The 576,716-nt window shown below is 42.9% G+C and overlaps 1 protein-coding gene and 1 non-coding gene across 3 annotated transcripts; both read right to left on the bottom strand.

Annotated features, from left to right (window-relative positions):
* Positions 1-270,926: 270,926 nt before the first annotated feature.
* EFNA5 (ephrin A5) lies at positions 270,927-564,890 on the bottom strand. Of its 2 annotated transcripts, XM_004615781.2 has the most exons (5): positions 563,543-564,890; positions 323,552-323,844; positions 277,187-277,252; positions 276,698-276,778; positions 270,927-271,316 (listed from the first exon to the last, which is right to left on the bottom strand). In XM_004615781.2, exons 1-5 carry the CDS (start codon positions 563,665-563,667, stop codon positions 271,195-271,197), a joined length of 687 nt encoding a protein of 228 aa, XP_004615838.1. In that variant the 5' UTR covers positions 563,668-564,890; the 3' UTR covers positions 270,927-271,194. The 2 variants fall into 2 exon arrangements, with proteins under 2 accessions (XP_004615838.1, XP_054975647.1); XM_055119672.1 differs by lacking the exon at positions 276,698-276,778.
* On the bottom strand, positions 424,256-424,386 carry LOC129400987 (U11 spliceosomal RNA). Its single transcript, XR_008628025.1, has one exon. It is a non-coding gene; the product is annotated as a U11 spliceosomal RNA (small nuclear RNA).
* Positions 564,891-576,716: the final 11,826 nt, after the last annotated feature.

The raw sequence follows: 576,716 nt of genomic DNA, 5'->3' as shown, positions 1-576,716 counted from the left end.
TTTGTTTGTCTCTCAGTCACATCCAGCAGTTCCCAGTGCATGCTCCTGGATATGCTCTCAGGGATCATTCCTGGTGGGGCTCAGGGGACCATATGGGATGTTGAGGATTGAATCTAGGTCAGCTGTGTGCCAGGCCAGTGTCCTACATTCAATACGTTTACTCTGGCTGGAATGTTCTGTGTTTTAAAACATGCATATACTACATTAGAACATTTCATTGCTTTATCCTAGAGAAAAAGTAAGTCTCTCTAAAAGAAATGAGTTAATAGATAACAAATCTAAAATAGAGTTAAGAAACTGAAACTTAGTCCAAGTATCACATATTTCTTATGACATCCTCTACATTAAATGTCCGTGAGTCTCATTTTCAAAGTAGGAATAATTGTTCTTATTTCTCCATTTTCTGGTCTTGAGAAATTCAAATGCACTAACTCAAAGTACAAGGTAGTAGAGGAGAAGGTATCCAGAAAAGGATAAAGACTGCTGAGCGACTAAGGGCATGGACTGAATTTTAGTTGTTACGTGATCTGTGTTCCTGGTGTAGGCCAGCCTCTGGAACCTCATATGTACAATTGGAGAATGAGAGTTTATACTTCTAGAGTGCTTAGGAGAATCAACTAAAATATCATAGATAAATATATGTATATATATTTGAAAATTGAAAATTACTTAGCCCCATATCTCTCATGATATAGTTTCAGTGGCAAATTCATTGAGAACTTTTCATTTATCCAAGAAATTATGCCCAAACTATAATGCCATAAAATCCCTGGAAAGAACTAGAGGATTAAATCATTTTTGTGTATATTTAGCAATTACATCATATATTAAGAACTCCCTTAAACAATTGTAAGTGTGAACATGGCACAAGTATCTTTGCATAAGCTGAATACCTAACACTCAAAAGTAACACAATTTTAGCCCAAGAGTGAAACTTGACTTTTTCTATTTCTATACTCCAATTTTTGAAATAACTATCCACTGGATCCCAAAACATTGACTTGAAAAAGAACTTAAATTTTTGTCACACGTTAATTTCTCTCTCTCTCTCTCTCTCTCTCTCTCTCTCTGTGTGTGTGTGTGTGTCTGACTCTTCTCTCTCTCTCTCTCACTCACTCTCTCTCTCTTCCTCCCATCTCTCTGTCTTCCCCACATGCACACATAATATATGTAAATATATGTAGTAAGAGAAAGGGGGCTGTATATATAATGCAACTCATTTGTTAGTAAACTCAGAGGAGAAAAAAAATATTTTCTGGTATCCCATTTTGACAATTCTTATAATTTGTGGTGGTGTTTCCATTTCGGTCTGTCAAACAGGAAGCCACATAAGGATTAGCCTTAGCCCAGCTCATCCGCATTTCTTCCCCTCAGTAATCACATGGCCCCTTGCCAGCGACACAGACTTCCTGCGTGCCAACTCTCACTGGCTAGAGTACACCCCTCGACTCACTAGGAAATAGATGTGCCACACAGGCAGAAACGACGTGATCTGTGTTATATTAGATTCTGTGATTTGATCTTCCAGAAAAATCTGCACCAACAACCAAAGGAATGGCATATATGACAAAAATATGCCATTGGGAGTTTGGAAACCACAGAAAAACTTTATAGGAAATATTAGGAAGAAGAGGGCAAGAAACAAGTGACCTTGAAAAAAATATAGATGCCATAAAATTGGATCCATACTCTGCCCTCCTTATGGTCTTAGAGTGTCGATTTTGAAAATCCAGAAATTATGTGGACTTTATCCAAACCTACATTTTTTTAAAGAGCCTTAGCTTTTATTGGACTAATAAAAACCAGGTAATATGTGTGCTGACACAATGGAAAGACCACATTGGAAATTTTATATTTGATGATTTTTTTCTCCCATTCCTGAATGACTTTTTGTAGATATGAGGTGCCTAATACTCAAAGCAGTAAGAAAACCAACTTAAACTTTGAATCTACCCATCAGTTAAAGAAGCTATCTGCAATATTTCCTTTTATAGATACTATTTTATTTCAGTTGTTCCATTTGGTGCTATAAAGCATTTTACACAACTGAGAATTTGTTTCCCCAAATATTTCCTTCTTGACATTTAAAATGGTTCTACTCCTATGCCCTGCATGACTGTTTGGTTTTTTAAAATTTTTTATTTTTGCTGTTTTTGTCGAATCCTTCTCTTCCTCTTCCTTTTTTTAAACAAATATAGATATTAGACCATCTGTACTCTCTGAGTAACCTTATTCACTTTAACATCTTTATCTATCACCAATAAATCAATAATATTAAAAAGCTGCTTTCTGGTCCTAACTTCTTTCCTGAATCTCTAGTTCAAAAATTCAACCACTAAACACACACTCACCTACAAGGATACTGTATTATTCATAAAGTCAACCATCAGAAGCAATATAAACTTACAAATATTTATACCTATACATTCCTTTTACATAAGCCTGTATATATGCGTGGAAGCATGCAGACTGGGTCAGAGTCGAGGATAGGTGGGAGAGTGCGCGTCTTCCACACTTGAGACTTGGGTTCTCCAGGGCCTGCCACCTGGCACAGACGGGGAGAGATTGAGGGCAGAACCCATCCTGCTTTGTTTCAGTTACCACTTGAGACTGGAATCAAAATGTCTCTGTGATTGTTTGCTTTTTTATTGCTTCTCACAGCATCTTTTGTACAACTCTAACAACATATTTTATAACTATTCGTGTCCCTGTCTTTATTTCAAAGAGTGAGAATTTTGTCAATGAGCAATACTTTTTATTAATCTTTCTTCTCTGCAATCCCAAACAATGTGTCTAGTACAGAGGAAAAGTTCAGTGTTGACAACCATCCTTTTATGCTCCTCACTGTTTTACATGGTCTGACTCCAGGTCAGATAGAGCTGTATAATGATACTTTCAACTACACTTCATTCTTTTTTTCTTTGTTGATTTGTTTGGCAGTCAAATCTGGCAGTGCTCAGGGTATGTTCCTGGCTCTGCTCTCAGGGATCATTTCTGGTGAGCTCAGAAGTCCATATGGGATCGATCTCTTTGGGTCATTGATTGGACCTGTATGAACTGTGTGCAAGGCAAATGTCCTACCCACTATGATATTTTTCCAGCCTCCAGTTCATTCCTTCTTTAAGGTGTTTTCTTAAATATTACAATTTAGAATTGCATCACTGGCAAACTGCTTGGGTTTTTTTTTTTGGTAGGGTCTGGATTTGACCACACCAGGCAGTGCTCAGGGCTAACTCCTGGCTCCGTGCTCAGGGCTAACTCCTGGGTCTGTGCTCAGGGCTAACTCCTCACAGTACTCAGGGAATCCTATGCAGTTCTGGGGATCAAACTGGGGTCTGATACATGCAGGATAGGCATTTCCCCCCTTTATTATCTCTCTGGCCTGTTCCTAGACGTTAATATTACTTTGTGATAAGTCGTCATATGCAGCCTCTCACAAGCCCTCTGTAGCCAGTCTGCCAGTGTGGGTCTGAGTGCTTCAGATACAGCCTTATCTGACCCCCAACCCATATCACTTCATCTTTCATTTTAATCTCAACACTTAAAATTAATAAATATTAATGAATCAAATCATTGACTCACAAAAATTTTAGAATACCTTCCAACAATGTTTAAACTTATGGAACAATGCCCAGTTTGGGTCCCTTTCTTATAAAACACATTTTCCTAATTTTTATTCATTTGAGAAATGTGAGACGATGGCTATGTGAAAATAACTCTTTTAAACTATTTTTTAAATACTGGTCCTGGTGCATCTAGTGAGGAATAACCCATAATTAATACACTAACGAGGTAAAGAGTGAAAAAAGTATATTGAACTATAAAAAGTACTAAGATTCAAAATCTTAGTGAATGGACATCCTTCCACTATACATGGCTGGGGAAATGTCTCTGTACTTGAAGGTACCTAAAGACTGCAAGAGTAGAGCTAGGCAGATTTCCAAGAGATGCATTCTTGCTAGAGACAACAAGGGCAAAGATTTTAAGGCCGGGAGATCCCTGCTGTATTTCAGGAACAGGAGGATGTCACCAAAGCCGAGGCTGAGGGCGGGGGGAGGATAGCACAGGGGGAACAAGCATATGAGTGTGGGTGGTGGGGAATGACGGGGGATGTGGGGAACTGGATAATGTCACACAGATCTTGTGAGAATTTCAACGTTACTGAAGAGCTGTAGAAACTTTTGAAATACCTTGAAAAGAAAAAGAGTCCAGTCCTTAGAGTTTAGTAGGATAATTCAGCCTGTTGTGTTGAGAATAAAGAAAACACCAGGGCATAGGTGAGGACACTAGAGGGCATTAGAGTAATCCCAGCGACAGAGAGCCATGGTTTGGTCTACAAAAGTAGAGGCAGCCCCTCTCCACTCTGGAGAAGCCCGTGTTCTTTCCTGAGCTCAATATTTTCTCTCTATTCTCCCTCTCCCATTCCTCCTTCCTCCAAACTTCCAGAATAAAATCTGTTATACAAGGAGAGAAAAGAAAAGATAGAGGAGGAAGAAGTGAGAAGCAGTTGAATTCTGGATGTTGTTTGACAGGGAAGGCAAATTTTCCCCAAGATTGGTGTAGAGAACACGGAGCAAGATATGCAATATAAACGCCCAACCCCAATGCCGTAATGACATCCTAAAATTTTGGCAGCTGTAGTGAATATTTCTCAAACCTTCTACCCATTTGCATGTCTGGTCAATCATAGAATTCTACTATTCCCAATTCGAAAACATTTTCATATGTGTTCCCTCTAGCTCATATCTTCTTCCCAACTTACTAGCCCTCATTATTTCCTTACTGACAATTGGGATGACTTTTTAATGGGTCTCCAGATTTTCAGCTTCTCACATTTCTCGTGCATCCTCCTCAAGGCTCCCAGAGCTCTATTTCTGAAGTCTAGACCCTATGTCCATCTTGTTTATAATCCTCAGTGGAGCCACATAACAAAGGTCCGTGTTTCTCCATTTTACCACCCAGAAATCCAGACATACATGACATCTTACCATTTCTCAGCTTTTCCTCATTCACCCACTCGTTTCCCTTCATTCATTCTATACTCAGTTTGCTTTCTCATCACTGTCTCTCTGACCTGTCTCAACAGGCCTGAAAAGACCTCCCTCAATCCTAGATTTGTTTCCACATCCTTGTTTAGAGCCCCTCGGGGCATCTATTATATCAATTTTACTTCCTTTTTAGTATGCAGAATATGTCCAACAAACATCTGGCAGATGTAGAAACAGGCTAATCTATGTGTGTCTGGGCTGGAGAAAATAGAATGGGTAAGACTGTTGCCTGCAGCCAACTCTGGTTCGACCCCTGGCTCTCCATATGATTCCCAAATGTGCCAGGGGTGATCAAAGAGCATCCTATGTCTTCTTGAGCACTATTAGGAGCACTGCCTGATGCCGGGTGCTGCCCAGAAATCAATAATGAATAAAAACACAAGAAACAAAACAGTAGATCTAAACATGCCTTATGTCTTTCCGAGTTTCCCCTGACCTGGGCTTCTGCTTGACCAGCCTACTGACCACCCACTGCATTAGGCCCAGGTCTAGGTTTACTGGCCTTAACAGAGATGCCCATAGAAGCAAAGGCTTTTTGCAAATAACCCTTTGGGGGACTTTCCCATGATGCTCTGGTGAACAGACACACACTGCTGCGCTGCTGTGGTATCCAGGCTAGGGGATCAATATGACAGGCTGTGGGCACCAAGACTGACCCCGGGCCCTTCAGAGTGCTGGTGTGGGGGTAGTGGTAGGCTCCAGTGCTGCATCCAGTGATGCTTAGGGGACCGTATGGCGCTGGGGACCAGACTTATTCACAAATCCTTCCTGCCCCCATTTCCTGCCCTTCAGTTTTCAAGGTTTTCAATTTTTACTTAATAAAACTCTCTTATTTCCTCTGCTACCAGCTTTTTCTTTTGGTCCAGCAAGTTTTCTCCCCCGCCTGCCTTCATGGCCAGTCCCCCATCCTCTATCTCTGGCATTAACGGTATTATCACAAAATGGCTCTAATTGGGTCCTGAAACTCTGCATGTGAAACCAGCATTTAAAAATATTTGTTGTTCAGCTAATTAGAGAGAGAAAACAGAAGGGAATGCCTTGCCACAGTGGCAGGGTGGGGTGGGGGGGAGATGGGTTTGGGGAGGGTGGGAGGGACACTGGGTTTACGGGTGGTGGAGAATGGGCACTGGTGAAGGGATGGGTTCCCAAACTTTGTATGAGGGAAGTATAAGCACAAAAGTGTATAAATCTGTAACTGTACCCTCACGGTGATTCTCTAATTAAAAATAAATAAATTTTAAAAAAAAATATTTGTTGTTATTGTTGAATGACTATGAGACACACAGTAACAAAGCTGTTCATGATTGGGGTTCAGTCATACAATGTTCTAACACCCATCCCTTCACCAGTGTAATTTCCCACCAGCAATGTCCCCAGGTCCCCTCCCACCACACCCCTCCCCCATCCCACGGCCTGCCTCTATAGCAGACACTTTTCTTCTTTCTCTCTCTCTGGCACTCTCTCTCTCTCTCTCTCTCTCTCTCTCTCTCTCTCTCTCTCTCTCTCTCTCTCTCTCTCTCTCTCTCTCTCTCTGGCACTCTATTTCTTTCTCTGGCACTCTCTCTCTCTCTTTTATTATGGATATTATTGTTTGCAATGCAGGTACTGAAAGGTTATGTTGTCTGTCCTTTTACCCACTTTTAGCACTCAGGTCTTGTTGAGAGTAATCATTGTCATTGTGGTCCTTTATCCTAACTGCTTTTCCCCCAAGCCCCCAAACTTGTGGCAAGCTTCCAATCATGGACCAGTCTTCCTGGCCTATGTTTCTACTGACCTTATGCGCATTAGTGTTATACTATGTTTTTTTTTATATTCCACAAATGAGTCCAATCATTCCATGACTGTCTCTCTCCTTCTGATTCATTTCACTCAGCGTGATACTCTCCATCTTCATCCATTTGTAAGTGAATTTACTGCCCTCAGCATATAGGCTCCCGATGCTTCTGCTGCTCAAGTCTCTTTACAGCCCTGTGAAGGAGTCTCTCCTGCCTCCTGTGCAGGCCGTCCTGTATCTTATCTGCCCCCCACCCGCAACATCCACTTTTCTGAAAGAATCTGTGTCTTCCTGGTAGGAAGCTCACTGCCCCAGAGGTCTGTCACTGAAGTTTGAGGCTACCTCACCCTCTGCTTTTTTGTCCCTGTTCCTTCATTTTTGGGTCACATGTGCGTGGATGAGCCTCCCGTTTTTCTGCTCCGGGGTAAGAGGAAGCTGCCTCTCCTGCGTCCCCTACTGTATGTTTCTGTCTCTGCTCCCACGCAGGCGTTTTCATCTTCTGCCTGGCCACACCTCATTCAGGTGAGATCTGAAATGGGCAACTGAATCGAGTCAATTCTCTTGCGCCTGCGGGCTCTGCACAGCCACTGGAACCATCAGCTGCCACTCCTCTCCCGTGTTGCGCAGCACCAATGATTCAACAACCTTAAGCTCCTGCCTGGCCTCTTTCCTGTACCGGACCCTGCCCGACTCCCCTCTTATTAGTCACGTGCCACACATTCGTCACCACGCCTCCCTCGTACTCGTCATCTCACTCCTGCTCTTCCCAGGGATCCTTCTTTGCCGGAGGTGAATGACTATTCACACTTCTCATCTTCAAATATCCATGTTAGCCTTCTCTTTCTTCCAACTCGCCCTTTCTATCTGATATAGCGATCATTTCTTCAAACTCTTTTTACTGTTTCCAATCCAGAATCAGTCTGGGCCCGGGAACGATATAGTTTTTTCTCTAGGGGGCAGCCCAGTGAGTGGGGCTCACATTCACCTCCAAATCTTCTCTCCCCATTAGTTCTGCCTGGATTGAAAGACTCCTGAGGATAATAATGCTGGTTATTATTTGCAGGCAACTCTTAAAATCTCTGTGGCTCATCACAGCCACGGATATTCAGGTAACACTTCCCCATTGGAGTTTCTGTCAGGAATCCAGGAATTGAAGAGCTTTGTGTCTTCTTTCTCCACTTCTCCTGAGTCTGCAGCGTACTTTCCAGCAGATCTAAGGAAGCACCCTCTGTTGAAAGGCTTTAGGGAAGTGAGACCCATCATTTCCATACATATTGCTTTCATTTTTTAAAAATTCAAACTCTTATTTAAGCACTGTGTTTACTGTGTCCCCGTAAAGTTCAGGTACAGGATGTTCTAATAACAATCCCAGCGCCAGTGTCCACTTCCCCTACCAATGTCTTCAATGTCTCCCTACCTGCCAGCTCACTTCTGTCACTGGCATTTTAAAAATTTTTAACTAGCATAGCTCAGGTTCCATGCTTACGCTGGTATCGGCTCTGCCCCACACACATTCCTTTGGACCAAACTATCACAGATTCCCAAACTTTTTGACCGACCACTGCCTCAGCCCCTACCCCCACTTTTCTCCAGTCAAATAAGAGGCTACTTAGCCACCACCTGGAAATTGAACTTATTTAAGTGAATAACCAGAAAGTACCTCCAAATGCACCTGAAGAGACTACTCAGGGGTAGGGGACAGATAAACCTTTCAGTGACTCCCAAAGACCAGTGTCACCACTGCATTGTTCTAACACATAGATTTAAGGAAGCCGTGAAAGATAATATATCTTTCTATGGAGAAATAAATCTACATATTCTCAGAAAACATGGGAATAAACTTTTGTAAAGACAAGTCTCTACTTCATTCATCTTTCCAGAAAAGGACTCAGAACCCCACCCAAGAACAAAGCCTGTCCCAATTAAAAACAAAGTTGCAGTTCCCAGCCTCAAAGCATTCCGAATATGATTCCTCTGTTGTGTGGGCAAAGGAAGAATTCTCTAGGCCCTGACCTTGTTCTACCAACAGAAAGGATGCCATCTGACCTTGACAAATGATTAATCCTCCCAATTTTTAAAAGACTGTTGAACTCACCAAAGCCACTATACTACTATCTGGGTCGATGGCAACGTAGACATATTTTTTACTTAACATCCCAAGGCACTTGAGAATAAAGGTCTCTCATAAATGCTGCTAAGAAGAACACCAGAGCACTGCAGATCACCTGTGGCCCGTTAACCGGATCACCTTGCTTCCAAGCTCATCACAGGGGCTGTCTGGAACTCAGAACATCAAGTGAGACCGGTGACAGCTAAGTCAGTCATGCAATGTTCTCCCTTCTGAGTAAGACAGCAGAGACACTAGCCGTTGTCTTATTCTTTCCATTCAACTAAGTTAATAAAGAATGTCCTTGATCCAAATCTTAGAACTGGATGAACTCCGCCCTGCCAGATGGAATGAATCTGCTTTCTCTTTACAGAAGAACAAAGGCACAAATCCCAACGACCTACACTTTAAAAGGGGGGAATTGTATTACTATTACCCAGAGATAGAAGCATTGCCACAGGATGTCTGCCCAACTTGCAGAGATTGCATTTCTCAGTGTTTTCTGCCAGACACCATCCTCTCTTTACCGCAGTAACTCAGTGGAATGCAGAGAAATAGCGGAAATGGAGTGGAGATTTTTTCTGAAGGCAAAGTGACACACAGTCACACAATAACTCAATTGAATGAGCAGAATTACAGTTTTTGCAAACTGGAAGGCTGTCACTCAAAGTGACACCTGGCCTTTTGCTCATTGGACAGTCCATGCATGTAATATAATAGCTCCTCCAATTGTTGGCAAGAAAAGAGCAGGTACTGAAGGCAGCTGTGGCCTTGAATTCCAAAGAGCAGCAATAGTTCAGCATTGAGTTCTGCGCTTTGCAGTACCTGGGGTGTCACGAGTTAGAATGAAAGTAAAATAACTATAAATACTGAAGAGGAGACAAACAAATACTCCTTCACTTGAAACTGCATGAAGGCAATCTCGATAATTTTTAGAGGGTGGAGAGGGAGGTTTAAGAACAAAGATAATTTCCCTAAATGCACATTCACAAAGGAAATGTTAGGATGTGAGAGACCAAGAACTTTGAATGTGTATAGATGTATCTGCCAAATATTTGAAATCAGCCTTGCAAATTGACTGATACTCATTTATAGCCAGCAATCCTATCTGCTGTTGATGGAGGCTCTCCTATGTTGCAGTAATGAATATAGTACAATACTAAAACTTAAAATTCTTAAGGAACAAATAGTTGCTTTTCCAGCACTTCCCCATCACTCAAAAACAGATTTTATCACTTGGAATAAATAGACCCAGTTCTACTGCCAAGGATATCACAGTGGCTGTACAGCAATAATTGCTGCCCAAATGGAGCTAAAATATTACACGGGGAAACAGGCAAAAGAATAATATATAATAAAACATAGAGTATACTAATGGGGTATAACTGTTCTGCAAAAAAAATAGTGAAGTCAAATATATTACCCCAGTTTAGGTTCATAGAAATTGATTAGTGAGAGTTTACTTTTTTTAGTAGAGTGATCAAAGATTGACTTGCCAGAGTACTAAACTCAAGTACTGAACAATCAGACTTATATGCACTGCAGGGCCCAGTGCTACTAGAAAGATCCCTGCTGCACCTTATTTTCAAAAAAATAATATTCAAGAAGACTAATTGAGAGATATGTTTTAATAATATTAGGGTGCAAAGGACTTAAGGCAGAGATAAAAGCCATAACAAATGCTCCAAGGAAGGAACACACCTGACAAATCTAAGGAAAAGCAAAGAAGTTATGACTAGAGGTAATAAAGAATTCTAGAGAACAATTTGACCTGGGTTGTGTTACGTTGTGTACGGACGTTTTTCTTTATATTATGGACTAAATGAGACTAGGGTTGTTATACATGAGTCATTATAAGATCTTCATAATTTTTAATAAGATCCCTCTGAATAATTCTGAATAATATGAAAAGAGAATGACCGTGACAAAAGTAAGCAAAACAGCCAGTCGCGAGGCAGTTGCATCAGGAGACAAGAGACAGCAGAAGCTTGGACCTGGGTGGACATCCAAAACAGGAAAATGGCAAGTCTGGAAATATATTTTGAAGATAGAATCAATAGGCTTCTGTAGGATAACATTGGTTTGTGCTTTCTCCTCTGCCACAAAGAGCTTAGGTATATCGAGTGATACCCATCACAGTGCTCCTGAAGCACCTCCATTCCTCTGTGTTTATTGGAAAATAGCTCTAAACATTTTAGGACAACATTTGTATGTCCTATTTCCCTTGCCACAGGGAGCTTAGGTTTATCACAGTGCTCCTAAGACACTTCCTTTCCACTGTAATTATCTGTAAATCCTCTCTATGCTCTCTTCCCCAACTGGTCTATCACCTATTTTCCCCTAAGCAGACTGTTAACCTGTAAGTCAGATTCCTCAGAAATCTATGATTCTATATTTGTGAATGAAATATTGCTTTTCTTCTTCTCTTATGTCCTTTTGCATAGTTTACTTTAAAGCAATGTCCTTTTTGTATAGACACAGGAAGATAGTTAATATTATGCTTTTGTAACTTGGGAGTTAATTGACTCCAAATAATATTCCTTCCCAGGCATCTGCTTTTTCGACTTAAGCCTCAGTTGCCCTCAGTTCCTAGCACCCCAAAAGCAGGGTCCTGATAAGGGACTGAAAGGACCTAGGGCAAGCTGTGAGCTACCCTGGCATCGAAATGGGCAGGCCAAAGCACCCCCATACTTAACTATAGGTTAAGACCTTGGTCATCGACAAATGCTGTCATGATCCAAAAAATAACAATGAGGTTAGGACCTTGCTAGGGTTAGGAAAGACTAATCTGGCCTGAGCACTGTATTCTGAGATCTATAGTGAGATGGCCCCAGGAGAGCAATTGTATAAGCTTAATGTATCTCTTACTGTGTCCATACAAAATGATTAATATTATGAATATTTATGTTTGTTGGACAAGGAGAAACACACCCATGGGATTTCACTCTTGGGAGGGTCGTCTTACTGAATGAGAATCTGTCCCAGAAGCAGTTTCCCTGAGGAAGGACTTTACCTCTGTTGATTGTATGACCACACCTATGTGTAAGCCCCAACCCCTCATGATTTGGGATTTAACTAAGGCTGGCAGAGTGCGCTGGGGGAGCGAAAAGGAGAATGAAGTGGCATCCAGAAGAAAATGAAGTAGAATGGAGAGGCAGAGGCAGAGGGAGAATCAGAGGAGAATAGAGATGAGATTAGAATAAACTGCAATTGAGACCAACCAGCCTACACCTAGTTCCTTTCTTTGTCTGCCCATAGCCATCGGCCTCTCCAGAGTGGGAGAAGTGGCATGAGACCACCAAACATGGGCGGTGAGAGAGATAGAGTGCCACTGCCCATTAGTAAACACACAGGCTTCCAGGTGTGGTAAAGGAGAAAGATAAACTAAGAATGGCTTCAAGATTTCTGATTTTGCTGTTGCTGTTGTTTGTCTGTTTGGGGTTTTTGTTGTTTTAGCTAGTGGATATAAGAAATAATGTGAGTAGGAAAGGATTCAAAAGTTTAAGAGAAGAGAAAAAAGTTCAAGAGAAAAGTTCAAGGAAAATAAAGGTTCTCGTGGACAAGATTAAATTGATTTGTCTTTTATAGACCTAAGTGGAAGCATTTATTTTTATATTTTATTTTTTAGTGGAAGCTTTTAGTAGGCAATGGAATGGATCTCTAGTTTGGAGATATAAATTTGGGAGAAATCAATGTAAAAATGACATAAAAAGCAATATTCCAAGTAAGTAGCACAAAGATGCATTTCAATATTTAAAAAATAGAAAGATATCATGAACCATGTCTGCTACCATGTAAGCTCTTCTACTGGCTTGCTCCAGTGATTCATAAATAAATCTCAAAAGATATAAAGCAACCGAAAAAAATTCTTAGACACCCATTTCTCGCTGAGACCCCCGGGATCTCTGGAGAGAGGCAGACTAGCCCCATGAAAACAAAGCCCCCTTCAGCCTCTCTCCCACATTCCACAGACACTGCAATGTGTCCAGCCAGACTCTAGCTTCTTGAAACTGAACCAATTCAAGCGCTGGAAGGGTCCCTGTGATGAAATCTCCAGGCTTTCTCAGAGTGGGGGTGAGCTGCCTCCCACAACGGCCCTGTGCTTTCAGAAGCGCTGGAAGTCATGTTCACAACCTAAAGCTTCCACCCAGTTAAAAATTTAACTCAAGTTATACCACCTTGTTAGAAATTCTGGATTTCCCGGAGCTACATTTTTTATTATATTTTTGATCATCCTGTCAAAATTTATTGGTAACACTATAGCACTGTAGCACTGTCCTACTGTTGTTTATTGATTTTGCTCGAGCAGGCACCAGTAACGTCTCCATTGTGAGACTTGTTGTTACTGTTTTTGGCATATTAAATATGCCACTGGTAGCTTTCCAGGCTCTGCCGTAAGGGCAGGATATTCTTGGTAACTTGCTGGGCTCTCTGAGAGAGACAAAGGAATCGAACCCAGGTCAGCCACATGCAAGGCTCTAGCCATTGTGCTATCACTCCAGTCCTGCCTTGGTAGTATTTTAAACAAAATCATAACATCATCTGTTTGCATTGGTAACAAGAAATATAAAATAAATTATTATGGGTCTGCTGTGGGGATAGGCTTAAAAAATGGCTGGGACAAAGAAGCGACAGGCATTCTGGTGAGCAACGCGGCCCGGACAATGCTCCGGACCCGAATCGGGGCGAGCAACACCGGGGGGCCGGAAGGAGGAGGTGCCGCCAGCACACCTTCTCCAGATGGAGCCCTGGCGACACTGAGCAGCAACTAACACGGCTCCAGGATTCAGGATTGGGACACATCCGAGCCGCGCGGCAGAGCGGCCGCGCGACCTTTTCTAAAACCTGAAAACATACAATCTTTTAATGAAAACTATTTATCAATGCCTCCTTATTATGGTTATCTTGTTTGGGGGTATAACTCCCACAACAATAGTGAGTTTTGTGTTGAAATATGGAACGTAATCAAGGTGAAGAGAAAATAAAGTGAAATTCATCAGTTATACAGTTGGGGTGGGGGGCCGGGGGTATACCGGGGATTTTGGTGGTGGAATATGGGCACTGGTGAAGGGATGGTGTTTGAATACGGTATATCTGAGACATAAACCTGAGAACTCTGTAACTTTCCACATGGTGATAAAATTTTTAAAAAAATAAAAATTAAAAAAAAAATGGCTGGGAAAATTGGAGACAATGATGGAGGGAAGGTGACAGTGGTGGTAGAATTGGTGTTTAAATAGTGAATGCCTGTAGCCACATCATGAACTACTTTGTAAACCATAGTATTTAAATAAAATGTAGGGGAGCAAGGGGGAAGAGATAGAAAGATAAGCAAGAGCTAGCTAAGAGAAGTGATCACAGTGATAGAAGGTATATCAGATATGTTGTTAAAAACATGTTCTCAAATCTGAATATTCACAATAATTTCAACAGGTAAGCTATGAGGTGTCATTAGTACTAGCAGGAGGCTACTACAGCACTTGAAATTCATCCAAACTTGTATCCTGCAATTTAGGATGATTTATCTTAGATACTATGTCTCCCCAAAACTCTTCTAATCAAGGCCAGAAGCAAAACCCATCAACTTTCAGAAGTGATGCCAATCTCCCACTGAGTCTATATTTAGCTGGTGTTATAAGGGAAAAAATGCGTGCTCCTTTAATTCTTTACCTCACACAGGACTGACAGCTACCACAGTCCTTGTTAAAAGCACAAAAGCAAAGCGGGGTTTCCTTTGTTCCCCAGTAGGAGAGTGCTGATATATACAGCACCTGAGTAGCTGGACAATGAAATGACTCTATTTATTATTGCCATCACACGCCTGGAACAAGGAGAGAAGTCTCCAACACCACCGTACTGGCCTTTTAAGGTTTATAATCAGCTTCCCTGGTGAGGAAAATTTTATTTGTTTGGTGTGTGTGTGTGTGTGTGTGTGTATGTGTGAGTATGTGTTTATTGTGGGTAGTGGGGTGGTGGGTACTGTGGGTAAGTGGTTTTCTGGCTCCGTGAAAGTACAACTGCCCAAAACATGTCATCATTTCGGCCTAAAACAAATCAGATGGGTATTGGTGTTCCTAAAGCTTTTCATGTTATTTTTGCCTCCACCCCGTTCTTAAAAAAAAAAAAGTGATGATTTGGCAATAAAATACAAATAGGGTTGCCTATTAATAGTAAATTGTCTACAACTTCCAGATTGATCAAACTTCAGCCGGCTGCCCCCTGGTGGCTAGCCCAGAGTTCCAGTGTTTTCCGAGTGAACAGTGACATATCAACATGCCTCTCCTGGCTTCACAGTTACCACTGCAAACACTGAATCTCAGCTATTCTCCATGGTAGTCCCTGGTGAGCGTGAAGCTATGGACGGCCAGAATGTCTATAGATCCTCACATACTTGGTACGTCCTCCTTCCCTGGATCCAGACCATGCAGTGGTCACTGTGACCACGTTGGAGACCTTGACTCTAGTCCCTGAATTGCAGAGATCCCCTGGGGCTGAAGGCAGGCTCACACCCAGCCACACAGCTGCAATCTAGTCCTTGGGATTTATTCTCCACCAATGAGGTTCCACAAAGGTGACCAATAGGCCCATATACGGCTGCCATGGGACTCTTCTTTCCCAAAAAACACCAGTTTCTTCAGTGAATATGTACCCATGACTAAAAATAGAGGGGAGGATATTTTTATCCTGTTTGTTCACAGGGGAATTCCTAAATTCTTCTGTTGGCCACTGAACAAAGGAATGGTTACCTACCTCAGTCCTTAATCTCACACCAACTAACAAGATACGGCAGAGAGCACAGACTCTTGACACACATCCACCCCTGTCACTCAACAGTCCCCTTGAAAGCCAGATACAACTACCATTGTCCCTCTTAAGAACTGTTAACTAGCGTATCGATTACTTTAACTCTTTCAGTGATCGGTTGACCAAGAATCAATGCCACAGTTAGTGAAATGAGTCACATATAAAAAAATGTTTTTTCTTTCCTCTTTCCCATTTATCACCTTCAGTTCTATCCTGACACTCACCTTCCATCCCTATGAGCTTATATTCTCTAGCAAATAGTTACCGCTTTCTACTTCTCTATGATCCAACTGACACCTCATAACCTATCCTAGAACAGAAGGAGACTGGAGTAAAAGTGTTTCCATAAACTCTTCTTAGCTTGATGTTTAGCTAATCTGTCATTCAATAAATGGGTAAATCTATGTTCTCTGTGAACAGTGCTACAGATGCCAGTCATTTCTTCCTGTCTCTAATCAAGTTCTATAATAATATGGTTCACACCAAATTTCTCCTATACTTCTGCATTAATCTACTATAGATATACTTTACAGATAAATATATGTATATATTTATATGCAAAGGAGATTAAAATTTCCAGCAATGTCACAACTTCCACCCTTGAAATGGCCACAACTGATCATAGTTAAAGTACACTTTTAACTTTACACTTGTGTAGCAATTTGAGCCCCAAATCCCACACGTAGCCCAAATAGAGCTGACTCCTACTAAGCAGGTCATTGGATAGGATGCAAGCAACCAGTCCCCAACAAAAACATAAAAAGACAAAAAATATATATACCATCTGGCCTCAGAAGGATTGAAGTAATTTTTTACTCTTGATTGTGAATTATGAATTGCCTTTAGTGAGCGATGTGGAGTATTCATAGACAATTTTGCATTCTCCCTAAAAAGAATATTTTTGTGTCACTCACCATTTTCTTGCTCATGGAAATTCTCCTTCCTGCCACCCTGTGCTCATTACACATGTTTCTTTGTTTCCCACTCTACCTGGCATGTCTAATATCTCCATGGAGCAGAGTTTGACTTTTGATAAGAGTGCTTTTTTCGTAACAAACAGCTCTTACAAGAATTATGTTGAATATAAGAATGAATGCCCCACCTTGTTAAACTTTCAATTTCTAAGGTTTACAATCATTCAACTGCCACCCAGCCACTAAAATTATTGTGCAAATAGGAGTGGTTTTCAATCACTGCATCAGCATATCTTTTTCTTATTTTCTTATTTTTAGCCACAAAATCAATTGAAGATGGTCCTAGGTGGAAAAGAGGGTGATGGGGAGGGGAATCTTAACATATAGTGGACTGCAAATAAACTCTATCACTGAAAGTATGAATTGATGAAAAAGCTAATTTGGAGTTGGATAATTGCATCTTGCTTAGGATGTACTTGTGTCTTATAACAACATAGAAATTCTTCTACTATAGTAATACTACATTATTATTTGTTTATTTACATCTTTGCAATGAGGACTACCCAATCCAGGTGCTAAATTCCTGATTTTCTCTGGCTTAGTTCATGGCCTAGAGGCCCATTTTCAGAGACCAATGAATCTTCTCCGACTAGGTCTGGGAGTCTAGGATCTGAGAAGAATACGAAGAACTTTGATGGATCATCGCTAAGTCTGAGCTGTGCTGAAAAGTTATAAATCTTCACCTTCCCTCAGGCTTTGATGAAACTGATTTCTTAAAAGATCATCTGAGTCGCCAAGCTGTCCTGAGCCCCCAAGAGTACATTAAAGGAGAGGACATCATCCAGCAAAAATGTAAACAAGTGTAATACACATTCCAGGCAAATGAAGTTCAGGCACCAATCATCTCAGATAAATGATAAACAAATGATGAGTTACATGTAAATCTACAATGTTGTCAAAACATGGCCCTTTTAATCCCAGATAAATGATGAAGTTTAGAAAAGGAGATTTTTGAGGGTCATAGAAGATTGTTTAAACATACATGGAGAGTGGTTTAAGTGCTAATCCAGTGCCATTTATGTAAACTGCATTTCTATCATCAGTCTTTGCTGCATAAAAATTGCCTCATCATTTTATAAAGCCATAGACCCAGTGGAAACTAGTCCCTGCTGGAAACAAATTTTTCACATTAGCTTGAAAGTTTTAAACTCCCCTCGGCATATACATAGTGACACTGTCTTGAAAACCTCTGCTTGGTTGGGACAAAGTTTAAAGCACTTCACAACTTTTATAGGGTGTCACTCTCTATCCGACTCGAAAAGATCTAACGATACAGAACTGCTTCCACATCAAGATGTTTCACAAGATACTTTATAAATGAATCTGGGTTCCACTGAAGCTGTTACACATCTGCTTTGCTTTACCAGTGAAGAACACAAACATGTTGAGGGTTTCAGTCCAAACTCTTTTTGCAAGCAAGAAGGAAATGCAGAATGTTCAGCTAATTGCTAAGAGGAAATCCATATGTGTTATTTGCTTTCCATGAAAGGACAGGTTCTCTTGCTATTTAATTGATGAAATGTTGTACACAAAACTGACAGTGATTAATACCATTCTGAGATGCCATTTTAAGAGCTGTAAGTGTAATGCTCTGGAATATGTTCTTTGACATTTACATTGCTATTTGCTAGGTATAAAATCTAGTTCTTGCCTTAAGCATTTATATTGGGGGAAAAATGTTAAGTAATTTCAAATGGCAGTATCTTACTGCGGAGCCAATCTTTGAAACGCCAGAAGCTGATCTCTTTTTGTCCCTGATTTCCTTGTTAAAAAATAAACAAGTAAACATTACGCTACAGATTCATAGAAATATTTATCAAACATCCAGAAGTTATTTTAGGTGCTTATCCCTTGATGTTCATCTCCCTGCAGGGAGACCACATGGGTATTAATTGCTCCAAATCTAAGGGCCACATAGTAAAATAAATGAATTTTTAGCAGGCTTTTCTACCCATGGGTCTCTCCTCACACACATGCCAGATGCATCAGGGAAGTTTGCACTCCTGTGAGCCTCAAGACATTACAAAATGACTCTCACATTTCCTTATTTCATGCACTCTTGAAAGGAGAAAGGGTTCAAGCCAGGGTTTTCCTTTGTAATCTTCAGCACAGAGAAAGATATGAAGGGCTTGTGCTTTCTTCAAAGGATTCACAGTTCATTATACTTAAGCTTTCTGCAGTCCTTTGACCTGGGCGAGTCTCCCCACCAGAGTGCATTACGGCTGTCCCAAATCACTTATATCTAACCGAGATAACCAAGTCTCTCCTTCCTATCTGCCTTAGACATTATTTCTGATATCACGAGTATTCAGACACCAAAATTTTACAAACCAAACCACGCAAAATAAATCCAACAAATCCTATTGCTTAAGAGTCTTGATAAGCGGCACCACCAAGCCCTGATGTACACTTCCTGTGGGTCAGGGGAGCTGGAGCAGGTATCAAGAGTGCAAGCAGTTTCAGGAGCCAAGCAAGTAAATATGATGGGAGAAGGAAGGTGGCATGAAGGAAATTGTCTTGTTTTATTTTGTTCTCTTTTGATTTTGTGCCACACCTTAGTGCTTAGGGAGTAGCTGCAGGCCAGTGCTAGGGGCCCTGCATTGCACAAACAATAAGGTGTCACTGGGCGAACCATGAGATGCCTGGGATGCAAGCCACAGCCTCTGACATGCAGAAAGCACATGTCCCCTGAGCTGTCTCTGCCCACACTGTGAAAGGCTTCTATCTCATTCCATCGCTTTCGATAACTAGCAACACAATAGAGTGGTAGCACGCAGCAGTGGCCTGAGTCATAGGGATTTCCTGAACCTGTGAGGAACTTACCTTTCTAAAGGGGGCAAGGCAAAAGTAGAGAGAAAGAAGGAAAGTGCCTGCCCTAAAAGCAGGGGGTGGAGTGGGGGCAGTGGGAGAGATACATGGGACATTGGTGGTGGGAAATGTACACTGGTGGAGGAATGGTATTCGATCATTGTATGACTGAAACTCAATCATAAAAGTTTTGCAACTGTATACCATGGTGATTCAATAATAATAATAATAATAACTGTATCACTGTCATCCCATTGATCATCAATTTGCTTGAGCAGGTGTCAGTAACGTCTCCATTCCTCCTAGCCCTGATATTTTAGCAGCCTCTCTTTACTCGTTCTTCCCAGCAGTGCTGCATTGGAGGCTCTTTAAGGGTAAGGGGAATGAGATCCATCATTGTTACTGTATTTGGCATATCGAATACACCACAGAGAGCTTGCCAGGCTCTGCTGTGTGGGCAAGGTACTCTCACCAGGCTCTCTGAGAGGGAGAACTAGGCTATAATAGGTCTAGAGACCCTGAGTGCGGCCGGCTGCACGCTTCCAGGAGCTTTGTTTTGTAGCTTGGCTGTTGATAGGATTACACGGTGCCAGGGGCAGTTTCTGGGTGTGGCTATCTAGCTACTGAAAACTGGGGGATCTGGGCAAAAGAGGCCCAGTCCCAATCTGAGCAGGCTTGGAGATCTCAGCCCCGGGTCCCACACACCTGGGTTCCTCTGCCGGTTCCTTCATGTGTGAGGCTCATCTGAACGTGTGGAGAGGGGCCTTGAGCATGGCTGTGGCTCAGTTCTGGAGGTCTTTAGCTGCCCGGGCCTCTGCTCAGGGCAGATAATAATGATAATAATGCACATAAACAAAGCAATAAAGGGGTCAAGAGAGTAAGTTCCACTCCTTTGTTTTGCAGGCAAAATTGTAAATCAGGATTGTCAGGCTTTGTGGTTTCCCAAACAGCTGAAAAAATGTGAATTTTTTTGTGATTTCTCACAATGCTGAGATCTTTAGGTGACTAAGTAAGCATATTTTTTAAAAAAGGCAATGATTTGGTGGAATCAAAGTGTTCAGTTCAAATCTCTCTTCTGAACTAGATCAGGTCCAAAGGGCAAGCATTTGCATCTCAAGTCTTTGCAATGAGAAAAAAAAAATCTGATTTTAATATAAGCAAAAGATTCATCTCTACTTAAACTAGAGCTTTGCTGCTAACACTCTGTTATTCATGTCTGCCCTGCTATTTCCTTCAGAGTCAGACAGAAAGCATCTACAGGAAGCTCATTCTCCAGATCATGAACATAAATACCAATAACCAACTGGGGATCAATTCAACTCTTCAGGAGTTCTTCAAGATGCAACAAATCAGAAAGGAAGATGGAAGATGATCAGATGCTTGTCCTGAGGTGATGCTAAAAAATCTGACATGGAAAAAAGGCTTTAGTAGGCATTTCAAAATGTTTAAAAAGGGGGAGGGTTATGTTAGGGGCAAGAAAAGTAGTGATGTATATATGGAAGCCATTCAGTGACCTTCTGACATTTATGAAATCCTTCCAGTGTCCTCTTCCGGTGTCCAGGCCAACAGAACTGTGAGCAACAGTTTATCTCTGTTTCCTCTCAGCCTGTCTTTCTCCCACAGAGTATCTGGGGCCCACACATTCATACACACACACACACACACACACACACACACACACACACACACACACACACACACACACACCTCACTGTTCAAGGATCAAGCAATCCACTTGCAAATAGCCAACAAGAGGCCACTATGCCAGTTTCTTTTCTAGTCTGAAGATGCTGAGCAAAGGAAAAAAAAGTGAACTCTCCCTTCCATTCAAATCTCCATCCTTGCTAATGGGAGGATGGAGACTGTCTTGTGCCAGCCGCTTTATGGTTTGACTTTGACAGATCAGTATCAACCAAAATAGCTATAGGCCAACCAGTTAGAAAAAATGTGTAGACCCAGAGATTCATGCCTGCTGGTGAAAACTTAAGCAGGCATGTGGGTAATATGAGTCTGAAAAGCTGGCAGCCCGCAGTCTTTTTGAAGTGAAGAGCAAACAAGTTGAGGATTTTTATAATGCAGGCTTTGTCCGGTAATTCAGCCAGAAGCTTTACCAATACAGCTGCTTCCAAAAACTAAAACACATGGGGCCGAAAGCATTGCAACTTAAAGCAAACAAGATTCGCAGCCAGGGCCAGCATTCCCAACAGCTGAAGGGTAGACACGCTCTGCCACTAAAAATAAAGCCGTGGCTGGATTCTGAATGTCTCCCAGACAGACCAAAAGTAAATGCTGATAGATGATGATAAACTGTAAAGAGAACAACTGAAAGAGGCTGTGATTAGTATTTGAAGTAGTAGCCACCAAAAAAAAAAAAAGAAAAGAAAAAAAACCTCTCTCGGTGTGAAATATAAGGGTCAGAAAGAATATCTAGGGAGGAGATGCCAGTTTAAAAAAATAATGCTTCAAGCAGAATATAAAGTTTAGTTGTTTTGTGTGAAATGCGTAGCAACTACTACCCTCTACCATTCTACCTTACTCCTAGGAATTGTGTGGGGGTGAAGGGGGCGCGGGGAGAGGGTTTAGTATAAAATATGCAGTCCTTTTATTTGCGTTCAGAACAAAAGTTACATGTATCCATTTGGTTATTATTCCTTACAAATGTGTTTGTCCCCTTGGCACCACAACCACCCTAGTGCCCACTTTTCTTTCAGCACGCTGGGAATTGAACTCTGGGTTCCGGTAGAGCTAAGATGTGTGCTCTGTCACTGAACCACATTTTAGCCTTCAGGTCCATTGAAATTGAGCCTTCAGAGGCATAAACTACTGAAAAACCCCATCCTCTCAATTAGAGAGGAAATATTCCTGTCAGAATTCTAGTGGCAAAGATCACAAATAGACAAGTCAATCAATTCTCAAATGTTTGTCCAAAGCCCCAAATACTAGAGATCAGCTAGGTTAAGGAGGTGCTGGATTCCTTCCTGAAAATGGGTCAGTTCATGATCTTCATCTTAAAAAGAAACCTGAGAGAGGAGAGGTAGTACAGCGGGTATGCACGCAGCTGACCTGGATTCCATTCCAGCACTATATATGGTCCCCCAAGCCCCTCCAGGAGTGATCCCTGAACACATAGCCAGGAGTAATCCCTGAGCACTTCTAGGTGTGACCCCCCAAAATCACAAAAAAGAAAATATAATAAAACATAAAAGAAACTCTCAAGCTTCCAAGGGGTAACTCCCCCAGAAAAAAATTAAAAAAGACTTTAAATCTACTAGACCACTCGGTGATAAGAAAAAAAGCTAAGGCACTAAATGGTAGGTAGATAATAAGGGCGTGAAGGGGCTGTATCAGCCAGAGCGCATTCTTCTGAGAGGATAATTTGTGTTCCTACATTTATCTATATGATAGATTCCCCGTTACAGTAATTATTATGAATTATAGATAAGCACTCTGTGTGTAATGTTCTGCTCTCCATTTCCTACAAATCAAATTACCAAGGGTTATATTGGATTGTGGACGTATTTAGAAAATCCTTTTATGGTTGTTTGTTAAGTTTCCCTTTGCCAAGAGGCTCAGCCTCTCCTTTGACCAGATGTTTCCAAAGTGCCCAGCCAGACAAGGCCCCTCGTCTATGGAGGGAAGCTGGAGCACAGGGGCTGGGTGTACTCTGGAATCACCCCCCAAAACACAGGGAAGAAAGGGTCATCCTGAATGGGAGGTGATCAAGTATCCCAAAGGTGGGCATGTGGTAAGTACTCAGGAATGACTCGGTGAGTGTTCACACTGAATATGGTCTGAGTATGGAGCCAATGAAGACAACCAACTGACCAGTTCCAGTTCTTTCCTTGGATGCACAACAGTGGGGTGTAAGGAGCCAGCTAGGGGTCAAATGAGCTATAAATGCCAGTGTAGACACCAATAGATGCACCAAGGAATTTTAACTACACACTAATCCTCTGAATCCCTTAAAAATAAGTCCCTCATATTTAAAATCTTTTATCAAATCTGAATGTGAATATATTCTCAAACACTTAGCTCATAATGAGTGTCTTGGATTAGATGTTAAAGTTGGAAAACCACAGTAATCTATACAACTCTAAGTGTAGCACTGTATACTGCCATCTTGTTGTTCATTGAATTGCTCCAGCGTGCACCAGTAATGTCTCCATTGTGAGACTTGTTGTTACTGTTTTTTGGCATATCAAATATGCCACAGGTAGCTTGCCAGGCTCTGCTGTGCAGGCGGGATACTCTTTGTAGCTTGCCTGGCTCTCCGAGAGGGACGGAGGAATCCCGGTCTGCCGCGTGCAAGGCAAACATCCTACCCGCTATGCTATCACTCCTGTGTAACTCTAAGTGTAAGGAGTGAAAAGGACCAGGGTTAGAGGGAAAAACTTCCCGGGCTAACCTCATCCTCCACAGACATTTCTTTCCATAAGAACTCCTTGCTCTAAATGTATGTTGTCCTTCCCAAAACTCAAGACCCTTCGCAGGACAGCTTTATAGGTGACACCCAATTCTCACATGAAATAAATCTTCCTCTGAGGCTAATGACAGCAAAGATTCTCTTGTAAAAGCTGCTGACATTTATTTAGCATTTTCTGTGTGTCAGAACTCTATACACCAGGCGTGTGCTATTTAATGACAGCATCTCATCAGTCTGATGAGGATACTGGTGATACTGTTATTTCCATCTGACTGGGAACTGTAGGCAGAGATGGAAGAACTTTCATAAGTTTGTTTTTGAGAAATGGTTTTAGGGCCAGGGAGGTAACAGACGATTCAGGAGGCATTCCTTGTGTGTCCCTGTCCCTGGTGTTTGATCCCCATATCACAGCCTCCCCTACAAGCACAAGCCAAGGAACCCAGAGGACGCTCTGGCACCATAGGGTCCTAACACTGAACCATTGACACTCTTAGCCATTTTCTCGACCAGCACATCCTCAGATCAATGAGCACTGCTTGAGAGCACACCCGCTGACAAAAAATAAAATAAATGGAATGCCATACCACTAGTGTTGCTTTAAACAGAAACTCTTCAGAACCTATTAGCATTCACATTTGCATTCAAAGCTATTATCTCCATTTTTCTCCAAATATTTTAATTTCGGACTAGTAGCTCTTGGTTGACCTCAGCCTTCATTTATAAAAATTAGGTTTCGACAGTATGGACGATTCTCAAAAAACTTGAGGTTGAGCTCCCATTTGGCCCAGCAATACCACCGCTGGGAATATATCCCAGAAAAGCCAAAAAGTATAGTCGAAGTGACATATGCACTTATATGTTCACCGCAGCACTGTTTACAATAGGCAGAATCTGGAAAAAACCTGAGTGCCCTAGAACAGATGACTGGTTGAAGAAACTCTGGTACATCTATACAATGGAATACTATGCAGCTGTTAGAAAAAATGAGGTCATGACGTTTGCATATAAGTGGATCAACATGGAAAGTATCATGCTAAGTGAAATGAGTCAGAAAGAGAGAGACAGACATAGAAAGATTGCACTCATCTGTGGAATATAGAATAATAGACTATAAGACGAACACCCAAGAATAGTAGAAATAAGTACCAGGAGGTTGTCACCATGGCTTGGAGGCTGTTCTCTCATTCTGGGCAACTCAGAGAAGGAAACAGCAAGTAAGATGTGGTTGTTGGTCATGTGGGGGAAAGATGATGCGGGCCAAATATAGACTAGAGACTGAACACAATGGCCACTCAACACCTTTATTGCAAACCACAACACCTAATCAGAGAGAGAGAACAAAAGGGAATACCCTGCCATAGTGGCAGTGTGGGGTGGGGGGAGACGGGACTGGGGAGGGGGGGGGAGGGATGTTGAGTTTACTGGTGGTGGAGAATGGGCACTGGTGAAGGGATGGGTTATCAAACTTTGTAAGGGAGAAACATGAGCACAAAAATGTATAAATCTGTAACTGTACCCTCACGTTGACTCACTAATTAAAAATAAACTATTAATTTAAAAAAAATTAGGTTTCGAACTACCTCTGTAGTTTTAAGAGTTTGGTCAAGCTAACCACCTGGTAACCGGTTGGAGTAAATGTGGAAGATGAGGGCAGCAGGGTTCTATTTTCTTGCCCAATTTCAATCTCAATCAGCAACTTTATTTTCATACGCAAGATTGAGGCAGAACGTTTCTTTTGCAGAAATCTTCTGAGTTTGGACATTTCCAGCAGAGATTATAAACTGCTAACTCATGCAGGCTGCACCTACATTTTTCTGTTTGGCCCCAAAGACTTTATATTGTTTGAACTTGGCATACATGGCAACATTTAAAAATGAGGGTATTTTGCATAAATAATTGGGCCTCTCTTGAAAACATGTATGTGTAAGCACTGGGCAGGCCTGCCCCAAACCAACTGGGAATCACAGTCTATATGGAATGTGTATTCTGCTGTTTCCCATGACTCACACCTCACTCAGCAATGCAGTTTACACACCCACCCACAGTGACGTTGGCATTTCTGGTTTCTGGGCCAGATTACCTTTGGAGTCCTTCCTAGTATCAGATGTATGCCTGACTGAACTTCAAACTTCTTAAAAAGAGGGCTTTGTGTAGTGTATCCTCAATATTCCTCCATTTCCTATCTCTATCCCCTCAGCTCCATCCCCAGTCCCGCAGGCAAGCAAACACAGCAATGAAAATGCTCAGTGCATACTAGAGATTCAGTAACCATTCTTCATGCTGAACAATGTGATTCCATATACCTGCCCCAAAGATGAGGTATAAGAAAAGTTACTGTTCCCTTAAAAAGATCCTGTATTATGCTGATCAATATTTTTTTCACATTTTGTTGAAGACTCTTAAGCCCCAATCTCTCTGCCCAAAGGAATGCATATTTTTAGTTTATCTTTTTATTTTATTTTATTTTGCGAGAATTTTTTTTTAATTTTGGGCTTTTGGGGTCACACCTGTCTATGCACAGGGGTTACTCCTGGTTCATGCACTCAGGAATTACTCCTGGTGGTGCTTGGGGGACCATATGGGAAGCTAGGAATCGAACCCGGACTGGCCGCATGCAAGGCGTATTGTGCTATCGCTCCAGCCCCACACACACAAAAAAAATTTAATTGAATTACAGTGAGATACACAGTTCCAAGGTGGTTCATGATTGGGCTTCAGTTATACAATGATCCAACACCCTTCACCAGTGTACAAGGAATACATTTCTGATGGTGTACTTTCCTCATGCAGCATGCCAGGTTAGCCTGGAAGAAATCTGGAGTTGAAAGACTTTGTTGGCAAAGCAATTTATTTCCAATAAACAAAGACTCACTCTGCTTAACCTCCACTAATTAGAGTTTATTAGAAGGATTTTCTTGATACAAAAGAGATAGGCATATCACAGTGCACCCTTAGAGATGAAAGTATTTGTTAATAAGAATTCAGCATGGCTTCACCAGTGGCGACTGAATTTATTGGCAGCAGGAATGAGTTTGACTCCATCCAGGATTGGCAGGGATTCAGTTCCTTCCTCTGTCTACCCTTCCCTCTGGTATCAGTTAGCCACTACTACTTGCTGTTATTTCCCTTTCAGTTTCTGCTTACTCATAAATTCTGTTTTCTTATACCATCAGTTTACTCATCTTTCCTGTTGCCACAAGGCCTCTTCTTGTGGTTCTTTGAGCATATATGCCCTCCAAAACCAACTAATGACTCCCTCCTCACATCCCCTAGTTCAAATTCCTGAGCTAGAACATCTGACCCAACTAATCACCATTTCGCCTGTTTGGGCAGTTTCTCATGCCAAACCGTCTCATAGGACAGTGGCCAGCTTTGGGACTGGTTGGATAAGACCACCCGGGTCCAGTCAAATCGGTTTATAAGAGGGGGGCTCATGACCACCCGGGGCTGCACCCACAGCCCACTTGTGGGTAAGGCACTTTCCCTCAGAAAGAAGCTATGACTGTGGCAGCCACGCTCAGGGACTTACCCCAGAGGATCTTTAGCCTTCAATTCAGAACACGCCAGCATCTCCATCTCTGAGGATGGTCTCCTCTGAAATATAAACCAAAGCTAACACTGTATTACTAGAACATTCTTGTTCATATGGACTCTTAAATCAGAAGACCTCAGGGGAACTTTGTGGTTCTTACATGTTCTGTGACGACAATTTACTTTAACAAGATAAGGCATATACTCCATATGCACAGACTTCAATTGTTTGGGGGTATCTTAACTAACTCTTTCATGCATTATCCAGGCTAAAATTCCAATGAATTACACTAACTAACATTCAAAACTCTTTATCAAGTTAATTACTATGGCTTCAAATATAATATATATCAAGTTAATTACCATGACTTCAATATACTATGTATTTGCATATATGCAATATATTTGAATCATGGTAATTAACTTTGTATTTGTGTGTATGCAAAGGAAAATCAATATTGTAAGCCCAGCCCAGATCTGCCTCCCAAACACTATTTCTCTTTAACTCATATCCATCTTTACGTCTTACAGTTGATATTACAATACTCCAAAGCTGATAAAATTCTTCAAGTCCAAACTCATTTTGCCAAATTAATACACTTTTTCTCAACTGTCAGTGCTTAAATTATAAATTAGGGAGTTACCCCTGATTTTATCTGTCCTAGGCTCATAGTCCATCAGTACTTGCTATTTCCCCTAAATCTTACTTCCCAAATCTGTCTTAACTATGTCTCTAGTATCCACCTCCACTACCAGAGTAAACTAATTTTAACTTCTTAGCCTCATGCTCCTGTTATCCCTAATATTCCCTCTGAATAGAGCACTATTATCCAATTCCTCTGACACTTATCCTAAACTTTGACCTGTATAATTTCTTCAAGAATTGCTTCAGAGTTTGTTCCCAGAACCTTCCCTTACCAACTCTGGGGCAGATACCTATCCTATGCTTCCTAGTGCCATGTATCCCCTATTACATCAAGTTTGCAGTTGCTTACTTGTTCTTCTATAACGTTTACTAAAATATTTGTTTCTGAGATAGACTCGTGTCTGCCTTTTAAAATATCTGGATTTGGGGCCAGAGCAATAACACAGAGGAGAGAGTGTCCACCTTGCATGCAGCCAACCTGGGTTCGATCCTCAGCATCCCTTATGGTCCCCCAAGTACCACCAGGAGTCATTCCTGAGTTCAGAGCCAGGAGTAACCCCTAAGCATGGCCAAAAAGCCTAAAAAATCTGGATTTCCCAGTGCCCAGAACATTAACTGACATATAGCCATTACTCAATAAAAAATAGTTAATAGAATAAATACTCTGTTCTATAAGACTAATATTCTATTACAATATTTTCTCTAAAATTCACCCAGAGAATAAGGTCATGATTTTGATAAAGTTTCAAAGACAACTAGAAACATCCAAAGATTTACAAAATCACAGACACAAGCAGAATAAGTAAATACAAATAAAAGGTGCAAAAATCTAATGAAGATATGAGTCACACTGAGACATGTAAATCACTGAGACAAGTAGAATACAAATTCTGCACCTAAATGCATTTCCCAGCTCATATTTCTAAGGAGGTAACACACCAGGCCTCTGAGAATTGCAGAATAAATTTTTCCTTTTTCCATTGTTCATATACTAATTCATACTTCTGAAACCCAGATATTCAGATAACAAATAACCAGTGTTAGAAGGAAAGTTACAAATTATAGTCATATGTCACAGTCCAAGCAAATGGCAGTCAAATTTCCCCATATAAATTGCAGAATTCTCTTTAGATTTCACAAGATGTATTGAAAAGAAAAACAGTAAAAAGGAAATTCATTTTTTACTCAGCTACTATAGTATATGGGTGAAGGGTTCATGTTTAAACTGTTACAGATGAGTGGGTTTTACCAGAAATGCAATTTTAACAATGCATAATGCCAGTGAGATATTAAAACTGAATTTAAATTTTTCAAAAATTAGGTTAACACCCTCAGAGAAAATCATGATAATATGCTTTAAATAATGCTACATTTTAAATAAATTACTTAGCAACAAGATAGCAGATTTCCAAAAAAGACAATGAAAGAATGTAGTTGGTCAAAGAATCTTTAAGCATCTTCAGATGACTTTTATTTGGCTAAATCTTATAAATGAATAATAAAGAAGCTTTCTGTGGCTGCCCCTTTCTTGGCTTTCACATTAATGATTTTGTTGCTATGGCTATTGCTGCTAGCCATACTGATGCTGGTCACTCCAACCTTGTCACTTTGGGAGTGAGACAATCCATATTTCTCAGGTCAAACTGTTACAATCTATTGCTGAGAAGGAATACAATATTCTATGCCAGAAAAAATGCATTTGTCTTTAAAAATAGCAATTAATTGCTACTAATTGTCACCACCCTTCCAACATTTTTCTCTAGGTAAACGGAGAAAAAAATAAGAGGTGGGCAATGACCTCCTTTGTGAGAATAGAAAAGCCTAAATCTGCAGCCTGAGACTTCTCCAAAGAAATGGGTGAGTGCAAGGATTTTGCTTTGTGTCAGTTAAAGTGCAGTTATATGTAGGAAGGTGAAATTTAAGTCTTTCCTTTACTCTTACCCTCTATCCAATCGACCATGACAAGGTCAAGTACAGTCCCAGATCCTGACACTTAACAAGTTCCCAGACACTCCATTTCTTGCCCTCTGGAAGAACAAATCCTCTAGACGCTCCTGCTTAAATGCTACACGTGTTGCTATCAGTCAAAGATATGGGTTTTGTATTTGCATATGATTTTACCCTGATCTCAAGTTCAAGAAAATGAAATGCATTTTGCTGCATCCTAATGTAGAAATGTTAAATGTTCCCAGAATAAAAATAAACTTTTCTGGCAAGGCCATGTGAGGATTATTAGTTGGCATTTGGGGGCTGTAGTCAGAAATAAGTGAGCACCCATTCATAGTCATTCTTACAGCACTATCTCTGTTTGCATTGTTATTATGATCATAAGTGCTTTTGAAATCCACGCTTGTGTGAATACATAGTCTCTTTTTACTTATTTTTTCCTAAATAAAGGGTAGCAAAATTCCAGAATTTTCATAGAATATATAAGTAGCATATGAGAAAGTCCCAGTAAAAGACCTCATAAATTGTATTTGTGATTGGGGGAATTAGACCTCTTCTTGACATCCAGTAACTATAAACACAGATGTGTGATAAGTGTGTCTGTCAATTCCTCTTTAGAGTCTTACATGGTTGGCTTGTCCTTGTTCAGCACAGAGTCATTTAAAAACTACTTTGAGAGCTAGCCATGAGAAATACAAATTATTTTGCAAAGGTATGTACAGCTCTGCAAATGACAATGAGTGTACAGGTGCAGCCTTATTCCACATAACCTAGAGAGAAAAGTTATCAAGGACACTGCCGCTCATTGCTGCATCAATGAAATTCTCATGAATTCAAAAGCGGTGGCAATATTCTCCCTTGTGGAAATAGATCCATGAGGTTGTCAAGCAGGTGGTGTCTGGCTTTCTCCTAAACAAGAAGCCTTGTGAAATACTGGAAAGGCCTTCCAGAGCAATGGCATCAGAAGTTAAAGGTGGTTATTCTTACCATCTAGAATGATCTATTGGAACGCAGGGGCAGGATATGGGGCAACAGTGCTAGTCATTATCAGACATGGGCTTCCTGAAAGCTTCTACCCACCTAATAGGAAAACATCATTTCTCTAATTAACAACTTGAGCCTGCAACACACTCAGTAGCACTGAGAGCTGAGTTGCTAGAGGAGAGCTGAGAGTGAAGGACAGCGTGGAATCATGGTGGAGGGGTCTTAAAACTCTGGTGCAGGGATTGGTGGAGTAACCCTGACAACTGGAAAATGAAAACTTTAATAGTTTTGTATAGTGAGATACCTCAATAAGAAAGTATCACTCTATCACTGTCACTGTCATCCCATTGCTCATCGATTATTTTGAGCGGGCACCAGTAACGTCTCCAATGTGAGACTTGTTGTTACTGTTTTGGGCATATCAAATACACCACAGGTAGCTTGCCAGGCTCTGCCATGCAGGCAAGATACTCTTAGTAGCTTTCAGGGCTCTCCAAGAGGGACAGAGGAATTGAACCCAGGTGGGCCCAATGAAAGGCAAACGCCCTACCCGCTGTGCTATCGATCCAGCCCCTATAAGAAAGTAATTCATTAAAAATAAAAACTGTCCACCAGTCTCCACCCAGATTTTACCCAAGTGGCCGCACACGTGCAACCCCTTCGTTGCTGACCGCCCATGATCCAGGAGGCCCACTACTTTAGCACCCAGCAGCTTCTTGCAGAAATGCCTCTAGAAAAAAAAAAGAAAGAAAAGAAATGCCTCTAGACTGTGAACTAAGCTACAGCACCATGCCGCCACAGGAGGGGAAAGTTTTTCCTCTCTCAGCTTTTTCTTTCCCTGGCGGCGGCATGGCGACCGCCAGCTTATAAGGCCCACTAAACAATGGTATGAGCTTGCAATGATGCAATTTCTGGCAGAAATTTCTCTGGACTTTGTTACTGAAATACCAGAAATCCAAAACCTCATATGCTCTTCATTCTCAGCAGTGGAAAACTATTATCAAATGCTGCCTTTTCGGCACGTCTGATTGTTGGGGGAAAATTCCAAATAATAATAGTGAGTTTCCTCTTGAAATATTGAATGTAATCAAAGTAAAGAGAAAGTAAATCGAAAATCATCAGCCACACAGGCAGGAAGGGGGAGGGGGGCGGTGGGATGGGAGGTATACTGGGATTCTTGGTGGTGGAACATGTGCACTGGTGAAAGGGATGAATGTTCGATAACTATATGACTGAGACTTAAGCCTGAAAGCTTTGTAACTTTTCACATGGTGATTCAATAAAAAATTTTTTAAAATTAAAAAAAATTAAAAACTGTCTTTGGTTTTGGGGGCTGTACTGGCTGTGCTCAGAGCTTACATCTGGCTTTGTGCTCAGGAATCCTACTGCTGAGTGACCTTGTGTGGTGCTATAAATGAAACCAGGGCCAACCACATGCAAGGCAAGTGCCTTCCAACCTGTGCTATCTCTCTAGCCCCTTACAAATAAATTTCAAAATATTTTAACTGAGAAACAAACACAATTGAGTTATTCCTTTTAGAATAGGTTAAGTGATTTGTTCAAGGTCACCAACTTCTTGCCATTGTTTCTTTTCCTATTCATCCCCTTCATATTTATGTGAACCTGATTTTCTCCTGTCTTCCCCTAAGCTTCCTTGTCCCCTAAAGCTGATACTGTGTTTCTCATTCCCTCTAACTTCCCCCTTCTTCTCATTTCCCCTGTCCCTTGAAAGCATCACTGTCCATACTTCCACCCAATGCTGATTCAACTGAGCACTTTCAGTGAAAATCCAGGAACCTGGATGAGTTGTTCTAATAAACTCAATATTGTCACACTTACTAGTTTACTGCAAAGCAACATAATCAACATTCCCTGACCTCATATATTTTCAGGTTAATACCTCCATTCTTGACCCCCATCTTCTTTCCGAGGACACATTTTGTGCTGTCTACATTGGTGACACACTAAGATGCAAAAGTAATTATGGAAGCATTGAGTGCCATGTTCACCCTTGTCTCACTTGAACTTGGCTAGTATGGCCAAGGGACATTACTAACAATAGAGACACCCAGAAATATTACTTTAGACTTCGTCACTCAGCTCTCACCTGTTACCACAGCCCAGCATCAGTTACAGCCATTCATCTTCCTAATTAGTGTTCTTTAAGTCACACCTCCACCCGTTTTTCCCACACCAAAGCCACAACCACCAGCATCAATATTAGAAGCCCATAAGCAAATGTCTCAGACATTCCCAGACTTTCCTGATGCTACCTACATAATACACAAAAGCAACTGCTGTTTTCTCATACTGAACAGTCTTTAGAGTGATTGGAAACCCTTAATCGGGCCTCCTACCCACTTCTCCAACCTCAATCCTTCCCACTGGTTCACCTCTTCCCTATTCTTACACTTCTTTTCCTATACCCAAACTTGACATGCTCTTTGTGCCTCACAGTCTGTAAATATTTGTTCAGCTTTTCTGTGGTGTCTTTACCAAATCCTGCCAATACCTATTGAACAGCTTTCTCCAACTCCCACGCCAGATACCCCTATTGAACTTGACTTTTAAAATTTTAATCAGCCTTATCATGGTCAGTCATTCTTTCTATCTCAGAATGAATGAATGAATGAATGAATGAGTGAATGAATGAATACTCCCAATTGGTTTTGCAGGTAAAGGGAAGAACATCTTAAAAAGATTAGAGATGAGGAGGATGGTGAGCTATTGTGAACAACTGCAGATAACAACGAAGACTCTTGTGAGGCCATGTTGTAGAGCCACCATGAAAGTCTATTGCAAGAAGTTTGGGAATTAACCTACTAACAATAGAAAGTCATAAAGACATTTCGAACTGAAGAATATTACATCCAGGATTTTATTTGTATAGCAACTCTAGGTAAAAAGGTAAAAAAAAATATTTTAATGAATCAGAAACAAGAAGAACAATTATAGAAGAGCAAATACGTATCACTTAGACTAGGAATATAGCAGTGAGGGTGGAGAAGCTAAAGAGCTAGGAGTAAAATTGATAGACTTTATCCACTGGTTGGATGTAAGATTTAGGTATGATGAACAGATTGCATATATTTTCCTTAAGTATAGGGATGGAAATATGGAAATAAAGAAAGGGTATAATAGGAGACCAAAAGAGATTGCCTAGGATGTTCTCATTGCCCGTGTTGCCCAAAACATAGTTTTCCCACCAAGGCTATTTCCTTCCAAACATTTAAAGTTGTCTTCAAAGCTCATATTTTCCACACAGTCTTCCCAGATTCACATTGTATTTTTCCTATCATTCTAATAACACTTATTACGCTTGAAAAAGTTATCATTGGCTACATACATGTTTACAGGGAAACGCTCCCTGCCAATATTATGTTGAAAGCTCTCAGGGGATTGAAATCTGTTTCTTCTTTGATTAAATACACACAGTGTTCATTCAATTGATATTTCTAATGAGTCAACATTATACCTACTGGAAATATACACCTATAAAATTTTCTGAATTTTAAGTTGCTTATATTCACAGAAACGTTGGTAATTTAAGTAAATATTTTTGTTTTAGACAAATTATGTATGTAACTAAAGAAGATGTAATCATATAATTTTGTCAAAATAATGGGTTAGGATTATAGCTGGCTAGCATATTAACCAAAGAACCTTAAAAAAAATAACCACTATCAGAACATAAAGTCAGCCAACATCTCATACTATTTCCAATTGTATTCTTTTGACTTGGTTAGGTACTTTGAATATTCCTTTATTTTCCTATCTCTAATCCAGCATAAATTGATCTAGATAAGTTCTATACCCATTTAAACTTTCCCCAAAATTGACATCTATCAAAAAGAATTATTAGAAAAGTTATGTCAAGCATCATTATTGAGCATTGCTAAAGCTGGACCCATTGGTGGTTTGGCAGAATGAGGGCTCCAGGAAACTGACCAGGCCAGTCTTCTATTGAAACCATTAATTTCTAGCTGATTTTTTCAGACATTTCCTAAACTAAGTGGTTACAGAATGCAATAGTAATGATAAGGCACACCCAAAAATTGTTTTGATCCTTTCCTCTGGACCCCCAATCCAGTTGGTTAATGTTTGTTTCTTTCTGATTGACATAAAGATTTTTTTTAAATTATAGAATAAAAGAAGAATTATTGAAGAGACTGAAAGAATAGTACAGTGGGCAGGACGTATGCCTTGCACATATAACCCAGGTTCAATTTCCAGCACTCCACATGGTCCTTGGAGCCTGTGAGGAGTGATCCATGAGAAAAGAGCAAGAAGTAAGCCATGAGCATTGCTGTGTGAGGCCCCAAAACAAAAATAAAAATAAAAATAATTATTGAGTAAATATTATTGTGTAAAAGAATAGCAAAAATTGACTATGTAACTCTGTGCTAGACTAAGTACTATATGTATTTTGACCTTTTTCTTTAAACATCAGGATATGTTTTCATCAATATTCTAAAGATGACCCAAAATACAAAGTTGGTTAACCTGCTCATGTCTCACAGGATGTAAATAGCAAAGTGAGAGTGTGAACACAAGACATATATTCTCATACATCTGCATAAGTCAAGGTGAGAATATTATTCCAGCCATGAGAAAATGTACTGATTAAGAGAGCTTCATTAGTTCAAAACATAGAAGACTTACGAGTCTTTGAGCTACTCAGCACAGGTCATGTGAAAAAGGCTTTGGCAGCCCTTATTATATAGCATAGACCCATTCTTTTAGGTCTTTGCCATACATAGAATAAATGATGTTCAATACAACTGTGTATGGACCAAACCAGTGGAATGAAATTATCAGTCAGCTCTGATCACTGTACTAGATTTCAATTTGTCCATCTATTTCAAGTGTGTTATATCTCATAGATGCAACCATAAGATCAACCCTATATGCTGTACAGTAAGCGTGCCTGGTTCAAATTTAATTCCAGAGGAGTCTCCAAAAAAATTTTTTTTCAGAAAATATCCTATTACTGTTTCATGTTTATTCTTTCAAAGTAAAATATCTCCTTAAAGGAACTATTAGATTTCTAACCAATTAAAATGGTAGTTTTTCAACTGAATTTCCACAAACTAAAGAAGGATTATAGCAGCATCTTTTTTTTGGGGGGGTGGGGGCAATTTTATCTTACTTTATTTGTGGCTTTAAATCTCTGTGTTTTACTCCCAGCAGCTTCCTGTCTGGATAATATAAAACACTTTAGGTAAGTGGTTAACCTTACAGACATTAATTTTTGTTCCTAGGCTGCCAGGAGCCACGTAGAAGGGCCATCTTATGTGTTTACAGTTCTTTATACATCCAGGATGCATTTTTAATTTTTTTATTAGTGAATCACCATGAGAGAACAAAAGGGAATGCCCTGCCACATAGCAGCATCTTTGTCCTGGGTTCTGATATCTTGATATGCACATTGCAGCTCTCACTACGATAGCTAAGATTTGGAATCAACGTTGATGTCCAAAGACAGATAAGTGGATCATGAAGATGTAGCATACATTGACAATGGAATATTACAGAGCTGTGAGGAATAATGAAATCATGCAATTTACTGCAACCTGGATGGAACTGAAAGATATCATGTTAAATGAAGTAGAACAACAAAGGATGATAACATAATGCATGCCATTTAGAGTAACTAGATGAGAGAAGGCAATGGTTTAAGTGGGGGATGTCTAGATCACCTTGGCCCCAGAGCATAGTAAGAAGAAAAAAATAGAGTGAAGGGGAAGGGTAAAGGAGATAGATGAGAAGTATTGGGGGCAGGGTCCCAGAGGACTCAGGTACAAAGGTTGTGTGAAGAAATCATAGAGCTAATTATCCAAACCACAGAATCAACAACACTGAAATCAATTAGAACCAAACTTTAATAACCAAACATAAAGGATGAATGTCAAGATGACAGTCTGTGGTTAGGCAGGAGGATAGGAGAATGTACCTGGGAAGACTGGTGGGGGAAGAGTTGGCACTGTTGGTATTGGTGATGGACTATTGCATAAAAAAAACTTTATAATTCACAGTGCTTTAGTAAAACAAAATGGGGGGGGCAGAAAATGTGAGTATATATAATAGTACAGTGGGTATTGCAGTCAACTTGCGCATAGCCACCCTGGGTTCAATCTCTGCCCCTCTATGTTCCCCAGAGCACTACCATGAGAAATCACTGAGTTCAGAGCCTTAAGCAAGCCCTGAATAGGTATAGCCAAAAACAAACAAACAAACACACACACACATACACAAATGCAATTTAATGCTAATGTTGAAGGATATGATCCTGGAATTTTTAGGTATGAAATTATACCAGCAGAATCTCCTGCCCCCACACCAGGCTGTCTTCATCAGGGCCCGCTTGGAGGGTTGAGTTTCCCTCCCCACCCCAAGCAGAGCCCTAGCAGCCTAAAACCCCCAAAACCCAGCCACAGCCATGCTCAAAGCCATTCTCCACACTCTCAGATGAGCCTCAGGCATGAAGGAACCGACAGAGGAACCCAGGTATGTGGGACCCCATGACTGAGATCTCCAAGCCTGCTTGGATTGGGACTGGGTCCCCTCCATCCAGATCTCCGTTTTCCAGTAGCTTAGAAGTCACACCCAAAACTGCCCCCAGCGCCATGTAATCTCATCAATGGCCAAGACCCAGAGACTATAAAACAAAGCTCCCGGAAGAAAAGGACAAAGAACCTCCTTTCCCCTTGCCAGGCTGTCTTCACTGGGGCCCCCTTGCAGGGGGGAAAATTTATTTCGTAGACTGGGAGCACCTGTAATGATGATTAGAGGCTTCCCTAAAGCCCCTGCCCTTCTCAGAGAGCCCAGCAAGCTACTGAGGGTATCCCTCCTGCATGGGCAGAGTCTATGTCATATGACATGTTAAATATGTCAAAAACAGTAACTATAAAGGGCCTCAGACCCTGAAAGAGCCCCCAGTATGGCAGCATTGGGAAGGACGAGTAAGGAGAGGCTGTGATGCTCTTCACGTTCCTGGAGTGAGCAGACGCCATTGGGCTACACTAGCACACAACAGGGACAAATGGAGACATTACTGGCGCCCGCTTGAGCAACTCAATGAACAACAGGACAACAAGTGATACAAATGATGAAATTATACCAATAACAATTTTGTAAACCACAGCACTTAGAATGAAAAAAAGAAAAAATAGCATAAGACTTAGACCATGAACCAGTGTTACTTTCTACTGCTTATTAGTCCTGTGGAATTTGCAGTTTTCTTGATTTTTGTGTGTGTCCATTTTTACACTTTGCAAGTAGGAAAATATTAACTTTATTATTTTATATATGAAATGGTCATAATTATCATTTCATCAGCACTTGGATAAATCTATTTTAATTTTCTTTATATATACTGAAAAGTAAAACCCATAGCATTGTAGTATTTGATGCATTTTCTTATGGAAGAAAATCTATAAATGTAGGAATCACTGAAACACAAGCTAACAAAAGTGTACATATCTTTATCTCAACAAATAAGTGGTAATTGTGCATGTGTTGAATTAGTAGTACTATAATACAGTGCTCTGTATTCTGAATTAATAAGGTCAAGACATTTTATATTTATACATAAAACTTCTAATTATTTTAATGATATAACTATTCTTTTCCTAATGTGCTAATGTGCTCTAAAAAATTCATAACCAGCCTTCTGAATTGTAAAAAAATGTTTTTAAATCTTTCACACCAGATTCTTTAACATCACTATTCTCATTTCCTTTAGTTATCATACCAAATGACCACTAACTGGGTAATATAAAATAACAGAAATACAATCCATGCCTCACAAATCTGAAGGCCAGAAGTCCAAAATCAAGACTTAAAGGTGCATCTTCAACGTTAGCAGGGACATCCTCCTTGGGAATGCTGAGAGATAATTTGCCTCTTCCAACATCTGTCAATATTCCCTGTAGCTGCATTACCCCAACCTCTTCCTCTATTTTCACTGGGTCATCTTCTCTCTCCTTTTTTGGGGGGTAAGGGGGTCATGCACAGTGATGCACAGGGGTTACTCCTGGCTCTTGCACTCAGGAATTACTCCCGGTGGTGCTCAGGGAACCATATGGGATGCTAGGAATCGAACCCAGGTTGGCCGTATGCAAGGCAAACACCCTACTTGCTGTGCTATCCCTCCAGCCCCTCATCTGCTCTCTTTGTGTCTTCTCTTTTGCCTCTTCTAAGGAACTCTTGTGATAAAATGTGAAACCCTCTCAGACAGTCGAACATCCCCTTACCTCAGTAGTCTTGACTATCATTTCCGCAAAGATTCTTCTTCCAAATAAAGTTATTCACAGTTCTAGGAGTTAGAATATAGACAAGCCTATTTTAGGTGCCACTATCCAATTCATTATAACCAATAACATTATTTAAATCTTGCAATAAATTAAAAAAATCATTTAAAAACATGGCTCTTACCTCATCAGTAAGTCTTTAGTCATTCTTTCATCTATTTTATAAAGACTGAGTGGTACACTCATGCAGAATTTGAAGCAGTGGATGCATCATAAGAATCCCTGCTGCCATCATGAAAGTTGTAGGCTAGTCTGACATCTAATAGACAACTAAGTGAATACTTTCACACAAAACGTTCTTGTCACTCAAAAGTACTAGGAACTATACTTGCCTTACATGAAGCAGACCTGGGTTCCATCCCCAGCGTCCTAATTGGTACCCCAGCCCCCACCAGAGTGAGCCCTGAGTGCAGAGCCAGGAGTCACCCCTGATAGGTATGCCCCTCCCCACAAAAAAAATAAAAACAAACAAACAGAAAACTCAGGTATGATTGTTAAGCTTGAGAAGTTTTGTAACTAATGTTTGAGACATTCAAATGAAAATGTGAAGTAGGGAACCAGATATGCAAGTCACAAACTCTAAGACCATACAGTTGTGATTTGTCAGCATATAAAATAAATTCAAAGCCACAGAAATGGGTGAGTCATTTAACCAATGAGAAATCTCTAGTAATTGTTCTAATTGCTTTGTATATGTCATGTCAATTAAAGCAGCTTGTAGCAGCTTGATAAAATAGGCATTGTAACCCCAAATTTAACTTAAAATTTAAAAAATTACTTCTCCTGGAGTCATACAAGTCAAATTCAAATTTCAGAGTGACCCTAAATCTGATGCTGTTAGTCACTGTCACATGATTTTGTTTTTCTTCAGCCATGGATTATTTTATCAAATGTTTTAAACTCCGTTTTAACTTTGTAAATATAAGACTTAACTGAAACAGTAAAACTATTTTGGAAACAAATTTCTTACCACATACTTACAAAGACCTTAAATTACTTTAAAGCCATTTGAAATATTCATTCTACTTCTAAAATCTACAAAAAGGAATAATAAAGATACTTTGCATAGAATAGCATTATCATTCAAAAATTTTTAAATGTATTCATATTCTTAAGAACATAGAATTAATTGAATATCCAAAAATATGTAATGAATTAAGTAAACCATGATTGAGTCACTTGGTTTTTAATTCAGTCATTGATAATATTAAAGAATATGTTAATATATTAAGTAAAAATATATACATACATTTAGTATTAATTAAATGGAGTGATGCTTGGAGAGATAATATTAAGATGTTTGTCTTGCGTATGGCTAACACAGTCTATTTCCAGGCATCCTGTGGTCCGCCAGCATTGCCTGAAGTGTTTCCGTCAGGGGAGGTAGTGACCAAAGCACAGGCCATTCCTGACACCTCAACAGCCTGAGCAGCATTGAACCCTTGGGCTGGCTCACTGAGTCGTAGGCCTGGTGACGAAAAAAGGGACAAGGAAGAGCCGTCTAAGTGCTGCTTGGGAGTCCTCCTCCTAAAATGATAACAATATAATATTGTGAAACACAGATCTTTGACCTTAAGTAAATAAAGAAGAATTATTGAAAATATGGGACTCCGTGCCAGGCTGTTTTCACTCGGGGCGCCCCAGAGGGAGGTGGGTGAGAACCCTCCCCATCCAGGAGACGCAGCCCAGGGAGCCGACCTCCACTACCCAACCGCCGCCACGCTACAGGACATTTTCCAGACCATGCGACACATTATAAGACACTTCTTACCCATTTTCCATAATTACTACACCATAGTTGATGGAATTCAGACAGTAGGCAAAAAATCATATATATATATTTGTGTATATATATATACAAACTCAGTCATTTAATGTTAATTTAAGTTGTATTTTTAATTAGCAAATTCAAGCATGTATTTTTATTCTTATTAAAATTTTTTTGAGTATAAAATAGTTCCTGATCTACATGATTTAAGGGGTTTTTATTGTGTTCTGGTGTCATTGGATGAAAGATGCTACATAAATGCTTTGTATTGTGTTGTTAAAGTAAATCGAAGGTAATGCATATTATAAAAATTTCTCTGTGACAAAAATCAAGGTCCATACATTATCCACAACACTTTGAACACATCTAATTCTGAAAATATCAATATTAATATTAAAATGTTTTTCTTCAGTCTGGAATCTGCAATGAATATGTACTATTTAGCATTCTGTTTTAAATTACATATCATATTTCAGAGTATTTATTTAAATTACATACCACAAAAATCTTTATCACTTAATAAGTGCCAAAATTACAAAGTGCAAATATTTTGATTTCAGAGTATTCACACAGCTGAAAGTTTTTAGCTAAAAGTAGTATCAAGGAATATTAGTGGAAATAAAACTTTTAAATCTCAAGCTATCAGAAATTTCTAGGTGTATAATTCTGTAGCCCGTCATTTGGTAATTATTCACATGCAAGTGAGTAATAGAGAGCATCTCTCAATCTATTTCCCAATCTGCCTGAGAATAATTAAAATATTAGTGAGATATAGTTGGTTGGGGGGGGGGGCAGAGGAGAATGGTATCTAAGACACCAAATCCCTCTCAATGACAAAGATGCCAGGTTAGAGAAAAAATATAAGGTAGCCAGGTCGAACATGGAAAGGAGTTTAGAATTTATGATGATGTGGGAAGTTCAGTAATGAATCAGGCTAGACAAAACACTCAAGAATTTAAGAAGGACTTTTGAGAAACCTAACTAGAATTTCCATAAAAGAGGTTGCCAGACATTGGGATTTATTTTAAATTTTATTTGTTAGCTGAGCACTTTTCTTTGAATATGATTATCTGCAGTAAGTTGCTACCTGGGGTTCCAAGATGCATTTGGGTTATAAAGGAATATAATTGACTGAAATATGGATGAGTTACAGCTTAATCACTCCACTCAAGTGTATTGGGTAAGGAGTCTTTCTCTTTTATTAAAGTCAAAGGGGAAAAAATTCTTTTTTGGAGGCTAGGAGGATGAGATAGGGAAGGATTCTAGCATTTCATAGGTGAAAACATTGCTTCCTCCAATAATCTACAGAGCTGATCCCTAAAGACTTTGTTCTAAGATAGGTTTACAAAACCATACCTTTCAAACTGATTTGCTAGAAATAATCAGTGTCAGGAGGAAGGAAGAAAGAAGGAAGGAAGGAAGGAAGGAAGGAAGGAAGGAAGGAAGGAAGGAAGGAAGGAAGGAAGGAAGGAAGGAAGGAAGGAAGGAAGGAAGGAAGGAAGGAAGGAAGGAAGGAAGGAAGGGAGGGAGGAGAAAGGAAGGAAGGAAGGAAGGAGAAAGGAAGGAAGGAAGGAAGGAAGGAAGGAAAGAAGGAAGGAAGGAAGGAAGGAAGGAAGGAAGGAAGGAAGGAAGGAAGGAAGGAAGGAAGGAAGGAAGGAAGGAAGGAAGGGAGGGAGGAGAAAGGAAGGAAGGAAGGAAGGAAGGGAGGAGAAAGGAAGGAAGGAAGGAAGGAAGGAAGGAAGGAAGGAAGGAAGGAAGGAAGGAAGGAAGGAAGGAAGGAAGGAAGGAAGGAAGGAAGGAAGGAAGGAAGGAGAGAGAAAGGAAGGAGAGAGAAAGGAAGGAAGGAAGGAAGGAAGGAAGGAAGGAAGGAAGGAAGGAAGGAAGGAAGGAAGGAAGGAAGGAAGGAAGGAGAAAGGAAGGAAGGAAGGAAGAAGGAAGGAAGGAAGGAAGGAAGGAAGGAAGGAAGGAAGGAAGGAAGGAAGGAAGGAAGGAAGGAAGGAAGGAGAACGGAAGGAAGGAAGGAAGGAAGGAAGGAAGGAAGGAAGGAAGGAAGGAAGGAAGGAAGGAAGGAAGGAAGGAAGGAAGGAAGGAAGGAAGGAAGGAAGGAAGGAAGGAAGGAAGGAAGGAAAGGAGGGAGGGAAAAGCTTCAACAACGCTCATGTTCTTGGATGTTTTACAATTGTATAAACTGAAAATAGTCGTTTTAATTAGTATAAAAACAATATAAATGATATATAAACCAGAAGAAAATTTCTAAGAGCAGCACTTCAGACACGATGAAGCTGACAGGAGCACTGAGCATGGTCATGCATTAGAATCATATGAACAGTTTTTCCTATAGAGAATATAATACCGAGTCAACTGTGAAGATCATGATTCAGACGGGTTGGCAAGGAACCCAGTCATGAAGCCAAGTGATTCTCAAGCAGGAAATTTGAAAATACAAGTTAAAAAACATTGAATTAAAAGATTTCTTTCCAAATAACCGGGGTACTCAAAGCTGTGTAAGATGTTTACAGCATTTTTGCATACATAATATCACAAAGATTTATACATTGCAAGTCCATCCTATATTCACACACATCACTTCAGAACCATACAAAATTACCAAGAAAATTTTATTTAACTCATTCTTAAATTTGATCTAGCATTTTTAACTTCAGAAAGCAATATTCTTGTAACTGTTTTTGTAATATAATTTTACTACAATAAATCATTGGCATAGTGTTAAATAATAAAAGTGGGGTTTAGAAACAAGGAGGATAAGAATAGAAAAGGAAAGGGTATTTCTTTTTTTTTTAATTTATTTATTTTTAATTAGAGAATCACCGTGAGGGTACAGTTACAGATTTATACACTTTTGTGCTTATACTTCCCTCATACAAAGTTTGGGAACCCATCCCTTCACCAGTGCCCATTCTCCACCACCCGTAAACCCAGTGTCCCTCCCACCCTCCCCAATCCCATCTCCCCCCCTCCCCACCCTGCCACTGTGGCAAGGCATTCCCTTCTGTTTTCTCTCTCTAATTAGCTGTTGTGGTTTGCAATAAAGGTGTTGAGTGGCCGCTGTGCTCAGTCTCTAGCCCTCATTCAGCCCGCAACTCCCTTCCCCCACATGGCCTTCGACTACAATGTAGTTGGTGATCGCTTCTCTGAGTTGACCTTTCCCCGGAACGTGAGGCCAGCCTCGAAGCCATGGAGTCAACCTCCTGGTGCTTATTTCTACAGTTCTTGGGTGTTAGTCTCCCACTCTGTTATTCTATATACCCTAGATGAGTGCAATCTTTCTATGTCTGTCTCTCTCTTTCTGACTCATTTCACTCAGCATGAAACTTTTCATGCCCATCCACTTGACTACAAAATTCTTGACCTCCTTTTTTCTAACAGCTGCATAGTATTCCATTGTATAGATGTACCAAAGTTTCCTCAACCAGTCATCCGTTCTGGGGCATTCGGGTTTTTTCCAGATTCTGGCTATTGTAAACAGTGCTGCGATGAACATACATGTGCAGATGTTGTTTCGATTGTACTTTTTTGCCTCTCTGCCTCCCCAAAAACAAAAGCCCAGGCCCAGATTGTTTCACTGGCGAATTCTTCCAAACATTTAAAGAAGACCTATTGCCTGTTTTCCTCAAACTTTTCCAGGAAATTGAAAAAACAGGAACTCTCCCAAACAGTTTCTATGAAGCACATATCTCCCTAATACCAAGAGCAAACAAAGACACCACTAAGAAAGAAAATTACAGACCAATTTCCCTGATGAACACCGATGCGAAGATCCTCAACAAAATACTAGCAAATAGGATCCAACAACTCATCAAAAAGATCATACATCACGACCAAGTGGGATTCATCCCAGGGATGCAAGGATGGTTTAACATTCGGAAATCAATCAACATAATCCAGCATATCAACAAAAGTAAAGATAAAAACCATATGATCATATCAATAGATGCAGAGAAAGCATTTGACAAGATCCAACATCCTTTCATGATGAAAACCCTCGCCAAAATGGGGTTTGGAGGAACTTTCCTCAAGATAGTCGAAGCCATCTATCACAAGCCTACGGCAAGCATTATCCTCAACGGGGAAAAACTAAGGGCCTTTCCTCTGAGATCAGGCACAAGACAAGGATGCCCACTCTCACCACTCCTCTTCAATATAGTACTGGAAGTACTTGCGATAGCTATTAGACAAGAAAAAGAGATTAAGGGCATCCAGATAGGAAGGGAAGAAATCAAACTCTCACTATTTGCAGACGACATGATACTATATCTAGAGAAGCCTAAAACCTCTACTAAGAAACTCTTAGAAACAATAGACTTATACAGTAAAGTTGCAGGCTACAAAATCAATACCCAAAAATCCATGGCCTTCATATATGCAAACAATGAGGCAGAGGAAAGGGACATGAAAAAAGCAATCCCATTCACAATCGTGCCCCAGAAAATCAGGTACCTCGGAATCAGCTTAACCAAGGAAGTAAAAGACCTTTACAAAGAAAACTACATAACGCTACTCCATGAAATCAAAGAGGACATGAGGAAATGGAAACATATACCCTGCTCGTGGATAGGGAGAATCAATGTTGTCAAAATGGCAATACTCCCTAAAGCATTATACAGATTCAATGCGATCCCTATAAGTATACCCATGACATTCTTCAAAGAAATGGATCAAGCAATCCTAAAATTCATATGGAATAACAAACGTCCAAGGATAGCTAAAACAATTCTTGGGAAAAAGATGATGGGAGGCATCACCATCCCCAACCTCAAACTTTACTACAAAGCAGTAACAATTAAAACAGCATGGTACTGGAACAAAGGCAGAGCCGTAGACCAATGGAACAGGGTGGAATATCCCTACACACAACCCCAAATGTATGACCATCTAATCTTTGATAAGGGAGCAAGAGATGTGAAGTGGAGCAAGGAAAGGGTATTTCTAAGTTATTTATATTAGAAACCTTGAAATTCGTTGTCTTCTGCTTCTGCACTGGTGTCATCCATAAGCATATAGCATAAGCATAATTACAAAGCAAATGAAACATTTATTAAATTATTGTGTGACTCCATAATAGACACCTTGAGCCTAAATCAGAAAGCTTCAGGTGTGAGTTCCAGGAGGTGGTTGTAGAGCCTGCTGTTCACACAGGAGCCCTGGGTTCAATTCCTGCACCACAGAGCCCTCTAAGTACTGCCAGGTATGAAACACCCCTTGGGCCCTGCCAAAAAAGAGATTCAAATCTCAAATTTTTGTTGGTTTTTTGTTCTGTTTTGCTTTTTGGATCACACCCGGCAATGCTCAAGTGTTACTCCTGCACTGAAGAATTATTCCTGACAGTGCGAGGAGGACCATTTGGGATGCCAGGGATTCAACCCAGGTTGGCTGCATGCAAGGCAAACACCCTACCTGCTGTACTATCACTCCGACCCCAAATCTCAAATTTTCTTAAGATTTTTGCATTGTAAATTGTGCAATACCTTTGATTCTCTAATATACAGAGCAGGAGTACAAATGAACTGTTTTTATGACTAAAACTTAGTATTATAAAAAAAATTCAGATCAAAAACTTCAGTTAGAATAAATGACCACAGCTTAACTAACTCAAAAATGTTCAGTTGAATCGCAAAAATCAAGTCTCAAAACCCTCAATTTTTAATAGAAAATTATTGTATAGATTCTTTCTTTTATTGGTTGGCCCAAATGTCTACTTACATCTCATTTGGAAAACAACCACCAAATTCTGGAACTTTGGGTGTGGTTCAATTCACTGCTGCATCTGCCCTTAAACAGTTCTAAAAGAATAGTGCTATATTTATTTGTATTAGAAAACATGATTTTAATTAAATTTTCTTGAGCAAGGTCAAAGATTGTGTACTCTTTGATAGAATGAAATACATAAAAAAGGACACATACCAATAATTTGTGAATAGATGACAAATCACGCCAGGGTATTGTTTAATAATTGCAACCACCAAAGTTCACAGTATGTCTTTTTCCTTTCATTGCCCAGGTCAACGGGAGCAGTTTGATAATAATTTAGTCTTGTCAAAAAAGCATATTTGTCAGTAAATAAATGCACACCAGTCAAATTTATAAAAATATTCATAAGAAGAGGCTTTGTTAGTTATTCACAGAGTATATATAAACTTCGTGTTTTGTCAACTTAGTCTCCATATAAACTCTACAGGAGTTTAGAACTTTTCCCTCTATTTCTCCAAGGGTCAGACATAGCACAAAGTCAAGAAATCAAAAATACATCATTACCTTCCCAAGCACTCCTTAAGGAAGATGTGAGTCAGACCAAGAATGAGCTTAGAGAGAGATAAGGGAGCACCAGATGTTGTGAATCAGTTGGAAGAAAGCAACATCTCTCTTGAGCAAGGAATCAGTCACAGGAAAGAACTTGGCAAGTAATAAAATAGGATTGCAAGTTGGGGAACTTACCAAATCACATATTCAGAACATGTTTTTATCATTTGAATGGAAATGGTATAAATTCCTATGACATAAAACACCTTAATTAAAGAGTATGGAAATGAGTAAAACAAAACAGAAATTACTTGTGATTTACTGCTTTTGTATAGTCCCATCAATTTCCTCATTTATTGGCATAAGTAATCCAAATTTTCAAAAATTGACTGTACTCAAATTTTTAAATCATAAAATAACTATTTTTATGTAACGTTTTAAAGTTAGGTGATGATTGAACCTTTTGTAGAACTATTAGATACCGGATATATATTTGAAAGAACATTGCTGAATTCAAGTTACTTAATCTTCTGTATTTTTTAGTAACTATGTTAGTTTAGTAAGGTGTCTAAATATAAACACAGACTTTAGCAAATGGGTACCTGTAAAAAAACTAAGGCACGCCGAAGGGCGTGTGCATTCTCGGGCTCTCCGGGCGGCTGTGTCTCACCACCCGCGTTCAGTGCTCTGGAACCACTGTGTATGGGCTGGATCGGGACGGCCGTTGGCCAAGGACAGGCGAAGGAAGAACAAGGACCAAGCTGGTTGCTGATTAGTTACCATTTATTTATTCAATCTTCCATCTTTCTCATCTCCCGCACTCCCAGCTCTGTCCTCTCTCTGGATCTACTGCAGCCTCCTCTCCATTCTCTTGTCTCTCCTCCCTTTTTCCTCTCTTGCCCTTGCCCCTAGGTTATACACTGCCAGGTAGCAAAATCAACATAAGAAAGCCCTTCCTGAGGGCCTGGCATTCCAAAGCCCTTCCTGACTCTTAAGGTGCTTTTCTCTTTCTCCTTTCCTCAGTCCAAACACTCATTAACATCTTAATACTAGTTATTTTTGTATGGACATAGCAAGAGATACATTGAGGGCTGCAAGGCAGCTTTCCTGGAAACATCTTGCCACAGACTCAGACTACAGCACTCAGGCCAGATTAATCATTCCTAACCCTAGCAGGGTCCGAATTTAGTTAGCACTGTTTGAATCATGACATTTGTCCATGATCAAGCTATTAACTTATAGTTAAGCATTAGGCACTTTGGCCGGGCCCATCTCAATGCCAGAGTAGCACACAACTCACCTCTTGCCCTGGGTCCATCCCGTCCCTCGTCGGGACCCTACTGGTTTTTTTTTTGTTTTTTTTTTTGCTTTTTGAGTCACACCTGGCGATGCACAGGGGTTACTCCTGGCTCTGCACTCAGGAATTACTCCTGGCGGCGCTCAGGGGACCATATGGGATGCTGGGAATCGAACCCGAGTCGGCCGCGTGCAAGGCAAACGCCCTACCCGCTGTGCTATCGCTCCAGCCCCAGGACCCTGCTTTTGGGGGTGCTAGAAAGTAATGGCAGCTGAGGCTTAGGTGGAGAGAACAGATGCCCAGGAGGAAAATATCATGTAGAGTCAAATGACTCTCAGGTTACAAAAGCATAGCATTTGCTAAGTCTTCCTGTGTCCATACAAAAAGAACATGGCTCTGAATAAACTATGCAAAGGACTCAAGGAGAAGAGAAAAACAATATTTACAAATCAACAGAACACTAAGAAATAAGCTACAAATAAACACGGAGGAATAGGAGCACTGTAACAGGCGTAACCCAATAAACCTAAACTACCTGAGGCTCTGTAATCCTACAGGTACCTTTGTATATCCTAAAGAAAATTGGTAGCATCCAAAATTTTTCGCTTCAAGAATAATTTGGGGCACACTTGCCCACATTTCTTCTTGAGAGTTGCGTTTTCTTGGCCTTGCCTTTCTTCTATGGCCCACAACTGCCTAATAAGATGTACGTTCTTACTTTAAGACACATTTCCCATATTGAGAAAACAGTCTACACATCTTTGCTTGAGACATGTACTTTGCTTTTTTTTTCCACTCTGGAGAGACACATGTTTTCTCTTGAGCACATATCTTTTCCTTTCTTCCCTTTATTTGCTAAATAAACTTCAAAATAATAATAGCAATACTAATTTGGGGGACTTCACTAGCACAACGGGTAGGGCGGTTTGCCTTGCACGCGGCCGACCAGGGTTCAATTCCTTTGTCCCTCTCGGAGAGCCCAGATAGCTACCGAGAGTATCCCGCCCACAGGGCAGAGTCTGGCAAACAACCCGTGGGGTGTTCAATATACCAAAAACAGCAATAACAAGTCTCACAATGGACACATTATTGGTGCCCGCTCAAGCAGATTGATGAACAGTGAGACGACAGTGCTACAGTGCTATAGTGCATTAAAATGGTACTATTAAGTCACTCACTAACAGCAACATGTCACAACCCAAACACAATGAGAGATCAAATATAATCAGAGAAGGCTGGAAAAGTAAAGCTGAGTTTAAATTAAGGCAGTCATCTCTAGAGACCAGGAATAGAGAAGTTATGTGAGGCCAGAGCAGCAACTGTACTGGGTTCTGAGTTGAGAAATAAGGACAGCCTGGAGTTGGAGACTAAAGATTAAGTTCAGATGGATTGATAGTTGAGACCTTGCCCTCTGCCTGAATGCAGAGCTGAGGATTTTAAATGTCCATGAAAGGAAGCTAAAAAGGGCTTGAGCTGAACATATTCTGAGGTTAGAGTTTATACTAAACGTCATGTTTGGGGTTTAGGTGATAGTACGGTGGGTAAGGCTTTGCCTTGCATGTGGGTAATCCAGGTTTGATCCCCAACATACCATAAGGTCCACTGAGCCCATCAGGAGTGATACATGAGTGCAAGACAGGAGTAAACCCTTGGTGTGTCCCCTAAAAATAAATAAAATTAAATAAATTAAAACATTTGTTATGGGTTGAATGGTTTCTCTCCGAAATTCAAAATGCTTTGAAGCCCTAATGCCACAAACCAGGTAATATTTGAAGATAGCATCTAAAGAGAGGTAGCTGACAGACAGGCACATGAGAAATTGCTCAAGTCACTGATTATCAGGGAAATGCCAGACAAATGACAATGTTTATATCATCTCCCTCCTCCCACCGCCAACATCAAAAAATTTGAAAACAATCAGTGCTGGCCAGGATGTGGTGAAAACAGTATCCTCAATCACGGTTGCAGAGAAGGTAAACCGACTTAGCCTCTAAAGAAAAGATGTCTGGAGACATCTCCCAGAATTTAAAATATAATTTTCATATACTCCAGCAATTCTACTCCTGGTATCTATCCCAAGAAAATGAAAACACTTCTTTGAAAAGATTGATAAATATATCTGCTTTTCGCTATTTATAATAGCCAACATCTGGAAATCACCCAACTGCCCCACACAAATGAGTGGATAATGAAGTTGTAAGAATATGCCTGGGGACATAGAACAGAACAGTGCAACTATTTTTTTTATGCAGTTGACCTAAGTTTGATCCCTGTCATGATATATGGCTCTTATGTCCCACCAGGAGTGATACCTGAACACAGAGGAAGGAGTAAGCCCTGTGCACAGGGGTAGGGCACCACAGCACTCTAAAAATAAAAAAATAAAGGAAAGAAATTTTTGAATAAATAGATGTATATATTTAATGGAATACAATTCCATTTTTTAGTGTTTTTTAGTTTTTTATTAGTGAATCACCATGAGGTACAGTTACAAACTTATGAACTTTCATGTTTGCATTTCAGTCATTCAGGGATCGTTTACCCATCCGTCCACCAGTTTTCATTCTCCTCCACCAGTGTTCCCAATATCCCTCCCACAACCCCACCCCACCTCTGAAGCAGGGCATTCCCACTTGTTCTCTCTTTTTTTGGGTGTTGTAGTTTGCAATAGAGGTATCGAGTGGCCATCCTTTTTGATCTATAGTCTAGTTTCGGCACATATCTTTCAACCGGATTGAGTCTTCACAACATCCTCTACTTGGTGTTCCCTTCTCTATCTCAGATGCCTTTTCAAACCCCAGCATGTGAGGCAGTTTCCAAGCTGTGGGGCAGACCTCCTGGTCTTTATCTCTACTATTCTTGAGGTTGGGGATGATGATTATTCCCATTCTGTTACCTTATATTCCACAGATGAGTGCCATCTTTCTATGTCTGTCTCTCTCTTTCTGACTCATATCACTTAACATAATACTTTCCATGTTGATCCACTTATATGCAAATTTCATGACTTCGTCATTTCTTACAGCTGCATAGTATTCCATTGTGCAGATGAACCAAAGTTTCTTTAACCAGTCATTTATTTTGGGGCACTCAAGTTTTTTTCCAGATTTTGACTATTGTAAACAGTGCTGCAATGAACATACAAGTGCAGATGTCATTTCTACTATGCCTTTTTGCTTTTCCGGGATATATTCCCAGGAGTGGTATTGCTGGGTCAAATGGGAGTTCAATTTCTAATTTTTTGAGAATTGTCCAGATTGTTTTCCAAAAGGGTTGAACCAGTCGGCATTCTCCTCAGCAGTGAAGGAGAGTCTCTTTCTCCCCACATCTGTGCCAACACTGGTTGATTTTGTTCTTTTCGATGTGGGCCAGTCTCTGTGGTGTAAAATGATATCTCATTGTTGTTTTAATCTGCATCTCCCTGATGATTAGTGATGTAGAGCATTTTCTCATGTGTCTTTTAGCCATTTGAATTTCTTCTTTGAGAAAATTTCTCTTCATTTCCACGCCCCATTTTCTGATGGGTTTGGATGATTTCTTCTTGTAGAGTTCAACCAGTGCCTCATATATAATTGATATCAACCCCTTATCAGATGGGTAATGGGTGAATATCCTATCCCATTCTGTAGACTGTCTTCAAATTTTGGTCACTGTTTCTTTAGAGGTGCAGATGCTTCTTAGTTTAAGATAGTCCCATTTGTTTATCTCTGTTTTCACTTGTGTGGCCAGTGGTGTATCACCTTTGAAGAAAACTAGCTTCAATGTCTTAGAGGGTTTTGCCAACCTTGTCTTCCATGTACCTTATTGATTCTGGTCTGATGTTGAGATATTTAATCCACTTTGACCTGACTTTGTACATGGTGTTAGGTAGAGATTTGAGCCCATATTTGGCATGTAGCTGTCCAGTTTTGCCAGCACTATTTGTTAAAGAGATTTTCCTTGCTCCACTTCACATTTTTAGCTCCCTTATCAAATATTAGATGATCATATATTTGAGGGTGTGTCAGGATAGTCAACCCTGTTCCACTGGTCTGCGGCTCTGTCTTTGTTCCAGTACCATGCTGTTTTAATTATTACCACTTTGTAGTAGAGATTGAGGTTGGGGAAGGTGATTCCTCCCATCTTCTTTTTTACAAGAATTGCTTTAGCTATTCATGGGAGCTAATTGTTTTATATGAATTCCAGGAGTGTTTGCTCCATTTCATTCAAGAACATCATGGGTTTCCTTATAGAAATCACATTGAATTTGTACAGCACTTTGGGGAGTATTGCCATTTTGACAATGTTAATTCTCCCAATCCATGAGCAGAGGATATCTTTTCATTTCCTCGTGTCCTCTTTTATTTCTTGAAGTAACATTTTATAGTTTTATTTGTACAAGTCCTTTACCTCCTTAGTTAAACTGATTCCGAGGTACTTGATTTTTGGTGCATGATTGTAAACGGGATTGCTTTTTTTCATGTCACTTTCTTCTCTCTGATTGCTTGTGTATCATAAAGCCATCGACTTTTGGGTATTGATTTTGTAGCCTGAAACATTACTATACAAGTCTATTGTTTCTAGGATTTTCTTGATAGAGGTTTTAGGGTTTTCTAAGTATAGTATCATATCATCTGCAAATAGTGAGAGCTTGATTTCTTCCTTTCCTACCTGAATACCCTTAATATATTTTTCTTGCCTAACCGCTATTGCAAGTACTTCCAGTACTATATTGAAAGAAGTGGAGAGAGTGGGCATCCTTATCTAGACCCTGATCTTAGATGGAAGGCTCTTATTTTTTCCCCATTGAGGATGATGCTTGCCATAGGCTTATAGTAGATGGCTTTGACTATAATAAGGAAAGTCCCTTCTATACCCATTTTGGTGAGAGTTTTTATCATAAACAAGTGCTGGATCTTGTCAAATGCTTTCTCTGCATCTATTGATATGATCATATGGTTTTTATCTTTTCTTGTGTTGATATAATGGTTTACATTTATTGATTTCCGAATGTTAAATTATCCTTACATCCCCAGGATGAATCCCTCTTTGTCGCGGTGTATGATCTTTTTGATGAGTTGTCGAATTTTATTTGCTAATGTTTTGTTGAGAATCTTCACATCGTGTTCATCGCGGATATTGGCCTGTAGTTTTCTTTTTTTGTGGTGTTTTTGTTTGCTTTTGGTATTAGGGTGATGGGAGTCTGATATAAACTGTTTGGGAGAGTTTCTGTTTCTTTATTTTCCTAGAAAAGCTTGAGAAGAACTGGCAATAGGTCCTCATTAAATGTTTAGAAAAATTCGCTAGTGAATCCATCTGGACCTGGGCTTTTGTCTTGGGGAAAACTTTTGATTAGTTTCAATTACTTTGATATTAATAGGACTATTCAGGTATTCCAGGTCGTCTTGATGCAGCCTTGGGAGATGATAGGAATCCAGGAATTTATCCATTTCTTCTAGGTTTGTTTCGTGGCATACAGACTTTCAAAGTAGTCTCTATTGATCTTTTGAATTTCTGTGGTTTCTGTTGTGATATCCCTCTTTTCATTTCTGATTTGGCTTATTAGGCTTCTCTCTCTCTTTCTTTGTGAGTCTTGCTAGTGGTTTATCAATCTTGTTTATTTTCTCGAAGAATCAGATTTTGGTTTCATTGATCTTTTGGACTGTCTTTTGGATTTCCATGTCGTTGATTTCTGCTCTTAGTTTTATTATCTCTTTCCTTCTGCCTGATTTTGGCTCCATTTGTTGATCTTTTTCTAAAATATTGAGCTGTAAAGTCAAGTTATTTTTTGGGGCCCTTTCTTCCTTCCCAAGAAATGCTTGCAGGACTATAAATTTTCCCTTTAACACGGCTTTAGCTGCGTCCCACAGGTTCTGATAGCTCGTGTCCTCATTCTCATTTGTTTCCAGGTAACTTTTGATTTCTTTCTTGATTTCCTTCCTGACCCACTCATTGTTCAACATTGAGTTGTTTAATTTCCAGGTGTTTGATTTGGTTTTCTGCATCTGTACATGCTTAACTTCTATCTTCAGTGCATCATGGTCTGAAAAGATAGTTGATACAATGTCTATCTTCCTGATTCTGTTGAGGTATGTTTTGTGGCTCAGTACATGGTCTATTCTGGAAAATGTCCCATGTGCACTGGAAAAGAATGTGCATTCTTTTTTTTGAGGGGGAGGATATAAACTCCTTTATAGATCTATTAGCTCTCTATTTTCAATTTCTTTCTTCAAAGCCAATATTTCCTTGCTGAGTTTTAATCCTCTTGATCTATCCAGAGGTGATAAGGCAGCTTGAAGTCTCTAACTACTATTGTGTTGCTAGCAATGTCCTTCTTAAGGTCTGTTAGCAGTTGTTGTAGGTATTTAGCTGGTCCCTCATTGGGTGCATACACGTTTAGAAGTGTGATTTTTCCTGCTGTACATAACCCTTGATTAATAATTAATAATTCACTGTCCCAAAAAAAATAATTCACTGTCCCTTCTAATCCTTTTAAACCTGAAATCTATGTTGTCGGATACTAGTAAGGCCACCCCAGCTTTTTTGAGGGAGCTTTTTGCTTGCAGGATTGTTTTCCATCCTTTGACTTTGAGTCTGTGTTTATTCTGACTGTTCAGATGTGTTTCTTGTAGGCAGCAGAATGTTGGCTTCATGTCTCTGAATCCATTTTGCCACTCTGTGTCTCTTAATTGGTGAATTTAGACCATTAACATTGAGAGATTATTGTTATGGGGTTCTGTGCCATCTTTCTGTAAGGTTTTGTTGTGCTTACAGGGGTTTTTCTTGTCTTACAGTAGTCCCATTAGTCTTCTTTTAGGTTTGGTTTTGAGTCTATAAAGTTCCTTAGCTATTGTTTATCCACAAAATACTGTATCGTTCCTTCGAGTTTGAGTGAGAGTTTAGCTGGGTAAAGTATTCTTGGTGAAGAGCTCATTTCATTGATTTTTTTCATTATATCCTACCATTGCCTTTGGGCTTGGAGAGTTTCCTCTGGGAGGTCTGCTGTGAATGTAAGGGGTGCTCTTTTGTATGTGATTTTCTTCTTTGACCTTGCTGCTTGGAGTATTGTATCTCTATTCATTATGTCCATCATTTTAATTGTAATATGTCTTAGAGTTTTTCTATTAAGATCTCTTTTAGCTGGCACATTTTGGGCTCCTTGAATCTGGATGCCTGCATTCTCCAGCTCTGGGAACTTTTCAGCAATGATTTCTCTTGACTGTGGCTTTTTCATTGAGGTTGCTTTCCTGTCCTTCTGGTACTCTGATGATTCTGACGTTATTCCTCTTGAAATCATTTCCTAGGACTCTGATTTACCCTAGAGATATTTTGAGGTCTCTTCCCATTGTTTTCTGTTGTTTGTAGGCTTCCTGCAGCTCACCGTTAAACTCACTGATTCTGTCTTAGGTCGTAGCCATTTTATTGTTGAGGGCACCCACTGAGTTTTTTATTTTATCTACTGAATCCTTTATTCATGACACTTCTTCTTGTAGTTTTTTTTTCTGCTTTTTTGTAGCTTTTTGTAGCTTTTTATTTCTGCTCTCATTTCTTCCCATATTTTCTGGGCAGTCCGTTCCATTGTTTCTTTCATGTCCTCCTTTAATTTAATTGATACCTGTTCCATTGTTTCCTTGAATTCATTGAACATCTTCAGCATTTTATCTCTGAATTCTTTATCAAAGAGCTCACGTTTGTGAGAAATGACCACTGAGGCTTCTGGATTCCTTTCATCATTCCTTCTTTGTGGTGGGTATTTGTGCTGTTTCTTCATGTTGTTGTAGTGGTATGGAGGTGCGTGTGACCTTCCAGTTCACTACCCCTATTCCCTCTTTTTGAGAGCAAGGATTCTGAATGAGCTCGTTCGATGGTGGTCACCTTTTTATTTTCCCCTACTAGGACATGTCCTTCCTCTCAGATGTTCCCCTGTTCCTTATGTGAGGCCTCCAGTGATGCTTTTGGAGAATGTGCTCTTTTATATTGGACTTGTAGAGCTGCTTGTATTCATTGGTATTTTGTTGAAATTGGTATAGACTAGCAGCCTATTGGCCTACTGTATTTGGGATAGCTAAGATGTTACTCATTGACTTAGGTAATGAAGACTGAGATGTGACACAGATGGGTATGTTTGCTCCACAAGAAGTCACGCCCACTTCAGCGGAGGCCACACCCCTGTAACATAGGCCACGCCCTCTGCCTGCTGTAGCTGGGGAGCCCCATCTGGCTCTGGGGGGCTGGCTGGGACGTGGGAATGGCTGGTTGGGGAAGGTCATACACCTGGGCTGGAAGAGAAAAGTCCTGGGATGCTGGGAAATGGCATGCAGCTGTCCAGGGCAGCAGGGCGGGGGATGGGGGGTGGCTGGAACAGTCTGTATTCAGATATTTTAAAAGACAAAATCTTGCATTTTGCTACAACATGGGAAGAAGTAGAGGCTGTCATATTAAGCAAATAAGGAGGAGAAAGGCAAACATTAGATGACCTCACTCAGACACGGTATGCAAAGAAACAAAACCAAGGGAATAGACAATATCCAACAAGAGCAAAGCCTTAGATTTGTATAACAGAGCTGAGACCACCAATGGCAGAGATAGGTGAAGTGGAATGGAAGGGGCAAATAAATAAGGACTGGGGACCATGGTGGAGGAAGATTGGGCCCCTTGACGACAAATATGGTAGAGCAACACTCGACATGTAACACACAGATACCACACTATTGTATATGATATGATCTAAATAACAATAAAAACGTTAAAATAAAACTGTTAACAATAAAAATATTAAAATAAAAAATAAAGAGGCAGTTAAGATGAAATAAAAATTGTTGAGGAGGTGGGCCTTAACCACATAACCATGGTCTTTATGAGATGTGGAGCTGGCATGACAAGTTGATCTTCAGTTTATTCCCCTACACACATGGTTCTCTGAGCATCACCAGGAGCACCTCAGGCTTTGACTGGGAAGAAGTCCTCAAAAAGCACCAGGTGTGAGCCAACAACAACAACAAAAATAGGAAAAAAGAGAAGTTTCAGCAGACAGTCACAGAGAATAGGCCATCTGAAGGAAGATCTTTGGAGAAGAAACTCATTCACAAGTAGGAGAATATTTTTCAGAAGAAACCGATACTGCTAACACTTTGCTGCCAGACTTCTATCCTCCAGAAACATGAGGAAATTGGTTTCTGTCACTTAGCCACCTAAGCTATGCACTTTGTTATTGAAGCATTACTAACACAATGCCGACAGACAAAGCCTCCCAGTCACACTCAAGTGAAGTTGTCATTCATCCACCACTGAATGGGGACATGACTCAGAAATGGGGAATCAGATTCCTAACTGGTGAAGTAGGTTAGATGAGACCACAAATAACTACCCTGAATGGATACGTACAGTGAAAAGGGCACCAGGGTAGAGACTGGGAACCCATCCAAGATGAACTTTACACATGAAAACTGGAAAATACATAACAAAAACATTCGTTTAATCAATGTAGGAGTACATTGATTAAGTTGATTGAATTGGGTATGAACTCCACATTACTTTTTAAAAAAAGTTTTAATTGAATATTCATAAGATAGAACATTACAAAGCTATTCATAATTGGGCTTCAGTCATACAATGATCCAGCACCCATCCCTCCACCAACGTATATCTCCCACCACCAATGTCCCCCGTTTCCCTCCCACCACCCGCCAACACCCCCCCCACCCCCAGCCTCTCTCTATGAGAGGCACTTTCATTCTCAGCATTTCCTTTTGTGCCTTAGAGTTTGCAATACAGGTGATAAGAGGTCATGGTGTTTTCTCAGGACATTCATCAATTTTATCAGCTGGAGTAACTTCTCAATTGGTGGCTGCTTTGGGGTGTGGATGTAACTGCCAAGGCTTCTAGATGTACATGGAGATGGGGGGAGGTAGCCTATCCTGATCCTGAGAAAGCCTGGAGATTTTAGTCACAAAACCCGCATGCCAGAATTTTCAGCAGATTATGTCTCAGTGAGATCTGTCCTGAGACGGTGGAATCAGGCCAGGTGCATGGCAGCAATTTTGGACTGTGAAAGCAAGCAGCTGCTGGGGGGTCTGCTGGGGTGGGCACTAGGTCAACTCACCCCCCTCAGATTTACCCAGTTCATTCAGCCATGCGCGGGTCTGAGAATAATTGTGGCTTTTGATTTCTTTCGAGATTTATTTGTGGGTCTCTGAAATAAGGCCAATAAATGGGCTTGTATAGCTGAGCCAGGGTGGTTTGGGGGCATGACTCCCACATATCTAAGTTTTGGCCTTTTAATTTCTTGCTAAACTTGGTTCCAAGTTGTTGGAGTCTGGCCAAAGGCACAGCGGCAATTTTGGGGCATCAGAAAACCTGAAGGAACCATCAGGCTGCTGATGCACTCACCCCACAGGTACAGGTTGACCTGTAGGCAGCACCATACCCCAACGAAAACTTTTGCCAAATAAGGGAAGTCAAGTAAATCAGCAATTGAAAGAATTAATTCAGTTCCAAATTAAAATAATAGAGCAACCAAAAAATCTGAGCTGGAGCGATAGCACAGTGGGTAGGGCATTTGTCTTGCACACAGCCGACCCGGGTTCGAATCCTCCACCCCTCTCAGAGAGCCCGGCAAGCTACCAAGAGTATCCCACTTGCACGGCAGAGCCTGGCAAGCTACCCATAGCATATTGGATAAGACAGTAACAACAAGTCTCACAACAAAGACGTTACTGGTGCCCACTTGAGCAAATTGATGAGCAACGGGATGACAGTGATACAGTGATACAGTGAGATATATATATATATAGAGAGAGAGAGAGACAGAGACAGAGACAGAGACAGTGAGAGGAGAGAGAGAGAAAGAGAGAGAGAGAGAGAGAGAGGAATTTACTCAGATCCTGGTAAACAATAGAGCAGTTTAGATCTATGGAACATAGATGATGAATGTAATCTGGCACTTTCTATAACTTTCATCAGCTAAGGAAGAGAACACAAACAGAATCAAGAAGTATCTGAGGGTACCATACTGAATTAGGCGAAGACATTTTGAAAATTAATATTTGTTTTAGAGTGAATTTTATATCATATTCTTACATTTCTTTTTTAAAAAATATAGGAAACAGGAATATGGAGCAAAAGAACTCCAGAGTAATGCAAGAATGGAAAGAAGTCCTGGTGGGACACCTGAAATGGCTGGTACTTTCAGTCAAGGAATACAGCGAGTCCGAGAAAGGGAACTGGAGTAATGAAAGCTCTATCTGGCCCCCTCCCTGTGTCATCCCAGGCTGACCCATTACAAAATTCAACTGAAAGTCAGAAGACTAAAGCTTCTCTCTCTCCTTTTGGGTGTTGTGGCTTGCATTATATGCATTGAGTGGCCATCATGTTAGGTCTATAGTCTAGTTTCAGCTCGAATCTCCCACAGAGATGGGGGAGCGGGGATGGGGTGGGGGTGGTGGGAAGGATACTGGGGTCATTGGTGGAGAACAAACACTGGTGGAGAGATGGGTACTCGATCATTGTATGACTGAAATGTAAGCACGAAAGTTTGTAAGTCTGTAACTGTACCTTACAGTGATTCATTTAAAAATAATAATAATAATAATAATAATAAAAGACTAAGGCTTCCATTCAGGTTAACCTCCAGGGCTGAGAACAAGAGGCAGTAGAAACTGAATGGCAGATGTCTGACTCAGCCTCCCATCCAAACATTCCATTGACTTGAGTCCAGGACATGGAAAGATCTCTCCTTTCCACCCTGTTAGGCCCTCTCTCATTAAATGGTCCTTCCGAATATTTGATGTTCCAGCAAAGAACTTCACTCCCAAGGAATAGGAACACATAAATAAGATCAACACTTACAAATTTCAAAGCATTTGCTTTCAATACTCTCCAAGGGTCAATTATGCAAGGTTTGGAGTTCTCTCTTGCAAGGATTGGTGATAATAACAACTTGACCAGGGCTGGCTCCCATAGTCTGCACCTTGCTAAGAAGACTTCAAAAGCAGCAACTCCGAGTTGAAATTTAGGCCTCCACTAGAAAGGAAAGTCTTAAAAATTATCAAGGCAATAAAATGAACCAACATCAACAATTTTTGTGCTGTTTCTGCAAAGACTTAAAGAAAACAAACCAAGGTCAACATTCCCCCCACAGAAGATTTCTTCCTTATTGCTACAACATCATTTGTCTTATCCTTGGAGGATTTTTTTTTAGTCACTGTGATTTAGAATATTGTCAATGATAGATGATAAAGTCTCATGTGTACAATGTTCTAAAATCACACCTCCCACCAGAATTTCCCTTTTCTCCTATCATTGTCTCAGGGTACCTCTGTCAACTCACCAACACCATAATTTCCCAACTATGGTAAACTCAGTTCTGTAGAACAGTTCACAGATACTCTAGTTTTGGGTCATTTGTTACTCCCTTAATGTTTATTTATATCCACATATTAGAGAAATCATTTGATATCTGCCTCTTCCCTTCTGGCTGGTTTCCGTCAGAGTGGTACCCACCAGTTCTATCCAGAAAAAGGCAAACTGCTTGATTTGTCTTCCCTTTTACAGGTGACTAATATTCCATTGTATAAGTGCTGTAGATTCCTTGTCTACTCATCTGTTCTTGGAAACTTGGGTTGTTTCCACATTTGGGCTATAGTGAATCATGCTTCAATGAACAAAGAAATGCAAATGTCTTTTCTGAATAGAATTTTGAAACCTTGGGGTAGATGTTCAGAAGTGAAGTTGCTAGGTCATATGGAAGTCCAATTCTTAGTTTGTTGAGAACTGTTTATGTTGTTTTCCAAAAGGTTGAATTCGGCAACACTCCCACCAGCAGTGAATGAGGGTTCATTTTCCTCACAGTCAGACTGACACTATTTATGTTAGTTCTTTTTTAATGTGTGTCAGTCATCTGCCCTGTTTTGAGTCAATTACTCAAAATCTTGCATTCCCCCTTTATAAAATTTCAATGTCTTGAATGCCCTTCTATTCATGGGTCTCAAAGCATTTTATGAAAATTTATTTATCCAACATACATATGAGGTTAGAACCAAATTAACCCTTCTTTCCTGATCGTTTAGATAAATGAAACAGAAGAGATTAAAAAAAAAATCTAGACCCCTCCCCCAGCCTGAGTAAGTCTATTGCTGAATGAAATTCAACTTGTCTATCCCTACTATCTTTTTATTTCTTACATACCTAGAAAGAATCTCCATCTATTTTTTCTATCACCCTACTCCAGTAATAAAGGAACCTTCTAGGGAAACTAAAGATGGTTGAGCAGGTAATAGATATCAGGCACTGGGCTTTAGATCAGTCAGACTGAATCTCATAACACATTCAGAGCATCTGAGGAGTCTCACAAAATCCTGAGACTCCGGCTGGCCCCTAAAACAACTAAATCAGAAAGTTTGGGAGTGAACCCAAATATCAGCACTTTTGTACTCTCTCTAAGTGATTCCAATGTATAGTCAAATTTAACAACTGTTGTTTGAAACCCTTAGCCTTCAAAGTGTGGTTCACAAAGCAATAGTATCATCTGTGAGCCCCTGGGACACGCAGGATTTCATGTGTCACCCAGACCTACTCAAAACAAAGTACATTTTAACAAGCTCCCAGGTGGTTAACATGTACATTCAAGTTTGAAAAGCACTGCTTTAAATAATTCAATAAGCAAATGCGGTCAGTGGCAGTATCCCCAGTTTATAAATGAAGAAATGTGTTCACAAAGGTCAAGGACTATGCAGATTCTAACAGAGGCTGCTTGACTTCAAAATTCATGGTTGGTTTTTTTTTTTTTTGGTGTTTTGGATTAAAAAAAAATCTATTCAGGACGGGAGAATGGGATTCACAAACTCCTTTATTTTTTCTTTGAAAAGCTGATGAAAGCCTTCAAACCCTTACCCAAGAGTTCAGGCAAAATTATTTTTCAAAAGAGACAACAGTTCCTGGAGAGTGTATACCACAGAAGTCCTCCATGCAAACTAGCAGTTCCAAATACCTAGGCTATAACCATCATCAACACCTCCTTTGCCCTCCTTTTCCCCCATTTTATAAACTATATGATATGCAGAGGTATTTTATTCAAAATTAAAAAGATCGATGAAGAAAGTAAGATTTATCTGGGAACGACATACACACACAAAGCATTTCCTCCAAAAGGTTCACACAATCTGGGAATTTTGCAACCAAATTTCCTTCCAGAAAGTCACATTGACAAGGTAACATTGTGCGAGGGATCTTTTCCACACCTGGTAGCAGTTGAGACTAATTGTTCAGCAGCTGGTACTAATTTAGAATTCTTTCACTTTATCTCATTACTGCTTTCTCGGGATTTTTTTTCTAGTTGGAGCTGCTGCTCCTGTTCCTACACGATGTATACGTTTTTAACGCTGAAAGGGTACACTTCTAAAGAACCCGGAGAATGAGAGATAGAAAAGTTATTTCTTGATACACCATTTTGCAGTTTAATTTACTTAAATTGACAGTGGAGGCTATTAGAAATGGAAAAATCTAAGGGTAAGAAAAGATCCAACTTATTGGCAATCTTTTGTGGTCTTAAGCTCTTTCTAGCTTTTAGGTAGTTAAGCTGAATTTACAAGTATATGACTTGCAGATATTTGTGAGTCAGAATGTCAAGAAATATGGTTGTGAGGAAAGAAAGATATCTTTCCTAGGTGGAAAATTTCATGAGCTACATGTGCACATAGAATTAGCTAAATTATATGACTGAAGTAAGAGAGGACTATTTGGTAGAATAAACTATTTTCAGAGGAAAATAATAAAGGTAAAAGATTTAAATGTAAAAAATAAAAATAAAGTAACCCAAAATGTAGAAGCATACATATGGCATGATAATATAGCAAGTAATTTATAATGGCATTTATTTGGAAGTGCAACATGGTATTTTTTAATGTATTTATCTGACACCAATGTCACTGGCCACTGTTGAAATCAAAATGTTTACCCACATTGAGATGTTAGAGACAAAATATATTACATACCTGAACATTAAACAATGATACATCTAAAGAACAAAGTTTACTTACACAGACATTTGTTATTTTTAAAATAATCCATCAAAACAAAAGAAACACAGGCTGAGACTAACAATAGCCAAGTGCTAGAAAGTATTTGCAGTCAATACATCAGATAAAGCATTGTTATCCTGGATATATATAAATATCACCAAAATAAATCATAATACCTCACTGAAAAATGGAAGGAGGAAACGAACAAATATTTCTCTGAGGAAGACCAATGGATGATGAACAAGCACATAAAAAAATGCATGTCATGACTTATTTTAAGGAAATCCAAATCAAGATGATAATACAATATCATCCGACAACGGTGAGAATAGCATATACCAAAACTACTAGAAACATCCCCACACTGATGGGGATGTGGTCAAAAAAAAAAAAGGAACCCTCATCCACTGCTGTTATGTACGTTTTCTGGTCCAACCCCTGTGGAGAATAGTATGGAGCATTCTCAGTAAACTCAGAATTGAAATCCCATATGACACAATAATTTACACTTTTGGGTTCTATCCCCAGAACAGAAAAACTTTCATTCAGAAGAATGTTTGCACACCGTTATTCATTGCAGCACTCAGTACTATAGCTAAAGATTTGGGGTCAACCTAGATGTGCAGCCACAGGTAAGTGGACAGTGAAGATGTGGTAATTGTGCACAATGGAATATTAAATAGCTATAAGGAGTAAGGAAATCAAGCAATTTGCTGATTTCCTTAGATGGAACTGGAAGACATAATGTTAAATGAAGTAAATCAGGAGAAGAAGGATAAACATAGATGATATCATTTATATGTGCTAGTTAGACCAAGCCTGCTCAGACTGGGACTGGGCCTCCTCCACCCAGATCCCCCACTTTCCAGTAGCTTCTCAGTCACACCCACAAACTTCCCCAGTGGCATATAATCCCATCAACAGCCAAGATCCAGAGACTCTAAAACAATGCTCCCAGAAAAGAGCAATGCAGAGTCTCCTGCCCCCGCACCAGGCTGTCTTCTCTAGGGGCCCCCGAAGCAGGGCGAGTTGAGTTTCCCTCCCTGCCCCAAGCAGAGCCCCAGCAGCCGAAAACCTCTAGAATCCAGTTACAACTATGCTCAAGGCCACTCTCCACATGCTTGGACGAGCCTCACACATGAAGGAACCAGCAGAGGAACCCAGATGTGCAGGACCGAGGACTGAGATCTCCAAGCCTGCTTGGACTGAGAATGGGCCTCCTCCACCCAGATCCCCCATTCTCCAGTAGCTTCGAAGTCACACCCACAAACTGCCCCCAGCGCCATGTAATCCCACTAATGGCCAACATCCAGAGACTATGAAACAAAGCTCCTGGAAGCATAGCATCTTATAGTCTAGCCCACTGTTATATCTAAAGCAGCACACATATGTTTGGTTTTAACATACTTGCTTGTATTCTCTTATATACATTCTCTGTCCCTCTCAGAGAGCCTGGCAAGCTACCGAGAGTGTCCTGCCCGGATGGCAGAGCCTGGCAAGCTCGCCATGGCATATTCAATATGCCAAATACAGTAACAATAACAGGTCTCATTCCCCTGACCCTGAAAGAGCCTCCAATCGTTGGGGAAGGACGAGGAAAGAAAGGCTGCTAAAATCTCAGGGCTGGGATGAATGGAAATGTTACTGGTGCCTGCTAGAGCAAATCAATGAAAAACGGGATGACAGTGATACAGTGATTTAGAGTAACTGGCAGTGGGGATGCAATATTTTAAAGGTGGGGATGCCTAGATAGACCTTGGTCCCAGAGTTTACAGAGAAGAAAAGAATGAGTGGAGGGGAGGGGAGGAAAGACAGATGAGAAGGATTGGTGCTAGGTCAGGGGAGTCAGGTACAAAGGTGTGTTAAGTAATGAATGAGACAAATGTCCAAACTACAGAGCCAACAGCACTGATATAAAGAGACCCAAACTTTAACAACTGGACTGAGAAAGTGCCTGTCAAGAGGGCAGGCTGGATAGATGAAAGGCATGTTGGAGGGAACCTGGGAGTATTGATGGACGGAAGCTGACGCTAGTGGTGAGATCAGTGCTGCAATATTGTATGTCTAAAACTCAGCTATGAATCACTATACCATTGTATCCCTGTCATCCTGTTGTTTATTGATTTGTGAGCACCAATAACGTCTCCATTAGTCCCTGTCGATTGTTAGTGTAGCTCGATGGCATATTGGGAGCTCTTTCAGGATCAGGGGAATGAGGACCGTCATTGTTACTGTTTTTGGCATAATGAGTACACCACGGGTAACTTGCCAGACTCTGTCATGTGGCGGGATACTCTCGGTAGCTTGCCAGGGTTATATATGTATGTAACACAACAACATACACACACTCACTCACCCCAAGAGATATCAGGGACTAAATCCAGGGTCTCACATATTAAGGCACATGCTCTATCTCTAATTTTCATCACCAGTTCTATATATTAACACATATTTTTTACATAACACCTTTCCCGACATCTATTTTTTATAAATACAATATTTAGGAATCAGGGATAAGTCAGTAGAAACTATGTATCAAAATCAAGCACAATAGAACTATGTGTTTTTGTCTGTTTGGGGGCCACATCTGGTGGTACTCTGAGCTTACTCCTGGCTCTTTGCTCAGGGATCCCTCGGGAGACCTTATGGAGGGCCAGGGATCAAATCCAGTGCTGGGTTTCTTTCCCACTACCTTATTTCTCCAGTCTCTTTGTTTCTTCTGAGGACGTACAAACAGCACTTTTATTGTCTACATTAAATTCGTCTCAACCATCACCTAGAACTGGGTTCTGGGTTAGAAAGTTGGTGTGTTAAGGGACAGAGTAGCTTTATTAATTATTGTGCTTTAATAAATTTAAATAAATAAGTCAGTCCAAAAGAAATAATAAATAAAATAGTCCATGGAGAAAAATAAAGTAGGGACCAGGGAGATAGTACATCGGCTAGGAGCACGTACTTTGCATGCACAAACACCCAAACTGGGTTCCTGTCACCTCATGTCATATGTGCACCACTGGATCTAGCCCTAGAGGAAGACCCTGGGGGTGGACCTGGAGGATTTCAGCTCCACTGAGTCTCAGCAGCACCACATCACAAGGCCCTCACACACAACTGTCTGGTCTGGTGGGTACCACAGGGTTTGAGCACCTCAATCAAGCTGCCCAATAACATTACCAATATAAAGAACTATTCTGAAAAGCACAGCATTCATAAACTTGCTTCCTTAATAGATCTGGAAAAGATAGCATATTCTAATTACTCTGACTTGGAAAACTAAATGAACACTCTAAAGCCATGAGATGTCACAAAATATGTATTTAAAAACACCTAAAAACTTGGATACAGCACTGGAATTAGGTAAAATATCAGGCTGTGTTCTTCTGCACCTAAATTAATTTTTATATTTAAGGACAACAGAGACCTAATAAAGAGGCAATCTTATTTACTAAGTAAGACCTTTAAGGGAGCTATACAGCCAGAAAATCATGGGAGGAAAATAATAATTTATAATGACTTAATTATTTAAGTCATTTGGTGACAAATTTCACTGAAGCAGCCAGAGCTAGAATCATACACTTTATGGCATGGGCACCTCAAATTCAGTTCCACCTCCACAGCATGCAGAGAATTTTCCATGCTGCCATGATTCGTTTTTCCCTTTTCTCCATACCTGTTCTCCAATATTAATTCTTACAAATCATTAAGAAGTTTATTTTTACTAGTTTTTATTTATTTATTTTCTGCTTTATTGGGATGTCATGATTTCCAATGATACTTTCATACATCCTCCCAGTACCACACTAACCACCAGAGCACTGCCTTCCCTCTTTCTGAGGACCATCACATTCCACACCCCACCTCATGTAAGCTCAGTTCTGTAGACCAACTTTCCAATTGTTTCCTCTAGCTATTTGGTGCTACCTTACTTTCATTATTTGTTTTTCTTTAATGTGTATAACCATAATGTGTTTCTGTTCTCCAAAATTCTGTGTTATTTATTTTTTGTTTTATTTCCAAGGGCTTGATATGCCCCCCTCCATTTGTGTTTCTAATTAATTTCCATATTGAACATTGCCCTCTATGAGAATAGTTGATACAATTATGATCCAACATGTGGTCGATCTCAGAGAGTGTCCCATATCTACTGGACAATAACATATGCTCAACTTCTGGGGGGGAAAGAAGAAGAGGAAGAAGAGGAAGAAGAAGAAGAAGAAGAAGAAGAAGAAGAAGAAGAAGAAGAAGAAGAAGAAGAAGAAGAAGAAGAAGAAGAAGAAGAAGAAGAAGAAGAAGAAGAAGAAGAAGAAGAAGAAGAAGAAGAAGAAGAAGAAGAAGAAGAAGAAGAAGAAGAAGAAGAAGAAGAAGAAGAAGAAGAAGAAGAAGAAGAAGAAGAAGAAGAAGAAGAAGAAGAAGAAGAAGAAGGAGGAGGAGGAGGAGGAGGAGGAGGAGGAAAAGGAAGAGGAGGAGAAGGAGGAGGAGGAGAAGAAGGAGGAGGAGGAGAAGAAGGAGGAGGAGGAAGAGAGAGGGAGGAGAGAGGGAGGAGAGAGGGAGGAGGAGAGAGGGAGGAGAGAGGGAGGAGGAGAGAAGGAGGAGGAGGGAGGGGAGGTGCAAAAGAGTCATTGTAGCTTGTGCATTTAACTGTGATCAGAATTTTCACTCTGTAAATTATTGTTTTTCAAGTGATGTCAATATATGCACTGTGTTCTTTTGCACATATATTTAGGACATGAAGAGTCTGTGTTCATTATAATAGACAATTTTCATGAATATTTATAATCCCCAAGTTGAATAGTTAGAATTTCATTAATTTGCATTGCTATTGATGGAGTTAAGGTTTAGATTTACCTATTAGAGTTCTTATAAATCTCGTTAATAGATGTAATAGAGGTCCCCTTAGCAATGTGCCCTCAAGTAATTCTGAAACCATGGCAATAGAAAGCATTAAAGTGTCTTGAAACAATTTTCCCTTTAAAATAGTGTCTCTGTGGCTTGCCAGATATTTATTGCAACACTGTGCTTTATATCTTTATCTTTCTTAATACAGAATTAGCATTGATATTGGCTTCAGAAGGGAATTATTGTGTGGAAAGAATGCCCAAATGATGAAGAAATAGCATTTTTATTCATCTTATTAAGGTGAGTAGCATATTTGTAATGACTTAACAGAATGCTGACTCAAAAGTTATGACATTTTATAGAATTATATATCATATATTATGTAACATATATTACATCAGAGTCTCTTGCCCCTGCGCCTGGCTCTCTTCACCAGGGCCCCTCTGAGAGGGTGGGTTGAGTCTCCCTCCCCACTCTGAGCAGAGTCCCAATAGCCGAAGACCTCCAGAACCCAGCCACAACCATGCTCAAGGCCACTCTCCACATGCTTGGGTGAGCCTCATGCATGAAGAAACCGGCAGAGAAACCCCGGTGTGTGGAACCTGGGGCTGAAATCTCCAAGCCTGCTCCGATCGGAACCGGGCCTCCTCCACCCAGACTCCCCATTTTCCAGTAGCTAGGCAGTCCCACCCAAACTGCTCTTGGCACCATGTAATCCCATCAATGGCCAACATGCAGAGACTATAAAACCAAGCTTCCGGAAGCGCTTATAGCCTAGCCATCTTATAGCCTCAACATGAAGAAAGACTTGGCACTAGAGCTGCACAGGAGGAAGAGAGTAGAACGCCTTCAAGAGCATTGAAGAAGTGATTAAGAGGATGAGGAACCTCTGGCTCCAGGCCACCTTTTCGACTCCACCATTTTTCCTGCACTAATATGCGCCTCAGAGACCTGGGCCCTACGAAAACAGGATAAGAACGCTATTCAGGTCTCTCAAAGAGGAATCAAAAGAGCTATGCTCCTTTTTCTTTTTCTTTTTTTTCCTTTTTTTTTTACATTTTCCAGTAGCTAGGCAGTCACACCCAGAAACTGCCCCCAGCACCATGTAATCCCATCAATGGCCAACATCCAGAGACTATAAAACCAAGCTCCCAGAAGATAGCCTAGTTCTCCCTCTTGGAGATCCTAACAAGCTACCGAGAATCTATTACCCACTTTGGAGAGCCTGGCAAGCTCCCTGTGTTACTGTATTCATATCCCAAATACAGTAACAGATATATACATACCTCTCGGAGAGCTTGGCAAGCTACCGCGAATATCCCATCCGCACAGCAGAGCCTGGCAAGCTATCCGTGGCATATTCAATACGCCAAAAAACAGTAATGATAGGTCTCATTCCCCTGATCCTGAAAGAGCCTCCAATTGTTGGGAAAGATGAGTAAGGAGAGCCTGCTAAAATCTCAGGGCTGAGTTAATAGAGACGTTACTGGTGCCCACTCGAGTAAATCGACAAACAATGGGATGTCAGTGATGCAGTGATACTCAGAGCTTATTTCAGGCTCTGCATTCATGGTTCAGTCCTGCTGGGCTAAGGGGAACATATGGGATGCCAGGGGTCAAGCCCAGGTGAGGCAAGGGCTCAAAACCTTAGTAAATTTTATGGTAATTTATTATTTACAACACCTCCTACGTGTATCTTTAAAGATACATTACATAATATGTGTGTATAGTATCTCAAGAGACTTAAACGGGTGTAAAAATAGATCTTGTAGTCTGGATTCTAATAGAAAGTGGCATGTATAGTAAAATACATATATGAGCATAACATTCTGTTCAGACTATGTTTTGGTGTGTTACTGCAAAGCCTATATGATAAACTTTTGTCCCATGTTAGTAATTTCTATAGTGTGTGCCTGTTATGTCCCTAAAGAAATCAGAATGGAAGAGTGTTTTTTTTTCAACCCAGCATTACAAAGGGATATTTCATCTTTTCTACCATGACACAATGGACAGTAGAGTTCTGAGGAAAATGTCTTGTCCTGGCCACCACCAAGCACATTGCACAATTCACAATGTTGGAGTCATTGTCATCTATGAAGTAGCGCCATAATACTTAGGGAACAGGAAATGGCAGGGACAGTGTAATAATCACTACCTCATGTGCACATCAGACTCAGCCTTTCTAATCAAATTCAGTCCTATCTTGCTTCTTTGAAGTAATGAGAGAGGAATGCTATTCCCCAACAATCACTGTCACTGTCATCCCGTTGCTCATCGATTTGTTCGAGTGGGCACCAGTAACATCTTCATTGAGAGACTTGTTGTTACTGTTTTTGGCATATCCAATACACCACGGGGAGCTTGCCAGGATCTGTCATGCGGGCGAGATACTCTCGGTAGCTTGCTGGGCTCTATCCAGGCTAATTCTTGTCTCTTTCACAGAAAGGTACTGAAATCCATTCAACAGAGTAAAATACGCACATAGACCCCCAATAAAAGAAGGAAATATTAATTTTTGTAATGTAAATACCTCTTTTTTTTGCTTTCTTTTGATTTTTGGGTCACACCCAACAGTGCACAGGGGTTACTCCTGGCTCTGCACTCAGGAATTATTCCTGGCGGTGCTGGGGGACCATATGGGATGCTGGGAATCGAACCCGGGTCGGCTGTGTGCAAGGCAAATGCCCTACCCACTGTGCTATTGGTCCAGTCCCTGTAATGTAAATACCTCTTTTACTGGTCAAGATTTTAGGTGTTTGGGAATTGTACTGCATCCTATGTCCAAAGGTATTGAATTTGATAAGCACTTTTTAAAAAAGACACTATGGTATACAGCACTCAGCACTTTACTGACAGGGTTTCATATATAAAACATTCCAGCTCCCCACCATCCACCAGAGTAACCATTTTCCTCCACCACTGTTGCAATGTCTCCCTCCCTATCTGCTGCCCCTTTCCATCCTGTATAAGCAAAGCAGGGTAATCATTTTCCTACTGAAGACCAGTTCTCAGTTTTTGTTGACTTTGGGCACTTGTTTCCCCCTAGGAGGGATCTCACATTGTGTCTTCCCCTCTCATTCCAAATAACTTCACTCAGCATGATAATCTCCAGATTCATCCACAGAAGCAGTAAATGAAATGATTTTGTCTTTTTTATAGTCAAGTACTATTTCACTGTGTAGATGTACCGTAGTTTCTTTCTCCAGCCATCTGTTCTTATTCAGTGAGGTTGTTTCCAGATTTGGGCTACTGTGAATAGTGCTGCAATGAACATAGGTATGCAGATATATTTTCTAAATAGTATTTGAGAGCCGTTAGGTAGATACCAAGAAGATCAATTGCTGGGTCATATCAAAGTTCAGTTCCTAGTTTTTGAGAACTGTCTATAGAAGTGTTTTTAAGAAAGTCTAGACAATTCAACATTTCCCCTCTGCACATTTATGCTAATTCTAGTTGTTTTTGTTCTTCTTGACATGCGGCGGTATCTCTAGTGTGAGACATTATCATTGGTTTTCATTTGCCTTTCCCTGATGATTATTGATTCAGAGCATTTCTTCATATGCCTTTTAAAATTTATAAGTTTTCTTTGAGGCAGTTTCTGTTCATACCTTGACCCCATTTTTTGATGGATTTGTATTTTTTTTTTAAAGAACTACCAGTGCTTCAAAAAGCATTTTTACATTAGTGATCTCATCTAGTCCTCCAAACAATAGAGTACTTCGAAGGGTGGGAGATTCTTCCTTCTGAGAAGTAAGGAGAGTCCCCACGCTGTTCAGCTGCCTGCCGGGCATGCCCGGTCTAAGCTGTGCCAGCCCAAGAGAGCAGGAAGATAACCCAAACTCTCAGCCCCCAGTCAGTGTGTTTTCCCCATCACATCAGGGCTCTTCTCTCCAGATGGAAGAGGAGCCTCTGAGCACAGCGTAGTGATGTTGGCACAGCTTCTGCAGTCTTTGCAATGACCTTGGAATGTGCTAATTACCTGTAGCTGCTGGTTAAAAAGACCACAGATATGGAGAAGAGATAACAAAGAGTCTGCTAAAAGCATTTTCACATGCATTCCATGTTCCTTCTAATGAAGTCAAAAGTAATTCCACTCCTTCAAGTTATATTACTGTATGTGTAAAAATTAATTCATTTAAGGCAGAAATGTTCTAATAGCCTATGGTGGAGGGATATTGGCACTGCCATGGTGGACATGATATGGCAACATTGTACCTTTAAGATATATAAGCACATTCTTATAAGCTAGTATTTCCTCAATAAAAAATAAATTCAAAGAATAAATGAACAACTTCCTTATTTTTATAGCTGTGGGGACATGAATGTTTTGGTGAGGTATTAACATGCAATGTCACTGCACCACACCTGCTATGTCAATATCCTTTCCACCACTGTCTCTAGGTCTTCCCACAACCCTGCCCTACTCCTTAGCTGACTCAGTTCCATAGACAGGATAACAGGGCTCACTTCCATTGGCTACTATGTATTCCTTTACTCTGCTTCTTTATAGCCATATATGTGAAAGCTGATTACAGTTTTTAAGGAAGAATTAGCATGTCTAGAATATTCTTCTAGATTTCACTGTTTTCAACTTCTTATCCTCCATGTTGGTGTTCTAAGAAGGCCTTAATTCCCAAATACATTTTCCACATGTACTAAATCTTAACTCGCTGCCTTTTCTGCAAAAACATGTATTATAATCTTCAGGGAATTCACAACTCAGCAGAGTTAACAAATTGCATTGTTTTTGTTCTTTCTCAAAACCTGGTCTGTACATTACAATGCTACAATGTACGATGCTTTGGAGAGGTTTTTCTGTTGTCATTTTCTTTTTGGTGGTCGTGGTTATTAATTTTTATTGTTTCATTCTTTTTTTTCACTTCTTTAGATATGAGGAATAGGGCCAGGACTTTAAAAATGGTTAGCAGAAATTAATTTCACTTCTTTGCATTTAAACCAGGATATTGATGTGTATTCATATGCACCAGCACAATGCCATGCCTTTATAGGTGTTCAGTAAATATTTGGGGAATGATTGGCAGAATGAATGATGCAATGCCCTGTGAGTACACATTGCCTTTGTCATCCTGTCTGAGTCTCTGTAGAGCTTAAGGAAGAAAATCATAAAGCACAGAGAAGACAATTTGGCTTTTAAAGACAAAGATTCTAGTCATTAGTGCTAATAATAAAATGACTGAGAACAAACCGTTTGACTCAGCAGACTCTTAGTTTCCCAATAATAGAAGAGTTTGGTTAAGAATTTAGAAGGGATGTATGGTCACTTTGAGGATTAGTATTTTATTCTTGTAGATTGTAAAAACATGAGCAGAGAAAAGTATCACTCTCCGGAAAATAAATATGAATTGAAGATAATTTCAGACAAAGATTTTATTTTTCTACATTTAAATGTGCCTGGGGTTTTAAGAATCATTGTCTAGTTGAATACAATAAGAAACTCCTAGATTCTAAAAGAAATGGCTGTTAGCACATCTTCATCTGTTACAGGGACTTAAAAAAATGATTGTAGTGGAGGGAGTTTGAGAGGAAAGGCTCTGAGAGAAAAGGAAGTACTCTGAGGAAAACTAAAATCTCTCTCTTTCTCTCTCTCTCTTTCTCTCCCCCCCACCTTCTCTCAATAAAGTAGATGAGACAAGAAAGAAAATTTCTAATAGGAGCTTTTCTGAAGTCTCAGAATTTTGGAGTAAAGCCAAGGTGAGTAACATAGAGAAATGGAATTCATGGAGAGAGACCCTAGAATAGGGCTCTTAATACTTGAAGATATTGACCTTTCAAATAAAAGTGCCTACCACAAAGAGAGCTATTACCAGCCTCCCATAAGAAGGAAATGTGTTCCAGAGGTCAAGAGAAACTGAAGAAGGCAACCATCCTAGAAAAAAGGGATGGTATATGTAAATAAATTGCTCACAGGACCCTAACCTTGAGGAACGACACCCCAGGGAGCAGAATATAAGTAAAGGCCAGCTGAAGAAATGCTGCTTGGACCCCAGCAGGTTCTTCTGCTGCCGCCTGTGATGTTGATAGTCCAGAATTTCAGCCACTGCCACAGAAATAAATGTGCCACTATGTGAATGTGAGAATTTGGTAGGCAGATCTACAACACTGGAAGGAGGGAATATTCTGGAATATGAATTGGAAATGAGAAATTCTCCTTCTACCTCCTCCTACTACAGCCTTTTTCATTCTTTTTATTCCTTGACGATAACAGAAAAAATAGCTAATATTTAGGCTAAAGACCACACAAACCCACCCAATAATTCCTTAATTTTGTAAGGGCTTAGGTCACACCAGTTTAAAGGTACTCAGGAAGAAAAGCCAGACCCCATCTGAACACACACTATGCAACTAATGCAATGATGTAGGGTTGTTTTTTTTTTTAACAGATGAGAAGTTAGCAAGATCTCTGACTACTATAAAAGGCTTCCAATCCAATGAAGGAAATCAAACTATCAAACTATGTATAACCAAGAACACGAGTTGTATATGAATAACCAGTAACAAGTCCACCAGAGACTGAGTGAAGAAAGGTCAGGATTATTTCTGGAGTGACTGGTTGGATGGGGTCACACTGGAAGCTCTAAGAGACAAGTCTGGAAGAATGGTCAACTTCATCCTCTGCCATGACTCTCTTTGAAGTTACAGATTCATTGAAACATTCTTCTGCTTCCTCTCAATACTCCACTCAAAGGAGAAACTTCCCATGATGTGGCATTGACTATGATACTCACTAATGGTGAGTGTGGTTGTCCTCTACTAGATTAAGAAAGGTTGAAAACACTGTTCTAAACTGGGGATGGGGCATTAGCAGAATTCCATGAGTTTGAATCCCCCACCCACCCATTCCTAGGAACACTACAGTAGGTAAAGGAATGTAGCTGATAACATTTTGGTACCTGTATCGCAAACCATAAAGCCCAAAATGAAAGATAGAGAAAGAGACAGAGGGAGGGAGGGAGGGAGAGAGGGAGGGAAGAAAATTGTCTGTCATAAAGGGGATGCGGGGGGCTGGAGGTGGAAGGAAAACTGAGGACATTGGTTGTGGGAAATATACACTGGTGATGGAATGGGTAGTGGGACATTACATAAATGAAACCCAATAATGAACAACTTTGTAACTGTGTATCTCTCTGTGATTCGATTAAAATAAGCACTGTAGCACTGTCCTCCTGTTGTTCAGCAATTTGCTCAAGCAGGCAACAGTAACGTTTCCATTGTGAGACTTTTTGTAACTATTTTTGGCATATCGAATATGCCACATGTAGCCTGCCAGGCTCTGCCGTGTGGGCGGAATACTCTCAGTAGCTTGCTGGGCTCTCTGAGAGGGACCGAGGAATCGAACCCAGGTCTGCCAAATTCAAGGTAAAAGCCCTACCCACTGTTCTATGCTCCAGCCCAATTAAAAATATTTAAACAGTTAAAAACATATGGCAATTCAACATCACAAATGGACTTTCACTGATTTATTACCTAACAATTCTATTTGTCATTCATTTAAGTTTTATTGGACCAGTTACATGAAATAAATTTGTTGTATGTCTACTGAGAGGTAATACTCAAGGGTGGAGGAGAACCTGGGGATACTGGTGGAGGGAAGGGGACGTTGGCAGTCGGATTGGTGTCAGGATGTTGTATGCCCAAAGCAACTCTATTATGAACAACTTTGTAAAACATGGTATCTCAATAAACTTTCCTGAAAATAAATAAGTTCTTAAATAATTAAATGCAAATCTCATGGCACCTGTTCCCAAAGCCTCCAATTATGTTTTAGCACAGGGGTCAAGGATCTTAGTTGACGGCTGGCCTATTTCTGCCTCCACACCCTCATATGAAGTCCCGTTTGCTGATGTGTCACACTCAGCCTCTCTGGCCTTTATTCATTCCTTCCCATAGGCCTCAGGGTATCCACACTCACGATTTCTTCTCCCTGAGATGCTCTCTCTTCCTCCTTGCCAACTGAACTCCAGCAGTATCCTTCGTACCTCCCCATGTTCCTCTGATGATATATATTTCCTTCCTCTGTTCCCAGTAGGCCTGTAGCGCTTAGAAACTCTTCCTTGAGCACCCTGTGCTTTTCTTTCATAGCTCTGCTCACTTGTGGGATTCCTGACTGACAAATGGTACCCCCATATACAATAAGCTCCATGAAGGCAGGAGTTACATGTTTGTTCCCATCATTGTATCCACAGCATCTAGCTCAGGGCAGGAGAGACTCATTAACTACTTTTATTTGGGGTGAGGGTTGCTACAGAGATGAAGGCTCCCCAAGTAGTGAATAGGAGCTTTGAGATCTCCACCACCAAATTTTGGACAGGCAGTTCATGACCCAGGGGTGCAATGCTACTAGGGTCCTGAGGCTCTAGGGATCACGCCAAACATTCTAGAGCTCCACTTGACAATGATCAGGGGAACCAGGCGGTGCAGGGAACTGAACTGGAGTGAGCTGTATGCAAAACAGAAAATTCAGCTTTAAACCTGGATTTTCTCTCCTCTTGAGTGAAAGAATAGACATTAGGGATCAATTGTCCAGGCTTCATGAAGAAAGAGGGAACTGAGGCACACAAAGGCAAACCAATAGTCTCTAAGTTCCAAGTGACTGAGCCAGGAAAAAAAATAAATACTCCTACTTCCAGCCTCTCAGTGTATAGGCTTCATCCAGTTCTACCAAGAGATTCTGACGCTGTTTAAGAGCCAAGTCACAGCGTCCAATTTTATCTCCAGCACAAAAGGTAATTGAGAAGAGACACAAAAGGCATGAGTCACTGGGTCATATGAGCAGCTGGACCTAAGTGAGACATTGAGAAATAAAAGACTGAGAAGTAAGAGAAAAGCTGATGAGTGGGTGGCGTGGTCGGATGTATCGACAGGCAGATGAGAGATTGATCTGCCTGCGCAGCCTGAGATGAACACGCACAGCCGGGGTGTAGGAGCCACATGTACCTGGCTGGCATCTCCGTGAGAGAAAGAGATTCCAGAGAAACACGTGGGTGTGCTGGAGCGCAGGCCAGCATTAAGTTTTATTCAAGGGATATGGGATCATAATTCCCTCCTAGGGGAGGAGGAAGAGGGATGGGATAAAGGAGCAAAGTGGAAAAAAATAGGCAATCTCTTGATGTTTCCCTGTTTGAAGAATTGCGTTCAATCAACAATGAGGGTGCTGTGGAGCTTTGAAAAAAAAAATACTCCGTCTGAAAGAATAAAGGAAGGACTGAAAGCTGAAGAAATTGCTCGCGTGTGATGAAGTGCGAGAGGCGAGCTGAGCGCGGGTCCCGCGGCCACTCCCTCCCGCTCGCCAGAGCACGTCCTGCCAGGCCCCTTCCTTTCAAGCCGCGCCAGTGCCCGGGGGAGCTGTGCGCGCGCCCTGACGCGGGGCCGCAGGGGCTGCTCCGCCTGGGCAGGGAGGCCAATGCCCTTTTATATCTCCGCTGAAAGAAGCACAATGTCTTCACTCAAAACTGGAGGGTTATTGGTCTCCCGACCTAAGCGAGTCTACAGTGTGGGGTTCCGCATAGCACGGCTGCTTTTGAACTCCCAGCCCTCGACATCTGCAGCTGACTCCTTCACCCCTTCAGGGCTGCTGTGCCCAGATGCCTTCTCCTGGCCCTTTGTTCAGCGCAAGTGGCTGGGAAGCCCAGTGAGCAGACAAAAGGCAGGAATGCTTCACGCTAAGCTCTGTCTTTGCTTCTGTTGCTTTTTCCTTTTTTCCTTTTCTCTTCTTTTTGGTGGGGGTGGAGAGACTGAAGGACCACATCTGGTGGTGCTCTGAGCTTACTCCTGGATCTGCACTCAGGGATCACTCCTGGGGGTTGCGGGGGGACCATATGGGGTGTGGGGACTGAACCCTACCCGCTATACTATTGCTCCAGGCCTGTCTCACCTGTGAACAGCTTCAGAATGTATAAAGGCAGCCTCAAAGTAGATGAAGCTTCTATGGTAAAATTGCTTCAGGCCCAAAAGTGGCATTCCTGGGTCATATAACAAACAGCTCAGTTGGAAGTTTACTTTGCTGAGAATTCTCCATACTGCTTTCCACAGGAGTTTTACCAGACAACATTCCCACCAGCCGTGGATGAGAGTTCCTTTTTTTCACCACATCCCTGCCATCAAAGAATGGTCTTACTATTTTTGATATGTACCATTTTCACTTGTGTAAGGTGGTATCTCATTGTCATTTGGATTTGGGTTTTTCTGATGATGATACTGCTGATCATTTTTTTTCTTTTAGGGTCACATGTGGCAATGATCACAGGTTATTCCTGAGGCGGTGCTCAGGGATTATTGAACCCAGGTCGGCCGCATGGAATGCAAACACAACACCCACTGTACTATCACTCTGGTCCCATGCTGAGCATTTTTTTTCATGTACCTACTGGTGATCCACCTGTCTTCCTCTGAGAAATGTGTATTCACTACTTCTCCCCATTTGTTGATAGGATATTTGAATTTTTTTGTTGGTCTTTGTGAATATTGTATACATCCTGGAGTAAAATAGCCAAGGTATGTAATCAAGCCAGGTGTCCAATGATAGATGAATGGATTATGAAGATATCATATATGATGGAAAATTATGCAGCTGCAAGAAATGATGAAATCATGCAATTTGTTGTATCATGGTTGGAACTGGAAGATATCGTGTTGAATAAGATACCACGTTGAAGTAAGCCAGAAAGAGAAAGACAAACACAGGATGTTTATCTGTGGGAAACAGACTATTAGGTGAGCAAATGTACTGTAGTATAAATGGGATGCTTAGAACATCTTTGACCCCAGTGTTTAGAGAGGAGACAGAGAAAGAAAAACTTTAAGGGGAGAAGAGAACAAGAAGTGAACAGGCATCAGGGCTTCAGTTATCCCAGTGATATGGGTGAGGGGCATAACCATATACCCAAAACACAGATTCAACAGAACTGAAAACATGAGATCTAAGAGGCAACCTCTGAAATTTTGTAATGTGCCTTTTGAGTTGACAGGCGGGGGTGGAGTGGGGGTTAGGATGGGGACAGAATCTGAGAACTAGGGTGGAGGGAAGTTGACATTGGTGGAGGGACTAGTGTTGAATTATTTTATGCCTAAAATCCAACTATCAGTAACTTTGTAAATCATGGCTAATTAATTTAAAAAAATAATGCTTCATGCTGGATAGTATAGCAGGCAGGGCCTTTGTTTTGCGTGTGGCTGACACGGGTTCAATCTCCGGCATCTCACAGGTCCTCCGAACATTGCCAGGAGTAATTCTTGAGATCAGAAACAGTAGTATCGCAGGTGTGCCCCCCAAAAAACAAAAATGCCTCTGGATTTACAGGAGGATAATTAAAGTAATTAAATAACAGCTTTCCCACTGCCACCGCACTCCCCCCTCCCACCAAAAGTCCACGTATTCCTCATTTTGGATTTGAGGAGAGCCCTGATAGCATCTTTTCATCAATGAAAATGCTTCTTTGATTCACTTTTAGACAAGCAAGACTCAGTGTATCTTAGTGGATGGAAAGAGAGTGCATTTGGGCTCCCAGCTGTTCCTGAATAGTGACTGGTCACCTGGAAGGCATTTTTAACCCTCCCAGAGGTGTATTTTCCCTGAGTTTCCTAGTATAAAAGGAGGTTTGCGAATAGCTGTACAAAATCTCTGAAAGTGAATTTACATTAGTAGTCTAGAATGTCACTGTCATTTATTAAATGACAGCTACATTCACACAGACTGTGAAAGAAAACCAGGTATGATTTCTCTTTGTCCAAGCTACTCCCAATTATTGCTCAGACTATAAAACTTCGGTTTGTAAAACCCAACTCAGATCAAGTGTTCTAAGTCTTTCCATGACAAACCATTCTTCATTCTGATCCTAGATTTTCATTCATTTAATTCCATTATCCCTCCACTCAAACAGTGGTGGTGAGGAGAGGTTCTATATGCCTAAGACTTTAGGAGGCAGCGTGAGGAGCTGAAGTGTTCAGTTTTCTGTGTCTCACTGTTTGACTTTTGACACAGAAGAGAAACACTCCTTAAAAGCTGTTGTATCACTGGAGCTGGAGCAATAGCAATAGCACAGCGGGTAGGGCATTTGCCTTGCACGTGGCCAACCCAGGTTTGATTCCCAGCATCCCATATGGTCCCCTGAACACCGCCAGAAGTAACTCCTGAGTGCAGAGCCAGGAGTAACCCCTGAGCATCGCTGGGTATGACCCAAAAACAGAAGGCAATTGTATCACCTATTTTGACTTCTATCATAGTGTCAGGATGTTGTGTCATATCCATTGGTGCTGGGCTCCTGGTTTAATGCTCAGAGACTGGCCCTGGCAGTTCTCAGGGGACCCTTTGGTACTAGATATCAAACTCAGGGTCCAAACATTCAAAGCATGCCCACCAGCCATTGGGCTCTCTCCAGCCTCCACCTTGACTGATTCAGGCTAACCTGCCAGAACTTAAAATTGCTTAAAAACCTACCCTTGAGGGGCCAGAACTATAGGGAAGGACATTTGAGCTGCATGCAGCCAACCTAGTTTTTATGCCTGGTATCCCGTGTGGTTCTCCAAGCCCACCAGGAGTGATTCCTAAGAGCAGAGCAAGGAGTAGCCCCTGAGCATTACGGAGTGTACCTGTCTTTGCTATCAGTCTCTGCAGAGGAGACCCAACCAGCATCTCCCCCCGTAAGTGCCAGCCCCACAGAATCACCTTCCAAAACTGCAGGCCTGCTCACACTGGAGGTCTATAGCCTTGGACAACTTAGAAACTATACGAAGCCTTAGAGTTGCATGAACAGTCTACACACAATGATGCTGCCTTATTCCAGGGAAGCAGGCTCTCCACTCTAGTCAGGTTCCCTCATTTTCCACAAACATGTGGTGGTTATCAGTCCTTAGAACTAGCCCCATGGGCCTTTAACTGAAGTTTCCCCTTTCCTAGCTTTACTGAGGTATAATTGACAAATGATACATTTAAAGTATACAATGTGATGATTAGATATACATAGGTATGGCAAAAAAACGTATAATCAAGTTAATTGAATCATTCTTCTACTCAATTATTATTTGTAGGTGTGGACGGGGGTGGTGGTGGATCACTTTAAATGTCTTTTATCAGGAGTATGGTGCTACCAGCAGGTCAACCTATACCTGCTACCTGCGGGGCAAGTGCATCAGCAGCCTGATGGTCCCTTCAGGCTTCCTGCTACGCCAAAATTGCTGCTGTGCTTTTGGCCAGATCCAAACAATTTGGGACCAAATTTACCAAGAAATTAAATGGCCAAAAGTTAGGTAATGGGAGTCACACCCATAAACCACCTCCAGCTCAGCTATACAAGCTCATTTATTGGCCTTATTTCAGAGACCCATAGATAAACCTCGAAAGAGATTAAAAGTCACAGTTAATCTCAGATCCACACATGGCTCAACAGACTGGGGTAAATCGGAAGGGGGTGGGTTGGCCTCATGGTTGCCCAAGCAGGGCCTCCAGTAGTTGCTTGCCTCCACAATCCTTCCCGGCCTGACTCCACTGTCTCAGGACAGACCTCATCAAGATATAATCTGCTGAAAATTTGGGTATGCGGGGTTTGTGACTGAATCTCCATGTTTTCTCGGAGTTGGGGTGGGCTATCTCCCCCCACTTTTCAGTACACATGGAAGCACTGGCAGTCACCCCCACGAACCAACTCCAGCGCCACCCTGTAAGCTCTACTGCCAGCCTTGCTTCAGAGACCCCTAAATTAATCTTAAGAGATCGAAAGCCGCAGAAAAGCTCAGACCCATACATGGCTGAACAGACGGATAAATTAAAGGGGGGGCAGGTTGACCAGTGCCTGCCCAAGCAGAGCCCCTGGCAGCCACTTTCTTCCACAGTCCAAAATTGCCGCCACACCCCCAGTCTGACTCCACTGTCTCAGGATGGACCTCACCAAGACATAATCTGCTGAAACTTTGTAATGTGGATCTTAGTGCACCAACAGCCTTGACCCAGAGACACAGCAGCAAGTCCAGGAAGACACCATAGCACCAGAGCCCCATACCAAGTCAATTTCACTGGGCACCCCAGATGGAGCAGGTGTGCTCTCCCCGCCCACTCCAGATGGAATCCGAGTGACCAAGAACTTCCACAAGCAAGACCCAGGTATGCAGTTTCCAGGACTGAATCTCCAGGCTGTCCCTCCCCAGGTCCCCGCCCACCCAGGAGACTGGCTGTCACACACACAATTTGCCTCCGGGTGCCATCTTAGTGCAGCAACAGCCCTGACCCGGAGACTCCCAATTGAATCCCAAAATGGATTAGTGCCATACAGAGATGTCTCTGGAACCCAACCACTTATAATCTAGAAATTTACATTTACAACTGTGGCTGTGCAAACTCTCATGATACTCAAAAAGAACAATGGAAAATTATCTATAGCATCTGCTCCTGGCAGATAGGCTTGAATGGTGGTGGGAAATTTCAAGCAAAACATCACTGTCACTGTATCACTGTTATCCCATTACTCATCAATTTGCTCGAATGAGCACAAGTAATGTCTCCATTGTGAGACTTGTTACTGTTTTTGGCATATCAAATGCACTACGGGTAGCTTGCCAGGCTCTGCCGTGCAGGCAAGATACTCTCGGTAGCTTACTGGATTCTCCAAGAGATAGCAGAAATTCCTGATGTTCAAAATCACCAATACTGGAATCAGACAGACAGCAAAGTAGTAGAGTGCTTGACTTGCTCTCCCTGATCAGTTCTTGGTATCCCTCATGGAGCCCAGAGCAACACCAGGAATAATAACTGAGCCCAGAGCCAGTAGTAAGCTCTGAGTATCTCCAGGCATGGACACCCCTTTCACCCCTAAAAATTTCACCAAAAATAGCCCCAAATGTAATTTTTTACTTGCAAACCCTAAGTACCTATGATAAGCATGCCTTCAGGAAGCAAGACATAATGCCCCAAATTAGAGGGAGAGTGTTGGGGAAATCGTCTGCCACAGAGTCAGGTGAGGACTGGCATGTGGGTGGTGGAAAATGTACACTGGAGGAGGACGGATGGTTTCCTCATTGTATGTCTGAAACTCAAACCTGAAAGCTTTGTAACTCTATGTCATGGTGATATAATTTTAAAAAAAAGTAATGTGGAGTTCATGCCCAATTCAATCAGCTTAGTCAATGGCTGAATAAATAGCAGTACTCCTGCATATTTTAAAAAAAATGTCTTTTATCAAACTCGAGTACAATATAGTAGTATGAACTATGGTCACTATGTTATCCATTAGATCTCTAGGGTTTACTCATATAATATAGAAAAGTTTATGAGGACTTTCTTTTCTTGTTTGTGTTTTGTTTAGTTTTGTTTTGTTCAGGCCCATATCCAGCGGTGTTCAGGGCTTACTTCTAGCTCTGTGCTCAGGAATCATTCGTGGCAGGCTAGGGGAGCCATTTTGGGTGCAGGGAATGAGGCCAGGTCAGTGACATGCAAGACAAATGCCCTGCCCACTGTAATATACTCCGGCCCCTAAAAAATACTTCTTTAAAAATCTTGAATCAAGAGTCTAGTCAACTGCTGTATTTGATGCCATGATTTTGCAGACATTCTATCTTTTGGTAACATTTACTTCTGATAAAATAATTCAAGTGTATATATTGGATTGCTTCAGTATGTCAAGTCTGGCCCACTAAGTAACTACCACTGCCATTGATTGTTTAATTATCTCCTGTTTAAAATAGTCTTCCATCATTTCTTTAACTTTTAGTGAGATAAAATGGTTTTATTTAGAGAAATTTACTTAGTAAAATATAAGTGGAGAAAAAAGAGAAATTTCTTCAACAGCTAATATATGCTTCCCCAGCTGAGGAAAATACCTAAGTACACATCCCAGGTTGAGATGCTGCCACCCTCGAGGGTAGGAAATGCATGTCACTTCCTTACTTCAGTCATCTTAATGGTAATTATATAACTTGTCTATTTATTAGATTTTAAATAAATACACATCAGATTTTAAATAAAAACCCATCGGAGTGATAGCATAGTGGGTAGGGCGTTTGCCTTACATGCGGCTGACCCAGGTTCGATTCCTCTGCCCCTCTCAGAGTGTGCAGAAAGCTACTGAGAGTATCCCACACACATACGGCAGAGCCTGGCAAGCTACCCGTGACATATTCGATATGCCAAAAACAGTAACAACAAGTCTCACAATGGAGACATTACTGGTGCCCGCTCAAGCATATCAATGAGCAATAGGATGATAGTGAACAATGACAGTGACCCATACCCCCAGAATGCTTAATACCAGTATATTTGATGTGACAAAGATTCTTATTAGTGTATGTGTGTGTGTTTTATGTGTCTAAGATAGTGAACTTCCCTCCAGACACCACAGCAATAATTGTTTACTCTTTGTGGGGGGCAAATAGATTTTGCACTTAATTCAATAAGGTTTCCAACAGTCAGGGTAAAGATCTAGAACACGAGTGATTGAAGGCAAGTGTTCATATTTGCCAATTCTCATTGTGCCTAAAGCCACTCCTGGCTTCACATTTTCCCATCCCATTAGCAAGTGATACACTTTACAATTGTCTGAGCTTTACAAAGTTCCTATCACTTGAGAATTTGCAACTTTTCATTCTCCACTCTTGCAAAATATTAGAGAATTTCAATATAAAATATTTATGTCCTCCATTTTTAGGATTAAACAGTCTTTGTGTTAAAAGTTACAATTTGAGAATTTGAGGGTGTGTGTGTGTGTGTGTGTGTGTGTGTGTGTGTGTGTGTGCTTCTACATGCATTGAAAGAAATAATTAAGAGTGTTTCTGAGCAAAATTAACTTAGGAGCAAAGAGGGTTTTTGTTGTTGCTGCCCTTGTTTTTTGTTTTTTGTTTGACAAGAGCAACAGATTCTGTAATGGAGCTTCATACAAACATTTTCACATTCTTAGAAATAAAAACCAACTGACCTCCTCTTCTTAAAAAAATAGTTTATGGAAAGGCAATTGTTTACAACCATTCAAAACTCCATATCCATAAAACAAGAGAAACAATGTTTAAACACTATGGATAAAAGTATTTGGAGTTGGAATATTCTCTTTAAATCAAAGAACATGTGCTGATTAGATGAGAAAGAAAAAAAGAAAGGCATAACATCTATCATTATTATTAAGAGTAAAGTGACTTTGAATTTCTCCATTCCTTTTCATCTAAAGATTTCAATTTGCTTATTTTAATAAATTAAACTCCACTTTTTCTTTTGCGCTCTTATCTAATTCTATAAGGGAAGAAAACTGTAGCTCTGAGTATTTCTATATTATCTTTTCGTTTTAAGTAGTATGCAATCACTCACTTGTTTAAGTCTACAACCTGCTGAGTAAGCTAGTGCAATTATCCTTTTAATACAGGTAGGGAAACTGAGACTAAGATCTAGCATCTTGCCAAGACCACACAGTGAGGTGTTTGGAGAACCAGAAGCAAAGCCAAGTAATACTTGAATCCAGGGCCTCCAGTGGAAAAAATTAGACTGGTTATTTTCCTCTTGATAGTTATCTCCTTACACAGGTAGCTTTAGTTGAAGGAATTTCAGAAAAATCTAAATTAGTTCAAAGAACTAGAATGATGTTACATTTTCCAAATATTCCAACTCAGGAAGACTTAAGAAAGGCTATCAAGTAACGCTCAGCAGGATGGGAGGAGGCAAAAAGGATGTGAGCCACACTCACTGTTTTTCCAAAGCTCCCCCCAACTTTCACAGTGTGCAATTGAAGAAGTCAACCTGAATTTTAAGCATGCATTAAATGTATTCAGTCCCAGTTCAGATTGCCTTTTCTCTCTCCCTGCCCCGGAGTCTTGGGGAGAGTTGGCAATGTCTTAACTGGGTTAAATATCAGACCCGCTTGTAAATTTCAGTGACAGCCCTGACGAGAGCACTCTGGGAGAGGAGCACTGAGTATTTTTCAGGCTCGCAGAACCAATTCATTTGAAGTTAGTGAACTTCTGACAAATAATTGCCTTAAATATCATATTTTAAAATTCAAATATTACACCGAAAAAAGCAAATACTTTATCAGGCATTTGTGGTCACTTGACCTTTTCCAAACCTAGAATGTTAGCCTTATTAAAATCCGCAGATTTTCTGCCTCTCTCCATTGGGATATGGGGGAGGGAAAGACTTACCCCAAAGACTAGTATTTTATTTAACTTTTGAGGCAACTGAAATGTTTCATTTCCTTTGTGAACTTTCCAAGTGCCTTCTGCCCTAGGCAACAGGCAGGGGGGAGAAATGAAGAAGCAGTGAGATCAAGAGTGGCTTGGCTGCTCCTGGCAGTGAGAGAAATCAACGTCTTGTGGGGCAGTGAGATAAATACCCACCAACTTCCCTTTTGTGCATAAGGTCAGGGATATGACTCAAGGTCAGATCAGGCCAGGCCTTCTTTCCCAATGGTGGCTATTACTGGAGAAGTTTAATGTCACAGGAATAGAACACTGGGCCAGACAGAGCCTCTCGCCTCCCATCTCCTCATGCGCCAAAGCCAGATGGTGCACTTGGGCATATTCTTGAGGTTATATATAGAAATGCAAGAATACGTAAACTTCTCCATGATTACCAATCCCAAAATTGAAGTCAGGGCTGTACGAGATGGTCCCTGGTATGTGCTAACTATGTATTCCTCAGCAGAACTCTTGCACTGCTCTTAGTTCCATCAATCTATTACAATATTAAAAGGATCCGATTTTCTGAAGAGTGGAATGTCTACTCTTCATTGGCTTGTAAAACATCCACAGCAAAATGGAAGTTCCTGCCCAGGTTTTTCAATTCACCTCTCTGCAAATATCATCAGCTCTGCCAGTGATAATGCCATGTTAGTCCCCCTTCTACCAAAAAAAAAAAATTAAAAACAGTTGACAAATGCATCCACAAGATGAGTCACTGCAAACACGCTGAAAAATTTGAAACTTCAATTAAATATCCTTCAAGCATTTAAAATAAGAATACTTCCAAATGCAAGGCTACATAAAACGTTATTTTAAGAAAATATAATTTGGCAAGTGATGGCCTGCTAGAATTTATACTGCTGGTAAAAGTTATTCACTGGATGCAGGACACTAAGCTACAACTTCATGGGCAAAGCCAGCTCTTTGAATCTCAATAAAAGGTTAGGAAGCTATTGCTTCTTGGTTTAGCTTTAAATCTGCCAAGCTGGCAAGGGGCAGCTCATTTTATTTTCATGCAAGTCTTTATTCAAAAGCAAATGGGACCTAACTGTCCCTTGCAATTACATTTCAGTGACTCAACCTGGATGTTTGTGTTTTTTTCTAGTTGATTAATAGTGCTCACATTTAAATGGTCACAGTCAGCCTCTCTAGTCATTAACACCCCATTAAGATGGATGAGAAGAACTTCACACCTTTTGTTTCAGTCCACTGGGCCATGGACTTAACAAAACAGCTAGGCACTGATTTAGGGAGGGAAGATTATCTGCACAGCCAGACATGCTAAAACTTCCTTGAAAAACAAACAAATTTTTAGAAACCTATGTAGGATCTTATTTTTTGAAACATTCTTTAAATATCATCTTTAGACCGCTAAACCCAGAATATTTCTACACCTGAACTTGTACATCTCTTTGGCAGGGCTCTTCCGTAATATTTACAGAACTCTGGGTTTCTTCCCTACCGTTTCTTTTGCTCTAAGCCTGTAATTATGATTGGGTGATTTCTGTTTCTAAGAAATAGCAGTAGTAATGTGAATATCTGGTTACCACTGGGGAAAAATACGATAATGGAAGTCCATGCATGACAATCTAAACTCTGGCTATATTTCTTCCAAATAGAAGTGGAAACTTCATGCCCTCAGAAAATTCAAGAAAGTTCATGGTTTATATTTAAAGGAAAAATGAAAAATAAATGTTGAGAGCAGGATGCTACCTGAAGAGTCAGATAACCAATGGCACATGGTGTTTTTATAATGATTTCTCCAAACAAAGCATCCTTTCAAGAGAATCCTATTTGACAGTGACTGCTGTTTCGTTGCAAGACCACAAGCACAGTTCCTGTATGTCCTCTATTTTCAGTGAAATGCACACATCAGATCAATGAAGGCACATGTTCCTTTAAGAATCATGTTGCATTCAACTACCATGATTGTTTTCATATGAAGTGGAAAAGTGGACATGGTATAGCCATTGTTCTTAGCAGCTAAGAAATAACTTTACTGAATTGAAAGATTAGTCATCTCAAGGTGATCAGAAAAGGCCTTCCCAAGAGGTGCCAGTTGAAGTCCTTAAACTCACAAGAAACTGTTGCCACTCCCTTAACTACCTAAAAGAATGAAAATTGGAGGTATTACCCAGAATTAGGATTCTTTCCAGAAATAACCTTTCTATGGGAGAAATCTATCAATTCAGCAGTACATTCATTTAATTACAGCACATCTGGGCTTCCTCATGTGACTCAACATCTTGCTTTGAAGCTCTGGGCCTTAGTCCATTTTCTTAACTGGGGACATATCTCCCTGTTTTTGCCCCATAGACTTTAGAATCCACAACAGTATGCATTCTCCACATATGTCCTTGTTTGTTCTTTTTCCCTACTGATATCACTGTCACTGTCATTGTCATCACTGTCATACCATTGCTCATCGATTTGCTCAAGCGGGCACCAGTAATGTCTCCATTGTGAGACTTGTTGTTACTGTTTTTGGCATATCGAATATGCCATGGGTAGCTTGCCAGACTCTGCCAGTGTGGGCAGGATACTCTCGGTAGCTTGCCAGGTTCTCCGAGAGAAACGGAGGAATTGAACCCAAGTGAGCTACGTGCAAGGCAAACGACCTACCCGCTGTGCTATCGCTCCAGCCCCCTACTGATATATAGCTTATGTTAAATTGATTGCACAAAGGAGTAGAGAGGAATTCTCCTATCCTACAGAATCAAGTTATTTATTGATATTATCTTTGTTATTATCTATTCTCTATTGATACAGGCACTTTTCAAGAAACACACAAACCCCTGATATTTTCCTCATATTCATAAAAGAAAAATCTCTTCCCAGTAGCAGCACTACACCAGCATTTGAACAAGTTGACTGGAAACACAATTTTGATAGAACACCAAAGTCATCCTTCTGGTTAATTGAAGCTTGCAATCATTTTAAGAATTACTTTTTGAGTGCAGAAAAAAAAGTTACTTCACCCAAACTCATCCAGCTTTTAATATTACAAAGATCATTGTTTCCTTTTTAAACTCCTTTTACCATAGAAGTACCACCTGGTTCCTCTATGGCCCAATCCTTCTACTCGTGTTGTAAAAATGTATCCCCTTAGGATTTCTGTGCTTTTTACTTCATCATCAGTTTCTTCCTCTCCATTGGCATGTTCCAGATTTGCTTATTATGTTCAAATAAATCTCGTTTGGTCCTCTCCCTGCCATCCAACTGCCTCCCCATTTCTTTGATCCAGTCTGAAAGGGTAAAATCTTAGAGGAATTTTTCTATTCTTATCAACGATTCCTTGTCTTAGTGTTTTGTTTTCTCTTCTACCACTGCCGTACTGCTTTGGTCACAACAGCTACAAAAAAAGTACCTTTCTCTGAACACTGTTCTGACCTCATCTTGATTATGTTCTCAGTAGCATTTAATGGAGCTGCCTACTTCTCTGTTTATAAAACCTGCACTCCTCTCTGGGGCTGGGTCTCTGCACAGTTCTCTGTCCAGTCCTTCTCAGACTCTTTGTGTTTCTAGCGTCTAGATGACTTTGAATTCTGGAGCATTCCAGATTTTGAGTCTGTTTTCTTTTCCTCTCACAAAGTGGTAATAATAGAAAAATAATATACCACATGAACCAGAACTGTCATCCCTTAAGAAGCAGACTATTCTATTTTTTTGATATCTATTTGTATGGGGAGTCATCTGACAAAATCAAGGTGGCATTATCAGACTAGATGAGAGCCTGCAAATTGTGAGAGTTGGAAAGTAGAAGGGAATGGAGAGATAGTACATGTGTTAAAGTAATGGCCTTGCACACAGTCAACTCAAGTTCAATCTGCAATAACACATATGGTCCCTTGAACACCACCAGGAGTAATCCCTGAGCAGAGTTAGGAATAAGCCCTGAACACTGCCAAGTGTGGTTCAAAAAACAAATTTAAAAAACTGTAATCAGAAGTTTAGTGAAATGAAGAGTTACGATATGCACTAGATATTTTGACACCAAAGTTGTTAATGATTTTGTAATCAGTTCCCTGCACAGGAAGAGAGATGGCAGCTAAAATTGGATGGCAGTATGAATGGTGAAGAAGAAAAAGGGAGAAGAGACAACTACTAGACAATGAGATACTTATCTCTATGTTTTTAAATTTTAGAATAAGTGGAGTGAGTTATGTGTGCACGTAAGTTAACTTTAATAAGTGTTATTAAAGTTATTTTAGTATTTAGTCCAACAGAATTTTCGTCCTTACTTAGAGGATGTTCATTAGGAATCCCAAATACAACTCATAAAGAAAAGCCTTTCAAATGTTATCTCAATCTATTCAGTTGAATAATTAATGTCAGAAATAAAATTTTTTTTATGAAAATGAAACAAATGGGGAACCACAGAATGATAGGGGCAGTAGCCTAAATAATGCTATTTTTCTCCTGCTTTTCTCACCCATGACCTTTTTGATGAAAGGCCAAGGGATATTAAGAATAGACAAGGCTGCAAGAGCTCCCGCCTGGTGCAACAGTTTGGTTCTGCCACCTTCACAAAGCCAGACCAAGGCAGATCCTGAGACTCACTAGATCTCCACAGTATGGGAACCCAGCCTCCAGCATCTGAAAGGCAGGGCTTTACTCTTCACAAAGACAGGAAAAGCCAACCTCTGCTTCTGTCCTTATCTCCTTGATCCCTTTGCCAATTCTCACCAAAAGGAATTTCAAGAAAAGACAAAGAATGAAGCAATGCAAATTGGTGTAGAAAATATGAGACAAAATATAAGATCTCACAGAATTAAAGAAAGGAAACACACACCCCAAAATGAGTAGTGAGCAAACTAAAAATAGTGGACCTATTTGCTTTGAAAATCTGGTTTTATAAGCTTTAGCTAAACTGCCCAGGTTTGGGGTATTCCACACAAGTAAAATTTCATTACTGGGGAAGAGTATTTTGAGGTCTAATGGTCTTCATTGAGTTTTTTGTTTTTGTTGTTTTAATTTCAAGCACTGTGGATTTCCAACACTGTCAATCTTTAGTTTTCATGCATACAATGTTCCAACACCACACCTCCACCATCAGAAGAGTGCCTCTCAATCCCTCTCACCCCTCCATGGAAGCTCAGTTCTGTAGACCAATTCTCAGACTCTGTTGCCTTAGGTATTAGTTGTTCTCTTACTATGTATATTCATATCCCACATCATAAGAAAACATTGTGTGTCTACCCCTCTCCTTCTCACACTTCACTCAGCATGATACTCTCAAGATTCATGCATCACTGTATCACTGTCATCCCGTTGTTCATTGATTTGCTCATGCTAGCATAGCCTGATGGTGTACCAGGGTTTTTTTCAGGATCAAGGGAATGAGGACCATCGTTATTACTGCTTTTAGCATATTGACACCATGGGTACACCACGGGTAGCTTGCCAGGCTCTGCCTTGCAGGCAGGATACTTTCAGTAGCTTGCAGGGCTCTCTGAGAGGGACAGAGGCTTTTGGTACAGCCTCTAATCACTTTTACAGGTGTTCCCAGTCTACCGAATGTAAGCTTTTGGTTGACTGGCATGTTGTAACGATATGCACACTGACAAACACACACCTGCTCGCATCTTTGGGCAGCACCTGGGACATCTGCAGCCTCAAGTTGATCTCCTTGAGGTTGATGGAGTACGCCTGGAGGTTGTTGAGCAGCTGGCAGAGCCAGGACCCTATCACGAAGGGTCTGTGCCAGGTCAAACACCTGCGCCGAGTCCCAGGTCACCTGGTGGCTGGCTGACAGCACCCCACAGTGGATGAGCCACTGCACACACTGCCACCACAGCTTTATGTTTGATGGCACTGCGACTCCGCCCAGCCAGTACAGGCAGTGACATTGTGACCACTGCTGCAGTTTCTCCGAGCCCCGCCGAAGCCATTCTGTCCCAGTCTTGCACGCCAGGCATCCCTGATGGAACTCTATGTGTGAGTCCTGACGGACACAGCCAGTCTCAGGATTCATGCATATAGCAGCAGCAAATTGAATGATTTCATCTTTTCTTATAGCCAAGTAATATTTCATTGCATATATGTACCATAATCTCCTTACTCAGTCACCTGTTCTTAGACTTTTGAGTTGCTGCTGGATTTTGGCTATTGTGAACAATGCTGAAATAAACATAGGAACAAATGGCTTTTTAAATAGAGTTTTTTTTTTACTCTAAAAGTAGTATCCTTGGAGTGGATACCCAGAAGCAAAATTGCTGGGTAATGTGGAAGCCTATCTCATGGGAAGTAGTCAGAAGTAGCCAAGAGAGAAATCCACAATCAAGAAAATTGTTCTTTTGCCTTGCATGCGGCTAACCCAGATTCTGTCTCTAGCATCCCAAGCCCCTGGGAATTATCCCTGAGTGTAGAGCACCACTGGTGTGGCTCCTTCAAATAAATCCCCAAAACACAGCCCAAAAAGTGTTTTAATTTCTACTTGTCAGGATTTATATAGAAGATGTACTACCATATTTAAACATTTAGAGAGTCCTCCACAGATGAATATTTCAGATATGAAAATGACATGAGAAAGTGTGGTACATTGCAGCCAAGATGAAGAGGCAGAAAGAACTTAAGGGCAAAGGAGGTCTTAGAAATAACATGTGTCCAGCTGGCGCAGGTAGGGCATTTGTCTTGCATGCAACTGACCTGATTCAATCCCGGAACTCTCTATGGTTTTCCATATCCCACCAGGAGTGATTCCTCAGCAAAAAATCAGGAGTAAGCCCTGACCACTGCTGGGAGTAGCCCAAAAACCAAAACAAAAAAGAAGGAAAAAAAAAGAAAAATAAAATAACAGGGACCCTATCCTAACCAGAGGAATAACACCAAAACAGGGTAGTTGTAAATAGCTTTGTAGCAGGGACTTGAGAAATGAGATGTAAAATAAAATTTTTCTTTGCACACGAGTGAGGGGAGTATCAAATCCATGTTTTAAAATTGTCCAAGGACAGAATTGATCCTTTTAACATGTGAAGTTTCCTTTATTAGTTTTTTGAAGCTTTACTTTGTAAGGGTTGAGAGATCTGTAGATTCAGGGTGGAAGTGTACTTTATTTGTTTCTACATTTCCAATATTTCTGGTGCTCAACTCAGAAAAATTTATTCCTCAATTTATCTGGGAATTAGATCACTGGCTCATAAATTGTAGTGTGGGGTCCATTACCACATTCCCTGCCTAGTAAAAGGAGAATTTTTTTCCTGCAGTCACACCCTAATTTTAGGGAGGACAGGGGTGGGAAGAGAGGGTCAATATGATGTGTATAAATTTAATTCCTTTCTTTTTGCTTTGCTTCTCTTATTTGATTTCTTAAGTAAAGTAATTTGGGAACAGTGGCCTGATCTCATTTACTTGGTTTTGAGTTTGTTCAATCCAGCTTTGGGGTTATTGTTTGTTTTGCAGCTGTCATTCTCACTTCTATTATATTCCATTTCAAAGCCAACATCTTTAGTAATTATCTCTCATAGATGCCATTCATCTGGGGAAGTACCTGCTCTAAATTGCTGGGCAGTTTCTCTACCATCTCCTATTTTCTTTCACATTAAATAGTAAGAGTGCTGAGCTTTTGTTTTCATCTCAACTTTTCCTGCTCTATGAAACACCAGAAAACCCATGTTTGACAGGGAGGTTATATGCAAAACATAAAGGTTACGAAGTCCACAAATGAATCTTACATATGGTCTGGGGTTTGGGTATTACTGAGACTTAGAAATCTGGAGTTTTTCATCTTGATTATAAAGCCCTGTGGAATGCTTTGGGTGTCTCCGCGCACGGTGGAGGAGATGGGAGAAAACTGGCAGAGGCTCCCTCTTCCCACCCAGTTTAACTGATTGAGACAAGGCAATTTTTTGGAAACGTCTGCTGGCAATCTGTAGGTCTCAGCTTGCTGCTCTATGCCTTGCTGGGAGAAAGAGCTGTTGGAAGAAAATCAAGGCATGAAACTTTTGCTGCTCTATTTTAAAGCTTATGAAAGCAAATGATCTCCAGGGCAATCGTCCTTTCACCTCGGTAAACACGCAACAAATCTACAGCAAAGGAAACCCGGAAGACATCCCATTTCTCCTCCTGCAGCAACGCAGATACCTGTAGGCTGCAGACTGACTAATAGGTGTCTCATGAGTCTCCACAGGAGAAGAAACAACCTAAGAAAACAAAAAAGGCAGAAGTTGGAGGGTAAAAGAAAAAAAAGACAAAAGTGCAAATTCCCATAAAGCCTCGAGTTTCTCTGCCTAGAAGCCCAGTGTTACTCCTTTGTCCTTACCACACAGATAAAGCTAGTTTGACAGAAATCAACATGGGTTGCTAATAGTCATTTTGCTTTATTTTTAAACTCACAACAGGATGTCAGGACTTGTGTTGTTTTACTTTTTAATCAACCCCATTCTTTCCTATTTACCAGCACCAACTCCCTCAGCAACTTGCTGTGTCAGGGAGTGACTCTGAGAGGCAATCTATTAAACTCAAACTGAAGGATTTTCCCCCTGTAGATCTGTTTACCAATTTTAATTATTGATTGAAAATTGTTTTCAATGGATAAAAATACACAATGAAGGGAGGAGGAGGGGCAAGCACAAGCCCAAACCTAAAGATGTTTCCCTCTGAGTCGGACACTTCTTCATAAAATATCGGTAGGGATTGTTCTGTGCATCTGAGCTGAGCTGGCAATCTGTCTCAGTGCTTTCATCTCTGGAAATCTAATATCATGTCAAACTAGTGGTTTTTATCAAGCCCTTATCAGCAAACAGAAGCACGAAAAATAGCACTTGATATATAGTCCCTTGAGCAAACGGTAAGGCAACCTGCTACCAAATTACAGGAAAACTCCAAGTATGGATTTTTCCAAGATTTTAATCAATACAGCTACGGCTTTTCTTCACCAGGGACACTCCACTTGGTAATATATCTGAATCTGCTTTGAGGTGGAGAGATAGGATAGTGGGTAAGGAATTTTACTTTGCACAAAATTGACTCGGGTTTGACTCCTGAAACTGTGTAGGGACCTCTGAGCCCAGCCAGGAGTGATGCCAAGTTCAGAGCCAGGAATAAGCCCTGAGCACAGCTGTGTGTGATCCAAAACTAAAACAAATAATAGTATTTCTAATAAAATCTCATGGACTGGAGCGATAGCACAGTGGGTAGGGCATTTCCCTTGCACATGGCCAACTCAGATTTGATTCCTCCATCCTCTCAGAGAGCCCAGCAAAGCTACAGAGAGTAACCTGCCTGCATGGCAGAGCCTGGCAAGCTACCAGTGGTGTATTTGATATGACAAAAACAGTAACAAGTCTCACAATAAGACATTACTGGTGCCCGCTCGAGCAAATTGATGAACAACAGGGCAACAGTGCTACAGTGCTAATAAAATCCTGGCTTTGGGCCAGTGTGGAAGGAGAGACAAGGCTATTAGGAGGGGGTCATGTAATCCTAATATTTTTTAAAAGAATTCACTAATAAAAAAACATCTCCATTCAATCCAAAATGCCCTTCCTGAGTGATAGAACACAAAGATCTCTCTCTCTCTCTCTTCTCTCTCTCTCACACACACATACACACACAGAGGCATACACATACCTGAAATGAAGATTCACTCTAGAGTACAACACACTTTTATATTCCTTTCCCTTAACTCCCTTCCCTCCAATACAATGATGAAAAATTCCTCTAAAAATTCATGTGATGATCCACTAAGAAACCATTCTCAAATGACTGTAGGTTTTCTGCGTCTACCCATAAGCCAATGTAGCTGCAGGAGCAAAGTTTCCATTTCTTTTCTAGAGACAGACTGAAACACTGAGGACCTTAGGCTAGGAACATAACGGTGAGACATGAAGCTCACGCCTTGCTTTTCTTGCATGAGAATGTAGGCTCACTCAAAATAAATGAATCAGGCATCATTAAAAACTTTGTCTTTATATCATCTAAAGGAAGGGCATAAGGTTAGGAAGCTAAATGGTATCTTAGACCAAACCAAGCTTGCAAATTCAAGCTGTGGTTCTCTGAAAGCTGGTGATCTAACCCTTGGAAGACATGCAAAATGCCCAAGAATCTTAAAGAGAAATGAATTACATATATTGACAGAAGACAATTTTCTGGAGAGACCACAGTAACTATCTGACCAAGGTTTTGATTTCCCCCAACTGTGTTTACATTGACTTTAGGTCACTAGAGCCATCTTAATATGTGTCACACTTAGTGTGGTGTTAGTCAGGAGAGTCAAGAGAATTCACAAGAATGGAGAAAAGAAGCAAGGGAACAGAGGGTTTTTCCAGTCTTGGGGGGAAAGTCAGAGGTCCTCATGTCCCCGTGCAGCTGGATTTGAAGAGTCCAAGAGGATAAGTATCTACAGCAACAGGGGGCTGGAGCAATAGCACGCGGGTAGGACATTTGCCTTGCATGTGGCTGACCTGGGTTCGATTCCCAGCATCCCATATGGTCCCCCGAGCACTGCCAGAAATAATTCCTGAGATGCAGAGCCAGGAGTAACCTCTGAGCATCGCTAGGTATGACCCAAAAAAGGAAAACAAACAAACAAACAAAACAAAACAAAACAAAACAAAGTATCTACAGCAACAGGGATGTTAACCAGGTATTGTGAGAGAGGAGTTCTTGGCCCTGTAGGGAAGAGAAGTCAAGAGCCAGACCCATATACAGTAGGAACAGAACCTACCTGCACATGAAGACCCAGGTTCAATCCCCAGCATTGCATATGATCCCCTGAGTCCCTCCAGGAGTGACACTAAGCTCAGAGCCAGGAGTAAGCCCTGAGCACCACCAGGTTACCCCCATCCTCAACCCCCTCCCCCAAAATAATTCCAGAAAAGTTCTATTTTCCCTGAGCACAAAGAAGAGAGACAAAAACAAGACCTTCCAATTACATGCTTCAGTCACTTTATGGCTGTGTGTTTCATCTCTACCCAATCTCTCTATGCTTTACCATTGCATCTCCCAAGTTACTCAGTTTATGAGCAGGAAGATAGTACAACGGGGAGGGTGCTTGCTCTGCATGCAGCCAACCTAGGTTTGATCCCCAATACCCTGTATGGTGCCCTGAGCACCAAGAGGAGTGATCTCTGAGCACAGAGCCAGGAGTAAACTGTGACTACTGCAATGTGTGACTCAAAACAAACAAACAAACAAACAAACAAAGGCCTCCAAGTCACACTGTTTCTAGCTGTCATGCACAACCCTGTGGGTTTTCTAATATGGAAACTCTCAATGGGTTTAATGACCCCCAAGTGGAATCCAAAAAAAAACCAAAAACCCTCAAGTTGAAATCTACTTCTATGATCTAAAACTTGATATTCTCATCCATTCCTTCACTCCTCATTCATTTCACAAATACTTATTTATAGCTAGACAATAGCGGCAAGATCATTTGGAGGAATATCTGTGTTTTTTCTCTGAGTGTGTGTGACTTTCCCCTCAGTCAGCCAGAGGCAAAAACATAGCCTTGAGGAGAAGTCAATTCTGCATATTTGTTTTTGATTTCAAAAACAGTCTCTGGAGAATCAAGAGAGAGGGCCTGAGGGAAACACATAATCAAATTCAGGCAGAGGTGGTGGGGGGGAATAGAACAGGGTGGGGCCAACTGATGACTCCGGGCTCCAAGGGCTTGCCCAGCAATGCCCGTTCAAAGCCTTACATCTCTTATGTCTCCTCAGACACCCCACTGTGAACACTGCTGAACACAAAGAACCCTGAAAATGGTTTAGTGGCTTAATCTTTGGTGTTGTCACAGACCTTGGTATGCTGCTAACCTACCTATGGTCTGGGGTGCCCAGCAAGGAAAAAAAAATTAAACAGGTGAAGGAGAGCAAAGGGAAAGATGTATAGGAGAAAGACTTAAAGATTGCCAGCCAGCAAGACCCCCACCCCCAAATCAGGGCGTCATGGTGAACTATGGAGAGATGGAAAAGTGACAACACCTCTGGGAATTCCAGAAGCACTACTAGGGCAGCAGAAAAAAATTAAACAAAATTCTCTCTGCCTTATGAAGCAAGGACCCCCCCACTTAATATGCTTATACATCTCCGAAACCCACCCCCAAAGGAGCTCTGAATGGGTCAAACTCTTCCTAAGCCCTGTGCACTGAAAGCCTTGACTTACTTACTTCCCTTTGTGCTTGTGCAAAGTCCAAGCAAGCAGAAGCAGATGCCTTTGAAACAGAAAGCAGGACTGACTCTAGTGGCCATAAAAGTGGTGACTTGGAAAGTTTAGAAAGAAACTACAGAGCAAGTTGATTTGTGGCAAAAGATGCACTGCAACTTCACTAAGCCTATGTGTCAAGCAGTTCAATACTGAAACACTTAGGTATAAAGGTAACACTGTAGCACTGTTGTAGCACTATTGTCCCTTGTTCATCGATTTGCTCTAGCGGGCACCAGTAATGTCTCCACTGTGAGATTTGTTGTTACTGTTTTTGGTATATCGAATGTGCCATGGGTAGCTTGCCAGGTTCTGCCATTTGGACGAGATTCTCTTGGTAGCTTGCTGGGCTCTCTGAGAGGGACAGAGGAATTGAACCCAGGTCAGCCATGTGCAAGGCAAACACCCTACCCGCTGTGCTATTGCTCCAGTCCAGATATAAAAGTATAAAGGTATAAAGGTATTAACACATTGACGCCAGTGCATACCACCAGCAGCACATACTCAAATATGGTTTAATTCCTACAAATAATTGCATTTTAAAACAAGAGCTGGGCAGATGAGTGCTGAGAATAGATAATCAAATAAAGAAGTTCTATTGTGTTAGCTGTAGAAATACAGAGGAGAAATTCCTACAATAGAATTATTGAGTCTTCTACAATAGAATTGCTTCAGTTGAGTTTTAAACAATGAGATAGAAATATGAAAAAACCATCAAGAGTCTGATGTTTTCCCTGTGACAACACCTAGAGTGACTTTTATGTATGCAATTTAGAATCCCAGGCCAAGATAGTTTGGAGAAACTGTATTAAACTTCTCTCAAAAGCCATTCTTTTCTTTCTCTGCTTGTCCCCCTCTGTAGAAGTCCATGTTTCCTCTTGAATGTCTCTCTCTCCCTCCCTTCTTTCCTCCCTTCTTTACTCTCTCCCCTCACATGTTTCAAAAAATTTTACAGTAAAAACAATTACTTAGAAATAAAATTTAAAAAGAAACAGAGCATAGACACAGATGGGAGGTATAGAAACCATGAATGTTTCCAATTGCTGCTGCACAAAATTACAACAAAGTTAGTGGCTTAAGTTAACAATAATTTACTATTTGGTAGTTTTATAGAGTACTTTAGGAATCTGAATTGGGTATAACTGGACTCAGCAAGTTGCTCACAGAGCTGTTTCTTCTAAAAACTTAAGAAAACTGAGGAGGAAGAAGTAATACAGCAGGGAGGCACTTGCCTGTCATGTGACTCACCTGGGTTTGAGTCCCAGAACCACATATAGTCATATGGTCTCCTGAGACTTCCATGAGTGATGCGAGTGCAGATTCAGGAGTAGGCCCTGAACCAGGGTGCAGCATTACTGACCTCTACTTCCTCCATCAGATAACTCCTCTTCAATCTCACTCTACTTTTTCTTTTTTTTTAAAATTTTTTTAAATTTTATTGAATCACCGTGAGATAGTTACAATCTTTTATGTTTGGGTTACAATCTCACAATGATCAAACACCCATCCCTCCACTAGTGCACATTCCCCACCACCAATATCCCAGGTATACCCCCCCTTTCCCACCCTCCCCCTGCCTCCATGACAGACAATATTACCCATACTCTCTCTCTACTTTTGGGTATTATGGCTTGCAACACAGACACTGAGAGCTCATCATGTTTGGTCCATTATCTACTTTCTTGGATTCATATGGGTAATCTAGAACATCTCCCCATCTCAACACCTTCTACTTAATCAAATATGAACAATCCTTCTGCCTTTTTAAGGTTGTTGATGCAGGGAATAGACCATTGTTTTGTCCATCACAAATGCCCAAAGCCAAAATAATGCCTAAGAGGCACAGATAAGAGTAAATATGAGCAAAACCAGAAGTGGTAGCAGAAGGCATAGCAAAAGGAAATGAGGCAGGAACTGGGCCAGAGATAATATAGCAGGTGAGGCACTTACCTTGCACAAGGCCTACCTGAGTTGGATTCCTGGCACCCCATATGATCCCCTGAGTCCTAACAGGAGTTATTCTTGAATGTAGAACCTGGAGTAAGCCTTGAGCACAAGTGGGTGTGGCCCAGAACCACTCTACCCCAAAATAAATGGAATGATGATAGATGTTTCAGTAGCAGGGCAGAGAGGAGGCCAGCAAAGTCTTGTATTGCAGATAAAGAACTGCAATTTACAAGGGTAGCAATAAGTAGTCATTTGTGAATTTTAAAGAGGGCCATAACAGTATCAGATTTACCTTCTAGAAAAATCATTCTGGTTCCAGTATATTACTATAGATAAAAGCCAAGGAAGCTGGGGAGATTGGATACTGGCAAACAAAGGGAAAGACTGTTTTATGAAACAGATAAAAAGTGATTAGATCCTGAACTCTATAAGGCCATAAAATTAAATAGAAGTGTGTGAGCTCAAGAAAACTCAGTCAAAGATGATAGTAGGTTTGTTTTCTATTCCCTAACATGGAGGTGCTCTTCCCAGAACTCATAACTATCGATCATTTCCACTGCACAAGAAATCATATTCTACTTTCTTCCAGGCCCAATATGTGGCTCTTTCATTTCTGCCACCCAGCTCTCAATATTTGCCTCTATAATTCTTAATTAGATTGTACTGGAGAACCCAATAAAGCCCCAAATTTAAAGGACTATTTGCATATTATTTTTATTTCAACCAGTCCAGTATTGGTTTTAATTTTATTTATTCACATCATAAATTATCCTGGGAATGTCTGCATGAGTTGGCATTGGTGTAATGGTTTCTTGGTATGACAACACAGTCCCCTGCATCAAAACTCAAGTTATCTGGACTGCTGCTTGAAGAAATCATAGCTTAGCCCTGATTTAGGATTAGCCCTTAACTGAAATGACTGCCTCACTGAAAGTTAGTTCCTGCTTCAGTTATAATTCACCTCTTGTAATTATCCTGGTAGCAGAACCAAGGTTCAGCCTGAATTTAGGAAATATCTGAAGAGACTTATCAGCCCTACTGCTATTACTGGGGACTGTGGAATACTTTCATGCAGTGAGTCACAGTTTCACTTCTCCCTCTGTTAGGCTCTACATTCTATGCCTTGCAAGAGGCTTTCTATCCCCACTGGATCTGCGTATCTTATAAACCTCACACATAACTCCAAGCAGGGGAGAGGTATATCCTATGAGCACCAGCAGATGGAGGAGAAAAACATGTCAGCTTCAGCTTAGTACATACATAGGTTCAGACCAAAGATAACTGACCATCTTGCCACCAGGGTAGCCTGATAATCAGAAAGATACTCTTTCCAAAGGGGGTGTTGGTAGTGTTACTCTCTCCCATTTTGTGTGAGAAAAGACATGACTTGGGGTTGGAGAGATAGCACAGCAGTAAGACACTTGCATGTGGCAGACCAGGATTCAATTTCTAGCACCCCGGGCACTCCATATGGTCCCCCGAGCCCACCAGAAATAATTACTGAACTCAGAACATGAGTAACTCATAAGCACTGATGAATGTGGCCCAAAAATGAGAGAGAAAAAGAGAGAGAGAGAGAGAGAGAGGAAAAAGACAGGACCTAAGGCATATCTGTCACAGTGGCACGTGGCTTGTTCATGGTTCAAGATGCAGGAAGCAGAAAGACTGAAATATCAGGAACAATGAGATAAAGATGGACAAAGGTGGACACAGGAGTGGCCACAAACTCTGAAGCTCTTTATATCATGGTAAGGCCCACTGGAGATCATTCATCCCAGACGAGGCATTAATAAGCACAGTCAATTTGATGCCTTTGGCAGAGGACATCATGCATCTTGCCGTCAGTTACCCCAGAGTTGGAATAAGATTTACATGAATAGAATGGCCATATTGGAATGTTAAGTAATTTTTGAATATTTATTTGTTCTGGGGTCACACCCAGCAGTTCTCGGGGTTTATTGTTAGCTGGCACTTAGGATCACTTCTGGCAGGGTTCAGAGACCATATGGTTTTGGGAATAAAACTATCAAATCCAGGTTGACCACATACATGGCAAGTGCCATATTTGCTGAATTATCAACCTGGCGCCATGTTAGAAAACATGGAGAATATGATCATCTAAATAGCCTGGACTTCCCGCTCTCTAAGCCTTATCCAATCTTCTTGTTTGGACCTGAATGAACAGTCTCCACCACCACCACACAGATGACATTATTAATCAGAGAATATAATAGTACATGTGAAGAATCAATTACATTGGCCCTGCCATCCTGGAAGGGGCAAAGTAATAAAGTTCATTTCACCATAGAAAAAGGACAATCTTACTTGCTACTAAAGTATATTCTTCCTCCTTAAAGGATAAGGCTATATCAAGATCTCAGAATATTTGCTGCTGGAAATGATTCTTTTTGCCTAAAATGATCTAATTTTGAAAGGTCCCATGAAGAGAGATGGCAAGATTCGCTTCATAGTCTAAGACACTACTTAATTACTTTGGGCTTCTTGAGTCAAATGGCCAAAATTGTAAGGAAAAAATTACTCTGAGCAAGGAGTTTTTTAGCATAGAAATAAAGGTACAAATGTACCAGCTATGACCAGAGAAGGATAACTTCACCACTCAAGGATAAAATCTGAGCCACTGAACCAGAAAAACCATCTAAAACTGATATTGATGCTAGTGGAAGCTAAGGAATCAAGAATGGGGAATAAAGTGGGTAGTTGATATCAATTGCAACCTTGAGATTAGGAGCTGCGGTGGAAGAGAAGGGTCATCTTATAAGACTTTAATGCAAGTTTTTGTCGGAAAATGTTTCTTGGGGTTCTCATTGACACATGGAGTGAAATGTTTATGCAAGGGAAATAGATCACTGTACAGATGGCAGACAATATACCATCTTTTGGAATCGAGGCACCCAATTCCCAGCTACTGGATCTGTTTTCTGATGTCAGTCCTCACTTGAGTTCCCTACTCAGACTGCCCTGGGCTGCAAGAAGCTGCTTCACCCGAGGATCTACCAGGATAAAGTCACTAATCAATGAGTGATTCTATTAATTCAACCCAAGACTTCTCAAAGGACTCATTCCAGCTTGAAAGCTCTGGGAAAGTTTGGCCAAAGGCTTTGCTGCACTCTTTCACAGCTAAAGCCTCTTCTGCACAGTTTTGTAGTTCAAATTCTCTCTGCCAAATCCAGATGCCCTCTTCTGCTTTAAAAATGTCATTCTCAAGACCACTCACCACTCCCTATAAAGCAGTGGCACACAAATCTTTATAGCAGGATCTGTTTCCCATGGAATCCAAGTATAACAACTGGGTTCTTTTTGTTGATGTTTTTGGCACAATTCAATGTGTTATAAAGCCTTTTGTACACTTACAGCACTATATAAATAAAAGCTCTGGTATCCCTCATTACATAACTATGAATTCTCATACTCTTGGTATTGTAAACAAGACCAGGTTACTGAGCTTAGTGGTTCATCATTCCTGGCAACTCTAAAGCTATTTATACACTAACAAAGTATAATACCCCTGTATGAAAGCAAAATAAAAACGTTAAAAAGAAGCACGTTCTGTCTGGATCACAACCTGACATATTCTAGAAAGAAATGCTCTCACTGATATTTGCCAGGATCTATTAAATTTTTGTCCATCATTTTAAATCTACCTTAGATTCAGTGCCTTAGAATATCTCTTGGTCTGCAAACAGTAGCTCAACTGCCATTATTACAGAAATAAATCTTTTCCTCTGCAATTTTCTACTCATATTATATTTGTTAAGATACGTGTTTAAAATCTGTCTTACTGTATCATGTCCTATCACTACAGAACAATATTCCTGATTGAACTATTATTAAAGATAAGAATTCAGAGGGCAGACATAGTAATTTTTCAGGATCTACTTGCTAAATAAATCCAAGTTTCAATCATCTTTTTTTTCTCATTGTATATATCTCATGTTTTCAAAAGTGACAAAAAACTAGCATTTTCATTATCAGTTTGCTTTATGTTGTTTCTATGACGACTGGGATCTCTATTTAAATGTATCATGAGCTTTTCTCAAAACTATCATGATGGAAACAGGAATCTTGAGCTCTCCTTTCCTCTGCAAAAGGAATCAGAGGGAGTTTCTTCCCCAATGTAAGCAAGTACCCATACCTCTCACTCAATAAGTAAGTTAAATTTTATTTTATTTCTCTTTTCTCTATCTCAAAAATAATTTATCAATGACTTCACTCATTTCTGTCTTCCAAAGTTACCCCAAATCTGCCCGTCCATTGCTATGGTCACTGTTTTCACCCTTGTAGAATACCATCACATCTATCCCTCCTGTATCTCCCAGCTGTTCTTCTTGCCCCATTCCCCTAGGTATACCAGTGAACAGGGAGTGGGGTGGCCCTGGGTTAGGAGGAGAGGTATATTTGCGTAAAGCAAAGACACATCATGATTCTGTTTAATCCCTAATGCTCTCTGCTGATCACAGAGTACAATAAAAACTCCCTTCCACGCCTACCAGCCACTCTGTCATCTCTGACACTATTATCAATTCTCACTCTTGAACTCCGGGCTTTTTAGCTTTAGTGGTTATTGTTCAGATGTGATGCAACAATTTCCTTTCTGCCTTCCAACTTCTGCTGTTTCCTCTTCCTGGAACATTCTGCCCCATAGTTATAAGCCATTTGTGCGTCTCATCATCAGTCTTATCTCAGCAGAGTGTCCTCAGAGGCTCCCCAGGCCAGGGCCAAAGCAAGCAGCACCTCTTCATAAACACTTGCTGCAAGAAAACCCTGCTTTATATTTTGCGGCTTCTGCCATCATTTGTTTTAATTTTTTCCTTATTGATATATGAAAACAAAGATCTTATCTGCTTTTTGTTGTCAAAAATTTTGACAAAAATAACATTTCATAATCCATAGATAATATTAAATGAATGTAAAGTGAAATTCATGGAAAACGATATGCACATACCACATATTTATATGCACACATATATGTATGTTATAGATTTTTTACCTTTCATATTACAAATAAGTTATATATAATTAAATTACATGATTTAAAATTACATTCATAATTAAAATTATATAAATTTATGAATATAAATTAATGAATAATATCTCAATATATAAGACAAGCAGTTTAATAGTACCTAAGTATATAAGACAATTTAATTCCTTATGGAGAATGAGTGTTAGTCTCTATATGGGATATAGAGAATGAATGTTAGTCTTAATAACTGTATCACTGTATCACTGTCATGCTGTTGTTTGTTGATTTACTTGAGCGGGCACCAGTAATGTCTCTACTAAACTCAGCCTAGAGACTTTAGCATTCTCTCCTTACTCGCCTTTCCCAACGATTGGAGGCTCTTGCAGGGTCAGGGGAATGAGATCTATTGTTACTGTTTTTGGCGTATCAAATACGTCACAGGTAGTCTTAGTAACATATTATAAAATTATTGGATTAGAGAGATAGCATAGGAGTTAAGTTCCTTGCTTGCGTATAGCCAAGTCCAATTCTATTCCCCACTCCATGTGATTCCCTGAGCACCCCAGAAGTGATCTCTAAACACAGAGCCAGTGTAAGCCTTTAACAAAGCTGGGCATGGCATTCTAAAACCGAAACAAGCTGAATTTTCTCCATAAATAATGCAAAATATGAACTTCTATATTGTTTTCTTGCCATAGTATGGGGTTCTGTGCCAAACCTATTTTCCAAAGTTTAAGAAAATGTGTCTTTTCTGATATGTTAAATTTTATATATAAAGTAATGCATGGATTTAAGTAAATCACTAGGATTCTTAGATCTCTAGTATTGAAGTGAAGGTACATCTTACCATCAATAATTTGCAAAATTATGGTAATTCATTAGAAAAATTTTGTTGAGTTGAATACAGTAATTAGCCTCCTTTACAATGGTATCTGAAAAGGCTAGAATGCACACGTGAGCCCCTAGTTTAATCCCCAGCTCTGCAGGTCCCAAATACCACTGAGCCTTGGTAGCAGCTTGCCACTGGGGCCAGTCCTTGAACTAACTAGCCTTTTTGTCCAAGTATCATCAGAAGTGGTCCCCTGGTTTCCTGAGCATTGTTTGGGAGTCATCACACACACACACACACACACACACACACACACACACACACACATACGCACACCAGAAGAAATAATAAACAGAAATAAAGAAGGCTTATCCCTTGTAAATCACAGGGCTGCATGTGAGACAAATAACTAGAATCGCAGTCAGTGATTGTAGAGCAACCTTCTCTAGGTTGATGTAACTGACTCTGACAGGGAGACAAGGAACTGAACCCCTGACTATGATCTCATTAACACCAAGCTCCAGCCAACCAATTTAAATGATACCTGAGTCAGAAAGAAAAAACAAATATAAATGCAGCTACAGCATTACAAGTGAAATCTCTCCAGATTGTAAAAGAAATTAAGATGTTCAAATCAGAGTAGACTTCTCCTGTCATATGTTTTTGTTAACTTGATCACTGTCTCTGAGGTTTTCCATATATACATCATTTATTTTGTTTGATTTTATTTTTTCAGAGAGAGAGAAATCATTCGTACTTAATTTTTATATTTAGGTAGTGTTGACACCTAAGGAGTATAGAGTGAATTCAATTTTGCACCTCTTCTGTTGCTATTAGTCAGGTGAAGAACATTTAATTAAAGCAGTGAGATTTTGTAATTTCTCATAGTCCTCTTATCTGTGATCCGAGCATACTCACCTCTCTGCACAGTAAAACAAAGGTTTATTTGATGAGAAAAAAATAATACTATTCTTTGATTCTCTCATCATTCTCCCTTATGAGTGGCCAGTGGGAAGCAGGGCCAGGAACATCTTTCAGATTAAAAAAAGTAATAAATTCCATATATAGTAATCCTAACACCATATGCAACAGTTTTAGAGTCACAAACCTTAGGATCATAATTGGGTTTTGCCTTGCATAAATTCTCTTATTGGTACTGTCATTTTGAAACTAGCTTTAGAAGAATTTCTATGGTTCAGCCAGGCTTAGAAAGAAAGATAATAGGCTGGAGAGATAATACAGTGGAAAAGAGACTTATCTGCTATATGGCCCACTCCCATTCAATCTGGCACCACATATAGTCCCCCTGATCATACTATCAAGAGTGATTCCTAGGGCTGGAGTGATAGTACAGCCAGTAGGGTGTTTGCCTTGCACACAGTCAACCCGAGTTCAATCCCCAGCATCTCATATGATCCCCCAAGCACCACCTGGAGTAATTCCTGAGTGCAGAGCCAGGAGTAAACCCTGAGCATCACTGAGTGTGACCCAAAAAGCAAAAAAAAAAACAAAAAAAAGTGATTCCTAAGCACCAAGTCAGGAATAAGCCCTGAGTCCTGCCAAGTATGACTCCTCACAACCACCACTCCAAAAATAACCTATTATCGTAGATTAACAAACTAGATCAATTGGAACAAACACACATAAACAAACATAAGCAAACCAAATATTTAACACTGGCATTATTAAGCTTAAAGATGGGCAAGGGGAAAGGAAACACATGGATAGGAGAATGTAAAGGAAATTAGAAAATCTGACTCTACATTCTACAACTCATAAAATTCACAAAGGAGTTCATTTTAGAGGTTTAGACTCATTGGCCACACCCAGCAGTGCTCAGGGGCTACTCCTGGCTCTATGATCAGTATTGACCCTGGGCAGTGCCTGAGCAAACATATGCAATGCCGGGGACCCATCTGGACTCAGTAGCATTCAAGGCAAGCACCTTACCTCCTGTACTATCTCTCTGGCTTTCAAAACATTAATTTAAATAATTTTTAAAATTATTTTAAATAATTTTTTAAATTATTTAAAATAATTTAAAAAATTTAAATAATTTCTCAGGAACTGGAAAGATAGTACAAGAATTAGGACTAAGTCTCTTGATTTACACATGGTTGACTAGGGATCAATCCTTGACACCATACATGGTCCTCTGAGTACCACCAAGGGCAATCCTGGGTACAGAGTCAGTACCAATCCCTGAACACAGCCAGATATTATCCCAAAACTTATAATAATTTTTCAACACCTGTTTTCAATGGTCAACAGTGCTGAATGAGGCGGTGAATGTCTCTTTTTACTCTCTATACTTACCAAACTCACATTCTGAGTGAGGATACAGACTAGAGGCAGATAAAAATTTTGAGATAGTAACTAGGACTACATATCAGTGTGACTAAAAGGAAGACAATATTCTGTAGAGAGTCAGAAAAGAGCTCTCTACAAAGATAAGAACTAAATGATAGATAAGACAACATGAGAGACTTGGAAACCAAAAAAGCAGCATGTACAAAGGCCCTGAGGTGAGATGAAAGGTGAGAACTGGAAGAATAGTGAATGAGATCAGATTAGAAAAAACAGTCAGCTCCAGGTCATGGAGAACTTGAAGGTGACAGTAAGGGATAATAATTTTATCCACAGTCATGGCAAGCTACTGGAAGATGTTAAACTAATAGAGGCACAAATTGAGTTTTTAATAGTAGGAAGGAATTATAAAAATCTCTAATCCAAGATATTTGGCTTTTGCCTTAAATTGTTCATTAGTTAAATTTTATTTTCTACTATTTCCATCTTCTAAAATAAGCTTAAAAGTGGGTGGATTGTTAGCATTCTGCCCACACATTTCCTGCATATGCTCATTAGCAGAAATGTTCCACAGTGGAACCCTAGCGCAATTGCCATAAGCCCTAGGAAGGATTATAAACAGAACCTGTTCCAAAACTGGAGGATGGAAGAATGAGGAAGGACAGCTTACATCACGTTCAGTCCCAAGACTGTCCTTAATGAGGCATGGAGATCTGAAGGCCACCTGGCTGCATGCAGGGTCCCTTTCCTGTGTTCCAGTGGTCAGAGTCCTGCGGTCCGAGTTGAGAGCCTTCAGCTGGTGTACTGAAATGGCACAGAGCTGGCTCTCTGCTGGAACAATATGCAGTGGACTTAGGAACCAAGAGCTCCCAGACATTGGCGTTTGAAGCAGAACCCCTGGAAGCACTTGATCAAAGGGGTTTCTTTCCTGGGGATGGTGTCTTGTGCACTCTACCAGGGACAGTTCTACCAGGAAGCGCGTAGGAGGTTAGGCTCCAGGAGAAGATGCAGGGCTTTGTAGAAAGCAAAGGCAAGGGGGCACCCATTTACCATCTGATATAGAAGTCATTCAATATTTGAACAGCTCACATGGCCATGCTGACATATCTGCCTGCTTTGTGCTCTTTCTCGGACTCTTGGCAATTGAACAAAGTACGCGTGCTTCTTTGGGTGTGTCCAGCAGGAGAAACAGGCAGGAGCTGGTTTCACATAAAATTATGTCAGCTCTCCCCGTCTCATACTTGGGTTGTTTACACAGAACAATCAAATGCATTGGCTGGAAAATTCCCCTCACTGTGAGAGAATAGACTGATTCCCACAATGTATTTTTGCTGGAGTGGCTGGCTGAGCCAAACCAGCTCTGTTGGAAAACACCACCCACCTCAGTCTGGCCAGCATGAACCAGACCGTTTTCCTCCTGCAGACTCCAAGTTATATTACAATAGTCAATAGTTTGCCAGTGAATATTCGTTCATTGGTCAACACTTTAGCAATAAAGCTATTGTATTGGGCATCTAAGTATGGCTGTTGAACTTGAATTCCAAGTAATGCACAATCTACCTTGGATGGCATATAAGGAGCATGTGTGTCTTGTAAGAGTTAGTTGTTGGTGGTTATTTTTTCTAATAAAAATCTATACCCCAGTTTGAAAAAATCAGCAACAAAATTTCTTATTAAATTCAAAAGTCTCTTCAGATTTGAAGTTCTTAAAACATATGATTTGTCAAGCAGCCTTAAGTGAGTACTGTTGTCATATATAAGTAAATATATTTTAAAAACAACAAAACTTTTAGGCCTATGGAATAGTATAAACTGCTCATTATTATACAATTTTTATATTGTTTTGAAACACGTTTTAGATCTAAGTACCACATACATCAAAGCAATATATAACTGTGATTTCTCGCCAACAACTATTTTATTTCTAATCAATGTCTGGTGTTTAATACTTAGAAGGGTGAACTGAGAAAACCAATTGCAGTAATCTAATTTTAAGGTTTTTATAACATTTTCAGCTATGTCATACTTTTATTTTTTCTATTTTTATCTAAAGGAAAGTAATGCAATACAGCTCCATTTATTTATAGAATAGCAAGAAAAAATTGGCACCATTTAGTCTATGTATTCATTACCTTTTATGTAAATGTAATTAGTCATTTCTTAGTTACATTTTGTAAAGCCCATTGTTATTGATATGAGTTCCTATAAAGATTAGAGTCAAAGAGTGTAAGTTTACAGTATTGGGTTTGTTTAAATAGTAATTATTTTCTTTTAGCTGGCAACCTCTTTAAAAAAATTGTTTAAGTATCTGCTTTCCATTCACACTGCAACATAAACTTAAGAATGAGCATGCATTTAAAAATCAAAGTGAATTTTAATTTCTAAACTACCGGAAAAATTGATTTTGAATATTTTTAATCCTATTTAAATGAGAATAGTTACAAACTTTAGTTGCTTTTTTAGATAAGAAGCATTATATAGACTTGTTGTAGAGCCTTTCAATTCTGTGAAAAGCTTGGATATCATTTTTGCAATGGAAAATAATAAATAACAATTTCCTCAGGCAAGCAAACACAGAGAAACCACTAACTCAGATTAACCAATCATTATATTTGCTATAACTGAAAGTACATCAACTCTTGCCCAGATTAAAATCTGTGCTTTCATTATATGCGCTTATTTTAAGTTCAAAACATAATCATGTCCAGGGTATGATGGGCAATTCTACTGGTACTCAAATGAAGCATTTGGTAGTTGCTTCATCAATATCCAGCTTCTACTCCTTACTAACAGCTATCAATTTCCTGAGATGGGGAGAGGGAGATGGATTCTACCTTCCTTCAATGTCAATTTCTAAAGCACTCAACACATCATTTATTGTTGGCCACAATTGGTTCAAGGGTGAAATATGCTGAGAATTGCTATTTCAGTGAAATTTAGATGTGTTGTGGGGGCTGCTGACAGAGTATACGCTTTCTTCTGTATGTATCCTGAAATGATTTGTTTATTAATTTTGTTTGGGAGCCACACCCATGTGCTTGGGGCTTACTCATAGCTCTCCTCAGGGATTACTCTCAGTGGTACTCAGTGAACCATGTGTGGTACTAGGGATCAAATTGAGATTGGACCCATGCAAGGCAAGTACCTTAATCCCTGTACTATCTCTGTAGTCCTTATTCTGAAATAGTGAAGATTCTGAAATCAGTGAAGCTCTCGGGCCACAAACAGAACTATGGAAAAGGTAACAGATGAAACAAAGGTAAGAAATGAAGAGAAGCCATTGACATTATTAATAGAATACTAAAAGCTGTCCTTTCAGTATGCTTAAACTACTTTATTTGGGTGAGATCCCTCTTGCAATGAACAAAAATTCCCTACCTGATACAAATCTGTTTTTTTGTATTGCTTCATTTTGTTTTGTTTTGTTTGGGGGGTGGGGCTCATGGCCAGCAGGGGTGACCACTTTTCTGTTTGTTTTTTTGCCAACCCAGCCATACTCAGGGCTTACTCCTGTCTCTTGGCTCAGGAATCATGCCTGGTGAGTTCAAGGACCATATGGGATGCCAGGATAAAACCTCAGTCAGACATGAAGGTGCTCTTCTCACTGTACTGACCTCAAATAGTTCCTTTTGTACCATCCTATACTACTTTTGAGAACTCAAAACGGAGTGGAGTTTGAGAACCCTGAAACGGAGCATACACAAAAGCACGTCTAGACCACCCAAGGCGGAAATGGGTTTTGTGCCTTGGCCTATTTCCCCTGGCGGCTCGGTTGCTGCTGACATCTTCCAGAGGCCTAGGGACAACCAGGGAGGGGCCCGCAGTGATAAGGAACATGGGGTCTCATGGGACGGGTTCAGAGTCGGTTCTTCCCCCTCCACGAGACCCCAAGTTGCCACCCACGAACGAGCCCTCTGGCTGCTGACCGAGCTGCTTATCAGCCATGATCCCAGAGACTCAGAAATAAAGCTCGGAACACAGCAGCTTTTGGCAGAAATCCCTCCAAATTTAATTATTAAAACCTCAGTATTCCAAATCACGCAGCTGCAATAGTGGCCACGCATCATCATATGCAATTCATAATCAGCAATAGAAAACAAATTGTCTAATGTTGCCTTTTTGGCAGATCTGAGTGTTGGGGTTATAATCCCAAATAAAAATGGTGGGTTTGGTGTCAAAATGTTGAATGTAATCAAAGTAGAGAGAGAGTAACGTGGAAATTGTCTACCACACAAGTAATGGGAGGGTGTGGCATGGGGGGATACTGCGTTTTTCGGTAATGGAAAATGTGCATTGGTGAAGGATCGGGTGTTTCACCATTGTATGCCCGAGATTTAAACCAAAAACTCTGTAACTGCTCTCACGGTGTTTCACTAAAAAGAAAAAAAAAAGTGGAAAAAAAAGAAAAGCTCATCTAGAACTGAGGAGATAGCTCAAAGTGTCCTGATATCCTGTGGTCTTCTGACCACTCATTAGAGTGGCCCCATAATATGTGTCACACTCCAAAACATAAAAAAACGAATTAAGTTCCCAAAAGAATAATCCATTATTGCTCAAACTGAAGGCCCGTGGCCCTGTGTCAGCACGTGAAGGGAATCCTTCCTCCCACTGAACAACTCCCGTTAGGCTAAGCCTCGGTGTCCTAATCTGTAAAACAACCAAAGAACAGTATTGAACACCATGAAAATGATGCACAGTTCTATACTACAAATGTAGCACAGTTTCTGCTAGACCCACAATATATACTTCAGGTTGTTTCTTTAGTACTAAAAGTCTTTTTTTTTTAATCACATTTAACACTGTGGTTTGCAAAGTTATTCATGACACATTTGTTACAGACTTTCAATATTCTAGCCCCAATCAAACCACCACTTCCCTCCACCATTGTCCCCATTTTTCCAACAAACCCTCAAGCCTATCCCCATAGAAGGACCAAAATAATTTGTTTAATGCTGCTTGTTACTGCTCAATAGCATATGGAATTATCAAATATGCTTCAGTAAAAGAAAATTTGTGAAACTAGTTGTATCTCAACATGGCTACATTAATGTCCTAATCTGAGGGCTTACTAAGCTGTTGTTGCTAGTTGAGACTTCTGTGTTAATATTTTTGTTATCCAAACTTAGTTGGTGTCTATGTTATTTTTTCATCAAATCTGGTATGCTCCTACTGTGATGATAGTATTTTAGAGTTTGGAGATGTCACATAGCTTTGAATACAGCTGTGAGCCCCAGAAAATCCAGAATACTTAATTGGGCAGTGAGCTTGCGTGGTAGCTGTGGTGAAATGTGAGTATGACTGCCAAGGCTCCCGGAAATACAGGGATTGGGAGGCGGTCACCCACCACCACTCTGAGAAGGCCTGAGTTCTCAGCCAAAATGAAAAAAAAACTACGCACCTGAAATTTTTGGCAGTTAGGGTTTCTGTGGAGTGCAGCCATAGGCCTGGCAATAGCTGTTGGGATGTGAGTGTGGCTGCCTGACTCACAGTATTTTTGAAATTTTTAGAACCATCTATTATTTGTGCTATACTTACGTAGTCACCCAGCACAGTCATTTTTTTCAATATTCTTTGGTTTTTGCCTGGTCCTCAACACCCTCTCATTTTCTTTCAACCCCAGGTAAATGATAGGTTCTACCCCTATTACCCACCCTCTCCCAGCGTCCAAGCTTCCATATCTATGTGTATATGTCTTGTGTATATGTGGATAGAAAGGGAGAGTTAAAATTCTGTTGCAAGTGTAAGTGAACATCCTTTCCAGATCAAATCCATTTATTTCTATTGCACATATTCCAAGTACTCATAGGGAAACTGGATGCCAAACTATATGGTAATCCTCATCTTCAGTTGACTTTTATTGAATATTTTCTATGCTCTAATTATAATCTTGGTTGCTTTAATTTTATTAATCTGTATAATCCTCTAGACAATCCAAAAAGGAAATGTTATTGTTTTTACTTTAGAGATTAGTGAATCTCTAAATTCCTAATCTGTAAAGATTAGTGAACAGAGGTACAGAAATATCAGGATAACAACTTAATAGATGATGAAGCTGCAATTCTAGCCACTGCTTATTCAAAACCTATGCTCATGAAACTGTTCATACCTCTTAAAATATCCAAGAATACATCATCCAGAAATAGTCTTGCATTTATGTATAAAACATTGATGTACATAAATGGGTTTTATATTAAAATGCCTTATAAAATTAATGGTTAAATTTCTATTATTCTTATTCTACAAACACAGAAAAATTCAAAGATTAATGGGCTTATTTATCCAAGGTCATTAAACTAATGAATGGTGAATCCATAGCTTCTTCCAAGCAAAAAAAACTTAGAACAGAAAATTGCTTTAACATGTGCTCTTTCTATAGAGATAAATGTTTGATGGTAATAGCTGGTCAAACTCATTTTTGGTAACTTTCTAGGATAAATACCACCCTCTAGGCTATCCAGAGGATATCAGCATTAATGATCAATTAATATTATAATTTATTTTCTTTCCACTCTTCAAACTGATACATGAGCCTCCACTGAAATAGTTTCCTTCTTCCTTAAATGTACTTTGACTTTCAGGATCATTATTCCTGAGTCTGATTTCATGACTTGATGGTGTAAGTATGAGCCAGTTTCAACAACATGAAAAAATCAAGATAGAAGGTGACTCTCACAATTTCTTGAACTAAATTTTCCCTTTACTTTCACATTTCAGGTACTAGAGTAGCCAATCCAAACTAATCCTAAATACTGTTTAATCTGAGGGAAAAGTTTTTCAAATGAAAAGTAAATCTGGAAAAACAAGGAACTAGCTTTGGGAAACTCTTGCTTCTACAAAGGATCAAGATACCCCACCCTTACCAAACATGACGTCCTCTTGTCATGGGTTCAATTATATTCTCCATCCCCTCCCCAGAATCCCACCCCATAAAGATATGCAAGTCCTCGACTTCAAGTGCCTCAGAAGAAAACCGTGTATAGAAATGGATTCATTCCAGATTGCATTATAGTGGAGCATATGGGCTCTTGATCTCAAATGGCCAGTGTCCTTTCAAGAGAATATGGAAAATAGAATGTTGCACAGTGTGATAGTGGAGCTATGATGACAGAAAGCAGGAAGTGCCTAGGACCTCTAAAGATTGGAGAAGCAAGCCAGAAACTCCCCAGAGGCAGTACAGTCCCAATAACACCTTGATTTTAGATGTTAGCACCCAGATTATGAGAGAATAGTTTTTTATTATTTAATTATTATTTTATTATTTAACCACCTCATGGCACTGTCTTAAATATTTGATTTTTTTCAAAAATATAAGCCTCAGCCGCCATCTGCGTCCCCCGAGTTCCTGAAGCCACTCCCCGCGCGCCCTGAGCACCCCCGTCTGCCAAACCAGCTTTGTAACCGCGCCCATCCATCAGGTACGAGGACCGTCCCTCGGCCACGCCCTCTCGTCCCCCTCCAACAGGAAGACACTGGGGGCGTGGCCTGTGTCTTAGTGGGCGTGGTCTGAAAGTGGGCGTGGCCTACTGTCGGAGCAGCCGCAGTTATTCTTTGTTACCTCAGCTCAATCGGTACTGTGTCTTTCTTTGAAAATTCACTTTTGCGATCTCAAACACTTACACAAAACAGCCATTAGCTTAGTTTGACACTATAAAAGCTGTCAGTGAATAAGGGAAGTTTAGCACAATCAGAGCCCCTTCTTTCCACAAGAAGGAACAGGAATAAATAACTACAAATTTCCAACTCTATACTTCTGTAACAATATGAAGAAGCAGCGAAAATCCCCTCCACGAAGAGAGGGGGAAGAAAAGATACCAGAAACATCAACAGGGGCTACTCACATCTACGACCTCTCAGATAAACAATTCAGAGAGGAAATCTGGAGGAGAGTCGACCTACTACAAGCAACCATGGAACAGACATCCAATAAGTTAAGGGAGGAGATGGATGAAGCACTGCAACGGTCTACCAAGAAAATGCAGGAAGAAATGAGAGCAGAAATTTCAAACCTACGAACGGAAGTCTCACAAATAAAGGAATCGGTAGATGAAATAAAAATCTCACTAGATGCCCTCAACAGTAGAATGACTACAGCCGAAGACAGAATCAATGACCTGGAAGATGAGCTGCAAAAAGCTTATAGACAACAACAAATCATGGCCAAAGACCTCAAAATGGATATAGAGCAAATCAGAGCCCTGGGGGATGACTTCAAGAGGAACAACATAAGAATCATTGGAGTACCAGAACCACAGGGAAGTAACCCCAATGAAAAAAACACAGCCAAAGACATCATTGCTAAAAAATCCCAAAACTGGAGAAGGCAGGCATCCAGATACAAGGAGTCCGAAGAGTACCAGCAAAAAGAGACCCAAATAAAAACACTCCAAGGCATATCATAGTCAGAATGACGGATGCCATGGATAGAGACACAATTCTGCAAGCAGCAAGGTCAAAGAAGGAAATCACATACAAAGGAGCACCCCTCAGATTTACAGCAGACCTGTCAGAGGAAACCCTCCGAGCCCGAAGACAATGGTGGGACATAGTGAAAAAACTCAACAAAATGAATGCCTCACCAAGAATACTTTATCCGGCTAAACTCTCACTCAAACGCGAAGGAACCATACACAATTTCTCAGATAAACAACAGCTCAGGAACTTCATAGACTCAAAAGCAATCTAGAAAGAAGGTCTAAAGGGGCTACTGTAAGACAAGGAGGAACCCCATAAGAACAACAAATCCCACAGAAAGATGACACAAAACCCCATCACAATAATCTCTCTCAATGTCAATGGCCTAAATGCACCTATCAAGAGACACAGAGTGGCTAAATGGATCCGGAAATTAAACCCAACATTCTGTTGCCTGCAAGAAACACACCTGAACAAACAGAGTAAACATAGACTCAAAGTCAAAGGATGGAAAACAATCCTGCAAGCAAACAACCCCCTTAAAAAAGCTGGAGTGGCCATCCTGGTATCCGACAACATAGATTTCAGGATGAAAAAGATCAAAAGGGAAAGCGAAGGTAATTTTCTGTTTATCAAGGGATATGTACAACAGGAAGAAATCATACTCTTAAACGTATATGTTCCTAATGAACAACCGGCTAAATATTTAAAACAACTCCTAACAGACTTCAAAGAGGACATCACTAACACCACAATAGTAGTTGGAGACTTCAATACAGCCTTATCGCCTCTAGATAGATTGACAAGAACAACACTCAACAAGGAAACACTGACTCTGAAAGAAGAGATTGAAGAGAGAGGCCTAATAGACCTATACAGGGCTTTACACCCCAAAAAGAAAGAATACACATTCTTTTCCAGTGCACACGGAACTTTTTCTAAAATAGACCATGTACTGGGCCCCAGAACATACCTCAATAGAATCGGAAAAATAGAAATTGTATCAACCATCTTTTCAGACCACGATGCACTGAAGATAGAAGCTAACCACTCACAAATACGGAAAATCAAATCAAACACCTGGAAATTAAACAATTCAATGTTGAACAATGAGTGAGTCAGGAAGGAAATCAAGGAAGAAATCAAAAGATACTTAGAAACTAATGAGAATGAAGACACGAGCTACCAAAACCTATGGGACGCAGCTAAAGCCGTGTTAAGGGGAAAATTTATAGCTCTCCAAGCATTCCTCAGGAAGGAAGAAAGGGCCCACATAGATAGCTTGACTTCACGACTCAAGACCTTAGAAAAGGACCAGAAAAGGAACCCAAACCAGATCGAAGGAAAGAAATAATAAAAATTAGAGCAGAAATTAATGATATCGAAACCAAAAAAACAATCTGAAAGATCAATGAAACAAAGAGCTGGTTCTTTGAGAAAATAAATAAGATTGATAAACGGCTAGCAAGACTCACAAAGAAAGAAAGAGAGAGAACCCTAATAAATCGAATCAGAAATGAAAAGGGGGACATCATAACAGAAACCAGTGAGATTCAAAAGATCATTAGAGACTACTTTGAAGGTCTATATGCCATAAAAAAAGAGAACCTAAAAGAAATAGATGGATTCCTTGATTCCTACAATCTCCCAAGACTGAAGAAAGAAGACTTGGAATTCCTGAATAGACCCATCAATGTTAAGGAAATTGAAACTGTAATCAAAAACCTCCCCCAAAACAAAAGCCCAGGTCCAGATGGTTTCACTGGCGAATTCTTCCAAACATTTAAAGAAGACCTGTTGCCTGTTTTCCTCAAACTTTTCCAGGAAATTGAAAAAACAGGAATTCTCACAAACAGTTTCTATGAAGCACACATCTCCCTAATACCAAAAGCAAACAAAGACACCACTAAGAAAGAAAATTACAGACCAACATCCCTGATGAACACCAATGCGAAGATCCTCAACAAAATACTAGCAAATAGGATCCAACAACTCATCAAAAAGATCATACATCATGACCAAGTGGGATTCATCCCGGGGATGCAAGGATGGTTTAACATTCGGAAATCAATCAACTTAATCCAGCATATCAACAAAAGTAAAGATAAAAACCATATGATCATATCAATAGATGCAGAGAAAGCATTTGACAAGATCCAACATCCTTTCATGATGAAAACCCTCGCAAAATGGGGTTTGGAGGAACTTTCCTCAAGATAGTAGAAGCCATCTATCACAAGCCTACGGCAAGCATTATCCTCAATGGGGAAAAACTAAGGGCCTTTCCTCTGAGATCAGGCACAAGACAAGGATGCCCACTCTCACCACTCCTCTTCAATATAGTACTGGAAGTACTTGCGATAGCTATTAGACAAGAAAAAGAGATTAAGGGCATCCAGATAGGAAAGGAAGAAATCAAACTCTCACTATTTGTAGAAGATATGATACTATATCTAGAGAAGCCTAAAGCCTCTACTAAGAAACTCTTAGAAACAATAGACTTATACAGTAAAAGTTGCAGGCTACAAAATCAATACCCAAAAATCCATGGCCTTAATATATGCAAACAATGAAGCAGAGGACTGGGACATGAAAAAAGCAATCCCATTCACAATCCTGCCCCAGAAAATCAAGTACCTCAGAATCAGCTTAACCAAAGGAAGTAAAAGACCTCTACAAAGAAAACTACAAAACGCTACTCCATGAAATCAAAGAGGACATGAGGAAATGGAAACATATACCCTGCTCGTGGATAGGGAGAATCAATGTTGTCAAAATGGCAATACTCCCCAAATCATTATACAGTTCAACGCAATCCCTATAAGGATACCCATGACATTCTTCAAAGAAATGGATCAAGCAATCCTAAAATTCATATGGAACAACAAACGTCCAAGGATAGCTAAAACAATTTTTGGGAAAAAGACAATGGGAGGCATCACCCTCCCCAACCTCAAACTTTACTACTAAGCAGTAACAATTAAAACAGCATGGTACTGGAACAAAGGCAGAGCCATACACCAATGGAACAGGGTGGAATATCCCTACACACAACCCCAAATGTATGATCATCTAATCTTTGATAAGGGAGCAAGAGATGTGAAGTGGAGCAAGGAAAGCCTCTTTAACAAATGGTGCTGGCACAACTGGACAACCACATGCAAAAAAATGGGTTTAGACCTTGACCTGACACCATGCACAAAAGTCAGATCAAAATGGATTAAAGACCTCAACATTAGACCACAAACCATAAGGTACATTGAAGACAAGGTCGGCAAAACCCTCCACGATATTGAAGATAAAGGTATCTTCAATGGTGCCACGGAACTAAGCAATCTAGTAAAAACAGAGATCAACAAATGGAACTACATTAAACTAAAAAGCTTCTGCACTACATAAGATACAGTGACCAGAATACAAAGACTATCCACAGAATGGGAAAGGATATTTACACAATACCCATCAGATAAGGGGTTGATATCAATGGTATATAAAGCACTGGTTGAACTCTATAAGAAGAGAACATCCAACCCCATCAAAAAATGGGGCGAAGAAATGAACAGAAACATTCCCAAGGAAGAAATACGAATGGCCAAAAGGCACATGAAAAAGTGCTCTACATCACTAATCATCAGAAAGATGCAGATCAAAACAACCATGAGATACCACCTCACACCACAGAGACTAGCACACATCCAAAAGAACAAAAGCAACCTCTGTTGGAGAGACTGTGGGGAGAAAGGGACCCTTCTACACTGCTGGTGGGAATGCCGACTGGTTCAGCCCTTCTGGAAAACAATATGGACGATTCTCAAAAAATAAGATATTGAACTCCCATTTGACCCAGCAATACCACTGCTGGGAATATATCCCAGAAAGGCAAAAAAGTATAATCGAAACGACATCTGCACATGTATGTTCATCGCAGCACTGTTTACAATAGCCAGAATCTGGAAAAAAACCCGAATGCCCTAGAACGGATGACTGGTTGAGGAAACTTTGGTACATCTATACAATGAAATACTATGCAGCTGTTAGAAAAAAGGAGGTCATGAATTTTGTATTTAAGTGGATCGCCATGAAAAATTTCATGCTGAGTGAAATGAGTCAGAAAGAGAGAGACAGACATAGAAAGATTGCACTCATCTATGGTATATAGAATAACAGAGTGGGAGACTAACACCCAAGAATTGTAGAAATAAGTACCAGGAGGTTGACTCCATGGCTTGAAGCTGGCCTCACATTCTGGGGAAAGGGCAACTCAGAGAAAGTATCACCAACTATAATGTAGTCAAAGCCATGCGGGGGAAGGGAGTTGCGGGGTGAATGAGGACTAGAGACTGAGCATTGAGATCAACACCTTTATTTCGGGCCGTAGCAGCTAAATAGAGAGAACAGAAGGGAATGCCCTGCCACAGTGGCAGGGTTTGGTCGGGGGGAGATGGGATTTGGGAGTGTGGGAGGGGTGCTGGGTTTACTGGTGGTGGAGAATGGGCACTGGTGAAGGGATGGGTTCCTGAACTTTGTATGAGGGAAGTATAAGCACAAAAGTGTATAAATCTGTAACTGTACCCTCACGGTGATTCACTAATTAAAAACAAATAAATTAATATATATATATATATATATATATATATATATAAGCCTCTTCGCAAAAGGGAATGCCCTGACACAGAGGCAGGGAGGGGGAGCCTCGGATGGGGTGGGGGCGGTGGGAGGAATACTGTTATCATTGGTGGTGGAGAATGGGCACTGGTGGAGGGATGGGTACTCAATCATTGCACAACTGAAACACAGGCACAAAAGTTTGTAAGTCTACAACTGTACCTCACGGTGTTTCACTAATAAAAAATTTTAAATATATATACATACATATATTATATATGTGTGTGTATATATATACATATACATGTATATATATACATATATATATATATATGCCTCTTGGAGCCAGAAACATAACCAAAGAAGTGAGATCATGCTATGCCTGCAAAAAACCTATGTTCTATCCCTGGCCCCACATAATTCCTTGTGTACCATTCAGAACAATCCTTGAGAACTGAGTTGGGAGCGTTCAAGCATCACCAGATGTGACCCCCACCCCAAATTTAAACAAAGAAGAAATAATTTAAACTCCATGAAGACAATTTTTCCTTACTATTTCCACAAACAAAATGTTTCAGGAACTGTAAGATAGTGTATAAATACATGAACTGTGTTACTCCATTTTAAATAAATAGTATATTTCATGGGCTAGAGCAATAGCACAGAGATAGGGCATTTGCCTTTCCGGGTTCGATTTCTCCACCCCTCTCAGACAGCTCATCAAGTTACAGAGAGTATTTCACCCTCACAGCAGAGCCTGGCAAGCTACCTGTGGCATATTTGATATGCCAAAAACAGTATCAGCAAGTCTCACAATGGACACATTACTGGTGCCCGCTGGAGCAAATCGAAAAACAGGACGACAGTGACAGTGACAATATATTTCATAGAAACAGAAGACTTCAAGTTAGAGAGATAGTACAGTGGTTGAGGCACTTGCCTTGCATGAAGGCTACAGTGGTTGAGTCACCAAGGATCACTTCTCAGCATGAAGCCAGGAATAACTCCTGAGCACTGAAGGGTATTCCCTCCAATACACAAAAAATAAAAATAAAATAAAATACCATAAGATTTCGGTGAAAAGCTTTGAATTCATCATGCTAGAGAAAACAGGAAGGATTTGGAGAAGTTCAGATTACAAGCTATTTCACTTTAGAGTGGGTATCATATAGGCATAACTCCATTCTAATCTGGACAACCATTCTCATATTTTATACAGTTGATGAGAAACCAGGACCAGTGTGCTAGACACATCACTTTGGTGACTTTTCAACACTCCTTTCTTGCCCCCACTCCAATGTATTCCTTATCATTTCTTATCATTTCAATGTATTCCTTATCATTCCTTATCAGGTTCTTAGCCCTGTGAAGCCAGGCATGCAATTTCACTCAGAATAGCCCTTTTTTTAAAAAAAATAAAAAAGAAAAGAGCGCCCTTGTTCATAATTTAAATGTTCCAAATCTACTTAGAAATGTTCTTTAAACTTTAAGCCACAAAATACCATCTAGCACCATTATTCACCTTCCATGTTCTTAAACAGGCTTCTCTTAGTCCCCGTTCTCTGTCCAGCCTATAGGACAAACAGCCCAAATTTAGTCAGGTCATTTGACTCTGATTGTGTGTATGCCACGTGGGGCGAGCAGGGCTGATGGCAAATGTTTGCAGTTTAGATCAGTATCCAACAATGCTGAATCCTAGCCTTGCTGCTTTTATATTTTGAGCTACACATTATGGCATAGCTAATCACTGAATAAACTCTATTCCCTCTTGCTAAAGCAAACAAGTTGCCAAGTTGGCCTTGTTCGTTTGTTGAATTTTGACAATAAAATAGACAAAAGCTAATTTAAGCATGGGACTCCTCAGTTTATAAAGGTTAAACGGGGCCACTTGGCTTTATTTTCATCAAAATTATTAACCTCTGGAATGCATCTTCTAACATTGGAAACCGTATTTTTAAGTAATTCTATTCAACAGATTTGGGTATGGGAGGGGGAGGGATTTTGCAGTTAACTTTCTTCCTGGCAGAATTGTTACAATGTACTTTTGCTTAGAAACCGAACTTTCCACGAGTGGTGAATATTTCCCTGCTAATTTAAATCTGCCATGTTCTAAGTTTATAATAGTGAGACAAAAGGAAAATTGGGTAACACACTTGCTCTATCTTGTAGAATTGTAGATGTCTAGAACTGTGCTAAAGTTCTCAGCATTCTGGACTGGTGTGAATACATATCATATTTTTATTATAAAGTATTTTTGCCTTACTTCCATCTCTGGGTTGGTTTCTGGTTCAAAATCGTATTCTGGAATTGCTTGTGATCTAGCACTTACTAAAACTCCATTTAAAACATCTGAAATTTGAGGAAGACTGTCCAGGGATTTGAACACATCTTCCATCAGGATTCGCCTAGGACTATCCCTGTGTTATACCAAATCTTCAACAAGTGGATTAGTTACACTTTATTATATGAGTGGCCTTAGGAATGCCTTTCCTGAATAATGGTTTAATATCATATCCTTGGCCTTCAAAGAAGACAAATCCCTAGGTTCAATTTGAGCAATGTTTGTATAAGATGAAGCTCTAGAATTGAAGATGCTGTTTCCTTTATTATTAAAAGAATCCATATAGGGGCCGGAGCGATAGCACAGTGGGTAGGGCATTTGCCTTGCACGCGGCCGACCCGGGTTCGATCCCCGGCATCCCATATGGTCCCCCAAGCACCGCCAGGAGTAATTCCTGAGTGCAGAGCCAGGAATAACCTCTGAGCATCGCTGGGTGTGACCCAAAAAAAAAGAAAAAAATAAAATAAAAGAATCCATATAAAATAAAGTTCTTTACACAAGGATTACATTAAAAGTTCTCTTGAGTTTGCATCTTGAGATCATTTTTTCCACAAACGAAAGAATATGCTTACTTGAGATTATACAATAAAGGTTACATAACCAATTTATGTTCCACTTTTTTCAGATGTCAAATTTTTCAAATCATTTCAGTTCCATGGCAATCTAATAAGTTTGTTTATTTACCCAGTGGCATGGCACTTCTTATATTTTTTTATCTATGTGCTAATATTTGTTTTGAGTGGTAATATGATTCCATTTTACAAAAAAAATGGCAAAACATTTTAGATGTAGAATGATAATCCTAAAAACTATGAGGTTCCTTTCTTCTTTCAATAAAAGAAGTAGAAAGGTCCTTCAGGGGACTATAAGTGATGGTCCTCTTTGAAACAGAACGACAATGGAAGTACAAAAATGATCCCTCTACTGTATTATACTAGTCAAGCAACCACCCCAGCACTCAATACTCTGTCTTGTTTTTTCAATCTACTTTTCCAGTCTTGAGAATCCCAGAGGTATACAAAATTCAAAGAGAAATTGAAGATAAATTCATGCTCTTTGCTCTCGTTCAGAGCATTAATAGCTTTTGGAATTGAAATTGTTTTATTAATTTGATTAGGTTGAAGAAAAATCTGAGGCTTTTATGAATAATTCAAGTTTATGTCAGATCCCAGAAAGCGTTATGGAAAGTACTGTTATACCTCAAAAATGCACTCACAGTAGACCATACATTTAATTTTCAATAACATTGATTTATAGTTTTATAAAGAAAAATAATAAATATAATGAATTACCTCCATATTTCCTGATCTCAGTCACTATAAAATAACTGCTATAGTTTTACATTTCCAGTGTGAAATATTAAATGCATAAATCAAAACAAAATTATTTTTCATCTTAGAGAGAGAGACTGGTTTCAGAGACTGACAAATTCATTTTATTTTAAAATTAATGTTTTAAGAAAAAATCTTCATTGAATCCCCACGAACATTTAAAGGAGAAAAGCATTCACAATTTACTGTTTCATCCATGAAAGCTTCCTCAATATGTACTGCAAATAATATGTTATTAAGTTCCTTACAAGTTCAAAATTATCAGGAGCCAATTTAGACATTCTTATATGAATCATTTTCCTTTACCACTTCCTTTCTCATGGCATTTCCTTTTTCCACTATTGTTTTTCCCTAAGTTGCTACCCAGAGATAAACATCACCTACAATATGTTGTTTTCTCTAATGGCACCAGATTGGCATTTTTATAATTCAAATATTTCTTATAGCTACAACTAAGTAATCATGTAATGAGACAAATATTATCAAATAAGAACAATTCAAGAGAGATACAGATTTTCAACTATGCAGAAGCAGATGCATTTGCTTTCATATTTTCTCAACTTCATCTTCTAAATTTCATTGAGAACAAGAAATAGCATTTTGCATTCTTGATTAAATAGAGTAAATCTAATTAAAAGAATTCATTTTCACATTTAAATACCACTCAGCTTTGGTGAGTGTTCAACATTCAGCCACAAGAAGCATTCTGAAGGAGTGAGGAAGGCTGAATGCTAAGAAGTGCCAAGTACTTGAACAAATGGGAAACTCTAAGCTATCAGGTCGAGAACAAATATACGTATATTTTTAATGTAGGAGCACTGCTATTTACTCAGCCATTGATTAAGCTGATTGAGTTGGGCATGAACTCTACATTACTTTTTATTTTAATTTTTTAATTTTATAAGTTAGCTCACAATGTTTGATTACATTCAATATTCAAACACCAATCCCACCACCATTATATCTTTCCACCACCAAATTTGGGTTGTTTTCATCCCAAACCCCAATCCCTGTCCCAAAACACAATCAAAATAATATATTTTGTATGGTCTGTTATAAAGAACTGCTAAACACACTTACAAAAAAGTGTCCATATAGGAAACAGTGTGAAGATTGTTCTGTTTTGGCAGGAATCATTAAGACATTCTATAGAATATGACTAACATGTTGTTAAAGTTTGGGAGATGTGATCTTTGATATGTATATCTAAAAATGTGTATATATGCATATATATATTACCCTCTATGATTTGTTGCCTACTAGTTGAACCCCATCAAATGTGGTGTGGTACTTATCCGGAATGGGTAGGGAATGTTTTATGATGTGTTGTGCAGTCGCTTTAGTGGTCCAGGAATATGTTTACTCATATGGGAGGCTCTGCCGAGCACATAGGGAGCAGCCTTGAGCATAGCGGCGGTTGGGTTGTGGAGGTTTTCGGCTGACGGAGCTGGGTCCTTTGGGAAGGGAAGGGCTCTCACCCACCCCACTTCTTGGCGCCCTGTGTGTGAGTCCAGTGGTATTGTTATGGGGGCCTCATGTTACTCTCCCTTTAGGGAGAAGCAGCTGTGTGATCTAGATAGTGGCTGATGGTGAGATTATCTGGCACTGGCAAGTGGTGGCTTATGGGCGTGATCCCTGGGTCACTGGGGACTGGGGAAAGCAGGCAGAGGATCTCCACTCCTGGTCCTGTTAAATGCAGAGTCCAAGGTCACAAAGTTCTGCATTACCTGGGTTCTGTTGGACTTCACTCATGTGTGAGACTCTGCACGAGCACGTGGGGAGTGGCCTTGAGCATGGCAGCAATTGGGTTGTGAAGGTTTTTGGCTGCCAGACTAGGTCCCTTGGGGCAGGGAGGAGTCTCACCACCCCACCTCTGGGGCACCTCAATGAAGACAGCGTGGTGTGGGGTCAGGACATTCTGCAGTCCTCTCTTTTGGGAGCTTAGTTTATAGTCCCTGGGTCTTGGCTGTTGATGAGATTACATGGCGCTGGAGGCAGTTTGTGGGTGTGACTGCCAAGCTACTGGAAAACTGGGAACCTGGAGGAAGGAGGCCAGTCCCGATCCAAGTGGGTCTCAAGCTCTCAGTCACGGGTTCCTGTCTACCTCTGCGCTACAGGCCCTAAATGCATCTTTTGATCTCTTTTGAGACTTATGGGTCTCTGAAATAAGGTTAATAAATGAGCTCATGTAGCTGAGCAGAAGGTGATTTGTGGGTGTGTCTCCCACATACTTAACTTTTGGCCATTTAATTTCTAGGTAAATTTGGCCCCAAGTTGTTGGGTCTGGCCAAAGGCACAGCAGAAATTTGGGGGTATCAGGAAGCCTGAAGGCACCATCAGGCTGCTGATGTACTCACCCCGCAGGTACAGGTTGACCTGCTTGCAGCACCATATGCTGAGAAAAAATAGTAAATCACCTCAGGATCATGATACTAGAAACCTAGAAACAACATAAATTAAACATAGTATTTAAAGAACATATACATGCCAAAACCAGATACATTTAACTCATCTTTTCTTAAATTTATATAAGGACTTATAGGATTCCCAAAAGTCTTATGTGTGGGGCTGGAGCAATAGCACAGTGGGTAGGGCATTTGCCTTACATGCGGCCAACCCAGGTTCAATTCCCAGCACCCCATATAGTTCCCCAAGCACCGCCAGGAGTAATTCCTGAGTGCAGAGCCAGGAGTGACCCCTGAACATTGCCCGGTGTGACCCAAAAAACAAAAAGAAAAAAAAGTACCGCGTGTGTATGTAAATTAGGAATATAGAAATGTAATTCATTTGTTGACTATAAAATTGATCTGGCCTAAAGTAAATCTTTTAATTTAAAAGAATTCTGGGTTGGGAAAGATAACTCGAAGTACTAAGTGTGTGCTTTGTATGCTGAAGATCCAGCTGCCACCACTCGCCCCACTGGGAACAATCAAAGAGCACAGAGAGGGAAATAGCCCCCAAACACTGTAGGGTGTGACCCCCAAACAATTCCCCCCAAAAAATTCTGTTTACTTTTGGCTACATGTAAATAATTCCTAATAGAGGGAATTAATGTAAATAAGACCAGAAGCCTATTGCTTTATTTTCACTTTTATTATAACTCAGGATTGTTTTAACTGATAAATGGAGGTCATGAGGCAGGGAACTAAAATAAAAAAAAATAACTCAGGATTGTTTTAAGGTATGTATTTTCTGGAGAAGTTTCATAAAGAATCTCTAGAGTCCTGAAATAACCGTCTGGCCTCTCTAAAGATAACAATGGACTGTGGACTTCATAAACATTTTTAGAAATTAAATAGCTGCTAACTTATTCCATATGGAATCAAATTTACAGAGTTCAACATGTTGCTCATTGAGCTCATGAGAACACGTACACCAAAGGAAGAAGCAAGTTGTCTACAGTTGCGTAGGAGAAGTCAGAGGAAACAGATGATCCAAAAGACCTCTTTAAAAACAAGGGTGGGCGCTCGGGAGAAAAATGGCTCTAAAAACCACAGGACACTTTTCCCTGAAGATTCCTAGAGTTTTTAGGTCTGAGACTTTTCTTTTTTTTTTCTTTTTATTTTTTTTTATTTTATTAAATCACCGTGTGGAAGATTACAATGCTTGCAGGCTTAGGTCTCAGTTATACAATGCTGAAACAACCATCCCTTCACCAGTGCCCATATACCACCACCAAAAAAAAAAAACAACCACACAGTACACCTACCATCCCGCCCCCCACCCCCCGCCTTGTAACTGATAAGTTTCATTTTACTTTCTGTTTACTTTGGTTACATTCAATATTTCAACACAAACCTCACTATTGTTGTTAGGAGTACCCCACTAGAGTCAGACCTACTGTGAAGACAAATGAGGTCGCACGGCCGTCACACGGCCGCACTAGCGGCAGCGCGGTTTCGAATTTCTGTAATTTAACAACTAAGTCCAGGGAGATTTCTTCCAGATATTGGATCATTGCAGGCTTGAAAACCCAATCTGTGGTCATCATAATATGGCGGACACCGCGCCCTTCATCCCAGGAGAGAAAGAGGCAAGAGAGAGAAATACCTTTCCCCTCCTGGGAGGGCACGGGGCTGAGGCTTAGATCTCAGGCTGGAGACATTCTGCGAGGAGTTGCCCATGCCGAAAGAGGTTTTGCTGGGTCTGGATTCACGCTCGTGCAGCTGCAGAGAGGTCTGAGACTTTTCAAGGGTCGCAAAGAGTAATTACTTCTAATTAAATAGAAACCAAAGAAAAAAATTAAGAAAAATAGGAACAGTCATTTATAGAGAGGTTAAATCATGCATGCTTTAAAAAATGTTATTCACCATAGCATAAAAGAGCAGCATCTTATAAATCTATTTCTGTAATATATTTAAGAAATGAGGAAATGCTAAGTGGTAAAAGCTCAGATGCTTACAGATATACTTAATTACTCAAAATGTCTGATTTGTCTTTTGACCCAGTTCTAAGTCGGTCCAAGTAATCTACCTAAATCCTCTTTTTTATATTTTTTTGCTATTTTTTCCATTTGATTGGGTGTTCATATATTCTTCTGATATAATGAAAGGGGATGGAATGGCAGAAAAGTAACAACACACTTTTCCATCTGCTGATCAGTTTACCACTCTTCCAGCATCAGCTCATGCAAGGCCAAGGTCTATTCGTCCCAGTGCTATGTGAGTAAATTGGGAAAATTGGTTTCCTCTGTTAAAAAAAAGTGCTTATACTTCAAAGTATTTTCTCTACATTCGTACTCCTGATTTTCCCCTTTTGATCTTTACATCTGTTGTTGTAGAGATCCCAGAGCCGTGAGGTCCCTACCTCCCCTCCAACCATTCCCAAACACATGGTTAGTATTTAACAGCCGCAACTTCATTTTTGTTTTTTACTACTGACAATTTGGAGTGAAACTGTCACATGAAATGAAATTCAAAGAAACGATCCTATCGAAAAGTCTTTAAGACAGAATTTATTCAGGGCTTTATATTCAAATCAAATTGGTTTTTCTAAATAAAAGGGGGCTTCAATTTCTGGGGCTGTTGCCATAGAGAAAAGTAATAGGAAAATCTAGAGGAGAGAAATGTAGGAAGTCTGGTGCAGCTGATTGTATCCGCAGAGGGGTTGCCCAGCAGGCCAGGATATTAATACCTGTATGATTGCTATGGTATGTTTGCTCTCACAGATCAGGGGAAGGACAGGAAACAGGTCTGAAGAAAAGAAATAATATACAAAAAATATAAATATATAGACTTTGATAGAAATCCTTAAAAGCTCCAAAGTCAAATTTGCTATGAATTAATGTTTGGATGCTTATCACTGCACCAAAGAGATTAAATTAAACTCTCTTTAATCTGATGGCATGGAAATCAAGTCTTAGTTTGTTGGAGCGCAGATGTTGAGACAATTTCTCAGTGTTTATTTCTCAATTTAAGTACAACTTTTTTATGCTTAGAATAAATGGCCATCCATAACAATATAAAAGAGTAATTCAAAGAAAGCATTGTTGCCTTAAAATATTTCCCCATTAGCTATTGATACTTGGAATTTGCTCATTAGAGCTTGGTTTTATCTAAAGTCTAGTAAAAGAGGTTCCCTACAGGGGGTAGCAAGAAAATACAAAATGTATACAAGTTCTTCCTGGGGTATATTATTTTCTTTTGAACTATGTAAATGTATTACCATTATTACCTTATTAAGACATTTTTTCAAATTAGAAAAAAATTATTGAAACTACAGGAGTCCTCTATATGTTCCAATTGTACTGTAATTGCTTCTGGATAATGAGGGACATTTCTGGGCAAGAATTAGCTAAGGACCAGCAGGGAAGGAGAGGAGCCCTTGACACAGAATGATCCTTCACTATCTATGAGTTCTTCCCTCCTTGCAGAACTTGCGAGCAGTCCAATTGTTGAGAGGAACCCAGGTCTCATAAACAGCATGATTTTGAAAAGAAATTAAGGTAAAGAGGCTGCTCTTGTCCCAACGTGTCCTCCTCGTGTGGACAGATATGACTCTATGCATGTAGACTGAAATAACTTGCACAATTGATTAGAATCCAGTGGAGACCCTCTGCAGGCAGAGAAGTACTGAACTATGCTGAGCACTTTCTGGTTCCTTTCTAAAGCAATTTCTGCCTTCCTAGTGTTCACTGATCTCAGCGTGACAGATGGCTTCCCCCTCATAAAAGACTATGTTAGAATAAGAGAGTAAATACATTAATATAAACGTCTCTATGAGTCTTCCTAAATCATGCTAGCTGCTACAACAAACAACCCTCAAAGCCTAACGAAATGAATTTTTATTTGTTACTCACATCATAGTCCAAAAAGATTGGAGAACTTCCTTTCATCTACACAATCACTCAACACTGTTGGTCTCCATTTCCACCAAGAAAAAGAAAGAGCATGGACAATGTAGGATGTAAGGGAGATTTTTATGTTTGAAAGTTACAGAAGCATATTTGTTCACAGCCCATGGCCCCTAAATGACTTAAAGGAAGGTTTAAAATATATTTTTCTTTTGTGCTTAGGAAATGACATAGCGTAATCAGATCTGCTGTACAAAATCTCCTGGTCATCAGTTATCCATTCCCATCTTCTTCCCACCATTTCTTCAGGTCACCACATCAAGGGCAAAACTCTATTTCTTCATGACTTCCATCCCCATCCCCCGGGTCAGAAATGACTAATACAATTCCTACCACACATGAACAAAAAAGAAAAGTTATCTGTTCCTCACATGTACATTCCCTCTCCAAATGTAGAACAGTGGCAGGATAACCACAATCCATTTGGAAAGAGGAAGATTATAAATCACAGACTAGTCAATGATCCATTTCAATTCCAAAACTCTGTTAGACAGATGGGGTAGTTCCTTCATTTGGCTTTGATTCTATTTTCTGAGAAAAATTCCTTTGTCAATTAATTCTTCACTCTTCTAATACTCTTTTAAATAGTCTGTTCTTGCCCATTACCCTCATAGGTGACATCTGATAAAGACAGCTCAGGGTTTCTTTGTAGGTCTTGCAGATATTTTGAAGCCTATGAGCTTCCCTAGACAATGGCCTTACAAACAAGAGCCCTGAACGGAGATTCAATACAAGCACTTACTCTCAAGGTAATCTTAAGAAACACTATGAATATTGGAGAAACAGGCAAGGAAGGAAGGAATATGGGTAAAGGGATAATTTCCACTAGGAACATCTTAGTAGATAAATTGACCCTCAAAATCTCTACAAACCATCTAAGAGGGTATGTGGTACTAAGAGACTCTGCTCCTCCCTGAGTGGAACAGAAAATTTTACCCTACTCGATTTAAGGGCAGAACTGAAGCACCAATTCTAAGCAGTAATGTGTGAAACTGAACTCCTCAGAGAATCATAAGCATCATGCATATCAACTATGACTTATGACAGATGAGGTAACAAAGATGGGGCAAAAACATCTGCTATAGGGTAAAGGTTTCTTGAAATAAAGACATTTTGTATGGAGTATTTGTTTCTTTTACAATGCAATTCCCTCCACTGCTCAGAAGGTTCCAATATATTTGCCAAGATCAGGCAAAGACTTCAAACATTTTTCTGAGATAAAATTCTTCACTGGAGGGAGGGTTGGACCATACCTAGCAGTGATCATGGGTGATTCCTTGTTATGTGCCCTCTGGTGGTGCTCAAATCCATATGTGTTGCTGGGGATTTGAACCAGGGTTGCGCCACCATAACAGCACGGAATAAAATAAAATTCTAACATGAGCTTTATTGCTTTGCTTTCTCACCTTCAAGCTTCTTCTTCCAATTTAATAATGGCCATCTTAAGAACACTTGCAACCTGGAAGGAGGTAATCTTCATTATCAGTAAAGTACCAGCAAGAACTAATTCATAGTTAGGGGAAGAGCACAATCCTAATCTGATCTTTGCCCTGAACTTGAAATTAATACTTTTAAAATTTTTGTATCACCCCTCTGTGATATGGCATTCAATATGTCGTTCAATATGCCATTGGCATACAATATGCCAAAAACAGTAGCAACAAGTCTGACAATGGAGATGTTACTGGTGCCCGCTCCAGCAAATTGATGAACAATGGGATGACAGTGCTACAGTGCTACAGTAGTTTAGATAATATGGTTATTGTAGTGTTAACATTTATGATATTTATGAACAAATTCATCTCACCCCCCACCACCAAAGTGCCCAATAGTCAACACCAGTGTCATGTGATTTCTCGTCAATTCACAATTTTTAGAAGACTAGGCTTCCCTGTTTTCAATTTAGAAGAAGTTCTTCAAACCAAACATTTCTAGACTCCTTCTATGCCCTTTCATATTATTTGTGCTTGGAAAGCAGCCTTCCCTTTTTCCCACACCCCCGAACCCATCTCTTTTTGTAACACTTGGAAAATAGAGTCTACAATAGTCAACCTACACTAACACCTATTTCCTTTCAACTATATCTACCCTACATTTGCAAACTATGTGGAGACTTGCTCTGACTTCCAATCTATTTCAGGTGATAGTTGTACTAAATAGTTTTCCACTTCATCTCATTTAGTCATTGTTTCTAGAGTTCAATAACTTTTTTTTTCGTTTTTTACCTTTCAGTGGTCAAATCAATACCACCTAATTTCTTTTCTAATCTTATGACCTCACTTCAGATACATATGTCTCCATTAGGATAAGTAACCAGGGCGAACATCAAAGTTTCGAAGGCATAATGGTAAAAAGGCATATTTGGTGATTGTACAGTCTGGTGTGCATGAAAAGCTCTACTAGATGGTTTTACACTAACTGAGGTCTCAGAGCTCAAGTTGCTTCCATTCTGTGATGGCACCATTGCCAATGCAACTTTCTTAATCCATAATCCACCTACCTAAGAAAAGAGGGCTTATAAAATCAAGCAGAGGACTTTAAATTAATTCTGAAAGTAGTGAACACCTCTTCTACTGACATTTCTTCTGTCCCAAACAAGCTTAAAGGGAGGTTGAAAGTATAGTTTTGCATTATTTAGAAGGAAGAGATAAGAGTTCATCTAGATTAACTCTAGCATGGTGCAAGATCTGATTTGCTACATTCCAAAGGAAACTAACCTTAAACTAAGCTTAAAACAAAGAAATTAGGAGCTGGAGTGATAGTACAGTGAGTAGGGCACTTACCTTACATGTGGCTTACCTGGATCTAATCCCCAAGCATCCCATATGGTCCCCAAGAATTACCAAGAGTAATTTCTGAGTACAGAGCCAGGAGTAACTCCTGAACATTGCCAGGTGTGGTCCAAAAATAAAACAAACCCCAAAACTCAGTCTTTTACAATAAAATTGTATGTTGATTTGAAGCCAAATTTGGATGAGATGAACACCACAAGCAATTGTTTATTATTCAGTGTTTGAGATGTAATTCTCACTCTGAAGCAAACAACCAAGAATTGAAGAGATTCTCACTCATTTGGTAATCTATATTAAAGTTATGGTACATGTGGCACTTTTTTCCTGCTAATCTCCTAAAATGTGAAAATATTGACAATCCCCTTTGTAAGAGATATGGGTACAAAAAAAATGTCTATCTTTACTTTCCTAGAAGCACCTTTGCTAAAACTGTTACTCAATTTATTATATCATCAAGAACATTGAAAAACAATGTGTTCACATCAAACCCTGTTTTATAAAGGTTACATATCCTTTTATCAAATTCCTTTCATCTGAAAAAATACTTTGGTTTTGGGTGTCAATATACTTGAAAACATATATGGGCTAAGAGAAATGGTAGCAAATGCAATCCAGAGAATAAAAAGCAGCCCCAGGTTTCAACCACGGTTTTAAGAATCACATAATAGGTGCGTTTAACTTAAGTGAATTCAAATATCCAGGCTTAAGATTCAATCTGAGATATTACAGATGCTGTAAAATGACATTTTGCATTTATATTATTTTTCATACACTATTTAATTTTTGTATGATATATACAATACATACAGCTGTATGCACAAAGCCATCTTTACTGTATTTTCTAAGGGATAAAAGAGAGTTGAAGGATAATTGTGACTGCAATTCTTGCAAGCACTGAGCTTTGAATTTAATGTCCTGGTAAAATAGAAAAAAATCTATGGTAATTTTGTCTCTAAACACAACCTGCCACTGGACTCGGCCTCCCTGCACTCTAGCCTTATTTCTCAGGTCTGTTTTATCTCCTGTGCTGGTTAGTCCTTTTGTCTGATTGCCCGACTCTGGCATTCTGTGAAACAATATAGTGGCAAAAACCAGAACTTTTTGAAATGTTTTCTAAGCTCGTCGTTTCCTTTGGAATGACAAGATCTTGTCTAAATCAGGGCTCTTGATGATGCTTTCTGCACACCATTGCCCTGAATCAGGGAGTCAGAAGTGATTGTGGAGATCAGCTCAGGCATTACTGATAGAAGAATAATAACTCCTTTGCTGCTGTGTCATAAACCTCATCAGACATTCAAGTCTATCCGTTTTGTTCTCTGCTGCACTTTTCTATGCCCTGAAAATGACTTATAATAAACCTTTGTTTAAAGCAGTCTTCAATCTCAACAGCAAGAATATACTTCATGAAAAATGTTCAGCCTAAATCCTTGCTTCACCTAGGTGTCCAAAGGAGTTGTCCTTTCTAAAATAAGAAAAAGTTATGGGGCTGGAGCAATAGCACAGCGGGTAGGGCATTTGCCTTGCACGTGGCCGACCCGGGTTCGATTAGCAGCATCCCATATGGTCCCCTGAGCACCACCAGGAGTAATTCCTGAGTGCAGAGCCAGGAGTAACCCCTGTGCATCGCCAGGTGTGACCCAAAAAGAAAAAAAAAAGTTAACAATACTAACATTTACCTCATCCTTACTAAGTACTAGATACATGCTAAGAGTTTTATGCAAATGAAATAATTTAATCATCACAACAACCTTGAATGTTGTGATGAGAACTAAGATGAGAACTATAATTATCTCCATTTCATGAATGAGAACATCAAGGGCAAAGAAGTTCAGCAATTTGCCTCCATTCATACAACTGAGGTTATGACTCCAAGGTTTGGGCTCTAGAACTTGAGCTTACAATCTTCTAGCTTGTAAATGACTGGCTTTGTGTGACAATAAACAATGACTTGTTTATTACTTTTAGATTTTTTAGTTATTTTATCATTTCTATTGATGTATCATGATTTATAATACTGTTACATATACTTTTCATGCATACTTTGTTCCAACACTACCCCACTAATCAGAGTGTCAGTTTCCCTCCAGCAATGCCTATGCGACCCCTCCATACAGTCACCTTTCTCATAAGATCAGTTCTGTGGAAAAAGATCTCCAGTTCTGATGCCCTTGGTTTTTGTTTTTGCATTATTATTTGTCTGTATATTCCACCTATGAGAGAGATATATTTTTGATTGTGGAGGTGGTGACAGCTACATCCATATGGATGAATAAAGCTAAGCTCCCGAAATTCCACAAAATTTTAAATCAGTGATAAGTTGATATTTATTCCAAACCTGTATCTTTTTATAGCTATATAAAATTTAAAAATTAATAGTATGAATAATTCTATGCTAACGCATTTTAAAATTTGCATGAAATAGGTAAATCTTACAAACATACAATTTAGTAAAAGTGGGAGAAGAATTTTTAAAAATTTACAGGAAATTGGAATAGGTTTATAAAAGTGTGTTTTAGCCTAAAAAAGTTATGTTGGTTGTATGCTATGCTATATTTAAGATAATCCTTAAGTATCTGCATTAAAGTAAAAATCTATTTTTTTTACTGAAGATGTAAACAAAAAATCATTTGAATGTATGTAGAAAGAACTTTCAAAATAAATGAAACACTAATTCATTATTTAAAACTTACAAAAAAGGAAATTAGGAATAAACAGGCTTCATGCCATTAAGAGCAACCATAATCATCATGAGCAAATGCCATACTCAATGGCAAAGTTTTCAGACGTTTGTCTTGTCTTTTCAAGAAGTTCCTTTAATGCTTCTTGCAAAACTGGTCTCAAGGCTATGAGTTCCTTAGCTTTTGCTTATCTATGACCTTTGTACTGATCCTTCAAATATGAATGATAATCTAACTGGATGGGGTGCTCATTGCAAGAGGAGTTTATATCACCACGTTTGTCCCAACTATATCCCACATTCTCTTCTGACAGAGAGTCTCCTTTGATGCTCACCTATGATTATTACAGGAGTTGCTTTGTGCGTAAGTTCCTTCTTGGATCCTACTGCTTTCAATATTCTGTCACTGTCATTGGTTTTTGGGATTCTTAATATAATGTATCTTGTTGTTTTTTTATTTGGGTCTATTTTCTCTGGGACCCTTCAGACTTCCTGGGCCTAAGTGCCTGCATTCCTCAACTCTGAGAAGTTCTTTTCACTAATTTCGAAGTTTTTCATTGATTTTGCCTTCCTTTTCCTCAAGATCATCTTAGATATTTTTTTGAGAGGCATAGACACAAAACTGTACTCAGGGCTTTCTCCAAGCTCTACACTGCAGGATCATTACTGGCAGGCCTAGGGGACAATATGAGGTATCAATAATAGAGCCCAATTTGGGCATGTACAAGCACCCTACCACTTGTTCTGTCTCTCTGGCCCCTGTACCAGAGAGATAGAATAAAGGTGATTCTAACTTACAATATAAGTGATTCTTATACTGTTCCTCTTGAACTCATCTCATAGTTTCTTGGTGTGCTGCTGTTTCTTTCAGACTCTATTCTATACATGCTATATTCTAGAGTTACTTGCATCTCATCTTGGAGCTCACCAGTATTTTCTTCAACTGCTACTATTCTGGGGCTCAGGCCTTCTATACAAAGCTCAGGCTTTTTATACCATCTGCAAGTGCTTCATTTCGTCCCTTTTTATTTCAGTTTTCTTATTGCCACCGTTACAATTTCTTGTGCTGTGCTGACTACCTGTGCCATCATTTCCTTGAGCTCATTAAACATCCTCAACATGGTGTCATTCTCTGAGAGTTTATGGAGCTAGTCGACCCTAGCTGATCCTGTCTTGCTGTTATTTTCATTCACTGAGTTTTGTGGACTTCCACACAACTTCCCCATTGTGGTAGCTATGCTCTGAGAGTGAACCTTTGTGGTTTCCCCACTGTTAGTTCTGAGGCATTAGCAGAGGGCCTGAGAGATATATGTGGGCCTGCTGAAATAGTGATGGTTGGACTGGATGGGTTACTACAACCCAGACAGAAAGAAGGGAAATTTGCTTCCAATTCCAAAAATGCCCCAGAGATATTAACCAGGAGGCAGAGCTCCCAGGAAGGTTTAATGTGCAGCAGAGGGTCTGAGATCAGGATGGAGTCATACTGAGATGGCAGAGGTGGGCACAGAGGCTGCCAGGACCCAAGCAGAAGGACCTTTCTGGATTTCTAGACCTCAGTTAGTCCTAGGATGTTTTCACTTTGATTAACTTAAAATGATCATTTAGTCCAGCATCATTTTTTTTAATATTTGCTGCTGTTTATTCTGACAGAAAATCAGTAGGAGTTGTCATTATTTAAATCTGGTTGCTAAAGCGCTACACTCACAACTATTTCTGAGTGAGTACTCAATGAAAAAAGACAGATATTCAATCTCCTAGACCCCACAAAAGAGAAGTTAAAAATTCTAAGTTGCATAAGACTAGGTCATAATCGATCTTCATTCACTTAGGGCATCCATCCTTTGTAGCTCTATCTACATATGAAAGGGAAAATTGGTTATTCTTTATTTAAATTAGTGAAAATTCAGAAAACATTAAAACTTACAAAATTTTTTTTAGAAAATCAACGTAAACTAAACTGTATACACACCCCTAAAATTATTTGCTAACAAGATATTGGAGCTATTTATTTGGGTGTTTGTTGTTTTAAAGAAATCTAGAATGTGGAGTTGGAGAGAGAGAGTTCAGCAGATAGGGGACTTACTTTGCATGCAGCCAACCCAGGTGTGTCCCAAGCATCCCGTACAGTCCCCCAAGAACCACCAATTTCTGAGTACAGAGCCAGCAGTAACCCCTGAGCACTGCCACTGTGCCTCCCTCCCTAAACAACAACACTGACAAAAATCTAGAACATAGTTGCAAGAAAACTTCATTTGTCATTGTTACATGTATGGATGGTTTAAGTTGCCAGTTGGTGGTAAGGGGGGAAAAAAAGCCGAGTAGGATATTTTTAAAGAAACATCTACCTAAGTACAAAAAAAATAAAATAACATAGGATTGTGAACTGATTTTAATTTGTTTATTGGTTTAGCAGTTGCATCTAGTGGTATGCAGGGCTATTTCTTGACTCTGACTTGGGGATCATTCCTAGTGGGACTCAGGGTACCATATTGGGTGCCAGAGATGAACTTTAGTCCACCACATGCAAGGCAAGTGCCTTACCTGCTGTACTATTTCTTAGGCCCTTGTGAACTAATTTTAATCTCTTACTATTCGGAAGGTAATTAACAGGTTGTGCTGTATTTAGGCTGTGGGTGTTTTTCCTATTGGCCCCCTCTTGGGACAGTACTTGAATTCCCACTAGCAGAGTGCTGAGACAGGGTATAAAAAGAGGTTGGCTGTGCAATATAACCTGAAAAATATGACAGATGTGTTTGTCCCAAGATATGTACCGTCCGTTTCACTCTCGTTCTCCTCATTGTGAAGTTACCACTTTTTCCATTTCGTTTTTTTCTTCTAACATCATGCCTGAAGATGAACACCAATAAAACTATGCATTACTTGTGTAACATGGCATCGTAAGCCAGTAATGGTCACTCACACCGTGATCCAATATTGACTTAGCAAACTAGATGACTTGTTTCCTGGCAAAGCACGAGATTTGAAAGGATTGTGACATTGAGCAGCTGTATTAATAGGGAAAGAGGAGGAATGAAAGCAAATATTGGGAGTCATCTTCAATATGTACTACTGGACACCAACAATGCTGAAGAGGCGGTAGGGAGGACCTCAGGACCTAGAAAACAGCAACAAGGACCCCTAAAAGAGTGTCGAGTAATTTGGCCTCTGGAATAGGAATAAGAGGAATAAAAGTTTTTGTCTAGTCTGCAAAATAGCACTGTAGCATGGTCGTCCTGTTGTTCATCGATTTGCAGGAGTGGGCACCAGTAACGTCTCCATTGTGAGACTTGTTGTTACTGTTTTTGGCATATCGAATACGCCACGGGTAGTTTGTCAGGCTGTGCCATGTGGGCGGGATACTTGTAGCTTGCTGGACTCTCTGAGAGGGATAGAGGAATCAAACCTGGGTCGGCCACATGCAAGGCAAATGCCCTACCCCCCCCTACCCACTGTGCTATCGCTCCAGTCCTAGTCTGCCAAATAACAGAGAAGAAAATAAATGTGTACACATAAATAAATATATAATGATAGGATTTGTTATGTCCATTAAAAAGTGTTATTAGAAAATTGTTCAGAAAATGATCACCAAAAATGTTAAAATTATCCTCAAGTCATCCAAAATTAATCTTCATAAAAGTATTTGTTTCTGAGGCTGGACCAATAGCACAGTGGGTAGGGCGTTTGTTTGCCTTGCACGCAGCCAACCCGGGTTCAATTCCCAGCATCCCATATGGTCCCCTGAGCACCACAAAGAGTAATTCCTGCGTGCAGAGCCAGGAGAAACCCGTGTGCATTGCCAGATGTGACCCAAAAAGCAAAGAAAAAACAAAAAAAAGAAAAACAAGTGCTTGTTTCCTTGAACCTCCAAAATAAATTCCTACAAAGCATATGGCTTCAAACAAGAAAATACAATCTCACAATTCTGGGACAGTGGGTCGGACTCTTACTAAGATTTGGGGGAAACTTTTTTCATGGCCCTCTTATCCCTTGGTGTTGCCAGCAATCTTGACATTCCTTTGTTAGATAAATGAAAGTAATAATAAAACAATTATCTTCCATCATCTTAAAGTGATGTTCTTTGGATATCTATATTTCTGTCTCTTGTTCTCTTAGAAGAACAGTCATTGTATTAAGGCTCACTCTATTCAAATATGATCTCATCTTAATTCAATTATACCTTCAAAGATCCTGTCTTCAAATAGGGTCACATCCCCTTGTAGCCAGGTTAGGACTTCAACATATCTTTTTATAGATACCAGTCAACTCATAACAAAGGTCTTTTTCTAAAGAGCAGTAATACTTTAGTGTTGGTTACTATTCTTCCCAAATCCTTTCCACAATTCAGAAGGAATCATTCACCAGATGAGCAGTGATCTCTCAATTAAAAAAAAAAAACAAACCTCTAACACTGTCATTCTGAGACTGAGCAACTCCTAGAAATGTAAAACCATATTCTGATTATGTTCTGCCATCAGAGCTTTACTGGCGTCAGTTCTTCCATAAAGTTTTCAGTTTCACCCTTGGCAATAATCCAACACATGAAAACTACAGTGAGGTGTTGGCACACAGGCATAAAGGACCATTGTTACAATGAGGAGTGGCAGTCCAGGAATAAGGAAGAAAGAGAGGACTTAATCTCAGGGGCAAAGTAAATTGCACACTGAATCAGCATATTCCATAATACCAAACAAAGAGAAGCTTAAGATACAGATCCTTACTTTTTCAAAAAGAGAGGCAGATTTTGAACAGGTTCTCAGCTTGGAATAGAAACTCAGTATAATTAACGCACATATAGTTTTGACTATAGTTTTTATCATATTTATTTTTTACACACACACACCAAGATTCCAAGTAATTCATAGAAACTAATTAATACATCAGTCATTGGGTAAATGAAACTCAGGTTACCATAGTGTCCATTGAAAATGGGCCAGTACTAATACACCTACACATGGACGCAAACCATGTTCAGCTGAGAAAATCAGCAACTACCGTCTGTCAGCATGTAGCACATCAGTCATTAAGAGTGGAAGTTTCAGATCAACTTTTAAGTACAAGGGAAATACTATTAAACTGAAGATTAGCAAAACAAACAATGCAATTCCATCACTCTTGAATTAGAAACCTTGAAAAACATGAGATGTCTTAAGGGTAAGAGTGACATCTCAACTGCTTACAACTGAATAGAAAATAACTTTAAGATCTTAATCATACATTATCTAATACTGTAAGAACTTTGACACACCAACTTTAAATAACACTGGATTTTGTAGTTCTCTATTAAAAAGTCCACCAAAGACAAGACCATTGGTAAATAAGTCCTGAGTTTATTTCTCTGGCTTCATTGCCAAAAAGACAGCAGAAATGTAGTGAATGCTGATTTTCTTCTAGACTGCTCTTCTAGAATTTGATTCAGATAGTAACAAAGCAGAAAGAGTCCTTTTCATGGAGATCACAGGAGCAGAGGCAGACCACAGTGAGCTACATGTCAGAAATAGGTGTCCAGTTGGACATAAAAAGGATTTGAGATCTTTGGCTTTTGTCCTGTTGCTTAAATATGTTAATTGTTCCTACTTAAAATAACTAGAATTCAACCTTGGTTTTGACATCATTTTACAGAAAAAATGTAAAAATGTAAAGATGTGTTTTGTAAACCGTGGAAGAGCTTTAAAAATAATCTTGTAAGGTCAAAAATGGTAAAACAGGGGCTGGAGTGATAGCATAGTGGGTAGGGCGTTTGCCTTGCACGCAGCCGACCCGGGTTCAAATCCCAGCATCCCATATGGTCCCCTGAGCACTGCCAGGAGTAATTCCTGAGTGCAGAGCCAGGAGTAACCCCTGTGCATCGCCAGGTGTGACCCAAAAACCAAAAAAAAAATGGTAAAGCATAATTTTATTATTTAATTCCAAGAGAATGTGTTGTGCCTCTAGTCTGAGGATGAGAAAGCTGAGGTGAGTTCATAGTCTTGGAGTTTCCCTGATTTACTTACTTCCCTCGTTAGATTTTCATTTCTTAATCTGTGGTACTGGCTTCCTATTTATTTATTTGTATGTTTGGTTGGTTGGTTTTGGTTTTGAGGTCCTACTCAGTTCTGAGGGTTTACTCCTGGCTCTGTGCTCAGGGATCACTTCCAGCAGTGCTCCAGGGACCATATGGGGTGATCTACACACAGGTGAGTAGAGTATAAGGCAATGCCCTACCTTCTGTACTATGGCTCTAGGCTTGGCTCATTGCTCTTACAGAATTGTTCAGATATCACTAGAGTTCTTCTCCGAAGCTTTGGGTTTTATAACATTGTTATAGAAAATTTCAAATGATTTTAAAACATTTTTAAATCTTATAAGACAAAATGCACAGTCAATCTATGTTTCCTGAAAAATTGTAGCTCCTTCAAAACTAAATACCAACATGATCATTTATGCATGCAGGCTAACAGATGTTTATACAGGCCTTATCATGATCTCTGAGTATACATTTGAACTTCTTGAAATTGGATTGTTGCTAAAGCACATTGTGACTCTGACCTGGCCCTCTAGTAAATTTATTCCTTCGTGTATGAACAGTATGAAAAATAATTCACTGGAATACCTACTGCAATACAAAAGAGTGGTGCTTACTTAATGGCAACCCAGGCTTGGCACTGAGACGCATTCCTGCTCCACCATAGCCATCAGACATGCAGTAACAGATGCACAACACATATAGCATGATACTTTTTTGCAAATTGTTTTAATATTTTCTTAAGTGTCATAAGTGTTTTGCCTCTCTTTTATGTTTACTGCGTAATACAACTAGGTTTCATATTTATTACAATCATTTTGTTGTTGTTGTTTAAAAAAAATGAACCACTGCTCTACCTTTATGTTTTTAGGTCAGTTTATTTGAAGAAAATCCTGAGATTTCAAAAGGAACTCCTAAAATTCTTTACCATTTGCATCTATTTACTGGTGTGATTTGCAGTTTTCTCAATATCACACAAGCTATGCAAAACACAAAAATAAATGAAATATTATGATTTTATAACCCATAGTTCACATTTTGTACTACTAAAAGTATCATTTTTCTAATTAGTTCAACTACTGTAAGCAAAGCAAATTTTATAGTAAGCAGGTACTCAGGTATGAACTTCTACGATAATTTTTAAACAGTAGCAAAGTCATCTTTTTTAAAGATGGAATTTTCCATAATATTGGATAAGTAAAAATAATTCTTACAAAATAATTTTTTAGACAGGAGATGTTTTCAAGAAAGACATATTTTTTGTCTATCCTAAACTTCACCATTTATTTTATTATTTTAATCTTTTCATTTCTTTTCTACTGTATTAAAACACTGTAATTGATAAATTTGGTCGTGGTAATTTGTTACAGGCATTCAATATCTCAACACCAATCCTACCACCACTGTCACCTTCTTTCATGAAACACAGTTTTAAGCCAATGCTAAGTCATCACAATTTTTTTAATTTATTTATTTTTAATTAGTGAATCACCGTGAGGGTACAGTTACAGATTTATACACTTTTGTGCTTATACTTCCCTCAGACAAAGTTCGGGAACCCATCCCTTCACCAGTGCCCATTCTCCATCACCAGTAAACCCAGCATCCCTCCCACCCTCCCAAATCCCATCTCTCCCCCACCCCACCCTGCCTCTGTGGCAGGGCATTCCCTCCTGTTATCTCTCTCTATTTAGCTGCTACGGCCTGCAATAAAGGTGTTGAGTGGCCACTGTGCTCAGTCTCTAGCCCTCATTCAGCCCGCAACTCCCTTCCCCCACATGGCCTTCGACTACATTATAGTTGGTGATCCCTTCTCTGAGTTGCCCTTTCCCCAGAATGTGAGGCCAGCCTCCAAGCCATGGAGTCAACCTCTTGGTACTTATTTCTACAATTCTTGGGTATTAGTCTCCCACTCTATTATTCTATATACCATAGATGAGTGCAATTTTTCTATGTCTGTCTCTCTCTTTCTGACTCATTTCACTCAGCATGAAACTTTTCATGCCGATCCACATAAATACAAAATTCTTGACCTCCTTTTTTCTAACAGCTGCATAGTATTCCATTGTATAGATGTACCAAAGTTTCCTCAACCAGTCATCCGTTCTGGGGCATTCGGGTTTTTTCCAGATTCTAGCTATTGTAAACAGTGCTGCGATGAACATACATGTGCAGATGTCGTTTCGATTATACTTTTTTGCCTCTCTGGGATATATTCCCAGCAGTGGTATTGCTGGGTCAAATGGGAGTTCAATATCTAATTTTTTGAGAATCGTCCATATTGTTTTCCAGAAGGGCTGAACCAGTCGGCATTCCCACCAGCAGTGTAGAAGGGTCCCTTTCTCCCCACATCCTCTCCTACAGCGATTGCTTTTGTTCTTTTGGATGTGTGCTAGTCTCTGTGGTGTGAGGTGGTATCTCGTGGTTGTTTTGATCTGCATCTCTCTGAGTCATCACAATTTTTAGGCAATTATTATGGGAAACACAATTCCAGCTCACTTGTTTCAAATACTCTTGACAAGGTCTACATGCCCCTCTGCTCTCTCTCACCTAGCAGATGTATGTACAAGTTCTTATGTCTTCCTGTATACTCTGATTAAACCACAACCTTCTAGCTGTTCTCTACACTACTCTTGTTCCTGTCCTAACATTTTATAATTTTTCTTTGAAATATTCCTTTCCAATAGTCCATGTTGCACAATAGCCCATGTTTTCACTGTTTTCCATTTCCAGACATCCCATTTGAGTCCCAAATCTTCATATGTTAAGAAAAACATTATAACCCTCACATATATTTTTGGGTCATTCTCTATTCTTCAAACATTTAAAGTTTTTCTCTAAAGTATTTCTAATTTTCTCTCTGAATTTTTATGAATTTATATATATTTTTTCTTCCCCTTTTTCCTCCGTCTCCTACTTCCTATTTCCCTTTTTCTTTCTCTCTTCCTTCCTACCTTTCTTCTTTTCTTCCTTCCCTTCATCCTCTCTTCTCACTCTTTTCTTTCTTTGCTCCTTTTCTCTCTTTCTCTCTCTTTCTTTCTTTCTATCTTTCTTTCTTTCTTTCTATCTTTCTTTCTATCTTTCTTTCTTTCTTTCTTCCTCTCATTCTTTCTTTTTCATTCCTTTTATTTTCCTTCTAAACTCTAAGTTCCATGGCAAGGTCAAGGATTTCATGTTCTTTAGATCAGTGTGTCAGTAGACTCTCAATAATATGACAAGAACCCACAAAGAGGAGGTTCATTTTTGTTTGCTAAGTAAATTCATATGCCAAGTACAGTAACAATGATGGGGTCTTCATTCTCGTGACCCTAAAAGAACCTCTAATGCGGCACATTTGGGAAGGACAAGTAAAGAGAGGCTGCTAAAATCTCAGGTCTAGGACCAATGGAGACGTTACTGGGCCCACTCATGCAAATAGACGATCAACGGGATGATAGTGATAGTGATAGTGAAATAAATAAATGAATGAGAAAACCGACATTTGGGCCACTTCGTGACAAAATTAAGATAATAAGCTCTTTCATGTTTTGGGAGGCTCCCATGCCTACCTCTTTATCCCTAGTCTTCTTCCCCTCCCCTGAACCACAGCTCCTCTCCCCTTCTTTCCACGCTTTCTCAGTTGAAATTTCCTGTTCCTATCTCCAGACTTTTCTTCTGCTTCATAGTCACTTTGCACACAGTTACTACCAACCTTAATATGACCTGCAGTTCAAGTGCTCATCATTTCTGTGACTATAATTCTCTCACTTCGTTAAAATACTCAAATGAAATTAGAAGCATTTGGCTCAGTTTAAACTCTAGACATTCTCAACCTACAGTTTGAGTAGGCCCACAAAAGTAGTGACAGAATCTCCCTACTACATGCAACCAGATATAGGTCCTACCTTGGACCTTGTGAACCCAACACCAGCAGTTACTTTCAAGGACTTGAAAGCAAACTTAAAGAGATATTCTATGCCCAATGAGTGTCTGCTAAAAAGCAGAACAGAATGAAACAAAACATGATGAAGATGGTATCAAAGACTTCCACTTAAGTTTAACATGGTAACACCACAATAGGGTATTCAAGTGCTGGGGAGAGGACAGCTGGGAAAGAGAAGAGTCCACTATCCCTCACTAACCATTACCATGACAGTGATGGTTGAAAGGGACTGCTCCAGTTGGGAGATGTGTGCTGAAAATGGGTAAAGGACCAAACATGATGGGCTCTCAGTATCTGTATTGCAAACCATAATGTCCAAAAAGAAAGAGAGAGAGAGAGAGTGGGGGGGTAGGAGGGATACTGGGGACATTAGTGGTGAGAAATGTACACTGGTGAAGGGATGGTGTTGGAATATTGTATGACTGAAACCAGATTGTGAAACTGTATCTCATTGGTTTTGCTTTGTTTTTATTTTGTTTCATTTTCAAATCTTGTTATTTTTATACTAAAATTTTTCAATTACAGAGCCCAAACTGAATTTTAGCATGTGTAAGCAACAAGGAAATAAAAGGTTAAAAATGAAATCTATTTGACTCACATAATAGAGTAAGAAAGCAACAATGCAGAGCTTGAATGGTTGGGCTTGGGCTTTGGCCAAATCTCTACCACCAGAGATGAGACAATAGTAAACTATACCAGGTTCATAAGAACTAGGACTGGAGGAGTGTGGAGTTCCTATCAACCTAGAAACTGAAAGCTATGTAGCAAAATAAGCAAAATGTCACCATCATTGACATAGAGTTCAACTGGTGATGCTTTGGTAGTATTTTAAACATAAACCCATAACATCGTCTGTTTGCATTCTAACTTTATATGAATAAATATTGACTATTAAAACCAAAATCTTCTTACAATGACAGAAAAAATACTATATACTTTAATACATATGCACTTTATTCTTTACTTTTGTTTCAATGGCCAAATCTATCAATCAACCCGAAGAAAGTATGCATAAGACCCTACTCTCTACATACAAATCATGAGTAATAAAAAAAAATAATCAATGAATACTTGCTGGCCAATGCTCTTGGCATTGACAAAGTCTATGGACATGAGCATAAAAATAAATTTGGGAATGTTATCAAGAGTATGAGTGGCTGATGCGGGGGAAGGGTGATGTGGGCTGAATGTAGACTAGAGACTGAACACAGTGGCCACTCAACACCTTTATTGCAAACCACAACACCTAATTAAGAGAACAAAAGGGAATACCCTGCCACAGTGGCAGGGTGGGGTGGGGGGGAGATGGGATTGGGGAGGGTAGGAGGGATGCTGGGTTTACTGGTGGTGGAGAATGGGCACTGGTGAAGGGATGGGTTCTCAAACTTTGTATGAGGGAAACATGAGCACAAAAATGAGTAAATCTGTAACTGTACCCTCATGGTGATTCACTAATTAAAAATAAATAAATAAATGTAAAAAAAGAGTATGAGTGGCTGAAAAGCTAAATGAACCCCCCAAAAAGATGCATTTTATAATCTTTAAGGGAATTCAAAAGGCATTATTTTATCCCTGTTGTGTGAAAACAGTCAGTTGATTCCACTTACCCTGAAACAACAAATAACTCCATTGCATGGAATCATCATCAAATGAGTAGTGAACTAGCTAAGTGACTAATAGAAATTCGAGCTCCAATATATATTTTATAGCTGTCTTTAAAAGAGTATTCAACATTTATTACATAGTGAGAAAATCTACCATAGTGGTTCAAAAGTTAGACTTGTGTCCAAGTTGTAATCTTTAATTTATACTTACTTTCTGTACCTCAGTTTCCTCATTAAATAATAAATAGGGGGCCATGAGATAGTATAGGCAAGTGTCTTACATACAGCTAACCCCACTTGGATTCTCAATTCTCATGTGATCTCCAAAGTATCACCACAAGTTATTCCTGACTGCAGAGCAAGGAGTAAACCATAACATGCCCCCATCCAAAAAAAAGGAAATAGTAACTCTCAAAAGGTAGTTTTGTTGAATGAATCACTGCATGTAAAGCTTTAGAAGTTCCTGAAGAATGGCAGATCTCAAGGAGTGTTAGCCATCATCTCCCATTGGCCCCTTTTTCCTTCCCTCTCTCTCTCCCTCTTTTTATTCTCTTGCTCACATTAAGGCATTCCATAAAATTGTTTTAGATATACTTCACTTCTATGTAACACATACTGTAAACTAGTACAACCATGATTAAGATATTATTACCAAAGAGATGCCTTTGACATCTCTTTGACAGAGATGGAATAGCTGACAAGTTGCTAACACAATGTTAAATTGTTTGTTATTGTTGAGGAGTAGGAAGCTTCTTTTAAAATACTCCCAAGTTGAAAGCCAACCTGATTAGTATTCAGAGCAGACAGACTAGTTTATATAGCCAGAGACACTGAGGTCAGTCTGGAGGATGGACAAGCCCATCCTGAGCCTGTAATGACACATGCTAGCATCTCCCCTGAGTCCAGGCACCTCAGGCTTGTCAAAAAGAGGTGTGTCCAGAGGTTGTAAAGATTTGAACCTTACAAATGAGCATCATGTAGTCATAAGCATCCGAATGAGTCATGTCTTATTTTATGGGTGTAGATCATCTTCAAAGAAATACTGAACTGACCATAAACATAAGATCACGGAACATAAGCTTTTCCAAAGGATCCTCATAAAAAAAGCTATAAAAATAAATACAGCTATTGCCTGAAATTCAAAGTCTCATGGGTTTATTATGAAACATGCGTCACTGCTCATCTTCTGCTGGTAGATGATATCACTGAGTTTCTAAACTGTTGATAAAGCCATTTGTGTTCTATGTAACCAGTCGAGGAGAAAAACTTAATATAGCACCGGACATGAGATAATTTGAAAACATTGGTATTTTAATCTGTTATCCAATTTTCATCTTGGAATCTCATTGACATTTATTCTAACATGGATTCTGATATGACCTAAGTAATACCCACACTTAAGAGTGGCCAAAATGTCAAATGCTTTCAAGATCAAAACAAAAAAAAATACATTTGTGTAAATTTCTGAGGTTACTCAAATGTCATATAATGAGAATATTTTTCCATCGTTATTCTCAGACATTTTTTACTTCAGGTATTTTCTTTAGCTGCCAGCAAATCATGCAGGTCCATGACAAAAAATATCCAATTACATACATTTTCTTAATGTATGTTAAATTTTAGCACTGAGGTTTCCAAAAGCGTACATGAAGAGCATTCTCACAGAAAAATATAGGTGATTTTTTATAGCTCTCATTAAATATAAAATCAATTAACACATTCTGTTTTAATGCACTTGTGACTTGCCCATCACCATCTAGGTTCTGTAGGAAATTTTGAATAAGTATTGAGAGACAATCTCTGCAGTCAAGGGTATTACAGTTCAGTTGAATGATTATGTGCTAACATCATACATAAGGCAAAGAATAATTCCTTGGGTTTTCTTATTTTTGTAACAATTAACTATTATCAGCATTTAGAGGAAGAAAAAAGCAAAAATATAAGTTTGGTAAAATATGGCCAAATTTTATGGAAAAGTTAATTTTAATGTATTCACAGAATTCAGCGGGAAGGTGAAGAATGAATAAAGCCTCTTTACAGAGGATGCCAATAGGTTATTTATAAATTACAATAATATCTTCAAAGATAAATATAGTTGATTCTAAGGAAAATTTCCAGATAACCCAGGTAAAACAGAGGCATAAATCAGACTTACCTCCAGGATTTCAAACTTGGGGAATCTCCAAGAGATCTTTATCAAAGACATATGCAGTTGGAAAATGTCTCAAAGGCTAGAGATGGTCCAGTTAAAGATATTACAGGGGTGGATCGGATCGATAGTACAGTAAACGAAGCACTTGCTTTGTATGTAGGTGCCCCAGTTCAATCCTTTGAATTCCATATGGTTCCCTAAGCCCCTCCTGGAGTGATCCCTAAGCACAAAATCAGGAGTAAGCCCTGAGCTGTGGTCCAGAAAACAAACAAAAAAGAAAAAGAATAAATGAAAAGCAAGCAAAAAAAGCTACTAAAATATTGCAGTTGCAGTAACAGTAAGATGTCTCTTTGTTGGTGTCTGGAATGAAAAAGGAGATAATATTGGAGAGTAGAGTTTCAGGAAAAGAAGAGTCACAAGTAAAAATTAGAATATCAAATATCTCTTAACTTTTTTCTGTCAGGATCACCCAACACATGTATCAAGAATTAAACTCAGGGCCTTCTTTCAGGCAATTCTGGGGCTCTAAATCTCAACCTCTCACTTGCAAGGCAAGTTAAGTCACTCAGACATGTTTTGGGACCTGATATCACAGACATTTTTTGCAGCTTTCTCCAGAATCCTCCCCCAGTTTATCTCAGTATTTCTCAGTATTGTCCAGTATCTCTCTCCTGCCATTCCAGCCACCAAAACCCACGTGGGGAAAAAATACTAGTGTGATTTTATTTATGAGATGCATCCAAATACTCTAGAACTATTGCCATTTTGTCTATAAGAATATTCAACTCTAATACTTCATAGCCAATTGAATCATACTATCTAAATATCCCTCTCTCCTAGTACCCATGGAACTCATAAGTATCATATATAAAATATGCCAGTTTTCACTTCAGGTATGCTGCTCTTGGCTACCTAGTGAGATTCTGTAGCATTAAAATTCTACACTATTATCCCATACAAATACATTGAAGTAAGAAAATTTTCAGTTTTTAAATTTTTCTTGTTCCCATTAAGTCATAATAGTTATGCTGAAGCCATTTTATAATTTCCCATTAATAAAATCTAAAATGTTTCCATAAAAATGTCAGGATAATTAATACAAGAATATGGAGTTTTCCAAACCCAGCAAAAATATTTGAAATTTTATTCTATCCTCAGAAAAGACAGACATCGACGCCTGCTGCTGAAGGCTGAGAGATGCCGTATATGAAGGGCCGGGAGAGAAGGGAGAGTACCTTATACATGCAAACTGCTTCTCCACACAACTGCATTTGCACACATGCTTTATCATGGACTCCCAGCTCTCTGTGTTAAAGGATGTCTTAGAGACCCCCTGTTTCTCAAATTTCTTAGGAAATAATAAAGCTGGGGCCAATGCAGAAGGGTTCTCTCAATGGAAGTTCTTCTGTTCACTCTTCTGCTTCTTGGCGCTCAAATATAGGCTCTGTATCTTAGTATTTATAAAATCAGATTTAAAAAGTACTCCAGGACCCTAACTACTAATCTTATCCACTCTATTTCTATAAGAAATTAGAAAATTACTAAGCAGAAATGAGGAAAAGGTAGCAAAAATAGTCCCAGAATTACTAAGATCATTACAACCTTTGCAGCTGAGGGTCCTAGATATCCATTCAAGTAACCTAGCTCCAACTGGAAAAAAAAAACCAACTTCTGCTGGGTGATATTCCTTTATGTTGATACAACTATTATGATTCCATGCATATTTTTCTCTCATAGTGCCAGCCAGAAGGGTTCACAGTTGCAGATTTCTGATTCAATTGACAACTAAAATTTATATTTGGCAATTCTATGTCATTTGAACTATGAATGTCTTGATGTTGTTATAGCATCCTGATATTACTATAATGTCTTTTTTTTAGCTTTTTTGGTTCATAATGCTCAGGGGTTACTCCTGGCTCTGCACTCAGGAATTACCCCTGGCGGTGCTCAGGGGACCATATGGGATGCTGGGAATCAAACCCGAGTCGGCCACGTGCAAGGCAAACGCCCTACCTGCTGTGCTATTGCTCCAGCCCCTATAATGTCTTGATAATGTCTTAAGAACTCAAACTCAGAGAAGTCAATATTCCTAAAACTTATTTGATTGGTTCATGTGTATAATATAACAAACTAAGAAAATGTGACTACTAGTGAATATAAAAACTGAACATACAGAAAAATTAAATAAAAAATTAAAAATAACAGCTTGCTAATAAAAAATTAAGTATCTATTAACCAACAGATGGAAATTCTAATCAATAACAGTGACCTACATAGACCTGGAAAAACTAATTGCTATATATTTTAATTTCACCTTAGGTGAAGTACTTTGCTTCAAAACCCACAATCAGATGACTGAGTGTAGTAGCTTCTGGTTTCCAGACTATTTGCATTTAAGAAAAAAATTGGGAATATTCATTCTCTTGAAGCTGTTTGTTTGTTTGTTTGTTTGGGGGCCCCATGCCATGGGACAGTGCTCAGGACTCACTTCTGGTTCTGTGCTCAGGACTCACTCCTGAGAAGCTGCCAGGATCATAGGGATGTGGGGACAGACCCGAACCAGCCACATGCAAAGTGAGAGTCTTCCCTCTGGATTCTCCAAATATCCAGAAGCTTTTTTTTCTTTTCAGAATTAAAACATTTTCTAGTTTTTCAATAAAATCTGTCCTTCCCTTTATCCACTTACATGTTGTTGGAAATTTATAAAAGCAGGGGCTAATAGTTTTTGCTTGTTTTATATTTTTTAGCCGAGCCTCACGCATGAATGAAGTCCCACGGAACCTAGATAATGCGGAACTTTGTGACCTTGGACTCTGGACTCAACGGGACCAGGAAGCAGAGATCCTCTGCCTGCTTTCCCCCAATCTCCCGTGACCCAGGGATCACACCCATAAGCCACACCCTGCCACATTCTGCCTCCTCATTGGTCCCTCTCCAGACCTCAAAGGCTGCTCCTTCCAGACGGGAGTATAAAATGAGGCCCCATAGCCATGCCATCGGACTCTGCTCCAGACTGTTTTCACTCGGGGTGCCCCAGTGGGAGGCGGGTGGGAACCCTCCCCAACCCAAGGGACCCAGCCCCAGCAGCTGACCTCCACTACCCAACCACCACCACTCTCTAGTCCACTTTCCAGACTTTACAACACATTACAAAACACTTCCTACCCATTTTCCATAATTACCACACCATATTTGATGGAGGTCAGACAGTAGGCAACAAATCATAGAGAATATATATATATATATGTGTGTGTGTGTGTGTGTGTGTGTGTGTGTGTGTGTGTGTGTATGTGTGTGTGTGTGTACATACACACACACACACACACATACCTCTCAGAGAGCCCAGCAAGCTACGGAGAGTATCCCGCCTGCATGGACAAAGCCTGGCAAGCTACCCATGGCATGTTCAATATGCCCAAAACAGTAACGATAGGTCTTATTTCCCTGACCCTGAAAGAGCCTCCAATCATTGGGAAAGACGAGTAAGGAGAGGCTGCTAAAATCTCAGGGCTGGGAGGAATAGAGATGTTACTGGTGCCCGCTCAAATAAATTGATGAACTATGAGATGACAGTGATACAGTGACAGTGACAGCCATAAAATAAGTATATTTTATTCCACCACTGAAACATTTTTTCAAAGAGAGTAGGGGGATAGGGGGAAACACATCCTTCCATATGTGTTCTAATTTAGGTAACATTAATTCAGAAAAAGAGAGAGCAAATACAAATGTACAAGTGTACATGTATATACATATACATGTATATGTGTGTATACACACAAACTTTTTTTTTTTTCAGAATTTAGACCTATTGGTGTAACATGAATTTACTGTTTACAAATTAACACCCTGAAAAGGCATCGAATGCATCTTAATAATTTTACCTCTGCCCTCCCTATTTAATGCTGCTTGGATTTTATTCACTCGTGTTTTAATCACTCGTGATCACATGCATACCAAACGCTGTTGGAAGATGACAGGGAAAGTTTGGGCTAACGGTCTGTCTCGGATATACCTAGTTTGTCTTTTTGCTTGGAAAAGCTGATTGCCCAACCAGCCTCCTGAAACGGATCCTTGACCTGCTTCAGACCAGACATTTGAAAACAAGACTATTTCTCTATCCTCGGTGGGGCCCAATCTCTAGGGACAACTCCCCAGTTTCTGAACATTTCACAGGTCTGGGGAGCTTGCTGGAAGCCTGTGGAAATGGCACTGAGTCAGAGAGCCAGGGAACCCCTGTGTCCGCAGCCTAGTCCAGCCCACTGCGAAGGCCCTTGGCCACACCGCGGGGTCAGCCCTGCGGGTGCGGGAACCGGCAGGTCCCGCTGGGCACAGAGCACGCCCCGCGCACGCTGCCGACCCTCCAGTGCATTGCCCTTGGTCTTTGCAACGTTGCGCAGCATGTTTTCACCGCCACGGGCAGAAAGGACACAGCAAAGTCCTTCCACCCGAGTTTTTAACGCACCCTAGGGAATTTCCTCTTCTAAACGCTGCCCACGTTTCATTTCCCCTTTCGGGAGACTTTTCCTGTGACCTCACTAGCCACACCGACTGAAGGTAGTAGCGTTAATCAGCTCCCGTCAGTAAAATCATTACTCTTCCATGTTGAGCAAGACCCAATAAAGAAGCAGGCCTAGCCAGGCCCAGAACCGTCATCCAACAGGACCAGTTCGCCCCAGCCCAGCCCAGAGGATGCTAAAGACTCCAGGCGCTGGCAAACAACTCCGTGGACAATGATAGACAGCGAGTAATGTGCAGCTTGGCTACGAGCAAGCTGCCCTTGGAAAAAGATCCACGGCTTTTAAACAAGGCTAATTTGAAAACCCGAAGCAAAGATAAATCAGCTCTCTGAGTTTTAAGGGGGCAGCCTCCAAAGCGGAGGTCCGCACAGCCCACCCAGCGCAGGAGTCTCCCTCTGAACCTGCCAAGAACAGAGAAGGGGGCCTCAGGGAGCACCGCCTGCATGGGGAAGGGCCAGCTCTGGCCCTTGGAAAAGGCATTAATGACGTTTGGTTCCTTGTACCTGAGAAAAAATAGCTATCTGTAGGATCTGATTTTTTTGTGTTTCCAACTGGAGAAAGCTTTTATGATGTCTCTTGATGAAATATAACCACGCTCTCATTCTGAGCAGCCTCTAAATTCTTAAATGTGTGTAAATGGAAAACATGCTGTGGGTCTTTATTCCACTGAGCAGCAAGAAATAAATCAGAACCCCCCTCCTCACCCCCCACCCCGGCTCTCCCCCTGATACCTCCCAGATGTGCAGCGTTTGAGGGAAGGGCAGAAATGCTTTATAAAATTAATATGTGGAAACTGCTTTATTTACCATAAATGCCTAGCCTGGGGCTTCCTCTAAGTGCCCGTCAAGATATTAAGCTGTGCTCCTGCCTTCTGCCTGCCCAAACGTCCTCCTCAGCGGCTGGCCAGGCAGGAGCATCTCTACTGCTCGAGGAGAGCGAGGACCAGTCGCGGCTTCCCTGGCAGAGGTGATGTGGCTGCAAGTGAGTGGTAAACAAAACGTTTCATCCGGAATGCAGAAGGTGTGTGAATCATCTTTAGATCCCTGCTGGGTTCAAAGTCCTAAATAAATATCCGTCATTACTCTAATTGATACTAAACCGGATGTTGAAGACCTGATGGATGAATATAAATGCAAGAACTTGCCTCTGTGGTTCATCCATATCGAAAAATATGCCGACGCTCTACCACAGAGCTCACGCAGGCTTTTAACTGATTTTAATAGCAGTCATTACATTGAAAATGAGACTTCCCCTTGTAACAGAGACGAACTGGGAAGAGACAAAGGAGGAGAGGTAACCAGTGCAGCGCCCCAGCGCCCCGCCAGAATTACTGCTCATCATTCTTGCTTTCAGTGGCTAGCAGCCCCTTTTTGTCAAAGACTACCACCATCTAATGAAACAATTAGGGCTTGACAGTTTAAATATGCTATTTTGTTCTTTTCAGGCGTAAGTGCCAGCCACTAAGACAAACTATACCCACTGCCTGCCTATCAGCAGAGCCATTGTTATCCCAGATAGAATGCCCTAAAAATAAAATCCATTTTGTATGTGAAGCTTCATCAAGTCAGGTCATGTCTGCTCCTCAGGGCAGACTGCAGTGTACTAATTTCATTATGCTATTTTTAAACGTGGCCTCCTTGGATCTCTGTCGTATGTCCTACATAGCTCAACAAGGCCCTGAGTTAATGTTCAGGGCTTTCTTGCTAATCACCTCTGCCCACCCAGTTGTCAACTGGAACCTCAACAACCTCTCCAGGCCTCGATGGCTAAGGAGAGATAGGCGCTGAGATGATGAATGTGGCCACACCTAGATCCGCATCACCTGCTGGACTTGGTCCAAACGTGAATGAATAGATCAAACTGGCATCAGGTTCTTGAATTCATTAGTATAGCTCCTCTAGCTTACAAACAAATCTATAGTAAGGAAGAATGGCTTTCTAAGATACCATTTTAACTTTTTTGGATTTTTTGAGTTGGTGTATTCTTTATTTGGGGAGTTTTATACTGAACAAGTTTATAGGTATATAGAAAGTATGAAAGAACTCAACTAGTAGAAACCCAAGGCAAGTGTGATTGGAGGCTCCTGGGCTGAATAATCAGTGGGCCAGTCTCTGAGCTGAGAACTCCAGGGCTGTCTCGGAATGGGGGCAGGCAGATACCCAATCCCTGCTGGAAGGGCCAGAAGCCCCCACTCAAACCCGCTATTCTCTGGCATAAGAATGCCCCAGCTTTAGAACTGAACTCCACTAATTTGTCAAACCACCAAATCACCCAAGCTCCATAGCTTCTGAAGTGAAATGCCTCCACGTTTCATAGCATTGGCAGCATAGTAGGAACACTGAAAAAATGATGGGAAAGTTACATAGAAGCCAACCAAACTCAGTGAGCAAAATAGTAACAGAAGGCTCATCTAGCACCACTCAGTTCAGTAAGTCCTCAGACAATGATGTTAGTAGCCTATTGTGAGATATAACACTTACCACACATTCTCTTCTAATAATCTATTGTTTTGATAATTCCATTTGCCATTTTGTTGTAACAAGCAATGTGAATTAAATTTGTTTATACCAGCTAAGAGGGTGGGTTTGGAGGATTGGCGGAGGGAAGGCCACACTGCTGTTGGGACTGGTGTTGTAACACTGAGTGCTTGAAACAATTGCATGTAAGCCAACTTGCAAATTATAGTGTTTCAGTTTTATAAAAGAGGAAAAATACAAAAAAAAAAAGAAAAACCAAATGTAACGTGCAAAATAGGATCCGCTGTTCCTGTAATCAAAGGTGGATGTGACTTCAGGCACAACTAGAAGCATTATAGTTCAAATTGATGCCATGAAGATAGGACTTCCCTTTCCCAGTCTCTGTTCTCCTTTTCCTTATGCCAGCCATATCTCCAGGAGAGTCTCTGTTCCTTTTGGCCTAGCACATAGTGCCAGGCTTACATCCTACCCTCTGAGTAACAGTGGAGAAGCAACACTTCCTTTTTCCCAGTTGGTCTAGCGAAAGTCCCCGATTGCTTCTTGTTAGTGATGTGTTTGTTCTGAACCTACAAAGTTCAGTGTGCTCAGAGGAAATCTCTAACTGAGCAGATTTCTATCACACTTCCAGTCACAAACCAGACTCAGTGAACCACATGCACAGAGGAGGGTGATACAGTTCCTCCAAAGCAGCGCTCTCGACCTTACACCTGCACGCCAACACTTGTACTGTATTCCAGTCCAGGGTCTGGCAGTTATCACAAAGGAGGTAGACCAACTGTTTTCAAGCATTCTGCACCTGCAGGCGGGCACTGGTCTATGGAATCTGGTTGAAGATGACAGCCATACAGAACACCAGATATACCATCATAAGCAAAAATGGAAGTAGAGCAAACAATAAATGTCATAACAGAGACTTAATATCCTTAATACCTAAAACAGAACTAAAAAATCAGGGGCTAGAGAGACACAGCAGTGAATCTTTGAAGACAGCAGCTCGCCGGAGATCTCCTGGACCCCAAACCGAGCCATTCCACTGGGACACCTCAGATGGAGCAGCTGTGTCCTCGCTGCCCATTCCAGATGAAACTCCAGCTGCCAAGAGCTTCCAGAAGCAAAACGCAGGTATGCAAGTTCCAGGAATAAGACACCAGAACCACATGGTGGCAGCAGAAATGGGTCATTCCTTCCCATCTCCCTGCCCAGTTGGGGTCCTGGCTGTTACGTCCACGATCTGCTTCTAGGCCTCATCTCAGCGCATCAACAGCTTTGATCCAGAGACTCCCAAATGAATAACAAATGGGATTAGCTCCCTACAGAGATATCTCTGGACCCCAACCATTTACAATTTTGGAATTACAAAAGTGGCCACAAGACCCTTCATGATATTCATAATAAGCAATAGAAAATAAATTATCTAGCATCTGCCCTTGGCAGGCAAGCTTGAATGGTGGTGGGAAAATTCGGGCAAACCATAATGCCCAAAAGTAGAGGGAGAGTATGGGGGAAATTGTCTGTTATGGGCAGGGGGAGGGCTGGGATATGTGTTTGGGGGCAGAGTGGGTACTGGGGACATTGGTGATGGAAAATGTGCATTGGTGGAGGGATGGTGTTCAATCATTGTATGACTGAAGCTCAAACATACAATGTAGCTGTATCTCACAATAATTCAATAAAAAAAAAAGCTTAACTTAAAAAAATTAGGGCTAAAGAGAAGGTATCAGAGGTTGGGCACTTGCTTTGCACGTGGTTATGACAGCTACAAATGGTTCAAGTCCTTGGCACCACATTCGGTGCCCTGAACACTGCCAGGGTCATTCCTGAGCAGGGAGCCAAGGGCACCTGGGCACCTCTGGGCGTGGCCCAGCAACAAATATAAAAGAACAAAGAGCCAACATTGATTTCTCAACTCAGAGGAGAAAACACAAAAAAACATTAGGGACTGGAGTGATGGTACAATGGGAAGGGCACTTGCCTTGTCCTTCAGTTCTCTGTTCAGTCTCTGGTCTCCTGAGCCAGCCAGAAATGACTCCCAAGCCCAGAGCTCTGAGCACCACCCAAAGCAGAACATAACATTTTTTAACTTTGATTAATTTGTACTAACTTAAATGCAATATATTTCATGAAGACTTAGAAATAAACATGAATATATAGCTAGTGATGACATATTAAAAGATACAGATAGATATAGTTACCTATCTCTAACTATGTGGTAGAGATAGAGAATATAAATATATATGATATGAACCCACTGGAGTTTAATGGTCACAAATTTCAGTCCCTTATTAAACATTTAAATTTTATTTGAGGATGGGTTGTTCCCCCAGCAGGGCTCAAGGACTACAACTGGTTCTGTATTCAGGGATCACCGTTGGTGGTGCTCAAGGGACCATTTGTCATTCTGGAGATCACATGTAGGATCACATACTAAGCAAAAGCATTTTCTTTGTACCATCTCTCTGGCCCCACATTTATATTTTTAATATCGTGATCCACTCCCTTCTGGTCCCACTGCTTCTGATAAAAATGTAGTTGTTTTTCCAGAGTTCCCTTGTACATATGTTGTTTTTCTTTATCTTTTATTATGTTATGGCTAGGTATAGCTATCTTTTTGTCTATCCTACTTGAAATTTGAAAAAAAGAGTAATTGAAATTTTAAAATTTGTTTTTAAAAAATATGCAAGTCCAAGAAACTCAACAAATGTTTTTTCTACCCATTTTTTCTCTCTTCTTTTGATCATTTCCTTGTACATATATTGGTATGGGACTCCATGCCAGGCTGTTTTTACTCGGGGTGCCCCAGAGAGGGTTGGGTGAGAGCCCTCCCCACCCCAAGGGATCCCAGCCCCAGCAGCCGACCTCCACTACCAAACCGCTGCCATACTCCAGGCCGCTTTCTACACACTCAGGCCGAGTCTCACACATGAGTGAACATATTCCTGCTTTGGCCTCTTGGAGAGCCCGGTAAGCTACCGAGAATATCCTGCCTGCACAGGAGGAGTCCAGCAAGCTTCCCGTGGCATATTTGATGTGCCAAAAACAGTAGCAATAACAGGTCTCATTCCCCTGACCCTGAAAGAAGCCTCCAATCATTGGGAAAGATAAGACAAGTAAGGAGAAGCTGCTAAATTCTCAGGGTTGGGACAAATGGAGACATTATTGGCGCCCTCGTGAGTAAATCCATGAACAACGGGATGATAGTGGTACAGTGATATTGGTATGCAAATTTCTACTAGGCTTTATTTATGCTGCTTCTTTTTTTCCGTCAGTTATTCAGAGTACATATTCTATTGATTTAACTTTAAGCCTGAGTCTTTTTGCCCCTATGTCTTCATTGCTGTTGTCATTGCAACGATGACACAGCAGTCCTACTCAGTCACACACATGAGTTGCATGACTCGTTTATTTCATTTTGGTGCACGCACACTCTGGTTCTGTTTGCCAAGGTTCTCACTCACATCCCCACTGGTAATCATGATCTCAGTCACAGTATTTGCAAATCTCTTGATTACAGTCCTTCTCAGAGTCAGCACACTTTAGTTGTGGTGCTCGAGTATACGCTTACACGCAGAATCATACTCACATCAGCACCTATGGGCTACTCCAGGGATTAATCTCTTGACTTCACACCTATAAAGAAAGATGCTTTTAGCCTTTGAGCCCCTCTCTGAGACCAAGTTTACGGGGTATTTCTTCTACCAGTTCAAATTATTTGTTCCCTTCTGATGAATTTTTCATTTAATTGTTGCATTTTGCCCCTTAAAATTTTTATATCAACCCCAAACTCTAAGACTAGAATTCAGCAGGAGATAATTCAGCAGGAATAAAAATCTCCTGATAAGACTAGAGAATAAAGAGATCACTTGAGTTCCAAGTTCCTTTTTAAAAAAAAAAAAAAATTTAGATAAGACCCTGTAACATCTACATCCCAATGCAACCCAGCCCACTCCTTCCTGGAACCACCCACATCACTTCTACAGATGTGTCATTTCTATTCTTTTTATTACATTCTTCCTTGGACATCACTTGTTTTCTTTAATAAAAATTCCACTCCTTGTGCCTTCATCTGAGAAGAATCCTGCAGGGATGCTTAGAGCTGTTGTACTTCTCCCATTAGGTTTGTTAGGGCAGGACTGCCCTGGGCAGGGCCAAAGACAATGAAAATCGTATATTTTCCACTCAGGCCTCTGCTATCTGCTTGCTCCAAGAGGAATGTTTGGGCTCCTGAGCTACAACCATATAAGGGTATAATCTAAACAGATAGCCTCCAGGGCCTTGGTTCAGCCCTCGGACCCGTGCAGGCGCTTATGCAATTGTGACCTGCAAATCTATAGGCTGGACAAGCAGATGGGCCTAATGGGATTGGAGGGAGAGGCATGTCCAATTATGAACTTACTGGCTAGGGAATGCGCTTGCTTTTGCGCTTTCGCCGCAATGGCTGACATGGGCCTATATAAGTAAGCCCTGCACCCTGGGTCGGGGCCTTGCCTCGCACATGGGACCTGCATGTCGCTGTATGCGTGTGCATGTGCACGACCCTGGCTAGCCAGCTTAATAAACTACCCACTTGCTGAGTGCAAAAAAAAAAAAAAAATTAATCAATACCTGGTTATTTCAGAAACAATGTTTATCGAAAAGAACAGGCTACAGAAAATACAAATTTATTTACCCAAAATAACTTATATTTATTATATATTATTTAAGTGTATGAGCCTATTTGGTAAATTTTATTTTTGAAGAACCAAAGAAATGACACATTCAAATTTAGGAGAGAGCTGAGCCACACGAGAGCAGAGAGCAGGACGAGGGAGGGAAACGTGGTGCTAGGCTAATTCTTGTTCGGTTTTTGTTCCCGCAGGTATTCAGTAGCAAACAGAATAACATAAAATAAAGTGCTGCATGAACCCCCCCCAAAAAAAATTCCACTCCTCTGTCCTTCTGAAGTTCTCTTGCATGAGAGAGGGAGCCTAACCCCAGAATGGACCTCAGGCCTGATTTCCTTCTCTGGAACAGACATCGACTCACCTCGGCTGGAGAACCTGCGATCCTCAAAGACCTGTGTGGATTAGTTCCCAGGCCACTACATCAAGTGAATCTGAAGTCGGCTTGACAATCGCCTTAGTGAGGCTGGGGGGACCTTAATGTCCGTATCATGGCAGTGTTCCTGCAGACCAGTTCTGACTTTCCCAGTCTCTCACCCCACTGACCACATTGATTTTTTTTTTTCCAGTAGTCAGTCGCCCCTGGTTTGCTGAGGGATCACTCATGATGGGCTGTGGAGACCATATGTGGTGCCTGGAACTAAATAGGGCCAGAAACGTGCCAGGCCAGTGCCCTCTTCTTGTGCCAGCCTCCACATTGATACTCTTTATTATCATAAGAATTTGCCCTAACACATGAAATGTTATTTCCTTTTATTTTTTTCATATTATAATAAATTCTTTGAAGTATACAATGGCTAAGTCCAACATCTTGAGTCCTTCAAAAGCAGCAGAAACTTCCCACTTTTTTTGTATGTCACACTTTCTTATTCTGGTGCATATCTTATGCTTTTTTATTTAAAACTGTATACCTAGATATGTGGTCTGGAGTGATAGCACAGCAGGTAGGGCATTTGCCTTGCATGCGGCCGACCAGGGTTTGATTCCTCCGTCCCTCTCAGAGAGCCCAGCAAGCTACTGAAAGTATCCCTTCCGCACAGCAGAGCCTGGTGAGCTACCCGTGGCATATTCGATATGCCAAAAACAGTAACAAGTCTCACAATGGAGACATTACTGGTGCCCGCTCAAGCAAATCGGTGAACAACGGGATGACAGTGCTATGACAGAGACAGTGCTACCTAGATATGTGAACAACTCTGAATATTGATAACCTCTTGGTGCTACTGTTGTTATTTGCTTGTTTATTTATTTATTCCATGACTTAGGTCAACAAACTGTGAAGTCTATTGCTCTCATAATATTTTATGGTATTTTTGCTCAGATTATTTTCACCTTCCTGTCTTGTTGAGGGGGAGTAATACTCCCAGTGGTGCCCAGGGCCCATCCCTCATGGCTCTGCGTTCAGGACCTGTTCCTGGCTCCATATGCAGGCGCCACTCCTGACTCTATGCCCAGGATATCAGGTGGGACCAGGATTCAAACCACTGTCATTGTCACAGCCTCCACATGCGAGAAAAGTGCCTTAACTTCTGTACTGTCTCTCCAACCCAGTAATTTTACCTCTTATCCTGGATTTCTAGAGTTGCCTCTGATTTACTTATTCATAAAAACCTGATTTGATTCCCCATTATTAGATTTTTTTAATTTTTAATATCTTTAAATTGGGACTTTCACATTCTCCACATACCACTATTTTTAAACTTATCTCCAATGATTTAAACTGAATTTTAAAAATTGTTTTTCACTTGGTGAATGACTTTTATTTCTTGCCCAGTCCAAATCTTGGAGATATTTCTGCTTTTTATTCAGACACAGTAATTTACAGCACTATCGAGAATAGACTTTCAGATATGCAGTGAAACTTTTAATGCGGCTATCTGTGGCTTGAGACAACCACACCCAGGTCACTATTCCTCCAGCAATGTCTTGGAAGTGGTGACTCCCTTCCACCGCCTGCCCCACTTCCTCAGCAAATGTTCTTTTCTCAGCAAATGTTCTTTTCTTTTATCATCTGGATTAATGTTTATAATACTATTAACGCTTATTTTGTTTTTGTGCCACATCTGATGGTGCTCAGGGTGTATGCCTGGCTTAGTGCATAGGGATCACTCCTGGTGGACTAAGAGGACTATACAGGGTGGCAAGGATTGAATCCAGGTCAGCCGCATGACACGAAAGCACCCTACCCTTTGTACTATCATTCCAGTACCAACACGTACGGTTTTGATGTAAGTGCTGTACTGTTACCTCACCTCATCACCATTAAAGTACTGGGTACTTTGAGAAATATCCATTTTCACACCAGTCACCCTCTCTATTCTCCCACCCATTACCCACTTTGATGCCATTTCCAATTCTGTAATCAAAGAGTTCACTGTCATCTGATACCTTCCATTCCTTTGTATAATTTTTCTATATACCACAGATGAGTGAGAGCATCCTGTATTTGTTCTTCCTCTGACTTATTAGCTTATCATAATAAACTCAGTTCCAGATAAGTTGCAGTAAACTACCTGATTTTACCTTTTTCTTACAACTCCATAGTATTTCATTAGGTATATATACCACAATTTCTTTATAAGTGTTTCTATTGTTGGATAGTTGAGTTGTTTCCATACCCTGCCTATTCTATAATGAACATAGATGTGCACATACCTTTTTTTTTTTTTTGGTTTTTGGGTCACACCCGGCAATGCACAGGGGTTACTCCTGACTCTTCACTCAGGAATTACCCCTGGCGGTGCTCAGGGGACCATATGGGATGCTGGGATTCGAACCCGGGTCGGCCGCGTGCAAGGCAAACGCCCTACCCGCTGTGCTATCGCCCCAGCCCCCTACCTTTTTAAATTTTTTTTGCTAATATGTTGTTGAGGATCTTTGCTTCCATGTTCATCAGGAATATAGGCCTGTAGTTTTCTTTTTTGTGTGTGGTGTCTTTGTTTGCTTTTGGTATTAGGAAATATGTGCCTCATAGAAACTGTTTGGGAGAGTTTCTGTGTCTTCAATTTCCTGGAAAAGCTTGAGAAGAACTGGCAATAAGTCCTCTTTAAATGTTTGGAAGAATTCGCTAGTGAATCCATCAAGACATGGGTTTTTGTTTTTGGGATGACTTTTGATTATAGTTTTAATTTCCTTGATATTAATAGGTTTATTCAGGTATTCTAGATCTTCTTGGTTTAACATTGGGAGATTATAGGAATCCAGGAATTTAAATATTTCTTCTAGGTTCTATTGTTTCGTGGCATACAGACTTTCAAAGTAATCTTTGATGATCTTCTGAGTTTCTTTGGTTTCTGTTGAGATGTCCCCCTTTTCATTTCTGATTCAGTTTATTAGAGCTCTCTCTATCTCTCTCTTTCTTTGTGAGTCTTGATAGTGGTTTATCAATCTTGTTTATTTTCTTAAAGAACCAGCTCTTGGTTTCATTGATCTTTCAGATTGTCTTTTGAGTTTCCATGTCATTAATTTCTGCTTTAAGTTTTATTATTTCTTTCCTTCTGCCTGGTTTGGGCTCCTTTTGTTGGTCCTTTTCTAAGATCTTGAGCTGTTAACTCAGGTTATCTGTGTAGGCCCTTTATTCCTTCTTGAGAAATGGCTGCAGAGCCATAAATTTTACCCTTCACACAGCTTTAGCTATTTCCCATAGGTTTTGATAGCTCATGTCTTCATTCTCATTTGTTTCCAGGTATCTTTTGATTTCTTCTTTTATTTCCTGCCTAGCCCACTCATTGTTCAGCATTGAGTTGTTTAATTTCCAGGTGTTTTATTTGGTTCTCCACATCTGTGTGTGATTAACATCTATCTTCAGTGCATCAAGGTCTGAAAAGATAGTTGATACAATTTCTATCTTCCTGATTCTATTGAGGTATGTCTTGTGACCCAACATGGCCTATTTTGGAAAATGTTCCGTGTACATTGGAAAAGTATGTGTATTCATTTTGGGGGGAATGTAAAGTCCTGTATAGATCTATTATCCCTCTTTCTTCTATTCCTTCCTTCAAAGCCAGTGTTTCCTTGCTGAGTTTTAATCTTGTTGATCTATCTAGAGGTCATATGTTGATGTTGAAGTCTCCAAATACTGTGATATTGCTACCAATATCTTCCTTAAAATCTATTAGCAGTTGTTTTAAGTATTTAGCTGGTCCCTTGTTGGGTGCATATATGTTTAGGAGTGTGATTTCTTCCTCTTGTACACAACTCTTGATTATTAAAAAATGCCCTTTACTGTCCCTTCTAATCTTTTTTAGCCCGAAATCTATGTTGTTAGACATGAGGATAGCCACCCCAGCTTTTTTGAGGGAGTTATTTACTTGCAGGATTGTTTTCCATCCTTTGACTTTGAGTCTGTGATTGCTCTGACTGTTCAGATGTGTTTCTTGTAGGCTGAATGCTGGGTTCAGTTTTTTAATCCATTTTGCCACTCTGTGTCTCTTAATTGGTGCATTTAGACAATTGACATTGAGAGAAATTATTGTCAATGGGGTTTTGTGCCATCTTTCTGTAGAGGTTTGTTGTGCTTGTAGCATTTTTTTCTTATTTTATAGTAACCCCTTTAGTCCTTCTTCTAAGATTGGTTTTGAGTCTATGACGTTCTTGAGCTGTTGTTTATCTATGAAATAGTGTATTATTCCTTCAAGTTTGTGTGAGAAGTTAGGCCAAATAAAGTGTTCTTGGTGAGGTGTTCATTTCATTGAGTTTTTTCACTATATCTCACATTGTCTTTGGGCTTGGAGGGTTTCCTCTGATAAGTCTGCTGTAAATCTAATGGGTGCTCCTTTGTATGTTACTTCATAGGTTATTTTTTTCTTTGACCTTGCTGCTTGCAGTATTGCTTCTATTTGTGGTATCCATCATTCTGATTATATGTCTTGGAGTCTTATTATTGGGGTCTCTTATGGTTGGCACTCTTCAGGCTCCTTGGATCTGGATGCCTGCATTCTGCAGCTCTGGGAAATTCTCAGCAATGACATCTTTTTTTTTTTTTTTTTTTACTGGTCAATAAATTTTATTTTTTTTTATTTCTTTTTTAAATTTATTTATTTTTAATTAGAGAATCACCGTGAGGGTACAGTTACAGATTTATACACTTTTGTGCTTATACTTCCCTCATACAAAGTTTGGGAACCCATCCCTTCACCAGTGCCCATTCTCCACCACCCGTAAACCCAGTGTCCCTCCCACCCTCCCCAATCCCATCTCCCCCCCACCCCACCCTGCCACTGTGGCAAGGCATTCCCTTCTGTTTTCTCTCTCTAACTGTGGCTTTTTCAATGGGATTGCCTCCCTGTCCTCCTGGTACTCTGATGATTCTTATGTTCCTCTTGAGGTCATCCCCTAGGTCTCTGATTCGCCCTAGAGCTATTTTGAGGTCTCTTCCCATTGTTTGTTGTTGCCTGTAAGCTTTCTACAGCTCATCTTCAAGCTCACTGATTCTGTGTTTGGCTGTAGTCATTCTCTGTTGAGGGCACCCACTGAGTTTTTTATTTCATCAACTGAGTCCTTTATTAGTGACACTTCTGTTTTTAGCTTTCTCATTTCTGCTCTCATTCCTTTCTGTATTTTGTTGGCTGTCTGTTCCACTGCTTCTTTCTTGTCTTCCTTTAACTTACTGGATGCCTATTCCACTGTTTCTTTGAATTCACTGAACATCTTCAACATTTTATCTCTGAATTCTTTATCAGAGAGATTGTATTTGTGGGTAACCCCTGTTGAGGTTTCTGGACTCTTTTCTTCATCCTCTCCTCATGGTGGGGATTTTCACTGTATCTTCATGTTGTGGTGGTAATATAGAGGTAGAACCTTTCAGTTCTCGATCCTTATTCCCCTCTTGCTGCGAGAAAGGATTGTGGATGACCTCAGCTGATCATGGTCGCCTTTTCCCCCTTCTAGAATACTACCTTCCTCTTAGGTGCTCCTCTGTGACTTAGGTGAGGCCTCTAGTGAAGCTTCACCTCTGAAGGTGAATGTGTTCTTTCATATTAGGTTTGTCCAGCTTCTTGTGTTCATCGGTATTTTGGTGAGTTTCGATTAGGCTAGTGGACTATTGGCCTAATGTGTTTGAGATAGCCAGATAGTCTCCAAGAATTAGGTAATGAGATTCAGATGTGAACCTATAGTGCTGAGAAAGGGAAAAACAACTGTGGCTGCCACCCCTGGAAGTGACGCCCTCTGTCATGCTTTAAGTCCCGCGGTATGCTGGGAGGAGTTGCCGTCAGGGTTCCGGGTTGGGGTATAGAAAATGGGACACTGGCTGGAGAGGTCTGCAAACTGGTAGAGGGAGCCGGTGGCACTGGAAGCAGGCTGCAAGCCCACAGGATGCTGGGAGGTGTTCTGCTCTTACCTTTTTCATTAACATTTTGTGCTTACAAGGGTAGATGACAAGAATGGAATTGCTGTGTCACATAGAAGCTTTAGTCTTACTTTGAAGAAAAATCTCTGTACTGTTTTACGAATAGGCCAGAAAACGTTCCCATCAAGAGTGAATAAAGGTTCCTTTTTTACCACATGTCTGCTAACACTGGTTTTCTCTGGTCTTTTTGGTATATGTCATTCTCACTGGTGTGAGAGTATATCTCATTTTTGGTTTCATTTACATTTCCTTAATAATAAGTGACAATAAATATCTTTTTGTATCTTTTCTGGCCATCCATGTCTTCTTTGTCGAAGTATCCATATTGCCATTTTATCATTTTTGATAGGGTATTAGTTCTTTGTTGTTGAATTTGTGAGAATTTTGTGTATTTTGATTATTAGTTCTTTTACTAATACATTGGGTGTAAGTATTTTGTCCCATTCAATGGGATGTCTTTTTTATTTTAGTAATGTCTATTTTAAATACAAACTTTAAAAAAACTTGATGTAGTTCCTTTTGTTTATTTTTTCCCATTTATTTTATTGTGGGGGCTATCTTAGCCAATGGAGTCATATCACTGAAGATGCCTCAGATCTACATCCTAATGATTTATGCTTCTATTTCCCTTGACGTGTTTATGAATTCTGGTCATGGAGCTGTGTCATTTTATGCTTAAGCTTTACTTCTTAAGAGTTGTCCCTGGGCCAGAACAACTTCATACTCAGGTAGTGTTTGCCTAAATCCCCTATGCTGGCCTGTCCTCTACCCAGTGGTGCCGGATCTGTTTGCAGCTCGAAGCATGGCTGAAAATGAGCCTGACTCCTGTCTGATTGCTACTTAGCTCCTGAGGTGGTCCCTAACATTACTTTTCCAACTCACAGATTTCTGGACTGACAAATTCCAAAATAGTTATTCTTGGCCATCTCTTCCTATGGTTCTCCTGTAAAATTTCTGGCTGTTCTTTTTTACTTGTTGCTACCAGTAGCAGGATCTACCAATCTCCTTTTAATTGCTCTCCACCAAGATGTCTATTGTTTTTCCACCACATGCGTAGGCCTAGAATTCCGGAATTCAGCAAGCCCCATTACAAGTAATCAGTCATGGCCCACAGATCTCTTTCAACTTTGTCTCTGCCCACAGAACTCTTCCGACGCTGTCTTTGTGCACAGACCACTATCCTGCTTCCTAGGAGCAGTGGTTTGCCTCTTCTCTGCTCTGACAAAAAAGGCTGCAGTGGGAAGGAATTACTGGTGTTCTTAGCTTCCCCAACTCCCTGCAATGTGGAGAGGCAATTAGTGCCCTGCACTCACAGCCTATCACGATCTTAGAAGTGTCCTGAGGAGGAATAGGAGCATCTTCCCCAACCATACTATCCTATTTGGGGTTTCAGCAATACAGAAAGGTAGGAGATCGGTCATGATAAAGACCTGTCCTCCCCAGGAGAAAAATTCAGGGCCCAGAGACGTAGTCAGGGCTTATGGCGTTTGCCTTTCATGCAGATAACCCTAGTCCAAATCCCTGGCGGGAGGTTTGGTCTTTTCAAGAGCCCCAGTGGTTACTCCAAAGCATAAAACCAGGATTAGCCCCAGAGCACTGTAGGATATGACTCACTATCCCCCACCTTCGAAAAAAATATCCCACCCATAGTGTGAGAATTGAAGGAATCAAAAGTATCCTCCCCATTTGCTTTCCTTAGCCCTATTACCTTGAGTATACTTTCCAGAAAACAGGTTCTTAAACAGAAAACTGAGGCAGGGGTGGAGGGTGGGGCGGGGTGGTGGTAGGGGATTCAAATGCCACTGGCTTTCAATGCCTTTACTGAAATTTAGTGAATTTTTTTCAGTGAATGTTTCTCCATTTCTTGTATATCCTTAGGACAATTTCCAGAGCTTTTAAATCAATCTGGTTTTATTTTGTCTTAATAATTATCATCAGTGAAATGAATATTTTGCTGGAAAAGGGGTTTGCCAGACTCCTTACTCTGCCATTCCGGAAGTCTCCCCACTCTCACTACCATGGCTATAGTCATAAATCCAGTCAGAAGTCACTTGGAGCAAAAAAGTTATCTGGTCTATTCCCTCTGAATTTGAAGAAGATAACACTTTAGCTAGTACTGATAGATGATAATCTATACTGGTTTTTTTTTTGTTTTTTTTTTCTTTTTGGGTCACACCCGGCGATGCACAGGAGTTACTCCTGGCTCTGCACTCAGGAATTACTCCTGGCAGTGCTTGGGGGACCATATGGGATGCCGGGGATCGAACCCGGGTCGGCCGCGTGCAAGGCAAACGCCCTACCCGCTGTGCTATCGCTCCGGCCCCTCTATACTGGTTTTTAAAACCTCTAGAAAATAAATGTCATCGCCTTCCTTCATAAGCAAATCTGCACTTATGTCTCACTGCCGGGAATGCTCACCTTGCATGCCAACTTTGCCCGCGAGCTCATGTTTCAAGGTCTTTGTTCTTCTGTCCTTGAGGAGATAGATTGCCTCGAAGGACACTTCCTCTCCTGGACAGTCTCTAGCCTTTAAAAAAAAACACACCTTTTTTGCCCCCTCACTGGAATTATCTTAATATTTCTTCCTTATTCCTTCCTTAAATGATCTGTGAATCTGTGAGAGCCTCTATCCTATCTTCTAAAATCTTCCCTCTTTCTCTTACCCTCTTAGTCTAGCAGTATTTCAGGTCAGAAAGAGAGGCACATGGTCAACTCCCATCCTATTCCCGGGACCTTATATGAGTCTCTGAGCACACTGTCGGGAGTACTCCTTGAGAACAGAGCTGGGATTAAGTCCTGAGACAGTCAAGTGTGGCTTAGAAAAAGCCAAACAAGACTATCAATGTTTCTCAAAGTGCATTCTTGGAGCATTCTCTAAGCACTTTTCTGGAAAACTTGTTAACACTACAGATTCCTGTGCTCCATCTTAAATTGAGTAATTCATAATCTTGTCTTTCATCATGCCTAGAAAAATCCCAGTTATTCTGTGCTTCTAGGTTTATTTGTAGCTTGTTCTCTACATTAAATCACAGGTCAAAGTACCTTGCCTGCAGAAAAGAATCACTTGAGAAATTTGAAAAGTCTCCACTGTATCTCAATCCAATTAAATCAGAGCCTCTAATGGGTGATACTGAGCCAGATGTCCTTTGAAAGTTTTGTAGGTGAAATCCAAATGCAAAGATAGTTTCTACAAAGGCCTGAAAGTGGTTGCATCTCCAAGTATAATCGAGAGAACATTAACTGAGATTGGTAGTTCCTAGATTTATGCTCATTATATGTTTCCTTTCATCTGTTTCATGGGGCATTTCTTATTAGTGTGCAATCATCTTTGTCACTGTTGGAGGAGAGTTGACTTTGAATATGGAGAGGAAAAGACTTCTGCTTGGACCAGATTAAATTGACTAAGAGCTGCCTAATGTGGCTACAGTAGAAGCAAAGAAGGCAGGTGTTTCTGTATATGCCACCTGGGTGGTGCCTGCAAAGGGTGATCTGATTGGTCTTTATGTAGGTGAATTGATTGGTTGCATTGTGGAACCAATAGAATTGATGGGTTTTCACATCCTCATGAATATTGGGCATAACCAGTCAGACAAAAGTGTTGGGGATACATAAGTATAAAATCACAGATCATGAGTACCTGAAAATTGTGGTACTGGAAGCGAAGAGTTTTGACAGGAGAAATGTTGCAAATTTTAAGTCGGTGTTGCTGGAAGGGTGGTGTTGGGTCCCTATTAAACAGAGGTTTCTTTTGATCTCTTAGCCTGTAAATAAAGAGTTGTAACACTGAACACTACCTGTGCTTCACACGCTATTCTTATTTGCCTTCCCTAGGAAGCCAGAAGACAGGCATTTTCGCCTTGCGCTATAACAATAAGATTTGTTCAACCGTCTTGAGAACTGAAAGTGTAAATGAGTGTGAAAATTGTCACATTATAGGATGTCAAGATTCATTTCAAATTGCACCTCAGACTAATTTTGGCTCTCAGGCTAACCTCCCATTAGTGGACAATCTACAGGCTCTGCCAGAACTACCCATAGTGTGACACTGTGCACATGCCATATCCCCTCTCCTCCTGCCTAAGACCACTGAAGTCACTGAGATGAGGCTGAGATGGTCCTCCTAGATTCTCACAAGAGCACACCCCCTAAAGATTAAAACCTTGACCAGCAAGGAGCAAAGTTTCCATTATCAGGCGACTGACGTTAATAGATAGGTCTCTTCCCTTGGCCCACCACCTTCCCACCTCCACATGGGATGTCCTGAAACAAAGGTTATTATCTGGGGCAGTGCTCAGTTCAACAAGGTGTGAAGAGACAATCTCCTGGTATATTCCACAGATGAGTGCAATTTTTCTATTTCTGTTCCTCTCTTTCTGGCTCACTTTACTTAGCATGATACTTTCCATGATGATCCACTTATATGCAAAGTTCGTGACTTCATCTTTTCTAACAGCTGCATAGTATTCCATTGTATAGATATACCAGAGTTTCTTTAACCAGTCATCTGTTCTCAGGCACTCGGGTATTTTCCAGATTCTGGCTATTGTAAACTGTGCTGTAATGAACATATAAGTGCAGATGTCATTTCGACTATGCTTTTTTGCTTCTCCAGGGTATATTCCCAGAAGAGGTATTGCTGAATTAAATGGAAGCTCAATTCTAATTTTTTGAGAAGCGTCATATTGTTTTCCAGAAGGGGTTGGACCAGTCAGCATTCCCACCAGCAGTGTAGAAGGGTCCCTTTCTCCCCACATCCTCTCCAACAGCGGTTGCTTTTGTTCTTTTGGATGTGTGCCATTCTCTGTGGTGTGAGGTGGTATCTCATGGTTGTTTTGATCTGCATCTCCCTGATGATTAGTGATGCAGAGCATTTTTATGTACCTTTTGGCCATTCATATCTCTTCTTTGGAAAAGTTTCTGTTCATTTCTTCGGCCCATTTTCTGATGGGGTTGGATGTTTTCTTTTTGTAGAGTTCAATCAGTGTTTTATATACTCTTGATATCAACCCATTATCAGATGGGTATTGGGTGAATATCCTTTCTTATTCTGTAGATTGCCTTTGTATTCTGGTCACTGTGTCTTTTGTGGTGCAGAATATTCTTAGTTTAATATAGTCCCATTTGTTTATCTCTGTTTCTACTTGATTGCTTAGTTCCGTGTCATCTTTGAAGATAGCTTGGAAACTGGCCTCACATACTGGGGGAAAGTCATCCCAGATAGAGAAGGGAACACCAAGTAAAATGTGATTGGAGATCCCGTTCGGGAATGGAGGTGCGTGCTGAAAGTAGACTAGAGACTGAACATGATGGCCACTCAATACCCCTATTATAAACCACAACACCCAAAAAAAGAGAGAGAGAACAAATTGGAATGTCCTGCCACAGAGGCGGGGTGGGGTGGGGGGGATGGGATTGGGGTTTGGGAGGGATACTGGGTTCATTGGTGGTGAATGGACACTGGTAGAGGGATGGGCTCTCGAACATTACATGAGGGAAAAACAAGCATGAAAATATGTGAATCTGTAACTGTTCCCTCACTGTGACTCACTAATTAAAAAATAAATTAATTTAAAGAAAAAACAAGGTGTGAAGAATGCAGGAAGGCTTCCGTGAATAATTCTCTCTGTATCCCTGTTTTTCTGTCCCCATGCTTCATTTCTAATTCTAGGGATCACACTTCCTCATAGGGGTCACAGAAGAGCCACTAACCCTTTCCGGGGAACTCAAATTAAACCGACAGTGTTTTAATTTACTTTCATTTTGTTTCTGATAACAATGTCAATAACTATAAGCTGACATGTACAGGAACACAAACCTAGACAGACAAAAGAATATACAAAAGTGATCCATGATAAGTGTGTTTTGGTAAAATAGTAATCAAAATATTGTAACCTAATTTTCCCATCTATTAGTTATGGTACTGTGGGAAAACCAGGAGAATTTTAGATATATTTATTTATAAAATGCAATTCCAGACTGTATCAAAATCTCATGAAATTCAAATAAGAAACTACATATTCCAGTTTTGTAAAAATTGTAAAAGCCAAGTGTTAAATTATTGGTTTGGCATTGTAGTCATATAGTAGTTTCCTTTTATCCTTCAGAGATCTAGGGTAGTTCCATATATTTCTAATTAATACACATTAGAAAGAATTTGCAAAGTTGTGGAGAATGGGATAAGTAACGACAATCAAGAGTCATTATCATCACAGATCAAATTTTCATTTTTGCTTCATGCTCTGTTTATTTTTAAAATTTATAATATTATTAATGAAATTATGCTATGCATTATGCCTCAAAAATTACTGTATACTTTCTCCCATCTCCAACTTTACCAGTAGCTTGGCAGTCACCCAGGAACTGCCCCTGGCACCATATAATCTCATCAATGACCATGATCCAGAGACTCAGAAATAAAGCTCCAGGAAGAGAATGACATAGGCCTCACCCATGAGTTAATCTGCTTTGTAACTGTTTTCTAAATTTTAGAATTCCTGGACCTCTCATACTCTACACCACTGATATACCAAAAGTACACACAACATTTGATGGGGTTTAGCAAACATGTTACTAATCTCTTATACAAGGGTTTAATGGCTCCAGGATGAAAAACAAAAATTTTCATGCACTTTCCTCTAAGGAAACTTTATTGGACCATTTTTAGCAGATTATTCACAATAAGCAATACAAAATTAATTGTTTCAATTCTGCTTTGGGGGGACAGTTTGGGGTTTAGGATGGAAACATTCGAAACATGGTGGTGGGATTGGTGTTTGAATATTAAATGTAATGAATTATTGTGAAAAGCTTTAAAAAATAGGGGCTGGAGCAGTAGTACAGTGGGTAGGGCATTTGCCTTGCACGTGGCCTACCCGGGTTCGATTCCCAGCATCCCATATGGTTCCCTGAGTACCGCCAGGAGTAATTCCTGAGTGTAGAGCCAGGAGTGAGCCCTGTGCATCGCTGGGTGTGACCCAAAAAGCAAAAAATAAATAAATAAATAAATAAACTTTATAAAATAAAGCTGAAAAAATTTACTTTATAACTAGCGGTTATACATATCTTTCCAGTCTACTCTCCCATGCCTCATCTATGCATTTGGAAATCAACATTTAAATGTATGCATCCATATTTTTCCTCTAGCTATAAGTTTGGCATCTGTTTTGCTTTGTTTTTTTTCTCATCAGGGACCCCAGACATGGTTATTCAGAATTTCTTGATACATGTGTGTTATTAGGGACTAAGTGTACGGTATACTAAGCATACTTGCCATAGATGCTTCCAAGCATCTGAATCAACTTCCAGACCCTTCTCACAAACAGTGATCACAAGCAGCAGGATAATCTGACCACAATGCATGTGGTATCACTGGAATTTGAACTCAGAACCTTGTGCTAGATTCCACATATAAGGGAGTCCATGCAGCATTTGTCTTTCTCTGTCTGATTTATCTCAGTGCAATATATGCGTGGTAGAGAAAACAAAGTCTGGTTGAGTTACAACTTGCCTGTTGCGGAAACATATCATCTAGGTTTCAAAACTGCAGGCTGGATGACAGACTCAAGAAGCACTTGAACTCTATTTTTAAGTATCCAAGAGTGAGGAGGACTTACAAACACAAAAAGACAGGGCTTGTCCACACTCAAGTTGACTTTATGAAAATGAGATTTTAAGTTAATGTGGTCCTGATGTAGAAATTTTGATAAGATTTCAATCCCTGGTGGTTTTGATTTGTTAGAGTGGTTTATGGTTTCTTCTCAGCAATACATGTGACTGGGCATGCACAGAAGTTTCAGGGACCAATCTCAGCAAGCTTCCTGACTCCGGCTCTTGCCAGACTCAGATGATTCCACTTCAGTTTTTCTTTTCATCTTATTAATGACTCTCAATATTCCCTCAGGTCACAGATGAAAAATGCTTTTATTTAATGACTGTATAATATTCCATTATACATATATAAATGTTACATATTCAGATACGCATATTGTCATTATTGCCAGTGGATATTTCTAGGCTAAAATAAATATTGATTAGAAAAGAGAGTGCAGCCACGTGGGCTTTCCCACTTCGCCACGCCCGCAGCTCCAGTATGACTGAGGAAGACAAGGGAGCTGCTTTGGACACCAGCAGCCCACCAGCAACCTGCAGTATGTGATTTGAGCGTTTCCGCCAGGGCCCAGTGTTTCTCTTTTTTTTTTTTTTTAAATCTCTCTCTCTCTCCCTCAACCTCTCCTGGGCACAGCACAGCCTCCACCCCACTTCTCTGAGCACAAAATGAAGACACGCACCCAAATGCGCGGCGCGGCTGGCGGGAGATCGAGGGCGGGAAGTACCGGTCTCCACCCACCTCGGACACTGGACACTTAAAGAGAGTGCAGCCACGTGGGCTTTCCCACTTCGCCGCGCCCGCAGCTCCAGTATGAGTGAGGAGGACAAGGGAGCTTTACCACTTCCGCCCGGTGTGGGGGCTCTGTATTTCTCTAGGTTTTCCCATCTTATGAGCACCATAAAAGGGTAAGAGATTGTAGTGATAGAATTTCAGGCAGAATTTTCCCTGGACTTTATACAGAAACCCAAAACCATGCGGCCGCCTAATGTCGTCTAATCATCAGCAATATGAAATGGGTCCCTTTTAACAGGTTGGAATTTGGTGGGAAACCCTAACAAGAATAGTAAGCTTTTTGTTGAAATATTGAAGGCAACCAAAATGGTATCCATCTCTTTAGATTGAACTAAGCCATATCCCCACGCCGGCTGAGAAGAAATATCCTTCTTTCTCGGGAAGAAACGCGGCGTGGCATTAACCATAGTATGATGTCCATTAAGTTGACATGGACCTGGTGGCATGGGAATGGGATACAAGGGAATAAAGTATTATGTACATGGAACAGCGAGATGCTGGTGGAATCTCCAGCCGGGGCCGATACCAGCACACTACTTTTGGTTCCAGAAATTGCAGACTTTCACCAGACTATCAACTAAGCCAGAGCCCCATGCCGGCTGATGACAGGAAATAACCATCTTTTCTGGTTTTTTTTTCCTTTGTCAGGCAGAGTGGTGAATACTATACAGGTGTGAACTCGGTGGCGCGGGTCGAGGGGGGGAAAAAAATAGAAAAGTTATGTAACAAACAATGGGACTTGCTTGAAACCCCAGCAACAATAGCGAGTTATGTGTCGAAACATAGAATGTAACCAAGATAAAGTGTAAACTAAGTGAAACTTATCAATTACAAGGGCGGGGACGGGAGGGGGGGGCGGGAGGGGGCGGGAGGTATACCGGGGTGGTTGGTGATGGAATAGGGGCACTGGTGAAGGGAAGGGTGTGTGAGTATTGTATAACTGACATAATCCTGAGAACTATGTAACCCTCCACATGGCGATTCAATAAAATTTAACTAAAAAAAAATAAAAAAAAAATAAAGTCGATCTGCTGAAAAGAAAAAAAATTAAAAAATAAAAGCAAATGAAAACTAAAAAAAAAATAAAAATAAAATAAAATAAATATTGATTAAATATTATAGGAATGTATCTATCTTTATGAGTTGTTTTAAACTTCTTTAATAAAAACCCAGAAATGGGAATGTTGGGAGCATGATAGTTTTATTTTCAATTTTTTGAGACATTTCTGTACTCTTCTTCGTAGTAGCTGCATCAGTTTAGAATCTTACCAACAATACAGAAGGAGTCATTTTTCTCCACATTCTCCCAACACTGTTCTTTCTTTTTTTTTTGCTTTTTGCAATGATCACTCTAACAAAAGAGGTACTAGCTCTTTATGATTTTAGCTGACATTTCTCTGATCATTAGCTATGTCAAACACCTTTTTAGGTACCTGTTCACTGTCTGTACACATCTTTGAAAAAATATGTAGCACTAATTACCTATACTTCTTATGATCTTCAAAATAACTGAGAAGATTTTTGAAATAGTTTCTATATGGCAACATTATTATTCTGATACAAAAAGTACATGTAGACGTCAAACACAAAATTTTTAAAAATTACAGATCAATATCTCTGGTGAACATCATTGCAAAAAAATTTTTTAAACCTTAGTGAACCAAATTCAGCAATACATTAAAAGGACCATACGTCATGGCCAAGTGGAATTCATCCCAGGGGTAGTTGAGATGTAATGTGATGCACCACATAAAATAAAGTGAAAAATATAAGTCATAATATCATGTCAATACATGCAGAGAAAGCTGAAAATTTTAACTTTCATTTATTGTAAGTCCTAACAAGATGGAGATAGGAAGAAACTTATCTCAATGTAGCAAAGACCATATACAATAGACTCACATTTTACATCATGTTTAATGGCAAAAAAAAAAAAAAACATTTTCTCTGAAATCAGGAATGAGATGCCGATATCTATTTTCACCGATGTTATGCAAGATAATATTCAAAATTATGCAGTAGATAATAATTAAGCTGAGAAAAGAGATTCAGTATTGAAAAGAAGTAAAACTTTCACTATTTGCAGATGACGTGACATATGTGTGAGAACCAGAAGGCTACACCAAAACACTTTTGTAAACAGTAAACCAAACCAGAGTGTTAGGCCAAAAAACATATGTACAAAAATATGTTGCATCTCTATATGCAGACAATAAGCTAGAAGAGAAATAATGTTAATCTCATTTAAAATTGCATTAAAAGTCAAGTACCACTGGCAGCAGCTGTGGCAGCAGTAGAACTATCAGTGAAGATCCAGGGTTAGCATTCCTCAGGTGCACAGGATTTAGATGTGTGGAACTCTAGTGCCTCACTCCCCCCCCCCCCCGTCAGAAAGGCAGAGGGTATGACAAACCCAATAGACAGCCACTAATGTGGCTTCCAGAGTCCCCTATAGCCTATTAGACCCATTTCCATATAGTTACACAGGAATACCAAAAAGGAAGGGAATATCCTAGAAGGGGAAAGATGGGCTCAGTACCCTCAGACTACCACCAGCACTATGAGAAAACAGCGAAGAACCCCACCATGAGAAGTGGAAAAATGTGGAGAGCCTCCACGGGGCCATGCTTCGTAAACAACACCTGTTTCTTGTTAATTGCACCGTGCTTCATAAACAACTCCTAGTAAGGAAACAGGATGTCTTGCCACGCCCATAAGCTGTCACTAACCTATCAGATGCAGATGCGTGGGCGTAAGCAGGCAGCGAGAGGTATATAAGGGGGGAGGTCCTCTAGCTAGTCGGTTCTCCCTCATGCGTCCCCTTTTCCTCCTTACTCCACGTCCCCGTTCCTGATTTCTTCTCTAACGCATGAGAAAGTTCCTAAATAAATCGCAGCCAAAAGGGTCTCCGAGTTGCGTGTTTCTTCGCTGGACGAAGCGGCGCGCAACAGAAAAAGATAGGAGCCTTGAAGCCTCAACAAGGAATAGCCACACACAAAATCTCTCTGTTAAAGAATTCAGAGATGAAACAATGAGGACTTTCAATGAGCTCATTCAAATGGTGGAGTGGACATCCAATAAAATTCAAGAGGAAATGAGAGAAGAAATAAGAAAACTACAAACAGAAGTGCCATTAATAAAAAAAAAATTGGTGATGAAATGAAAAACTCAGTGGGTGCCCTCAACAATAGAATGACAACAGCCAAAGACATAATCAGTGAGTTTGAAGATGCTCTGCAGAAGGTGTGCAGTAAACAACAGAAGATGGGAAAAGACCTCAAAATAGCTCAAAGGCAGGAAAGAGAACAATGGGATGAATTGAAGAGGAACAAAATAAGAATCACCAGAGTCCCAGAGAAACAGGGAGGCAACCCTGATGAGGTAGTAGTAGATAAAGATATCATTGCTGAAAAGTTCCCAGAACTGGAGAAAACAGTCATTCAAATTCAAGAAGCCCCACAGGATATCAGCTAAAAGAGATCCTAATAAAATAAACCCAAGACATATTCTAATCAGAACATCAAATATCATAGATAGAGATACAATACTGAAAACGGCAAGATCAAAGAAGAAAATTACATACGAAGGAGCATTCCTTAGATTTTCAGCAGACCTATTGTACAAAACTCTCTAGGAGAGAGGTGAATGGGATATAGATTAAAAACTAAATGAAATGATGCCTGGCCAAGAAGACTTAGCTGGCTAGACTCATTCAGATTTGAAGGAATCAACACAACATCATGAATAAACAACATCTCAGGAACTTTATAGATTCAAAATCAATCTTAAAAGGACTGAAGGGGCAAGACAAACCCCTCAAACACAAGAAATTTTTACAAAGAGTGGCATGAAATCCCATGACAATAACCTCTCTCAATGTAAATGAACTAAATGCACCAAGTAAAAGACACAGGGTGGCAAGATGGATTAAAAAACAAAATCCAACATTCTTCTGCCTATAAGAAACAAATCTGATCCCTCACTGAGCCTCCCAGCTGTTGGTGCCCACGAGCTCTGTGCGCAGCCACCAGGCCCCATCTCCAGCCAGCGTCTGGCGGACAGGGACCCCGCCCCTCGCCACAGCTGAACCTGTGCCTCCTGCTTCCTCATCCAGGTGCGCCTCTTCCCCTCACTGGGCCTCCCAGCTGTCGGTGCCCTCGGGTTCTGAGCAAGGCTTCTGGACCCCATCTCCAGCCAGAGTCCAGCGGCCAAAAGGGGCATGGCCTCTTTGGTAGTGGGCGTGGCCCCGCTGCAGTGGGCGTGGTCGCCTGGAGCGGCCACAGTTATTTTCCCCTCTTCTACTGTACTAGACAGACATTGCAATCCCCATTAGCAAACTTCGTGGAGATCTCCCAAGTTACCTCAAACACAAAAGGCTAAATTAACCACTAGCCTACTCCAATTACACCAAAATATTGAAAACTCACGAAAAGAAAAATTAGCCTTAGTGAAATGGAAGGTCCCACCTCCATACAACCGTGACAGCATGAAGAAATAGCACAAATACCCTCAGCAAGGAGACGACAAAGAAAACAGTCCAGAAGCCTCAGCAGGGGTTTCCCACAAATGTGATCTCTCTGATAAAGAACTCAGAGAAGAAATTCTGAGAATGCTCATCAAACTTAAAGAAACGGTGGAACAGTTAGCAAAGAAGTTACGGGAAGAAATGAGAGCAGAAATAAGAAAGCTACATTCAGAAATGTCTTGAATAAAAGACACTGTAGACAAAATAAAAACACAGTGGGAACCCTCAACAGTAGAATGGCTACAGATGAAGATAGAATTAGTGTGCTTGAAGATGAGCAACAGAAAGCCCACAGGTTACAACAAACAATTGGAAAATACCTTAAAATAGCTCTAGGTGAATCAGAGACCTAGGGAATGATGCCAAGAGGAATAACAAAAGAATCATTGGAGTTCCAGAAGGACAGGGAGGCAACCCTAATGAGAAAGCCACAGTTAAAGAAATCATTGCTGAAAAGTTCCCAGAGCTGGATAATGCAGATGTTCAGATCCTAGGAGCCCGAAGGGTGCCAGCTAGAAAGGACCCTAATAAAAAGACTCCAAGACATATCATAGTCAGAATGATGAATGCCATGAATAGGGACACAACACTGCAAGCAGCAAGGTCAAAAAAAGAAATCACATACAAGGAAGCACCCCTTAGATTCACAGCAGGCTTATTAGAGGAAACCCTCCAAGCCAGAAGATAATGGTGGGATATAGTGAAAAAACTCAATGAAATGAACACCTCACCACGAATACTTTATCTGGCTAAGCTCTCAATCAAACTCGAAGGAACTACACACAATTTCATGGATAAACAACAACTAAGGAACTTCATAGATTCAAAACCAAAATTAAAAGAAGGATTAAAGGGGCTTTTGTAAGACAAGGAAAAACTCTACAAGAACAACAAACCCCACAGAAAGATGACACAAAACGCCATGACAATCATCTCTCTCTCAATGTCAATGGCCTAAATGCACCAATTAAAAGACACAGAGTGGCAAAATGAATTCGGAAACAAAAAACAACATTCTGCTGCCTACAAAAAACATACCTGAATAGTCAGAACAAACACAGACTCAAAGTCAAGAGATGGGAAACAATCCTGCAAGCAAACAACTCCCTCAAAAAAGCTGGGGTGGCCATACTAGTATCCGACAACATAGATTTCAGGTTGAAAAGGATTAGAAGGGACAGAGAAGGTCACTTTCTATTTATCAAGGGATATGTACAACAGGAAGAAATCACACTCTTAAACGTATACGCACCTAATGAGCGACGAGCTAAATACTTAAAACAAGACTTAACAGACTTTATGGAGGACATTACTAGCAGCACAATAGTAGTCGGAGACTTCAACACCACCTTATCACCTCTGGATAGATCGACAAGAATAAAACTCACCAAGGAAATACTGACACTGAAGGAAGAAATAGAAGAGAGAGGCCTAATAGACTATACAGGGATTTACTCCCAAAAAGAAAGAATACACATTCCTTTCCTGTGCACACGGAACATTTTCCAAAACAGACCATGTACTGGGCCATAAAAAATACCTCAATAGAATCGGAAAAATAGAAATTGTATCAACAATCTTTTCAGACCACAATGCGCTGAAGATAGAAGCTAACCACACACAGACACAGAGAATCAAAGCAAACACCTGGAAATTAACCAGCTCAGTGTTGAACACTGAGTGGGTCAGGAAGGAAATCAAGGAAGAAATCAAGAGATACCTCAAAATTAATGAGAATGAAGACACGAGCTACCAAAACCTATAGGTCACAGCTAAAGCTGTGTTAAGGGGAAAATTTATAGCTCTGCAAGCATTCCTTAGGAAGGAAGAAAGGGCCTACACAGATAGCTTGACTTCACAGCTCAAGACCTTAGAAAAGGACCAGAAAAAGGAACCCAAACCAGACCGAAGGAAAGAAATAATAAAACTTAGAGCAGAAATTAACAGCATGAAAACCCAGAAAACAATCCGAAAGGTCAATGAAACCAAGAGCTGGTTCTTTGAGAAAATAAACAAGATTGATAAACCGCTAGCAAGACTCACAAAGAAAGAGAGAGAGAGAGAACCCTAATAAACTGAATCAGGAATGAAAAGGGGACATCACAAAAGAAACCAATGAAATTCAAAAGATTATCAGAGGCTACTTTTAAAGTCTGTATGCCAACAAAACAGAGAACCTTAAAGAAGTGGATGAATTCCTTGACTCTTACAATCTCCCAAGACTGAACCAAGAAGACTTGGAATACCTGAAAAGACCCATTAATATCAAAGAAATTGAAACTGCAATCAAAAGTCTCCCCCAAAACAAAAGCACAGTTCCAGACGGATTCACTGGCGAATTCTTCCAAACATTTAAAGAAGACCTGTTGCCAGTTCTCTTCAAGCTTTTCCAGGAAATTGAAAAAACAGGAACTCTCCCAAACAGTTTCTATGAGGCACATATCCCTTTAATACCAAAAGCAAACAAAGACACCACTAAGAAAGAAAATTATAGACCAATATCCCTGATGAACACCGATGCGAAGATCCTCAACAAAATATTAGCAAATAGGATCCAACAACTCATCAAAAAGATCATACACCATAGCCTAGTGGGATTCATCCTGGGGATACAAGGATGGTTTAACATTCAGAAATCAATCAACATAATTCATCATATAAACAAAAATAAAGATAAAAACCATATGACCATATCAATTGATGCAGAGAAAGTATTTGACAAGATCCAACATCCGTTCAAGATGAAAACTCTCACCAAAATGGATTTTGGAGGAACTTTCCTCAAAATAGTCAAAGCCATCTATCACAAGCCTATGGCAAGTATTATCCTCAATGGGAAAAAGCTAAGGGTTTTTCCTCTAAGATCAGGGACAAGACAAAGATCCCCACTCTCACCACTTCTCTTTAATATACTACTGGAAGTATTAGCAATAGCCATTAGGCAAGAAAAAGATATTAAGGGAATTCAGATAGGAAAGGAAGAAATCAAGCTATCACTATTCGCAGATGATATGATACTATACCTAGAGAAGCCTAAAAGCTCTAGTAAGAAACTCTTAGAAACAATTGACCTGTACAGTAAAGTCGCAGGCTATAAAATCAATACCCCAAAATCCATGGCCTTCCTATATGCAAACAATGAGACAGAGGAAAGGGACATGAAAAAAGCAATCCCGTTCACAATCGTGCCCCAGAAAATCAAATACCTTGGAATCAGCTTAGCTAAAGAAGTAAAGGACCTCTACAAAGAAAACTATAAAATGCTACTCCATGAAATAAAAGAGGACATAGGAAATGAAAAAATATCCCCTGCTCATGGATAGGGAGAATCAACATTGTCAAAATGTCAATACTCCCCAAAGCATTATACAGATTCAGTGTGATCCTTATAAAAATGTCCATGCAATTCTCCGGAGAAATGGGTCAAGCAATCCTGAAATTCATATGGAACAACAAACGTCCAACGATAGCTAAAGCAATTCTCGGGAGAAAGATGATGGGAGGCATCACCCTCCCCAAGCTTAAACTTGACTACAAAGCGGTAATAATTAAAACAGCAAAACAGCATGGTAGTGGAACAAAGGCAGAGCTGCAGACCAGTGGAACAGGATGCTCTCAAATGTATGATCATCTAATCTTTGATAAGGGAGCAAGAAATGTGAAGTGGAGCTAGGAAAGCCCCTTTAACAAATGGTGCTGGCATAACTGGACAACCACATGCAAAAGAATGGGCTTAGACCTCGACCTGACACCATGCACAAAACTCAGATCAAAATGGATGAAAGACCTCAACATCAGACTACAATCCATAAGGTACATCGAGGACAAGCTTGGCAAAACCCTCCACAATATTGAAGCTAAAGGTATCTTCAAAGATGACATGCAACTAACCAACTGAGTGGAAACAGATAAACAAATGGGACTATATTAATCTAAGAAGCTTCTGCACCACAAAAAGATAGAGTGACCAAAGTACAAAGACACTCTACAGAATGAAATACCTGAACAGACCTATTACTATTGAGGAAATTGAAATGGTAATCAAGTCTGCCCCAAAACAAAGCCCAGGCCCAGATGGATTCACTAGTGAATTCTTTTAAACCTTTAAAGAGGAGCTATTGTCAGTCTTTTTCAGACTTTTCCAGAAAAATGAAAAAGTAGAAACACTCCCAAATAGTTCCTGTGAAGTAAATATCACCCTGATACCAAAGGAAGTCAGATAAACCAAAAACAGAGTTACAGGCTGATATACCTGATGAACACAGATGCAAAAATCCTCAACAAAGTACTAGCAAACAGAATCCAAAGACTCATTAAAACAATCACACACCCTGACCAAATCCCCCAATCTCCAGCGCCCCAGGGATCACACCCAGACGACCCACCTTACTGGCACCAGATAAATACCTAATCTGCTGACCTCCACTACCTCCAACTACCCAGCCACCACCACACTCCAGGCCACTTTCCGGACACTCAGGCCAAAGCTCATGCATGAGTGAAGCCCCACAGAACCAGGTAAAGCAGAACTTTGTGACCTTGGACTCCAGGGTCAATGAGACCCAGAAACAGAGATCCTCTGTCTGCCTCCCCCAATCTCCAGTGCCCCAGGGATCACAACCAGACGACCCACCCTACCAGTGCCAGATAAATACCTCATCGGCCAACCTCCACTACCTACACTAGTCCACCACTACCACTCTCCAGGCCGTTTTCTGAACTGCACAGCCATGAAGTGGCTGTGCGACATATCATAAGACACTTAGTACCCATTTTCTATAATTACCGCACCTTATTTCATGGGGTTCAAATATGGTATGAACCATGGGAACACCTTTAAGGGTGATTAGAGGCCGCCCTAAAAGCCTCCATCCCTCTTGGAGAGCCCGGCAAGCTACCAAGAGTACACCACCCGCATGGCAGAGCCTGACAAACTACCGGTGGTGTAGTCGATATGCCAAAAACAGTAACAACAATGGGCCTCATCCGCCTGACACTGAAAGAGCCCCCTGTACGGCAGCGTTAAGAAGGATGAGCAAGGAGAGGCTGATAAAATCTCAGGGACGAACTAGGCTGCCAAAATGAAGAAGGATTAAAATAACTGCACTTTCAATGCATGTATGCTGGCATTGGAAGGATCTGATGGTGCAAGCGCTGAAGATCAAGTACAACATCATTTGTCTGACTGAAATGAGAAGGCATTGATCACATCATGCCATTTTTGACACTGGAAAAGAACTCTTCCTCAGAACATGTGACAATAGAGGTGACAGTGGCATGGGTGTCCTTGTCAACATGAACTTAGCCATGAGCACTGATTCATTCTAATGCCTAATAACCCAAATCAGATGATTACACTTGAATAGATGTGGCTCACTCCCTGCAGTTTCTACCTTTGTCATCTACACACCAACATCCAACTACGATGAAGAAGAAATCGAGAAGTTCTACATGGAGCTGGAGACGTTCTATAAAGAAGACCACACAATCTACAAGGTCATTGTTGGTGATTTTAATGCCAAGATAGGACCGAGAAGGTCTCCCAAAGAACTCCACATTGGAAACCATGGCCTAGAATGGAACGAACAGGGTGAGAGACTGTCTGAGTTCATCATGTCAACCAAGACCATTCATGGTAACTCAAAGTTCCAGAAGGCCAAATCTAAATGTTGGACATGGGAATCTCCCTGTGGACAATGAAATTGGCCACATCATATTCAATCGAAGGTTTTGCCTGACCAATGTTGGCGTTGCCCCAAAATTCCTAATAGGATCAGACCATAGTCTCCTTTGTGCAAAATTCTACTTCACAGAGTGGGGAGAAAGGACTGCAAAGTTCAAGTTAAAGAAGAGAACTTCCAGAATGATGACCAATTGGGAGCTCTTTGGCACTATTATGGCAACTTGGAAAGATGCCATCCTTGACAACATCAACAAGGAATACGATCAACTTGTTCAGCACCTCCATTATTGCACGAGGAATGTCGAGAGTGGGAAAGCTACAAACAGACGCATGTCTTCAGAAACTCTGGAGCTCATTGACCAACGTGGTTTGGCACGAGCCTCAGGCAATCACAAGCTAACATGTGAGCTCACAAAACTGTGCAGAGAAGCTATAAAGGAAGACCTCAAAGAGAAAAGAGCAGCAGTGTTGACTGTTGTGGCAGAAGCCGGGAAAAGTATCCGCAATGCTTGCCTATCCATCGCCAAATACAAGACCAACAAGATGACTGCCCTCAGATGTCCCAATGGATCAATCAAATCTTGCAGATGGGCAATGGAGAGGGTTATTCATGACTTCTACTTAGATCACTTCAATAGCCATGTCCACCTTCCCACATACCAAATTCCACAGGATGGATATGTTGGTCCCAACATTCTCCCTTCTGAAATCCAGCATGCCATTTTGTTGGTTAAGATGTGTACAACACCCGGTCCGGTCAAGGTCAGACCCAAACACCTGAAGAATCTGCCGCCAGTACTCGTCAATACACTGGCTTGGTTCTTCACATGCTACCAGTCTGTATGCAAGATTTAGTCCCAATGGAAAACCAGCAGGACCATCCTGTTGTACAAGAAGGGAGACATCCATAACATCAGCAACTATCGCCCAATCTTTCTGTTGTCCGTCGTCTACAAGTTGTTCACTCGAGTCATCCTGAATAGGATGGGCAGAACACTAGGTGAAGGAGAACCATGCGAGCAAGCGGGGTTCCAAAAAGGATTCAGCATGATCAACCATATCCACATGATGACCAATCTCATTGAGGTTTCGCAATAGTTCAAGATGCTGCTCTGTCTAATGTTCATTGCTTTAAAGAAGACCTTTGATTCTGTTGAGACTGAAGCAGTCATCGAAGCCCTAGCCAATCAGGGTGTTCAAACTCAATACATCAGGATCCTCCTCAAGCTGTATTACGGATTCACCACCATGATATCACCATTTTATAAGGAAGTAATCATTGACGAAAAGAGAGGGGTTCGGCAGGGTGATGCCATTTCACTGAAACTCTTTAGTGCCACCCTCAAGAAGGTTATGTGGCGACTGAAATGGGAAGGAATGGGAATGAAGATAGACAGTCAGCAACTACACCACATCCGCTTCACTGATGACATCATTCTAATAACACCAAACATTAGCCAAGCGGCACAAATCCTGGCCTACTTCGACAGTGAGTTTGGAAAGGTCTACTGCAGCTGAATCTCACCGAGACTATGTTCATGAAAAACAAACTAGTCCCTGACGTTCCATTTGCTCTCAACGGAACAAACATCTCCGAATGCAGCAGCTATGTTTACCTGGGTCTAGAACTCAACATGAGGAATGTCTTGGCACCAGAACTGCGCAGGAGGAAGAGAGCAGCGTGGAACGCTTTCAAAAGCATTGAAGAAGTTGTTAAGAGGACGAAGAACCTCCAGTTCCAGGCACATCTTTTCGACTCCACCACTCTTCCTGCACTAACATACGCCTCAGAGACCTGGGCCCTATGAAAACAGACGAGAACGCTATTTGGGTCTCCCAAAGAGGAATTGAAAGAGCTATGCTAAGAGTATCATGTTTCACTCAAGTGAGAAAAGGATGGAGTTCCAACCTCCATCAACGATCAAAAATCAGGGATGCTGTCTCGTTTGCCAAGGTGTTGAAAATCAAATGGACCAGACATATAATGAGATTTAGAGACGACAGCTGGACTAGAGCTGTTACTGACTGGATTCCATGGGATGTCAAAAGACCGAGTGGCCACCACCTACGAGATGGTTAGACTTCTTCGTCAAAACCCTGAATGAACTATTTGAGGCTCTTCGTGATCCTGGAGCGAGAAGATACCATTGGGCTACACTAGCACGCGACAGGGACGAATGGAGACATTACTGGTGCCCGCTCAAGCAAATCAAATATCAACAGGATGACAAGTGATACAAGTGATACCCTGATCAAGTAGGATTCATCTCAGGGAAGCAAGGATAATTTAATAATCACAAGTCAGTCAACACAATACACCAGATCATTAAAAGAAAAAATAAGAACTGTATTATCATATAAATAGATGCAGAGAAAGCACTTGACAAGATCCAGTACCCATTCATGATAAAAATTCTTTCCTCAATATAGTCAAAGTCATTTACCACACACCCACAGCAAGCATTCTCTTCAATGGGAAAAAGGAAAAGACCTCTAAGATCAGTCACTAAACAAGGTTGCCTACTCACACCACTTCTATTCAATATAGGACTGGAATACTTGCCATAGAGTTAGACAAGAAAAAGATATCAGGGGCATCCAGTTAGGAAAAGAAAAATTCAAGCTCTCACTATTTGCAGATGATATAATACTATTCTTGAGAATCCTAAAGACTATACCAAAAGTTCCTAGAAACGATCAATTTGTATAGTCAAATGACAGGTTACAAAATCAAAAGCCAAAAGTCCATGGCCTTTCTATATACAAATAATGAAAGAGAAGAAAATGATATTTTTAATAAAATCCCATTCACAATTGTGCCTCAGAAAATCAAGTACTCAGAATTAGCTGAACTGAGGAGATAAAGACCCTGAATAAAGAAAACTACAAAATGCAACTCCAAGAAATATAAGAGGACATGAGGAAATGGAGACACAGTCCCTGCTCATGGATTGGGAGAAATAATATTGTCAAAATGGCAATAATCCCCAGAGCATTAGACATATTCAATGTAGTGTCTATAAGAATAGTTGTGGGGGCTGGAGCAATAGCACAACAGGTAGGGCATTTGCCTTGCATGCAGCCGACCTGGGTTCAGTTCCCAGCATCCCATATAGTCCCCTGAGTATCGCCAGGAGTAATTCTTGAGTGCAGAGCCAGGAGTAATCCCTGTGCAATACCGGGTGTGACCCAAAAGGAAAAAAAAATACTTGTAAACTTCTTCAAAGGAATAAACAAAACACTCCTGAAATTTATATGAACAATAAACCCCCATGAAAAATCAAAGCAATCCTTGGGAAAAAATAAATGGGAGATATAAACTTTCCAACTTCAAACTGTAATACAGAGTGGTAGTGATTAAAATAGCATAATATTGAAATAAAGACAGACCTGCAGATCAGTGGAATAGTGTTGAATATCCTGACACAGACTTTCAAATATGGGATCATCTAATTTCTGATAAAAGAACAAGAAATATGAAGCAAAGCAAGGGAAGCTTCTTCAACAAATGATGCTGGGAAAACTGAACAGCTACATGCAAAAAAAAAATGAACTCAAACTTCTCTCTAATGCCATGCACAAAAGTCAGATCAAATTGGATTAAAGATCTCAATAACTAACCTGAATCCATAAGCTACATAGAGAAAAACATAGCAAAACCCTCCATGACATTGAAGCTAAAAGTATCTTCAAAGATCAAACACCACTGACTAAGCAAGTGAAAGCCAAGATAAACAAATTGGACTACATTAAACTAAGAAGCTGCACCTCAAAAGAAACAGTGCCTAAGATACAAAGACAGCCCACAGAATGGGAAAAGTTATTTACCCAAAACCCATCTGATAAAGGGTTAATATCAAAATTATATAAGGCACTGGTAGAACTTTACAAGGAACAAACATTCAACCCCATCACAAAATGAGTACAAGAATAGAAACTTCCTAAAAGAAACAATTCAAATGCCCAAAAGGCACATGAGAAAACACTCTACATGACTAATAATCAGGGGGATACAAATCAAAACAACAATGAGATAACATTTCACACCACAAAGAACAAGAGCAACCAGTACTGATATTGATGCTAGGAGAAAGGGACTCTCCTGCATTGTTGATGGGAAATCCAACCGGTCCAACTATTTTCGAAAACAGTATGGAAATTTCTAAAAAAAAAAAAAAGCAACCGAAACTAGAAATTGAGCTCCCATTTGACCCAGCAATACCACTTCTGGGAATATATCCTGGGGGCCCAGAAATGTCATCTGCAAGTCTATGTTCATTGCAGAACTATCCACAATAGCCAGATTCTGGAAACAGCCAGAGTGTCTGAGAACAGATGACTGGATAAATGAACTATATTACATCTACACAATGGAATACAATGCAGCCATTAGGAAAAGTATCACTGTCACTGTCATCCCATTGCTCATCAATTTGCTTCAGCAGGCAGTAGTAACATCTCCATTGTGAGACTTGTTGTTACTGTTTTTGGCATATCAAATATGCCACGGGTAGCTTGCCAGCCTCTGCCAAGCGGGTGGGATACTCTCGGTAGCTTGCTGGGCTCTCCAAGAGAGACGGAGGAATCGAACCTAGGTCAGCCACATGTAAGGTAAACACCTACATGCTGTGCTATCACTCCAGCCTATCTCACTGTAATTCAATTTAAAAAATTAAGTACCTATGAATCAACACAATTGAAAGATTTGCACATAGAAGCTATGAATTACTAATAAAAATAGAAGATATAAGGAACTAGGAATACATTTTATGTTTATGAGTTGGGGGGATTAAATTGTTAAAATGACAATTATACCCAAAGCATGACAGAGATGCGCTGCAATTCGTATCAAAATTCCATTTTAATTTTTGGGGGGCATGGAACAAACATGCTAAGGTTTTGATGGAACATCAAAATGACCCCAAGTGGCGAAAATTACACCAAGAATAAAAGGAGATGGATGTCTCATGTTCCCCAACTTAAATCGTACTATAAAGCTATAGTACAACCATCAAATAAAGTCTCTTCAACAAGTGGTGCTGGAAAAACTATTAGTCACATGCCAAAGAATGAAATTGGACCACTCTATTACATTATAGACAAAAGCAGGGAAGCTCCAGCCTGTGGACCATATAAGGCTCCCAAAAATCACGTGGTCTGGTTCTTGTCTGTGATGGAACAGACACATCTGTTTTTCCTTGGCTGCCCACACCTATCTTCATATATTGAATAGACCATGAATAATGTCATAAATATCCAAATAGCCTTTTTTTCTGAGAAAAAAAGTCCCTCATCCTTGGATTTAAGAATTATGTTTTAGACTGATTCTGTAAAACATAGGCAAAACTGCATGATAATAGTTTTAGTGGCATTGTAAATTCTATTCTATTGGCAAGGAAAACAAAAGTGAAAATAAACAAATAAGATTCCAACTCAGGTTTCCTAGTGAATAGGAGAAAATAGTTTCCCACCGCACATCTGGCAAAGGGCTAATATCCAAGGTATGTAGAGCACTTACCAAACACAAAATCAAAAAAATCCAAAAGAAAAGAAAAACGAAAACAAAACAAAACCATTTTCCAAAAATGGGAAGTAAAGGTGAACAAACACTTTCCCAAAGACAAGCAGGAAAGAAATGGCCTAGCTCTGTGACTATTCTCCAAAGGAGCAAGTAGCTGCACCTTGTCAGGTGGGACCTGTCTGTGGGCTTAAAGCTCTGAGATGTCTTAGGCAGACTCCTCCCATACCCACAGCCACCAGGAAGCCCAGCAGCTCACACCCACACCCACCATTTTGCTGGTATAGAAATGACCCAACTCTACAATGAATCTCCAATGAAGACGATGCTGCAAATATCCCAAGGAAGATTGGCCCAGACTGGGAACTCTGGGCCTTCTTGGAACGGGTCAAGCAGATTCCTCTTTCTGCCTGAAGGCACAGCAGTCCCTAGTCACATGGTCCAGTTCCACAACTGAACCTCATCAAAATGCCAAGCCACCAAATTGTTCCAGATCTAAAGCTCCTGGATCACGTGGCCACATATGCAGTCGTAAGACATCTCCAAATTTCATTGAACTGTCAGCCCAGTAGGACCGTGGCGAATCTGATAGGAAAGTTGCACAGAAGACCACCAAGTTCAATGAGCCTAAACAATAATACAGAAGCTCAACGAGCACCACCTAGCACAGTAGGTCTTCAGACAATGACTTCAGCAATGACTGTAGCAACACCATTGTGGGATAGAATAATTATCACAAAATGACTCTATTGATCTAAGTTTTGAATATTTAGTTTTCCTTGTTCTTGTAACAAATACGAAGTTTATGTTTGCAAAGGGGCAGGCTCGGGTGTGGGTGGGAAACTAGGGCATCAGTGGGAGGAAGGTCACTCTGAGGATGGGATTAGTGTTGGCACATTTAATATCTGAAACAACTGTATTCTGAACAACTTGGTAAATCCTGGTGTTGTAATAAAAAAAAATTTAAGCAAAAAAAAAAAGATAAGATGGTGAACAAGCATATGGCAGAAATGCTAAGTATCCCTGCTTATCAAGGAAATTCAAATCAAGCTGGCAGGGAGGTATCACTTCACAAGAGTAAGAAAGACCATGAGCAACAAGTGCTGTCAAGGATAGAGAAAAGGAGGCCTCATTTACTGTTGGGGGCACGGTAATTCTTGAGGTCTTCTACCTATGTTGTCCTCAGGAGCTGCTCCCGGAGGGACTTGGAACATCGTGCAGTTCCTTGGAACCAAGAGCTTTTGCAAGCGAACCCTGTGCCAGTTCTGAACTCTCTCTCCCTGGCCCTTTATGGTTTTTTTTCTGTTTTGTTAACCCATTGTCAAATGTATCATGTACAACTTACTTCTGTTCAGTAGAAAGTCTTCATTTTGTGCCATTTTTTCACTGTGCAGAATCTTTGTATCTTGGTATAGTACTATTTATTTTTTACTATACTTTCCTTTGTCACTACTTAGTCCCCCCAAGGGGACTATACTGGGGACATTGGTGGTGGAGAATGTGCATTGGTGGAGTGATGGGTGTTTGATCATTGTATGACTGAAACCCAAGGGGGGACTAAGGAGGGAGTCAAGGAGGGTATCACCATGTTTCTTCAATGTATTTTAATATTTCTTGTTGGAAATCTGTTTTTTAATTTATTTTAAATTAATTTTACATGATGCTAGATAATGGTCTAGTTTCATCCTTTATGATGTGGGTGTCTGATTTTTCTACCTGATTTATTAAAAAATGATTTCCCTTGTTTTGTTGTGGGTACACAATAGTATTTGTCTCTTTTGTCATAAATTAACTCTGCATATCTACATATTTGGTCTTATTTCTAAGCTCTCAGTTAAATTTCTCTAAAAAGTTTATCAGTTTTATGTTATTATAAAATAGATGTTACTTTTATTGATTATTTGTATTTCCTCTTCAGTCCATATTTCACTGATTTCTGCAGATATTTGTTATTTTTTCCTCCACAAATTTAGGATTTGTTTTTTCCCTTTTTCTAGTTACTTGAGGTGTAAAGTTCAATTATTTATTTATATGTATTTTGTTAATTGATGTTGGCACTTGTATTATATCTTTTCTATAATTACTTTTGCTAGATTCTATACATTTGGGTATATGTATTTTCATTTCTTCCTTTTATTTCTTATTAGACCTAATAAGCATATTGTTTATTCTCCCCATATTTGTGAAATTTTCACTTTCATTCTTTTTCCATTTTCCGTTATAACTTAGTTATACTTTCTCACCAACATGGGCAGAATAGATGCCTGATATTTTAATATTTTTAAACTTACTGACACCTGTTTTCTTGTTTTATGACTTAACATATGATCCTCATAGATAATGCTCCATGTATGCTTGAAAGAATGTGCTTTGTAGCTTTGGGACTAAGTGTTCTGATTATGTCCATGAAGCAAATCTGTCCTAATATGCTTTTTAAATATATCCTTTCCTTAGTAATTTTCCTCATGTATATTTTATCTTTAATAAAAGTAGAGTATTCTGACACCCAAGGACAGTAGACACAAGGTCCAGGAAGATTTCTCCATAGTTGGAAGCCTGTCTCATGAGCTGGGGGAGAAGGCAGGTGGAATAGAGAAGGGATCACTAAGACAATGATGGTTGGAGGAATAGTTTGGGATGGGAGACGTGTGCTGAAAGTAGATAAAGGACCAAACGTGATAATCTCTCATTATGCAAATCATAATGCTCAAAAGTAAAAAGAAATTGTCTGCCATGGAGGCAGGAAGAGTGTTGGAAAGGGTAGGTATACTGGGGACATTGGTGGTGGAGAATGCACACCGGTGGAGGGGTGGGTGTTTGGTCATTGCATGACTGTAACTCAAACATGAAAGTTTTGTAACTGTTGTAACTGTATTTCACAGTGATTCAATAAAAAAAAATTTAAATAATAAGATAAAGTAAAATTAGAGTATTTAACTCCACTGAAGTTTCTATACTGCTCTCTATTTTCCCTTTTTGTCAGTCAATATTTGCATTAAATATTCAGGGGCTCCTATGTTGTATGTATGTATAAATTTTTACAATTGTTTGTATATTCTCTTGTTTAATTATTCCTTCTTAATAACACTCTTTATCTAGTATTATAATTTTATCTTTATTCCTCTTTTGCCTGATATAAGTGTATCTAACCCAACTGTCTTTTAGTTTTCATTTTTCCCATCCCTTCAGATTCAGTTTAGACATTTCCTTAAATCTGAACTGAGTATTTTATAGAGAACAGGTAGGAGGGTCTCTCTCACTTATCCACTTGTCCACTATATGATTTAATAGCAGAACTTATTCTATTTAAATAACAAATTATTGATCAATATGTACATGTTGACATGTTGTTTATGGTCTTATATTTGTAATTCTTCTGTTCCATTCTTTATTTTATATCTTGCTCTGTAATTTTATGATTCTCTGTGCTGGCATGCTTAGATTCCTTTATCCCTCCTTTTAAATTTATGATAAGTTTTTGCTTTGTGACTACTATGAGACTTATGTGAAATAATTTGTGTTGTTGATAAGTTTAAACACACTAGAAGACACATCTCTTCTCCATTTTTATGTTTTATCACATTTTTATCCTGTGTATATTTTAACAAGTTATTGTAGTTTTAACTATTTTTGCCTTTTTTAACTTGTAATCTTAATACAAATTTTGTGTTTAACCAATTCTCCCTACAATAACAGATTAACCTAATTTCACTAGATTTTTAGCTTTACAACTGAGATTTATACTTCATAGACTTTCCTGTTCCAAATGGGTTCTGTTTTATTTGAGCATAAAGACTTTAATATTTTTGTAAGGCCATTCTAGCAATGGTGAACTTCTATGAAATTCAAGCATGTGGAAAATCATTAGTACTCAATTCTGAAAACAACTGTGTGGCTAGAATATTCTCAGTTGGAATTTTTTCTTTCAGCACTTTGAATACCACCCCATTATGGCCTGTAACATTTCTGCTTTGAAATGTTTGTGTGCGTATCAAGTTATTTGTCTCTTGCCCCAAGATTATCACATTGGGGTTGGAGAGATAGTAGAGAGTAAAAGCATTTACCTTGCATCTAGTCAACCAAAAATCATTTATGAATGTCCAGGTGTGGCCCCAGAATCAAAAGAGAAAAAAAGGTATCCAGTTGCCCTTGGATTTTGAAAGCTTACTTATAGCAGTTATTTTTAGTATGATGTGTTCTAAAATTCTACAACACTCCAGCTAGTTTATTCTTGACGTTATATTATCTTTAAACTATTTATTGAAATATAATAGATAAGCAGTACTACCTAAACTTAGAGATACACAGCATAATTATTTGACTTAGATATATTTTAAAGTGGTTGCCAGATGAATTATGTTAATGTCCATAATATAGACATATAAAAAGTAAAAAGAGAAGACTCTTTCTTCATGTTAGAGTAGATTCCCATATCTTTGTTAGGGAAAATTATCTTCACCTACTCATTTTAGTGTCCCATATAATTAGCAAGTTAAACATATTTCTATGCACTTATATAGTTGTGCATTTACATTGTAAAAAATGTTCTTTTACCATATTGCATTCAATTATTTGGGGGTTTTTGCTATTTCATTTCATGATTTCTTTATTTATTTTGGCTGTTAATTGCTTACATATATGGTTTGCAGATAGTTTTCTATTCTCAATATTTTTCTCGATTTTTCTAAGAAGAATATTTTTCTATACAGAACAAAAGCAGAAGACTTTTAGTTCGATGGAGTTCCATTTTTAAAAATGTTATTGTTTGTAATTTAGATATTATCTACAAAAATTTATTGCCACAAGTAATGTCAAAAGATTCACTACCTATGTTTTCTCCCAGGAGCTTTGCATAATCTTGGGCTCTCAATTCTATTCCATGTTTCAGTTTTATGCCAATATAACATTGGTCTGAGGCCTATAGCTTTATCATTTCCTTAAGTGTGCTAATTCATTCTTTCTTCTTTTTTAAGATTGTTTCAGTTATTTGAGGTCCTTTGTGATTTATTCCATGTCTTTTGTTTTTGTATTTCCTCTTTCTGTAAAAACTGCCTTTGAATTTTCTAGAAAATGCATTGAGTTTATATATGGCTTTGAGTATGTACATTATAACAACATTAAACCTTGACACATGATACTTTCTATTTGTTTCTTGAATTCCTTTAATCAGTGTCTTTTACTTTCCACTGTAGAAATCTTTCACTTTCTAGGTTTAATTTACTCCAAAGTCTTATGGGTAGGGTGTTTGCCTTGCACGTGGCCAACCCAAGTTCAATTCCTCCGTCCCTCTTGGAGAGCCTGGCAATCTGCCGAGAGTATTTCGCCCGCAGGGCAGAGCCTGGCAAGCTACCTGTGGCATATTCAATATGCCAAAAACAGTAACAAGTTTCACAATGGAGACATTACTGGTGCCTCCTCAAGCAAATGGATGAGCAACGGGATGACAGTGCTACAGTGATACAATGATAAATCTGATTATTTTCCTTTTTTAAATTACATTAAAGCACCATTATTTGAAACTTATTCATAGTTGAGTTTTAGACATAAAGATTGAAGCACTAATTCCACCACCAGCGTCAACTTCTTCTACCAATGCTTCAGGTTTTCTTCCCATCTCCTCCATTCAACCTCCAGCCTGCCCTCTTGACAGGCACTTTTCTAAATTTGATTGTTAAAGTCTGGATTTCTTGATTATCAGTGTTTATGACTCTGTTTATCACTTGTTTTGACTTTGTATATTTGGCTCTATCATTCCTAACACCACTGTTGTACCTAAACTCCGGGAACAAAAGCCTAGGTCTACATGAACTCACTAGTGTTTCTACAAAACTTTCAGAAAAAACTTATTACTTCTACTTCTCAAGAGCTTTTAATATGAAAGTTCTTCCATTCCCAAAGAAATGCAAGTCCTGTATAATAGCTTCTATGAGGTCATGATTACTCTAATACCAACAGCAAAGAGAGATACTACTAAAAACAAAATTATGACACAGGTACTTGAAGAACATCAATGCAAAAATCCTCAATAAACTCTTAGTAAACCAAATTAAACATCAAAAATATAATCATGATCAAATCAGATTCATTGACTTATGCAAGAATGGTTTGTTATATGTAAAACAGTTAATGTAATACAAAATCAACAAAAGGAAAGATTAAAGCCATATGATCATATTAATTGATGCAGAGAAAGCTTTTGACTAAATATTCAGTTATGATTAAAGAAACTCAACAAAATCATAAAAGGAAAGTAACTCAAGATAGTAATGGCTATTGACAAAAAACTCACAGCAAACATCTTACTCAATGGTGAAAAGTCCAAAACCTTCCCTCTGAGATAAAGCATAAGGCAACGATGTCCACTAGCTCCACTACTATTTAATATACATTTGGAAGTCTCTGAGCAACAGAAATTAGGCAAGATCAGATCAAAGGGATCCAAACTGGAAAAAGTTAAACTATATCAATTTGCAGATGACATGATTTTATACATAGATAACACTAAAGACTCTACTAAATCGTTCTTAGAGATGAAAAACCAATTCAGCAAAGTAGTAGCAGGCTATAAAATCAATATGCAAAAGTCTGTAACTTGTCTGTATGCAAATAGCAAACTAGAAGAGATAGATAGAAGTAAAAAAGATAGCTCTATTTAAAATAGTCACCCAAAGTATCAAACATCTAGGAATAAACTAGAGGATGTAAAAGACCTCTACAATAAAGAAAAAGTAAGTCATTGTTGAAAGAAATAGAAGAGGATACTAAGAAATAGGAAATGTCCATGGATTGGAAGAAGTGTCAAAACGGTCAAAATGACTAACTTACCCCAAGTCAAAATTTGAAAGGAATAATAAATCTCCACCCCCAAACAGCCAAAGCAATCCTGCAAAGAAAACAAATGAAGATGAAAAGTAATGCATTTGCATGCCCTCATTTTAATTTCTACTATAAACTCTAGAAGTCAAAGTGGTATGACACTGGAATATTACACTGGAATAAGGGTAGATTCACAGATCAGTAGAACCCAGAGATAAAACCTTAGATGTTTGGAAAGTTCATCAATGACAAAAAGAGTTAGGTAAATGAAGAGCAGCAATTAAAGTTTCTTCAACAATCACTGTATCATTGTCATCCCATTGATCATCGATTTGCTTGCAAGGGGCCCAGTAATGTCTCCATTCATCCTAGCCCTGAGATATTAGCAGCCTCTCTTTACTCATCCTTCCCAATGGTGCCACATTAGAGGCTCTTCAAGATCATGGGAATGAGACCCATTATTGTTACTGTATTTGGCATATGAATACGCCATGGGGAGCTTGCCATGCTCTCCCCCATATGGGCAGTAAACTCTCAGTAGCTTGCCAGATTCTCTAAGAGGGAGAAATAGGCTATCAGATGTTAGATATTAGGCCACAATGCAGCCACGCACTTCTGGAAGCTTGGTTTTTTAGTCTCTGGATGTTGGCTGTTGATGGGATTACAGGGCGCCAGGGGCAGTTTCTGGGTATGACTGCCTAGCTACTGGAAAATGGGGAATCTGGGTGAAAGAGGCCCAGTCCCGATCCGAGCAGCTTTGGAGATCTTGAAGGAACCAGCAGAGGAACCCAGGTGTGCGGGACCTGGGGCCGAGAACTCCAAGGCTGCTTGAATCAGACTGGGCCTCTTCCACCCAGATCATCCATTTTCCAGTAGCTAGGCAGTCACACCCAGAAACTGCTCCCCCCTGCCCCCCTGCACCTTGTAATCCCATCAATGGCCAACATCCAGAGACTACAAACCAAGCTCCTGGAAGAGAGCAACACAGAGTCTCTTGCCCCCACGCCTGGCTGTTTTCACCGGGATCTTTCAGAGTGGCGGGTTGAGATTCCCTCCCGACCCCGAGCAGAAGACCTCCAGAACCCAGCCACAGCCATGCTCAAAGCCACTCTCCACACGTTCGACGAGCCTCATGCATGAAGGAACCGGCAGAGGAACCCAGGTGTGCGGGACACAGGGGCCAAGATCTCCAAGGCTGTTCTTCAACAATGGTATAAGCCTCGATAGCAATACACAAAGAAATAAAACCGGGTCTGTATCTCATATCATATACAAAAGTTAATATACAGTGGATTAAAGACTTGAGATTTGACCAGAATCCATAAAATCTGTTCAAGAAAGCATAGGCAGAACAATTCAGCTATAGACCTCAGAGGTATCATCAATGATTCTACTCCATTAACAAAAATTTCAAAGACAACTCCAAAAACAACAAAAATAAAAATAAACCAGTGGACTACTTCAAACTAAAAAGAGTTTGCATGTCAAAAGAAACTCCAATTAAAAGTAAACGATAACCTACTATATGGGAGAAAAATTTTTAACAACATACATAAGAGGCCAATATTCAAGACATATAAAGCACTCACAGAGCTCAAAAACAAAACACCAATGATCCCATCAGAAACTGAGGACATTAGATTAAGAATCACCTCTCCAAAAAAGACTCAGTGATGGCCAGTAAGTATATGGAAAAGTCTTCTTCCTGTTTTATTATCCTGTTGTTTTGAAAGCCAAAACAACAACGAGCTATTATAAGTAAGAGTTACATGTGAAAAAGACTGGAAATAATCTGTTTGTCTATTTGACAAGAGTAAGGTGCAGAGGAACTCTCATTAACTATTGGTGGATAACTTGACTTTTCAACCCCTTAGAAAGCAGTATGAAGATTTCTCAAGAAAAGAAGAATAGTACTTTCATATGACCCACTGATCCCACTTCTTGGCACCCAAACTCCTCACACAAAGGCAGTCATTTGAAAAGATCCATGCACACATGTACTCATTGTTTGATGTTATCCCTTTCATTTGTTTTCGTTTCCTATGCCAATGGAGTCAAATAACTGAAGACACCTCTGAGGTGTGTCCTTATCCAGGGAGAGTTCTGACTATTGGCTTCAATGCATTTATGAATTCTAATCTAATAGCAAAGTCTTTAACCAACTTTGAGTTAACTTGCAAAATTTGTGGTTGGAGTTTCTTGTCATTCAAGACTTTGAACATACTCCATTTCAGTTAAGAAATCTCATGGTGAATCTTCTTTTTCCTTTGTGAGCGATGCCTTGTTTTGCTCTTGCTGCTTTAAGGACCTATCTCTGTCTTTGGTTCTTGTCATTTTAACAATGTGTCTTGTTCTGTTTGGTTTTACTTTGCCGATCTGTCAGCTTCCTGAATCAGTGCACCAACCTCCGACTTCAAAATTAGAATACCTCAGCTATTATTCCTTCAACCAGCCATTCTCCTTTCTCTCCTTCTGTAATTCCTGATTCAAAAAATGTTCCTCCTTGTCTTCTTGACAGCGTCACTTACATTTTCTTCACTTTTTTCTGAATCTCTTTTCTAGTGCTCTTCTTTGATGGAATTGCTTCTACCTTGTCTTCGCATTCAAGGATCACTCCTGGCAGTCTCAGGGGACCATATGGGGTGCCAGATATGGAATCCAGATTTGCCGACAAATGCCCTAATGGCTGTACAATCTCTTCAGCCCCAAGTTTTTGGGGGAATTTTTGAGGTTATTTGGGAAGATATTCTTAAATTATTTGTTAAAGACTTTTAATTTTGACTACTAGTTCCTGATGTTGTTTAGAGATCTGTTTGTGTGTCCTTGAATTTCAATTACCTTCTTTAGGAACATTATTCTAATTTGTTTGCTTGATGTTTCTTTATTATGTAAGCATTAATAAAGGATCATAGTTATTTTTATCCCCTTTCCTTTAGAGTAGATGTATAGATAACCCATGTACCTTCCTTGCATTGGTTAATATGTATTCTATTATAATTTACCAGTTTGACTTTTTATGTTTTTACTACTAATTAAAATTTTTCAGATTATGCAAGTTTATTTGGCATTTTCATAAAATGCTATCTCCTTTAGTTATTATTTATATAGAAAACTTTTCTTTATGTTTGAATGACAAGTATGCCTTTCCTTGACATATTGTTGTTTTTAATTTTTCCCTTTCAGTAATCAGAATAGATCAAACCACTTCCAGATCTGCCCCCATGCAGAGCAAGTGCCTACTCACTGTAGTGTTTCTCTGGCCCCAGCATCTGTTTTTCTCTAGCTGCTTTTAATATTTTCTCCTTAGACTGAACTTTGGACATTTTAATCGTGTCTTGGTGAGTATATCTTTGGTTTAAACTTATTTGGAACACTTTGGAGTTCTAGAACTTGGACGGGTTTTCACTTTACCACAGATGACACAAGTTTCAAATACTATCTCATAAAAATTTTTGGCCCTTTTTCTCAAGTCGCCTCCAGGAGTCTTAAAATTAGTGGTCTACTCAGAGTTGTTCTCTAAAACCTATCAAATATTTCTTCACTCTTATTTTATTCTCTTCTCTTTTTGCTGCTCTGGTAGGATTAATTATACTTATCTTCTTTTATGTCACCAATAATTTTTTTCTTCTCCATCTGATCTGTTGTTGAACCCCTGCATTGTATTTAAGTAGTTATTATGTCATTTAGTGCTATGATTTCCATTTCTTACTTCCTTATATTTTCTATCTCTTTGATAAAATTTTCACTTTGTTCGTACTCTGTACTTCTGGCATTGGTGAGCATCTCTATGACAGTCACTTTGAACTCTTTATCTGATAAATCACTTTTATTATCTTATTAAGGCATTTTGTGAGGTTTTTTTGTACTGTTTGGGGAGACACATGCCTTTATTTCTTCACGTTCTTTGATTCTCTGTGTTGCTTTTATATTCTATAGATAAAACAGTCATCTCTCTCAGTATTGAAGGAGTGGCCTCATGTAAGAGCAGAGCCTTATCTTGTAACTCTACGTTGGCTCTGACTTTCTTTTAAACTTTTAGAATTGTCCAAACAGCCGACTCTTTTCTTACTGTCTCCCTTTTTGAGGCTATGACAATAATTGCGGTGTTATAAAGGAAAAGACTTTAGCCAGCACCTACCTTCAGGAAGTTTAGAAAGCAGAGTTTCAGGATTTTTTTTTTTTTTTTTGCTTATTGGGTCACACTCAGCAATGCACAGGGGTTACTCCTGGCTCATGCACTCAGGAATTACTCCTGGCGGTGCTGGGTGACCATATGGGATGCTGGGAATCGAACTCGGGTCGGCCGCGTGCAAGGCAAATGCCCTACCCGCTGTGCTATCTCTCCAGCCCCAGGATTAGTTTTTATAGTATGCCAATATAGCTCTTTCAGTGGAAGCATAGGAGTCATTTTTATCAACTCCTTTTCTACTAAGCTTCAAGTAACAGTTAAATACTACTTCCATTCTTGTTTTCATACTATTGAATCCATGAACATGAACTTCCTCATACCAGAACCAAGCTAACAAATTATGACTTCTTTGCAGCAATCACAAAAGTTATGGTGCTATGTAGGCTTAATTGTCAATGATATTAATGACTTGGTGTTAGAAAAAGATGAAACCTGCCCTCCAAGCATGTTGGAAGACCCAAGATACGTGTTATTACAAGCCTTCCTTTCAGTCTTCAGCTAAGAAGATAATTGTTGCCATTCATGAATATACTGAACATTTCTTTCACATCCCTCTGAGTTGAGCTTCAGTGGAGAACCAGTTATGAACTCCCCCTCTGTTTGTTACAGTCATGTGGAAACAGGAAACAGGAGCCCTACTGCCACCAGAAACAGGCAATTAAGCATTGTCTCTGGAGCAATAAAATCTGAGGAATGGACATTTGTAGCAGCACCTTCCCTGAGGATAACAGTGAGCATCATCAAGGCAAAGAGACTGCACAATGGTGGTGCCCATCGGTCTTCATAGTCTTCAGGGAGTATTTCATTCAGCATTTAGATATGGTTTCATTTAAAATCCTATCCCTTGAGTCAAAGTTTTAAGATAAGCAAATCACTCCCTCCCCTACCCGAACAATGAACACTTTTCAGTGTGCTGCTTCTACACTGTTAATTGAGGGAGGTAGCAGGTTAAAATTAATCTTTGCTTCTTATCATCCTATTGAGATGCAAGATAGTAGCCAATGACAACCAAAACCAGGAAATTAGTCATTGCACACACATCAGTGTCTTTTTCATATACAAGCACCTTTTAGGTAGACACTGATGACCTGTATCTCCCCAAAAGGAAGACACAAAGCTGATCCCTGATGGTCATCAAAATCCTTAGAAAGTATTTTGGTAGGTATCTAGATGAACGTTGTTAGATGTCAGCTCTTCAAACTAGAAGGTAAGATAAGCAAGTATATATTTTATGATACAATCATTGAAGAGTTTTTGTTGTTTTTGTTGGAGTTGGGGGAGCAACACAGGGTGGTCTTCAGGACTTACTCATCGTTCTGTGCTCAGAAATTACTCCTGGGTGACTCAGAAGACCGGAAGAACCTGGGTCAGCAAAATGCAAGAGAAGTTCCCAACTCTCATTGCATATTTATATACCCCAAATCTGGTTATGATCATCATAGGAAGCCTTTTCAGTTGTAGCACTGTAGCACTGTCCTCCCATTGTTTACCGATTTGCTCAAGCGGGCTTCAGTAATGTCTCCATTGTGAGACTTGTTACTGTTTTGGCATATTGAATACACCACGGGTAGCTTGCCAGGCTCTGCCATGCAGGCAGAATACTCTCAGCAGTTTGCCAGGCTCTCCAAGATGGACAGAGGAATAAAACCTAGGTCGGCCGCGTGCAAGGCAAACGCCCTAACTGCTGTGCTACTAGTTTCATTTCAAAATCATTTTTTTACCAAACCATCCTTGGTAGAAAATTAGGATGTATGGAACACTCCAATATATATTTAAATTCAATAACCCAAATTTATATAATTTATATATGTCATTTCTTTGTGACAGTTTAGCAAATATTTTTCTGGCTTAAAAACAGAAAATAGCAACATATTAGTTGCTATTGATCTTTGCCTTATACACAAAATATTACACTTGAGAAAATGTGCTACAGTTTTTCAAAGTATGGACTTAGAAAATGTAATCTTCTGTGTTTAAGATTCTGGGCCACCATCAATGGTCTCAGGTCATACACCACTGTCAGCACCCTTCATATAACTTATGTGATACTCTATCATCAGTACCCTTAATATAACATGTGTTTGCTTTACCTCTCTGTCCCAGAACGTCATCTTCACTAATCTAGTGCATGCAACATTGGTTTTATGTGTGTATTTGTACCGCACCCAGCTGTACTGTACAAGAGTATACTCACTCTTGACTCTGTATTCAGGGATAATTCTTGGCAATGCTTACAAAACCACATGCAGTGCCTAGATACAGCTGTGCACAAAGCAAAAAAAGAAAGGAATAAAGGAAGAAAGAAAGAAAGAAAGAAAGAAAGAAAGAAAGAAAGAAAGAAAGAAAGAAAGAAAGAAAGAAAGAAAGAAAGAAAGAAAGAAAGAAAGAAAGAAAGAAAGAAAGAAAGAAAGAAAGAAAGAAAGAAAGGAAGGAAGGAAGGAAGGAAGGAAGGAAGGAAGGAAGGAAGGAAGGAAGGAAGGAAGGAAGGAAGGAAGGAAGGAAGGAAGGAAGGAAGGAAGGAAGGAAGAATCTGTTCTATATCTCTGGTCTCAAAATCTGCCCCTCTTTCTCTCCCTTTTTTGGTTTTTGGAACACACCCAGCTTTGCTCAGGGCTTACTCCTGGTTTTTACACAGGAATCACTCCTCATGGGTCTCGGGGAACCATTTGTGGTGGTTGGGATTAGTGGGGCATGTGCAAGTCAAGAGCCTCCCACTGTAGAATCTCTCCAACTCCCAAATTTCAACTTTGAAAAGTTTTTTATGATGATTTCATGTGGTATAAGGATCTTATCCTAAATTACCTATGTACCACACAGTTCTGTTATGATGGAGGTGGGGGGGGGGGGAGGAAGGGCACCAGACAGTCCAAATTAAACATAGGTGGTCATTTTCAATTGATCATTTTTAATCTTGCTTACTTGAAGGCTGGGCTGGAGCGATAGCACAATGGTTGGGCGTTCACCTTTCACGCAGCTGACCCGTGTTCGATTCCTCCGCCCTTCTCGGAGAGGAGAGCCCAGCAAGCTACCGAGAGTATCGAGCCCGCGAGACAGAGCCTGGCAAGCTACCCATGCATATTGGATATGCCAAAAATAGTAACAATAAGTCTCTCAATGAGGGACATTACTGGTGCCCACTCGAACAAATCAATGAGCAACAGGATGACAGTGATACTTGAAGGATAAACATGGAAATGGCTAGGGGCAGAGATAATAATCCTTAAAGGGGGAACACAGGTCATCTAACATCCTTTTTGACTCTCCACTCTCACTCAGACTGATGGCAGCCTCATTTTGACCCTCACCAGTGTCCAGGAGAAACAGCAGTTCTCAGGTGCATATGGCTAAAGAATCGAGAAACATGAAATAGATCCAGAGAAGAAAACACCAGCCAGGGGAGGCCTCTGGCCCCATGGATTGTGCCCGCAAGAGGCAGCAGGTCAAATTATCCAAATTCCACAATACTGACAGCCCAGTCGGAGCACAGCAAAAGGATGGGAAAGTAACATAGAAGTTCACTAAGCTCAAGAAACAAAATCAGTAACACAGTGGCTCAAATAGCAGCAAACAGCCAGTAAATCTTTAGACAATGACTTTAGACACACCATTATGAAATATAACAATTTTCACAAGCTTTCTTTTACTGAATCTTTGATCATTCCACTTACCATTCTGTTGTAAGAAGTAATATAAAAATATAGAATGAACTATTTTGTGACTGCTAAGGAGGCAGGCTTGCGGTGTGGGCAACTGGGGACAATGGTGGAGAGGAGGTCACGTTGATAATGGGATTGGTGCTGAAACACTGAATGCCTGAAACAACTGGATTATGAAAAAATGTATAAACCATGGTGTTTAAATAAAATTAGAAAATAAACCCCTGTTGTAAAAAGTACAACCGCACACGTGCGTGACAAAGGGGTAATATGTGTTTTGTGCTGTTCGAGGACTCTCAGGGTGGCACTCTCTCTCTCTCTCTCTCTCTCTCTCTCTCGCTCTCTCTCTCTCTCTCTCTCTCTCTCTGCTTGCGTTCAGTGCTCTCAAGCCGCTGTGTATGGACCGGATCTGGATGACTCCTCCTTGTGCTCTGCTTCTGTGTGTGCCTCTGTGCTCTCTTCTGTCTGTCTCTCTATCTCTGTCTCTGTAGCCTCTCCTCTGGTCTCCAACCTCTCTCTGTCTCTGCTTCTGTGTCTTCCTCCTTGCTTCTGTGTCTTCTCTCTTCTGTGCTCTGCTTCTATGTCTTCCCTCTCTTGTGTGTCTTCTCTCCACTTCTGTGTCATCTCTGTTCTGTGTCTTCTCTCTTTCTCCTACAGTCTTAGTTTATATAGCAATCACATACGGTGGTGACACAAAGGTGAATTGAACATTAATAAATCAACAAAGAGGGGTAATACCGCTCCTCTGGGAGATTAACAAAAATCTCATCCAAACAGATTAATACAGATTACCAGGAGATCAGCTCAAGGGCAGGATCTCATCCCCTCAAGGCTCAAGTGTGGGATCCCATCCAGGGTGTGTCACTTCTTCTTTCCTCAGCTAGAAATCCACTTAAATAGTTGTAGTAAATCTACTTCAAATATTTCTAGCAATGTCATTCTGTATGAGCACAGCAAGAGATATATCAAACTTTAAGTTTGGTTCTTTCTGAGGACATCTCTATATATTCCAGACCACAATCCTCAGGCCAAGTTAGTCTTTCTAACTCCCCATCAGGGCCCTAGTCTCGTCATTACTTTTGGATCATGACAGGATTTGTCTATGGTCATGCTCTCAACTTATAGTTGTGGCACTTTGGCCTGGTCCATTTAGATGCCAGGGTAGCTCACAGCTTGCCCTGAGTCCATTCCGTCCTTTGTTGAGACCTTGCTTTTGGGGTGCTAGGAATCTAGGGCAACTGAGTTGAGAAAGCAGATTCCCAAGAATAAATACTATTGGAGTCAACCAGTTCCCGAGTTACAAAGCATATTATTAACTGTCTTCCTGTGACAATACAGAAAGGACATTGCTTTAAGGTAAACTAAGTTCCCTGTGGCAAGGCTGAAAGGACAAACCCAATGTTATCCTACACCCTTCCTCCACTCAATAAAAGAAAAAGAAAAAAAGAGGTCTTCTGCTCAATCCTCTTTAGAAAAAGTCAGACATGTATTCACCTGGCATTCTAGATTTAATGGAAGGAGAAATTCAGTTATCTTATTGTACATAAAACATTTTCCTTATAATATATACAACTAAATTTATATTATCTTTTTTCTGTTTGTTCAGAAGGCCTTAGTTTATGTAGAGAGACTAATATGAGGTAATCCTCAAGGGATAGCTTCACAAGCTGCAAAGCTAACTCTAGAGAAACACATTGTAGAGAAAGAATTCATTCAAATACACTTTTTCAGACCATTCATTAAGTACCTATGTGAAAAATGCATATGAAATAGAAACTGGCTCTGGATAGATGATACAGAGTCAAGGCACTTCACCTTGAATGCAGCCAACCTGGATCGATCCCCAGCTCTGCACAGATTTCCTTGAACACCCAGGAGTGATCTATAAGTGCAGGGCAAGGAGTAAGCCCTGAACACCACAGAGTATGGCAAAAATTACCTTAAAATAAATCAGAATAAAAATTATATTGTAAACTATAAGTGTGTTTTCTGTTTTATTATTTTATAATATAAAATATAATTACATTGTTCTCTCTTGTCTTCAAATCTGCATTAGTTCTTATATATTTTCTGTGTGGTCACTGAAGTATTACAATGTCTTTAACAACCAGAATACACAGCAAAATAATTGCACAGATTTTTATTTATTTATTTATTTTTTGCTTTTCGGGTCACACACGGCGATGCACACGGGTCACTCCTGGCCCCGCACTCAGGAATCACCCCTGGCGATGCTGGGGAACCATATGGGATGCTGGGAACTGAACCTGGGCTGTCCGTGTGCAAGGCAAACGCCCCATCCACTGTGCTATCACTCCAGCCCTGCACAGATTTTTAAAAGAATCTTTCTAAATGAGACTATTTTTATCAATGTTTCTAGACAATACTTTGAATGAAAAAATAATTCTTCCAATACCTCTAAAACGATAAGATTGAACTACAAACTAATTATTTAGAAAATTAAAATGCGCAGCTAATGTACTTATTTAAGTTTTTGATAAAGTGAAATAACAGAAAAAGATGTGACACTAAGAAAAAAGGTGTAAGTGGAATCTAAAATGAGATTATTGAAATCAATTGTCCAGAATGATTTAATTCATTGAATTACATGTTAGCATCATTTTCCTGGTATAGATCAAACCGTGAGTCTGATGAAATCATAAGTAACATAAATTAAAATTGAGACCAGGTTAGCATTGAAAGTACCTAGAAGGGATTTTTAATTATAATAAAAAATAATAATTCCACTGTATAAGTCACTTACAATTACGTATCCACAGAATTGTGAGGAGAAGAGAACCTAGAAAGCATTTTCCCCATCACTGTATTACTGTAGCACTGCTATCCCATTGTTCATCTATTTGCTTGAGCGGGCGCCAGTAACATCTCCATTTGTCCCTGTTGCATGCCAGTGTAGCCTCATGGCGTAATGGAGGCTCTTTCAGGGTCAGGGGAATGAGGACCATCATTGTTACTGTTTTTGGCATATCGAGTATGCCACGGGTAGCTTGCCAGGCTCTGCCGTGTGGGCAGGATTCTCTTGGTAGTTTGCCAGGCTCTCTGAGAGGGATGGAGGTTTTGGCGGGGCCTCTAATCACCTTTACAGGTGTTCCCAGTCTACCGAATGTAAGCTTTTGGTCAGCTGGCATATTGTAACAATCTGCACACTGACAAACACATACCTGCCTGCGTCTCTGTGCAGCACCTGGTACATCTGTGGCCTCAGGTTGATCTCCTTGAGGTTGATGGAGTGCGCCTGGAGGTTGTTGAGCAGCTGGCAGAGTAGGACCCTATCACGGAGGGTCTGTGCCAGGTTGAACACCTGCACCGAGTCCTGGGTCACCCGGTAGTTGGCTGACAGCACCCCACAGTGGATGAGTCACTGAGCACACTACTGTCATGGTTCTATATCCAACAGTGCTGCGACTTGGCCAGGCCGGGGCAGGCAGCAATGCTGTGACCACCACAGCATTTTTCTCTGTGCCCTGCCAATGCCATTTTGTTCAAATCTTGCAAAACAGCCCGTGATATCCATCAAGAATCATGCGTAGTTCCAGCAGGGACAATAACGTAGAATTCCATGCCTTGGCGTGCTGAGCCACTCATTGTCTAAGGTAAGATGGTGAGCTGGGTTCAAGAGAGCGCGAGGGGTTCAGGCAGCATCGGTGTCATCTTGCCTCCAATCAAATATGGTGTGGTAATTATGAGAAATGAGTAGGGAGTGTCTTATGATGTGTCACATCTCCACAAAAGCGGCTGCACGGCTTAGGAATATGTCACTCATAAATAAAGTTTGTCCTGAGCGTGTGGAAAATGACCAGGAGAATGGCGGTGATTGGGTTGTGGAGGTCGGCTGCTGGGGCTGGGTCCCTTGGGCCAGGGAGGGCTCTCACCTGCCCCCCTCTGGGGCACCCTGAGTGAAAACAGCCTGGCACAGAGTCCGGTGGCATGGTTATGGGGTCCTCATTTTATGCTCCCTTCTGGGAGAAGCAGCTGTGAGTTCTGGATTGTGGCCGATGAGGAGATTTTCTGGCTCTGGCAGGAGGGTAGGAGGTGGCTTATGGGTGTGACCCCTGGGCCACCAGAGACTGGAGAAAACAGGCAGAGGATCTCTGCTCCTGGGTCCCGTTGAGCCCAGAGTCCAAGGTCACAAAGTTCTGCACTACCTGGGTTCCGTGGGACTTTACTCATGCGTGAGGCTCAGCCCGAGCATGTGGAAAACAGCCTGGAGCATGGCGGCGTTTGGGTTGTGGAGGTCGGCTGCCGGGGCTGGGTCCCTTGGGCCGGGGAGAGCACCCCTCTGTCGCGCCCTGAGTGAAGCAGCCTGGTGCGGCGTCTGATGGCATGGTTATGGGGGACTCATTTTATGCTCTCTTCTGGGAGAAGCAGCCATGAGTTCTGGATGGTGGCTGACGTCCACAACCCAACAGCCACCACACTCCAGGCCACTTTCCACACACTCAAGTTGAGCCTCACGCATTAGTGAAGTCCCACGGAACCCAGGTAATGCGGAACTTTGTGACCTTGGACTCTGGGCTCAACGGGACCCAGGAGCAGAGATCCTCTGCCCACTTTTCCCAGTCTCCAGTGGCCCAGGGGTCATGCCCATAAGTCAACTCCTGCTGCGCCAGATAATCTCCTCATAGGCCACCATCCATTTTCCCCATAGTACCAACAATAGTATCACAAATTGGGAAAGTCAGGTGAAGGGCATCCATGAGTTCACAGACCAGTCTTAAGCAGGTAGGATAAGGCGCATGTTCACAGCAAAACTCCAGAGTGCATGTGTTAGCAGAATGGGTGTAGCCTATAAAAGCAAACCCTTATTAAATTCCTTAGGCAATAATATGAACAACTGGGTCCTGAACCCTAACCATATTCTTAATTCCAACATAACCATAACCATAGCTCTGTGCCAACCCTAAATTAATTTCTAACCTAACTCTAATAATGCAAATCCCAGCACAAATGCTGATTTAACAATAACCCTAAACTGATTCCTAACCTGAAACATCCCTAGCCTACTGCTAAAAATAAAGCAAAGCCTTAAATATAAATAAACATCAATCCTATCCCTGACTCTAAATTAATCATAACCTGAACAATAACAGTAAGCCAAAACAGTAACTATTACCTTAACCTCTAAACTTAACCTTAAACTAACTCTAAACATAACACTAAACCTAAAATGATACACTAAGTCTAACCCTAGCCAAAAATACAAACATTGTCCTGATAATAAGTCTAACATTCATTCTAACCTACCACTAGCCAAACCCAAACATAACCCTAATTATAACCACAGCTAGCTTGGTTAATTGAAAATCACATTTAGAACTGTCATGGTACACAAACTATCCTTATACAAATTAGAAAGAGCACATTTCTTTGGGACTTAATGCAGGTCAACTCAGAATATCAAAAAAAAAAGAGAGAAAATGATGAATGGTAAAGCTGTCAGTTATTCCCTAATTTCGCTGATACTCTGAAACACTCAACCCTAAATCCCACCCTTACATTAATAATATTAGCCCTCATCCTAATTCTAACATTTTTCAAAACCTAACCTTAAGTCGTAATGCTAGTTCTAATACCAACCAAGCCACTACCTAGTACTAAACCTAACACTAATAATAATTCTAAACCTAATCATCAGCGCAACCCTAAATCTAATTCTAACACTTGTTCCTAGTGTTAGGAACTCAATACAAACAATACCATAATTCTAATACCAACCCTAATATTAACCTAAAACCTTTAATTAAATCTTAACCCAGAACAAACCCTAAAAAAAACCTTATCTAAAACCTTCACTCAAATTCCAAGCCTAATACTATTACACATAATATTAATCTTCATTTAAAATGATAACCCTAGCACTTTCTCTAACATTAATTCTTAACTCTAAAGCCCAAATCCTAATCTCAAATCTAAAATGTCAGATTAAAGATACTATGAGCAAAAGTGTTTTTGTACAATCTAGAAAAGCAACGTGCAACCTGTAAAAGCAACCTTTTACACATGTAGCACAATCAGACCAACAAGATTTACAAAGACAGAATCAACCTTCGCTTATTTCTTTACTCAATAATCTGAAAAAAATACGATCTCTAATATTAATGTAACCAAATATTAACCCTAAACTTTACATTCTAAACATAAACCCTAAACCTATCTCTATCCTTATTCTGAAACACAACAAACATTTATCACCTTGGAATGTCAGCTTAAGGGTTGCTGTGAGCATAGAAAGGGTTCTTGTGCAACTTGGAAAAGCAACTTAATCCTTTGGATTTATACAGTTCTACTTCAGAGCACTCAGTAAGAAGAGCTTTATAAACGAGATAAAGCCAAACTTCCTCTCTTCCTTAGCCAGTATCCTGAAAAACCTTAATCTAATCTACACTAACCCTAACCCTAACATTAGTTCCCAACAGTAACTCTTAACATGTCACTAACTCTAACTCTCAATGTTAAATTAACCTTTACCCTACACTAACCATAAACTCAAATATGCATGTGTACCAAATGTTAAAAGCTAACCAAGTTGGAAAATCAGACAAATAATGTCTTGAATGCATAATGTGTCCTTTTGCAATCTGGATAAGCACCAAAGGAATGTAGTCTAGACAAGCCCACACTTATGCCATTCCTGAGGCAATGACCTAAATATCCAAATTTTAACTCTAATCCTAACACTAAACTTTGTCCTAAATGCTACCTGTAATCAATAAAAAACCCCTAAACCTATCCTTCACATTAACCTAAGAGCTCAGCAGAAACACTGACCAAACTAGAAGCCTACACACTAACTCTAACTTTAACTCTACCTAAGTCATAATACTACCTCTAACCTTAACACTAATACAAAGACCCTTAACCAAACCAGAATCACAAGAAAAAAACTAATTTTGAAAGTCAGATGGAAGACTGTCATCAGCACAAAAATTCCCCTTGTGCAACCTAGAGAAGCAACATAATCCTTGAGGATTAAACAAGATCAATTTTAGATAGATTGACAAGGCTGTGTGGTTGTATAAGCCCAAACTTATTCTCTTATATACAGTAACCGTAACCTGAGAAACATAACATGAACCCTAACATTAAACCTAAACTTATTGCTAACCCTAAACCCACCTATATCCCTACCCAAACTCCAAATACTAACTGCGTACCTGAACCTATTCTCAACCTTAATATGAAACCTAAATATAAACACTAAATGAAAACGTTTTTCTATCCTAACCCTATTCCTATTCCTACAACCCACACTCTTAATCTTTATATGAGTCAACTTAAAAAATACACTAAAATCAATCACAAACACTAAGCCTAAATATCACTGTATCCCTACATTCTAACCCCAGATCTACACAACTACCAGTCAAAGTAGAACCCTAACACTAACTCTAAACTTAACCTATCCCTAACCCTAATGTCTAATTATAAACTAAACTTTGATCCTAACACCAAACTCTAACTTTAACTCTAAACATTAAGCATAAATCCAACCAAAACCCAAAACACTGAAAGCACAACCCTACCTAACCCTACCTCTAAAACCTTATCATACTTTCTAAATCTGACTCTAACCCTAAGTCCTAACAGTAAACTTAAATTTACCTCTACAGCTATGTCAAAATTAACTTTAGCACTAATTCTCTCTATCTTTAATCACTAGCCCAAACCCTAACCATAAAGCATAAACATAATCCTAAACAACTTCTACCTTGTCATAATGATGTACTGCTTTAATCCTGACCCTAAAATATGTTCCTCATCCTGGCCCAAATACTCCCTTCAAACTAATATTAACTCTAAGCACAAGGCTAAATCCTAATCCTACCATAACCTTGACTCAACTCTATCCTAACACTAATCTTGACCCTACACTAGGCTATCACTACTTCTGCCTATTCCCTAAATGGAAACCCTAAATTAAACTCTAACCCTAACCTGAACAGTCCAGGATAATCAGATTAATGGCTTCCATGAGATCCATAAGAGTATAAACTGGACGTGAAAGTCTTCTTTGGGATTTCTGCTGCTTCTGACTATCCAGATTGGCAGATGACACACAGACTGAATAGCCTCACTCTTAATCTCTTTCTTTAGCTAGGGAACTAATTAAATAAACCAAATCCTAACTCAACCCAGACCAGAATCCTAAACCCTAACTCTAAAACATAACCATAACACAAATCCTAACACTAACCCTATTGCTACAATAAGACTAAATCTAATCCCAACATAAACCCCTATAACATAATGTTAACCCTAAAGTCAATCTTACGCCTCATTGACACTAAAAATACACCCTCACCTACAACACTAACCATAAAGTTAGTTGAAACCCTATTCTTTCCACACCCCAATACTAATATAAGCTAACCACAAATCAAGATCCAATTACTAATAAAACCCTAATAAAAGTTAATACTCTAACACTAAAACAAATAATAACCATATCCCTAGACCTAACCCAAATACTAAATCCCAAATTAACCTAAAACCTACAGAAATTAAACCATAACAATAGCACCAATGTTACAGCAAACCTAATCTTAATTCAACCTTAAACTCAACCAAATCTCATTCCTAAATCTTAACCCTAAGCCTAAATCCAACCCTAATCCTAAATAATAATCTTAATTTATACTAATTATAACCTAAACCCTTACACTAATATTAATGAAACCTTATCACTACCTTAAGTCTAACACTGAACCCTAAAAATAAACATAAACCTTAACCATAAGCATACACTAATCCCAAAACCAACTCAAACACTAGTTTTAACTCTAAACACTAATCCTAATCCTAATTCTAGTTCTAAATATTAACCTAACCTTATCCAAACACTAATCTAGTCACTAATCATACTTTTGCTTACATTAGGTCTAAACAGTCACACAAACCTCAGACTAAACCGTAATCCTAACCATAAACATCAGTCCTAAAATTAATAATAATAACCCTAATCTTGATGAAACTCTAAACCATAACTATAATCCTACCACTAACATTATCTCTAACCATAAATCAAGTACTAACAATTGTCCTAAACCCTAATTTTATTTTTATTTATTTATTTAATTTGCTTTTGGGGTCACACCTGGCGATGCACAGGGGTTACTCCTGGCTCTGCACTCAGGAATTACTCCTGGTGATGCTCAGGAGACCATATGGCATGCTGGGAATTGAACCCGGTTCAGTCATGTGCAACGCAAACGCCCTACCCACTGTACTATTGCTCCAGCCCCCCAAACCCTAATTTTAGCCCTAACCTTAGTCCTACCCTAAACCTGCTCCTTCTTTAATCTTAACCCAAAACATACCCTAGCATTAACAGTAATCTTAACAATGTCCCTTATACACTAATACTAAAACCTAAAGCTAACACTACCTTAAAATCAAACTTAATCATAATGCTCATCCAAAACCCAAACTATAACTTTAAACTTAAACCTGTCCCTAAACTGTTCCTTACTATAATAACTAACAAAAAATAAGTCTTTAACTGTAATAAAACCCCCCAAATCCCTTTATTCCAAACCCTGAAAGTAACCCCTACCTAATTTTTTCTCCTACCTTTTAATATAGCACTCCACCCTAATCATACACTAATCATTTTCTAACCGAATCCTATAGTTAGTTTAATCCTAACCATGACAATAAACTGACTCTAACTCTAAACTTAATGCTAACTAACCCTCAAGACTACCTCTAACTCTAAGTCTAACTCCCCTAACTTTAATTAAACTCTTTCCCTAAACCTATTCTGAAACTTAATACCCACCCATTCCATAAACTCTAATAACAATACTAATTCTTTTTTCTGCTTTTTTGGTCACACTCAACTAAGCTCAGGGGTTACTTCTGGCTCCGAACTCAGGAATTACTCCTGGCGGTGCTTGGTGGGGCCATAAGGGATGCTTGGGATTGAACCACGGTTGGCTGTGTGCAAGGCAAAATGCTTTATCCACTGTACTATCACTCCGGATAATAATAATATTTCTGATTCAACTCTCACCCAAGCCTGACTCTCACCCTAAATAACCTGGAAATGAGAGGAATGCTATCAGGACAAGGGAGAAGGCTAAAGAGACTGGAAATTTCCATGCAGGTGCCCAAGTTCAATCCAAGGTGCCACATTGTCCTGAGCACTGACCTTTGACCTTATAAGGCAAGAGGAAGCCTCAGCATCACTGGGTGTGGTTCCCAAACAAGCAGAATGAGTGGTGCTCCAATTATGTATCCTGGTACAAATGGAAAAAGCCTGTCTTTCTCATGCATACATAGCTACACTTTAAAGTAGCCCAGACTAGCAGGGAAATGCTAACTGGATGAACCCTTATTATTCCCTTCCAAAACTAATACAAGAGAACCAAATGCTAGATTGCAATCTAACCCAAACCCTATCACTAATATTTATACTAACATGAAAATGATCCTAGTCCTAAACCTTAACCCTAGCTGAGATCCTAATTATGACCCTAGTCCTAACCCTAACCAACCCAAACCCGAATCCTAACACTAAATACCAAACTAAGATCAACCACAACCATACCCTCAAACCCTAAACTAATGCTAACTCTAACCTGAAACCTACCCTAATTCTAACATTAACTAAAATAGCCCCTATGCTACCCAAACTCTAATTCTCACTCACCCTAACCCATACCCTAATATCAACACTAAATCTACACTAATACAAGCACTAAAAAATAACTTAAATGCTAAATCTTAATCCTAACCCTAAAACTCATCCTAACACAAACACACTAACCTACCTGAACACCAGCACTACATCTAACTCTGCACCTTAAGGATAAATTTAATCAATCATAGCCCTAAGATTGATTTTAACCCCAAACTCTTACCTTACCCTAACCTATTGTTTAACCTAATCATAACTCTTGACCATAACACTACATCTTAAATCCATCTCTAACCCCAAATCTTAAATTTAATAGTGACCTAAGAACTGTATATCCTAAACAGAATGAAGGGTTTCAAAAAACAACATGTAGGAAATATCTTATCTTCCTTTTTCAATAAAATATTTTAATTAACCAACTATCTTAACAAAATATCTTAACTATCTTGAAAAATGAGGGGCTTTGCCTCTCTATACTAATAATACTTCTGATTTTAAACAAGAAACCCACTTGTCTCATTTGGTATAAAAAAATGCTCTGTATGGCAATAATCATTGAAATTTTCTCAAGGAAAGCAGTGATTCAGGACTTGCAATGATTTCAGCATTGACCCAGTGGTCCTGGGAGCCCAAAGCCTCAGATAAGAACAGAGCTTATGTGGCAATTCAATTTCTATCAGGTGGAATTATACTATAAATCCAAAAGACAATAATGGTTAGATCCTTTGAATTAACATCTGTGACAATAAATACAATAAAAAAATCTTTTAATGTAATTTCCTCTATATCCCAAGAATCAAATGTGATGTATTTTAAACTCTAAAACATTTCAAAATTCAATTATATTAAATGCTATAGCTTTCCAAAAGCAAACTAAGGGAAAATATATTCTAAATATTTTGAGCTGCTTTAGACACCATGAGTATATAATGGGTATATTTTCCTTTGTTCCAGATCATGAGGACACTCGGGAACATTTTTTCTTAAGCAGGGAAAAAAAACAGATATAAGAGGAAAGGAGGTGACCTTTCATTTAAAAGGTTCGAATTATCATATCATGTGGTATATGAAACTTGCAAAAAAGGCAATGTCTTCATATGGCTTGCTTTGGGGAAGCTCGAAATCTATAAATTTGACATTATTTGTATAAAATACATTAAAACAAAAGGTGTAAGCTGAATTGTTATTAAATTTGTGCAAATGCAGTTACTAAATTATAGCAGTAAAACATTATTATGCAAATTGGAACTAATTTTACAATATCCCTATCTAATTGTTTACAGTGCAGTAGAATTACGGCACTGCTAAGCAGGACAGGATGTTGTGTGAAAGAGTGTGTTTTTAATTTGAGCCATTTTTACTTCCTGAGATATTTTTTAACTTGTAGTAAGCATGAAAAACGGATTTCACGTGGTGAAAACAAGGGCAGATGTCTCCTGCATTGTGTACTTAAGAACTTAGCTAATTAATAGTTTCCATGTGCTTTGGATGGAGAGACAAAGGTGAGTGCTCATCAGAGGAAAGTCCTCCTTCCAATCCTTGGGGGAGGGCAGAATCATCTCAAAGATCCACTCTGGGGAACAGTGTTACGAGATTTGTTTTGAGATGAAGGGCTGCTCGACTGTGAGGCACGCTAAGTGACCCTCAGCCTCCAGCTGCGTTCTTTCACAGGATGAGGCACGGTAGTCCAAGCCAACGTCACAGGGCAGATTCACTGATGAACAGACTCCATAAGAGGTTTGCAGAGGAAGACAGGGCCAAGCAGTAGAGAGAAATCATATTGAATAAACAGTCTTAGAAGAGGTCAATGCACATTACTTCTCAGGAAAGGCCTTTCATCTTTGATAAGCAAAAATCAGTGTCTGGGATTCCTTTGTGGGGGTGTCTGCTTCCTGTTCCCCTTCCAACCCTCATTTTATCCCTCATGTTTATTACTCAGCAATTTCATAGAAGCTAAATTGTCAGCATATGAGGAACCTATCTGCCAATGATGTGATTTTTTTTTCCCCTCAGAAAGCCTTACTAAGTTTATGAGCCAAGAAATAACTGAATTATAATGGCTGGAACTTCAAACAGAAATCAGAGTGAAAGGTACTAAAGTATTTTGTAAAAATCCCTGACTCTTAAAATCAGCAGCAGCTAATCGAAACGAAAAGAACATAGTAAAGTTTGGGGGGTGCTGATGCCTTATGACAAGAAGGTACCTCCTCCCCCCCCCCCCCCGCCAGGTGGAGTCTTCTTGCTAGGTTTTCATTGGTAGTAGGGAAAATGTGATTAAAATTCAAGATAAAAAGTTCAGCTTTTACTGGTTGAACTCTATAAGAAGAAAACATCCAACCCCATCAAAAAATGGGGCGAAGAAATGAACAGAAACTTTACCAAGGAAGAAATACGAACGGCCAAAAGGCACATGAAAAAGTGCTCTACATCATTAATCATCAGAGAGATGCAGATCAAAACAACCACGAGATACCACCTCACACCACAGAGACTAGCACACACCCAAAAGAACAAAAGCAACCGCTGTTGGAGAGGATGTGGGGAGAAAGGGACCCTTCTACACTGCTGGTGGGAATGCCGACTGGTTCAGCCCTCTGGAAAACAATATGGACGATTCTCAAAAAATTGGATATTGAGCTCCCGTTTGACCCAGCAATACCACTGCTGGGAATATATCCCAGAGAGGCAAAAAAGTATAATCGAAACAACATCTGCACATGTATGTTCATCGCAGCACTGTTTACAATAGCCAGCATCTGGAAAAAACCCGAATGCCCTAGAACGGATGACTGGTTGAGGAAACTTTGGTACATCTATACAATGGAATACTATGCAGCTGTCAGAAAAAAGGAGGTCATGAATTTTGTATTTAAGTGGATCGGCATGAAAAGTTTCATGCTGAGTGAAATGAGTCAGAAAGAGAGAGACAGACATAGAAAGACTGCACTCATCTATGGTATATAGAATAACAGAGTGGGAGACTAACACCCAAGAATTGTAGAAATAAGTACCAGGAGGTTGACTCCATGGCTTGGAGGCTGGCCTCACATTCTGGGGAAAGGGCAACTCAGAGAAGGGATCACCAACTATAATGTAGTCGAAGGCCATGTGGGGGAAGGGAGTTGCGGGCTGAATGAGGGCTAGAGACTGAGCACAGTGGCCACTAACACCTTTATTGCAAACCACAACAGCTAATTAGAGAGAGAGAACAGAAGGGAATGCCCTGCCACAGTGGCAGGGTGGGGTGGGGGGAGATGGGATTGGGGAGGGTGGGAGGAATGCTGGGTTTACTGGTGGTGGAGAATGGGCACTGGTGAAGGGATGGGTTCCCGAACTTTGTATGAGGGAAGCATAAGCACAAAAGTGTATAAATCTGTAAATGTGCCCTCACGGTGATTCACTAATTAAAAATAAATAAATTAATTAAAAAAAAAACAGTAACAAAAAGTTCAGCTTTTCCTCTTTTGGTTTAGTAGAGGTTGCCCTGCTTATGTAGTTTTCTCTCTCCCCGCCCCTCTCTCTTTTACCCTCTCAAAACTTTCAAAATTGTCAGCACAATGGCTCTTAGTCATCTATTTCTGTGAAAATGAGTGACTTTTTAGTAGTTTTTGTTTTAGATGTTGCCTTGCAGTATCCTCCATCCTGTTCTCAGACCTTTTATTCCTTCTGAAACCTTCTTCTACTCCTTTTAGCCTCCTTCGCCATCCCTGCTCCATCCAAAATGATCTAAAACACAAAAAAAGTACCTTTCCCAGACAACTTTGTTCTCCCACAGATTTAATGCTCATGACCAGGAAAATCATTGCTTTCTAAATTTAGAGTGTAGTATTTTTCTCAAGATAACAATTAGGAGATATGTTTTTGAGACTAAATAACCACAAGTACTATGTAAAGGCACTATGTAAAGGCAGTCCAGAACATCAGGGCATTTTATTGGTTCTACTATTCTGTCTTTTGAAACTGAACGTTTGTCTTCACCCTCATTTTGGCCTGGTGTTCTAAGGTAGCTGCTGCCAGTAAATGCCCATACAGGCAGAAAAGAAGGCACGGGAGGGGCTAGTGGTCCAAATGAATCCCAGCTGATTCTCGTGGTTCTGTCTTGGAAATTTTCCCAACAATGCTGACTTACATCATATTGACAGTAACTTTCTGCTTTGGAATATTTCTGCCCCAAATAAATTCAGTGTATTTGATAATATAAAAAAAGGAAGAGTCATTGTGTAAGTGACTAAAGTTTCTGTTGAACTTCTTATGACACAGAGTTTGGTAGCAACTTACCTACTTCAATTAGGTCCAAGCCCAGTCTTGTCTTTCAGTTCATTACAGCACCTTTTTTTTTTTTTTCAAAAAGAAATATCGGGCCTGCAGAGATAGCTCAAAGGACTGAAACACATTCCTTCATGCAAGAATCAGGGTTCCATCCCAGGCACCAGATTAATCCCCAGCACCCCATGGGGTGTGGCTTCCTTAAATTTTAGCTCCTATGTGGAATGAAACATCTTGCCTCCAAAGCAAGAATGTAATTCATTCTTTATTCTCAGCAGCACTGAGAATAGCCAGTTGAGCATATTTATTACACATTAGTCTTTCATGATTCAGCAACTCTTAACTTTTCACAGTAATGGGCACTTTTTCATGGATAACAACAAACAAAGGAAGCTGGCAAACTGCCCAAATTAAACACTAACTTCGACTTTTTTAAAAATCCCCCACTTAACTTGTCAGTTATGATGTAATTATGTGAAGGGAAAGGAAGAAACCAAGTATTTTTCAAATCATCCTAAACTCTGTGCTGGTAGACAAACCCACACACAGAAGAAAATTATAGTTCCTATACGTGGCAAAGACAGAAGGAATTCCTCTTTTTTATTTAAAGGAAGTTGTCAAGAAAGGTGTCTTAATATTTTAGTGTGCTGGTATGAATTATGTAGCACTTAGGAATAAACAACTAAGGTAATATCTATTTGCCTTTCCCTGCTTACCCTCACAGAGTGGGGTTAATGAGTGGGTGACTGCTAATCTCTGAAGAAAGCCAGAGACACAGCTGTCAGAAGGCAGAGGGAGAAGAGTGTCTAAAGGCGGAAGGGCAGTTACATTGAGATACACAAAGTGCGTCATTTACTGTCATGAAAATCCTGTCTTAGTCACACAAAACCAGTCTTTTCTCGTGTTCAATTTAGACCTTTTCACAGGTTAGTTCATGGCCTTTGCTCAATCCAGTGATTCACAAGGGCTCGTGGTAGGCTGTGTGCTTGTATTCACCCAACACTCCTCGTGCCCTTGCTCTGCTATGTAGAAGGCAGGAGGCACTGGAAAATGACCCAGACTTTCTGGCATTCACTTCCTTCTAGATTTTTATGGGGTGGGGGAGGCAGAGCAATAGTACAGCAGACAGGGCACATGCCTTTCATGCAGCTGATCCAGGTTTGATCCCTGGCACCTCTGTCCCCCCCAGTCCCACCCTGACCACAGAGCCATTAGTAAGCCCTAAGCACTGCCCAAAAACAAACAAAAAAGGGTTACTATGAAGATGATGAAGGTAGGTGAGAGCTGGACTTGCCATAACTTGGTTCTGATTTAAGTGTCAGAGAACTAAGGGGCAAACTATAAGTCGGGGAGAGTTTCTGATAAGATCCCACAATAAGCCCAGTTAACGTCTACCACCATACCGAGTAGCAACATTGGTTATTGTTTGGGGAGAGGTCACGGGGTCACACCTGGTTGTGCTCAGGGATTACTCTAAGTTCTGTGCTCAGAATCACTCCTGATGAGGCTCAGGGGACCCTATGAGGTGCCAGGAACTGAACCTAAGCTGGCTGGGGATCAAACCCAATTCACCCAGCTCTTTGCCAGTTGCAATACATTTTATTTATCTTTGAGTTAATTTTTTAAAAATTAGCTTACATATAATAGTAAAATCATACGGTACCTTTCTTTCCCTTTGTAACTTATTTCACTCATCATATTGCCCACAAGTTCCATCTATGTTTGAGCAAATGAAAAGATTTCTTCTTGCTCTGTCTGAATAGTATTTCCTCATATCAAATCTTGTAAGTTGAAGGTGTTTCAGTCACCTACGAGCTGCACATACCATGAGAGCTCAGTAGGCTCTGCCACAGAGCCTAGCGGCTGTTCATTGTAGGTTGAGGTAAATTGCACTATGCGATATTCACAAAATAACAAAATTGCCTAATGACACATTTCTCAAACATATCCTGTCATTAAGTAATATTTAACTGTTTGCATATAACAGGTTGTGTCTATTCCTCTATCATGGACATGTAACTTGCTTCAGATATTGGGTATTATAAATAATTTTTAGTGAACCTGTGGTCATTATGCTAAGAAATAAGTCAGAAAGAGAAAAAAAAGGATTCAAGCAAAAAACAAAACAATATGACTCAATGAATATATAAGTGTATATATAGTTTTTTCAAGTTAGTATTTTCATTTTCTTTAAATAATACCCAGGTATGGGATTTCAAATCAATGCAATTGTATTTTTAATTTTTCAAATTGCTTTCCATATGTTTAATTCCATAGTGGTTTCTATATTACTGCACCAGGTTACATTTTCAACAGCTACACAAGGATTGTCTTTTTTCGACTTTCTCTCCAATAATCGACAGTTCCTGTCTTTTAAAAAATAACCATTCTAACAAGTGGGGTTATCTCGAGTGGTTTTGACTTTCATTTCCCTGATGATCAATGTTGTTACCATCTCATGAGCCTATTGACCATCAGCCTTTTTTTTTTGTTCAGAAAAATGTTTATCTATATCTTCTGCAAATGTTTGAGTGTTTATTTGCTATTGAGTTGTAGGGCTTATTTATAACATTTGTATATTAACCTGCCATTGGATATTTTTTTATATAATTTATTTATTTTTAATTAGAGAATCACCGTGAGGGTACAGTTACAGATTTATACACTTTTGTGCTTATACTTCCCTCATACAAAGTTCGGGAACCCATCCCTTCACCAGTGCCCATTCTCCACCACCAGTAAACCCAGCATCCCTCCCACCCTCCCCGATCCCATCTCCCCCCACCCCGCCCTGCCACTGTGGCAGGGCATTCCCTTCTGTTCTCTCTCTCTAATTAGCTGTTGTGGTTTGCAATAAAGGGGTTGAGTGGCCGCTGTGCTCAGTCTCTAGCCCTCATTCAGCCCGCAACTCCCTTCCCCCACATGGCCTTCAACTACAATGTAGTTGGTGATCGCTTCTCTGAGTTGCCTTTTCCCCGGAACGTGAGGCCAGCCGCGAAGCCATGGGGTCAACCTCCTGGTACTTATTTCTACAGTTCTTGGGTATTAGTCTCCCACTCTGATATTCTATATACCATAGATGAGTGCATTCTTTCTATGTCTGTCTCTCTCTTTCTGACTCATTTCACTCAGCATGAAACTTTTCATGCCCATCCACTTAACTACAAAATTCTTGACTTCCTTTTTTCTAACAGCTGCATAGTATTCCATTATATAGATGTACCAAAGTTTCCTCAACCAGTCATCCGTTTTAGGGCATTCGGGTTTTTTCCAGATTCTGGCTATTGTAAACAGTGCTGCGATGAACATACATGTGCAGATGTTGTTTCGATTGTACTTTTTTGCCTCTCTGGGATATATTCCCAGCAGTGGTATTGCTGGGTCAAGCCATTGGATATTTTTTATCAATATTTTCTCTCCTGTGGGTAGGTTGACATTAATGAAGGTTTTTTCCTTAGTTTTTGTTTATTTGAGGTTTTGGGTATCACCGATCTTATTCCTGACTGTTCAGGTATCACTCCAGAAGAGTCCAGGGCCTATGAGTAGTCCTGGGATCACACAGGTCAGTTACATGCAAGTCAAGTGCCTAATACTTGCTAAACCCAACTTGAAGAACAATTTCTCTTTTTTTAATTAAATAAATTCTCCCTTTCCTTCCCTTTTTGTGGTTTCTATTGCTACTGTGATGGTCAGGGTCTTAGACACTGGAAGCAGAGCTCACACACATGGCTGTGTGGTTCCAGATACCCAGGGTCACTCTCCAGCGAAATCAACCTGCCTTCATGCTTGCAAGGCCAGTGTCCTACCATGCAGCTATGCAGGCCCCTGTTGATCGTTTTTTTCACTCAGAAAAAAACTCTTTAGTTTTCTGTAGTCTAGCTTGTTTATTTTTTGTTTAGTTTCCTTTGCTAAAGGAATTTTAGGGTTCCAAATCTCCTGCTCCCATGCCAGGCTGTCTTCAGTAGGGCCCACTCAGAAGTGGGTGGGTTGAGTTCCACCCACCCCTCCTCCCCCCACCCAAAGCAGAACCCCGGCAGCCAAAAATCTCCATTACCCTTCCACAGCCATGCTCAAGGCCACTCTCCACATGCTTGGATGAGCCTCACCCATGAAGCAACCAACAGAGGAACCCAGATGTGCGGGACCCAGGGCTAAGATCTCCAAGCCTGCTCGGATCAGGACTGGGCCTCCTCCACCCAGATCCCCAGTTTTCCAGTAGCTTGGCAGTCACACCCACAAACTCCCCCTGCCACCAAGTAATCTCATCAATGGCCAAGATCCAGAGACTATAAAACAAAGCTCCTGGAAGAGAGCAATGCAATTTTTCCTCTTTATTTTTTTATTTTTTTATTCCCCCACCCCCCGCATGGCAGAGCCTGGCAAGCTACCCGGGATGTATTTAATATGCCAAAAACAGTAACGACAATATGCTCTTCATGTTCCTGAAGCGAGCAGACGCCATAGAGCTAAACTAGCACGTGGCAGGGACAAATGAGGATGTTACTGGTGCCCACTTGAGGAATTCGATGAACAACAGGACACAGTGATACAGTGAAATCTTATAATCATACTTAACCCATTTTGAGTTGATTTTTGTGTAAATGTATAGTGGCTCAGATTTATTCATTCATAGGTATTACTGTATCACTGTATCCCTCTCATCCCATTGTTCGTCAGTTTACTCAAGCAGGCACAGTAATGTCTCTATTCCTCCCAGCCCTGAGATTTTAGCAACCTCTCCTTACTTGTCTTTCCCAACAATTAGAGGCTCTTTTGGGGTCAGGGGAATGAGACCTACTGTTACTGTTTTTGGCATATTGGGTAGCTTGCCAGGCTCTGCTCCTGCATATGATATGGGATACTCTTGGTAGCTTGCCGGGATCTCCGATATATATTACTCTCTATGATTTGTTGCCTACTGTCTGAACTCCATCAAATATGGTGTGGTAATTATGGAAAATGGGTAGGAAGTGTCTTATAATGTGTCCAGAAAGCGGCCTGGAGCATGGGGGCAGTTGGGTAGTGGAGGTCGGCTGCCAGGGCTGGGTCCCTTGGGGCGGGGAGGGTTCTCACCCGCCCCCTCTGGGGTGCCCAGAGTGAAAACAGCCTAGCACAGAGTCCTATGGCTGAGTGATAGCACAGCAGATAGGGCATTTGCCTTGTATGCAGCTGACCTGGGTTCGATTCCTCTGCCTCTCTCAGAGAGCCTGGCAAGCTACCAAGAGTATCCCACTCGCACAGCAAAGCCTGGCAAGCTACCCATGGAGTATTCAATATGCCAAAAACAGTAACAACAAGTCTCACAATGGAGATGTTACTGATGCCCGCTCGAGCAAATTGATGAACAATGGGATGACACTGACAGTATTCAGTGCTGGGAGGAGCAGCCATTGAGATCTGGAGGGTGGCTGAAGAGATTATCTGGTGTCAGCAGGGTGTGTTGGTGTGGAGGGTGTGACTTATGGGTGTGATCTTTGGGTCACTGGAGATTGGGGGATAGCAGGCAGAGGATCTCTGCTTTTGGTCCGTTGAGTCCAGAGACCAAAGTCACAAAGTTCAGCATTATCTTGGTTCCACGGGACTTCATTCATGCGTGAGGCTTGGCCAAAGCATCCAGAAAGTGGACTGGGGCATGCAGAGTCCCAGGTAATTCGTAGATAATTACCCATTCTCTCCATAGTCTTTGTTGAGGAGTCAAATCCATTTCATGTTCTATTTTCTTTTCTCTGTTGTTGTAAATGATCAACAAAAGATTGTGTAAGGTGATGTAGATTTATTTCTGAATTCTCTGCCCAATTGAGTTATAACACTAATGCCAGCACTTTTGACCGTTACGGCTATCCAATAGGGCTTGAACTAGAGATGATGCCAGCTTTGTTGATCTTTTGAAATGTGACTTTTGTTGTTCTAGGTCTTTTCTAATTCTATACGAGCTTTAGAATTGCTCACACAGATTGCATCAATTCTATAGACTGAGTAGTATTATCATTTTATAATATTCTCCAACTAATGAATATGAAATATTTTTCTATTTGTGGCTTCCATTTTTTCATTAACATCTTACAGTTTTGAGAATACAGTTTTGTCAGCCTGGTTGAATCTATACCTGGTTTGATGTGTGGTTGATGATGCAATTGTAAGTGGAATTGTTTCCTCTAAGGGGAACGGTGGTCTTGGGACACTCCCAGTGGTTTTGGAGGGGACTTCTCCTGGCTCTGTGTTATGGGTCCAATGCCAGCAGTCCTCAGGAGGGAGATTCAATGCTGGGGATCAAGCCCAGATATCCGACAAACACTCAACCCTTGAAGCTCTCTCGGATCCCAATAAAACTGATGTGTTGATTCCTCTTTCTGACAGTTCACTACCAAATACATTTTTGTGTGTTGGTTTTGGTTTTGTTTTTTTGACCACACCTAGAGGCATCAGGACATACTCCTTACTCCTTAGGGATCACTCCTGGCAGGGCTCAGGGTATCAGCTGCAATGTCGAGGATCAAACTGTGTCCACTGCGTGCAAGGCCTCTCTGGCCCACTAAACACTCTTGTGCATTGATGTTTGTATAGTACACTGTTACCAAATTTGTCAATTTATTCTAAAATTTTAACATGTCTTATAATTGGTTAGCATTATTATGGAATTATAGATTTACCCTCCCATCTCAATACTTGCGATTACCACCATCAACAGCAAAGTTCCATCCCATCCCAGAAACAGCCTTCTCATCCTTCCCAACCTCTCTCCCCTCTCCTCCAGTAATCACAATAGATTTCACTGAGCCTAGGTCTGAGTTTTATTGTTTCATGACAATTTCTTGGTTTTAGTGATTCCTAAACTGTGTAAAAACACAAAAAAAAAAAAAAAGAAAGAAAGAGGCGAGGAGGGGAGCATCTCACCGCACTGGGCACAGGGCACAGGGCAGCGGCGCTGTCTCTCCCGCCGTCTGCGTTCAGTAGTCTCCAGCCAATTCCCCAACCACGGGGAGGTTGATGGCGATGATGAGGCAGGTGAAGGAAGGAAAGGAGCCAGGCTGGTTGCTCTCAGTTGCAATTTATTCCATTCCCATCTCCTCTGATTCTCCTCCTGCTTCTTCCTTTCCCATCCTACTTCATTTTCTTTCCAGAGGACTGGATCTGGATCTCGATCTAGCTTCTCCAGATCTGGCACTGGAACTGGCCGGGGACTGGCCCTGGGACTGACCCTGGGACTGACCCCCAGCCCACTCTCCCAGCCTAGTTAAATCCCCCAGCATGAGGGGTTGGGGCTTACACATAGCTGTGGTCACAATCAATAGGGTAAAGTTCTTTCCCTCAGGGGATGCTTCTTCTAGGACAGATTCTCTTTCAGCAGGACACCCACCCAAGAGCGGAATCCCATGGGTGTGTTTCTCCTCTCCTTGTCCAACTAACATATAAGCATTCATAATATTAATCATTTTGTATGGACATAGCAAGAGATGCATTAAGCTTATAGAATTGCTCTCCTGGGGTCATCTCGATCTCAGACTACAGTGCTCAGGCCAGATTAGTCTTTCCTATCCCTAGTAGGGGCCTAGTCTCGTCGTTGCTTTTGTATCATGACATGACATGTCCATGACCAACCTCTTAACATATAGTTAAGCATTAGGCGTTTTGGCCAGGCCCTTCTCGATGCCAGGGTAGCACATAACTCACCACTTGCCCTGGGTCCGTCCCATCCCTCATCGGGACCCTGATTTTGGGGGTGTTAGGAAGTAAGGGCAGCTGAGGCTTAAGTCAAGAAAGCAGATGCCCGGGAATGAACAATATTTGAAGCCAATTTAATCCTATGTTACCAAAGCATATTAACATTGTCTTTCTTTGTCCATACAAAAAGGATATTGCTTTAAAGTAAACTATTCAAAAGACACAAGGAGAGGAGAAAAGGCAATATTAACTTACAATACAAGTTCATTGTCCTAGCAAGGTCTGGCTTTACAAATTAACAGAGTCTGATTAGGGGAAGAGGTGAATGACTAGTTGGGGAAGAGAGCATAGAAGTGATAAAGGATAAACAAAGGAATGGGAGTGACTCTGGAAGCATCTTGATGGGCGTGACTGATATACCTAAGCTCCTAGTGGCAAGGGGAGCAGGACATACCAATGTAGTCTAGAATAGTTTAGAGATTATTACCAGATAAAGCTAAAGTCTTTATAGCAAGGGAGAAAGGACAAACCAAAGTCAGGCCTAAAATATTTAGAGCCATATTTCAACATTAAACCACATATCGTTCATATTGTTACCAAAATCTAACCAACAAATGGGTGGCACTTGAAAAATAAGAAGGAGGGTCAATTTTATTTACACATGTAGACTTGATGTGGCCATCATCAAAACTGGCCAAGTCTTGAATGCAGTTCACAAGGAGTTTTTATAGGCTAGTTACAGGTTGCATCATTTCTACAGAAGTATTTTTCATCTGACATACAAAATGGTTGCTAACATGGTTGCTAACATAGGCACAGTTGGTCCAAGTGATTAGTACAAGTAGCTCAAGTTCCAAATAATAATTGTTTCTGTGATTTTGTTCCAGTCCTGCTTTAGCAACCTGATCATTTTTGTTCACTTATTCTGTTCTTGTCACATCTTTGTAATTTATGACCCATTCATCATTGTCCAGCTCCTAGGATGGGTCACTGAGAGGTCCTGCCTCTAGTTTCCACTTCTGCCTCTAAATTTTTCTACTTCAACATATATGCCACACTTTCTATTGTCTACTGCCAATAGACACTTAAAATGATCCCATGTTTAGATTATTGTGGAATATGCTGATATAAATGCTATAAGAGGTGCAAATATTCTTTCACATTAGTGTTTTCATATCTTTGGATGAATGCCTAGGAGTGATATCACTGGATGATATCACTTCTTAGTCTCTCTCTCTCTCTCTCTCTCTCTCTCTCTCTCTCTCTCTCTCTCTTTCTCTTTCTCTCTCTCTCTCTCTCTGACTACCCAACAATGCCCACGACTACCCCTGACAGTGCTTAGGCGGACCATGTGGCAGCTAGAATCAAACCAAGGCTTCTTACATGCAAGCATGTTTTCTAACCCATTTAACTATCTCTCTGACATCTTTTTCCTTTTTATTTTTTTCAAAGTAATTTTCATATAATTTCCCACAAGGACTACCAATTTACATTCTTACCAACAGTGAATACCAGTATTTCTTTGTCTCCATAGATTTGCTAACAATTGCTTACAATCTTTTTCATTACAGACCATGAGATAGTATTGTAATTTTTATTTTTATTTTTCTTATAATGAATGATAGTACACTTTATTTGTCTGTGAATTCTCTCTCTCTCTCTCTCTCTCTCTCTCTCTCTCTCTCTCTCTCTCTCTCTCTCTCTCTCTCTCTCTCTCTCTCTGACTTGTATGTGGCTTTTGAGTCACACCTAATTGTGTTTAGGACTTATACCTTCCTGGTTCTATTCTCAGGGATCACTCCTGGCAGTGTTCAGGGAACCATATGTGGTTCCAGGGATCAAATACAGGTCAGCTACATGCTTGATATTTGTTTTCTCTGAATAAGTGTCTATTTGAGTCTTTTGCCCTCTTGTCTTAAAATTGGTTCTTTTGTTTTGTTTCTTGTTGGCCTATGAGTGTCTTACGATCTTTTTTCAGATATGTTGGCTATGCCAATATTTCTCCCATTGTTAGATTGCCTTTTTGGTTTTTGTGGTCATTTTATTTACTTTTCAAATATTTCTCAATTTGGCATAGACCCGTTTGTTTTTTCTTGCTTTTGTTGTCCTTTCCCTTGAATTTGAATCCCAAAACACAGATCTGATGACGAGGGCTTGGGACATATTTTTTGTTTTCTTTGTTTTCTTCTATGTGTTTAATGATTTGGAGCATAATACCTAATTCCTCACTTTGAATTAAGTTTCGTGTATTCGTGTGTTTTGTTATGTGTGGATGGTGCTAAATTATGGTACATGGTGTTAAGTATTGATTTTGTTTTTCCTTATGCATGTCTCTGTCCTGCTTTCTCATGCCACTTGAGAGAACTTATTTTGGCCTTTCGTCATAAGTTAGATATTCATGTATGTGTGAGTCAATTTCTGGGCTTTTATTCTACTCCAGTGATCTTTGAACCTGTTTCATGTTCTAATTCCATAAGGGTTGGGTATTGCTTTGTAGTATAACTTGAAGACAGAGGGGGTTATGTCACCATTTTTTATTAATTTCTCCAGGATTGCTTTGGCTGGATGGGTACTTTTGTGGCTCCACACAAATTTTGAAATTGTTTTATTTCTTTTAAAAATGGCTTTGAGATTTTCTTGAGCATTGCCATTAAACCTGTAGATTGATTTATATAAGATTGCCATTTTAATCATGTTTATTTTCTATATGCCCAGAATATCTTTTAATTTCTTTGTGTGGTTTTCTATTTCTTTTTGTAGTGTCTTATAATTTGGGAGCCCATAGGTCTTTTACCTCCTTTGTTAGGTTTACTCCCACGCATTTTATTTTTTGATTCAGATGTGAACAGAATTGTTTTCTAAATTTTTGCTTTCCTGCAACTCATTTTAAACTGAAATGCAACAAATTTGTGTATATTATTCTTCTATCTTAATTTTAATGACTTCATTAATTATTTCTGGTAATTTTTATGACTTATTTAGGTTTTTTGTGTATATTATTGTGCATTGTAAATAGTAATAACTTTACTTCTTTTCTTTTCACATTTGGTGGACTCCTTTTACATTTTTTTCTTGCCTAAGTGCTCTGGAAAGTGTTTCTAAAACTATAGTTAAAAGGAATTGTGATAATGACATCCTGATCTAGATCCAAGTCTTTTAAATTTTATTTATCTTATTTGTGAGGGAGGTTCGATTTTGGATTTTGCCATATTAGGCAGTGATCATTTCTGATAGTGCTCAGGGGACCATATGAGTTTCTGAGAAACCAATTTAAACAAAGGTTTGCAAGGCAAGTGCATTAGCCCCTATGCTGTCTCTTCAGTCCTGGATCCAGATCTTATAGGAAAAGCTTTCATTTGGCATCATTGAGCATAATACTAACCTGGAATTAATTAGATTGTTTGACCTTATCATGCTTAAGTACGTTGTCTGTATTTTCAATTTGTTGTGGTTTTGCAATAAATGGTTATTGAATCTTGCCAAAGACTTTTTCAGTATCTATTAATATGATCATGTGGTTTTTATATATCTTTTCGTTGTTGTGCTGTATTGCATTAAGAAAGTTGCATTATGAGGGTTTTGTTTTGTTCTCTTCTTTCTCATTTCCGTCTTATGGTTTTATGAGCAGGAAAAAATGCATGAAATGATTTGTATCTTCAAAAATGTGATGAAGGCTGGAGAGACAATATAGTGGGGAGAGCACTTGCCTTCTATGTGGCTGACCTGGGTTTGAGCTCCAGTACCTCATAGGGTCTCCTGAGCTCTCCAGGATGACGCCTGAGCACAGAGCCAAGAAAAAGCTCTGAGCGCACCCCAGTATGGCCTGAAAACAAAAAGGTATTAAAAAGAAATTGTTCTGTTTTGCTTTGTGGTGGTGGGGAGAATGTTCTGGGCCACACTCAGCAGTACTCAAAGGTTACTCCTGCCTCTGTGCTCATGGGTAGCTCCTGGCAGTGCTCAGGGAACCATATGTACTGCCAAAGATCAAACCCATGACTCCTGCATATAAAAAATGCATTCTAGTTTTTCTGTGGCATCTCCCTGGTACTTCTCTTTGTTTCATTCTGCCTTCATATTGATGTTTTCTCCTTGTGATTCTCTTCATTTTTTTCATATAAGTACTTACTGCCCAAATTTATATGTTGTGGTTACGGGAGGGCTGTCATCGTACATTTGATAACTAAACAATACTTTGGTGGGGTATTGATTGGTCATTATTTGTTTATACCAATTATTTTTCTCTTTTCTTCCTCCCCTTTTATCACTTGCTGTTGTATAATATCACTATTGTTTTGCTTCAGTTATTATATGAATATTTCCTGCATCAAGATTTTGTGATTTTTTAATTTATTCAAAGTAGCAACTCCTTTAAATGTTTCTTGTTGAGCAGATCTGGTGGTGGTAAACTCTATTAGCTTTTGGTTTGTCTGAAAAAAAGAAACCATACTTGAGTGAAAATTGTCTGAGCTTAAGTTTTATCAATTTTTTTTAAATGTTTTTATCTTCCAGTGTGAATATATTATTCTACTCTCTTCTAGTCTATAGTGTTTCTACTGAGAAGTTAATAGAAGACTAATAGATGACTTTGTTATTTTTCCATGATAGGCTTCAATATTTTTTAAATGGGGTGTGCGGGAAATAATACGTTCGGTAAACCTTGCACACTTAGGGCACGTATGGGATGAGGATTGAACCTGGGTCGAGCACATGCAAGGCAAATGCCCTACGGTTGTGCTACTGCTCCCGTGTCCTGCCTGTTGACGCTTTCTGCTCACCCATCCGAGGCCGCTCTTTGTTTCTCGGGAGCGTTGCCTCTTTGGTAGTTAGATTCTGCTTTATTTCTGTATCTATAACGGGGAAGAGCGGGATGACAGAGAGAAGATTAGAAACACCTCAGAGGGCAGGTTGCAGTGTTACAGTTTGGCATTGTGAGGGGAAGGGACGGGCGGGTGAGAGTGGGGGGGCAGCGGGGAGCAGCACAGTGTCATGACTCTGCAGCCCCTCCTAACACCCCTTCCTTCTCACGGGCTGCCTCCTACTTTCTACCCCTTTGCTCTGGTTTAATGGCCACTTCCTGACAGAGTGCTGGGAGGATGCAGCTGGTCCAGACCCAGTTCCTGTTATTTCTAGTTTTACCTCACACTCTTGCTGGGGAAGATCCGGTTGCAGTAGAGGTGGTCGGTGTGTGCCACCAGCCCAGAGTGTGGATAGGTGAGGATTTTTTTAATTAACGTGGAAGTGGGGACACTGGTTTTGAAGCCACACTCTGCTGTGCTCAGGGATTATTCCTGGCTCTGGTTTATGGATGACTCCTGGTGGGGTTTAGAGGACCATACGGTGGGTGCTCTGAGGTTTGAATCCAGGTCAGCCCTGCGCAAAGCAAATGCCCTACCTTACACACCACATCTCCAGCCCAACATGGAGTTCATTTTTGCTGTACTTATTGATATATACAGAAATATACACTCAAAGTAATTAATATGCATTCTTTTGGGGTACACATGAAATACTCTAAATAATAGACTGTATGGTGGAAATAAAAGAAGTCTTAATACACGTGTGAAGATTTAAATCAAAGGTATTGTTTCTGATCTTAAAGAAAAATATTTTAGCTTTACCCTGAGTATGTTAACTGTGGATATTTATATATGGTCTTAATTATATTAAACTATGTAGTATCTTTACCTATATTATGCAAAGATGCAAGGATGGTTTAATATCCACAAATAAATCTATGTAAGATACCACATCAATAAAAGAAAAATACAAATCATATTTTCATATTAATAGAAATGCAGAAAAACTTTTGACAAAATTAAACATCCATTTATGATTTTAAAAGCCCTCAAAGTGGTTTTAGAGAGAATGCACCTCAACATAACGAAGGCCATATGTGACAAAGCCCATAGATAACATCACATGGAATGATGAAAAGCCAAGTGAATAGAAACAAGAGACAGCTTCCTAATCTTACCACTTTTATTCATAAATAGCATTGAAAATCATAGCTAGATTAACTAGACTGGAAAAAAATAAAAACATCAAAATTGGAAGAAAGAAGTAAAACTGCCACTATATACAACTGACATGACATAATGGACAGAATGCTCTGAAGACTCTTGCAAAAAAACTACAATATCTAATTACTTAATTCAGTAAAGTTGCATAATACAAAATTCAGTAAAGGTGAAAAATACAAAAATACACTTTCTTTTCTTTAAAATCATACCTTGTGCTACTCAAGGACTGTACAAACTCAGTGCTTTGGGGTCACTACCTCTGGTGTTTGGGGGACCATATGGTGACAGGGATCAAAACTTGGTTTTTGAGGGTGACTACAGGGAGGGGCTAGGGTGCTGGCCTTGCATGCTTGCATCCTGCCAGCCCATACTACAGCATGTTGTTGTCTTCTGAGAAGTGCCAGAAGTGACACATAAACCCAGAGACAACAGTAGCTCTGAGAGCTGCCAACTGTGGCCTAAACCCAACAAACAACAACAACAACAACGAAACTGGCCCTATTTTGCATTTTTAAATACTACTAATAAAATACCAAAAATTGAAATGATAAAAAAGATCCTATTTATGGTTATATCAAATAGAATGAAATACCAGAAATAAATTTAACCAAGAAGGAACCTTTATCCCCAAAACTTTAAGACATTTATTGTGTGAAAAATTTTCTTTCAACTCTGCTTGGGAGAGAAGTGATTTTGTGGTTTTTCTCTTTATTTCCTTTATTTTCTTTCTTTCCTTCTTTTGTTTTTGAATTTATGGCTCACATGCGGTGGTGCTCACGGATTCCTCTCAGCTCAGTGCTCTGGGCTCTCCTGACAGTGTTTGGATGACCACGCAGAGCCAAGGATCCCGAGCAAGTGACCCCAGTGGAAAGTCTGTGTGCCTGCACTTTGCACTTGGCCCTCTCTGCAATTCTGAATAACTTACCCAGTAAACTTTCTTGGTTGGAGGTTTTTCCCCTTAAGTCCTTTGAATAAGTCATGCAACCCTCTTCTGAGTTCAGATTTTCTGCTGGAAAATCTACTGATGAATTTACAGGGTTTGGGAAGATGGTTTATAACAAGTTCTTTATCTCTTGCCACTTTGATGACTTTTTTCTTTTACTTAGTTGCTTTTTATTTCCTCCAAAGCACCCCTCCCAGCCCCACTGCAGGCTTGCTGTTGCTATTGCAACGTCCGGGATATTGCCTGGATGAGGTGCTCACACATTTTCAGCTCTGTGATCATCAGGAGTCACACACAGCAGGTTGTGGTACTTTCCTACTTGACCTTGGCTTTGGTGCTCACTGAGTCTCACTCTACCTGTAGTGCTTGTGCTTGCACACGTGTTTGTCAGGGTCTGCACTCCTAGTTGTGGCACCAACTGGAATCGCTGACATTCTCACCAGGGTTCAGACTCCCACATCTAGTTAGTAGCAGTTCTTGCCAAAGCCACACCCCTTTATGGTGCTTATACATATACACATTTGGTATCACAGATTGCAAAAGAGCTGAGAGGCTCAAACAACGGATGTCAGGATGTCAAAGCACAGGAGACAATGGAGATTAGAACTCATGAACACAGGTTTGCTTCAAAACTACTGTTTTTTAAATAATCTGCAACTTTTTCTTTATTTGGGGTCCACACGCAGACTCTGCACCAGACTGTTTCCATTCGGGGTGCCTCAGAGGGTGAGAACCCTCCCCACCCCAAGGGACCCAGCCCCGGTCGCTGACCTCCACTACCCAACCCTCTCCACACTCCAGGCCACTTTCCAGACCGCACGCCCACGACACATTATAAGACACTTCCTACCCATTTTCCATAATTACCACACCATATTTGATGGAGTTCAGACAGTAGGCAACAAATCATAGAGAGTAATATCTTGGAGAGCCTGGCAAGCTACCAAGAGTATCCCACCCGCACAGGCAGAGCCTGGCAACCTACCGTGGCATATTAGATATGCCAGAGACAGTAACAATAGATCTCATTCCCTTGACCTTGAAAGAGCCTCCAATCATTGCGAAAGATGAGTAATGTGAGGCTGCTAAAATCTCCGGTCTGGGAGGAATAGAGATGCTACTGGTGCCCGCTTGAGTAAATCAACGAACAATGGAATGATAGTGATACAGTGATACTGTGGTGGCCACACTTGGTGGTACTCAAGGCTCACTCCTGGCTCTGTGCTTAGGAATCACTACTTGCGTGCTCTGGGGACCATAGGGAGTTCCCAGGATGAAACCCAGGTCGGCCACATACAGAGCAAACACCCTAGCCATGATCTCTTCAGTCCCCTATCTGCACATATTAAGCTCTTTCTGATCTCTTCTTTATTTTGTTTTGTTTTGATTGAGTATCACTAACCTTGTTTTCAAGATAATCATTTCTTTGACCTCCTCTAGTCCGCTGATGAACATTTTGAATATATTTTCCTTTGCAGTGCAATGTATTGAACCCAGACCTCAGCCAATAAGGCATACACTTTATTCCTAGGCCTCATCCCATGCTCCCTCCTAAATTGTTTTCAGTTCAGTTATTATATTCCTAAGGCTTCTGTTTTCTGTTTTTCACTTTCTGTCTTTGCTGTAATTCCCTTTGTCCATCCTTTCTTTCCCTGGATTGTTTGAGCATCTTTGTGTTATCTTGAACTCTCTATCATTAAGAACTTTCCTGAGGTTTTTCATATTCTTTTTTTGAAAATATTTCATTGCCTATCCATGTTTTTTTTTTTACTTTCAGTGCTCAGGGCTTCTTCCAGCAAAGGGATGAAGGAGCTTGGGGGACCATACGGTGCTTCAACATGCAAAGATCAACATGCAAAGACTGTGCTTCAGTCCTTCAAGTTTCCCACTCCCCAAAGTCCCACATATCTGCATTATTTTTCTCTGCATAAAATAAAATACATAGAGGGAAGTGTGAGCACAGAAGTGTATAAATCTGTAACTGTACCCTCACGGTGATTCTCTAATTAAAAATAAATAAATTAAAAAAAAAAATAAAAAAAAATAAAATACATATCCATGAGTCTTGGTGGAGGGGTCTTGTACAAGAGATGAACATAATAATTGAATTCTACACCACCTCTTGGTTTGGAGAGGGACCTAATATTCAACACTACATCAGTTTCTGCTTTTCTCTCAAACCTTTGTAATTATCCAATCAGTCTACTATTTTTATTGTCTCCTATAGTTGAGAGTGTGTTATAGGATAACATTGGTTTGCCTTCCTCCCTGGAGGCAGGGAGCTTGGGTTTGTTGATTGCTCCCCCAATCTGTCAATTACCTTTGCCTCCTGATCAGACTCTGTTGACTTGTAAATATTGTATTTCTCTTCTTAATGTCCTCTGTATGGTTAGTGACTTCAGAACAATTACTTTTTGTATAGACACAGGAAGACAGTTAAAAAGAAAAGCTTGTAACTTGGGAGTTAATTGACTCCATATAATATTAGCTCCTGGACATCTGCTCTCTTGAATTAAGCCTCAGGTGCCCTTACTTCCTAGATCCCAAAAGCAGGGTCCTGACGAGGAATTGGATGAACCCAGGGCAAGCAGTAAGCTACCCTGGCACCAAAATGGGCCTCGCCAAAGTGCCCTAATGTTTATTTTATTTTAATTTTTTATGATTTATTTATTTATTTTTGTGTGTGTCCTCTTTTTTTAAATTTTTTAAAATTATTTTTTAAATTTCATTGAATCACCGTGAGATAGTTAAAAGCTTTCATGTTTGGATTACAATCTCACAATGATCACACACCTATCCCTCCACCAGTGCACCACCAATATCCCAGGTATACGCCCCCTTTCCCACCCTCCCCTTGCCTCCATGGCAGACAATGTTCCCCATACTCTCTCTCTACTTTTGGGCCTTAGAACTTGCAACACAGACACTGAGAGGTCATCATGCTTGGTCCATCATCTACTTTCGGCATGCATCCACCATCCCAACTCGTTCCTCCAGCCATAATTTTCCTAGTGATCCCTTCTCTATTCCATCTGCCTTCTCCCCTCTGCTCATAAAGCAGGATTCCAGCTACGGGGCAATCCCCCTGGCCCTTGTATCTACTGTCCTTGGGTCTCAGCCTCATGTGATAATACCCTACACTCCACAAATGAGTGCAGTCCCTCTATATCTGTCCCTCTCTTTCTGACTCATTTCACTTAGCATGATACTCTCTATGTTTACCCATTTATAAGCAAATTTTATGACTTCATCTCTCCTAACAGCTGCATAGTATTCCACTGTGTAGATGTACCAAAGTTTCTTTAACCAGTCATCTGTTTTAGGGCACTCGAGTTGTTTCCATATTTTGGCTATTGTGAACAGGGCTGCAATGAACATATAGGTACAGGTGTCATTTCTACTGTGCTCTTTTGCATCTTCGGGATATATTCCCAGAAGTGGTATTGCAGGGTTATATGGAAGCTCAATTTCTAGTGTTTGAAGGACTGTCCATATTGTTTTCCAGAAAGGCTGGACCAGTAGGCATTCCCACCAACAGTGAAGGAGCGTCCCTTTTTCCCCACATTCACGCCAGCACCGGTTGCTTTTGCTCTTTTGAATGTGTGCCAGTCTCTGTGGTGTGAGATGATATCTCATTGTTGTTTTGATTTGCATCTCCCTGATGACTAGGGATGTGGAGCATTTTTTCACGTGTCTTTTGTGTCTTTTGGTCATTTGTATTTCTTTTTTGAGGAAACTTCTGTTCAGTTCTTCTCCCCATTTTTTGATGGGGTTGGAGGTTTTTTTCTTATACAATTCTACTAATGTCTTGTATATCCTGGATATTAATCTCTTATCAGATGGGTATTGGGTAAATATTCTTTCCCATTCTGTGAAGTGCCCTAATTTTGTTTTGTTTTTTTTTTTAATTTTATTGAATCACCATGTGGAGGGTTACATAGTTCTCAGGATTATGTCGGTTATACAATTCTCAAACACCCTTCCCTTCACCAGTGCCCATCTTCCATCACCAACCCCCCCAGTATACCTGCCGCCCCCTCCCATCTCCCCAGTCCCCACCCTTGTACATGATAAGTTTCACTTCGTTTATGCCTTATCTCGATTACATTCCATGTTCCAACACACAAATCACTACCGTTGTTGGGGTTTCCCCCCAAAAAAGAAAAGCAGTCCTATTGCCAAGGAGGCATTTGATAGTTCTCCACTGCTAAGAATATAGAGATATTAAGTCCCGCTGTTTGTTACATAACTTTTCTTTTTCCCCCTTGCCCCGCGCCACCGAGTTCACGCCTGTTTAGTAATCGCCACGCTGCCTGACAAGGGAAAAAAAACCGAAAAGGATAGTTATTTCCCGTCATCAGCAGAAGTGGGGCTCTGGCTTAGTTGATAGACTAGTAGAGTGTCTGCAAGCAGTTTCTGGAACCGAAGGTCTTGCGCTGGTATCGGCTCCGGCTCGAGATTCCATCAGCGTCCCACTGTTCCATGTACATAATTTTCCCCTTATATCCCATTCCCACGCCACCAGGTCTGTTTGCTTAATGGACATCACACTGTAGTTGACGACACGCCGCGTTTCTTCCCGAGAAAGAAGAAAATTTCTTCTCAGCCGGCGTGGGGATATAGCTTAGTTCAGTCTAGAGAGATGGCTACCACTTTGATTGCCTTCAATATTTCAGCAACAGACTTACTATTCTTGTTAGGATCTCCCACAAAAGTCCGACCCATTAAGAACGAACCATTACATATTGCTGATGCTAAGATGACATTAGGTCGCGCGGCCGCGGCAGCGGCCACGCGGTTTTGGGTTTCTGTATAAAGTCCAGGGAAAGTACAACCAGAAATAACATCACTACAAACTTTTACCCTTTTATGGTGCTCATAAGATGGAGAAGCCTAGAGAGAGGCTCGGCGTCTCCATTTTGCGCTCAGAAAAACCGCGGATCCTGCACTGTGCTCAGGAGGGAGGAGTTGAGAGAGAGAGAGGTTAAAAGAATTGGGGGATGCCCGGTTCCCACTGTTTCAGCGCACCGTGGGGCCTCTGGTCCCATGCCGGAATTAGTTCCGTGGGCTGCTTGGAGTCCAAGGGCGCTTCCTTGGGCTCTTCCATCATGCTCGCTCCACAGCAGGGTCCAAAGGGCAAGTGCCCTAATTTTGAACTATAAGTTAAGAGCATGGTCATGCATAAATTCTGTCATGATCCAAAAATAATAACTAGATTAGGACCCTGCTGGGGTTAAGAATGATTAATCTGGACTGAGAACTGTAGTCTGAATCTGTGGTGAGATGTCCCCAGGAGAGTCACCCTACAAGCCTAAATGTGTCTATTATTGTGTTCATACAGAATGCAAATATTAGGAAGTAGAATTAATATGTTAATTAAGTTGCTGCTCTAAGGAGAGGAGAAACACACCTTAAGTGCTGTTTTGCCCTCGTGGGCTGCAGGTGGTTGGGAAGACTTGAAAAATATGTTGATTGTGCTTCCCGTGGTGAGGCGTAAGGGGAGGCATGGTGTGAGAAAGGACAGAGTAAGAACGGGTAGAGAGTTCGAAAAGAAGAGGCAGAGAGTTCGAGAGAGGCAGAGAGGGAGCTGTGGGCAGAGCGAGAGACAGAATTGGTGAGCGAGAGTTGGGGAGAGAGTAGTGAAAGTTGGGGAGAGAGTTTGAGAGAGCTATGAGAGTTGGAATAAACGGCAACTGTTCATAAACCAGCTTGGTCCTCGTTTCTCCTTCGTCGACCCAAGGCAATGGCCATCCCGGGTGGGAAAGCGGCTCGAGAGCTGCCAGGAGAGCCTGAGAACATCCGTTAATGCGTAATCCCCGAGCACAGAAGTTTACACAGCTCCACATTAAGGTATTTCCGTGGTGTGCCAAAACCCATGGAAGATGCTTATGCACTATCTAGTGCCTGGATTGAGACTGGTTAGTAGGCACAACCTCACTTTAGCTTCCAGAGTATAAAAATATAGACCTAATAGTGGAAGATTGGAAAGAATGCTTTCTGCTGCCTCTGCTCTGAGATGTGGAGAGCTGAAAAATTTAGGATCTGTTTGTATTTATTGCTTCCAGTCAAGTTGGAACCACTAATCCCATCGTCCACCGGAGCCAAGTGGTCAAGGGCTGTCCCTAGATGGGAGCCACAGAACACAAGATTCGAGACGAATAGAACTGGAGCATCAGTTCTAGCCTTTGAGTAACGTCAGTCCTTTGGAACATGGCAGAGGGTGAGAATGAATAGGATGCCCACCCACAGAGCAGGTGCAAGCCTCCTGGAGAGGATATATGCAGCCCTGAGAGAGCTTAATTCAAGCCTACCCCTCAAGCACAGCACCGATTGGCTAATAACCCTCTTGCACACAAGACTCAATTCTGCTGGTTGCTTCTTTGCCTTGCCCTAAGGGTGAGTCAGTTAAGAATTCATTCTCCTGATAGTCCTGTGGGCCCCATCAGTGTAAACCTTGCTGCCTACCAGAGCCCAGACTTCTAGATATATCCCCAGGGCAGCATCTACGAACATTAGAATGCCAGACTTGGTTTACAGTTCCTTTGTGGGAGATACAGGTGAACTGGAGCAAGGCAGATATAAGGGCAAATATGGCATCTGTTGGTCTCAGTCTTGGGAACATATTTTAGCAGGTATCTAGGCCTATTCTCAGTGAACTGCCCATTAAGCTGACAAATTAAGACAAGTACATAAGCATCTTCCATGGAAAATCTGGGAGATTTTCTGTTGGCTTCCTCAGTCCTGGAGTCTAGGAAGAACGAGTGGGAGCTCACACATGCTTCTCTTTTAAGAACTGTTTTCCTGTTCACTTTAGCCTGTGGATCCCTAGAAGTTAACCCCACTAGCTTCAAAAACAGATGTCTTGGGGGCTGTCCCTGGGGCAGGTCTCAACAAGTGAGAAACCAGGTGTGGAGTTTAAGTTAGTACTTCCTCAGGGGAAATCTCCAGGTCTTCAGTTCTCTCCTGACTGCAAGTCTCACTGCAAAGGTTGAAGGTCGAAGGTCACAGAGCCAGGGATAAACATTATGATTAGGTTGGGCCCTAGGCTTTGTTTTGTTTTATAGATTTTATAGTTTGTTTTTGCTTTGTTTTGTAAACACCATGATGTAAAATTTGCTCAAGGTAGGATGTCACATACACTACATTCCCACACCACACCCTCCTCGAAAGTGTCTGCTTCCCTCCACCATTATCTCCAGTACCCTTTAACACTTCCGGAACAAGTTCTCAGGTTCTGTTATCTTTGCCACTAATTATTTGCATACTCTGTTCTTATATTCCATGTATGAGAGAGATCATTGTCTATCTGTCCCTTTTTTCTTTTTTGTTTTTTGATGTAAAATTTTCTTTTTTATTTTTAATTTTATTAGTGAATCACCCTGAGACAAAGTTACAGACTTATAGGTTTTCATGCTTACATTTCAGTCATACAATGATCAAGTACCCATCCCTTCTCCAGTGCCCATTTTCCACCACCAATGGTCCCAGTATCCCTCCCACCACCCCCACCCTGTCCCCTTCACCCCACCCTGCCTCTGTGGCAGGGCATTCCCATTTGCTCACTCTTTCTTTTGGGTGTTGTGGTTTGCTACAGAGGTATTAAGTAGGCATCATGTTCGGTCTATAGTCTATTTTCAGCCTGTGTCTCCCATCCCTAGTGGGCCCGCCTAGCACCCTTTGCTTGGTGATCCCTTCTCTATCAGAGCTGCTTCTTCACCTAGCATGTGAGGCCAGCTTCCAAGCTGTGGAGTACTCCTCTTGGTACTTGTCTCTACTATCTTGGGTATTAGTCTCCTATTCTGTTACTTTATATTCCACAAATGAGTGCAATCTTTCTATGTCTGTCCCTCTCTTTCTGATTCATTTCACTTAACATTATACTTTTCATGTTGATCCACCTATATGCAAATTTCATGACTTCATCTTTTCTAACAGTATGGTCGCTTCTCAAAAAATTAGAAATTGAGCTCCCATTTGACCCAGCAATACCACTTCTAGGAATATATCCCAGAGATGCAAAAAAGTATAGTAAAAGTGACATCTGCACCTATATGTTCATTGCAGCACTGTTCACAATAGCCAGAACCTGGAAAAAACCAAAGTGCCCGAGAATACTCATTAAAGAAACTTTGGTACATCTACACAATGGAATACTATGTCCCTTTTTTTCTGACCAACCTCACTCATCATGTTGTTCTCCAGACCCATCCATGGAGTGGTAAATTGCATGATGCATCTTTACTCATAGGAGAGTAGTAGTCGATTGTAAATATATTATGGTTTTTTTATCCAGTCATCTGCTCTATGATACTTGGGCTGTTTCCAAACCCTGGCTGTTATTAATAGAGCAGTAATGAACATAGGCATCCAAATGTTCTTCAAAATAATGTTTTTGGATCTTTGGGGTAGATGCCAAAAAGTGGAATTGCTGGATCACGTGAAAGTTTAATTCTTAGTTTCTTGAGAAGTACCCATAATTTTAGAGGTTTAACCAGGTGACATTCCCACCTGCAATGACTGAAGTCCTTTGCCCAACATCCATGCCAACTCTGCTTGTTTTTGTTTAGTGTAATGAGTGCCCAGTCTCATTGGTGTGAGATAATACTTTATTGTTGTTTTGACTTACACGTCCCCAATGGCAAGTGATTTTTTAGAGTCTTTTTTCTAATTTTCTTGTTTTCCAATATTTTGGAGATAAATGGCTTGTTTTGTCTTTTTTAATTTTAATTAAGTGGCCTGGTCACATATGCAGATATATAAGTCCAGTGTGTCTGTGGAGGAAGGTAGATTCAGGGCCCTTCTAGTTCTCCAATTTACTGGAACCCAAATCATTTTTTGAATGGTTTACAGAACAGTTCAAAAAGCATCTCCTGCATAGCCTTATGATGACCTAGCCTATTGGAAAGTTTCACTGTACTGCAGAAAATGGTTAACAGAGGATTCAATAAGATGTTCTTGGGTAAAGGTTTACAGTGTTCAATGCTATTTACCTCCACGTGCCTGGAAGTAATGTTAGCTAGATTCTAGACCAAGATGTTTTCATTTGGGCAAATGCACATTCACAGAACATGTAAAATATACATCTTGAGCTGATGAAAACAATAAGTCTGACCCAGTCTATGACAAACATTCCTAATTGCTAAATTTTTCACACTTTTTTATTACTAGGTATATTATAGATGTGAGAAATGTCGCCATGTCTTGTTCAATTGGGAGTGACTATAAAGTGGTTACTAGTTGATTAAGCTTCTACATTTTTACCAAACACAAAAGAACAGCCAAAAACTATTATCCTAAATAATTATTTTGGAAACCCACACTGATTCCAGAAATGTTGAATTTATTCAAACAAATCTTTGAACATTTTCTTGGAAGTGCTTAAAGTCTATGCAAGAAAATGTATTGATGCTTTATAAATACAGCTTGATTTTTTCTTTAAAAAACTTAATACCAAGGCTGGAGAACTAGTATCGCAGGTAAGGCACCTGCCTGGCATGCAGCTGTCCCCAGTTCAATCCCTGTCACCTCATATAGTCTCCAAACACCCCTCAGGAGTGATCCCTGAACATAGAGCTAGGTGAAAGCCCTGAGAACCTTTGGGTCTGGGCCCCAAACAAATATAAATAAATACTAAAAACATAATACTCAGACTACTCTCTATACATATCAGTTTTTCTTTCAAGGATTTTTGACTGTTTCTCAAAATCAATTGGTCCTTCAAAGCACAAAAAAATTAGCAGCATGGAGGACATTGAAAATATTCTTAAAACTATTTTTAAAAAGAGGAGTGTTTGAAAGTGTCCAGGCTCAAAGGAGATAGTATAGTGTTGGATAACATTGGGTTGTCCTTGTTCCTCCCGCAGGGAGCTTAGGTTTATTGAGCTACTCCCACAACAGTGCCCCAGAGGCACACCCAATTCCATCAAGCACTAATAATCCTATATCCCTTTTATCTTTCCTTTATGTCATTTGCATTATGGTATATTTAGCAATGTCCTTTTTTGTATAGATTCAGGAAAGACAGTTGATGCTTTTGTAGCATGGGAGTTAATTTACTCCAAATAATATTTACTCCTGGGCATCCATTATATTTACTTGACTTAAACCTCAGTTGCCTTTACTTCCTAACACCCCCATAAAAAAGGGTCCCAACAAAGGGACTGCATCGACCCCTAACAAGTTGTAAGCTACCCTGGCATCGAAAGGGGACAAGTTAAGTGCCATGAGCATAATAAGTTAAGAGCATGGTCATGGAATGAATTCTGTCATGACCCAAAGAAAAAGTAACTGCAGAGGCATCCTACTGGAGTTAGGAAAGACTAACCTGGTCTGAGAACTGTAGTCTGGGATATATAGCAAGATGTCCCTAGGGAGAGCCGACCTTTAAGCTTAGTACATCTCTTACTATGTTCATAGAAAATGACTAGAAATATTATAAGAGGTAAATTTACTATGATTGTTTAAATTAATTACTAGCTGAGAAAAGGAGAAAGCAATACATGCTGGATGGAATCCAGCCCTTGAGCGGATCTCCTAGTAATCTACTGTGCTTATCCCTCAGATAAGATCTTGTCCTTGAATTAATCTAGAACTTCCCCTGAAGGAGTGGCTTTACCTCTGTTTGTTATTATGTTCAACCCCACCTATGTGTACCCCACCCTTCCTGATTGCTCTCTAACTCTGTGTAAGGTGGAGGAGGACTAGACGAGGACTGGAAAGACTATGGAACTAGGGTAATAAAACTATGATAACTGGGACTATGACTGTAACTGTGCCCTCAGGAAGAGAGCGAACTACACTGGGGAAGAGAGAGAAATAAACTGACTACCAATCACCCTGGGGGCTGTTTCTTTGTTCCCCCGTCCTTTGTCGTCTGTTCCTTTCCATGGGCTGGCCAGGGAAATGGCTCTTGGCTACCAAATGCTCAAGTCCCTTGCGTGCTCAAAGTACATCAGGTAAGGCACTGGCCTTGCATGAAGCCAACCCAGGTTTAATCCCAAACTCCAATATGGACCCCAAGTTCCACCAGGCATGAACTCAGAGCACAGAGTCAGGAATAAGCTCTGAATATAGCCAGGGGTGGCCCAACCTCCCCGCCCCCCAAAAATACTTATTTTTTAAAAAATAAATAAAGGCAGTAGCCCTTGGGTACCAACACCTGTGATTGGTTCAAAAGCAAACATAAAAGAAAAGGAAAAAATTAATAAACCCAGAAAACTAAAGCAAAAGGCTCTTATTTAAAGGGCTCTCCTGGACTGTTTTTCTTTACAGTAAAGCTCTCAAGTTAGGTTGGCTATTATTTGAGTCCTGAACATGTTCAACAAAAACATTTTTGTATCATTTTCTCCAACCATAGGAAATATTATAGCAATAGACAGCAGGATAAAAAAATCAAGTGGGACAGGTACATATGTCATCAAGATTAAGGGGAGAGAAGAGACTAAGAAGAGAAAATAGGAAGAAGTTAAGCAGGGAAAGGGGACATGAGGGCAGAATAGTCCAGGAGTTAGCGTGCTTGCCTACATGCAGCCATGCCCTGTTCTGTCCCCAGTGGCACAGGCCCCTGTGAGCACTGCCAGAAGAGACTTCCCACAGCCAGCTGTGGTCCCAACCCCACTCCTCTAAGAAGTCATTTATTATGGCAAACTAGAAGGAAATCATTGCTATGGTCAACACTCCCCTAATGATTCAAGTTCTTGTTGGCAACAATTATTATTGAGCATCAAAATCTACGTGGATTAATTGTCATGCTTGTTTCTTAGCACACAACAAGTTCTATAACTCTTTCAATCAAATGTGTCCTTACCAGATCTTTATTTTAAAAATTGGCAAAGGTGTTTTTTTCCTGTAAGCATATGTCCTTGAGAAGATTCAAATTCATTTTTGTCTGATCCTATAACCAATGATCTGCCAAATCATACCAAGAAGCCAACAGAGACTAAGTTCACCCTAGTGATTTTTAGGATAACGACAAATTCTGACACACCTAAGGCACTGTCTCAAGAAATAAAACAAGCTATTCATCACTTTGAGCGAGTCTCAGGTGATTTCTATTGATTCCATCAGGTACCTTTATTTCAGAGTTAGCCTGTACCTTTATTTTAGATTTCGTTTATGAGATTTCAAAGTGTGTGCCAGAGATCACAACAATACAACTAGGGTCAAGGCAGTTAGCCAAAAAGTAAAATTTTTTTTTCTATGGAGATTTTTTTCAATGCCTGGCTTTTTAACGACACTAATACTTCTATGCTGTTACCTCTATAATGATATCACACCATTAGAGAGGAATTGCAAAACTATGTATTAGAAATATTTAACACAGACTTTATCAGTCTAGCTCTGACATTTCTCTAAAATTCATTATAACCACCATTTTCATCATTTATTTCATTTTGCTCTCATCCTGTACACTCAATACCCACCCCCCGATATTTTTGTAAATTAGGATAAATGTAGAAAAAGTAGTGAGTCTACTTGACATCTAACATAAATAACACATATATTTTGATCAGTCACTTTTCTCCAAGCTCTCTCTCTGTCTCTCTCCCTCCTTCTCCCCTTTTTTCTCTCCCTCTCTTCCTCTCTCCCACTATCTTTATCTCTCTTTCTTTGTTTCTCTCTCTCTCCCTACTGGCAATGCTCTGGGAACCTACGTAGTCAGTAGTCACTGTCACTGTCTTCCCGTTGGTCATTGATTTGCTTGAGCGGGCACCAGTAATGTCTCCATTGTGAGATTTGTTGTTACTGTTTTTGGCATATCAAATACGCCACAGATAGCTTGCCAGGCTCTGCTGTGTGGGCAGGAAACTCTCGGTAGCTTGCCGGGCTCTCCCAGAGGGACAGAGGAATCGAACCCGGGTGGGCTGCACGCAAGGCAAACACCCTACCCTCTGTGCTATCACTCCACTCGGGAATGGGAACGTATGTAGTAGCAGGGACCAAATCCGTGTCAGCTGTGTGCAAGGCGAGCTCCTTACCTGCTGCACTTTGTCGCTTCCCCCGTCGAGGATATCTTCCCTGTGGGTTTAAACAGCAATTCCTGGACTGCAGAGCTCAGGACAGCTCAGCTCAGAACACGCGGCTCCTGCTGCGACGCGCTGGCCTCCAGCTCACTGAGTATTACCACCATGCGCTACTTAGGGGTGGATTCAGTTTTGGGTCTTGCTGTCTGTCCTAACACGAAGTTACTCTGGAGCTGTTGTTTCATCCTGTCAGCCCTGACTGGATGTGGTGCACAGATTTATTGTTAGAACTCCCGAAACACTGGGATGAAATTTTATCTACTTACATATATCTCAGCTTTGGGAGGTGATTAAATTTTCATTTTGTATATATATTTTTGCTGTTGTTTGTTTTGGTTTGAGGGTCCACACCCACCAAGCTGTGTTCAAGGTTTATTTCAGGCTCTGTGCTCAGGAGTGACTCCTGGTTGTGCTCAGGGGACCATATGTAGCACCAGGGATCAAACTGGGTTTGTCAACATGCTGCAAGGCAAGCACCTTAATCCACGTACCCTCTGACCCCTTGCCTGGTTGAAAACTAAAACACTCCTTATTTCTTCTGAAACTTTTAAGGTTTTTTTCTGCTAGTCAAGTGGCCTGGGTAGGACCTTTTTTCTATAGCCACTTCTTTATCTCCTTCATATGCACTTTTCCTTCTTCTTCCTTCCTCCTCTGCCTCCATCCCTTTTAGCAATTCCTCGCCCAGCAGTTTCTCATTCTCTGAATAGGCAAGCCAGTGTCTACCTTGAAGGAACCCAATTTCCAATGACTTGTTTTTCTCCATCATTGTTCCTTAAGTTATAAAATCAAGACAACTCCGTTAAGAGAGAGGTGCTGTGGAGCAGGTGTGGTCTGTGTTCCCTCTCATCTTCTATCCCACGGGGCTAGTGCTCGGTTAGTCTTGGTGGAGAGGATGATTCCCATGTAGCCTGTGCTCAATGTCTGAGTAATCGGAGAAGAAAGAACTTTGGTCTGTCTCCTTTTGTGACTTCCTCTCTTTGCACTTTATTTGAGATTATGAGTGAGTGTGATTTCAGATGAGAAACGCTTAACAGTGAATCGGGCAGATGAAATTTCACTGAGATGCAGAACACAGAAAGAGGAAATATGTGAAAAATCACGTTGACAGGGTTGTCTTGGTAGCTAGTAAAGCAGAGAAGGGAAATTCCCGCACAGCAGGCTTTAATCAAATTGGCAGGCAGGGATGCTGGACTGTGAGAGAGACTGGTGAGGAATATAGAGCTGGAAAGCAAGGAAAGGGATCACAGGGGCCTATTGGACATTCTTTCTCTGCACCTAATTTACTCTTTAAATGAGTTTCCAGATGGGAATTGTTTTTCTCATAAATTTGCATCAAGAGATTTAAGAGCCTGGTTTGCATTTCACAAAGCAGGGGGTTAACCAAACATTAGGCAATGCTATGGTTTGGCACTAAAATTTCCCATCAGAAGGATGGTTTCTGAAGAGTAGACATTCATATCTGCATATTGCAAGTTCAGAATATGGAAGCTCTGGTTCCCAAAGGAGATAAAACAGAACCTGGCCACTGCTTAAAGAAGAGTCCAGCCTGTGATTTTACTGAAGACACATACTTTAGAAGGACACCCTTAAAGGGCTTTAAAATATTTGGCTTCCATGCATTTTTTCTAGAATTTTCACATCTACTCTTTTAAGCAAGCTATTATCAAGAGCAAGTGGAAGTTAGGTGTCCTTATTTCTTCATTCACTCCTCCAAGGATTTCAACAGACTTGGGCTTACTTTTTACTTCTCAGTCCACCTACCAGTTTCCAAGACTCTGAGGAGGGATAAGAATGAGCTTTGGGGGCCACACCCAGTGGTGCTCAGGGGCTTCTCCCTGTTCTATGCTTGGGGGTGGGAGGGCAAACCAGGACTGCTACATTGAAGGCAGCACCTTAACCCCAGACTCTCTAAGATCTCTAAGATCTCTCCAACTCTCTAAAATTCTTGAGAGCTTTAATGCACTTGGATCTGACTTTTATGCCTGGAATTAGAGGTCAGAATTCATTTTTTTTTTGCAGGCATCTATTCAGTTTTCCCAGCACCACTTGTTGAAGAGGCTTTCCTTGTTCCACTTCACATTTCTTGCTCCTTTGTTAAAGATTAAGTGGCCATATATTTGGGGGTCTGTGACAGAATATTCAACTCTGTTCCACTGGAATGCAGGTCTGTTTCTAGCCCAATACCATGCTGTTTTAGTTATTACTGCTTTGTAGTAGAGTTTGAAGTTGGGGAAGGTGATGCCACCCATCTTCTTTTTTCCCAAGAATTGCTTTAGCTATTCGTGGGGGTTTATTGTTGCATATGAATTTCAGGAATGTTTTGTCTATTTCTTTGAAAAATGTTATGGGTATCCTGATAGGTACCGCATTAAATTTGTATAGTGCTTTGGGCAGTATTGCCATTTTCATCATGTTAATTCTCCCTATCAATGAGCAGGGGATGTTTCTCCATTTAAAGATCTCAATATCAGACATGAATCTATAAGGTTTATAGAAGAAAATGTAGCAGATGTCTCCAAGACATTGAAGCTAAAACCATCTTTAAGGATGAAACAGCACTGACCATGCAAGTGGAAGCAAACGTAAACAAATGGGACTACATCAAACTAAGAAGCTTCTGAACTTCAAAGAAACAGTGACCAAAATACATAAAGAGCCCACAGAATGGGAAAGAATATTTACCCAATACCCATCTGATAAGGGATTAATATCCAGGATATACAAGACACTAGTAGAATTGTATAAGAAAAAAAACCTCCAACCCCATCAAAAAGTGGGGAGAAGAAATGAACAGTTTCCTCAAAAAAGAAATACAAATGGCCAAAAGGCACATGAAAAAATGCTCCACATCCCTAGTCATCAGGGAGATGCAAATCAAAACAACAATGAGATATCACCTCACACCACAGAGACTGGCACACATTCAAAAGAGCAAAAGCAACCGGTGCTGGCATGAATGTGGGGAAAAAGGGATGCTCCTTCACTGTTGGTGGGAATGCCTACTGGTCCAGCCTTTCTGGGAAACAATATGGACAGTCCTTCAAAAACTAGAAATTGAGCTTCCATATAACCCTGCAATACCACTTCTGGGAATATATCCCGAGGATGAAAAAAAGCACAGTAGAAATGACATCTGTACCTATATATTCATCGCAGCACTGTTCACAATAGCCAAAATCTGAAAATATCCCAAGTGCCCTAGAACATATGACTGGTTAAAGAAACTTTGGTACATCTACACAATGGAATACTATGCAGCTGTTAGGAGAGATGAAGTCATGAAATTTGCTTATAAATAGATACATATGGAGAGCATCATGCTAAGTGAAATGAGTCAGAAAAAGAGGGACAGACATAGAAGGAGTGCACTCATTTGTGGAGTATAGAATAACATCACATGAGGCTGACACCCAAGGACAGTAGAGACAAGGGCCAGGAGGATTGCCCCATAGCTGGAAGCCTGCTTCATGAGCGGAGGGGAGAAGGCAGATGGAACAGAGAAGGGATCACTAAGAAAACAATGGCTGAAGGAATCAGTCGGGATGGGAGATGTGTGCCGAAAGTAGATAATGGACCAAACATGATGACTTCTCAGTGTCTGTGTTGCAAGCCATAATGCCCAAAAATATAGAGAGAGTATGGGGAACATTGTATGCCATGGAGGCAGGGCGAGGGTGGGAAAGTGGGGGGGTATACTGGGGATATTGGTGGTGGGGAATGTGCACTGGTGGAGGTATGAGAGTTTGATCATTATGTGATTGTAAGCTAAACATGAAAGCTTGTAACTATCTCACAGTGATTCAATAAAATAAAAAAATCAATCATTTTTTTCTTCACTAGAACTTAAAAAAAAGATTCTTGAGAGCATTATGATTGATTATTATCTCTTTTCTTTAGAGATGTACCACACACACTTAGAACATTTCATGACACACACTAGGTGCTCACAAATTATTTACAGAATAAATGAATGACCTTGGGAACCCAGTAAAGTTGGCATCCCATGAGTAAGTCTCTGAAGCCTCTGGTATCAGCACACAACTTGTTTTCACCTGCCACTGAAGGTGGCTAGCCTTAGAGTCACCATACTGACATGCAAGAAGGCAGAACACTGCTGCCTTTGACACTGGAAATATCAGTGGGGATCATGACTTTCAGGCATCCCCCTGTTTTCATAAATTTATCTTATTTTCATAAAGTAGTTCACAATTTATTACATTTAATATTAAAACACCAATCCCACAACCATTGCACCGTCTCACCATCATATTTCAAATGTTTCCACCCTAAACCCCAAATCATGCCCCCCAAAGCTTGGTACTTCAGTGGTGTCGAGTTTGAGAGTTTATGCACTTCAGGAATTCTTTAGAATACAATGATAGAGCAGATTCACTCATGGGTGAGGTCTATGTCGCTCTCTTCTGGGAGCTTTATTTTTGAGTCTCTGGAACTTGGCCATTGATGAGATTATATGGCACCAGGGGCAGCTTGTGGCTGTGACTGCTACACTAATGGTAAACTTGGAGTTGTGGGGAGGAGGCCCACTCCTGCCCCAGAGCAAGCTTGGAGATTTCAGTCTTGGGTCCTGCATAGCAGGGTTTTTCTGCAGATTCCTTCATGGGTGAGGCTCATCCGCGTCTGTGGAGATCAGCAGTGAGCACGGCAGTGGTTGGGTTCTAGTGGTTTTCGGTTGCCAGGGCTCTGTTGGGGTGGGGAGGGGAATGCAACCTGCCCCCCTCCAAGATGTCCCGGTGAAGACAGCCTAGCGTGGGGCCACGCATCCCCTTTAAAAAGTTTTGCAGAAACTTTCAACGGAGCTTGGCGGCCCCGTGAGAGAGTCAGTGGCTTCCATGCACCCCGGCAAGTTCAGTCTACACCGAGAGCCTTTTAATTAGGAACTGGTTCAGCAAAGTCAAAGCAACAAATGCGGTGGAAAGAAATCCTGCCTTTAGAAGGGCAGGTCACTGTACAAGGCTGTCACTCTGAGTTTCCTTCCTCTCCAAAGAGCCTCTGCAAAGTGGGGATAAAAATGCCTATTTTCACTGGAGGTATCTATTAGCGGAGGGGGATAAGCTCACCGTGCCCCTGCTATGTGCTTGGTTCTGGTAGAAAGGGAGCCGGCCCGGGGCTCCTGCTGTTCCCAGTGGGGGCCCAGCAAGAGCAGTTCTTGTATCAACCACTTCACTGTTCTGTCCCCATCTCGTTATCTGTTCTTGTTAGAATCTTTATTATTCATGGATGCAAAAAAAACAAAATCCCATCATTAAACCATCATAAATATTCATAACACTTTGCAATTGTGTGCATTTCATTTAGCCACTTGGCAAAACTTCTCTGAAGTACCAGAGTTTTAAGGAAACCTGGTTAATGAGACCAGAGCCCAGGAAATGGGGGTGGGGCGTGGTTTTCCTTCTTTCTGTTATTTGATTTTAACCTGCAAACAAATGTGGAATATAAATAATAATTAAAAGAGATGAGTAGGGAGGTGAAGTGAAGAACCACACATCCTTGGCTTTGTCTAGATGGTGCTTTTGTGTGAAGCAAAGATAAGCATAAACACTATACTACAAGTGAGGGAATCTCGATTCAGCAATGCTAATGGATTTGTCCAGAAACCTACAAAGGTAAGCTAAACCCACTGCTTTGATTCCTCTGAACCTCTCTTCTCCAGTTCTGTATAATTACTGGCCTCAGGTTGGAATTGAGATAAGCATTGCCCTTTTCTTGGACTTATTCCAGCAGACGGCCATCCCAGTTTTAGTGTTGAAGAAAGACTTATATCCATCTCTCTCTTCTTCTAATCCAGTTTATCTAAACTGTGCACTCTCCCATCAGTCCTGAGAGCTTTTCACAGGGTAAAAGAGAACCCGGCAGACTTCTGCAGCAGCCAAGTGGAAATGGAATAGAATAGTGCGCCCCTCAGACCACCTCCTGCTATTCAGAGCTCACAGACTTAAACCAGTGGGGGTAGCTTTTGTTTGGCACCACATATGCGTGCCCTGAGACATTTCTTTCCTGCTTTCTCAGCTCATGGATTCTTACCCACAAAGAGGGATTTTTTTAATGGCTTGGGCATGTAGAGCGAAAATGTTTAGACCGATATGTTTGTGTGGCCCTTGTCTGCACTTATTCAAGATTCCTTTATGCCTTTCCTGATAGTATTTATGCTTGATAATGAGATGCCTTTCCCTGCATAACAGCTAACAGGTGCTGGAAAATACTGGGAACATTCACTGCTACCCAGTGAGTCTTGCTTCCCCGAGGAGCGGATGCCACGTAGAAACAAGTATCCACCAACGCGCGTGTTCGATGGCTGCAGTGTCCATCACTTTGTTGGGAAACATCACGTGCTAATGGAAAGCATGCCAGGTTCCTGAACAGGGACCAATTAAAAGAAGTTCTCGTCTGCTCCTGTGGAAGTAGAGTGTCCTTGTTTTCCACTATTGATCCTCGAGCTCATTTGCGGTGTTTGGCCTCCATCTCCTTGTTTGTCGGCCCATCTCAAACACTCTAATTAGTCTGACTCCTGTACGGCCGCCCTCTGCCAAATGATGTGGGTTATCAGCAGGGAGAAGGGGCTCCTTCACTATTTGTTTTGTAGTTGACCCCATTTTTAAAAATCAGAGCCTTCCAGAAAAATCGAGTGTGTCATTTTACATAATTTATTGTGTCAATTTATATGTAGTGACCTTTGAAATATGGCAGATTCAGTACCATAACATTGAAATTCAAGATCAGGTTTTTAAAATTCTAGTAGTGTTAATTACTCCCTCTGTGCTTCCCTTACACTCTCTTCATAACACTCTTATCCTATCATATTTGTTTAATAGACTATTTTGCTTGCAAGAAACTGTAATTCACTGAGGCTAGCTAAAATACAGAAGCCTTATTATATGCCTATGTCAATAATGGTGTCAGGATTTCATGAAAATCTCAAAATAAAAGACAGAGGTACTACAGTGACTGGAGCAAAAAGAGGGGTTCTTGGTTTAAGGGAACAGTTTGAAGGTCTTAGGTGGTATCGGGTCTTTGCTGGGAGAAATGTGATTAGGGTATTTTTTGTCTCTTTGCTCCTACTTGGTTTATCCTCCTCCTTCTGACTCATTCTATTTATATTACCTCTCAAAAGTGGCCCATTAACTGTAATGGGTAATTACTAGACAGCAAGTAAGGGCAGGATTTTTGGGGTTTTTCCCTCCCTTGCCAAAATCCACAGGCCTGCTGTGGATTGGCTGCCTCTGAGTCAGATGCCTTTTCTCTGTCCAATCAACTTTGGCCATGGATGCTTGCTGTGGTTACTGTATCGCTACTGAGGACTTCTTCCTTCCTTTCCTGAGAAGGGACTGTGGACATGACAAGCTCCATAACTGAGACATATAGCACCTCAATCACTGAGGGCTTTTTTCCTGATAAATATATTCTAAGTTCTCATTTGACCCCATTGTTAGAATCTTTGAAACTGCAACTAGGCTGGGGAGCTAACTCTGAGCTGTGGGTATGTTTACACACAGGAGGCCTGGATTTATTCCCCAGCACTATTGGGAGTGACCCCAGGTAATGTCATTACCCCCTTGGTTTTGTTCCTTACCTCACCCCAAGAAAATAACTGCAGCTTAAAGGAAACTTTGTATAACAAAAAGAGGTCCAGGGGCTTGAGAGATTTTGCAAAAGCTTTGACCCAGGTTTGATCCCTGGCGCGCGCGGGCGCGCGCACACACACACACACACACACACACACACACACACACACACACACAAAACCCAGCAACAACAAAAGCTGGTTCTAATATGATGAATGTATTTAATTCAATGTTGGCCTGGATTGTATGGTATTTCTTTTACTCCATCAACATTGAGCAAACCGAAATTATCTCCCCAGGGCCTGCTGTATTCAGAGTACTTAGCACAAGTTCTGGCTTATAGTAGATAGTCCATAAATTATAACTTAATGAATAAGGGAACCTTTATATTCTTTCTTAGGGTTAGTTATGGGTGAAGGGACTCCGAGACTACATGTGATTTAGTACAATTTATTTGCTAACAGCAAGGAATTACAGAGAACTTTAAATCCTAAGATATGGTATGTCTCACGTGCCATCTCTCTTCCAAAAAACTGGGTTTTGGTTGACTTGGCTGCTGGAGAAGAATCAAGCTGTTGTGGTAGAGTTAGCCCATGGGTATTCTTTGGTCTTGTTCATTTGAGGGACACACCTGGTGGTCACTCCTTGCTCTGTGCTTGAGGATCACTCTTGGTAGTACCCAAGGGTCCATCAGGTGCTGGGCTCAAACCCAGGCCTCCTCGTGCAGAGCATGTGCCAAGTCTGCTTGCTTGGCACCTTAGGATTCTCAGATGTGAAGCCTTCCTGGCTGAGCCTGGGCTCTAAGATGGGTGCCGCGGATGGCTGGCTACACGATGATACTTCATAACTTTGCAGACTGTGAAGTCTGAGATTACAGCAGAGATGGGAGCTGAGAGAGCCAACTCTTCTCTCCACGTGGCCATCTTCTCAGCATCCTCCGATGTGGGAGCAATGAGAAACAAGTCTGCTGCTCCCCCTCTTCCAGAATCTTCTTCCTATTGTGAGGATTTCTATCAGATGCTTCTGGACTAACCACCCTTGCCTGAGGCCCCAGATCCAAATTCCATCACACTGGGAGAGGGGGTTTCAGCGTATGCATTCTAGAGGGGCTCAAACACGCAGGCCCTGGAAGAGCAACCCTTATTTTAACATGAGAATCTTGCTGTGATTCTGGGTTTTTGTCCGCTGCTCTAGTTACTCTGTGTGGGAGACTCCACTACAGACATTAAGTCCACTAGTTCCCACAGGAACAAGCTATTTTATTTAATTTTGGTTTGGGGGGTCACACTCACCAGTGTTTAGGGTTAACTCCTGGCTCTGTGCTCAGAGATCATTCTTGGCAGTTCCCTAGGAACAATATATGCTACGGATTGAACAGGGGTTGACTGTGTGCAAGGCAAGTGCCTGAATTTGTACTATCTCTCTAGCCAGAAAAAGCTGTTTTGAAAGAATGTGAATTTGCATTCTGGTCTGAAGGGAGTTTGTGTTTACTGCTTTATTGAAAAGGCTGTGGCTCATCCCTCAGAATATAAACTCCTTTCAAAATCCTGTGCTCTGGGGCTGGATCGATAGCACAGTGGGTAGTGCATTTGCCTTGCATGCAGCCAACCTGGGTTCAAATCCCAGCATCCCATACAGTGCCTGAGCACCGCCAGGAGTAGTTCCTGAGTGCAGAGCCAGGAGTAACTCCTGTGTATTGTGCATCGCTGGGGTGTGTGTGATCCAAAAATTAAAAAAAAAAATCCTGAGCTCGCCCAAGGACCAGAGAAAGTACAGGGAGCTTGCCTTGCATCTCCTTGACCCTGGTTCAAATAGCATCCAAGTACTGAGAGAGCTCACTCCTGAGTACAGAGCCAGGGAGACTCTGAGCACCAGGGTGTGGCCCAATCAACACCACACTCCCATCCAAAAACGTGCTCCTCCAAGCCATGAACATACATGTTGGGCATGGAGGGTCAGATCACTGTTATAACGTGTTTGCTGCATGGTGATATCTCAGTCCCACTTGTATTGTCATTTGGCATTGTCTCCAAATGACAATTGCACCAAAATTTTATGATTCTGGTGGGCAGTGTGGACATGAAGCACCCAAGCACGGGACTATGCTGGCAAAGACCTGCTGGATGTGTCCATAGCGGACTCATCCTTTGCAGCAGCTCCTGTTGGAGATTCATAAACTTGATGAGGGCAGAGAATGGGATGAGAAGCCAAAACAAGACAGTGCAGCTTGGACGGTGGCCCAAAGGGGAGAGCAGAGCACTTGCCTGTCCCCTGAACACTTCCAGAATCAATGCCCAAATCCCTCCAACACCAACCCCCAAAGGAAAGTAAGCAAAAAGATCATAGTGGTTGAACAGTTCATCTTCCATTTTGCAAATCTCCCACCCAGAACGGAATTTTAGTTCCTTGAGGGAGGTTCTTTCATGGCGCAAGGAAGGGAAATTTTCTGTCCACAGAGGCTACTTCCAAAGGCCAACAACTGCAGATAGCCACCGGTTTTCTAGTGACAGTTAGCAACTCAGCTGTGCCTCTGTTTCCTCATAGTGTTTGGGGAGTTTGCATCCATTTCTGGGAAATTGTAGCGCTCAGCCACTTTCCCTTCCTTCTCTCTATGGAGCTGCCAAAGTTCATGTCAGAGCAGCGTGGTACCTGAGTCTGCTGTGAACACCTCACTAAAGGAGCCTGGTGTCCTCAGTAAACGGAGCGGGAAAGCAGCGTTGTGGGCAGGATGATGGTAAAAGGAAATGGAACGAAGTGGAAGGCAGATTCAAGGACAGCAGGATCTCCAGCTAACGTGGATTCCGCTCGCTAGTGATCTACTCTCTAGTACTGAATACTTGATACTCTCCTCACTCCTCAAATCAAATTAAAAAATTGATGCCAGGCCAGTTACCAGGGAAAATCTGTCACTTATGAGAGAGATTGACTTGCTTTGTTGAGCGTTGACAGGGATCAGAGAAGAGCAGGAGCCCACAGAATGCCAGGCACTCGCAGGACACCCTGAGTGAGGAGTCAATCCAGAGCTTGTAATTGGCACCACCATCGGGTATGCACAAGGGACAGAGGGCATTTAAGGAGGATCCAAACCAACACAACCATGTTTTTTTGTGTCAGCTCTAGCCAACCCTTCCAAGGCAGAGATCCAGGCCTTGGTGTCTGCATTCTCACGCTTAGCCAGCTCACTCAGTTCTGATCATTAGGCTGTGATGATTGGCTCTGCCTGGGTCCAGGGTGGTGGGGGATTCTGAGGCTAAGAACTGAGGAAGACACAAAGGATCCCAGATGCTAAGCAATGTGCATTCTTTGTTGACATCTGGAGCTCTGGGACACCCCCCCCCCCATTTCCACGATTTCTTTCAGCCACCACGTTTTTGTCCTCCCTCTGACTTTCGAAGCCATCAGATTGATGTTTCAATGTGTCTAAAGTGACCCTCGGCAGACTCTAGATATCACGGCCTAGCAGAGGCAATGCCAAGAGGAAAAGTGCTATGGAAATGAGACAGAATTTCTAATGAGGGTATCAGGCACAGAGAAGACCTGTGCAAAGAAATCATAACATAAATGATTCAATTTGTATTTCTTTTTGAATGGAGAGGCACACCAGGCTGTGCTCAGGGTTTACTCCTGGGTCTGTGCTCTGAAACCCATCCTGGTGGTCCCATCAGGGGAACCTACGCAGTGCTGGGGATCAAACCTAGGTTAGCCATGTGTGAGGCAAGTACCTGACATCTGTGCTATGTCTCAAACCCCACTATACAAATAATTCTTACTTTAGATTCATACAAGATTTTAGATCTTTTGGACTATGCACAGCAAGCAACTGGAGCTAACTAAAAGGGAGCTGCATCTGAAAGGGCTGCTTTTATGGTGAAGCCAATGGATGCCCGAGGAGTAAGAAGTCTTATGAAGGTTGTCTACCTCCCTACATTTGGAATTCCTTAAAGAAGGGCTAATAAATGTGCCATGCTTCTTTTCCAGTTTTTGCTTTAGCTGGAACTCATCACATTTTTGAAGGAAAAGAGAGTCCGAGTAGGGACTCTTTCCAATCCAGGATTAGCTCAACTTTCATCCTTTCCCCGGGCTGCAAGAGTTCTGTTACTTTCTTCTCCGTTTCTCCAGGGACGAATAATGACAATCCCTCTTCCCATTTTGTTTTCCCCCAGCTTGTTGGAAAAAGCCATTAGTTATGCTTTATTCTTTATGACTGTAAGATCCTGGGATGAAATACTCTCCATAAACCACAAAGCCTATTACTATTTTAAGTACCTGCATCTTCCAGGAGAAGGAACACACCGGCTCCCTGTAGAAAATAAATGGGAATCAGTTTTCTGGCTGGCAGTGTCTTTAGGAAAAAAAAACAACATACAAACAGATCTTCTTGTTCTGTCTACTGCAGAAAATGTCTCCAAATTTCATAAGCGGTGTACACACTTTTGAAGGCTTGTGTGCTCCGTACTGTACTACACAGCTCGTGTTTGGGTTGTGTTTTTTCCTTTCCATTTGTTTTGCTTTGGGTTTTCCTTTCTTTCTCCCCCCCATGCCCCTTTTGCAGTCCTAAAGAACAAGTTCTGAACATCAAAAACATATTTATAAAATGTATTTTAAAAGAGGTGTTGAGGCAGAAGCAAGTCCTTTCTCTTAGTCTAGTGTCTTGTTTCATGACTTGAAAGCAAGAATCTGGCTTTAGCTTCTAGCACCTCACAGGAGAGGTGCTAAGGAGAGCACCTAACTCTGGGAAAGCAAACAGTGTGCAAAAATATGTGCTTCTATTTTCCCTTTGGCGTATCTCTTGGAGATTTTTTTGGTTCCCCTCTTTGTGTTCTTGTCAACATTGACAAGCATCCGTGTGTTACCAAGTGACATGGAGTTCTTGCTTGAATAATCATGACTTAAATCCAGGATATTTCAAAGCCCATTATTGACTGGGAGAGCCACCCACTAGATTGAATTCTTTGGAATTATCCCTGACTGACAGCAGTGAGGTGGTGCTTTTTACCCCAGCTCTCCGGTTGTTCCAGGGCCCGCCCGCAGTTTCAGTACTGACATCCTTGTCTCTGCCTGTTAGGACAGTGGTAGTAGCATTGCTCAAAAAGTCTTCTTTCATTAATGCTAGAGAAAAACTCACGTTTGAGAAAGAAACAGAGTCCAAAAAACACATGGCAAGAAGCTGAAAGTTCTTTTGCATGAAGCAGTGGCCAGCATCTTCCTTCTGGCCTTCCTGCATCAGCTGGACCTCAAGGATGGCCATCACAGGGGAAAGGGGGCTGAGCTCAGGGTCATGTAGAATGGAGCAGAGAGGGATTGTTAATGAACAGGAACAAAATCAAGTGCGTTTCTCAGCATGCACTGAGGTGCTGGGGTAGAAAGTCTGCTTACATCGGATGGAAGTTGACAAAAGAATCCTTGTGTTGGGGTATGCTAATGTGATGGCATTAGTCTCCTGCTTCTGCCCAGTACTGGTGGGTGACCCCAGAAAGAGTGGGAATCCGAATTCTAAATAGAAAAGGAAAGGAAGGAGGGGGTGTAGGAAGCACATGCTTGGAAGCAGCCTTTGCCATTTTGACTCAGATGCTACCCACATTTATTGCTCGGGTGTTTTTATTAACCATCCCTCTCCCAAAGTTAATGAACCCTGGCTAGGTCTTTGACGATTCCTTGGGTAGTAAAATTCCCTGCCTTTTATTTGTCTAATCTCCCGAGTTCAATTATCATCTCTACAAAAAATAGTACACACAATTATTACAAATTTACTGCTTATAGGGCCCATAAGTAATTACAATTCAATTTTAAGAAAAGACCCACTTTGAACTCACCACTCAGTGACATAATGGAATACATCAGAATTAGAGATGGTGAAGAACATTGTCCCAGTAACTTATTTGTTACCATTTTCAGAAATTATTAGAACAGTTACTTAGCAGCTTATCCACATTGGCTTCAATTTTATTTTTGGTTTATGGTCACTCCAGGCTGTGCTTGGGACTTAATCCAGATTCTAATAATCAGGGATCATTCCTGGTGGCATTCAAGGGATCCTATTTGGTTTCAGGGATCAAACCAGGGTCTGCCATAAGCAAGAATTATATTATCCACAGTATTATCTCTTCAGCTCCTTCTACTTTTTATGACACTTAGATCACATCAACTCCTCTAACACCAAATTTTAGTCATTTGTATTGGGATTAGGTGCTTAAATTTGCCTCAGTTACTCAGTAAAATTCCCCCTGTGGATGATTTTATATTGTCCTGAGATGACTCAAGAATTTCAATGTGTTTAAAACTTTGTGAAGTCATTTTATTTAGAAAATGAGATTGTAGGAAGAGAGAGTAAAGAGACAGAGACAAGGACAGAGACAAAGAGACAGAGAGAGACCCATAAAGGAAGTTACGCATCCCCAGCTGGAATGTGGGCAGTTGAGAACAGAGCACCTGGATGCTATTTCCGTGGCACATTGGAGACTTCATATAGTATTTTAGAGTTCTGAATACTTTGGTACCAAGCAGAGTAAGATCATGTGACACTGCTTATTCTCCCACCACTGGTCTAGCCTCCTGATTGTTAAGTGTGCCTTGGGAATCAGGTTATGAATGAGAGACTGAGAGTCACTTTCAAACTCTTGCCCCAGTTTGGTGTGTTCTGTGCTTACCCCAGTTTTTCTTCCCTGGCTCTGTTACACAGCCTATACTTTGACCGAGGGCTTGGACATCACACAATGCAAAGTAGATACTCCTGCCTGAGCGTCAGCGGCATTGATGGTTTATCTTGAAAGCAGGATCTGAATGTGTCATTTCCTACCACAGTCTGTTTTAGGTACTGTGGTATTTCCTCTGCACCAAGACCCTCAATTTGCACAATTTGCTTCGGTGACATTCAGAGCCTGTGTGGGTTTTTCTCATCCCAAAAGTTACCACTATAGCTGTTACCTCCATGTACTTCACCATTATCTTAAAACCTGTAATACTTTTTGTTTTTAATGCTACCAAGTTTGTTATATCATAAAAATCTAATTCCATGCAATTTGCAAAGATAATTTCCTTTCATTTAAGTTCCTAATCTTAAAACTCCAAACTTTTTTCTACATTTTTTAATTATGCACAGCAGAGCCTGGCAAGCTCCTTGTGGTGTATTTGATATGCCAAAAACAGTAACAATAACGGGTCTCATCCCCCTGAACCTGAAAGAGCCTACAATACGGCAGCGTTAGGAAAGATGAGTAAGGAGAGGCTGCTAAAATCTCAGGGCTGGAACAAATGGAGACATTACTGGTGCCCACTCGAGTAAATCAATGAACAATGGGATGACAGTGATATAGTGATTTTATTTTTGCATTTTGGGTCACACCTAGCGATGCACAGGGGTTACTCCTGGCTTTGCAATCAGGAATCACCCCTGGTGGTGCTCAGGGGACCATATGGGATGCTGGGAATCGAACCCGGGTCGGCTGCGTGCAAGACAAACTCCCTACCCACTGTACTATTGCTCCAGCCCTGATATAGTGATTTTTTAATTAAAGTTTTGTTATCGGAAAAGGGGGGTTGGGATATACTGGAGGTGTTCAGAGGCTACTCTTTCCTCTTCGCTCGTGACCCCTGCTCTGGGGGACCAAATGCAGTGCTGGGGGTCAAACTGAGCCAAATGTGAGGCAAATGTTTTAGCTCTTATACAATCTCTCCTTTTATTATTTTTAAAATAATTTAAGTGCTTATGCATACCACTTGAGTTTTAGACTTTTCTCTATCAAGAGTACTGATAGGCTTAAGAGTTGATATCGGCCTTGAATTGGATACCCTGAAAGTTCATAAACAACTAACTTTACTTTGCATGGCACTGAGTACAATGTCAGGATGACTTGAATGCTTCTGATGATGATGATGGTGACAATGAAGATGTGATGCTTGTCCAATTTGAAGACATTGCATAGGTAAGCCAGTTTGCTTTTAAAAATGTGAGCTGATCTTCATTCTACAAAGCTGTCATTCTTCATTAGTTAAAAAGATTACAGCAAGTTATAATTAGTGTTTAGCACCCTGTCAAATAATTAAGTGTAATAAAAGCTTTCAATGAGTTTACTGTTAACATGGTATAATTAAAGCCAAGTCTTGAAATGCGTTAGGTGTCTGTTATGTCAGATATTTAAGGCTTTTTTTCCTCCACAGATGAAATTTTCCAATTGTGCCTATAGCAATGTCATCATCAAGATTAAAATTCATGTGTATCACTCAGAGGCAAAATGGGATTTTCAGTGGCCATCACGAGCACCACTCAGAAACTCTAATCATTCCATAACCCTGTCATTTAATAATAAGGAAATTGAGTCCCAGAGATGCTGTGTGACTATCCAAGGTCACACACTGGTAGGCTAATTCCTTCTTTCTGGTGGATATTTAAATCTGGAGTTTTCCTGAAGTGATCATTAACTCACTGTCTTTTTCTGAAAGATATGTACTAAAAAAGCGCACATTTCCCCCTTTTTTGATGGTGTAAAAATACATGTGAAAAGTGAAAGGACATAATTTGCATTTGCCTCTTTTATTTGGCGATCAATTTGAGGGTGCAAGACTTATCATGGAGCCTATTTTAAGGCTCAAATACAGGGACAAGGCTGAAATCTCACCGTTTCTCATCCATAGTTGGCCACTTCTAGCCCTGCATTCTTTGAGCTTCTTGGGCCTCCTCTGATACATGCCGTATTATCTTTCCTGTCCACAGAGATTTCGAGAAATCAGCAGAGTACAAGTAGCCCCTGGAATAAAGGCGTCACTCAAGGAACAAAGAAGTAGAAGGAGGTCTCCAATTAAAAGCATGAAAATCTTTCATTTTTATTTCGGTATACTTGGATGGACAAGTGTATATACAAACACAGATCGTATGAGTTGGTTTGTGTGTGGGTTTTTACTTTTTCTCTTCTCTCTTTTTGTTTTTTACATTTTCTTTTACGTTTCTATAATGTCAGCATTTCAAAACAGCACTCGGTGAGTGAGTGCAAAGGAACTGCAAAGCAGGGCAGCACGAACACAGGACCACACGGAGCTGGACGTCACACCCAGACGCACACACAATGAGTGGCTTCAATGGGGTGTCAAGGGGAAGCATGGAAAGCGGATTTTGACTCATGGGTAACCTCCAACATGCCAGCATCTATTAAACTGTACAGACAATGGGAGTGAGCCCATTGTAGGGAGATTTGTCTCACATCTGAGCAGCTCTGGGGCAGATGCCTGGGAAAAACTCAGTGATGCCAAACCAGAGACAGACTTGCCCGTTAACAGTCTGAGGGGAAAGAAAATGGGGGCGCAAGGCAAGAGACAAAAAATAAATAAATGTAAGAAATTAAGGAGGGGGTACACGTATGGGGGTGTTGGTGGAGGTGGTTTTCAGAAGGAAAATTTGTGATCGCAGCTCTGAGAGCAATGAATGGAGGCGTTTGAACGATTTTCAAATGTTTTGGGGACTCAGATGAAATGGCTGCTGCTAAGGCACCGGAGAAAAACAGAGCCCCTGGGAATCCACAGGGACTGCGAGCTTCTTCGCCTCGTAATGACAAAGAGAAGGAAAGAGCGCCCTATTCCACTTCCAACATGAAGGGTTTTGCACACTTTCCCCCAGCAGGGAATGCACAGGACACTGACAAAACTCTTCCTGGGGAAAAGACGGAACCGTCGATGAAAACCACCACCAACAAAGATGCTAAACCAAGGTCCAGAACTGCCACTAAGCTCCTGAACCCTTTCAAACCTCCACACTCGGGTGGGGTGGGAACACCAGAGGACTCCAACATCAGACCTGGAAGACACCAAGGACAAACGAGTGAGCCGTGAAGTCATGTTGTCCCAGGTCCTGAGCTGGGTGGGGGCTGGGCGGTGGGGTGTCAAGACTGGGTGAGTGCACGTGAGTTCTGCACCAAGCATCATCCCAGCCATTTGTGTCAAGCCTCAGTCACGCATACACTGGAAGTTTCAAAGCCTCAATGCACGTTTTGTATCCTGAAAGACTATTATTCTCACTTACAAAGACATAAGAATCAAATTAATACTTTATTATCAAACACTATATACAACAGAGGTTGCTAATAATACAGAATTTAAAGAACGCAGGTGGTTTTTTTTTTTTTTAATGTTTCACTTTTCTTTCCTCTGCCACCCAAGAAAGTACAGTACAAAACAATAGTCTAAGCTAACACGAACTGTTACCTGGTCTAGTAAAGGATACACGGTACCCACTAAACAGACAGATTCTTATTTCCCTGCTTCTCCTTGCAAAGCCCTTGGCAACCAGGGGCAAAGGTCGTTGGGGTCACTGAACTGGAGCTGAGAGGCAGCCACACCAGCCCTTCCAACTGTTCAATGTTGTTTTGAAAGTAAAAGCTGCTACAAAATTGATTTGCGTTGACACAAAAAGGCCACCAGCTCGTTTGTGTTTTGTATTCCTTGGTGGACTTTTGGGGGACAAGATGAAACTGTCTGCTACCCATATTCTTCCTCAACGCCTCCCGTCAGACATCACCTACAATTACGGCATTAACCGGAGAGAAGCACGCAGTCTATTGGTGTGGGCTAGTCTTGCTATTTTTATTTATTTTAACTTAATTTGTAGTGGCACAGTGGTGAAAGGAGCCTAACTTGACTGTGAAAAATGAGAGACAACAGCAGAGAGGGCCATGAGTAAGTATTTCATCATTTGTTAGAGACAAGTGCTAGACAATCCACAGAAGTCACCATTTCTAAAATGAAATCAGCACTGCTAAATGTAGTCGGAGCTAACTGGAATCAGTACGGGATCGTTTGATTTCCTTGTGGCTATAAAACATGCAGTTATTATTTGGGTTCTGACTATTGATCCATTTTAGAAGGTACCTTTCCCCCGTCCCTCGACCTGACCTCGCTGGACCAACCAGCCTGTAGCTATTAAGAAGAAGTATTACTGGATATTACTGAGAGAACTGAGCATATAAATCATAACAATCAAAATAAAAGACTAATGCTGTGAACTTTCGTTTCAGTGAAATGGTGGCTACTTTCTGTACTAAGATTCTGCCACTTCAGAAAACTCCCTGGTGTTCGGGGGAAGGGGGCCAGGGTTGATTATATCTTCAAGGCTGGCAACCCTATTGGCATGATTCCAGATACACACAGACCTGCAGTGACAGCCACATGACAGCATCAGGTAAGCCCAGATAACCCTGCAACACAACCTGTACAACTCCCCAGGGGACAGGACCTTTGCAGCTGCCTTTCACTGCTCATTTGATCATTCAGCACTACTCATAGTTCTTAGCAAACTCTCACTCCTGTCCATACTGTATCTGTCCATCACGTGACCCCTCTCTTTATTGTTTTTACATGTGCATAAAAAACCACATATATAAAAAAATACTTATTCTGCTGGAATGCTTCCAAATGTCCACGTCTCAGAGCATCGCATTTACTCTCCGTTTTGTTCCCAAAGGCAGGGTTTTCCTGCTGCATGTCATGCTAGAGTGAAAAGTGGCTAGATCTTTGTCCTGTCTAGGGTGTAGTGTTCCATTATCATGGCTGCCTCACCCTTAGAAACCCCCAAGGCTTTGCATTTCTTTGTCATTGACTAGAAAAGTCTCGTGTTGGCCTCTCTGAGCTTCCCCGCAGAGGCTAGCCTGCGTTGCTTCTCCTTCTGCCTGAACCCCACTTGAAACAAGATAGCCCCACCCCCCACCCCATAGTTCTAAATGTATCAAGGGATACCACTTTTTTTCTCACAAGTTTAAATAGGACAAGCATATATACTCACTCTCAGCATAAAGTATATCTAAATAATGTATTTTCTATTCTAGTGGATTTTTAAAAAAATATTTTGTTAAAGTCTTTGGGACTCCATCTGGTTTATCTCCCCACAGATAAACACACATTTCCCCTAGGCTTCAGGCTGTGTCAGAAAGGGAAAGAATATAAAAATCAACGCTTGAATGTTTTTTATTCCAAACTTTGGAATTTTTATTCCAAATTTCCCTTGAGCCCTCCCAAGTCGTGCTGACGACTCTCTTGGTGGCTTAGTGGGGTCTGTGTCTGAGCCCCAGGAGTTGTGGCAGGAAGAGCCAAATATGGGTTCTGGGGTGGAGTCAGGGGGAAAGGCCACGGCACTCTGGTGCTCCAGCAAAGCCAAATCACTGCTCTCTGGCCACTGCCATCCTCTCCTTGGTATATACGGTCCCCCAGAGAAGTAGCCAGAGCTATTCCATTCTGCACTCGTCAACCCTGGCTTGTCAGCCTCGGGGAAGGTCACTTTATTCATAAAAATGCCTCTTTGAGTTTCTAAAAAAGAAACAAAAAAAGTTGTAGCACCATGGTGATCTGTATTCAAAGGAGAAAAACAAAAATATCTGGGGTGCACTACCCAGTCACCAAAAACATTAGAGGCACTCACACACACACACCCCCACCAAACCCGGGTTTCTTCCTTCCACACTTGCTCTGTGCGCTCTGTGCTAGCATCCTGGCACCCAGCTCGCCTCGAGGAAGAAGGGGCCGCGCTGTGGGGCACGGGCTCTGCGGTCAGGAATGCTTTAGGACAGTCATATTAGAAAAACCAGTGTCTCAACCTCTCAGATGCCTGTTCCTTTATCCGCTCCTAGAGGAAATGGTGTAACATTATATCTATTCTTAATACCTCCCCGCTGGACTTGACATGGGGACGTGATGCCCTGTGCGATCATCTTACAGTCCTGAACGAGCGGGCATAAATATTGCATGGAGAGCAAAACCCTCCTGGGCTTCGCTGTCACTGGCTGCATCTGCCACTATTGTTCCTGGTCCACGGCCCGCGGACACCGTGCGCGCCGCCGAGCTCAGAGGAGCAAGTCCAGGAGCGGACGGCCACTGGTGTCACTATGACAATTTGGCATTTTCATCTGGAGTCCATTTAATTTGGAAGGGGTGAGAGAGGTCACGGGGAAGGGCTTGGGGCGGGTGGGGTAAGGGAGGCAGCAACTGGGTGAGCCCCCCGCACCTGCGCCACCCCAAGTTGTTGCTTAGAATTCGGGCTGAAAGAAAGAAATCAAACAAATAAAAAATCTGACATCCACCAAAAAAGGAAAGGAAAAACCAACAACAAGTCCCTTCTTAGGATGAGCAGTTAGGTGGATCTCTGGTGTTCCAAGACCCTGCTGTTTTCTGTGACAGGTGACAGGAGGCGGCTGTGCTATAATGTCAAAAGCAGCGCCAGGAGGAACAGTAGGATTGCCAAAAGGCGGCTGGGTATTCTTGGTGTCTGTGCCGCATTCTCGCCGCGGGACGGCTCGGCTGACTCATGGACAGTGTCATCTGTTCAAATAGAAAGCACACATTCCAGTGAGATTTCACATCCTCGATATGGCTCCCCAAGCAGCCTGCTGTTCGCAGCCCTCGCCAGCCTTGCAGACTAGGGTAATGAACCCTGCGCCACCATTGACTTTCATGTCTGCATAATTACTCATTATTTACAGCAAACAAAGGAGAAGCAGAGCAAATCGGACTTTCTCAGCAACGTGAATGCTTTCCGTGAAGCGCGCGGGAGTAGGGGCGCGGTGCAGAGGGCCTTCCGCATGGCCGTGCTGGAGTCTGCTAGCACTCAGACACACTTTACCTCAACGTGCGGCGTCTCAAAAGCTCTTTTGAAACCCAAGGTGCCACTAGAGAAGCAAGTACTAGGTTCGGGTAAGAAACGTGTCCCGGCCCGGGGAGGGGTGGGGCGGGGAGGGGCAAGGTAGTTATGTTGGCGTATCAGTGGTTAACCAGAAAGGCTGCCCGTTTTCCTTTTTTCTTAGTGGTTTCACGGGATTAGTGTTGAATGCCTGGTGGTTCAATGCCTACGTGCATTTTTTAAATATGAAAAATTAAAGTCCAAACAATAACATTCTAAATAAACTATACATAATGCCCGGTAAGCCTCAAGAAACCGGTGCCCAGTGGCTTGCCTACAATTACGAATCAATTATGGTGCGATTTCCATTATAAGCCCTGTATCTCCAGGATTAAATTACTTGAACTTGCCTATTTTTATTTTTATCAGGCTGAAGCTTGCCCATAAATTATCAGCGTGGATGCAAATTTCCCTCTAAATAAAATGGATTAAGTGAGTTAAGCCTCTCTTATTTAGCTATAAAGGGTTCTAGGAGGCTGCCTCTGACTTTGGATAGCCCTTCTTGATCTGTGCGATTAACAGGCTTAACTCTGAAACGGAACTTTGTGGCAATTAGTACCCAAAGATAGACAGGGGCTTGCCTGCCAGCCGCACCATGCTCTATGGCTGCTCGTCTTCTCCCACCTGGTCTAGCTGGCACTTTTAGACTCAATGTTTCTTGGGGCCAGAGTGAGGTTCTAAGCAGATTTCAGTTCAGCACTAGCAGAACTTCTGGTGGGAGCTCAGAAACTGCCATCCTGCATTCACTCAGTGGTCAAAGCAGAGAGAACTGTTATTTTAAACTCAGCGTTGATACCACACTACACGTCACCATAAAGATGCGTCTCTTCCTGGGGAGCAGTGCCCTTGTTATTACAGTTTTTCCCGTTATCCCAAAGTAGCGTATTTCTTCCATGGCATGAAGGTCTAGGCTAGTTTTGGGCTATAGGAGCATTGATATTATTCATTTACATAGGAAGAATTTTGAGTGTCTCCACGCCCCCAAATAACAGCAAATCATGCCCAAGAGGAACATTGTCCTTTCACACGGTGAGGAAACCCCCCTTCTCCTAACACGGCAGCTTTGCAGGCTCACAGGCTGCCCTGCTTCGCAGCCACTGCTGGACTTTTTTCATTGAATAATATTCATCCCCAACATGAGCTAAGGAAAATATCCAGCAATTCGGCTAGCCCTCACACAGAGTGGCTGCAGCCCTGTGTCAAACTGACCCCCTCTCCTGGACCTTCACGAACCAGCATTAAGTGGCCATACATTTAGAAGACCGGAAAGGATTTGAAAGCAAGAATAGGAATGTCGATAGATACTGAGGAAAAGCATATGTAGTAAATACTCGGGGGTGATTCTCTTTCTTGTTTTCTTTTTGACCCTGCAAATGTAATAAATCTGTAGAAGATAGAAGGAGATGACCTGGGTACCCCTGAAATTCAAAATCCAAATCACTTTCTTGAGATCACCAGCATGTTGTTGATCAGAACAATGGAGTACTTCTGGTTCCACCATGAAAATGCCATCGCCCGAGGGTTCCAGCGATGGCTTTGAAATAAGCACTTATAGCTAGACAACTGACATCACACCCATTACTGTGCTCCTCTCATCTTCTTTTTACTACCATATCATGAAGTTCCTCATCCTTGTCAAGTTTAGAAGTGTCCTGCTAAGAGGCACCCGGGCAACGCTTGATACCCAGTGTGAGTTTGAAGGGACTGTTCTCGTTCTGTTCTGGGGTAGAGGGGTGGGGGAGTGGATGGTCAGCAATGTCATGTGCTGTTCCAAGCCCACTGAGCATCGGACAGTGAGCAGGCTCACAGGGCAATGAGGGAAGCTCCCGTATCTGAGTGATGCTGGACATGAACTGCCTTTCAGTCCTCAGTCTGAGAGTATTCTTGGAATCAGCCTTTTTCTAAGCAATCAACCAGTAGACATCTTTGAGGAAAAGTACTATCTTTGATCAAAGGGGGAAATCTGTCTCACTATGGAATCTGCGTCTTTCTGTTTCCCTGCAACATGCTGCACTCATCCTCGGGATTCTACAAAGCGTTCTCGGTTTAAAATAGGGCTCAGAGTTAGGAAGTTCTCTGGTCACAGAGAAGGTCAAGGTTAAATCTGAGCCATTTCAGAATTTAAGGAAGATTTTCTAAGCAATATCTATCTCAATGGGAAGTACATGGGAATATACGAGAGTTCTCTAAACACAAGACAATTTCTAAAGCCTCACACTGACTCTGGCTTGGAAGAAGAAAACGTTCTTCTGAAGCCCAATCAGATTCTGTCTCCTGGCTATGGGATTCTGCACCTAGAGGGTTTTCATGCTTAACTGCAAGATCCCCAACAATACTTTGGAGCAAATTCTGTGGCATGTGTCTGCCCTGAGATCATCTTGTATCCCTGGTGATAGGAACCTGGCAGGCAGAGGGTACAGGCAAACGTAAAAGACGAATACATTCCAAAGACAGGTGAATTAGTACACATTACTGAGAACATGCAGGGGAATCCTTTCGGGTCTGCTGGATTCCCAGAGTGTGGGTGTACAGCCAGTGCTGGTAAAGGTGAAGATTCACTCAGCCCTCTGACACACTGGCGCAGGGCCGCAAGTCTGAGTGAATCTTCAAAGGAATATGATGCAGTACTCAAATTAATTATTGTGCTCATCCTCCTGGACACAGTGGCTCAATGGTATTTGGCTTCTTTAGTGACGGTGTTCAGTAGAGAGCCCTGAAATGTAGTGACTCGCCAAGGAGCTTCCCCTGCCGAGACAGCTAGGCACTCCCTCAACACAGATGTACCCTGACTGCGTCTATTGTACTTTTGCAAACTTTTACCAGTTACATGTGGGTTTATCATAGACTCTAAATGCTCAGTGGGGGGGGGGGGGGAAACCTGTTTCCTAAATGACTGTGAATATGTCTATGTAGAATGTATCTTAATACTCTGCATTTCATTGCTACATGGATTCAAAGGTAATTACCCTAGTGATAGAATTATCTTCAGTGTGACTCTTCATTGCTGGAGAAAAATATGCTTCCTGTGTATTTCTAAACAACCTCCTGCTTTCTTGATAGGAGATGAGATTTACACAGAAAGATGATGATTGGGGAAGTATGGCAAACTTGTACATCATTATGTGTCAAAAGGTCACTTTTCAGGGGTGATGTTATGTTATGTTATAACATGCTTAGCTCTGCAAGACATTCTATGCATAACTTGTTCAAGCCAAGAGGGTAAATTTCTTTTTATGAGCAGCTATATGTCAATAAATTCTAAGAGAATTCCACTTTCAGAGTTAACATTGGGCTGGGTGCAATATGACTGGATATTCCATCTGTTGGGTCTTTAGCGTGGCTTGACTAGTCATTGGAAAAGTGAGGATTTTGTGGTTCTTAAAAGGAATTCAGGAGTCTAAGCACAGTGAGTATCTGTCTTGCACATGGCCAGCCTGTATTTGATCTCTAGATCGTCCCCTTAGCACCACCAGGAGTGAGTCCTGATTGCAGAGCCAGAAACCATCCTTAAGCATCGCTAGGTGTGACTCCCAAAGTAAGCAAGTAATGAAAAAAAAAAAAAAGAATAAGATTCAGGTCCTCTGATGGCTCAAATCGTCCAACTTGTGAGGTGTCTGGTACCTTGAAAACCCACAATATTGCTTCCTGATTTCTATGACACAATTGAAATGTCTCCATCAGCACACATTTCTTCTAACTTTCGGGAGTGGCTAACTGATTTCTGGGGAGCCACTAAGGCCTCTAGGAGTTTACTGACACCCTGTCATGTGTGCTCTCGGTAAGTTGCCCTCTTAGGAAAACAGGGATGCTTAGGGTAAGCTTAAATCTTTCTGTGAGGTACAATGAGAAAGCCACTGCATGTCCCGAGGCACTGCCTTTCCAAGGTGAGTTTCCCGAAGGTGCATTGACTCTGTGGGCCCAGGAGCAAAACTCAAAGGAAAAAGTGGACTGCAAGGTTTTAATTTCCAGAACCCTATGTGAAGGGAAGTCCTAGTGCCGGGAGATGAAGGGATGCATCTCTCCCCTCTGTTTCCGTAAGAGGGTTGATAACTTCCTGCGCTGAGGAAATGCTTCTCGTTCTTTGGGCTGATGGGTGGTTGTGGAAGTCAGGGATGGAGATTAGGGAAGACAGCACACAAGGGTGTGAGGAAAGTGAATGGCCAGAGGTAAGGAGTCACACACCTCGGGGGACAATGAACACAGCAGCCCAGATGCGTTCAACGGTTAGATTAGTTTCTGAAACAAATGGCTAGCATACTCTAGTATCATTGCTTCAGTGGGTGCTTTTGTGAGTTTTCTTTGCTTCATAGTGATGGGAAAGACTGAGTGCATGAAAGAGCAAATATATATATTTTCTTCATACTAGTTTGCCTCAGTAATCAAGGTTCACATTTATCTCAACAGACTATGGATATACATTTGTGGTAGCAGCAGATACATGAATTTGTGGTTCGCAGAGCCAATAGGATTCTCCTTTTCCAGACCAACTGCTATAGACAGCAACCACACAAATAATAATTGAACTAAAACGAGGTTCTTTCAATCAGTTCATTGATGCATGTAAATTTCTAGGGAAAAATAGGCTTGATTAGTTGCTAATCTGTGTAACAGCCTTACTTTTATCCAGAGATCTGGACATGAAGAATTTTTATAAACATATACAATAGAAACTTTTTTCTCCTACATGAAAACAAATTCATTAATATGTACAGTGATTCACCAGCATGCTCTGAGGATATGGGAAAAAGTTGAGAGAGTTTAGCATTCGGATGGGGTTTCTGTATTAGGATATTGCATTATATCAAACCCATGTCCAAAAAAAGAAAAGTCATATTTTATCTAACATGCATTCCACAGAGAAACTGTAGGAATGAGGTAGAAGATAAGTAATATTAGCATTGCTAGCAATGAGCAAAAGCAGAGCAACTATACCATGCAAACATGCAAAGAGGAAGAAAGGAAAAAAAGGTCTGAAGCACCAGAGAGATGCATTTGTTAAAAGAGATTCTCTAAGCATACTAACCTGCTGGTTCTAATGAATTTTCTACTTTGTCGTTAACATCGAAAACACGATCATGAACACCTATAGTTTTCATACAGCTATCTATAACAAAAATAGAGATAACAGAGCCAAATATGTTAGTGAAGACACCCTTCAACTCCCGTTTCTTTCTTTTGTTCTTTCTCTCTATTTTTTTCCTTGTATTTAGGTAGAGATTGTTTTACAATCAATGGCATGTATCCAAATGCCAATGTTGTTCCCATTTGCTGTGCGCAGACAACAGTCTAAGAAACAACAAGTTAGCAACTGCTGTGGACTTCCAATAAAAGCATCGTGAAGAATGATGAGGGGGAAAATATAATGAAAACTCAAACATGAATGCTGATATACAAAACAGGTACCACACAGGATTTAACAGTGATATAAAAAAAAAAGTTTTACCGCCGTGAACCAGACCACATAGAGCATGCGCCATGAAGCCACCCTCTGAAACTCATTCTCGGTACTTACTTGTGGGTCTCACAAAGACTCTGAGCTTTAGACAGGACCTTCTTCCATTATCTGGGATTGCAGATGCTGTGGATGAGACAAACAGAGAAAGAGCAGGAGAGAAGGGAGAGAACAAAAAAAGAACCCATTACTCTTCATTTTCAAAGGCGACCAGTTGACAGCAAATTTTCTCCTGACCAACAGAAGCAGAGTTGAACTTGCTCCAGAAGTTAAAATAAACCATTCTTTTCAGAGGTGGGACAAACTAGTCTGGGATGGTCGATTTTGCCATCTCCTTTTATTTTTCAGTTCAAGAAAGAAATGACCATGAAGGAATGCTGGCAACTGTTAGACAAATACTTGAGATTTTCTTTAAAAGGCTCTCCATTTAACTTGAGCTGTTATCAATTTTCTTGAAAATAAGAAGATAATGCTGGAGTCTCCAGCTTTCATAGAGTTACTCCTTTTATGCTTCGAGAAAGGGGAATGACAAGGGTCCACGGTGGAAGTGCTTGTAGAAACCAGTGACAGATCCAAGAACAACTCACGCATGACCCATTTTCCCTGGGAAAAGCCAAGCTGTCTGTGCTCTAAGCCTGCCTGTTAGTGCTTTGCAGGTAATTCAATTAGAGGCCTTACTCAGAACTTGGCTCCACATGCTATATGACTAAACTAAGCCCAGCAACTCCCAGCCCGCTATTATAAATACAATATGCTATTGAGAAAGGACGATGCGGTGATGGTACATTTATTTTCAAAAATTTGCCACAGACAAGGATGGAATTAATAAAGGGGCCTACCGAAACATGACAACATGTTTCAAGTTATAAATCATTTGAGGAAGAAACTTTCTTCTCCTCTTCAAGATAATAAGACTGTAAACTTTCCCTGCAGTTGAAAGATTATCTCCCCTCTGTCTACACAGCATCTTGTCAAAGGGATTTCCAAGGGCGGTAAAACCCTTAACCGCTGCATATGTTTACTAATGCATTCGAGAAATGACAAAAATTACAGAAATGAGTGTTGCATACTTTCCCCCCTATGTGTGTGCTTCAAGTGGTTTCTTTGTTCCGAAAACTCAGATGACATCAATCACAATACACAGGGCTTCCAAGAGCCTGCTTATTCCCTCAGTGGTGGGGAGGGCTGGCGCCTGGCTTGCCTTCTCTCTCTTCCATATTTTTATCTTTCTTATTCCTCCTGGGAAGCCCAGAACAGCAAAAGGACTGGTTTTGCAGGTGAGTGCGTTCATGGGGCAAACACCACACTGGTTTTACACAAATCTCCCACGGCACCCCATCAACAGGAGGAGATTGGAGAAATTCAGCCACCGAAAGGTCACCAAATGGTGTCATTACTCAACACCTGTTGGAAATTTTTAATTTTTAAGACAACAGTATACAGAGAAGATTTTTCGGCCATCTCCACGTCCTGTTTTCTCTGACAAGTGGTTAAGAAGTGCTAACAGCTGGCTTTGCTGTAGGCCTTCATTAAATCAAAGTCGGAAAAACTCCCTCTACTGACATTTACAGTAACTACTGTGTTATTTAGGGCACAATATTTGCACTCTGTGGCTTGATCCAGGAAATGGTGTCCTTCCTGTGGACCCCAACTGCAAATGTGCATGTCACAAATACACTCCATGTAGATGACTCCAATTCATCAGAGAAAGCCTGGGTGCTGGGCTGCTTCATGTCTTATTCATGAGAGGTGCTGTGACAAGTAACCCAGGGACAAGACGCTGCTGCTCATGGAGTTTTGAGCTGAGATGAAGGAACTACAAGCCTTGTGAACAGGAACGCCACATGCAATGGGACTTTCTTGGTGCTATTGTAGATATAACAGCTCAAGGCAGGACAAATGTTTAATTATTTTAGTGGGGGACTTCTTGAAGCAAGGCCAGATCTTTTGATTTATATGTAGAAGATAACATATAAATCCAGTGAAGAATCAGGCGCACTGAAATAATGAAATGGCAACAAACGATAAGCTAAAAAAAGCTAGAGAGTTTTCCCACCAGCTCTTAAAGGAACTTAAAGGAGCCTTAGCCACTGGATGAAATATATTCTTTGATTAATTAAGATTATAAGGGGTCACAGAGATAGGCTAAAGGGGTGAGTGCATGCTTTTCCTGTAGAAAGAAGCCCAAATTCAATCCCAGACACCACATGATCCACTGTGCATGACTGTATCACTATATCACTGTCATCCTGTTGTTCGTCGATTTACTAGAGCGGGCACCAGTATCGTCTCTATTACACTCAGCTCTGATATTTTAGCAGCTTCTCTTTACTCATCTTTCCCAACTAGTGGAGGCTTTTTCAGGGTCAGAGGAATGAGACCTATCGTTACTGTTTTTGGCATATCGAATACACCACGGGAAGCTTGCCAGGCTCTGCCGTGCAGGCGTATACTCTCGGCAGCTTGCTGGGCTCTCCGAGAGGTATGTATATATCTTGTACTGTATTTACAATGACTGAAAACCAAACAAATATATTTCATTTTCTATATCTTATAAAATAAAATCCTTTCTTTACCATCAAATCCCCCATTTCTTACTCATCTCTTCTGTATCCATCACCAGAAAAGCTATATTGATTAAAATACAGCTGATACCTCATGATGGGATTCGACTAGTACATTATAATCTATAGAAAAAACGGATGACAGGAGAATATAATGTGAGTACTGGTCACAAAAAGTCATGCAGTGTGGAAACATCAGCCTGAGCTCATGGGGTGAACCCTTTCTGCTGATGCTGCTGTTAAATGCTCTCACTGAGGCAGTGTGAGTTACAGTTCTGTGCTAGTCCCGTGTCAGTCGCACAACAGGCCTACATCACACCCACACGAGAGTCTGTTTCCCTTCACCTGAGTCTCAATGTCTTCGGTTTCCTTCTCGGCCTCCTCTTAGCAATCTGAATTCTAGGCCACGTCTCAGGCCCTGTTACCATTTTATATCCTTAGTCTGTTTCTTTATTCATCAACTATATTTTTTTCTTCTTCTTCTTTTTCTTTGGGGCCACACCGTGCAGTCCTCAGGGTTTACTCTTGGTTTTGTGCTCAGGGATTACTCTGGTTGCGCTGGGAAGGAAACCAGGGTCCACTGTGTGCAAGGCAAGTTTCTTAAGCCTTGTATATCTCTCTGGCCCCATCATAAAGTAAACTCTTATTGTCAACTGAGAGTTCGAGTCTTGCTAGGTCAGTATAACACAATTTAGCATATTAGAAAACAAAGTTAAAATCAAATAACACAATTCTTTTTGTATATACCACCAAACTCAGTTCTTACTTCAAAGTTTTTTAAAAAATGTGAGTGGCATTGCTGTATGCTCTGTTGCCAGTTAATTCATCCCGAGCTCCTCACAAGGCAACCTGCCTTTATTCCATTTACAAATAAAGATTATTGTTAGTAACAGTTGAAGATATAAGGTGAAATTAAAGTGCTGTACTAGTCACAAGGAAATGCAGAGTTGAGGACTGAGCATAACCAGCAAAGAGAGGAAAAGGTCAGTGAGATGGCAGAACAGGCAGCTTGCTTGCCTTCAGCATGGCCTACCTTGCTTGGATCCCAGCCACCTTATTTGGCCTCCAAAGCATGTCAGGAGTGTCCCTGAGCACACAACCGGAGTAAGCTCTGAATACCACAGGGTGTGGCCCCAAAACAAAACATAAAGAGGGATGTAATAGGTTTTAAAAAAATTAAAAAGAGGGAGAAAAGATCCACAAAAACAGTCATCGATAAATTTACAAAGAAAACCCTCTCAGGGCCGGAGCGATAGCACAGTGGGTAGGGCGTTTGCCTTGCGCGCGGCCGACCTGGGTTCGATCCCCGGCATCCCATATGGTCCCCCAAGCACTGTCAGGAGCAATTCCTGAGTGCAAAGCCAGGAGTAACCCCTGAGCATTGCTGGGTGTGACCTAAAAAGCAAAAACAAAAAAAAACAAAAAAAAAACCAAAAAAAAACCCACCTCTCAAGGGCCAGAGGGTTAGTACAGGGGTTAAGGCATTGCCGTGCACATGGTCGACTCTGGTTTGCTCCCTGCACCGCATATGATCCCCCAAACCCCACCAGGAGTGATCCACATGCACAGAGCCAGGAGTAAACCCTAAGCACAGCTGGGTGTGGCCCCAAAACGAAAAACTAAAAAGAAAAATTCTCTCAGCACCAATTACAAGCTAAATAACTGAGGATGGATGTACATATGCAAAGCCTTCAAATGTACTTGGCTTTTCTGAATTTTTGTCGCAAAGTAGGTAAGTGTTCATCCACGATCTAGCACTATACTATGTAAAGAACAGTCTTGTCTTAGTGAAAACAAGAACTATCATCTCTCATTCTGGTTTCCTTAGAAATGCATAGTCGCTATTTGGGGACTGAGAGAGAATAATCACTGGCATGTGACACTCAGTGTCATCCAGCCTCACACTCGAAAGCTCCCGCCACGCGCCAGATTGGCCATTAGCTGCTGTGTCTGCAAAGCTGTACTGGACCCTCGTTCCTGCTCTGTGGCCGTGTTTCTGCCAGCAGAGGACAGACACAGGAAAATGAGCTCAATCTGGGGATGCGAGGATGTCTCAGACCTGCTTCTGACAGGGAATTTTATAAGACACCAAACAGGTCCTCAACAGGACCCAGGACAAAGGGCTGAAACAATTTCATCGCTGATTCCCAAGTTGGAATATAACCAGCCCCCAAAAGAGGTGTTAATCTGTTACAGGCAAAGGGGACCTAGACCCGGACTCTTCCCCTAAAGATGTCTGGATTTTCTAAAGGAACGTGTCAACTTAGATTAAGAAACCCAAACCAGACTTCAGCACTTGGACCAGTGCTATGGGCCTAACTCGCATTTCCGTACTCAGCTGACTGCTGAAAATGTTTGTCTGAAGTCGAAAAGTTCGGAGTTGGGAAAAACATACATGTAAAACCAGCACAGTTATCCTTCCACAGTCCTAAATAACAACTGTGTGAATCAACAATCACCATGGGTCCCCCATAATCTACAGAAGATCAACTACAACCTAGCACACATAATCAAGCCAGAGCTGGGCTCTCTGGCTCTGTGCTGAGGAATCGGCGCTAATAAGGCACCACCCCTCCCCCACCTACCCTCATGGCTCCCCAGTCTCATTTGCTTCCAAGGCCTCACTCAGGGGCTGTCTAGTACATCCTGAAAATCTATTTTCTTGGTTTCCCTGAAACAGCATGCGCACAACTCAGCACTCAGAGCCAACCGCTCACAGACCATCAAGCCCGTACCTCTCAGGGCTGGATGAAGCATCGCAAAGATCGCCTCACAGCAAAGGCTCGGTCAAGGCGCCAAAGAAAGTAAAAAGCGACAGTGGCACAGTGCAGACCCAGTTTGTCCCAGACACCACCTTTGGCCCCTGAGCCTGCCCAGGAGCGATACCTGAGTGCAGAGACAGGAGTAAACCCTGAGCACCGCTGGGAGTGGCCCATACCAAGCCCTACCACCGAAAGAGAATACCAGTGTCTTCCTCATGGAGGGCAGCTTATGACCTGGCGCCAATGATGCCACTTTCTCATATGTATGCTTTGGTGGATTCCTCTCACCAGTGGGAGTGGGCTGGACTGGGCGGCTTCCCATGAGCAACACAGTGAAAGCAACAGGACAGGACTTGCGCTACTGCATGGCAAAGGACAGTGTCTTCCTTCTTCCTTGTGCCCTTCTGTTACTCTTGCTAAAGCAGCGACGAGACCTATGGTGAGAGTATCCACAGAGAAGACCCACTGGTCGGGAACTGATGGAGACTTCAGGGTACCAAAGGGTAAGGCCTACGCCTGGCCAAGCATCCTGAACATGAGCTAAAGGCTGGAGCCAGCCCCTGAGAGGCAGGTCTTGTGCAGACCTGCCACCACCTCAGCTCAGCTGCCCCCAGACTCCAGACCCACACAAAGTGAACTAGTAAACGCTGTTTAGTCACAGAATTTTCAGACCATTTGTTCCTCACGAGTCAACAGATAGAGTGCCGTAACAACCGAACCAACGGGCAATGCACAACCTGTGTCGACAATGGGCACAAACGGAGCCAACCCAGTGACTAGAACAAACTCTGCCCGTGGACAGCCATGCTCGGCCCACAGGCCAGGCCTTCTTTATTCCCCGTCCCTGTCTAAAGACCTGGATCCCTTTCCAGTTTACTTTCCAGCTACTGTTACAAGTTCCCTTAAAATAGGCCTTGAAATGAGGTAATTATAAACTGCTGTGGAAGAAGTATAGCAAGATGAAGCTATCTGGTTTTGCTCCAGCATTTTAAAAACTATTTTTCATTTTCCTTCCCCTACCACTTAGTTTGTGTTTGGTAATGTAGCCAGCCTGTGGTGTTTCTTGCAATTAGCACATCTCCCTTTTGCTCGAAATTGCTGGGTGAACCTAAATGAGCTTTGATGCAAAACATAAACTAAACTCACAAGAGACCTGAGATTCCTCCACTACGAGAAACAGAATGTAAAGGCCAGCTCTGATTGGTCCCCTGAGCACTGCTAGGAGAAGTTTCTGAGTCCTGAATGCAGAGCCAGAAGTAACCCCTGAGCATCACCAGGTGTGTCCCCCAAAAGACAAAAATCAAAAAGACACTTTGGAGTAAGAGGAGTTAAAGAGGAAGTAATATTTCTCTTCATTAAAAAATCTTCCATCAATTATTTACATTGCCTATCAAGTTACATATAAATGAGATTTGCAACTAAGAGGCAGAGAATCGCATATGGTCCCCCAAGCGTTACCAGGAATGATTCCTGAGCACAGGCTGGTGTGACCTAACCATCCTCTCCCACCCGAAAGGGAAACCAATTCATAAATAACCAGGTAGGGCATCGCTCAGCATCAGGGCAGCTACCTGGGATGCGTAAGTCTCTGGGTTGGCTCCCTCACATGAAAATTGATAGTTATTAATAATTAATAATAAGAATGCCATCAAGGCAACAGATGTTCATAGTGAAGTCTTGAAAGTCTAGGAGCAGAGCTGAGTCTGGGACCAGTCTTTCACAGATTCAGGCCCAATACTCACCAGCTAACTTTAACATCTCCACCCAATTTATTTACCCTCCTATATTTTTATTTTAATTCTTTGGTTTGAGCCACATCCGCAGTGCTCAGGGTTTATTCCTGACTTTGTGCTCAGATATCAGTGCTCGAGGGACCAGGGATCTAATCAGGACAAAGCAAGCACCTTAATCCCTGTATTTTAGTTCTGGCTCCCGATCTATCCTCAAACACTGAGATCTACAAAGGCAAAAATCCTTCCTTTCTGTGTCCACTGTTCATAGGGAAAATTCAGAAAATGTTATTTTTAAGGCTCTATAGTCACTTGCTTTATAAGTAGTCAGAAGGAGGTGGGCCATACCCAGCAGTGCTCAGGGACTATTCCTGGCTCTGCGCTTAGGAGTGTCCCCTGGTGGTGCTTGGGGGATGCTTTAGAGTGCTGGGGACTGAACCCGGACAGCCATATACAAGACAAGTGACTTAAACCTCCCAATGCCCTCCAGCCCTTCAGAAACGGTTAGAGGGCCTTGCGAGGCTAACAACTCAATCCCAGGCCCAGTACAATAGCTGGACACCAGGGCTCTGTAGAACACTGTGTGAGGGCCCGGGGGTGCCTGGGGTCACAGTCAGCACCCTGGATATGCTAGGCATGTGCTCTACTGCTGGAAGCGTCTCCCCCCACCCCAGTGCCCAGCAATGTTGAAAGGAAATGGCAGGTGATTGAGGTCTGACGGCCAGACGCTTGTTCTCGCCCGCACACTGTCACACTGCTGGTAGAGATGCCCAGCCATTAGGAAGTTTGCAAGAGTGTAAACAACAAAACCGTGTATGTGTGTGTGTGTGTATGTGTGTGTGTGTGTGTGTGTGTGAGCGTGTGTCTGTTTGTGTGCATGAGTTTGTGTATAAGTGAGCATGTATGTGAGCAAGTGTGTATGTGTGAGCATGTATGTGCGTGTATGTGAGCATGTGTGTGTGTGTGACTTCCTGATCATTGCAGCAGCGAAACAATAAATGGAAAAAATAATTTTTAAAAGCGTATCTGTGGGCATTAAAAATGCAGTTTTCCATTGTGCTTAGCTAAAGGCAATATTTCTCAGTACGTACAAGGCACAAGGAATGCCAGCGTCGGAGTTGCTGGCAGAGAGAGACCAGTTCTTCCTCTGTACTCTTGCATGTGGTTTAGCACATAACATGTCGGTGCAAATTGGGCAGGTGCTAGGGAATTATGCATTAATAAATGAATGCTGAGAGAGCAAGCCCATTTAAGTGAATGGTACATTGAAAGTATCTTCTTGATTTTAAAGAATCAATACAGTACATTTTGCATGCGTGGGTGGAGCGTGAGGAACAGGAGAAGTGGTGGGGATGGGGAGACATAACGCAAGCCACATGTACTTGGCAAATGGTTACCAGACCCTCCAAAAAAGTCAGAGAAACAAAAATTAGGCTTCTTGTTAGGGAAGAATATCCCAGCAAGAATTAGTAACAGGCTATTTCTCCTTTTCTGTACAGCAATGAACACTTAATTTTTGTATTAAGAACAAAGTCATCACAGTTTGATGGCCTGCATCTCACCATGACCTCTTTTCAGATTTCAAATTTGCATATCGGGGAGCCAAAGAGACAGTCTGAGGATTAATGTGCACATCGTGTGTGGCCATCCCTGGTTTGATCCCAGCATCATATACAGGAACATAACTAGGAATGGTCCCTAAGCACAGAGCCAGGTACACACCCTGAGAATAGCGGGTCTCTACATGCACAAGACCCAGGTTTAATCCCCAGAACCACATGGTCTGCCAGATACCATCTAGAGTGACCCCTGAGCACTGAACCAGGAGTAGATCCTGGGCACTGCTAGGTGGGGCCCAAAACAGAGCTACCCCCAATCTTCAAAGCTGTATGTTATAATGACCTGCTCGAGGTCCCAGGGTAATGAAGCTTTTATTCTAAGGCAACAGCAGAGTTAGCTACATTTGCCCCAAATGTTCACCCCTGGTAGTTGGCAAGGTCTAAAGACATAAAACCGGCAGGATGAGGTCTGAACTCCAGATGCAAGCACTGGAAATATTAGATATTTTGACATGACTCTGGAGATGTCTTTCTGTAATATATATATATATATATATATAACTTTATATATTATATAATTTTCTACATATATAATATATACTTTTCTAATACATATATATGTATATAAAACATTCCCCTCTTCCTTTTCTACAAAATTAGAAAAAGAAGAGGAGAATGTTTCCCCAAACATAACAGGATAGAACAACACACCCCACAAGCTAAACCTTGGTTCAACACTGGGAACTCTAACAGGGACAAATAATTAAAGTTCAGGAAGGGGAAGTAAAATAAGTTCCAGCTGCATGGCCTCTGCCACAGGAGAATGAAGGGGCTGCCACCTTGCCCCCTCAACCCATCTCCCTGTCCCCCTAGGCAAAGTTCTCACTGCAAAAGGTAACTTAAGTGTTATCTAAATTCCAGCAGCTTGGCCTCAGTCAATCAATTACTTGTTCTCTGTAACCTCAAATAAGTGGCCGAGGACAAGTTTCTTCCCACTGACTTCCAGGAATAAACAAATAGGATGGGAGCACGCTATTGTATACATTTGTCTGAAGTGTGGACAAACCTCTGCTTGTGTTTCAAAGCTCCGAGACAGCACAGCGCGTCTTCTGCTTATTAAGAAAGGGTATGATTTCTCTCCTATTCTTTGGTGGCTGTTACAGTGGCCAGAGCAATGACAGCGACAACCACCTTGAATTTGTTTGTGAAATATCCACCGCAAGAGGCATTTCTAGTTGGAAAGAAAATGTAAGGCAGCTTAAGGCTCAGACTCTCAGTCCAGACTTTAGCTTCTGCTTCCAGCGGTGAAACAAAAAAATCCAGCCCGTGTAGGTGAAAACAGCAAAATTAACATCTAGTTATTATTTTTATTGTCAGCAAACTCTAAATATTTTAATTGTCAGCAAACTAGCAAACTCAAAACATACAGTTGAGTTCCTAACTTATGACTGAACAATTCTCGACAGTTGGGGGGAGGGGAGGGAAGGATTTCCCCTTTGAAACCAGTGATGTCATTACATTCTGGCACCTGGGCTCGCCCAAGGCCCCAGGACTGAAATGATCCCCCGTAAGAAAGGTCAGAATTATACCTCTCCTGTTCTGGTGACCGGGCCAACGGGCTGGCCAGATCAGCTAGATGTAACCTAACACGAGGAACTGGATCAACAGAACCATGCAAGCCTCAAAACAACAACAACACAAAAAACCAAAACCAAAAAAAACCAAACTAAACAAAACCAACCCCTCCCCCCTCCCCCCCAAAAAAACCACCAAAACCTCTTCAAGGGGAAGCCACATAAGATAAAGGCAAAAACAACAACAACTTCAGGCCAAAGGCAGCCTTCCTGGAGGCCCAGAGAGCAACTATTTATTAGAGGCTTTCAGGTTCCTCGGGCTCCCTGAGAGCCCTTGGGTCACTGGTAAGCATGGAAGTCGTTCTTCTGTCTGGTGTTAGCAGAATGGAGACAGTATCCTTATCACAGAGCACTAATATAGCCCGAGAGGAAATTGCTAATAAGTCTGCAGCATCACACAAAGAATCTCCTAGAAAGGAGTTAACGATATCTTTCTGAACGCACAAAAACCACCTTCACCGAATCCTTGGTTAGGGGCCTGGGAAGAATCTGATTTCGTGCTGAGGGGCACGCTCCAAGTGTGCTCCTGGTTCATCCTCTCTGACTTATTTTGTGCCTCTGACACAGGACTCAGTTTCCCCATGGGCCTCTTGAAAACCTGTCAAATCTGAGCAGGGGGCTGCATGCTTTCAGGATGCACTTGGAGGCTGGGGCGGCAGATGCCTGCGGATTGAGAATCCATCTTCCTCCCGTTGCACTGTGCTCACCTGCGCATGCGTGGCCTTCTGGGCCCAGATGCCTCAGACAACGTCTAGTTCCGTGTACAAGTCTGCAGGAGGGAGAGGGGGCCTGTTCCTGCACAGTGTGCACCAGAGTTCTTTTCCGGTCATCAGGAGCAATCAGAGGGGCATGAAGTTCCCCCCTCCCTCCTTTTGGCTGCAACAGACATGGAGAGTGTTTCTCTGAATTTGAGCTAGGGAGACTTGGAGACAGAACAGTAGGAGCTGGAGAGATAGTACAGAGGGTTGGGAGTTTGCCTTGCAACCAGCCACTGGGTCCAATCCCCAGCACCACATATGGTTTGTCAAGCTTGGCCACGAATGATCCGAGTGCAGAGCCAGGAGTAGACCTTGAGCATGGCTGGGTGTAACCCTCCCCTGTCCCAGCGCCCAGACCCCAAACACACAAAGCACTGAAGACACAGTTCCTTTTGGAAATCACGCTAAGAGCCCGGGAGCTCTCCGTTCTATCCCTCTTAGGAGCAGATATGCTCTTCTATTACAGGGAAGCGAACTGAAGATAGGACTACGCCAGTCCCGCAGAGAAGCGCCAGGCTGGGGGCTCTGAAACTGCCTCTCAGCTGCACAGACTAATTGTGTTGAAGTGATGACTTAAAAAATAAAATAAAACAAGGTCTAGAGGTGGATGCAGCCACTACCCCTTGCCCAGCCAGCACCCAGGGACTGTGTAAAGCGTTACAAATGGTTCAGAGTTAGCTTTGCTTTTGTGTGGATTTTTTTTTTTAACATCACATTTGGGTAAATATCTATTTAACACAAATCAATTATTTCTTTAGTCTTTTTTGTTTCTTTAGTTCCTAGGACACATTCTCCCCAGTGCCTGCTATTTCTGGTGGGAAGATAAGTATCTAGGCAGGAATAGTCATTCATTTGGGCAGCAGGCCCCTAATGGTCCCCCCGAGGTCTGAGTGAATTAGCACGCTCTCTTCAGAAGGCTGTGTTCTACCAAGGAAGGAGTCATTTAAGTACCAGGATTGTACATTTGTTTCACACTGAAAAAGTACTTCCTAGATGTTCAGTGTAGGTTGATAGAGTAAATAAAATCAAAGCTCATGATAGGAACTAAAGCCTCGTTTATATGGGTCTCTGAAGGTAAGTGCTATGCATCATGGCCAACATCCCACATTACAAACCCGCAACGACCGAGGCGTGTGTGAACAAAGAGAGCGACAGGCCTCATGGGATGTGGTGGGTGGACGGCACTGGGCACTCGGGGCTGTGAGGGACAGTGAGCTGCACACCCCAAACATAAACACTAACACAACTGTAAGCACAGGCCACAACTGTAACTAGGACTACAGTAATTTTTACTTAATTTATTTTTATATTTAAATTGAATCACTCTTGAGACATACAGTTACAAAGTTGTTAATGATTGAGTTTCAGTTTTACAGTGTCCAACTCCCATCCTTCCATCAGTGTACATTTCCCACCACCAATGTCCCCAGTGTTTCTTCTGCCCTCCCATGCCTCCCCCTTGCCCTGTCTCCTCAGTCTTCCTCCAGGCAGACACTTGTCTTCTCTTAGTTTCCTTTCAGGCACTGTGGTCTGCAACACTATTACTGAAAGGGTATCAGGCCTATCCCTCCTTCCAGCACTCAGTTCTTGTCCAAAGTGACCATTTCCAACCATCATTGTCATAGTGGTCCCTCCCCTGTCTCGAGTTCCCCCTTCCATTCGGTGGCAAGCTTTCCACCATGGGCCAGTCCTCCTAGCCTTTCCTGTTTCTGCTGGGTTTGGGTATTATTCACATAAGATATTTTAATATCTCGCAAAGGAGTATAATCATTCTATGTATGTGCCTCTCCCTCTGACTGATTTCACTCAGCATGGTATTCTCCATGTCCATTCATGTATAAGCAAAATTTCACGACTTCATTTTTCCTGACAGCTGCGTATTGTTCCATTGTGTAGATGTACCATAATTTCTTGATCCACTCATCTGTTCTCAGGCACTCAGGTTGTTTCTAGATTCTGGCTATGGTGGACCACAGTAGTTTTAAGAAAGAAACGAAATGTACACTGTGAAGGTATATTTATAGTCACCATCAATATTATCCAGAAGAAAATAGATTCATACTTGCTCAGTGTCCCCAAACAAGACTAAAACATTCAAATAAAAAGCAAAAGCCCAGGGTTCCCACGATTGCCCCCAACCTCAATTTCCTTCTGCCACTTTCTGAATATTTTCCCTCCTTCGTCATATTAATAACTCCTCCCAGGATGCTACTGCCGAGCATCCCTGACGCCTCCCATTTCTCCTGCGATCTCCTGGTGCTCTCTGGCAACCCCGACTTCCCCTGGCCAGGAGACCTCCCCCATTTCTGACACAATAACTCTCTTCATCAATTCTCCAATGAGTCTTTTCTACCAGGCAGGCAACTGCCATTCCATCTTTCTGTCTCAAAGGTGGCTGCTGCGGACGTTGCTGCTAGGCTGTGGGTGCCGCAGACAAAGGCCACTCCTGGTTCTCAGTCCTGGGAGTCCCTGCTCTGTTTGGGACGCATGCCCAGTGATGATGTGAGCAGCGCAGCACAAGGGAGAGACTCTCACAGAGTGGGCAATTATGCAGCCCCACCTGCACCCCGTGATGGACGGGTGGGTGAATAGGCGGCAGTAGGCTCCAGTGCCTCTAGGGAAGACTTCTTCACTGTTCAAGAAGGCGGAGTCCCAGGGAGGCAATGAGTCTCTTTCGATTTTTGTTTTGTTTGTTTGTTTTTTTTTTGGCTATACCCAGCAGTGCTCAGGGTATTTCCCCGGCATTGTACTCTGGATTCACTCCTGGCAGGGCTCAGGGGATAAATGTGGTGCTGCAGAGTAAATCTGCATCAGCCGTAGGCCTGACATGCAGATTATCTGCTGTACTATTAGTCCAACCCATACATGCATGCATACATACATACATACATACACATGTATATGTACATATGTTGGGGGTACACAACCAGGGTTGCTGAAGGCTTATTCCTGGCTCTGTGCTCAGGGATGACTCCTAATGGGGATCAGGGGACCATAGTGGCATCATGGGTCCAACCTGAACCAGCCGCGTGCAAGGCAAGTGCCCCGAGGACAGCACTATCGCTCCGGCTGCTCATGTGGTCCCCTGAGTGTGTGAGCTGCAGTGCTGGCAGCCCCACCACCCCCGGCATGGCAGTAGCCCCTCAGGACCTCAGCACCACTCCATCCCTGGGTCCTCCCGTGGACCCTCCTGAAGGTTGATTGGGCGATCCTGCCCTTCAGTCCCCGGAAGTTGCTATTACAAAGACTCCTCTCCCTTCTCTCCTGACTCCTCCTTCCAGAACGCTCTGGAGATAATGACCCTCTCCTCAGTCAAAGGCCAGAAGACACTCTACATCTAAGCAGGTACCACCTGAAAGCTGAGTGTGTCCCGTGAAGTAAGAAGAAGGAACCAGGCTGCTTCAGAGATAAAGAAACGCAGAGCTGGGCATCTACCCAGCCTGAGCAGGACAACAGAGACAAGGTGATGGTCCAGTCAGGTGTGTCAGGGACACACAGATGGAGCGGTGGGATTCTGTGAGACATGGGGCTGAGGAGGAAGGAGGAACTGCTTTGGATGGAATCCTCCCAGAATGACTGAAAAAAGCCACCCCCAAACGTAGGGAGGAACTATCTTTTCATCCACAGTTGAGCTGAAAAAGTGTAATATAGGCTACGAGAACCAAAACCATAAACTTAGTATTTATTTTTAAGAGTAACACATCAGACATGTAATTCTAATTTAAATAATGTAATGAAATAACTGATTTAGACTTGTGGTTAAGTGAACTCTTAAATTTATATGTGTTGTAAAACATTTCAGAGAACTAACACCTCATCATATTTTTAAGTTTAATTTAGCATAATGATGGAAGTACTAAGGATTTGTGAAGGTTTTCCAGTCCAATAACTGAAGGACTTCAAAAGGAAAGAGATTATTAATATGAACTTCAACTTAACATGGTCAAAGGACAAAATTACCCGAGCTTGTGAATGGAACCAAATATTTAGATTTACTAGTCTTATATGTAGAGTAATAAGATTAATGTTTGCTCATCTGAATTGGCTAAATTGGTCATTTTAAGGAAGATTTCACAAAACTCGTAATTTTAATACATCAAACATCCAACTTTAAATCCAAACCAACCCTCTGAAACCAACTCCTTTGATGGCCCCAGACCATCATCTTTCCCCTCATTTCACACTGGCCACTGCTTTCAGCTGTCCCCACAGACTTCCACAGCTGACCCCTGAGGCCCCCTGCTCTCAACCCTTCATACCCATGCAGTTCTTGGGGAAGGTGCTACTCTAACCAGATATGGCAGATTTGATCGTCTCTGGAACGAGTGCTCCACACACTGCAGTGTTTCTCCAACCTAGGACAGTGCTGGAGTCCAAGGGGCACACAAAAATATCTTGGAAGGAGCAGGTAGATAAGGAAAGGAATCCTGAGTGGGCAGGACTCTTCGGGCCCACTCAGAGCAGAGGTTAACGGGACCAGGGGGAGGGACGTTAGGAGTAGCTCTGCTCTGGCCCTGTGCTGTGTTGCTTCACACCGAGCACAGAGCCGTGTGCTGTCCTGGGGCTGTACCTCAGCTTTCATGCTCACATCTCCCGCCATGGTGCTCAAGGGGGTCTCGACTTCCTTCACTGTGGGGTCTGCACACACTCTGACCATAGTGCTTCCCTGGGTGCTCACTGGAGAGCAAGCCACCTGCAGCATGGCCACAGACTGCTTGCAGTGTTTCTCTCTCTCTCTCTCTCTCTCTCTCTCTCCCTCTCTCTCTCTCTCTCTCTCTCTCTCTCTCTCTCTTTCTGGACACGACTTTCTCTTTACATGGAAACCGAGTTGGTCTTCTGGCCGGAGAGTTCAACCGTTGCCTGTTACTGCTCTGCAATATTTGCGAGAGGTCTGTTTATTATGTGATGGGCCAGTGGCCCCAGTTAGCAAGCAGCTACGCACTGATAGCATCACGATGAATAAAGGGCTGCAGATGTGATGCAAGGCGGGAGCACATGCCTTGTCATGTGCAAAGACCAGGGTTCAACCACCAGCATGGTAAGGAAAGGAAAAAGCTGATAATGTAGAATGATAATTTTTACATGGAGTGTATATTAAGACCATGAGTATGTGCGCTTAAGGAGCTGCTAGTATTTGAAAAAGTCGACAGACTGGAGCAAAGGATAACCATACTTCCAAATAGGTTCCTTTTTCTTAAGAATTCTGTAAAGCACAATGCTAGGTGCTCTGAGACAAGTTGGAGAGACGGCGGGTTATGGGTGCTGGAATGCTGTGTTCATGAGACTCACCACCGACCCTACTGGCAAACTGCAGATCACGGTGACTAAAATACAAAATTTTTCAAAACGAATTTTGTAAGGCTTGTGCATTAGTATTACCAGTTTCATTGACACCCATGATATTAACATCAATGTGCTTTTTAAGTTCTAAGGAATCATTTACATTTTGATGCTCACTGAATATAGCTTAAAAATAGGGAATATTTTTTTTTTAATGTAGCTTAGCATTTTGGGCAAGGAACTCATTCTATTTTTCTTTTGTTTAGTGAGTGGAAGAAAAAGTACATACTCTCGGGTCAACTTATCTTTTTAATCTAAGAGGTCTCCATTGAAATTGCCTTTGAAGTTTGCTAATTATGAAACTCAACAGGGGTTTTTTCCTTATTTGGTTTAACTCATATTTCTATTCATTAACCCCGGTTTTCAAAAGATTAAAAAGTCTGGAGAGAAACAACTCCAAAATGTGATGAACAGCCTCTACCCCCTGATACCTGCCACTACTTTAAGTGCAGTGCAGACTTTTCCAGATGCTATAATTACAAACCTTTCCTGGTCGAGCACAGGGAGGTAAAACCCGTGCATCTGGAACTTTCTCACGATGCAATGCTGCAGAGAGATGAGAAATCAGTAAAAAAAAAAAAAAATCCTTCCTGTACATTGGGAAAATTTCTGTGAACCCAAGTTATAAGAAAATCCAGGTTCTGAAAGGCGATCCCGTTAGCTGCTCTCCTAGGGCCACGCCACCAGTTCAAATGCTTTCTTTCTGGTGAAAAGATCATTACTAGCGGCTCCGGGGAAGTTGGCCCTCCTGGAAGTGTGCTCCTTTGTTATGAATATGGAACAGATGGAGCCAAATCTATCTGCTCCATAGGAACAAAAACACTTACAACCCGGCTCTCTCTATTAAAGACTCTACTTAGCTCCTTTATACCATCGGCTTTCTGTGTACTGCTGTGAGGTTTTGACTTTATAGAAAAAGGCACTTCATAAAAGCAACAGTTCTTACTCTTAAACCAAAGTGGCCTGAGAACTAAAGAAGATGAATGCGTGGTTTCACCCACAGGACTCCTTGGAGATATGCAGATATTCAATTAGGGCTGCGTGTGTGCGTGCACGCGTGCGCGCGCGGGCGTGTGTGTACGCGTGCATGTGTGTGTAGCAGATGACTGTATTCAATTCTGGAAAATATCTGCATTAAAACAACATGAAAATTCAGAGCAGAATGATGAAGATGTCATGTTTCTCATTATGAGGATGGCATCTAATTGCTCCAGCATAATAAAATGCCAGTGTTTAATTTTGTATAGATATCCGTATGGCTAGTGAACGCTGTCTTGAACCAAAATTATGACTCCACACAACAAACTCATGCAGGCAAATATAATTAGTAATTAGGGCCATGCCACAAAACAAAGACTAGATGATACTTCCTTGCTAGGAAAAGTTGTAATAAGCTCCTTCGTGTCATGCCAACTTGCCTTTATAACGTGGATGCTGGGTGTCTGGAAGGCAACAGCCATGAGTGTGTCTGTTTGTTACACCAGTGCCGCAGCACCTCCAAGGGCGCTGGCTACGGTGTGTGGTTGCCAAGAGATGTGTCTGGAGACAGCCAGGTGACTGCCAGGTGTGGGGGCACCAACTCTCGGTGTATCCCCCACCCCGAGCAGTGGGGGGAGAGGAGTGTCGGCCTTATTTCATTCCATTTATTATACTGATCCATTTAAAGTCTGGCTGCCTCTTCAGAGATAATTGAAAAAAGAAATTCTGTGGCAGGATGCTTTGATTCTGACTAAATCAAGTCTTCGGGCAAATTTCCTCCTGCCAGTGGAAGCACAGCTTGTCTCAAGTCGTAACCTTTGTTGGAGGGAAGGAACTGGCCTTGAAGCAGATCATGAAGCAGATGTTTTATGCCAAATCAGAGTCTGGGGATACGGAGGCTACTGCAAATAAAACTCTTCTTCTGTCTGTTCAATCACTGCAATTCCCTGCGGTGTGAAATATGAACTTGCCAGCAAATGGCCATCGTGCTGTGCCTGGCGGCAGGGGGCCAAGAGTGCCACAGCTGTGCCAGACTGCAGAACTCAGGCGCGCAGGACGTGTTCATTAGTCCTCCTGTCCAGTCAGTGCCGGAACCAGACCCTTGCCCATAACTGCACCCAGAGCGCCACTGCAGGTTGCAAAATCCAGAGAGAGAGCGCCACGACGGCCACCAAGAGGAGAAGCATAACTGCATCGCTCTTTGGATGGCTCAGGTTCCTCCTTCAAATGAGAAACCAAGGCATAGATCTTCTGTGGTTGCAAGGAGAGGGAAAAGAAAGCTACCTGCTTGTGATCTAGTTACTTATTTATGTATTCCTCCGGATTTTATTAGCAGCCTGCTCTGGGAGCAGTGAAAAATGAAACAACAAACGATGTACTTCGAATGTCAAAGCATCGAAGAGAAATCAGAGCAGCCCCAGTGATGAAATTCTCAGAAAGCTGTCTTCTGATCAAGATGGGATTGCAGAAACGGGTGCACCTGTTGCCAGCGAGCATTCCAGTTTATTCTGCCCTTCAGTTTCCCAATAATAAAAGTTAATTTATTTAAATGAAAGAAAAACGAAATTAGACTAACAAGTTTCCATTTGAGTCCTTTGTGGCATATTGAACATCCATATTCACACACCCCCTTATAGCTGTAATCCTAGATTATAAATATCCCATATTCAGTTCCATTGTGAGATTTTTCAAAGGTTATTCACATGCTTTCTAGTGCCACATTCTTTCAAGTTTTAATCATGAGCTCCTTAAATAGCAGTCATTTGCATCTGTAAACATTCCCTTGCAGTAGTATTTAGCAGCATATTCTCTTTGTGCAAGCTATTTTAAAAGGAAAATAAACCTTAATATGGAATAACAATCAAACACGGGCATAAGAGGATAAATGAGAAGGCTTGAGAAGTCTCTGTAATCTCTATATACAACTTCTGAAAAGTGTTTGAAATATCTCAATCTTAAAATAGCCTGTACCATAGAGTTTAGTTTTGATGATGGATTACAGGAATACTACTCCTATAATCCAAGGCATGACCTAAATCATAACATTTTCAAGAAATGAAATGAGTTTGAAATAATTTATTATTTGGAAATGAGGCCAAATAAGTACACATGGTTCAAGCTGAAAATGATGGACCATTATCACAACTAATGGCCAAGTTCTCATTAGTTCAGTGTTTCTAAATGAACGCTGCAGTCAGTCAATAAATCTGTCGCAGAACGATTACAAGCGATTGTTTTTCAGAATTAATAACTAGACCTATATTTTTATTTTAGGATTCTTTTGGCACCAATTATTCTAGAATATTATTTCTCCATAGCATTTCTTTTTCTTTATTTGACTTGACCAAACACAAATTAGAAGCATGAAATTATTTCTTAATTGATATGGAGCTTGGTGGGAAGGAACTTCATTTCAGGACACACAATAATATTATTATAATAGCTACCATTTATCTCCTATTTCTATGCACCAGGAACTGGGCCAGGTTTATTAAATTTAATCCTCAGAACGGTTCTGCAAGGGAGGGATTATTATCCTCATTTTAGAGATGAGGAAACCGAGGCTTAGAGGGATAAGTCATGAGCTGATGACATACATGGCCAGCATATAGCAAAACGGAAATTCAAATCCAAGTCTTTCTGATGCCAAAACTATACAACCTCAGTTTACTGTAGAAATCATACTTTTCTTTATGACCGCTCTACTTCAGGTATTTGTTGCATAATTTCCCAGAAGCTCTTAAAAGTCCTTCCAAAAGAAGTCTGGGTGTAGGTTTAAACCTAGTAGGACATGACTGTGTAATCTTGAGCATTTCAGTAGGTTCCAGTAGGAAAACTGAGTGGGGTTTTGCCTGCCAAGACATGCCCAGAGCATATTTCCTACCAGTTTCATGCCCAGAAACAGTTTTTTTCCCAGAGGGAGCAGGGAGGAAAGATCCAACGATTCACAAATTTTCTTAAAAAATAAACATATTTATTAAAATACATAGATGTGTGTATGTAAACATATATGGGGGGGGCGAGTGGAGCAATAGCACAGCAGGTAGGGAGTTTGCCTTGCATGCGGATAACCTGGGTTTGATTCCTCCGTCCGTCTCGGAGAGCCCGGCAAGTTACCGAGTGTCCTGCCTGCACGGCAGGGCCTGGCAAGCTCCCCGTGGTTTATTCGGGATATGCCAAAAACAGTAACAAGTCTCACAATGGAGATGTTACTGGTGCCCGCTCGTGCAAATTGATGGACAAGGAGGACGACAGTGCTACAGTGTTATTTTTGGGGGGTAGAGGTACACCTGTCTGTGTTCAGGGCTTACTCCAGGCTCTGTGCTCAGGGATCACTCCAGAAGGGCTGGGGAACCATGTGCTGTGCTGGAATTCAACCTAGATCACCATTTGCAACTAAGAAGCTTAAACCCTTTACTATTTCTCCAACCCCAAATCACTAATTTTAACTTTGAATTGAGTAAGGATGTGGGTTGATTAATAAGACACACCAAAGATAAGTTTCTTTCTGTCTTGCAATGCAAATATTTGGTCCATGAAATGTCCTAGTAATAAAGCTTTTTTTTTTCTGCACCATTGATTTTCCAAAATTTCTTTCTCTGAATGGACCAATTCCAAAGGATTCTCCTATCTAGTTAGAGAAATAAAGGATTCCACCCCACCTTGGACAAATATATAAGTTCAGCTTGATTCCTGTAGAACCAAGTCCAATTCTGTTTTTGCTCTGCTTGGCCTTCCCTGACTCTGGTCTCACCGGGAGGGGGATAATCTCAGATGCACACCGTGGTCAGCCAGAATGGCACTTCCCTCCATTCATCAGACACAGCTTGTTCCCTCTGCAAGAAAGCTTCCGTGTTATTAGCGATCCCCGGTTACTCTCAGCCCATAGAGGCAGGCAAATCTACTCTGGCCCTTGGTCATTTTCTGGCCCTTGGCTCCCCTACATGGAAAACTTTGGCAGACAAACACCAACATTGCCTCCTCACAGCGTTTTGGTTTCTTCTCCAGTGCTATTGGGGAAGTCTCTTGTAAACAGCCTTTAAGTATGTAGAGTCGGGCCACAAATAATGTGAGGGTGGGTGTGCTGGCCCCCGCACAGCTGAAAATCTGCATGTGACCCTGATCTCACCCCAAACTTAATTGTGAAGAGCTTGCTACCGACCCGAAGCATGACTGATAATAATGTGAACTAACATTTTTTTAAAATGTTCTGTAATACAAGAAATGAAACTAGGGGAGAACTTTATTAAGAAAATCACAAGAGAGTATACATACACTGTATTTTACTTATTGTGTAAAGTCTATGTGTTCTTATAAGAAAGCTCATGTGTAAGTGGATTCTCACACTTTAAATCCATATGTGCAAGGTCCACTGGATATAGCTGAATGTTTTATTATTATATTTGGCCCATGTTAAAATTATTAATAAAATAGAAATTTCTTCATCTCTATATTCTTTCTTCTTACTCTGCCCTGTTTTTCATCACAGCATGAACTTTCTGACATATTTCATATTTATTTATTGGCTTTTTTTATCCCCACAACACCCAAGTTCCCAGTAAAGTACATGGCTTATGTTCCCTATAAATATCTGTTGAATGAAGGAAAGAAAGGACAAATGAATAAAATATATTATCTCCCTCAATGCTTGTTTGCCCACTGATCTATTACAAACGTCTAAAGAATCACAAACTTTGAATATAAGAAATAAAATAAAAAGCCCAAATCCAAGTAGGCCTGCGAATTTTGTGCAATGTAAGTAGGTCCTTAAGCTGGCTATAAATATGAATAAGTGCTTAGCAAGATTGAGTGGGCTTTTCCCCCTACATTCAATTAAGATGCACTAAAACATATTTGTATAAAAGAAAATGATTTTAAAGAACCTTTGAAAAATCTTCTACTAATAACCTGATGGTGGTTTGCAAGGATGAAGGCAGATGGGAGAAAAAACAAGTCCAGGGTGGGAGGGGGGCTGCAGGGCGGGGGATGGGGGGAGAGGGGATTCATTCTCTGCTCACGTCTTTATTTGATGTGATGCGGGCCTGAAGAGGTGAGTGTGTGTCAGTGTGTGTGTGTGTGTGTGTGTGTGTGTGTGTGTGTGTGTGTGTGAGTGAGAGAGAGAGCGCGCGAGAGAGCGAGCGCTGGCCTGGAGGACTATCTCATCTCCACTGGCATCACTAGTGGCCCACTGAATGAGACAGGCGTCCTTTCCCCTACCCCACCCAGCTATTCCTCTCCTGAGAATGTACCCAAGGGCCCAAGAACACAATGCAGAAAAGACATGTGCCCTCCGATATTCACCACAGCACTATTCACAGTAGCCCAATAACCAGGTGGAACCAACCAAGTGTCCAAGAGCAGATGACTGCATAAAAATTAGGCATACGTACACAATGGGGTACTACTCAACTGTAAGAGGAGGAAGGCACGCACTTTGCTTCTGCTTGGGTAGATCTGAAGTGTCCTGCTGAGTGAAAGGAGTCAGGGAGAGGGACAGATTCAGAATAACTGCATTAATATGCAGGTATTAGTGGAGTAACTAATGCCCAAAGAACATAGAAACCACAAGCTTCCTACTAATACAGAAATTAAGATTTTCCTATGAAAGAGAACTGGTCCTTAGCAGTAAGCTTTGGGAGCAGGATGGGGGATGGTCAGTCAGGGAAAGGACCACTGTGACAATTACACAGGGAAGTGATGGAGGAGGGGTATGGTTGAAAGGGGTAAAGTTATATGCATGGTTCCCTATCAGCAACAGCACTGTGAGCTGCAGTGCCTCAAGGGGGAAAAACTGACCAAGCTAAAAGTGGCTGCCATAAAGACTCAGCAGTGGGAGAGGGAGGGAAACTGGGGACACTGGTGGAGGGAAGTGAACACTAGTGCTAGGACTGATACTGCAATACGGTATGCCTGAAACTCAATCATGGAGAACTTTGCAATTCATGGTGATTATGTGTTGTTCTTTTTTTTTTTTTAAGCAAAATAGCTGTCACTGTATCACTGTCATCCCATTGTTCATCGATTTACTCGAGCGGGCATCAGTAATGTCTCCATTCATCCCAGCCCTGAGATTTTAGCAGCCTCTCCTTACTTGTCTTTCCCAAAGATTGGTCAGGGGAATGAGACCTGCTATTGTTACTGTTTTTGGCATGTCGAATACATCATGGGGAGCTTGCCAGGCTCTGCCGTGTGGGTGGGATACTCTTGGTAGCTTGCTGGGGTCTCTGAGAGGCATATATATGTATATGTATATATATATATAATATACACACACACATATACACATATATTTATTTCCCTATTGATCAAAAGGTGATTTTCTTTTACTTTTCAATTTTGCTTGAATACAATCAGTTTTCTGACTTATTTTAATAAATAAATTTCATCTAAAATAATTATTTTATTTATATTGAAAGAGTTTGGCACACTAAGCACTTGTGTATCCTCAACCCCAAGTGGTAACTGACCTCACTGATTCACACACTCAGTGTCAGGAACTTCAAGGACCAACATGTTCCGTTTCCTTTTCTAGAAACTGAACTGCAGCATTTCAGAAAAGCCAAGTAACCTGTCAACATTCATCCTACTCGGGGTACTTGCCGGGGGTGGGGAGGGAACCACCAAAAAACAGACATGGTTCAAGGGCATTTGTCAAAAGCAAATGTTCACTGAAACTACCTTGAGCAGAACGAGGGCCACAAAATCATGCTCGAATCACCTCTTAAATGCAAAGGACAAAACTATTAGGAATTTAATATTTCATGAATTTATAGTACAGTTAGTTCTGCTACAATTTATGAGATGGTCTAGTTGAACTTTTTATTTGCTGAGCATATTTCTTTAGCGTGCATGTAAAATCAATGTGTATAATACATTTATACCCATTGATAGAAAGGAGTATAATTTTACTATTTTAAATAACTGTGGAAGCATATGGCTCCTGCATCTTTGCTTCTAACACAGGTTTTGTCAGAGTGCTGATTTATTTTTCTCAAGAATACGGTCAGAGACATTGTCTCAATTAAGATCTTACCCCTGAAGGAAAACAGGAGACCCTTTACAACTCTCTGCTTTATGATTCTATTTGCAAAAAAGCACAGTAGTGAAAAGTGGAAGCTGTCTTTGCTACTAATTTGGAAAACTAATGAAGTTACCAGAATAGTTATTTCTCATAAGTAATAAACAGTCCACATTCTCTATACAGTCTAATAATGTATTACTTATTCCCAATTTCAATGAAAGCCAGACTTACTGTGTGTGCAAACACACACACACACACACACACACACACACACCACCATCTTACTAAGAAAGAGGTTTATTTCAGTTCCTAGGCATCAAGCACTTTACCACATTTTCAGAGAAATGTTCTTCCACTCACCTCAACTATCTTCTCAAATTTTTCAACTAGTTGCTCTTTGCAACCAATATGATCCTCAAAAGTATATGAAAACTGGGTTTTTAGATATTATTTTTTTAAGCTCTAGGGCTATTGAAAAGAATTACATCTCTGTAAATGGAATGATCACTGCAATTTATCTTTTGTAAAAATCCTTATTTTCATGTGTCATGCTTGTTTAAAAATGATGTTGACCTGTTCCAATTGCCTCAAGGGGGGGTAACATCAACATTAATTATTTTTTCTACCCCATTTCAGCTAAACACTTCCTCAAGAAGGGGAAACAGAACAAAAGCAGTGCTTTGTACTACGTACTATCTGCCTTGGCATTTTCAAAAAGCGTGTACAGATCAAAAATCTCCCAGCCAGGAATTCTGACCCTCAAGTCTTTGAGGACCTTGGCAGAATGCCTTGAATGGTTTCATTCCTTCCCCAGGCCCCCTTTCCCTGCCTTATTTTAAATCAAGTCAGAAAGGAGTTAATCAAGGGTTCACCTCCACAGCAGTGCTGGCAACCCAGGGCCAGTCACGGGCACATGCAGCCTGGCTGGCCTGCGCGGGTCTGAAGGTCCAGAGCCCGGTGCAGCAAGGCCAGCACTCAGCCCAGGCCCAGTGCTGTGGGCAGGGTTCGAGGGAGCATGTGGTAGTGGGCATCAAGCCAGGGTCTGTGCTCGCATCCTCTGAGCTATCTCCCAGTCCTTAGGGTCTTGCCCTTTAGACACTGAGGTACAAGACAAGAAGCTGAGACCCCGAGAGATCGTACAGTGCTACGGCAGGCGCTTGCCTTGCGTGTGGCTCACCCAGGTCTGATTCCAGGCATCCCACATGGTCCCCTGAGCCTGCCAAGAGGGATCCCTGAGTGTAGAGCTGGGAGGAAGCCCTGCACACCTCTGCTTAGGTCCCCGCAACCCCTCCCCAACGACAACAAATGTATATAGGTCATACGTTTTAAGGTTAAGTGTGATTTTGTAAACAATCTCATTTCAGCCCACAGGCAACACACAGATCCGTCAGACCCTCCAATGAGAAACAGGGTTCAAAGTCTATTTTGGTTAATGCATATTGTATCACTGTCTCCAGGGAGCAACAATAGCATCGTATATGAAGCCCCACTTAAAAAATACAAAAATACATAAGACATAATTTCCCCAGCTTAAATTTTACTTCAGAAATTGTACCACCTTACAATGATTTTTTGTTTCACAATACCATCTTGGAATCCCCAGTGCAGTCCAAAGCTCTTATTTCACATCTGAAGAAGCCAAAGAAGTGTATGTATCAGCTGTACCTGGCTGATACCAGATCTGAGTCGGGCAGTGGCAAAATGAAACTGAACTCATCTACTTACTGCATTTCTAATATCTTGCTACTATCAATAAAGCAAGGCCAGAAATCAATATATGGAATGTTTACCATTATTTTTCTAGAGTGTTTTCTTCCCCATATATTTTTGTTAAAAAAAAAGAAAGGCAATTAAATCAGAGGAAAATTCTAACTGAAAAATGAGTCACATCCTTTAATTTATTGAGGCATAGTGAAGCTGAAACAAGAGCACCAGACAAAGATGAAATATTTCTGTACAACAAGCTAGAAATAAAGATGTTAATTTGATGCTTTTGCCCTACTGTACTGAAAATATTTGTAACAAAGCTTTTCATTTTGCTTCAAATAATGGCAAATACTCTATACCACAGTTCACTAATGACATATACCTTTGTTTGGTCAGGGGTGGTTTCTATCTGTTGAGCGTCCATGTCTGGGGGGGTGGTGCACAATCTAAGTGCTCTTTATTACTTTCAAAGGACAGGTATCGTGTCAACCAAAATTCCCCATGATCCTGCAATAGCAGGGAAGCACAAGCTATGGAAAAATATAAAAGGGGATAAAATTGGAAGACCAAGTCTTGCTGAGTTCTTCTTTTTTGTTTTATTATTTATTTATTAATCTTTGGTTGTTGGGCCATGGCCAGCGGTGCTTAGGGCTCACTCCTGGTTCTGTGCCCAGGGATCACTCGTGGTGTGGCTCCAGTGAACCCCATGGGGTGCTGGTCAATCTGGATCAGCTGCACACAAGGCAAGTGCCCTGTCCACTGTACTATCTCTCCAGCCTCTACTACTTCCTATTTTAGATTCCCACTGTTGCCCCTGTTTCTGTTTTCTTGTGGTTTTCTGTTTATTTTATGCATTCCATTTTTTATTTCAGCACTGTGATTTACAAGACTGTTAATATCAGATTGTGAGCATACAATTCGAACACCACAACTTCCACCAGCTTCCTTCCACCAATATCCCCTAGTAGTCCTCTCCTATTATTCCTGTCCCACCCCTTTGGCAAACTCAGTTCCCCAGCCCTACTCTCAGGGACTATTGCCGTCAATCATTTGCGATGATTTTACCATGATCCTTTATATCCTACATCCAAGAGAGAGCATCCTGTACTTGCACTGCAACAGAGTGCACGCCTGTGTGCACCAGGACCAAAGCCTGACTCTGACTCTGGGTGAGCTCCTTAGCTAGGAGCAACCCCCCTTATTTCCCGCCCCACCCCCTCCTTCATGAACACGTGCAAAAGTGCCACAGTGACTGCCCTCTCCCCTGAAGCACAATTACTACACAACTGACTGCAGCCTGGAGGCAGGTTCGAGTACCGCAGCAGCTAGTGCCACATCCAGGAGTCCCCCAGTAATCCTGACCCCAGCAACAAAAGGAAGAGGTAAAAATCAACCTCTTGAGTGGGCAGGGAGGCAGGGGTGTAGGATCCTGTTTTACTCGACTCAGGTCCTTTACATTGGATAAGTACTTGCTACAAGCGAAGAACCCTGCAGAACTATAGAGGCAACTAAATCATCCTCTGCAAATGGGACATTATTAAATGTTTGCAGTTAACACAAGAGTAACACATTTGGTACTAAATTATTTCATGAAGGCTGAGGTAAAAATAAAAAGTAATATCAAAATCACTGAGATGATATGGGCAAATAAAATAGTTGCTAAAAATCCCAGAACTGGATAAGAATTTGACTTCTTTTTCCTATAAACAAAACTTGCTAATATTTAAAAAACACAGGGCAGGTGATACCGACTTTAGGTGGCCAGGGATCAGTCAGCTTCTGGAGGTGAAAAGAATACCATTACCCTGCATTTGCATTGTCTAGTTTTGTTAGGAAGATGACAAACCACACTTTCCAGTGACGCTACAACATACAGTGAGATACAGATTTCCTCTAATGAATGGCCCAATCCATTCATCTTTATCTGAGGACCTAGGAACACAGTTTGTTCTCAGTAGCAGGTGGGGGAAAGAGAGGAAGTGTCTTCTCAGGTGCCAAAGTGCTTTGGCAGTCAATCTAGTTGATAATAAAATTTGATGAAACATCTGTGATTAATATTAATTCTAATCCTGCCTCTAATGCATAATAGTGAAGAAGATCATTTATCCCATTTCATTTTGACTACAGCAGAGTTTTCCAATCTAGGAACAGAGCATTTCTCTCTGTTTCTCAGGTAGGAGCCTTCCTGGGGCGTGTGTGAGGTGGTGGTGTTGAGGTGGGGGGACAGGTGTATAAAACCTACCCATGGTAAAACAGTTTGGGGGCCAACAGACAGTAGGACAACATGTAGGGTGTCTTGCACACAGCTGACCCAGGTTTAATCCCTGAACCCCAGAAAGTCTCCATGGCCCTACTAGGAGTGACCCCTGAGAGCAGAGCCAGGAGTAAGCCCTGAGCACTGCTGGATATGGCTCCCCAGTCAAACTAAAACAAAAGTCAAGCAATTTCCCAACAAGCTTTGGAGAATATCTTGCGTGACTTCAGCTGAGTGCTGAAAGCAGGAGATAACTGGTGTGTGTTGTCTAATGACAGGACAGGTGCCTCCAGGTCACTACCGTAAAACGTTCTAAATGAACCAAGCCAGCTGACTTCAGATCTTTCCGACTAAATTAATATATTTTGGTCACATTTGATTCTGTGAGAAAAATGCCCCGGAGTAAATGGCAGGGAGCTATTTCTGGCCGCCAGTGTATTTCAAACCAGTTGATGATAGGAACTATTTTTGACACATGCAAATGTATAATTTAAAGTCCCCATAAAAACTTGTCATGAAAACTACCATTAATTTTGACAGAAACTGGGAAACTAACTAATTACCTTTCAAATATCAATATTAAGAATACCATTTATTAAACGAGCACTTTAACTCATTTGTATATGGAAAACTGGAGGCCTGGGTTGCAGCCTCCTGCCCAAATTAGCACAACTAATAGATGATGAAATCGAGGGCCCATTCTTCTCATTTTCATGCACTTATTTTACTACACTTCATACAAGGGTCTTGCTTTCTGGGAATGAGGCATGTTACATGATGAGAAACATGGGGCCAGAGAGATCACACAGCAGGGAGGGTGCTTCCCTTGCTCTAGGTGACCCGGGTTCGATCCCTGGCACTGTGTACAGCCACGTAAGCACCTGCAGGAGTGGTCCATGACTAAGCACAAGGCCAGGAGTAAGCCCTGGACACTACCAGCCGTGCCTCCTCCCATTTAAAAAATTATATAATGACCCTCGCCTCCCCCTACCACCCCCCCAAAAAAGAATCCCATAGCTACTCTTTAACCCTCTGTATATATAATCATCAGACATCCTTCCACACCAATCCCGACTCGGCCCAGACCATGGCTCCATTTAGGTATTCTCTGTTTGCATCAAAATTCCAAACACCACGGAGAAGAAAACAAACTGATAGGCACAAAGGATCACAGAAAACACATAGTCACAGCTTCAGTGTACCCGCCCAAGCCTCACACAACATGGGTAGCTGGGCCAAGAGCTACTACAGCCCTGCAGCCTTTCTCCACGCGGTCCTTTCAAACTGTAGGTTCTGAATGGTTATTTTCTATCACTTGATATGGTCTCTCTGTTTTCTCTGGGACTTGGGCCACACCCAGCTGTCCCCAGGGCCTACTCCTGGCAGGGCTGTCGAGGCGGGTGGGGGCATCTGGGCTGCCGGGGATCCAAATGGCCACCCACATGCAAGGTAAGCGTCCTTACCTCTGTCCTAGCTTTCTGGCCCCCTTTCCTCCTTTATATTCCGGTGTGACTCTCCAGTTCTATCCTCACTAACATAAATTACCAACTTGTGGTAAAAATTTAAACTTTGTCTTGTAAAAGTAATTACTTTATGAGAGTAATTGCTTTTATAAGGAAAAGTTTTAAATAATTTACTGCAAAAATTGCAAAGGAATACTTGTTTTGTTTCTAGCACTCTCGTGAAATTAAATCGTATTTATGAAGCAAGTGAGACGGTTTATCTGATGAATTAAGGGGGATTTTTTTATGATTATCACCCAGAATCTTGATCTCCCTTTATTTTGAATTTAAACGAGTTTGGTTTCTCTCTATCTGGTACCCCGGGTTCATCAGCGCTCCTTTCACACAGCCCCTTCAGGACCTCCTCCTTTAAGTCACGAATCCAGACCCACCTCTTTTTTACCTTAAGTGAAGGTTCCCAAAACACGGTAGAAAGATACCTTGCAAAAGAAGATGTTGGAGAACTTTTCCAAACTGAAGACTCCCACTGTAGCCTCATAACACGGAATGAACCTAACTTTCTGGAAGTGGGTTCCAAGAATCTCTATTTTTACTTCCCTTTGCATGTATGTCTCTAAAACCCAGTCAGATTGTGTCTTATACCCTGAAACCTGAATTCCAACATGGCTCTCAAATCAGCACTTCACATGTTTAATTTTTCTCTTGAGGTTTGGGGTCACAGACGGCAGCATTCAGGAGCTACTTCTGGTTCTCTGCTCAGGGGTGACTCCTGGAGGTGCTTAGAGATAAGTCCTGCCGGGTTGGCGCACGGCCCCTGTCGTCTCAGCCCCAAGTCCACATCTGGGACATCTTATAATGGATCAATCTTCGCTCCCATTTTTTTCCATGGATGCTGTTGATTTTTCAATCTACTTAATTTCCCCCTTGCAGCATTATTTTCATGCATATATAATTTTTTCACACTGAAATGTAAACTTCTGAAGGTCAGAGATTAAAGCAAGTGTTCTCCATTAGCACCCTAAGCTATCTGAGGGTGCAGTTCAGAAAGTGTTGGTGAGTTTTTTATCAGCTTGACTGATAAGAAAACAATACTCAACACTGAAGTGTGCCTTCTACAGCTCCTGCCAGACTGGGACAAATTTTAGGATGCACAAGTACCGACAGCTCAAGTAGAGCTTAATAAATGGAGTTGTATTGCATTTTGAATACAAATATTTCACAAAATAGCTGCAATAAATCTTCTAAAATGGACTTTCACAACAAACTAACACATCATATCAAAAGGTCAGAAAATATGCTATTTGATTAAATTAATAATCCCGCATATATTATTGATTTAGCAATTTCACCTAATAAAAACATCATAAAAACCTGTGCAAAAAATTGTATTAAATGCTGCAGCTCGGGTAAAGAAGCTTAAGGCAATATAGAAACAACTGAAATTCAAGTAAAGGGCACCAACATTTCTGTGCCGAGAGGCTAGAGCCAGTCTTCAGGGCCAGCTGCGGAGAATCGGCTTTGGGCTCGTTGCTAGAAGGGATGAAGGGCCTGACCCCTGCAGTCAGGCTCCCCTGCCTGGCGAGGGACCCACCACATCTGAGCGGTGTGGTTTTAGGTGAGTTCCTGCACCTTGCCGCATGTTAGCTCTCCACCTCTAACATGGGGCTCTGGGGGTGGGTGACACCTAGTTGTGATAAGCATGGGACAATGTAGTAGGGGTGAGGCAATGGGATAGGAGAGAAAGAGGCTTTCGTTGGCAGGTGGCGGGGAGACAGATCCAGGGTCCGAGCTCGTGCTCCAAAAACAGTACTTTGGGGCCTGTGAAAACAGAGCAGTGAGGCAGATCACCTGCCCTAACAAGCAAATGGTCTTGACTTTGCTCCCTGAGTGTCGCCCACGTGCCAAGGGGGTGCCTAGTACCTCTGATCTACCTCCTTGCATGGCAAATGATCCTGGCACCAGATGTGGGGGTGCAGCCACACAAGGACCACCATGGCTGAGTGCGAGCACCTCGGCCGGGAGGTGCAGCCTCTGGCGAACCTGCATGAGAGCACCCGGGTGAGCCGCGCTGAGCACACAGCCCTGGGCCTCAAATAAAAGCGTGAGCCTGCAGGCCGGGCCATGGGTACTGTGTGGAAGGTGGTGATGCCCCACCCGGCCCTGGCTGGTTGTGGCTGAATGAATCGTGATCCCTGTGGCACCACTGCCAACACTGTGGGAACCTCATGGGCAGGCACCATCGCAGCCCCCAAACCCCAACCACTGAGATGACACCCACGGCGACTAGGACAGCAAATCCCTCTAAGCAGAGCGAAATGCTCCTTCCTCGTGGCTGCTGAGGAATTCCGACCTCTTGAAACTGAACCCATGGCCCGTCCTAATCTGGCCCAACCCATCCAGTTTCCAGATCTTTCCACTGCAGCCACACCTGTCTTCCATGGGTCCCGGACTCTCGGCCCCATGACTCCTTCAGCAGGGTTGGGAGCAGGGAAGAGAGGCAGGCCATGGGATGCTGTGAGGCATGTCCTCTGAAGGCTACCAGGCAGTCTGCCTTATTCTGGAGGACCCCCGCCCAGTGAGCCAGAGTCCCGGCCCTTTCTGTGTAAACCACGGTGCTAGACGTAGTTGCCCCAACCCCCAAACCACATCTAAAGATCGCAAAGGTGAACAGACCTCAAACTGCTTTCCTCTCCTGGAATAGCTACTCTCTTTCTAGAATTTGTGAAGATGTAAAAACCCCCCAAGTCTGTGAAAAACTGGTGAATTCCTTTGGGAGGGAGGGAAGGAGGGAGAGGGGAGCTTTGGAGCCATACCCAGCGGAGCACAGATGATCATACATGATGCCTAGGCTCGTGCAAGGCAAGCACCTCAAGCCCTGTCCTGTTTTTTTGTTTTTTTTGTTTTTTGTACCAAAGTCGATGGATTGAAGTAACAACCGCAATAGCAACAACTCACCAGCACCGAAGCAATAGTTTACGGCTGCTGTGCACTTAAGAACAAGGCCAGACAGCTCCCAGCATGTCATATTAGCAAGCTATTGGTTAATTTATCTCCACCAGTGCCTACACTCGTGACTGATTCCATTAATCAAATGTAAACTTCTGAAAAATGACTCAGGGTACCAAAGGGACAGATACTTTCAATAATCCTGCTGATCATTAAACATCTTCATCATATTTGGAGTAGGCAATGAGAATGACATGTTTTCATTATGTTCTGACCCCACCATAAACCACTCAGTAACGCTCACTCTTGCTTTAAAAACTCAAGTACCTTCTCCTGAGTGAATCCCAGGACTGCTGACGTGGAAAGATCTTCTGTACATCCCATTAGCCGCTTTTAGAGCTGGGTTGCACATGTGGACGGACTTACATAATGACTCAACAGGGTGTTGGAATGTTCCCTTTTAACTACTTTACCTTTTTTTTGGCTTTTTGGGGTCACATCTGGTGATGCTTGGGGGTTACTCCAGTTCCACACCTGGGAGGTCACTCCTTGCAGAGCTCAGGGACTGGGTGGTGCTGGGAATCAAACCCAGGCCTCTGACAGTGCTGAGCTGGGTCACTAGCAAGAAGGACCCCTCGCCCCCACTGCTTGTGGTGGCTCTGGTGGCATAAGGCCGCACCTCAGGCCTTACCTCCCGGTGTCTCCTGGTGGTCAGCGGGTTGGGCCTGCCTTCCTGGGCTCTAGTCCCCAGCAATGACTGTGGTTTCCAACATGTCCTGTGTGCTGAGTGACCCTGCAGCTGTGTCTCCGCCTGACGGCTCCACAACCATTGGCCTGGAGTGGCATGTGGCCGCATGGCAGCCAGCACATGTCAGGGCCCTAATGTGACTGAGAACTTCCTTAAGCACCGTGCGAGATACGAAGGGGCTCAGCCTCTGGCAAGCAGCAGACACAGGGGAGGTTGAGAAGGAAGGTGGGTCACGTGTGGGAGCACCCAAGTGCCCCCAGGGGATCATGCTCTTGATTTTCATCTTTCAAGCACATTCCCAGGGCCCACATGTGCAAGGCCACAGCTAGTGTGCGAGCACCAGTGTGAATGACCCCTGGCCATCACAGACTTTCCCAACATTACAGGGCGGAGCATGCGAAAATAAAGGAATTAATGGTCCGTGTTTTTGTAAGGGAAGAGGGCAGAGAAGATAGTACAGGATGAATGGCATGGATGTGCCTCCAGCGTGACCCTGGCAGCACAGTCACCCGGTAGGATATTCACGAGTACCACTAGAGTGGAGAGCCCGGAGTAGCCGCAGACGGCCCGCTGTGCTCCCGCCTCCAGCCTCGGGGCTTGCCGATGGCTGTTAGCTAGACTTGGTGATCATTTCACAGCATGTACAAATATGTATCACTATGTTGTACGTGTGAAAGCAGTTTCATGCTGTATGCCAATTATACCGCAACAGAAAGTAAATTTTTTCATAAAGAAAAACCAGGAAGAGTGAAATGACATTAGAAGTCAAATAGTTCAGCTACTGAAAACTGACTGGTTTTAGATTTAAAACAATATAAACTCTTTAAAATTGAGTAACACCCTCTGTATTAACACATTGTATACTTCAGTTATGCAACACTAAAAATATACTTAAGAAAAATCAAAGTATACTTTATCTGTTCTTAAAGATTTGTGTGCACAAAGGTGTGTGAACCAGAATCTAAAAATTATCTAACACCAATGCAGATAAGGTTACTTGGAAATTGTGTACATCTCAGAAAATAGTAGGATGAAACGATATGATTTCAATTTTTAACAATAACAGACTGGCCGGCTGTTTTCCAACCCGTGATATTTTACTTTGGGGATTCAGAACGAATTAATAATTTTGCAAAGCTTTAAAATTTAAAACCCAAACCTGGATATAGTTCTGGATATTAGAGTTCTGTTCCTAATGTAGATTCTACAACCTGCCTAAAAATATTTGATGGAAAAGAAGTCGTTGCCAAAGTCCACATATTTCTCCTATTAAACAGAGGTAGTAAAGTCTTATCCCCAGAAACCATATTTCAAGCCCACAGGATACTCGTGAAGTAAAATAATGAATGATAATGCCACATTCTCTGCATTAATATTAAAGAAAAGAGAAAATAGAAAACTTTATAGCCACTATCAGCTCTCTGGACCATAAATCTCAAGTTTTGAGAACGGCTTCCCAAAGGGTCTGAGGCGGGATGACTTCTGCGAGCAATTCGGAGCCGAGAGATATTTTTTAGCAAAGCCAGCAAAGCACTGACACAAATTTCTACATATCTCTGGCTGTGAAAAGTCTCATTTGTGGTGATTTATATTTCCTCATAAAGAACTCCGTAGATAATATAAGCCTGCTGTGAGGCGGTATGACAACTTTCAAAGCAAGAGTTACACGACGGTTCTGTTAAAATAGAGCAAGAATAGATGAGTGGAGAAATCAGAGGAAATGGTATTTCTTCTGATGAAAGGCCAAAATACTATTCTTCCCGCATGCAGAATGTTCTGAGGGCCACCTTTTATTCTGCATGCATGTCTCACAGATAATATTTTGGTCGTCTATGCCAGGAAGCATCATTTTTTCCCCGAAGATTGACTATGCGTTTGGTGTGAGCTTTCTTGTGTAATTTACAACAAATGACACTTAGGCATCATCGCACTGGAGTTCAGTTGCCTTAATAAGTTACTAAGGGAAGGAGAGAATAGCATGCTGACAACCCAAAGTCAATGAAGTATAAACACTGTTATTCCAAGTGTCACTGGCGTGTTATTTCCATTTCTCCTGGCATCTGCTCTATGTAACACCGCACATACAAGCAATACAGCAGCTCATTAAACTGTTTTCATTTAACTCTGAAACAAAATTAGTGCATTACATGTTTATAAGGCTGAGAATTACTGCCTCCCTGTGAAATTACACAATTAATCAGGTGCGTTATTTCCCCAGGAGATGCAGTCACTTTTGACATTAAGGGATGGGGACGAGGTGGAAGGAGGGTGGAGGGGGGGCAGAGGAGGCGGACAATACCTAAATCTGTTTCCATTTCAGCACTGAGTTTCAATAGAGGAAAAGGAATTAAAAGGGACATAGTTTCTTCTTCCCTTCAGAAGGACAGAACTTCACATGCTTGCTCAGTCTTGCGAGAGCATTTTAAGTTCTTATTAGGAGCACAAATAACAGTTTTTTGGTTTCAAAATTTCTTATCTCAGTGTTGTTTGGCCTTTGAAAATGCAAAGTATGTTACTTATTAATATCTTAGAACTAACATCAGGATTTCCCTTCAAGCCCCAATAAAACAAGAGTGAGTTTTAAGACTCCCTTTGAGAACTTTAAGAACGTCTCCAAAGTCAAAACCTATTAACAGCAGCACTGTTTGCTCCTGATTATTTTTCAAAACACTTTCTTTGAATTGATCTTCTTCATTTCTTTTAACAGAAACCCGAAAATGCTCAGGGCTGACTCCTGGCTCAGAGCTAAGGGGTCATTCCTGGCAGTGTTCAGGGGACGCAGCGTGGCGGGGATTGAACAGGGTCAGCTACAAGGGCACAAAGAGCAAGCGCTTTCACTCTCCTCTCTGCAGCCCTGGCAGCTCCGGTCCTCCCTTTTCACAGACCCACCACAAGGTTCTTGGATTCTTCAGAATAGGCTCCTCAGGTTTTAGCCTCGACACTGAACAGGATAAATTTCTTGTAAAAGTTCCCTCACCTGATCAAATACCATTGCTGCAAATTTAAGCAATAACTTAAAAATATCCTCTGAGGGGCCAGAGAGATCAAACTTGCCTTGCATGCACTCAACATAGGTTTGAATCCTAACACTCCATATGGTTCCTGGAGTACCGCCAGGGCAATTCCAGAGCATGGAGAAGTATGAATAGCCCCTGTGCACCTCTGGGTGTGACCCCAAACTAAAGGAAACAAAGCCACAAAACCCTTAAACCATAAAATATTCTTCGAGACCATCAACCATGCCTCCACCTTCGATTCATCTGTGACTCTTGAGTCACCTTGGAGCCAGGCACTGCCCCAGCCCCCACCCGCCTCAGCCAGTCACTACCTTTTTATTTCCAGGTCAGAAAGGTACCTGCCATAAATAATGGACTTCATAAAATAAACTTACAAGTAACAGAGAAATCTATTCGAAGTCCCTACATATTTTCTCTCATGGTCTTAATTTAACCTTGAAATTCATTCACACCTTTCTAAAAAAGGGCTAGAAAGAACCTGAAACACACAATTCTCTGAACTCGTTCCTTAAATAAGAAAGGTACATTCCTGCAGGTTCTTGCACGAGATGCTAACACAGGGAACAGAAGTCTGACCCCAGACAAACTTCAAGTGGCCAAGAGAAGAAAGAGGTCCATTTTACATTCAAAATAAAAGTATAAAACTAGATTTAGTGGCTAGGATATACTCTCTATCGGGGCAATTGCTAGTTGATATTTATGCCTGTTCCTTCTTTTTCACTTTGAAAAAACATGAAGAAGAAGCGAGAGAGACAGTACAGCAGGGAAAGCACTTGCTTTGTCAAAGCCGACCCAGGTTCCATGACCATCACCACATATAATCCCCGAATCCCGCAGGACTGATGCCTGAGCACGGAGCCATGAGGAAGCCCTGACCACCACTGGGTGTGGCCCAAGATGCCTGAACCCAACCAAACTAAAAAAAAAAAAAAAAAAAATCAGATTGTCCCTTTCTAAGTGCCGTCTCAACTGACGCCTTCATAGCTCTGAGTCTCCAGGCATCAGTGCCTGTCTCCAAGACAGCCGGGAGCTTTGCTCATGGTGCTGACCAAATAATTGATTATTTGGGAGGTCATACCCAGTGATGCTCAGGACTTACTCCTGGTTCTGTGCTCAGGGATCTCCTTGGCAGTGCTTGAGGGACCCATCTAGAGTGCTGGGATCAAACCATAGTGTCAGACACTGTGCAAGGTAAGTGCCCTGGCCACTGAACCATCTCTCAGAGCGTGGATACTACTCTGATTACTTGTTTAACCTTAGAAGGGCCCAGAGAGGATCCATCCCCCCCCCCCCACCTCGACACACCGAAAGACAGCACAGAAGGGGAATGAGTTTGGGGGCACAGTTCCTCTGGAAATCTCAGTCACAAACCCCCCAAGTCTCAGCTGAAATATCAGCTAGACCATTCAATGCTAAAATAAGACTCCAATAATCATGAACATTCTCAGCAATAAAACAAAAAGGCAGACGCATTAAATCAAATACTAAACTGCTCTTTTTAAGACGGTACATTGAACATATAGGCCACTTCCCCTACAAGAGTGAAAAACTATGAAAGATGAAAAGATTAGCTCCTACTTTGATAATGCCCTGTTTTGACATTCTTCTATTTCAGTAAAAACAACTCAGAAAAAAAGAAAATTGGTGTGAACTGTCACTACCCAAATATTCTTAATACAAATTATTAAAGCAAGTGGTTAGAAAACAGACATCAAAAGGGAATTAAGACTTCTGCTGGCATATCTAATTTTACCATATTTTTCTTCAACATATTAATTGTGGACTTAAAAATTGGAATTTTTAGTAGACATTGATTTTTTTAAACAAAAATATCAGCGAAAATTGTTTAAGTTTTAACTTTTCAGAGAATGAAAGAGAAGAATTTAAGCCCAAGTCTTCATTGCCCAAAATCTGTATTTTCATCTTAAGAAACTAATAAACAAAATGAAACACATTCTATTCTCTCCTTTCTACATAATGTAATCTTAGCATGTGATAAAACAAAACATTATTAAGAAACCAGAGAACTATGTAGTAAAGCCCAGGGCTTCAAATTTATCCTTTCCCTAAACTTAAAAGCATATGAAATTTAAAAAAATGAATTGTTAATTTGTTTGGTTTGTTTTACTATTGTGAGATTTATTCATTCCACACACAAGCAATACTCTCTACTGCTTTCTATTGAAAATGGACAAATTTTCAGGTGAGAGGGACAGCACAGAGGGTAAGGCCTTGCATGCAGCCGAGGAAGCCCAACTCAATCTCTGGCATGGCATGTGGTCCTCCAAGCATTGCTGGGAATTTCTCCTGAGCACAAAGCAAGAGAGAGTCCCCAAGAACTGCTGAATGTATGACCCAAATATCAAAAAAGGAACAGAAAATAGATGGTTCTTTTTTATACTATAGCTAAGCAAATTCTCACAATAAGGAGCTGATATAATTTTAGAAATACTGCAGAGAGAAATGGTATGCTAACTTCTAAACAGTGTACATTCTAAACCTATGAAGAAGTCTCTGGAACATACACAGTTGGCAAATGAAGAACTTCTTGACATGAGTGACATCCAAGTACAGAGAATATTTGTACACCTTTCCAGGGTCAGTAAAGGGCCAGAGCGATAGCCATCGACACCTCTGTGTTCACTGCAGCACCATTCAGAATAGCCAAATTCTGAAAATAACCCCAGTAGCCAAGAACAGATGAGTGAATGAAGAAGCTATGGTACAGCGAAACTCAACAAACCAAATAATAGCACAGAGGGCTCAACGAGCAACAAACAGCTCACTAAATTCTTAGGCAAAGACTTAACCCCAGGGTGAGATATAACAATTTTCACATTAAAAATTTTTTTTAATATTTACCGATTTTAATATTGGACTTTCCTATCTAATCAATTTCAACTCTCAAATTGTATTAATAGTTGTGACTTTTGTCTACAGTAAAATAAATTTTAAAAATGAAATAAAATAAAGAAGATATGGTACATAGTATATATACACAGTGGAATACTACTCTGCTGTAGGAAAGATGAAGTCATACAATTTGCTTCTATGTAGATGAATGAAGGGCTGAAGCAATAGCACAGCAGGTAGGGCGTTTGCCTTGCACATGGCCGAACTGGGTTCAATTCCTCCGCCCCTCTCGGAGAGCCCGGCAAGTTACTGAGAGTATCCTGCCTGCACGGCAGAGCCTGGCAAGCTCCCTGTGGTGTATTGATATGCCAAAAACTGTAACAACAAGTCTCACAATGGAGACATTACTGGCTCCCACTCGAGCAAATCGATGAACAACGGGATAACAGTGACAGTAGATGGATGAAAGAGGTCAGGGGAGGTGCAGCAGGCATGGATGATCTCACCTGTATGTGGTATATAAAGAAACATAGTAGGGCAATAACTAATGTGCAAAGGCAGTCGGAATGGAGAGCAGGAGAACTGAACCTCAGTAGGGAGTTTGCCACTGATGGAGGGGCAGGGGCAGAGCAGGGCAGGACAAGGAAGGGGCCACTACAATGATGACAGAGGAAGATGGTCACTCCGGAGGACGGCTGGGTGCTTAAAGGAGTAAAACGGTATCAGTAAAATTATTGTAAACCAAAATGGGTGGGGGGGATAGAAAAAAGGAAAAGTGCCTGCCTCTGTGGGGTTGGGAGGGAAACTGGGGACACTGGCGGAGGGAAGTGGACCCTGGTGACGGGATTGGTGTGGGAACATTGTACGCCTCAAACTCAACCGTGAATAACTTGGTCACTTGGCAATTAATGATGATTCAGTTAAAAGCTTGTCAAAAAGAAAATAGTTGAAACTCCTCCTGAGAAACAGCGTCACGGGCCGTTTTCTCCTGTGCACCCTGGGGAGGAAACTTCAAGCAGACAAGCAGAGAGCAGGGCGAAGCCTCTGAGCACTGCGGGCTGAGTCTCCTCCCCCAAAGAATGAGGCTGCTGTGCCCAAAAGGAAGGATACTGTCCCTGAGATTTTATCTCCAGTCCTCACAAAGAGGCAGACCCGCAGACTAGAGCCCATCTCGTCAACTTCCTGAGAGTTCTTTTGATTTTCAGAATTTTATCATCAAAGAAATGAATGGCTTTTAGCTTTGTTCTTCTGTCGCTACATCAATATGAAGAAATAACTCTAAAATACATATATTTAAGTCTACCTGCAAGTGGCTCAGAAAGAACATGCTTATCAGCAATCCCTCTGAAAGTCATGGTTTTCATCTGAGTGTTGTGACTATACACGATCTTTGTTTTGATTAACAAAACAAAACAAAACTAAGATGCACCAAATTCTAGGGAAATTAAATCATCTTAGCATTCTTTTAAGAAAAATGACATTTGTCTTCCCGGCTGTAAAGGTATCGCATTAAAACTTACTTACTTATGAATGAAGTATGTGATCGTGATTCAGTCTGACTGCTGGATATTCATAGAGTTAAGAGGGATTTATTAGAAAATACAACTCTTCTGGCTTTGGGGGTTATCGGAATCAAAAGTGCTACCCTCTGCGTAGCTAGAGCATATTTCATCTTTTGGAAATGGAGGCGCATGCTTTGGAGAGCTGCATAAAAGGATTTAAAACTGTGATTGGAATTGCAATTTCTAGGAAAGTTTATAAAGTCATATTCTCTAATAGTAGTATGAATCGTTTCTACACTCTCAAAAATACAAAACAGTGTGGGAGGGGTAGGACAGGGGTTAGGCAGCTGACATTGGCCTAATAAATGCATAAATGGATTTAAAACGATAATCGGATATGCAGTTTCTAGTAAAGTTTATAAAGTCATGTTCTCTAATAGTAGCCTGAACCACTTTTGAAAATACAAGACTGAGTGGGAGAAGGAAGACAGGGGCTCAGGCACCTGTCTTGTAAACAGCTGGCCTGGCCTGATGCCAGCACCTCATGGCCCCTGAAACACAGCGACACATGGCCCCTGAGCACAGAGCCAGGAGTAGCCTCCAGCACGGCGCTGGTGACCCCACACCCTCCCCCATAACAGAAACCCACCAAAATGAACATGTTTTTCTTCTTTTGGCATACGATGGGATTTATCTCGTTGCTTCCCTTTAGGTGTTACTCGCTTAATTTGCTCTTTTCAATCCCTTTCTCTATGCGAACATTTTTCCAATTAATTGCTTCCTACCTCAGTGCTTTGGATGCACCGCCTGGAAGGAACAGACTTGTGAAAGGGTTCCTGAGGACGGTCAGTGCTCAGCACCGAGGCGAGTGTACACTAAGTACCCTGATTCACTGAATCTCGACTAAGTGCCACTGATACAATCCCAGCCCAGAGCAGAAACAACCATGAACAAATAGCCACAGATATATAATGTCAGGGATGATGTGCTTGGGGGGAAAAAAGCAGGTGGAGTGGAGAGGACGAGGAATGGAAGAAGCTGCTGATTAAGACAGGTCTACGATGCCTGCGCAGAGGAGAGAGAGGTCCAGGCAGAGACGCTCCAGCTCCAAGGCTGACGAGGAAAGGGTTCGTGAAAGGCTGAGTGACCGTAGCAGAAATAACCAGGCTGAAGAGGACACCAAAAGAGGTGAAGAGAGACAAAGCTATGTTGACAGTGGATCTGCGTAGCCAGATCAGACTTTGGCCTTTTGTCTGGGAGAGACGGCACGTCACTGCAGAATGCCACGGGCAGAGCAGAGCCTTCTACAGCAGACTCACCACAGACGATGGTGGCTACCACAGCCAACTCGGGGTGACATGAGATAAATCTCTCACATGTGCCTCACCCTGTAGCTGCCCGGAGACAGCACTTTTCTTGGAATCTCGTGAGCACCCTCTAAGGTGGCCCATCTTACAGATGCCATTCTTCAGTGGAGCAGATGCCCCGGGGATATCCAGGAATGATTAAAGCCCTAAGAAATGCTGGAAATCATGCTGGCAAACACATTATTTTACAGATGTGGGGTTAGCGATCCAAGGCGAATGAAGAGCTTATTAAAGATCTTTAAAGCTAGTTAGAGAATTATCCAGGCCTCAATCTTCCCCAAAGAGGACAAGACAAATCAGGGTTCCTACTGACTTCCCAAAATAACTCAGAGTGTCCTTTCTTACGTTATTTCCCTGGACCTTAAAAATAGCAGCAAAGTTCCTTTGAAACATGTTCTCTCATTAGGTTAATATTTATGAGAACCATTTCTAAAATGAGTATTTCTGAAATGTCTAAAATAACTCTTTGCCTTAGGAAGTCTATATAAATGACTATTGCCACAATCTATTGACTGGCCATTCTGCTGAGAGAAATACCGCCGACTTTCTGTAATTACTTTACTATGCCAATCTCTTACCAAAATAATGCCTGCAGCTTAAAAAGTACTTTTCCAATTTGAGAACAGGTGCAATCTACCTCAGCAATGTTCATGGAAAACAACCACGTTGTATACTGCCTGTTCTCCAAGACAGACACAGCACTGAGTTGTTCTTTGGACCAATGTGGGTCAAGAGCCACGAGGGACACTGTATTCTTCAAGTAAATTGAAAACTTTATATGAGCTATTCCTTACTCTGGCCTTTTCCTAGTTCCACAGGGCAGGACTGCCAAAGGCTATAGCTTTACTCCCCCACCCCTTTTACCTCTTGGGAAAAACTGGGAGACATTTTAAGGCCACTAGGAGCTAAAATATACCCCTCGTCTGGTAAGAATATTTTACAGAACTGAGAGGTGCCCAGTCAGACTTGTTCTGGAATCAGCCTCACAGCTTCTGGCCAAATGCAGTGGGGAAAGAGCCTTTTCCCAGCCATCTTGTTCTTTCGTGCATATTAGCAGGGAGGACAATTCAACTGAGGGCCAATTCTCCCCTAAGAATCCTTTAGTTTTAATTATGGCCACAGTATATTAAACGACTACAACGCCCACGGCAGCTCTCCTTTCAGCAGCCCAAGAAAGAAAACCCTTTCATCACTGAGAGAACAAGAAGGATTCTCCGGCGGTTCCAAAGCATGGCTGAAAATTCAATTTAACCAACTATCCAGCAACCGAGTGTCTTATAAATGAACATCTCTCTGCTGCTAATTTTGTGCTAGTTTATCTTTCATATAAAGAATTCAGGTTAAACTCTGCCGAACAGCACAAAGCTCTTGATATTTTGAGGCGTTTTGGAACAATTACTTTGACAGGAGTCCTTGACAGTTAAATGACTCCGTTAAATGAATGTTATAGAAGACACATAATGATTTTTAGTGAAATATTGAATTTAACCACAAATGAGGAAAAGCCCATCATAAGCATCATGGATATATCTGAATAATAACATCTTGCTTATGAACCTCAGCGGCGTCTATCATTTCTAATACCCATGCAATCAACTTGAGCTGGTACAAGCATCCCGTCTTAGCATCCCTTTTTTTCACTCAGGAGCTTCCCTTTTGCTGTGAGCTTGGCACCTCAGAAACCATCACAACCCTTTAGAAATGGGCTATTGTCTTCTTCTGTATGGGCACAAGATTTTTAGAGTCAGGAAATTAATGAGTAGCTATCCCACAAGTGAGAGACACGTCCATCCCTTTTACTGGCTGAACGAGACTCTTTACAAAGTTAAAAGGAAAACAACCCACATGAGTTAAGGGCCAGGGCATGCTGCCTGGGAATGTGTGAGTTCACAGCCCGCCTGTTTCCTCCGTCTGTGGGATGCAATATTCCTTTTCTTATTTTATGGATCGACGGCGAGATAGTATCAGGGTTGTACGTGTTTTCTCATGACTAATGATGAAACTATGTACTGAAATAATAAAACAGGTACTGTTCAATTTCCTTTGAAAATTCCATTCTGATGTAAGGCAGGGTGTTCTTGGGACAGTGAAATCGGCTTATTACAAAATTCTCTTTTCAGGAGAAACAGCCGAAGGAGCAGACCTCACAGTGCAGGCAGATTTGGAGAGGGGGAGATGCTCGGACAGGAGTGAGTCAGACAGACATGTGAGATGGGTTAGAAGGCTGCTGGCTCACCAGGAATCCTGCCGCCTCCCCCGCAGCCCTGCAGGTGAGGGACAGCCTCTGTGTGTTCTTCCCTTCGTGAATGTCCTTCCCCTGAACTGCCTCTGCCCTGTGAGCACTCCACACATTCCCGCCCCCAGGACAGGGAGTGTCTTTCCCATTGCATCCCAACATCTCTCACCCGCTCAGCTGTGCCAGGAAAGTGCATTTGAGAAAACAGGTTTTGATGCTTGGTTGGTTGGTTGGTTGGTGACTGCACCCGATGGTTCCCAGGGCTCAGGGTAGCAGATGTGGGTCCTGGGATCGAACTGGGTCTGCTGCTCCCAAGAGACATGCCTTACTTCTGTTCTATCTCTCTGGACCATGAACACCTTCATTTGTTTGCTTTTTGGTTTTGACTAACTTGGCAGTGCTCAGGGCTGACTCCTGGCTCTGTGCTCAAGGATCATTCCCGATAGGGCTTAAGGGACCTGATGAAGTGCCAAGGATTCAAACCGGGGTGGCTACATGCAAGGGAAGTGACCCTCTCATGGTACTCTCTGGCCCATGAACAAATATATTTTTAACTGAAATATTATTGTAAGCTACTCTAACTACCTCCACCAAAAACTAAAGGATGTTAGTTAAAGTCTCATCTCCTTCTGATGACAGTAAGAATACCAGCCAGGGCCCAGAGTGACACTAGAGCGGGTAAGGCATTTTCCTTGAAAGCGGTCGGCCTGGGTTCCATCCTGGGCATCCCATATAAGAGCACCGTCATGAGTGATTTTTTTTTTTGCTTTTTTGGGTCATACCCAGCAATGCTCAGGGGTTACTCCTGGCTCTGCACTCAGGAATTAGCCCTGGCGGTGCTCGGGGGACCATATGGGTTGCTGGGAATTGAACCCGGGTCGGCCATGTGCAAGGCGAACGCCCTACCCACTGTGCTATCTCTCCAGCCCCAGGAGTGATTCTTGAGTGTAAAGCCAGGAGTAAGCCCGAAGCACTGCTGGGTGTGAGTCAAAAACAAAAACAAATTAAAAATAAATAAATAAATAAACACCAACCAGAGGGTTGACATCTGTTGACATGGAAAGAAAAAGTCTCCATACTCTGCCAGTTCCCTACAGGAGTTAACACCTGTCACCTTGCTTACTTCAAGCACGGTCCCAAGACCAGCCTTCTCCAACCCGCCAGGAGCATTCTAAGTGCAGAATCCTGGGCCCCAGCTCAGACCCTCAGACTTACAATCAACACCGGAGGAAGTTTGCCAGGTGACTTATCTACAGCAATTGAGAATCACTAACTAAGAAGTAGCCACAAGGTCTGAAGACGTGCTGAACAACGTGATCCAGAAAAAAACAAAGCTGGGACACCATGATGGAAAGAGAATCGGCCGAGAAAGTTTTAGAGCTCTCCAAGGGCAGTCACAAACGCACACAGGTGGGAAACTTCCTTACACCAGTTCCCTGGGAGCCCTTCCTCCATACTTCATGCTCTTGCCTGTTTAAAGACACAGCTGCTCTTAATAATTGTCTTTTCTCCTTAGTGCAAAGAGAGTATTTATCGTCAGCATGCTGACATTTGCAGGAGTTCTGGCTTTCTCCACTGCAAATGTGGATGATTGAAAGGATATTGCTGACACCTGAATAAGAAATCCAATGACTCCCAGCTATGTAAATTTAATTATTTCCTTGAACTTTTTTTTCAGGAATCTCTTTCTCTTTCCCTGAGCTTTGGAGAAGGCCTTGCAATTTTCATTTAAAAGAAATACAAGTCAGCAGTGGTTCACCAAACAGGCTGACATGCAATTTCATAGGGGGAGAGGCGCTGTGTCTTTAATCTAATTTGAGCTCTCCATTCCCAGCTAATGTATCTAGGGATCTTGATGTATGCATTTACAAGGAGACATCTGTAACACAGAGGCCAGCTCACTGGATTCTCAGCAACAGGGATAAAAAGAAATTAGGCTGGGTGCTCACAGCTACCTAACACCATGATAAATCTCAATATACTCACAGATGTAGAAATATTCCCGGCCTGGCCTGAATTCAAATCCTAGAGAAAAGGGTGTGAAGAGCTGGAATTTCTCCGAGAACTTCAGTGGTCCATTTGGAGAGTGAGGTCGGTTACATTCCCATCTCTTGAAGCCCTTGGAAGTGTGGTCGCAAGCACTGTAGCCATCGTAGTTCACCATGTAGAGGACGTAGCGCTCGGTCTTATCCTCCGGGACTGAGTCCTCGTAGTGAGGGCAGAAAACGTCTAGATAGTCATTGATACACACGTCGATGTGGTAGTCACCCCTCTGAAACCTGTGGGAAGAGGAAGATGAGATTACTCACAGAGCAAAGGCTTTTGCTGAGCAGCAGTTGGTGAATGCTTCATGATGCTATGGCTAGGAGGTCAGTTATGATGCAGTGACTGGTGCTACGGCTCCGAGCAAGGTCCGCAACATGGCCGCTGATCCAAAGATAAGCAACAATAAGCCACTTTACAGAGAAATTCTAAGTCATTTATTTACAAAGTATTTATATTTGTAAAATATAAATCCCATGTTTATAAAAAGCAAACAAACAAACAAACAAACAAACAGGGCCAGAGGGATAGTACCAGTTGGTTAAGACACCAACTCTCATCTCCAGTTCAGTTGATTCCCAGTTCAATTCCTGAAACCCCATATGGTCCTCTAGGCACTATCAGGAGGGAGCCCTTAGCATAGTCCCAAGAGGAAGGCTGAACACTACCAGGTGCGGCCCCCAGTCAAAAAACAAACAAAAAACATCCATCAGCCAATAAACCAATCAAAAATACCTACAGATGAAATGCTTCATTTTCAATGTAAAGATTTTGCTACTTTTCTCTCATTCTTAAAACCACATGTCTTGGTGCAAAGCGTCCCTATTTCTAAGATAGTGTGCACTTAAGAAATATTTCTAAATGAATGTGGAAGTAATGTAAAGGATGATTATGTGAACTCTTCTTATTACAATCTAAACCATTCCAAATTTTCTATGTAAATACGGACTATTAAGTCTCTTGAACTTGAGAGAAAACTAAACTTTTAAGATTTGAAAATAAAATTCCTAGAACAATGTTCCCTCTTAAGAAGAAAATGAAAACGCAAAGGATAATGGTGAAGCAATGAATGAGAGACCAGGAATGATAATTTCAACACTAGCCTTAGGGCCTTTGCTTAGGTGCGTCTGTCGTGAACTCATTTTGACTGATCTCCTCCTTTAAAAGAGTTTTCTAGATGCTTCATTTATTTTTACATTAAGAAAACATAAGCACTCTGGGGAAAAAAATCTTCCCCCACTTAAACAAAGTTTTAATGATTGTGTTCAGATGAGTACTGAAAACAGCAAGACAGAAGAAAACAGCAAACCTGACAGCCTCGTGCTCCTGCAGTCGCTAAAACACAAGCATGCCTCGCCAATGATGGACACACAAGCACACACACTCATACACTGCAGACACTGACAAGGTCTGTGCTGATCCTCAGCTCAGAAAAAAAGTGTTGCTTGTTTGTGTTCACTAATATGACTTTCCTGTTAATGAAGCCATCCTTCCAGAACCCAGTGACGTATGAAGCAATAGTTGCTTCGTATTCAACTTCGGAAAATCAGGGTGGAAAGCATGCCTACAACACCCATTTTTACCTACTGAGGAAATTCTCAGAGACCTTAGTTCAACATAAAACGATGTTACTGCTAAAATACAGCATCCATAAAGTCATATAATCTTCAAGTCAGACGGTCTCAGTGTGAACTCTTTCCAGTGATGGTGGACGAGGTTATCCCATTTTTCAAAATCTCTAAATGTTAGAAAGTTTCTTCTGATATTGAGCATAAATCTGCTTCTGTGTAATTTCCATCCAGTGATCCTACTTCTGCTGCCTGAAATTACCAAGGACAAATCTAATTCTTCTTCTCCAGGTAGTTCATAAAACATTTGGAGATGTCAGCTATGTCTTCCTTTCTCCAGACCTGAAAATCCTAATTCTCTTGGGTATTTCCCACTGAGTTCCCAGGCTTCTCCTCATTCTATTTTCTTAACCCTTTTCATGTCTACTGTTTTTCCAGCCTTTTCTCTAACATGCAGCATTTAAGAGACTGCAGTGATAGTACAGCAGGTAGGGTGCTTATCTTGCACGCAGTTGACCCAGCTTTGATCTCTAGCACCCAATAACGGTTCCCTGAGTACAGTCAGAAGTGGTCCCTGAGCACCATGCCAGTAGTAAGCCCTGAACACCACTGAGTGTGGCCCACCCCCCAAAAAACCAAAATAAATTCTAAGTACAGTTTGGGACTGGAGAGAGAGTATGGTGGGTAGCACTTGCCTTGCATGCGATTACCTGGGGTTTGATTTCTGGCACCACATATGCTTCCCCTAGCCCGGTCAGGAGTGATGCCTGAACCCAGAGTCAGGAGAAAGCCTGTGGCTCAGGCTAGTAGAAATACAAACACTCCAGGTGCTAGAAATTTACTGGAAAATGCTGAGTCCCTTTTTTGAGATCCAACACATTAAAAATAAAAGTCCCACTCATTTCGAGCGAGTTGCTTCGACTGAGTTCAGGGTCTGCTGCCAGGTGAGCGATAAACTGCCTCAAGCTTCAGTTTCCTAAGATGTAAGGTGGAATAATGATGAAAACGTGCTTGCTGATTTCACGTGGCTGCTTCAAGCCTCAGCTAGGAAACCTGTGTGAAGCATTATGTGAACACAAAGCACTGCTATGTTATCTAGATATAGTAACACTTAATATTAAAATGTCTTCACATTAGAAAGGAAAATAATCATTTAAATAACATCAATAAGAACACAGCAATGAAAACAAGTTGATAATCCCCGAAGACAGAAATTTCATAAAAGTCTTAAAATCTCTGCTCAGATACCATACCCAATGATCCACAGAAAATAACTTCACTTGAATCACACTTCCAAAATGCAGCATGCTGATTTATTCAGAGCCTGAGATGCTCAGACGACGTCAGTTAGAGTCAAAAAAACGTATGCCCCATTTGAAGAACGTACACATACATACACACCCCTCCACCCCCCAGAGATAGTACAAGGGTTGAGGCACTTGTCTTGCATGTGGTTGACTCTGCTTTCCAGGAGTAAGTCTTGAGCAACACTGGGTGTGGTCCCCAGGCCCCAAAATAAATAAATAAAATCTAAAAATCAAGGAAACAAATACCAAAAGCTCTCAGAAGCATTGGCTTCTTCATATTTACAATGATCATGGAAGTGAGTTTACTTTTTCTTCATTACTGGCAAGCAACGATTTGTCAAGATATAAGAAAAGCCTGTGCTGCTTTTAAAAGATTTCTGAACATCAAGGTAACATCTCTGCCAAAGTACAAAGAAAAGACACTGCAATGCTCAGATAAAAGGGTGCTGGGGTATGAATCACCAGCATTCAGAGCAGCCTGACAGGCCTGGCCGGGCGCCAGCCGAGAGCGGCGGCAGAAGGCAATGCCCAGATGCACTTTATATTATTATATTATTATTATGGATTTTAAAGACGTGCAAGGGGGGAGTTTTTCTCTTCTCAAAGTGTCACTCATTTTAGCTTCTGCGAGTGCCTGCCAGTGCTTACTAGTGAAAAGCAAAATCCAAACTGCTACTGACCGGGCGCATTCTGGGCTGCTTTCACCTACACATTGTCATAATGTCTCCATGCTTCCTATTTCCCTTCCCTTTCCCAACTTTCACCCCTCATAACACCTGCTGCAATATTAATGAGACAGACTATCACAAACAGTCCCACCTAGAACATAAGCTTTCCTACTCCACTTCTAAAAGGGAAGATGGGATTTCACTTCTTTCCTTCATTCAAGGAGGCTGCAAACATTGGCGGCTTCTCGGCTGTGCCGTATTACCGTTTTACATATGTTGTCATATGAAATGTTGTCATATGAAATTCAGAGAGAACTTCTATGAGAGCCCAGCACGGGTCCTGAAGATTCATTCTTTACCCTGGGTTGGTCCCCCGACTCCTAGGCAGAAGGCTGAAGTGCCATATCATCATACACACTCTAGAGACAGCTCCTGACTCATGTAAATCATTTCAGTCACAGGACAAAGTAGCCGTTCACATAAAGATATCTTTTCTTCCACCAGGAAACAGCCTTTCATGAGCTTGAGTTGATATTAAATTCACATCTAGAAAGAGTGATTCCACGTGTGAGTATTTACAAATGTCACGGGGAGCAGTGCCATGACTTGAACACATTTAAACATTTCTTGGAACTGTTCTTGGAAATGTCTCTTCTTTCCCCCAATCCTTAATTTCCTCCATTGTATCTGTGATTCTTTACCTCTCTGGCAACACTGCATGTTATAAACTGTAAGAATTTTGGCTGCACACCAACAAGCCAGCAATAATTACAATACAATCCCTATCAAATTATCACAGTGGTTTACACTGTAAAAGTACGCATATTTTCCCACCCTGAGAAGTGATTGTGTTTGAGTAAAATGATTACTGCATTCACTGTTCTCACAATACGAAAGTCTGAAGGAGGGAACTCCTGTCCTCATCGAACTGCCTACTTACCTTGGTGACTCCCACTCCATAAAATAGTATCTAGACTCTGCTATGGCAGAACTACCTTGTACACATCTGTCAAGACTCGGTGGCAGATTAGTTGGGAATCAACGTCACAGATTTAATGCAAAGTGACCATTTAAAGAAGAACCCAGTCCACATAGCACAGTCTTCTTTTTTAGTAATCCAATGATGAAAACTGAATGCCAGACTTTGCAATAGCTGGTGCTGCCAAAGTGACCACCCATGGGGTGGATACAAAGAGCTTTGGGGGGCTGCTGATAGCAGAAGGAGTAAGAGAAGGTGGAACTTGAGCTAGAGAGTCTGTACGCATGCCTGTCTTTCTCTTACTCATCTTCAGTGTTTACTGGATGACATGCTGTAGCTAAACTTTTGCTCCTACAGTTCAAACAAGTATTACTAAATCTCTCCAAACCCTTCTGGAGAAAAGTGCATTGAATTCTTGAGCCTCAGAATTAGAAAGTCATAAAGAGAATTTCGGTTGTAGATTAATTACCTCCTGTGTGAGAAAACAGCTGGCAATCTGTCTTTCCATTTAGTCAACAACATTGTATAGTCCCCTGGCCCCCTTAATAGGAAGAGCCAAAGTTGTATTGAATGACCAAAGTTCATCTGAATCAGAAAAACTGCACTTCTGTCAAAGTCAACTCCCTTTTCTAAGAAGGAACACTTAGGGCTGGAGCAACAGCACAGTGGTTAGAATTTGCCTTGAACGTGTCTGACATGGGTTTGATCCCCTGCTCCTCATTTGTTATCTGAGCTTTGCTAGGAGTGAGCCCTGAGCACCGAGCCAGAAGTAAGCCCTAAGCACTGTCAGATGCAACCCAAAACCAAACAAACAAAAAATTTAATAAAGAAGGGATACCTAGTATTTAAATATATATATTTAAATATAAGTCAGTGTTGCTTCATCTTTCTAACCACAGCTCTTGTCCTCCCAACTGTCCTTCAAATCTCATGCTGTGGGCCCCTCTTTGAGTGATTTTTCACCTGTGGCCCTTTGGACTAGATAGTCCCTCACTGAGAAACTGCTCTGATGTTCCCAACTTCCTCTGTGTCTGTCCTTGGCTCCCCTTGGCGAGGTTAAGCTGACATCCCTAGCTTTCTCTCCCATGACTGGTTTCATGTCAGTGACCTTATTTCCTTGTCTACCACCATATGCTCTCTGGTTGGAGATATTGACAGCTGGGAAGGCCACATCCCACGGTTTCCCAGGTGATAGGGGGCGGGAGGAGGAGGAGGAGAGGAGGAGGAGGAGGAGGAGGAGAGGAGGAGGAGGAGGAGGAGGAGGAGGAGGAGGAGGAGGAGGAGGAGGAGGAGGAGGAGGAGGAGGAGGAGGAGGAGGAGAATCTTCGTCATCTTCATCTGAGCTCGTCTCCATCCTCTTCCCCTGCAGTTCCCTTCTTTCCTCCCCCTCTCATTTGCTAAAGTCAAGATGCATTTCATTTTAGTAGCTGGAAAAGCAGGGTATGGTGCATATTTAAAAAGTTCTAAATTGGCCTTTAGCATATGTTGCTGGCACAGCAGAGAGTCTGCTTCCAGGGAAATATGTACTGAGGTATTTTATCAAGAAGCTCCTGAGTGAAGCTTCCTCTAGCCATAAATAGAGCAGCAGCATTACTAAGCATCGACAGGACGGTCATTCGAGGTCAGGACACTGGGCGACACTTTCTCATTCTTCCATGTACAGTTTTACAGAATTCTGAATGAAAATGTTATTTCTCATGAACTGGATAGCTGATTATTACATTTTAAATGTGTATTAATCTGTCCAAGGAGTGACTGTTTTAAGATTCCTATTTGAATAGACTATGTGTCACTTCTTAGTTACAGGGCAACTTACTATATTGCATTGCAAAATTGAAATGTAAAAGTAGCATATGATTTATGATCCAATAGCCAATGTTTCTGCTCAAGGCTCCTCCCACTCGTCAAACTAAATCTAGAGCAAGGGTTCTTTGTTAGCACTGTTCCTCAAGGCTAATTTCAGAAGGTTGATTCCCGAAGCCTTTTGGGGGTGGGGGCTGCTGGGGGGAGGTGATGGAGGTTGGGGGGTTGGGACCATACTTGGCTGTGCTCTGAGTTATTTCTGGCTCTGTGCTCAGGGATCATTCCTGGCAGGGATCAGAACGCATGAGGTCCTGGGACCGATCCAGAGCTGGTCACTTGCAAGGCGAATGCCTGAACCCTTATACTATCTCTGGCCAGAAGGTTGACTTTAGCCTGAAAACATCTGTTTGTCCTGCAAGGCCTTATGGGCCCTGCAGTCGCTGGGGAATTTGGTTTATAAATATGCTCCATGAGAAGCGCGGGAGGCCGCCTCTGTGGCATAACATGCTTCCTCTTGTCTCCTTCTGTTACTCCTTTCAGCACAGAATGCAAGCCTTATGGCTTTCATATCTTCAATCTGAAGATGCTCTTTTTTTGTTTTCCTGCAGAGGGTAAAGCATGAAACACAAATAGCACCGCAAACCCAGGCAGATAAATAATATCAGTAGCCCTGAGAGCTAAGGACAGATTTGTTGAGTAAGTAGGAGACTTTTTCTTCCTCTCACGGCTGAACCCCGTCTATGTTTCCCACGTGCTGTCAAGGACCAACTTGGAGGAGGCAAGTAAGAGCCAGGGGATCGGGCCGCATGAAGCAGCGCACGCTGATGCAAACACTCATCAGAAAGCACAAGGCAGGCGGTTCTGCCAGGCCCTAGAACAAAACAGAAACAACTAAAATTCCCACTGAAGGGAAGATTTACAAGACTGAAAATAGCTCACAGATAAATCCCAAGGATGCGTCCTACTTTTAATTTACTAAGTTATGTTTTGTTGGGGGGGCACACTCAGCAGTGCTTGGGGGTTACTGCTGGCTCTGCAATCAGGAGTTTCTACTGGTCCACTCAGGGCACCTACAGGACCCGAGGAGTGGAACATGGTCAGCCGTGTGCAAGGCAGAGGCCCTGCCTGCTGTGCTACTGCTCTGACCCCATTTCCTACTTATTATTTTGCAGCTGAAGTGCTGTATACTATGACAAATACATTTTCATCCGACAAAGTACGAGATACTGACAAAATATTAGAACCAAGTTCTAATATTTGATGAATTAAAGCCAGTAACATTCTTATATATGCATCTTTTGTTAATTAAGAATTCTACAGCATGGGGCTTTGCCTAAAACACAACAGCTACTGGTGTTATTATCACTGTATCACTGTCACTGTCATCCCGTTATTCATAGACTTACTGGAGTGGGCACCAGTAATGTCTCTATTCCTCCCAACCCTGAGATTTTAGCAGCCTCTCCTTACTCGTCTTTCCTAATGATCGGAGGCTCTTTCAGGGTCAGGGGAATGAGACCTATCGTTACTGTTTTGGGCTTATCAATATGCCATGGGTAGCTTCCAGGTTCTGCCTGTGTGGGTGGGATACGCTCGGTAGCTTGCCGGGCTCTCCAAGAGGTGTGTGTGTATATATATATATATATATATATATATATATATATATATATATGTGTGTGTGTGTGTGTGTGTGTGTGTGTGTGTGTACACATATATGTATATATAATATATATATGTGTATATATGTATATATACATATGTATACATTAGTCTCCATGACCCGTTGCCTACTGTCTGAACTCCATCAGTTATGGTGTGGTAATTATGGAGAATGGGTAGGAAGTGTATTATAATGTATTGCATGGGCACTTTGAGTCAGCACGATCCGGAAAGTAGCTGGAGTGTGGCGGCGGTTGGGCAGTGGAGGTAGGCTGCTGGGCTGGATCCCATCCCAGAGGGCCCCCACCTGCCCCCCTCCAGGGCGTCCCAAGTGAAAACAGCCTGGTGCAGAGTCCCGGTGTTATTATAATATATCATATATAATAACATATACCAATATGTAATTAAGTCAGCAGTGAGAGTTCTTCAATAGTTTGATAGACTAACTTAGTTTTCTTCTGTGTGTCTCTCTGTGTGTATTTTAAACACAAATGGCTGCAGTTGGAGAGACAGTATAGCAGGCAGGGCCTTTGCCTACCAGGCGGTGTCCAGAGTTTTACCCCTGGCATTCTGTACAGTCCCATGAGCCCAACCAGGAGAGAACTCTGCAGAGCCAGGAGCATGCCTTGAGCACTGCTGGGTGTGACCCCCAAATCTTAAAAGTTCTGTAAAACTAAATATCCCACAATTAACTATTCACAACCAAAAAACAGACAAAAATCTGAAATAGCTTTTGTATGTTGCTTTTGTGATACAAATAGCATCAGTCTGAACTGCCTTTTAAAATTGCACCTCCCAAGAGTAATACCTGTTTCAAATAACAAGCCCACAAAATGTTCTCTCATCCTGTGTTTGAACTCATTTGGAGTTTGTTTTATTCGTTTGAATGAGGGGCTCCAAAGGAAGGAAAACATTAAATTGGCAGGGCCTAAGCAAGACTTTCCTTGAGGAAGAGCCCAGAGCTTCGGGTGACAGTCTAATTGCTTCTAAGCCCCCAAGAGGCCTTGGGCACTCGGTAAGAAAGTGCCAACCGTCAACAGGCTAAGCCAGCCAAGGGATGAAGCAGACGGGCTTCTCCAGAACCAACACTTCACAGATTGCTGCGATCGGTTTTCACCACGGATTAAAATGAAATAATAAAAGCCTGGCAATCAGGTTACTTCCACCAAACAGGCCGCTTCTGGACTTGTGAGGTCTGTCATTTTCCCAACAAAGCCCTGCTTTGTGCCCTTCGTTTTCAAGTGGAGTTTGACGCCATCTCCAGCACACAGAACAGAGCACTTGCCACCTACGCCCAGACCCAGAAGAGGTGGGCACAGGCCACCACTGAACCAAGACTCCAGAAGCCATCCTAGAAGAATAGGATTCAACAAACAGACCCTATTCAGAAGCCATGGGTCATTCCAACAAATATACCAACTGCTTTAGCACCATCCCGGGACCAAACACTCTGTGGAAGCTCGGGCTTCTCGACCTTGCCAAAGAGTGACATCCGCCAGAGAGCGGCAGCTGACGCCCCTTCGACCAACAGACCTGAACCAGGATTCAACACCTCTTAACTACTTGGTCTGCAAGCACAAAGGGTTTGTTGATAAAGGACTGGATTCATGACCATCTAAATTCGCAGTGTGGCTCTGACTTTCAAAACTTGGGATCTGGGGCCAGAGGCATAGCACAGGGAGTGGGTGGGGTGTCTGCCTTGCAAGTGGCTGCGCTGAGTTCCCTCCCTGAATGCAGAGCCAGGAATGAGCCCTAAATACAGCCTGGTGTGGCTCAAAACCCAGTAAAAATTAAAATAAAGATTAAAAGTTAAACAATACTCAATCTCTGAGAACACCATATCAAGGCACTCATCTATGTTAATGTATTGTTAAATTAAAATAACAAATTAGAAGAAGGAAAAAAGTTCTATGGTTTCCTTTTTAAAATTGATCTTCACAGACATGGGAAAGAATCTATTTTAACTGGGAATAATGCAAGGTCGGGGAAATAATAATAATAATAATAATATCAACTAGGAATCATAAAAATGTCTCAAACATTACTCTAGGATGTAAAGAGAAATTGTTGTAGCTTCTACAGAAATTGGCATATAAGAAGAAGAAAATCCTTTGATTGTGTGAGCTAGAACTCGAAGTAACTAGATACACACTCTGGACCGCAAGTCAGGCATAGGTAAGAGAAGGAAGATCTGAAGTCTACAGAGATGTGATGGCAGGTAGCCCAGGAAGTATGGAATTCATTCAAGGTACACGCACAGATTTGATAGAAAACCAAAATTGCTGCAGCTCAAGCAAATCACTGCGGTTGTTATTATAATAGTCGTATGTAGATCGCATTTGTAGAGAGTGCTCCTTGAAGCAGCACTGGTGTTTATGCATCAATACTTTGCATAATTTCTGTGCAGACTCATAACTTTAGAAAATGCACAAAGGGAAACAGCAGCTGAAAAGTATTAGGCACAGCACATAATAATAATTAAAAAAAGTAAAATGTCCGATAATAATCTGCTGTGTTCTGGGTCTCCACACAATTTTTGAGAAAAGCAAATAATATTATATGCAAAGGTCAAAAGCAGGAAAGAAAATAATGTCCAACTGCAAAAAGGGAGAGCGACAAACAGGACGGTCGTTGAAGCAATGCTTGAAATTATGCTTCGCCTGGTAGACAACGCAAGCACCTAAGGCAGAATGGAAGTTTCTCTCTTGTCATTAAGTCCTCTATTCAATTACCATTTATCGGGGTAATTAAACACTGGAAAGTGATGCCAGGCTAATTGTTAGATTATGATAATTACACGTCTTTGCTGTGCTACAGCTGATCAAAATAAGATGTGGTCCCGTGCACTTAGCTGAAGCGCCTCTGTAATCGTCAGACTTTCCTAGAGCATGGGGCCATTTATTACTAATTCATTACAAATCAGGCTGAGAAGCTTATTATTTGCAATGCACCCCCGCCCCCCTCACACACACAAAGTCTGGAGCAAGACTCCCAAAAGGTTAGGACAAACCGCTGCCTCCCATTGGCTTGTTTCCATCCCAATTACACAGCTGAGTGACACTGGGTTGCCTCTATTGGAGAGGGCTCATCAGCTGCTTCCACAGAACCCGAGGCCACCTCTCACGGTGGTAGGGTGGCCAAGGTGCCCCTTCAGCCTCTGCCAGCCGCTGCTCTGCGCTGAGTGGTGTCCCAGCAACCAGGAGCCGGCACTCCAGAGGCTCTGCGGGGTTCAGACTCCCTTCTGCCCATGTCAGGCCTAGCGCTGGTTGGGAGATGGCAGGAGTTTTGCTGTAGTTCACTGGAGTCCTGGGGTGCATGGGCTACTAGGAAGTTACTGTGTCCCTCCTACTAGGACAGTCCAGTCTGTTCGTCAAGCCAGGGGCAAGAGAGAAAAGCGATTTTCTCAGGAACTGATCCAACATCCCCCAAAGCTACGGAACCTGTGACTCCACTTTTTGGACAGTGACCAGAGCAGTTTTGGCCTGGGATATCTGCGGGGGTGGGGGATGGGAACGACCTTCCAGGACTCTGTTCTTCCAAGGGCCACTCCAGGCTCACTACTGGGCAAGGAGAAGGAAAAGACTTAGTTGAGATGCTTCATTAGACTCAGCTCCTGGATGGTCTCAGCTGTCCGTGCAAGGACAAGCAGCTCCTTCCAGAAGGTGCTCTGAAAATGTCTGATGTTGGCTGGCATCCCTTTGCATTTTGCTCTTCTGGGCGCATGGCTTCTCCAAGGGGAGAAGATCACCTCTCTCCTGAATATGGACAGCTCCCTTTTGAAATGAACTCATAGCACCACAAAAACTGCACTGTCACCCAGCAACTGCGTCATCTATATTTCAGCCCGGCTTTTGCCCCAGATAGAATGAAGGGTGTTATGGAAAGTCACAGACTCTGTTTTACTCTTCCTTGACCCTTGAAATTAAAAGAGAATGTGCCACCACTTTTCAAAAACTTAGATTAAGTGCATTTGGGGGACAAAACCAACCAGAAGATACCCTTGTTAACACCAGGATCCATAAAGCTGTCATTTTATGTACATACTTACTGGCGGCCTGTAGCTTCAGGCTGGGCACTGGGAACAGAGGTACTTCGGTCTATCACATAAAAACGGTTTTGCACTACTTAGTATTATTATTTCCTCCCCACACTCATTAAAAGGATATTCATTCATACAGCTGGATCCTCTATTTACTTTTATAGCCTGGACCACAGAAAGATATATGCAAGAATAATGCAATCATAAAAAATAAGAAACTAATTGCACTATCCCAAGGAAACATAACGGGGAGAAAGAAATAAACAATTCACCATTTATTTCTCAGAAATAAATCTCAGCACTTTAGGGGATTCTCAAGTGCTATAATATCTCTACCGACTTAAATGCGTGTCTCTCTCAACCACAGAAGGGAGCTGCTGCTTTGCCTCGCCCCTTTCATGTTAACGAGCTCTGCTGCAAAATGTCTACCTTGGAAAAGAATTAGAGTTCAAAGCAAAGTGTCTGACCCTTCCCTTGAACTTTCAGAATTTGGGGTCTGGCCACAGCTCAGAATGAGCCACTTGTGGGGACTGAAGGTTTCAGAGGGATGGTTAATACCAAGACACAAGATGATGAAATAAGAGGGTGATAACAAGCACTCCATGCTGTGACAAGTCAGCACCTTGAGCCTTGAGATGACTGGGTCCCAACTGGCTTTCCTCAGCACTCAGTCGCACAACCCCAGATTCCAACGCTTAGTCCTACACATTGACGTTTTATTGCTGTGGAAATTGTACAAAGATCCCTCCCTTGATTAGAAGTAGGGAGGGGAGAGATAGGGGGAAGGGAGGGATGAGAGAGAGAGAGAGAGAGAGAGAGAGAGAGAGAGAGAGAGAGAGAGAGAGAGAGAGAGAGAATGTGAACTGCTACCTTTGGGTTACAATTTCAGTGTGATGAGTAGGTGAAACACAACACAAAGGCATGTAGAGAATGAATGAGAGCTATTAAATGAGTTATTAAAGTCTGTGACCTGAGTGGGCATGAACAATGTGACTCTCTCATAGATCCATTCATTGACGACATGGGACAGTTGTACTTCTGGACACTTTAGCCCAACGTCTGAGTGCTACCCTCTGTTACCAGATACTTAATGAGAGTATTATTTAGTATTCCAGAAGAAACAGACTTTTGTTCCACTTCACACATTTGAAAGAAAACCTGCAGCCCCATCTCTGGAAGTAACAGAAGGAAGGAGACAGAGTTTTTCTTTGGTCAACTCTGAGCTGTTTTGCTTAACAATAAACACCTCATAGTGGGGAAAAAAGACCAAGGCTAACCCTCACCCAAACATGTTTTTATGATTCCAACCAGGCTCAGAAGTCTCAAATTCTTGGCCACCAAAAGTGGTGGTTACTATGGTTTTATGAACTAATAGGTGATGTGGACAAGCCAAGGGCAGCGGGAAGTGTGCATCGACAAGAAGTCACGTGGGAAGGAAAGGATCAGGGTCTCCTGTCTGCAGAAACACTTTTTCCTTTTGCTTGTGCAAGTTGGGAACCTAAACTAGCAGGTTTTACATAGGCCTGGAACATGACGTGAACTTGATACACACTTCATTTTGGCATCTTTTTCTAAGAAGTTGCAAAATAATCTAACCCACCAGAGGAAATAACTGAAAATGAAGAATTTCAGGAAAGACTTGCTTTTCACTTCAGTTGGAATATAAATTTGGGCATAAAAGTTAGAGGAATTAACTCATGTATGCAGAGCAGCACTTGCTGGTAGAGAGTTCAATTCAGTCTTGTTTGTTCTTTCAATCAGGATAGGGGCTTCAAGAAATAATTAGTATCTGTCAAGATGTCAGAGGAGCTTGGGAATCTATGGATGCATGAAATGCCGTTGCTCTTTCTTAGACATTTAAACAACCAAATCACATTCGAGGAAACTGGGTTCTAATGACTAGAAAGATATATAAGGCAAATCACGACCAGACATATCACTCCTGCTTTTCATCATGGGAAATTGCAACCCAGCATTCACAGGTCCTCACCAAACTGAAACTGAATTCTCAGCATTGTATCTGCAGGTATTCATAGGCACTACTGAGTCTGAGAATTCTACTCACATAAATCCTTCCAGAATGGTTTTGAGTCGGCAATGACTACCACCTTTTGACTAGTCAGAAGCATCAAGAACCTACCTTCCTTGGTGATTTGCCATAGTGGTTCTAGACATGACTTAAGTATATTAGTTTCTGGGACCGGAAAGATAGTACAGTGGATAAGGCCTTGCACACAGCCAACCCGGGTTTAATCCTCTACATAACATATGCTTCCTGGGCACTATCGGGAGTAACTCCTGAGTGCCGAGCCAAGAGTTACCCCTGAGCATTGCCAGATGTGCCTCAAAACCAAAACACTGTATATTAGTTTTTATCACCAGATTTGTGAATTCCCCAGTACCCCAGCATGCATGCTTGGGTGTGTAAAGAGATGGCAGGATGGGTTTCCCTGGGCAGAGGAGTTTCAGAAATAATTACATGAAAATCCTATTTCTACAGCACGACTAGAGAGAGAGTGAACAGCAGAAGCAACTTTCAGGCCCCATCTCATACAGCTGCTTTCTTTCAGGACTGTTAATTATCTGGTCTCTTTTAAATCCATCTCCAGGGAGAAGCTGAGTCTTAAATAGTAGCTCTTCCAAGGACCTGTAGATGTCATTCAAACTTCTGTGCACAAAGAAAGTCTCCATCAGGGGCACCCACCTTCCCTGAGTTGTTCAGAGTGGTCCCCTTGCTCCCCCCACCCCAGTAAGAAGATTTAAAAGAAAAATAGAGGAAATTTAGCTCGTGTTTTCCTAGGAAAGTCAAGCTGATTGTATTATCGACTGTCTACTGCATTAGCAATTTCCAACTGAATTACAAACTGTTTCCCTGCATTATATTGCTATTGTTCAATACCGTTTTCATTGCCCTAATGAAACAAAGCTATATAATATAACCATAAAGTACTGATTACAGTTAACCATAATGGAAGAGAGCTAAGAAAAAACTTATTTTAAAAATATGTGAAAAGGAAGATAAGAAATACTAATATTCAGCATCCCCGCCCCCTACCTGGCTTTCTGGATTGAAATCAAAATAAATCCAACAAATTAGTTCTTCTTTGTCTTCTAACAATACAGATAGCATTTCCCTAGGAGCTTCCAGACTTCTCAAAGAGCAAAAGCCCTCCAGGTGCTACAGAAATGAGAATGTGAGTTCACCACACCTCACCTTAACAACGCCTCCCTCAAACTGAAATACTGTTTGAGTGTCCCTGGTCGGGGGTCAGGTGCAGGTACAGCACGCGAGCGCAAGGCCCAGGTCCTGCCCCTGGCTTCTGTGCTGTGCTACTCATGTTCCCTCAAGCTCCAGGCCCACATCTTGGGCTGAGTGCGGCTGGGGATGCCCCCTCCAGCCCTATCACCACACAACACTGGGCACCCCGCTACGTCCCAAAATAAAACGCCTACTTCAAACCACAGTATTCTCCAATCCCGGGTGGGAAGGGAGAGAGAGTGCAGACTGTGGGGGCTCCAACCCTGCATATGGCTCCTCGGCTCCTTCGGGAGGGACCCCTGAGTTCAGAGGCAAAAGGACGCCCTGAGCACCCCTGGGTGCAGTGCCCTGCCCCCGCCCGAAGGGACTCAGAATATTCCCGAAGAGCGCACGAGGGACCATTCGCCTGTGCGGCGGGACTCCCCTCGCTGCACCGGGGCCTCTGCAGAAGCAGAGCAGGAGCCGAACAGGGCCCTGCTTCCTGCCCATGTACAACCAACCACGGACCGGCACGTGGCTCTCCCGGGGCCGAGGGGCGCCTGGGCGCAGGGTGGGTGGAAACTCAGCAGGCCCTGTGCATTCTGCAGATTTCCTGGTTTCCGAGCTTAAACAAAGCTTGTGGGGGAGGAAGGGGCGGGAGGGGGCGAGCTGGGTGCTGCAAATGACTTAGCAGCTGTAGTCACAGGCGCTTGCCACCCTGTAGCATCCGTCCCAGACCCGTCCCGAGTGCGTAACTGGGAGGATGGTGAACATGTCACACTGTCACACTGCTCACTTCTCCAGATCTCCTGGAGTTGAGCGAGTGACAACAGGGCAGTTAGGGAAAGGGCTGGAGACTGCAGGTCCATGGCTGCTGGCATTCTGGACACCCATCCGTGGTTGACAGATCCTTCCCTTTTTCTGTTCGTATATCAGGGATATTTACTGATAACATAATATTTTTAACTATGACAAACATAGCAAGACTATTCAATGATTATTGGTACTTCATTAGGTTTAATTTTTTTTTTAGTGGAGACTAGACTACTAACAAATTGGAAAACCAAGCCATAAGTAAGGGGAAGTAACTGTCATATAATTTGTGTAATAAAGGACTTTCTTTCAAAACAAAGAACTTTCAAAATTCAATTATAAATATACAAATTATATACTTAATAGTCAAAATATTTATATTTAAGAAATTTAACTATTAGTCTGTGAATATAAACATGTTATTTGTGAAGCTTAACTCTTATTTAATCACTGTGAGATAGACCCTTACAAAGCTGGTCATCATTAGATTTCAGTCATAGAGTGTTCCAATACCCATCCCTCCACCAATGCACATTCCCAGCACCAGTGTCGCCAGGTTCCCTCCCATCACCCCCAGGCCCCCAACCCCTACCCCTTACCTGTCTCTATGTCTATAGCAGGTGCTCACTTTTCTTCTCTCTCCCTCCCTCCCTCCCTCCCTCCTTTTGGGCATTGTGGTTTGCATATCCCCTTACCTACTTTTACCCTCAGATCTTGTTCCGCGTGATCATTCCCAGATTTTGTCCATTGTAGTGCCAATGTGGAGACAAATACAAGTGCCCGAATCCGAATGCCCGCATCTGAGGCTAGTTCCACAGACACGTTCCAGCCACAGTCTGCCACCTTTGTATGCACGAGCGATGTCTCCCACACAGACACAAACCGAGTTCTAGACCCACTAGGTGTCTGAATTGGGTGGTTTGGCATAGTCTTAATTCTTAAATTACTTACAATCTCTAGTTTGGGCACTCCTGAAAAAAAGAAGGGCTAACAATAAAACTCATGCTATCTGTGAGATCTCTTTCAATAATGTGTATTGCTTGAAAGATGAATGAGTACACGCATTTATCTTTTCCTATTACAGTGCTAATTTATGCAAGTTCATTTGCCTTTTGTGGCTATTGATTGGATTCTTGTTGTCTCATCGCCTGTGCTCCATTAGAATCCTCGCTGACTTAACAATAATGCAAAGGCAGACAAAATTTGTACAGATTTTTATATGCTCTTGCATCTACAGTCTTCTTAAAAGTTTGCGTAAGCAAGACAGCATAAGCAGAAATCATGGGTGACATGAACAAGTATTTCACTGCATCAGAAAGAAAATCTCCGAGAGGCTGAGAATACTTAATGGTGGAATTTCTCTTTTCAATTTTAAATAGTCATGTCTGAACATCTGAAAAGAATACTCTGCTTGAGGCACACTGCAATGAAAATAGAAGTGCAATTTGAGATTACAGATTATAAAATCAGTAAGCACAGCTGCTATGAGCAGGCCAGGGATGGCTCTTCTTTTCTCAGTCCATTTGTGCGAGAAAGTCAGACTTGGAAGGAAAATATACTTCACTGTGGAAACTAGCAACTGGGTGAAGCTGCAAGAGGAGGATTTCCGACATGGTTTGCTGTTTGCTTGCACCCATTCTCAAGGATTGTTTAACACTGCTTTCATTTGGGGTTTCATTCTGGAAGGAAAAAATTATATGCAGAGATTACCATATTATTTTCAATATTTATTAGTTTAAATATTTTCTCTTTATGGGTTGTCTGTAGCACTGTCATCCTGTTATTCATTGATTTCCTCATGCGGGCACCAATAATGTCTCCATTGTGAGACTTGTTACTGTTTTTGGCATATCGAATACGCCACGGGTAGCTTGTCAGTCTCTGCCGTGCGAGTGGGATACTCTCGGTAGCTTGCCGGGCTCTCCAAGACGGACAGAGGAATCAAACCCGGGTTGGCTGAGTGCAAGGCAAATGCCCTACCCACTGTGCTATTGCTCCAGTCCGTCTTTATGGGTTAACAAAAAAAAAAATAGAGGCCAGAGAGAGAGAGAGAGAGAGAGAGAGAGAGCACCGTGGGAAAGGCACTTGCCCTGCACATGGCAGATCTAGGATTTGATCCCTACCACATGTAGTTCCCTAAGCCCCTCCAGGAGTGGTCCCTGAGCACAGAGCCAGGAGTAGCCAGGAGCACTGCAGGATGTGGCACGAAAACAAAAAATAATAAAAAATAAATAAATCTGATTTTAGACAAAGGATAAAATGGCCAACTTCAATATAAAAGAGCCCCAAAGTTGCCATCTTAAGACATGATTTTTAAAATCAAAGAGTATTTCTGAGGCCAAAGCCAACAGTACAGTGTATAGCTCTCTTGCGGTGCATGTAGTTGACTGGGATTTGATCCCTGGCACCCCATATGGTTCCCCAAGTTCACAAGGAATGATCCCTGAGTGCAGAGTCTCAGGAGTAAGCCCTGAGCACCACCAGCTGTGGCCCCCAAACAAAGCAAAATATATTCATTACAATAAAACAAGGGTATTTCAAAAACAATTTGCAGACATGTCTTCCGTGGAAAGAATGGGAACCACCTTGTTTTCACATCACTACTTTATCAGTGTATAAAAAGGGAAGGGGAAATGGAACGTCCCGTGAGAAAACCTGGCCTCCCCATCCCACAGCGGCCCTCTCCTGAGCTGTCCTGCTGATGGACAACAGACTTCTCAGCGTATAGAACATTCTAGAACTGCTCCAGCAGGGATGCCTAGCAGGCAGAGAGACACCTGGCAGGTGCAACGCTGAAGCACCCAGACTCTCTGAGGATGGCGGCAAATCGGACGAGATGTCCACGAACACTAATAGGCATCCTCGGAGCTGCCTGGGAGGTGTCACTAATAAAAAGTGGAAATCAGAGTGGAAATAAAATCTCATTTCCAATCCGCCTCATGGCACCTGGCTCTTTCAGCACATATGGTTTGTAAAGTTTGCTAATGTCTGGTGGTTATCAAGGAAATCAGAGTTGATTAAAGATATTTCAACTTTATCTTCATTTCCCAGATTCCGCAGACATCATCTGATAACTGAGAAGAAGCAGCTATCTTATCGGCTGTGGCAGCAGTGCGGGACAGAGGTCAAGATAAAGAGCCATCTGCCTAGCTTCAAATCCGGGCTCTGCCACTACTCACGGCTTAACCCTGGCAGGCGGCTTTGTGGCTGCACGCCTCAGTGTTCTGTCTGTACCATTAGAAGCGCAGCAACGCTTTCTGCCTCAGACATTTGTTAAGAATAAGTAAATGAGCAAATGAGGGCGAAGCAAATGTGCTTAGTGGCTGACAAATGGTGCAGGTAAGAGGAATGCGTGTAGTTCTATTATTTACGTATTAGAAATGGATTTTGGACAACTAAGATGTGTTTCTAGGAAAAACAACTTGGTAACTGCAAAGGTTTTCAAAAATAAAAAGGTGGAGAGTCACTGGCAACACTTTGGGTATCGAGAGCAGAATTATAAGGAGCTTTGCTGTAGAAAACAAGGAAAAGTAATTTTCAAAGGAAGTTTACAGAACAGAGATGGAAAACAGAGTCTTTGAAGAACAGCTTGTGTGCAAATGAAGACAACTTTGTCACATTTGGGGATTTTCCCCTTGGTTTCCTTTTGTTTTATTCTTTGGGGCCACACCTGGCAATGCGCAAGGATGACTCCTGGCTCCCCTCTCAGGAATTATTCCTGAAGGTGCTTGGGGACCATGTGGGATGCCAGGGATTAGACCGGGGTCGGCAGTGTGCAAGGCAAGTGCTCAACCCTCTTTATTATTGCTACAGTCCAACTTTGTTGCATTTTAGAAGTGTGTTAGATACATAAATACTCAAAGGATGGATAGCAATTGCTCTTATGGTATGACTTCAGGGATATCAAAATATTTTGGGGGGTAGGGGAGGGTCACATCCAATGGTTCTGAGGACATACTTATGGAGGTGCTCAGGGGACCCTCGTGATGCCAGGGATAGAATCAGAATCAACCTTGCGCAAGATGAATGCATTACCCCAACCCTAGACTCTCTTTCCAGCCCCACAAAAATCATCTTTACACAGAAATACCTTCCCAAGAGTAAACTTCAGTTCTTAAATACGTGCAAAGTATTATTTTGTCTGGGGGAGAAATCCGACTTGCCAGCTAATGCATTAACATATTTTCATTTCTCTGACTCATTAATATCTGCCACGTAGCAGAGTTAAGCCCCTGAGAGACTATCAGGAACATTTATGGAAAAATTTGATGAAAAAGACCAAGTGGACTGAAGGCCAGGGGAGAGGGCGACAGGGAAGGGGCCCAGACAGGAAGACAGTGGTGGGGCGGAGCTGCTGGGGCAATACTCAGGGCTTCGCACTCCTGTTGGGTCGGCCTCACACTCCATCATAATAGATGCGCCAGTATCCACTATTTCTCTGCTGGGGCTGGATTCAGCCTCTAAAATCACACTTCACTAGGGCAGTGGAGAGTGACCTTCCATCCTTTCTCTACGGGACTGACTTTTCACATCTTTCTATCTTGTCCTCTGTTAATTATTTCATCTGTCCCATGTGCAAGCGGTGACTGGCTGTTGTGTTCAGACATTGCTTCTGCAGGGAGGGAACCCAAACATGACCAGGACACAGCCCTGTCCAGGGAGAGGCAGGTGCACTAGTGTCAGAGCAGTCATACAAACAAATCACGTGACAGAATGTGACCAATGTTGTCTGGGACACTTGCCACAAAAGCTGTTCCAAGTCACAATCATTAGCCGACTTTGAATGTGTGCAGGAAAAGGGACAGAGTTCTTCCGAGAGGAGGCAGGGGAATGGCTTCCCAAGGCGAGGTGGCAGTTCCACACCCTGGGGGCTGTGAGAGCAGAAGTTTGTTGAGAGGGAAATTATGATGAACACTGGAGCAGAGAACTTAATTTCATAAAGGACCTGGGCAAAAAGGAGAGAGAGAGACAGACAGACAGACAGAGAGAGAGAGAGACAAAGACAGAGACAGAGACAGAGACAGACAGAGGAAAAATGCCTGTCCTAGAGGCAGGTTGAGGAGGGGGGCGTGGCAGGAGGGAAACTGGGGATACTGGTGGTGGGAAATGGGCACTGGTGGAGGGGCCGAGTGTTGAAACCTTGTACAACTGAAACCAGATTATGAAAAGTTTTGTAATTGTGTGCCTCACAGGACTTGATTTTTTTTTAAAAAAAGGAGTTGGGCAAGCAATGAAGAAACAAGATTTTTAAGAAGGTGCAGGACATAATTAGACTTGTATTATTATTATTATTATTGTTGTTATTATATTATTATTTTGGCTCTGGGCCCCTCCTGCGACATGGGTCACTCCTAGTGGTGCGGGAAGAACAGATGTGGAGTCAGGAAGCAAACCAAAGTCAGCTGCGTGGCAGATGCCTTAAACTCTGTACTACCTCTCTGACGCTTCTGGACTCATCTTCTTACTTTACTTTGTTTGGGGCCACTCTCAGTGGTTCTCAGGGCGCCCTCCTGGCTTGCGCCGAGAGGTCGCTCCCCAGCAGCGTTGGAGAGACTGCGTGGTGCCAAGGACTGGGCCAGAGTTGGTCACATCCAAGCCAAGGGCCCAAACCCTGTATTATCTATCTGGCCCCTGGATTAAATTTATTTTTTTTCAAATTGAAAATTTAAAAAAGGGTGGTGAGTGCTTGGTGGCACAGCCAGCAGTACTCAGGGCTTATACCGGCTCTGTATTCAGGGATCTCTCCTGGCAGTGCTCAGGGTACCAGATGAGGTGCCAGGATTGAACTGTGGTCAGCCTCGCGCAGAGCAGCGCCTCACCTCCTCCCTGCGCCATCTCCCTGGCTGTTGATCTGAATCTGAGGGAAGGGCTGGGTCGGACCCACACTTGGGGTGCCCAGGGCTTACTCCTGGCTTTGAGCTGGGGGATCACTCCCTAGAACTGCTGGAGAGACCCTGTGTGGTGCCAGGTTCTGGACCCCGTTTTACGTACGCCTAAGGCCTGCAGTATCTCCCCGGCCCTTGGACATGATGGACCTGAATTAGGGCCTTTGTGGTATGAAAGAAAAGGCCATTAGCAAGAGGAAAGTTGCAGAGAAGCAACATGAAGTTGCAATGAATTCCCAACATTTGTCCACTGTTCTGTAGGTCTTAGGTACTACCACATGTGGTAACGGTAACTATGGTTTGGCCAAAGACAAAGCAAAAACAACACAGCTTTTGAATTATAAGACCTGGGTTTAAATTCTGTCACTACTTTAGTTGGGAATTGCACAGTGGTAGGTACTTGTGTGTGTGAGCCCCCTATTTGATGCCTGGCAACACACACACACACACACACACACACACACACAATTCTGGAAATGGGCAAGCCATTTACTCATGTGGCACTTTCTTCATGGAGGGGAAAGGGACGGGCTTTCCGAGCAGTGCTCAGGATACGCGGCAGTTTGGAGCTGCCCAGTCAATAAAGGAGAAATGCAGAGGCCCCAAAGGTTCCTTGGTGCTATTTCAGCTTAGCACAGGTATGGTGAAAGATGAATTCAAACTTACATTTTCCACACCTGGCTGTTCACCTCAAGCCGACAAAGGCACGGCTGTGACCATACACTGGAAGCCGGCAGAGTGGCCTGTGGCCAGGAGCAAGTGGGACACCTTGGCCACAGAGCCAGTCTCTGGACAGAAGGCAGAAGGCCTGAGCAGGGCTGGTTCAAATGACGATTCCGCTCTGCACAAAACGTGGCAGAGCCAGGGCACTCGGGTGCTGACAAATGATAGAAATGTCATCGCTGGTGAAACGCTCAAGCAAGGCTGCAGCTGCAGTTTATCACATCATCATCTCCCCCACACCTGCTCTCAACCCTACCAAGGGCCAAAGCCGCACAACAGGAACTGGCGAGGCTCACAGTGAGTACATCAGTGAGGTCCCCAGTGAGAAACGTCCCCAGCATCTCCTCAACTGTCCCATGGCGTCTCTCCACATCCCAAGTCCTCGAGGAACTCTCTGGGTTCCAACTTCCCCATTACAGGGACAGAAATATCTAGCATGCATTTAATCAAAATCGCTTTACACCTGTTCCTTCCTACGAAAAACGAGAGGGGAAAGAAAGAAAATCTATATCACCCTCTCTGGACACATAAAAGTTCTTCTCTTCCAAAGTCTTTCGAAGGGTAATTAGGTGCCTTAAGTGCTGGGGTAATTTAAGATTTTGTCTGTCTCCCAAACTGTTGACAATATGTTAAGCAGATGGAGGGTCATTTCTTTTATTTCTCTAACACTCCCTTCGGCTCCCTGATGAGGGATAGGCTGACAGAAAGGTTTCGTTTCTCTGCATGGTGGAGACCTGCCGGACCCCAAGGAGCGGCAAATCATGGCCTCTCAAGTGCTCTGTTATCTTTGGCAATAAATTTGGATGGGCTATGACAGAAAGTCTTGAAATATTGTATGTGCCTCAACTTAAGCCTTAGGAGGAAGGAAGGCTTGAAGAGAGGGAATGGGATATGCTTAACAAAAATAGTTTTTGATCCCTTTGATTCATGGACCCAAAAAAGGCTTCCTGAGCCAAGCAGCCTGAGACATCTCTCTGTTTGCGTTAGAAGTGCAAGGCAGAACGTTCTGGATGACAGCAGAAACTTCACTTCCTGGAAAGTGGATATTATCGAATTCATTAACATGAAATTTCAATGAAATTATAAACCTTGATATGGGGGCTGAAACACACCCAGGGCTTACAATTCTGCACAAGGGGATCGATTCGGGTAATGCTAGGGGTGAGACCCGGGCCTGGAGCATGCAAAGCCTTGCACAGCCCACTGAGCTCTCTTTCTGGCCCCAAGTCATAGGCTGCGAGTTTTGAAATGCCACCTGTGCATACTTGTCTTTTTTCCCAAATGCATTTCACTGCTAAACATTATACCTCATGATTACTTTAAGAATGTTTTAAAGGTACCATTCACACAGAACACTCATTCATTAATCCAAATTCTGAAAACACTGCACAATAACTCAAATGTTTGGTGTTTTACTTGCCTTTTTGGTTAAAATTGATAAAAATGTGGAACACTGAGTAATTAGAGAGCTAAGGGTGAGAAGCAGGGCACTGGATCTGTGTGCTTCAACTACTAAATCCCACAACAACATATTCATGATTTCACATGAGCTGTACTTTGTTTGAAAGAGACACTGGAGATGCTTAGAAACCTGAAATTACACAATATTATTAAAGCTAACAGAAGCCACTTGAACCAATGAGTATATGAGACTTTGCTTATATGTGCCGACTCCTAAGTAATATTTAAAATGGACTGGAGAGAGTACAGGACTGGAGACATTTGCCTGCCTCCCATTGACCCCAGTGTGAATCTCTGGAACCACATCTGGTCCCCCAGATACTATCAGGAGTCCATCCTAAGCACAGTGCCAGGAGCAACACACGAGCACCACCAGGTCTGTCTCAAGCTCCCAAGTCCCACCCACAAAAGTAATGTTTATGATCATAATATTTAATCATGCATCACATATCTTAATTTATTTATAACTAAAGGAAACTGGGAAGTGAATGACTTCAGCATTTGATCCCCTGGTTATTCCCTTGAGAAAGAAGAAAGCTTAGTAGAGAACATGCTATTCTAATGCAAAAAAGCTGTAGATCTCACCAATATGAAAAACCTTAACTATAGTTTATTAGTCTATTAAATGTTCATGACATCACTTCTCTATTCTCTGATCTTCATCAATAAATCCACAGTGATCTCTACAGGACTCAGCATGGCTTCTTTTGCACCTATGTGTTCAAACTACAAAGATCCATTTACTTCATGTGTGTAATTTGCCCACTTATTCCTGCTGAGATAATACTCCTGATTTAATTACCCATAGAGCAACTGGATAAATCAGCAGTGTTGGTTTGTATTAGCTTTCGATGTATATGCTTTAAGCAGAAACTGTGCAAGGTTGCTCAAGATACATGCCACAAAAATGGAATAAAGAGATTGTGCCCACAGACTACAAAAAGAGCTAACAAATTATTAAAATTTTTTTAAAAATGGGTAAAGAACCCCATACAATCAACTTTGAAATACTTTGGGGACTATCATACTTTCCCTTCTTGTTGGCAGAGAATATGCTCAAAATTTGCCTCTCCATATATATTTACAAGACATAGCAATGTACGAGTAAATGAAACTGAATAAATACAGAAATAAGTTATCTAAATTTTCAAAACCTTGACCTATGTAAAGATATTTCAGACTTAAAAAGCTAATATTTGGGGCCAGAGAAATAGTACAGTAGGTAACACACTTGCCTTACGTTTGGCTAACCCAGGTTTGATCCCCAGCATCCCATGTGGTCCCTGAGCCCACCAGAAGTGATCCCTGAGTACAAAGTCAGGAATAAGCCATAAGCATATCCAGATGTGGCCAAAATCAAAATAAAACAAAAAATCTCCCTGATATTTGCTTGTAAAAATTCACATCCATTTTAATGATATATTTTTTAAGACTACAGCAAATTCATTCCTCTGATGTATACTAAAAGGAGTCATTCTCTCTAATTTTTATGGTAGTGGGAACCCTCCCAGCAGTACTTGGAGACGACAGGGCAATATTAGGTGATGCTGCCAGGGGCCAACATAGGCGTATGTATACTCAGGGGTAGGCATTGAACTCAAGGTCTGCACATGCTCGACCACTTGAGCTATCTCCCTGGTCCTACCTTCACTGACATTTTTTTTTTTTAACACAAAAGCTCTGACATCTCACGCAATCAGATAATGACCAGACTAAAGTAATAACTAAAGCATTCATATGTTCATATTTAAATTTCTTTCATATGAAGAATATAAAGAGGTATATATTATTGCCAAAAGTTTTATGTCATTTTGATTTAAGTAGAGATTACAATATTCCAGGTCTATTATATGTGACTCATATACTCTATGTGTGTGAGTATCTGCATTTTACACAAGAATCAAACTTTAGAAATTGAATTCCATAAGTGCATAAGTACAGAATCAAATAGGAATCTATTTATAGGTAATTGATTTCATGATTTTAGAGCTATTGACTAGGTGATCTTTAAAATGGCACTACCAATGAGGTCTGCCAAGTCTCCACTTTTAAAAATTTCAATATCTTGTGGTCCCAATTTAAAATAAACAAGAACTCACAAACGCAAGCAATTCCAGAGATGAAAGATACTAATGGTGGCAGGTCGACTGGTGTAATATTTGTTGAGAAGATTTAAGTGTGCTTTAGGCCATCTGATGCCAAGGGCCACATGCAAAAATCAGTCGAGGCCTCACCTGGCTAACTGTTTCCCTGATTGTGACAGTTTTGATTAGAATAATCAGCCCTCACAAGTCAGTAGGAAAAAACATTTAAAAAGCTGAGAGCTCTGGGCATGTCCATGAGTGTGACCCCGGTGCACGGGCAAGAGCGTGAACTGAATGCAGATCACCAAGAAACCAGTCTTCAGTGTCTCATGAAAGGGGTTCCCACTTCATTTTTATTCTATTTTGTTTTGGGGTCCACACATGGTAGTTCTCATAGATCACTCATGGCAGGGCTTTGGGGGACCTTATGCAGAAATAGGGATCAAACCGGGTTGGCTGCGTGGAAGTGGAAGGCAAGAAGCTTCCCTAGTGTACAACCTCTCCAGCCCCCAAAGTTTCCTACTTTTCCAAAGCCAAACATCCCCTTCCTAATGATTATGGACATGTCCGTCTGTCACTTTACTTTTTCAGCAAACAAAAGCCAACACAGTGACTCAAGCTTTCTAAAGATAATAAAAATGCCTATTTTTGTCATTGAAATTTTGAAGATTGAAAACTGAAGTCACAACTTCTAGTTTTAACTTCTTCCTCATGTTATGTTTAAAAAAAGCAAATCTGGGGGCTGGAGCGATAGCATAGCAGGTAGGCCTTGCACTTGGCCAACCTGGGTTCGATTCCCAGCATCCCATATGGTCCCCTGAGTACTGTCAAGGGTAATTCCTGGAGTGCAGAGCCACGAGTAACCCCTGTGCATTGCTGGGTGTGACCCAAAAAGCAAAAAAAAAAAAAAAAAAAGCAAATCTGGAAAGCCATTTTACACTTTTAAAAAATTCTATAGTGTGCTTTTAAGTAGTTAAACTAAACAATAACATGCTAGAATAACTCAAAGTATTTTTAAGATAAATGAAACTTTTTTCTTAACTTTATTTTATGCAAATATTGGTGAAAATATAAAAACTGTTTTATTTTTATAGTTCGTGTTGGGGAACTATATGCTGTGCCAACAACTGGAACCAGTGTCAGCTGTATGCAAGGCAAAACAAGTGCCTTACCCTGTACTTTCGTTCAGGTCCCTAAATTAATTTTATCTTTAAAATAATGATTTAAAATAAACATTTAAATGCCTAACTACAACTTTAAAATCTGTCGATCATTTAAAGCCTGATCTTATGATCTAGTATTTCTTCCCATCAAATTAAAATGACTTAGTCTCTCATTAGCTTTGTGCAAACGAATCTTTTACTTAGAGTGCTAATCTGTTTCCACTATAATCCCCATGTCAAAATTGTAAGCCTCAAGACTTAGAAATAAAAATCTTGAGAAATTAGTTGGCTCTTAAAAGAATGAAAAATCCAAGGAAATTGCAGAATATAAAAAGTTACATTTTTAGCACCCATAATATCTGTATCTATTCTGGACTATATTATGCCTATAATTATTTACTCATAAATTTAGTATCTCATACTTTTAGAATAAGACATGATACTTTCAAGAAAAAAATTCATTTTTTGAAAATATATATTCTAAAACTTTCATGTCACTGAAGCTACACAATGTCAAAGAGTACAAGAGAATGAGAAGAGTGATGAGTTTTGATCTGAGGAACTAAAACTTGGCCCCTTTTTTTTTCAGCTCAGTCTCATGGACAGAGGCTGTTACACTGGGGGAAGTGCTTAGAGGCCTGCGTTAGCTTTAAACAAAGATTTCTATCTACCTGATGAATTCAACAAAGCTCCAAACCCTCAACCAGTGCCTTCAGATGCAATTGCCAAGCCACTAATGTAAACTCTAATGTCTTTGCCGTGGCCGGACTCATCTGGTCCCTGTCAGCATCAACAGGGTTGGCAGGATATGGTGTCATGGCAGACAAGAAGATTTATACACAGAGACCCAAAGATTTCCAGTCCCTTCTGAGGATGCATTTCATCTGGTATCTGTGCCACCAACAATGACTGAAATTAAACATGCCCTTCCATCCTGTGCTCAGATCATGCATACCTGTCATTGGCCAGGAAATTCACAAAAGATGCATGTCAACAGGCTATTAGTGAGAGAGAGCAAAAATGCACATGAAACACCTTCAAACTGTAACCTCTGACCTCCTTCAGCTGGCACATTTTTTAAATTCCTTGTGGGATGAGAAACTGCCTAACAGCTACACAGAACTGAACATGTGGCGCTTGACTCCGAGCAGCATTTTCCAGGAAAACTCTGGGGCTGAAACAGACATTCTCTGTCTACCTATCTCTTGACGATGCTCTTGTCAAATGAATTAAAAATCAGATTAGGATGGGAAAAAGTCTCCCATTCTATGTTTGACTTCTGAGTCCATTTGCTCGGACGACAGAGAGGTATTTCTGTGAGACAGTGAGCCTGTCTGGGCTCGCTCTCTCTACTTAATTCAGCGAGAACTGCTCCTTTTCTATGAACCTTGTAAACGATGTGTACAACTAGCACTCTGGTCCCGTTATCATCAGCAGATGTTCAGGAGAACTCTTTTTTGTATTGCTCTCTGGATGGGGTGCGGCCAAACTTTGGGTTTGGAAGACCTCCCACAGAGAAACACCAGCCACTGACAAAAGACCTTCATACTCTCCCATTGTTTGCTTAACACGGCTTTTGCTTTGATGGACAGTATACAAATGAGAGGCATGAACTGTCCCTTCAGCTTAGAATCCTTCATTGAAAAATTAACCCCAGGAACCCAGCAAATGATTAGGTTTAGGAGAAGGCTCCTGAGAATTCTGGGTGGCAACTGTGTGGTTCAGCCTCCAAAAAGAGGTGTCCATACACATCAATCTAAAGTTAATTTAACCTAAGCTAACGAGGGTGTGACATATATTTTTATCCAAAGCTCTAGGCCATTTCCCACATATCTCTTTCTTAACATGCTGAAACTTGCTTAAGCACTGGAGGAAAAAAAGCAGTAATGACTGTTTAGGTGCTGTCAGGCCGTGCAAATCAGCTCTGGAAGCAGCCGGCTGTGCCTGCACTGTCATCTATGCAGGCAGGCTTGTTGGAACAGGCAAAGCAGTGGGTTGCGGTGCTTTATATCTAGGTCAAGGTGTGAAAAGCGCATGTGCAGCTGCCTGTAAACACCAGCAAACTTTTCAATCATGCTAAAACTCTGGGAGCTGCAGAGCATTGTATTTTCAGAAAGATGCTTTGAAACCAAGCCCTTCTGTGGCCAGGCCCGTGCATGGGCTTTTGTGTAAGCTGAAGCAATCAATCATCCTGGCCCCAGCCAGTCCATCTGGCCCTGCTGTAGCTTCGGATGGGAGCTGACGCACAGTGGCACGGGCTCCTTCCCTGCTCCACGGAGGCTAGATGGCCTTCCTGCTCTAGCTTTCCTCTGATCCAAGACAGCCCTATAAGAACCTAGAGGTTTGCAAAAGCAACAGCCCTTAAACATGGATTCTGCCCATGGGTCCAGTAAGTAAGTTTCCTGTGAATCTGGTGACTCTCCGTCATTTTGACTTTGTGTAGTGGCGTGGCCATTGCACAACACTGACCTACACAGGCATTGGGTCCTTTCTCTTGGGACTGTCCCTGTTGGCAAGATTCCTAACAAACTCTCTGGTTTCCCCCCTGCCTCAACCAGCTGGATCCACAACTCAAATGCCCGCCGGTGAACCTCATGTCCTTTCTTAAACAGGCTGCAAGTGTCTAAATTCCATATGTCATTAACTTTTGTGACTTTTCCGGCTTCGACTCCTTTTGCTGACCTATTATAATACAGTTATCTCCACCCATAGAATGTTCATCTGCCACTTAATATTGCACTCCATAGAAGCGAGAGAAAACAGCTAAATAGTCTTTAGAGATAAAGGTGTTTTATTGGGCCTCTGGCCTTATTAGTTCCATGTTTCCAGTTTAATTTAAATAAGCTATCTGGCTAATTAAAAAAATTAACAATTAACTTTTTAAAAAGTCAACTCATTAAAAAAATCAAAGACAACTAGTAGTTTATCAGTTGCCATGCACTTGGCAGCAAATGTTTCACATGTCTAGTATAGAGAACACTGGATATAACTTAGTGGATTTATATAATAATTAAACGTGATATTAAATACAATGATTTTTGTGTTTTTATTGTGTGGCTGAGGCCAGGCCAGGCACTGCGCAGGTCTGCAGGGAAGCCCTCTGCTGATCACAGTCCCTGCCCAGACCCCACCTCATGACTTTCCTCAGGATAACACCTATAAGAGTAGGTGTCAATCTTCCTGTTCTGCAGATGATGCAGATGAGATGAAGCAAGAGTCGAGAAGGTGGCCACGCTGCTAGCAGAGCTGAGATTCGAGTCCGCTCCTCTCGCTCTCTAACATGGAAATTGTGGGCTGCTTCATTACTGATGCCCATCCCTGGAGATGCTCTGGGGATCTACCTGCTCTGTGCTGGAGGGTCTGTCCTGGTGGTGCTCAGGGGACCGTGGGACCGTGTGGTGCTGGGGATTGAACCTGAGCCCGCTGCTTGCAAGTGGCCCCTTGATCTACCTCTCCAGCTCTCACCAAAAATTGTTATGCAACCCCAACTATATTAAAATAAGCATACAAGTAATAAAACATGTACTGATAATAAATCAGAAATTCATTTTTCAATGACCCCCCCGTAGGAACCAGAGGGAGAACACTGCAAGCGATGTTTATTATGCAGCTCTGTGACCCAATAGGGGTAATGACGCAGGGCCTAAGAAGTGAGATCTAAATCACAGATTACTTCCTACTAGATTTTGGACACAATATATTTACTGTTGGGCCTGGCTGCCAAGTACTGAGAGCTAAAGGGGAGTAAAATATGACCTCTGATGTAAGCTTCCCTCATCTCTTCGCATTTTAACGATGATTATTGTATTACGGTCCCCCATGATAGGCTTTCAGTTGGTCACTCACAACCTGCACTGGCATTACTCCCACGCGCGATATTCCGCTGGCTCTGGCATTCCAGCACACGGCAAGTCAGAACTCCTGGGCTCACTGAAGTTAGCCCACGTCGGCAGACAGACACATCAGAGGGAATTTAAAACCTAAAGATGGGCCCAGATATATTCTTGGAGCTAAGGAAAAAAGTCTCTGAGACTCAGGTTTGAGCCAGAGTTATCTCCAGTTAGCAGGAGCAGTTAGCGTAGGGAGGGCTCTGAAGAGAAAGAGGATGCCGGGAACCTGGGCTACTTAATCCATTTTGGAAGCAGCGAGACAATAAATCACAGTTATAAATAAACACTTCGTTACATTTTGTGATGCAGAAAACAGAGCGCTAGGAAATCTTAATGTAGGTCAGTTTCAGGAATTACTTGCTGAAATCAAAAGAGAAACTTCACTGACTGGCTCTCTTAGAGTCCCCTGGATGGCATCTGTCTGAGGGCCGGGGGCTCCGTGCGGAACACTGGCTGCTCGGGAGGCTGGTGTTTGTATCTGCCTTTCTGTTATGCGCAAGAGAAACTCAGATCACACACTACGGGGGGAAAAGAGAAGAACATTAATATTTGGAAACTTCAGAGTGTTGCTGCTATACCCACACTAGCCTTCTAGATCTCTGTTTTTGAAACTCAGTTATTCACATGGGCTCCCTTGGGACAGAGCTGGTACAGGAGTTAAGGCACCCACTTTGCATGCCGTCAAGCCCTGTTAGATCCCAGCACCACATATGTGCCCCAAGTACCATCAGGAATTATGTACTGAGAACCTGAGCACTGTCAGGGTCGCCCAAGAACAGACGCCAAAAAAAGGCTATCCAGACACAGTTTGATTTTGACCTTGACACTGGGATAAATTCTGTTACAAGTGCCTTCTTGTTACAAGGACTTCGCCCGCCTGCGAAGTCCTGTAAATTCTGTTACAAGGACTTCGCCCGCCTGCGAAGTCCTTGCTCGAAGCACTTCTTCCTTTTAGCTTGCTTTTTCCTGAATAGGTTTTTATTTTAGAACTTCAGGTATCAATTGGAACTCCTATCTGTATATATTAGAATCTTATTAATATTAGAGCTCTAACATTAATTGATAACTTTAAATATTAAAAATCTGGACTGGAGTGTTAGCACAACGTTTGCCTTGCACGTGGCCAACCTGGGTTCAATTCCTCCATCCCTCTCGGAGAGTCCAGCAAGCTACCGAGAGTATCCTGCCCGCAGAGCAGAGCGTGGCAAGCTACCTGTGGCATATTCGATATGCCAAAAGCAGTAACAACAAGTCTCATAATGGAGACGTTACTGGTGCCCGCTTGAGCAAATCGATGAGCAATGGGATGACAGTGACAGTGACAGTGGACTTGTGCAGAACACAAAAATCTGAAGTGCCCCTCAAGTCCAGAGCAGCAGACAAATAGGCTGGTGTTCAGTGGATCACTGAGCAGCTGGCAGTCCAACACCAAGAACAGAGAGGAAGAAACAGGGACAGAGGAGTCATCACTTGGTAGAACCCCAGGAATTACAGGTCAGGACCATTCCTTCCGAGACTACCCAGCCTCTCCCATGAAACTTCTTGAAAATGAGCCCTACAGGGCAGTTCCTAGAAATCCCCTTTTTGGGGTATTGGGGATGGGGATCTCAGTGACACTCAGAACCCACACCTCAAATTGTTGCACAGTCACAGCTATACGCAAGGTGAGTGGCTTAACCGCAGCACTGTGTCCCAGCCCCGGGGTCAGCCAGCATCAACCACCGGGACTCAACACCTGCATGACACCCCGCTGGAAGCTGGCAGCTAAGGTGGCACTATACTGATTTCCTGAGCTTTCTTCTACTCCATTCCGCACAACTCGAAAGCTTGTCCTTGGGAGATGGCCAAGAACGGCCAAGATGACAAAAGCAACATTTTCTAATGCAGTTTGACTTTTCTGGTTTCATGCCGTCATTTGACTCAGGGAAGACAGGAAATACACAAGGGATGATGAAAGCCAAGAAGAATGACGTGTTTAACTCATTGGGAAAAACAACAGCCTTCTCTAACCCCTCACGCAATAACCTGTATGGAATAAACACACAGAATGATGTGCAAAGATTAGGAATGCCTCTTGTTTGTGTGTGTGATGCTGTAGCTCAAACCCAGATCTTAGGCATGCATGGGTACCACTGAACCACATCCCCGGCTCAATACCTGCTTTTCAACGCTGTCACTGCTGCCCTCCCACTGATGGAGCCAAGTTGGTGGGAAATTCAGGACTGGACACAGAAAAGACATTCAAGAAGACATTGTTAGAATGAAACCAGCCCATGGAGCAAAGGATTATGGGCCCAAATATCTCTGCTCCGGGTCTTCTATTATCGCCTGCTGACTATTTCTGCTCATAAGGGACCGTGAACTATCCATGAGTGCAAAATGGATACAGCACAAATTGATTCAGCAACATCATAGAGACATGTATGAATAATGAGGTTCAGTTGCAGCCACAGCAAGAGTATCAGTGTAACTGATTTATAGAAAACTTGGCTGAGTAAAGCCTCCCTCTTAACTATCAGCTGGTTCTTCACTTTTTTTTTGGTTAAAAAAAAATTGGAGCAAACTCGGGCCCTTTGGATTTGTGGGAAAAGCTGGACCTGGCACCGGGCATACTCACCTCATGTATCTTAACCAAAAGGAGGAGGAGGTTTAGGAGGAGGGAGGGGGTGATAATACCATAAAGCTTAAGACGCATCAGAGATGCTAATCAATTTCAAATTCCCCAAGGAATTTATATGGGTGTGTATGACTATTAGAGGCATACAGCTCAGCCATTAAAACCAGAGAAAATGAGCTTCTCATTAACCCTTCCGTTACAAATATCCTAGGGTATTCAGAGAGCAAAACAAGAGCACAGATTCCCTGTTAGCTGTGCAATCATGGCAGTGGAGGTGGCAGCAAGTGGAGAGAATCATACAACCATCCAGGCCTAACACCCCACTACCTTCAAAACTTGCCCCTGACTCCTTTGTTTTGGGAAATTGGAAATTCTGAACAGCTGGCCATGAAGAGACAGAGATCAGGTGGAGCCTGTGGTTTTCTCCCTCCGATCGCCAGGCTCCTGGAGGCCTGGATATTTCAAACTCAAGGAAAAGAGAGAACAAGGGAAGGCTAAGGTTTTCTGAAAGATTGAAAGAAAATAAAAGCATGGGTTAAAATCCCCATAATTACCATGTGTAGTTCCACACAATTTTCAGATAAAGCAAAGACAAAGTATACAGAGGGAGAGATCGAACTGCTACAAGGAGAGAAGCTATTCCACGGAATTCTTGAAAGGTACAAAGGTACCACTTAGCAAGTCACTGAGTTCAAGCTCCAAATAGCATCTTTGTGAATCCAGTCGATGCACCCCTAAAGAGAGGCCCTACGTGCCAGATATTAAATACAGAGGAAAAGACCCTTCCTACAGGTTGTGATCTAGACGAGGGAGTGAAACAAACCAGCACTCAGCCCAGGAGACGTAAAAAGGCCTAGAGATCAGCATTGCTGCTCGGGGGCAAAGCGTTTGATTCATACATGAATAATGAAACATCCCGTTACTGCCTGTCTAAATAAAGCATTACTCCAAAAGTGGCAAATATCAAGCAAATCCAGCAATAACTTGATTAACCTATTTAGTCATGGGGGTTCATAAAAAAATCAATTATTTAATATAGGCATTAAGTAAAAAAATATTTTTTAAAAGCATCTCTAATTTTATGCACTGGCCCTAGGGATATCTGTGAAATCAAAGACAACTTAACCGAGTTCTAGAGTTCTCACCAAATACTTGTAGGCACTTTCAAAGCGCCTTGAAAGAAACCAGGCAGTTTTTGCTTCAGGCTACACATTAACTAAATTCCAATGTGCCCTGCATAGGGCAATCTCTTGATCAATTATTTCCTGCAACTCTTCAGAATATCCTTTTATTTTGTGGTTGTGCCCTAAGACTTCTGTAGAGATCCTGAAAATGTCAAGTTTCTCCCCTACCTGAAAATACCTACAGCTGCAGCGCCATAGTAAAGAGCCAAGGACGGAGAACCATGAGGGGCCGGGTGGATGTAGCATGTGGAAGGGAGAGTCTGAAGATGTGGAGAGAGAGAAAGAGAGGGCAAAGGGGGGATGGGAAAAGAAGAGCCTCTTCCGTGCACACAAACAGTTTATTCTATGCTGAGAAATCAAGTGAACAAATGGCACAAATGCTATCTCGAGGAACTGACAGCATCATCTACAAGCAGAAACGTTTGTTGCACCAGAGGTTGCCGCTGTGCTGAAAGTCACTAATGAACGCCACGAGTCTAGCGGATGAACTGCACCTAACGCTGCCCGAACAAGCAGGGCCCCGAAAGAGCAAATATGCTGCTGATCTCCCGAACTCAACAAAAACTCCATCATGGTTATGTCTGTGATGGCCAGAAACATGAGAACAGCTGGGGAAACACGGAGAGAGCTGGGTGCTGGGAAAGCGGCGCCTCAGGGCAGCGAACACTCTTCCTCCGAGAAGCAGCGCCCGTAAGCCGTCAGCGGCTCGAGGCTCAGCTAAAGCAGCCTCCACTTTGTCTTTTCTCAGCTCCCAACTCAGTTCCTTTGGTGCTTATGACCTTCTTCGGAGCCACGCATCAAAGGATTCATGAACCTGGAGTTCACTCATGTGCAGAAAGCGGGGAAACCACAGCAAAGGTTTTGTACTGGACAAAGAACAGGCCTGGCTTTTGGTAAGAGGGTGTGACTTTCAGGCTGGCCCCGCGTCTGTCCCACACATCAGGGCCAGGCTTACACACACACACACACACACACACACACACACACACACACACACACACACACACGGTGCAGAAATGAGGGGGAGTACTGAGAGGGGGCGGGGTACACGACAGGGAGCAAGTCCAGCTTCCTTTCATTCTAAGATAGCAATCTTTTAATTGTTCCAAAATATAACTATAGTCATTCTCAAAAGAGCCTGAGAAAATTCAGTTTGTTCATTTCACTAGCAAAATTTCTCATATTCAGTAAAAGAGAGGGACTACAATATATAATTCTAATGATGTTAACACACTCACGCATAAACATATTAATCTTGCAGTTCTATAGAACACGCTAGAAGTACATCACAATGAGTACAGTAAGCATTGCTATGTGTGATACACAGAAAACCTGACAAGAGTAAATCCTAAGAGTTTTCATCACAAAGAGAATAGTTTTTTTTTTCTCTTATTACTAGTTAATTAACCATTAACTAATTAATTTGGGGGGGTTTGGTCCACACCCAGCAATGCTCAGGGCTTATTCCTGGTTCTGCACTCAGCAATCACTCCTGGTAGGGCTTGGAGAACCAGAGAGGGTCCTGGGAATTGAACCCAGGTTGGCTGAGTGCAAAGCAAGCTCACCACTGTTCTATCTTTCTGGACGTCTTTTATTTGTACACGACTATGAGAAGATAGATGTTAACTGAACCGATTGTGGTAATTACTTCTCATTATATAGAAATCAAACCATCACGTGGGATGTCCAAAATTTCTGTACTGCAATGTCGACTTTTTCTCAATAAAACTACACATATATGTGCTTCTATTTTCTTGACAATGCATCTTTATGACCAGAAAAATATCAGAATTAAAAAAGAAGCTACCACCTTTCCTGGACTTCCTGACAAAAGACTGTTCCATATGCCTGCATATGTGTGTGCCTTAAAAAGCACTGAGGGTCAGTGAACGGAACATGACGCAGAGTGAACACAACTGACGGGACCATTTTAGAGAGCAGATAAGAACCCGAAAATCTACTAGCGGTCATGGAAGAATCTTGATCCGTCAAAGAACTAAGAGTCTCCCCCTCCAAATGAACTATGGTCTGGAGTAAGTTGAGGAACGTCTTCCTACGGGAACTTTCTAGTAATCAGCTTAAAACGTAATGTTCTTTAAGTTCCCTGATCTTCTTTCCTGACACTCCTGTGCTTCTCTGGAGTGGTCTGATGCCGCTGAGCCAGCCTGGAGAGGTCACTTGGCTGCTCGCAGGCACGAGGTCGGCAGAGGGGCAGGCAGCATCCTGCCTTCCACCATCAGGCCCTGCTATTCTCTGCCTTACAAGCCTTAAGCAAGTACTGGAATGCTCAGGAAAGCATTGAGGAAGTTGTCGTAGCAGTTTCTGAACCAGAAAAACGGGGCCCGTTTGCAAGAAGAAGTGCCAGGGAAATAACTCAGCACAGTCTACGCCAGGTGGCCCAAGCCTGGAACTGCCACGACCCTGGCAGGCCTCATGCCAGCACCCCAGCTATGTCCTAGAGGCAACCGGAAGCTAGGGTCACCCTCCTGTCCTCCGGGGCTCTCGTCTCAGTCCTGACGCTTGTCACCACTTGGGTCCCCACTCAAACCCTGGACACCCTGTGAGTGAAGATGAACTGACTGAAAGCGAGCAGGGCCGAGACGCAGAATGGATCAAGGCCAGTCGTGGTAGGAGGAGGCATGAGACACGAAGGTCAGGCTGCTTCCATGCTGCGTCTGCACCTCCTCAGGTTGCAGGTACCAGGGGGGTGTTCCGCACTGCATCCCCCAGAGGAAACAAAGCCGCACAGGGGCTGGGCCTCCACCTCCCCTCCTTGCCGGCTGCAGCTCCTTTCCTTCCGGATGGAGCGGCAGTTTCATTTCCTGCCGGAGTGTTCCGCCGTGAACTCTAATCACTGGGCCCTCTGCTGTCCTGACAGTTTAGTGAGACCCACAGAGCAAAATGTTACAAATAGAATCAGGGGCATAGGGGCGTTGCCCACAGGCTCAAATTAACTGCCAGTCCCCAAGTAGCTAACTGTCACCACCACACGCAGAGAACTCGGGAGCAGGCCCAGACCCACAAGCAAAAGTCCGTAGGCTAGTGAAGAGAAGCCAATAAATGCCTGAGACTCAGCCCCCCGCCCCATCTCCGCCTGACAGAAACCAGGTCGAACAGAGGCCATGTGCAACAGCCATCGCTCTGACTGAGAGGGAAGGCGGCTCTCAGCGCCAAACTGCGCTCCCTGTGCCAAGGACCGAGCTCACTGAGGTAGCAGAGCCTCACAGTTCACACCTGTGACCCCGACTCCCATTCTAGGTCATACAAAGAAAAGTTCACGGGAAGTTTCTGAGCCACTGCTTTTGCTTAGGCCAACAGCTACTGACAAGGACAGCAAAGTTTTTTGTAAATGTGACCCAAATTATGATTTCGAACATGCCAGACTTCACTCTCGTCTCTTCTCAAGTCCTTCCCAAGGTCATTCTTGCCTCACACCGGTGAAGAGAACGCACATCAACATTCCAGCGGGAGGGTGCGAACCCAGGAAGAGTGCCCTGCACTCCCTCACACAAACAGCGATGAAAGAGAATGGCAGAACATTATCTAAGACAGTAATCCAAGTCATTCAAAGGTAAAACCCAATTTTACCTTAGATGACAAAACCTAATTTCTTGTCGTTTTCTTGATCTCACGTCATAAGGCCTGTGGAATCACTGTCACTGTATCACTGTCCTATTGCTCATGGATTTGCTTAAGCGGGCACCAGTAATGTCTCCATTGTGAGACTTGTTGTTACTGCTTATAGCATATTGAATACACCACGGGTAGCTTGCCAGGCTCTGCCATGTGGGCAAGATACTCTGGGTAGCTTGCCGGGCTCTCTGAGAGGGGCAGAGGAATCGAACCTGGGTCCACCGCATACAAGGCGAATGCCCTACCCTCTGTGCTATTGCTCCAGCCCTATGGAATACTAGAAGAATTAATGTGATAGCATAATCCTCAAAGAGTGGTGTGGAGTTGCTCTAATGAGGCAGAACACCGGGATTCTAGCATGGCTTGACTCCAATGCCTCCATAAAAATTCGTGACTTTGCCACCGATGGTGGTGTGAAACTGAGATTGTGGTGAGTGGTAATGGCCCCTGGGATTTGTGAAAACACAAGCACAACATGATTAAAAACCCAGATAAATAGGTATTTAAATCATCAAGTGTTTATTCTTAAGTCTATATATCACAGCAGCATATTTTAAAAATGCAATGATTGGGGCCAAGGCAATTAACTCACGCAGTAGAGCACAAACATAGTCTTCTCGATGACCCAGCACAATTCCTGACTCAGCACGGCCCCTGAACAGTGCCAGGTGTCACCTCATGGCCTGGCGTTGCAGCCGTTGAGGCCAGCACGTCCACACCAGGCAGAACTTTTCTGGTAGTCGCCCCAATGCCCCCAGCACCACAGTGTATGACCCCTGTAAAATGCAATGGGCAATTAAGTGGATCCTCTTTTCCCCTGCTAGATATTGCAGTTTATATAAATGGGTCCCTCATTAAAAATGCATTGCTGCATTGTCTTAGTACACAGGAAATAAAGAAAGGTACTCATGAGATACAGACAAAACTGGAGCAAGGCAACAGCCTAAGGCCCTCCAGTAAACAAGGAAAGAACAGACTGAGAGGTTGTGGCTGCCGGTGGCCCACACTGCCCTGTGCCTGCCATCAGGACACAACCAGAAACACCTGGAAATAAGCACTCTGCATTCACCATGGTTTAATCCCGAGCACTGCAGCTGGTCCCCGGAGCACCATTAGCAGTGACCCCTGGGCACAGAACCAGGAATAAGCCATTGGCAGAGTCCAGTGTGGTCCCAAACCCAGACCTCCTCAAAAAGAATTGTTTTATTACCATTTCCAGCTGCCAGGAGAAAAGCCTGGGCAGATTCTCATGTCACATCACCATCCTTCTGAGAGCAGAACCAGAGTGGGACTTCCGGTATTTCGGAACCCAGAGCACTTCTCACGGCACAGTGATAGCAGAGATGGAGTCCAGACTAAAGAGCGGTTCCTCCCTTGGCCACAATAGTCTGTCCCCGCACTGCCAAAGCCTCGCCAGCGCCCAAAGTCCCACGGTGGATTTTGAGACAATGGACAGCTCATAAATTGTGTTAAGCCATAAGCCGTGTCAAAGGTGCGGGTATTAAATGCTGAGTCACTGCTATGCTCCACAGAGATAATGCTTTATCCTCCCTGTCCGCAGATTCCAAGTCAGTCGGCGAGGCTTGGAGAAAGATAGCTCAAGTGGATCTGGGCACCAGAGGCGAGACGACAGAAATGATTTCTCTGTCCTGAATTCCCTTCCCTGCCACTACACCTCAGTAAGCTGCCATGTCTGTTTCCATGATTCAGAGGCACGGCAGCAAGGCTGAGGTAACCAGGCCAAATCCGGGCGAGTGCAAGTCCTGCTAGCGTCCTTCCCCAGGTCCATTGCATGATTTCTTGCAAAATCAGTTTCAAGAAAGAGCTTTATTATGCTTCTCTTTGCTACTTCCGTCACAGTCAATAAAGTTAATCTCTTGTTCAGTGGGGGCCGACCAGAGGAGATTATGACAGCTGGTCAAAGCTAGAGCTCGAAAAGGCTCCTAGTGAGGGCTGTGGAGGTTCATCAAACACACGCACACAAACTGCAACGTTCAGGGTGGGTCCACCAGGGAGAAATAGAGATGCGTTGGCGTTGGCGTTTAGGATGGAGAAGTGGGATAGCGGGAGTTGGAATAGTCTCCGAGGCCAAGAGAAATGACCAAGACCACAGCCTTAAATCAGAGTGTCTGGAGTCTTCCTTGGATTCTTCGACAGACCAGCCTTGGCTTCTGTTTGCCTCTGGCTGAGGAAGGCGTTGTCTCCACAAGGGAAACTGATCTTTCTAAGACTACTAAGAGGGTACAGAGTAATTTACATTTAAATAGGTAATTACTGAGCAAAATCGAAATATAAATCTAAAGGAATAATTATGATGGTGGAATCCCAGATAACATGACAAATGAGGGGCCTCTCAGCATCCATCAAATCTCATCACTTAAGACCAAATCTTCAAAATGAATGATCTAGACCTCTCAAAGTATTACAGGAACTAGGGGTGATCTGTGGATACAGCATTAACACACAGTGAATCCCAAGGAGATGACTCCTTTCAGACTCAACAAGGGGACCATTTCATTGTGGTGCTAATGGATGTTCAACACCTCTCCAATTTTTACTTTCACCAGAGAGAGATCTGGCTTCAGAAACAGTCTGGCTCACTGATGGCACAGACTATTCTTCTGGGAAAAAGGAATATTTGGGAGGACATAAAGTTTCTATCAAAAATATTAAATAATATAAGCTGGAGCCAGAGCACAGTGAGTAGAACACTTGCCTTGCATGTGGCTGACCTGGGTTCGATCCTCAGCATCACATAAGGTTCCCCAAGCCCTGTCAGGAGTGATCCCTGAGCACAGTCAGAGGTACGCCCTGAGCAGAGTGACTGCAAATAAACAAACAAAAAAGTGACAATCTACTAGGTTCTTTTTTCAATTAAATGCATTCCAGCAGAAGTGCTGCAACTGTGTAAGAAAGGCTTTGAGGTCAATGTGGAGCAGGCACAAGCCTGGTCAAAGTGTGAGTTACCTGGTCTCGTTGCTGTGGTCCGTTAGCCCATAGAAGACTGCAAGTGGGGACAAGAAACTGTCCCAGCCCAAGGACAGCTAAGCTCCAGAAGGACTTGGAAACGCCAATGTTCTCTTTCTCAGGTAGGGGCAGAAGAAAGCAGGCATGGCCATGGCCCTGCTCAGGGCCACTGCTTTGCACAGCAGAGTAAAATTAACTGGTGAAGTAACAAAGCAGGTTGGCCCATTCACATCTGACTTTGGATTTGACATAATAAATTCATAATCATATGGTTTTACAGTCTCTGGATGTTGGCCCTTAATGGGCTTACATGGCATGGGGGCTGGGGAAAGGGAAACAGTTTCTGGTTGTGGCTGCCTAGCTACTGGAAAATGGGGGATCTGGGAGGAAGAGGCCCAGTCCCGATCGAAGCGGGCTTGGAGATCTCAGCCCCAGGTCCCGCACACCTGGATTCCTCTGCCAACATCTTATAGCCTAGTTCTCCCTTTCGGAGAACCTGGCAAGCTACTGAGAGATTTCCTGCCCGCACAGAAGAGCCTGGCAAGCTCCCCGTGGTGTGTTCATATGCCAAAATCAGTAACAATGACGGGTCTCATTCTCCTGACCCTGAAAAGGCCTCCAATGCGGCACCTTTGGGAAGGATGAGTAAAGAGAAGCTGCTAAAATCTCAGGGCTAGGATGAATGGAGACATTATTGGGCCTGCTCGAGCAAATCAATGATCAACGGGATGATAGTGATGATAGTGATGATGAGGATAGGGAAAAAAGCAACTTTTCAAATGCAACAGCATTTCATTCTCTTCCAATCCCCTATTTATGCTTCCTTGAATACTCCCCGCCATTGACAGCTGGGGCATATGAAGCCATCACTTTCTTCTTAAGAAACAGAGTTATAGAAGACATGCTTTAAAACACTGGGTAAAGACATGTGTAAACACTTTTTAAAAGGGGAAAATCTGGACTAGCCTTTTTCATCAGAAAGTCTATCACCCAGTAAAAAAAGAAATCATACTTATAGATTTAACTAGGCAAGGCTTGCATTGTCAGAATGCACATGCTTTATTGGAAATAGTCTCCCTTGGGCAGAAAAAACAAAATTGCTTTTAATGACAAAATTTTGGAGATTATAGTTGGAAGGGAAGTGTTTGTTTGAGAAATAAAACTAATGAGTCACAGAACAAAATGAAATGAGTCGTTCCTCACTTGTCTTTCAAAACTTGATAAGGAATGAAGACTTTCTAACAGGAACCATTTAAGAGTCTATTTTCACTGTTCCAGTGCCAGGTGACCTTTGTCAGAAGGTGCGTTTGAAATATCCCAAGTCTAAATAATCTTCCCCTTAGAAATGATGGAATTCACCCCTGGGTGTGTTCTGTGAGTGTGTGAAAATTCAGCACCTTGGGTATTCCACCAGCTTTAACAATTCTTTTGGTTGCAAACTTATAGATGAAACTCATTAATTAGTCCATCATATTTCATCATGAATCCACAGCCTACACTGAATGTAGAACTCTCCAGTTAAAAAAAAAAAATAGGTCAGACAGGTTATTCGGCATCCTGTAAGCATTGAGGAAATACAGCTGCTTAGCTAAATGACACTTAAAAAAAAAAAAAAGGAACAAGCCTGACATGCTGTCAAACCAGTTTGTGTTGATAAGAGTACAGAATGTAATTACTTATGGGTAGTCAGGAGACTCCAGCTTCTAGAACACTTGGTGAAATTTAAACCACATTCCACAACCATCACCAGTGAGCCCTGAGCAAGTCTAAGTCCTCAGCAAAATGAAAATGTGAGATCTCTTATTCACAAATTATTTTTCAGAATTTCAAGTCGCAGCAGCCTGATTAAGCCCCTCTCTGAGGCCTCTGACTTTACGGGTCAAAATATCCAAGGAGCCAATTTTCTTCCCTTTTTCTCCCCCTCCCCAAATGTTCTTTCTAAACCAGTGTCACAGAGGTGCTCCGCCAGTGGATAAGTGAAAATAGATCCTCAAAAGCCCAAACAATATTCCCTTAACAGAGTAAAAAATTGATAGAATTTTGGCATTTCCTCTTGCTCTCTGTTTTTTCTACAAGCCTGAATAAAGACTTCTCAAAAAAATTTCGGTTTCCTGCTGTGGAGCTAAACCAATGACTTGCTGGGTGGGTAACAACAGGCAGTTCAGTACATTGGGGGCTAAGGATCTTAGCAATCCTCTGAGAGTGGAGGCCTGCAGCCCACCACCTTCTGGCTGACCTTGCCACAGTGGCGTCTTTCTTCACTTGTTAATGTGTCTTTCAGCACTCAAACAGGATGTGTGCTACGAGAGAGCAAATCACTGCCCTCTGCTACCCTGAGCCCCAGAGTCATTTCCACACCACACAGGGACCCAGCTACTTCCCAGTAACTGTGCATTGTGGCTTAAGTGAAAATGCCTCACACACACACACACACACACACACACACGCACGCACGCACGCACGCACGCACGCACGCACAACCCGTGTGCGCATGCGCGAGAAAGTGGCTCACAATAACTCTGAATGCAAGCAACTTTTCTCCAACTGAAAGCTTTGAAAGATCTTGCCTAAGTATTCTTTCTGGCAATGAAATATGAAGAGGTGGTGATTTCCTCCAAATTAGGAGGACATTAACAATTAAGTGTTAATGCGGACACCGTTAACAGTAATGCAATTATAACTGTATTCCACAAAGGGCAATAGGAAATAATTACTCTGATTCTCAAGTGATAGTTCTCAGAGAATGAGATTCTCAACTTAAAATTCATTAGGAGGGGCTCTGAAATGCATATCCTCCCTAGAGCATGGTGAGGGGGCGGGGAGGGGGGAGGGGGAACGGGGAGACCTGTGAGGATGAGCCTTGTTGGTGCCAAGCACCGAGCAGGTAGCACTCCGCAGCCATCTGCTCATATTGAAGCATGGCTCCACTGGAAGTTCTGGGATCACTAGCTGGCTCCTCTCAGGGCTCCTAGACGACTCGGGAACAGGCTTATCTGGATAGACAGAGATGCTGTTGGAAGCCTCCAAGCTGGACCACAAGCAAATGGCACCCAACCATCCTTGTCTGGCTTCGGAGGACCAGTAAGTGTATCCAAGGAAATGACTGACCTCCAATGACCACATGCACACGTCAATCACTGCGACCTGACTAAGAGTGGTATAAGCACTCGTAACCCAATAATGCCCGAATCAGTATTATTTGATTAAAAGTGGACGGAAAGACAGAAATGATGATAGAATCAGTTATTGCTGTTTTATCTTAGGGATGCAAGGACAAGAATTGAAAATGTGCTTCTAAGCTCCTTATCAACCCTTGATTTTATTCATTTTAATCTGTGTCTGGATGTGGTTTGGGAGCCACACCTGGTGGTGCTCAGAGCTTACTCCCAGCTATGCACTCAGGAATCACTCCCAGCAGTGCTCCAGGGACCACATGTGGTGCCCAATAAGAGTGAACCAGGGTTGGCAGCATGCAAGGCAAGAATCAAACCCCCTATACTATCTCTAGATCCCATAATATTTACACATTTGACATTTTATTTTTGTAGGTAACATGGTTTACAATAGTATTAACTTTCATGGATTTGTTATACAAAATGACTGCACCTCACCTCCTCCAAAGTGCCCTGAGCCTTCACCACTATTCATATGTCATTTCTGTTCAGCTCATCCCCTCACCAATGGGTAATCTCACTTTGCCATCAAAGGCCAACGGTTTGTCTTCATTCTTCACTGTCTATTCCCTTGTCTCCTTTCTCTGTTATTCAACAGATGAGTGAGATCACTATTTTCTCTTCTCATCCTTCGATTTTAGTAGTTTTTCAACAATCCATAAACCGTTCCACCTGCCCTTGCATCAAAGATTAGCATTGCAAACCATGGACAATATGAACTTTTGGAAATTTCTTTTATTTCCCGCTCTCTGATGGGCAGGTCCTCAGGAGAACAATAAATGAAACCAAAAGAAAGATGCCTTTCAGAAATCTCCTTTCTTCATCATACACCCCTCAGTAACAGAGACGCTGATTTATTTCTTTGATACCCATCCTACTCGAACAATCAGAACCATCCCCTAGTAAATAAGCAGGTCTTCCAGGCCTCATTGCTTATACTTGTGGATTAGCACCAACACCTCTGAGTGGTCTTTCCTTTCTTCCTTTCTCACCTCCTCATTCAGTTTTCCCAAGCTTTTAGGACCCAGATGACCCTCCTCTAAACGAGCAAATCTAATTTATGCTTCATCTTCACACCCTCTCTGCTCTGGCATCAATGAACCCACTCAACCTCAATTCCCAGAATAGCTGTCCAGGGGGTCTCTCTGCTTCTAGCTTTAGGCTTCTGTCACTTCTCTCTTTGCCTCTGATTCTCTTTTCTTCCCTGGGCTTTCTGTCACTGGGTAAGCGACTCTATAAAGCTTTCAGCACTTTCATAACCCACAAAGAACTCTTCTTTTTCTGGGCTCCAACAGAACTGAGAACACTATTACATATGAAACATTTATAGAGGTTATTTTTTCTAAATCTGGGGCATGGTTCCAATTGCACTTTATATTCCTTGGCATTCATAAAGAGCATGTCTCCTTATTCTTCCTGTTTGGGGTACATGGCTTCCTAATCAGCTGAAGTCAAAAATACCAGGCAACAGAACGTCCAGCTTGCACTGCTACAAATACGTTAGTTCACTTACAAATTATGGGTAAGGGCAGAGGAGGGCTTTAAGTGATGCTGGACCAGAAATTGTGATGATTAGTGACATGCCTCTTGGGAAGGAGGCCAAAGGGGGCTGGTGTGATGTACAGGTGTCAGGCTTTGTCTTGCACACAGTCTACCCGGTTCGTTCCCCAGCACCACATATGGTCCTCCAAGCACTGTTAGGAGTGATTCCAGAGCACCACCAGGTTCATCCTTCCCCCCACCCCCGCCAAAAATACCCAAAATGCCAAAGGGATGTGTTAGTGAGCCACTCAGTTGTAACCAAAGAAAATAGTATTAAAAAATCAAAGAAGCCAATGCTTCCTTCACACCCAGAATTACTGCTATAAAGAATAATAAAGTCAACGGCAGTGTTACATATAGTCGTTCTTTTCTTACATAGGAACTACTCCTGGCTATGCTTGGATCTGGTGGTACTCAGGGGTCACTGAATCTTCTCTGAAGGGAGTGGGGAGCTGTGGGGGCCACACATGGCAGTGCTCATGGATCACTCCTGCCTATGTGGTCCCAAGGGTCAAACCCAGGTGGGCTGCAAGCAAGGCAAGTGCCTCAACTACTGTAGCATCCCTCTCTGCCCCTGTAGAATCCTTACAGCTTGATAATGGTTTCCCTGTATGTCTTTCAGCACGAAGGGAGTGACTTGAGTCAGAATATTTTAGAACTAGCCAGTTGCAGAACCAAAGTATAAAGCCCCGAGACTGGACTCATACACAAATTTTCTGGCAACAGTACCAAAAGCAGAGTTATTCACAGAAAACATGGTTGCAGAGGCACAGCCACACGTATTTACTCCTTCTAATAAAAAGTCAATGTTGAAGGCAAGTTAAAAAAAAAAAAAGGAAGCAGCTAATCTCTGGAGTGGAGTCCTTACGGAAACCTCAGAAACTGAACATCTCAGAACATCTGTTCTGACCATGAGGAGACTCAAGAGTGTGGCTCCCTGGGGGCTCCTGCCTTGCTCAACTGAGGTCAAGAATTCAACCCTCAGTAGTATGTAGTATGTAGAATCCATACTACAAGTGGGCCTCTACCTGTGTGTGTGTGTGTGTGTGTGTGTGTGTGTGTGTGTGTGAGATCCCTCCTATGACACAAGAGCATTGCGCCGACCACCTGTGAGAGCCTTGTACAGCAGAGCAAGAGAGAAGGGAGGGCTCGAGGAAGGACAGGCCATGTCTCAGCTTAGACCAGGCAGGACTTCCTAAGGCTGGTTCCATTGCAGCTTGGCCCACAATGGCCTCACTGATGGTCTAGGCCACAGAGAGCACGTCTCTCGGAGCCACGACAAGGGTCTTGCTGATAATACCAGCAGTGAGAAGTATTTGGGTGTGAGCATTAGAAGCTTGCAATGACCTGGTCTCTTGCCGCTTTTGCCCAGAATTTAAAGGAGAAAGTGAGATCACTGTGATGCTTTTGGTTGGCCCTGAGCAGCCACCACCCGCCACCACCCCAGATTTCATATTAAAAGTACAGGCACTCAAGACTTTAGCTGCTAGTAATCCCTGCGTTAAGGACATTAGCAAGGGACAGGCATCAGGTGATGCAGGAAGAGAAGGCTGTGCCTCCCGGGACAGGGGGGACTTGTCAGGCCCTGCAATAGGATCCTAGGGCCAGGCTCAATCCAGTTAATTAGAGACATCTGCAGCCCAGGGATCAAGCCAGTCTAGCCCTGGCAGCTTATTTGCACCAAAAAGGTACAACTTCTGTGGGAGGTAAGAGGGTTAGAATGACAAACAGATAGCAATCGGTAACCTGAGCTCCTCGGTTATCTGAGCAGACTCACTGCTGAAACGAAGCTGCCAGGGCCAGGGATGCAAATGTCTAGCTGATGAAAAGGCGCAGGGATATTTGAACAAACCTTTGATATTCTTAGCCCCTGCAGGAATCTCAACGCTGTAAAAGGAGCTGCTCTGCCCTCCACCCCGGCACCTGTTTGCACTCCTCACTCACCTCCACACTGCCTCTCAGGGTTGCTCCATGAGCTTCCGAGCCCCTGACCACTGCTGTTCCACAAACAATTCTGCCCTCTTCCAAGATGCTTTTGCTGAAGGAAAGGGCAACGGCCCACCTCAAACACCCACCACTGGTCTAGAAAGTACACCATTCTCAAGTACTGCTTTCCTGTATTTTTTTTCAATACAGGAAAGCATTTTGGCTCTGTTGAAGTTAGTGGAGTCCTTAAAGCATCTCTTCTATTCAGCCTCTAAAGCAGCACTTCTATTCAATCTCTTTGCTATTGCTCTTACATTCCCTAAATAACCCCTAAACCATAACTGTTTCTTACCGACTCCAATGTCTTCTGCATGGACAAATAGGTGGTTTTCTCCAGGCTGTTTCCAAGGATGTGATTCTATTTTCATTAATGCTAAGGACAGTTTAATGGAGAGGGTGACAGAACTATGGCCCAAACCAGAAATTGTGGCTTTATTTTATTCTGCACCCAGTGGTGCTGAGGGGTTACTCATAGCTCTGCACTCAGCAATCATCTCGGTGGGATTCAAAGGACAATATGGGATGCCAGGGATGGAACCTGGTCAGCCGTGTCTAAGGCAAATGCCCTACTCACTGTAGTCTATCCCTAACTCTGATGAACACAATTCTTAAAACTCAATGACTCAAAATACCAGTTAGCTTATTCCTCTATGATCTCGTATTGCCCGGTGCATCCATGATAAGCTCTTCCAGTTCAGAACGTACTCAGTGGCCTAATTCACCAAAAATTTCTGTTGACTATCACATCTGCATGATTCATATACCATCCTCATGGGTGAGGGAGACAATTCTTCACAAAGAACAAACGGACCAATGGGCCAATTTGAGCTCTAAAGAGCATGCTGAGGTCAGCACTCTGGTTCAGTCATCTCTTGGTGCCCAACAGATCATGAGGATGAGTCCTTGGGCACTTTCCTGCTTACAGGGCAGCGTCCAGGGACTCATCCTCATGATCTGGTTAGGCACCAACAGGTATCAGTACCAGTTCTGGAAACACCCAGGAAATGTCTATCTTGACTAACAGATTCTTCTTCCTCTAGTCTGTCTCTCTCTCTCTCTCTCTCTCTCTCTCTCTCTCTCTCTCTCTCTCAAACAAGGCAGGAACTATACCACAGAGCCACATCCATAGTCACAACAGAAATATTCTCAGGAGCAGGTGACGAGCCACCCCTCGGGGCAGGGGCCTTGCTCACCCCCTTGCTCCACTAGGCACGATTTCCTCACAGCTCTCAGCCTGGCTGTGGAGGCCACGGGCGTTTGCCTCCTCTGACAAAGAACCCCTCTCTGTGTCTCTTCTGAGTTTGCCATGTAATCAATAATATTTTACAGATTGTCTTCTACCTTAAGAAAGATTCATCAGCATAGAACAGCCGGAATAGAGTTTTCAAGGATTTCAGACAGTCTCAATTCCAATTTTGAATGCAAAAATTTCCCAGAGGATCAGAAACCCTTGTTGAGTTTGCTTCCAAGCATGACTAATACAGAACAGGAAGGTGCTATGCAGCCCGCCCCTCTGCACTGCCAACCAGGAATGGCTCAATCACGGTTCCACCGCCCATGGCATCTGGGATGCCTTTAGCGTGTAGATGTGCTCACTGAGTTAGTTTTAAACTGCCAGGTCTACTGATGTCAAATATTTGCTCACGTGAAGAGCACCACTTCCATCTTGTCCGACTTACTTTGGAATGAAAATGAGTGACGGCAGGCAGGCTGAGCGCTTCTCATTCTGAAGTCAGAGAGGAGGCCAGAATGATAGGAAACTATCCCAAAAGACAGTCGCCCTGGCTTCTAGCAGGACGGGGCAAGAACTAGCAACGAGACCCATGACATTGCAATGTCCGGCCTTCCACGGCCATGCATAGCACCAGGGGATATCACGGTGACTTAAAACTGTCAGCACTACCTCTCATAGATTATAGATTGTATTTCCACAAACATCCCTGTCTATTAGAATGGTTTCTGCTTACTGTGGCAAAGGAGTGATCTGCAGTTACTTCCAGCTTCTGCTCTCTGATTGCACTTGGCTGCATAAAGTTGTGGGCTAAGGTGTTTCCTTGACCAGTCAGTGACAACCTGCTGTGAAAGGCTGAATTCTCAGGTTACTGGCAGTGGCTTTTATAACACATTCCCTGTTGAACAAACTTGTCACAGTAGCATAGTGAGTCAACAAACACCACCACCACTATCCCCACCCCCCTCAGTCCCCACCTTGGTAAGTTACACTGAATGAAATGTTAATAATTAATTAGTCTTTGGGAATGAACTACCTTTTCAGACACATTACTGGCGCAGCCTCACCCCACTGCTGTGAGGTGGCTAATCATTTTATACACTTCACACTTCCCCAGGTATCAGTAGCACTGACCTCAGCAAGCTGAAGAAAGCAGCAGATGGTCTGCAAGACTCAGCAACGCCCTCAGAAAACACAGCGCTGGGAACCATGAGAGGGTTTGGGTGGATGGTGGTTGACATGGACTCCTAGGAAACCCAGGAGAAAGCAAATACTCTTGCTGTGGGTGTCAAGAGATCTGGGGAGGAGCGTAGGAGAAAAATGTCCAGAGATTCTCTATTGAAATTAGCACAATATTCTCAAAGCACTTTCGGAAGGTTACTTCAACCTGCTGCACTGCTCAAGGGATTGGAGCCTGCCATGACACACAGTATCATGATACACAATGATACACAGTATCATTCCTGTGTACTGGTCAAGGGCTTCAACACAGGGCTGTACAGACATTGCCTGTGACCTACGCATCTGGAGACAGGTCTTTCTAGATTACCCACACTCTTAGCAGGCATTTGTGCCTGGCTCTGTGGTCAGGGACCAGTCCTGGGTGGGGCTTCGGAAGCCATATGCAGTGCCAGAGATGGAACCCCGGTCAGCCGCGTGCAAGACGGGCACCCTACCCACTGCTCTCGGACGCCTGTTCTAACCTGCTTTGTGGACACACATCCTACCTTTCCTGCCCCAAAGTGACAAAGCCCTTTGGATTGTTTTGTCTAAGCTTACAGCATGGAGGTCTCCAAATGTCCCGCACGGAATGGTTTCTGAAACAATGGGATGCTGTTAATTAATATTAACCCTCCCGGACTGCTTTGAGATGTCTAATGTTGAAATGTCTTATGAGAGTGAATTTCAAACTGTGCTCGTGTTTCTCACAGCATGGCACTTGTCTGCAATGGTACAGTTTGAAAAATCAATAAAACATGAGCTGGAAGATACCAGGATGGGTTGAGAGATTTGAAAGAATTACACTCTGGAGAGCCAAACAGAGTATATAATACTTAGAATAAAAATATGTAAACCTTTACAAGTCTGTATTGTCATAATTCCCACATGAAGCTCGGATCCAAGCTGGGATTCCCCCCTCCCCTCTTGTTTTGCTGGTAAACAAAACGATCAATTGTCTTGTTTGGAGTTTTTAAAAGAGACCCTTCTATTCCTGCTGTTTCTCTCCTCTGGCTTAATTAACTATAAAGCAAATGAAATGACCAGTTCAATGAGAAGACTCAGAAGGAATTTGGGAAGAGGAATTTCTGCGTTGTTATTTATCATTATTATTATCTCTCTACTGCATCCAATTCTTAGAATTTTCTGTGTCGGGATTCCGTGACTCTAACTCCCTAAATACTTTTTTTTTGGTCTATTTAGCTGCCTTTAAAACTTGTATTTTTACACAGACATGCACACACACCACTCAAGCAATATTGTTATTCTAAATAACTAGCGCATTGCTTTCATGCTTATTATTATATCTAGACATGTGACTGGAGAATCACAAAGAAGAATCAGAGTAAGAAGCAGGCTGAATGAAACCACTAGAACATAACTGCTTAGAAACCAAACACGGTGGGGTGGGCGGGGGGTGAGCAGGACAATGGGCACTCTGGTGGATGATGAAGTCCGGCACGCGCGACCATGAAGCCCGACCAGGAGCTGTGCTTCAAGAGTAAAGAAAAAGGTTATTTGAAGGAAGCTCATTTGTTTGATTCTGGGCCACACCTGGCCATACTTCAAGGATCATTCCTGGCTCTGCACTCAGGAATTACTCCTCAAGATGCCCCTGGGACCATAGGAGGTGACAGGGATTGAACTCGGATCAAACATAGGCAGGCAAGTATTATCACTCCAGTCCATAAATTTAAATAAAATTTTAAATTACAAATAAAATTTTAAAAAAATCAAATAAAAATGGCCAGATATGAAAAGCGTGTGGAAGTCAATGCTAACAAAAAATCTTTCAAGGGCTTGAAAAGCAGAGGGATAAAGATGCTTGTCTGGCAATGTGGCTGGCCCTAGTTTGATCCCCAACACCAGACGGTGCCCCAAGCACTGGCAGGTGCAGTTCTGATGGCAGAGAGAGCAAGAGGAGAGGAAAAGAAAAAAGCACTTCAAGTTGCACACCACTGCCTCATATGTCTTTCTTAGGCGTGGATTCTGTGTCCTAGATGCAACCAGGCCCGCTGCAGTTAAGAGAAGGTGCATGTGGTGTAGCACAGACTGAACACAAAGTACTGGGCTTCCGAGTTACTGAAATGAAAATGAGATTCTCACACACCACCAGCGTCATGCAGCTTCAAAAGGGAGGTACCGGTTATCAAGAAAGTTGGTTTTTCATGGTGAGGATTTGATGAGAAATTGAATGACTAGGTCCATGTGTATAGAGGACCTATTAAACAGAAAGGAACATTAAAATGGGGATATCAGCAAACCTATCTTAAGCCTTTCTCTACCACTAAAATTGATTAAACAATTCATAATCTTCTGAACTAAGCAATCAATAGAGTAACATTTGGCAGAGACCCTTATCTTTCTGGCCTGTTTACAGGCACAAATCTAGACCAAAAATTGCATATGTAACCATAAACGAGCAGAAAAGGCAGACTGGAAAAGGCTTTTTTTTATTGGAGATGTGTTCTATGTCTTGAAAGGTTCCTATTTTATTTGTAACTGTAAAGGGATCTCAGACAATTACACTTTTACATTCCTTTGCTTTTCAGATGCAAGGCATTACCAGTCTTTTATTTCTTTATAGAAGCCCATGTCTTTCGGATGAGCTTAAGAACCATACTCAGGTCACCAGCAAAAGGTGTAGCTACTGTATTCTATAAATTTCTACCTCTACGCTTTCCTCTAAACCAGACGGTTTTATGGGATGGAGCTAGGCTGGATGAATGTATACTGGTTTTTGTTTGTTTGTTTTGAAGTTGGATTAAAAGTAATGGCTCCAGACCTTTAATTATGTAGCAATTTATTGGCTAAATTATGCAAATCAATATCTCCTAACTCAAATATATCTCTATTTTAAAGAGTTTCCCTGGGCTTAGAACTTACTCTAACAGGATATCAGTCAGGGGCTGAGGCTGATATTTAGAGGTAGCATAACTGATGGGTAGCAATAAGAACTGTGGGTCATTTTTAGTGATAACCACTGCAATGTATAGCAGGTTTTCAAGTGCTAGGAAGGAAAGGGTCTGAGAACTTGACAGATATGCCATGAGAATAACACTCCTCATTATGTCATACCTAATAATGCACATGTGTCTCCTAACACAGCTGTGTGGTTCTGCCTGCGGCTGACCAAGTTCCTCACTCCTCATTCTCATTCCGAAATTAATATGCACATCCAACACGGGAGGGGGGCAGACATAGAGAGAAAGAGGTGGAAGGCAGGGGGTCCGCTGGCAAAAAGACCCAGGCGAGTAATATTCGCAGCATTATTTAGGAATGTTTAGTGTCTTGCTCAGATTCATCATTAACCGAGCGCCTGGTTCCCCAAGGTTTGCACTGTGTAATTAGCAGTCACAATCACTGGCCCTGCTCAGGTCAACCTAGCGGATTAGTTACAAAGGTTTTGTAAATTTCAGAGGCGATCCACACAGATGTCTGGGAAAACACACACAAACACACAGCACAGAATAATGGATGCAGCCACAGCCATTAAGTAGTTTAGGATTTGTGAGACTCAGACAACCAATACATTTTATGAGGGAAGTCATAAAAGTCAGACAGGAAAAAATATATAGCATGAAAGTTGCAAACTTCCCGACAGAATGTAAAAAATGCTGAAAAGTGGCAGGGCCAAAGGAATAAACATACCAACTGCAGCTCATCGGTCTTAATAAATAAGACAGGGTCACCTGAGTTTACTTCTGGAATCAAGAGTGGCCCCTTAGTATCTAATTATCTCTGAAAAAGGATTGAGGTTTTTTCGTGCTCCCATTTGCTGTTGTCATTACATTGGCTCATATTTCATTAGTAGTCTGCATTCGAAACTCAAACTTACATTTTATTTACAGAAGTTTTTACGCTTTTCTCATCCTGCTCCCCAAACATGTAATTAAGCAATGGTAACCTTTCGATCATGAAGGCACAATATACCAAAGAGAGGTATAAACACAGGTGATGGTGTTGGCAACTCATATTGATTAAAAAGGTCTCAAATTAGATCACCAGGCTGTACAGGTTAAATACCTTACGATTGTATTTGCTAATTACACTTCTATGTAGCTGAAAAAATAAATGAAAGACCTCAAAATTCAAGAAAGTAATCTTATTTCGGGTTTAAGAGAATGATTCCTAAGTGCTGGGGTCTAGAATAACATGGTGAATAAAAGTTAAGGCAAATGACATCATCTTAACCTTGAATTACTCTGTATTGTAAAGATTCGTTCATGTTTCTTAAATAGGGCTGCTCATATTTTTAATGCTATTAGTATTTAAAACAGGTTGGCAACTTTCAATTCAGAAGTCAAAACTACTGTCTCAGTTGCCAACAAAAATAATGAATAAAACACCTCTAACCCAGGGGTAAATATGTAAGCAAGTGCACTATAATAGATAATAAAAATAGCACTTCGTTCTACAGCTGGTGCTAATTAAAATCTGATCTGAGTAATAATTGAGCAATGCCCAGGCTACCCTTGATTTTTCTTGTCAAGCTTCAATTGTTCGACACAAATGCACTGACCTCAATAAATGAAAACATTTTTTTTTTAAAGTAAATTACAGCTATCCTTATTCAGGACAAAAAGCGATTGGCTGTTGCCCAGGGATTACAAGAGACACAGCTTTCTGGCGAGTCGCTCTGCCACTGCCGCTAGAGCTCCAAAGGACCAGAACTATCCAGGCTTCCCCCAACAAACACACAACTAGGCCCCTGGCGCCCCTTCAATACAAATCCCAGTTTAACAAAAGATCGGATTCCCCTGGCATGTGCTGTGTTAACCAGGCACTCGGCCAAGGACTTTAGAGATGATGCCTCGAACAGCCACAGCAGCACTGGAGACTAGAGAGAGAGCACAGGGGTTCACTCGCCTTGCACTGCATGTGGTCTCTTGAGCACAGAGCCAGGAGTAACGCCTGAGCACCAAGCCAAAAGTTTGGAGCACTGCTCAGTACGGGCCCAAAGCTCAAAACTAAAAAACAAAGAGCCACAGCATCTTGACAAAGTTCATTAGCACTCCCATTTTACAGATAATTAAACAGGGTCTTGGGTAATCTGACTATAGCATCTTTTGTTTGTTTGTTTTTCTTTTGGGGCCACACCTGGCCATGCTCAGGGTTTGCTCCTGGCTTTGAGCTCATAGATGACTCCTGGTGTGCTCAGGGGCCATACAGGGTGTCAGGGATTGAACATGAGCTCCCGCCCTAGAATCCTTATTCGATGTATGATCTTAAAGTGAAACTATACCTTGTATAATAACATAATGAAACTTGCAAGTCCCAGAAAACAGTGCTTAGATTCTGAAAACAGCGCTGCAAAAAGCTATCATGCTAAAATTCCACTGAAACAGTACTGACCCAATTCCACAACATGATGTCTAAAACTTTCAAGTGCCTGATTAGAGTTTCAGAGTCATTTGAAAACACAGAATAATATGGATTTCCACATTCAAAGTTTCTGCAGTTATTCTTCATGGACAGAGTCTAACTGAATTTGGAGAAGTCCAGGATCTTGACAACTGCCTACCAGGATGTACAGGGATGCTCAGACTGAAGAGCCGCCCCGAGTGCTCCTCCTGTCTATGTTTCCACTCTTCATTGAAATGAAGCCCAGCTATGTCGCCCGTGAGCCTGTCTCCAGACACAGCCTGGCTCACATACGCTCTCTGCTCCAAAGGTCTGTAGTGATGGGGGCCAAGCAACGCCCATTACAAGTTACAATACAGTGTCTGCACTAAGGCCTAGAATTGGATGTTTGAAAATGTACTAATGTCACTGACACTGGAAGGTGCCACCCCAGCACCCAGCTCTCAGGCCAGAGATAGCCTGGAGCTCAGGCCAGGAGCGGGACAGCCCTGGTTCCCTTTGGCACATGCTTTACTAACTGACCACCTGCGCAGACACTGGACTGCACCCTGCAGTCTGGGGTCAAAACCAGGGCTGGCTGCCTTCAAGGCAGGCGCCCTACCTGCTGTACTCTCTCGGGCCACCACAGAACTTTGATGGTAATTTAAGGAAGTTAAATAGGTTTAAAAGGTGGTATCCTTAGGCAGAGATCTAACTATTTATTTATCTTGACTTTTGGCCCACACCCAAAAGTGCTCAGAACTTTTTCCTGGCTCTGTGCTCAGGAGGATCATACCGAGTGGTGCCCAGGGAACCACAGGCAGTACTGGGGATGACCCCAGGTTACCCCGTGCCAGACAGGCTCCCCACCCACTGGACAGTCTCTCAGTTCCCCGGTGCACAGTTTTGCACCTAGTTCTCTGAGAATATGGACAAGGTCGGGCTCCCCTCTTACTAGGAGCTTTAGGAATCCTTGTGTTAGGGGTGTGGGTGTTCCTGTACTGAACACCACACATTGGAAGGGAAGAGGAATCGCAGCAAGGAGTCGGAATCACAATCCAGCCTCTGACACGAGTGCCTCTGTTCCCCGATCACAGACTTCGAAGATGCATTTCTAAAAAAGATGTAACAGGTGGCACGAGAAAAGAAGCAGATGTTGCAAGCTGCAGTGAAGCAAAGGTCTGTGTGGAGGGGGACCCAGACATGTCTGGCCTGGTCTTCCACCCAAGGATGAGAACACAGCAATTCTCCTACTGCACGGAAGATGCCCGGTGCCTCCCGACTCCTGGGAGCGAGGCCCGGGCGCCGGCAGGGAGCAGCAGGAACGCCCTGAGCAGTGGCAGAGCTCCTCTGGGCCTTGTCGTGACATCAATTTGCGCAATGTAGCCTGTGATGGCAGAAATGAAGCTGGTATTTATACAGGGTATTAGAGGAGGACCCTCCCGCGCCAGGCTTAAGATGACAGAATGTCAACCTCCGTCATCTGACAGGCTCTGGTCTCCATCTGTGACCTCTTTCTCTCCGACTGCTCTTTTTATATACATATGACACTAACAGAAAAATAAATTGAAAAGAGCACTGAGGCAGAGTGTATTTCACGCACTGGTGCCAATGTTTCATATCTCATGAACCTCGGGAAAACAATTCGTAGAACTAATTAGTTTACAGTGTTTAAGCAGCTTGTTCCTCTCTTTAATCTTCTTTTTGTAATGCTATGAACAAAGCCATATTATCTGCTGATTTTTTTATACAGTTTAACAAATATAATCTCCCCTTTCTTCCTAGAGATTACTTCATTTAGACATCAAAGCGGTGGTAGTGGTGGTTGTTTGTTTCTGAGGAGAAAGGATAGAAATAAATGACATCTATTCGCCAGGTCTCAATGGTGGACCGGATCCACCCAGGCCATAATCCTCTTTGTTGTCATGGAATCCACCTAGCTTAATTATATTTACAGTTCTCCCCGACACCTCATGGCATGCCGGTTTTTCCTGAACTCTGTTCATCCTGAAGTGCGGATGGAGGTCCCAGCCGGGCTGCTGTGTCGCTTCTCCCATGGCCACGCGACACATCATCATAGAGGGAAATATAAAACCTCTCGTGCCCCAGGTTGACGAGGCCACCCGCCTGCTGGAAACTCCACACCCTACAGAGCTCCCCGCCAGCACTGGGCGGCCGGAGGAACGGTGGGATGGAGGGGCCCTCAAGACTGAACCAAAGAAAATGGAAAGAGAGGAACACATTAGGCGGGGCCAGTCTAGGACAGTTTGGTCTATACATGGCTCAGCAAGCCTGACTCAGGAGAAACCCAACTGTCTTATGCTCCCCATTGGAGAGAACTGACTGCTCAGTACTACAGCTCTAAGTCCCCAACCCTGGCCACTGACAGCCGAGACCTGGTGAAGGCTAGGGCTGAATGAACTGGAACCCGGTGGGGGACTTTCTGCCTCACCGCATGCTTCCCTGAGACAGACCTTCCCCCTGTGGAAAATCTGCTCCAGACACTTCACTTCAGACATTCACTTCCTGGGTCTTAAGGAAGGAAGTTTGATAGTGTTGGTCACACAGCCAGTACTCGGAGCAATTTGAATTGTGCCCTCTGGGGAAGTATTGGCTGTCCCCAGGTGCTGAGCTGCCGGAAAGTTCCCTCTGTCCTCTGTCATGGAGCGGATTCATGTGACTCCTAATTAGTGCCAAACGGGGGACGCAGCTGCCACTCTGCTACTGCTGAACACCTTTAGCATCTCCCTCCAGCTGGGATCAGGTGCCCTCCCTGCTCCCCTGCAGGGTTAATGGCCCTGAGGCTTCTGAGAGTTGGAGCGGAGGTGCCCGCAGTGCCAGTGGACACTGCCAGGGTCTTGCTCTACTACCACCGGACACAGCAGGTACCAGTTTCCAGCAATGGTAATGCAGAAGCTTCCTTCTCACCACACATTCCAAGGCACATGGAGGATCCCATTCAGAATGAATATAGCTGGTGTATTCATGGTATGGTGATGGCTGCCGGGGCTCGGGCTGCCCAGCCCTGACAGCTGACCTCCACTACCCAACCGCCACCATGCTCCAGGCTGCTTTCCACACACTCGGGCCGCACTTCACGCATGAGTGAACATATTCCTGGGCCACGTGACACATCATCATAGAGGGAAATATAAAACACACACACACACACACACACACACACACAAAAGCCTCTTGAAGAGCCCAGTAAGCTACCAAGAGTATCCACCTGCACAGCAGACCCTGGCAAGCTCCCCTTGGCGTATTCGATAGGCCAAATACAGTAACAACAACAGGTCTCATTCTCCTCACCCTGAAAGAGCTTCCAATCGTTGGAAAAGACGAGTAGGGAGAGGCTGCTGAAATCTTAGGGCTGGGAGGCATAGAGACATTTTACTGGTGCCTGCTCCAGTAAATAGACAAAATAGATAAAAAGTAAATATGTCACAGTGATGCAGTGATACAGTGATGTTGATGGCACTGGGGTTCTAAGCCAAACACGTGCTTGACCAATGAGCCTCAGCCACAGTCGGATACAGACCGTGTAACTGATACCTTGCAGTGCTGAAAGGAGGTAAAGCGATAGGCACAATACCCTTTCAGTAACTATAGTGCAAACCCCAGTGCCTGAAAAGAAAAATAAAGGAGGGGGAGAAAGAGAGAGGGAAAGAGAAAGAGAAAGAGTGAGATAGAGAGGGATAGAGAGAGAGAAGGAGGGAGGGAGGGAGAGAGAGAGAGAGAGAGAGAGAGGGGGGGGGAGGGAGAGGGAGGGGGAGAGAGAGAGATCTCTACCAGAGAGGCAGGCTGGGGTGGGGGCAGCTAGATCTGGAAGGAAAACTGGGGACAGCAGTGGTGGGAAACACACACTGGTGAAGGAACAGGTGTTGGAACATTACATAAGTGAAACCCAATCATGAACAACATTATAACTATCTCAAAGTGATTCAATAAAAAATAAATACAATTAAATAAATGGGTCAGCAGACAATAAATAGGATAGCCGACAATTAGTCACATTGGAATTAGAGGAACGATCTAAAAGCACTAGAATAGTTTTTCCTGAACAACTGTTATGTGCTGTTGAGTTCAGGGCCCGCGAGAGCGAGAAGGTGCTTGTACTGTATGCTGCCGACCCTCGCCCGAAACACAGCCCCTGAGTACCGCTGGGGGTAACTCCTCAGCACAGAATCACAAGCAGCACCTGGGTAGCATCCGTAAGGTACAACTCCTCCACCTGGCCCCGCCCACAGTAAGGATCTCTTGCGTTTGAGATTATATATGGATCCATGACACATGCTACAGGAATTTCCCTGAGCTTGTGCCTTCAGAGCATCAGCTCTGGAAGTGAGACCACGAGAAGACTCAATTCTGCCCTTTTCTGTGGGATGTGCTCCACGACTTAACAAAATAGGGTGACAGTGACACACACATGATGCATCTAGGGCCTAAGCAGCAAGGCAGGCCACGGTGAGTCAGTCAATGACGGCTAGTTCGCAGTTGCAGTTCTGAGTGAAGACAGTGTTTGCAAGCAACCAGGGAACGAAGCAATTGAGGCATTTATAGAAAATGAAATTGTTCTTAAAATGAAGTTTCTGGAGAGAACAAAGAAGTCAAAAAATGAATGATGGGAAAGAAAGCAAATAAATTCTGGGTGAAACGGAATGACGCATCAGAAAAGGATGAAAAGGGACAAAAACTTTAAATCTTAGAGGATGGTGTGAATTCCTAATCTTGTGCGGTTATTAGAAAACTTCTGTTTCAATCTCTTTCCTGCACCTCAAGTGCCTTATGGCCCACTTTTAAGCCAGCTCCAATGGTAGCAATCCCAAGGCAGAAAATTTGAGAAAAAATAAAGTTCTTTCTCAGCTATGAAGAATGAGAAACGTTAAAATGCAAATTCTATGTAAAAAGAAAGCAGGACCAGATGAGCATTTCCTAGCAGCGGATTCTGGGGCAGAAGCAGAAGTCAGCAAGGCAGCCCCTGAGGTGTGTTCGTATAAGACGTCTCGGGTCTGCCGGTGACAAATACACAGCAAACGCTGTTACTACTGAACGAATCTCTCATTTATTCAGGGCAGAAAATGTTTGTGGTAGAATTGGTCCTTGAGAAAGAGTGAATTGATCTGTTAGCTTTTTGTCCTGGGCCAGAAATAATTATTGCCAGACTCACTTCCTATGGATTATGTTCAAAAGCTACCGATACTCACTTATTCTGTCTTTATACTATGGGGAACTAATCGGAACCAGGGTTTGCTTCACTGACTCTCACTTATTTTAAAAGTCAGGCTTAGTAGGGAAGAAAGAGCCAAAAAGATTGACCAAGAAAGGATGAAATGCAGAGTCTCGGTAAGCCAACCATGCTTCAGATCAAGCGTTCCAAAGATCTCAGCCCCACCTTCAGCAGCACAGGAATTCATTTTGCAATGTTTCTTTTTAAGAGGGATCTTTGTGTGCTTAGTTTCAGCAGGGGATGTCAACTGATTTGTTTTCTGTTGAACCCTCCCACAGAATGCTGAGAAGAGGCTGGCACATTTAGAAGCCCTTAAACTTTCAGGTACACCTTTGAAATGTGCCAGGCTTATGTCAGATTCAGCATAAACACCGTGTAAGTTTTTGCTAGGCTGGAACAAGGCCCCAGGTGCCCCCAGGCGCCCCCAGGCCAAAGAACACTGAAACCTCTCCTCTCAATTCATTTTCACTGGAATTCCGAGCCTCTGATGGACATACGAACTTACAAACAGAAGAAAAGCAAATGCCTGAGTCCTGGGTGCCTATGAATGAGCACAGCTAAATCTGGAGGAAAAGAAAGCCAAATTCAACAAAAATCAATGTAATGTGATTCCACCGACACCCCTATGCCCACCCCCTGCCCCCACATAAATGCATCTGGGCCTGCCAGGGGCTATGAAAATGTAAAGTTGCCAAAAGCCAGCCACTCTCTGTGTGAACTTCCCACGTTCAAGTAGCCAGAGAAAGCAACAGAGCCCAGAAAATGCTGAGATGACAAGGGTCCTGCAGAACTAGGCCGTGGTGCCCTCGTGAGGTCACAGAACTGGGAAGAGCGCATCTAGAGGTAGCACAGAGGGTCAGACGGCTGCTTCACATGCAGCCCAGCTAGGTTCCATCGCTGGCATCCCATATAGTCCCCCGAACACCATCAGGAGTAATTCCTGAGTGCAGAGCCAGGAGGAGCCTCTGAGCATGACCAAGTGTCATTCCAAACAACCAACCGACAGACCAAAATAAAGAAGGAAATGGGAAGAACAGATGAGGGCCTGAGTCCCGGTGCCCACCTGCATGCACCTGTGAGAACATGAGTCTCAGGCCTGAGAGTGGTGGCACTGGGCATGCTGGGGCGGTTCCCAGGGGCCCAAGCCCGGCACGGGGCCTTCCTGCCTGACAGACACAGGCCCACAGCTCTGTCAGGGCTCTTCCCTCACAAGGAGAACAGGCTTCTGCAGGAAGGATTCAGCAGCTCTGCCTCTGTCGGCCTCGGACATACAACCCCGAGGCTCAGCACTCTCACACACAAGTCCTCCGGGGAGCCGAGCAGCCTGAGGACCACCTTGGCTGGACAGGTGCTGACTTCCTGGAGCCTCTCCATATCCGGCTCATACATGCCACCATTGTTCATCTCTGTGCTGGGAGCTCCCAGGGGAGTTTCCTGACATCGGAGACAAAGAACCTCCTCCTGGGTGTTGCACCAAGGCCCCACCACCAGGCTCCCACCTCCCCGCAGAGTCCTACTCGCCTCTCCCACTCTAGACTCTCTAGACTCTCTAGGTGCACGTCCACCCAGCCTGCAGCCCTTCCTCCTGAACTGGCTTTACTCGCCCATTTCACCTACCCCATGGCAAGCTGCTCAAGGTAGAGGTTCACGGCTGCTTCCCTGCATTTGAAGCATCTCTTGATGAGCAGTATGTCACCGCAGGAGTCATGAATGACAAAAGGAAGAGAGAATGTGTTTGTGTGAGTGTGTTCAACAGCAGTCTGAAGAGTAGGATGGTGCTGTGGGTAGGGCACTTGCTGTGGTGTGTGGCCAATCCTGGTTTCATCCCCTGGACCACCTAAGGGCCCCTGGAACATCACGAGTGATCCCTGGGTCAGATCCAGAAGAAGCCCTGTTGGGCCTCCAAACCCAAGACAACAACAACCAAACCATTACAGATGTAGGCAGAGGCAGGGGCAGAGATTTGCTATATAGCAATAGTGAAAAATAAATTTAAGCAGTAAGGCTAGGATGATACTGAGTTATAACAATTAGGATTTTTTTCTTTTTCAATTTGCTCCAAAAGATGATTGGGAAACTCTATTGCTTCTTGAGCATGGAAATGAAGGAAGGACACTGTGCCCAGCCTCCTCACTCCTTATCTCCTGAATGACAGCCATGTTTGGATTCCTTATTCCCCCCTGCCCCGCCCCCACCCGTCCCCTCCCCCGCCACACCTTCTGACTTTAAAAACCTCCCTGCAAACCAGGGCTATGTCATAATCATATCTCTATCACCTAAAGCAATGAACTCAGTATTTGTCTAACAGGTGCCAACAAATATTTGCTGAATTTAATTCTTGCTCAATGACTCCTTTTTGCTGTTAGTTTGGAGACACCAACTCCTAAGCTAGTGTTTCATACAAACATTTGGAGGGAAAATGCACTTAAAGGGAGTAGACTTCAAAAAACAGAAGGAAAAAGCCAAGGAAGTCTTCCAGTTCAAATGCTGGCTTGGGGCTGGAGCAATTTCCCAGCGGGTAGGGTGTTTGCCTTGCACGCGGCCGACCCAGGTTCGACTCCCAGCATCCCATATGGCCCCCCAAGCACTGACAAGAGTAATTCCTGACTGCATGAGCCAGGAGTAACCCCTGTGTATCACCGGGTGTGACCCAAAAAAGCAAAAATCAAGTGCTGGCCTTCTGACACTGCTGGGAAGATTTGCATTTCTCATGAGTGCTGTGTTAAAGATGTGTCCATGCACTAGGACAAATAAAAATATATAGTAGCCACAAACATCTAGAATTGCTGTATGCAGATGTTATCTGCCATCTTGGGATTTGGCTATATTTATATCAAATTTATCCTGATTCATGAACAAATTCACTCATTCAGTTTATATTTACAAATTGTTTACATGGTGCCAGGCAACCTTGGCTTCAAGGTTTATTCAAAACTACACTTGGGTTTGTTTATTTGACATTTACCTTTTCCACTTATTTTCCAAAGGCAGTGGGGATGATGTGCAGGTTTCTCTATTATATTTGATTTTCTAAAAATCTGATTATTCACAGATATCAGACAGGGTTTGTAGGGGCCTGCTTAAGACATTAAATTATAGTTACAAAATTCCAGGTCAAAATCAGAACTCCACTCAGAAGCTATGAATGGTTCCATTTTTTGGTTTGTTTTTGGGCCAAACCCGTGGTGCCCAGGGCTTAGTCCAGGAACAGCACTCAGGAAAGTTTCCTGGCATGCTCTGAGGACCATGTCGGGTAGCAGGGATCAAACCCAGGTCAGCTGCATGCAAAGCAAGTACCCTGCATTCTGTATGATTACTCTAGCTCCGATGCCTGGTTTTGAGTTTTCCTTAGGGCAGGTGCATATGTGTGTGTATGTGAGTGTGTGTGAGTGCGTGTGCACACAGACACACACGCTGGTTTAGAAGACCGGGAGGAAGGGGCTGGAGAGACAACATAGCTGGTCGGTGCTTTCTGTGAACATGCCCAACCGGGGTTCAAGCCCCCAAATCCCTCAGGAGTGACCCCTGAGTACAGAGCCAAGAATGAGCCCTGAGCACTACTGGGTACCGTCCCTAATTAAAACAACAACAAAAACATGAAGACCAGAAAATTTATCCTACAGGATAGTCCAAAACTCAAATTTGTTGATCTCAATCTTAAATCTACCAAAGTAGAATATGTTCTACAGAATTCAAGATATACGTAACAGACTGTCAATAATTGAAGCATTACCATTATTACTAACACGTTCAACATGTCATTTAATTTATAGCAAACTCATGTATTGATCAGAACAAAATTTAAAGACTTCAAAATTTAAACTGGCTTTAGAATGATCTTAACAGAAAACCTGAGGAGTTTTTTAAATAAAGAGTGGAGGGTCAGAGATCAGAGCACATGCTCTGCATGCCAAGGGCTGTGTTCAATCCTCTGCACTTTATTGTCCCCCCAAATACCACCTGAGGTGAACCCCAAGCATTGACCTTCTGAGTACTACTGGGTGTGGCAAAAGGGGGGAGAGTGAGAGAGAGGAAGAAACAGGGGGTGGGGAGAGAGGGGGGGGAGGGAGGGGAGAGAGAGAGAGAGAGAGAGAGAGAGAGAGAGAGAGAGAGAGAGAGAGAGCCTGCAGAGAGCACCCCTGAGTATGATTCTAACATAAACTGAGAAGGGACCTAGAATTCATTTCATTGGCCCTGAGGCTTCTGAGCATCTCCATGGCTGGGCTGCCCTGAACCCACCCTCTATAATGTCTATGTTGCAATGCTTTATTCCTGCAACTAAACATCATCATTTTTTCAAATTTTTATTATTATTTTGCTTTTGTTTGGGGCCATACCCCATGTACTCAGGGCTTACTCCCGGTTCTGCACTCAGGGATCATTTGGGTGGGTTTCAGGTACCACAGGTGGCGTCAGGGATTGAACCCAGGTCTGCTGCATGCTCTTGCTCCAGCCCTCAACTCACTAATCTTGACAGAAGGAGAACCAAAGGTTACGCTGCACAGTCCACGCACCCTCCCCGGATCCCTTCCAGTCTACCCTAGCGGCACTTCCCCCGAGACAGCTACTCTTTCTCATGAACGCATTACACCCCCCTTCCCAAAGAGAATCAAGAGTCATTTCAGGAAAGTCAAACGTGCCTTGTCCCCTCACTCTGCAGCTCTGAGACCCCAGTGAGGAGCTGCAACCCCACCCTACCACGGGTGCCCACCCGACAGAGCCAGCGGCTAGGATCCTGGAGTGAATGGCGGAAACGGGGAGGCAGGAAGCGTCACGTGCAAGGACAAAGCCCACACATGACAGTGAAAAACCCCCAGTCAGCTTGATTTGCTGCCCCCCATTCACTGAGAACAGGGAGCTCAGTACTAATCTCAGGTTCATAAATGTGAACATGACGTGATCACACGCTGGAAGTGTTGCGGTAGCTTCCAGAGATGCTGTTCATTTATGCACTTCTAAACAGGATGCGATTTCATTAACCCTTGTCCTCAAGGATCTTAAAACCCAGCTCGGAGGGAGCAGCCTGGGCTGCATGCCTGCTTAAGGCTTAAGCACACGTTCTTACATTATTCTCATTCAAGCCACATGTTGACATGATTTATGAATTAAGGAGCACAAGTGTTATCGGAATTCAGTTATAAAATGTTCACGGCCTCTTGGCTTTGTCACCATTGGGGACAGGACACATGTGAGTTTTTTCCGTGGTCTCATCAAATGGCCCCCAGGGCATTGGGGAGAGAACAAGGCTCCTTCTCTGGGCTTATTAAAAATCATGAGATGGGAACAGGAGAAAGCTCTCGCGCAGGGCACCTGCCTAGCAAGGCATGCCCGAGCCAACAGGCAGGCGTAGGTCCAGAACCAGCAACACAGGAGGTGGGGCCAGAGACAGAGGAGGAGCTGGGCACTTACCACCTGCACGCACCCCCACAAGGCGCAACCCTGTCCGAATCCCCAGCACCTCACCTGCTTTCCTATGGGTGACTACCATTCCGCACTCTCAACGTGAACACTGGACAGCTAAAAAGACCTTCACCAACTTCACCACTACCCTGTGATTTAAATAAACTCACTCTTTGCCTCTGGTAGGTATTCTTGACGGATACTCAGCATTTAAAGCAACAGCACAAGATTTTCTCTCTCTCTCTCTCTCTCTCTCTCTCTCTCTCTCTCTCTCTCTCTCTTAGTTTGGAAGCCACACCTAGCGGTGCTCAGGGATCACTCCTGGCAGTGCTCAGGAGACCATATGGGGTGCCAGGGAAAGCAACAGCACAAGATTTTCTCTCTCTCTCTCTCTCTCTCTCTCTCTCTCTCTCTCTCTCTCAGTTTGGAAGCCACACCTAGCGGTGCTCAGGGATCACTCCTGGCAGTGCTCAGGAGACCATATGGGGTGCCAGGGAAAGCAACAGCACAAGATTTTCTCTCTCTCTCTCTCTCTCTCTCTCTCTCTCTCTCTCTCTCTCTCTCTCTCTTAGTTTGGAAGCCACACCTAGCGGTGCTCAGGGATCACTCCTGGCAGTGCTCAGGAGACCATATGGGGTGCCAGGGAAAGCAACAGCACAAGATTTTCTCTCTCTCTCTCTCTCTCTCTCTCTCTCTCTCTCTCAGTTTGGAAGCCACACCTAGCGGTGCTCAGGGATCACTCCTGGCAGTGCTCAGGAGACCATATGGGGTGCCAGGGATGGAACATGGGTCTGTACATGCAAGGCAAATGCCTACTCGCGGTCCTATCACTTTGGCCCCATTTTATCTACAGAGTGAGCTGATTCTGTTCAACTGGACAGCAAACACTTCAAGAAGTCTTTTCCCAAATCATTCATTCTATCTCCCAGGCCCTCACAAGAGAATAAATGCATAAGTTTATGGTCCTCCTGGAACCAAAACAAGGGGAGGATAAATCTGCTCCTCTAATTCCCGATTCCCAAAGAAAATCAGCCTGAAGCTCTATTCTGAGTTTACCTTTTCAAGAGGAGAGTCAAAAATGCTAAACAAAAAATGTCATAAAGTTGAGATTTGAAATCAGCATCTAGGCAAAGATTCTGGATAGATCCTGGCTGTTGCTTAACACTCCTCTACAATAATTACTTTTATTTGTTCATTTTCTGGAGCAGTCACAATAGTTTTGCCTTTATCTTTTACAGCCCAACACTTTTTAGTAAACAGAGATAAAAGACCAATAAAACCTTTGTTCTCCCTCCCTTCAGCCACCCCTGAAGCCCAGTTTATCTGCCAAGTTGTTATCTGAAGTGAATTCCTGATAAGGAGAATTAAGGACTCAGAAGCTGTCTGTGGGAGGTAATTGGCACTGGCTCCCACACCTTGTTTTCATTCAGGGAAGCCCCTTTTGGAGTCCTCACCACCCTACCTTGCAGGCAATGAAAGGCTGGCTGAGTAGAATGACTCCAAGGCCTAAATTCCTTTTCCAAGAAGAAAATCAAGCAAATAACAAGACTCTTCCCAAACCCAAACCATACATTTATACTGTACTTATTTGGATTTGCAAACTGCTACATGGCAGAAGAATATTAATTTGTACTTTTAGGGGACCATCATGTGTGAACAGATTAACTCTAATAACTACCTGCATAAAAGCTATGACAACCTACAGCTTTTTCCATAGGCTACATCTATATATACACACACACTCACATGTATTTATAGATAACTGTCATGCTCTGCCTTCAGAATAACATAAGTGTGTATTTATCACAGGCGCATCTCCAACTGCTTTGCACAAACACTTAACATATCAACATTTAATAGGCACAAGTCATGAGAGGAGTCATTTAATTACTGCTATCATGGCAACAGGTGAGACACTGAGGCACAGTCTGTGGTTGAAGTGCAGGCAGGATGGGCCAGCAGTGTTCCCAGAGCAAAGAAACCACAAGGCAGAGGCTGCATCCTACTAAACGTTACTTTGCAGTGAGTTTCAGCTCCCTAAAATGACCACAAAGCAGTATAAAGCAACCTCTTAAAAATTGTTTGGAGGCTGGAGCAAGTCTTGTGGGTAGGGGGCTTGCCTTGCACATGGGCAGCCCCAGGGTCCCCGGAGCACTGCTGAGTGTGGTCCCAAAGTAAAATAACAAACAAAAAGTGTGAATGGGGGCACACAGTGCTGAGGAGCCACAGGTGTGGGGCTCAGACCTGGGCCTCCGTGTGCCCTCCTGCCCTCCGCCTCCTCAGCCCCTCTTCAGTTCTCAACAACCTTTTTATGGTAACACTGACTCAGGTAGCAAGCATTTAGGAATTCCTAGTGATCATTGCCATTCATTTTCCAGCAAATATTTCTTGAATCTCTAGACCAAGTACAGTCTTGTGTCAGGATTTCGGAGGGAGATGAAAATAATACCAGGGCTGGAGCGAGAGCCGAGACCTTCTGCCGCCCTTGCTAGTGCACGGGGAGCGGGCTCCAGGCTTGCACGTGTCTCTGAGGTTCCGTCTTTGGGACTTGTTCCAGCCACACACTCCCACTGAAAACGCAGGGAAGGTGACGGCCCCCATCACACCCACTCAGACACAGCAGAAGGCCCCACCAAACACCCCTCCCGCCTCTTTTCAGAAAAACGGATTTAGAGCAGAAGACACAAGACACGCACGCTTTTCCTGCAACAATGCGGCCAATCCCTTCCTGAAAATAAAGTCTCTGCAGCAGGCCTGCGGCTTGCTGAGCAATGTAATGGACTTAATGCATGCGACTTCCTTCAGTGCCAGTTGCCAGGGAGAGATATTCTGGAAAAAAATAATCTGGGTTATTCAAGCCAATGGCAAAAACAAAACAGGGGCAGAGTTTTCAGTTTCTCCTTTCACCCCGGGGCCATGCTCTCTCCTGCTGACATAAAATGGTTTTAGGGACCTATCAATTAGACACTTCATAGAGTTGGCCCCTGGGAGCCAATCATTCTGCATTTAGAGTCTTGTCTTTATGGGAAACTGTGGGAGACAATTGACTCCTGGGTTTTGGCTTGGCCCCAGGCCTGACCGGCTTTCCCATCTGGCTACAGTTAGGGACCTGGGGTTCTATAATCAGCAACCTTCACTTTCTTCCCACTATCAATGCCCTGAGGACTGGAAGCCGCTTAGGAGCGGCCTCAGGAAAGTGGAGCATGGGCTCACAGGAGGTCCCGGGGATGCATTAGCCTGACTGGCTCAGCAGCAGAGGGAGCACTTTATTAGAGGACCAGTGGTGTTCCCAGAGCAAGGAAACCAAAGAGCCCTCATCTGCTAAGCTCACTGGCAGGGACAAGATCCATGATGGCGAGGCGGGCACACACAGCGCCAGAGTGGGGTAGGGAGAGCCATTCCCGAGCTGGCATGAAAACCCTCTCTGTGCTGACCGAGCACAGAGCTGGTGAGGGCCCCGCACTGGGGCAGCGAAGGCGGCGGACAGCCATGAAGCGCTCACCTGCCGCACGCTTGGAGCCGCACAGGGCCGTCTGACTCGGCAGAAGCTGTGTATCTGGGGAGGCGTGATGGTATGCAGTCTGGCCCGGTGCTCCCCTCAGCCATGGCTCTAAAGCAGCCCCCGTGTGGATTTGGGCCTTTGAGCCTCTCAGTCTGCCCCGGGAACACCAGGAGCTCTGAGCACCCCTCCCCAGTCTTCCCTAATAAGTCTGAGACGAAGGGCCCTGTATGGGCCCAGGACACGAATTCCAGGCCGTGAAACAACAGAAAATGCAGGAACCTGAGAGTTGGTACAGTGGGCAGAGCTCTTGTGTTCCCCGTGGTTGACCCAGGTTCAATCCACGGCACCCCTTAGGGTCCCCTGTGGCAGACTGGGAATAAGCCCTGAGCACACAGCCAGAAATAAGCTGTGAACACCACCAAGTATGGCAAATAATAATAATAATAATAATAAATGAGGCAAATGCCACGGCAGACAGAAGTGTGGGGGAGGGCGCTCAGGGGCCTCAAGCCGCTGGACCCTGGCTTTAAGCCATCAGCCCAAGGTGCCCGGGAGTGGTCCCCAATCCCCCTGAGAATTATCTGGGAAGCACCCTCCCCTCCTGTCGCCCATAAACAGGATCACACACGCCATTATGCTCAAGGGCAAAGCGTCTTCCTGTGTTCCACACTTTCTCAAATTCTCATATTTTATTTGCATATGCAGCCAGAAGGTCAGTAGGGCCCTATAAATGCACTCGGCGAATCGCATCCTGGGGAGTAGGTTTCACAGACCACTTCTGCTCGCACCCACGCGCCACCTCAGAGGTAACAGGGAGTGCAGGCGGACCGCAGGGAGGACGCCAGGCTCGATCCCTCGCTCCCCATCTGTCCCGATCCTGACCACAGTGTGAGGAGTAAGCCCTGAGCACCGCCAAACACCCAAAACAAAATAAGCAAAGAAAGAAAGACACCAGGGCAGGGCCTGTGGGCTGAGGCCTCGAGGGAGCAGGCCCGGTCCTGCCCGTGGATGGCAGCATCTCCGAGGCACGGAGCAGATCCAGGGACACGCGTGGTGTCAGTCTGCTGGGGACTGTGGGCACGCAAGGCAACCCTGTGAACCCGCTCTCCAGACGCCTTCCCCAGCCCTGGGCCGGGCCTGTAATTACAAGGCCGCCTTCCTTGCGAGACGCTGAACCGGGCCTGGCTGCCAGTTCTGGAAAACATCCAGATCATTATTTACAGCAACCAAAGGGACTTGGGATTCCCCTGACTCGGCAAAGGCTCCATCCCCGTCAGAAACAAACCCCGCCTCTGCTCTGTCCCCTTTGCTGTCAATATGCGTAGTCAGGAGCAGGCGCAGGACTGGGTCACTAGAAGCCTAATTAATAGGAGACCAAGCATACATAGCGAGCGCACGCGTGCGTGTGTGCGTGTGCGTGTGTGTGTGTGTGTGTGTGAGAGAGAGAGAGAGAGAGAGAGAGAGAGAGAGAGAGAGAGAGAGAGGACACTAAAGCAGCAGAAGGCAAATAAAGGGACTAACACAAGAAATCAGGGGCAAAAGGGTAACATATTATCCTGGACACTTAACCACCGCCTCCCCCACCCCATCACCCCCTAAACAGCCCGGCTGTGGGCATTACCCCACCCACTTCTATCCATTCTGGTCCAAATAGCAGCGGGTTTCAACTCGTTGGCGTTAAGAAGGCAGACTGCATCTGCAGCCAGCAGCTGGAATTCAGCAACTGTTGTTAATCCACCTTAATTGCTTATTATTCTATCAGTTCTTGTTTGTGCTTTTGTTATTCAAAGTAATTTCCCCAACACACACAACCAAGCATGGTTTTTGCAAGATGTGGCCAAAGAATTCTCCTGCTTCCATCGTAGGGCTGTTCTTGTTTTTGTTTTGAAAACACATTGATGCTAGGCTTAAACACACACACACACACACACACAATAAAAACCAACACAAAACTAAGAAGTTAGCAGTGATGCCCACAGACCTACTGAGGAGGCAGAGATGCAGGTACTAGCCACCTCTAAATAAGTACACGTCTTCTTGGGGTGCTTTAATTATAGCTGCAGTTAGCATGGTTGCAATTTTCCCTAAACAATTTCTCCCATTCTTGCTTTGGGGAGGGATTTTCACTCCATCACTTTATTGCACTAGTGAATAAATGAGATCCCAGGGTTCCAGGAGAAAAAAAAATTACCAATATAAATGCATCAGGTGCAAATTACCAAGGTAAATAGGCCCAGAGAGAGCATAGAGCTGGGAACCGCTCCTAGAGTCATCTGAGGGAGACGGGGGTGGGGTGCTCGGGGGTGGGGTGCCCGCGCCACTCTGCAGGCCAGCTGGAGCATTCGTCCTGCGGTCTGCGGAGGAAACGTACGGGCACAGGCCTCTGACGGGCTCTGGTGACACTCTCACTGATGCTGGTGGGAGAGCTTGTCTCTGTCCCTCTCTCTGTGAGTCTCTCACGTTCCACTCCTGGAGGCTGACTACCAACTGGGGAGACTCAGCAACAGAACAATCTGGCGCTCCCAGTGGACCCTGGTAACAAGCTGCTCAGGGGCCTCGTTTCTCCTCTGGAGCAAGCCAAAGTAAAGCAAGTTTCTCACCAGCGGCCATGAGCGGCAGGGCACACAGGCTTTTTGCCCCCCTCAACAGTTTACCCAGGGACCCCCCCCCCGAAAAGGGTACTGCTGATTCTCACCACAGACCGTCTCGCTCCCAGGTTCACCCGAGCAAACTCAGTTACTGCTGCCCTAACAAAGCAGACCCATGTTCAACATGTTTCCCCCACAGAGCTGAATTTCATTTCCTCCCCATAAGAAGCCTCTGTGCTCGCCTGGCCTGGCCCCCGCTATCCTCAGCTATAACTCTGACCTCAAACCTTCCTCCCAGTCTGCCACACAACTCGTAGTGTGTCTTATTTATTTCCCGACTCATGCCACTGAATCACGTCTCTTAAAAATTAGGCAGCTCTCCTCTGACTGGAACATGAGACACTGCAGGCAATGGAACATATGTTCAAATATGATAAAAAAAAAAAAAAGCTGGGTGATGACAAAAGTCTCAGGGATCTCTGCTTTGCCCTTAAATCACCTTGGCTTTGTTCCTTCACACTGCAAGAGCCTGAAAAATAATCCTGAAAAAAAAAAAAAAAACACCTTCCTAGGAAGATTTCAAGATTTCAGCCAGGATCATTTATCCTGGAGCCTGCAGGAGCAAACCTGTGAACAGGGGTGGGGTGGGGAGAATTCAACACAGTCCACTGTAGCTTCTACTTCTTCACTAGTTATTTCTACCTAGTGTTGTCTTGGCTTTAATGCTTCTTGTCTTAGAGCTGCACGCGGCACCCGCTAGCTACAGTTGATATATGCTTACTATCAACACAAGGGCAATTTCTAAATTTATGCAAACCTCCATGTTCATCAGGAAGTGACTTCAACATTTTCTAAAGACCCCAGACTCTTACTCAAACAATTCATTGTTTTGAGATTGAAGCCTCAGTCACAGACAACTCTAGGATTTTTCTTTTAAAATATTGCTTGGCTCGGGGGCTGGAGTGATAGCACAGCAGGTAGGGCATTTGCCTTGCACATGGCCGACCTGGGTTCGATTTCCAGCATCCCATATGGTCCCCTGAGCACCGCCAGGAGTAATTCCTGAGTGCGTGAGACAGGAGTAACCCCTGTGCAACGCCAGGTGTGACACAAAAAGAAAAAAGTACATATATGCTCCTGCAGGATATTTCTTACTGCCTTTTTAACATCAACACTATAATCAACAGAATATAGCTTTTATCTGCAAGATAAGCCTCTTTGTGTAACAAGTGCTACATGGCATGGTGAAGATGTGCAGTTTCAAAACATATTTACACCCTGTGATGCCAGAGGTGACATGTGAATGCACCTCTTATTAAACCAGCATTTCATTTATCAGTTCTGAGAAAGGAATCAAATTGCCTTGATTGGTAAAGAAATTCCTAGAACCCATTTTCCCCCCTTCAGGACAGGTGATTTTAATGCACGGTGGGGGAAGGTATGGTACTTTGTACGGTCATTCAGTATTTGCTTGAAAAACCCTAAAGCCTAATAGCATTTTAATAGAGTCATTATTAACTAACTCATAAAATAGAAAATATAGACTGCACTTCTCTTGTGTTATCTTAGTTCTCCCTTTGCTGACCCTGCATTGGCTTTTACAACATGATGGCCACACAATACGTCTACTGCAAACTACAACACTCCAAAGGAGAGAGAACAAAAGGGAATGCCCTGCTGCAGAGGGAGAGTGGGGTGGTGAGGGATGGGGTGCGGGTGGTGAAAGGGATACTGGGATCATTGGTGGAGGAGAATGGTCACTGGTGGAGGGATGGGTAAACAATCACTGTATGAGTAAAATGCAAACACAAAGGTTCATAAGTTTGTAACTGTACCTCATGGTGATTCACTAATAAAAAGTAAAAACAAACAAACAAACAAAAAAACCCAACCTGATTCCATATGTGAGACAGACATGGAGAGAAAGGACACGCATCACTTCATGGCAATCAAAAAGAGGGAGGTAAAACGCCAACATGAAGGGCGATAACAAGGTGTGGGAAATCAGTGGATCAGAATTTATTAATGTTTTATCCAATTTAAATTCTTTCCTGCTTCAGAAATGCACAGTTCTGACCGGAACCCCCTTCCAAGCTTAACACCACAAAGACCTACATGGGTTGCATCGGTTTCGAAGGTGATGACGGGCCTTTCCCAGGGAAGCTACTGATCAGAGCACTAAGGCTGGCCCAGGCTTCGGATGGGCAGCAGAAACCAGTTCTCTTTATTTCTCTATCGCCGATTTGCGTAGTCCAGCAGCTGAGCCAACCACAACCTTGTTCCCTCACCCTCCTCCTTAGAGTCTTCTTGAAAACCAGACGAAGCTAATTTCTGTTTCCTCGCTCGCCCTCTCTTCTCACTTGGGAGAGGAGTAACAGGAAGCGGCTGTGAGCTGTGCTAAGCCCTGTCTTGCCATGGCTGTTCTGTTGGCTATAGGGTTCAGAAAGAACCCCCATCACCTGTCACCAGCGGCTTGCCAAGGGTGCCGCCCCATTCTCAATCTATCCTGCACTTCTTCCGCTCTGATGCAAACAGCCCAGTCACTGCGGGGCGAAGAGGCCGTGCTTTCAGGAACTGCGACCCTGACAGTGTGCATGGTGCACACTGTACCCTGTTGTTTGGGCAGGGGCTGTGGCCAGCATGTGCCTAGAGGGCTGCTCTAGGCGCACAGATGCACAGGCTCGGGCGTGCAGGGCAGAATGTGCCTTGCTTTGCGTCTATCCAGCCACCACTTCTACATTCCTTTCCACCAAATGCCAGGAGAAACACTTGATAAACGCCCCCAGGAGAGCACCCCTCATTGCCTCGGACGGCAGGAGTCTCGGGCAAAGGACACTCCATCGCCATACAGAGCTGCAGGACTGAAAGGCGGGAAGGGTACCCAGATGCAGTGTCTCTGCGGACGGAGAGCAGCGCGCTAAGCCTTCCCCAGCCCCTGCCTGCAGAAACCACCACTCCCAGGCGCGCCAGTCAGCAGATGGTCTCTGGCGAAGGTGTAATCAGGAGCAGCTTGCTAAATTTACCCAAAACAAATAGAATTACAGGCTTTTGCCTGACTCTGAAATTGAATTGCGAACTTGGGTGGTGGATAATGGAGACTCAAATGGAAGAGCTCAAAATGTGCAACCGCACATCAGGAATGGGCTGGCAGGGGGAGTCTGAGCTGGGAAATTCCACGATTCGCCACAGATGCGTCGTCGAGCAGACTCTCAGAGATTCTAGAATCGGCAAAATACCCACCAATTAATGAAGTCATCGGCCTTTATCAGATACCTAGCTCAACAACATAGGACCCACTCTCTGAAATCTGATCCTGTCACAATAACATCCTTTTAGGAACACTGTTAAATGCCACAGGTTCCACCATCCCTGCCTTCCTGCCTTCTCAAGAGTAACTGAGTGCTCGGTGTAGTCTTGACCTCCTAAGTACTGGTTTCCCTAACTAGCCCCAGAAGTTCTCAGTATTTTAAATTATGCATTGCTTAGAATAATGGCAGTGTAAAGCCTTAGACCTTGACTGAAAAGAGTTAGCAGAGTAAAGTGCAGAGTAAATTGTTTAATCTATGCCTTGGTTTCATTACTAACAGAATATGAAGAACTGGACCACCAGTGTAAGTTGATGTACAAGGGGGCTGTAAAGGTGCATGAGTAAAACATGGAGAGATGATTAAGTTAAAAAAAGATAGGATCTTAAAAAAATAAATCTATTTTTAACCCAAACTGTCAGCAGTGACTTTAAAATTATTATCCTTATAATAATTAAAATATTTATCACAGGCAAACTTGAAACATTTATCACAGGAAAACTGACCTCTTTTTAAAAAACCTCGTCAACAGTCAGCATAAAACTACCTCTCTTTTAACTTATGAGTAGACAAGTTAAAAAAAAAATACCACACAATAGAAAATTTCATTTTCTGTTTGATTTTTTTTTTCCTGCTTTTTGGGTAACACCCAGCGATGCACAGGGGTTACTCCTGGCTCTGCACTCAGGAATTACTCCTGATGGTGCTAAGGGGACCATATGGGATGCTGAGAATCGAATCCGGGTCAGCCACATACAAGGCAAATGCCCTACCTGTTGTGCTATCGTTCCAGCCAAAAAATTTCATTTTCATACGCCGGAGTTAAACTGAATTAAATGAGAAGCTTCTAACAGGCTTTCTATTTTCTTAAGCTATTGTTACAAAGAATTCTCTGTGAAACAGAAGAAAGTCTAGTGGCAGGGTAAAATCTGTTTGGAAGGGGAAATTTTGTGAGTTGTAACAATAAAAGCTTCTTTCTTTAGGTTCACATTACAGATTGGTGAGTAAACTACTTTTAAGGCTGACTGCTTTGAAAGAAAGTGAACTATTTTCTTTAACATATACACCACTAAATGCAGGTGAAAAAAATGGATTCTTACTCTCAAAAAGGACACATTTTTTGGTGTTATGTGACAATAAAAACTAGACATTTGAGCCCCTTAATCAAATATCTACCTTTTCTGTAGTAAAGTGTAAAAGTCTGTTATTCTCTAATTTTCTAATAGAGAAATAAGAAATAAATTATAGAAGTATTAATAATACACTTATGGTTGTAGGAATAAACATTTTGAGCAGCAGAGTAACGTGATACAGAGAAGAGATAAGATCGCTATTATATATCCCCGGACAAATAATTTAACTGCTCTTGCTCTGTGACTCAGTTTACTTATCGGCAACATCAGTCGAACATGATTTTCCTAGTTATCCCCAAGGCATTTAGTAAGAGTGGAAACATGTGATGATGAAACCCATGTATAGGCTAGGCATGTATTCATGGAAGGACAATTACAATGATCTTCATTATAATTCTCACTAGAATTATAATGAAGTGAGACTCTAATTTTAATATTCAGGAATAATTCTGTTTTAAAATGCTTTAAAAATATTGCTACATCAGAAAAAAACGATCATATAATTATTAGCAAAATTATGGCACTATGATATTGCCATATTTATTATTCAATTATGGCTTCAATAAGCATGTATAAAAAGTAGCCTTTGGTTTCTGTATTTTTAATGTGGTTTGTTCTAAGAAAATACTGTGACATTAATAATAAAAAACAAGCCTTGCATAGAGAAAGCACCTAACAAAGATTAGGTAGTAATCTCAGTTTAAGGCAAACACTATGAATTTTAAGAGAAGGGACCTGCTATGTACTTAGTAAATATTCATAGTATATAATTTGTGAGGCAGGAGCCATTGTATATCAGTGAGGAAAAAAATCATGATATGAAAGGCAATTTTTAAAAATATCAAATGAATTAAAATGGCATAGAAGCATTTCACGGCATCCCAATGTTATTAACTTCCTATACGTTTCAGTGGTGAACCAACAGTCCCACTCGAGATGTGAAACTCTATGGGGTGCTGTACTGATTCTCCACACAGCAATCTGCAAACGCCACCTCAGGCCTGTGGTAACACAGATCCAGGCAGCTGGAAATCTAGCAGACACAGAGTCTCCCATCACTGATCCCAGGATTGAGAAATTCCTCCTCACCAGGCAAAATGAATCCCACATCTCACTGACACACGCACCCTTCCCATATTCTATACAAAAAGTACATATTCCGGGGTCACTAAAAACTGTCCTATAATAGACAAGGAATATGAATATGTTCCTAAGTGACTGTGACAACATCCAGCCATTTAGGAAATAGGAGATGAGCAGGTTTTACGCTCTAAGAACCAATGAAAACAAGTACCAATTATTAAGCACTTTCTATGTCATATTCTCTTATGAGGGGCAAAGGGTAAAGTATACTTTTCAGTGCTCAGGGCTACTCCTTGCTTTGTGCTCATGGAGCCACAAATGCTAGGAAGCAAACCTAGCCCTCCTCCTGCATGCAGGCACGTGCAAGCCTGCTGAGCCATCTGTTTCACGTTCTCATCTCTCTCCTCTACAGTCTAAATTTAACTCATTTATACCCTCTGAGCGTCCCTTTGAGAGACTTAACAGCTTCCGTGGCCCCCAGTTCAATTCCCAGCATACCATCCCGGGCACCCCTCACCTCTACACACTCTGTGCAAAACTGTAGGTTACAACCCTTCTTATCCCCCAGGCACCATGAGGTCTAGCCCTCCTGGTGCCACTAGCCCCGAGCACTGAACAAGTCCTGATGGCACTGGAGAACTATGTGAGAGGAACCTCCACAAAAACTGAAAATAAAATCCCCCTCCTCTTCTGCAGCTTTTTCTGTCCCTTTCTTTGTTTTTCCCCAAAGCAAACTGCTATCACCTGCTGCTCCTTTTGAGAAAGCTGGATCACAGAATGACACAAATTTCCTGAAGTCATCAGAGCTGGGAAACGACAGAGCCCAGACTAGAAGCCCGGCTGTGTTTGCATACTCAGTCACAACTGCGCTGTGCCACAAAGCAGAGCTGGAACAGGGCACCGGCTCGTGGGCATTTGTGCGTGGTGAGTGCTGTTCCCACCGTGGACGGGACTCTGCCTCTCTGTGGCCTGCCACACTCCTTGGATCCATCCAGGTCTCGGACACATCTTTCAACGTTAGCACAGATCAGATCAGTATTGTAGTTGCATGTCCTCTTCTGCTTGGGACATGGCCTAGAATCCAGCATCCTCTGCGGGCAGTAAGTTAAAGATTAACCTGCTCTGGGAACCTTGCAATGGAGTTGGAGAACAGCCCTGAATCTACGGGTATAAATGTTGGCGTCAGTGAACGGCAGCATATGATCGTAATGAGTGGGAAGAAGGATCATTATAGCAGAACTTGCTAAATTATGGATTGGGGTGAGGACGGGGCTTGAACCTGAGTCCGTCTAGCCCAACAGAATGGAAAGGAATCAGGTGATTAGGGAAGATGAGGTGCAGAGCGGGCAGAGGAGCGGAGGCAAAGGCACGGAGAAAGGACTACTGAGCTGTGCGTAGGGGGCAAAGACAAGCCAACCTGCAGAGCAGAAAGCACCACGATTCAGAGGGATCTTAACAAGGAGGGCTGCCTGATGAAGGCTTGCAAGAGACCTGAAGTCTCTAGTCTTCTGTAACGCTAAGGGTTCGAGTAGCCTCTTAGCAGGTCCAGCATGTAAATAACACAACCAGAAGAGCAGGATGGGGAAAACATTTTTGGCTGCAGGGAGGACAAAGATCACATCAGGTAACAGAGAAGAAATTCATCAAGATGACCACAGGTTTGTTTGAAAAGATGAGCAAAGGAGAGCCTGAGAGACAGTATAACAGCTAAGGTACTCGCTGCACTGCCTGTGGTCCCTTTGGTCCCTAGCACCCTGTATGGTCCCCCAAGACCCAGAGCCGTGATCCCTGAGTGCAGAGACAGCAGTAAATCCTAAACTCTGCAGACTCCCAAAACAAAGAAGGGAGGGAGGAGGGGGGAGGAAGGAAGGAAGGAAGGAAGGAAGGAAGGAAGGAAGGAAGGAAGGAAGGAAGGAAGGAAGGAAGGAAGGAAGGAAGGAAGGAAGGAAGGAAGGAAGGAAGGAAGGAAGGAAGGATAGATGACATATTCATCATTCATTCATTTATTCAGAAACAAGCCAGACTTATTTAGCTAGAGGAAGAGGATCCAGATACAACACAAAGGGAAAGATGCTAATATAGGTCTCTCTTCATGCTGTCTTTGAGATAGATTGTAAGTTAAAAAAAAAAAAAACCAAAACAGCAGAACTGGATTTTGAAGACTTGCTATATGAAAATGTTAAACATCTTATGAATACTTTTTTTTGTGGTATGAGGATGATATTTTGGCTGTGCTGGAGTTAAATATAAAATCAATATTATCTGCTGCTTTTACTTTTAAAAGAAGTGATTAGGAGATGTAGAATGACATCTTGCAGTCACATTCTTATTTTTTTTTTCTTTACTATTTTTGTTTGTCTGGGGGTGACTGTGGTGGTGCTGGGAGACCAGGCAATGCCCCCCACATCATACTTCACTGGACAATGCTGCTGTGGGGAATGTGCAGCTGATGACCGGCTCCGGGGTCTGTCACAGCCAGGAAGGCCTGGAAAGAAGATGAGGGAATCTGACTTCTAGACAGATAAGAATCTTGAAGAGAAAGAAAAGACCCGTCTTTTAAGAATTCTGTTATCTCCCAGGAAGGAATCTGGGGAGTCACCCATGAGAAAGGAATCTCCCCCATTATCTGTGGAGCCTCAGTCTAAAGCCCTTGGGCATACCAGCCCTCCTCCCTCTAGCCTCAGAGTCCACTTGGAGTTTATCTGTTGTGCTCTGTGGCTCTATGAGCAAGTGAGTGCGGATGGATGACTCCACAGGACGCTGATGAATGTACCCGCCAGTTCTGTCGAAAGAGCATCTATCCTCACTGCCCCGTGCGAATATCCCGGGTCCTCACACAGGTCATTAGATTAAAGCACTGGCTCTCTGGATCATTAGGTACTTATACACGCACACATACAGACATATACACACATGCGTGTGCATTACAGATATCACCAAGTGGTTGGGTTGAAGTCCTGTGATCACAGTTCCTTCAATTTCTTGATTTTCTTTTAAAATACAAATGGATCCTCTGGGACTAGAGAGAGATGACCATGTGTAGGGTGCTTGGGTTGCATGCTGCCCACCTGGCATCACCCCTGACACCCCATAGGGTCCCCAGAGGCTGCCAGGAGGAATCCCTGAGAGCAAAGCCAAGAAGTAAGTCCTGTGTGTCCCCCCCCAATAAATAAATGTAAAAAGATTCTCATCTATACTATATCTAACTCAAGCACACAAGTCATAAGCAAACTTTCACAATGGCTTCATGAATGTTCACCTATAATTTGTGTTGCGTTAAAGTACCAAAGTCAATTCTGTCAGTTTCTAAGCATTTTTGGCCAATGAGATAATAGCAGTAGTCTTCATACAGCAGATTCTCAAAACTAAGAATGAGTAAATCAATCTAGAACTAACACTATTTATCAACATGAAATTGTAAGCTTAAAAACCAGGACAAAGTATACATAAAAAATAAATACTTTTAAAAAATTTTTTAATTAGTGAATCATCGTGAGCTCATACAAACTTACGAACTTTTGTGTTTGCACTTCAGTCATACAGTGATGGTTTAACCATCCCTCCACCAGTGCCCATTCTCCTCCACCAATGTTCCCAGGGGGAATAAATCCATTTTTATAGTAATTAAAAAATAGAAGTTAAGTTTATTGAAGGCAGTTCAATATTTAATTTAAACAATTAAATAACTTTTGTAGTAATATTATTAATGAATAAGGTTATCACTTACAACATTTCAGTTAGGTATTCATCTACTATTATTTTTCATATGTTAAGACTTAGGACTTTATGTTATAGTTACTCTGATATTTATGCTTTCTTAGTTAAGTGTTGTTTGTAGTACATTGTCATGTAAATCCTAGTTTTTAAAACTATGGATCAAAGGCACATGTAAGGTTGCCTAGCTGAATACAGAGGTCACTAAAAATCTGACAACAATAAAAGATCTCCAAAGGCGCAATGAACAAGAGTCAATTCAGAATCAAATGTTGAATGAATCGAAGATTTCTGCAGCTCTCACTCGTGATTTACTCCTCAGGAAAAAAGAGGTTGCAAGTTGAAAAAAGTTAAGGAGCCCTGAACCTAAATCATCTGGAGCAAGCTTCCACTCTTTAATTTGACTTGGACCAAGTGCTGTTTTCATCATTTACTTTTATGATTGCTTTGCTCTTGAGTGAACAGAAGTTTGCTCCCTCTGTAACCATGCCGACCTGCTTGCCTTGTAAGACTTTGGTACAATTTCACCAAAAATTTTCTTATTCCCCTTAAAACAAAGAATATCTGTTTTAAAATGACCCTTTCAGATTCTTTCACACAACTATTAGTTATTTTCATCTAAAAGAACAAATACAAAAGAATAAACATTGTGCTGATCTTTTCTATTCTCACTGAAACATATTTCCATAGAAACAAAGGTCCTGAGGGGCCAAAGAGGTAGGACAGTGAGTAAGACACTTGCCTTGCACACAGCTGATCCGGGTTCGACACCCAGCATTTCACATGGTCCCCTGTGCCCCACCAGGAAATAATTCCTGAGTGCAGAGCCAGAATCCCTGAGCATCATGGGATGTGACCCCAAAACAAAACAATAAAACATAATCAAAGATCATTAAATGATTTAAAGATGAAAATCATAAATGATAGAATAGGTTTTCACCAGAGAAAAACTCTTTGTTATACTCATTGCTATATTCCTTGAGCCGTGCTCCTTCAATAACTAGTAGATGATCAATGAATATTTGTGTATCTAATGGCAATAATAGACACTCAAAATATAAATGTTTAATGACTGAATATCTCATGATGATGGCTAGGATATCAGCCATTAACAAGATGCTACCTGATCACCATTTTGCTGTATGCTGCAATGAGAACATTTTGAATGGTAGCTGTCAGAAAATGAAAGTTAATGCCACGCAGGCGCTTACTACGTTTTCTCGAAATAAATGGATTGATGAACTGCAAAGACTGGGTCAGGAGTTAGAAAAATGAATAATTGAGACATCACGATTTCAAAGCTACATTTTTATTTTGAAAAGGATGCCAAAGAACTGGAGGACTGACTGATTTTTTTCTGTCAAATTTCCTTAGAATGATGTCTTAAGAGGCTGGGATTGAAATCACCAAAACAAAAATATGATGGGGCCGGAGAGATAGTAGAGCAGGTAGGGTACTTGCCTTACATTGGTGACTGGGTTTGATCCCAGGTACCACATATGGTCTCCTAAACCCCACCAAGAGTGATCCCTGAATACACAGTCAGGAGTAAGCCCTGAACACTGCCTGATGTCAGAAAAAAAAAAAAAAAAGAATAAAAAGAGACTCAATGAGCCATCTAGTTAGTAATGTGCCAGAATCATAAGTAATTCCTTGACTTAGAATACTCTCAGATTTAAAAAATAAATAAATTCAAACATAAAGGTTATATGATTATTTCAATATAAGTGTATGCCTGCATTGAATCCTTTCACATCATTTGAAAAATATTGAGATAAAGGACATTTTGAGCACTTATATTTTAATAAACAAAATAATCTATCTTGCAAAAGATATCAGCTTTTGAAGCATATTATATTTAGTTTTAGTGACTTCCTGTGCATATTTATTCATAAAGTACTATCTCCCAACCTAACATAAAAAAATACATAATTCTTTGCATTTAAATCTATAAATAGCTGTAAGTAATACCATAACAAAGGTCTAAGTTCATCCTTACCACAACTATTGACTTACCATCAAAACTGTCCACTGAAAATAAACTCATGGAAAATTCTCAACTATCAAGGCATACACATTAATTTTTCTCAAAGTAGTAATAGGGCAGATGAACATGTCATATGTATATGTGGTTCAATCCAAAAGCAAACAACGATAGCTCCATACACTGACAGTGACAGTGCACATTCCCCCAAATTTCCATTAGTTTACATCACAGGAAAGTTGGGCAAAATTTTCATGTGAAAACATTGATTTTCCTTCTGATCTACTTCACAAATCACTGGAAGGTGCATTTTGGGGAGGGAGAAAAAGGACAGGCCATGATGCCATCCATGACTGTGGTGATACTTGTGTTACTTCCCTTTGTGAGAAGAAAGCCAAAGCAGCTTGGAATAGTGGGCAGATGCAAATGGCATTTGGTTGAAAAGACAAAAAGCAGCATTGAGCAGGGCGGCCCCACCCCACTGGGTCTGTGTGAGGGCTCCCTCCATCTCTCTGTCAATCAGCCCGTGCTCTATTGTTTAAAACAACAAAAAGAGTAGGGTGGGAATTGCTCCAGGAGGAAGAAATAGCGGATTTGCAACCTTAAGTGGGTAGGGTGATATTCTTTACATCCTCTGAAGTCTATCTTCATGCCTGTGTCCTATCTGCTCTAGAAGCCTGAGGTGCTTGGGGGCAGAAGGCTAAAACCCCTGGCTGGGGGCAAGCAGCTGAGGACACTGTGCAGATAGTGAGTAATTCTTGTCCCTCAAACAGAACAACAAGGTAAAGTTTTGCAGGAGTAACATAGACCCTTGTTTTCCTGGAAGCATTCACTGCACCTGAATTCTGACATCCGCTTTATCTGGCAGGAAGGGCCAGGAGCACTGCCGTTTCAAAGGCCACCATGCAGACCACTGTATCTGAGTAATCACTTAACCCCTGTGACACTTCACCACAGGGTGCTTCCCCAGAAAATGTAATAAAAATAATTGTGGTGCTCTCTGAGGACCTAAAGTGACCAGGGAAAGAATCAAGTGTGAATTCGCTGGCTGCCCCTTGGAGAACTCCTCTTCTTCAAGTTGTTTGCATTGGGTTTCTCCTTTAGGCCAGTCTCCTGACAGGCTGCTCTCTCTTCGCCAAGGGGGTCGGGCTGTGGGATGCGCATCCTGCCTTTCAGAGCACCTCCGAAACAAATCCAGTCCTACTGCCAAGATGGGGAAGGTCTCACAGGGGTTAAGGCACTTGCCTTGCAGGAGACCAGCCCAAGTTCAAACCCTGGCACCAGATACAGTCCCGTGAGCACCCTAAGGGTGGTCCCTAGAGGTGGTCCTGCAGGGGCAATAGTAAGGCCTGAACTCTGCTGGGTGTGGTCCCCAAACAAGAGAGAGAGAGAGAGAGAGAGAGAGAGAGAGAGAGAGAGAGAGAGAGAGAGAGAGAGAGAATGAGAATTGGGAATTCACCAGAGTCATCTTCTTAATTTGTTAAATGTGTATTATTTTCATTATAGTTGCCAAATTCATAGATGGTTTGATTGGAGAGAAGGGAAAGGAAGCAGGAAGAAGTCAGGGAAGCTCCTGAACTGAGGGGGGTTTCCTGGAGCAGCATTCTGGAGAAAGGCTAAAACTTTTCCCCTTTTCTATCTTTTTAACAAGGGGAGGGTGTGTGAGCACAGTTCACTGGACTGAGATCAGGAGGGCTGGGATAACAGGGGTTAGAACACTCCAGTTTGGGGCTGGAGTGAGAGCACAGCGTGTAAGGCATTTGCCTTGCACTCGGCCGACCCGGGTTCGAATCCCAGCATCCCATATGGTCCCCTGAGCACCGCCAGGGGTAATTCCTGAGTGCATGAGCCAGGAGTGACCCCTGTGCATTGCTGGGTGTGACCCAAAAAGCAAAAATAAAATAAAATAACTAAAAAAAAAAAAGAAAGAAAGAACACTCCAGCTTAAGGCCAAGTGCAGCTATGCAACCAGCAAGCAGGCTTTGGCACGCTGCTAGAACTCAGAGAGAAGAGCAGGTTCTGTCTGGCGGAAGGGGGCTGCCCATCCCGTGCGGGGCAGAGCCCCAGGGAAGGCGCTGCCTGGAAACCTGACTTCTGCACAACTTGCTGCGGGTGTTTGTCGAAGCAGACACGAGGGCAGATTTAACTTTCCTAAAGGTCAGTGCTGTGGTTAAGGGACTAGAAATGTCCCCGCGCCACAATCCCCTGCACACCCTGTTACTCTCCCCGGGAGGGAAACAAACGTGCCTGTGGATCCTTGTCTCGGGCTTTCTGGAGGAACCCTCACCCCTGACCATCCAGGCCCGTTAGAGCAGCCAACCCAGCCAGGCCCAATGGGCTCCAACTGCTTCCGCCTCCACTGACTCCTGCGTGACCAGGCCGAGCTGGTGGGCTTCCAGGGTCCCTCTGCATTTACGCCCCTGGAGAACTCTCCTGACCACAAATGAGGACTGGCCCCCCAGAGTCTCCACTCCCGAGCAATGTCCGCAGCACGATGGGACCCCCGCTGCCGCTCACCGACTGGGTTGCCCAAAGGGGGCTCGAGATCCTTTGAAGCGGCGTCTTCCCACAGGACAGGCAATGGGAGATTTAATTTTGCTTTCTGCTGAGAGCCAGACCTGAGCCGTGGCTTTCAAAGTGCTCTGCCTGGACTCCATGAATCACATCAGTGAATCATAATGCAGAATCTGGGCACTTCCTAATCTCATAACCTTCCCCACTCACGCTCATACCCCAAAGGTGTCTATCTCGGAGACGATTACACAGAAGGACCAAGTGAGCAAAACTGCCTTCCCTCCATGACATGTTGTATCACCCTTGTGCTGAAAGACCTCTTCCCTTGTGTTACTTCTCCTTACAATCCAAATGACTTTGGTCGTACTCAGCGTGTAGTTGTTTTTATGTCTGTTTGTTTTGATTTTGTTTGAAGCAGCCAGGATACAGGAATTAAGAAAGACTAATTCTCAAAAAAAAAAAAAATCACCATGAATGGAATGATCAAGTCTGTCTACATCATGCCCTCAATCACCTGCTGGTCTGCTGGGCTGCTGACCTGCTAATTCAATGAGTGTTTTAGCTTCTAACTGAAGGGGGAGGGTGGGGTCTGGCCCACACCTGCTGGTGCTCAGGGTTTATTTCTGGCTCACGGCTCAGGAGTCATTCCTGGTAGGGCTTGAGGGACCCCATGTGCTGCCAGGGATCTAGCCAGGGAGGGGTGCATGCCAGGCAAGTATCTCAGTCCCTGTCCTCTTTGGCTCTTAACTTTGAATATTAAAAGAGCTAGCCAATACAAAATAAACAATACAAATAAATATTCAACACAAAGTGAATAATTTTGCAGTACCCGAGAGCTTTTATTTTTCCCAAACTTGTCAGTTGTTTTTTCTGATGAGCAAGCACAGTTAAGGGGTTGCTTTCAGTTTTGGAACCCACATGGAAGCCCTCAATTATCTGGGAGCTCCTGCCTATGAGGAAGAAAAGAGGGCTGTTTCCTCTTAGGGGAAGTCTTAGCCCAGCTCCACTTTACCCTGCTTTGACGGCTGTAAGCCATAGTATTTAGTTAGTAAAATCAAGACTCTTCAGTTTCATGAACAGAATGAAACGTTTAACATGAAAGCCCAGTATCTCAGACTTCAAAAACACTACACTCAATGAGAGGAGCCAGACATAAAAGAACACCTATGGGATGTTTCTAAGATGGAATGTTCACAAGCACACCGAGAAATCAGACTCGGGGTTGCTCAGGGCTCGGGCCGAGAAAGGGGAATGACTACAAATGGGTGCAGAAACATCTTATGAAAATGGAAGAGTTACAAAATTAAACTGTGGTGATGATCACATGAAAATATGTTAAAATTCATCATAAGAGGACAATGTGATAACCACTACACTATAGAAACACGACACTAAAATTCATTGTATTGTACAATGAACCTCCATGGATTTTGTAGTATGTAAGTTATAGCTCAACTATTTTTTTTAAAAAAAAAGAGAAATGTGGAGGCAGGGAGATAGCACAGGGGTCAGCTTTTTATTCATGGGACTCAGGTTTGATCACCCACCACCACCACCACCACTACCACCACCACCACCACAACTATGGTTTATCAGTGTGTCTTCCAAGGGCTCCAGACAAGAGCCATACCCTCAACCCAAACACTGAACCACCCCATCCACCCACCCACCCCTCCATCCATGCACACACACATATATATACACACACACACATTCATCCATCCACCCGCCCACCCAACCATCCACCCATACACACACACATACACACACACACATTCATCCATCCACCCACCCGCCCACCCATCCATCCACCTATACACACACACACACATACACACACATTCATCCATCCATGGACACACACACCCATCCACCCACCCGCCCACCCATCCATCCATACACACACACACATACACACACACAACCATCCATCCACCCACCCACCCACCTATCCATCCATCTAAAGCACATAAAGTTATGGTAGGCAGTGGAAGAGAAGGAGAAAGAAAGAGGGAAGAATGATGCTCTCTCAGTAACTGTGATGCAAGTGATGGCTCTGTCTTTCCTCTTGGTACAGGCACAGTGAGCTATGAGGGGACTCTAGGCGTCAGGCAGACAGCGCGTGACCGTGAGGGCAGCACAGGCCTGTGGCCAGTGGCCAGACACCAAGTGCTGGCACTGTGACTGCAGGACAAGTCACTTCAGCTTCCTCATCAGTGAGCAGAAGTAACCCAGAACTTCCCTCCTAGGGCTGCTGCAGATATGAGATCCAGCATTTGAAGATGTTCAAAGGATTGAACATTTTCTAATTAAACTCTGTTCTCCTCCAGGATGCTCAATGAATATTTCTGCGCATGCCAGACTATGGAAAAAGTTGGGAAGCATCGTCTTTCACTTGGTGTAAATTGCCTATTTCTACAGTGGAGCCTATGATGAGTCATCTTAGAAGCAGCATGATTACGTTATTCAACTCAGTGTGATAATGTGTGAGGGAAAAAATAAGTAAATTACATAAAGAATTTTTTCCCAAAATGAGAAGGTTGGAAGTCAATTTGAATCACATGCCCAAGGAATCACTGAACTTCTATTCTCAATATTATCTTCTAAGTATGAACATCATAAAAGTACTTTGTCTACTCAATTGTCAGGGTCAAAGTTGAATTGGGTTGGGTTTACTGGAGTGTCTTTTAAGAATACTGTGTTTTCCTTGTGCAATAAAGTGTAACCAGCAGGGATTCAAACTATATATGCTGCAACAAAACTCAATTAAGAGCTTTTTAAAGAAGGCACTATAAACAGCATTTTCCTTCTGCTTTAGAATATTTCAAATACAAAATTAGCAAGCCCCAGAGACTGGAATTTCTGCAACAGGAGAGATGAAAGGTTAACTGTCTAAAAAGGAAAGACTATGTTTGACATATTCTATTTAGCTAATAAAAGGGTTTCCTAATAAAAGCAGAGGCCCCACTTGATGTGCCTAATACTCCCTCAGTGTTTGCATACACAACTGAGTAATTAGAAAACCCTACTCCAAAAAAAAAAAAAAGTGAATAAAAAGCTATTGCAGACATGGTTCCTTGTTTACCAGGCCTGCTGAAGGCCCCGGAGGTCACCGTGATTGACAGGATCTTGGTGTTCCAGAAGGGTCGAGAATACACACATCGCTAAGAGGAGAGCTCCAAAGCCCTGACCACACTGAACAGAAGGGCAGCGACCGGGGAGAACAATGTAGCAGGCAAAGCCTGGGGGACTAGTGGGCGGAAGGATGTTCAAGGATTGCAAATGACATTCCCAGTCAATTAGTACCCATTGGAAGCCCAGGCACACCAGGCCAAAAAAAGAAAACTGAAAATTCCCAGGGCCAAGGAGCTCTCTTTGCCAACAGCAAAGCACCCTGTAGCCATTTCCATTAGGTACACTTCACTAACCCCCAGCTCCCAGAAGCATTTCTGCAAGCTGCCAAGGCACAACTTGCTTGAGAAAATCACCAGTTTCTGCAATAGATGGCTGTGTTATTTTCTTTACGCATGTCTAAAAGGTAAAAGCAAACAAACGTGGACAGTTTTTAATCACAAAGCCAACTCTACTTTCTCCCTGACATACTTAACTTACTAGAAACCTAACAAGAAATAGCTTCTCTATTTCCAACCATTGAGACGAACTATGCAGATTATTTGGGACTCTTACCCTTGAAGAGTCCTCTGACCCAAATTTAACAACACCCAGCTCATTTTGTTTGATGTGATGTTTGGAATGTGTGGGAGAATAAAAGAGAATAAAACTATTTGCAGGATACATTATTAAGATTAGTTTAATGAAAATGAGTTCAGCCAAGAGAGATGTCACTGTTAAAAGTACACCAAGACAATTGCCACAAGAACCTGTATTTTCCTGTCATTGTGTTAGAACTTCCACTGCTGAATGAGATCATCAAATTTTTAACCATCAAAATCCCAACTTGCCAAAGCCAAAACCTGACAAGCAGAACTGTGGTCCAACTGCTGGTTCTGAAGTGTAGAACTTCTGTTTCAACAGCTGGGATATAAGTGAAGACTGTTTGAAATTTTAATGAAAGTGTCTTTTTTTTTTCTTGACTCTTTCACCGCAGAAAAGCATATCATTTCTTGAGGCAAAGAAACAAAAATAATCTTGTCTTAGCAAGGTCACACAAGGATTTTTCGAGCTTAATCCTTTTGGAAAACCTCTCACTTAATCCACTTCACCCTGTAGAAAGTCCTGTTTAGAATTTCTATATAACATTGAAACAATAAACAGACATGGAGGATGTCAAAGTTCTACAGGTCCTTTAAAGAGTGTGTTGTTTCTTTTTTTAAAAGTGCTCTTTCTTTGGGTTTCCAAGAGGTAAGTTCCCCTTAACAACACACCTTGCAATGCTCATGAAGATGGTTCAAAGGGTTGGAGTGCATCTCACTGACCGTGCCACAAAGACAAGTTTTCAAAAGTTGCAGCGTGGCAAAAGGGAATTTGAGTATTTTCCCTTGGAAAAATCAAGTAATAGTAAGAGAAGAGAGTACCGTGAAAGCCTTTTTATTCTGAGTCTGTCAAAACTGAAATTCCATTTTTTCAGGGAGCCTCTCTCCCCTTTGGACTGGAAGCCCACCTCTGGCCCTGGAGGTGCAATAAAACACACCAAGAGTGACAAAGTGCTTGCTTCCCTCCTAGTTCTCTCCTACTTCTCATTCACAGCTTTGTTCACATTCTTAGGAAGGAGGAAATGGCTCTCCGTTCATTTGCCACAAGGTCCACAGACCCATTACAGTGCTCAGGGGACAGTGTGTCGCCAGGACAACTAAAATAAACACGAGAGACAGATGCTCAGGCCAGAATTCTTCAAAGGCAAGGGGGTTTGACACTTCATAAATCACCATGTCACTCTGGTCTAACAAAAGCTGTTCTCATGTACTGTACACCATTTCTCCAGCTTTGCTCCCTGGTGCAGTTGGTTTGCATGCCACATCTGGCCTGTTACTAGACACTACATATATGCAGAAACTCCAAGGCAGTGACAACAGGGCACGGTCTTCATTCCCAATGCAGGAAGTCCTCTTAATAAAGAATTTGAGGGACAAGTTAATACAAATATCACTAACACTATTCCATAAATGAAATGCTTATTTTGAACAGATATAAGAAAGCATTTTTCACAGCAAGTTTCATGGGCTTGATTCTCTAGGATCGTTTAGTGTAGACAAAACGAGAGTCTCAAGGTGACAGAGGAAGGGCTGGAGAGAGAGGCTGGTGGGTCAGGTGCTTGCCTTGCACTCACCTGACCCGGGTTCAATGCCTGGCATCCGAGATGGTCTCCTGAGCCTGTCAGGAGTGATTCCTAAGCACAGAACCAGGCATCATCTCTAAATATTTAAAGGTGTGGTCCCAAAACGAAAACAACAACAAAAAGATGACAGGGACAGAATACTAAACATCTATTGGTACCTGTGTTCAGATTAGTCCAAAGACTCAACAAAAGCTCTGAGATAAAACTGAATAACTCTGCCATCTTAATATTTTCCTCTGAACATGCTGGAGTATAAGAGAAACTAGCCTTCCAAGGAGAACAGGCAAAATTTCAGGAAAATCTTGTTTCCATCAGTTGAGTACTTTATACAGCAGAGCGAGTTGAAGGTAATGACTATGGATCAAGAGGTTTTGCTATTTCTCTCAATAAATTATCCTTTCGGTGATGGCTCAGGATACTTAGTAGTTATTCATATCCTACTCAGAGAATCACACACAATATTTAAATGACCCAGATAGAATAAAACACCTTTTGGTCTATTTTCCAAGCATCTATGCTCTTAAATTTTGCCCATAAATATTAATTACCAGATAAGTGTAATATGACCTGAATCGAAGTGGAAAGTGAATGTGTTCCATTTGATCATTACCCCTATAGATTAGCGTGTAGATGCTCGTTTTTTTCTGCTAAAGGAGCAGGGAAGTCACCCTCAGGCAGAAGAAATGTACCTGTCAATACTATCAATATTATACACAGACAAGGCTCCCAATATTTTCAAGAATGAACCCCTAATTCAATAGCCATTGGTTCTCTTTGATCACAAGAAGACATGCACAAGGACAAAAGCAAGGCTAAGTGCAGCAACAGTTGATTCTTGGTTTCGGGCTCACACCAGGGGTGCTCAGGGATCACTCCTGACTCTGCACTCGGCAGTCACTCCTGGAGGGGCTCAGGGGACCATCTGAGGTGCTGGGGATCGAAACCTTGTTGGCTGCGTGCAAGGCAAGTGTTCTACTGTTGTTCCATTTCTCTGGCTCCATAGTAACATTTTAATATGAATTTGTATCTCATTAAGCCCAATAGGATCACACAAGTAACTGAAGGATGATGGTGACTTTCTCCAAGACATAAATGCATGCAGATCCCAGCCCAGTGCTGGACTTTGTGATGCAAGAGCTGCAAAGCCCTCTCTAAAATATCAACAGGTAACGCAATGCTCCCGGGGCCTCTAACACATATCCACCCACTGGCTCTGTCTCATTTGGCTGGTCTCAATTCAAACGTTACTTCCACAGAGTCAAAGCGCACTGACCATGCAGCCACTGGGGGAGTTCTCATTTACCTCACATTCCTTATCACATCTCTGGCGCTTATGGATCTTTCTTCACATCACCACCTCCTGCAATTCTCTTGTTTATTTGTTGAAGGTCTTACGGGCCCAGCTCCCAACCCACCCCCTCCCATGAAGCTCTCTCTGCCAAGGCATCTATCTGCATTATTGGGTCTCTTCGAACCTCTCACGAGGAGCAGAGTTTCCCTAGCACTAAACAGGTCTCCCTCATTGAACGGCCACTTCATTTCCACAAGGCACAGATCCACGTCCAACAAAAAAGGAGACAAACTCATCGCTTGCCAAGTTACCGTTCAATAGTTTCGAATGTGGAAAAAACTGCTGAGGAGAGAGTAGAGAGATTAAGACACTTGCTTTACATGTGGCCACCCCTGGTCTAATCCCAGCGTTATGCTCTTCCTCTGCCGCAGGGAGTTTTCCCTGAGCACAGAGTCAAGAGTAGCCCCTGAGCACTGTGGGTGAGCTCTCCATCCCCAACAAACAGAACAAACAATGGCAGTCTCCCCCTGGCCTCGCAGACACGACCCTTCTGTTTGGCTTTTCCTTACTGGCGCCTTTGCGACACATCACATGTGAGGGTGCTGTCAGCAGAGCAGCTACCGTATCCTTTTCTGTGGCTGTGGAAAAGCCCCCAGATCAGTCAGTCAGGAAGCGAACAAAGTGGGAGATGCCCTCCCACCCCCGGCCCATTTTCAAGCAATGGTTTCGTTCATTCCACCTGTTTACTGTGCTTTGCTGAGGTACGAAGCCAGCGAAGGCGGCTGCTGGTCCCGTGCGCTGTGGCAGGCGTTCTGCTGCAACGTGCCACGGTCCTTGTGTGACTGCCCAGAAGGCTGCCGCACTCGAGAGCTCCGTGCACGGGGCGGCGGGTGAAGCATGACCAGCACAGCGTTCCTGCCTATGGCCCACTAAGAAACAGGACAGTGCAGCACCCAAGGGTCGTGGTCGGAGCACAGAGTGATCAGATTCAGTCCCCAAAGCCCACAGGCTGGCAGCCACACTCAGGTTTAAGCACACTTCTCTGTCCTCCTTCGTTTCATGTCTTTGTGGAAATTAAGCCCTTTGTAGTGACAAACAAGAGAGTTTCTGTCTCCTTGGGCAGATGAGAAGCACATACGTGGATGCTTCCACACTTCTCTATCTCCTTTCTTACCATTCCATTCCTTTCCATCTTTTCACAGAAAATAATAAATAATGGGAGCAGAGAGAGAGTATAGAGGCGAGGGTGATTGCCCTGCACCCAACCGACTGGGTTTGATCCCTGGCACCCATAGAGTTCCCCAAGCCACCCAAGGGTGACTCCTGGGCACAGAGCAGGAGTGACCCCTGAGAACTGCTGGGTGTGGCTCCTAACCCACCTGCCCCCCCTCCCAAAAAAATAGAAAAGAAATTGTAGAGAAATTTAAAGGCTAGTTCCTAAATATCTTTCAGGTGGTGCAAGATAGCAATTAAGTGGTTGCTTTTTAATGCCGGTGATTTGGATTCTGAAAATCAATCCACTGGGTTCTTCTGTTTTGTCATTCACATAGTTAATCAACCAAGATAAGACTGGCGAACCCGTCTGCCCATGACAATCTTCACCACAGATGAAGTCGCACGCCATGCACACTTTAACTTAAAATCATCATGAGCAACTCTCCTCATTTTAAAATCCCTCCCTCACGCCTCCCTTTGCTGCTGTGCTGGAGGTGACCACATCCCCTCCTGGCTGGGGTGTCCTGGGCTATGGTCCTGTCACTGTGGCACCCTGCGCAGCTCACTGCAGTCACACGCTCGCAGCTCAGGGCCTGTGGGGCTGGACTTGCTCGTGGCAGGCGTGGGAGCCACAGGGCCAACTCTTGGGCCCCTGAGACTCACAGATTCATGAGCAGAGAACTTACTTGAGGCACCAGAAAGGCCACTGGTGGCCTGCTGTCCCAGTAGGAACCACCATCCCAGAGATGGGCAGGGATATCATAGTCATCAACAATTGTTGCTCGCCCCATCACAAAAAAGGTGAGGAGCACATTAGAATGAGTCCCAGCCAACAGCGTCTCATTAAAATGAAACAAGAGAGTCGGGGAACAAAGAACAGTCCCTATTACTCCCGTGACTACTGTTCACTTCATGCCGACAACCACAGGTAGGCCTCAGGATCCTGAAGACAAGGGGAGAGCTTATAGTATTTGCGTCAGTAAAAAATGAAACTAATTTTTGTACACTTGGCAAAACCAGATTTCATAATTAAATCCTAGGAAGGCTAAGTTTACTTGATTCTCTCAGACCTAAAGTAAAAGAGCAGAAAATCTGCAAGTGCAGAAGGGAATTCTACTGAAACTGTTTTTATCTGTTCTTGTCTAAACTGATGCCACTTTGCAGCTTTAGTAACTTTTTGGGATTAGTATGGGCCCTTCCCAGTGGTGCTCAGGAATCACACCTGCAGGACTGAGGGACCATATGAGGTGCTGGGGATGAAACCAGGGTCGGATGGCTGTGAGTCAAGTGCCTTAACCCCTGGACTATCTCTCTGGCCTTTTAATAACTTTTTGAGTATTTGTTTCACACTGATAAGATGCACTCTAAAAGTTCCCATCACAGTAAACGATTAAATAAAAAGTCGTAGCATGTGAGCTCAGTTCTAATAAAATGCATACTGTTAATGGCGGTGAGACAGAAATGTGTGTGCTACACTGACTGTACTTCTGAATTAGATGTATTCGTCTCAGTCATAGCACGAGGCAAGAGGAGAGGGCGTGAGCTATGAGACATGGTCGCCCAACCCTGTGAAATGAGGAGTGCTGCACCCGCACTACGCCAGCACTGAGCCTGGAGTGGCCCCTGAGCTCGACCAGGTGTGGCCCCCAAATAAAATAAAGCAAACAGCATTGACTAGTAGACTCAGCACAGAAAGTTCATCTGCCCGAAACTCTGCTCTGTCTGTACCCGTGACGGTCAGTATATGGCGACCTGCAGGGTCTGTGAACTGAAGGGTGCTAGACGAGGAAGGAAAGAGCTCATGCAGAAAGCAGTTCCGGCACATGGCGGGGAAGCGAAGAGCGTGTCACAGCCACATATACACAGGACATGTGACGTGGGCCCTAAAGGTGCCTTCCCTGATGGAAATCCAATACGGCCATTTCAACTTCAAAGTTTCGTTTTGGGGCCACAGCCGCACTGTGTAGGGCCCCTTCCCAGCTCTGCTCTCAGGGACCCTTCCTGTCAGGTTCATGGGACTCTGTGGGGCGAGGGGAGTAACCTCGGGTCAGCTGCGTGCAGGACAAGCGCCCTGCCTGTTGTGCTATCCCTCTGTCCCCTTGAGTATTTGTTCTTGTTATTTTAAAGGAATTAACTCCTCATCTGAATTTGAAGCATTAAGAAAGAGGCTTAATTTCCTTTAACTTTATTTGAAATTTTTTTCAAAGTTGTTTTAGTCAGCAATCAAATTTATATTGTCCTGGAAAAGACATATATAATAGATATTCCTAAGGACAAAACATGGCCTCCAAAAGATTGATCAAAAAAAAAAAAAACATATGTATCACGCGCTATTATTTTTTTCCTTATAAGCATCAATGAGGAATTAGAAAATATCAGAAATGTATTCATCATTTAGTTTACGCATTAAGATAAAAGGCTTTATTCTAGAATAAAATAATCTTTAAAATAAAGATTTTTATTTTTAAATAATTTTATTTTATTTTTATTTTATTTTATAATAATCTTTAAAATAAAAATAATGAAATAATAAATAATAAAAAAAACAATAAAAATTACTTAAAGAATACCGAAGACTGCCAATTTGGAATGAACACTGTTTGCTGCAATCCTAACACACTTCAGTGTGGAAATGCAATGGTTCGAAAGAGCAAAGTCCTCCTTGCTCTGTTGTACGCCTAAGCTCCACACTGTTTCTCAGGCCACGGAGTCAGATCCTCCTGTGACCAGACCTGGGTGTGCCACGGTCTTCCTGCTCTCTGGCAGGAGAAAGCAAACAGCCCAGTGGTGCCAGATGCTGAACACAGACACGCCAACTGCTTGGCAAAGCGCTCCATCCTTTCTAGAAATCACCTTTCTGTGCGCTACTATATCCAGTCATGGATTCTAAACAGATTCTCTGATTACACAGCGTCCTCCATGCGAAGCGAGTGGAGAGCAGGATAGGACTGACTTGTGAGTGTGAGATCAGATCTTTCTTCCTAGCAGTCAGATCAGAGCGGTAGCAAGTTACTCTGAAATCAGGAAAGTCAATACCTCAATAAGGAAATATTATGATAAAGAGGGGGAGAATGCAGATCAACACCAGGTGCAATGTGGAATTCTAGTTTCTCTGAGGATAATGCAATAACATAAAACAGGTAAATATAGTTAAGTCATCAGAAACACAAGTTATGAAAAGATGGTTTAAAGAGAAAAGAAATGGCTATACTCATGCTCATCCTTTTCTTGTAAGCACTATAGAAACCACATGCAAATTATATTTTTATACAGAATAACCAACTGTATAAACTGGGAAAATGTCAATTTTCCAGTTTATTTTCTCCTGAGTAAATCAGGAGAAAATTCCTTTGTACTGAGAAAAGTGAGGGATTCTTGCTCCAAGTTTACACTCTAGAGATGTGGCCTGACATTTTGTTTAAGATCTTCAAATAAAAACATCCCACTTGTTTTCTTGTTTGCAAAGTAATCATCTATAAAATAATACTTAAGATCCTTACACATTGGGGTGGCTTTTGTGCATGGACACATATAAATGCATGAGACAGATTGGGCTAAGAGTGGTTCATAAACCTCATTCTTTTCTCCATGCTCCTTATTAGTTTGGGGGTTTTCTTGTTGTTTTGGGGGTCACACCTGGCAATTCTCTGGGGATCTGTGCTCAAAAATCGCTCCTGGCGGTACATAGGAGACATATTGGAAGCAGGGGATCGATCAAACCCAGGTCAGCTGCATGCTGGGCAAGCAGCCTACCCATTGCACTATCTCATCTCTCCACTCCCACCCACCCCACCCCTGCCCCAACACTTTTCTTTTGCTAACACTGACTGAACTTTTCAGGGCACTCAAGCACACTATCATATTTCAGATACAGGACACCCAGATGCGGCAGGTGAAGTCTCATAACTCCCCAGATGTGACAACTAAGAAGAGGAACGTGAAGATTCTTCCTCAGAAGGAAACGCCATTCGGAACATTCTCCACAGAGCCTATTTCAGAAACCAGGAAATCAAATAATGGTCATGAAAAATGCCTGGCAGGGAGATGGATAGTGGACACAGTGTCCCTATTAACATAATTACATTTCTAAATTAACGTGGCACCACTGGTAATTTACAGAAAGACCAGAGGAACTTCCCTTTCACACAAGTCACCTGTGATGGGGTGGTAGTGCCTCCCTGTCACCTCACAGGACTGTCTGACAGGTCAGTGAGGAGGCAGGGAACAAGGCTCTTCTCCATAGAGGCTGGCCTGCAAACAAAATTTGAAATAGAACCTTCGGTCCTTATATAGTGAGATGCGAGTTATTACAGAAAAACGTAACAGTGGATTTACTAAGCACAGGCATGATCTTACTTGTGATTACATAACAGATTTGTTATTCATTTATTTTTGCCATCACAATCAACATCAACTTAATTCACTCAGTGTATCTCCTAAGTGCACTTAAAACTCCATAATGCTTAACGAAAAGCAAAACTTGATAAAAACAGATGAATAAAACTTGAAGGATTTCTCTGTTAAAGGAGAGCACCTTATAAACATACTAGGAATACAAAATGATAGTCACAAAACTAAGAAATTCGCTACCTAACTTCCTCACAACTTCATTTTTAGTTGGATTAATGGCTCATTCATTTTCCTTATCTTCCCACATCTGGAATGTTCTTCCTAAATAAGACAATAAAGACCACATGAAAATGAAACACTCAGCAATCTTATTTGCCCATTGCGGACAAAACTATCAAAAATTAAATTTAGTTTTTTAACTATACCATGAATAGTATAGTTATAGTATCCTACCCTCTGCTAACGTGGTTATGGATTGGTATAAACAGATGAGATATACTGACTTTTCAGCTTTGGATTATGACCCATTAGTGTGTATTAAATTCTTTTATAAAAGGCATATTCTTGTTTTTTTAGTAACAAAAGTCACGTAAATCATAGGAAATATTCTTTCATAAAAGTTTTGCTTCAACTATGTGCAAGAATTTGTGCAAATGCATTGTTTTTTCTGAAATACTTACAAAGGAAATTTGGGGGAGGGGGGAACTGCACCAGGCAGGGCCTGGAATTTTCTCTGGATTCTGCACTCAAGGGTCACTCCTGGCAGGACTCAGGAGACCATGTGGGGAGCCAGTGATTGGACTCAGCAGCATGCCGCATAAGTGCCCTACACACTGCACTATCTCTCTGGCCCCAAAGTACTTCTGTCTTGTAGAGAGCTCAGGCCTAAAGAGCACTGTAGAAGAGAGTGCCATCTTCACGTCGGCAGTCACAGCATTGATGGCAGCGGCCAGGTCTACCCAGACAATTACGTATTTTCCTATCAGGAAGGATTTTAGGTTAAGTACATTGTTTAAGCTCTTAATCATAAACAAGAGTCAGGGTCAGTGAAAGCGCCTCACGTATGACCTGGCCTTGGGAAGCTCGTTGGAGTCATCAGGGCAGATTAGCAGCGGGTGAAGCAGTTAGCAACCAGACGCAGCTACACCGGACATCTGGCAGGTCAGACATCCGCAAAAAGACTTTTGCAAAAGCCTTGGTGATGGCATAGGGAGCAGAGGAGGTGAGAGCTCATGACAGGAACATGTTGCTCTCCTAGTCCATGGGGCCGGCTGTGTTCCCCAGAGGCCTACATGACATGCGGGAGGGGTTGAAAACTAGCTTAAAAATCAAGTTAAAAACCAACCTCTTCCAAACAGAGACATGAGGTGCGGAGACGCAGAGTGGGTGAACTGGGCTCACACCGGATGTGCTATGGCTCATGTCAGGCGGCTGGCAGGGCACTGAATGTCCACTAGAGAGGCTTCCAGGGGGCCAAAGGCAAGGAGAGGTCAAGTTTGCTGCTACTGGCTCTGGGACTGGCACTATTCAGTACTGATTAAAGGCAGTGACCCCGAAAAGATGCACCCAGCCCCCTTAAAGCACCGGAGTACATGCTTTGCACACAGGCTGCCCGTGTCCGACCTTTGGCACCTCCAAAGCAGAACCGGGAATGACACCCAAATGCTTCCAAGTGTGGCCCACAAATCAAAACAATAAAGTAGCACCAGGAGGATTTGATGTCTTTCTGTCATATCTGTGCACTCTGCTAGTCTGGCCGATGTTCATTTTAAACACTGACTTCTGCCAGTAAATTAAGGATGTAAAAGACACTAGAGTTAGAACTGACCAGGTGTTAGTGAATACAGTTCATTCTTAATTTTTCTTTGAAGGGTACCAGGACCAAGGATCGCCGACTGCCCTACTGGATTGATTGTGCTTCTGAAGGCTCTTGACGTCGATCCCACACCTAGCGCAAGTGAGCTGCCCGACATGTGCCTCTCACACAGAAGCCACTTTTCCTTGTTCATTTTTAAGAATCGTAGAATAAGGCCGGGGTGGGGGGGAGGGCGGAACCCAAGAGCATCAGGGATGTGAGTGTTGAATATGAAGGTCACGAGACGTAGCCCAAGGGTCCGGGTTGATGGCAGGCTCACTATGCACCAGGGAGGCGGGCCATGCCTCCCCTCAATACGGGGAGAGCATGACAAGCTGAGGCCCACGGCTGACCCAGTCCAGGCCCTTCCTTCCTAACGGCCACTTCACCAGCCTGAGGCTGTGCTATCCTTGTTTAGGCCTCCCCGCCTTTCCTGTTTTAATGAAGACGTTATAAACATAATAATGTAATGTGCAGGAATTCATTTACACTGCTTATGCTACAGAAATCTTGATTTAGTAGATATCCCTTCAGGTTACGATTTCTGCTGCTGGCTGCAATATAATAAAGATGCTGACACTTGTGAATTACTTTAGTGAGTCCTACAAAGGCTCAACTCCAATGGTAAACGGGAGCTAAATAAAAGGTAAGGGAGGGGGCCAGTTCACCAGGGCCCCACCTGTCCTTGCTGCCTAATTGAAGGCCTCTTGGAAACGCCAGCTGGGAGGTTTCTCCGTGCTGAGGCACGGAGGAAGAGGAAGGATATACGACTCTGAGTTTTAGGACATGAAGGTTAATGGAAAATGGGAACGGCTCTGCTTTATGGACCCTCCTGAAGATAGATGACGGGCGAGATGGGCAGGAGGAATTATTTCTTATCTGGAAGAAGCGGAGGTGAAGAGATGAGGCAATGGCGTGTGAACGATGACTAGTCAGGGCCCTGACTAAAGGTGAATGGCCTGAGGGAGAAGGGAGAGGTATAGGTGGTCTTGCCCAGGGCCCGGACCTCATTAATAGTTAAACAACAGCACTGAAAATTAATGGCCCACACCTGGCTGCCCACGCAGTGGCACGCCTCTCAGCATGGCCTGCAGGGCGCCATCCCCTGGGGAACAGGCCGGATTAAGTGAGGGCCAGAAAGACAGATGAAGAAAGAGCATCTAGCCAGGCTCCACCACACCGAGTGGCCTGGAAGCCACCCCAGAGCTGCGAAGGAGAGGCGGGCCGGGCTGAAGGCGTTTAGAGAGGAACCACCAAGAATGGCCTGTCAGAGCTGGGCGGCGCACTGACCTCCATGGCATCTGCCAGATGGCCACGGGACAAAAGCGATTCTTCAACCTGCCTTGAACCCGCCAGGTGCGGAGAGAACGTTTGCAAAGAGCAATTTACACCACCTCATTGCTTTACACTGGAAGACTCTTCTCCCCACTCCACACAAGATGACCTAAGGAGTTGCCACCACTGTTGAGGGTCCAGACAAAAGACCATGCCCCACCCCCACCCCCATCCCCCAGTTTGCTTTCTGCTTTGTGCACAGATTTTTGAAAATCGAGTCCAATAAATTCCACGCAGGACAGTTTACTGCGGCTCAGGACTGAGCTCCTGAGAGGCACCTTTTTATTTATGGGGCTGGGGAAGGGAGGTGGTGATATTTCCTGTGTTGGACGCCTTATACTCTGCAGACCTTTGGGGACTCATCACTGCTGCATTCTTTAACAGCTGAGATGACAAGGATGTCCATTACCCAAATGGACAGCACTCGCTATCGATCAGGGCTCCACTTAGCCCACTCATTTCTCATCCAATGGTCTCTCGTCTCCGCTGCCCTCCCTATGGGAGGGGGGGAGCTTTTGTCTCAGGTGTTGGAGAGTTCATCTGCATTCTGGGCACAACCCAACAATTAAAACACATCATGAGCAGAACTCGGGAGTGCCTCGCCCACAAAGCAGCCTGAACTGGGTGCCCCCACCCCTAGGCCAGAAGAAGTTAACAAGGTAATCAATCCACCTTTGCAAAAGTCCAGGAGTTAATTATAATACTCTTCCAAAGTTACCTGTACCAAGCAAGCACTTTAATTTCTGCTTTCAAAATTGTATTTTCAATGATAAAAATGTGTAACAAAAAAGGCCCAAATCCTAACAAAACAAAGGCCCGTCTATGTATTCTTGCCAGTTACTCATTTGGGGACAGTCTTGCCCTACAACTAATTAGATCTATGCAGTTCAACACCCATCACGATCTCCCCAATAAAGAGGCAGTTTTATAGAGTTTTCATCTGAGTGATTAAATTGGGCACGTGGAAAGCAATGTTGATCCACTTAATGGACTCCGGCAAAATGGACACCAGCAGCCAAATCACAGAGTCTCACAGCTTCTTTATCCTTTCACCAAACTGCAGTCACAGAAATACATAAGCATCTCGCAGAGCTGAACCGCACAGGCGCCAGGCAATGATGCTGGAAGTACTGGGAGACCCCCGCACGCCACTTGCCCCCTGTCCTCACCCTTCCTCCCCCAGAGCCTCCCGCCTCTAGTCCTCAAGTCCCCGAGACCTGCGAGGCAGAGCAGGCACCAGCACCTGCACCACACACAGAACGATCAAATGGCATTTAATTGCTGGATGACACTGGGCAGCTGGACTTGAATTCTGATCTCCAAGTATTACCCACGCAACTGTCTCCAGAGATAAGGTTGTTGTGATAACAGCAGATAAAACCAGTTTAACCTGGTAGCAGCGAGCACTTCAAGATCTTGACTTTGCCCATAAATAAAGTTGGGGGCCATGTGAACTTGAAGAGGTCTGACGCACTCTCCCATGCTTAAAGGAACATCACTTTCCTTTTGAGTATGTGTGCGAATCTTTCTCTATAAACATATGACCTCAGAGAGGGCAGGACATGTAAATTGTGGGAGCTCTTAATTACTTTTCTGTCAAATATTGGATTGCAAATGATGATGAATAATACAAATTCAGTGTGGTTGTTTGTCTTTGGGGGCCACACCCGGCGGTTCTCAGGGGTCACTCCTGGCTCTGCACTCAGGAAACACTCCTGGCAGTGTTCCGGGGACCATGTGGGATGCTGCAAGAATCGAACCTGAGCCAGCTGCGTGCAAGGCAGACACCCTCCCCACTGAGCTCTGGGCCCAGCCCGGCCGCCAGTGCATTTTCTGAAGACATGATGCTAGCAGTGCGTCCCTCCAGTCTTGAGCTTATATAGTAAACACACCCAGCCCTATTTTCAACTTTCCACGTTTCAGAGGCCCTTCTGCTCTTTAGCCCACACAGTTCTACTAGTCTCTTGCTGTCCGTACACACAGTATGTCTGCTTTGTGATATGTTCGCGGTATCCGAGCCAAGACATTAGGAGGAAGTGCCAAGCCTTAACCTCGAGTTACTTCTGGTAGACCACAGATAAGGAAAACAGCACTGAATTGGGGTGAAATGAACAGTGTTTATGAGCGCCCCAGAAAGCTTATCAAAATCTGACAGCTAACCAGGATCCTAGGAAATCTATCAACCAAATGATGATGTTCTAAAGGCAAACAAAATTGGTAGGGGAGTGGCAGATCTTCAAAGGGAGGCTGATTCCGTGAGGCACACATTTCTTTCAAATATCATAAATAAATAAGAGCACAATGGAAGTTTATCACTAAGGGAAATATTCCATTTTCTTTGTAAAAAAGAAATTACTTTCTATGCCTTCTGTGAAAAAAAAAAAAAACCTATGATCTCTACTCCCACGGGTATGTTTTTCTGAGAAATGGGGTAAGAAATTTTAGTACCTATTTCATTTAGCTTTCTCTCCCATGCCGGGGATATAAATAGAGGATGATAACCTGAATTGTCTTAGAGAGGAGGTAATGGCAGAGTGGGATTCAATAGTAGTGGGTAGGTAGGGAGATAGAAGATTGTACACTTAGAAGGGGGAAAAATGTCACTACACCAAGGGAACAGTGATTATTTATAGACACAAAAGGAAAAAGACTAGAAACCTAATGCCCCCCTCCCCCAAACCCTAAGCTACACACAGTGCAGTTTATTTATTTAATTTTGGCTATTTTGGGTGGGCAGGGCCATACTTGGCAATGCTCAGGGCTTACTCCTGGCTCTGTGCTCAGGGATCACTCCCTGGCGGACTTAGGACAGCTGAGTGGGGTGCAGGGGTCTGACTAAGAGGACACACTAGGCCCAGGAGGGCTAACTTGGGTTGGTGTGTACAAGGCAAACACACTTCCCATTGTACTGTCTCTCTCCAGCCCCAGCAGTATGCAGCTTAAACAGAAAGTGATTGGCCAGTAGTACCAGCACTGCAACACTTTAACATCATCTTCTGATATGACAGGGACCTGAATGCATCCAAACTGCAGGGACTCAAAAGGAAAAAGAGTCAGAAAATTTCTCAAAGTCTGGAAAGTAAGACAGGGAATAAAAGCTGGGAAAGAAAACTCTAACACCCACCCTCCTTCTAGGAACCTGCAACTATCTGAGAGAAAACACAGTGCTCTTCTTCAATTTAAAGAACACACAATTCCCCCAGGGCAGCCCAAGTAATTTTTTTGGTAGCTTTCAGAAGGAACTTTCAAATTTGCAAGTGTCCTGTGCAAAGAACGTAGTGTCGGGTCCATTTCTGCACTCAATGACAGTTATTTCACGAGGTCTCCTTAGACCAAAGACTCGGCAATTAATTTTAGTCGCGGAGATCATCACTATCATTACTCACAATTAACATCAGTGGAGCAGCCACTGTGTGCAAACACAAACGTGGTTTGTTTGCAAGCAGCCAGAATTCCTTATCCAATGCCTCGTCTGTACTTCTCGTCAATCTGGAAAATTCTTCTTTCCCTCTTTACCAACAGTTCCCACCTTACTAGGCTTAAGAAAACAAAAAAAAAACACCAACATATAAAACCACTCATAACCCTCCTTAAAATCCATCGTCTTTGCAAAGAGAAAGTATAGGCCCCTGCTCCACCCCCGCAATTGTGCGCCCCCACGCATGCCCTGCCCCAGCCTCTCTCAAGGTGTAACTCACTCTAGTCTCTCTAGGTTTACAGTCTGGTCGTCCCACTACCAAACACTCACCCAAAGACCATTCCTGAAGCAAGTTTGAGCAATCAAAACAAAGCCTCCTACTGAGCAGGCATTCTGGACGGGCCCCCAGTGCTAGGGCGACATCTCTGCTGTCAGAGAACAGCTACATTTAATAATAAGACATTAAATGACAGAGTGTGGGAATCTCCCAAACCTGCTAGTCAAGCCATTCACCTGAAGCAGTGTCGGGGACCTGAAAAACAGAAATCCAGCCCTACATGGGGACAAAGGCCAGCTGATGGAACTTGGTTAAGCAATTCACGTGATTCTAGGGTAGATAGCTAGAAGGTGAAGGTAGAAAATCACTAATAAAGAAAGACAACGTCTTTCATGTGTGCGCCTTCATTTCCTACCACAAGCCACTCAAGTGCAACTTGACATTACTTGTGGTCATGCATCTAGTTAATAAAAATTATTTCGTTGTTAAAATAATTACTGGAGCACACCCAAGGCACTGCTTATAAGCTATTATTTCTAAGAGATGGTCAACATACAGCCTCCATAGGAAGATAGCAAGCCAAAATCATTAGCTTAGAAAGGACTTATTAGAATATAGAACAATACGGCAAACAGAAGCATTTGTTTTTCAATCACCCCATGAAAGCGTCATTAAAAATATATCTTTCATGGGGCTGGAGCGATAGCACAGTGGGTAGGGCGTTTGCCTTGCACGCAGCCAACCTGGGTTCGGTTCCCATCATCCCATATGGTCCCCTGAGCACCGCCAGGAGTAATTTCTGACCTCCAAGGAACTTGCATTCAGTGAGTTAAAGAACAGACTCCTTTGGAGTAGAGACAGGACAGGCAAGTGGAGGGGCGCTTACCCTGCACCCCACATGTGACCCCGTGAGCTCTGCCAACGGTGCCTCCTGAGCACAGAACCAAGCGGAGACAACGAGCACAACTGGGTGTAGTGACCCCTCCTCCAGAACACAAGTCAAAAACGATTCTTTTTATTCAGTTCGTTTTCTGAGACCACATCCTGTAGTGCTCAAGAAGCACTCCAGAGATGCTTGGGATCCTAAGGGTGCAGGGGATCAGGCACGAGTCGGCACCAGCAGGGCGTGTATTGTACCTGCTCGCTGCACTGACTGCCTGGCTCCCAAGACAGATGTAAAGGCCAGCCAGCGACTAACAGCATGAGGCATGTTCCTTCCCAGGTGTGCATTAATTCACGATGTTGAAAGACTGCCCAGCAGTGACACGGGGAAGGGAGCCCTTGCACACTGCCAGGGGAGAGTTGACTGGTGTCGCCACCAGGGAAAACAGTATGAAGGTTCCAGACTTTGGGACAACAGGGCTTTGGAATGACCCAGTCATTCCACTTCTGGGGAGTGATCTGAAGAATATGAAAGTATGAACCTGAGTGTGTCCATTACAGCATTATTCACAACCACTAAGGTACGGAACAGACTACAGACCCACAGACAGGTGTCCGGCTGCAGAGGACGTGGTACATACACACTATGGAATACTCCAGAACTACCACAAAGTGACATCCTGGTGGCTGTGAACACATGGATGGACGGAGACTAAGACAAGTCAGACACAGACTGACAAACATACAGTGTTACGCAGATACGGAAGATAAGGAAAACAACCACAAAGACAAAGACAATCACCAACACCTTACTTTCAATAACACCTTACTCTGGGCAGCAATGTCAAGATTAAGAGGGGCTGAGGTCTCCACTGACGGCGGTGGGTGGAAATAGGAGTTTCGGGGGTGAGTGTGGCCACATGCCCTGAGATGCGGAGGGGACACTGCACACGTGAAATAGAAGCAGTGTTGAAAACTAATGGTAGAGCCATGAAAAACACAACACACTTGCTGATTCATAACCCCAGTTCACTTTCATGATTCTCTGAAAGATTAGGATCGTTTTTTTCATATGACAAAACCTGGTTTAAAAAAATAATAAACAGCAGCATTCGCAAATACTAAGTACGTGCTGGAGGAGAGTCTGTTGCAAAAAAGGGACAGATTAAGCCTGGACAGAGAAGATTTTTCTATTGGGGGGGGACACTTGGCTGAGTCTTTAACGGGTGATAACTGCCAGATAAACAGGAAGAGGAAAGCAGCTCTGTGGACAGTATTTCAAGACAGACAACTTGGAAAGTTTGGGCTAACAGTAACCCCACAAACATACACCCACAATTTTCACTTAGTATATGATCTGAGGTAAGAAAATTTGACCACGACAGCCAAGTTTACCTAAATCTATGGAATTCAGACTTGAATTTTTCTCTTATAAATCTTGGCTCCTTCTCTCGTATTTATCCAGTCAAATCTCTTAACTGGGGGGAAACATGATTGAATCACTAAGGTATTTACTGAGGCACTGCTATGCGCCAGGCACTGTGCTCATCAGTGAGAAGTAGCAACCTGTGTCTTCACGTTCACAACGTCACTGAGCACAGACAAGAGATAGGAACATGGGCCTGAAGTTCAGAGGAGAAATATATAGAGGAGAAGCAGCATTTCACATGCTTGCTGAGGTGACCGTCCCGGCTAGTGAGAAAGACGCTCAGGGAAGAGACTGGACTGTGGTGTCTGCGTAGGGACTTTGGAGGTGCTGGAAAGAGACAAAGTGCCAACAACGGAGAGCAGGAAAAGAAGGCTTGAGAAGAGCCAGGAGCCCAGGGATGCCACTTCGGTACTGGGGTCACTGCAGGGCTAGGGGGAATTTGCACCTTACCAGGAGTGGTTTCCTTTGAGGCACTGAGCTTTCACTTCCACTACAGCTTACTAGCTCCGAGCTGCTTTCTGCATTCCGGTGTGTACAATTAACAACTGCACACACAGCCACAAAAGCCATGCTCACGACCCTCCCCGCTTGGAAGGTGTACCTGAGTGCACTGGAGGTTGTTTTTAAAGGCCGACTCAGCCCAGAAAGGTCCCTCCAACCAACGGGCCCAGTGACCTTACATGCAGCCTCTGTACATGCACCCTGCTGGTCTTTCTCGGAGACGGACCCTATCTTCCAGGGCGGCTCAGGAGTCAGGCGACAGGCTCATTTAATTGAGGGCATCAGAGAGAGCTGTCCCATTTGTGAGGAGGGGTGGACGCTGGAGGGCTATTTCCAGTCAGACCCCCTCGGGGAGTGTGGGGAGAGAGCGCAGAGGAGCCGGGCTGTTCGTGGTCTACTTAATTCCTGACCACACTTCCATGGGAAATGAGATTTAAGAAGGGGAGGGAGACCACGTGACCTTGAAAGCTCTTGCAAAGGCTCCAGACAGTTAGACCCCAGGGGCCGGGGGTGGAGGGACCCTCAGGTTGGAGGGGAAGAAGGGAAAGGAACAGTGGGGTCAGAGCTGCAGGTCACTGTGGCCCGGATGTGGCTTTGAGATCACACCTTTGCCAGTGGCTTCTCGCCTCAGACCGCACTGGGCTTGTTGGAGTGATGGGTCTCCCTTTCCTGCAGAAACCCGGACTGCGAGCTCGGGGGGCAGGTGTGAGGCAGGGGGGGCGTGCGCCCCTCACACAGATGAGCTAACAGATGCACATTATCCATCCTGGGGGCCAGTGGGGAAAAGTAAGAGTCCAAACGCAGACAAGAAAAACACAACGGGCAGCTGCTCTTTCAGCTTTTGCACTTGCAGGAGAATGCCCAGGACGGAGGGGCTTGGCCAGCACAAAGGCGGCAGCCTTCACTCCAGCGCAGAATCCAACGCCAGGAGACCGCCGGACAAAACCGTCTCGGGCACAGCGCGCTACTATAAAAAGAATCTTATTTATTCTTTCACATATATAAACAAGAAAAAAGCCTCACTGAAATGAAAATGTCACCGAATTTAGTTGATTACCCACAACCTTTCGGCCCTAACTTTATGAAAAATATCACTGCAAAGAATATGAGATGAAGACTGTAAATGCATAAAACACAAAACATATTCTCTCTGCTTATCAGTGCGGTAATCAAAGCTGCAGAAAGACAGTCTCTCCTACTACAAATAACTGAAACTAATGAAAAGCCCTCTCAGTAATTTCAGAAACACTGGGCTATAAATTGGTAAGAGCTTTATTAAAAGCCATTAAGAAATACAGGCACCAAATCTTCATGTTCATAGATTTCGACCAAGAAAGTCTACTGCTGGAAAATATCCAAAGGAAATCCTAAAAATATGGGTAAAATTTCTCTTTAAAATTTTAACCCTGAAAAGATCTTTACAAAAATTTTAATGACATGTAAACATAATTCTCGAGATTAATCCGGCCACAGAATTGTATTCGAGGTATGATTCAAATTATTAAAAATAAAAATGAAAGCTTTCAACCTGTACAGAAAAAGGCAGACCACACCAAAAACTAACAATACTTATTAACAGTCTTATCTTACTTTTAACTCATGCGAATTTTATAAATACATTACAAATGATAAATATTATAATCAAAAAAGTAATCAAATTTTGCAACACCAGAAATAGCAAAATTACCATAAAACAATTCTATGAATTATGTATGAAGGAATTACCAAAAAGAACTGAGTTGGGATGGATGTGGCTAATTTTCTCTGGCGTAACGCTGACCGGCTACTTGCACAGAGGGCCAGGAGGCTGTCTCATCGCCTGTGCTTCTGCAGGCCCCGGCTCCACACCTAGATCAGGGCAGGCACGCACCCCCTCAAGGTCACCTTGAGCTGCTAATGAGAAAGAAAGAATCCTACAGATCTTGTACTTGGAAAGAGAGGAGGGAAAAGAAAGAGGAGCTATCTTTTGGAAACCAGACCAAATCATCGTTGGAGAATTTTCCTGGCTGAACTACAGAAATAGGTGAGCCAAGATTTTAATTATTCTCTCTGATCTACTGATATCTCCAGATGCCAAATTTGTATTTCAGATGCCTGTTAGGCTATAGTTCTAACCAATACACACATATATGCTATACAATATAATTAATATGTGATATATAACTAATATGCAATATAAACATCCTCCAAAATCACTTGTTCTCAAATGAAAGAAAAAAATTAGCACTGAAAACTCAAAGAGAATGAACTCCCCTTGCAAAACAAAAATACTGACACAACTGAAATCTGTCTATAGCCAACACTTCTGTTTCTTATATGTGTAAAGGTCTTAGGCACACACCTTCCCATACTTTTGAGGACAAACACATCAAATACACAGCATGTGTTTTTAAAGTTTGTTAAATTGCAACGTTTTCATGAGCACAATAATCCACAAAATATTAAAGTCCAAAAGAGCAAGTATTGAGGACCCCAAGGAGAACATGAAACCAGCTCTGCCCTCGGCTGAGGGCACCGTGGGGATTTCCCAGTTGGTGGCCAGGTGGTAAGAGATGGCAATGAGAGGGCGGAGTTATTCAGGTCTGTTCTTTGAAAGTAATGATGACGAGCAGTCGGTGAAGGGAACCTGTGGCCTGCTCGCAAACCGCCCTTCCCTCTTCCTCTCTGCCGTCCACTTTCCTTTTCATCTCTGGCCGTGAGGAAGGGCGGGGCAGGACGTGCGGGGTGCAGGGAGGGTCTCGGGCCTGCTGGCAAATATGAGTCATGTGTGTGGAAGGAGGGAGAGCGGACTCCCTCCCCTGCTTATCAGCCTGACTCACACCTCCAGACAGTTGAGACCCAGTACCCAGAAACTCTGGGTGGTATTCAGAGATGGCTATCAGCTTTCATCACGTCCAGGGAAGGAATGTGCCAGTAATCACATTTGCGAAATACCCTTCCCTTCGTGGGCTCTCTAAACAGCAACCTCACAACCTCAAAAGGAGGCACCGCTGTGGTCTCATTACCTCGGTCTGGAATGGCTTGGCAAAAATGCTCAGAATGGTCACAAGTCACAGTAAAGAGGGTGGCCCCTAGCAGGCTAGTGGTCGCTCAAGAGCCAGTGCTCCCCTGGAGCCTTCTCTCTCATTCAGGACCCGGGCACCTCCACGCCTGAATGAAGCGAGTCAGCAGGGCCCGGACAGGCAGTCCAGGTACAGCGCCTGCATGACCCCGGTCTGGGTTCTGAGAACCACTGGGTATGATCACCCCCACCCCACCCCAAGCAACCCAAATAAATCAATTTTAAAAGAACAAAGTAGGCAAAGCTGAGGGTTCCAGGTTGTTTTGTGTGTAGAAGGCTCTGTTTGTTGGTGCTCAGGGCTTCCTCCTGGCTCTGCACTGAGATGAGTCCTGCAGGGCTCACGGGACACAAGGGCAGCTGGGAATCAGTCGTGTGTCAGCTAAGTCAGCATGCGGAAGCCATGTAGAAGCTATGTGCAAGCCATGTGGAAACTAAGTCAATTGAGCTTAAGCTATGTGTAAGCTAAATCAGCATACGTAAACTGAGTGTAAGCTAAGTCAGTGTGTAAACTGTATGTAAGCTAAGCCAGGGTGTATAAGCCATGTGTGACCTAAGGCAGCATGTGTAAATCATGTGTAAGTTAAGTCAGCATGTGTAAGCCATATGTAAGAGAAGTCACCATGGGTAAGCCATGTGTAAACTGTGTGTAAGCTAAGTCAGGGTGTGTAAGCTGTATGTAAGCTAAATCAGGGTGTGTAAGCCCTGTGTAAGCTAAATCAGCACCATGTGTAAGCTGTGTGTAAGCCGTGTGTAAGGTAAGTCAGCATGTGGAAGCCATGTGGAAGCTAAGTCAGAGTGTGTAAGCCATGTGTAAGCTAAATCAGGGTGTGTAAGCCATGTGTAAGCTAAATCAGGGTGTGTAAGCCGTGTGTAAGCTAAATCAGGGTGTGTAAGCCGTGTGTAAGCTACCTCGGCATGTGTAAATCGCGTGTAAACCAAGTCAGTGTGTATAAGCTGTGTGTAAGCCAAGTCAGTGCATGTAGGTCGTGTATAGGTTAAGCGCCTTCATCCCTGCACTCTCTTAGGCTCTAAAAATAACAATAATAATAATAAAGAATTTTCAAAGCAACATTCTTCAAAGACCGTTTTACATCTATTTGAAGAAGACGTCTGGATTGAAGTGAGGCCATCAATCACTTTCTATTTCACATATGACGAGGCGACTCTGCCCACTTTCTCACGCGCAACAGAAACGAAGGGGGAGCTATTTCTCTGATTCAAAACTTCACACAAAGAATATCTTGACAGGGCACATGATTCAATGTTTTATTTCCTGTGTTCTTTGAATTTGGCTATTTGCTACTTATTTATGATTAATTATACATTTGTACTTAGCGTATACAAACTCTTCAGAGGATATCATTTGGGAGCATGAATTTCAGAGAGTAGCAAAATGGTGGTTTCTAACTTTTCAGATGTCAGAAGGGCCATTCAAAGTGTACACTGCAATTTTCATATGTCAAAAATTATCCTGGGTGAGACTATCAATTTGATGTCTTATTTGGGAATGTGGGGAGTTTAGGCCTCATCTGGCAGTGCTCAGGGATCTCTCCTGGTGGGACCAGGGGATCATATGGGGTGAAGATCAAACACTGGTCAGCCACATACAAGGCCAGTTCCCTACCAGCTGGACAATCGCCCCGGCGCCCTCACTTCCATGTCTTACTATATATGTGTGTGTGTGTGTCTTATCATATATATATATATGAGAGACCTATAATTTTACTTACTTCCCTCCCCTTGCTTTCTTTCTCCCTCGCTGTTGCTGATTTTCTGTGGTTGCAGGACTCACACACTGGAGTGTGTCTTGGTTGTGGTGTGCCAGAAGCACATCAGGCTTCTGTGGTGGTGCCACTCTTCCCCAACCGCAGTGTCACTGGGGTGTGGAATGAGGGGTCCAACCCGCAGTCTCCTGCCTGCAAAGCAGGCACAGTGCCCTGCGCGACCCCAGGCCCAGTGACCCATTAGGAAAATTAAAGTAGCTGCCAACCACGTCAGCCACCTGCGCAAGCTGCAGATTCAGAACATGTCGAGCCCAAAGCAAAGCTACAGGGCGGCAGCCCTGGACCCCTCCTCAGAGGGGGGCAGAGTATCAGGGTTTAGAGCAGCGCAGGTCTCTGCGAGAGAAGCTCGTCAGGTGGGCTGGGAGGGGAGCCATGCCCATTATGTCTGTGGGGGTCCTGACATTCGGGATAATCCAAACCTTGTTACTGTGAGTCAGCCCTGGTGGGAGGGAGGTTTAGAATGGCTGCCTCTTTACCAGAGCAATTAAGATCATTCAGGAAGCAGAGAGAATGGGCAATAAGGACCACCTCCTGGAGCGCACTCGCTGGCACTCCATCAGACAGGCCGATGACAGTCCGTGGCAGAGACGCAGCGCGTGCTACAGAACCGCCCCCCCACCACCACCACCCGAGAAGGCTGGACTCGCCCTGCGGACCTGGCACGGTGTTGCAAGGACAGCGGCAGCACATCAGCCCCAGGGAGCTGGGCACAATAAAGGGGCATAAGTATGTGTGACCTCTGGGGACAGCCAGCCCAGAGCCCCGAAGCAGGCAGCGTCTGGGAGCGCAGGGGTGATCAGGGCACGGATAGGGAACGGAAAATAAGAACCATCTTCCATGCCAACTTCAGCAACTCGAAGGATGAATGGGACTGAAGAGTGGCTGGTCCCTCCGAATAAACTACTCCCTCCCAGTGCTGCAGAGCTGAGCTGGGTGTGTCGGGGAAGAGGGGTGTCCCAGAATGGCAGTGCTTTCCACAGACCTCTCCAACGCCCTTTGCCCACCACCTGCCCCCAGCACTCAGGGAGCAGGGCAAGTTTTATATCCACCACTTCTTTGCGATGTATATAGCACAAGGCCTGGCATGGCTAAGTAAACAGATGAGTCAAACTTCTAGAACATTCTCAGACGTGCAATAAACAAAGCCCCAAAGGCAACCCCTTATCCAACATTCTTCACAAACTAACTGCATAGTTTAGGAAGGTAAGACCCTGCCGCCCGTCTACCCAAACTTCCTCTGTCTCTGAAGGTGTGGGGCCCACACGGCCACTGACGGAGGCAGAACTGGCATCTCAAAGGCAAGCCACACGTGTTCCTCTCCACCTCCTCACCCCTGCCCAGCACTCAGCTGACCGAGGAAATACAGGTCACACCACCTCCACGTGCCCTTCAGGACCTGTGGCCGGTGAGGCGCCTGGAGATACTCAGTCGTCTGTGCTCGCTCTCCAGCTGCCGCGACAGACGATGCTTCTCCACAGTGTGCCCGTTCCAAGGAGTCTTGCTGGCAAGAAGTGGCTCTGGTGGCCCTGTCATCAACTCAGCTTCAGCAGGCCTTTTGCACAGACTGAAAAGAACTCGAACTTCTGGAAAGTCATTCATCTCCTCCAAGACACACGCTATCTTCTCGCCTCCTAAGATCCTTGTGGAAATGATTTCTCTGAACTAAGAGAAATTTGGTTCCTGTCTGTCAGAGTGTGGAAACAGAGCAAGTGGCACCTCGGCAGTTCTGACATTAATGTTTTGTTTCTAATTGAAACTCAACATCAAATAACACATTGGTGATCACGAGGGACAAACGGTCTGTGGATAAATGGATTTTCAGTAGATTTCACTAGACACAGAGATTGAGGTTGTTTTCCATTTTTATTAAGCTATCCCCAAAGTGGCTATATTTTCAGATGCAGAAGTGGAGAGAGAGAGAGCGCTTTCCCTCCCGTCCCGCCAGACAGAGAAAGCTAGGAGACAACAGTCTCCAAGATAATACGATTTGTACGGGCCGCCTTCTAGCACTGGCTGCGCTTCGCTCATCCTCCGGATCAATCCGCTCATCTCCAGCACATCTGCTCGTGCACTGACAAATGATAAATTCCATCTCTGAATCCATAAGCAGAAAGAGGCCGGCTGATAAACAGCCATGAGCGGAAATGTATGCACCTTTCATAAGCAAGACAAATCACTCATTCTCACCAAACGCTTCCAACAGGAACACTAATTTTGTATTTATTTGCACGGCATATGTACTGCGTCCGAAGCAGTGCATTAAAAAAGATCTCAGGCAGCCAATTGCTCTGATTACATTTATTCAGAGCAGTATTACGAGGGCTCAATGGCAGAGCAATGAAACAGGAAGCTAGTGAAGACTAAAAACAACCTCATCAATGGTTTGTCAAGGCCAGAGAATTTTCTGATACATTACACACACACACACACACACACACATACATACATACATACATACACACACATCCATGATGTATGCAAGACATTTTTTAAAAAAAATACAACACTGTGGCCAGGCATCTTAAACCTGCCATATGCCTTTCCTGCCAACCAGCAGTTATTTTTATTAATAACTCCAAGAACATATTGCGGGATTCTTTTTGTTTTCAAATCCGGTCATGTGACTCTTTTTGCCCCAGGAACACTGGGTAAATTGTAATGTCCTAACATGCCAATGAATGGCCCCTTTGAAAGCCAAGTTGGTGATGAATTGATATTTGCTAAGTCCTAAGCAAGCACAGGGCTCTCTATACACTCTTCCTTCTGTGCTCTCTGCGGTGATGGATGGAGGCAAGAGGCAGAAGAAGAAGTCCCAGGAATGAGCTCAAGCTGACAACCAAGCAACTACAAGTGGACTGTTTTTCATCAAGCCGAAACAGAAGTGGCTTTTTGTATCCCTTACTGTGACTTCATTCTCTTACTGTACACATAGATTATGGCCATACTGTACCACACTAGCCTGGCTGGAAATCAGAACGCAGTGGGAAAGGCAGAGAGGGCTCCAGACCCCTCGAGGAGGCCGTTTAAGCAAGGCATCCACGCAGAGACACCTGAAATAGAAATCCACCCTGCATCTTCGCAGAGCTCTGCCGTCTGGAGGAGGATCAAGATGCATCAGCAGTTTTTCTTTAATAACACTGGTTCTTGCCTCCCCCAGAAGGTTCTGAAAGCACGGTACAGGTGTCATGGGATCACGCTGCATCCTCCAGGCCTTCTAACAAGGAATTTCTCTGGCTAGGGATGCTGGCTTTAGAGTTGGAAATGTTAGGGCAAGACACGGGCACTGCTCGAGGAAGTAGAAACCACCTCCCTGATCCAGTGTGCAAAATAAATCCTGAAAAAATCCCGATTTAGTACTTATTTTACTAATAAAATAGTGAAATGCCTTATATAGTCAAAGTATGGGAAAGGAAGAGATTGTTTTAAAAGTCTGGCCTCCCACAGGGCATCTTGGGTGAGTCGGCCTGGGCGTGGGAAGGGTACTGCAGGTTAGAGCTGCGACGAGGTGCATGCTGAGTTTCAACCATAAGAAGATCAAACAGCATTTCCTCTCCTTCTGACAATGTACACTAGTTATGAATGAGAAACAGGTGATTGTGTCATTTTGGTTGCTTTCCTCAGAGATCTCACAGTAATATAACGTGGGTTAAAAAAAGTTCAAAATAGGGCCAGAAAGATAGCATAGCAGGCAGGGCAGCCATCTTGCACGGTACCCACCCAGGGTGGATCCCAACACTTCAGTGCTTCCTGGGTCCCACCAGGAATGACCCCCGAGCAAAGAGCCAGGAGTAAGCTCTGAGCACCATTGGTGGGGCTCAAAAACTAAAAAAGGGGGAAAAAAGTTTAAAACAATCCATTACTAAAATGTGCTAGATTTACTAAACAAAGAAAAATCAGAATCTAGATGGTCTTTTATTTTATAATTATGAGGTGGGGGCAGTTTTGGTGACCCCTGGTGGTGCCTGGGGACTGTGATCAGTGCTGGAGATGAAACCAGGGTCGGTCACATGTGAGGAGAGCTACATTTCTGGCTCTTCCAGTTCATAATTCTTTACGTAGCAGCTCCAAGCTCCTAGGAAAGTCTATCTAAAGACTTTCCTAGACCTTTATATATGATGGCTGCCCAGGATATATGAAAATCAAATGGACTCTATGCTTTCATTTTACAATGATAAAAATGAGATGTGGGAAGGGAAACAGCTTCCTCAGGATAGATCCTACGAAGCTGATTCTGGAGGCAAGGTTCAATCTCAGGATGTGAGGCCTGATTTCACTGGGGTAAGTGAGGAAAAACTAGTCAGAGTTTTTTCTTCCTATTAATTCTCTAAAGTCTAGAATCAATATAAACTTAATGAATCAACAGACTTTTAAAACAATCTCTTCATTTCCCATACTCAGACTATCTGGGAAAATTTGGGTTTCGTAATGAATAATTGTACCATTAATGGTCCTACTATTTTCCCTATGATCTGCCTCATACTTGGCCTGAGATGATTCTTAAATGTACATGGACAATAGCTGAAAATACACATGAAGGGTGGAGAGGAGGAACTGGAGGGGTGAGAAGTGGAGGTGGGGGGAGATGAGGAGGAAAAGGAGGAGGAGGAAGAGGAAGAAGAGAAGGAGAAAGAGGAGGAAGAGGAAGGGGAAACAGATAAACCTTCCTTAAAAGAAGAAAGACTTGCCTTGCCCTTTTATAGACTGGCTCCAAGGCACTGTCACACAAAGGACGCAGTGCTGAGATGCACAGTTGCTGTACAAGGGCCTGTCTCCCCCACCAGAGCTCAATCAACGGGATCAGGCCTGTGTCTAGAACCACGGGGAGCACTCCACGGCCTCCTGCCGGTGCCCTGCCTGTGGGCAGCCCACTGCCTTCAGCAGGGCAGTGTGGAAGGTGGGCAAGAGCTAGCCAAGCAGACATGTTGAAAAGAATTTGTTCCAGATGCATCAAAGATCCGCAAAGCCCTGTGGGTCTGCACTCAGTAAAGACATACGGCAACCACTGAGCGGGGCTGCTGTAGCGCACATGCATCTACTGCAACATTGGTATTTCTCCTGCACACAGACTCAATGAGAAAAATTCAAAGCTTGTTAAGAATCTTGGTTCCTACCTTTATTGCAAACCACAACAGCTAATTAGAGAGAGAGAACAGAAGGGAATGCCCTGCCACAGTGGCAGGGTGGGGTGGGGGGGAGATGGGATTGGGGAGGGTGGGAGGGATGCTGGGTTTACGGGTGGTGGAGAATGGGCACTGGTGAAGGGATGGGTTCCCGAACTTTGTATGAGGGAAGTATAAGCACAAAAGTGTATAAATCTGTAACTGTACCCTCACGGTGATTCTCTAATTAAAAATAAATAAATTATAAAAATTTAAAAAAAAAAAAGAATCTTGGTTCCTAAATTACTGATACAAGTACATTTTGGGTTTTTTTGGGGGGGTTTTTTTGCTTTTTGGGTCACACCAGGTGATGCACAGGGGTTACTCCTGGCTCTGCACTCAGGAATTAACCCTGGCAGTGCTCAGGGGACCATATGGGATGCTGGGAATAGAACCCGGGTCGGCCGCATGCAAGGCAAACGCCCTCCCCGCTGTGCTATCGCTCCAGCCCCCCAAATACATTTTGGAAGTAAAGAAAAAAATCAGTACATGTTACCATGGTTTACATGATCATCACAGAACCCTAATTCCATTTTTGATTAATAATAGGCTTACAAAATACCAAAACTTTCAAACCTATAAGTACCTCGTTAATAATCTGCCTAGTAATCAATCAGGAAAGAATTCTGTCATACTCTTCATACTGAGATAACACAAGCATCATTTCATCTGATCCTCACAAAGTCTATAAAACAGGTAAGGCAAGTCTATCCTTCAGTTTACACACCTGAGCATCCCTGGGTGTGACCCCACCACCCCCCCCAAAATTTTTTTAAGTGGTCTAGTCTTTCTGGCCATTTGCCTCAGGTATTACCCATATCCTTCGGTTTAAAGGTCAAGAACTAGATGATCATAATTTACCAAATTCAGGGTAAACTGAGGTTTTGTGGACATTCAGCCTCATTAGACTAAGTGCAGTCACCTTTGGATTCTGGTGCCAAATTTAGTCTTTCCAGAAATGACCAAAAACCTGAGGGCTCCCCTTTCCTGAGCAGTAAAAGGGAAGGGGTGTTTCTGCTGAGAGTCTGCATGGCCAAGGCTTTGTCACAGGGAGGCCTAATTACCCCTCTCTGCTCAATTCAGTCACAAGGACCTAGCAACTGTTGGACCCTTTATATTGCCGAGACTCTCTTCACTCGAAAGGTACCCTGATTCCCACAGAACCCGGACCTGCTGCAGAGTAAATAGAGACTGGTTAGTACTTGAGGTTCTCTGGAGATGCGAGTCCTTCCTTAAAAGATAGATTTCTACCTTTCAGCTTATACACTTAAGCCCCTCAGACACACACTCAGGACAGTGAGCAGGACTCAAGGAGGGGATGGTTGCTGTAGGATCTTAGCGTGTAAAAGACATTAGCCACGAACACGGTGAAATAGCTCTCTCCACGGGACAAGTGCACTCGGCTGCTTCCCCGAGATGCTGCAATGCTTTTAGATGTGCTCTGAGTCCTGAAGGGCAGGAAAACCTGTGAGTCTTAACACAGCAGCCGTGCCACCTTTCAGCAATATTCGCAGAGTAATTTAACCACTCAATAACCTAGAGTGTTTTCTTTAGCATGACTGAACTCAATAATGCCGATGACAAATTGCATTTCCTTTTGTTTGTTTGCATTTGGGGGCCACCGTCCAGTGCTCAGGAATCACTCCTGGCGGGGGCTCGTGGACCATATGGGGTGCTGGGGACCAAACCTGGGTCTGCTACATTCCGAGCAAGTGCCTCAATCTCTGTTTATCTCTCCAGTCCCACAGAGCGGTATCTCTCTGCCTGAGTTTCCTCGCGGCTGGTCTAAGGGCTGATAGTCTGGAAGCTGCATCTTTTCCTTCCTAGTCACGTCAAGAGCAATGTTCTTGAACCTTGTTCCATGGTCCCTTCTGGCCTTTTCTCCTTCCTGTGCACCCCTGCTGTCCCCAGTCCTACCAGCTGGCCCCTATTCTCAAGCTGTGTCCCCTCATTTACACAATTTTCACTTACGCCACCCTTGGAACATCCTGAAGGACCCCCAGTTTCAGAAACATGGCGTGAGTCCCTAACCTAACCGGTGAGGGAAACTGCTCACTGTCTACATTTCAGGCAAATTCGGCTAATCTCTCTGAGCTTTTATTTCTCCCCATCACTCAAATGAGAAGAAAGACACATGCTTTGAAGTACAGGCAAGAGAGGAAATGAAAGGCCTTCATAACTGTTCCTGCTTTCTACTGTGAAGTAGAATGCATTTTGTTTCTACACAAGTAGACGCCTTCTGTTAGCTCTTTTGATTTGATTCCAATAAAGTACTGAACTTTGTTGTTCTGTTTCAATACTTTCACAATAATGCCTAGACTACTGGGGCAAGCTAGCACTTTGCAGCCACTGGGGTAGAAAACTGCCATGAAGCCTCTTCCAGGTACGGAAAGTACAGTCATTCTCTAACTATCCATTTGGCAATTAAAAGAAACAAAAGCAGCTTTGGACCTTAAGGTTTGTAAGAAGCTGATCTAGGTTTGATCCCTAACACCACACACGCATCCCCCAAGTTTATCACTAGGAAGGATCCCTGAGCGTAGAGGCCAGGTAAGCCTTGAGCACAGCCAAGTATGGCACAAAAAAGAACAACAGCAAAAACTTAAGTATGTAAGTACCAAATAATATAAAATCAGAGGCCAGAGAGATAATATAGTGGATGGGGCAATTGCCTTGTACCCAGATGATCCAGGTTCGATCCTGCATCCCATATGGTCCCCTAGTACCCCCAGGAGTATTTCCTGAGTGTGGAGCTAGCAGCAACCCTAATTATTATCAGACGTGTCCCAATAAACAAAGAAAACATAATAATATAGAACCAGAATTCTGTGAAAATTGTTACCAGTGGTTGAAGACTGGTCTTCAACAGCCAGCCCACGGGCTGGTGCCTGACCACAGGTGTGGGAAGGTGGAAAACTAGTGGCCTGTTGCCTTGGTTCTAACTGGTGATCCATGGTACACAGCCTGGGTGCTGGTCTAAGATGAACAAAGGTTGGTAAATGCTGATTTAGCCAAATAGGAACCTCCATTCACAAGGCTTTTTAATAAAACCATGCAAGTCTATAGAGCACTTCAGTGACAGGTGGTGCCCAAGAGAACTTTTACATGTGGAACTATAGGCAAACTTGTTTCACAGACTCGGCTACCCTATGGCCTTGGTGCTTCTCTATTAAGATAGAGAATCTGCCGTAGACCAAGGTGAGTTCCAACAGCTAAAGTGGCAGTAGAGCTGGTGTTGAAATTCAGGCCCACTGGCATTGCAACTTGCCCATTCAATCAGAGAGTCCTTCAGTTTCTTTGAAAGGACAAAAGTCAATATTCTTGGGCTGTGGAATCCCTAGACCAGATTATCCAAAACACATAGTTCGTCGGCTCCTGCTTGAAACCCGTACACTCTTCTTCCACCACTCAAATGCTTTACAATTCTCAAGGCAGCTTTACACATAAGCTATTTGATTATCATGGCAATCTTCTGTCGCAAGGATATGGTCAACAGCTTCCTTCTAACCAGAAAAAGTGTGTTCCTAAAAGCTGCAGAGATGAAACCCACTGGCCGGGACGAATTTAGGGATCCACACTGGTAGTGTTTCCTGAGTCCCTCTCACAACTAGCCACAAATGATATTTTTCTCCACCAAACAGTGCCCTGTGAAACAGAGTGATCAAAGCAGTAATGATTACTCCCGTTTAACCCCTTTCTGCAATATTGATCCACTGTTCTCCAAACTTTGCAAAGCCCGTGTCTCTGCACTTTTAAGACATTTCCTTGTATGGTCTTAGTACAAAACATGCACTGATGCACCTCCTAAGACATGGTAATTCTTTTAACTCTGGGAAGAAACTACAAGCAAAGCACGAAAGCTTGGGAAAAGCCCACTAGGTTTAACCAAGCTGATATAATCCTCACTACTCTCAGCCCTGTGGCCAACATACCCTGCTCCAAGGGTAACTCTATGGCCACATTGCTTCTTTTCTGTCTTGCAATTGACACACTTGAAAAAACATGGCAAATGCATGAACATTTAAAAAACAGCTCTTTTTTTTCAAGCTCTGATTTTAGTAGTTATGTAATGCTGGACATTTCTGTGAGAGTATTTATAGTGGCCGGTACCCTCTGCCAGGAAACGGTGGGGATGACTGTCCTCATAGGAGCTCTATGGGAAACAGCAGAAGCAGAGGGAGAGGAAGGGTTAAGCAACAATGACAATAGGAACAGCACTAGATAACCGTGACTGTTAAATGGCAGCCAGTGTGCACTGAGGGTTGACCGTGGGACAGGCACTGCTTTAGGTATGAACAGACTCACATAAAAGGCCAGGTTCCCATAACTGCTAAAATCAGGGCTTAAAAAGAGCCCACAACATGACGAATTTTTTTTGTTTGCTTGTTCTGGTTTGGGGCCACACCCAGCAGTGCTCAGGCCCCTACTTCTAGCTCTGTTCTCAAGGGACTTTATGGGGTGTCAGGGATTGAACTTGGGTCAGTCAAATGCACAACAAACACACTACCCACTGGACTATCATTCCAGATGGGTTTAAGACTAGAAAAGACTGTTTTGATGCTGTGCCTGAGCTTCTGCAGACAGCTCCCGGGAGTGGGGCCTGGAGGATGCATGGGTAGGTAGTGGGGACAGACCCTGCAATCAGTTCCTGCTTCTGCCACTTTGGGCAAGGATTTCCAGAGGCTGTCAGCCGGGAATGACGGCCAACTGGTGCGGTCAGTTTGGGTAGTAAGGAGACAGCATGTGCCCAGCCACTTTGCAGACTGTAAAAAGACAAATAAACACAGCTGGCTGTTTCAGCATTATACCTCTTCTTAGGTATAGATTAGGTTTGAGACATGAATTTCCCTCAGAGGGTATGTCCTACCTATGTGATGATAGAAATACATCAAGAAAGAAAAAGTCACAGAGAAAAGAAAAAAGGAAACCAAACCCAATCCAGTACAACTAATACGGTAGGACCAAAAGTTTCTGCTTGGATTCTCCAGGGACTTTGTGAAGCTTGGGCAGGCAATAGCACTAATAAGAGGGGTTAGCCCTGCCTTCATGTACTATGAAATTCAGAAGAACATGTGATGCACAGAGAGGGGAGACGGGGGGCCAGGAAGCATCTGTCCATCCACACCACTCTGGCTTCCAAAGCTTGTTGAGAGAAATTGATCCCAAAGGAAGGTCAAGGTCTTAACTAACCCCTGGGACAGTAAACACAATCCATTAGACTTTATATACCGAAAAGGAAGAAACCTTCTCCGGTTGACAGCTCCCAGATGTATAGTTGTCCTAACATCCAGAGGACACTTTGACCTTGACCAGAAGCTCTGATGGAGAGCAATTATGGAGAGGCCAGGGTTCTCAGGGCCAGTGCCCTGAACAGTACTGTTATGCTCTCAATATCCAATGGGAAGGCTACAGAACTCACCACACAGAGAACAGAGAGAAATTTATCATCTACTAAGTGAAATAAACTGAATACTACAGTCTATTTTTAAATTTTATAGATACATGAACATTTTGTGGAATTCTTTTCAGAGTCGGTGAAAAGGCAATCTCCGCCCCCCACAACAGACTCTTTCACACATTATTTTGCTTTTCATCTATCCTTGTAGTTGTTTTCAATTACTATACCTGTGATGTAAAAATATCCCAGATAGTTTTTCCTTCTAACAAGAGATGAATACTTTAGCACTTAGAAATAATTCTTCTGAAAGGAAGAACAGGGGCTGGAGCCATAGCACAGAAGATGGAACACTTGCCTCCCCAAACCTGGCTCCCCAGCATCCTGTATGGTCTCTGTAGCACAGCCAGGAGTAATTTCTGAGTGAAGAGGCAGGTGTAGTAAGTTCTGAGCACCTCTGAGTGGGCTCTCCCCCCCCCCCCACACACACACACATACATATACCTCTATATATGCACATATATATTTAAGGGAGAGTAATTGGTAAATTCTGTATGCAGAATAGTTGCTTCAAAGAAAAACCAAGCAGCAATTGATGTCCATAAAGCTGACCACTGAGCAATTTGTTAGCATGTTTTAAAAGTGGTTCTGACAATAATAGCTCATTTGCGGAGGCATTTTCCCCCTATAAAATAGTTCAACGCTAACCATTTATAAAGAAAGAAATTAATTACCCTAGAGTTAAAAAAAACAGATGTATAGTAAGGGAAAGCATCTCATTTGCATTGGAAAGAGAAGTCACTAAGAGGGCTGGAATTCTGAAGTTCCAGATGAACCCTGTCCGCCAAGTGAAGTCCCACTGCCGGTGATGTTCTATGTCACTGGTATGGGGACAATTTGTATTTGAAAAATAGATACGATATTCTAATAAGACAAAAAAATTACTAATAGTAGGTGTTTGTGATGCTTCTCTCTTTACCCTCAGAAGAAAGTTAAATGAAAGAGAGGGAAACAATGATTATGCTTTTGGGGGGAGTGGAGGAGGAGGGAAGAAACCAACTGGAGGCAAAGAGAAATGTCAACAAGGTGCATGGTTTAAATTTAAATTTATTTCACCCCTCAGTTAGATCTATCAATTTACCATGTGACTGTTTGTGGGGTGAACTTTAAGTTCGATAACCTTCTAAGTTAGTTACCAACAGTTTAAAGAGAGAAAGACTGAGACTGGGTCTAGGAAGTTTCTCTCTCTAGGTCTAATAAGGAATCCTCTCTTTCTCTCTCTCTCTCTCTCTCTCTCTCTCTCTCTCTCTCTCTCTCTCTCTCTCTCTCTCTCTCTGTCACTTTTGGGTCACACTCAGCAGTGCTGAGGGCTTGCTCCTGGCTCTGTGCTCAGGGATCACTCCTGCTGGGCTCCGGACCCAGGTCTGCTGCATGAAAGGCACCACCCTACCCTACCCATTGTCCTATCTCTCTGGCCCCTGGGAAGGGTCTGTCTGTTAGCCAAGGTCAGAGTGTCTATGGGCATTCTGAGAGCCTTTGGAGTGCCATGTGTGCTTCGATGCTGCCACAGCTGCCAGCCAGGCGATGCAGGGCACTGAGCAGAGACACTGTGACCTAAGGCTGGGGCTGAGCCGTTCTCCGGCCGAGAGCCCTCTGCCTTGGGCAGGCCCAGCTCCAACAGGCACAGGGCGAGAGCAGCTTCACACAGAACAAGGCCTGGCAACCCCATGGCTTATTAGCCTGCACACCAGTTCACAGATGACTGGAATTCTCAAATCAGATTTCCTGACAGGCAATTCCATTATCTGGCTTTGGTACACCTTCAGAACCCCGCAACAGTCAGATCCACAGCATCCAGAAACCTGTTTGGTCCTGGAATCCCACGGGAACAGCTGCTCAGCCTTTCTGGGCCTCGTGGCTGTCGGTACGTGTCATTCTGTGCCTGGGAGCAAGGGAGTGGAGAATTTCTTGGGACTCCCCCGCCCTTGCTTTTTTTAAGTAGGCCTGGACTGATCATCATTTTATTGTAGGACAGTTGAGTCTTAATCAATTCCAATTCCCACCTCTTTACGTCTCATCTGGTCAAACTGAACATTAAACACTGCCATATACTGCAAATGCCCGACCAGCACCCAAGTTTAATTAACCTGTGACAGAAGACAGGAATGCAGAGAATGGCTAATAGCTCCAAGTGAGATGTCAGATAACGTGCTCATCTATGCTGCGAGGCCTGGCCACTAATCTGATTGTGCTACAGCTGTTCATTAAATTTCAGGCTAAAAATAATGGAAAGAAACTTCCTTGAAAAATACCCACCTAGTGCAGAGGTCTGTTTCCGGAGACCGTGACAGGAAGGAGGCCTTCTGTTGCTCCGCATCGCAAGTCAATCCTCCCCTCAAAGGTCAAACATTCCAGGGGACTGGGCAGTCAAGGCAGAGCTTCTAGACCCACCTATGTTGTCCCTACCCTATGTTGTCTCCATCCAGAATATTCTGCTCCTGAACCTCTACTGCTCATGTCTACTAGCCAGATATGTCACAAGTTGCCTTTTTCTTGAACAGTGTCTGCACGCAACCTGGTAATCACAGGGTCTTACAGAAAATCAGTACTTGCTCTGTTCAGGCACTCTGGGAACTATTAAATGTGCACATTCTACCTCTTCACATTAATCCTATTACACAGTACCCCAAATAAAATTCATTAAAACCCACACACATCATTGGGTGACAAGAAACCTGAGTAAAATTTCCATTCCGATCCTTCGACCGAAGCTCCATTCCCTTGCCGACACAACTCTCCTGAAATGCAGTTCTCAAATCCAGTGGGCCTGAGCAAGAAAAGGTCAGCTGCACCAATGACCTCCAAAGCCCCTTCCTCACACTATGTCACGTTTGCTCAAGAAAGTCACAGAAAGGTGTCTCTGGAGCAGAAATTGGATCTTACCTCAGATCTCTTCAGCACCTTCATCTGCCCTCAAATACCCATTACCTGAGAGATGGTGGGGCCTAATCAAGGTGAGAGCTCAGAACAGCTGGGACAAAATCCGATGTCCACTTGAGTCCAAACCTCAAGATGCTTGCCCAAACGCCCTTCTGCACCACTTTCGGCTCTCTCTTTTTGTGCTCTCAGGATAGCTAGAACTCTATGTCCCTCTGTGTCCCACCCCCTATATGCCACAAAAGGGCCATGGCCAGCTGGTCCCGAGGAGCAGTGCCTGGTCCATGGAAGGCTTCCTGGATCAAGTTTTACTTCAAGAAGCAGAGAACACAGGAGCCAGCGCTGAGGGCTGACAAATTCAGAGCCCTGGGTGCTGGTGGCAATGAAGTCAGTGATTTTTGCTTCCTTGTGGACATCTTCAGTTGTAGGGTCCAGCCTTGTTGGCAGGCTATAGTCGTAAAGTCCTGCCAACAGCACTTCTTTGCATGTGCTGTGGTTCTCATTTGGACAGTGGGAAGAAAGGGGGAACCCCTGTCTAACATGAAGTAACTAATACGAAATATGGTGCTTAATGGAATAAGTGACATCTCTCGTGCGTTTCTTCAATGCCAAAGCAGTCTGCATAAATGAAGTCTGGTTTCTCTTGAGCACTTCCGCTTTGGAGACACTGAGTACCTGGCCTCTTGATATTGTGAGAAACATAATTCGGCAAACACTGCAGTTCGTTGCCTAGATTTATAATCACAGAAACGTGAATTCAATTTTTTTTTAATCTTAAGCACAGAAGAAACCAAGATGCATTGGTATAGTACTTACCATATGATGTTGTAGGTAGCTTTTAAGTTTCCAAATATAAAGGACTGACAAAGTGTTAGGTCTATGGCAAAAATGTAAATGCTTCCTATTGTTACTCTATAATCCAGCAATACAAATAAAGGCTAGGGTAAAGGTTGAAAGTACTGGAGTATATACACATAGACCCCTAGGGACCCGAGTTATGATCCTTGGCATGGGTCCCCCCACAACACCCACACAACAATGGGTCATGCGAGTGGCCCGGTGCACCTGGGACACGGCCCGAGCAGCCCCTGAGCCAAATGTGGCAGCCCCTCAGCATTACTTGGGAGAGCCGCCCCCTAAGATATCTGATCTCCCCAAAGAATAAGTGATTTGATCACATTTATACAGATAAGGCTAAAACTAAGCCTTCGACACCCATCTCTGACTCTAGCACACCAGGACGCATTTATATTAGTTAAAAAAAAAAATGTAGTGGGCTTTCTTTTTCTCTTTTCGTTTTTCATTCGCATTTGCACTGAGCAAATAATTTCCTGGCTTTCAGGAAATAGTAATTTTTAAATGCTTACCACCTGATTATATTCATTAAAGATTTTCAAATACTCCTGAGTCTAGCAAAGCAGAAATCATACCATGATTATATTATTATAGAGCTGAGGGAAGAGAATATATTTCTCTTCCAAAACTTCTATGAGAGTCAATATAATTTCCATTATACTTTCCCTGCTATTTTATTATCCCTTTCTTTATTAGAGGTTTTGATTTGAAGCTGTTCAAAGAAAAAGGGTAGGAATGAAAAGAGATTTAAATTGTTCTTTGTCCACATTAAGGACAAAGCCATAGCAGATAAGGGCAAAGGGAAGGTTAAGTCACAATGGTCAAAAGCTGTGACCTAATTATGTCTTGACTTACTTATTTTCTCATCCTTTCATTAATGAAAATCATCTAATTTAAACTCAGCTATTATGCAACAATGAAAGTCATATATGTTTAAACGTATGGCTTTTCCTTGATATAATTACTTTCTAAATGGGAAGTATTGATGGAGCAGAAAAATCTGGGCTGGATCTAAGGAAAGAATACAAAAGGAGGTTGGCATTCCTTGGGCATTTCCCCCTCAGCTGAAATTTTTATATTTAACTTTATATTTAAGCAGGGGGTGGAAATAGAGAAATGAAGAAAATTCTACAGTCAGGTGCATGCTTAAATGGCAGACTGGCAGGACGAGATCATCTCTATTTAAGGGACTGATGCACTGATATCTGAAGGAAGTGACACAGAAAGAGTTCAATAAGGGACAGGTAGGTGACAGCACAGCTGCCCACATGCTCCTGGCCCAAGGCTGCTCTTCCCCCTGGCTGGCACACATTACTCTGCAGCATGGTCCCTTCTGCTTCCTCACAAGCTCCGCTCATGGCAACTCGCTGTCTGGGAATTGACTTTCAAAAAATGCATTGTGACTCTTTCCCAACTGTCACTTAAACTTCTTGACCATGTCTGCCTCACCAAGTATAGAGGTGTATACCTCTCTCGGGGTGCATCTTATTTATTTGCAATTCTCTTGGGATAGAGCGTGGAGCATAGTCCATCTTCGGCAATGTGGGAGCAAGGGATGCTGACTGGTACATGACTCCTAAAGCCCCCCAAAACGTACCTAGTAGGATCTCGTTGTTGGGTTATCCTTTATTTTGTATGTTATTATGTATCAAACCTTTATAATAAAGTAGAGAAAATATTAATTAAAATACACTTACAGTGTTGTCCTTATCATATATCTATGTCACCTGTTTACTAGAAATGTAGGTAGAAGGGGATCATGGAGTTCAAAAAAGAATGATCACTCTCACATGAGAAATATCTCTCACTCGAGAAACAGGGCCAGGGGATACAAATGGCCAAAGGCACTAGAACCTGAGAACTAGTTTATAGGACTGAGCTGACCGTGGTGGAGAGGTTACGGGGTCGTGGGACTGAGTGGAGACTCAAACAGGGTGGGGGGAAATGGTCACTCTGGCCCGCAGTGGTATTCGGACGCTGTAGGCATGCAGCCCCACCAGGAATAGTATTGTAAATCAGGGTGACTAAAATAACTATTTTTAAATAAAAAATAATGATTTCTGCCTTTAATGATGTTCAGTCATATGTCTTAATATGCTGCTTTTTTCTTTCTTCTACTGATTGTTCTGTTCTTTGTAATATCTGAATTGAACACTCTAGGTTCTACATTTAAGCACAAATTAAATTATATCCCACGGTGGAGGGGAAAGTCACAAAAACAAGCCATGCTATTCAAAAGACAAGTGTATTCACTAACAGAATAAATTCTTTTTGATAATAATGTGAATAATATTTGTAGAAAGCATTTTCTAATGGACCCCATTATTTTTCTCTCTCGCAGTACAATTCACAAGAATGCTAACATTGACTTTTATCACAAACAAGAATTACATCTCTAAGTCCGCTTCACCACACATAAGTGGTATGCACAATCCAAAGAATATTTATATTATACCTGAAGAAAAACAGAGTCACAAACAGAGGTGGTTCAAAAGCCATTTTCCTTTCCCAATCTGCAAGGTGTAAGGAATCCTGCTTAGTCATCCTGGTGTTAAGCGTGAAATGACCAAAAGAGAGAAAAAACATATGTGCCATACTGCAAAGATAAATATTGAAATATACATTGATGCCTCTGAAAGAGCAATTATCTTTAAGTTTATTTGCTTTAAAGAAATTCTTCTTTCTGAATGTTTTCTCTTCCCAAAATTTGAGAACATGAGTATGCTTAGAATGTGCATATATATTGCTTTGCTTAATATGTGCTCCGAGAATGACTAAAGACTGTGCTTGCTGTGAGAATAATATATGCATATTGAATCCTATCTCAAACTTGTTACTGTAAAAACACTTTGGTATTCTAAGAGTATTAGAGTAGTTACAGAAAAGGAAATACTCATTTCCTCAAATGCTCCAACATTGAAGATTTAAGCTTTTGATGATGAAAGTTTACTTTTACAAGATTGCTTTTACATTAAAGAGCTAAAGGACTTCCTTTCAACTTTCAATTCTTTTACATAAGTACTTATCCACCAACATAGAAATAGTTTTCATTTTTACTTAAAGCAGCTTCTAGATGTTGACTATGTTGTTAAAAAAAAAACTAGTGGGCTAATTACTGATTTTTAAAATAACGTAAAGTAGAGCAGGCACTGAGAAAAAAAATGTTTACCTGAACTAGATTTACTGCGGCAATCATCGGGCAACAAATACCCAATCATGAGACAGTATACCTGAAACACATATAATGCCATCTGTCCATTAAATGCCAACTTAAGAAAAGGAAGAGGTAAGTACTGGAGAATAGATAGATACCTACTCAATCTAGAGCCCCTAAATCTTACCCGTTCTCAGGACAAATGGTCACTAAACTCAGTGCACCAGAAAATGGTGTCTTAAAAATCATGAAATTTGCTAATAAAAATTGGCAAAAAGTGAAACTTGGAACTGGAGCCCGCCCTGCTTCCCTCTTTGGGGCTCTGTCTGTGGATGGGGGGCAGACGCCTCTGCATCACAAGAAAGGGGCAACTCTAGATCAAAATTTCTCTAGAGAGGCAGATAAATGCTCAGAGATTCTCTATTCCTTCGTAAGTTTTTCTTGAATAGTCTCACCGAGAATTCAGGCCTCTTATGTAACCTTTACTTCAACTGACCAAAAGACCTCCCTTTCCCATCCTCTGCTTTCGGAAGAGACTTGAAGGCCACTGGAGAGATAGAAATAGAGACCAACACCTCAGTCAATCTTCTCTCTGTGATCAAGTCATCTGGCAGGAAGGCCTGGCTAGCACCAACCCGACCCCAGACTCCCAGGGAGGGGAGCCGGGCAGCCTCCCTCCCACCCACTCACCAGGAGCCTGACTGCCAACTGTGTGAACCCAGCTGGCATTCTCACCTACCTAGATGCCACCGCGAGATTTTTCGACACTTTTCCTTGAACCTTGCAGTGCAGTTTCTTCATCTCTTGACAAAATTAATGATGTAGCCATTCATTACTGACAGGGCAAAAAAATTTGCCACGATGTTTACAAGTGCTAATAAATTATGGATAATTTACCAAATTAATGCCAGTGAAACGAAGCCCACCTTTTTAGATTTTCATTTATCATTCTATCCGGCATGTCCCTCCCTGTCCTCTGCTCCCCACAAACACTCTCCCATCCTCTCCCTCGTTCTCCCGGCCCCCTGACACTCAGGCACGGGGCAACGCACACATGATTTCTGAGACTTATTTTGACTTAGCTGGAACGATAGCACAGCAGGTAGGGTGTTTGCCTTGCATGCAACTGACCCAGGTTCAATTCCTCCACCCCTCTCAGAGAGCCCGGCAAGCTATCGAGAATATCTCGCTCCCACGGCAGAGCCTAGCAAGCTCCCCATGGCATATTCGATATGCCAAAAACAGCAACAACAAGTCTCACAATGGAGACATTACTGCTGCCCGCTCAAGCAAATTGATGAGTAACGGGATGACAGTGATGGCAGTGACATTGTATAGTGATTTTGACTTAAAGTCCAGAGTGGAACGCAGGTGTCTGGCGGACTCCACTCTGTACCAATAGTAAGAAACTGGAATCAGAGTAATGAATTATTTCAACAGGAGAAAAAGGAGGACCAATATTAAAAAGAAACCCCCACTGCAAATTCATCGTTGAGTCACTAGACTAGAACAAATACCAACTCTTGTTGAGTGCCCACTGGGCAGAAGGCAGACTCCACAGAGAACTGTCTAATCTAGTACAAAAAATAAAATGGCAACGAGTTCCCCTTTATGTCTTTTAATGCTTCGGTTTGGAAAGAATCTGTTAGTGTATGACCTTATAAAGCCAAATTATTCTTAGCATCCAGATACCTTCTTGTGGTAATAATGGGAAATTGTACTCATAATGCAATATTTATATTGGAAGCGCCCGCATAAAATGACTCGGCTGAGTGTGTTGTAAAGTCCGGGGGGAATGGCCTCATTTTCAGTGGATTCACAAGCACCTCAATCTCAGTGGGGCCCAAAAATCAGCACCCTGAAGTTCCACTGTCACAGGATGGTGCCAAGAGGCGGAGACGCGAGTGCTGTCTGCGAGATGCACCCAGCCCAGTGGAAGGAGGAGTCAAGCAACAGCAGGCAGGCCGCTGTCCCTTCTCTTCCGCATCTTTAGTTTTACTAACTCCACACTGACTCCCCCTTCCCAGCTCCTCCCCAGGTCACTCTGATGGTCTTTGTTTTGGATTCCCGGTGGTGTTCAGGGCTCACTCCTGGCAGGGCTCCTCTGGGGATGCTGGGATGGGCGAAGCGCTGGCAAGGCGCGCACCTACTGCTGTTTGACGCACACTGCGGCGTGTGGCGCTCCACCTGCTCTTTGGTGTAGCCACGGGCGTTTGATTCCAGACCTGGGGCACTTCCTTGCTCCCTGTTTTCCAGTCTCTTTTCAGCACCTCCCGCACCCCTTCTCCTCCTCCCTGCCTCGCAAACAGCTCGGTTATACCCTGCCCCGACCTCCAGACTCCTGTGGTTGGCGTGTCCTGCTCCAAAGTCCTCCACACTCCCACCGCATCCGGGCACCCGATGCCTCTGTCTGGAATCGGAGGCGGCCTCCAGAAGCCACTGCAGACGCACTCACGCTCCAGAGTGGCTCCCCAAAGGACTGAGCCGTCTCCCCTCATCAGTGGAGGGAGAGGGGGTAGGAGAGGGCAGGAGCCCGGGGCCGGGGTCATGACCCTGCCAGAACCTGTTGCTTCCCAGCCTCCAGCAGCTGGGTCTATTTACCCAAGTGTCCTGCATAAATCCTGTTCTGAAGGGTGCTCCGGGCCCCAGGGTGGACCTCTCATCTCTGTCTCAGCTTCTGTCCATTCCTCCTCCTTTCTGCATTTCAAGATGCTGACATTTCACACCCAGTTCTACCTAGAAACGCTTCCCGGCCACCCCTTTAGCCCCCATCCCAGGAAACTTCCCCCTTATGTAAATCCCAGCAGTTCCTCGGTGGTATTCACTTTATTAGTCTTGCTATTAACGGATGACAGGCTACTTGACCTGCTTCCTTTATTAGGAGATGAACTGCTTTGTATTCCCCAAAGCACCTAGCTCATTCTCTGGGAACCCGGTGACTGAGTCATCTGTCACCAAAATGAGGAAAAGATGGCTAAAACCACAGCTGAGATACTGGGTTCTATTCACTCTGATTTGCTTTTGAATAGGACACCCTTCATCCACATCCCGGAACACCACCCCCAGACGCACTCACAAACAGCTTTGTGGGGCCTTGCACCCTGATTCCTCTCCTTTCCTGGTTTTCCCTGGGGTCTGAGGGTTAGGATTCTCAGTGTGTGAAGGCTCTGTGGGAATAAATGTCCAGCATTATTTGCTGTCACTTACTAAAGCATCTTCAGCTGGAGGGGTTCCATAAAGGTTGGCCATAAGAACTGAAGACGTTAAAGCCACACCTTTCCACTCGAGTCATTGTCCCAAGAAACTGTACTCCCGGCAGCCCGTGTGCTCAGCCAGCAGGTAAGTTCATGTGACCTTAGGGGGGATTTGGTGCTGAAGGTGGAAAACTGGGACTCTCTGGCCAACGTGAAGACTAGCAACGTGGAGTGATGCCAGCAGAACGCCACACAAAAAGTCCATACTGGACTCATTGGCACCAACCGGAAGTGGGACCAAATTCTCTCTCTTCCACTAAACGAGTCTGTGGTTCCAGCGAGGAGAGGAGGAGAATGAAGAAAAATAAACACAATATGAAACTCAAACCACACCAGGAACAAAATCTCTGGGCTGGAAGACCACAGAGTAGTATTTTTATGGGTAACTTTCAATTTTATCAAGATAGAGTCAGAAAAATAGAATGCATGACTCTTTATGTGGCTTTAATGCCAAGGTTTCATTTGGCTTTTACATTAATATTAGGACTTCTCACATTTCATCTGTTTATGTTTACGTAAATTACATTTTTATATCAAATCCAGATTCTGAATCACTTAGAATACTCTGGTAATTCTTGTTAATATTTCCATAAGCATTCAGCTTTTTTATTTTCAATTTTTTAGGACATAATACCTGCATCTATAAATTTAATTCAACCCTATTATTCATCCCTTATTGCCCAAGAACACTTTTTGTCTCTCAATTTAGTTCACATGCATCTAGAGCCATGAGTTTCACCAGCTTATAGAAACTGTATAGTTGGACTAAAAACAAAAGCCACCCGGAAACTTTTTTCCTTTATCTCATCCTTGTCTAACTGAAGGGGAGAGAACATCTGATCAGCTTTATGGGGCTAAACAATGAGTCACACTCATCACAAACAGGGGGAGCAAAAGCAGAAAACTCAGAGCAGGAGCGACCAACTTTCAGGAGTAAGACAGAGGAAGGAGGCAAAGAGGTTGATTTGACACGATGCCACATAAGTTTCACTCAAATGCCATTTAATTCAGCATCAAAAAACACTGCGACTGTCCTTTTGTGGCTATAGCAAAAGGTCTTTGCTATTGTCCATCAGGAAGGCCGGCAGCTGGCCCTGCCCTCTGACCTCCAGCCCTGCCTCAGCGGGCGCACACTGATATTCTCAGAAGCTGCTCTCCTTGCTCTCAGATCATCTGAAAGAGAATCCCCCATGTCAGGGGCTGGTGGCCTTCCACCCCACCCTCCATCTGACCCCCTCAGAGGCCACATGCAGGTCCAGTCACAGGCAACAATCCCAGGACCTTCATAAACTCACTATTTTTCATGTCTATTTGATGGGTCTTTTCCCTGTTATTCAAAGCAGCTTTCACAGTCACGGTGAGGGTGAACACACTCTACTCGGGACTTACATTTGATTAATTTGTGGCATTCATGGGTCTAATTCTAGATAACAAAAGGAGTGAACTCGTTTGGACTCTATCAACAAGTCATTTCTGCCAGGGAAGTTCAAATGTCTAGGGAAAGGCTGCATCAGTGGAGACCGTTTCGAGCTAACTGAAATTTTGGAATCAAGCTCAATAAAAAGTTAGCTTAAAAGACAAAGCTCCACAAGTAGACTACAGACTGAACATGATGGTCACTCAATACCTATATTGCAAACCACAATACCCAAAGGGAGAGAGAGAGCAAAAGGGAATGCCCTGCCACAGAGGCGGGGTGTGGTGGAGGGGACAGGGTGGGGGTGGTGGGAGGGATGCTGGGACCATTGGTGGTAGAAAATGGGCACTGGTAGAGGGATGGGTACTTGATCACTACATGACTGAAATGCAAGCAACGAAGTTTGTAAGTCTGTAACGGTACCTCACAGTGATTCATTAAAAAAGAAAAAAAAGGAAAAGGAAAAAATAAATAAAAGAAAAAGCTCCAACACCTTTGTGTAATGATATTTTTAAACACATACACAAGCATATAACTACTGCATTCCTTCAGCATACATAGGTTTTCACAAGAGGGGACACATGAATGACTGCAGCTCTGCAGACATCATATATATACATGGAAAGACTCCTTGCTTCCTTTCAATCCCAGCAACCAACTTTTATCAACCATAGGAGAAACAGAAGACAATAAACACTTGCCTGCAATGCTATTTGAGTTTTAAATGTTGGATCTCTTCCAGTCGTGTTTACAAAAAGTGTGAATGCATTACAGAACGGAATCCTGACCCAATTCCATACACTTGCTATAATAAATAATGTCAAACTCACCCCTCCACACAACCCTGTGTGATTAATCTGACTGAATCCTTCAAGAATAAAGATAGCAAAAAGACTAAGTATTCATAGTAGTTTTGACTAATTTCCCTTTCTAAGTCCCCCTTTGAATTTAATAACTTTTTTTTCAGAGAACCATAAACTTCCATTGATGCAAAACATTTGCAAGAACATATGATGAGACATGGAGTTACTTCAAGTCAACAAGATGAGAGAGAATGAGCCACGGGTACCACACACCTTCCTTGGGCCCCTAACAAAAAGCAGGACTTGGCGCTCTGTGATGTCAAAGGCATTCTGCACAATCAAGCCCCAAGAGACCGGATTTTACTTCCTTCTATTTTGCTGAAAACAAAATAAATCTTCAAAACGCAGAGGAGAAAAGATATGTGTATGAACTCGTAAGAATATTTGGAAGCCTGCGGGAAGGACTTTATTTTTTTAAAACAAGTCTGGCCTGCATGTTTGCTGATTTACGCCTGTGACCTTGGGCTTACCCTCACTCCAGAAGTAGTGTGTGTGTGTGTGTGTGTGTGTGTGTGTGTGTGTGTGTGTGTGTGTTTGCAGAAACTCAGGCATAGGACAAGTTGGCTACCTCCTCTGGGAAGATGCTGGAATGCCACACCAGGGGCACAGAGCTGAGGGTAAGGCACCCATTCCCTCTCACTCCAGCCTGCAACCCTGAAACCCAGAAAACCAAAGCTCCATAGCAGGGAAGTTGCAAAGGTGCAAGGAGTGAGACTTCAGATTCATGGAAGCTTTCCTTGATCCCTTGATCCAGCGGGAAAACAGGGCCACTGAGTCTACCCTACTAGTGACCAGCTTCCTTAGAAATATGTCCTAATGCTTTCAGAGTTATACAAGCATACAAGAACTCTCTGGGAAAGCATGGATACATATGCATCTCTCTCTTCTCTCCTCTTCTCTCTCTCTCTCTCTCTCTCTCTCTCTCTCTCTCTCTCTCTCTCTCTCTCTCTCTCTCTCTCTCTCTCTCTCTCCACAACTTCCGTGGGCCAAGGTCACAGCTAGCAATGTTCAACATCTTAACCCCGTCCTCCCTCTACTCTTTACCATGGCCTGACATCAGGGACATGAGAAAGGGCCCCAGACAAGCTCTTCTGGACAGAAAACACAGAGAGAAACCATGGTGCATGCCAGGATCAGAAGTGCTGACATACGGTTCCTCTTGTGAGCCAGGAGAGCGTTCCTGCTTGATGTGAATCAGTATGATATGACAGGGGTCTTGCATATTATTCCCATTTACTTCGGTGGAAATATTGGTGGGTCTTCCCAAATACCCCACAGAACTGACCAAATCATACCACAAACATACAGTCCTTCATTTGGACATCTCGGGAAACCTATTACCAAAACTTAAGAATCTGGTATCTGGTAGACTTGTAAGTCTCAGATGAAACTGGCTACTTGAAAAGTAACACTTAAAACAGACATTGTTGGAACAATTCCAAGTATGACTCATAAAAAATGACTAGTTTCTCTCTCATTGATTCTTCTTAACATGGAGATCAAGTCCTTCCCTTGACTTTATAATAAATTCAATGTATGATGTTTATATACTTTGTTTATATGTAACAAATACAAAATATGTTATACATACTGTAAATATATTATAAATATATGTGTTAGCGCTATATCCTATGGATAATAAAATCTACACATATGATATATGTGCTAGCGCTATCTCCTATGGATAATAAAATATACACCGAGTGTATGCCTCAAGGCAAGTGCAAGGCCGCTGATGTGGGCGCTCAACCACAGAGGACAGATGCTGACCTGACGTGTTTAATCAGGAAGTGGTTCCTCCAGTGAGAAAATGAGGTCTCCCAAAATCTCCTGAGAGAGTGGGGGAAAATGGGTCCAAAATGCAGAGAGTAGAGGCACGCCCAGTGCTCTTGAGTCCTCATTGTCAAGAGCCACTGTCACTGGCCCAAGTTGCTGAGGCTACTGGCCGGTGACAGCACCCACCAGCATATGTGACCGGGTACAGCACCGCCCAGCCCTGAGTGTGCAGCAGGGACACAGAACAGGCCGAGAGCATCATCCCGAGCTGGGCCCCAGCTAGCTGCAAGGGCTGCGGGAAGCATCTCTGGGACTTCCTGCAGCAGGTGGCCTGCCCTGGCTTCAGAAGTCTCTAGAGGAGGGTAGAGGGGTCCCCGCCCGGGCCATTAGTGTCTCTGCACCCCAACAGGGCCGGCTGTCTCCACAGCTGCCCGGGCACTATGAGATCACAACGCTGTGTTTTAAAAAATGAAGCGCAGATTCAAGTTTTTTGACAGGAAAAATGATTTTTTTTTCTAGAATTTATTCTTACTCCAATTTAGATGAGGTGGTCACAATCGTTTTACTCCACAGTTTGTTACCTTTTAGAAAGTATATCATACTCCAAGCGCTGGTCTCTCAGAGAGGCCACAGACGGGAGAGATGGCACAGGCTCTGCATGCAGGAGGTCTGGCTGCGTCCCCAGCAGTGCCAGCGGGGACCCCCAGGACTGAGCCAGGTGAACCAAAACTGAAACAGCAGTGGGAACGACTTCGTTTCTCTCCAGGGCCAAGTACACACAGATTACTCTGAATGCTCCCACTCCAGAAACTTTACAAAAAACGTTGCCAAGGCCAGGCCGGGAGAGGGGAACTGATTGAACCCCAGGAACACTAACCTCTCTGCAGAGCCACGGACCTCCTCACAGTGAAGGAAAACTGTTTCCGCATATGAGGAGCAAAGCCCATCAAGAAAAGGGCTCTAATTTCAAGTAATTACTCTGGTACCTTCAAGTCAGTAATTGCTGCGAGAACCGTGCCCTGAACTGGCCCACAGTTTGTTCCAAACCCAGTCGTGTAATGAGCCTTGATTAATGTCCCACGTTTCACATCCACAGAAACAGGGAATCCGAATGATCCCCTTCCTCTGCGGCCTCGGGAAGTCTTGCTGCTCGAATCCTGAGCCTTTATCAAGGGAACAAGGCGAGCAAATGGGATCAAACGATGCCTTGGCACCCACCTTGCTCTGACTATTCAGAGGGAAGCGGCAATGCCTTTCATGTAATCATCTTAATCCCTTGTATCAACTAATTAATACACAGAGAAAGCTTTTACTTGCATGTGAGCAATTATAGCAAGTTCCTGGTCGGCGTCCAAATGGATTCACAATATAATTCATGAACAATGAGGCTGGGGAGAGGCAGATTCCCAGGATGACTTTTTTGCATGTAAAGGGGTTGGAGGGGCAGGAATGAAATGATTTTGTACACAGCAGAAAGAGGACAGAAAAGAAATGTCTGTGTCCCCCACTCCACCCGTAAAGAAATAAAAAAAAATAAAAACACCTCCATTTCAGAATCTTATTTTGCACATGGCTTGCTTGAGCAGGTCCGTTCATGTGAGCAAAATAAGCCCTGTGACAGCCGAGAGTTTTGAACCTGTCCTTGGACAGACTGATTTGCAGGGGCCGAAAACAAAGGGAAGCGGGTGCTGTTCAAGAACTAGCTCTGGCTTTAAATATCACTCAGAAAAAAGCAAGCGCAGCTCGCAAAAACCAGACTTCAGGAAACTCAGGCCACTGCTCGGTGATGTCACATCCCACCTGGGGTGCGGGACTCCTCGCTGGCACTTTCTGTTTTCCTCTCCTTGTTTTATTTTAAGCGCAGGAGGCCGATATTGGCCGCTGCCCGAGCTGAGGGCTGGAGGCCTGCGCGCCCTGGGCGTGATGCTCCTGGTCGGTACTCCTGTGCGGTGCTCCCGTGCGTGCGGAGCCGCCCGCACACCCAGGCACCCGGGACACGGGAGCTGCCTCTATTCGTCCCCTGGCAAGCTGACCGAAGCCACTTAAAAAGCAAAATACAAAAATAAACAAAAGAGGACCTTGCTCTTTAAAAAAAAAAAACCCTAGAAATTGCGAATGTTCTGGGTTCGGCCTCAGATGCCCTCCGGTGCCAGGCGCCTGCAAGCTGGGCTGCGGGCAGCTCGGACCGCGGGCCCAGGGCCCGGCTCTGCCCCGTGCACTCTCCTGCCCCGTGCACACCCCGCCCCGCGCACACTCCCGCCCCGCGCACACCCCTCCCGGTGCACTCTCCCGCCCCGCCAGGCAGTGCCAACCCAGGCGCGACAGGCGCCAGCGGCCGCTCCCTGCAGGGGCCGGAGACCCGGGCCCGAGGGAACCGCCAGCGAGCGCGCAGACGGCCGCCGGAGCCAAGAGCCGCGACCGCGCAGCGCCCAGGGGTGGGGACGGGGCGCACGCGGGGCCGGGACGCCGCTTCCCACCTGGCAAGGGCGCCCCCTGCTGGCCGCGGCGCGGAACTCCGCCGGCGCTCCACCGGGCCGGGCTCAGCGGGGCGGGGCCGAGCGCGCGACGCGCACGGCGGGGTCCCCTCCAGCACGGCCACCGGCCAGAGCCGCGGCCCGTGTCCAGGCACGGCTCTCCGCAGCTAGCCTTGTTCCGAGCAGGCTCGGGGACGGAGGCGAGCCTCTGGCCAGTTTGCACTGGGCTGGGCAGGGGAACGGAGGGGAGGGGTGAGGCGGGAGGGGCCGCCGGGCCATCCTGCAGCCCCTGGGGGTCCCGATGACCCTTTCTGGGCCGGACTTCGTCGTGCCACTCTTCACAGCGACCCTGCAGCCCGAGCCCTGGGCGAGGGCTCTCCTGCCCCCCCCCCCCGGGCCGTGCACACACTAGGGCGCTTCTCAAACTGCGCTGCCCTCCCGTTTCACCCGATGCTTCGTGCAGCTCTTTTGCGCTAACGAATCGACGCCCCGCTTCGGCCGGGACTCCCCCCGGACCCGCGCCCCCGCGAGCATCCCAGGTAGCCGGGAGCCCGGGCCAGCACCGCCCCCGCCGGGAAGGCCGCCAGGACGCCGCGCCACCCAGGAGCGGCGTGTTTGCAAAAGGCCGGGCGAGGCGCTCCCCTCTCGGCGCTAACGCCACTCGGCGCATCTGAGGCTCCTGCTATCGGCCCCGCATCTCCGGGGCCCCTCCCTGGGACCCGGCCTCTCCCGGGTTCCCAGCCCCGCACTTGCAACCCGGGGCCGGGGCAGGCAGAGGCACGGAAGCCGAGCGGAGAGGCAGGGGGCGAGACAAACATGCTTCATCTCCTTGGGGTCACTTGGGCCGGGTTTGTTTCCTGGTGTACATATAAAACCAGACTTGGCCATGAAATACAGCCCCAGAACAAAGCCTCTCGCTTCCAAATTCAACAGAATCCCCCCTGTCCCCCCAAACTGGAAGCCTCAGGGTTTGCTCATTACTTGAAGCACGCCTGCTGGCATTCCTCATATTCACTCCTCTCTGCTCCTCCTGCCACTGGAAGATTATTCGGGTTAAAAAAAAAAAAAGGGACATTGGTGGTCGTTCTTTTATTGGTTTGCTCAATGAAACTGTATTTATTGACTGTTGAATCTGCTTTTGCCCAAACGTTTGTCTTGTGTAGACAACATCCATCAGTGGCTTTTCCCATCACTTCTTGAAGTTGGTACTCTAGATGCCTGTCCCAGGGAAGAACATGCTTATTTGGGCTTCCATGCTGAGGCTTGGAGAATTCAACCTTTACCTATCAAAAGGTCTAAAAGTGAGTGTGCAGGTTTATTTTTGTTTACAAATGTGGAGCGCGCAACCGTTTGGGAATGAAGGAAAGCAATCGGTCCCAGTCTGAGAAATACTCTTCTACACTGAATAGAGCTGTCAAGACATTTGCAATCTGTTTGGCCCCATGTCCACAGGAGGCGGCAGGTTTCATAATCAAAAAGTAGTGGAGTTTCTTCCTAGCCATTCACAGGGCTGGCACCTCGTAAAGCCTGCAGCAATTCCAACAGCCATAGCCTAAAGCACACAGCTCAACACCAATATTTAGCCTCACGTGCACATACGTGCAGAATAACCCCAAAGGAAATAGAACCTTAGGTCCAACACTGCCTTATGTCAGGGTGGGGACAAGTAGTGACTGGTTATCAACCGGCCTTTGTAATTAAACTGAAGATGCATTCAGACATTCCTCATTAAAATCAACGGGGACAAAATGTTGCTTGCAAAAACTTTATATTTTCCTGGGCCTTGCACCATCTACCCCGCAAGCAACAGCTTGGGAGGATGAGAGAAAGTCCTTCCTGAATCACAGCCTCTTTCTGGGGTTACTTAGTGTCTGTCACTCATATTGGAACAATACTAAAACCTTTCTCTGGGAAAAAAAATCAATAAATAAGCTCTGACTGATATCAAACCCCTTTAGATTAGGCTCAATATGCCATTAATATGAAAAGAATTTGACAGTTTACATAAGGGATGTGACCTGATGCCAACAACCTCTGGCTTCACCATTCTCCAGATGGTAGCAGATTAGTAGGAAGCTTTTATTCCTCTAAGAAGATTTTTCCCCCCATGGAAAAACTATAAAGGCCAATTCTGTTCCAAACTTCAAGTCTCCTTCACAAATGTCTACTCAATTCTGGGCCTTAACTAATGCCTATTAAAAGAAGCCCTTGGGCTTGACGCCGTGGAAAGCAAGCGGGGGGACCACTGCAAACGAAACTCTAATGCGTGCCTTTAAAAGATCTATTGACAGAAGCAGGGGGGAGAGTTTGAACTAATGTTAACTTAAAGAAAAAGGCTGGTGAGATTCCATTGTGGATGTGAACGCTTGCTGGAGTTTGATCTTGAAGGGGCTTAAGATAAGGGAGATAAAAACCTAAGCCTACTTACATATTAAAAAATGCAGTTGTGCTAAATTCACTACATACCACTGTTCTCATTTTGATTTCTGCCCTTCATCACCCAGGACGGCGCAGGGCACTCCTGGGTAAGACGGTAGGAAGGGGGCCAGGAAGGCAGGCTCTGCTGAGCTGCTGCCTGCAGAGTCCGTTCCCGACAGGCACCCTGGCGCTGCACGTCGGTTCTCTCGGGGCATCGAGAACACTACTGGAAACTTTCTCTCAGTCCTGCGCTGGAGAGGCGCAGAGAGATAGGACGAGTGGTAGATCAAACACATGCAAGGAGGGAAAAACAGTCCTTGAATCTCTCAGGATGCTTTCCCCCTGTGGATACAAACTGCCCTTTGAATAATTAGGGGGAAATTATTTTATAAACAGATGAACCACAGTGAACTTTTATAAACATTCAGCTGCATTTAAGCTCAGAAAGCTCAGTGATGCCTCTGCAAAGTGCCAGCTTGTTTTGTGGCCGGCTAGAGACTGACTATGTTTCTAGAGAGAACAGAACTGTTTCCTGGGGGTCGTCTGGACCCACTGAGACTCTGATAGACCAACTCGTGCATAAAATGTCACCTACATTCACAGAATTGCTAAAATTGCAATTGATATCATCGCAGATTGGTGAAGAGCATATGTGATCAATTTTGCTTAGATTTGTTTTTCCTGGCATGTGGGTTGTGATCCCCAAAAACTATAAAAATACTCTATTTTTATTTATAGACCACTTATGTGCAATGAAAATAAGTACTTTAGCACATGATCCTTCCCTCTGGGATTTGATACCCAACTGGATAAATTGGGCAAGAGAAATGGAGAGTTTTATTTAAAAAAAAAATTAAGTTACCAGGAAGGAAGAGCTCAAAAGACAGAGACGGGAGGTCCAGGAGTACACCTATTCAGCATGACCTACATCTACCAGTTTCCAAAATCATTTAGTTAAGAGAACATCAGCATTTGCCGATAGCAAATATACTTAGTGGTCCCCAGAAATGAAAGTTTTCATGGAAATCTCAAAGGCAATAAAAAGGAAAGGCAGGATTTATTTAATTTCTTTTCTGTGAACTGCCTCATTTCCTTAAGGAGGAAATGCTGGGCAAACAGTAACTTAAATGGTCATCTTAAACATTCACCCACAGAGACCCACCTGAAGATGACACCTCTCGGAACTGAGTTAAAGCCCAAGGCTTTGTCCCAGTGAAAGGGGGAGTTTCCCCAAATATATGGCCACTTAATCTTTGACAACGGAGTAAGAAATGCAAAGTGGAACAAGGAAAGCCTCTTCAACAAGTGGTGCTGGGAAAACTGGATAGCTACCTGCAAAAAAATGAACTCTGACCTCTGTCTAATGCCAGGCACAAAAGTCAGATCAAAGTGGATTAAAGACCTCAATATCAGACATGAATCTCTAAGGTTCATAGAAGAAAATGTAGGCAAAATTCTCCATGACCTTGAAGCTAAAAGCATCTTTAAGGACGAAACAGCACTGACCATGCAAGTGGAAGCAAACATAAACAAATGGGACTACATCAAACTAAGAAGCTTCTGCACTTCAAAAGAAACAGTGACCAAAATACAGAAAGAGCCCACAGAATGGGAAAGAATATTTACCCAATATCCATCTGATAAGGGATTAATATCCAGGATATACAAGACACTTGTAGAATTGTATAAGAAAAAAACCTCCAACCCATTCAAAAAATGGGAAGAAGAAATGAACAGAAGTTTCCTCAAAAAAGAAATACAAATGGCCCAAAGGCACATGAAAAAATGCTCCACATCGCTAGCCATTAGGGAGATGCAAATCAAAACAACAATGAAATATCATCTCACACCACAGAGACTGGTACACATTCAAAAGAACAAAAGCAACCGGTGCTGGCGTGGATGTGGGGGAAAAGGGACACTTCTTCACTGTTGGTTGGCAATGCCATCTGGTCCAGCCTTTCTGGAAAACAATATGGACAGTCCTTCAAAAACTAGAAATTGAGTTTCCATATGACCCCGCAATACCACTTCTGGGAATATATCCCGAGGATGCAAAAGAGCACAGTAGAAATGATATTTGTACTTATATATTCATTGCAGCATTGTTCACAATACCCAAAATATGGAAACAACCCGAGTGCCCTAAAACAGATGACTGGTTAAAGAAACTTTGGTACATCTACACAATGGAATACTATGAGATGAAGTCATGAAATCTGTTTATAAATGGATAAACATGGAGATTGTCATGCTAAGTGAAAGAGTCAGAAAGAGAGGGACAGACATAAAGGGACTGCACTCATTTGTGGAGTGTAGGGTAGCATCACATGAGGCTGACATGACACCCAAGGACAGTAGATACAAGGGCCAAGGGGACTGCCCCATAACTGGAAGAGTGCTTCATGAGCGGAGAGGAGAAGGCAGATGGAATAGAGAAGGGATCACTAAGAAAATGATGGCTGGAGGAACCAGTTGGGATGGGAGATGCCTGCCGAAAGTAGATAATGGTCCATTCATGATGACCACTCAGTGTCTGTGTTGCAAGCTATAATGCCCAAAAGTAGAGAGAGAATATGGGGAATATTGTCTGCCTTAGAGGCAGGGGGAGGGTTGGAAAGGGGGAGTATACCCGGGATATTGGTGGTGGGAAATGTGAACTGGTGGAGGGATGGGTGTTTGGTCATTGTGAGATTGTAACCCAAACATGAAAGCTTGTAACTATCTCATGGTGATTCAATAAAATTTAAAAAAAAATTTTCTTTTTAAGAAAGGGAGTTTCCAAGGCTTTTGCAAAATACTGTGCATTTTGACAGAATACCCACTTTCCATGATCAGCAGCATTTTCATTATAACTGAGAAAAGTTACATTCAGTGAAAGAACTATCCCCAATCTAATAACGGGGCCCATCCCAACAATCAGATAACAAGTTTAGGAAAGGGCTTAAGGAAATGAGCTAATAACCTGAATGCACACAAGCAGATTATCTGTGATTGCTCCAGAGAATGCTATTAGGGCCACTATGTTTTCAAATGATCATTTTCCAGCCTGTTACGGAAAGGTTAATCTGCGGCCTAATTCATAAAATCAATTTCGAATCATGCCAAACACAAAAGAATTGCATTAAAAATACATCATCAGGAACTATGCTGACATTTCTCTCAATGGTCTGAGACAAGACGGCTTCAGATACTTTCCTGATCATGGTCATAAGTTTATTCAGAAAAATAAAGGCTGTCCATCTGACTTTCAGTTCCCACAGGAAACTGGTGAGAAGAGAAACACAAAAGTGGCCGCTTTTGAAGGCTCTTCCTAGAGCTGATAACCTAAAAATTCTTCAATCCATGAAGGTAGGAGAACTTTTGTTTTGTTTTTGTTTGGGGTTTATACCCAGCAGTGCTCAGTCAGGAGTTACTCCCGGCTCTGTGCTCAGGAATCACTGTGGCAGCATTGGGGGGATCAAATGGGATGCTGGGGATCAAACCGAGTTGGCTGTGTGCAAGGGCAGCGCCCTCCCCACTTTCTTCCCGGCCCTGGAGGTGGAGGGACTTAATTAGAGAAGTATGACATACTGTTATTTAACTCTCCCAATACTAAAACTCCTTCCTTTAGAATCTCGGGGGAGCAGCTCGGGTTGTACAATACAAAAGAGTGATGAAACTGCTGCACAATCTAAGCATTAATCATTGCACACACTCTCCCCTTGGCCTCTGCAAATGAACATTCCAGCCCAATCTCCTGTCCAAAACAGCTAAGTCTGTTTCAACCTGCTCACCCCTCTGCTGCGGGCAGAGCCGTCCCCCTGAATGGCGGGTGTGTGTCAGATCACTCTTCATTCAGGAAGATCTAGTGGCCCACTGGCCCGGTTCTTCACCCTTGGCTGGCCTCGGATCCGATTGTGAAACTGAAGCCAGGATACCTTTCCCCTGCAAAATGACTAACAGAAATGCCCGTCCAGATTTCCTCCGGCCCGCGGGCCTGCTTTCAGAACACTCCTGCCACCTGGTCGCTGGAAAACAAGGGCCTGTGAACACAGAGTTCAAACCTGCCAGGAGAAAGGAGCCTGGGAACGCGGAAAAGCTGCCATTCCCAGATGAAGTCAGCTTCTCCGTGTGGCTGTTGTGTCTATGACCATTTCATAGTTCCTAGGAAATCTCAATATCAGATATTACTGTGGGCAAAAAGAAAAAAAAAAGAGCTGTGTGCCCTTTCCAGATGCAGAAAGCCCCGTGAAGGTTTGCGATAAGGTTAGGTACGAAGGGCACGCAGCAACCAGGGAAATTTTAGGGTACTCGGCTCCAGCTGGATTACATCCAACACCCACTTATCTGAGATAGAATTAGACCAAATGTCAAGGGGAAAGAATGGCCAGGCTTACCCCTTCGTGTATCGGGAAGAGCTGGTCTTAGTGTTTTGCTGACATTTTAAGTATAAAAGGGTCTTATTGTAAACTCTGGACCCCCAGAAGGGCTGCTTCTAGAGAACTCTGAAAGGAGAGATTAGTTGGGGGAGCCCCGGCATCAAATTCCACCCTTCAATCACGTTAGACACAGGGCTTTAGCCACTTTTTTGCTTAAAGTCATGCATGTAGTCAAAAGTTTAATTATATCACCGGCTGCACCAGCAAGCATATTGTCTGCGGGCCGCAGGGGGGCTGCAACCCTTGGGGAATCGGGAGGGACTGACAAGGAGGGCAAAGGCTTCCTAAAGTCTCAGGTTATGCCTGACAGTTAGTGTTTCTTTTCCCTTAGCTGATCAAAGAACCGAGCCTGGATCCTGGTAAGGTTATGAAAGGTTTCTTTCCAATTCCTTGGAGACACAGCAGGGTCATCACCCAAACGGTTGGGGTTGTTTTTTTTTTTTTTTTGGTTTTTCTTCCTTTCTTTTTTTTGAATCAACAGACTGAGTCTAAACATGGTCTAACTGGCACCTTGGACATGACGGGCAGGTTCTCTGCCAGCCACCCATTCCTTGGCTCACTCAGCGAGACTACAGTAGACGCTGAGGTGCTGTGGAGACGCAGTTCCTGGAGAAGGCGCTGATGAAGCGGGCCAGAAGAGCAAGTCATTAAACTTCTTACGAGCCCATCAAACTGGTTCCTCACGTAGATGGGCCCGAAATGCACCAAGTCTGAAGCAACTGCAGGTTTCACTGGGAAGTGTTGATTCTAATCACTTGGAGGTTGTGGATTTGAGGGGTACCAGGCCAGGAGAAGCTGAAAACTCACTTCAAACATGGAGAGGCCCCAAAGTTGGATGTGTGGGGCCAGAACCTGGTGACAGATCTAACCAATAGAATGGAAAGTGGGGAATGAGGCATGGCCTTTTCCAAAAACAGTTTTCAGTCAGGACAGGAGTGTCTCAACAGTTGTGAATATGTGAAACATAGGGAGGGGTGGGGGAACAACGTTAGCCAGACCCAACAGTCGAGAGTCATCCTCATAAGCAGTCCATTTTAGAGTGATCTTTCCAGCTGACACCAGCGGAGACAGATTTTAGCTCTCACCAAAGACACATATCCACTCGTATATGCATTTACTGAAGAGAATTCAAGTTCCAGTGACGGAAGTGAGGAGCCACCCAACCCACGAGACAGAGGTGCTGAAGCCATGCAAGCCCCCGGGCCACCAGCATCGAGCATACTCGGGGGTCGGTGTGTAGTGTTTTCATATCTTTTACAATCAAGAGAAAAAAATACAGTTCAACCTGATTCATATTTGTCATTAGGGTAACAGGTAGAAAAGAGATTGTGTAATGTATTAGTGTATATGTGTATGTAACCCTTTAATTGGGGAAGAGGGTACACAAGTCACGTCACACACTAGAATGTGGCTGATGATAAGGAAGCAGCCCAGGGGACTCTAACTCTGGATGCTCAGAATTCACACCACCCAGTTTTAGTAAGTGGGTGCTGTGGTGCAAACAAGCTGACAACATCTTGATTCTGAAGGAAAAATGGAACTTTTAGAGGCAAGGGGTTAGCCTGGAATTCTAATTCCTCTATTAACCAACAAAGTGAAGGAGCAAGATAGACAAAATGAAGGCCAAGAGCTCAGCATGAAGTAAGAAGAAATTGCTGGAGCTATCATCATGACTGTTCCCCTTGACAGAAAGATCTGGTGGCCAAACCAACATTCCAACAGGGCTGCTGAAGAAGTCTCTTCTGCAAGCGACTATTTTCCTGTTTAGCTCTGAACAGAGACACAGTTCCAAGAATGCTATAGTTTTTGTGAAACAAAAAGCTCATCCTTGAGTGAAATCATTCTGTCTAAGAGCAAAAAAAAGAAAAAATTAAAGTCATAGTTAATAGCGCCATCATTCTCCAAAGTGAGGAATACAAATTGGCCATTTCCCTTCCCCAAAACACAAGATAAATTCCTGATTCAGTTCAAATGTGTTTGTCCACCAAAGGCCTCACTGCTCCCTTCATCAACTGCACCTTGGACAGGCCTGTGACCTCAGAGGTGCCAGTTCAGCAGTCAGTCTCACCCCTTGCTGTTGCATATATGTTCGAAAGAGGTGGAGGGACCAGAGTGATGGCACTGCAGGGAGGGCACTGGCCTTGCACACGGATGACTGGGTTCGATCCCCGGCATTCCGTGTGGTCCCCCAAGCACTGCCAGCAATGAGTCCTAACTGCAGAGTGCGGGGCCACGAATATTCCCCGAGCACTGCCAGCTCTGGCCCCAAAACAAGAGCAAAAACGAAAGAAATGTGGAATGCTTGACCAACTCAACTTATATTATCTGCAATCAAAGTCCCCTACTGCAAGTCTCTACAAAGTGCATTATCCCTTAGGCTTCCTGGGTCTCCAGGCAGATATTCAAAGCTTCTAGAAGGTGTATGGGAGGACTCCATCGTCACACTTCTAAAGGCACTTGACAAGTCCACGTAGCCACACACAAATTACAATGTAAAGAGCTCCTTTCGGTTATGGCTGCCTCTGCGACTGAAGCTACTTCATCCTCAAAGTGAAATCTCTGACGAGGCCTCATGAACACTGAGAGGGATGTGCTATTTCAAGGCATTCTGATAACACACTAAATTCCCTATTCTAATTTAAAAATTAGGGACGTCTGCACAAAGCCAGGATCTGTACTTGAGTAAACTCATTTTCCCCAGCTATTTATTTCCCCTTGCAGGGATTTTTTCTTTTCTTTGTGATTATCTGAAATGATGATAAATTGGAGTGAGCAACTGCAAAGCATAAAGGGGAAAGAATATCCACACTCTTAGAAAGCAAAAAGAAGACGCAAAATAAACAACAAAAACCACAGATATATGTGTGTATCAAACACAATTGTATCACAAAAGATTTTGTACACACACGCGCGCACACACACACACACACACACACACTCACCCCTTCATTAAAGTATTCCATTATTTGTGTCCACCTGAATTTTTGGTTATTTTGGCCAATTTGTTGACTTCCAAACAAGGAATCTCTGATCTGAAAATCTGCCTGTTCCAAAAACTGAGTTTTTAGAAATTTCCTAATCTCAGCATTGAGCCAGTATATTGAAACTAAATTTTACCATGTATTTGTGCTTTGGGTGTGCTAGGAAGATGACTCAGAATGAGCAACTGTGTGTGTGTGTGTATGTGTGTGTGTGTGCACGCACATGCACAAAATCTTTCATGGTACAGCTATAGCAAGATCTACCTGAAATTGAGCAACTCAAGCAACCCAGCATGCCTACGTGCCCGTGCTTATCTCAGTCTAGATCCACCTTGCTCATCTGCCCAGATTCCATGAATTGCTTCCAGAAGCATCAGTGTTTTCACCTTGGCACAATCATGCAGAGCAAACTCTCACAGAGACACAGCACAGAAGGGGACTTAAGAGATCATTTCGTTTTCCCACTTGCGAAAGTTTTATTCTCCCAGTGATAGAATCTCGGGAGATTATTCATTATCATGGCCCTTTGCCCCTGAGACACATAAAGGAATAACAAAGAGCAACAGAGACACTCTGTGCCTTTAGGGAGAGTAAGAGCCAAAGTAAAAAAATTCCACTAGTGGCGAGCACCTCAAACATCTGATGAAGCTGCAGGCCAGAATTAGACTTCAGCTCCAATGAAAAGTGTTTAAAATCATTTCCAAGGCCATCACCACGACTGACCCAGTAGCACATGAGGCTCCGCTTTCAAGCCCGAGGCTGGAATTCAATTTCTGCAGACAGTCCCGACTGCAGGCAGTAACATTTGCCACGTTCAAGTTCCTGTGTTATAATACCAGTGATTTCAGCTCGAGTTCCCCTCCGACAGCTGCCTGTCTCGGTGTGCACATGGCAGCAGGGGGATGAATCTGGTGCAGGGAAAACATCCGTTTATACCGTAGGAGACTCGCTTGTTTTCCCTGTGCCTCAGTAGAACCACAACTCCTGGAACCGTTTTCTTCTTACTTTTGTATTCTGAGGTAAAATCGTTTTATTTCAAGAAATTTCCTTAGAAACATGGGAGGGTGGAAGAGAGAAATTGTGCTCAGGAGAGAAGAAGGGTTGTACTAGCTCGGGACTTGCTGAGAGGACAGGGCTGGGCCAGAGCTGCAGGGCAGAGAATGAACTCCCAGCACCCCCTCTGGCCCCATTAGGGCAGCCAAAGCATCAACACCCAGGAGAGAAAGTGAGGCGTGTGCTGTGGTTCTCTGAAGGCCATGAGCATCAGCTGGAATCAATGCAAACAAGAGAATATTCAAAATTCAGAGGGTACAAATCCTCTATTCAAAGACAAGGAGAAGAAGAACTACAATACTTTGTAGTTTACGCTGGATACAAATCCTGGGGGCCAACAGTCTCACACTAACTTCCAGGGTCACAATCTCATTACAGGTGCAAGATGAATGTGAAAAATACAGATTGATGACTTTTTATAAAGATGAATTGACAGCTGCCTTAGTAAAGTGGTGAAAATATTACTTACAAGTCCACTGCAGTTTTGTTTTTTTTTTTAATTAGTGTCATATTAACATGCTTTAGACAGGCTAAGGCATCCTCTAAAGACCTAGAATTCAATACACGGTGATACATCAAACAGATATTTGTAAACTAAGATTTCTGAGCTCCAACACATTTGCATGAACAAGTCAAGTTTGCTTGGGTGGGGTTTTGGCTCACGGGCTGGGCGCCTGGCTCCCGAGCATGAGGCCCTGGGTGGGGTCCGGCACGTGGGAAGGAGGAGTGAAGACAAACGTCAGTTCACTTGGAACTGGGATTAGATCTTGCTCCGTTTAAGCATATCCAAGATAGAATCTCCCGAGGCGCGAGTGACTGAACGAATGCCTCCCGAAAGAACACGGGCCTGTTGAAAATGTAAAGATTTAAACATGAATTTCTGCTGTTAGTTTAAAACAGCCTCCCCCCGTGGGAAATGCCAGCCCAGGAGCCATCAGGGGAGCAGGAGCAGCCTCTAGAAAGTCGGGGAGCACTCTGTTTGCTTAAAGAAGGTAGATTTCCGGGGGGGGGGCTAGGTGACCTCCCATCAGCCCCGAAAAGCAGGTCTGGTTTAGAAAAAAAAATTAATGTTTTGAAATTGCTCAACCAAAGCAATCAGAAAGAGTTTTCCATGGATTCCACTCTAAGTGCCATAATGCAATTTGGAAACATACAAGCGATTTGTCCATGATTATCCAGATAACATGCCTTTGAGCTAATTCTTGGTGGAGGGGGGACAGGACTCACCCCTGATACTTGCCTCCAGCCATCCCACCCTGAATGCACCCAGGACCTGGCCATTTGGGGGCCCTAATGGTTCTGAGCTAGGTAGGGTCAGTGATGGGCAGACTGGACACACGCGTCCGGGGGCCATCAGGACCACACCCCTCAGTGCTTACAGGGACCACGCAGGGCAGCGTCACTAGGGCTCTGGCCTGGGTCCTGTCTGTCCCTTTATTCCCCTCCAGCCCCTCCACTCTATCTGCAGGACACCAAACACAAGGTTTAACAAATGCAGAAGGATCTTCCACAGCACAGCAGAAGGAAGGCGTCCTTCTCTCCGTCTCTCCTTGCCTCTTCCGCCCTGTAACCCTGATGGATGTCAACAAATCCCACATCCCAACTCCAGTGGGTGACTAGCAGATTAGCTCTTCAAGGAAACAGCTGTAAATATCTATAATCTAGTTAGGAGGCTTCCTTTAGGGCCGAAAAGGTCAGAACCGCAGGAGCCACAAGTTTGCCTGATCCAAAACTTTCAATTCCCACCTGTGGGGAAACAACGGGACATCTCCTGAAGTTCAAAATAAGGTCGTGCGTCTAACATTTTCATATGGGGACTAGTAATAAAGAACCAAGGCAAAGAATTTTAATCCTCTAAGACTCAGGAGAGCAGAGATCCAAGGGGCTCATAACTAAGTATTTTCTGGGAAGAAAACAGTGGCCAGTGTAACAGGAATTAGCACAATGTGCTAAGAGCCCCGCTGTCCCCACCCCCCAATAAATTAGGCAGCCTAAGAGAATGTCCAAATAGATATGGCCAACTCCAAACCAACTCAAAATGAAGCAAGAAATCATTCAGTTAACCCAAAATTCTGCTTCAAACTGTTACACGTGGAGAAAGAGAATATGAAAATATCAGGTTTGAAAGGAACGCTGAGTCAAGATGTAAGGACAGTCCGTGCGTGGCGCTCTAGCCTAGGCGTTGCAAGGCAACGGGAACAAGAATGTTTAATTGCTTAGGGTTTTTTTTTTTTTCTGTATGTTTTGCTTTTGTTCGGGGACCACACCCACTGGTGCTCAGGGCTTTCTCCCGGCTCTGTCTCAGCAGTCACTCCTGGTGGTGCTTGGGGCAACATATGGGGTGCCGGAGACTGAGCCCCAGAAAACCCTTAACCATGGTGTGATCACTCCAGCCTGGATTCCCTCGTTCTTGACTGTGATGCCAGTTTCAGGTATCCTGCCAGTGCTGAGCTTTGACAACGTTCCTGCTGCTTGCTAGGCAGTACTCCAGAGCAAGTGCTCCCCAAGGGTCTACAGAGGTCACAGAGGGGAAAAGGGGAGAATAATGACATCCAACCTGTATCTCAGCCATGCCTGCTCCTGTCCAAGGTGGAGGCCTGGCAGGGAAGATACCGGCTCCTACCGCTCAGTATACACTGTGCCTTTTACTTGGGAATTCAGTCCTGAAAACTCTACGGAATTTTTTGTATTGTTGGCCTCCAATTCAAGAGGACTCACACAGGAAAGGAGAGGACAGACACGGGTCAAATACCAGTAGATGTGCTCACGATCACTTGTCTACACCCGCCCCGAGCCAGGCCGCAGAGTACGACAGCCAGTCATCATTCTAGAGTGTCCACGGGGACCCAGCAGTCCCTGCGTCCCTGTGTGGGGCCGCCAGGGAAAGAGCACATGCAGATTCACCCAAAGGTCCCAATTAGCTCCTGGGACCCAGAGGCATCCAGGCGGTCCTGGGAATAGTGGCCTTTTCCCCACAGAACCAATCAGAACCCCCTCAGGCGGCTCCCACGCAGGCCCTGTCCTCTGGAGACCAGGTCAGGGCAATCGGCAACAATGCTGAAGTAAAAATTCAGCCTTTGGCGGTGATTGAAACCCAGCAGTGGCCTGGGACCCTAGGGAGTGGGCGTGGAAGCTGAACCTCTGCGAGATGTCAGTCCTCTGAGAAGCCGCAGGCTCGGAGCAAGGCTGGCTGCGCAGGTGCCCGGAGACAGGCCTATTCCCTGGGCTTACTGTCGAAGCATTAGCAGCGTTCAGTGGAAATAAATGAGCATTCCCGCCTCAACTCTTCTTTGTGTCTTTTATTGCTCACCTTCTGGACAGCGCCAGTCTTTCTTCTGGCAAAAAGCTCAGCCACTAGGGAATTTAACATGCACCATGACGGCCTCTGACTTTTCTTCCCAATTCACAGCATTTACTCATGGTTACTGCAGATGAGTCACTTGTTAACCATAATCACTCTATCCTCCTGGCTCTAGGATTTGGGATGAAATTCTAGTGTGTGTAAAAAGCACTCAGAAACATCTATGAAATGAATGAATCGATGAATGAATGAATGAATGAGTGAGTGAGTGAGTTGAGTGGCGGTGGAATATAGCGAGTCTCCAGTCTAGACCAGGGTTGTGGCACTTTGTAGTCAGTCAGTAACGGTAGTGCCGGAGCAGAATGTGTAGGAGTGGGTGCGTCAGGACATACCTTTTCTTTCATTTTAAATTATTTTTGGGTCAGACCTGGCGGTGCTCAGGACCTATTCCTGGCTCTGCACTCAGGGATCACTCCAGGTGGGGCTTGGAGAACCATGTGGGGTGCCAGGGATCGGACCTCGGCAGGATTTGTGCAGGGCAAGCACCCTGCCTGCTGCACTCTTTCTGGCTCCCAGAGTGCTCTTAATAGTAGCAAGTTTTACCTGGCTATTCCTCTATGGGAGGGGGCAGAGGAAAGCTATGTTAGGTGGGGAACACACCCTAGTCAGAAGGAAAAGGTAGGGGACTGGAACAATAATACAGCGGGTAGGGCGTTTGCCTTGCGTGTGGCCAACCCCGGTTCAATCCTCGGCATCCCATACGGTCCCCCAAGCACTGCCAGGAGTAATTCCTGAATGCAGAGCCAGGTATAACCCCTGGGCATTACTGGCTGTGACCCAAAAAGCAAAAAAAAAAAAAAAGAAGAAGAAGAAGGAAAAGGTAATGGCTGATATTATGATGCCAGAGAGTATCACAGTCATACACGAGTAAACCCATTGGACACAAATGATGTGAAAAGCTACCTCAAAAACAAACCCATTCCATTCCTCCACAGGATGGGAACAAAGCAGAACAAAATCCGAAGAAGCTTCATGCAATATCCACGACAATAGGGACTGGGTTCAGCTTCCTGTTTTCATTTAGAGTAAAGTTACTGGAAGAAAATTCTCCTCAACTACCCTGCAATCCAGAAGGCAGACACTTTCTCACTGCCACCCCAGCATTTCAATTGCACCAAAGGACAAACCTACAACATCTTATCATTTCTAATAGCAGGTAATGCCATTTTGGAATTGAGAAATCTTTCCAGCCACCCAGTTAGGATGCAGACATGTGCTATGTAACATGAAGTATGTAAAAATAGAAAAACCTTTGACTAGCATCCATTTCTATCTGTAAGATGCAAATGAAAGAAAAAAACGGATTTTCAAAAAAGGCCTGGGATGAATCGAGCAAGGAGACCAGTGTTTAAAACACTTATGCCTTCGAGACCAGAGGTCCAATATGTTAGACAAGTGAAAGTAACTACAAAAAGAGTTCTGGGTCATCACTGAATTGGTAAATCCTTTTAACTCAGGAAAATCTCCAAATATGGAAAAGACAATTCTCTTTCCATGAGAGAAGTAGAGGGAATACCCCAGAAAAACTAGTCCTAAACGTTTCAGAACTGTGGTTAGAAGTCAAGTTGCGCCAGAACATCTGGATGGTGATAAATCTGTGGAAGATATTATGTGGCATAAAATGAAATTTCATTTTGGGGATGATTTTAGCCTCTGGTATATTTAATGCTTTGGATAGCCTGGTGAGGAAAACTGCTGAAATGAAGACATACTACTATGCATACCAGATCACCCAAAAAAGAAAACAAAAATCAAAGTGACATCAAAATCCCCCTCAAAGGAATTTCGTAGTGGGTGCAATTTGTTTGATGTGACTTCTTATACCACTGGACTGAAAAAATATCAGTTTACAATGTCTTGCCTTTGTTTCAGAACTCTTCGGTTGACTCACGAGATTTCTGGAATTTAGGTATTTTGGGTTTGTTCAATCATGCTCGATTAAGAATAGAAAATGCCTAAATAAAACTCACATAAAGATCTGCAATTATGGAAATAATTGCTCACAGCAATGGTTGCTAAAGGCACCTCATACCTAGCAATCAGAAAAAGTAAGCTAGCCTCTCCTATAAAGAGCTAAACAGAAGATGGTAAACAAATACATCTCCAGTTCCAATTAGGGCTACTGAGTAAACAAGTGAAAGAGCAGACCCCATAAATCCACCTTTGGAATGAACAGCTAAAAGCCTGAGGTCTGGGAAGCGCCCGGAACCAGAAGCAGGACGTGGAGATGTTGGGCAAACTCTTCCACCCAGTCACCCAGACCCCAAAGGATGCCCTTCTGCTACTGGGTTCGAACAACACTGAGTGCTTTTCTTGCTATTTATTTCATCACCCATCTCCCTTCCCCCAAAGTAGTATCTATTAATGTGTACATGCCAAGTGCAGGGGTTTTCAGTGCTATGACCGAGTCAGTGGAAACACAATTTGAGAACCCCACCTGTCTTCAGGAGACACATCCTCTGAGTCAAGACGAGAAACCAAGAATATTCCTGCAGAAATAGTCTCTGAAGGGACTGCTCTCGGCTGGAAAGGAGCATCTTGTCTTTATGTTTTCAGCATTTAAGCAGAGTTGTGTGTTCCCTGAAAATACTGCAGAATCTCAGTTGGCAGAAAAGGAAATGGAAGAATTAAGAGCAGCCTTTTAGTGACGACTGGGTCATGCAGTCTTCCCTGAACACTGACGGGCCACCACAAGGTGACTCAGGAATGTCCCAGCCTGCAACCAAGAGACCAGAGGAGGCCAGATCTCTCAGAGATGCATTTACTTGCCCTATCAAATGTAGAGAATAGGCAAGTGAGAAGGGGTGGAGAGGGAGGAAGTAAGAGGATATGGATTCACTTTCCAAGTAAAATCCAAGCACGTGCAAGACTCCAATGATAAGCATGAACTAGCAGAAAGGCCAAAGAACAGCGTTCACCAAACCACGCACTTTCTTGCTCTCTCATTTCCATCTCCTCCCTTTGATGGAGAATTAGGGAAGCAAGAAGAGTAGACGCCTTTTGGCCTCCAAAGAAACCTGGAAGTTATTTCAGGACTCTCAGAAGACTTCTTGACCTACTTGTATGCTGGGGGGAGGAAAACTGGTAGAAAAAAATATGGGAGATTTTTAGAGGCATGAAAAACCCAGCAATGGCACTTGGAAGTGTATGTTTCACCAGGACTGTGCTCTCTGAAGCCCTAAGACATTGTCTTCTGCTGTCTTTGTTGCTGTTGGCACCAATGCCCTGAACAGACACCAACTGTTTTCCTCTTCTGGGGTTGCTCCGCTGCAAGCAGGAGAGGAATCACCAGGCAGCAGGCGATGCACGGTGAAGGCAGGAGAAATCACCGTGAGCAGCAAACTGACAAGCACCAGGGGGAGGAATCACAGCCAGAGCCCCCCGGAGGGCCGAGGGAGGGAGCTCGAGCAGGGATGAGGGGTAAGATCTGCCCTGAGGAGGAAAACGTCTCCTCCTTGGAGACATAATCATCCATTGAAAATATGGGCTGGCAAGAAATGAGGCAGGCCGATCAAGTCACAATCCGGAAGAGTATTCAGAGTCTACTTGCTCCATGCACGCTCAGGGCTCAGTCTGTGTGACCACCGCGTCGGACCTTTCTTTACAAAATGAGCCAGAGGCAGCCACCAGGCCCCTGGGTCTACGGCTCCACAGAGAGAGCAGGGAAACGCAGGCCCGTCCTGCTCACCCCAGTCGCATCCTCAGGTCTCGGAAGAGAATCTTTTCATGATTTCTCTTTTCTTCAAGTGATGTTCATTGCCTATTTATCCTGGTTTGTCTACGCTGGCACTAATCTGCCTTGAAATTGGCTGATTCCGTTCAAGCCGTGTTTCCAAGAAAGTGGGCTTCATCAGACCGTCCTTGTTCATAGACAAGTTTATGCTCTGTAGCAGAGAGATTATTAAAAACTATATATTATGTGCATATACTTCCGAGGGACTCAACCTGGGGGAGATAACTGTGTCCTGGGCCCATTTCATTGCCTGGCTGCAGAGAGGGGCCAGGTAGCATTAAGCTCTTGAATAGAACTATTTCCAAACATATTTCCACCAGAAGAAACATTTAGCAACTGTTAGTGCCCAGGAGACAAAGGCTAAGGGAAAAGAATGTGTATAATAGAACCGTAGAGAGGGATGGGAACAGAGAGTAAAAAGACTCATTTAAATTATCAAGCTGAGCATTAACCACAAGGAGAGAAAAACAAATGTTCTGTGTTTTGCACAAACATCAATTACATCTAGTAATTTAGCTGATTCCTCTCGCTGCACAGGTGCTGGGGCTGCCGCAAGTGGAAGCGTGCTCGCCCCTCTGGCTGGGGAACAGGTACCAAGGGTGCCGACTTGCTCTCAAGAACCTGGGCACTCCCTGGCATCGACAGTCTCCTTCCCCCAACCCCTACCAAGAGCCTGGCACCGGAACAGTGAAAGCTGCTCCAGAGACAGCCTCCAGACTTGTCATTTCAAGAGGCTGCAAATTGGGGGCAAAAAGCACAAACTCAACGCGAAATGACGCAGATGGTCATGGATTTAGGCATGTTAAACCAACTGAATTATGCTTGACAGGGAGAAGCGGGACTAATGAATTAAGTCTACAGATAGCTACAAACTCTAAATATAAACAACAGATTTGACTGTTTTTGCAGGCTAAGCCCAAAACTGCTTACAGGACCAGAATCAGTCATTTGAGTTTAATTCCCAGACCTCTTCTCGTTCATATTATAAAATGCAAAATGCGAAGCAAAGGGAAGATGCAGAACAAGCGTGAGCATGTGGTCAGGTTACCACCAAGGTCCCTGCTAATACCCAAGCCACTTACGCCGTCTCCAAAAACAGGTACTCTTCCCTCACACGCTGTAGGAAAAATGTGTTTAAACTTTGATACGTAAAAAGCTGAACTACACGGAGTTTCCTCTGCAATGAAGTCCAAAGTTATTAAGTGGAACATCTGCCAATTGGGACTGGAGCAGAAGCATGGGCGCGTTGGCTTGTTACATTATCATCATCATTTAAAAATTAAACTCGGGGACAGACCACCCTTTAACTGCTTCTCTTCCCCTTGGTTATCACTGTTGACCCCTCAGGTGTGAGGGGTTCCTTCTGAGAAAGCATTTATCAGAGGTATCAGACATCTTTCTGCCAGAGCCTTACTCCTTGCTGCGTAAACGTAAAAGCCTAGACTCTCTCCTCTGCTTACAGTTCCAGGGTCCTCGATGTGTCTTTCCCTAAGTCCCACCGGGAAAATAACTCCTTTGGCGCTCCTGCACTCTTGACAGTGGGCAGCTCTATGCCCATTCCTTGGGCAAATGATGACGGGCACAGCTGGGAAGAGACTCCTTCCTTCTGCACGCCAGCACTCTGTACACTGGGGGTGCAGTTGCTTCAGCCAGGCTGGAGTCCCCAGTAAGGGGTCTAGAGACGTTCTCGTTCTTCTCAGTGATAATATTGGATAGACATGTCAGACCTTTAGACTTTTTCCTCACCTTACAATGCGTGTAGTGACCATCATAGTTCTCCTACCAATTATGGGAGAAATTTGATGACTAAGGCAGGCCATCAAAACTTTTATCAATATGCTAGAGAGGGCCAGAGAGAGAGTTCAGTGGGTAGAGAACCTGCCTTGCCTGCAGCCACAGGCTGATCCACGGCGCCAAACATAAGATTCCCCCCCAAATCCACCAAAGAGCAACCCCTGAGCACAGGCCAGGAGCAGGCCCTGAGCACAAACAGGTGTGGTCCCACAACAAAAGAAATATTTCATGTTCAGAGAAACAGGCACAGCTCCTCACCCCCTTGCAGTGACAATTCCTTCTGACCTCTACACTGTCCCCACACTGTGCCGCCGCCTCGGAAAGAAAGACATTCACGGCACGGTGCCAATCAGGTTTCCTCCAAGGGAGCGGCCCTTAGACTTCTGGGCCAAATGTCAGGGGTCTGACTCGCTCGTCCTGGCACGAGTTTGTCTGGAAAGTCGGCAGCACTTCACGAGAGGCATCGCTCTCACGCCCTGAACCGCGTCCTGTACAGGCAGCCCCGCCGGCTGGGCAGCCCTGGAGAAAGACGACGGCCAGAGCTCGTTCCGATGGTCATTTGGATACTTTATGGGCCCATATTTATGAGCATTTTCCATACCAATAATCACAGATGCTTGTAACCAGTTTGGTGCTTAATGCAAAAAATTTAACAGTTGTGTGGGTGGGTCAAGAGGGGAGTGTAAGTGCGAAGTGGATCTATGACTGAACATATTTTATTACCATCTGTGGTTTCAATGATTTTAATTACTTAACATGCAACTCTCGGTGCAGAGGACCTATTTATTTGGAAGTCCTCTGCCCTGCTGAGATGGTTTCTATTGCTCAGGGTGGGGAGGGGCGCAGGTGCCAGAGATCCAGGTCAGGGCACAGGAGTCCCCGCCCCCAAGGAAGCTCTACTCGGCTGGCTTGGCATGTATTTTTTTTTTCAAACATGTGCCAAGTCTGAAAAATCAGTGTCAAATTGACCTAAAAATATCGATTACTAGCATCTCATAAAAAATATGGTTAACATCTGGCGACACTGTTCCCATTAATATTCATGCCCAATCACCGGGCTGCACGGCAGCTGCCACCTGAGGCGGCACATGTTCTCCCTCACAGCACGCGCCTCCTTCCTACAACACCGTCTTCATCCTTATTGGAAGACCCCCTGGGCCTCTATTGGCAGTTGAGTTCAAGTCACGGAGTATTTGACACCAAGGCATTTGACACGTGGAGGATGCTTGGTAAAAAACTGTCAAATGAGTGAAGAAACCAAGTTCAAGAGCATCGGTTTAGCCCAGCCCAGAATAGCCATTTCTCACAGCAGTTACTTCTTCAACAACCATTCTTTGAGGAGATATTACGGCATATTTTGAAAGGGGCAGCCATATTAAAATAAGCTATACTGGTGTTTAACCTCCATTAAATCACAGCACATATTTGGTACACAAGTTTTACCAAGAACTATTACTGACGGATGCAAATACAGACGTCATTCTTGACCAAAGCTAGGACAGACAAGGCTTGTGTAAGAAAACAGGTTTTAATAGTCTCTGAATTCCCTCATATCCACCACTGCAACCCTGGCCTCGCCCAAACCTGCTCGTTTGCAAAACTGGTGTTAGGGGAGGAAATGAGGCAAGCCAACGAGATGGTTTCTCCGCAATGACTGCAAACGGCTTTCAGGACAGAGGAGCACTGGGTGCCAGTGAGAAGAGTCTGAGCAGACCCGGAGGCTCCGGTAGAGCAGTTCACCTGCTCACCAATGTGCCTGCCCAGGAGGTCAGGGCTCCGAGGGCTGGGACTAAAGTGTCGCACCTTCTCATTTCTCCACCAGAGTGAGAATGCAGGGAGCTCTGCCGTGGCTCTCCGTGCCCGAGGCTGGTGGCAAACACAAAGCTTCCTTTGGAGCAGCTTTGCAAGGAGCCATGGGAAGACGGCCAGGAAGCCAAAGCTGCAGTTCATGCGGCATTTCACTGAAGCTGCTGGCAAAGATACAAAGAAGATGGACCAGGGCATGGGGCAGCGAGCAGGGCGCTTGCCAGCACCCTCTAGGGTCCCCTGAGCCCATCAGAGTGATCCCTGAGCATCGCCAGGGGTGGCCCCCAAAAAATAACTAACTAAATCAAATGCTCACTTGATTCACGAAAGAGAAACAGCCAAGCAAGTTTACACGCTTGTTCTCTCTAAGGTCATTTTTTTCCTGGGAAGTGCTTGGTGACCAGTCCTGACGAGGCTCCAGGGAATAGAACATGGGTCAGCCTCATGCATGACCAGCACCTTCCCCGATGTCCTGTCTCTCTGCCCGTCCCCTTTTTCTTCTCATTCCATGACCTAACTGGCCCTTTGCGACAATGACCCTTGAGTGGGGCACACCCTCTTGCTTCCCACAAGACTGTGGCGCTCTGTGCTTGCCTCACTGCCGTGACCTCCTCACAGACACAGAAGTGCCAACATACATAATGCCGTGAGGACCACAAGATCCTCCATCAAAGATGCAGTCTGCTGGGGCATGCGTCCTCAGGTCTTTATACCTCTACTTGCTACAGCCTTCTAAAAAACCTACCCAGGCGAGTCGCTGGCCTTGGAGGAGCGGGCAGTGAAGGGCACTGGGCTGGCCAGCAGGCGGTCGGCAGTGTGAGCAAGAAGGAGCGGGTAAACTGAGCTCAGTGGAGCAGGCGCGCCAGCGAGCCATGCCCCTGCTGTCATCGCCGCCGCCGTCTGCCCGCCAAACCCTCTCCCAGAAACTCAGACTCGACGGCCTTGCACAAGTTAATTCTTTAAAGCGAAACCCCAGCTAATAAAATGTTCCAGTAATCCCCAGCCATCAAATTTGACTCAATTTGTGGTGTGGAACTTCATTTTTTCATATTTTTAGCTACAAAGTCGTGGTCTGCTTCCTCCCGACCATTTTCTCAGCTGCCCTTCTGCAGCCGGTCCCCAGATGTGCCCCACCGTGCGCTCAGCTCCGGGACCCCCAAGGCCGGGCCAGTCATGCTCACTCCTGGCTTTGGTGCAAGGAAGGAATAAAGGCCAGACAGGCCCCCAGCGCTGGTGACACAGGCCTCTCCTGGCTGTTCTTGGTGACCAGTCACTGAACTCCTTTTGGCCCAAACAGTGGCTGATGGCACAGCTTCTCCTCCCCCCGTATCTCCTATCAGAAGGTTGGGTTCCATGTTATTTGTGGCCCAGGCTGGCAGCACAAGGGGAAACAAAATGGAATCAAAGAAAACACGGAAAATGGAAGGCGCAGAGCGGGGGCCCTCCCCTGGAGCTGCAGGAAAGGATGTTATAAAAACCAAGACTGAATCTTTAGTTAAAAAAAAATTTTTTTCCGTTTGATTACACAGTTGGGTTGGTTTGTGAATATGGTAATAAGTCTAACCTTTAGAATGGGAAGCAGGATGAACAGATGGAACCTAATTAATAGTGAAAATTATTAATCTGTCTTCCTAAGAGGAAGGAAAAGTCAGTCATACTTTACAGAGGAATGCCTCTGTATGATTTAATAAAGGCAGGGCTCGCTGTATGACTAGCGGCTCACTATTTTAAATGAATATATTTGATTTAAGCCTGTACCAAGACTCATAATTAAAATCACCTCATCCTTCCGTAGAAAGCTGAAATATACCATTCGCACAGAGCGCTGTTGTTACGTATCACCACATCCGCTTTTCACTCATTATTTACCCAGTTCCTTTTGGACAGAAGTGGAGATTGGGGAGGGATCAAGTAATTTACTAAGAACTCAACTCTTTCGTTTCTTAGGACTAGTAAAACTTCTGGCTTAGGGGCCACACCTGGTGGCGCTCAGGGCTTATTCCTGTCTCTGTACTCAGGAATCACCCTGGGGGGCTCAGGGAAACATCTGAGGGGCCTGGAATCAACACAGGTGGGCTGAGTGCAAGGCACTTGCCCACTCTACTATCACTCTAGCCCCCAAGTGACGAAACTTTGCTAGCAGAAGGATGTGCCTTCCACAGTAGCTGAGCCACAGAAGCCTCCGGCATCTGACTCTGAGAGTTTGTCAACTGCTCCCTATGTGCCATGGGCAAGGCCCCCAGTCCCTGGACTAACAGGGGAACTTCTAAATGCCCGGCACACACAAATCCACAGATGCAACCTACAGAGAGGAAGTAGACATGGGGGCCTTAAAGGAAAAGTAACAATAGGAAAAGGCACTTTTATCTTCTCAATGGACAACAACAAAATGCCAAGTGTATTTGTTTCAAGTTGCCTAAGGAAAAAAAAATGATTCCTGCTTTCCATTACTATTTGTCAAAATAAGATTTAAAAATAAAAATTGGGGGGTAATAAGTAAAGCTACAATTTAATTTAACAAATTAAGTTTATTAAAATTTATTTAATTTGTTAAAAGAAAATCATTTTCGTAATACAAAAAGATTATAAAAGGGCTTTCCCTCTTTATTAATTTATCAATAATAATTTTGGAAGAAATGATGAGTTGGAAGAAGGTCCAGATTGATTTCTGGTCTCAACATGTCTGAAAAACTTACTGAGTTGATGTGACTTTTTTTTTTCTCAGGTTCTTCTTACTATACTCCTTCATTCTCCCCTGCACAAAGTAAACAAAGGGAAAATACTGGGACTCCATTTCTCTCACCACCAAGATTTTATATTCCAAGAAAAATCAACAAAAACTGCTTCCTAAGAGGAAATCTCGCTGGCACTTCACCAGACCGGAAAAAAAAAAATCAAATGTTTAAAAATGGATTTAGGGAGTCTACGACTCCAGTACCACTGATTCTAAACTGTGAGACTACATAAATTATTTAAATTCTCCCAGCTTGTGTCCTCACTTGTAAATTGGGGTTAGACTCCTTTCACTGGTACAATGATGAAATAAACTAATGCAGTTAAACACATTGTATGTAGCTACATAGAAAAATCATTTATTTTAAATTTTGGTTTCCAGTACTTTTTAAGAGACAAAGACAATGGCTGAAGTGGCAGAGTATGTGTAGACCAAAGGGGGCCCCGGTGCTTGATCCCAGCCCCACAAGCAGCCCCTCACCCCAGCACAGCCAGCTATGGCCTTGGGGGACCCAGCAACTACAAGGCCAAGTGCCAAACATGAGGCCACGTGTCACTCCTGTGAAACTTACATCAGGCCTCTATTTAAAAAAATTTTAAAGACAGCCACCAAAAATAAAATTCAGTAAGGGGAATAAAAGTTACAATTTTCATCCACTTAAAGTCTAACATGAATTATCAAAGAGAAATAAATCCACATAATATCAGACATGAAATATAAATGAATAGACAAAGACACAATGTATACAGACTAGTTTTGGTCAAATTTGGTTTCTGTCAGACGACCTAACTAATCCCCATGTAAGCTTCTACTCAGCCAGCACTACTTGGAAATGGATTCATCTTCCACTGAATTATTTCCTTCCACTGGCACTGACCCCTCACCACAAACATCATCTCATGTTTTCAGGGCGCTCAATTGGGAGCTAGATGCAGGAACTAAAGAACGTCTTGAAACACGGCCATATTGTATCACACAGAATATAGCTTGGAAAAATATTACTTTTCACAAACAAAAATTCTGGCTAGAGAAATGGGGAAGAAAAGATTAAAACAAAATATCTCCAAGTTAAAAGTGCAGGGGAGGAATTGAAAAGAAACACGGAGAGTTGACTGTCCCCAAGCCCTGTGCATTGTTGCTGCTTCCAGGAGATGCATTTTGAATATAACAAGATGAATTTCAACAGACCATGAACCAGAGATTTCCAGCACGATAAAGGGGAAACGATATATATTCAATTTTTACAAGCACTGAGTGAGCAGAAAACTGAAAATTCTTCAGCTGCTGATAATGTGCTGATAGAGTGCATCCTCCGACAGGAATTCCTAATGAACTGCCAGAAAAATGGCAAAGCATTAAACAAACTAGAGAGGCCCGTAGATGCCAGAGACCAACACTAACAAAGATCTCGAACAGCCTCACCAGTCAGGCTGGCTATTTTTGAATGAGAGGAATCATTAGAGATCATTTGAATAATTTAGTCCACCATTTGCAATAACCCGTAACAGTCCCCAAAGGCAACAGAGTCACAAAGTAATAGATGCGGGAGACGATGCAGAACATCGGCTATTTCAACTGTTTGCTGAGTATCTACCACGTGCCCGATGCCACGGTCAGAACTTCACCTCCCTCTCCACTCCCCATCCTGCAGCAGCATGGAGCAGAGACGCACTGGATTCTGACCCACATCTTACAGACAACAGTCAGAGCAGCTGGGTGAGTCTCCCACCACGAGTCCTGCCTGGATCCTACTTTATTTTTCATCAGTGGCTGTGTCACCATCCTGCGTCAGACTGTCCTGCTCTAAAACGACAGACGAAAAGCAATAAATTGAATTTATCTATAAGTGGAGGAAATTTAATTCCGGGAAGAAACTAGTTATATTTTTTTAAAAAAATTTTAGAGTGGAAGGTTCATACTGGTCCACAGACTCTTTCTCCAAACCACATAATATGGGAAATATAAAAAAAGAAGGAAAGAGAAAAAAGCAAAGATAAATTGTGAAATGAAGCAGAATGGTTCACTTGGAAAGTCTAAAATCTTTCCTCTGAGAAACTCTGCATCTATAAAACGACTTCTGACCCATAGGCATATGGGTTCAGAAGGTCAATATGTACATCGCGTCAAATATAAAAGGTATAAAAGTCAAAATTCAGACAGAGGATCATGACCCTTGCATGACCAGCATCCTCTGACAATTTGTTGCTCATCTAATTATCGTCAAGGCCTCCACTCTAAGAAGGGCAATCTCAAATATTTTTTTCTCGAGTCAATTACAAATGATATGGCAAAACACCCAAAGCCTCACATGGGAATGTGATTTACTGTTGAAATATAACCACTGTCTTTTAGCTCGATTTCTGAGTGAAAGATGCCCAAAGAGGCTAGAACCAAGACTCCAGTGGAACATAAGCAGCCAGAGTTGGGCAGCCCGATCTCCACCAGGGCTGCCCAACATTACTTCACAAGCCCCAGTGTGCCAGAGCTGACACAGACCTTGGGCATCTGTGACTTCTCAGCAGCTAAGAAGATCTGTAAGAAAGCAGGCACGGAATTAAGGATAAAGAAAGACCAAGAGGAACTTATTTGCAATGATACCTGACAATGTTAGCCATTACTGAGTCATTTATATAGCAAGGAAAAACGAACCAAAGGTGCATCTGTGGGAACAACTAAATAAACTGCAGCATATCCACACACAGAAACGGAACAAAGATGTAAGGAAAAAATAAGGAAGCAATCTGTAATATGGACATGCCTCCCCTTTAAAAGCAAAGCATAGAAGAGTGTACAATATTCTTGGAGTAAGAAAGTGGCATCATAAAGATAGATATGCTCCAAAATAGAATACTCAAAAATCTAATAAAAGAAATGGGAGGGCGGAGAAATAGGAGAGTGGGTAGGCCACTCGCCCTGCATGCATCCAGGTCTGATTCCCGGCACCACCTGCCTCCCGACACCCCCACTCCCACCCCGCCAAACCCCACCAGCATTCCTGAGCACAGACCCAGGAGTAAGCCCTGAGCGAGAGAAAATGGGGAATATGAAGATAGAAATGGGTGTGAAGTAAGATCTCTCTTCCTCCCTCCCTCCCTCTCTCTCTGTCTCTCCCTCTATATATACATATATGTATATATACATATATATATAATTTTTGCCTTTCTGAATGTATTGGCTATTTAAAAAGCAAAATAAGATTGAGTATTTGCTCAAAGGGCAGGAGCATGCACTTTGCATGCGGGGGGTGGGGTGGAGCCAAGCTTGACCCCTGGGTCTGAGTGAAACCCAGAGGACTGACCCCAAGGGCAGAGCAGGAGTGACCCCAGAGTATTACTGCCAGGTATGGCCTCACAGCAAACAACCCAAGAAAGGCGAAACAAGAGTTCTAAAGACATTCAGAAATAAAAAACTTCACGATTACACATAGGAATCATGAATATCCCTGCAGCCCTGAAGGACTTATCAAGCATTTCACAAAGAGTCGCGGTCTCCACAGAGCACAGGCTGGAACGCGGGCCACTGATGAAGAGAGAAGGGTAGCTGCCAGGGCCGTTTCCAGCAGCCCGTACGGGGCCACCCTGCTGGATCCCCTCTGGGAGCCTTCCGGCTGGGCCCGCTGGCGTCCGGAGCAGCTTCTCTCCTGGGGGTAACCCCAGTCTCCTCCATTACGTTCCAAATTCAGTGCTGAGGGAGGTGAGTGGAGAGACTTGAACAACGATGAGCACCGTCCCGCCGGTGTGCCTCAGAGTCACTGCTTGTGTGAGGACAGTGAGTCCTGTCAGTCAGAGCTAATCACAGGCGGCGCCAGGGTTTGAAGGTGACAAAGGGGACAGGATCGCCAGGCTGACATGAGATGGATTACAGGAAAATTTTACAGGGCCGTGGGAATGGAGAGAACAGTGGCACGGAGCTGAAATGTGGGCAACTGTAATGACATGCATTTAAGGGGAATGAATGTAAATGCCACATGGAGGATGATCAATGAACTTCGAGGTGCCAGTTACAACACCAGGAGAGGAACAGCTGCCCGCCAAGGCCAGCTCACTCAGCGTCACCTCCCAAAGGGCAATGGGTGCCAGGAGGGAGCGTCGAAGCAGCCAACTTCCCTCCGGAGCTCAAACAGCAGGTGATGTTTACACCTGTATCCCATCCCAAACCTGGATCTCACCTCTATAGAACTGACTGTTGTCCAAAAGACAAAAGCAATGTTGATCAATGAAAAGAGTGGCTGAGACTTAAGAAAAAAACAGAATTCTTTCATCAAAGCTGAAAGGGGCTGAATTATTGCCTGCAAACTGGTAATTATGAGAACTTACAGTAAAGTGTCTTTAGAAACTGTATGCCAAGTTTAGAGAACAATTCCTTGTCCGATTAGGAGTTGGATGCATGTGAAGTGTGTGTGTGTATGTGTGTGTGTGTGTGTGTGTGTGTGTGTGTGTGTGTGTGGTTTGTTTGGCTTTGGTGCCACACCCACAGAGCTCAAGGACATTCCTGGTGATACCTGGGGAACTATAAGCAGATCTGGGGATGGAACCTGGTCAGTCACTTGCAAGGCAGCAGCTTAACCCCTGCACTATCTCTCTGGCAATGCATGTGAATCTTTTTTTCTCTTCTTTTCGGTCATACCCGGCGATGCACAGGGGTTACTCCTGGCTCTGTACTCAGGAACTACTCCTGGCAGTGCTCGGGGGACCATATGGGATGCTGGGAATTGAGCCTGGGTCGGCTGTGTGCAAGGCAAACACCCTACCTGCTTGTGCTACTGCTTCAGACCCAACATATTAATCTTTTAGGTGCATCTAAATGTGACTTCCAAAGAGGCCTAGGTAGATTCATGGGAAATATATTCTCAATAGAATATTACTAAAGACAGGACCTTCTTTCAATGGTTCTCCAAGGGAAGGAACCCCTGACTGCCCACCAAATTTGGCCCCGTTTGACTAGCAAAGAAAAAATACAATACAGCTCAAACTAGACATCAGCTTTTAGATTCTTCAGCAGGGCAGTCAGAGAGGGACGTCTCAAAGGGAAATAATGCAAAGTGCAAAGCACCGTTTAAGATAAACACAAAGTAATTTCCCACCAGCCTCAACTCACCAGGGCCGTGGGCTGCCTCATCTTCTCAACAGGCTGCAGAAATCCATGCTATTTCTAAAAAATCAACCCCAATGCATCCACCAGAAAGAAACAAAACTGGGAAATATATATATATATATATATATATATATATATATATTTTAATGTAGGAGTACTATTTATTCAGCCACTGATTAAGCTGACTGAAGCATGCATGAACGCCACATTATTTTTTTAACTGAATATCCGTAAACTGCAAAAAGACTGAAAAATAAAGGGCAAACTCCAGAGCTCAGGAAGCTAAGGTTCTGATCACCTCACTGAAGGATCCGCAAAAAGACAAATACGAACACCTCCTGCGGGTGAGGCTGTGACCAGCTGCACCCACAGCCTCCGCACTCGCTGGTCTTTACCTCACAAGGGCACGTCTTCACCATGAATACCTGGCTCGGACTGTTGCAGAAACAAGTGGAGGAGGAGGACTCGCAAGGGTGTGGCCACATGAAATCATTAGGTTCCATGTGTCAAAATACTCATGAAACACATTAGGCTGTAGGCAGCAGAGGGGGGCATAGGTCAGGGCAGGGGCCACTGTGACAATGACAGGGGCTCACTCTGGACAAAGACTGGGCACTGACAGGAGGTAAAGGGACAGGTAAAGGAGTATGTGATCGGTTAGGGTGCTGTAACCGCCGCCCGAGAGGAAAGGAGAAACGAAGTGTCTCCATCGGGGCAGGGTGGGTGAGGGACCCGCGGACACAGGAACACCGTGCGCCTGCAACGCAATCAGGAACAACTGTGACTTGGGAATTCACGGTGATTCAATCAAAAGTAAAGTACATGACACATTAGACATTTTCTCAGAAACCTATGTCTGGGCTAGAGTAAGCCGAAGCTTTCCAGGAACTAAACATTTCCCCTTTCTAGCCCCGACGCAGTATCCACACTTTCCTTAATTCGCCCCTCACCCTGAGCACTGTTCTGAACGTAAGAGTCCAGTTAGTGTCAGGAAAGGGACGTGAGCACAGGGACAGGAGAGGAAACTCAAGAACTGCCCTCCCTAGGGAAACGCACCGCCATCGGAAGGACCCAGCCAGGGCAGCAAAGAGACCCTTCCAGGCTTCACTTACCTCGGGGTGGGTCTGGAAAGGTCCCTAAGCCGCACCTTGGTGTAAAATGCAATTTTGAATAACGCAAAGGGGCACAGGGGTTTTATTCCTTCTAAGCAGGCTCCTTACTGTATGTGCATGCCCAGTGCTCAGCCACAATGCCAAGAGTGGACAAAAAACAGAGACAGAAGTCGGAGACCGAGAGGATCCTTCAGAGAGTGGGGCCAGATTGAAGCTCACGGGCTGGAGTTTCACTTTCCAGTTCCCTGAGCACTGTGGGGAGCCAGTCCTGAGCACTGAACTTAGAGTCCTGCCAGATACGGCCCCAAACAAGAGAAGCAGCAGCAGGAAGGGTGGCCCCAGAAGAGAGGCAACGTGTGCTGGCTGGTGCCTCTGAGCAAGCTGCGGGTACAGGCGCCATGCCCCACGCCCCCCATGTGCCGACATATCCAGCCAGCTTCGCTCTCTGTGACCCCCACAGCCACAGCGTCGGTCAGACACACACAGCACACAGGTGCCCCCTAAAGTGGGCAGACCGCCGACAGCCTGCAACTGTGACAACAGTGTGTGAGCACCTTGGTGACGGCAGCCCGAGTGTGCTCAGGGGGTACAGGGTGAAGGCAGAGAGGCCAGCTTGCGGGGGGTCTACACACACCACAGGAAGAGCAAGGCACCGGCCGGGAGAGCTCTGGGCTCCAGCCCAGCCTCTGCGCACAGGTGCCCCGGCTGGATGACCGGTGTTGGGTGTGGCCCCGGAGCACAGAACTGGGAGCACCCCCCAAGCACTGCTGGGCGTGACGCAGGACAAAGTGAGATGGAGAACTCCAGCATGCGTGAGCACCAGCTGGGTCTCCTGCGGGCAGCATGCCAGGGGGAGGGGGCTGTGGGGGTGCAAGGGGAGAAGCAGAGCAAAGTGGGCGGCTTCTCCGGGGAGCAGCCTGGAACCCGAGCATGAAGATTCGAGCCCATTCTGCTCAGCGAGTCCACAGCAACCCGGAACCACGTCCTGGACCACACAGGCCGGCAGCAGGCAGTAGTCTGGGTTTCCTCTGGGCGGGGGGCGCCAGGGGGTTCACCCCAGCAACACTCAGGTTTAGTGTTTCCTCCTGACTCTCTGTGGTGCCGGGACCAAACCCAAGACCCTCCGCGCCATTTCCCAGCCCCACAGGAGGTCGTGTGACATCCTCCAACAAGAAGCCCTCCAACTGGCTCTGAGTTATAAACAGAGAAAGGGTCTCGGCTCTGGGAGACAGTGAGCACCGAGTGCTTAAAACCATCTTTGTCAATCAAAATTTTTTAAGTGGGAGAAAAGATGAGAAATGACAGAAAGGAAGAAAAATAGACAAGAAATGCTAATGAGAAGAAGACACTGAAAGAAGTGTGGGCGTGGGGATAAAAATGCCCAACACATTGGCGGGAAGTAGAAGCAGCCATCTGGGAGCACCATGGAGAGTCGGGCTAAACTCTAGACCGCAATGGCTCCAGAACGCACCCAGTATTACTCAGTAACACGGGCTCTGTTGTTGTTGTCGCTGTTGGGAAGTTACACTCCACCGAGCTCAGGACTCCTCCTCGCTCTACTCCCAGGGGATATGCAGCACTGCATGTCAAACCCATGTCAGCCGCATGCCAGCCAAGCACGCAGCCCTTTGTGCTATTTCTCTGGCCCCTGTACTGGTGTTCTTTTTCTGTTTGTTCGTTTGTTTGGAGGCCACGCCCAGGGGTACTCCAGGGACCATATATGGTGCCTGGGATCAAACCCTAGGAAACCAGGGACCCTCATGCAAAGCAAAGTCCTGCCCTGCTATATTATCTCTCTGGCCCCTGTAACTGTGCTCTCAGTGGGGGTCTGGTTCACTGAGAAAACTCACCGTATTCTCTTGGGCCATGATCAGTGGTAACTGTGCAAGGGGAGTGGCTGTGAGCCATTCACTGTTGCAAGGATTACGATGTGCAGGCAGAACGTCTTCCTCCTTCCTGCAGATTCTTGAGTTAGTCCTATCAGGAAGGTGGTTGTTACAAGAATGGCAAGGCGCCACTTCCGTTCCGTGGATCTCCTCCAGTCTCCACCCACCCCCTGTCCCCATTCCATTCTTAGCTTGAAAAAGAAAACATATGCAGAGTTAATTAAGGCTCTTGAAGAAAAAATATTCTTTGGGAGTCTGAGGGATAGTTTTGTGGTAGAGCACATACATCTCTGGTGAAAGACCCTCGGTCTGACACCCAGACTAAGAAAACCATAATGATTTTACTTGATGTGTGGTACATAAGGAAACAAAATCAACGTGATAATGAAATTAAGCCAAAATAAGCATTTGGACTCTCAGACCAAATTAGGTGGTACTGGGCAGATTCTGTGAAAGTGGAGAAAATACTGGAAAAAGCCAACGGCATGATGAAGACTAAGACTGGGCCTTTGGTCCTAAAGGTCACACCGAAACCTACATGGTGGCACAGCGCGTCAATCAAAATGTTTTTGAAAGAAGGTCTTGCCAAGAAGGTATTGTGGCCCTTTCTTGTCTATTTCCACATGAATTTCCAGGCTTTGCTAAGTGACAGTACAGATCCATATTTCTGTAAGAACTGTGCTCATGCTGAAGATTATATTCACGTCCAAGGAAAGGTCAGACTTCAGTCATTCCCTGCCATCCAGTGCAAAAAGACGCTCTCATTTTTAAATTTGGGCTGCACCCGAGGTGCTAAGGGCTTACTCCTGGCTCTGTGCTCAGGGAACCAGATGGGATGCCGGGGATGGAACATACAAGGCAATGCCCAACCTGCAGTACGACTGCTCTTGGCCCCATCGAGCCATTCATTTCACGTCTGTGGAATCACCCACTAACTACTAGCCCAGCCACATCATAAATATTTAGTCAGCAGATTTGTCAGCTGTATCTCTGTATGTTTCCCGTGCTCTGTTAACTGCATGGTGAGGAGCGAAGAACAATCCATGTGAACCACACTACAGACACGGCCTTGCCTAACCTGCCCCTGGACGCGTGAGGAGCCAGGACTTAGGGTGGCAAGGAGAGAAACTGGTAGGCATGAAACCCCTTGCCAGGAGCAAGCCCCGATGACGGCAGGGGTTTCCGTTACGTGAACGGCTTTACAGTGGCAGTCTCACAGAATCAAGTGCACTCACTACTTGGTGAGAGACAATGGCCTTTTAAAGCAAGCCGCAACGAGTTTATTTCCTTTTTTTACAAAAAGACTCTCTGGGCTTCTTAGCAGCATCTGGACAAGGTGAATTCAGGGGCTCTCACTTAAGGTGAAGCCAGCACAGACCTCAAATCCAAGAGGACATGAGCCTCGCATAGTCTGCAAATAGATAATAAAATCCGGATAATGAGCCTTGAAAGAGACTCTGTTTGAGCGCTAAATAGCTATCAGAGAATAGTTGCTATGGTAAATAATAGGAATCTTGATTTTGTGAAAACAAAACCTTATCAACATTTGTTTCTTCTGGGGCCACACCTAGTGATGTTCTGGACTTACTCCTGGCTCTGCACTCAGGAATTACTTTTGAAGGTGCTCGGGGACCAGACTAGAGGCTGGGGATCGAACTCAGGTCAGCCGAGCGCAAGGCAAGATCCCTGCCCACTGTACAATCTCTCCAGGTCTATTTCTCACAAGTCACAAACTAAGGATGCTGGTTTGCATGATCCCTCGACTAACTTCTCAGCAGCAGTAAGAAGGGAGAGCTAGGAGAGAGGAGTTTGACATCGGTTGCAGTGAAGGGAATAACATCACCCGTGACTCTGGCTACCCTAGGAGCATCTTCAAATACAGCCACACTGTATTAAGGGAAAAAAAAATAAAAAAGGACAACCTAGCATGGAAGAGGAAGTGAGGATAGAAATAAACCACACGAGAGGAAATCATCTCGAACACTCCTTAAAAAATGAATGGAACGCTGCCATTCTCTCCCATGCAGGCCAGAACACAAGTCCCCCTCAGCCCACACGCCTTCCCTCCGGTTTATTGGAATAGAGAGAGGCAATGGACGGGCACGTGAGTCTGGGACACCGGCGAGGCTTCACTTCTATGACCCTAAGCCAAGACCAATCTCTGCTCGACTCCAGCAGCCGGTCCAGTCAACGGGTGCTTCTTGAGGGGTGCTGGGGTTGTTCCACTGGCGCTGACCATGGTTCAGACTTCGTTCTCTGTCTCTCCCTGTCCATTGTCCCTTAGCTCCCTCCTGCTCAGGACACTTGCTCACCTAAGGGCGGGGATCTAACTGGACAGAGCAAGGGGCTCTTCATACACCTTTGCTTTCGCTCAAAGAGGGAAGCAGAGAAAGACTCCCTGGGCGGGTGGGGGGAGCCATGTGGGACAAATTAGGTGCTGTTAGAAGATTTAAAAGCTAGGAGGGAAATCAGAGCTAACTGAAGGCAGCTGTGAGGATGTGGTTTCTCTGTTTATATTCTCCTCCCCCCGCCCCCGAGCCTCTTAGGGCCATCGGGAGGAAGCGTGCACAGGGGCGTCCTCTTCCCTGGACAGAGGGCTCGTCTGACTCGGCAAGTGAGACAAACAAGACCTGCCAGGGGGATGAAGCAAACCACTGTAAACCTTTATTTGCTCATTTGAAAAAAAAAAAAAAAACCTTTCTTATCTAAATGCAATAATGCCACAGAAAATTGCACTGCTAGCAGATTGCAGGCATGATAAGGAAGAAACGTCTATAGGAGCAACGAAGCCAAGAACACGAGAGAGTTCAGCTGACCCCTCCCTCGCTGCACCACGTGGGCCATCGGCACCTTTTCTCCCCCAGCCCACCTCCCAAACTTTCAGCTCAAGATTTCCAAGTGCTTATGGCCGGCCCTTCCTCCTTTAGGGGCTGGGGGGTGCGCAAAAGTCATTCTGTCGATACATGCATATTTTAAGAGGCTTTAACTGTCAGCCATGGCTAAGAATTAATGTCACATACTATTTAAAATAGCACAGAGAACAGATTGTTCTTGCAGGACCCTTCTTTTCCCGCTCGCCCTGACCTCTCTTCCCTTCAATATTGTCCTCAATAACGGGCTTTCTTTCTCCCCGTAAAGCCAAGACGGGGAACGGGGAGGAAGCAGGAGGGAGGGGGCAGGGAAGTCTTTCTGTTTCTCTTGGCACAGAATAAAATGATTTTCTAGGGGGATGGAGTGTCGCTTCCATTTTAATAAAACTCCTGTTTCCGATATAATATCACTCAGGTCACTGGAGGGTGAGATGGTGATCTAAAACAGAGCCACGAGCAGGAGTCCCACGAGAAGCAAACACACAGCCCACGGCACCCAGCTCCCACTCGGGGCAGCAGCCCCCAAACTCTGCAAAGAGAATATCACATGTGCTCAGAGAAACACCATCACACGGCCGAGGGTAGGAAGCTGTGCTGTACTTCTTTCAAACTGCACATCTAATAGACACTCTGATCAATGGATCAGAATCGAATAACTCTCAGACAAAACCCCAGATATATGGGCAGTTAATTTTCAATAAGGGAGCTGAGAACATGAAATGGAGTAAAGACAGCCCCTACAGCATATGGGACTGGGAAAACTGGATGCCCGGGTATAAGAAATTAAAGCTGGATCCTCCTTACACCAAAAGTCAATTCAAAGACCTTGAGATCCTACATAAAGTTATAGAGCTTCATAACTTTGCATGGGAAAGAAACACAAGCTTAATACAGAAGACAGCTAACTGAATGGGAAAAAGCATTTGTGTTCAACACATCAGATAAAGGTTTGATATCCAGGATATATAAAGTACTCATAAATATCAACAGCAGCAAAAAAAAATCTTCAAAAATCCTATCAACAAATGGGGAGAGGAAATGTAGACACTTCTCAGAGGAAGACAGGCAGATGGCCAGCAGGCACATGAAAAAATGATCACGTCACTTATCATCAGAGAAATCCAAATCAAGACAACAATTAGATAGCATATCACACCAGTGAGAATGGCAACTATCAAAAATTGTAGGAACAGTCTGTGGTGGCGGGAATGTGGTGAGAAAGGAATTCTCATCCACCATTGGTGGGAATGCTGTCTGCTCCAACCCCTGTGGAAAACGGCATGAAGGGTTCTCAGAAAACTTTGAATTGAACTACCATATGACCCAGAAATTCCACTTTGGGACCTCTACCCCAGGACATAAAAACACTCAAGAGGACATACTCACACAAGTATTCATTGCAGCACTCAGTACAATAGTTAAGATATGGAATCAAACTAAGTGTCCAATGACAGAAAAACGGATTATGAAGATGTGGTATATAGACACAATGGAATACTATAGAGCTACAAGGAATGACAAAGTCATGCAATTTGATGCAGCATGGTTGGAACTGGGAGATGCCATGTTGAGTGAAGTAAGCCAGAAGAAGAAAGACAAACACAGGATGGTCTCACTTACCTGTGGAATACAGAACACTCGATGAAGAAATGCCGTGCATTAAAAGGATGCCTAGATCACCCTTGATCCCAGTGTTTAGAGAGGAGAAGGACAGAGAAGGAAGAAAAAAAAACTCAAGGAGGAAAGAAGAGAATGAGAAGTAATGAGTAAACAGGACTTCAGTTATGCTGATGATATGGATGAATGGTCTAGCCATTTATCCGTGACACAGACGCAACAAAACGAAAACATGAGATCTAAGTGCAACCACTGAAACTCTGTACTGTGCCTGTCAAGCTGACAGGTGGGGAGGGGGTGTGGTGGGGGTGGGGCAGGAATATAGGAACACTGGTGGAGGGAAGTTGACACTGGCGGTAGGATTTTTTTAATAAAAAAATAAATTTAAACGCACATCTTACTTTCCTAAAGTCTTAGAAAGTCATGAGCAACAACCCAGAAAGACTTTTCTTGAGCTCTGATGACTTGCTTACCCTGAAAGGTGTTAACAAAGATTGAGACTAGAGTGGCATGGTAATTCTTTTTTTTTTTTTTCTTTTTTAAAAAAAATTTATTGAATCACCATGCGATATTTACAAGCTTTCATATTTGGGTTACAATCACACAATGATCAAATACCCATCCCTCCACCAGTGCACATTCTCCACAACCAATATCCCTGGTATACCCCCACTTTCCCACCCTCCCCAAATAGAGAAGGGATCACTAAGAAAATAGTGGCTGGAGGAATCAGTCGGGATGGAAGAATCCTGATGAAAGTAGATAATGGCATGGTAATTCTTGAAACAGGTGCTCCCTCTCCCCTTGCCGACCTCAGGTGAGAAAGGAAATGGGGTCACCGGTTCCAAATGAGACTTTTTATGCCCTTCTTTCCCTCTCATCCAGTCACCTGTTTTCGTTGCTGATTTTGATTTACACCAGGCATTGCTCAGGGCATACTTCCTGGCTCTGCACTCAGAAATCACTCCTGGAGGTGCTCAGGGACCATATGGGACGCCGGGGATCGAATCTGGGTTGGCCACATGCCGTCCCTGCTCACCTACTGCTCCTCACCTCTTTTGTTTTTCATTGATTTTGCCTCTTCCATTCCTGCAGCTGTCCCCGAATTCAGCAAGCACACATGCCTGGTCACACACACACACACACACACACACACACACACACACACACACACACACACACACACACAACAAGGTGGGCTGGTGGGTTCACCAGAGCCACACACTGGCTATGAGGAAAGACTTCAGCAAGTTACATAACATTTTCAAAACTCTGGTTTCCTCTTCTATAAAACCAGGATGATAATTCCTGTGTGACAGGAATTATCGTGACTTTCTGGAATACAGAGAAGGGAAGGGTTCCTGCTGCAGTGTATCACAGCAGGAACAATTTGTATTTTTTTCTTCCTAGGGTCTGATTCTTACCTAAACACTTCTACTCCTTTCCTTCATAAATGTGTATATTCATATCTTTGGTGAATTGATGTTTTCTTCTTCCTCTTACTCTTTCTCCCAGGCAACATGAGCAAACATAAATATACTCATAATAATAGACACCCATTTGAAACAAAATCTAAACAGAAGTCCTCCTGTCATTCATCTTGAGTTGGGAAACTGTTTCAAATTTTAGGAAATGTCCCCCTGCAATCAAAGTCAACGTCAGGTTTATGTCCTAAAATCCTACTATCCACAGGTATGAGTGGAAACATTTCTGAACCAGACCTCCAAGACTAAACATGTATTTCAACATGTTAGGATGAAGATGTGACCCTGGTTGGTCCTGAGCTGGCGTGAGTTCTAAGGGACGCAGCCGCACTGCCGGCCTCTCCTCGGCAAGCCGGACGCAGAGTCCAGCACAGCTTCCCGGCAACGCGCGCGTTAGCTTCTGGCTATTTCAAGTACGAACTTAGAAGACTAGTGATGTCCCCAGCCCTGCTCTGTGGATTTCAGGCTGTGCGAAAGAAACAAAGAAAAGAAGAAACTCGTCACTACAGTCACCAGCGTGAGGGTCGAGACCATGAACCTGGGAGGAGCAAGCACCTCCGAGCACCAGGGCTGTCTCCCCCTTCTGTGACACAGGGTCCACCCACTCACTCCACCGCTCTGGTCTTCCCAACTCTTTCCCTCTAAGGCCCTTCACGCAAAAGCACCAAGCCATAGACTCTTCATCGGTTCCCGCATTTCACCGAGTTGTTACGTTTCCGCACCTTGGAGGAAAGGTGTGTTTGAACAACGCCCACGCACACATGCAATCCAAGGGCCGGCAAAGTGCAGTACCTGCCACTGAGCACGTGCTGGGCCTGAGGTGCCCCTGTGACATCCAAGCGTGTCACTTCCACCCCAGCAAGAGCCCTGAATGAGCAAAGCCTGCCTAGGGGTCGGGGTCAGGGTGGCCCTGTGAGCTCCAGCTGCCGTGTCCACAATGACCCCATGCGGCAGCACGGGTCCTCTCCCGGGTGGTGACTCTCAGCGATGGACAAGGGCACCTGGCTCAATCCTTGAGTCCCAAGTCCCCATGTCCTAGGGGACCGAACGCTGAGCCATGCTGCCTTCGAGGCCTCCTCAGGCCCTGCGGCTGCGCTGTCCCAGCCCCGAGGCTGCAGGCAGGGCTCTGTTGGCTGTTTCGCTGGGGCGGACACTGCCCAATGTGCTCTGGGCCATCCTGCCAGGAGGGGGTGTCCCAGGGTTCCTAAAGAAAGGCTTCCTGGCTACAGCCCGGCCAGGCCATGCACCACGCATGGCCCAGCTCTCAGGGAGGGGCCTGCAGGGAGCAAGGCCAGACGCTCGCTCCCGAGGCAGCAGGTCACCCCCCTGAGCTCATGCCCTGGGGCGGAGGGGGCACTGCTGCCAGAAGCTGAAGGAGCATCAGTCTCCATGCGTGTCCGTCTGCTCGGCCCGAGAGGAATGGCCCTCTCCTTGCTCCCTCTGCTTCTGTGCCAGGGCCCTGGGCTTCGCACAGAACTGTGAGCAGTGCAGAATCTGTACAAGGCGCAGGGCACTGCAGTTTCCTGGGAATCCTGAGTGTAGCGTTTCTGCTTCTTCCCTCGGGACATACAACTTGATACGTTCCGTACACTTCAATATGCAGCTACCATCGTTTCTAAATGAAACCTCCAATCATCAAGAGGCCATTAAATTGAGTCAGAAGGAAACTGGAAGGAGACCAACTGGGAAACTCACGGGCGGGCGGGATGGCAAAGGCGCCCTCTCTCCACTGCGCATGAAACGCACCGGCTTCCACGCCAGCGTTCACCGTCGCACAGAGAAGCCAAAACAATGGAAATTCACTAGCGAACATTTCCATCCACTAAGACTCCAGCAAACTCTGTCATTATGAAAATTACCTAGAGAACTGCTCATGGAAAAGGTCTGCCCCCTCCCTTCTCGGGGTCCCTCAGTTCTGCCTTCCCGGGGGCGGGGGGAGGGGTGAACACCAGCGCCCCGAGTGTGACTCCACGTCAGAGCAAGAAAAGCAATCCCCAAGCAGAAGGGGCCTCGAGGGGGCGAGCGGCCCAGATGCTGACCCATGTCGAGGGGAGAAGGACATGGGTCCTTCCATCCCAGAGCCCAGGGGCCTGCAGAGGCCCACCTGTCTTCCACTGACCGGCGTGCACACAGAGAATCATTACTCCCCACATCTTGCCTGGCACTTGCCTGTTGCCCCAAAGCTGAGGCCTCCCAGTGCACAGTCCTCCTGCCATGCGCCTCGAGCCAGCCACGCCAGGTGACAGAGCCCTACGTCTCATAAGGTCATGATGACAAAGCCAGTCGATGAGTCTCAAAGGGACAAAACCCAACAGCGGAGGAATCTGAATCCGTGAGAAAGCGTTATTATTATTATTATTATTATTATTATTATTATTATTATTATTATTATCGTTTAGCCTTCCTGACGGGCTGGCTCCCACTGAAGACAGCCAGGCCAGAGAGCCGCACTGCAGACTACGGCAGGGGCAGAAACGGGCAGCAGCAGTGGGAGGAACCCGCCCCCCAGACTCCTCCGTGGGCACCGACCCTAAGATAGTGAGTGCTGAGCAGCGCCGTAAGTCGCCTTCTTTCAAAGGCCAGAGCTGCGGTGTGAGGAGTTAATCGGGTCGGTGAGAAATAACGCTTCTTTCTGCATCTATACTGAACTCGATTTTCCACTTTTATGACAGCATTAGTATAATACGGAAGGTTTTCAGGCGTATCAGGAGAGGAGCATTGAGGGAGGACCGCGGAGCACAGCAGCCTCTCAGGGGCCCCTCTCCCCGGCCCTAGGGGCCGCCACGGCCTGCAGAAAAGCCTAACGCACACATACGAGACCCACGGCCAGGCCCTGTCAGTGATCTCCGCAGAGGCCACATCTGGCAAGCAAATGGTCAGTGATCAGGCCCAGATTTAGGGAGCACAGTGCCACCTGCACTTTTACCCGGGGAGGCAGTTTCTAGGGGCTGCTCTCCTAGAGAATTCTTACGCTGACATGGAACAGTCACAAAGAGACTCCTTTCTTAAATGTTGCAACTGAAAATCTAGTGAAATCTTTCGATCCTTTGTCAGTATACGTGGTGTCAAAGTGTATTGTGTTTCTGAGCTAAGTTCCACGGACACTGAAACATTAGTAACCACCATGTCACCACTGTCCATCTAAGTCACATCTCCGGGGCTGCTGGTCCTTCCTTGGTGACACTGAGGGGCAGGCCCAGAGTCAGAGGAGGAACCACGAAAAGTCATAGAGCAAACAGACAAGTTGTGAGCAATAAGGTTCTGATCTCTGCTATCTGGGTTTTAGTCCTGCCAAGCCTTGAGTACCAAGAGTACCATGGGCACTGTTTGGAGACAGTCGTGATGACCCGATGGACCACCAGGAGACCTGAGCCCCTTAAGTCTGTGCGACGCCTAGTGACGCTCTGTCTCCACTCATTTCCATCTTCACATAAACCTGAAAGGGGCCCAGGACAGGCTCGAAGCCCAGCATGACCCACTCAGCAGAACTCTGCCAGGAAACACAGCTTTGTCACTCCACCGCACACGCGAGACCAGAGTCCTCGTATGAAAATAATGACATAAAAATCAAGCTGGAAATGCTCCAGTCTGAGCTACAAAAATTCTATCAGGAAAGAGTGGGTTTACAATAGTTTTATATTCCCCTGTAAGTGCTCTGAGATGTTAGAAACTATCTTAACCCACAATGAACCAAACACTGTCAGCAGCTGCTCTGCTGGCTCCGTGAAAACATGCATTACCTACAAAAACCGAAGCTTGCAAAAATGTGATAGGACGCAGGGTAAAATAACTCACTCAGATCCTGACTTACCTTGTTCCTTGAAGTAAGGAAAGGAGGCTGAGAATTCATCAATGATCATTTATATTTTGTATGAAAATACTCTAGACTTTCTTTATTCTATTCACATACACATATGTCCAGACTATTTCTTTCAGGAGTCTAGATTCTGATTGCTGGTCTATGAATATAATAAGATACAGAGCATAAGCTGTCAGCTAGCTTGTTCTTTTCTTTCTTTCTTTCTTTCTTTCTTTCTTTCTTTCTTTCTTTCTTTCTTTCTTTCTTTCCTGTTCTTTCTTTCTTTCTTTCTTCCTTTTTCTTTCTTTATTTTATTTTCTTTTCTTTCCTTTTCTTTCTTTCCTTCTTTCCAAGAGCATTTGTATTGTTGGAGTCACAATTACACTGATCTTCAATTGACTCCAAAGATAAATATTGGTGAGAGGCTAAGTCAGGGCTAGGGCGGGTATTTTTAGCTTTAGGAAGGAATTGAACTAGCTGGTTTAATACAGTCGGAACCCATGTCAAAAAGCACTTTAGCAGCAAAGAAGGGAGGAATGAATGTGCACGGAGCAGTTATTTCAAATAATTTTCTCTGCTAGATTTCATTTAAAGAAGCAAAATGGGTAAGTGCTTCTGTACCCAGCTATGCAACAATTTTGACAGACTAGTGAGTTACAATGACACAGGATTAAAAAGAGGCAAGTTAGGGATGACTAATAGCCAGTACGCTTCAAATGATCTACTTCTCCCAGAAGTTAACAAAGGATTTTAACATAATATGCACATTTCTTAAATTGTGTCATCGCTTAGGAGGAAACTCCTATCTACTTTCCACAATTATACATACTACATATAAGCACATACATAATTATTTCAGGTTACACGAGAAGGATATTTATTTCTCTTATTCATTTCTGACTATTTCCTAGGAGCTAAATTTTACTTGTATGTGTAAAACTCGATTATCACCTCCACACCATTTATAATGAGTTGTTTTATCATAGCACCATGAAACCAAAGGAGAATCAGGAAAGTAGATGAATCACCGAGGGTAGTCTCGGTGGACCAACTCACCACAGACGCTGGATTTAAGAGTTAGGAAAATCTGTATATTACTACAAAGTGTAATCAATAGTCTAAGCAAACAAAATACAAAAAAAAAACCACCTCTCCTTGAAAATTACAATTTTAAATAGAATACAATTTGAAAATGCTCATTCAAAATATCTACCTTGACTGGCCCTAGATCTAAGAGCAGGTTTGAGGCCCAGAAAGATTCGGATTACAAAGCTATCAGGAGAGGATGCTGTTGATTGCATCAGGATCCTGATGCCAAGGGCAGCGCATGACGGCGATGCACAGTGAAGATCTGGAACAAAGATGTGAGCGACTCTGCAACAGAAAGGCCCCAGTTGTGATACTCCCGTCTGCCACTTTATGAATGCAGGGAAGCCGATGTAATGAACTGCGGACAATAGAAGAGAGCCACTCTGAGGATGCATTTTGTGTCTACCAGACTGTAAAATTCACGGAGAGCCTGGAATTCTCTGACATGCCTCAAAGCTAAAGGAGAGAACCTTCCAGACATACAAACTCAGTAGCAAAATAGAGACGGAAACAAATGACTTCCAAATAAATTTTGAAAAGACCCTGCTTTGGCAAAAGCCACAAGATCTTCAGCATCTATGAACGTGACTAAAAAGTAACACTAGCAACCAAAAATGATTTCCTGAAAGATTTGAGACTCTCAAACTTGAACAATTTTCTCTTGCAATAAAAAAAGGATGAAAGTAAAGCACAAAAAGGCCATGATTTTGTTCATTTTACTAACAGAACCATATAAACTTAAATTATATCACCAAGTTTATTTGCTACTAACTCATTTCGAAGAGTCTTCCACTAATAAAAATAAAATTTCAAGTGTTTTATAAAAGTACCAGGCCTGGAAAATGTGCTAAGGGTATTTTTTAATATCATGGAAGTTTCTTTTTATTTCCCTGACTTTCAGGCTCTAAGACATGATACACAAGTAATTAACAATAATATGGACTATGCAACTACCAACACTAAATTAAAAAAATGATCTTTAAGATATTTCAAGTTTCCTAAGAAAGACAAAAACCGTGAAAATTTGTGATAAACTGGTGACTGCATGCATGTCATGATCCTTCTACTGTGAACTTGCACCTCTGAATTTCTTCTGACACATCATGCTTCTACAGTGAAATAAATTTTAAACAATTTTCAACTGATTGATAGCTTTTAAAACACAGTGCACCTTGAAGGAAATCATTTACATAAAGTATTTCGAGAATTACATTACTGAGTTAAAAATCAAAGTAATGACCTCAATAAGAGATTCTTGAATCACTGAGTAATTTCAAACAAATGAAAAGGGAATGAAAGAAAGGCATTTTTCTCACTGGATGATAGACTCCCGATTAAATCTTCTTCTGACACTAAAGCAGGCCTTGTAGCTCATTTCTACTAAGGTCATCATGAAAAGAATGATTATCAAATAAACCCAATCAGAAAAGTCCTCAAATTCTCCCTGGTTCCTCAATTCCTCAAGATTTCTCGGCATCTTGATTGACAGTCTCGTAAAACATAAGGGTAATTAAACTGACATGAAAATCACTACCCTGCATAAATCCCAAGAGCAGTTTATCTAACCTTTTGATCCTCAGAGAACTCATGGTCGTCCTAGCACCTGTTCTTACTCACCATCCAATAACCTTCGTAAAAAGATTAACACCCAAGCATACACCCTGGATAGTTTACACAGGTAATCCACATCCGCACAGGATAGCTACTGTTATTCACTGTGCAGATAATACTTCTTGCTGGGACAGCTTCATAGCAACAATGACTGTTCCCCAGGCAGGAGACCCACTAGATGGGTTTCCTGGACAGAAGCTTTGTGATGCTGAGATCAAACCCAACCTTGATTTCTGAAACCACAGTACACTGACTGATGTAGTCACTTGGGATGTATGGTGTTGACATTTCAAGGACTATCATGAAATCGAACAGCATTTTAAAGATGTCTGTGTTATATGCAACTTATTAGCCAAATGAAGCCTGCAGTTATTTCAAAATTGACACTGAAATTACTGATTTAAAACAAGAACATCACAGTGGAAAATGTTAGCTCTTACTGGCTTTCTTCAAGGTAGAAAAGAGTATTTAACATGTGTCCATTAATAACTCTGCATTATTCTGAAAATAACACAAGTACTCTTTGAGTACCTGAAACTAAAATAATGCCCTTTTATTTGATAAAAAGGTTAATTTTGACTGTTAGAGCTCTCAGAAGTAGTCACATGACTTTCCTGTAAGATTCCGAATTGTGTAAATATTTCCTATCTCAAAATTTAGAAAACAATTTCAGAATATTTGTATGTGATTAAAGTAAAACAAAGCAAAATTCCCAGTAATATAATCAGCAAACCCTCTGGGAAGTTATAGCACCAAGCACAGTGTATTTGGATGTTCAAACAACTCCTTAACTTTAAAATATCTATCAAAAGAGACAACTGGGTTTTGTTTGCAGATTTCCTGGCCTTACATGGAATTTGTACTACATCTTGCTCTATTTTGAATGAAAACAAATTACTCTGGAACCACGTGGCTAGAGGTTGGAAAATACCTATGTGAAGAGCCAGAAGAAAATCTAGTTAGCTAGTAGATTTTCACACACACACACAAAAAAAAAAGCATCAAGAGGAATGGCCAAGCCCTGCTTCTAAAAAAATATTACCACTAACCTCTTTTTCTTCCACCTTTTTTTTAAAAATCTTTAAAATGACAAAGTAATCTCAAGTTTTAAGGGACACGGACTGGCTGTCAGACTTAAAGTGGCATATTAACTAGAGTCATTGTGCTCCTCCGGTGGGGCCTCAGTTTTTTATCATTTTGATATCCCCTCCAGGGTTTCAATCTTCTCTCTTGGAGTTCAATCATGCTCAGTGATGCTCTGTTCCTACATGAGGATGCTAGCAAATTTCTATTTAAAAATACAGTTGGGGGGGGGGGGGTTGACAGGCTCTACTGATTGAGGAGGCATTCCGTGATGATCCCTATTTTCAGTGAAAATGCGCACTTATGGTTTTGGATTTAACACCCCTGCCTTTGCAGTCAGACAGTCATTTAGCTGGAGTCAATCAAGCATGTGATTAGAAATAATAACTCACAAGCAATGAATTCAAAAAGATTAGATCTTTGCCGAAATGCACGAATACAGCATCCCATTACGTGGCCTTCCCTCTCTGCTTTCTACAGAGCAGACCCCAAAAGGGGGAGAAACACAAAACAAAACACCTCTTCCGCACTCTCAATGCAGCCTCACTTAAAATCTGACTAAGACATCTTCTGTCTCATAATTAGAAAAGCAAGATATGTGGGGATCAAGCCAGCACAAGGTGTGCCGGCTGCTGGTCTTCTCTCCTCCCTTATACCAGGGCTCTGTCTTCTATAGAGCAGGTCGGAAACTCGACCCACTCTACAGAATACGTACATATTCTTTTCTGTCTCTGTTTTTTGTTTGGGGGCCACACCTGGCTGTGCTCTGGGCCGATTCCTGTCTCTGCGCTCGGGGACCACTCCTGGCAGGCTTGAGGGCCCGTATGTGGTGCCAGGAATTGAACCAGGGAGAAAAGCACTGAACCCAGAAATTTATGGCCAATCAAGTCTTCCCGTGGAGCACTTCTGATCACCAAAGGATTTATGTTCAACTAAGAAAGTTTGGAGAATTATAAGAATCCCTACTCCGTGGCGCTTCACCTTTCATCTTTCATAGACAACTGTGTTAATCACGGGAAGAATAATTCCAGAGGGAAAAGGGTGGACAAAAATGATGAGTATTTACCTTTGGAGGTAACAGAGAGGGGAAGGGGTGGCTCCCCTTCCCCGCACTGCACGGTGCAGGCTGCCTGGCTGCAGCCGGGCGGATGGCACTAACATAATTCATACAAATGAGGACGGCAGAGAGCAGTCTGGGACTTGACAAATTTCTGCAGATAACTCCCAAGGCTGAATAAACCACATGTGGGTAACTGGGAGCTAATACAGTACAGGAGACAGAGAGATGAATAAAGTCCACAAACACGCTCTCGTGAAAAATAAAAATCGGGCCAGGGAGATGCTCCAAGGGCCAAAGCACAGGCTTCGCATGCAGGATTCTGGTCATGTCGCCTGAGCACTGCCAGGACACCCCTAAGAATCCTGGGTGACCCCAAATAGAAGAAAGAGATAAAAATAAAAAATTCAGAGAGTCTATATTTTAAAAAAAACAAGGAGAAAAGCCACATTTTTGTTGCTAATTGAAAAAATAGCTAGCTAAGGGCCCAGGGGGATCACAGCGGTTAGGCGGCTGCAGGGCATGACCCTGACCCAGGTTCGATCCCCAGGACCACGTGGTCCCCCACACATGGCAGGTGCAGCCCTGGAGGGCCAGAGGAGCTCCAGAACCCCAAGGGCTGAGTGGCACCATATTCTGGACCTTTGCACTAACCGCCAGCCAGGCTGAGAATCGCCAGAAGAGCTCCTGGCCCCTGAGCATGGCTTGAAAGCCCCCTACCCACAAAGCATCTTGCCAGTTGAAAACCATCTTGTTTGATGGAGGCACTGCACGACCCCCATCATTTGCCATGCACAGAGCTGGGGGTAGCCCCCCAGCACCAGCAGGTGTGCCCCAGTCACATACCTGCCTGCAAATGGGCAGCTTCTTCACACGGGCGACGTTACAGTCCTCGCCAGTGAGGACGGCGGAAGGTGTGACTAAGAACATTGTACAGAGTCAATTCTTTTTACTCAACCGACAAAATCTCCAATTAAAAACCCAAATATTAATTCAGGTATACAGGGGTCCTTTTGATGACGTCTGGGCCTGGCTGGATCTCACAGAACCTATTGGGGGGGGAAGGGGGTCCGTTTGGGTCCTTTTTTCTTCCTCTTTTGGTTTGGGGGCCACACCCAAATGCTTATGGCTTACTCCTGGCTCTGCTCTCAGGAGTTACTCCTGGCAGGGCTCAAAAGACCATATGGAGTGCTGGGGATTGAACTCAGGCTGGCCACAGGCATGGCAAGAGCATGAACAACGGTCCCAGCTCTCAGGCCCCTCTTAACTCTTACCTAGCAGCTAGAGTGGAGTGTGCTGTGGGGGGTCTCCTGGAGCTAACACTAGCCTGTCACACCGAGTCCCTCTGGAAGCACGACCAGGAGCCTGAACTGAGGCTCTGAGCACCCCATCATTCTGATGCCACCATGCCATTACTGCCCTTTGAACATTCCGACCCATCAGAAAGCCACGGCCTCCCTCCCACCTTGCCCCTCGGCCACCCGCGCTCCGCGTGCTTGAGTAAATGGACGTGAGCAACACTCCCTGTTCCACTCCAGGAACACTGCTGAGGGATCAGCCGGACGCGGGTGCATAGGGCAGAGACTGGGAGAAGTGTTCCGAGAAACAGGATGGGCTTCCCCACTCTGTCCAAGGGTGTGCCTCCGCCTCAGAGCACCGGGGAGAGTCATTTCCAAGGTTAATTATGTGGTGGAAAATGGATTACTTGCGAGAATAGATACCAATGCTGGCTTCTATAGCTCTCCATCTGAAGCCCGTATGTCGTATTAAAGTACGTATTTTTCCAGTATGGATTCACTCCCAGCGCCATCCCCGCCCGGTGCTTACACTCACAGCATGCCCTGCTATTAACTGCAATTTTGATCTGTACCAGAGGCAAAAGAACTATAGATTGAAAAAAAATTCACATCAAAGGCGACTTTCTCCCAAAGAGCTTGCATTTGTTCAGAAGCAAAGAAGAATTAAAAACCATAATCAAACAAGTACCATTCTTCTTATCTACCTTCTACCAGGAAACTTGGGAGTTGAATGAACGCAGTGAAATTCAAAAAGAAGAGAAACAAAATACAGCTTTGCTTTGCTACTGTGTGGAAAGCTCCCCTTAAAATACATGAGCATGAGGCCAGAGAGTTAGTAAGGGGGCAGGGCACTTGCCCCGGATGTGGTTAACCAGGATTTGATGCCCAGAACTGTATATGGTCCCCAAGCACCACCAGGAGTGATCTCTGAGCACAGAGCCAGGAGAAAGCCTTCAGCAACACTGGCTGTGCACCTCCAAAAAATATATATGCATATGAAAAATTATATATATATGAACAGAAGCAATATTACAACAGGTAAGGTTCTTGCCTTTCAGAACTGACCCAGGTTCAATCCCCAACACCACATATGGTCCCCTGAGCCCTGCCAGGATTGATTCCTGAGTGAAGTAGCCAGGAGTAAACCCTGGGCACAGTTGGGAGTAAACCCTGGGAACAGTAGCCAGGAGTAAACCCTGGGCACGCCCCCCCAACTTCAAAAATATGTATAATAGGCATGCTAGCTACAGTCCTTCACTCAGCCATTAAGCTGCCTTACAGAGCCCTTACCAAGTACCAAGTCCATTCTAGGCACCATACCTATGTGATATAAATGGGACCCAAAGATTTCATATTCTGCCCTACCAGCAAATCTCTCTTTTGAACAAGTAGGGAGATTGGAAGTCCTCAGTGCTAATTAAATAATAAGAAATAAAGGAAAATGTATGCACACAAAATTCATTTTAAACAAAATTCATTATATGAACTTGTGACACTGCTCGCACTGTTTTTTTTCCCCCCTCCATTTCCAAACACTAATTGACAGCACTTGAAAACAGTGATTCAGCCTCCACGTATCATATGATTCCCAGAGACTGTAGCGATATTCCTCAGGCCAGTAGACTGACAAATCAAAAGATAAGAAGTACCTCTCAGCTTGAATCAACTGAAATGTGTCAGAAAATACATTTGGCATAATCTTCCAAAATGTCAGGTTTGACGGTGACAGGACTAGAAGAGTTTTCCTGACAGTTTTAGCACACCGAAGTTTCAGAGTCCAAGTCAGAACGAAAGGGGGAAGCCACTTTTGTCTGCTATTTTGGAGAAAACGGCTACATACAACTTGAGAAAATGCATAACATGCCACTCGAGCCTTGAGGAAAATGTGGTACAATGCCTGGATGCCTAATGGCTAAAACACACAGGCTGGAGGGGGCCCACCAGGATGAAAAGGATGAAGGTGTCTTGCAGTATTTCTGCTAGTGAAACTCCCTCCTAGCGCGTCTAAGGGACGTGTCAGGTGTCGTTCCCCTCCCGGCTTCAATGTGCCCTGTATCAGTCGGGTACTGGCTTCCGTGTGCCCCCAGTGAGCATCCGAGCAGAGAGTACAGAAGGCTGAGAAGCGCCAACTTCGCTGAGTAGATCACAGGGCATGCCTCTACTCACCTCGTATGTGGTCCATAAGCCCTGGAAAGGAGAATAAATCAAAAAAACAAACGGACCAGTAGGTGATTCCTAATCTCCGGAGACCCCAAGGAAACCTGTGCGCACCCGAGCCAGGTGGTCTTGTTGGTATCTATGGTGGCCACCACCCCCTCCGGCAGTCGCTCCCACGATAACAGCCTACCCACTATGGATAAAAGAAGGAACAGCTCGATCGGGGCGCCAAGAGGCACGCAGAGCACAGGCCCCATTCATACCTCTGGCTACAAACACTCTGGCTCCTTCGATTTCCCGTTGGTAAATAGATCTCCAGAAGAAAGCAGCCCGAGGGCACTGCATGGCGGGCCCTGCAGGAGAGGGGCTGACAGCCCAGAGCTCAGTTCCCCAAAGAGAAAGACGCAGAGAGCCTCATTCACACACAGCCTCGCCCGCAACCCAGTGACTTCAGTGCTGTCAACCTTCATCTGATTTTCATTTATAAATGAGGTGGCACAAATCTGCAGCAATAAAGCGTATTGGCAAAGTCTTTGTTAGCACTTGGCATCTCTCGTTTTCTCAAAAGCACCAAACCACGCTTCCTGTCCAGGCAACTCCTTAATTGTGCTGGCCACGTTCGGGTTCTTTTCACCACCAATTCAGCAGCAATCTGTCAATTTTGTACCATAATTTACCAAATACCCTAAATTACTTATCTTAAACTTCTGATGCAAGTTACATATTAATGAATGTTCTACAACAAATGTTAAAAATCCCTTTTCTATTGCTTTCAGACCATATATAAAATTTCACAAATGAGAAATATATCCAAGTCGATTAAAAGATACTTAAAAGAAACATCTTTCTAATGGAGGGTGAGTTGTATATCGCCAGCATGGCTTCACTAATTCCTTTTCTAAGGTGCAAAGTCATGTGCTTTTTCGGGATATTTTGCAAATGCAATATCATGTAAGACTGCCCTGCAAATGACTCTTATTCCATCAAATTCCAAGAGTCAGTCATTTCAACATAGGTATTCTGCAGTAAACATTTATTGAGCATGAACTATATGCCTGAAACCAATGCCTAATTAAAAAAAAATAAAGAATTGGATAAAACAGACTTACAAAGTCCCCACTATTAACTCACAGGCAAAGAAAAAAAAAGGACAGAGCAAGGCAAATACTTAAAATATGAAATGGAACAATAATGATGGTTTATAAGTAAAGCTCTAGGTGCATGGAAGCAGGAATGGCTAATGTGGCTAAGAATGAACAGGCAGAGAACAGAGGTAGGAACATTCTAGATTTGGGTCAATTTAAAGGGAGGGAGAAAACAGAGGCCAGAAGCAAAGATCAATATTAAAAAGAGAAGGTGAAGCCAAGTGGCAAAGTCATCCTGTAGGAAATGGTTTTAAGAGGGGCCAGAGAGGTAGATCAGTGAGCTGGGAACAGGCTTTGCACCCACAGCCTGGGTCCAAGCCCGCATCCCTGCTGCAAGCTCCCGTACACACAGGGGCGGAAAGGCCCCCCAGCAAACACTAACATCCAAAGGGTTTTTCACACTTGGCATTATAGACATTTCCTTGTGTTATTACAAATGCCTTTGTTTGCTTGTTTGTGCTGTTTTAGTTCAGGGGCCACACCACAGGGCTTACTCCTGACCCTGCACTCTGGAACCACTTCTGGCGAGCTCGGGGGACCCTAGGGGACTCAGTGAATCAAACCCAGGTTGGCTGCATTCAAAGTAAATGGCTAGCCCACCGTACTATCTCTCTGGCCCCAGAAACGTCATTTTCAAAGATAAAGCAGATTCTAAATTTTTCACAAAAGAAAAAGAAGCAAAGAAAATGGGGGCCTGGGTGGTGGTGCAAAGGGTTCCAGGTGCTGCCACTCCTGCCCTGGCACCCCTGCAGGCAGGGACACAGGGGCCCCCGTGACGAGCACCAAGAGACGGCCCTGGGTCAGCAGATCAGGAAGACTGTTCAAACCCTTGCAAATAAAGATGTGACATGATATATACCTTGGGACGGTATTCAGAAACTTGGTTTCAATTCACCAAGACTTCCACTGAAATGGAATAACTAACATCAAGGAACAGTGACCATTTGTTGCTAGCATGATGCCATGCTAGCTGGGCTCCTTGCAAATCATTCTCCATCCATTTCCTAACTCAACCCCTGTACCAACACACTCTGGTGTCAATATTTCCCTTCAAAAACAAAACAAATCTTCTGGGCCAGGGAGAGAAAGAGTCGGGAGGGGGTTCGGGGGGAGAGAGCACAGGGTCAAAGGTTTTGCCTTGCATGTGGTCACCCACAATCTGATGTCCAGCACTGCATCAGATCTCCCATATGCAGACTTAGGAGTAAGCTCTGAACTTAACCAAAATTATATTTTTAAAAGAAAACTTGGAAAACATGGGGCTGGAGTGATAGCACAGTGGGTAGGGCGTTTGCCTTGCACGCGGCCGACCTGGGTTCTAATCCCAGCATCCCATATGGTCCCCTGAACACCACCAGGGGTAATTCCTGAGTGAAAAGCCAGGAGTAACCCCTGTGCATCGCCGGGTGTGACCCAAAAACAAACAAAAAATAAAGAAAAAAAAAAAAAACTTGGAAAACAGAACTTGAGCAACGAACTTACGCATTCTACAGGTTAGGACTCTAGCCCAGAATTAACCCTGAGATAGTTCTAATCGGCAGTGTAATGACTCAGGATGCCTTTTGCTAATGAACTGTCGCTGCGGGGAGAAAGAAGAGGGGTGGGCAGTGTTTCATCCCTCACCTCTAACTAGCCAGTCATCTACCTTCCTTCCAGGGTACCAAGATCTCAGCAGCAGGCCTAAGGAAGTCACTGGCTTTGACCATGGAGCTCTTTGGCCTAAGCTTATGAATACTGTCATGCAAACTTCTCTCTAGCTCTGCATCAAGACCTAGAAAAGCAGCATCTGAGGCCAGAGAGATAGTGCAGAGGGTAGTGCACTGGCCACACACACACACAGCCAAGATGGGTCAGATGCCCCACACCGCATATGGTTCCTCCAGCCCCAACCAGGACTGGTCGCTGAGCACAGAGCTTGAAGTAAGCCCCGGGCACTGCTGGGTGTGGCCACAAACCCTATCACCCAAGGGGAAAAAAAGGCAGCCCTTTCAAATTAAATCCTGAAATGGGAAATAGAACACTAAATTATCACCTATTCTCAGCTCCCTAGTTTCCAAGTTTAAATAAATCATGTGAAATGCATAGAAAAACTCATCTCTTTCTCTCCCAATATTTAATGATGATTTATAGCCTTAGAACATTTGTAAATTTAATAGCCCATCAAAGTATCTGAAAGCACACGAGTTCTGAGGACTCATTAAGTGACATTAAACATAACTTTCCATGAAGAACTCCACTGTGTGAATAGGCAGGCAGGCTGGGGAACAGCCACCAGTACAAGAATTTATTGTTCGTAATTTTGCCTTATTACTTCCAAAAACATTTGTTAAAGGAGGCACAGTCCACTACGGAAGAAAGAAAGAAAGAAAGAAAGAAAGAAAGAAAGAAAGAAAGAAAGAAAGAAAGAAAGAAAGAAAGAAAGAAAGAAAGAAAGAAAGAAAGAAAGAAAGGTGGGAGGGAGGGAGGGAGGGAGGGAGGGAGGGAGGGAGGGAGGGAGGGAGGGAGGGAGGGAGGAGAAAAAGCCTTCACTACTTTGTCTATGCTATAAATCACAAAGGGACAAACATCTTTTAAGATCCCAAGGTTGAGCTAACTCCTTTCTTTCACCCCTCAAAACAATGGAAGTTTGGTAGCAAGTTTTTTAAGATGGAATTGCTTTTGTTCATGAATTCACTGAGATAAGGAATTTACTCACCATCACTAGATTTTACAATATCACAAAAAGCCACCATTATTCGGTTAAAGCATTTGTCCTTTCAAAAATGATCAGAATTAAGACAATATGCAATGGCAATAATTACAACATGCAAGGGCGTATGAACTTGCAGCTGACAGTGAAAATGGCAAAAGTCAATGGTCAAAGTTCAGCACTTCCACTTACAAAGAATATGCTTCAAAGGCTCCTTCACAAAACCAATCAGGAACATCATGGAACGTCATGGCTTTCATTCCTTCCCTGTAAGCTACATGCCTCCTGCAGATGTATTCCAAAGCTTTATGTGTCAGCGCATGAAGAATAAACACAGCCATTGTGCTGACGGCACAAAACTAACACTACAAAGCAGACCACTGCTTCGGTTCAGGCTTTTCTTAAAAGAAAGTTTCCTTCCCCCTCCAAAGCTTTGGGTCCAGGTGCCAGAGTGTCGTACAGCAGGTAAGGCGTTTGCTCTGCACAAGGCCCAAGTTCAACCCCAACACCACAGATCGGTCCCCGATTCCTCAGGAGTGATTCCTGAGCACAGATTCAGGAGTAAGTCCTGACCACTGCCAGGTGAGGCCCCAAAAAACAAAAGGTAAAACTTGGGGTCAAAAGTTCTAGTACTGGTGTCTGCATTTTTCCCCAAACTCAGCATCTCGATTTTTACTAAATTCTTTAGCTAAAAATATTCTCTCCATAAGCAGCAATAACTTGAGGATGAACTTATGCCAGCAGAAAATTTTCCTATATGAAAGTTCAGTCACAGGATGAACTTTACCTTCAAACAGAAATTATGATGAAAATGACCTCAACGAACCACAAGTAAACTAAGCTCATACACTTTCTAGTGTTCTTGGGCCTGCAAAATAGGCCGAGGTCTTTCTAGTACGCAGTCAGCTGGACCCATCCCGGCAACACAAATGGCCCATTGAGCATGAAGCTAGGAATATCCCCTGAGTACTGCAGGGTGTGGCCCCAACCCCCTCACAAAAAAGAAACCAAAAGCATCCTAGAGAGTTTTTTTTTAGTGTATATAACACATATAATAATTCCAGCAAAATTAACGGTTGCTACGTGTGAGCTATTGATTGTTTAGATTTAACACTTCCTTTCTAAATAACACTAAGCAGAAAAGATGATTTTCACCAGGATTGTATTTTACCCATAAACATTCATACTTGTCAAGTCTCAGTATAGTCCTAAACATTTCAAATGTCATTTCAGCAATACTGGTCAGGTGAAGTTCGTGCTTCTATAAACACTCCTTGTTTATACCTAGCACATGCAAGACTGGCTCCACACAGCTCCCCAAAGATGAACAACTAAATATGGCTTTAAACATAGAGTCTGAAACACTCTCACCAAAAGAACTTAAAGACTTATGGCGCAGCAACCAATCCTGAAAACTTTACTCAAAGCTAATAAGGAAAGGAGCTTTCACTTTTTCACCCCAAATAACCAGTCATTCAACTCAACCAAGAGAATTTAGTTGGCTATTTTCAATTAGTTGTCCTGGTTGACACAAAATCTAACTTGACAGGTGAATACTTTGAAATTGCCTCATGTCCATTTTCATATTCAAAAACTACCAATAAGTCATCATGATAATTAAATTCACAATTAGACCATTTCTTCAAGCTTAAATATATATACTTACAGAACAGAACCAAGACAAGTAGAGGAATAAAATCAGGAAATGATTCTTTTGATTTTTTTCTAGTCACTAATAACAATTTACACACTGATCATTTGAATCTTTATAATGTGATCATTTGAAGCACTTTGCTCACATCTAAAATTATAATCCCAATTCCTTATTAATTGGTGTTAAATAAGAATCACCAGATTATTCCAAAGCTAATATTTCATAGTAGCAGGCTGACGCAAGTTGAGCATCATCTAAAATTAGCTCATTCACTGTGAAATAAAGATTGAATGTTAAGGTATAAAATTATTCTAAATCCCCAAACACACCAGAACCAATTGTGAAATTAAATGTGACACTTTCCATAATTCAAACTACAGAACTTGATTTTCGTCTTTCTCCTCAGCTACCCCTAAATTAAATTAGTCTTATTGATTATCATGCAGAAATCCCTGTCTTGTTACCATGATTTTCAAATTTTAATGAAATGTACAATTCAGTTTTACATAGTTAAGATGGTTTCTTAAATTATAATATAGGAGATTGAGTCTAGGCTCAATGAATATCTCAATACTATCACTTACAGACAAAGCAAATGCCAATGTCTTTACTTGCTTAAAACAATAGATAAATTCATGCATTGCAAACCAGTTTTAGTTTTTGTTTTTTTTTGGTTTTTTTTGCTTTTTGGGTCACACCCAGCGATGCTCAGGGGTTACTCCTGGCTTTGCACTCAGGAATTACTCCTGGCGGTGCTTGGGGGACCATATGGGATGCTGGGGATTGAACCCGGGTCGGCCTCGTGCAAGGCGAACGCCCTACCCACTGTGCTATCGCTCCGGCCCCACAAACCAGTTTTAAGTCTATGGTGATCATGATCACTTATTACTGAAAATCTGAATTGATTAGCAGTGTTATTTAACTATCACTTGTTTATGGGCCCTGCAATGAAATGGAAGCCACAAAAGGAAGCGCACAGAGCATCTTTTCTGGGCCTGAGAGACAGTGCAGGGATGAAAGGACTTGCCTGGCACACAGCCAATGCCAGATCCATCCTCCACACTGCTTGAGGTCCCTGGAGCAGCCCCAGGAGTGATCCCTGAGCACCACTGGGAGCAAGCCCCCCCCCACACTGCCTGCCCCCAAGCAAACAAAGTCTATTTTCTATAAGCTTGATTATCTGACATCTCACAACTAGGAGCTTTGTTAGAACCCAGGTTCACACTGGATGGTTTGTCTGATAAAATAGTGCTCTCGTGTTATTTAATAATCAGCCTTAAAGGGGACATTTATTAAACCTAGACTGGTTCAGTACTGCATTCAATATATTGGGGACTGGGATTTAGATTCAAAGATTTTGTGACATCATTTCCTGGAGTTGGTAGAGCCCTGAATTCTTTTAGAACAAACAGGACTTGACAATCCCTCTGGCCCACTCCAATCCACTCAAACTCAGTCCCCAATCCAAAATTGTGGTACCCCCTCTTCGTCTGCCCTGCTCACCCACAGCATGGTGAGGCCTCTCCTTGTGGCTAATGAGAGATTTTCTGAAGCAGGAGCAAGCAAGCATGCTGCAACAATTACTGTTGCTTCAACTATTGTGTTTTTTTTTTTTCTAGAAAGACCAGAGGTGTACTCCTCCCCTTCACTCTTTTTGACATAATTCTATTTAAGTTACTTGTTCCCTTTATTTTTTGTTTCCTAACTTTGCTGAAGTTAACATAAAAGTATGACTATGGAGGGTAGCTGATTTCTGAATCAATTGATTTGGGCGCTCCTCTCTCTTCTTTCCACAGATGGAGGCTGGAACATTCTTTTTCTCCACAGAGACACTACCATGTTATTAGCCACTTTATCACCTGAGGAATTATCACTCAGAAACGTTCAGCATGCAAATTTCTCTCTCTACCGAACGCAAGCCCAGGCTTCATTAGTGAAAGCCGGGTCATTTGCAGCTCCAGCAAAAAGAACAGGAGGCAGCTACTACATTAGCTGTTAAAGAGTATTGAGCCATTGTTTCTGTGTCATAAGGCACCCATTCTTGGCTGTAAATACATTTATATAGATTTATGTATACGCTTTCATTTATTGAATCATGTATTTTACATTCTGAATTTCAGTCTCAATTACCACAAATGATGTTTACATAAGCAGCAAACATTTGTTTTTACTAAAGCAGAATAAGCCCTATTCATTAGCACTGTTCACTGTCAATTATGAGATACATTTATTTTTTACCATCAGAGCTATATAGTATTTAGTTTAAAAATAGATGTCATTGTTCAATGAGAATAAATTGAAATAAAGCATCAAGATGAACTAGAATATAATAATCTATCTATTATGTAAGGCAATAATGCTACAATAATCTATCACTCAAACAATGAAAATCAAAGCTTATTTATTTCTTATAATGTGCAATGAATGCATGGAATTAAGAACTTCAGGTATATTAACTCAATGTTATCCATAAAAAGACCATTGGGAATTATATGCAACTATAATCTCAATTTTACAGATAGAAAAAAAAAACAGCTCGTCAAGGTTAAGTATTTGTCTCAGAATTTACCATACTTGATGAAAGATAATCAGTTCTACACATTTATGCTCTAAAATCTAAAATAAGCCTGTTTGCCATCATGACTCTTACAAAGCTTTGCAAAAATGAAATTTTTGAGTGTTGCCAGCACCAAGAGAGCTTTAAAAGTAAAGTATGAGGCTCATTGCCTTACATAAAAATTTTCACATCTTACGAAGTTAGGTGTGGCTGGAGCGACTGTGCAGTGGGTAGGGTGTTTGCACTGCATGAGACCAACTCGGGTTCGACTCCTCTGACCCTCTCGGAGAGTCCGGCAAGCTACCGGGAGCACCTTGCCCCATGGCACAGCCTAGCAAGCTACCCGTGACATATTCAATATGCCAGAAACAGTAACAACAAGTCTCACTTGGAGACGTTAATGGTGCCCGCTAGAGCAAATCGATGAGCAACGGGATGACAGTGACAGTGACGAAGTTAGGATTTGACATAGTCTCAAAAATGAATCAGCATACAAAAAAATGAAACCCAAAACAAAAAATAATTAGGATAAATACTTAGCTTGAACTGAGTGCCTCTTACTTCTCTATCCCAAATCTGTGCATTATAAAATGCCCTCACATATGTTACATATGTATATGTAACATTGAAAGTATTTCCTTTGCTTCCTACTTAGACTATAAGCTATTTGTGGTCTGGGAAAGCAACTAATCTATACATTACTGAAAATGCCACACCATATTGTGCCCAGAGAACCTTTGATAAATACTAAATATTACATTGCCAATGAGTAATGGCAACTGAAAACAAAATTACAGTGTAATTCAATGATGAAATAGGAAGCTGAAATTAAATGGATGTGAGTTTCATCCAAGCTGCCCCGCCGCCTCTTTGAGGTCTGTGGAGAGATAGTTCCTGATTCAGGATGAAGAAAGGTTGTATGTTTTGGGTCTGGGAACGATAATGACATAGCTTCTGATTAGTGTCATAAAACTAAAGCTAGCTGTACAATAAAGAAAGAAGAAAGAAAGAAGGAGTCATATCATAAAATATTTTTTATTTTCTTCATCTACCAAACAACTTCATCTAGCAAACATCCGGTTGCATCTGAGAAACAACTTCAAACAGGCCTAAAAGTGGGATTGTCTAAAAGTGGGATATTTAGATATGTTAAGTAATTTTCTTAAAGCTTAGTAACTTGTCTCCAGAGGGGAAAAAAAAGTGTAACAAAAAGGCATTTTCACCCCATACCTTTAAACTCCTTTTTATTGTTTGAAAACTATGTGCATGTTTAGCAGAAATTGAAAAGGTGGTCTTCACCCCATCAAAAACTGCACTACTGGGGACCAGAGCAATAGAACAGAGGACAGGGAGTTTGCCTTGCATGCGGCCTACCCAATTCCATCCCCTGCGGCCCACTGATGCCTGGGGGCAAGCATCACCACCAGTGACTCCTGAGCTCAGAGCCAAGAGTCACCTCTGAGTATTGCCGGGTGTGACCCACAAAACAAAGCAAAATTGCACTGTTGGAGCTGGGGAGACAAATCATAGGGTTGACAAATCAAACACTCTGCTTGCAGGAGCCCCAGTTTTATTTCTCACCACAAGGACCTCCGAGCATCACCAGAAGTTATCCTGGGGTTACCCACGAGCAATGAGCCGGAGAAGTCACCATGCATGACTGGGCATGGCCTCAAAACTCAAAAACGCAATATTTAATATATTCTAGTTACTTACTTTAAATTATTTTTAAATGCTTGCTAAGTAATTTTGAAGTGCTGCATCCTGAAACAACAGTTCAGGGAGAAATATAAAACTACTTTTTAAAAAAGACATGCTAATGTCCATACTACATATATGTACACACATGTGAATAGAACTCTCATGTAATTATTAAATACATTAAATTATATGTTACAATGATACATAAAATCATGTGTGCATACATAGCATGTGTCCATATAAGTATATATATAAATTCTGCCTGTAGTAAAAGCAAAGAGATTGAATTGTCAACATCTGCTGAACATAGCCCCCTGAATATTAAAAAAAAAAAGGTATTTAATATGAAAACACAATTATCTCCATTGAGCACTGATGGAGAGCAGGAGAAACAGTACAGCAGGAAAGGCAATTGCCTTGCAAACTGCTAACCTGTGTTCAAGCCCCTGTACCACATATGGTCTCCCCAAGTCCCACCAGGAGTGACTCCTGAGCACAGCTGGGTGTAGTCCACCTCCCAAAAATAAACAAGCAACTGAAACAGAGACATGAAAATAAAGAAGTAATCAAACTTGGACATGAGCAGTAATTGTTATCAGATATTTATTGAATATCTACTTTTGTATACAAATAAAGTATAACCAGAAGATGCACGCAAGCATATTTTCCTAATAACACCAGAGAATCACTATTTCTTTACAATCTCAATTTATTTCTGCAGCACAAAACATTTTAACCAACTTTTGTTAAAATATAGACTCATAATGGACACAAAGAATTTATTTTCCCCCGGGGGGAAAAAATCATCAGAAACACTTTTTGAGCCTTTTGCTGGGGTGCAACTTCCCAAAGCAATAGATCTGTTTGGATGTGTTGGTTTTAGTTGAAATTTCTAAGATCTTGCTCTGATGAGCGCAGGGTTCGAGAGAAGTGGGACACAGGCCCCTGGAAGACAGCCCTGTGTGCATCAGCTCTCAGAAGGGGCTTTGGAGGAAGGACATCTCGGCAGGCAGGGTGGAGAAAGGCATCGTGGGACGGGCACCAGGCTCCCCGACACTATGCAACTCTCCCCTTTCTCTTTCTCCTCCCCAGAACCAGCATTTTCCCCACCTCCCTCCCGCTCCTTTCACATCCTTCCCCTCACCTGATCACTCATTCCATCTCCCAACTCCCCTTCCTGTCTTTTTTTCCTCTGCTCTTACCGATTCCTCTTGGCCGTGCCCTTCCACAAGAGCCCTGACACACCTACAAGAACATACAAAAGTATAGTACTCCAGCGTAAGCTGCCCGCGGGAAGAACGGACTTTCAGGAAAGGAGCAAGAGAACAAACCCTGCATCATTCCTAGGTCTCCACCACACGCCATACCCATCTGGCAACGACTGGCTCGCTCTCTTTCTCAGCAGACACCACCTTCGTGCCAGTGAGATGGGACAGGGTTCCAGGTGCTCGCCTTGCTCCAAGCTGGCCCTGCTTTAATCTCCAACAGTGCAAGATCCCCCCTGACTGCCAGGATCAGCTCTGGCGCATGGAGAGGGTGGTAGCTCCAAGCGGCCTTGGGTGGAGCCCCCAAAGCCATAGAAATAAACAAACTCTCTTTCTCCCTTTCTCTTTTTGGTTCTTGGGCCACATCCTGTAGTGCTCAGGGCTTACTCCTGGCTCTGTGCTCAGGGACCACTCCTGAAAAGGTGTGGGGGACCATCCATATGGGTGCTGGAGATCAAACCTGGGTTGGCTGCTTGCAAGGCCAGCACCCTCCCTCTGTGCCACTGCTCTGGCAGCCACTCTCTAAACAGGACTAAGAAAACCTAGAGGCTGCTCTCAAAAAAACTGACCAGGGGAGGTAAGTGAAACAGAGGTGACATCGGGGCATGGTTGGGGGGTACGAGGTGAAAGAACTGTGTACGCCAACTCCATAAATGCCAACACTATTGTAAATGCATAACCTTATCTCTAGTATGATAAAGAAGCAAGCAAACCAAACACACGCGTATGTCGGAAATAATACTATATTATACAACTTTTCAATTCGCCCTGGGAGATCTCCAAAAACATTGTTAAAGATTTTCTTTATGAATGTTTTTTTTTCTGATCTACTCATACACGTACCTCCAAATACTTTAACTTTAAAATATGGCTTTTCAAAACCGCAACCAAGACTTTAAGTATTGGTTCCTTTATATGCATAAAATGTGCACGCCAACTCATTGTTGTTACAAGTGCATTTCTATGTACAATGCATAATATTTTCCATTTCTTGCTCTCCAATAAATGCACACTGAGCTATAACAAGAAGGAAATTCATTTAATAATCCACATTAAGTTCATCTTTCACGTGCACTCTGCTTTTTAACATTTGCTTCCTGCCTTCATTATTGGACTCATTTGTTCATCTTAATATCAATCAGGACAGGACTTAGGGTCCTTTTCTGAAGTGCACTGCTACTCCAGAAACATTATAAATGTGTTTTTCATGAGAATTAGATGTAAACCAGCCAGCTCTACTCAAGAGCCTGGCTCAGACATGCAATTAGGCTGCAGAAATCAGCTGCACCAACTTTTTTCACCTTCCTGGCCCTTCCATCTGGAAGAGAGTGAAAGGGGAAAATGTTCCTGATGAGAAGCCAAATGACACCTAGAATTTGGGGACCTCCTGGGGGCTGGGCAGCAGCCAGTCTCCATCTCAGCCCCAGGAAGGCGGTCCCCCAGCATCCCTCTACACTCGCAGTGCGTTACTTCTGCTTTGCTAACTTTTCCACTTCTGAGCGCCATCAATTATGCACTAAAATAACAGAGGCCTGGCTGAGCAGAGTAACATAGAGGCCGATTATGATGATAAATAATGGAAAAGTCTGAGCCGTGTGCCTTTCAGCATGAGAGGGGCATGTCAGGCGTGGTGATGGTTCAAATGCAGCCTGGTGACCTGTGGGGGCAGTAGCCAGTCCACTCCACTCTACGGCGAGCCTGCCCACGGAGGCAGAGGGGGAAAGGCGTGAGCTGTTCACCCAAGTGGCCACACGTGCCTCGACTGATTGCAAAGCACCACTGTGACCCCCAACCACTGGGGGTCTGACCCCAGGCATCACCCAGGAAATGCAATGAATAGTGCATCATTTTACAGGCCCGTGGCATCTCAGAACACCCAGGCAAAAAACTATCATATAAAATGTTCAGTTCTCTGATGTAAAATTCAAGTAACAAATTCAAATGCGGAAAGCTCTAGAATCCATCGAATGAGAAAGAATAATGGGGGTGGCAGGAAGGAATGGATGCAGAGATGAGGGGAGACCCCGTTTTAATTTATGGTGCATCATGTCTCAACTATAATGCCAAAACTCTTCAAGTTTCTGTATTAGAACTCTGTATTCTTTATTGTGAGCTGAAATTTTATGCTGCAAAGAAACTTTTGTCATGCTTGAAAAAGGCAAAAGAAAACCAAGCCTACTCTGCAAGGCATCGGGAAGCGCAGAGGCCAGCAGCGCCCGAGGCCTGCAGGACAGATGGATGTTCTTTCCGACATACAAGGGTCAAACTCGAGTTTACAAGGGATCTCTAATGATATACATCTACGAGAGAGGAAAAGGGAGAGAAAGACTTCAAACTTAAACCAAAAAAAAAAAAATCAGCTAGTGACCAGATATGTATCTTCTTTTTTGGAAATAATTCCAAATTGAGAGCAATTTTTTTTTGCTACACCCAACTCTGCGCTCTGAACTCAGGGTTCACTCCTGGCAGGGTTTAGGACCATATGTGGTGCCAGGGATCCAACCCAGGTTGAGTCCGTGCAGGCGAGCACCTTACCCACTATCCTACCGCTCTGACCCCTTTTCTTGTGGTAGAACAGGGGACAGAAAGAGGACAGGCTACGGTGGATCCCACTGCAGTCACCAGCCCACATGGTCCCTGAGCACAGAACTGGGGTGCAGTCCCCCCTCAGCACAACTAGGTGTGGCTCAGGGTGGGGCTCAAAACTGGACCCCAGGAGGGATGCTGGTGAAACCAATCCTGAAATAGAGGAATTTCTCCCAGGAACTATACACCCAGCATTCAACTCAACATCACTATGGTTTGCGGCTTCCATTACCTAGAAATAATCCAAAATTAACCCTTGGTCGACATGAAGACTAATATCCCATGTCTAAATGCAAAGTAGCTGGGATTCGAGGGAGAAGCCCATTCTGAACCGTGGTTTCCAGAAGGCCTCAGATTTAGTCATGCAAATTAAAGGGGAGCAAAGCTTCTTAAAATAACACTCTTCTTAAATCACACCCATATGATTTAGCAAATTGATATGGCCAAAGTCAATAAATCGTGATGCAGAGCTTTTATTTTAATGTATGACTGCTTTTATTTTATTTTGCACTTGGACCCAATGCCATATAATTTTTAGCCCAAAGTTAGATGTACATTCTCGTCTCGGCAAAACAAACTCCTCCCAGAATGGGGTCCCTGTTTTTCCATGTCAACCCACCACCAGTGGACAAAATCAGCCCTGACGGTCCAACAGGCACAGAACTAGCTGCCCCTGTGGTTGAACATGCAACCCATTAACTGCCTTTCAACTGGCAGTCTTTGAATTTGTAGATTTTTTCACCACTTTTCAGTGCGTAAGTGCTTCTTTTTTCTTAACCCCAGGGATTTCATTTTGTGCTGACACATACCCAAGAAGCAATCTCCATGAAACTATCCTTTTAAGGCAAGCATTTGTGAACTCCTTAATGATGGGTGTTTAAGAGAAATGGTAATTATGATAGATTTGGAGCCTTAGGTAACAGACAGCCTCACAGCGAGAGGGTTCACTGCAGTTAAGACCAAACTCCTCATTAAGAAATGTAGATGTATCAAGTCGGCCCAGTGCAGACCCAGACAGAGAAGCCCAGGTTAGCGGGTGCACTCGCCCGACACTCACACCAGCCAGCATCCAGACAGGCTTGCCAGGGAGTGAGCAACGGAACAAAGTACTTGGGGACAAACGTTAGCTGGAAATATTTAAAACAACAATTCCTAAAATAGCATCCGTCTTCTTCTCCTTTCTGACTTTAAAACTTTTTTGTTTAAAATGCATCATTCGGGCAGGAACAATAGTACTGTGGGTAGGGCATTTGGCTTGCAAGTAGCCGACCCACGTTCAATTCCCAGCATCCCATATGGTCCCCTGAACACCGCCACAAGTAATTCCTGAGGACAGAGCCAGGTGTAACCCCTGTGCATTTCCAGATGTGACCCAAAAAGCAAAAAAATAAAAATAAATAAAATGCATCATTCCAGCAACCACAGTAAATGTTTAACTCTGAAATCACAGTTTTGGACAAAAGCAATCTTCAAGGTTTTAACAAACAAGAATTAAATTGAGTGACCTTAAAAACATATGTGTGTGTTTCTACACATACAGAACATAAATACTACACGCACATTCTGTATGTATTTGTGCTCCATAATGCTCTCTCAAAACAGTCTAGATAAACATTATTGTTAAATGAGAATAATAATAAATCCCTGCACCACGGTGCAATGTCCTCTTTCCCATCTTTCATGGGCAAAAGTTTTCCAACCCAGCTTGACTACAAACATGCAAAAATAATTTTGTATTTCGTGGAGCCTCAAGCACAGCGCACACTAAAATCCAATACAAAGAAATACTTCAGCTCCCTCTTTATAGATTAATAAGCATGAACTTGAAGAAACTTCACAAAGTTCTTACCAGTTTTAACCAATTATAGGGTAAGTTTCTTCTCAACACCTTTACACTGTCTATGAAACGAAAAATCTGGAACCAAGATCTTATTTTACCAGCTGACTTTGTTTCAAGAACTGCTTGTGTCAAACTGCATTATTTATCACAGTTAAAATAACTTGGAATGTACGATCTGATTTTTTTTCTCAAGAAGTTAAGAAAATGCATAGAGGCCAGAGCCATAGCACAGCAAGTAGGGCGTTTGCCTTGCTCACGGCCACCCCAGGTTTGAATCCAGGCATCCTATATGGTCCTCTGAGCACCGCCAGGAATAATTCCTGAGTGCAGAGCCAGGAGTAAACCCTGAACACTGCCAGGTAACCCAAAAAGAAAATAAAAGAGTTAAGAGTGTAGACAACACAGTGGGGAGAAACCCTCTATTGAAATCACAGTTTTGAACAAAAGCAATCTCTGAGGTCTGTGTGAATTCAATACAGGGAGTAGAACTCCTCCCAATGTACAGAACATTTGAAAATTCAAAACCCGAACTCAGGAAGACTGTCTCTGGGCACAGAACCTGGACCAAAGCAGCACTGGAGATCCGAAGGCCCGGCCAGGGTGGGTGTGGTAACAGTGATTTGGGACAATAATCTGTAAACCATCAGGAAGGAGCACGCAAAGTATTTAACATTTTATAAATATTTGAAAGCAAGGCAAGCATTTCTGGTTTAAATCAAACATATTTTAAACTTTCTGGTTTTATAAGAACATCCTACTATAAATCTTTCTAAAATTTGCCTGCTTTCTGTTTATTTTATTTTACTCAGGCCAGTAATGACCATGACAAATACCTAAATGCTGAACTAAGCAAAGATTCTATCCTTAAGTTTTTATGTGGGAAGCTAAAATTTCTTCTGTGAAGCCAACAACAGTAAATAAGACCATTATTGGCCACTTTCTTTCTGTGAAACCATACTCAAAAAATAAAATCTTTATAGAATATTAAGAAAAATAAAAGCTCTAGAAAGAACCAAATTATTGCCGTGTTCTCTCCATCCTGAAGCAAACTCCCAGCCAACCAAAAAAAAAAAAAAGATTTTTTTGGTCAAAATAAGTCCTTTCAATCTCTAATATTTATAATGACAAGAGAAGTCCTCTGACTCCATTCTGCTTCCAGCATCTGTCAAGAAAATCACCAGCAGAACTCTCAACTCGTGGGAGAATGCTAACAGGACATGAATGATGCTACAAAGAGGAAAAGTGCTTTACTCAGAAGGTTTAAGACCAAATATCCATTGAGAGCTCCCGAGACCTTTTTCCTTTTTGCTTTTCAAGTAGGAGTATTAAAATATAGAAATAAAAACAATTTTGTTGATCCTAAAATTGGAAAAAAATTATGTATGAATACAAATGGATGGAAAACATATATACATGAGAAACTTAAGAATTGAAAGTCCTAAAGAGAAAAAAATAGTTTGTCTTTATGCTTGTTTGCGTTTTGACTATTTTCATCATTAACACTTCCTCTAAGACCTCTGACTCTCCAGTACTCCCAACCAGTCTTGCAAAACATTCTCACATGTGCAAAACTGTGGAATGCTCTAGAAACTTAGGGTTTGTACTGCCAGGTTATAAAGATATGCGCTTTTTCTTAAAAGCACAACACATTAGTTGGAACATTTAATACTTTTAATACTTTTCTGTATCCCATATCCTCACACAGAGAAGAATAGCATGAATAAATTGGAGTTTTACAATAAAAACTACCACTTATACTTTCTAAGCCATCACTGCCTTGAAAATGGCAGGATGAACAGTGACATGGCAGCATTCATATGTAAGTGTGACAATACAACCCTGTACCTACTTAAATCCTAGCGCCAGCCCAGGCTGAAATGGTCCAGAGGCGGTCTCAAAGCTATGGCCAGGGTTTAGAATACATTCACTAACAGTGCAACTTGCATCAATATGTCTTCATTTTCTGATCTGCAAAACGAAGAGGGCAATAGTAGTACCCACCTAATAGGGTCATTATGTGAAATATTTTCTTTAACATATGCACAGTTCTTGAAAAGATAAGGCACTAGTCAGTTTCTTCATATCAAAGAAACCTAGCAAGCAGTTAGCATAAGACCCAATCAAAGCTCAGAGGTAATCAGTAACAGTGCTGTTATTCTAGCAGCACAGGGGAATAAGAGCAAGCTGTACTAATTCTTAGTCCCTTTATAAGCAGGCTACAAATGAACAAGCATTTCCTCTCACTTATCATCGAAGAAATGTATATTAAAACAACGGCTCAGTCATGTTATTAAGTGGTAACCTTAAAAAATACCCAGTTCTGGTAAGAGTGTAATGAAACTATAAAGCAATCTGACAATATTACCAATAATTGGACAGTGTTAATCCAATTTGATCCAAATAATCCTACGGCTCTACCCCAGAGTAAAACCAAATTATGAGAAGGACTTTAAGCAAATAACAATAATAAGTTTATTTACATGTCGCTTTTGTTATTAAAAATTGAAAATATATGTCTAACAATACAGAGAAGTAATGCAGTACTTTAAAGCAGTCAGCAGATTTGGGATATACACATATAACTAGGTTTCTGTGTCTTGGCCTGTCAATTATTATTCATACATTAAAGACACTGAAAGGCTCAGACTAAATGTCATTTCTTTAATCCATCATTTCCCAAACTTATTGGGAGCAGAAACTTGGGGGGCGGGGGAGTTAGAATCTACTATTTCCCATTAGTGCCAGGGAATGAGATGGAAAATTATTGGTTAAGTCAGTGATGGTTAATCTTCTTGACGGAAATGTATGCATTGTCAAGGATGGTTTATTACATAGGCTGCCTCCAGCAATATAAGAAAATATTATATAACGTTAAGAAAGGAGAAAAAAAACTCAATTAATTCATTACTTGGCAAACAGAGGGAAAATGCTTGAATGGAAATAGCCTGGCAAGAGTTATAGGAGTCGGTGTCACTGTGACATCTGTAGATGCTATTTCTCTATTGGAAATAAGTTCATAATAATAAAAGCAAGGCAACTGAGTGACACCACGTCCCCTCTTCCTCATGCCTGATTTGGAAGCAAGTTTTGATTATCTGGCTGTTCCTTTAACAAGGCCTGAGGGGAGAAGTCTTACTGAAAGTGACCTGTAACAAGAAAGTAGGAAAGAGAGAGATCACTCAGCATCACCAGAGAAATATACAGAAGCAGCCAGCCCTGTCAATTGGGAAGAGGCTAATGAAACATTATCTGCAGGTGAGCGGACTGTCTCACAGCATTACAACTCTAAGCTACAAATGATTTCCCAGCCACAGAGGTAGCCACTCCACAGACAGGCTGAAAGACAAATGAGAACACTGCCCCATGCAAAGTCAGTCGCAGACTCCCAGCCGACCTGGACATCTCTCGTGCCCTTAGGAGACGAGGAGAGAGGATGCTGCGGGAGCTGAGGAGAGAGGATGCTGCGGGAGCTGAGGAGAGAGAGGATGCTGCGGGAGCTGAGGAGAGAGGATGCTGGGGGTGCTGAGGAGAGAGGATGCTGAGGGAGAAGAGGAGAGAAGATGCTGAGGGAGCTGAGGCGAGAGGATGCTGAGGGAGAGGAGGAGAGAGGATGCTGAGGGAGAGGAGAGAGGAAGCTGAGGGAGCTGAGGAGAGAGGATACTGAGGGAGCTGAGGAGAGAGGATGCTTCGGGCATGCAGAGGGAGCCACACAGCTCACTTTTCTACAGTGAACTCCGAGCTACAGACTGATTTCTATCTATGCAGAATAAAAGGGAACAAATGCTCACACATACTTTTGAAACCGAGACTGTCATTGTGTCAGAGAAAATAAACATCCATCTCCAATCCCTATTATGGTTTGATTATGGGTAAAAGAGCTGCAGGGAATCAACACGGTAGGCTATGGAGGATGGAGCAAAGTCCAAGGCAAGAAAGGGCCAGTTCCCTTTTATCTGAGAACTATATTAATACATCAATTCCCAGGCTTACTGAAACCATACTTTCATTGGATGAAATACATTCTATTCGGGAGTTTGTTTAATATTTTTTCTTTTCTTCTCCTGATTTAATGATGCATTTAATTTTTAATTAAATTTTATTTTAAAGTATAGAGTGTATATAAAAAGCAAAGTAAGTGTGCAGCATCTGCTCACGGCATCTGCACTCACAAACACAAATATTAACCTTAATCTAAAGAGGCACAAATGGGTTCTTATGCCATCAGGAGGCCCAAGTATTTAAAAATCAATGACCGTCCACCCAGACAAAGAACAGCTGTTTCTGGATATTCCAGCTTCACATCTAGCCCACACTTAAGCCCCCATGTCTAACCTGAATCTGCCCACACTGCTTTTCCCAGTCAGAGCTATGGGATATGGTCACTCTATACCAGTCTTGAACGAGAGCAAGTGGGGGCAAAATAGGGCAGCTCTGGGGTAACCCCACAGCACTGAGAAAAGCACTTGCCACCATTTAACAGGAGTAAAAGCCAGAGAGCTACCTAGTTAGGCTGTTGAAACCACTAGTATTTAAAGCAAATGGATGCTGAGTGTGGAGGCAGCCCTTTAAAATGGATTTTCTTGGGGCTGGAACAATAGCACAATGGGTAGGGCGTTTGCCTTGCACCTGGCCGACCCAGGTTCGATTCCCAGCATCCCATATGGTCCCCTGAGCACCACCAGGGGTAGTTCCTGAGTGAAGAGCCAGGAGTAACCCCTATGCATTGCCACGTGTGACCCAAAAGGCAAAAAAATAAATAAATAAACAAAATGGCTTTTCTCTCTGGAATGCAGGGGCCCTCCAAAGATTACCACCTACTGGGGCCTCAGATCATTCTCTGAAATGCCTAAGCTTTAAACCTACCACGTGATGCAAAGTCCCAATATTATGGGGAAAGAAGGAAAATTACCAAGTACACAAAAAGTAAAGAAAAGGAGAATACAGGGAACAGGCAAATTAGACTTGTGAAATACACTAGAATTGTCTAGAACAGTGGCCTTCAACTGCTCATAAAGAATGGTTGAAACCCACTTGGTTGCAACTGCCAGTGGCACGAGAGTGGCACTACTGCAGGTGTGTAAAGGTTGAAGGATGCGGATCTAGAAATCCTTTCTCTGGGGGAGGGGGTGTGTTTTGTGTGTGTGTGTGTGTCTCTGTGTCTCTGTGTCTCTGTGTCTCTGTGTGTGTGTGGTCTGGGGCCATACTCAGCAGCTCAGGGCTTATTCCTGGCTCTGTGCTCAGGAACCACATGCGGTGCCAGGGATCAAACCTGGGTCTGCCTCATGCAAAGCAGGTGTCTGGACCCTGGACACCCCCGGGGTCTTATCATTCAACCCTAAAATGCCTTCAGGGAGAAAGAGAGGAAACATCTCAGCAGCCTTGGGGGTGCACACAGACCTGAGTGATGTGTCACCCCTAACAGGAAGATGTCCTCCTCTCCCTCTCCCCGCACCCCCCAATAAAGCACAACTATATGGATGAACTCATAAAACCTGCATGGAAACGTCTCTACATCGTCTTCCTGATTGATCTGAGAACTCCTATCTAAATCGGACATAGGGATAGATGATTAGGTAATACAGAAGACTGACCTGGAGACTGCCCCAAACAAACCAGCAAGAGCGCTCCACCATGAGACACGCCGCACCTGCTGCCTTCCCGGGGGCGGGGCCCTTCACAGGGCGCTGAGGGCCCACCAGGAAGGTAGGATCTTGCTTTCCTGCTCCTCCAGCCGGAAGCCCCCACGTGGGGGATTCGAGGCCACAGGACCACGTGGCTTCAGTGGCTGCTATTCTAGCCAGGCACTGGGAAGGTGAGTGGGCTGGGAAGGGATGGACCTGCGTGTCCAGCCACGCAGAGGCGAAGGTTCAGCCGCGCCCAAGCATCTGGGCCCCCAGTCCCAGCCTGAATGGGGACTGTTTCAAAGGCGTCTTTCCTGTATTCCAGGCTCAGGACTAACTAAGCCCCCGAAAGGGAAGTAATCCCTGAATGCCACTAAAAGACATCCAGCTGCTACTGTTTCTGAAGCAGCTTGACAAGAGCGGGCAGACTGGCGTGGGGCGCGGGCAGGGCTGGGGAAGAGAAGAATTTATACGACGGCAAGTTATCCAAACAGGCTCCCCATCAGAAAAAAAAAGGGAGAAAAGAAAAAGTCATGTTTTATCAGCTTAAGCTTTCCTGCCTTCCCCCTCAACTCTCATTCATTCTGATTTATCGCTGTCTACTGTCCTGAAAAAACAATCATCAGACAGTCTGTGCATAACTAGAGAAAGTCTGGGTGTGAAAATGACAAAGACGAGCCAGATGAACTACCTGGAAACAACTGAACTAACTATATCTTCCTTAAAAAACCTGGGAAGGGGAGTAAAACTTTTTTTTCTCCTAGGAAAAGAATGAAGAGTAACGCCCGGCATCTTTCTCTCCCTTCTTTCGAAAAGGTTTTTCCATCTCATTAAGTTAAGCTGATTAATAAAAATGCTGCAGTTTGCCCAGGGCCCTTTAGAAGTGGGGTACAGGCTGCGTGGTGCACAAGCAGGGATCGAGCCGGAGACAATAGGGAGGAATAAGGAGGTGATTTCAGAAGTCTATCACTGTCATGCTGCCCAAGAGCCAGCCACCCCGGCCCCCAGACACTGCATCGCTGCTGGCTCTCTCCCAGGACCCTCCCAAAACACTGAGCGACTGCTTGGAAATCAGAGACAAACATTCTTGGGTGGGAAGGGTCATAAAAACATTTGGCTGCACCTCAAAAAATATATATGCCAATTCATGGCATAAATGCAGCCTGGGAGAAGGTTCAAAGGGAAAAACACCATTTTATTCAGAAAAATTTCCTATCTAAATAGAAACTTGTACTTCTTGCTGTAAAGCAAAACAGACAGATGCAATTATGCATCCAAGTACAATTGTTTATTTATGTTACCCTAAGATATATCTGTTCATTACTTAATTGGTACTCACACAGTAGATATTCAAGAGTCATCTCTTGATTTAGCACATTATATGACTGAAACCCTGAACTCATGAACTACTTTGTAACTGTGTATCTCACTCTCATTCAATAAATTAATAAATAAATAGAGGCAATTAGAGTCTTAGAAAATAAACTGTGTTCTGCCTCTTAAAAAAAAGTTAATAATAAGTGTATTTTCCCAAGTAATTTTAAGTTCCTTGTTTACTACTGAGGATGTAAAAACTGTCACTTTATACGTAAATGTGAGACTTGCAAAGTTCCAACTGTTCGAGAGTGAGTTAAATTCATCCTGAAGTAAAACAGAAAATACTCTGCAGCACACTCAGAATAAGGGCACAAAAAGATGAGCAAATCTGCTTTGTGGAAGCTGAAGTATTTTCCACCTTTAACTTGCAAGACACTAAACTGTACGCTTGTGTTTTATCCAAAACATTTCCCCCATAAACTAAATTAAATTTATGCTACCATTTATGTTTTGTTTAAAAGTTCTCCTAAATAACATTCACTATTTATATGTTAACAAGTCTACCAAATTTATTTCTATTAAATCTTTTTATGTTTGTGACTTTTTAGTATCATCTTAACCAGTTTACCCACAATATATTGGATCAAGTTTTATAGTCAGTTTGATTTTATCACTAAATTTGCCCTAAAATACCAGACCAAGTAAATACTGTGTCTGAGTCTTATTTTCTAAAAGATTGGGGTGGGAGAACACAATGTAATTTTAACTGTACTCATATATTGTGGACATTGCTTAAGCGTTCAGATCTTCATAGGATAGCCTCCAAATGTTGAAAAGTATTTGGCATTTTTCAAGATGCAATTTTTGATTTGAAGATTACCGAAACCAAAACAAGTACCTTCAAAGTACATCCTGGCTTGGACCGAATCAGCTATTTTCTCCTGATAAGCAGGGAAGACTCAGTGACACAACGAAAGCCAAATTCATCCGACCACCCATTCCCTGGTGGCCTGTGTCTGTCACCTGTTTTGCTGTTATCAATCCATCTCTTCAAATGCCTAAGAGGCTCCAACCAAACAAAGCAGCTGAGAAAAAACAATGAAGAAGGACCTCTTTACTCTTCCACTGCAGAGAAGAATCAGAGGTCAGCTGTGGCTGACAATGAGCAAATACAAAATAGGTCAACTACAGCTCACGCCTTTGCGCTGCAGTGAACCGTGAGCACCGCCACAGGGACCCGCTCAGCTTAAAGATACTCCTATGCTCCTGTTTTTAAAAACTGCAGAGCACCTCCCACGTGCCAAGCCCTGGGCTAGCAAGAGCAAACTCAAAGATACCCAGGCCTGCCCCGCCCAGGGAGGGGAAGTGCCATGGACAGCGATGAGAGGGCCCTTCTGAAGTGTGGTGGGGCCGGTGCTTCCATTTTTAAATAATTGTTTATATTTGATTAAATAACCGTGACTTACAAAGTTACTGATCGTCACGCTTTAGACACATAATGTTCTAGCATCAGATCCACCACCATCAACTTCCCTCCACCAGCGTCCCCAAGTTCCCTCCTGCACCCTCCACCCCTCACCCCCAGCCTGCAACCAGGATGCGCACGTTTTAAAGTCTGATGGTTGTAGTTTGGGTCTCATGTTGTGCGTGTTGTTGAGTCTGGTTTGGAAGTATTTTCGTGAGGTCGGGAATAGGGTTGGGGGGCACAGCGACGGTGGGGAACTCTGCTCCTCACATCAGTAAGTACTGACATGGAACCGGGTTCTTAAAATGCAATTTTTTTGGATTCCAAAAAAACTGTGAAAAGATCTTGAGACAGTTTCACATGTCGTATCTTTTGCATGGGAAACACACACGTTTGAGATGAGTTATCCAAATTACTTCAGAAATGGCATCATATAATGTCCACTGAAATGGGAGCTTCTGAATACTACATCGTAGGCAACCAACAAGCACATTTATGAAATATACCATGGAGGGCTGGAGCGGTAGCACAGCAGGTGGGGCGTTTGCCTTGCACTCGGCCGACCCAGGTTCAATTGCCAGCATCCCATATGGTCATCTGAGCACCGCCAGGAGTGATTCCCGAGTGCAAAGCCAGGAGTAACCCTGGAGCATCACCGGGTAAGACACAAAAAAGCAAAAAAAAAAAAAAGCAAAAAAAAAGAAAAAGAAATATACCACGGAAATGATTGCTATGACATGCACAAAGACCTATGCATTCTTTACCTTTTTTTTTTTGAAAATAACATTTTTGTGATGGTGTCCTTCTGACAGTATAAAACATAATAGCAAATAATACTAATTTGTAGATAAACTAAAATGCAATTTATGCATGTATTAAAAATATTTTGCATATTAACCTCAACGCCTTTCTGCCTTAAGCAATTCTAAGAATTTATGAACCAGACATAAATTTTTTAGTGTACCTATATGGTTACTATATACTTTCTTTAGTATGTTTCAATTGTTTCAGGACCCCAACCTTCTATAATGGATTAATAGCATCTCAATATTTTTTTAAATAAATCAACAGTTTAAAATCAAAGCCACCAAATCAGCAATGTGACTACATTTAAGTTTACTCTTTTTCTACAGAATAGTTTAAGTTTATGTATGTATTTGGGGGCTGCGGGTTGAGGCCACACCTGGCAGTGCTCAGGGGCTCTTCCTGGCTCTGTGCCCAGGAGGGACGCCTGGAGGTGCTCGGGAGACCAAGCATGCACGGGGATAGATTCAAACTGGCCCCTGTCACGATGCAAGGAAAGCATCTTAACCCCTGCACTATCTCTACGGCCCCTACATTGAATTCCTTCTTTTTAAGGATGTCTTTTAATAAACAAAACTGTATCATTAACTAAAAATAAATTTCAGCAAAATAAATCTACTTTAATATCCATTCTGATCACCAAAAATATCAAGGATTATATTAAACTTATAATTTAAGAATAATTTTTAAAAGGTTCCTGAAACATTACAATAGCATCCTTAAAATTACTTGACTGACTTCTTCATGGCTGTTTTGGGTATTGTGCCTGCTCTGGTGCTCAGGGCTTACTCCTCGCTCTGCACTTGGGGATCACCCCTGGTGGTGCTCAGGAGCCCTGTGCAGGGCTGGGGATACACTAAGCGACCAAATGGCAAAGGCCTTACCCGCTGCGCCAGCCCAGCCCTACTCAGACTTCTTTCACTTGGTGACAAGAGGAGAAACACTAAGCCCAGGACGCACATGTGACTGACTCTGCACAGAAACCCACGTCCTGACACATTGGGCTATGGGGGATGCTGCTCACAGGTCATCTACTCGGGTGAGGACAAGACCCCGACCACTAAGAGGACACAACCATGCGCTCTGACTTACACTCAGCACACTGAAAAGCCACAGTGCTCGGGAAATGGGGTGAATCCAGTTCCATCTACCATGAAATGGAGCAGGAACGATCTGACTAAAAACTGCTAAGAAAAACAGGCCCTGCCATGGGCCAGACACTTCCAAATAAATGAGATGACTTCCCCTCCCGTAGCTCTGCCCCAAGGAAGGCAGGAAAAAAAGCAGAGAGGCAGGTGATAATTAATCATTCCTGTTTCTGTAACTACATCGACACTTACCATCCTCTTAGGCAAATCTATTTCATAACGCTAAAAAAATTCCATTGATTTTTGGGCTGAATCATTCTTTCATGTGACAGGTATCTTGAGAGGAGACAGGTGATCTTGGAAGTTATTTCAAAGTTTGAGCATATCTTGTTCACTTAGGTCTTAATAGTTTACAGGGGTGATTTCTGAAATGCTCATTTTATTATTATGAAGCCCACCATGTCATTTTTAGATGTTTTGACAAGTATATAAAACAAATATTTGAAAAATTAGATGAACTATACAGAAAACAGAATGCTGCAAGGTGGAATCACTTATGTAATATGATCAAGAGTTACGAATACTTAGCTACTTATCCAGTTTTTCAAAGTCTGCCTTATCCTACCTGGTATTTCCTCCAAATGGCAGATGAAACCACTTTTAAGAAATTAACTTGCAGGAGATCTTATGACTGTGAACCGAAAACATTTGTTCTAGAATCTTTTATGTTCCTTTGAACTCTCTTGAAAAAAATAACTTCTAAATTTATAAAACCAACAGTTTGATTAGGCACAATTTAGCGAAGCGCTTCTGTGTGTTCAGAACTGGTCTCATCCTCTGGACGCGGCCAGGCTCACGGGGGTGGCTGGAGCAGACCTACGTTATTTTCTTTACTGACTAAGTGTAACTGCAATGTGGCTTTCCAGATGTAAACCCTACAGTCAGGTTTAGAAATAACACAGAAGAAAGTCTCAAACTGGCTTAAAAGTTATAATAAAAAGAGAAAAGAAAAATAAACGCTGTATATTGTTTAAATATCTAAAAAAGTTAAACACATAGTATGGGCATAAGTATTTGTACAGTTGCACAAGAGGCGGTGGAAGGGAGAGTAAATTGTGTGTTTTAGCCAAGAAAGTTTAAGAAACCAAGAGATTCGCAAAGTTGAAAAGAACCTCCTAGAGGCCAACAATCTTCTTGACCCACAAATGTGGAAACAGGTGTTGGCCCAGGTCCAGCGGGTAAGCAGTGTTCAGCCTTGACCCAGCTCAGACCTCAGGGCGGCGATGTTCTCACCTAATGAACTAATTCAATGAACTTGCAGGGAAGATGAAAGGAAAACAGAGTCCCAGAGCATTTAGGGATTCCTTAAGGTCGGTAGACAAGGAAGAGTGACATCCCGTCACCTGATTGCAGGCTTTGCTTTTAACATCTATTACTTCATCTTTCAAACTGACAGAATCGGGAAAGAAAATGTTCGCACAATTAGCACGCGAGTTCAATTAGGGCACCAAAACATTTGGCGAGAGCAAAGAGAGGGCGGCCCTATGCAGACGACCTATCTTACGGGTTAGGGCTCAAGTAATCAGCTCTTCCACATGAAATGGAAACAACGTACAGCTGCATGCTCCAGCCCTGACCCGCGCACCCCTGCTCCCGGGATCCCCCGAGTCACATATCTGCCGCCTTTACACGAGCACAAGGGGCCCAAGACGCCAACCCCATGGTGAGGCTTCGGAGCCCAGACCACCAAGGTTCACCAATGTTCTCTTCATTACCTACAACTCAATTACTTGAAATCTAACACCATTATTTTGTGATTCTTGTGCATAAAAGCATCATGGAAGTTCACACAAAAGCTTTTACAGATGGCTAACATTTACCAACCATGTAGTGAGCTCCAGGATCTGTTCTCATGTCATTTCACCAACACGATAATCTCCCAATGCATCCTTTCTCTCCTTCCTCAGTAACAAGATGCGGCAGAAAACGGCTACGAGACATGTCCAGGATGGCAGCAGCGAGGAAGAGAGAGCACTCAGGACCATCCCTGAGACTCTCCCGGGACCTGCCTTGGGTGGAAGGAGGCTGCACGCCCACCCAATTCAGTGCACAGCCTAAGAGGCAAAGCCTCAAGTTATGGGCACAGAACAAGTGCACAAGCAGCACACAGACACTACCCACTTTCGGCACAGAAGCTACTAGGAGAGGAGGCGTGCAAGCAGGGCCACCAGGGGCTTTGCTGGCTATGAGTCACCCACACACATCTCCAGGCTGCGTCTCCACTGAGAGGACTGGCAGTGTCTGGCGAGGCAGAAGTCCGTGATGGACAAGGTGTCAAAACTCTGCTTTCCTCTTCATCTTGTCTCTCTGGAGATTAGATGGGGAACCCGATACATCTTATCAGTCAGCTTTGTCTCTGAGACTCAGCAGGAACAATTTCCTGACTGTTCGGCTCTGGGGCAAGGAATCCAGAGACAGAAGGAACAGCGGGAAAGGCGGGGACAGCAGGACGCAGGGGCTGGGCTCCCGAGCACAGAGGAACACCGCCCGTGGAGCCTGTCCCCGACAGCTTGAAAAACGGTTACTGCCTGCTCGGAACGTACCTGCTTTCATGCACAGGCTTTGCAGAAGCCCGTATTTTAAATGGCTACTCTCTGTTTACTTGTTTTTTGGGGGCCGCCTTCTGGGGAGGGACCGGAAGAGACACATGCCTCAGCGCTCCAGGAAACCAAACCTGGACCCGGTCGCCCCAACAGGCAATGCAGGCAGGAGCCCCCAGCTCAGTCCTCAACGCTCCAAAGCTCCCCTGAAGCACTAGGTTTACTAGAGGGCAAAGGAACATGAAGCTAGCACGCTGGATCTTAGATGAGATAGAAGGAGGAAATTTCCTGAGTGCATGATAGTTAAACTTGGAAACGTTGATCCAAGGAATATTCAAATTTTCTTTTGAAATTCTTCAAATATAGCTGGGGCCAGCTGGTGTGTGAATTCCCGAGCAGTACGATTATTCTTGGTATACAACACATATTGCGTACACATCTGGATACATAACTAGCACCAAAAAAAACAGTCCGCCCAACACTGCGCTTCTGGCTGTAATAGTTATCAGCTGTAGGTACAACAGTTGTGGCGTGCTAACTCTCAGTCCATTAAACGCTTAATAAGGTGTAATCTGTGAGCATTTTAAAGCCTCCATTCCTATTAGCATCCATCTCTATCACTCCCCTCTGCGTCTCCAGCCAACGCTGGCCGCAAGGTCACCTTTCAATATCCCAGAGTTCTGTTAGACAAGGCATGCCACTCCACACAGCCCAAATAAGTGGTTCGGGGTCACTTGCCATCCAAGTTCAAAGCACATAAAGCTCAACTTTCTCATCGGTAAAACAAGGATTGCCATAACACCTCCCTTATAAAAGCTGTGCTCAAAGTTAAATAAATGACAACCACCATGAAGTTTGTCAAGCAGTGCCCACAGTAGACAATAAATGCTCAATAAATTGGAACTCTGCAGAAATTTGGTGAATGTTTTAACCCAGGTATGAACTGGGCAGATCTGCAGAGAGATGGATTTTGAAGGGCTCCCCACTGACAGGATTCAACCAATCACAGATCCTGGCAAGCAGAATCTGTGGATACAGACAGACCCCACAGGGAGAGAGGGTCACCAGCAGGTGCACCCCCAGGCTGGCTATGTGGGAACATGCCCAAACCTCTCTCAGAAGATGACCAGGGAAGACCAGCCCTTGGTGTAGGCTGAGTGACAGTCATGTGCAGATTTCGACCTTTGCTTTGGGTGAGTCTCTTAACCTTTGGCTCTGCGCGCAATGCCACCTCCATGCTTAGAGTTGCAATGTGAGCTTTGCGTGGTGTGTAAAAGCAAAGGTGAACCCGTCCTGCTCCAGGAAGGAATCCCGTGGGGCTCTCTGGACCCAGCGGGCTCCCACAGCATGCTCAGAGAACAAGAAGGCCAGGCCAAGGCTCAACCCTCACCGAGTCTCTCCCAAACACTGTCTGACGTCTGCTGCTGCTTCTTTTCTTTTTTATGTTTCACATATAATGTTTGTGCTAATGATTTTCTGTAGGGAGCCAGAGCACATTGCGCATGCGCATGATCGCGCATTGCGCATGCGCAACGACCGCATTGCGCATGCGTGGCAAGAGCCAATAGAGCGCCACCTCATATGGGGTGATTGGCGAGAGCCAATAGAAAGAGCGCCACCCTATGGGCGAGAGCCAATAGAAAAGGCGCCACCCTATGGGCGAGAGCCAATAGAAAAGGCGCCACCCTATGAGCGAGAGCCAATAGGAAAGGCGCCACCCTATGAGCGAGAGCCAATAGAAAATGAGCACCACCTTAGAGGCGGGGCAACCAGGCTATATAAGGACTGCCATTACCCGGGTTGGGGTTCGTTCTTTCTCCTCGTGAAGTTAACTGAATAAAACTGCTGCAGAAGGATCCTCAACCCGTGTCGTCTCACTCTTTGCTGGCGAAGGGAAATCGCGACGCGGGCCACGAACAATTTTCATAATTTTTATTTATGGTTTTCTATTTTGGGGCCAAAAAAGGTTTGAAAGCATCTGCTCGATCAGCAAAACAATATGGACAGTATTGTTTTGTCCAGAGCACCCTCCCAAGTGCCGGCTGGAAACGTTAGAATTGCCAGGCGCATTACCGCCTCACTACCTTACCACTTAGAGACGAAGGCTAATCTGAAGACCAACAGTATTTCAGTATCTACAAAGAGTTAAACAAGATGCACAACAATCACAAAATATGAGGCACTTGCCTTGCACGTGGCCAATCCAGGTCTATCCCCAGCAGCACAAATGTCCCCTCAGTCCCCCCTACCCCAGAGTGATCTCTGAGCACAGACAGGAGTAAAACCAAGCACTGCCAGGTGGTGAACCAAACACCAGCACACGTACTCACACACACACACACACATACACACACACACACACACACACACACACACACACATTTATATGGTCTTCCTAGCCCCACCAGGAGAGATTGCTGAGTTCAGAGCCCAGAATAAGTCCTGCCACGTAGTGGCCTCCAAGCCAAAAAAGGAACAGAATGACCTGTCATAGTGACCTTTCTCCTTGACACCAGAATTACACCTCCTGGTGACCTCTGGCTCTGTGACTAATCCACTTCCTACCCTAGTTTTAGTCATTTCTCCGCATTCCCTCATGCTGAGTGAACTACTTTCTATATGCCACCAAACCCATCCACAATGCTACAATCGACTGGTCTTTGCTCCTGTTGCTATAGAGAGTAAGATTATTCATCTACTACCTGTTTCCTTTTCTATTCCAATCATAGCCATCATACAAGGCCAAAACCAAATGATTCCTCTTCCAGAAAGTAATTCCCAATACCCAGGGACCAATTTGTTTTCCGTGTCCACAGAAGCCAAGCTTTATTGTGACATCATTTGTTTGTTGTTCATTACAGTGGCCCAAGTAGGGCAGAACATTCTGATCACTGCCTTAACAGTTAATGAGTTTCGCTGTCTTGGTATCTGCACGCATATGATCTTTAGCCCTGACAAGCTCACATCAAATACTGCACCAGACCAGGCACGAAGATGGAGACCAACAATATCAGCCCAAAGGAACACCACAGAAAATATGCCACTTTTGTTTTCCTGTGTATTTATTAAAAAACAGTTTGCAGTCAGCACGCGCAAGACTTGCTTTTTCCAGATATTTACTTTTCCAGTTTAGTCAATGCATGGGGTGGTTTTTACTAAAACATGAGTCAGCCAGATGGATACTCGGGGCCTGGAACGGCACGCTGAAAAGGACAAGAAGCTTCTCCTCAAAGTGTTCCACTTGAGACAAGGGAATCTGTTCCCTATTTAAATGATTTGATTTTTCTTGTACAAAAAAGAAAAAAGGAAAAAAAGGAAAAGTTTCGATCTTTCCTAGAATGAGGACATCTCTTCGGAACTTGAGAAACTTTTCTTTGCAGACAGCATATGGTGCGTCCCCACCCACCCGTTCCCCTGGGGTGCTGGAGCACTTAGGAGACCCGGGAGGGTGTGGAATCCACCATGACAGCTGAAGGAGACGGGTGACAGCCCTGGAGAGCAGGTACCCGGCAGGGCGCAGGGTTACGGGCGCAAGCAGGTAGATTCCTTCTCTCCTCTCAAGCCCACCTACAGGCTCCACCTCGTCTGCCCTGCCATGAAGGTTCCCCTCGGAGCCAGGCTGCACCCACCAGGACAACGCTCTGCGCTCGCCTTCCCTGGCAGGGCCCAGGCTGTCTCCCACCGCAGCCTCCCGGGGTCCCCGCCACCCCCATGAGCTCCGGCTGCCTTTGTAGTCAGCTCCCCTTTCGCAGGCAGCCGCTTTACGAGTTCAGCTGTGGGCCCTGCAGATCCCGGTGCGGCACACACTTGAGCCGGCTCGAGTGCTGACCAACAGGGAACAATGGGAAGCTTTGAGCCCGCCTGGGCCCTGGACCCCGTCAATATTGACTCCGGGTTGGAGCCACTGTTTCCAACTCCTTCCAAGCAGAACTCAACAGTGGGGAGTCCCGGGAGGCATCCAGATTGTGACACAGGGGACTAGGGGTGCGGGGAGAGAGAGTAAATAGATTACTGTCCAAAGCGCTTGCCCGGGGAAAATAAGGGAGGCTATTCAACAAAGCTGGTTAGGCTTTCAATACAAATTAGCAATTTATAGCGAGAAAAACCAATTGCCTTCCAATACTGACTACGCCGTCTCCCAACTCCCTAAACCAGGCTGCAATGCAAATCTCGTTCCAATGATCCGTGTCTTATCTCGGGAGCCAGGGCTGGGTTCTCCCCCACAGCACCCCCTGACGCTTGCCCACAGCTGAGTCCTTGCCTGGCACAGCAGCAACCCAAGGCCCATCTCTGAGAGGAACCCTCGCTCACTTCCAGAGCAGGTAAAGAGCGCCCCGAATCACGGCGAGAGCAGCAGCCACTCTGCACAGGAGCCCACTACGACACAGTCCTGTGTGTGCCCACCCCGGGGTAACCCCGGCAGCCTTTTGGTTCTCAAAAGTCTGGAGGGGTACAAAGAAGTCACAGTTCCTTCCCACCAGCGCCAAGTCCGAGGTGTGAGGCAGAAATGATCCTTATATGGCAATCAGTGGCGTTCGCCTGTGGATTTACCTTGCCATTTGTCAACCCACACCTATACAAATATGTCCATTTATTTAAAATAAGACAACTGTAAATATGTTTGCATTTGCTTAGTTGGTTTAATTTGACACAAAATCAGTGGTCATAAAACTAATATGAGGTGAAGGTGACAGGAAATTTTACTAGGGTGATTAAGAACTTGAGTTTTCAATTTTTATTTATTATTTTTGGGCCATATCTGGCAGTGCTCAGGACTGAGCCAGAGGCTCTGCACTCAGGGATCACTCCTGGCTGGGCTCAGGGTTCCACAGGAGGTGCCGGGGATCAAACCCAGGTCAGCTGTGTGCAGGGCAAGTGCCCTATCCTTTGTACAATCTATCCAGCCCTTTAGTTTGGGGGTTTGGGTAGGATTTTGTTTTGGGACCACACCAGGCAGTGCGCAGGGATCACTCCTCATCGTACTCAGGGGACCATGCCTGGCGTCAGGAATGAGCCCAGGCTCACCACACGCAAGGTGAGAGCCGTCCCCATCCCACTGTCTCTCTGACGCTGATAACTAAGAAATTGACAACTGTATGTTATAGCCAATTACAATATTCATTATTCCATTCAATCAGTGAGTAGACTTTATTACATTTGCTTAAAGACTAACTGTAATTTCATTCACATTTTATAATATTTCCACAGGGACAGAGTCAAGCAATCCAGAGAGTTGAATAAGAGAAATTGAAGAGGATTTACAACTGTCCAAACTTAAAACGTTCTAGTTATTACCACCCGAGTCTTAAAAGGAAGTTCGCCATCATTTATATTCAAAGCACATACATTAACACAATTTGGCATCTCACAAGGAGAATAAAAAGAATTCAAACTGCTTTTACCTCCAAAAGTGAGGTAAAAGGTTAGATATAGTACTGATGGCCTGCTCTTGTTTATCTAAATTCAGCAAATGCACTGGAATGTGTTGGTAGCCCTCTAATTTTTACTGCATTGTTTGCTATATTAATAAAAGCTCAATAATTTAAATGCAACTTAATCTAATCATGAAGAATCATGCAGAATTACTGAATTGCTATACACTCAATTTGATCAATCAACATGTTCTGATTGAAAGAAATTACTCAGTGAGCTGTATTGAGAGGAAGTCCCTGGCTGATATTTCTTAGCTTATATATAAAAATATAAGGAACTACTTTTTTTTCATAACACAAAGTATCCAAGTAAATCATCCGAATTTAAACTTGACTACTTTTTTGCCGAGAAAGGAAATCAGGGACATGGAAAAAACTGTAACCATTAATCATTCATTGGACACTGAATCCAAGTAACATAAAATTACAAAGTTTTAAACATGAAATAAAGTCACAGCCAGCTCATTCCCTTGACAAGTCTTAACTCCCAGTTAGCAAGTCAAAAGAAAACTGCTTTTGTATGAAATGATTCAAGAGCAACAGAGGTCAGCTTAGCATTTGGTGAGCCTAGAAATACTCGACATGAAAACACTACTATTAGGAGAAACGGTTATATACAGGCGGCACGGCTCTCTGCGGGCCATTCTAATATTTCATATACTAAAAAATTTTATTACAGCCAATCAAGCACTGCCCTCAGTTGTCAATAAACTTCTAGGGGCAAGGCAGAAGGGTCATTGACAATTTCCCCCTTTTTATTTATTTTGGCCTAAGTGAGGCTTACAGCTTCATGAGTGAAACAACATTGTAAATTCTATAGGTATATGATTGCAATTTAAAACAAATAACAGGCCCATTTGCTATTCTCCTAAATAACTATAAACATATGAAGGAAAACCTGCTTTGAATAAGCACAAGAAAATTCTATCGAAAAGGAACCCTCTGACAGGAAGGTGTTACTCAGATTTCAATACATCAAAGTATGAGTTCCTTGACAAATTCTGTTTCCTTCCTTAGCTACCTGCTCCCATGATCCATTCATTCTTAACACCAGTAAGCCTCGACCTCGGATGTACTGAATTTAAAATAGCAACAGAGTTTTGTAGTTGCTTTTACTTTATTTTTTTGGTTTATAATATTAGTAGCAATGGCTTCTCATGTCATCATCAGTGTGACATCCCCTCTCCCTCATCTCCCCCAAACTCAATGAGGTGGCCCATTAACAGCGACAGAATTTTTTTTTTTTGCTTTTTGGGTCACACCTGGCGATGCACAGGGGTTACTCCTGGCTCTGCACTCAGGAATTACCCCTGGCTGTGCTCAGGGGACCATATGGGATGCTGGGATTTGAACCCGGGTCGGCCGCGTGCAAGGCAAACGCCCTACCCGCTGTGCTATCTCTCCAGCCCCAACAGTGACAGAATTTTAAAAGCAGAAACATCAAGAGGTTCAACCCTGCTCTTCCATCAACAGGATGGCGAAGAAGCCCAAGATCCCAGACGTGACCATACTATCTAGAAGAAGTCACCCAGTCAGGAGGAAAAGGATTTGTTTCAACAAGTTCCTCGTGGGAACAGAAGTTCGCAGGAGGATGCACAGTGGGGGTACCTGTGAAGTCCAAAGTAGAATATGAGGGTTTCAGATGTCAAAGAGAACACAAGATAGAAGGGATAAACTAACTGGGAAAAAGAAGGTATTAAGCTAAACCTGAGCCACTTCACAAAAGAGATCCAAAATTCCTTTCTAGGAAAGAAGGTCCTAGCAAGCTGCCTCTCATGCGTCACCATTCACACATCATTACTCTCCTAGAAATCCTGAAAGAAAGCCTGAAAAGGGACTTCCTTCCAAAGGAAGTCCAACATAAAAGCATAAGTTATATCTTTCAGGGCAAAATATAGTGTGAAAAAATAGAACCTAATCTATCTTTCCAGATCATATCTTCCATGATGTTTTGAAGACAAGTTTTTATTTGTAAGAATATATTTTCTATTCAACTTATAAAAACATAGACTAATGAAGATACAAAGTGAGGTGTTACCCTTAGTCTATTATCTTTATAATAGTTTTTCTAAGTTCTATCATAGATACTTCCAAATAGTCACAAGCCAGAGGGAGACATTATTTTTATTATGCCTATTTACTTATTAGGTTGAAGAAATTGAGACTCCAATTTACCACTACAAATGGCAGCTTCTGAAACAACTAGAAACAAATTTCAGCTAGATCTGAATTACAACAAAGGAACATTACCAAATGCATTTTAAAAATCTAACTTGATATAGGTTTCTTTTATTTTTCACTTTCTAAGCCCTTGCCTATGTAACGCTAAAACCCATTTGCAGTTTTATACAGAACAGCTGCTGCTATAAGAACTCAAAACAAGAAAAAACACAAGAATTAAATACTTTTAATTTATGTAGTCAAAACAACCTGTAAATATAAACATCAGTATATCTAAGTACTTAGTTATGAAAAAAAAATCAGTCAGAACCATGAGTTAAAGTAAACTCATGGTTTAAAGTAAAAAAACTCATGGTTAAAGTAAAGTAAATGCATTATTTTCCCTTTTTTAAAATAATGCAGGAAAAGAATAATTAGATCTATTAAATATTTTCAACTTTGCCTAAATACAGCCACAACCACAAATCTTCCATTTTGAACAAAGCTCATTCCTCAGATACAGAAATCACTTCATTTTAATCAATGAAGATATCATTTCCAAACTTAATAATCTTCTAAGTACATACCATATATGCTTTTAGGAACCTCTTAGGTTCACAGAGTCACAGAAAATGGCTTGAGTTTCTTTATCGGTGAGAAATATAAAACTAGAAACTCTGGGTATCACCTCAAGCTATTTTAGTTTAGATTATTTATTTTCATTTTAGTATAAGCTAAAATGTACAAAAAACAGTCAATGATGTTCATAATTCTTCTAAAACATCACCCAATGTCTTCATTAGGCCCATTTACTTTTGTACGACAATGAACTTTTTAATAAAGTACCGGTAAAAAAATAAAGGCAGACTCGAGTGGAGTGTTCACAGCCCTCTTACTCTGTTTTAACAAAGATACAGCTGGTTTACAGTACCGTTCTATCTTTCTCTTTATGACCATTCCATAGAGTTATATTTTCATTCAGTAAGTCTACTTACTGATGCTTTCAAAGACTTTGAATTCCACTTAGGAGATTGGTATTTATCCATACAGAGTTAAGAACAACAACAACAAAGGGCAAAGCAGGCAGATAATTTGAATTTAACTAGCTCCATCCTTTACTTGTTAGTACAAGCATCACGTAATTTTGTGTTCTGCAAGAGCAAGGAACAAAAGCAGGAGCAGATTTACACTTTACGTAACCTAGACTTGATCAGAACAAGGCTTCCCATTAAACATATGAGAATCAGAAATTTAGAATAATCAGTTATTTCCCCCAATCTTTTGTAACTCCATGAGAAGTGCAGGATCCTGAGAGTACCCACAAAAAAATCAGCCAGTGGCAGTGGAGAAACTGGCAGCCAGGTCCTATGCTGAATTTAAATGAACGTTTTGGATTCATTTAACCATATGGATGCAAGTCTGTTGATGAGGTGTAATTCTGGCATTGTCCATTAAGTATATTGGGAGGGTTCTATAAAAATACCCTCTGATATCTATGACAAGGATCCTCCCTAAACTCTCCAGACAAGGCAATATTAATACTCCACAGGAATTTGTCTAGAGCAAGACACAACGAACCCCTCAGCCCAGGACTTTGGTTAATGGTGTATTTTTAACGATGAAAAGCCTCTATGGGCAAATCTCTTTTACCTGTCTGAGATTTGGGGGAGCCTGACCGATATGGAGTTCTGAAAACATCTTTTTTAAAGACAAGTAACTTTCACTCGCGCAAACACCATGCTACATATACGCAATTCTGTTTTGCTTTTTAATTTTGAGTGTATTCAGCCCAGAGTCCTAGATGGGGAGGAAGTCAGTCCCTCCCCACATTGACTTGTCCAGAACCTGTCAGCAGTAGCCCTGCCAACCGGGAACTTGACAGACATGCAGGACGGTGTGGAGGGCCTAGCAGAGGCTGAACTGACAACCAGCATTTCCAGAGCATTCGAGTACAGTCAGTATGAGAGCAGAGATCTAGACTCCACTAGCCCCATGCGTCAGGAGGGGCTGTTTTATACCTTCGCCTGCAGTTCCTCTGCACCTGATCCACTACGGACACTTAGTAAATAGCTGCTGAAAAATATCTCCATGCGGATTTTTTACACTCTCTGTCCGTGTATGAAACGCTTATCAGGCACTAACTGCAAGCGCTGTAAGAGCTTGTTTTACTCATCTCTGAGGCTGCTGTATGCCTCCCAGTTTTTCACGCATTTACATTTAGTAAATATTTTATTAATAACTTTCAGATATTCAACATAGAAAATAACTGCCAGATATCAACCATAATAATGCTTTACTATGAAAACACAAGCAGGGTGGGGAGGGAGGAGATCAAATCAACATAAAATCCCCAAATTCACCCATTTGGCTTGGGTTTTAAATTTAGTACAGAGAATTCACCCAAGGAATGAATGAAAATGGTGATGGAAAATGTTAGAGAGGGCCAAGTCCTGATTCTGTGTGGTAGTAGAGAACAGAGATGGGTGTGGGTGACTGAAATCCAAAACTGATTCTCAAACCTCTTGTTAGTCACTCATCTCAAAGGCTTCTCTGACCATACATCTCATACCATAGCTAGTGAGTTTCAAGTCAATCATCTTTTTAGTTTCATTATCATTCTCACATTTTGCCCAGAGAAAATGAACCGGCCCAAGCCATCAAAGAGAACGACAGGAACTGATCTACATAATAAGTAAACTATTAAGCCATAATGCTCAAATAACCACCCACAGCACATGCGCACACACTCACAAATCTAATCAGGCAACCAACTGTTTGTAAAAGAGATCACTATTAAAAAAAAATAGTGATAGGATGTTAACAGCAAAGTGATGAGGATAACAAAATCATCCCAAAATAATATTCAAAATAATGAATGAGCTAGCCAGAGTCAGAAATATTGCTGACCCCCTCGGTCCACATTAAGAAGGAGGAACAGCAAATCTGAGGGTTTCCAGCCCAGTGAAGAAATGCTTTCTAATTAAACAAATTAGACTGGCCTGTATCTAAATTTTTTTTGCTTCAGAGAATCCAGTTTAAAATTTAACCAGCAAATTGGCCCTACCCTAAGTATATTTGTACATACTCATATGGATTGTCCATAAACATATATGCACCGCATACTACACACACAGACACACAATCACAATATTGTTTCCCTGAGAGTATAGTTGACAATAGTGATAGCAGAGGGTTTAATTAGTTTTCATTGTCCCCCTGACAGCTACACGACCCTTTTCTTCCTACGTCGTAAATGCAGTGAGCAAAACTACACTAATAACAGGCATTTCCTTCTCATTCCAGCAAGGCCAGCAGGCTTGGGACCTCGGGTGCATAGAAACCTCCATTCCTGGGCTCGGAGGTGGGTTTTGTTCAGCTCCAGCAATGCTCAAAATACTGGAGACAGGCTAATGACGGTGAGACTTGGAAAATTCTCACCCTGCCTCCATCATAAACAAAGGCTAGCTAAGGACCCGGCCCAGGAATACTCTCCAGGCTGCTGGGAAAATATTCTTCAGAACACCTGGGGGTCAGACACCAGGGGCTGAGAGTGTGCCCACCTAGGCGGTGGGCTCGGCCCTGCCAGCCTCCAGCCCATGAGTCACCCGGGGGAGGGATGTGGGTGCTGGCCCAGGCCTCCTTCCATCGACGCCCCGCAGGACTCAAGCTCCCAGGGCCCTGCAGCGGCTGTGGTGGTGGACCCCAGATCTGTCACCGAGACCTTTCTCCACTGATTAATTAGTAATTGGGAGACCCATGTTGGCAGCTTTCATGTCCCTATTATTCCCCCCTAGCCCGCCACAAAACCCTGTCAGGAGCCCCCCTATTGGAGCTGCACCCCGTTTAGTGCTGGGTCAGTACATTTTAATAACCAGGGCCTGGCCAGAAAGTCCTGAAGTGGGTAGCAACAGTTTCCTGAGGCCGTAACAGTGAGACGCAGGAAGCAAACACCGATGCCGCAGCATCCAGCAAGGCAGTGACCCAGCTGGAGCCAGGGGTGCGGGTGAGACAGGAGAACAGAGAGAAAAAAAAAGGCCTTGAACAAGACCGAGGCGTTGACCTGCCAGAGAGCCCTATTAGCTAAAGAGAGCAGGCAAGCGGCCAGCAGCAGAAGCACCACCTCCTGCCTCGCCACCAGCCCAAGCCGGCGAAGACATGTATTGGGAGGCCAAGGTGGAGAGTGAATGACAAGCCTCAGAACCCACCCTGATGTCACGCCAGGTCTGTCTGGGACAAAGAAAAAGTGTTTTTTTTTTTGTGGGGGGGGGGGTTGCTGTTGGGCATAAAAGGTGAGTAACTGAAAACTGCAGCCCCAAAGACGAGCTAGTTTGCAGAGCTGCAGGAGCGACACAATTTCCTCTGGGCTCTCCATCGCCAAGTGTCAGTCACTTCAAAAAACCCCTCTCCCGTGGTGGCTTCGGACATTTGGGGGCCAGGGCAGTGGCCATGCTGTGGGGTCAGAGGTCAGGGCTTCCACATTCCGGCATCTGTCTGGATTCTCTTGCCCTGAAACAATTAGAAGGGCAAAGAGGCTCATTTGCTCCCACTTTGTTTAACCTAATTGTTAAGAACCAAAGGACAGTCTCCCCATATTTCAAATGATTTTCCCTCCCCCACCCCCACTCTCATTTAGCCCCAGAAAATGAAAAAGTACTCAAGTGTAACCCAAGTTAGGCCCCCTGCACGTTCTGCGAGTTCTCTGAACGCGCCAGCCCTGCGTCCCACGGGCCCCCGTGAGGCGTGAAGCCTCCAGCTCATGTCCACCACCATCAGAGTCTAGATCAAACTGGCACTGTAATTACATGGCCCAAACAAGCCAGGCTGCGATTTGGTCCAAACCACCAACCTGCGCTTTCCATACAGGAAAAAAATGCTTTCATTTACTTTTATAATATGTATTTTCACAGCAAGAGGCAAGCTCTAATTGTGAACTATAGTTTCTGGCGAAAAAAGTCACTAATAAAACTTCCAGTGGACACCCCCACAGCCTCACGGCAAGACAAACAAAAGCGTTGGTTGGTTTAAATTCAAAAGGTCACTTTGAACACCCGTTATTGCAGCGCCCTCCATCAATCAAGGGAAAACAGACGGTGGGTATCAGGCACCTTTGCTGCAACTGTCAACTCTTACCTGGGCTTACTGAAAAGACCAGGAGACAAGTACTTGTTCACAAATCATTTTTATTTACGGACTTCAAGGGACCTTTACACACATACACCCCCCCACACACACACACAAATTCTACATCTAATAAATGAAGCAATGTGTCCCCTTAGTAGCATTCCATTTGTGGCCCGTTTAATCAGACTGACTGAATCAGGTTCCTTTGAAATTAATCTGAAGGAAGTTCTGTACTTTTCCTGCCACACATGGGTGTAATGTTCTGAGACATCGCCCAACAGATGCAGAAGTAAGAAGTCCAGGATAAAATTTTGGTCACGTTTACTAGGCCACATGCTTCTTCCAGACGTTATCCACAAACAAGATATATGGTAAGAAACATACTGACTTTATACAAATACAGTTTTATTTTTAGGAACAGCATGAATTTACTTCCAACATAATGTTCCATAAGAATCCATAAGAAAGAATAGTAATGAGAGAAAGAACCCACATTTTCCGGACCAAAAAAAAAAAATGCTCTGACTTCACATAGTACTTCTTCAAGCACCCTTGTGCTCCTTCTGGGGAGGAACCTGCATTTTTATCAGCACCTCGTACTTGTGAAAGAATTCTAGAACTACTGAGCAATTTGAAAAAACAGAATTTCAACTAACAAATGATATGACTCCCTATACTCAGAAGACCGAAATCGGGATTTTTTTTTTTTTGAGGGAAGAGTGGGATTCAGTAGGGCCTATCAATGTTACTTTGAAATTAAAGAGAAAAATTATTAAGCATCAAGAGAAAATAGAGATGCAAAAATGGTATAGCCCAACATTTGACATTAAAAATAGAACATGCTGGGGCTTAAAATACATTATTGCTGACTTAAAAATCCTTTTGGGGGGCAACTAAATTTAAGACTGCGGCATTTTAGCGAGCTCACAAATAAGAGAGAACTTTAAAAGTAGAGCCCTGTCAGAATTATTACAAAGTGGTTTAGTCCTTTTCTATCGTCCATATTCATTTCCGGACCATTTTCATGAGAGAAATAAAGTCGGTCTTGAAACAAGATGGCTGCTTCTGCAGGGGGGGAAAAAAAACCAAAAACGCTGATTTGATGGAAAGACAAACACTTCAGATTTTTAAACTGAGAAACTAGAACTTTGTCATTTTTCTCCCCTAGTCTCCAAGTACGACTCATGCACTTGGCACTCATGAAAACCTACAGGCAGCACTTGTAGCTATTTAAAATAAATTTTTTCAAAATCTAATCTTTACATGCAAAAAACACGACTAGTATACATTTAGATGCCAAGTGGGGGAAAAAAAATCCCGCTTATTCTTCATTCCAGACTCAGGATCATTAACTATGATAATCTGGTCACTTGTGGGTAGTAGTAGGAATAATAAAATTAATAAAATTTCTCATATCTCATAGAGTCCCATTAGAAATGTTTGGCGATATCTTCCACAAACAAAGCAACTGTATTGGCTTCCTACAATAAATATCCTGTTAGACAATGTCTTCTTGGTATGCATTTTACTCACCTTAACTAAAGCAAATGGCAAATTAATTCTATGACATATGCTACCAAAAAAATCTACACATTTCCCTCCATTTTAAAATAATTTTAAGTAGTTTTTTTAAAGATCACTCAAAACTATTTTCATTTCTCGCTTGAGTGGAAAATAAGACCTGACAGTAACATTTTCTTCAACCTGTCAACTGTCAATTGTATGAAGGATGTTTCTAAAGATGACAAAGGTTTATTTTTCCTTATTGAAAATGATAGAATCCTACCTGAATGAAAGTGGGGCTAACCATCCTCACTGTGGTATGCTACGGTCTCTAAGCAACTAGCTAACTAAAGAAGTTCTCAATATTTTAAAATGTTTTTATTGAAATCTATGCCTCACAGTTTGGAAACTATATTCAAAAGGCTCAAAAAATCAAGGGTTTCTATATCCATAAACATTTTAGATTAGAAAACAGCGCACGGATTACGATCATCTCAAATAAATCCCTCATGGTACAATTAGGAGTACAGATGTGTACTAAGAATACTAAGGGGAAAAAAAGAACTTTTCTCCTGTACACACAAAACTATGCTTCCTAGTTAAGAGTATAGGACTGACTGGTTCCATGTCATCAGGCTGCCCTGTTTACGATGACAATTTAGAAAACATTAATGCAGACAAATTTCAGAGCGAACAGATCTCCTGGTGGTGAGTAATATCCCCTCAGAAACACTGGAAGTTGGCATTAATCACAAGAAACTTCCCCCCAAAATGGCTCAGGATATAAGTTGAGGCGCAGACTAAAATATAAATCTAATCATATAAATCAAGCCCTTAAAAAGACAGTAATTTATTGATGTTTAGCTGTCGAAGACCACCTCTGAAAGACAAATGGCTAAAAGTGAATATTAATACTTCCCTTCTGCAGCTCCTCTCTGGGCTTTGATACCTGACTATGAAGGTGTCATCCGTCACCAATGATAAAAAGGCTATTTTGCCTCAGTTCTGAAGTCTGATCTGGACTGAGCATAAAGGGGGATGGAGGGAGTAGTGGTCTTCCTCACTGAACTTCCTCAGGGTAGTCCAAGTGGGCATTCTATTCAGGGCTGAGACTTAAACAGCATGTGCAGAGATATGAAAATTGATCATAGAATCAGCAGTCCACACAGTGACTCATTACTTTAAAAAAATCTATCGCTTTTTAAAATAATTTTTATTGTTACTAAGTTATTCAGAGCAAACAAAAAATGAAGAGGGATGCATGGTGGCACCTTTTAGAAACCTATGAAGTAAATGATTTCTATTGGAGCGGGGGCCACTGAGCCATAGGACAAATTCTCTCTCCACACACACACACACACACACACACACACACACACACACTCACACACACACCTGCTCTTACTATTTTCTTAATTATTTGATCATTTCATATTGTAATGTCTTTTTTTTTTCCCTTTCTCACAGGTACATTCTTTTGGCTTACACTACTACCAACCTTGCAAAGGCCAGGACGACTGAAGGACTAATTGTATTCATTCATTTTCTTGGCCCAGCATGAAGCTGGTAGCTTGTTTGGGTCATAGCAACAGGGGAGAAAAGCAGTCGCTCATCTTTATCTGTCCTTAACCAACAGGAAACCAGCCCAGTGGACAGAATGCAAAAAAAAAAAAAAATGCCTGTTCAGAAAGCATCTCCTAAGATTAGATGGCAAGAAATCCACAAGATTAATTTGCATACATTCCCCCCTTCTCCCCCCCCATAACTAAATTCCTTCCAAACCTGAGTCTTAGTTTTCAGAGGCTGAACTCTAAAGCTATTGATGATCGGCTAGAACTTCCATGGCAGGGAGATGCTCATTCATCAGGCTTAAGGGTATAGCTAGTACCACTAAAATCAACTCACGGGGAGTCACCGTACATGCTCTCTGATCCTTTTAATCAGAAGTTTATTGACCTTATCGCACACAGGAAATACCAAAATAGATGGCATGGCCAAGTGTGCTTCACACGGAGCGACTGTGGCAGTCACCTTAAAAAAGACAATTGTCTATTTCTGAGAACTTATGAATACATAATATGATGCATAAAATTGAAGGGATATAATGCTCAGTAGCCAACTTTGCTTTTAAAATTCTATGACAAACTGTCCAGAAAGAAGTCTATTTGTAGGAATTTCTACATTCAAGAAGGACAGGAAAGGGTTCATTCCTGTGCTCCTCTGAACGGATATGGATGAAGACCTGAGATCTGCTTAGATTCTTAGCCAAGAGTTTACATACATATCTGATAGAAATATCAAAATGACAAAGTGGCCTCAAGGCCTCAAATAAGGTGACACATTATATTGGGGGTTGAGTCACAGCTATAAAGTTCTAACTTGCATCTTTCTTGAAGAATCTTCCTATTTCTCAAGCATGAAAGCACCGCTTAAGAGATTTAGAATGTCAAAAACAAAGTCAAACCTTTATAAGCTCAGTGATAAAACTCATGCAAAAATGAGATCCACTTTCTCCATCTCTGCTCAAAACAAATTTGTGGATTTCAAGATTTCAAGACCCAGCCCTGGCACACTGGAATAGATATAAGAAAACACTGTTGGCACAGGTGTTAAAAAAAAAGAACAAGTGAAATTTGAAAGAAAAAAAGTACCCCAGAGGTTGTGCTTAGGGAAAAATTGAGGGAGGGAGGGAGAGAGAGAGAGAATGTCACAACTACTTGTCTCTACTGTATGTTGCCATGTACATGGCTGTGACCTGCCCTGGTCAGAGGGATTTGGGACTGTTGACCTAGAACACACATCACTTTCACAACTCCAAGATTGCAGTTAACAAAACTAAATGGTGTCAATTACCTACTACTTCTAACATGAAATGTTTAATTTACAAGTCCCTGCAAGAGCAGAAAAAGCCCAAAGACAATATATGATTAGTTTGAAATTTAGTAAATCCATGATGAATTATAGAGATATTTTACCCTTCAGAGAATAACCTCTTAGGCCAATGATGCTCAAATCTTAACAGAAGCAAAGTACCAAATCAGTATTCTTAAACTGTGCTGGCTATATTTGCACTGTATTATTTTACTATTTCACCCATCAAAGGCAACCAGAAGACATGTTTAATTATCCTAACATCATTCTGGCAACTGGTCAAAAGAATTCAAGAACTTTGCAATACATGCTAAGTGTTTAAATGAATATTGTCGTGTTTATGCTTCCAATTAAGAGATATTCTTATACTGAATCATTTCTTTCTATATAAGCATAGATACTTGGAAAGAATATATATACAATTTTATTACTGAAAGTCATTTTTAAAGTTATTAAGATCTTTTTACATTGCTTACAAAACTAAGAATAGATATGTTAGCACTGATTTATATTCTTCATTGCTTAAAGTAACTTAGTACCAAACTGGTTCAAATTTCAACATCAGAGCAAAGGCTCATTCTACTACTCTTACTATTTAGATGAAATCCGGAAACTTTTCCAATTTCTAAAATACAGCAGTTACATTTAGGCAAATGATATATATTTCTATTCAGAATAATAGTTCTTAGTTTCAATTTAAGAGATTTATATCAATTCTACACATAAAATCAATTCGGCCCACAGCCAAACAAATACTGGCAACTAAAAATTATCAGCATTTAAAAAGTAGACATTCACTTCCCAGAAGTGATTATATGGAAGGACAGATTCTAACAACAAAACTACCTGAGAGAAAATAAGTTGATTTTTTTTTCCTGTTAAAGCACACCATGGTCAGTGAAGTTAGTACTAAAATCCAATGTAAACTCCTGATGACTACACAAGTTACGCAGTAGATTTGAATATTTACAAAGTAATGTTTAATTCTAATTTTATCTAAACATAATTGCAAACTAAAGTTCATTAGTATAAGTGAAATTCTACTTCATTTTGTTGCAATACTAATTTTTCTCAACTAAATGTTGATCTAAACTTATCACCTGAGTCGAAAAAAAATCTACTTAAGTAGCAATTAAAGTTTTCCCTCTTTCCAAAAAAGACTTAGGATGCCTTCTACAAAATCTTAAAATTTATGATTTACGCCAAAACAAAAGACCTAGAAAACTTACTCAACAAAATGATAACATATATATTTTTTAAGTTTTAACATGAAATTTTCAAACTACTGTAACCCCCTGTGAGTTTCCTCCAAAATTTCTTGCACTACCTTTTGCGATAAAATTATTGTTTATTTCAAAATTACTTCAAAATTGCATTAGGTTCCTTTTCACTTACATCCAAGCTGACTTTCTTAATGCAATCTAAAGCACCGTCTTACTCAACATTTCAGAGATGAAACTGCTGACCAGAAGCACCTAGTTTTAAAAGTCTTATTTTTCCAAAAATAAGTTTTGTTGGGGTAACGTGACGACAGAGTATCCATAAAGCCCAGAGAACAGTTAGGGATCCTGGGAGCCTGGAGGGGAGGATGCAACGGGGCTTTCCATGCACACTGCCCAACTGATCTGCTCCACGGAAGGGCACTTCACAATCCTCAAGTGAAAATACTGACCAAGAATAAATACACTGGGCATTTTAAAATTCTACAGATGAACTTTGTCTGGGCAGGTTCAGAGCCACATGGCAACCTGAGCAGAAGCGTTTTCTGCAGGCAGGGCAAATCTATTAAAAAACATGACCTGCGACAAAAATCAATGTGCTAATCTCAAACCAAACAACAGTATCAAAAGCATAAAACAGAGATAACCTCAGATAAAACGTCCTGAACCAACTCAGACTAGCTCGACAGGTTAAAGAGGAGGGTGTGGATTCTTTCTGTTTTAACCCCAGACCTCTGGCACACCCAGGTCTCCACATAAAGGAATAACAGTAGGTACCACGAGGCAAAAATCACACGGGGAAGTTTGCAAAGGGGAAAGAGAACCAAGAGTCAAACGTCCCAAACTCGACGCCTCCGTTTCAGCGGGGCTTGGTCTAACAGGGCTCTGAAGTTGAGAAAGCGATGCCTCTGCTGCATCCCGGCTGTCTAGGAAAGCCCAGAGGGGAATAAGCGCGACCACCGTAATGAGACTTGCTTTTAACACCCTTACAACTGCAAAGCCGGCTAGATTTGTCTTGTCAGCTTTCATAAAGGGCCTGTGCCACGGTGGCCAGCTCCTCTCCTTTCCTCCGAGTGCTAAGTGGCACGTCCAGCCCGCCGCCCACCCGGGAGCCCTCGGTGGCCAAGCCCCAGGGCTGCGTGGGTTTGCGCCCCGAGGATGCCGGCGGCCCGGGCTCCCCACGCGCCAGCGGCTGGGGCACTTTCCCTGGGCCCGGGCGCAGCTGGGGCCCCGCTGCAGGAGTGCCGGGGTCCTGTGCGTCTCCCCGGGGCTGGCCAGACCTTCGCGCCCCGCGGCCCTCCGCAGCCGGCCGGCCCGGGGCAGGCCGGTGCGGGGCGCCGGGCACCGCCACCAGCCCGCGGCTGCAATCTGGCCCTGCCGAAAGCAGGGGTCGAAGGGGCTCCCCTCGGCAGCCCGGGCACCCCGCACCCCAGTCCCCCGGCGGGAGGCGAGGTCCAGGGGGCGCGCGCGGGCGTCCACCTCCAGCCTCCCGCGGGCCCGGGCTTCGGGGCTGCCCGCAGCTCGGGACCAGGTAACGGCGCCCGCGCCCCGAGACGCTGCGCGGGGTCCCCCCAGCTCCCCGGGCGCTGCCAACTCCAGCAGCTCGCCTGGCGCACAGGACGCAACCCGGCCTTAGCTCCAACTTTCCAGCCCCCTGAGCCCACCCGAGGGTGGCGAGTGCGGGAGGGGGCGATCCCGCCCGGAGCGCCGGGGCCCAGACAGACCCAGAAGCCGGGTGATTTTTCTCTCGCTCGCTCTCTTGCAGTTCAAGAGGAAAATAAAACGCCTAAAGCTTCCGCTTCCCAGCCCCCCTCACTTCCCCCGGCCCGTGCGCTCCGAGCGCACCCCCAGAAGGGAAGGGAATATCCGAGATGAGGAGGAGGGCTGGAGGGGGGGAAAACACAACTTTGCAGATGTCGGGAGGGGGTCTCCCCGCAGCCCGCGGCGCACCCACGCTCCAGGCGGGCTCCCCCGCACCCCGGCACTGCGCCCCGCTCGGGATGCCAGCCGGCCGGCGCGGCCGCCAGGGAGGGCTCGCCTCTCCGGCTCCCGCCTTTTCCGCGTCTCCCAGCGCGCCGCGGCCCCGGGGACCCCCGGGCACCCCCGGGGGCGCCCGGCAGCCCCGCCGCAGCCTAACAAAGAGGGTCGCCGCGGGAGCGCTGCCCGCAGGCGTCGCCCGCACCCGCAGGGCCGAGGCCCGGGAGCCCCGCGCCGCGCCCCGCGCCGCCTTACCTGGGGTTGCTGCTGTTCCAGTAGACGGCGTAGCGGTCGGCGACGGCCTTGGAGCCCGGGTCCTGGCTGCACACGCACATCCAGAGCAGCAGAAACACCAGCGTCAACATCTCCACGTGCAGCATCACGCCCGGCCAGCGGCGGAGCCCCCGACGCGCCGCTCCGGGAGAGAGCCGGGATCCGGGGGAGGGAGGGAGGGAGGGGAGGACGGCGAGCGCGCCCGGGAGCCAAATAAATAGGAATAAATTAAAAAACGCCACGGGGAGAAGGGAAGGGGAGCGAGACCTGAAAGAGGCGCGCGCCCCGCCGGAGAAGGGGAGGCGAGCGAGAAGGAAATCGGGCGGCGGGCAGGGGCGCGGGAAGACCCCGTGGCACCCGCGCCGGAGGGCTCCGGAGGGGGCGAGCGGCGGCGAGCGGCGGGCGTGTGCGGCGGCGGGTCAACCCGGGAGCAGGGGCTGCGCGGGGGCCGGGGCGGGCGGCGGCGCACGCTGCACGGTCGCCGGGAGCTGCGCGCCGCGGCCGCGGGGAGACATGCACTGGCCCGCCGGGCCGGCTCCGCGTCGGCGCCCCGCTTCGCTCCAAGTTACTTTGGCAGCGCGCGGAGGCGGCGCGCGGTCCGCCGCGACCCTGCAGGAGCCCGGGCAGTCGGAGGCGCAGCGCCGGGCAGGGCGGGGATCCCCGAGCCACCGCCGGCGTCCTGGAGCTGCCGAGGAGCGGCCTCGCCTGGCGAACCTCAGAGAAAAGTTTGGGTCCTCGCGTGCTTCTCGGGCAGGTCCCCCCGGCGCAGTCGGGCGGCGGCGGGCGCGGGGAGGTGTCCTGGCACGGGCCGCGCGGGGCCGGGTGTCTGCGTGCGCCCGGGCGGACGGAGAGCGGAGGTCACGGGCCGGCCAGCCGGGCGGAGCGACGGTGCCCAGCCCTGCGCGACGAAGCCAGCCCCGCCGCGGCGCCGCAGAGCGCGAGGGCAAACAATCACTTTCGCGCCGATCCCGGCGAGTCCCGAGCGCGGAGGCTTCGGGGCCAGCCTCCTCCGGCCGCCTTCGGCGAGCGATACTCGAGCCCCGGGCGGGCTCTCAGAAGTGTCCCCGCCACTCGGAGCGGTCCGGCGCGAAGCCCGGCAACTTGTAGAGATGCATCAATCAGTTGGAACCGGGGGAGAGAAAGGGAGCGCGCGCACGAGCGGGTGGCACCTCCCCGATGACTACATCAGAAAACCTCCCCGGCGCTCCCGCAGCTGCTCCTCTCGCCCCGCCGGGCTGCACCCGCCACGCGAGGTGCGAGCCGCCGAGCGAACCCTAAAATCCCTCCCAGGCGGGAAAATAAACTTGAGTGCCGCCGCCGCAGCACGAGCAGCGCGGGGAGGACCGGAACGACTGGCGAGAAGTGGAAAGGGGTAAAAGTCAGTTTTGCAAAAGAGGTGGGGGGGGGGTGGAAGGAGAGAGTGAGAGGGAGAGAAAAAATGCTTGATGGGAAAAAAAAGCTCCTCGGGCACGCCCCCTCGTTAATGCCCTGCGTGGAGAGCCCGGAGCCGCGGCCAGCCAGCCGCCGCCGCCGCCGCCGCCCGGGAGCGCGCGCACGGGCACGGGCACGGGGAGAGCGCGGGGCTGAGCGCGCGCGGGCACGGGGGGGTGGGGGCGCGGGGCTGAGCGCGCGCGGGCGCGGGGGCCGGGGGTCGGGACTGAGCGCACGCGGGCACGGGGTGGGGGTCGCCGGCACTATGTGGAGCGCGCACGGGTGCGGGGGGCCGCGGACCAGGGCTGAGCGCGCACGGGCACGGGGGGCGCGGGCCCGAGCAGGGGGCGGCGTCGCCCGCTGGAGCCCAGCCCGGGAGGCGGCCGCCGCGGCCCAGGTCATGTGGCCGCTTTTTTCCTCCCTCCAGTTGACTTGGGAAGGGGCGGAGAGTGGCGCAGCGTCCAATGGGCGGGCGGCCTGCCGTGTGCGGGCTGCGGGGGAGCGCGGCCCCCCTCTCCCTTGGCCCCGACTGGATTGGCCTGCTCCACCAGAAGGGGCGTTTTCCCGAAGAGCGGCCCCCCCGCACCCACCTTCCAGAAACCTGACTAATTGAATTACGGGGAGCGCCGAGGCGCCCTCGCCGCCGCCCTCGCCCGCACCGCGCGTAACCCTTTGGGTGCTGAATCACGCTGGGCGCGATGTGACAGCTTTTGACCTGAGTGGAAGCCTTCAGTGGCCAGGGTGGGGGGTCCCGAGGTCGGCCTCCGTTCCCGGCCCCCCGCGAGTGGCGCGTGCAGCTGCACGGTTCCACCGCGCTCCCTGCCGGGGGCGGGATTGTCCGGGGACCTGGTGCCTCGGTACCGGCCGCCAGCCCCTTTCTTCCAAGGATCTAAACGTTGGGGAGCAGGAAGCGAGGCTTTTCTCTAAAGGGGTGCTGTGAAAACACCTTTTTAAAATAATAATAATATAATAAAAATCAGTGTCAAAGTGATTGCAATTCAGTGCGAACCCACAGCTGGGAGGAAATAGATGCACGCGGGGAGTCCGCCCGAGGGACCTGACACCTCGCCATCCCCGCCCCGCGGCCCTGCGCTGCGCATTCCCTGCAGGGGAAATAAATGCAGGGTCCCCAGCCCGCTCTACTCTGGTCCGCACCCGGGGCCGCGATGCCAGGCTCCAGCGCGGTCACCGCGGGGCGCCCACCTCGCACACGGGCCCTCCGCGTCTCGCGCGCCTCGTCATCCTGTCCTGCTCTTTAGGGACTTTCGGCGGGAAGGTCCGAGCCCAAGCAAGCAAAGTGTTTAGTGTCGCCCCCAAACCTGCCGGCTGTGCCCCTTTGCTCACTGATTCGGGAGGAACCGGGAGGCCCAGGTCCCCTCCTACCCTGCTCTGCCCTGCCCTGCCCTGCCCTGCCCTGCCCTGCCCTGCTCTGCCCTGCCCGCGGTTCCCGGCGCCGCGGCGCTGTTCGGAAGCTGCCCGACGCCCTCCAGTGGCGGCCCGCAGTCGGCACCGGCGGGACCGCGGCCTGCAGCCCTCGCGGAGAGGAGGATGGAGAGTGAGTCTGCGGCGGGATCCATCAGGGCCACAGGAAGAAGCAGTTCCCGCGGGCCTGCAGCTACCTACCCTTGACGGGCTCCTGCCTGAAAGTCGAGCAGTTATCAATTCGAGAAACTTGCCCTGGAGACACTAAAGTTGTCCTAGGAAAGTAACTCTCCGGATGGGGGATCTGATCCTTGCCAGCCCCCCTCACCTCATCCCAATCTACCCCTGCTCTAACGGGGTGGGTGCGGGGGATGCACGTTTAGAATATTAGCAAATATTGCCTACTATCTTTCTAGTTCACAGAAATCCAGCAGTGGAAAAGAAGAAAACTTACGCCAGAGAACCAGAGTTTCTTTAAAAAAAAAAATCAAATTTTCATTAAAAATGTTATTGGCTTTTCTCCCCCCTCTGTAGTCTCGCTGATATTCAAATTCTTGGTATATTTTAGGGTATCTTTTTTTTCTGATAGCAGGAAGGAGGCATTTGTCCCCTCAGCCTAATAGGTGCTCATGCGACTGAAACTGTTTTGCAGGGAATATTCTGAGCCCTTTCAGGGGACAAGTATCTTAAGAAGAGAATTCACAACTCCTGTCTCAGTAAAAATGCTGGCCCTTATCTGAGTCAGGGAAATATCGAGTATCAGAGAGTTAGCAAGTTCGCTTCCTGTACCATCAAAGCCAAAAGGAATAAAAAAATATATACATGAAAAAGAAAAAATCTAGTTTTCTCTTATTCAGAGACACACATATTGGTCAAATATGAAAATTAAACGCTAAGAAAAATTAGATCTTGCTATTTTAAACATCTAAATTTTTAAAGATCTGAATAATTACACTTGAAATGGGGATTAAAAAAAAAAAGCATACTTTGGTCTCCTTAAAATAATTACAAGGGTTTGGAATAAAAGCTGTTGAAATTTAAACTGTTTTGAATATAACTCAAATGCCTATGTCAAGTAACTCAAAAACTTAAATGTCTCCATTTGAGATTATAGCACTAAGTAATTATAAATTTTGTAAAAAATTGAGAGATATCATAATAAACTACATTTATCTGTAGGTAATATGACTTCTCTTCAGGAAATTATTCAAGTGATTTCCAGTTACACAATAAGCATTATATAAAATATTTTATTTTTATATGACTTTTAAGCTGGCCTTTCCAGGATAAATAGCATTTTGCCAAGGATACAAGGAGGTGCCGACATGACAGAAATAAAACTGCAAGGAACTAAAAACAGGAATAAAAGTTTAGCGAGTGTTGGAATGCTGTGATTTCCACGAAATTGAAACAGGCTTGTAGGGAACTGAGAGCTGAAAACTCCACTGGGAAAGAATTGTAAAGGGGCTTTCCCTAACTGCCTTCTTAAAATGTTTGGTATTAAAACTTCAGACAACCTAGCTGACTGGTGATTTAAAACAAGTGACATTGAAGCAATAATCATTAGATGTCAAATGAAAAGCAGAAAGAGAGATTTGATGTACTTCATTTGTCTCCGGACTGTCTAGAACAGTGTTCTGACCTTGGCTCCACCTGACGTGCACCTAGGGAGCTTTCAAAACAAGCGCAATGCCCAGAGTCCACTGGCTGGGAGTTAGGACTTGGCTCTGCCCAGGTTCAAAGCTCCCCACGGAATTGTAATGAGCACAGAGGATTGGGAATCGCTACTCCAGGTAATTTACTTTTACCTTAACAATGGCAATAATTCAGACTTAAGCAGTCAGTTCTAACCTTATTTATCTGGAGGAATGTTCTAGCTAACCATCCAGGCAGAGATGTTGGTACTTCAGAGGACGCAGTCTCATCATTTCATAGTTCTCTCTATTAAAATGAAGTGATCCTTTACAGATACTGTTTCCAGGGCTGGGAAGATCATTCAAAGTACATGTTTTGCAGGTTCAGTTCCCTGCATCTTAAGGTTCTTCAAGCAGTACTAGGAGTACCCCTTGAGCACTGAGCAGGGAGTAGCACTACCGGATATGGCTCCCAAACTAAAATCATAATAATGTTCACATGTCACAAAACAGAATGCTCTCTCCAAGGTATGGTTGCAAAGACGAAGCTTCCTTTTAAAGATGGATAAATTTTTCCTCTAGTTTGGTCTGCTTTCTTCACAAATTACTCCAAGACAGAAGGGGAAATTCTTTTGTGATGGATATTTAGATAAATGCATAAAACAGCTAGTGAATCAAACTCCACAGTCTCAAGACTAAGTGACACTGAATAAGTATAGCTGTTAATTTAGAATCCGTAACTCTGACTTGATAATTAAGAAAATGAAGTTACAAGAAAGATTAAATACATAATTAAGTGAGTTAATTTCTCTGATAAATGTTATCATTTGGTAAACTTTTTATTTAAGAAATATATTTTATAAACTATTATCAAGTGAATATTAAAATAAATAATTAGAAAAAAACAGAAAAGACTTCCAGACAGATGACACACAGAATGTTAAACAAACCCTGCTTTTCCCTAGAATGTTTGGAATTTATTCTGAAACCCCAAGAAACTCAGGTTCTAGCAACCACCCGACACTGAGTTCTCCCAACAACCGAGTTATTTAATGAAGCCTCCTCCCTCCTTCCCATTTATAATGGATTTCTACAATCTTTAGAAAGAGTTCTTTGCCAGATTTTGTTCCTCAGAAACTTTTGGAGATGTTCCTTTCCAATTTCTAATCTTGTCCTTCCTTCTGTGCATGACCTAAAATATGGCAAGACCCTTTTCTGCCTGCAGTCCTGCACGCTGCATGAATTTCCACCTTTCACCATTCCCCCTTAGCTTGCCTGCAGCTTCCCAGAGTCTATGGGAGTCGCTATTAAAAGGAAGTGATCCTTTCAAAATAAAGTACGTAAAACCCTTCTTGCTCTTAAAGTCTTTCAATCTGATAGAAGCAGTTTTGCAAATTGCTGCAGTATCCTGAAAGGTGCTTTTTAGATTTTTTAATTTTTGAATATATAGTTTGTGATTTTTGCCTATTTCAAAACATAGTTGAAATAAGACCTTCATAGGAAGCCTTTTAAATTTACAGGAGTTTGAGCAGTTATGTTGATAAATAAATCAAATAATCAAAAACATACATAACTGCATGTTTCTGTATATCACCAGTGTGTTTATTTATATGTAATTTTAAAAGAAGCAAGCAAGAATCAATTTCTCCATCATTTTTCATTATCTGGACTTTAGCCTATATGCTAGAGTTATAGCACCAGTTTTTAGCCATAAAATTCAAATTGGCAGGTGATTTTATTCTCCAGAGACATTTTCATGTTGCCTTTTGCAATTTGAACATGTATATACTCTGAAATGCTGTGTAGTCCCCCTCCATATATCTTTACATGAAAATCATCAAATAAAATTGATCTGCATTTACATGGATGCATGTAAATCTAACTGACCAACAGGCATAATTATACTGTCCTAGAATATTCTTTCTGATTAAATAATCCTACATGCCTTCAAATAATCTATACCATCACAAATGCATATTACCAAAAGTCATATTTGCTCATTACAGTGGAATGGACATCTGCCGTATGCCTCCTTTTTCCAAAACTAATATCACATTTCAGAAAAAAAATGATATTTTTATTCATATTAAAATTAACAGGTAGGATTTTCTTTTTCCCAGTCCACCGACGTCACCCAAAAGCATGTGTGTACACTATGCTCTCTTGCTTGTATAGAGAACCTCCAAAAGTGAAAACATCTTTTTATATAATTGATGCAATTATAAATATAAATGAGCATATATACCAACAAAGAGAGGAAACTTATTTTTCAATCAGTTTTCACCCAACTTCCATGAGAATTCTATTTAAAGATGAGAAGAGGATATAACCTCAGTCAGTGGGCATGGCTTCGTGAAATAGGAAATGCTGTTTCTAAGCCCCTTTTAGCTTCGGCTTTTCTTTTGTCTTCTGGATCTAACTTAGCTAAGCAAAGTAAAGTGTGGAATTATGGCAAACTAAGGAAGTCTTTCCTCAAATTACGTGCATTTTTTCAGATAAGTTTTCCTTTGTAGTGGAGGGATTAGGATTCTGGTATTTTGGAGTATGGGATTGTGTTTTTTTTAAGTCATCTAATTAATTCTTTAGATTTCTCTCATGTCACTTGGTCTTTCTAAAGATAGCATTCATTTTTAAGAAAAATTATTCCCTTATTGTAGATTTACAACTTGAGTCTGAGACTTTCAAGTACCCTGAACCAACATTGTAAATTTTATTGTGATACTATAAAGTTAGAGTTAAGGTGTAATTTTTAAAAAGCATTTTATCTTGCAGTTTGTAATAATAGTGATAAAGGTGGTCAGTCTCTATAGAAACCGTGATAACTTGTATTTTAGACTGAAAAGGGTTATAAACCAAAACATTTTTTGCATAATAGATATTTTGGATTGATTCTAAGTTAAGACCTGGGGAAGGAAGTGTGCCCTTAAAATGCTAGTTTCTCAATAATCATGAGTTTTTTGTGTGAATGTAATCAAAGTAAAGAGAAAGTAAAGTGAAATTAATAAGCTACACAGGCGGGGTGGAAGGCTGGGGGGATGGGGGGGTGTGGGGGAGGTTCACTGTGGTTCCTGGTGGTGGAATATGTGCACTGGTGAAGGGATGGGTGTTCGAGCATTGTGTAACTGAGGCTTAAGCCTGAAAGCTTTGTAACTTTCCACATGGTGATTCAATAAACAAAATAAAATAAAATAAAATGCTAGTTTCTTTCTTTTGGTTTCTGGGTCAGACTCAGGGGTACACCAGGCTTGCTCATTGCTCTGAGCTCAGGGATCACTCATGGCAATGCTCAAGAGACTTTATGAGGTGCCAGGGATGGAACCAGGATTGAGTGCATGCAAAGCAATCACCTTTACCAGCTGTAAAGTATAAGGCATAATCTCTCTGGCTCCCAAATAAGCTACATTTCAATCAAAGACTATACTCTCCACTTTTACTAGTCTATCTCCTGAGTGGGAGGGAGGCCATGATGTATACCAAATTAAATAGGATTTATTGGTTCAGCTAGATTCCCAACCAATTACCTGCTTTTCCTCAGGACCGGGAGAGTGCATTCCTTAGTCCCTTTCTTTGAAATCTACCAGGATCTTTTATGTGGGCAATCTAGCATTCTGCACACCTCAAGTACTTAATAAATATTACATTACAATATTAACATAATAATAAATCATCTTAAAGTACTACATGGGCTATTAAGTGAGATCTGATTCAGTTTGAGCCAAGACATCAGAAACTTTTATTTTTTCGATGTGCATACAAAGTCATTTCAAAAGTTCTTTTCCATGAAATGCCCTTGCATCCATGAGCCATCTGTGTATCACAAAGTGAAATGGCCAAAGGAAGTATCTTCCCATTCTCTATTTCAGTTGGGTAATTTATTCTGTAACCTGAATTTGCCATTTTAATAAGAAGAAATTTTTAATTGGGCAGGCAAAATAAATGGAAATAGCACGATTTGTCAAGTAAATACCCTTTCCCCAATGATCATTCTGAAATGTTTCTATGAGATTCCCAGGCCACCAGCTATGTATGACTTCATGCAGTAAGAAGTTTCACGCTGTCTCTGATGGATTATGTCATGCCATTCTGGTCTTGCAACCATTGAAAATAGTAGAATTTATTTATAGCTACAGAAACAAGATGAATAAGAAGAATACTACCTTATAATTATATATGTATATATATATATGCTTTTCTATATTTCAGCTACCCGTAGGTGAATTAGATAGGGGGAAGCTACCTCCATCTGGTAGACAGATAGTTACATCAATAGATGGAGTCTTTTCTCCCCTGGGGGCCGCGCTGACCTTGTGACTGGTTTCAACTAAAGGAATGTGGCAGAAGCAATCTTGTGTGGGTGCTCCACTTCAAAGACACCTCGCCTTCCCTCTTTTTCTAAGAACCCTGCTCAATGCTCTAAGGACAAACCAGACCTCGACTTCTTTCTGGCTAGAAAGAGACATGGAGCACACATAATTCTCTTGCCCCAGCCAATTTCCCACGGCAGAGCTATCTATGCTGTGTAAAAGCAGCCTGAGAAATTTCCAGCCAAGGCTTAAGAAGCTCTACAACTGAGTCCAGCCAAAATTTCACAGCATGTGATCCTGAGAGCCTAAGAGATAGTACAGCTGATAAGGCACCCATCTTGCACACGCTTGACTGTGGTTTGGTTCCCTAGCATTCCTATGTGGAACCCCATCAGGAGTGATGCCTGAGCATAGAGCCAGGAGTAAGCCCAGAATACTAAAACAAATAAAAACAAACAAAAAAAAAAATACAGAATATCCTGTCCTAAAAGTAAAAGTTCCCTGGTTAAGTCACTAAATTTGGGGGTAGTTATTATATAGCAATAGTTAACATATATATTCTTAAATGATTAATTATTCTTAAGGTATTTGGAATAAAATTTTAAATATTATTCATCCCTAAGTTAATCTTTTGCAAATTTTATTTTCACTTCTGAGATACAGGGTGTTACATCTGTAATTGGCAATAATAACTTTGATTCATTCCTCACTGGGATATCTGTTTATCTTACTTTATAATTTTCATAGGGGGTATTTCTCCCTTCAGCAAAAACAAAATTTCACAGAACACTAAATGGAGGATTATTTTTAATTGTTATGGAGAACACAGCCATCCATGATCAGAGACTAGGGAACTCTCTGCCATCCTGGGCTTAGGCATCAAACCCATATTCCCCGTCTGGTTCCACTAATGAGTGCAATTAACTTCCAAGTCCTTCTGATCCCCCTAGAATAACGTCATTAGGGTGGACAAGCAAACTTGACCACATGATTTATCCAGAGGTGATTCCTCTTCTAAAGTAGTGCCCAGAGAGAAAAATGAAAAGGTAAAGTCAAAGGAAGCTATGCTTAGCTTCATCTCAAATCTCCACATCACTCACTCTTATTGATTTAACATCATGGCACCTCCATATTTCAGGAGGCTCTGCCACAAGACAGAGAGCAGTGACCCTGGAAGGGTTGTCTTCCTGTCACCCTCAAATTACCACATCTCTGCCCCTGGCTGACAGCCACATCTGAGTGGGACGCACATCCGCTTTCCAGAGATGGAACCTCCTACACATCCCAAGGAAGTGAAATGAAAAGTGGAATTTTATCTTTTCTTATCTTCCTATAATTTCAAATTCTAAAGAGACAGAAGGGTTTGAGTGATGCTCTTCATAAAAAGTCCCTCTAGGGCTGTTTGCTGTGTTCCTTGAGAGAGCTGTGAAGGACAGAACTCATCCACCAGCTCTGAGTCCTCTTTCCAGGTGTCACAGCTGAGGAACCACTGGCCACTTTGCTTTGTGGGGTTACTTAGCTCCAGAACAACATCCTGATTATCTTCCTCTTTCACCACTAGTTTCCCCTCTCTGCTCAAGTAGGCCTCCCAGCCCAGAGCTAGCCAACAGGTATTTGTAAAATGACTGTCTTCCTTTCATGACAGGGCTTTGCTTAAACCCCTCTTTTCCTTCTTCACTCACATGATTGCTAATGACCACATTCCTACTCCGAGTACCTATTAGGATTTTTGTGGCATCTCCCAAATTCTAGCACTAGAATTTACTGCTTTCTCTCATCAGATCCAATTCCCACCTAGTTTCCCCTGTGACTGTCCTCCGACATCTCGAACCAGCAAGGCCAAAAGGTGCGTTGAACTGAGATGCTGTCACATGCCCATGAGAACACCACTCATCAAATAGTCTGAAAACAGTCCTTACGGACAGGGTTGTGGTGAGAGAGGAACCTCATGCACGGTCAGTGGGAATGTCATTCAGTTTAGCATCTGTTGTAAGAGATATAGAGATCATCCAAAAACTAAGAATCAAACTCAGTAATACCGGTTTTTTTGGCATCTGTCCACCAAGTACAAAAACTTTCATTTGAAAGGGTTTGTGCACACTTATGTTCATCACAGCACTTAGTACAGTAGTCAAAATACAGAACAAGTCAAGATGCCAAAAATCCCAAATGCCCAACTACAGATGAATGAATCAGGAAGTTGTGATGTATACATAATGAAATACTATGCAACTCTAATAAAAACAAAAATCATGCCATTTGCCACAAATGGATGGAATTAGAAGATACCATGCTGAGTAAAGCCAATCAGAAAGAGACAAATAGGTACAGAGTGATCTCTCATTGGTGGAACTTGATAATACACATCTAGAGAGCAACAAAGGGTCAAAGGCAACATAACATCAGTATGGGAGAACTGATTCATACAAAACTGAGTCTGTGGGGTGGGAGGATTTGGAAGAAAGAGACACTGGGATTGTTGGGGGAGGGAGTGGGAAGCTGATGATAGGTGTGGCTTTGGAATTATATGCATGGAAAACCATTATTAACAGTATTGTAAATCACAGTACCTCAATCAATAATGGTTTTTTAAAGGTGCGCTGATGCATTCAACAGGCCCAGACATCCCTTCCTGGCTGTCTGGTTCATGACAAAGAGCCCAATCAGTTCCCAAGTAAGTGATAGACTGATCTAAAGCATGGACTTTTAGACTTACAAAGCAAAGACTCAGGTTTCCCTTCAAGGAAAGGAAAAAATTAGTCCCGTTTTCTCTTTTCTCCTACTTGGTCTCACTGCTCACTCTTATCTCCCGACCATGGTGCTGCTTGGTGTATTCCAGCTGAACGGCACAGCTTCAATGACTTCTGTGCCTCTCAAAAGTAAGATAAAATTCTTCATGTGGCCTTCGAAGATGAGCACAATTGGATCTCTGTCTTTTCGGACTTGTTCTAATAGAGTTGTCCTAGAGCCACTAACTCCAGCCACGCTGGCCCTCTCTGCTGCACCATCCCTAGCCCTGTGTTGACCTGTCCCCCTGCTTCTGTTTAGCTTGTTTTCATCCTTCTCATCGCAACACAACTACTTCATGGAGAGGTCTCCACTGACCCCAAGGATTATATCCGGGCTCCTAAATACTCACACAATACTGAATTCCCCATCCCCAGCTGAACTGGCACATGTGTATCTCATTTCCTCTGCTTCTCCTTATCCAACTGCTTACACTTCCCTCTCCAAAGCTTAGAACTAGGCACAGCACGTGGAAGAATGCAGAGTAATACACACCGAATTAATGCACATAAACGGCCTACTAACATTTTTAGTGCTTTCCTTAGTGAATCTTTGGGTTGACAAAAGACAGTGTAGACAGGAAGGAAGAACAGTGAGGCCCTCTCCAAGCCAGGGAAAGGAAGGATTCCAGAAGGTCTAAGCAGGGGAGCCCCTCACAATGACCCCCAGCAGAGACAGACAAAACAAACCTGAAGAAAGGGCTTCCAGCAAAGAGCTCTCCATTTGCAAAGGGGGAATGTGGCTTCCTCAGAGGGAACAGTCCCACAGGGGGCCAAAGAGCCAATTCACAGTTCTAACTCCTCAGTCAGAAGGGCACCTGGTCACCCTAACAAGTGAAATCAATCCATGGCTACCCTGGACCACAGCAGCCTCAGTACAAAACCAGTAAACAACAAACTCATGAGCCAGAGAGACAGTGCAGGGCTAAGGCACTGTCTTACTGGCACCTGACTCAAATTCAAATCTCTGCTAGGAGACATGGTCCCCTGCGCACTCCCAGGGGTTACTTACTCCTGTATACACAGCCAGAAATAGTCCTTGCACACCTCACATGGCCAGAATAACAACAAACTAAACATTTTCCTTAAACCAGAGCCTTTGTTCTGAGGCCACCAGGCTGTTAATGATTTTCCAGGGGCTAGGAAAATGGTGTGAAGAGCTGGACACAAACTTTGCCTGAGAGAGGAAAGGCCTATTTCTTTGTTGCCACTTCAGGGTCCCCTGAGCACTATGAGGGATCCTGAGTATGCTATGAGGGATCCTGAGTACCTTGTAGGGAGTAGCCCCCAAGCGCCATGAACCAATCCCATGATAATAGATCGTTACCATGGAGCTTGTCATTGAATTATTCATTTGATTTTTCAGGGTATAATCCAGCATCTATGATGTGCTAATGGTTTGAGGACTTGCTACGGCAGCAAGTAGAACTCCCTGATCTCAGAGAGCTTATATATAGCACAGGATATCCTCCGGCAAAGAAACTGACAGTATTAGTGATGGCAGACCATGGCCCTAAGTGTGGGTGAGTGGGTGGGGAAGGGAAGGAAAAGAAAATCCCCTTGGGAGTGACTGAAGGAG

This window comes from Sorex araneus, chromosome 1 (genome assembly GCF_027595985.1).
Source record: "Sorex araneus isolate mSorAra2 chromosome 1, mSorAra2.pri, whole genome shotgun sequence".
In the NCBI taxonomy this organism is placed as follows: domain Eukaryota; kingdom Metazoa; phylum Chordata; class Mammalia; order Eulipotyphla; family Soricidae; genus Sorex; species Sorex araneus.
This window is presented reverse-complemented; position numbering and strand designations above follow the sequence as displayed.

Bases quoted from the DNA above. Each gene is read 5' to 3' on its own strand.
- EFNA5 (XM_004615781.2), bottom strand. From the start codon at position 563,667: ATGCTGCACGTGGAGATGTTGACGCTGGTGTTTCTGCTGCTCTGGATG. The intron at 277,253-323,551 runs GTGAGTATATTG...TCTCATCCACAG, and splicing joins CCGGGAATATTTCTACATCT to CATCTGCAATCCCAGATAAT. The intron at 271,317-276,697 runs GTTAGTATGCTT...CTATTTGAACAG, and splicing joins AAATTCATTAGAACCAGCAG to ATGACACTGTCCATGAGTCA.